Raw genomic sequence first — 436,176 nt, 5'->3', positions numbered from 1 at the left:
GATAATCACATTGGCTTCCCCCCACCCCCCCATGGCAGCAGACATTTCTTCCTAAATCACAAATGGGAGTTGGCCTCGCAAGTCATCAGCAAAATATTCATAGCTGAGGGGTTGCCACTGCAGCCAACACAAGGTGCAGAAAATTCTGTTCCAAAGAAGGACTCGATCCCTAATCTCTAGGAGACACCTTTCTCATTGCATGGACCAAGGATCTTTTTAAGTGTATCCATCAACTCCATTGCTTATAAAGGTTCTCAACAAGATCAAGCAGGACCAAGTCAAGATCATTTTGATTGCACCAACTTGGCCAAGGCAAGTTTGGTTTTCTTTACCTCCTCACATTCATCTCTCATCCTCTGTGGCAGCTCCCAATCAGTTATCAACTGTTGTCTCAGAATGCTTGTTGAACACTTCACCCCAATCTGAACATTCTACAACTCCAAGAATGGCTCCTCGGTGGTTCTCTGGACTAGAGGCATCTTGTTCATTGGGAGAACAACCTGTGCTGTTAAATAGCAGAAAGGAATCTACAATATTTGCTTACCTCCAGAAGTGGAGATATCATCTTTGGTGTAACCACCATCATCTTTCACCTATCCAGTCGTCTCTTTTTCACAATCTTGGATTAACTGTTGGAATTGAAAAAATCAGGTCTCTTGAGTTCCATCAAGGTTATTTAGTGTCAGTAACAGCTTTCCATTCACAACTAGAAGTTTTCTCAATTTTTGCACATCTGACCACAATGAGGTTCCTGAAAGGTCTTACGAATCTTTTTCCACAAATTAGAGATCCTACTCCACTTTGGGATCTGAACCTTGTTCTTCACCATCTCATGAAACAGCATATTGAGCCACTACATGCTCATTGTTACATTTATCTATAAGGATGGCCTTTTTGATGGCCCTCACTTCTGCTCAGAGGGTTGGCGGGATGGAGGCTCTAATAGCAGGCCTCCATTTAATGTGTTCTCCAAGGAGAAGGTATGACCCCCATCCAAATTTTTTACCTAAAATTTCTTCTGAATTTCATATTAACCGGACTTTTCACCTTCCAGTTTTCTTTCCTTAAGCTGCATCAGTCTACACAGGAAGCTACCTTCCATATACTAGGTGTTAAGAGTGTGTTGGCCTTTTACTTGGACTGCATCAGACCATTCAAGAAATCCCTTACATCTGTTGTTTCTATTGCGGATAGGTCTAGGGGAATCCACTGTGTCCACACAGTGTGGGCAAACATTTTGGCCTGAGGGCCACATCTGGGTATGGAAATTGTATGGCGGGCCATGAATGCTCACAAAATTGGGGGTTGGGGTGCAGTGGAGGTGAGGGCTCCAACTGGGGATGAGGGCCCTGGATGGGGGGTTGGGGGTGCAGGAGGGTGCTCCGGGCTGGGACCGAGGGGGTCAGGGCTCGGGCAGGGGGTTGTGGCATGGGAGGGGGTCAGGGGTGCAGGCTCTGGGCGGCACTTATCTCAAGCGGCTCCCAGAAGCAGTGGCATGTCCCACTCCAGCTCCTATGTGGAGGTGCAGCCTGGCAGCTCTGCACACTGCCCCGTCCACAGGTGCCACCCCTGCAGCTCCCAGTGGCTGCTGTTCCCAGCCAATGGGAGCTGCGGTGGTGGCGCTTGGAGTGGGGCAGCGTACAAAGCCCCTGGCTGTCCCTATGGGTGGGAGCCAGAGGGGAGACATGCCATTGCTTCCAGGAGCCACATGGAGTGGGGCAAGCCGGACGGAGCTCAAGGGCCGGATTAAACTGTCTGCTGGGCCATAGTTTGCCCAACCCTGCTGTGGATGTGTTACTTGTTATGATTTGGCTGATGCTCAGTCTCCCCTGTGAGCGACTGCACATTCAATATCACGGTCTACATCTATAGCCATACTCAAAGACATTTCAGTTGCTGAGATCTGCACAGCTGCAATGTGGACTTTCAGTACATACTTGTCTCAGCCATTGTGCTTTGGTTCATGCTGCTAGACTGGATGTTGTTGTAGGCAATGCAGGTCTCTCTTCCATGCTGGATTCTGTTCCAAACTTCCTGCCTCTTTAATGGGGTTGCTCTGTGCTATTTTCAGTACCTTCAAAGGCTCAGACTCCCCCATGACATCAGCAAACTTTTCTCTTTTAAATGATGTTCTACTCCCAAATCCATAGCAAAACATATCTGAACACGTTGCAACCAAGAACTTTTGCTAAAACGTGGCTCTGAATGTCCAAAGGGGAAACACAAAAGTATGCATTATGTTATGATTCCTTCAGAAAGCTGCCAAGAACAGTAAGGTCTCCACTGCCAAAGAGGGATAATTGAATGAAGTCATTCTTGGATAACAACTATCGTAAGTGCAACAGTGTGTATTAACCCTTAAGGAACCAAATTAAATGTTCCACACTTTGTCTTTGAAAATCATGCTAAAGCCTGAAACTGGCTAGCAGCTGCCACACTGGTTTGGTGGGAGTTTGTCGCTTACCTTGATGGTACCTGTTGGTGGCAGCCATACTACTCCAGGAACTATTGCTGCTCTGGAGCCCCCTGCTGGAATGGATGGGACTGAGCTATATCTTCCTGCTGCATCTGCATAGTTCCTTCAGCTGGAATAGCTATTCCAATAAACTCAGAGCTGTGGAGGGTGCAGAAAGTAGCCTGAGGGCTCTATTTTGTATTGCATTCATTTTGTCATAGCTGTGAGTGAAACAGCAGCCCAGCTGCACCAAGAACAGACTTACCCCTAAAACGGGTCCAGTCCCCTCCCAAAATGCTTAATTCTAGCAAATACACTGGCCTCCTGCAAATCAGAGATTATTAATGGACATGGAGGTGGGCATCTGATTAGCACCTTCAAACTGTAGAAATCTGTTGTGACATTTAAAAACAGTTATGCAGCACTTTGTGACAGCAGGATAAGTGGTGGTTACATTTTCAGAGCTGAATGATTGGAGGAGAAAGTCAATAGTGTACTTCAAAAGCTATTCCAGTGAGAAAGGAGCTCATCCCAGGAGGATCCAGATCACTAGGCCAGAAACATCTACCAAAATCATTTTCCAAAGACGAAAAAAGACAGTTACCTTTTCCGTGACTTATGTTCTTTGAGATGTGTTGCTCATGTCTATTCCACAATAGGTGTGCATGCTCGCCATGTGCACCGGTGCTGGAAGATTTTCCCCTAGCAGTGCCCATAGGGAATGCCCCAGCGACCCCTGGAGTGGTGCCTCCATGGCACAGTATAAGGCGCTGCGCACTCCCCCGACCGTCAGTTCCTTCTTGCCAGACAACTCGGACAACCGGGAAGGAGGGCAGGATGTGGAATGGACACGAGCCTGCTGCAGCTTGAACTTAGGTTGAGCTGGAGCCGGAACATAGAGACCCAGAGTCTGGAGGGTTGTGTGGGAGTCTTTCAAGCCATGCAGCTTTGTATCTGTTTATTCCGCAAACAAACAGAGCTTTGCCATCAAACAGGACGTCCTGCAGGGAGGTCTGCGCCTCGCTGGACAGCCCACAGAGCAGGAGCCACGAAGCCTTTCTCATGGACACCGACGAGGCCACGGGCCGCACGGCTGTCTGTTGCATCTGAAACTGCCTGCAGGGTTGCCCTGGCAGCCGCTGTACTTTCCTCCACCAGCACTTCGAATGCTCCTAGAGGGAGTCCTCGAACTTGAGCAGGAAGTCCCACAGATTGAACTCATACTGGCCCAAGAGAGCCTGATGGTTCGCCACCCATAATTGGAAGCTCGAGGAGGAATAAATTTTCCTTCCAAAAGAGTCCAGCCTCCTTGAATCTTTTTTTTTTTCAGGGTAAGGGCTGGCTGGCCCTGACATTCCCTGTGGTTAACCGACTCGACCACCGGGGAGTTAGGAGCAGGGTGGGTGCATAAGTATTCCTGCCCCTTGGTGGGTACAAAATACTTGCATTCTGCTCTCTTAGAGATAGGGGCCAATGAGGCCGGGGTTTGCCACAGGGCATTTGAAATTTTTGCCACCTTTCATGGAGAGGCAAGGCCACCCTGACCGGTACCGAGGAAGACAGCACGTTAAACAGGGAGTCTGAGGGCTCCTCCATCTCCTCTGCTTGGAGGTGCAGGCTTGATGCCACCCTTTTTAAGAGTTCTCGGTGCGCCCTAAAGTCCTCCTGTGTGACGGAGGGAGGAGGGGCCATAATCACCTCATCCGTGGTGAGTGAGGAGGCCAGTGTAGTACTTTGGTTGTCCACTAGCACCGGATGGTCCACCACCTATAGACTCTAGGACTGGAAGGGACCTCGAGAGGTCATCGAGTCCAGTCCCCTGCCCTCATGGCAGGACCAAATACTGTCTAGACCATCCCTGATAGACATTTATCTAACCTACTCTTAAATATCTCCAGAGATGGAGATTCCACAACCTCCCTAGGCAATTTATTCCAGTGTTTAACTACCCTGACAGTTAGGAACTTTTTCCTAATGTCCAACTTAAACCTCCCTTGCTGCAGTTTAAACCCATTGTTTCTTGTTCTATCATTGGAGGCTAAGGTGAACAAGTTTTCTCAAGACCTTTAATCATTCTTGCTGCTCTTCTCTGGACCCTCTCCAATTTCTCCACATCCTTCTTGAAATGCGGTGCCCAGAACTGGACACAATACTCCAGTTGAGGCCTAACCAGCGCAGAGTAGAGCGGAAGAATGACTTCTCGTTTCTTGTTTACAACACACCTGTTAATGCATCCCAGAATCACGTTTGCTTTTTTTGCAACAGTATCACACTGTTGACTCATATTTAGCTTGTGGTCCACTATGATCCCTAGATCTCTTTCTGCCATACTCCTTCCTAGACAGTCTCTTCCCATTCTGTATGTGTGAAACTGATTGTTCCTTCCTAAGTGGAGCACTTTGCATTTGTCTTTATTGAACTTCATCCGGTTTACCTCAGACCATTTCTCCAATTTGTCCAGATCATTTTGAATTGACCCTGTCCTCCAAAGCAGTTGCAATCCCTCCCAGTTTGGTTTCGTCTGCAAACTTAATAAGCGTACTTTCTATGCCAACATCTAAGTCGTTGATGAAGATATTGAACAGAGCCGATCCCAAAACAGACCCCTGCGGAACCCCACTTGTTATACCTTTCCAGCAGGATTGGGAGCCATTAAAAGACGGTTACTCACCTTTGTAACTGTTGTTCTTCGAGATGTGTTGCTCACATCCATTCCAGTTAGGTGTGCGCGCCGTGCGTGCACGTTCGTCGGAAACTTTTTACCCTAGCAACTCCAGTGGGCCGGCAGGTCGCCCCCTGGAGTGGCGCCGCCATGGCGCCCAATATATATCTCTGCCGGCCCACCCGCTCCTCGGTTCCTTCTTGCCGGCTACTCCGACAGTGGGGAAGGAGGGCGGGTGTGGAATGGATGTGAGCAACACATCTCGAAGAACAACAGTTACAAAGGTGAGTAACCGTCTTTTCTTCTTCGAGTGATTGCTCACATCCATTCCAGTTAGGTGAATCCCAAGCCATACCTAGGCGGTGGGGTCGGAGCGAGAAGTCGCGGCATGGAGCACTGCAGATCCGAAGGCCGCATCCTCTCTTGACTGCTGGACCAGGGCGTAGTGGGAAGCAAAGGTGTGGACCGATGACCAGGTCGCTGCCCGACAGATTTCCTGGATGGGCACACGGGCGAGGAAAGCCAGCGACGACGCCTGCGCCCTGGTAGAATGCGCAGTCACACGGCCCGTAGGGACGTGGGCCAAGTCATAGCAGGTCCTGATACAGGACGTTACCCAAGAGGACAACCTCTGGGAGGAGATAGGAAGCCCTTTCATGCGGTCCGCTACTGCCACGAAAAGCTGGGGGGATTTGCGGAAGGGCTTGGTCCTCTCCACGTAGAACGCGAGAGCCCTACGGACATCAAGCGAGTGGAGCTGCTGCTCCCTGCCTGAGGAGTGAGGTTTCGGAAAAAAAACCGGGAGGAATATCTCTTGGTTGACGTGGAAGGCTGAGACCACCTTGGGGAGAAAAGCAGGGTGTGGTCTCAGCTGCACCTTGTCCTTGTGGAAGACCGTATATGGGGGGTCTACCACAAGAGCCCGGAGTTCCAACACCCGTCTAGCTGAGGTGATAGCTACTAGAAAGGCCGTCTTCCAAGAGAGGTAAAGCAGGGAGCAAGTAGCTAACGGCTCAAAGGGGGGCCCCATGAGCCGGGACAACACCAGGTTAAGATCCCAGGTTGGAGCAGGGGGACGGACGTTAGGGTATAAACGTTCCAGCCCCTTAAGGAATCTAGACACCGTCGGGTGAGAAAAAACAGAGCGACCATCCGCACCCGGGTGAAAGGTGGAGATAGCTGCTAGGTGGACTCGCAACGACGATATGGCCAGACCTTGCCCTTTGAGGGACCAAATGTAGTCTAAGATGTCGGCTACCGAAACTCCAATAGGGCGGAGATTTCTCTCCACGCACCAACAGGAGAAGCGCTTCCATTTGGCCAAATATGTCGCTCTTGTGGACGGCTTCCTGCTGCCCAAGAGCACCTCCCTCACCGGCGTGGAACAGCGCAGCTCAGAGCCAGTCAGCCACGCAGGAGCCACGCCGCTAGGTGCAGCGACTGCAGGTCCGGGTGACAGAGGGTCCCGTGCTCCTGGGTAATCAGGTCCGGATGAAGGGGCAGGGGAACTGGGACGGCTATGGTCAGGTCCAGCAGCATGGAGTACCAGTGCTGTCTGGGCCATGCCGGGGCTACCATGATCACGTGAGCCCTGTCCCTGCGCACCTTCAGAAGGACCCTGTGGACCAAAGGGAATGGGGGAAACGCATAGTACAGGTGGGTCGACCACTGGATGAGGAAGGCATCCGCTATCGACCCGGGCTCCCTGCCCTGAAAGGAGCAGAACGCTTGGCACTTCCTGTTTCCCTTGGACGCGAAGAGGTCCACACGGGGATAACCCCACCTCCGGAAGATGGAGAGGGCGACGTCTGGGCGAAGGGACCACTCGTGGGACAGGAAGGATCTGCTCAATCGATCCACCAGCGTGTTCCGTACTCCGGGGAGGAAGGAAGCCATGAGGTGAATGGAGTGGGCTACACAAAAGTCCCAGAGTCGTATCGCCTCGTGGCACAGGGAGGAGGATCTGGTGCCGCCCTGCTTGTTGATATAATACATGGTCGTCGTGTTGTCGGTGAACACCGCGACACAGCGACCCTGAAGCTGATGACAGAACGTTTGACAAGCAAGACGGACCGCTCTCAACTCCCGCATGTTGATGTGTAGCCCCACCTCCTCCTGGGACCACAGGCCCTGCGTCCTCAGGGTCCCTAGGTGGGCCCCCCAGCCGAGATCTGAGGCATCCGTTGTTAGGGACACCGAGGGCTGAGGTGGGTGGAAGGGGAGACCCGCACATAACACCGACTGGTCTAGCCACCAGCCGAGGGAATCTAATACCCTCTGGGGGATTGTGATTAACATATCTAGCGGCTGTCTTGTCGGCCTGTAATGACTGATGAGCCACAACTGGAGAGGCCTCATGCGGAGCCGAGCGTAGTCGGTCACAAAAGTACAAGCCGCCATGTGGCCTAACAGGGTTAGACATGTCCTCACTGACGTTAAGGGGTCTGTCCGCAGCCGTTGCACGATCGCCCACAAGGCCTGGAACCGCTGCAATGGCAGCAAGGCCCTGCCTACAGTGGCGTCCAGGACGGCCCCGATGAATTCCACCCTTTGTGTGGGAACCAGGGTGGACTTGTCTGTGTTTACCAAGAGGCCCAGAGTGGCGAACATGTCGGTGATCACGCGGACATGGCTGCAGACTTGTTGTTCCGACGTGCCCCGAATCAACCAATCGTCCAGATACGGAAACACGTGGATACGACTGCGCCGAAGCTGCGCCACCACAACTGCCATGCATTTCGTAAACACCCTCGGGGCCATGGACAAGCCAAATGGGAGGACTGCAAATTGATAATGAAGAGACCCCACAACGAAGCGAAGGAAACTTCTGTGACGTGGCCAGATGGCAATGTGAAAATACGCGTCCTGCATGTCGAGGGCGGCGTACCAGTCTCCCGGATCCAGGGATGGGATAATGGTCCCCAAGGATACCATGCGGAACTTCAACTTCACCAGGTACTTGTTGAGCTCTCGCAGGTCGAGGATAGGCCTGAGGCCCCCCTTGGCCTTGGGGATCAGGAAGTAGCGGGAATAAAACCCCTTGCCTTTCTCGTTCTCCGGCACCGCCTCTATAGCTCCTTTGCCGAGGAGCGTCTGCACCTCCTGCCGAAGGAATTGCTCGTGAGAGGGGTCCCTGAAGAGGGACGAGGAAGGGGGGCGGGGAGGAGGAAATGAAACAAACTGCAGGCGGTATCCCGACTGCACCATGCGTAAGACCCAGCGGTCTGATGTTATTAGGGACCACGCTGGGAGGAAAAACGAAAGGCGGTTGGAAAACGGGGGGGAAGGATCCATTGGGGAAACTGTTACTGCGCCCTCGGGCGCACCTTCAAAATGAAGGCTTAGGTCCAGGCGGGGACTTAGAGGAGCCTTGGTTCTGCCCCCCTTGGTTCCCCGAGTGCCTGCGCCTTCCGTTCCTGCCGCGGCGCCTGTTAAGGTCCTGCCGCTGGCGGAACTGGGAATACGGCCTGCGCTGTTGTTGTTGTTGCTGCGGCCGGAAGGGTCTGCGTTGCGTCACTGGTGTGTGCATCCCGAGTGACCGCATGATAACTCGGTTGTCTTTCAGACTCTTGAGTCTGGGGTCTGTCTTGTCCGAGAATAAGCCTTGGCCTTCGAAAGGAAGGTCCTGTATAGTGTGCTGGAGCTCCGGCGGAAGGCCAGAAACCTGCAGCCAGGAGAGGCGACGCATTGTTACCCCCGACGCGAGGGTACGGGCAGCCGAGTCCGCAGCGTCCAAAGAGGCTTGCAAGGACGTGCGTGCGACCTTCTTGCCTTCCTCCAAGATGGCCGTAAACTCTTGGCGAGCATCTTGTGGCAGCAGCTCCTTGAATTTATCTGCTGCCACCCAGGAGTTGAAGGCGTATCTGCTCAGCAGGGCCTGCTGGTTGGAGACCCTGAGCTGCAGCGCCCCAGCCGAGTACACCTTACGGCCGAGGAGGTCCATCCGCCTGGCCTCCCTGGATTTGGGGGCTGGAGCCTCCTGGCCGTGACGCTCTTTATCGTTTACCGATTGGACCACCAGGGAACACGGAGTCGGGTGCACGTGGAGGTACTCGTAGCCCTTAGAAGGAGCCATGTACTTCCTCTCGACGCCCTTCGCAGTGGGAGGAATGGAGGCCGGAGACTGCCAGATGGTGTTGGCGTTGGCCTGGATGGTTCGTACGAACGGCAGGGCGACTCTGGTGGGAGCGTCTGCCGAGAGGATGGTCACAATTGGATCCTCTATCTCCGAGACCTCCTCGGCTTGCAGACTCAGATTTTGAGCTACTCGCCTGAGGAGGTCCTGGTGCGCCCTGAGGTCCAGCGGGGGGGGGGCTGTTGGAGGAGGTCCCAGCCACCGCTTCATCCGGGGAGGAGGATGAGGAGACCCCCGGCAAGAGAGTGTCTAACGGCGGGTCTCCTTCGGCCCTCGCCTCTACCTCAGGAGCCAAAGCGGAGTCTTGATGCTTGGACCCTTCCTCCCCATCCGGGGAGGGAGGGGGGCGAGACAACGAGGCTTCAGGTGCCCTGCGCTCCGCAGTCGCCGGCCTAGCAGGGAGCTGTTGGGGGCCCTGGGCCTGATGATATGCCCAGGGTGTCCAGAATCCCCATTGTTGCGGGCCTTGGTCCTGCTGTGGCGGATCGCTGAACAGCGCCGCCTGCCGGTCGGTGCCCAGCGCATACCCACTGTCCGTTAGCGAAGATACGGACGGCTGTCTAGAGGGCCATGGCGGGGCGGACCCTGGATGGTAAGGGTCTGCGCGGGCCGGCACGGACGATCGTCTCGGTGCCGGGGACCGGTGCCGGGAGTCATATCGGTGCCGGGACCGGGACCGGGTTCTGTCACGGTGCTGGGATCTGGACCGGTACCGGGCGCCGCTTCGGTGCCGGGATCGGGACCTGCCACCAGCTCGGTGCCGGGAGGTCGACCGGGACCGGGACCTGCCACCAGCTCGGTGCCGGGAGGTCGACCGGTGCGGCGAATGATGTCTGGATCGGCTCCTGGAATCGCGGTGCCGGTATCGGCGGCTGGAGACCGACCGCGATCGTCTTGATGTCGACCGGCGCCGCGAGTGTGACCGGTACCGCTGAGGGGAGCGGTGCCGGGACTGCGAGCGGCGGCGGGATCTGGAGCGACCGTGGCGTCGGGACCTGGATCGAGAACGTGAGTCCTGAGACGGTGCCGACATCATAGGCTTGCCTCTGGACACGACCCGCACCGGAGGTACCGGGGGTGGCAGCTGAGTGGGCTCAGTCATGGCTATGAGGTCCCGTGCCGAGGCGAAGGTCTCTGGTGTGGATGGCACCACTATCTCAACCCCAGATGTCATGGGGGAGCTTGGCGGCACCGGACTCGACGGACCCGCCGGGCCCGGAGTCGACGGTGCCGGCGGCGCCGCGGCCGATGTTGAGGCCGGGCGCTCCAGTCGGGTCTGCCTGGCCGGAGTAATAGACTTCGACGGCCTAGGCTCTGTCCCCGGTGCCGGAGAAGGTCGGTGCCGGGGAGTCTTCTCGGTGCCGGTGCGATCCGGTGCCGGCGCCGAGATCACGGCCTGCGAAGCCGCCGGGTCAAGTGCCGCCTCCATAAGGAGAGTCCGGAGCCTTTGATCCCTCTCCTTCTTTGTCCTTGGCTTAAAAGCCTTGCAGATGCGGCACTTGTCGGATCTGTGCGATTCCCCCAGGCACTTCAGGCACGCGTCGTGGGGATCGCTGGTAGGCATGGGCTTCTTGCAGGCCGCACACTGCTTGAAGCCCGGCGAACCAGGCATGAGCCCGGTGCCGGGTGCCGGGAAGGGCTAAGCCCCCGGCGAAGAACTATTTACAAACTACTTAACTACTACTATCTACACTTAACAATCTAATTAACAACTACAATAGTGCTAGAGATAACGAGAGATAACAAGGAGAGCTAGGGACGTGGAGGACAGCTATGCCGCGCTCCACAGTTCCAACGACCGACACGGCGGTAAGAAGGAACTGAGGAGCGGGTGGGCTGGCAGAGATATATATTGGGCGCCATGGCGGCGCCACTCCAGGGGGCGACCTGCCGGCCCACTGGAGTTGCTAGGGTAAAAAGTTTCCAACGAACGTGCACGCGCGGCGCGCACACCTAACTGGAATGGATATGAGCAATCACTCGAAGAAGAATAACTACTCTCTGAGTACGGTTATCCAGCCAGTTATGCACCCACCTTATAGTAGCCCCATCTAAATTGTATTTGCCTAGTTTATCAATAAGGATATCATGCAAGACCGTATCAAATGCCTTACTAAAGTCTAGGTATACCACATCCACCACTTCTCCCTTATCCACAAGATTCGTTATCATATCAAAGAAAGCTATCAGATTGGTTTGACACGATTTGTTCTTTATAAATCCATGCTGGCTATTCCCTATCACCTTACCACCTTCCAAGTGTTTGCAGATGATTTCTTTAATTACTTGCTCCATTATCTTCCTTGGCACAGAAGTTAAACTAACTGGTCTGTAGTTTCCTGGGTTATTTTTATTTCCCTTTTTATAGATGGGCACTATATTTGCCCTTTTCCAGTCTTCTGGAATCTCTCCCGTCTCCCATGACTTTCCAAAGATAATAGCTAGAGGCTCAGATACCTCCTCTATTAACTCCTTGAGTATTCTAGGATGAATTTCATCAGGCCCTGCTGACTTGCAGGCATCTAACTTTTCTAAGTGATTTTTAACTTGCTCTTTTTTATTTTATCTTCTAAACCTACCCCCTTCCCGTAAGCATTCACTATATTAGACATTCCTTCAGACTTCTCAGTGAAGACTGAAACAAAGAAGTCATTAAGCATCTCTGCCATTTCCAAGTTTCCTGTTACTGTTTCTCCCTCCTCACTGAGCAGTGGGCCTACCCTGTCCTTGGTCTTCCTCTTGCTTCTAATGTATTGATAAAAAGTCTTCTAGTTTCACTTTATTCCCATTTTGAGCTCATTTTGTGCCTTTGCCTTTCTAATCTTGCCCCTGCATTCCTGTGTTATTTGCCTATATTCATCCTTTGTAATCTGACCTAGTTTCCATTTTTTATATGACTCCTTTTTATTTTGTAGGTCATGCAAGATCTCGTGGTTAAGCCAAGGTGGTCTTTTGCCACATTTTCTATCTTTCCTACCCATCGGAATAGCTTGCTTTTGGGCCCTTAATAGTGTCCCTTTGAAAAACTGCCAACTCTCCTCAGTTGTTTTTCCCCTCAGTCTTGATTCCCATGGGACCTTACCTATCAGCTCTCTGAGCTTACCAAAGCTCCGAGCTCACCTGGTCGATCCCTAGCTACGGTGCTGAGGATATATGTGCCACTGACTCCTTCCTTGGAGGTCTGGAGAGGGAGGTTGAAGGTCCTTCGGAGGCTCTGGCCACTGAGCGAGCCCCCACCGGGGGCTGCGTCACGGGCCATGGTGCTCACTGGTTCCATTGGGCTGGCCACGGAGCCCTGTGCCATTGCACCTGCTGTGGCACTGGCGGAGCCGGCTTTTCGGCCTGGCTGGCCTGACCCATCAAAGGACAACTATGAAGGGAGGCCGGGCTGACATACGGCCTGCTGTTGTCCCTGGACCAGGAGGAGTGGCAGCGCCGGGAGCGATGCCAACCACAGGACTGCAATCCCGACATGGAGAACCGGTACTGTGGGTAACAGCTGCTCCGCAATCTGCTCCAGCAGGCAGACCTGCAACAGCAAGACGCCAATAATCGACACCCAGGGCTGTGGAGGCGGTGCCTTGGCTGGGTCCTGGAGCTGAAGAGGAATGATGGCGATGTTTGTGCCGTTACCGGCTGCAATAGCCTCTCCAAGATGAGGGATCTTTGGAGACATCTACCTCAGTCCCGTCGGTGTTCGCTTCTCAAGGCGGAGTGGTGTCGAGTGTCTCAGTCAGACGGAACCCAATCAGACAGCCTGGTGGGCGTCGAGGGTGATCCACGTGGATTTTCTCTGAATGGTCACTGGGCAGTGAACGGCATCAGGAACATTCCCTCAACTGATACCAGGGGCGACTGCAGAGATCCCAGCGGCGGCTTGCCTCTGGAGTATGGGGTCAACATCGGCAGTGCTCCTGGTACCAACCTGGACCTACCGGAGGCCCTGCAGGTGACCTGGGACATTGTGGAGGGCATCCAGACACTCCGCTCGACTTGAGTGGGAGGCCTCAAGGCCGGTGGGGATCGAGGACTACCCGACGTGGGTATGGCCTCTGTTCTGGGTTTACTCCGGTGCCGCGGCGAAGGAGGCCTCTTCCTAGCCTTCTTGGTGTGCCCCGTGGACGGGGAGCGGTGCCGACTAATCGATGGCACCAGAGGGTCGCCACGCACCAACACCACAGTGCCCAGTGCCGACTCAGCGGCGAGCCAGGGTCAGCGCTGACTCCATCAGGATAGCCCGGAGCCTAATGTCCCTTTCTCTCTTGGTCCGAGACTTAAACAACTTGCAAATCTTGCAACGATCACTGATTTGGGTTTCCCCCAAACAGCATAGACAGTCTGTGTGCAGATCACTCAGTGGCGTAGATCGCCTACAAGTGTCGCACAACTTAAAACTCGGAGCATGGGGCATGGCCCGGCCCAGGCACTCTAGCTAAACTAAACAGCTAACTACAGGTTCCATACACTGAACGAACAAGCAGTTTTGGAGACGAGCCACAGCAAAGCTGCAGCAGAGCAGTGGTGGTAAGGAGGAATTGAGGGTGGGGGGAGCACACAGCTCCCCTTATACCGTGCCATGAAGGTGCCACTCCAGGGACCACTGGGGCGCTCCCCTACGGGTACTGCTAGGGGGAAAACTTCCAACACCGGTGCATGTGGGGAGCACACACACCTATTACGGAATACACCTGAGCAATCACTCGAAGCAGCAGCTTTGTCCCCAGCAAGTGTGTGTGTATAAAACAAAAATTAAAGAGCAGAAAGAGACTAATATATCAATTGTATACTGTGTTTGCAAATCTGGTTCAAATTGCAGTGTTTAAGGACCTTTAATTGCTCCAAAGTGTATCTTGGTCACATAGATGAGGCATCAGCATGTTTTTTTTTTTCACTATAACCCCACTGTGTAAGACTGGACAGGCCAGAAGAGAAAATAAAGTGCCAGGACTCAGATATTGTGCTATTAGGCATGGGAGAAAAACAGTGGGTGGATTAGATAGCTATGGCTATTCCTTTAATGGGGACACAAAGACCATTGAACTCCAGCACTATCCCACTGGCTGCTGTATTCATTCAGCAAGCGATTTGTCATTGCTAATGGATGTGCAGCTCCAGTAGCTATTGTTGATGTTGCCCCTTCAGCCATCTCCAGTTAGGCAAGTAACATCCCAGACAGTAAGTGCTCAATTCTGCAACGGGCTGAGCACTTTGGCCCTGCTCCAGCAAAGCCAGCCTACTCAAGGTGCTTAAAGTTAAGCATGTGTTTGTTTGCTTTGCTGGAGTAGAGCCAGAACACTCAGCATATTGCAAGCTCGAGCCCTCACACTCTGTGCCAGCTCAGAACCACTTACTTGGCCTGTTTGTAAGCCAATATTCAGCTTTAGAGTGCCCCTAAACAAACTCACCCATATGCATGAGGTATTTTTACAATCTTTTTTAGTATTAGATATTTTTACTAATGCGTAGAGTTGTGAAGTGCAGTGAAGGTGAGTGAGAATAACATGCACTATGGAACAAAGTGAGCCTGTTACTTTAATGACTCAAATTAGTAGCTAGAAAAACAATATGCTAGGCATAGATTTTTAGTTTCCGATTTGAGAATTCACTACACAGAAGTGTCTTGCTTTCTAAATGGTTTTGTTTTGAATCGCTTATGCAAATTCAAGTATAGGAATAACGGAGAAAAAAATCTGATTCCCACTAAGTTTATTTTTACTGATGTGCCTCTCAAATTACTTTTTGATGGGCTGCATTTGAAAAGAAATTCTTGTACATACACTTGAGCATCTGAAAACACCCAAAAGATAGCTTATGCTTTACTAGGGATAAGGTATTCCATACGCAGGTGTAGCATGTTTCAGGTTGTTAACAAGCCAATCTATTTTTTATGACAGTATGGTGTCATTTTCAGTATAAAACTACAATATAAGTCTTCAGCTGTCTGGAAACAAACTAAAATGTTTCTGACTCTGTCACTTTTTAGTCTTTATTTTGATTAATAAATGGGATGAGAGCACTAACATTCTCCAGTAAGAGGCTATGATCAGCCTTCAATCAAAAATGTGCCCATTTTTACAGTTTCTCACTGTGATATGTAACAGTTGCAAAGGAGCTGGAATACAGTCTCAGTCTAAGTGAGAACTGTACAGCTGAAAGGATCAGCCTGTCGATTATATCTTTGAAACAAGCTAATATATTTGATACAATTTAAAAACAAAACAAAACAAAAACACTGTGTCCTTGGGACACTAGTTATGTGGGTCCCTGGACAAAGTAGAGGTGATACAGGAGCTAGGGAGCAGAGTCATGCCGCAGAATCAGACCTGGATTTGTATTTCAAATCCACCAGCATTCAGAGTCACTTGATTCAAAGCTTTAGTTTGGCCCATTTGATGCCTTATTCTGAAATAAGATTTGTGAGTCAAATGCACCTAAAGTGTGGGAGAGTGGCAGGAGGGGGTTTTGGTGGTTTAGCTTTATTCTAGAATGCTGCAAAATCAGGTTTGTTTAGCTGGAGTTGCATTGTGTAGCTGAACTTAGTTTTATACCCAGTAACCTTATGTAGTCATCCAGACTAAAACTGTGATAAATGCAATTCTGTGTCATGGTTCAGGCAATAAGGGGATTGTGGTCAGCAAGGAATCAGATATTTACACATATTCCAAGTTATAAACCTGGCCCAATTGGCCAGTTGCACTCTGGAATGTGTTTTGCCATCTGTAACATATGTATTTAGCATTGCCAGGAGAAGGTTGCCTGTCAAATCTTCAGTGACTTCACGTTACGTCTTTTTGAGAGGAAATGACTCACAAGCTCTCCAGGTGATTGTTTTATTTCTGAATTACTCTTTACATTGTACAATATATAAAAATACAGAGTACCCCCCCAAAAATTCACAGTGTCTAAAGGCAGTGATTACAATCTAGGTCACCTTTATATACGAATAGTAGCATCGTGTTCAATTGCATAGGAAGGGTGATGTGCCTTCACACTAAGAGTCCACTAATACCTGCCAGATTTTCCGTTTTTAGGGTAAATATACTGTTTTCTGCTAACAATTTCCTGTGTATCAAAGATCCAGTATTGCCTCTGTGTCTCCCTCCTCACCCGTGACAAAGGTTGTTTCTGATTAATCAGCTTATCTGTTCAAAATATGTGCATGTTGTTAGAGATGAGTTGTATGTAGATGAAACCCACAAGATCATGCAACTGGGTGGCCTTTTTCCCCCAATGTTTTGCCATATTTCTACTAAAAGCCCTTTTGCTTCAGTTATTAGACACACTGACCTCTCCCTCATGCTGTGGCCTGTATAGTGCACAGCATCCCCATCCCACTGAGGTTTCAGTGTAACAATGTGTTTGGTAAAAATAAATACCGGACAGGGCTGGGATGAGGAATCAAGTTCTAGAAGCAAACTCAACACTGATTACAGTGAGAAGGCTGGGAACCAGAACTGCACTTACAGCTTCAAGAAAGGCTCTACCTTACAGTGGTGTGGCGAGGAGAATGAAGATACCGGATTCTCCACAAAGGCTTGCTTTTGTTAGTTTCCTTGTGCCGTTTTCAAGGCTCCAGTGCTATGGACAGCATCCAACGTGGTCAGTGCTTATCTGACCTCAGAATTGTTTGATGTTTGCTCTTAACTGGCTTAAATGAGGGATTTACCTATACGAGGCTGTTCCCATTTGAAAATTCACTGAGCTATCAAAACAAGGCCTTCAGCTAGGACCAAATCCTGCAAAACCACTGCTCAGATGCGTATAGCCCTTACTCTACACCCCTGGAAATCTGTGTTCCCACCACTCCAGTGGGTGCTGGATCATGCCTGATATTCAGGGAGTCCCACTGATGTCCCTGGGCGAAGGCTAATCTAGAAGCCAAGGCTGGGGATTATAAAGGTGCCCAAAGGCATTAGCTACATCTTCTCCTATTGCTCTGTCAGGCCCCCTTGAAAATCACAACCTAGGAGGTGGCAGGGTCTAGCTCTTAAGTTGTATGACAACAGTCCTGTGTGGAAATTGTTATTAAACTATTATGCTGTCACTCAACTGCAAAGCTCTTCAACATACAAGTGAAAATTTCTTCCAGATCCAGTTTGACATCTTTTACTTTCCATTTGTTGTTCTAACCTGCTACTTTGTTTGCATAATTAGTATCTACTTGTAGTTAAATTCAAGAGTGATACACACAGCTGCTTCAGGCTGATTAGTCATCCACTGAGTGGCTACAAAAATTAGGGGGTAGGCATGTTAGTCTGTATCCACAAAACAACAAGGAGTCCGGTGGCACCACTGGGCTACAAAAATTGTTTACTTAGTTATTCTTAGCCAGAATGTTTTGTGGAGAATGGGCATTTGAACTACAACAAAGCAATTTTAATTTTCAATTTTTAAAAAATTATATTTAGTTATAAAATGTATTTTGCTATATCTAATGAAAAGAACAAAATGGGGTTTCTTAATCCTTATTTTCAGTCTTTCCCTATAGAATTTGAACACTAGCACTGCCTTTCTAAGTCGAAAATTTCTCTGTAGGCATTTGAATGGATGGAGAAAGAGTGTGTGTATATATTATAAATATATACCCTAGCTATCCACTGATAGCTATGCACACTATTACATTTGTTACATAAACTTTAAATTTACATTTTATATGTATAAACAAATCTGACATTTGGTACAAAGAATACACTGATCTGTGTGGACAGCAATTTCATCTTCACATGGGCTTATCTTCGATTAATCATTGGAGGTGTCCTAATCATCTTTACCACAGCTGGCATTTAATGGACTCCATTCCCACTCTACCTTGATTTCAATACAACTTCTATTTCATTTTCTCCAAATAAGGCATTAAGAACATCAGTCATTACACCATACACATTCTTTTCTGGTATTTGTACATTTCACATATTTAAGAAGAGTGAGTGACTCATATTTACAAATGTTCACAAGTGCATCTTTAGACAACAATGCCCCTTTCTCTAGGTATTTTACTTTTGGGAGTCTTGTCTATTGGAGGCAGCTGCAAGTTATAAAGGGGTGGCATGTTTATAATTTGCATCTCAATCCAGCGAAGTGCAACAGCAGTTTTACAGTGGGGCATAGCTCACTCCATACATGCAACCTTTAGAGCAAGGGAGGAGTGCATCTCTTCATGTGGAGGTGGAAAAAGAACGACCTCGTTAAATGCTACCCCCTACACATTTGGGTGCAAGACACTTACTGCATTCAACGTGCAGTACAGCTGAATCCTATTCCAAAATATCTGCAGTGAGCTAAGCCTGCAAGGTCAACCCAATTTCTTGCTAAATAACTGATCAGCATTTTGTTTTTTTCTAAAAGTTTAAAAAAAAAAAAAGCAAAAGCTGCTGTTAGAAACCTTTGGTGCTAGAGCAATGCTATTTCCAACACTGCGCATACTTTAAGAATGAGAAATTTAAGCAGTTTAACATCAGGCTCCTGCAGAAGCAATTCAATCTCGTATGGACGTGGCAGATCTGATGATCTGCTGCCAATTTACCTGCTAGAACCAAACAGAAACACAAGAATATCATTGTACATTGTGTCATTAACCTGGGCAGCCCTGAAGAGCGCAGAAGGAATTCAACCCTCACATCACATTAACATTGCCCTTACAGAACTGCTCTCTCACACAAACATTAATTGAGTAATAAGAGTTTCTCCTCCCCCTGCTTCCACTTTCTGCTCAAATGGAGGCCACAGATTCTCGCTGTGATTGCCAATTTCATGAAGCCATTCAGATGGCTAATAAGAATGACTCTGAAGTGTCTTGATGAAAATATAACCTACCCCATTGCCCATACATACTATAAAATATGCACATTTTGAGCACAATGGAAGCAGTGATCTTGCTCACTGAGTTGAAAAACTAAATAATTTCAGCTCTTACATGGCTTTTATTTATTTTTTTTTTTGGAAATGTTTGCGCTACCAAAAAAAATTAAAATAACTGCAAGGTTTAACTCACTTGCTCGCAACTCTAAGAACTGCAGCAGTAATCCTGCCAAATAAACAATAACCGTATAACTCTCCGACACAGGGAGCCACCTGAAATGGCAGCTTAGAAATGACCTTAGCTTGTAATGCCTACAGTGATCTTGAGTGCCACTCGTTTCTTTAGAACTGCTGCCATTAGACATGTCTAGTGCAACAGTTGTCAGCCAGGCAGGCTCTGCACCAGTCCTGTAACTTCAGCTTGGGATTTTCCATAGCACTAAGGGAATTAGGTACCTAACTCCCACTGAAAATCAATGGGGCTTTTGTGACCAGTGTCTGCCTCTTTTGATCTAGCTGAATAAGTGGAAGAAACTAGTACAGCCAAATTCTTAGAGCCACAATCTACTTTCGGTCATACTGCTGTATAAATCCAGAGTAATTTTATTTAAATGGGGTTTCTCCCAATTTACACTGGTGTCACTGGAAGCAGAACCGGCTCAGCCTGCTAAACTGGTACAGTTGCCAGAAAAGGTTGGGAGTCATTCAGCTACTGTAAGACCCTCACTGATGAAATTTTATAATCAATCTCCTTACACCTATAGATCACTAGCATAGGTTAGGGTTCAACTAGTTTAGAAACAGGTTACTTTGTTCTCCTGCTTTTGGTCCCACACTGTAAGACCAGGTTACTCCACCACTGCTCTGCCTCACCCTGAGGTGAGCTGTATATTTTGAATCATGAACAGCAAAGCCTCTTCTCAGCTCTGTGGATGGGTATGTGTGCAATGACCAGCCCCACCTCAGCCCTATCTTCCAAACAAGTGTCCGCAAATGACAGCAACGAGAAACTACTAAGGGCTGGCTTACAGTGAAATCTCTCCTATGTAACCAACATAACGCAAACTACTTCAAACACGTCTCAGTCAATGATTGAAAACAGACATGGTAATTGCTACAGTAAGATGCATACAGAGAATTCAAGTTCTGGAGCTACTTGGAGCTCATGGGTGTTTAGGTTTGTACTCTTGTCTCATGCTCAGTATTGTGGCATTGTAAAAGTCTTAGCCTCAGGAGTTCATTATAAATAGTCAGAAACATTCAACAGTAACAGTGTCAAACTTGCTCACGTTGCTAACACATTTGATGGAACTGTCCATTAAGCACCGGTGCTACTGTTTGGCCAGAAAAAAAAACCTTTGTCAGACATACATATCTGGTTGTACACACTATGGCTTCTGCAACAGTCTAATACAGTTCTGCTGGACACAGGCACACACACACACAAAAATACATTTCAAGGCTGGATATAATGTTTAATAACGCTACAGTCCCAATTTAATTTAATAACTGTAGCAAGGTTTTTGTTTGTTTGTTTCTAGCTGAGAAATCTAAAGAAATATTGACAAACAATGCACATTAGTCAGTTGTATAATTATTTGATGGAGTACTACTGGAAGACACTAAGAATGTGCAGCAGACTTTCTGCGTCATGGTATGCTATGAATACATTCCTTAGAAAAATACCGTGCCAAAAATTCAGAATTTCTTACTCTTCAAAAAATAAGTGAACTAAAAAAATAATAATAAAAAGAATTAGCCCCAAGCCTAGTGATTTCACAAGAGGAAGGCCTGGCCATCGGTCATCATTCCTTGCAGATACGAACAGAATCAAGCTTGGAGGGAGAAAAAGTAAATGTCATTTCAAAGAAAGCTCATGGCTCATGTACAGCACTCCTCACATTTTTTCCAGTGGTAAGCACATCTTTGTTATGCAAAGTCCACATCTCATTAGTCCTACATTTACTTCACTTAATATCTCATTGCCTGTATCATTTTCTTTTAATTAAGACTGGAAATATTCTGAAATGTTCTTTGGGTAGAGTAGAGTACTTTGTGTATTTTCTTTACCCAGCTGAACTGGATGTTACCGAAGAAGACTGTGGAGGCTATTTCCTACAATGTGAAAGGAATCTTCTGGTGAAGCTGGAGACACCACTATAAACCTAAAACTGTGTTCTCGTTCCAACCGTGATGGAGTCCCAGGCAGCTCGTCTTGTGAACGAAGTGTCATTCAATGTACCGCCATTGTCTAGTCACTGTACAATCATCCATTGCTCTAAGGAGCTATCTGTAATGTGTCTGAGAACACAATAGTGTAGCATGGTGGAAACCTAGCACAGCATGCAATCAGCTCCTCGGCAGTTCAAGCCTGAGACAGAAATACTGATCATCCAGCCGTGAATATTTGCAGCAGTTAAGTGTCATCTCCAGCCAAATATCCACAAAAGTCTATGCAGAATTGTCCATGGTCCATAAGCATTTTGTCAATTTAAGGAGATGTGCTGTTTAAAAGTAATACAGTTAACTAAAAAAAAAAAAAGGCCCTAGTTGTACAATATTTACATCTGGAGACCGGGCCAATATTTGGTCCATAAACTCATTTAAAAAACAATTCATATAGGAAGTGATCCAGTCCTTGGACAGTCTGTCCATCATCAGCTGTTGGTAAAGGTCCTTCCAGGGGAGGCCTCAGGCCTGTAGTCATATTTATTCAGTGTACTGGGATAATAGGTTGTCGTGTACACGTTGGTTTGCTGCAAGGGGTAGAAGTTGGTCCTCTCATCAGGTATTAAGTTGTTCTTGTTAAGCGTCTGTAAAAAGTAAAAAATTAGACATATAAATGCTTTGTAAATGTTCTTTCCTATTTTCAGATCTTTCTCTCTCAGATTCCGTCTCCATCCTAGGCCACTGGCACCTTCCCTCCATCTGGGAGGATAAGATGGGTGTGTACCATACATGGCTCTCTCTCTCTCTGTGGAGTCGGTTAGTGGGTGGACCCACAGCTCTTGCCATTTCTGCATTGGTGGATCTGTGCTCAGCCATTACTAGAGCCAGAATCCAGAGTCTTCTGCAGAGACCCAGATTCTCCTAGCAGATGGCATGATGTCTGATCATCATTGTCACACAACCATGCTGGGCCTAAACAGGACTGAGTGGTGAACTGTACACTCAACCTATTCCCTTCCAAAGTCTTCATTGTACAGCCACCAACTCCCTGGCACAGCAGTTACCAAAATGGCACTTCTTTTCTCTTTGGAAGAGCAGGTGCACATTTACCTGATCTCCATCTCCATTGGTAGATATCCAGGTTTGGACCCCCCGATATTAAGTGTGTCACTTCTGTCAGCTACAGTACAAGTAACAAGTCATGGTCACTTTTTGAAAAACTAAAATGACTCAAGAAATTCTACAACCAAGTAACAAGTGTTGGCAATAGCAGCAGAAAAATGAGAAATACAAAATGTATCTTTTACCATTAGAATTTAGAAAAGAGGCAGGGGCTTTTCCTCCCCCTTCTCTGCCTTATCATGGAATCACTTATATTCATGCCACCAGAAATTGTTTTCCCCCTCCCCTTTGTTGTAAAATCCACTGACATGCCAGATATTTCCAGCTCAAAAAGGAGCAAGTCCTGTTTTGGAGGATGACACACCTCTCAGAAAATTTATCGTTTTCCTTGTTGTCGATGTCATTTCAGTCACACAATCCATTTAGCTTTTGAAGCATGCTCATGGCAGGCTTTCATTTTTAAAAAGACCTGCATGCCTCAATCTCTCACATGGGCACCTTAATCTGCTGTTATGCTGCAACAAGGAATTCATCCCTTGTTCTGAGGCAACAAAAGGTGCATGTTTCACTTACCCCCTTAAAATAGGTGCACACTATTTCCAAAAAGGGTGCAGAGACCTGTAATGGGCTAGTTCAAGCTTCTTGCCATCTGGAGTGGAGAATGTCACCCATTTGAAAGGCAGCATGGACCGAGAACTGAATATAGGCTTTGGAGTCTGGAACTCCTGAGTTCTAATGCTGGCTCTGCTACTGACTAATTGTGTGACCTTGGGCAAATGACATCACCTGTTTCCATATGGGTTAATAATGCTTGCTAACCTACCTCCCAGAGGTGATGTGATGATTAACTCAGAGCTCAACAAGTGCTAAGGGCCCAATACTTCCACTCTCACTCAACCTGAGAAGTACCTTACTCATGCATAGAGTCCTAGGTCATTCAGGGGGGGCTTCAAGGGAGTAAAGCACTGCTCTCTGTGACTAAAGATAACAGCATCGCGTGCTATATCCATGCCAAACATCACTATTAGAATGGGCAGAACTCCTACTTTAGATGTGCAAATGCTAAATAATTTCCAACTGGCCAAAAAGGGGTGAGAATTCCTTCAGCCCTTAGAAATGAAAGGAAGATGTGACAGGAAGTGTTATGCATTGCTCCCAATCAACCAAAGAAATATCAAAATAATAAAGGGAGCAGTTTGTTGGTTAGCACTCAGGGCTGGTGGTCAGGGAATTTGAGTTTAATTCTCTGGCTCTGCCACATTCTGTGTGTCCTTGGGAAATCTCTGAGATTCGGACTCCCCATCTGTAATATGAAGATAAAAATACTCACCCAGCTTGGTCAAACAGCTGAGATCCCTGGGTAAAAGGCACATTATATGTGCAAAGTATTATTACTGGGGAGCTCTTCCAAAGCAAATGAACTTAGTTATTCATGCGTACCGTACATAAGGATTGTTATTTCCTAGCTAGTGTGATTTAGCTCCGTACACTTAACACGTACAGTTAAATACTACATGCCAGTGCCTTCCATGGAGCAGTACGGCACACCGTACTACTGGTGTCCTCATTCACCAAGTGCGCATAAAACACCGCCAGATTTACTCAACTGCACAGTGATAGCACAAGTGTACATTTTCAGAAGCGTAAATGAGGGCAAGAGGAACACATGAGTGAGGAAATCACCTCTTACATGGTCAAGTCCTGAGATGATGCTCAGGGAAATCTCATGGGTTGCACAATGTGGTAAGGAGGGGGCTGTCAGCATATGGATGTGTGAGAGCAGGTGGTTCAGTTGGGATGCTCTTGGAAGGTCACGGCAGCTGTGGATTAGCTGAGTCTCCACTTGGAATTTCACTAAGGATTAAGGGTAGAGATGAGTCCAGTTCAAAACCCCAGCTCTAAACACCCCTGAAGTTTGATGATGATCAAATCCTGGTCGGGCCCAGCTCTAGCTCAAAATGAAAAATAACAGCCCTCTATTCCTTCGGCTCTCAGCTGGAATGAGTAAATTTCAGGATTTCCTGCAATGCTTTACATCTAGTCACTGAAAGCAAGCGTTGCATTTAACTAACATTGGCATTTTCTCTCTTTTTTTTGCCCTTACTTTCCTATAACACTTAATTAGAAAACAACCCCACAACTGTTTCTGTGTTTTTTGATGGAGGGTTTCATATCTTTGGGAAATACCTTATTAAAATGCTTTAAGGGATTTATAATGCAATTAGCTGCACAGAATAAGTCTCTGGCGATATTAGGATGGCAGAACAAGCCCTAAATCAGTACGATCAATGTACAACGCCTTAATGTTTTTCAGCACAAACATATTGTTGGTCTTATTTTAATAAATATATGGTTAGGCTCCCACGCACTAGAAATCGGTTAATATTTTTGCAAGAGGAGAAATTAGGCAGCAGCGAATTTTAGAAATCCACAAACCCAGACGGGGATTGTATTTACATCTCTGGGTAGCCTCACTTGTATTAGTAAAAGATTTAACCCTGGCTCCTTTCCTTTCTCCCTATGCAGGGACGAGAGACAGGTGACAAACTTCCCTTCAGGTGCAAGATGGGTTGCGCCATCAAGGCAGGACATGGCTCAGACGCATCCCCAGTGTGCTGAACCCAGTGGAGTTACACCCAGGGCACATTTGGCCTACTCTGAACAGACAAGAGTCTCCAGGAGGGTTTGTTTATTCTATTGCCTCTCCTCTAAAACTGCAGTAAGATGCCTTCTCCTCAGGGCAGCACTCCCCCGGGCAATACACAGCTGTATCTGAAAATCCTCCTAAACACGGCTGGGAAACGAGTTCAGGCTCTCACAGCCCCATCCTGCCCTGCCTCTGTAGCAGCACTCGGAATCTATGGTGATAACAATGCCTGTAAGCTATATTGAGATAGAAAGATAGAAAATTGTTTCACTCAGGAGCAAACAGGAACTCAAACCACATTGATCAAATATCTGCTATTGCTTCCTCCATCCTCAAGATCAGCAGTATCAGCAAAGACAAGTTATATTTGCCAGTATATCCATCAGGAGCCTCCATCCAAGAACCTTTTAGCAGATGGCTTCCTAGCAATTTATGCTAATCTGACCAAAACCCATTACTCAAGAGCACACACCAGAATTTAAACTTCCTTTAAAAGAGTTTTTATTGTATTATATTGGCATATAAATAAAACACAAGAAAGACTCTTCTGTCCTAGGAATATTATTTTTTCACATAGGGACGTTTTCAGAAAAGTGAAGAGATCACTGTGAGATGGTTTGAAATAAATGCAGCATTTTGACATACTATCACTGTCGGCAATTTTTAAAAAAAATATGTCCTGACAATGCTACTGCTTAACCTGGGGCTAGCAGAACACTGAATAGCCAAATATTAACAGAAATGTATAAGCAATGTATAGTTGTCATTACAATAATTTTAAAAGCATAGTGCTACCAAAAATGCCTTCCATATATGGTCATAACCTCTGAAACTTAGATACAACATATGTATGGATATGTTCCATACGGATGGACTATTTTGTATGTGAATATGTGTGTCTGTATTATTTAACATAAACACACACAGACACAGACACACACACACACTCACAGTTCCATCCCATCCAACACAAAGTTCCAATAAAGCAAAGTGTAAGTATTTTTAAACATGACTGGCATCATGATATATTTGTTCACTAGATCTTTTTCATCATTTACAAGTGATACTTTAGGCAAAGTAAAACATTCAGACTTTCTAATTACTAATCTCCTGTGCCATAAGCCTTACCCCCAGGCCAAAAGATTGTGCCCTTAGTCTAGGTCAGTAAATGATAATCCACTAGTGTATTGGATTAAAATCTGACACAACTATCAGCACATAATCACATTTAATAATATGGATATTACAGTACTAATCCAGTTTGATCTTGGATATAACTGTATATGCCCTGTATGTACATTTGTTACTTATATATATATATATAAAAATGTGTGCTAAAACTTTTCCAAATTTCAATTTTTTCATCAAAATTTGTCTAAACATCAAATTTTCATTAAAAAATAGGACAAATTTTTTTACAAAAACATTTCAATTTTTTCCCCATGTTTTGACCAGCTCCAGTGAAAAGGGCAATTTTTTTAGTGTATTAGCTATAAATACACTTTCCTCCCAAACATATGCCTCCAAAATCTAGGTCAGCACAATAAAGTAACAGCGTTTCTAACACAGTGAAATAATACAGAAAGATTTCTGGTAAGCCTCATCTGGTGCCTCCTTTTGCAGTTACTTCCACATTTGCCGAGTCCTCTCAGCACTTCAGACTCCTCTCCTTTTTTTGGAGCTCTCCTAGGATCTTGGGGGCAGATCTTCTTCAACTGGTGTAAATTGTTGTAAGTGCATAAAAGCCAATGGCGCTATGACCATTGACACAAACAGCAAATCTGCCCCAACATCTTTCTGCCACTGGCAGATATTTCAGTCTTTCCCTTTTACATATGGCAGATATTTTAAGTTAGGTGACCTCTTCAAAGCATCTCACTCATTTGTGATTAACCCCTAATCACATTTTAATCTCGTCCTGGATTAAGAGGTTTTATATCATGAGGCATATCTTTCCAACTGTAGTTTCCCCCAAAAGATCCCTCTAAAATGTAATAACTGCACTTACATTATACACACAACTGCAGGAGTGGAAGATCTCTTTCTACCATTAAAAATACATCAGTCCTAAACCTCATGTTGGCTGGAAAGGAACAGAAGAAGCCAGCCAGCCAGTCAGTCCTGCAGCCTCTCCACACACTTTTAAGCTTTGACATGCATTGTGCAGTGGATTTAGGCAATAGCCCAGGACTGGTGTCTACATATCAAAGTGACTGGACTGCTTTATGGACAGACAGCATGAATTAGACTACTCCACTCAGTCACAGTAGGAACCCCCAATGCCCAAATTGGGACCATATGCAAGTAGAGCTTAATATCCTACTTCCAGTATAATCAAGGGCATGAATTCAATGGCACAACGTTAGACCTTTAAAGAATAAAATGAGTAGTTCCCCTTTTCCCTGCTAGCAGTATCCAATATCCTGCAGTAACAGTGATCTGAGAGCGCAAGCTGGACACTTCTTTCTTCTGTGAGGAAAGAGGGAGGGAGAAGGGAATTATATAATCAAATCAAAATGTAATTACATAATGGATAGAAATAAACAATAAAGCCTCCCAGATCCAACCTCTCATCTTTTTTGTGTTCCTCTTGGGGCGCATGTTTTCCTCATAGTAAAATCAGATTGGGTGAAATGCTTTTTCAATACAGATTGTTTATGTTTTATGGAGCTAGCCATGCCCTGCTCATGAGAGGAAATTACCCGGTGTCATGGCAACATAAGATAGATAAGGATTACTGAAATGGACTCAGATTATGAACAATTCCCTGCAGAATGCACATTTCTGGAGTGGAGCAAGATGGTCATCTCAGCACTGTGACTAGCCAGCAAATTGGGGAATAATTAGCACAACAATTACATTAAAAATAAATAAAGCACATGACTAAAATCAAACCTCTTGGCATTTACTAGCACTAACAAAACAAAGGATACAAGGCCTACTCCCGCCCATCAACTGCCTGCTGCAACGGTATCACGCCTCTCACGCTATACATTGTAACCACTACTGAAAATACAGACAAATACTGGAAAGGGCTTCGGAATCCCACAGATTTATTAGCCACAAACTATAAAAAGATTCAGAGCCTCTGGCATCTCTTCTTTCAAGTCTTCCTTAGAAGCTCACCTCCCCCCGGATGGTGCAAAGACATTTAGATCTGCAAAGCTGTATGCCCTGTGGGTGAAATCCTAGCCCCACTGCAGTCGATGGCACAACTTCCATTGTGAACTAGGCACACACTTACGGCTAGACTTGTGTTTAAGTATCTTTCTGAATTGGGCCCCAAGAGTCTGATCCAAAGGTGACTGAGTTCAATGGGAGTCTTTCCACCGACATCAGCAGGTGTTGGATCTGACCCTAAGTAATTTGTCCACTTCACACTCGTTGGGTTCTCAGACTCACCAGTATTTGTTACTCTTCTCTGGATGATTATCATCACTGGTTATTTGTTTCCTGTAGCACTCACAATGTGCTAGGCACTACACAGACACAAAGGAAGCCCCAAACAACCTACACCCAAAAAATTCCCTCCTGTTTGTCAGTGTGGAGCTGTTTGGAGTGGGACACAAAATTCCAGCTCTAGTCTCAACAGTGCTGTGGAGTCTGCTCCCTGCTCTGTGATGTCTCTGCAGAATTCTTCTGTCCACCTAGCTATCGCTTATTGGGAAGGTGGACAGATGCAAGCACCTCTCCTGTTGGCATACCTATATCTACCCTGAAGCGCTACCGTGGTGGAGTTGCAGTGTTTCAAGTGTAGATAAGCCCTACATCAACATAGCTACACTGGTGCAAACAACCCTAATGTGTATATGCTGCAACAGTGCAAGTTACCCTGGTAACTTACTGGGGTAAGTCACCTGGGATGGTGTGAGCCCCACATCACACCAGCACAGTGCATTTAGACTGGGAGTTACACAGATAGAGCTACCCCAGCGCGCGCACACACAAAAAATCACAGTATAGACGGGGTCTAATTTGCCAACCGATACTTCCGTTAGGTCTCTGACAGCCTTCCTGCTTTTCAGCGATCTCCTGTGATGCTGGCAGACCAAGTGCCATCTTTTGCCAAGGCTTTAGACCTCAGCTGAGCATTGACAAATTCATTGCTGGAAACCAGTCAGTTTTCCCCTTGTAGCCACATGGCTAAGATGGGTACTGGACTTACCACAAAGTGTTCAGTGTTTAGATTTTATGAAATGCTTAGAAGTTGCTGCAGGCATTAATCTCACGTATCTCTTTATCACATACAAGGTAGTATTTACATTTTTGTTTTGTAACTGTAAAAACTGCTTGCTCTGAAATTGTGAACTCGGTCAGGAGGGATGTCTCCTGCCCATCAAGTCGTCCTATCAAAATGAAATGAACCATTGTGGAACATTATAATACAAAGACTTTGTTAATTGCCCCCTCACACTCATCAAGAGGCTACATGCAAAAGGGCTCATCACATCAGCTTGAATTCTGGAAGTAGGAAATAAAAACAGCTGGCAAGAAAATGTTTCATCTCTTTTGCTGTTTGGACTCTGAAAGGGCTGGAGGCGGCTCCGAAACAGCAGCAGAGATCCCTGGGTGAACCTGAGTTAGCCCTAAAAGACATTCAGAGCTGACATATTACTACAACTCTGTCACCTTTTGAAACCACACACTAATTCATTTGCGTATATATGTTTACCTGCTTTAACGTTGTAACAATGCTCTCAGTTTTTGTGTGGTTAATAAACCTTTAGAAAATTTACAACAGGATTGGCTACAAGCATTGTCTTTGGTGTGAGATCTAAGCTTCTTGGGTGCCCCTGGGGTCAACAACACTGGCTGCTGCAGAAGTCGCAGAATCTGTGACTTCTGTGACCTCAGTGACAGCCACAGAGCACTAATCACTGCCTACCATTTATAATCCATCAGCCAATTTTCAGGCTCAGTGGCAGCCCTCAAATCCAAGCCAATCTGAATCCATTTGCCAAATCAGGTTTTGTACAACCCTGTACCAAATGCTTTACTAAGAGCGAGTGGAGTGGAGGGAGTGGAGCTACACCGATTTACAACAGACGGGGATCCAGCCCTGGATATCTGACAACAGCATTCCCTTCATCCCCTAGCCTCGGAAGCCAAAGAAGTGATCACATTTGATTTCTCTCGGTGCACCCAAGTACCCTTCACTTCAAAGTATGTGATACTGCAGCTCAAAAATTAACTCAGGTTGCCCTGCATGCAACGATGACAAAGACTGGCTTTAATGAATTTGCACGAGCATACCTGAAAGCACAATATGGCCCATTCCAGTCATTGCTCCTGGTTTCATTCTCCACTTTGGCCCCGATTCAGCCAAGCATTCAAGTCCTAATGGTTTGATGTGGATGGACTGAAGTTAAGGATGTGCTTAAATACTCTTTGGAATAGGAGCCCACGTGCCTCCAGATATCTCCTCTTCGCACCAAATCTAGCTGGCCTTACTCATGTGGAATTAATACGGCTACTCCTGTGATGGAAGTGACCCAGATTTGGTGGTTAAATAGCTATTCAATTAGTTAAGGAGGGACTGGAGCTCTCTCTTCTCCTGTATTTAATGCTTGGTACTATATATTTGCATTTCACAGCACTGGGGTATTGCCTCGGCTTTCATGAATTTTCATAAATCAGTGCTAGTAATTGGGGCTGTTCATTAGCTAATTCTCACAGACTCCAGGATACAGTCCATCCAGACCTGTTGATACAGATTCAGTTTTCCCCTTTATTCCCATACTTAGTGCTAGGTCCTGAGATCCAGTGAGGACGCTCAGGCAAAGCAACTTTAGAGATGGCTTAATGAGGATTCCCCTTGTATACAAGCACCTGAGGGAGGGGTAGGGCCAGCATTATTAACTCGATGCCAAACCCACCCTGTATAGGGGATGTGACTGCTGGAGCAACCACTGCATCTTAGAGCAGCACTGAGGCTGCTCTCAACTGCTCCTCTGCACTGACCTGGTGCCTGGCAGTCTGAGTGTCAGGAAGACACAAAGTTGGCATGCTGGCAGGGTCCCTTCCTCAAGCTGCTCCAAGGTGCCAAACAACTGTCCCCTAAGTCTTAGAATTGATAGCTCATTATTTCATAATTACCAGACTCACTCTTTTTATTATTCCAGTTAAAGAAGCCATTCAGTAGCTCAACTATTCTAGATTCCTAATTAATTTAGTCTCCCTCCAAATGTATCACTGAGCTTATACTTTCTCTGGTATTTATTGTTCCCCTCATATATTTCTAAAGCCCCTCTTAATTTCTTTGCTTAGCATTCTTCTGTTTTGGTTCCCTTACTTCTTACACAAAGCCTTAACCAATTCGGTCTATATTATTATTAGTCCATGGCCACTCAGGACTTCACAGGTTTCTGTATGCTGCATACCATTGCCGCTCCGGGCTTCATGGCAGCAGTGCAGGGAAGAATACACATCTTTCTTCTCCAGTATCACAGTCCCATGCCCCGCGAGCCAAGGGAAAACCACCATTAGCTGTTAGCAGTAAGAGCCTAGGACATATCTGAGTAGCCCTGTTCTGGCCAGTAGAGGGCAGCGGTATAAATATACAGTAGCCAGTTAACTGCCATATCGCTGAATTTCTTCAGGAATCCACATTTCTTCTTCTTTGAATTCTGTTTTTTTCAGTGTGGAGAACAGATAAATATCATTCCAACGAAGGCAAACCTGGCATCTGCAATGACTCGATGGGGTTCTCAGCTCACTGAGTAGGGGACAATAGCGAAGATCCTGCTCACATGCATATCACCATCGGGATGGGGGAGAGAGCTGAGTAATCATTAAACACTTGGCAGGACAAGAATGAAGCACCTACATCCACAGGGAGGTGGTTCTCAAGATGACTTAAAATCAAAGAGGAAGTGAAAACTGGATCGAGAGAACTGAACAGAAACTCTCTCAACAATTACCGATGTGCTAATTTGGATTCCTGCCACACAGCACGCAGCCACAGCCCTGCAAAGCTACGAAGCGCCCGCCTTCAAAACGGTTAGAGTGGAAACCAGATTGTACTAAAGCAGCACGGTGAGCAGCTTTTTAACATTCCAAGGGGGAGCCCTATCGGGGACAACCAGAGAGATAAGACATTCCAGCTCTAACTGGCAGTTTTCACTGATCTTAAACAATTCATCTATAGAACAGAGGCATATGTGAAAACTAGACGGCAGCTTTCCCCCTCCCAGCCCCCGTCCTCCAGGATGCTGCTGTCACGGGGTAATGACCCCTCTGCTAGATGCAGATCATTCCGTGGGCAGAATAATCACATAATAGTCACACATCCAGGCATGCCTGACTGCTCAATTTGACTTGACCCAATTAAATAAAGGGGTAGGGGGAGACAGACACTAATAGATTTCATCTGAGTTGCATGGCTTAATCCTTTTTCCCTCCCAACAGGAGCTGTGTTACTTTCCTTTCCGAGCAGGCCTTATGTAAATCTAGACTCCCCTGAAGTGATATTTGCAACTGCTGGATCATACAATGAAGAGCACAATGCTCCTTTGCCAATACAGCTGCCAGGCCTTACCATTTTTTTTCAAATAAGACTATACTCGTAAAATACGTAATGTGCCATTCAAACAGTTAAATGCCACTTTGCTCAGGGGAAATAGTCTCTATTAAGCATGAAATTCACCTAAAACAGATTTTATGTTTCAATCTGATTTACTGTTTTTATTTGCTGTTGTTTCATCTGATTGCATCAGCTAAATCTCTCTTTAAAAAGACACACAGCCAAGGCAGATGCTAAAGGGAAACTGCTGAGAACTTTCTTGACTGAGTTGTGTTTCATTAGCTGTTGACTAATGTCTGAACTGTATAGCCCAATTCCTGGGACTTGAATGATGCACAATGAAAGGGTCACTGAAACAAAAGGAATTCTTACATCACAACGATATCATGGTCTGTGCTGTGGCCACATAGGAGTAAGTGGGTTAGCTAAGTGTAGTTGAAGTAGCAACACATCAAATTAGGTGATAGGAGACAGAGTCCTAAATTTTCCAAGGGTAAGAGAAACAAATATCCTCACAAACTAAGAATGCCTTAGGCCAGGGGTAGGCAACGTATGGCACATGTGCCGAAGGCGGCACGCAAGCTGATTTTCAGCGGCACTCACACTGCCCAGGTCCTGGCCCACTGGTCGGGGGGGAGGGGGGCTCTGCATTTTAATTTAATTTTAAAATAAGCTTCTTAAACATTTTAAAAAACTTATTTACTTTATATACAGCAATAGCTCAGTTATATGTTATAGACTTATAGAAAGAGACCTTCTTAAAACATTAAAATGTATTACTGGCACGTGAAACCTTAAATTAGAGTGAATAAATGAAGACTCGGTACAGCACTTCTGAAAGGTTGCTGACCCCTGCCTTAGGCAAAACTTACCTCTGGGGGACCCAAAGTAGCTAAAAGTCATTTATACATTAACCCCAGCTGCTTCTCGGCTTTAAAAAAGATTCCATTTTCAGTAGCGGTAAAAACAATTATACCCAAAAGAAAAAGATTTTTAAAACCAAACAGATATTCACAGTCTGCTTCAAGCTTTATTTCTCACTACGCAGTTGGAAGCTGCACCAATCTTTAAGCCTGATGATTCATGCAGACATTTATTCTTCAGCAAGGCAGAAACTCTCGTGTACGATCTCCATATTGATATTTTGTTGCTTAAAATATTATGTGATTGTCTGGCATCCCTTGCAGAGGGTGCCTGCTCCACATGGGTCTTTGGCTCTCAGTGGGATTACTCTCACTTTGTTGAAAGGCATTTAATTTAGATTGTTTGATTTATATAGTTCCCATGGGAATTAATGAATAATATAATATATGGAGATATACACCTATCTCCTAGAACCGGAAGGGACCCTGAAAGGTCATTGAGTCCAGCCCCTTGCCTTCACCAGCAGGACCAAATACTGATTTTTGCCCCAGATCCCTAAGTGGCCCCCTCAAGGATTGAACTCACAACCCTGGGTTTAGCAGGCCAATGCTCAAACCACTGAGCTATCCCTCTCCACTGATTTTTCCATTTATGAATATTTTCTAATAGCTGTACTTTCATTCAGAGGCATAACTTTGTTTGGGCAAGTGTGATACAGGCGAGTCTCATCTTACACGGGGGTTCCGTTCTGCAGTTAGCATGTAAAGCGAAAACTGCGTATAGACAAAATTACATTGAGCTGAATGGCAGGTGGAATCGTCCACACTACAGGTACAGTATTAAAATTGTTATTTTTCTCTTTTTTTTTTTTGCCAATCGCCTAAAGCTGAAATCGTGCATGTTAAATGCGCATAAGATGCAACAGACCTGTATTCGCAGACTTACCCAAGTTAGTTTGTAGTGGCCTGATGTCTTCCTATAAACTCCCGGCACTAGGAGACACATCAAACATTTACAAGTTTCTTCACAGCCCAATCCTGAAATCCTCACTCAGTTTTCACTCTATCCTCTCTCATATAAAGCTCTCATTGCAGCAGATGGCAGTTTTGCTTTAGCAACAACTTCAGGGTTTTTCCCATGGTTTACAAGGGATGGCAGTAGGGGTCACAGAGACAGGATGTAGAGTAGAGGAACTGGAAGCTTTGATAATTTGTCTGAGGCATCTCTACAGAGAGAGAGGTTTAATTTTATAAAATATACGGATATGTCTTCAAAATAAAGCTACAAACTACATTAAAAAAAATACGTCAATACAAGCACAGCTGGGAAGAAACTCTATATAGCGGTCATCACACCCAACCTTGAAAACATGCCATTCTCCTTAATCAATATGACCCTGATCCAAAGTCCACTGAAGTTAATGGAAGCCTTTACACTGACTTCAGTGGGATTTGGTTTTGGCCCTATGTGCAGGTGCCTTTCCCAGACTATTCTAAAACTCAGTCCCTATGCTTTGTAGAGTCAACACTTAGCCCCCTTTATTAACAACGAATTTAACAATAAGAGAAAGTTCAGTTTGAGCCTCTTCTTCAGGCTTGGCTGCTCTAAGGCTCCTATCTCAGAACAGCTCAGCCCTGACCCTGGGTCCTCCTTGCTCCTCCCCCTTATATCCAGTGCAGATCTAACTAGCCACTTGGCAAGAGTGGGCTGCTGGGCAGTTCTCAGAAGGAACAAAGCCTGCTAAGAATGCCAGTCCATACCTGGTAAGATCGCCTTCATTAAATCTACCTTAATATAAAATTCACCTCGATTTACAACTCCGCATTCAGCATTGTGCATTTGAGTGCAACGCTCCTAAACTTTCGGTTGCGTTCTCCTGCTGACTGGGCAACAGAAATATTTCAAGATGAATATGAAATGAAGAAGGTTGCAGAAGTCTTAGTAGTATCAAAAAAACAGAGAAAATAATAGAGTTGTGCATTAGCCAAGACTTATGTTAGCATCCAGTCAATGTGTGTTATTGGTTTCTTTTACTGCAAAGTAGCCGACTGATCATATATTTCCTTAATCTCAGGTTTATTAACCCATACACACGCACATACATACACACCGCATCCGTGTGCATTATTCTGACCCAGAAAATCAACTGGAATTTAAACATTTAGAATACAGACAGGCCCAGGCCAGAAGTCCAGAACACTTCCCATTTTTAAGAAGGTAAATTTCAGCCCCCCTGAATTTAGAAAGACAATAAAGTCCATGTTACTGTATAGAGCTCTGTAGGATTACACGGAGACCACGGACCCTTCTTTAACTGATGATAATTCTATCTAATATATTTTTAAACTTAAAAAACCATTAACAACATTATTAATTTTCCCCTTTTTAAAAACCAGAGCAGGACACAATCTCTCCCATCAAAACAAACACCTACTACAGATTAGTTTAGGAAGGGACAAAACATAAGCAGTGACAAAATCCCTCAGAACACCTGCTGAAGTTTGTCAGCTACTCCCAAATACAAAACTAACTAATAATACTCCTGTGCCTTACGTTTCACACACACCTGCAAACTCCCTTCAACTGCACTAACACTACATTATTTAGAGAACAACGAGAAGTGACTCAACTGAAGTGTAGGTCTAAGGTTGTTGGACAGACTGGAAGTAGGGGTTTAAGATAAGAGGAACTATATGCAAGCAGATTTTAAGGGGACACGGTTTTACAGAGGGAGTGATGATTAGGGAGAAGGGATTTCTTTTAAATCAACTGCCTTCACCACACCTGGACGTCCATACCACTCATTCCCCACTGCCTCTGTAAAATAAGATCTCTTTAAATTCTTCTTAATATACAAGTCCCTTTTACCCTGACCTCTTAGGCTGCCCAATGATCTTCTATTTACCTACTTCAGTTGTGTCACTTCTTAATAGTCTCTATATAACCCCCACCTTGTCCATCACTTTTTATATGTGAGTCCCTCCTTTCTGTTAACCACCTTCACTGCCCTACCTTGCACTGTCTCCAATTAGCTAAACCTTCCTTCAAATAAAGTAATCTAAACTAGACACTCAGATTGTGATCTAATGAATGCTAAGAATTCCTACCTAATATATATATATATACACCACCACCCCCCCTTCAGAGAATCCAACATCCTATCAGCCTTTACTGTAGCTGCACACAAGAGCAAATATTCAGATATTTGGTCTGTCAAAAACCCCAGGTCCTTTTCTGATATTGTATTAACTAAACCATTGCCATTTTAAACTGTGCTTCACTTACATTATTCCTACCCAACTGCATCAACTTGATACAGACACATTCCGTTCCATAATCCATTTGCCCAGTCAATCAATATTAGTCTGTAATCAGCTGTATCCATCTGAATCTTAGCCACTCCCACTATTTTAGTACCATCTGCAAATGTAATGATCTTATACATCACAGCAACGTTTGCACCATTACCAAAATATTAATATAGTGCCCTGCAAGTGTCCATTCCTTGCCCACTTCCAAAAAGAACATCCTCCTTTCACTCCAGCCCTCTGTATGCTGCCCATGAAACAAGAGAACAGCACTGCAAAACTCTACTCACATGAGCAGGCCTTACCTCACCACCACAGGCCTACAGACTGTGCCAGGACTAGTCACATTACTGAAAGGTTTACTCCTGTGATTTTGGAGCTTTCAGGATCTGGCCTCAATCCTTTACCCATCTTCATAATTTATTATCTACCCTGTATTCTGAGAGTTTATAGGATAATCCATCCTGTGAAACTTTGTCAAGAGCTTTCTCAAAAATCCAGATATTGTCTGCTGCTTCTCTTCTACCTAGATCAATATTTATTTAATTTTAAAAAAGGAATCCAATTTGTGTGACATGATTTACCGTGCACAAATGCATGCTGATTCTCATTATTATGCTGCACCCTTATTCAATTGCATGCAACTGTATCGTAAACCACCAGGATGCGTATTTTTGAGATTGCATTTACAAACTTCACAATCCTGCAAGGTGCTAAACAGCGGAGGAGAGGCTCATAACAGCCATCAGGAAGTACTCAGCACCTCAATCAAGACCACAGTTACTAGATGAGTCTGTAATTTTCAGACTCTTATAATATTTCGTTGAAGTACCAGAACAATAGCCACTCTCTTCCAATTACCTGGTATAGCCCCATTATCATAATTGTTGTTGTTATTATTTGTGTCGTGCTAACACCCAAAGGCCTCAATCAGGAATGACGTCCTCTCGTGCTGGGCGCTGAGAAGACATTTAGGTAGAAACAGCCTCTGCCATGAAGAGCTTACCATCTATGGCCCCGATCCTGCAATGAGCACCGTTCAAAGTCTATGGGTACAAGGGTCTGCCTGCACGGAGCTTATTGCAGGATCATGGCCTAAACAGGAAAGACAGGCAAGCAGCAAAAGACAGACAGACAACATACGCAAAATGTCAGTGATACATAACTACTGGGGGAGGAGGGGTTCTCTGTTGCTATACCTTCCAGACCATCCTCCCCACTGTGTTCCTGTGCCCCAAGGGAGTCTGCTCCACTCAAATTCCCTTCCTGCCACCTCGGCAGTCACTATTCAGCTGTCTGATCCCTACTCTCATCTATTACTGGTAAACATCATCCATTACTACCCCCGTTTTACACAAATATGTGTTTACCATTGTTTCAGTCTTCTCAGTCTTCTCCAGCGTATTGTCTCCTGCAACTCCTCCATGCATGTATTGCTAATGTTCTTACGAAATACCAAGGGAGCATGTGAGTTCTACTATCAGTTCTTCCGACCTCCTTAAGATCAGATTCTTCCAACTTTTCACACTTTTCAATGGAGCTACTCGCAGAGTAAGGAGTTACCCAACATAAATAAGGCTGGCAGAACTCAGTCCTTATTCTGTTGCCCCAGGAACAGCCTCACCAAGTCTCTCCTATTTTTCATTCCCTCAATGTATTTAAAGAATCTCATCCTGTTTATCTAAATATCACCACTAGTTATTTGTACTTTAAGATTTCCATTATTCTCTCCATTCCTTCTGCTGCTTTTTATCAAGCCCTAACAATGCTGTCGGGTTATCTCCTCTTTCAGATTCTTTTATGTACATATATACATTTTATCTATGTATCACGCACACACATTTATAATTAAGACCATAGCATAAATACGTAGGCAGCTGTTATCAATTTGCCAGTGGTGTTTCTGGTAAAGTACCCTACCTTGAATTCCATGGGCGTGTACTTTTCATTCTTGGGGGTTGTGTTGCCTTTGTAATGGAGATGGTTGGGAGTGGTTGGGTGAATAATAGTCGATTCCTGGGACTGTCGCTGACAGCGTTGACAGTACACATAGATCACAAACGTTAAGAGACTGGAACCGAAGAAGCAGGAGATGCCGGTGGCAATCAGATGGATGAGACTGAACCCTGTAAGCAAAACAACAAGTGATGCTCCTTTCAGAGAGCAGCTTTCTCCCTCTCTGGACAAAAGCACAGATACAAATCAGAGTTACATCATCTCAGAATCAATGGGGATAAGTTGCTGAATTGAATGGGTCCATACATTGTTTTCTCAAAACTCTTTCCCTGTCTCCCCATTCTCTCTCCCTCTATTGATACTGAAACTAAACATTCTGTTAAGCTGACAGCAAAAGAAACGAGGCATACAGACAATACACGTTCATGGGCTCCAAAGCATGGGTATGTCATGGAAATAGGGGGCTACAAAAACCTCAGTGTTTTATCCAATGGAAAATAAAGCCCTCTTTGTTGGCGACCCAAAAATATTCAGTGGGGGAGGCGGATGGGGGAAAGCAGCATGACACATTCCTACTTTATGTAATCCCCACAGATACGTCAACAATGCAAAAACCAACCCACAGCAGCAAGTCTCAGAGCCTGGGCCAACTGACTCAGCCATGTGGGGCTCCCACTATAGGGCTAAAGAATAGTAGTATAGAAGTTCTTACTTGGGCTGGGGTCCAGGTTCTGAGACCCACCACCCACCCCACCGGGAACATCTACACTGCTATTTTTTAGCCCGGAAGCTTCAGCCCCACAGGCCTGAGTCAGCTGATCCAGGCTGAGACTCTCAGCTCCAGGACTTTTTTGCAGTGTCCACATATCCCAAGTGTGCACAGCCATCATTTGCTGATTTGGCAATTAGTTTCCCCCCACTATCTCTGAGGTGTATTAGCAACATTAAAGAGTGTGCTGGTAGGTACACAGGAGGGGCCAGGGAAAGGGGGAGAATGAGATGGAAACAAAATGGGCAGTGGGGGGAAAAGAAAATACTAAGGAAACTGCCTGAAATATTCTTTGATCAAACTTCTCCATGAGCTGCCCAGATGGAATTCCAGGCAGGCCCTGGCAAGGCAGCTATAGTACACAGATGTCAAAGAGCAGAGCTCTTCACCTGAGGTTTCAAACATTTCCAGCACAATAGCAGGGCATGGGGGCTATGTTATCTCCTGAAAGGAGATGCATGTCTACAGGCAGGAGAAACCAAACGGCCAACAGCTCTCCACTTTACACAAGAGGAACAGCCTTGACTGGAGTCCATGGCACAACCAACACTAGAAGATGTAGGAGCAGGGACTGGAAGAGTCTTGTGTAGCACCCAGATGTGACCCTGTTTAGTGTCCATCTTCAATCGGAGGGTGCTGCTTTCCGATCAGAAGAGTGGAGCAATTTGAGGAGAATCAGCAGCGTTAGCCCAAATGTACATTTCTACTGACTTTGGTCTGCTACACAATCTTTCCAGGAAGGACGACATGGGCCACAAAAGTTGAGAGGAACCACTACACTATTGAACATCAACATGCTCACTGCTGAGTGCAGCCACTTATGTTCAGAGACTAGCGACCAGAATCTATGGGAGTAACTATGACTCTCTTCAAGTCTTCTACTTGGGGAGGGGGGGGTCGGGATCTTGAGGCATGAAGCAGCAGCTTCATTGAGGAGGGGTTGGGTAACTCCTTACTCTGCAAGTAGCTCCACTGAAATCAATGTGTGAAAAGATATCCTGGATCGGTATTTGGGCTAGGAAAGCTGCCAAAGGGGCTTGTGCCCTGGTTGAATGGGCTGTTACAATCGCCAGAGGAGGCACCTGGGCCTGGCCATAGCAGCGGCGGATACAGGCAGTGTAAGCGAGTGGACTCATCCTGTGGCGCCTCCTGCTGGTTGTCCTTGGGAATTAGCTCACCAGCCCTCTGGAGTGCCCTCTGCCAGCCAGTGATCCACTACTGCTGGGCCGCCGTGTCCCTCCCAGGACCCCAGTGCCTCTTTAACTGGGTGCTGCCCCCAGCAGTACCCCCCCAGTTCTGGGTCTCCCCCTTCCAGGGGAACCCCCATCCATTATCCCTCTTGTTAACTGCGGACACAACCATAGACCCTGATGGTGGGGGGATGTGGAGATATTCAAATACTTCTCTTCTGCCCTTTTGGACATGGGTGGAATCGAAGATGGGGTCTGCCACTGTGTTTAGAACCCATGGATGGACAGGCAGCTTGATGTGGGCTGGGGTAGGAGACAACATGATGCTGAACAGGTCACCTGACTGCTCCGCCAACTCCTTGATTTTGAGGCTTAAGTTGTTAGCCACCCTTTTAAGGAGAGCCTGGTGCTCCTTAAAGTCATCAGGGGGACTGCCAGTCTGGGAGGGCCTCGCCACCCTTTCGTCTGGTGACGAAGATGACAAGGGCATCGCAGGGGAAGGGGTGGGTTCCCTTTCCCTTTCTGGGGATGGCTCCTTGGGTGGTGGCTCATTGTGCTGTCCCCACGATGGACTCCGCATCCTGTTCCAAATCCAGTGCTGGCTATGCCGGGGGGTTTCCGAGGCTGCCAGGGAGGAGTGGTAGAAGCATGGAACCAGCATCATCGGTACTTCCCAAGGGTTCTAACAGGGTCACTGGGCAGGCCACTGGCCCTGCTGCCATGCTGGTCTCACAGGCTGACAGGGATTCGCATCCCTTTGGTGATGGACTGAACCCTGGCTCCAACTCAGACCAGTCCCCTTCCGGTGATCACAGTGGGCCTGTGGAGGCCTGCATCTGCTGACTAACCCTTGTCAGAGACCGGTGTCTAGTGGGTGGGGATTTGCACCCGTCCCTCAATCGGTACCGGGGCAGCGAAGATTGGTGCCACGATGGCGAGAAGTTTCACACTGGCGGGCACCAACGCCTAGGAGACCACCTAAGCAATAGGCACCAGCGCCAAGGCGATTTTAGGTGAGAGACTGGCCGGTACTGGGGACATGGTGCCTCAATTCCAGCATTCATGCCTCGTGGAAGGAGAGCGCGGTGCTGGGATCTGGGCCTTCTAGCCAGTGACCGAGATTGTGGGACAGCGGTCCGGTCCTAAGCCGTGGGGACAGAGACGAATGCCTGAGATCCAGGGACCGATGGCGCTCCCCTGCCCTTTGGGGAGGTCCCATGGCCTTGCTTGCCGGGCCTTAGCCATGTCCGGCGCAACATCTGCAGTGCCGGCAGGCCCACCAGGTTTTTGGCTGCCTGGGCCACCTCGAACGACAAAGGTCCCTATAGGGGCCAGGATCTCCTACCTCTCCCGGGAGCCGGAGTCACATCCCTGGCTGGGCTAGGGGGGATCCAACCATAGCAGTACTCCCCTATAGCTCCGGGGCGGGCACGGGGCATGAACTAGACCCTTTACCCAGAGTCCCCTTTGCCTTCTTGGATGATGCCAGGCAGCCCTTTTCCCTGTGCCACTTCCTGGGCACCAGCGAGGGGGAATGGTGCTGGGTGGATCCTGGTGCTGGTGAGGTGCTTCGCACCTATGCCAAGGTGCTGGAGTGGAGTCCAGTCCTGAGGGCTCTGACACCGGGCAAAGCATGGTCTCCATCAGTAGGGCTCTCAGGCAGATGTCCATCTCCTTCTAGGTTCTGGGATGAAAGTTTTTGCAAATCCTGCACTTGTCCTTTATATGGGATTCACCCAAGCACTTCAAACAGCTGCTGCGGGGGTCACTGACAGACATCAGCCTGTTGCATGACGAACATGGCTTGAGGCCAGGGGAACGGGGCATGCCCCACTCCGGGAGGGAGGCCCAGCCGGGACTCTAACTACTAAACAACTAACACTTACTTAAATTGGCTAACTTAGTACCTAAGGACTATGAATAACAATAGGCTGTTAAGAACCGCTAATGCTCCTGCAATGCAAGATAAGGGGCTATGACCAACCGTCTTGGGCAGTAAGAAGGAACCGAGAGGGCGTAGGGCCAGTGGCACCTAATATACCAACGCATGAGCACAACACTCAAAAGAGGGTGCCACAGCTGACCCTATGGATAGCGGTAAGGCAAAAATCTCTGTCGACTGTGCACGCGGGCGCGCACACGCTGAAAATGGAATCGACACGAGCAAGCACTCAAAGAAGAATCTATGGTTTACTTTTTAAACATTGTATAAAATTCCATAGCAGGCATATAATTTTTTATTATATTTTATAGGATAGTCCAAAAAGTCTACAGAAAGACTATAATTTCCTATTACGTTTTATAGGACTTTTCCATCAGGGCAGTTCCCTCCTAAAAATCCTACTTTCTTGCATCTCATATCAACATTACAATCGCAAAAACGCAGAATGAATTAGTTGAGTTCAGTGATGTCACACGACTTTCTCTTGTCCAGTTTGCCCATATTGTAACATATCTGGTGATGATTTCATGAGGAGGCATGTGTCTTCTGGGTTTTTCATTCATTCATTCATTCATTCATTCATTCATTCAGTACAGTCGGAAATCCTTTCTGAAACCTGAAGCTCTTTTACAAACAGCTCCAGCTCTTGAAAGAGCCATCAGATTTTGTGCGTGTTTTCTTGGGTGCAAGAGATTTTGGGGTTTTTTCATAGGCAGCACATCAGTTCCCAAAGATGCCTTCCTGGTTCATCACTTTTTAAATGTTGGTTTTCTCTTCAAGATGCAGCACAAGGAGCTTCTATTGATTAGCTTCCTTGCCAGAGATTGTAAGATGCTAAGTAATAAATAATATTAGCCAGTGTCAAATATAAATTGTAACTGCAAATAAAATAACAATGGAAAAAAGACAGTTCAAATTGTCAATAGCAATGCATAATTCTGGAGTGCAAGGATAATCAGGAGCCCCAGAACAGGAGCAGATACCTTGCATTATTTGGGCAGGAATAAGTGATGCAGAAAGACACTCTTTATATAATTGGTACTGAAGACATAATTCCACTGACTGCCCTGTAGCCACAAACCAAGAAGCTACATATCAAAATACTGATGTTTTATTTGTAATTTTTTGTCATCCCTTGGAAGGGAGAGTTGCTCTGCATGGACCAGAAGCTGCGCTTCATCTTGGGGACTTGCAGGCACAGCTGGTGATTTGTATTTCACAAGAGCTTTGTGTTCATCACCAGTGGAAATCTACCAGATCTCTTGTGTGAAGCTTCTCTGGTACCGTTTTAAAACGTACAGGAAAATCAATAATCCATGTCCCCAGCAGCACTGCAGGGAGCAGTAAGGGCAAGTTACAGAAACCTTGAAAGTCTTCAGAAGTCCTCATCAATCTAGAACTCACAGGACAGGAGAGAGGTGAAGTTATTGATTAGATCGTCCAAGTTCTACACATAATGAAGACACAGCTGCTTGGTAGATAAACAAGAACATGAATGGAAGGGAATGCTTTGGAGGATGACTGTCCACTCTGATCTAACCCACCCTGTCTCTCAAACCTCATTATACTGTACAAGTACAGTCTGGGACGTTCTACTCAATGAAATTTTCATAGGTGTCTGAAGGATACCTCCTTCCAGACAGCTGGAGTATCAGAGGTATCTCTCTTCATTTCTCTTGGACCGTTTACAAAGTGGGCACAACAAGACAGGCATGTGCTCCCTGCTAATTAACGACTCTGAGGACCCACCCCAAATTCAGAAATAAGTAAGAGTCTTGGAACTGACAGCTGGACAGAGCAATACATTCTTTCAATCAGACTCAGACAATGAGACTCCACGGGAATTAAGGCTATCAGCAGGATATGAATTGGGTAGATTAATGGTATGGTTGATGCTGTCCAGAAAGGAAAAGCCACATTAAGATAAAAATAAGATATATAGTTAGTTGTACTCTACCTCCACAGTTCGTGGTCTCATCAATGCTTGAGGCCGGCAGAATCACTAAACAAAGAGAAAGCATTGGGAAAAGTTGTCATTTTGCCATCAGTTGCAAAATACTCCCTTTGCTCCTTGCAGAAGTTGTTTGTGCATTCCACAGCAAGCTGCGGGCCTAAGTGGAGAGACTGGCTGACAACATGGAGCAAAATTTAACCAAAACTCTGTATGAACCCCAACAGCACAAAGGTGCAGCACAAAAAAGAACACTTAGAAGGGGTTCTTCAGTCTAAAACTGCTAAATATTTGCACAGGGGACTCAAATTCAACTGACATAAAGCCTCAGGTTCCAGGTGTTCATGAACCTCAACCTCTCAGCAAAACTACACCCGAACAGCCATCAATGCCCTCTCCCCTCCCCACATCAGCCCTAAAAGCCCAGACGCCTTGCCTCTGTGGGATGTTTCCCCTGGAGTGTCTGAATGAACAAAACTCCAGTCGCCAACATTCACACAAACACTAGGGTTCATTTAATTAACGCCTCATGAATTGCACCCTGCAGGGTTTAATGGCCCCAATTCAAATTAAACAGCTTACTTAATTTACTGTAGCTGTAAACAGCATTGCCTTATGGGAGAGCTGAGCTGCCACATCCATTTCATGCACAAAGTGCTGTACGTTAGGAAGGGGTTTTTCAAAGAGGTCTGCAGGCGTGTGATACGCCTTTGCCATTATTTCTAACCTCTTAGGCAGCTCTGGACATTGCAGTCTATGTTGACTGACAGTCATTCCTCCTAAGAGAAACCTGCTTTCCTTGCCCTGTGGGGCTCTGCTGCACCTACCGGGAATCTCATTGTACAGGCAGTCTTGGTACTGTGTGCTGTTTCCGACGCACTGGGATGACTCTGGATTGTGCATCTCGCAGTAACGGCTACGATACTGGATCCCGTCTTCGTTGCACAGGCTCCACTCTGACCAGTCCGACCACCCACCTTAAACCCAACCAGTCTGAAATCAGGAATAACGCACACACGAGGCTGCCATGGCGGAGGGCAGGGGGAAGGACACCTGTACGATCCCAACTTCCCCAGTGTTTGGGGGTGTCTGAATCCTGATTCCAGTGCAGGCCCATCTCTAGTACGGCACAAAACAGGGAGCCTTCAGGGGGCTGGATTTAATTCCCTCAATATAATGAACATTACCACTGTGCAACCTAAGCTTCACACTGCACTAGTGAGTGCAAAGCAGCCTGAAGGCTGACGCAGCCAGCCCCAGAAGGAAAACCCAGACTAGAGGACCCTCAATGGGCCCAGAGTGGGCATAAAGGCTCCTAGATCAGCCCTCTTCCTATAGTAGCACAGAAGCTGGCTGGGGTTTTGTTCTAGCTGCCATAATGCCCTCATGGGGGCTGCTGGCAGTCAGCATAACTTAGTGCAGCCCCAGGGCTGCTCTAATCTCCCACTAGCCACCAGCCCAGCATGCACCCAACTCAGGATCAGAGGAGCTCAAAAGTGGCTTCAAACCACCTCTGCACCCTTTTCCCAATGACCCGTCAAGTTGTGATGTGAGCTCCTCACCCATTCTGTGTAGCACAACACAGGGAAGGAAAACCCCTTGTCAACTGCACAGGCTGCTACTTCAGAGACACCTTTGGCTTGTCTTGCAAATGTCTCTGCTCAAAACTGATCTGCTTTGTCAATTTTAAATGGATCAGCTATCAACAAGATTTTGGCTGGCTGGCTCTAGAATACCGGTCCATGCTCTAGTGAACAAGTTAACAGGAAGGTGATGCATTTAATTTTAAGAATAGAGTGTCTATTCCTGAATAATCTGTTACCTTTGCAAGAGTGTGTGTTGCAGAGCGCCTCCTCGGTGTGCAGGCCAATGCAGATATCCTCTCCGCTGGACGGTGCTGGGTTGGTACAGGTGCGGGTACGCTGGTAATGTCCTCCTCCACAGGTTGCTGAACATTGAGACCAAGGGGTCCAGCAAGACCACGAACCTTTTACTGAGGATCGTAAGAAATAAAACAAAGACACACACACTGGCTTTTATTTCTCTTTCTCTGCTGAAGCTTAGGGGACCAACTGAGTCTTGACCTCCTAGGCAGCCCAGCCCAACCTAATGAGCTCTTTCTGTGCCACTAGGAATAGAGATTTCCTGGTGCAACGTCTGTGCCCAACAAAGGACAACTTAAACCAACAACGAGGTTAAACATGTTGTACTCCATAGATGCTGAATCAAACATATCTGTTATTCTGCTAGAGGAAACCCTGTATCTTAGAGTGCTCTAAAGGAAACAATTATTTTTCACGTTTCTTTGTTCTTACACATGTGTAATATAGCCACGTTCATAATCTATTATTTACCTATTTCCTGACAAGGCCCACTTCATCTACGAGGAGGCTGAGCTACCTAGATTTCTTGGAAACAAATAGCTGCTACAACCCAAACATTTTTAATGCAATAATTAGTCTGAGTTTGCGTAGCACCTTTCTTTTGAAGATTTCAAAGTGCTTTACTAACAGTAAGTCTCAGCACAGCCTTGTGAGATGTGTAGATCAACCCCTTTTACAGACTAGAGAACTGAAGCACAGAGAAGTTACTTGACCTGAGGTCACGCAGCCAGTCAATGGCAAAGCTGAGAACGGAACCCATGAGTCCAGGCTCCCAGACCCACATTCTGGCTACTAGACACTCTCCCCATTTTTCTCAGTTTCATGTTCCGTTCCTTCAAATGTGATTCAGTGCAACATACACCGGTATATTTATACACAGAGAAAGAAGGAGGGAGGCAGAGATAAACCGATATAGGAACCATGCACTCAAAACAGTGTGCAATAAATCAGAGTAAAAAAGGAAAAAAGAAAAACTGCACAGGATGCACAAAAGGGCACAGCCATTAGTTAAAAGCCCACTGGGATGTTCCAAAATAGTAGTAAAAGCAGTCTTTGCAGAGTTCAGATTTTTAATTTTTATAGGCCACGTGGCTCAAATTTTGCCACTCTCCTTGTGCTCAGAACATTATGACCACATCTCTCCTGTCCACAAATGGCAGCTTTAGCTTTAGGGTTGTCAAGCCTCCAGGACTGTCCTGGAGTCTCCAGGAATCAAAGATGAATTTTTAATTAAAGATTATTGTTGTATGATGAAACCTCCAGGAATACATCCAACCAAAATTAGCAACACCATTTAGCTTTGCCTTTGAGATTTTAAAATTAAGAAATATAATAAATGATACTGCTCATAATGATACTTAGCAGTTGTAGCAATTTCACCCTAGGGCATAAAGTGTTTCACAGGAAATGGCTAAGTATTGTTACTGTTCAGTGGTGAAGTGACAGCCGAAATTGTTTCTACAGGATGAAAAGGAGTGGAGTGGGAGAGCCCATGGACTATGAGTAAGGCCCTACTTAATTCACAATACTGCACAAATTGTGGATCCCACAATATTAGGCTTCCTCTGCAATTCTGACAATGGGAGCCCCGTCTGAACCAGCAGCCGACAGTGGAAGCCCCTGCTCTCAGCCCTGGGGTGCCAACAGTGGAAAATGACAGAAAAAAAATAATGGACATTACCACAAATCGTAAGATCCATTACCACTTTGATACGATTCTCCATGGCTTGTCCGCAAGTCAGTAACAATTTTTTTAACAATCGTCCCGCAATTTAAGTCGGGCCTTCACTATGAGTAGTATTCTGGACCAGAAGTGCAAGAAAAACAGGAGCATAAACTCAAAAATCAAGTAACCTGGTACGAATACTCCCTGTTGGCCGTGTAAGAAACGCTAATTGATGTCGGGAGGAAATGCCCATGGTGAAGACATTACATAACCGGAAGAGGCAGGAAGTAAGAAGAAACGACTACTAACACAAAAAAATTGCCAAAACAAGCATCTCTACGCAGTAGTAATCCACATTTGTTGTCCTCTCACCAGGGGTATGGGCACCACACTGTCCTCTACTGGATGGAGCACTATGCCTGCACAAGTGTGCATTAGTCACCCTCTAGTGCAGTGTTTCCCAAACTTGGGACGCCACTTGTGTAGGCAAAGGCCCTGGTGGGCTGGGCCGGTTTGTTTCCCTGCCGCGTCCGCAGGTCCAGCCGATCGCGGCTCCCACTGGTCGTGGTTTGCTGCTGCAGGCCAATGGGGGCTGCTGGAAGCGGCGGCCAGTATGTCCCTTGGCCCGTGCTGCTTCCAGCATCTCCCATTGGCCTGGAGCAGTGAACCGTGGACAGTGGGAACCGCAATCGGCCGAATCTGCGGATGCGGCAGGTAAACAAACCGGCCTGGCCCGCCAGGGGCTTTCCCTACACATGTGGTGTCCCAAGTTTGGGAAACATTGGTCTAGTGGCTAGAAAAATGGAAACTAAGCTACAGTTCTGCTCTCTAGAGCATCTTGGTATGTCGCCCTCTAGGGACGACAGAGGGCATCAGGCATAACAGTGAAGTGTGCACGTATCACAGGCTGCCCAAAGCTTATTTAAATACCTTCAAAAAAGTGATACAAGTTAAAAACAGACATTTAGAACTGTTGAATCTTCATGACAAGAGCACATAATTTTGTGGTGGAAAGACATTATTTTTACCTGGGCAGGGATGTGGGTTACAATCTTGGTATTCCATTGCTGACCCCACACAGGGTAGGCCGCCATTTTTCGGCTCTGGGTTTGTGCATGTTCTCTTCCGGATCCGAAATCCCAATTCACAGTCCCTGGAACACGATGACCAGGCCCCCCAAAAGGACCAGCCCCCATTGATAATCCGTGCAGAGGTCTTACCAGTCTTTAGAAGATCGTCAACTAGAGCTTCAAGAAGCACAAAGACGACACAAAAGTGTTGATTTGGGGACAGGGCTTTGCTTGGAAACAAACTCATTCCATATTCAGGCTCTGGAGAGGAATTCTGTGGAAACTGCATCACCCAGTGGTGCTAGAAACCCAGTGCCAACAGTGCGGCTCGACTGCTCCAGAGTGAAACCAAAAGGGAAATTCAAGGGAGCAATCTATTTTCCCTGTGTAAACCCAATGAAGTAAAAACCAAGCCCACAATATTACAGGGGCAACAAATTGATGAGGGCCAGACTGGACCTGAAAAGCACTGACCTGTGCTACAGGCAGCACAGAGGTTCTCTGCCCCACAGGCAGCACCAGGAGGATTTGTGCTTTCCCCTGGGGCCTCCAGAGCACGCAGTGAGAGTGTACATGCCACAGCTCAGGACAGCCCTCTCACTAGAGAGAATGGGTGAGGCTACATCCCCACCTGCAGCATCTCAGCCCTCTGCAGGCGCTAGGAGGAAGCAGTCCCTACACTCCCATAAGCACAGGGATAAGACTGTGTCCCCTTGACTCCAAGGGAACAAATGCTCCTTGCAGCCTCCCTGCATGGTGCTCTCATGCCAGGGCCAGTGACAGTTGGGTCTAGAGACTCTTGCCATCCCTGCAGTATGTGGTGGTGTCACACACGTCAGTGTTTATTCATGACTGCGTCCCCCTTTCACCACCACAAAGGATGCAAAGCTGAACTTGGCCTAGGGCTCTGGGCAAGCCAGCGGGACGTACAGTCAGTATCACAAACCGCCGAGCCGTCATTGGGGCAGAACCGACTCTCCGTCTTCTTCCTCCCAAATTGCAGCTCATGAGGATCAGCCAGCTGGGCACGGCAGGTGTAGCGGAAGCGCTGCTCTTGGCGGGCTCCATTCTGGGTGAGGTTCACAGGCATCCAGGGGGTCCAGGGCGTGTTTCTGCGCACCTCTGGGCAGCCCTCTGGATTGCAGGTCTTGTATTCCTACCAACCAGGAAAATCATTTCCCGTTACTCCCAACTTGCTTATGGATGAGCTTAATGACTATAACACATCTGCAGCACAGCTAAGAGGAAGGAATTCTTTTACACTCAAGAAACCAGCACGAAAACAAGTGGATTTAAGAAGGCATACACCTGCATCACCCTGAGTGCTCCAGATACAATTCACCCCCATGCAGAAGGACAGCATGAGCCAGAGGGATTAACTGGGAATTAACTGGTGCAGAGGCCTCATACAGGTCCTCGGCATGGGATGAATTTCACTCACTGAATTGTGGCCTATGTCTCCTTTGCTTTTGTTTCTTTGCAGATTGCAAGCTCTTCGGAGCAGGGAACAGGTCTTTGCACACATTTGGACAGTGCCCAACACATTTCGGGCAGGGACACAATGCAAGTAATAAATGAAATAAATTATAACAATAGTCAATCTCTGGCTGTGAACAGCAGAGGTACAATCCTGAAAGTTAAATCTACGGAAGTGCATGGCCCATCATTGAAGTAAAAGCATTAGCCCATTCTCCAGCGCTTTATATTCCAGTCGTGGCACTATCTGTTTACTTCTGAAGACGCTTTTAGAAAACCTGTCTTCTGATTTGGGTTTCTGACCTACACGGTGAAGGCGATGGGCCACATAGGTCCTCAGTCTAGGTCTGAGTTCCTGCTAACACTTGTAGAAGTTCTGTATGGGTGGAAAGCAAGGGAGTCCTGGATTCTGACAACCCCATCACCACCATGTTACAGGATGAATTCCAACAAGTAACACTGAGTTCCTGTTTTTTAAGAAGGGTAAGGGAATTGCAGGGAGATAAGAATATTCCTGCTTCAGGACTTTATATGAGTAGATGCTAAATGGCTTGTGAACAAAATCAGAGGTCCCTGATCAAATCTGCTTACACTTAGAAAAATCCTTCAAAAAGAAAAACCTTTCTAAAGCAAACTAATTAAAAATAGCGTGCATCCATCAGCTGACAAGCTGTGGAGAAATACAATGGAAATGTTAACCAATGTATAAGCGGCGGGCTTATTAAATACACCTTCCATTGTCAAATGAGCGTGAGGCCCATTTCTGTGGTATGTGCAGGGCTCCCGGGCTCCCGCCAACTGCAAGAGGCTCCTCCACGGGAGTGAGATGTAAAGGAAAAAAACTGCTGGAACGCTCTTAGTTTCCCAGACAAGTGAGGGCAAAAGGCCTGATCAAAAGCCAACTGAAGTCAGTGTAAAGACACCCCTCGCTCCTTCCACCCCGGCATCAAGTTCCATGAGCTTTGGCTAGCTCCCAATACAGAATGAATCCACCAACCTACCATTCTCCCCACCATCTTACCTAGCAGAAGTTGCTCCTGGCATTTTTTACTAGCACAAAAAATGAAAAAATAAACACACGAGATCCCTTGTAGACTGAATACAAGGCCAGCAAATAATACATACCACAGCGCAGCCTGGGCAGGTGTTGCCATTCTCACAGGACCTCTGCCTGGAATGTATCCCTCCACCACAATTCGCACTACATTTATTCCAGGGGCCCCACGAAGACCAAAATATTGGTAATGGGCATGGACTGTTCTCGTTGCAGAATCTGAAAGAATGTGGGCAAAGCACACAGAGAATCCCTGTCACTTACTAGAGGCATCCAAAGGACAGAGGGATATGAGCTTTAAATGCCACTCTCAAAGCAGGATCACAGCTATTACATACGTTTGGGGTGAAATTCATGTGCCGCCAAAATCAAACCTGTGGGAAGTGTGGGCTTTGCTGGCACGCCACACAGGACTGAATTTCACACTTTGCACTTAACCCAAGGTGATTAACCATTTAGGGGGAGATTTGCTAACAAGCTCAGCACCGACAGTCAGGGGCATATTTTCAAAAGAATTCAGATCTCATTTGGATAGCAAAATCAATCTGATAAGATTTTCAAAAAAGCCATACCCCCAACCCACATGTGTCACAATGGTAGATGCTGGGTGCTGAGCATTTTGGAAATCTGGTCCTTATTTTAGGTGCCCGAATGGGAGGGGAGCTCTTCAATCTGTCCCCAGTTACAGGTGCTGAGCCCTTGACAAACTTTCTAATTGCACAAAACCGAATACTCTTGCCCCACCCCTTCTCTGAGGCCACACTCCCACTCACTCCATCCCCCCTCCCTCCGTTTCTCGTCTCCCCCACTCTCAATCACTTTCACCAGGCTGGGGCAGGGGGTTGGGGTGTAGGAAGGTGCGAGGGCTCTGACTGGGGCCAGAAATGAGGGGTTCAGGGTGTGGGAGCAGGCTCTGTGCTGGAGCAGGGGGCTGAGGTGTGGGTGGGAATGAGGGTGCCGGCTGGGGGTGTGGACTCTAGGGTGAGGCCAGGGTATGGGGTGCAGAAGGGGGCTCAGATCAGGAGCAGGGGGTTGGGTGCAGAAGGGGGGTTCAGTTTCCACCTTGGCAGCGCTTGCCTCAAGTAGCTCCCCATCAGCGGCACAGCAGGGCTAAGGCAGGCTCCCTACCTGCCCTGGTTCCACGCAGTTCCTGGAAGCGGCCGGCATATCCAACTCATAGGCAGAGGGGACAGGGGGCTCTGCACACTGCCCGCACCTGCAGGCGTTGGTTCCCGGCCAATGGGGAGCTGCAGAGCCGGTGCTCGGGATGGGGGCAGCACATGGAGCCCTCGTGGCTGCCCCTGGACCTAGGAACCGGACATGCTGTCTGCTTCCAAGAGCTGTGCAGAACCAGGGCAAGCAGGGAGCCTGCTTTAGTCCCACTGCGCTGCCAACTGGACTTTTAGTGGCCTGGTTAGCAGTGCTTTACGCTCGGCGTTCCGGTCGAAAACCGGACGCCTGGCAACCCTATGACAAACTGCTCTTTTGAAATCTCACCCTTATTGATGTTTGGAACACAGGTAACTAGTGTTTGAAGTCGGGCTGTACCTAAAAGCAGATTAATGTTGTTTCCTGTTTCCTTTTAAAAAGGGAACATCATTTTTGTTCAGCTTTTGAATCAAACGCCATCTGAATTTTAATCACTCCAGTCTTTAAACTTAGACCACAAGTGCCAGGCAGTCTTTAAAGTTCCTTTTGAATGGCCACAAATCAAGCCAACATGAAGATGTCCAGAGTCAAGACAGTGAAATAAATTACCCTCTGCACAGTGAAAAACACAGAGAAACCTATCTTAAGTTACTACTCAAGAGACCAGCAAAAATCTGCTGCCAAGTAGAAATGGCCTTTAATGAAATGTCAAAGCTAGAAACCACATGGGGATACTTAAAAGCATTTGCTTAAAGAGTGGCTGGACTCTGAGAAGTGATTCTGTGGAAAACGTACTGTGCATTCCAAATTTATTGTCTTTCAATTATTCTAGATTAAATTTCCTCAGTTTTCAAATAAAGACAGTGTTTTCTCATGCTCAACCCTGCAAACTCAACCTGAGATCTGAAAGTTAAACTGGGTCCTTTCTTTTTCATAATTACCATTAACACTGACCTAAGGGAGTGGAGTTGTAATTAAGGTGCAACTGATGTGTACGCTGACTAGAGTCAGTGTACACCACTGCCTTCTAGTGGGTGGAATCAGAACTGCTCAACTGAGTATCCTAGGCGTTATACAGCTAATAGAGATTCTCTTTTAGCACAAGAGATAGGATCATCTGTGTTTGAGGCAAGAAGATGTCAGTTCTATCCCTGCTACTACGGCGAAGTTCTGAGAAACCATGGCATGCAGCACGGTGGTAATTGAAGACTTAGGACTTGTCTTCACTACCAGGGAGATCAACGTTGCTTCAATCAATGCAGCAGGTGTCGATTTAGCGGGTCTTCACTAGACCTGCTAAATTGATGGCAGAGCGCTCTCCGAACGACTCTGGTACTCCAGCTCCCTGAGTAAGGTGAAGTCAGTGGGAGAGCATCTCCCGTCGACACAACGCAGTGAAGACACAGCGGTAAGCCAACCTAAGCTATGTTATTTATGTAGCTGGAGTAGCGTAACTTACGTCAACCCACCCCACTAGTGTAGACAAGGCCTTAGGTTTTCTCAGGTTTGTTCCTATATAGAGGGCGGTCAATGTGGGTGAGCTAATGCATCTTAACTCTGGAATTCCCTCACTTCTATGCACTTGACTGGTCAGCCCTAACGCTGCATTAACACTAGCGCTTAGCGTTACATCTACGTTAATTTCAGACCCATCCTTCCCGCTGCTATGTATTTATAGCCTGGAAAGTGAATGCACTGCCCTGGATGAAACACCCTCTAGTGTTTGGGCTGTGAATGCCTCTTACCGCTCTTCTCTGCTCTGTCCAACACAGACCCTGCCCCCATACCGTGGAGCAGGGTTGCTGCACGATCTCTGACGGACCTGAAAGCCAATCCCACAGGAGGTGCTGCACTGGGCCCAGGCGGACCAGGGTGTCCAAGCTCCATTTCTGACAGAGATAAAGGGAGGGGGCAGATGAGAAAACAAGCTATTTGGGTTAATTACAATTCTTCCCATTTCATGCTATACTCAAAGGCTTAGGCTGTAAAGTTAATAAGGGGCAGCCCCACTAAATCACTGGGATACACGAGTTCTAAAAAGTCCCAAGCGATAGGCCCCAAGTGAGGACTGGGATTTTCAGAAGCACTCAGCCTTGGCCTAACTCGGCTCCAACTGAAGTTGATGGCAAAGCTCCCACTGACTTCAAACAAAGCAGAGTTAGGCCAATGCTGAACAATTTGAAAGTCTCACCTGAGGATTCTCTGAGTTTTCTGTGATGTTACTGTTGATGATTTCCCTTTCCCTTCAATCCCATTCCTCTAAGTCTCCTTGACCAATCCCCTCCAATATCTCTTTACCTTCCTTCTCTAGTCAATATGCTCACACAACAGTAGACTCTAAAATTTGCATGTTAAAACCCAACCCCACTGCATGAACTGATCCTCCCACTAAATGGGATTCAGGTGTGGTAGGTCCACAAAACCAGTTCTGCCAATGCCCAGGAGTTGGGAAGACTACCCCACTCCATCGAGGGCATGCTGACAATACAGATTTGCTATAATTTGTGTTGCTAACCAGGATTTTATCATGAATCCTGTGATATTTGGTGTTTTTCTTAAAGCCGCAGCTCCTGGAATCCTGCTTTTACATGAGAATCTCAGCTTTCAGTTAAAAAAATTAATATCATCTAGCTTTCATGGAAAGTCTGAAAATTTGATTTAGTATGACCCTAGATGTGCAGAAGCCAGAAGGCAAATAAAAAACCCCAACGTTTATTAATTTAAAAAAAAATCTCATGATTTTTAACCCCAATCTCACAATTTTGGGGCCTGATGTACGATAGGGGTTGGTAACACTGCTACATCATAAATCTCAATAGGACCAGGGGACAGAAGAATTAGATTATGGTCTTTCATGTGCCACAGATTCTCATCTCAGACTGAGCCACCAGATAGGCAACTATCTCTCTCCCTGAAGACCTCATCTCAATGCATTACTGTTTCTAGCCCAGCAATCTCATTTTGTAAAAAATGCCACTTCCTGATGTCTACTAAAAAAACAACTCAAGTGCTCTCCTGTTACAGCCATGTTCAAAAGCTGAGCTGGAAAACAGATATTACTTTTCAAAACCTTTACTAAACTATTAACACTGCTGGCAACAAGTGCGTTTTAGCCTGGCACCAATCATGGTACAGGACGAAAGTTAAAACCCAAGTTGCCCTGAACATTTTTTTGTGTTCGTTATCAGCTCTTGCCTTCTCTGAGCAGCCTGACTTCAGAACAGTGCTGGATATCTCCTCCTCCCCACATAGATGAAGGAACGAGAGATCCTTTTATATGAAAATCTTACTCTTCCATGTTTTAACCCACCTCTCATCTGCCAGTCCTCAATCCAGGAGAGGTTTTATGCAAAATCTTAAAAGAGAAAAATACTACAAGAAGGATTTTTGTTGCTGTTGTAGCAGGAAAAGAAAAATATATACAAAAAATATTCCTGATAAAAATAACACTTCCCTGCCATCAGGTGATTTGTATTCCAAGTGGAGAGGCGTCTTAATAGCAACAAAAAGTTTCCATTTTCAGACTTCCAACTCCTGCTTTCTAATAAAACTCATCTTTAAACATCCTGCTTTCTCTCTGAGGAAATATCTCAATGGCATATGAAATCAATTAAAGGAAATTCTAGGGCTTACGTGGATGTAGGATGACCAGATGTCCCTATTTTTCAACCCTGCTGCCTTCCTATGTTTTATGATGGAATACATATTCCAGCCACTTCTTACAGGCTGTTCCCACCACTTTTCCTGCTGGACCAGAGCCTATAACGTAAGTGATCCTGAAATGCTTGTCCCTCTGGTGGGCCTGACATCAGTCACTGACAGAAAGGGTCACCTCAATATGAGGCAGCAGAGCAGTGGCAGGAATGACTGGCTCTGCTGGATAGGCAGCACAGCTGGAAGAATAGACTGCAATTAAAATAGGACCCTTAACAAATGTAGCTGATTCTTTTCCTGCCAAGAGCAGGGCTGAGCTCGGGGGAGGAGGTGAGGCCGACTCAGTATGAGGAGTGTTTAAAGAGGGGCTGAGGTAGATTAAGATCCACGATTAAGTCCCATTGATTGCAATGAGACATAAGCAAGTCCTGTCCTGAATAGGGATGCTTTCTTAGGTCTGCCCTTGTCTTATGCAGCCAGCCAGCACCAATCCCCTGCGTGGCGTGATGCTGATGGTTCATTAACTTAGGGACCCCGGCACACAAAGGAGGCACCTGAACTCTCCCGTGCAATATACTGTCTCTCAGCCCCCTCCATTTGGCCACACTTCCAAGGTTAGAAACACAACACTAGTGGGCTTTCACTATTCCCACTGTACAGCAGTGGGAAAGTGAGCCCCAGAGAAGCTAAGTCCAACATTTTCCAATACACCCACTCACTTGGGGGCCTCTCAGCTTTTGGGTGCCTCACTTGACAGACATTCAGCCTGTTTTTCAGAGGAGCCCAGTCCCTGCAGCTCCTATTGACTTCAACTGGCATTGCGCCCACTTACCCTTTGGGCCAAATGTGGCCCAGAGACAAGACGATACCAGTGGAAACATAGGTGAGGAGACCAGACATTTAGGAACCACCCTGTTCCTCTCCCAGCCATGCAGAGGTACCTTGAGCAATTTGCAATCTCAATCCTGGCCCCTTCACAGCTGTGACCCCCGCAGCGAGGGCGAGGGCTGTCACAGGACCGTGACCTGCACATACAAGAGCCTGTGCTGTCTCCATCCGAATGCTCACATGGTTGCCACGGAGACCAGGGCCCCAATCTCCCATTTGTCGTCAGGTTTTTCACCTAATTAAAAAAAAAAAAAAAGTGACTACAGAGAGTTTACATTACTGGAGACAGCACCACAATAGACATGGCAAACAATACTGCTGAGAGGATTAAGATGCAGCTTAGACAGGAGCTGTCTGTGCCTGTGAGCGGGATTCAAAAGCTGGGGCTATTTTCAGACAATGCTGAGCCAATATTTACCCTCAGAATTCCACCCTGCATGCCTAACATGCATACACAAGCAGCAAAGCTCCCTCAGGCTACTACCGCATCCTACAAGAGCATTGTCTGCCTACCTCACAAAACTGCCACACCTTCAGATATCATCTCACACCGCCTCAACCTGGGAGGCTGAGTCATGGCCCAGGAGCCCACTGTGCTAGATCCTGTGCAAGCACAGAACAAAGACACAGTCCCTGCCCCAAGGAGCTTACAATCTACGGATAAGACAAGAGACAACAGGTGGATATGGACAGAGGGGGAGTACAAGTGAGCAATGAGACAATATTGCTCAGCGTGATAGGCAGAAGGCACTGCCCACTAGCAGCCTAACCACTGTCTTCCTGTGTTAACAATCCAAAACGCCACCGTTTACTAAAGTACTGCTGCAGTGTTTGAGATTGTTCCCATCAAATTTATTATTTACTGTTTTTATTACTGTAGCATCCAGCTGAGCTCAGAGCCCCACTGTAGGAGACAGTCCATCCCAAGCAGCTTACAATCTAATTAGATAACACAGGCAAAGGAGGAGATGAAACAGACACACACAGGTAAGTGAAATGACTTGCTAAAGGTCACACAGCAGGTTAGTGGTAAAGCAAAGAATAGAGCACAGGTCTCCGGTGGCCAGTCCAGCAGTCTTATCTAGTAGGCCGTGCCACTCGTCTCCAGAAAACTCAAATATATTCAGCTTTGAGGCAAGTGCTGCCTTTTCATTCCGTGTTTGTACTGCACCTAGCACTACAGGCTCCTGCTCCGTGACTTGGGGATTCCAGGCATTACAACACAAATAAATAATAATAGTAATAAAAATCAGGGTAATCATGTAACTGCAAAAAACTGGAATAAGGGGAATGTAGCACCCGCTCCAGCCCTGAAGGGGTTGGAAAAGCCCTGCAGAGGGCTGGGGCTGGGGCAGGGAGCAAAACCCCGGCTGATTGGGGGAAGTGGCTGCAGCTGGGGCCATGCCCCAAACTGAGCAACTAGGCCTTATAAGATGGGCAGAGAAGCCAGAAGCAGCAGTCTCTCTTCGTTTGTAGAGGGAGATGGGCCTGGCTGCAGGGGGCTAGAGACAGGGTACCTGACTGGAGCAGGGCTGGGGAAAGGCAGAGGAGCTGGGGAGCTCCAGCCTTGGAAGCCCCAGACTGCAGCCTAGCAGAAGGCAAATAGGTACTGGGGGTTGCAGAGGGCAGCCCAGGGGTAGGCAAAGGCAGCAGGTCCAAAACCAATCTTGACAGTGATGAGTAGGCTGATACTGCAGTCTGCACCAGGGCACGGGGGCTAGACAATGACTGGCAGTAGCCGTATACTGAGGCAAGGTGGGGATACTGGGTGGGGGTTCCCCAGGAAGGGGACACCCTAAGACTGAGGGGTTACTGCCGGGGGCAGTGCCCCAGATAACAGGGCACCGGGCCTGGGAGGAACACAGGGGCCAAGTGCTAGCGGGACACCAGGCTGCAGAGGGCGCTCCAGTGGCTGGAAAGCTAATTCCCTGAGATGACCAGCAGGAGGTGCTGCAGGGGTGAGTCCTGCACGCTTACAGGGAAGTTTCCGGCTGGGATTGAGATGTGTGAGAGGTGGGGTGTCAGTATCTGCTCATGCAATGCCTGGCTTGCTGTTAGTCTCATGCTGTCAGGATCGCTAAATTATCCTACAAATGAAAAATAACCTTGCCTGTTGGTCATGAATTACACTTTAAAAAAACAAAAAAAAAAACAAAAAACCAGGCACAATTATTTAATCAAACAATCTTCCTATTTAAATTAAATTCTACAACCATTCCCATCCCCCAACCCTTCTCCCGCTCTTTCTTTTGCTACGGGAGGTTGCCCGTCTCACAGAGGCTCCTATGTGATGCAAAGTGAAGCCAAGGGCCTTGCGGAAGAGAAATGAGTTTGCTGAGCACGGTTGTCCTCCCCACCACAGTTTGGTTTGCTCTGCCAGCGCTACAGTAATAGACCTGTGCTCTTCACAAACTCCAGCCAGACCCAGCAGTCAGGATATTGCTGCTCTGGGCTGCACCAGCTCCTCTCTATCTAGGGGAACAGAACAGAAAAAGCAACGGAAACTAATTCTGTGCAGTATGTGCACTGTGACTTCCGACAGGGGGTCTACATGAAGTGAGGCAGCTATAAGGGAGCCGGCGTGGCATCCTAGCCAGCCATGGAGGAAGCATTAGGGGCCTTAGAGGTGCCAGTGTCTATAACTGTGCCTGAGATCCATTGGGTTCCCAGAGCCACTTCTTGAGGATGTGCAATTTGTGTGTTGTCTTGAGCCTACAACTCCCTTGCAGCTTCCACAGAGACAGCCAAAACTGAAGGGCTCTGACAGAGGCGTGATGGGACAAGACGGAAGGGAATCAGAGAAATGTCCCACTCAGGGCTGCACAAAACCCTGCCGCTAAACTGCCAATAAAGGCAACATGGAAATAGGTCTTTGTGTCTCATTCAAAGAATGATAAGAAAGGAACAGACTGGGGCCCTGGCTAACATCTTGGGCCAAAGTACTGAGCCAGATACAGCTGCAAACAAAACCAACATTGCCATGCTTAATGTTTATCCCTCTACAGCTTCAAAGAGTTCTACAATCATTCTGAACTAGCTGTCACTACCTCGGTGACGTATGCATCTTTTCCTCAGCTTTACAGACAAGGAAACTGAGGCACAAAAAGGTTAAGTGTCATGTCTGAGGCCACACAGTGAGTCAATTGTAGAATCGGGAGTAGAACTCTCTCACGCCTCCTCCCCCGTCTGCCTTATGTTAAGCTTTAACTAGGCACTTTTGAGAGCTGTCATCATCCCCCCTCAGTCCATCTAACAGCCTCAGCAACCCGCAGCAATGACATGGAAGTAATTTAGATCTGTTACTGTGCTCGTCATATTGTGGCTAAGGGGTTTTAAGCATCTGTTGCAAACCTTTGTTTTCAACAGATTGTCATTCAGCAGCAAAAATTCATTCTGAGTTGAAGGTTACCAGGCAAGATGTCCCAAAGGAGTACATTATTTTCGGTTGACTTTGTGATTTTTAAAAACAGACATAAAATTAATACAGCTTGGGTGTTACAAAATTAGAAAATTAAGAGAGCTACTTTCAAACATTTGATTATGGATTTTTTTTATTTTTTTTTTTGCTTTTCAAAAGTAAAAATCCAAATATTGGATCATGCTGTTCATTTTTAAGCCAGAAGCCTTTGCTGATTTCCATCATGAGTTCTGCTTAGAAATCAATGGTAGGATATGGCCCATTGCTTCAGTTTTTAAAAATAAAAAGCTGATAAATAATTATTGGCTTGTAATTGGTACTGGGAAAGAACCCAACATTTAAATAAATAAACAAAATGGCTGAAATGTTGAGATTTATAAACATGTCACGTTGCAAGTTTTTTTCTTAAGAAATTACATATGGATTATTATTCCATCCTTAAATTTGTAGTGACATTATGAAAAGAGCAAGCTCAGGAATTTGGATAAAAAAACATGAATTGATTTTTTCCAGAACAGGTCTCCGTGGTGGCTCCTTTGTAGCCATCATATAAACAAAATACATTTTAAAACCTCTGTAATCAAATACACCTTTGAAATTATTACACGATCAGGTAAGAGAGTCCTTGTTAATCATAAATAGACCCACATACGCAGAAGGGTCCAATCCTCCACTGCTTGCACAACTTAAATGTCTCACTGAATTCAAGGAATGCAGAAACAGGCCCAAAAGCAGCGGTGCTCAGAATCCAAGCTAAAAATCCAGACTGACCTGTTTTTATGCAAAGCAGATAATTTTGGTGTATAATCAAATATTATAGGTGGGGATGGTAGCACCACCATAGTTGGCAAGTATAATAGGCCAGGGGAGGCTGAACCTCCCCTGATGCAGCTGCCGCAGTGAGATACCTGGACTATAGTGGCCTCACTTGTACCCAGCCTCTTCCTGACCCTGCTCTACCCCTTCCCCAAGCCCTGCCCCCTGCTATCTGGGGAGTCCCTTTTCTTCTCTTCTCCACCCCTGTCCCCCAGGAAGTCCCCCATTGATTGCCACATCCATCCTCTCCTCCACCTTCCCTGCCCCACAAGGCCCCACCACCCTGCATCCTTCTTCCCCTCCTCCCCCTCCCACCCGCTGCTCACTGTGTCCCTGTGGGAGGTGGGGGAGGAGAGTGGAGGAGAGAACGGATGCTGAGAGTGTGAGCGGGGGGCCTCGCAGGGGAGGGGGCATGTGGAGGAGAGGAGGAAGTGGAGAACAGCAGGGGCCTCATGGGGGAGGGGGTGGAGGAAAGGAGGGATGCAGGGAGCCTCATGGGGGGCAGAGGAGAGGAGGAATGCAGTGAGTGGCGGCGGGGGGCGAAATGGGGATGGAGTGTGGGCGGAGCCGTGGATGGAAGAGATGGGACAGGAAGCCAGCCTCCTTCAGGGGAAACTTCACCCACTGCTCATGAGCACCACCTAATATTAATGCTGCCCAACACTTCTCAGTATAAGACCCCGTTTTCAGTTCCATATAGCTTTGCCAAACTCAGCCATTTAGGCTGGTTTTCCATGACAGGTATTCGCCTCAGGCTAGGGAGAAAAGCATTGTTTTCCCTATGTTAAAAATTTCTGGTGTCTTTTTCTTTCAACAGCTCTAGTGTCCCCAAGATTTGGAACAGGGGTTTGAAATTTGGCAGAGAGGTGAATCAGGGATGCGCCTTTTGCTGTCCCTAGGGAAACTGCCAAATTTGGCCAAGTTATAAGCCTTTGAAAAAAATCACAGTTTGCACAAGCTCAATAGAGACTTCTCTTAGATTTTAGAAGCGGAATTCCATGAAGATTGTATCTGCGCTGGGAGGACAAAGCAAGACTTTCTCTGCTTCCGTTGCCCATCTGTAAAATGGGGATATCACCCCTTTTCTCACAGAGACTTTGTGAAAGTAAAGTCATTAGTGAAGCACTCAGATCCTACAGGGTAAGTGCCACAGAAAAGCTCCTGAGGAAGTTAATCATTCTCTTTCTAGAGCAGAAGTTGAATAGGGTGCAGGGAACGCACTGAACAATGAGGAGGAAACAAAATACTGAATAGTTGCTCATTAAATGAGCACTGTCCATACTATACAGTGAATCAGGCAGCAGTCCTGTGGAAGAAATAGTGCATGATCATGTAATTAAAGACTACCATAATGCATACACACACAGAGTCTGAATCAATGCTGCACTGGCAACTTTAATTATGGTATTTTCTAACTTCTGAGTGCTTGACTTTGCAACTTGAATAACACTCTTTTAACGCAGCGTGTGTGTGTATGTATAATTTATGATTAATAAAAATGTTTGTTTATATAATTCCTTGGATAGTACTTAATATAATATTATGGATCAAGCACCTGAAACCCATTAAGATAAAAATCTGGATTCTCCAAGACGCAGGAAGTAAAATAAGAGAGATAACAGAGAGGCATTCTTCACAAGGGCAGGCCTCTTAAATTCAGTGTCCCAGCCAAATTCTGACTTGGGTCACTGCATTCTATTTACCTACATGTCACTGCATTTTAAATGGGTAAAACATTCTTCCGCTTACTGTAATGTTATGCTCCTGCTGAGCAAGGTATTTACCATGCACTTAAAGTTGAGTGTACGCTTCCGTTCACTGCTGAATCAGGGCCATAAATCAGCTGTTCCATGCCACATCAGAGACTGATATATTGGGGGGGAGGAGTGAGAGGAAGTGATTTCTGTAATGTATGTGGTTTTTAAAGTACTTGGCATGAAAAGTACTATATTGATGAAAATTTAATAATAAAAAACCTAAAACTATCTGCATATTAAATTCTAATGCAAAGGTGAAATGAATGTCCCTAGGAGCACACAATATTCAGAATGCTCCTGAATATTCCGTGCAGCTTTTATAACCTTGAAACAATGATTTGGAATTGCACGATTCCCAATGTTCGCCATGGCGGACGTGTTCGAACTAGAGGATTAACACCTCACACACCTATCAACGGACAAAGGCATCAAACAAGACGAGATAACAGCTTGTGCAATAAGGAAGCACCACACTAGAGGGTTATAAACACACAAGCTTCTGAATCCAGTGGTGAAAGACTTAAGCCTGCCAAGTGGAGGATGGATTGAAGTAATGACTAATATTTCCTGGGAAATCTTCTGAGAAGAAAGATAGATAAGGGAAATAAATATATCGGCACCTCCAGACATAAATAGCATATTGAAGGCATAACCCACCCAGCCTCTTCTCAGCCTGCTGTAGTTAGCACCATTAGCACGCTAACTGGCATTAGATAACAATGGAGGCTGAAGAGAAATCTTTTATTTTCCACGTTGCAAGGTAATCAGAGTAGTTCTCTTTCCTGCAATCTTATAGATATGGTTCAAGCAGCAGGAATTAACGTGGCCATGCAGCTTTCAAAGACTGCAGCCTTGAACTTGATATGGTAGGCAGAAAGTCAGCCAGTTTGCTGGTTTGTTGCAATGACATTCCAGAAACCACAACAAGACCAGAAAAGTATTCCCTTTGAGTGCCTTAACCTGTGTTTGAATCCTACTCAGATGAGTGGAGGGTTACAATTTCATCTCTCTCGTATACATACATACACACACGCCATCACTCTTCCATTCTACTTGCACTTACACATGCATATAAAATTCTCTCCACTTTAACGTACAATTCTATCACTCTCTCTCCTTCATGCTCCCCCGACTCTAGAATTCTCCCCCCCTTATATACATACATACATACACACACACACGGCTTCATTCTCTGTTTATGTTCAGCCTCTTTCTGTTACTCCAATAGAATACAGCCCAGCACAGGGAGTTTCTCTGGCCAGCACAGAGTTGTCACAAGAGCTCTATGCCAGCTCTTGCCTCCCAGTCCCTCATAAGGTGTGTGTCAGAGATGAGTTGGGACATGCTGGGCAGGGCCAGAGAACATGGACTTCAGCTATTCTCATTTCCCAAAGAGAGCCGAGAGAAGTAGTGCATAAATTAAAGCAGCCTTGAGGCTGCTCTGACTTAACTGGGGGTTTAGGAATCCCGCAGCAGGACTCAGAGACCCTAGAGCATAGAAATGTATGTACTGAGCAATGGGCTGACTATAATGCGAGCACGTGTGCTCTCTCTCTCTCTCTCACACACACACACACACACGCACACGCACACTTTTCTACTCGTCTGTTTTAATTTCCACTTACCGGGCACTCAGTAATATTCTGAGTCCATAAGCTCATGTTGGAGCTGTCCTCAATGGTGGTGCATCGTTTCTGTTTGTTATCCCAGCCACAGTATGGGTCCCTGGCTCCTAGACATTCCCTGTGTGAGAAAAGAGAACAGATTAGAGCTCTTTAAGATTGGCCAGCTCTAAGAACCTATATTAAAGTGTAGTGCTTCTATATGACAGCTGTCAACTGCAGTGAACCTCAGCAGAAGAAACATTTCTTTTAGGCAGTACTTCACCTGCTTGCAATGAGAGAACAGTTGAATAACAAGGGTGATAGGATACAAAACAAATATCACTCATACAGCTGTAGATTAAAAGCTCAGTCAGTCACTCTCTTTTGAGGCCTAGGGGGGAGAAATTGCAAATTTTAGTCAAAGAACACTTGTCATTGAGATATCCTTGTGCCCCCTAGTAATGCTTCACCAGGCCAGATCTCACACAAAGCATCCTCTGTGAGCATGTTTGCTGACACTATGTCCCTCCAAAGGGGTTAGACAAGCAGAATTAGCCAATGGGCCAATAATAAAGGCTTTCTATTAGTCTTGGCCTTTGTCAGGACAATGATTTCATTTATAATCCTAACATCAAGATGTCAGTTTGGAAGAGTCACAGCAGAACATTATTTCTGAGCCTTTGGCTGCTCTGAACACTGGTGCCTTCATTTTCCTGCCAAACTCATATTGACAGCTATGTGTGTGCTCCCATTCTATGAGCTGCTAAAGAAAACTAACTATGGCTGCCACCATCACTGGACAGCAAAGGTCAGTGATGAGATTGGTCCATCTCGGACTGTACTGGTTACTCCCCTCATGGATTCCTTTCAAGTCCTTAATTTTCATTATGAAAACGTAATAGCACAAGCCACAGAGAATATGGACAAGCCAGGGAGAGAGAGAGAAAGAAGAGGGAAGACCAAAACGAAAAGGGTTTGTAACACCATTTCTTTATTTCAGTGACCCATGCTTTGCTATCATGCAAACTGCTGCTTGGCTCTTTCTGAAATCCCCAAAAGATTTCAGAAATGCCAATTAAATGGTAGCATGAGAGCAACAGGAAAAATCCAGTTCAGGCAACTATAAAGGAAGATAACGAGATTCATTCCAAGGGTAGGTATCAGTATGATAAGTGAAACATCAGAAAAAAAATCAAATGAAATGAGATGTGAAGTATTCCCACCCAGAAATCTTTGAAATCCTATTAGACCACAATCAGCTACAAATGAAAAAGGATGTCCCTCAAGCACAGCTGAAAACACTTAGATGCAGCACTAGTCCTACTGTTTCCAAAGCAATTTGCCCAAAAGCAAACACTTGATTCTTTTGCTCTCTGGTACTGTTTTTTTATTACTTAACAACTCTCTAATTTGCTCATATGGTGCAGAAGGGCGTCTGTTTCACTAAAGATTTAAACCTGGTAAACAACAAGCAATGCTGTCTCTTGGTTGTTTTAAAGGAGCGATTTAGTGAATAAGTTACAATGATTCTCCATTATGTTTTCCTTAAACTGCTTAAAAATACCTGAGGAAAAGGTATAGATCATTCTCATTCAGCCCAAAGTAGTAAAGGGCTACTAGGCTTTAATGTAGAAAAAGACTTGAGATCCCTAGCCCAAGGACGCTGAAGGGTACATATGTGCTGCAGTGCTTACTATTCTGGCTAAAGAGCCCCATCCTACTGTTTTGGCTGCCCATCCTGTTTTAATCCACAGTATGGGGTAGCATTCATTTTCATAGGAAGTGCTTGTCTGCCTTTTGCACTTCAAAGGCAGCAGCTCCTCTCTGGGACGGTACATAGTCACTGAGCAAATGCAGAGACTAGGAAAATGCCTGCCATATGCTCAGACCTCTAGGTAATCTCACCACTTCAGGAAGGAACTGTGTGGTTTCTGGAGGAAGTGAGAAAAACACAGAGAAGAAGAACAAAAGATTCCTGCATATAGCTGTACAGATCTCAGCTCATCCTTCCAGACCTTGAGATGGAGCACATGTGGTTGCTTCCGACTCTGTAAAGCTGGTCCACTAGACACTCAGCAAACAGAGGAGGTCATTGTAATTCATAACAGGGATGGCTATTGTGAGCATCACCCTATTACAAATACACAATTTCTCTGAATTTAATTTATAGGAAAACATGTGCTGCATAAATTCAGAAAATAATCTCCATATGTTCTGTGCTGCAGCCCACAGCCACTCTGCAGGCTGTAATATATCCCAGTTAGGCACTGACCACTTTGCTGGCACTATTATACTGTATGTCATGTAGCTAATGTGCTGCTCTTGGCTCAGAGCAGCAAGCCACAGACCCTTAATGGTGCACACAGTGAATCACAGCCTGCCATTCTCTTGCCTCTCTCGCTAACCCCCACAGCTGATGGGCAATCAGTAACTGAATCACAGGACCGGTACCTACACTGCAATGCTGGGCCTTGGCAAAAGGCTGACACTGTGCGTGTTAACACGAGTTATATCTTGTGCTAGGTGCACACTCACTGGTCTCTGGAACATGAATAGAACAAAGTGTCATTTGCCTCTCTCTGCCACTTACATGAGAACTGGACTCTATTTGGTTAGTAGAACATACATGGTATAATTTAATAATAATCGAAGAACAAGACATTTCCCCATCTCAAGGCTGGCTCCCGTGACCAACTGAGATCTAAAAACAAAACAGCTGTGCTGTCTACTTCACTTCAAAATTCAGAACCCATCTGGTTCAATTCTCGTAAGAAACCTACCAACTGACAGTGATATAATTTAGGTTTAAGAGAAATGTATTTACTTACACACAAATTGTTTCATTTCTTTCTTTTTATAAATGGAAATGGAAAGAGCATTACAATGCACAGTACAGGAAGAGACGATGTCTGGCTAATGTGTTAAGCAAATACTTTCAAATGCACATTTCATTTAGGTTTGGAAAAATGTATTCCTATTTTATAAATAATATAAAAACACACACTCAATACACACACATGTACATATACACACACACACCCCTCATACTCAGTACATCCCCATTTATCTGAATGGGCTGGGGGACATCCAAATACTTCAGATAAACACGCTTTCAGACAAACAGAAGTGCTAGTAACTAACATCGGGCTACATGGGAGGGACACTGTGGCTTTGGATAACTAGGACTTTTGGATAAAGGGAATTTGATAACTGGAATTATACAGTACATATACACACCCCCCAAAATGCTACATAAATTGTATTGAGAAAACGACAATGTATGCAATAAAAAGACAAACTAGACACCTTCTAGACTGTAGACTCTGACACAGGGATTGTCATGTGTTATATGTGCAGTGCCTAGAAAAATAGGACCCTGATTTGGTTGAGGCCTCTGTATGTTACTATAATATAAATGTTAAGGATCAATAATATCTCTACAATAGTCACCATTAGTATTTGCCATGCCATGGTAGCTAAGACACCACAGTATTTCCCTGTATTTAGAACAGAAAATACATGTGGTAATTACATACAAATATTATCATCTGGCAGTTACATTTTGATGCTACTGAAGTCAATAGGACTTTTACCATTGACTTTAATGGGGCCAGGATTTAATCCCGTACGCTGACTCTAATTCCAAACAGTATGTAGATTCTTAAAGTGACTGATTAGAACCGCCTCAAGGAGAAAAATGATACAATATCATCTCCTCCCTGCCCTTTGCCATCGCAACTCCCACTGAAGCAACGCTGCCAGGGAATCAATCCACTAGTCCCCGACTCTGGAAACTCTCACTGTGGGCTTTCCGGAGCACAGCAGGGAATAGTGATTACATTAATCCTGATGGTATTGCCCACTGACTTACTTGATGAATTCCCAAAGAGTGGGATGTACATGAAGAGTAAGATGTTGCTGACAGCAAAGCCACCCCCCCCCCCGCATTAGGATCCCTCATGCAGATAAATAATTGCAACATGTTCACTGAGTCAGGAAAATACCTCTCTATGTACAGCTACTGGGCTCAGTTTACGATGACAGGGTATTTGCATCAATAGTGATTCACTTTAGTTCATTGGCTTGCAATAAATGTCTTACCTGGTGCCTAATGGCATATACTGAAAACCCCCAATTTAGAAACAATTCTGCTGGTATCTCCTGCACAGGGTATTTTGTCGCTCACTCCCTAACTTTCACTCACCAAGGACACTTGCATGAAAATAGGATCTCCTCCTTAAGTGTTCACCTGCTGCCTGCTGTTCTGGAGCCATGGGACTGTTAGTTGTCGAACACCACAATAATCTCCACAGCAATGAGTTGGGATTACACAGACAGAGGATTAAGGCTCCAGGTGGGGAATCAGGAAGTAGGATTTGATCCACAGCCCACTACAGTCAACAGAAAAATTTCCCCTGCCTCCTGGCCCCATTTCCCACCACCCAGGCCCAGCCTCCTAGCCTCACTCCTCAATTGCCCAGGCTCTGCCTCTCACTTTCTCTCATCACCCAGGCCCCATCTCCCTCCTCATTCCACATCACTCAGTATCTGTCTCCTCTCCTTATTCCATAATTACCTAGGGCCAGCCTCCCATCCCCACTCCCAGTCACATAAGGTCCATGCAGCAGCTGCTTATTGGGTAAGTATTTGTGAATTTTTACCTCCTTAAAATGCTGTTTAGCATATGAAAACGAGGAGAAGCAGCCAGCATTGTGTGAACAATCGTCTCTGTGCAGACCACGGCAGGAGAATTTTTCTCTTGCAGAGCAGTGAAAATGAGGTGGCCCTTCAAAGTCACTTTGTTGTTGCTCTTGTGGGCTTTGGTTTTAGGGGAATGAATTTTACCACAGACTGTCCCAAAATACGAGTTAAATGACCCAGAAAAATGTCCGACCTGTGAACACAGTTGTTTCTTAAAGGGAATGTTTATTCCAATGTGCACCTTTTGAAGCACTGGGGATGCTTGTGCCCACACACCTCTAAAGGCCCCTCCCCTTAACCCAAGGAGTGGAGGCACTGGACCAAGGCTTCAATTAAGTTTAGGGGACAACAAATGAAAAAACAGGGATGGGAATGAGGGTCACAGGTATAAAAGCAGGAATCCAGAGGGGCACACCATGCACAGAACCCGGACACCACCCACTGCTCTTGGGAAGCAACTAGGGAGCCAGTGGAGGTGGCCAGAGGAACTCTACCCAGAGAGGTGACTTGAGGGAGGATTAGAAGTAGGCCCCGCAGTCGCAGAACACTCTCCCTCGCCCCCACAATCTAGCTTCCTTCTCCAGGTATAGTGGATGGCCATTTTGGCCATGGTCAAGAGAAGGCTGACAAGGAGGTCTTGTGACTTTGTGGGGCCATGGATAGGGTGTGCGTAAATCAGGAGATGTGGGGAGAAGTGCAACCAGAATCAGAGGAGTAAGCTCTGGAGGAGCTGGAAGAGGGGCTGCAACCAGGCACACTTGATATAAACATGCGCCAGGGTCTCCCTCTCGCCACAGAAGGAACAGGTATTAGGGGAAGTCGTGAACCGTGCCAGGGACATGGTCGTGAAAGAGCCACCAATAAATCTCCCTGATGGGCCCTGGAGCCAGGGTGGAATACAGACTAGCCCACCGGGATTCCTCTGCCTCCTTAGGTATTCCAACGTGCAGTGCAAAGCAGCAGCAGCAGCCCACTTAGGAACTCTTGTTTACGAACTGAACAATTTCTCCCTTAAAATCTTCATTAAAAGTCCGCAGTTCAAAAGTTTCCAATCCGGCCTCTAATGTGCTGATGGCACAAGAAGACTCCATCTTTTGGTCAGTTTTCCCTGACAGATAAAAGCTTTAGACTGTGTAATAAACAGACCTTTTAAAATCAATAGAGCAGACCCAAGAGATTAGGCTTTGACAGGCCAAAGGAAAGCAAGAATTACTGTAACTTCTGTCCTCTCTTCTGATTCTCATGGGAGATACAACAAGCAAACATGCTCTTCTGTACCAAGAGTCTCAAAGCAACCACATGGCATTTATACTAATAGATATTCAGATAAGGCTCTCCAGCAATTCATCACAATGCTCTTGCTCTCCCCATGCCCTTCCTCTCTATTTCCATTTTCCTCTTTCTCACTCCCTCTTTACTCTGCAAGTAAATGCAACTAATTCTGGAAGGTGGGTGAGAGTGTAACAGTCTGGCATGATCTTTAAGGGCCACAGGCCTGGGGCCAGCTAGCCCTGTTCACTAATCAGATTCAGCTGAGCAACAGGTCCGTGCTGCTTATAAAGAGCTGCAGGGCAGGTGTGTCTGCACAGAAAACTGCCAGGAAGGGATAGTCTCTTACAATAGTCCCTGCAGTAGGGAAAAGCGTCCATGAAGGAAGGCCCAGGGGACCAGCCCTGTGGACGCTGTCCTGTATAAAGGGCAGGGAACAAGGAGAGAAACAAGACTGAAGAAAGCCAAGGGGCTATAGAGTGGCAGAGGTTACGTTTCATGCCATCTGAGACTACTAGGGTGAAGAAAGGCCCAGGGAAGCAGTCCTGCAGCTACTCTCCAGAACAAGGAGCAGATTGCTGAGAAAAAACACAGGAGGGACGCAAGACTTTTATTAAGCCTAGGGTGGGTGGATGTTGTTTATGTTATTCCTTTATTTTAAGGAAGACTAGGGACTGATAAAGAACCTGAAGTCATAGAAGGAGATGGGCGCCAGAACCTTCTGGGTTACAGTACTGAACTTTGCTTTGAGATGTTAGGAGTCCATATTAATAGGTTTCAAACAAAAAGCTGCTCAGGGGGGGCAAGATGGATAGCTCAGTGGTTTGAGCATTGGCCTGCTAAACCCAGGGTTGTGAGTTCAATCCAGGGGGAGATTTAGTTGGGGATTGGTCCTGCTTTGAGCAGGGGGTTGGACTAAATGATCTCCTGAGGTCCCTTCCAACCCTGGTAGTCTATGATTCTAAAGCAAAGAGGACAGCATTTTGTAAGCAATAAGGTGGTATTATTGCTGTTGATTAGCTGCGAGCCTAAAGACTGTTTGGCAGGCTAGCATTTCCTGACAAGTTTAGCTTATTGTCCCATTAACCTGCAGAGGGTACGAATGAAACAAATAATCATATTAGCTTCCAGCCAATCAAATCATAATTCCTAACAGTCTCAATAACCCATGCAAAGGAGAGCGGACTTTTGTCTTCCCTAAAACCAGATGGTGTGAAGAGAGCAGAGTCAGAATCAAAGGATGTTCACGGCTTATGAAAGTAAGATTAAAAAGAAAAACCAACTCAAACAATCCCTGTAATTTCAATACATTTAAAAATTTAAACCTATTGAGATGGGCTCGTGATCTGTGCAAATCCATTATCTTTCCCACTGAACAGACAAGTGGACTGGAACTGAGCTGTTGCAGTCAGATGCTGGTCAGTTGCAACTTCATTTTTCTGCCAAACAATGCAACACATTCAGAGCCAGATTTTTCACCCATTATTCATTTGGAGTAGGACTTTACCCCTTAAGTAATCAATGGAACTACTTACTGAGTAAGGTACTGCTCCTAGCCCACAGTGGGTAGGGTGATAGTAGCATTTAGAGTGGATAGATGAGGTTCAGTAGTTCGGTGCATGGTGTCAGAACACAAAGACAGAGAAGTGTGTATGTGAAGTTTATCACCTACACACCACCAGCTTCACTGACTTCCACTTTGTACATGTTGGGTTTTAATCATATAAATTAAAGCCTGACACTTGAAAATGACTATTGAAATTAAACTACCTTCCAGGCCATTTAAAAGCCAAAACACATCTGTCAGGGTTCCTTCTCCTCTCTGAACTCTAGGGTACAGATGTGGAGACTTGCATGAAAGCCCCCTAAGCTTATTTCTAAAAGCTTAGGTTAAACCTGGTATGCTGCCACCACCAAATGATTCAACAAGAAACAGGGAAAGGACCACTTGGAGTTCCCCTTCCCCAAAAATATCACTCCAAGCCCTTACACCCCCTTTCCTGGGAAGGCTTGAGAATAATATCCTAACCAATTGGTTACAAAGTGATCAAAGACCCAAACCCCTGGGTCTTTGGACAATGGAAAAATCAGTCAGATTCTCAAAAGAAGGATTTTATCAAAAAGAAAATGTAAACATCATCTCTGTAAAATCATGATGGAAAATAACTTTACAGGGCAATCAGATTCAAAGAGGCCAGAGGAACCCCCTCTAGCCTTAGTTTCAAAGTTACAACAAAACAGGGATAAACCTCCCTCTAGCAAAGGTAAAACTCACAAGTTGAGAAAACAAAGTTAAACTAATATGCCTTGTCTGGCTGTTACAAGTTTGAAATATGAGAGACTTGTTCAGAAAGATTTGGAGAACATGGATAGACGTCCGGTCCCTCTTAGTCCCAAGAGCGAAACCACCAAAACAAAGAGCACAAACAAAAGCCTCCCCTTCCCCTGCAAAAATCTGTAAGTATCTTGTCCCCTTATTGGTCCTTTGGGTCAGATGTCAGCCAGGTTACCTGAGCTTCTTAACTCTTTACTAGTAAAAGGATTTTGGTGCCTCTGGCTAGGAGGGATTTTATAGTATTGTACACAGGAGGGTTGTTACCCTTCCCTTTATAGTTATGACAACATCTAACTTATTTGAAAGTAATAGTGAATACATGAATGGCTTCTTTGGCAATTTTGGCTTATTTCCCTTTCCAGGCCATAGACTCTAAATTGGCTTTATCTTTGTTAGTTTCCACTTGGGCCCCAACATTTTCAATATCTCCATAACTGATTGTGGCTTTATAGATTATGGCCTCTCACAATCTACGCAACAAACCACTGCATTTTTCACTCCCTGACATCCCTTTCCATCATTTCTTAGGGACAATGAGTTCCTTATTGGGTATGGTTTGGTTTTTATTAAAGACATGAAATCAAACAACATTGCATTTATTCAGATTTGAAGATTAATGCTATCCTGAGAAAATTCTGATTAAATCTGGATTTACGTTTGCATCAGTAAAACAGGTTATTAAAATAAAAAAAGCAGCAGCAGCACTGCTCCATAAACACTATTAAAAACTCCTGTCACCATGCCAAGCAAAACTGACATTATTGTTTCTAATAAAAACAGAAAGTCAGTGTGCCTTTGACTACCAGATATGGAATCAGTCATACACAAAGAAATGCAGATAACTACACAAGTTCTAACCAGAGGGGTCGCAAGAAGGAATTCCTCAATAGGGCGTGTATTTGTCCGGAATTTGAAACACAATCCATTTCTGAAACTTAGACGACTCTAACCATAATAGAAAATTCCTAGAGCACATTTTGGGGGAGTTCTATACCCCTCCTGTATAACACAGGCCGACTAGATGATCCCAATGGTCACTTCTGGCCTTGGAATCTACAAAGAAAACATCTCTTATACACAATGCAGACTGCAGTGTGGAGCAAACACACTCAAAGCAAAAAGGCAGATGGGTTAGAAGTCCTTTTGAAAAACAGCATTGGCAAATTTGCCCATTCAAGTGTCATTCTCTACAGCTGCTCTGTGTCATGAAATGCCAGGATGTTGATGCCACATGTGGCTGGTACCTTGCTTCTGCATTTTGAGTTTGCAATGTCAGATTTCATACTCTTAAGAATGAAGTGAATTCCTGCAATTTACTGGCTTGGGAGCATAGCAGAAGGGGTAGCTGGAGGGAAAAAAAAATATCTGCTCTCAATAGCAAGGAAAAATGAATATTATAGGCAACCTCCAGAAGATGCTGCTGATTCACACCTAGGCTACAATGGGATTTATCAAGAAGAAGGCATGCAGGAGGAAATTACTTTGAAAGAGTCGCGAATGAGATACAGAGGTCTGAAAACAACCTACAATTTTCCCCAAGGCTGCACAAAACCATCCCTATTTGAGCAGCTCTTTCATATGAGCTTGTCTTGTCCAACTTTGGGTAATTACTTTCTGCTCAAAAAACTACCCTCAGCTGATTCAACTAGAGAGAATATTTGTAGAATAACAGAGTATTAGAGAGTTCAAAGAAATGTTAGGCCATCTAATCTATCCCTTGGGGATATAGTTCACCCCTTGCCCAGGGCAGGATAGTTCCTACGCTAGACAAGTGTAAGACGATCCCTTCAATATGTTCTCCATCACTTTGTTCTGTCTAGTTTTAAATGTCCCAGGCATTAATACTTCCTCTACTTAACTTGACAGATTATTCCACACTGTAACTGATCTCACTATCAGGATTTTTTTCTTGATATTCAACCAATACCTTTTTAGTGCCTGTCCAAAACAGCTGTGCAGTGTTGCTGGGAGCTGGGTGACTATATTTTTCACAGAAGGTTGTTGCTTTGGGATTCTTTGGCATGAAAGAGACTATATAAATATAAATAACTATCACTATTTTGTGTTTTATTCTGATGATGAATTGGATATACATATTTTACACACTATGCCAGGGATCGGCAACCTACGGCACGCATGCCAAAGATGGCACGCAAGCCAATTTTGTAAGGCATGCGGCTGCCAGACAGGGTCCAAGCCACCGGCCCGGCTCAGCTCGCGGACGGCTGAGTGAATGGAACCCCAGGCCAGCAGGACGCTGAGCAGGGCCGGCTGCCAGGACCCCAGACCGATGGCAGGCGCGCCCCCTTGCTCCCCCCTCACCGCGCTCAGGTTCTGCGGCTCCCGGAAGTGTGACCTGCCGCTGCCACCGCTGCCCCTCCCGCAGCTCCCCCCCTCCCGCTGCCTCAGCACTCCACGTGGAACCAGCGTCTGACCAGCATGGGCATGGTAAGGGATGTCCCGGGGGGCAGGGGGAGGGTTGGATGGGTCAGGAGTTCTGGGAGTCCTGTCAGGGGGCGGGAAGTGGTTGGATGAGGCGTGGGAGTCCCGGGGGTCTGTCTGGGGGCAGGGGTGTGGATAAGGATTGGGGCAGTTAGGGGACAGGTAGGGGGTAGACTCCTAGGGGGGCAGTTAGGGGTCGCAGGAGGGGGCAGTCAGGGGACAAGGAGCAGGGAGGCTTAGGTAGGGAGTGGGGTTCTGGGGGGCAGTCAGGGGACAAGGAGCAGGGGGGGTGGAGGTTCTGAAGGAGGCAGTCGGGGTGGGAAGTGGGAGGGTGTGGATGGGGCAGGGCTAGGGCAGGGCTATCCCCTCTTTTCTGATTGTTGAAATATGGTAACCCTAGGCGAGGTGGGAGCCAGGGGGTTCATGGGGGCTGGTGCCTGCATATACCCACTGCAGCCTGCAGGAGCAACTGGTAGGCGCCAGGCCGCAGCCTGGGCAAGAAGCCGCGGCTGCTCCCTGTTAGTGGCGCCACCACCTTTTCAGGGCTGCTGACCCCCTGCACCGGCTCCTCCATGGCTGCCACAAGCGGGACGCTCTGGCTCTCCAGTGCCTCCGGAAGGCGACTCCTCCCTGCCGAGCTGCTGCAGAGGATCAAGCCTGGCAAAGCCACGGGGCAGGGGCCACCGGGGTGTGGTGGGGAGGGATTACGGGGGGTGGGGGAGCTGTGCACCCTCCAGGGGAGTTCGGGGGTCAGGAGGGAGGAAACCTGGTCTGGGGAGCAGCCCCTGGGCACAGCTGGCCCCTGGGGTCTATAAAGGCTCCTTGGGATTTGCCCCTCAATGAACTGTCGTGCGGGAGGGAGATGGGGGGCACAAGGTGGAAGTATCGCCTAGGACACAAAATATTCTTGCACCAGCCCTGCCCCGGGGGGGTGTGCACCCCAGGTTAAGAACCACTGCACTAAACTGATAAGATCTGCATTTTAAATTTAATTTTAAATGAAGCTTCTTAAACATTTTTAAAAATGTGTTTACTTTACATATAACAATAGTTTATAGACTTACAGAGAGAGACCTTCTAAACAGGTTAAAATGTATTACTGGCACGTGAAACCTTAAATTAGAGTGAATAAGTGAAGACTCGGCCCAGCACTTCTGAAAGGTTGCCGATCCCTGCACTATGCTGATGCTGTAAAGAAAACCCCAACAACTAGCACATCTCCAAACGAAAAGGCCAAATTCCCCAGCAGCTATTCAGCTGGATATTAAACTATGACTCCTCCAATCAGGGGCGCACATTGCATATTGCAGTGACTGTGCCCTCTCACTACAGGTCCTGCTATAAGAAGAATGGAAATTTGAGATATGAAGTAGGCAGCCAGTCGAATTAGACTCCAAGCTCTTTGATGCAGAGACTGCGTCTTCCTATGTGACAGTGCCTAGAAAATTGAGGGTGCTACAAATAATATGAAAAAAAAATAGTTGCACAAGATGTAAGAACTGAAGGCTGAAATGGATGAAACACCTGCGGCCTGCTTATAGCATTTTGTTATTAATATTATTTAAATTACTGTTGTGTCAAAGCCATCCTAGCATTGTACATTCCAAGAAAACTGCATGCTCACTGTCAATCAGCACTGGACTGAGACTAATTTCATAGAGCCCACCAAGCAGTCATCAGATGGTAATGACTTCTAGACACCACTGATCTGGGCTGGACTCAAGCCAGTTAGCTAGAGGTGAAAAAATCCATCTTCTAAGCTATTCAGAATCTTCGGAGCCATCCAGGTCACAAGTGCAGTGTGGGGTGTTGTTTTTTTTTTATTATTATTAAAACAGTAACACCAAAGCATCCCAAAACAAATTGGCAACAAAGAGATGACTGTGAGAAAACAAAAGCCAGTGAGCCCTGAAATTAGCTCATTTTACTGGGCTCATTCTTAAGTGACCTTCACCTGCCTCAGTTATAACCTTTCTTTTTTCAGTAGCTGCGTAAACCTGGGCTTCAGCTATTGTACAATATGGTAAATGGTAGTCTAATAGTGAGAGAGAGATGGTATTAAAAAGACAGCATAAAAATACAGCTTTATAAATTGAGTTTATAGAATCATATAAGTCACAAATTGGACAGAACTATCAAATTGTCCAATCTGTTTTCCAGGCACTGTGGGATTGTTCCCTACAGATTATTTCTTAGGGTTCTGTCCTACAGTAGTTTTAAATGTGCCAAGTGAAGGGGCTTTTGCCATGTTCCTTGAGAGATTATTCAATAGCCAAACACATTTCTGTAACCATGGGGCATTCACACCCTGCTCTGAGCAGAGCATCCGGACACAGCACAAAATCCTGAATTCCAACTGTTGTTTGGTTTTTCATGTTTAACTCAATCACCACCACCACCACCACCAGATCACAAACCTCAGTCTCAGCTTTCTCCCCAAACACACCCCATCTTAGCTTTCCTTGCAAATACTTAATTCTCTCATCATTGTTCTTTATGATTCTTTCACACTTTAGTATCAGCCACAACGCATGCTATTTTCTTCCATGTCATAAAGATACTGTCAAATAAGATGGACCTAATGTCAATTTTTTGGGTACCTCACTAGAAACTTCCCCCAACTTGCTTAGTTTTCACTTACTCGTGCCCTTTGCTTATAGTCTTTTAATCGATTTTTACATCCATACGACAATGTTCCTTTCTTAAACAATTTGAATTAAGCTTTCATGAGATACAGTACCCAATGTTTTACTAAAATCTAACCATATTACATCTATCTCATTCCCTTCAAGCACAAAAGTCCAGATCCTGAAAACTATGATGAAGATGCTTACCTTTAGGTATGCAGCTAGATTTATTATAGTAATTAAGACTACTCATCTGCTTACAGCTCAGCATGTGCATTAGAGTTTGCAGTCTGGGGGGTCCAATATTGTAGTGCTATAAAAAAAAGCAATCAAATTCATCTGCCACATAAATCTACATAGCTTATTGATTGTAGTTCTGTTTGTTATGCTTTAGGGTTATGTCTACACTGCAATTAAAAACCTGTGGCTGGCCCGTGCCAACTCACTCAGGTTCGTGGGGCTTGGGCTAAGAGGCTGTTTAATTGCAGTTAGATGTACAGCATCAGCCTGGAGCCCAGGCTCTAGGACCCTGTGAGGAGGGACTTCCTAGAGCCTAGGCTGCAGTTTCAGCCCAAATGTCTACACTGCAATTAAGCAGCCTCTTAGCCTGAGTCAGCTGGCATGCGCCAGCCTCGGGTGTCTAACTACAGTGTAGACATACCCTAGAGGTGAAATGCTGGCCCCATCGAGTCAATGGGAGCTTTACTATTCACTTAAATTGAGTCAGGATTTCACTTGCATGATTTATCACATTATATTAGTAGGGTTTGTGGATTGATTTACTTTCCTTCTTTGAAGTTTTCCATGGCTTTTCAAATTAATTATCAGTGGTATAGCAAGTAGCTAGTTCCCTTAACCCTACAGTGACCAGGTCAACCAAACCAGATGGAAAGAGGTAGTACAGATGTTCTCTTTCCTGCTTTTCAACAATATTTATATTTTCCCAAGGCCCCCCTCACTACTTCTCGTTCAGCTCTCAAAGATGTGCATAAAAGGAGTTCAGTATCTCAGCAATTTTCATAGTCGTTAAAGAACCAGATTTTCAGAAACACTCAGCTCCCACTTAGGTATCAAAATATTCAGCAAAAATCTGACCGTCAGTCACAATGGGAGCTGCGGTACCTTAATTATGATGTTTCAGGGCTCCTCTGTCGTTCTCCCAGCATTTTTAATACTTACTTCCATTGCACATTACTCGTTTGATTTCTGAATTCCCCAGCATTTGCTTTCCTGAAATCTAGCAGGCTTGTAATGACTGCATCTTTACTATGCAAGATTCAGGTAGTTCACCTCTTTGTTTCAGGGATCTCGCTTTTTTGTTTTTGTTTTTTTTTTAAAACATCCAAACCCACACATCTTTCACTTAAAATGTCTAGTGGAAGTTGCTTAGGTCCAGGTCCCTATATACCTTTGAGGATCTATCTCCCATGGATTTCAGTGGCAGCTAGAAGCCTAAATACCTTTGAGTTTCTGGGCTTAGATGCCACCTTTAGAACTTTTATTTGACATGTGGTGAGGAAGACAGGAAGAGTGAGAGCGCGAGAAATGCACTACACTGCTTGGATGCTGCTATTGACCCTTCCTCCATGTCCAACATTCCCCTCCAGGGCAGGTCCAGGAGTTACTCACCCACATGTATTCAGTTGTCTGATCACTGGCCAAGGGCTGCTTTGCAGTGAATTGTGTTCCTCATACAGACCCCAAGTCAGCAAACGAGAGTAGCCGTCAGTCAAGCGTCAGGGTTTTTGCTGGCTTTGCATAAAGCAACATGGCCACGAGGTATGTTAAACAGAATTTTTGCAAAGCGAGCAATTTAAAACCCAGATTAATGGGGTCAAAAGACAAGAGAGAGTCACAACTGCATGCAAAGAGGGCCTGGTTCTTACCCCAGCCACACAAGTGTAAATCAGAAATAACTCCATTGATGTCATTACCCTGCTGCCAAACCGGTGTAGGGTCCAAGAGATTCACAGCTAAGAAGTGAACACAATTGCACAGAGAAAAATGCACCTTTAGCAGCAGAGGTGGATAACAAACTGGCCTGTTCCCAAGATCCCATAGTGCACCCAAAATACCACTGATTCGTATGAGCTGTAGACTCACTCCAGACAGTTGCGGGAGACGGCGTGGGGAGAGGAGGGGGCGGAAGATGATCCATAAAAAGTGCAGTAAAATAATGTCTCTACAAGGAGTTGGAGCAGCAGTGATGTTGGCGTGACCTTCCAGCCTGGTCACCAACCATGCTTTGTTGATGCTATTCTAAACCAAATTCATGACTACAGCTTCGCTCGCATTCCTTGCCCTGAACATGGCTGGCTGACCCATAGTCAATAACCTGCTGAACTCTATGCACACTCTGGATAGATGCTGAGCAATGGGTATGTCACGTACATCACAAAGCTCCTTGTGTTAGTGCTGGCCTCACTGTCCCACCTGCTTCACTATGATTCCCAACATGAAATAATGATCTTACTAGCCCTTTAAATAATTCCTGACCTAGACTGAAGATTGGCCCAAACTATCAACACTGGATCCTGATCACAAATCCCCACCTCTCCAAAGTTCAGATGCTAGGCTTTGTTTTTACCTGTTCTAGATATACTGTGATGCCAGCTGTGAAATTTAGAACAGGAATCCAAGACCAACCCAGGCCAAAGTTTAGGGGTATTCTGAAAGAAGAGTTAAACCCAACTTTACCTACTTCTTGTATTGTAAGGAGATTAAAAAGGTTTCTAAACAAGTAAAAGCTTGAGCAGCAAACCCAGCCAAACTACTATGCAGCAAAGAAGTCTAGAAACATGTCATGTTTAAAAGGGTTTGCAGGTTTTGCATGCATTGGACACCCTCCTAATACTCTCCAGTGGAAGTGAGGAATCGCAGCGTTAACACAATAGGAAAACACACAAATGCACAAGGCAAGGTCCCTGCAGCCAAGTCTAGCCATAAATTTGGGAAACTGACAGTACAGCCGTCTTCCTGTTGCTGGCTGCTGAGCCTGGCTGTATTGAAAAGGCCAGTTGTGACAGGTCAGTGCACATATACAAAGCACCATTTAGACACCCAGAAATACCTTGGGTTAGCGAAGCACATCAAGACACAGTGCAATGCTATCAGTGACCATTTAGCAGGTTCAATTGATGCTGTGGCAATAAACAAACAGTAAAAGAGAGGACAGACGTGCTTTTTTTACCGCCTTTCTTCCTCTTCCCCTCTTTCTGAGCCTTGGGTATGTGTCCCCCGCCTTGCAGCAGCAGAGCTGTATGGAATGCCAAAGCTAATCAATGCTAGATCAGTTCTGTCTCCACATCTGATCTCCCTTTCTTGAGGCCCAGACTGATACGATTCCAAAAACTACTTGGCAATCATAATTCCTAATCAGCCCCTGGGGTGCTAAACAGTCACAAGTTTCCTGATAAAGAGGGACAGAGCGAGAGAAACAAACAGCACAAGTATTCCTGCCTGGGAGGCATGAAGTTTTCATCACCTGAAAGCTTCCTAAGCCCCCATCAAAATGATTAGATTACGAAAACTGCTGAAACCAGAACTTTTCTGAAAAGCCAGTCAAAAAGTCATAGCGCTGGCAAGGAAGTAGGTGAGGGGTAGAAATTGAGACTTGCTCCTGAGGTTATTTCTTGGCATGTATTAAACATAGACACAACAATAAGCAATAAATCACAGACCATGAGAAGTGCCAGGTGGAAAGCACCAGATGAAATTAAAACATCCCTCTTGAAACAATTCAGCACTGAAATAAATACAAAGGGAGGTTGGTAAACGTGTGATCTACACATCCAGGATATTAAAGGGGAAAAGTTTCAGGAATCTGAAATTGAGAAATCCCCTACAAAATAGTTTCTATTAGGGGGAAAAAACCACCATCTAAATACATACAACCCGAGCTCCTCTTAGCTTTCTTAAGGGATGTGCACATTTGCAAGTTTCTATTTGGTTTTTTGCAATGTACCATCCCTCTATTGCTCCAGATCTCGTGATACCCTCCCTGAGCTTTTCCTCAACTTCTTTTGAACTCAGGACCTACCACTGCATTACCTGCAAAAATCACATTCATTGACCAACTCTCTCTGAACAAATTCTGGCTTACCACGTTGTACAAATGTGTTCGCGGTTTGGTACCCAGTGTATTTACGGTACATTTCAGTTTATCCTATCCCAGGTACTTCTATTTAGCCCAGTCTTACTAATTTTACAGTATCGAATCAAACTATGATAAAACTGATTGTAGGAGGCAGGATTTTGAGTCACCAGCCCCTCAAGAGCTGGGTTGATGCTTTATTTCATTGAAAGTAGTATGATCTACAGAAAATTTAAAACCCTCCCCTGATGTCACGCAGCTTCCAGTCATCTGAGCTAGACCGTAACATTGTACCATGAAGTCAAATGACGACTATGATGTGTGGGAGTCTGTGTGTTCTAAACTATTATATACCACTACGCTGGAGTAAAGATGGATGATGAGGGGAGGAGTTGTGCCTCCCGGATCCATGTGTGGAGGGGACTTTCATGAGGCAAAAAGAACTCAGCTGCGCTTGTGACACCGTCACCCTTTCCCCTCAGTCCATGAAGCGGGTTCTCTGGGTGTGTGGATTCTTGGCCAGGTGAGGTGTGGGCAGACTGGGACTTGGAACACATATCACCACTCCTGGGGCTTTGTCATCTTTTCTGTGGCCCCCTCTCCAATCCAGCGATCCCTTGAAGGGGGATACCCACGGCCAAGGAAGTACCTGGTAGCGTGGCTTCAGTGCAGCTCCACTGGAGCACTGAGCTGCTATGGAAGAATGGGGCCTCTGTGCTGAGAGCCTTAGCTTCCCATAGATCCCACAGGATCCTTGGGGTTTCTAGGTGGGTTCCACAGTGTGTTCCATGTGCAGGAGCAAACCCTGATCCTCCTAATGGAATCTCCATGAGGAGATTAGCATAGACTGAACACCGGTGGTCAGGCCTAGTGGTCAGAGCAGGAGTCAGGAGTCAGGCTCCAGGAACCAAAGGTTAGCGATGGAACCAGAGTTGGGAGTCAAGCTGAGGGTCAGTGCCAGAGACAGGAATCGGGCCAGGGCTCAGAGCTCGAGCTAGGAGCCAGTGGTGAGGCACAGAAGCAGGGATCTGGAACAAGGCAGGGCGTAGGAACCAGGAACAGGACAGGAAGGCAGGAATCAGGAACAAGGCAGGACTTAAGAGTCAGGGAAGATGGCAGATCTGATATAGCTGCTGGCCAGGAATTCACCGAGTTGTTTAGATGACTTCTGGTTCAAACAATGAGTCTGAGCAAATTGGAGAGACCAGATATCTCCTCCAACTGGGAGCTTTGTGAGCGGTGCCTATAGTGAGCGAGGGTCCACCAGCCCACACTCTTTGCTGGTGCCAGTCACGTGGTGGCTGCAGTCAGAGGACTGCCCAGGGTTGAGACCCATGATCTCCCACAGGAGACCCTAGCAGACACTTCTCCCAAACCCAATCTTATGGGTTTTTCACAGGAATAGATGATCCAGACTATTTAAACCACGTTCCAAATACAGTGGTGTTGCACCTGGAACGAAACTGGCCCCCGATGTGTATGTCACAAGGCTGTCTCACTAGTAAAACCTTTAGCACTAAATCAGCATCGTAACGAAGGCTGTGCATGTTTGTCATGGTCATGACATCCAGGAAGAAAATAATGATTTTTAGGGGAGTTATATGACGACGGTCTCAGTCACCCAGTTCAGCCTGTTACTGAGCAAGTCTTATCCATGAATGCTCACAGGATTGGCTCGTTCTCTCTGTTCAGTGGAGTGGTATATAAGTTCTTCTTTAATGATTAGCATCCAAATGGAGTGTCCAGATACCTTAGGGAGCCTTGAAATAATTGGCCATTTAACTTTACAAAAGAGTCACGCTGGACCCCACAGTGGAAAGTACTTTTATATCCTCAGACTGGGAACTTTAACATTTAATAAATTGCCAGCAAGTTTAATTTGTGTATATCTTTCATGAACAAACAGAAAGAGATGGAAGAAATAGGTTTCCCTTGATCCATATGATATGTATATTCATTTCAAGCTGTATTCTCCTATACAATCTTAAGAGACAGGCTCTTGTGTTCTGGCCCTTTAAATATCTGCCATTCAGAGGGAAGGATTGGATGATGTTTTCCAACTATGGTTCCTTTCTCATATTAAACCCTTGAAGTAATGACTGACGTGGACGGGTTTTTTCCTAAAAGGGATAAGTACACTTAACGAGGCTCAGCAAAAATAGAAAGAGCCGGTCTTTTTACATTTAGACAGACTCAACTTTAGAACAAGCTACTTAATAATTTTAACCTGGTTAGAAATGAAGCAATCACAAAATTCTGCATGTGGAATCAGGCTTAGTGCTAGGCCAAGAAAGAAGTAGCTAGTTTAGAGCATGCTAATGAACTGCCTCCTTTTGGCATGCACCGAGGATCCATTTCAGACAAGGATCAGCAACGCAAAGGCTGCAATGAAGGGGGAGGAGTGTCCTTAGGGGTGCAAATAAGCAATTACCCACAGCTGGACCCAGTTCAAACTCTAGGACTGAAGATGGAAAACACAGATTACATGAGTACCTGTCACAGTCAGCTAGTATCACACTGCTTTGCCTGCTGAAACTAGGGGCAGGCCATGTAGCTATCCCCCCCAGTGTTGAATACAGAAGGGTTTGATTACACCTCTGCAATCAGAGGCCAATATTGAAAATGTTTTTTTATTTTATTTTAAAATGTTCAAGCCAAACAGCACTTTTCCAGGTGCCAACTCTGTCACACGCTGTTCCAATGAGCTATTGGCTTCTAAAAGCAACGAAAAATAGCCACCCAAGGCACCCCTACATTGTTAAATGGTTGGGAAGCAATCATTTATAAGCCACAATGGGCGAGAGGACCAAGAATTCAGAATACTGCAGCTTTTCAGCCAGTGAGAACTACAAGAGAAACACGTGGAGATGATAAAACCAACACTGAAATGTCAAGTAAAAAAGTAAATATTGGAAGTTACTCCTCGGTAAACATGGGATTAATTTCTAATGAGGACAAATTAATATTTAACAAAAACAATATCCGTCGTTCCCATTGCTCCTGGCATAAGCACTATCAATCAAGATACACACACACACACACACACACACACACACACACACACACACACACACACACACACACACACACACACACACACACACACACACACACACACACACACACACAGAAATATCTTGTCTCTTTCTCCCAGCGATGAAAAAAGGTATTCTGAAATGAATCAGACTAGAATATGTTTCCCTGGTGCTTTCCTTTAAAGCTGGAGTGGAATATATCAGAGCAGTAAAATTTGCTTACCCTTCTGTTCTGTACACTGAACACCTCTCCAGAGGAATTTTTAGCACTCCATTATTTAAACCCACAAATAGTGACCTGTCACTATGCAGGATTTGGAGGCTCTTGATTGGTTCCTGTTGACCGTCGGGAAGAATCTGCATTTCCTCTAAATAACAACTCCTCAGGCTCCTATTAGTGGTAGAAAGTGCCTTCAAAATGGTGCCATACTCTAATGGAACAAGAAGCAAGACGCAAGTAAATCTTAGAGCTATTGATTCAATTTTGTACCTAGCACGAAGACTAAAGATTAATGACATCCTATTTACATAAACACTTTAAGGCTTGTTTTCTCTTCTACTACTTTTTAAACATTTTTGTTATCCAGGGTAGAAACTGCCTCAGCTATGTGGGTGCAATTCCCTTTTGTGTATTCAGACTGGTTTATAGCTGTGGAACAGATGGGCCCACAATAATTCCATCTTAACTGCAACAAATAGTGCACCAGTGTTGGAAATCTCTGATGCCACAGTAAATGTTGAATGGGTTTGAAGTCTAAATTATCCTTTCCCTGCTAAAAGTGGCCCTTACAGTAGGAATATTGGCTACAACGACAATGAGCATTGTTTGTATGGAAGCTTACGCTACACTGTTGATCTATCAATTGGTGGATTGATGGACCTATGGGAGAAGTTCATCTCTGAGGCTGTCAAACTAGCATTTTTTTCCATGAACAATACATGCATTTAGAACAAAAATTAGATTAGTCAATGCCTGTTATCTTTGAAGATTGATCTATTCAAGGAATAAGCTTTCCTGGTCAAACACCAATTTTTTTTTGTGTCCGTACCATAGTTACATTACTCCTAGCAACTAAGTTCTGCTACATGTAGGAATTTTCTAAATCAATTTATAGGGCCCCAAAATACAGATTTGGATCTATACCATCATGAAGTTTGGGGTCAATTCCGATTTGGATTCAATTTCACTCCTAATCTCCATGATCCAATATGCCCTAGGCTCCCTCTAATTGCAATTCTCATCCTTTGAAAGGTTTCAGTTTCAACAGATTCCAGTCTCCAGTGAACACTACCAGTGTCCAGAGAAACAGACGTGTATAAGGTAATAGATGATAAAACACTATGACTTCTTCACAGATAACAGAAGGCAAAATGCAAATGGAATTAAAATCTCAGTCTTCCACTTCTGTTTCTTCTGGTATAGTAACTGGGACACCTCACTTAAGGAATAAAGATGTAAATGTGGCAAAACCATGCCATATTTCATTTTAAGTGTGGTTTGCTCATCACGATCACTTCCATGCAGGCCTAAATCAGGGAGAATGTTACTAGAATATATCAAAGCTAATCACTTTCAAAGTAAGTGGTGGTAAAAGTTACATAAATTATGACACAATCCTGGAAGATGGTAACTTCAGAGTGAGAGAATGACTCCAAATTGCAATGTTAGTTTAATCTAACACTTACAGAGGCAATATATCTTATTATAAAAGTCAACACTCTCGCAATAAAGGATGAAAACATTACACCCATGAGGCTGGCCATATGCTCTGATTAACCAAAATATTTAATTTTACTTTTATCTCAAGTGTGTATATTGGTTAAGGCAACCACTTGTAATACTTTGCCTTTCTTCACCGCCTTTCATCCACGGTCCTTGTGCTTTCCAGCGTGCCCAAATTGTCAGAGCATGGCAGTGGTAGTCAAGAGATTTGCATTATAATCTCAGTGCTGCTACTGACTATTCGTGTGACCTTTGGAAATTGTCTGCCTCTGTTTCCCTATCTGTAATGTGATGATGATAATAATGCTTACCCATCTCTTGACCTCATAGGAGTGTAAAAGTGCACAAGCATTGCAGATAGGTAAACTGTAGCACAGAGTTAAGTTAGCTTGCACAAGATCACACACAGCAATTTGGTTACCTAGGGCAAGCCCTTTACCCTTCTCCATCATTGTGCCTTAGTCTGATTAGTTGATACATGTTAAAAGGAAAGAAATCTTTTGCTTCTTTACGCATTGCGGATTTAAGGCCTACTCTCTCAAGGTCATGCCTCAAGGTCTCTATTCTGTTTTTATCTCTCCCCTATTCAGAAAAACTAGCTTCCATGGAGTTTTGCCTAAAGAACTCAGTACAAACAGTAACAGCCTCAGGATCAGGCTCCCATGCTGCTACGTCTCTGAACGAGGGGACTGATCCTCCTTAAACTTGAATGCTCTCACCTGTCCCAATATACATCACGTGGTAAAGAGTATCCTTTCCTTGAACAATGTCAACCACCAGTTTGGAAAATCGAATGCTGTCTTGAGTCACGTAGGGATCCACGGAGACTGGCTGAACCACGTCATTCATCAGGAACAAGCGCTGGGCATCCTGCAGGATCCTTTCGGTCAGGTTCTCATTAGGGCTGTTGTCATTCAGCGTCCCACACTAAACAGGGACGACAGAACTTCAGCAGCTGTATTTGCACTTCACCCAAAACAACCCTCAAGTCCTTCCTCAGGGAAAACACTCGTTGACTTCACTGAGAATTGTGCCTGACGAAAGCCTTCAGGATTTGGCCCCTTGTGCTAGTGGCCAGTGTTACAGGGAGCTCTGGTCACTCTTCCACCCCATGAAGTCATGTCTCCATATTTGTCCATTGGCCAGTGAGATGGTATTTTATTCCTTTGTGACACCACAGAGTGGGCACATCTACAGATAAACTACAGAAGTTCAGAACTAACTGGGGAGAAAAAAAGTTAAGGATGGATAAAGAAATTCAGAGGAGATAAGAAAACCCTGAACTTCTACTCAAACTCTTTCTGAGGTTTTCCCAGGTCTGCCTGAAATCTCACCTTAAAGTCCTGTAAATCTGAGATGAACTCCCCCCCAAATTACTCTTTTTGTATGACAACACCAAGTTCATCACCTGGTCTTTTCCACATGCATACCCCCATTGGCTCCCCTGACTTTGAATAATCCTTGCAAGGGAATTGGCCTGCAACTTCCCTCCAACTTCTACAGCTTCACATAGATGGCTGGTTAGCCTGTGTCCGACTATCTTCAGACTTTACCTCACCTCCCACAGCCATCCAAAATAGACCTTTCGGTTAAGGCATTGGCCTCCTTGCTTCAGTTCAACAGCAGCAGCAGATCTGCTACTCTGGTTACCTCATTCTGAGGCCTGAGTTGCCCTGGAATTCACTTTATATCATACTTTAATACTTGGCACTAAATATTGTCAAAACACCATGCAAAATCATACTCCCACAGAAGTCAACGAGATGTTAGTTACTGACATCACTGGGAACAGGATTGGCACTGTGAGGTGGGCAAGGAGGCTTTCATTAATTCATATGAAATGTGAGGAGTCTGTTGAATGGCCTGTGCCCCAGGGCACAGAAGTCAACGACAGAATTGGGATGAGTTCTCAGTCCTAAACTCGGTCCATTGGACTATGTTGCCCCACTGACATACTGATCTTGACAGATCAAGGAACAGAAAAATTATGTTTTCCCAATTAGGGTCCCATTTTTGACTGTTTACTGCAACAACGAACAAGTTCTTCACAATGGCTAGGCACAACTTTCCTTTTGTGAATCCCTGCCGAAAATCTGCAGCTGTGGGTATGTCTACACTACCCGCTGGATACGCTGACTTCAGCTATGCTATTCGCAAAACTGAAGTTGCGTATCTTAGGTTGACCACCCCCAGCGTAGACCTAGCCTAACTAAAATCTGCAAACAGAGCTGGAGGAACTGGAGGAAATCTAGGGCAGTCAACAGGGCTGGTGCTGACCTACTCCAGCTGAAGATCTAGCCCTTTGGTTAGTATCTTCAGCCTCTTTCTAAATACTCATGCCAAGGTTAGTAATTTTCTGACTCAATCCTTACAGAATGCATTTTCTAATAGAGAAGTTCTTTCCAGTTCATCAGTGCCTAATCCCTGGTTCCTACAGAAGTTTGGAAATCTCTCTTTTGCCACCTTTTTCTCATTCTCTCTCTAATCCTGCAAGTTCATGTTTCAGATAGTCTCACTTTTACCCACTATGCCCTTTTCCTTCACAGGTCATCAATGAAGGAGAAATCCTGATGGTTGGAATGTCAGTTAGTTTTATTTCCTACGCTCATGAAGCAGAAGGTAACCCTTTTGCTCTCTTGGTAGCCCGCATGCTGACACAGCATCCTCCAGTTATTATTTTGTTTTGTTCTAATTTCCTGATTATCTATGCTGTCTTGATCCTCTATATCCTTCAGTATTTCTCCTTCCTCTCTGGCATCCTTCCCTCATCTTCCTTTGTGAACAGCGAGTCAAGGAATTAATTTAATTTTTTTGCAATATCTGCCTCTTCTGTCACTAAATTACCTTTGTCATCTCATAAAGGCCCTTCACTGACCTCTTGTTCCTTACGTACTTGAAATATATCCAAATCTCTTTTTGCAATCTTCCTTTCATCTTCCACTGTGCCACAGAGAGATTCACCCTGAGGGTGTGAGGGAAAATTCCTGACACACTGACACTCCTCCTGGGATTTCCACCAGTGGGGGAGGACTAAGTTCTATATTTCAATGCAGGCTTCATGGCAGCCCAGCTAGCAGAGGCTGCTCACGGACACTCTGAAGCAGTCATCTTCACTTGCTAAGGTTTTGTGCAGAGCTGACTGTAACGCTGGATGGTTGCAATTTGTTCCTTTTTTGCCAATTAGCTGTAACTCAGGATCCTGGCAAGTTCACAATTCGCAGATGCTTAGATTTTTAAGCCCCAAAGGAACAACTATGATCGTCTAGTCTGATCTCCTGAATGACTCACACCATAGAATGTTATCCAGTAATTCCTGCAAAAGCCCATACATTCCTGGAGAGCTAGCGCTATCTATTAGAAAGACACCTCCCCTTCCCCAGTCCTGATTGAAAGACTTAGGAGATGACTTAAGATTTCAAATGACAGACACGGGCGGCTCCAGGCCCCAGCACGCCAAGCGCGTGGTTGCGGCGGCATGCTGCGGGGGGTTTCTGTCGGTCGCCGGAAGGGCGGCAGGCGGCTCCGGAGGACCTCCCGCAGGCGTGCCTGCGGAGGGTCCGCTGGTCCTACAGCTCCAGTGGTGGTCCTGCGGGAGGTCCACCGGAGCCGCCTGCCACCCTCGCAGCGACCAGCAGAGCGCCCCTCAGGCATGCTACCATGCTTGAGGCGGCGAAAAGTCTAGAGCCGCCCCTGGACAGACAATCCTCCACATCCCTGGGTAAGTTGTTCCAATGGTCACGTTCCTTAGTTCTAGTCTGAATTTGTCTAGCTTCAACTTCCAGCCACTGAATCTGCAAATCGTGGCTGGGGAGTCTGCATGGCTCATTTTAAGAGTCTCATTCTAGACACTCACATACCGCAGTGATGAGCATAGCAGAAATACAAACCTAGCACAGGAATTCCCATTCTGCAGTCTCTCTAGCCCAATATGGTCTCCAACAGAGGCCAATGCTAGCTGCTTCAAGGGACGGTGCAAGAAGCCCCGCAGTGGGAAATTTCGGGATAATCTGTCTCCCAAGAAATTTTCATTCTCACTCTTTTAATTAGAGGCTATTTTCTGCCTTTCAGCATGAGGGTTTATATCTCTTACACAACTCCTGTTCATTTTATAAGTCTTTACTACAACAACTCTGGCTATTCTTAAGTCTCCACAGAAATGTTCAGTCTTCTTTTGAATCCTGCTAAACTCATCATCTCAGTAATATCATAGAGTCACAGTCATAACGTTTGAGGCCAGAAGGGGCCACCAGATCATCCAGTCTGACCTCCTGTATATCACAGGCCACCAAAGACCACCCAGACACCCCCATATCATGGCCAGCAACAAGGATTAGACCAAAGTATTACAGCTCACAAGAGACAACCCGGGCAGAGAATAGGAGGGATGAAGGAGCACCAATCCCCAAGACCCCTACAATGTCAGGTAATTGATTCGGTGAGATATACCCAGATCATGTGGCAGGGAGTTCCACAGATTAAGAATATGCTGTATGACAAAGATTTATTTTTACCCGATGAGAAGCTTGACCTATATATTTTTTCTCCTCGTTCTACTTCATTTGAATACAGATAATGATTCCCGCATTCTTCAAAAAAAACTGACCACGCTTTTCCCCTCTACCCACTTCAGTCTTTATCTTGAAGTATTTTGGTAAATCTAGAGCACTAAGAAGAACCCACCCCAAACCCTAATTTTCCATTACACCTCCCAGTGTGGAGCAATATAGTTCAGTGATTTGTATAGCACCAGGATTCTGCCTGGAGTCCTGAATTCCATAAACATCTACTCAGTACAAAAGTTCCATCAAAGAGAAATTAAAAGGGTCTGGAGTGAATTGAAGTGCTGCAGCAATACCTGAAAATTAGGGATGGGGTTTATTGTTGGCAGCCATGCTGATCTTGGATTCTCCTGGTATCGGAAAGGGCCATTAAACGCCTGAGTAATGGCACTGAGGTTGAAGGCACATACTGCTGAAGCAGCTATACTGTTTCTGAAAAGGGGGAAAAAATCAGTTTAATCATTAGAACATTGACAATTTCATCATAACAGACATCAAACGCCACTTGAATAAAATACATGTAAATTACTAGGTAAAAGTGCAGTGTTACAGATCTCAGAAGGAGGAAAAAATCCAGCCAGATTAGATGACAATCTTGAGAATGAATTTTAATCTCGATTGTAAAATGTACATGATTTAAGAGCCACAGAAGCAATCCTGACACAAAGGGCACATATTGTTCAATTTCCATGGATTATTTGTGTCCGGTTTTCTATTTAGTTTTTTACATCCCATCAATCCTGACTGATAATGAACAGACTAATTTTTAATTTCATGGTATTTGTCAGATGAAGTTGAAATTCAGTTTCTGTAGATGCCTGAAATCTATAGCTGCAAAAATATACTAAATACATCTAGAGAAAGAATTAGCACCAAGCCAGCAACTGCAACAGTTCAACATGCAAGGTCATGCCACAGAAGCTGTTTTCAATGACCACAGTTCACTTCTTTATGTCCCCAGCTGGGAATAGCATCTGTATCTGAATAGTATCAAGAATGCATGTGCCACGCAGAGGAATCAGTCTATAAAACAAATGCTTCTGGAGGAAGGACTATCTGCAAGGGAACTTGTTTCAGCAACTTTACCCTACTCAGTCATCATATCCTGCAGCTCAGCGGGCCATTGCTGTTCCATTTCTGTCAGCAAGGGCATGTTTTGGCAAGGTGCAAAGCACACTCCACTTCTGACTTTAATAGGCAGTGAGGTCACCCAGAACCACCCAGGACTGGCTCCATATCTAAGTAGGGTCAAGCCCTAAGCATAGGTATTTACTTAAGTGACAGGACTTGTATAAGCCCAACCTGGGATTCAACCCATTCTTTTTAAAGGAAGAAGAAAAGAGAGAGAAAATTAGAGAGAGAGACATCAAATTAAAAATAAAAACAGATCACTAAGGGATAGCATGATTGACTTGTCATAGTGGCTTCTAGCTAACCCAGGGTTTGCTTGACATACTGCGCTAATTAAGGCAATCTGAATTCTCTGAAAAGAACAATTTTTTACTAAACCAATAATTACACACAGAAAAAGCCTAGCTGCACGATTCCAGGCAGGGAACGAGAGGGACAGATTCTTTCACAGCGGATTCCTTTGGAGCAACCCAATGTAAAGAGGAACTTTTTTCTCCTATTCCCTTTTCCTCCCCCCACTAACTCCCCTCCCTGCACCTTCAATTCCACTGTGCAGTGGAGCAGTTCACTCTGAACATGTCAAAGCATTGCAAGTTGAACCTTTCTCCACTTTTGTCTGAATGCCGCTGACGCAGTGCATGTTCACAGAAAGCAGCTCTTTAGACAAAGCTAATTATGGGTGACAAGTAAATGCCTCGAGGCACACAAAAAAAGGCTAGTCTAAATAAAGCTGCATAGCTTTTCAAAATAGAATGAATTCTTATAGAGCCCTGCTAAACATTACAGAGTCAAGTTCCTTCCCTCTGCTGAAGATGAGTAAGAAGAGGTGAATATCAGATAATTATCCTGCCTCCAGGGCAGTGCTGTTCCACCCTATCAAAAGTTTGATCCCAATCTTAAACCACTGACATTTATTTCTCTGTACAGTTCTTTATTTCTGGGTGATGCATGGGCCAAGTATAGCTATCTCCTTCATTCATATCCAGTACTAGTGGTGATGGATCAACCAGGCAGTTTGGAAAATGCTTTCGTTCAAAGGGTTTTAAACGTGATCTCAATGACCTTATAGAAAAACTTTAATAACAACTGTTTAAATATTTCAGAAGCTAGTTCCCTAAATAAACCATATTTTCTGCTGACTTAGCTCAATATTACACAACAATGAGCAATAAATCTGTTTGCCATGGATTTTTCACAATGAAGCATGATATAAGCCAATCGTCCTTTGTTGGGAAATGGCCCTGATCCCATTAAGTGCGAGTTTTCAAAAGGTAATGATACTTTTAAACAAAAATCATGTTATCTTCAGTCTACCAGCAGAACAGTGGATAGAGACACAGACTGGTGCATAAATCAGCCTTATTTGGCATGCAGAACACATGTAGCAAGATATAAATCCTGATGGAAGTTAAAAGAATAATTATCATTATTTCTCTAGTCAGATGACAAATTGGAACATTTTCCTCTTTGAATTCTTGAAAGAACATTCTGTCGTAGCCACAAAAAACACTACTTGATCTAACTTCAGCTATGGTCTATAATAACGCATCTAGCCAATTACACCAGAGTTATATAACACATTGTTCTCAGCAGGTGGAGGCGAGAAGGATGAACCAAGTGTGGGGGTGGGCCCTTTAAGGCCATGGAGTAACAAGAGTGTCTAACTGTATCCTATACAGGGATTGGGTGACACCCATTACATTCCGTGTTGCTTACAAATAATGGGCGAAGTGATGCTACAGACCCAGCAGGAGAGTATCCTATCCCACCCATGCCACCCAATACCTTCTCCCAGTAGATTCTAAGTATACCAGTTGTTAATTATTATAATGTTTTAATTTTTTTTAAATGATCATTTCAAACTTTTTCATGACAAATGGATGTATGGATAAAAACTTTCAACATCTTCAATTGCAAACTGGTCAGCCACTTTTGGTAACATAAGCACTGTCTCATTACCTTCACCCGAAGCTCTAGCCAAGTTTCTTTATAGGGTCAGAATGTTTGGCTAATTTCCTTTAAGTATTAATTCTAGAGAGAGTTTCATGTAGAGTTTAGAACTGGGTTAGATTTTCTCCAAAGTCCACAGGGTGTTTGGATCTGGGTTTGTGGTTCAGGCCAACTGCCCAATGATATTTTCTTTTTTAATCTCTGCACTGGCTAGTTCCTGGCTGATTTTGGCAGTGAACATGTAGAAATAGCATAAGATAGATGGATAAGTACAGCGTACCACCTCCCTCTTGGTGTTTATAGAGTATGGGTGAAAGCCGGGACCCATCGACTTCAACGGCAAAAGTCCCACTGATTTCAATGGAGCCAGGATTTCACCTCTAGGGCTGCAATATCTAAGCACTGTACACGGATAACGAAAAGCACAACAACATGAGTTGCTTTGAGAGAAGTTGGTTCTCTGTCCCAATTTCAGTGTCAGTGGAGCCCATGCCAAAACAGCGTGACTCTTTCCAGTCTGCCCCTAGTTCCTGTAGAGAGGTTGAGTTTGCTGCAGCCTTTCAGCTAAGGAATCAGGTTCTTTAGCTCAAAAAGCAGACGTTTAGATCCAGGGTTCCCAAGCTCAATTTCTGCCACTGCCAACCCCTGCAGAAGCATCACTGTACACAGACTCCTATTTGAGTGTGATGCCAAGTCTCTGCCCTGCATGGGCTATTATTTGGGGCCAGATCTTTATTTACATGGAGTAGAATCCTAGTCCATGAGTAGCCCCGCAGGAGTCAGCTACACGAATTAGGCTCTCTGAGTGTCGCATCTTGTACAACAATTAATTCCATTTTCATCTTCTCCTTTATAATTCAGGCTAACAAACTCTAGAGAGTATTATTGTGACCTCATAATGGACATGCTGGTAGCAGTGAGAAATGGTTCTCACCTGAGCGTGGGGGGTTGGAGAAACCTGGTTTACACTCATCTAACTTTAAAAAAGTAAACAAAAACCTAAAAAAATTCACAATATATTTTTTAAACTTCACTCTTCTCCTCTGACTCTGTCCTCAGGATCCTCACACATGCACACCCAAAAACATTCCAATGCAACTTCCTTGAAAACGATCCCAACAAACATGAGAAAGGTGATATGACAATCTCCAGTTATGTCTTTACGCCCCTCTATTTTATAGTTCATGCTTCTCCCCGAAAGTACTAAAGGATATTTTACCGCTAAACGATCGTTCAGAATGATTGACTGGAAATGATAGTAAGAGAGTTTCATCGTGCTGGGGGCTGAGGTGGGAAAGTGGGACCAAAATGTAACTGAAAGTGTCACAACTCACACATTGGTAGTGAAGACTCCATAGATCAGGTCCTGCTCAGGAAGATAGAAGGTGCTTTGCAGTTCATTGTAATAGAAGGGGATTTCTCCAGAGCGGGAGCAGTTCAGCCTGGCCTTCATAAAAGTCGTCCACGTGTCCTCCAGCAAAAATCTCCCCCCAATGTCATTTTTGCAAACTCTGGCCACGCGAGAATAGACAGTTTTCCCACAATCATGTTCCACCGCGTTCTCACGGAAAAAGAAGTACGTGAACAAACCAATGTCATAGGCAGCAATAAAGTTGGGCTCTGGAAAACAGACGCGCAATGAGATTTACAGAGCTCAGAAGCTGAATGGTGCTCATTCAACAGCCCTGTGTGTTGCACCGTTAGGTTGTAGGGGACACCAGGTTGGAAGAGGGCATCCGAGCAGTGGGTCTGAGAATAATGACATATGAATGTGTAGCTCCCATTCAGTTCCTCAGCTCCAACCCTGGTGATGCAAATTCTGGGCCCAATCCTTTCACCATTGCTATCGGTGGCATACCTTCCACTGTAGTTAGACATTGTGTGTGTGTGTGTGTTCACTCTACAATACAAGCCACCCACTCCCTTTTCATTGCTGAGTCACACCTTCTGGTGTGTTAAACATGCTGTTTGCATCACCTCCTAATTCTTTAAATGCTGTATTGAAACAGTCAACCTATTCTCCTAATGCAGTGACAACTGGCTTCTATCACGAGCCTTTTTCCAGTTCATAGGCACTAAAAGATTTTCTCATGTTTGTAAAACAAACCACACCAAAACTGATAGTATCAGAACAAGCATTTTACTTCTTCCCCTACAAGAATTTAAAAGACCCTGGAAGAGGTTTGAAGCGTGCATTTTCATCAGACACTACGCAAAGTTCTAAAGTGTATATTCTTTCATGCCAACAGACTCTGTAGAAAAGCAAAAAGTTTGGCCAATGGACAATATTTGACTGGAGGGGGCTAAAACTGCTGATTTCACAGGCTGCTTTTATGATGCTTATGTCAGACTCATGCTCAAAGCAGGAAGAAAAATGTACAGGAATTCCTTTAATGCTACAGCCCAGGAGCGAGGAGAACAGAGCACGCACGGGGAGCTCTGATGAAGCTGCAAGGCAGGTTTAAGCTGGGAAGTAGTAGATAAGGAGAGGGCTCCACAGAATAGCTCCAATCAGATAATCACAGACAGAGCTATATAGATTGTAAGGCCCAAGGGACCATTATGATCACCTAATCTGATCTTCTACATAACACAGGCCACAGAATTTTCCCCCTGTGGTTCCTGCATCAAGCCCAGTAATTTCTGGTTGAAGTAGAGCATATCTTTTAGAAAGACATCTAATCCTCACAGACCGATTTCTTGAGATTTCAAATCCTCCACCTTCCTTGGTAACTTGTTTCAATGGTTAATTACCCCCACTGTTAAAAACAGGCACTTTATTTTCAGTTTGAAATTGTCAAGCTTTGGCTTCCAGCCTTTGATCTTATTGTAGTTTTGTGTGCTAGGCCAAAAAAACCTTTTTTAATCAGGTATTTTCTCCCCATGCAAGTACTTATGCTGCACAATCAAGTCACCTTTTAACCTTCTTTTGAGTAAGTTAAATAGATTATGCTCATTAAGTCTCTCACGGCAAGGCAGGTTTTCCAGACCTCAATCATTCCTGAGGCTCTTCATCGAACCCTTTCCAATTTTTCAACATCCTTCTTGAAATGTGGACACCAGAACAGGACACAGTATTCTGATAATAGTCTCACCAGTGCTGCATACAGAGGTACTACTGCCTTCATACTCCTACTCAATATCCCCATTGATACATCCACAGTTTGCATTAGCTTCTTTAGCTACAGCATTGCGACTGGCAGCTCAGCTTGGCTGTGCTCTTCTTTAAACTCTCTTTTCAGATTTTCTTTCCTTCTCCTGGATTTTTCTCTATTTGCGTTTCTGTTTCTTTGTGCAGGAAAACAGACCTAAAGGAGAAATGCTGGGACTTGCCTCCAAACGGAAAGACAATGCCATAGTCCAGCACCTTCCTCCTCTGGGCATTGCTTCACACAATATCCCGCAGCTCTATAGCAGCCTTCAAAAGCCTCACCAGAATCTGAAGAGTGGACACAAGCACTGTCCATAAGGTTTGATCCAAAGCCCACAGAAGTCAATAGAAAGACTCCCACTGACCTGAATGGATTGTGGATCAGGCCCCACTAACCAAGGGAAATAGCAGATTCTCCATCACTTACGTCTTTCAGTCAAGATTGGGTCTCTCTCTAATAGATCTGTCCTTGCTCATCCAGGGCTCGATGCAGGAATGACTGGATGAATTTTTATGACCTGGTTTACACAGGAGGTCAGACTAGATCATTATAATGATCCCTTCTGACCTTAACATCTATGAATGTATAATAGGCTGGGGGTTTATGTTGACTTAGTTTCTCCCGCTTTGGCATCTCAAAACTACATACCCAGCAGCCTGTCTCTGTAAAAAGTATTCTATAAACCACATTCTCTGAATTGTATAAAGTTCTCTGAAATCTCCTGTCAAGTCTGGATTCTGGTGTCAAATGAGGGAGAGGGAGCTGATTTACACGCCTATCCTGTTGCTTTCAATACCCCTATTGCTTCGGTTTGGCCAGCGGGACTTTACCATTAAGCCATTTGGAGTTGTATTGTGCAGTCCGAAGTGGGGGAACTTTTCCAAGGCTGCGGTAAATGGCAGGATCCCGTCCAGAGAAATCAATTACAGTCGCAGCATAGAGTTCTCCCCGTGATGTAATCACAGCTGTCGAGTTGTGCCGAGGGTCATACGGGCATCTAGCCACTCCATTTATTTTGTCAATGGTTTTACTAACATTTCCTACCTGTATTTAAAAGGAGAGAGAAAGTGGGAATAAAGGGTTTTATAGCACAGCTGGCTTCTCTAAGCATGCACGCAGAATTCAACCTTTCCTTGAGCACCTAGTAACAACCCCCATGTTAAAAAAAAAACAAAAACAATAGGCAATGGTAAGAAAATGACATTGTGAATGATTGTAAATCAAGGGTCAAATCTGCCACTTGCAGAGGGCCAGCACAAAGCCAGTTTGGTGCATCAGCTTCAGACCTGTTGGTCCTCTGCAAAAAGGTGATGTGCACCAGCCTGGGATGCCAGCGGGCACAGCTCGCCAATCTCAATGGAGTTGTACCCAAATACATCAGCTGCCTATTGACAGTCTTTGGATGTGTAGCTTCCTTCTGTTTCCAATTTTACCTGCTGACATTTTTAAATCACTGGGGTCCTGGTCCTGCTTCTTTTAATATCAAGGAGAGCTTTGTCATTTGCTTTGGTGGAACCCTATATGAGTTGGAATTCCAACAAACAGGGCCCACTCTCACTGAAAACAGCCTTTGTAGTACTAATGACACAGCTGCAGGGACCAATCCTGATTCTGAGGGGGAATCTCTCCTCTTTGGGAGCTGAAGAATGTGCTCCCCCCCACCCCCATTAGTTAGTCTGTGTTCCATGTCTTCTGAATCCACACAGCTCAATTGCCACTCAGGATAATCTGCTCCTTGAGAAGATCTTATCGAGACAACAGATGCGTGTTGCCAGTCCTAGCTGTCAGCAGTAGGCATGAGCAAAGGAAGACCAAGAAAGAGCCATGAAAGGCGTAAAGTTTCAACAGCCCTGCAATCCTTCTCACCACAAGGATTCCTTCACAGCTCTCCAGTGCTTCTGCCCTGCTCCCTACACGGGGCTGGGGTGAGGACAAGTGAAAAAAACCTCGCCTCCCAAAACAAAAGGGTAATCTGAGTCCAAGCCCCTTCCACCTCACAAAGCACTACCCTATAGGGAGTGTGTGACTCACAAGGCCACAAATATTGTTTTGTAGCTGAACCCAATTCATATATAGCATCAGCCTCATTTCCAAGCAAGGGGGGTGGGTGGGATCACAGCAAAGAGACATAATTTCAGATCAGCTGAATTTTGAATATTTATTCTATAATAGGGAATACTTCCATCTTCGCCTCAAAATGACTCTTTCCCTGGAACACACCCTCATCTCTCTCCACCATCCCTCCCCCTCCCAAAAGAGAAAGACAATAACAGACCTGTCTACTGGAACACACGGGGGAGAAGGCATTGGTACCACAGGTAAAAACCTTCTTGCCATAAACAATCAGCACTCGCACATAGTTCTGGCATTCCTCCTGCAAGAAGGGAAAATACAAACAGTCTATGTGAAAGGGGGACTGTCAAGGTAGCAGTTTTGTCAAAAAATCCTCGTATTTTCCTTACCTGTGTTACAGCAGAAATATACCGGAGAGCATTAATTATCTTTGAATAGCATCCAAGAGCCCCATCCTGGATCAGGCCCCATTGTGCACAGTGCTGTACAACTACACAGCTCTGTACAGTCCACTGCCTGAATGGGTAAGTCAGACAGGCAACAAATGACCAACGTGCAAAGCAAGATGTCCACGGAGATGTTAGAAACCCAGTTTGTTTGTTACTCCTCTAACCACCCCCATCCCCACTCCACTGAAAGGGCTGCAATAATCTAATCTAATTTATTCTTCACCGGTTACACCAATGGCTCACTTTAGGCACTTCACCTAGCTTGCAGGATGAGGGAGCGTTCACAACAGGACATTTTGTATCCATTTTCCTAGCAGTGCTGCAGCTGTGCCAGCATGACCAATGGCACAAGCTGTAGCGGAGACCAAGTGCCCTGCTTACACTGGGGGTCACACTGTTGCCAGTAGCAGTGTAGTTGCATTGCTGCTGGAAAAACAAGAAAGAAATTCTCTGCTGTAGACAAGGCCTGAGAGTCGATCAACGAGGCTCACTTGTGTCTAGGCAGCTTCACTGCCTGTTTTTCATGCACTGGGACTGTGCTCTCAGGAGTTTCACAGGATGCAGCATAAAACAAATTCCCCACACCAACCCAGGCCACTGAGTGCCAGCAAAGCCCCTATTTACATCTGTAACTGGGGACTCCAGCACGTAGCAAATGACTGATGGATCTGCATAGCCATAAATCCATGTCACTGCCCCAGTTCCCCAGAGCTGCCCTTAACAGCCCTGCAGAGTATGGGAGATGTCCTGTAAGTCTGCCATCAAAATCATGGCTTAGGGGTCTCTGTCCATCCTGCACTTCACAGAGAAAAGGATACAAGCAATTGTTCATCAACTACCATTCATAGGGCACATGGTAAAGAAATCAAATTAAATTCTACTGTAAACAGAAAAGGAAACTTGTTAAAAATAATAACCTCATCTTGGTTACGCTGGCTGCTTTGCTTTCCTCCCCCACCCCTCCTCCACCCTCTGTAGATAATCTGCCATTAAGCTGAGCCCACCATTGCAGACACGGCTCCTTCTTTTGAGAGTTGCAATCATGCTGCAAGCTCCCCTATCTCCAAGTCCTACAAGCGGCTGATCATTTCCCTGAAGATTTCATTTGCAAGATTCAGCCATGTAAAAACACTCCGTATCATTTGGGAGGGAAGAGACTTGCTCAGTTGCATTAAGTCCTATCTCCTTTCATTTGCTACATGGACATCAATTCCTGGAAGGACTGTATTTAAGGAAAGGCTACCAGCGTTAGCTAAGAACAAGGTACTGATGTTTAGAATATTTGGGGATTATTATTTTTTTTTAATATGCTACCAGGCAGTGGGATGTGCACTTTCAGAGCTAGTCAGGGAACACTCAAGGATTCCATGTGAAGGCTGCATTTTTCCATTGAGTCGGTGCCTGCCAATCTTAATTTCAGGTTTATCATTTCTTGATCAGATATAGCAGGGATCAAATTTGAAACCCCATGTGCCCTGGAACCAGAGCTTCAAATCCTAGCTGCGTCGATTCACCACTTCATCTGTCAGAAGCAGATGAACTGTTGTTTTGTCTATCAAACAGGACTTTAAATAACAAGATCTCTATCTGTTTCGTGTTGAAATTAAAGTTCCTGTGCTTTTTAAAATAAGACTAAGGGCTTGTCTGACCATGTCTCCTCTCACTCTGTCATGTTCTGCTGTGCTGTGTGATCTGATTGCCCTCCTCTACCCTAGAGGTGGCTGCATTTCACTGGTGGGTAAAGGAATTCTTGTCTATGTAAGTCATAGTTCTGCAATTCTGACTCAGCCAATAACTGAGTGAGGGTTTCCCCTGATTTAGGACTGCAGATTTGGGGTTGATAGCTGTACAGGACCAAGAATATGTTGCTCAGTGGCTGCTATATAAATAACTAGACATGGGCCCAATCCCTTTCTCCCACAACATTTTCTATTTCAGATGTGGGGAAGGTTCAGCATCTAAACCAGTATGCAGATCTGCATCCAAATTCCACTCTCAGAGAAGCTAACCCAACCCCACTCCTACTCCCAATTCCCCCAGCCTTGAGGGGATTGTAATCAGCATCTGATCTGAATTAGCCACAGATGTTTAATTTGATCTTTTAGGGGGTAACTTGTGTTAGGGGTGCGTACAGTGTTGCCTAGATTCCTTTATTATTATTTTAGGAACAACAAACAACATTTACAGAATTTGCCGCTTTGCCACAGAACTATATTCCGGTCCTTCACTTCCGTTTTAAAAAAAAAAAAAAAAAAGCCCACATGGCCAGCAAGATAACACTGAAAAAATGAACGATCTGTAAGCTGATGCTGCAGCGTCTTCCTGAGTCTGCAGGCAGCCAGCAACAATGAACAGCAAAGTATGACATGAATTCTACTCCAGGGTGATTAGGACGCTCAAAGCAACCCAACCTGGCTGATAAATTACCTGTATTTTTGAGAGGTTATGCACGGTTTTTAATTGTACTTGCTCGAGCAAAAACGTAGGCATTTAGCAAAAACAGAAGGTGAATGGCTAAGGAATCTATATTGAGGAGATCTTACCGCTGTGGTCTGAGCTCGCCTCCCTGCTCCTGATCGTGGCAGCAAAGAACATGGTTAGTATGGGGGTAATAGGTTAAAACAGAAGCATTTGACAGCTGATATTTTTCACAAAAATTGAATGATCTGAATTCGCTACAGTTTTCATTGGTTATAATGGAAGCTAGGGCAAATAGTGGCATTTTCTACAGCGCTTGGGAGGAGGAGGAGGAGGAAGAGAATGCTGCCAGGCAGAGTGATACCATGGGGCAAATGTAATTGTCTTATTCCTACAAAATAATTGCCTGGAATCTGCATAGCTTCTTTAACCAAAGTAAGTCTCTAGTGAGAATAACAATGCTGCACATTTCTGGAAGAAGGGCAATGATAACATAGCTCTTTTTATCCACTGAGCTTAAAGAATTTTCCTCAGCTTTATTTAAAGCCTCATAACATCCCTCTGAAGCAGGTAGATATTATTCTCCCCTGTTTACAGAAAGGTGAACTGTGGCAAAGAGATGTTAAGGGACTTGCCCAAGATCATGCACTTAGACTCAGTGGCAGCTCTGAGAACAGGACCCATGAGTCTTGACTTCCAGTCCCCTCCTCTAGCCACCAAATAGCACAAACTCCTACACATCCCTAAAAATAGTACTGTATTAAATCTTACATTTTTCACTGCTGCCTCCACACTCTCAGTTGCCTCAGTCTGTGTTGTGTGAAAGCCTCAAGCAAAAGCAAGAATGATGCAGAAATGTTTAGATTCACTCTCAAAACTTCCCCATGTGCTTAACATGAAATACCTCCTTATTTCCCCCCCCCCCTCAAAATACCGTTGTAAAAGACCAGCCTTCTATACACATTCTTTAAATTTACCACCTTGTCCACAAGACCTGGGGTCTCTCTGAAAAGTTATCTGTGGCTGTACTTGATATACTTCTCCCTATAACTTAAATTTGTAACTTGTTAGTGAAATTAAATCAAATGCTGCAAAACAACCAACTCCAAGTCACAGCCTCTGACTCGCCAGCTTCTTAGACATAAACGTTTTAAACAAATAGAAGCTATTCAGTGATAGATTTTACTAGCTAGATGTGGAGCAATTACTGTTCTAAATAGAGGTGGCTGAATCCAAAGAGGTTTTCCTCCCAGTCACAAAGTTTGCCATGTCAGACTTCACAACACAACAATATTTACATCACAATCTGATGTCATGGCACCAGCCCAGATGAACCTGTGACCAATCAGCCTGTGGAATTCATTACCACAAAATATTATTGAGTCCAAGAGTTTAATCAGATTCCAAAAAAAAGGACTGGACATTTACATGACAACAAAAACAGCCCCCATTATAATAGATAGGATTATTTTCAAAAATGAGGGTGGAACTGATATAAACCCTTATGTTTACTGCTCAAAAAATAAGTCAACTTCTAAATAATAGGGTCAGAAAGAACTTCCACTAAGGACAGGCTATTCCATAATTATCCACTTCTGAGTTCTTGCTCCGTCCTCTGAAACATATAGCATTGGCCACTTTCAGAGACAAGATGCTAAACGAAATGGACAATTGGTCTGATCCAGCTGAGCTATTCCTGTTTTCCTAGAAAGCATGAGTATCTAACTGCTGGCCTAGTACTCAGTCCACTAGGTCACCCCGCTTCAATATCAGTGATAGAACTTCCTCAAAAGCCCTCACTTGCGTTTCCATAGATTCATAGATTTCATGACCAGAAAGGACCATTGTAACCACCAAATCTGACTGCCTGTAGAACACAGGCCATAGGACTGCCCCAGAAAAATTCCTACAGCAGCTCTTTCAGAGAAACATCCAATCTTGATTTTAAAATGGTCAGTGATAGAGAACCCATCACGACCCTTGGTAAATTGTTCCAATTGCTAATTAATGGTTAGTTTTGTTTCCATTACTTTGATCGTTGCCACCTAATTTAAGTCTTTGCTACTTTGTTTCATTCATTCCAACATCTGGCTTTAAAAGCTCCATGAACAACGTAATATCGACCAGCAAGGTATTAAGAGCAGGCCTCATTCTGGCATTTCCACACTTGCAGGCCACTCTGAATTGTCACCAAGAGCATTTCAAACCCAATCATAGAAAATGGCGCCTTTCTCACCTTCTCCCCATTACTACCCTTCTTCATCTGGGGAGACCAGCAAGGCAAATAAAGGGGGCTGAAGTCCCTGCTGGGTTGAAGTTCAAATAAAAATCAAAAGGCAGTTTTCAGCATATTAAGAACAAACCTGTTGCAGATGCTTCCCAAGGCATGTAATCTGTCATCCTTGAACACTGGGGGTTTGAAACGCGCCAACCCTTAATCTCATTGCAAAGATGTATTTTTCCTTCTGATGACTAACTATATGGCAGCACTCCCTTTAATTGGGACCTTACTTTGAATAAATCAGTGGGGCTGGGTTTTCTGTGTGCTTTGTATTTTGTTTTTAGCCATTTGGCTCAAAATAGTGCACAACAGGTGAGCTGAACGTTTTGGTGGATCATGAAACTAACATCATGTAAAAATACAAATGTGATATAATGGGGAAGGATTGATTCTGGATGATCTGTTGCCTTTGGCAAAGAAACACATAAGCCATTTAGACAGCAAGGAGGGAGAAGATCCACTTGGTGTGGGGTCCACAGTGGTTTTACTAGGAGAAATGGAGTAATGCTGAACAAAGGTATAGGTAAGAGGAGGACTACAATCAAACCTCTAATGGTAAGATCTTGGTTGTGGATAAATGGAAGTATATTTTCACACTATGCACAATTAACCTGTGGAACTCGTTGCCTCAAGATACCATCCAGGCAAAGAGCTTAGAAGTATTTAAAAAAAAAAAGGAATAAGAATTTATATGGAGAAAAAAACATCTAGAGTTTAAACAGCAAGGATTTATTCCATGTGTTTTGGAAGGCATAAAAACTTCCATGCTTCAGGGTTTCAACTAGCCTCTAATCAAAGGGGCTGAAGGAGCTAAGAAAAAACCTTCCCTGTGGGCAGGTTATTCCATAGCTACTACTGAAAGGTTTCTTGGATCTTTCCTTTGAAGCAGCTGTTACTGGTGCTGTAACAGTCAAGATACGAGACTGGATGGATCATTGGCCTGAGGCTTGGTCTACACTAGAAAATTAGGTCCATTTAACTACATTGGTCAGGGATGCAAAAAATACATATCCTTGAGTGGCTTTGTTAAGCCAACCTAAATGCTTGTCCTGCCGGCACAGCGTGTCTTCACCAGACGCACGACAGCAGTGCAGCGCAGTAGTGTAGACTTGCCCCAAGTCTCTGCATAGACAACGCTAAATCAATGGAAGAATTCTTCCATTGAACTAGCGACTGCCTCTTTGGGAGGTGGGTTATCTACACCGACGGGAGATTCCATCCTGTCGGCGTAAGTAGTGTTTACATTGAAGCGCCGCAGCTGCAGTGTTTTAAGTGACGACAAGCCTTCAGTTAATATGGTAATTCCTACATTCCTACCCTCCCAAGTGAGGCAATGGAAGCCACATTGCCTGAGTCATTTAAAAGTAGATCAGAGCAAATACTGAAGAATACACAGTGGGGAGAGACTCTGCATGGCAGGTACGAGGGGATGGACTCTAGACTGGCCTTGGCTGGTATTTCTTCTTTAATTCTATGATTCAGTATTTTCCACTGTAACTTACACATTACTGTCAAAGACTCATGGCTCTATCTATGGCATTGATTGAATGCAGGGGAAACATTTCTTGATAGGGATGGGAATTTGGGAATTTCCACTGCACCAGGGTTTGCTTCAGTTCCCACTTACAGCTCTATACATTTAAAGACATTGTTCACAGCCCTCTCAGCTGCAGGGACAGTGAACACGAGTGCATTCAGCTGCAGAGGGCTCGACTGTGCCTCCCGTGGGTCTGGGTTTGCCTGGAGCAGAAAACACACTGCGCTCCAGGGGAGAAGCCCTGACGGGATGAAATTCTGGCTGGTAACAGTGTGGCAGAGGCCTTGGAGGCACGTCCATTTCTACTCACGTGTAACAGATATAGCCAGCAGGGTGCAGCCATCCCAGTGCGAACGGCCAGCCCTCCCCAGGCATGCCCCTTAGAAGTTCTATGGCACTGCCAGCAAGACCCAACCAGGTCATCCCTGCTCGCGTGGGTGAGTGGTGAAGTGGGAAGGGAAAGGGCTTCCGTGACACCTTGGTGATTTGCCACCCTGTGTCAGCAACTATGATCAGCCCTGACAAATTCACTACACCGACCACATTGCTGTCATAGCATTTATCCATCAAGATGACATCAAATGAAAGCTTAGATCCTAGTGGCGTGACCTATGTACGAGTAATACGTTAGTAGTTGCCTGTACTACTCCTGAGGGTATTCTGTGCCGAAAAATTAAAAATTCTGCACCAAGAAAAAGACGGTTACTCACCTTTGTAACTGTTGTTCTTCGAGATGTGTTGCTCATATCCATTCCAATTAAGTGTGTGCGCACCGCGTGCACATTCGTCGGAGACTTTTTACCCTAGCAACACGTGGTGGGCCGGCAGGTCGCCCCCTGGAGTGGTGCCGGTATGGCGCCTGATATATACCCTTGCCAACCCATCCGCTCCTCAGTTCCTTCTTGCTGGCTACTCCGACAGAGGGGAAGGAGGGCGGGTTTGGAATGGATATGAGCAACACATCTCAAAGAACAACAGTTACAAAGGTGAATAACCGTCTTTTCTTCTTCGAGTGCTTGCTCATATCCATTCCAGTTAGGTGATTTCCAAGCCTTACCTAGGTGGTGGGGTCGGAGCAAGACGTTGCGGAACGTAAGACCACTGAGCCGAAGGCGGCATCGTCTCTAGACTGTTGGACGAATGCGTAGTGCGATGCAAACGTATGGATGGAAGACCAGGTGGCCGCGCGGCAGATGTCCTGTATGGGAACATGGGCCAAGAACGCGGCAGATGAGGCTTGAGCCCGGGTAGAGTGGGCAGTGAGATGGCCCGCCTGAGCATGAGCCAAGTCATAGCAAGCCCGAATACAGGATGTCACCCAAGATGCAATACGCTGTGAGGAGATTGTCATGCCCTTCATACGTTCCGACACCGCCACAAATAGCTGAGGTGAGCGCCAGAAGGGCTTGGTCCTCTCGATGTAGAAGGCGAGAGCCCTTTGGACATCCAAAGTATGGAGCTGTTGCTCTCGTCACGATGAATGCGGCTTTGGACAAAAGACTGGCAGGAAGATGTCCTGGTTAACGTGAAAGGCGGAGATGACATTAGGGAGGAATGCCGGGTGCGGTCGCAGCTGTACCTTGTCCTTATGGAACACAGTATAGGGAGGATCCACAGTCAGTGCACGAAGCTCTGAGACTCGTCTAGCCGAGGTGATAGCGACTAGGAAAGCTGTTTTCCAGGACAAGTACAGCAGCGAGCATGTGGCCAAAGGCTCAAAAGGGGGCCCCATGAGTCTGGCTAAGACGAGGTTCAGGTCCCAGGTAGGGGTAGGCTGTTTGACCTGTGGGTATAGTCGCTCCAAGCCCTTGAGGAATCTGGAAACCATAGGGTGGGAAAAAAAGGAACTGCCAGCTTCCCCCGGATGGAAGGTGGATATAGCCACAAGATGTACTCGCAGAGAGGAGATCGCCAACCCCTGCTGTTTGAGAGACCACACGTAGTCCAGGATAGCGGGGACTAATGCAGAATGCGGAGAATGGCCGTGCTGGTTACACCAGTGGCAGAAGGGCTTCCATTTTGCGAGGTATGTCGAGCGCGTGGAGGGCTTCCTGCTCCCCAACAACACCTGCTGTACTGTGGCGGAAGAGCGCAACTCCGACTGGTTTAACCAGACAGGAGCCATGCAGTCAGATGAAGGGACTGCAGGTCCAGATGGTGCATCCTGCCGAAGTCTTGTGTGATCAGGTCCGGCCAGAGCGGCAGGGGAATTGGGTCTGCCAAGGACAGGTCGAGCAGCATGGTGTACCAGGGCTGCCTCGGCCAAGCCGGAGCGATCAGGATGAGGCGAGCTCTGTCCCTTCGGAGCTTGAGCAGGACTCGGTGGACGAGAGGGAATGGTGGGAAGGTGTAACAGAGGCAGCCCGTCCACGGAATCAGGAATGCGTCCGACAAAGCGCCCGGGAAGCGACCCTGTAGGGAGCAGAACACCTGGCATTTCCTGTTCATTCTGGATGCAAACAGGTCTATGTGGGGAAAGCCCCACCTCCGGAAAATCGAATGGAGAACGTCCGGACGGATGGACCTGCTCAGGTGATCTGCGAGGATGTTCCATACCCCCGGGAGAAAGGAGGCCACTAGATGTATGGAGTGGGCTATGCAGAAGTCCCACAGCCGTATCGCTTCCTGACACAAAGGGGAGGACCGTGTCCCAGCCTGCTTGTTGATGTAATACATGGCCGTTGTGTTGTCCGTGAACACTGCAACACAACGGCCATGTAGATGGCGCTGAAACGCTTGGCATGCCAGCCGGACCGCTCTCAGCTCTCGCACATTGATGTGGAACGTCAGCTCCCGGGGTGACCAAAGGCCTTGGGTACGCAGGAGCCCTAGGTAGGCACCCCAGCCCAGCGAGGATGCGTCCGTTGTCAGGGACACGGAGGGCTGGGGGTGGTGAAACGGCAGGCCCGCACACACTTGGGATGATGTCTTCCACCAGTCGAGGGAGCCTAGAACATCCAGTGGAATTGTCAGGATAATGTCTATGGCATCCCTGCCCAGCCGATAGACCGAAGCGAGCCAGGTTTGCAGAGGGCGCATTCGCAGTCTGGCATGCCTTGTGACGAAAGTGCATGCAGCCATGTGCCCCAGGAGAGCAAGGCAAGTACGAGCAGAGGTGGTTGGAAAGCTCTGAAGACTTTCGACAAGGGAGACTATGGCTTGAAACTGGTGCAGGGGCAAACTGGCCGTTGCAAGGTTGGAGTCCAGCATTGCCCCGATAAATTCTATCCTCTGCGTAGGCACCAGGGTGGACTTGTCCAAATTGATGATCAAGCCTAGACGCATAAACAGCTCCCTGATGATGGCGACATGGCTGATCACTTGTGCCTCTGAAGTCCCTCGGATAAGCCAGTCGTCAAGGTAAGGGAAGACGTGTATTCGACGACTGCGCAGGGAAGCAGCGATGACCGCCATACACTTCGTGAAGACCCGAGGGGCCGAGGAAAGACCAAAGGGAAGGACAGTAAACTGGTAGTGACCCTGATTTACCACAAAGCACAGATACCTCCTGTGCGGGGGATAAATTGCAATGGGGAAATATGCGTCCTTCATGTCAAGAGCGGTGTACCAATCTCCGGGATCCAGGGAAGGAATGATGGTTCCTAGGGATACCATGCGGAACTTGAACTTTTTGATGAGTTTGTTCAGTCTTCGCAGGTCCAGGATGGACCAGAGGCCCCCTTTTGTCTTGGGGATTAAGAAATATCGGGAATACAACCCCTTGCCCTTTAACTCCTCCGGTATCTCCTCTATAGCTCCAGTCGAGAGGAGCTTGCGAACCTCCTGAAGTTGCTCGTGAGCGGGGTCCCTGAAGAGGGACGAGGAGGGGGGGTGGGAGGGAGGGGGAGAAATAAACTGAAGACAGTATCCAAGCTCCACCGTACGTAGGACCCAACGATCTGAGGTCAGCTGGTACCACGCCGGAAGGAACGGGGAAAGGCGGTTGTAAAAGTGAAGAGGATCCAGGGAGGGAATTGGTACACTCCTCTCGGGCGCACCCTCAAAAGTTTGCTTTGGGTCCCGGTGGTGGTTTGGTGGGACTGGAATTGTTGCACCCTTGAGGTCCAGACTGACGTCTGCGGGCAGTACAGCCTCGTCTTCGGGCAAGATCCTGTCTTGGCCGAGGCAGGGGGTAAGGGCGCTGAGGTTGGGAGCGGAAGGACCATCTCTGAGTCTGGGGTGTATGCATTCCCAGCGAACGCATATAACCCGGTTGTCGTTCAGACTCTGTATCTGGGGTCTGTCTTTTGCAAGAATAGACCTTGTCCATCGAATGGCAAGTCTTGAATGGTGTATTGTAGCTCAGGCAGTAGGCCGGACACTTGCAACCAAGATATGCGACGCACAGCTATGCCAGAGGAGACCGTTCTGGCTGCAGAGTCAGCGGCATCTAACGAGGCTTGTAATGAGGTTCTCACGACCCTCTTCCCTTCCTCTAGGAGATCTGTAAACTCCTGATGGGAGTCCTGGTGAACCAACTCGGTAAAATTGCCGACAGCTTCCCAGGTGTTATAGCTGTAGCGGCTTAAGAGGGCCTGTTGGTTAGCCCCATGGAGCTGAAGGCCTCCAGCAGAGTATATTTTCCGGCCCAGCAAATCCATGCGCCTGGCCTCCCTAGATTTTGGGCCGGGGGCTTGTTGGCCGTGGTGCTCCCGTTCATTGACTGATTGTACCACCAACGAGCAGTGGGCGGGGTGCACGTAGAGGTACTCATACCCCTTAGAAGGCATCATGTATTTTCGTTCTACTCCCCTGGCTGTGGGTAGGATGGAAGCCAGGGACTGCCAGATGGTGTCTGCTCTGGCTTGGATCGATCTGATGAAGGGGAGGGCCACCCTGGTCGGTGCTTCCACCCATAATATACTAACCACCGGGTCCTCCACCTCAGGAAATTCCTCTACAGGAAGATTTATATTCTGGGCAACACGCCGCAGAAGATCCTGGTGCGCTCGAAGGTCAATTGGCGGGGGCCCCAATGATGATGTGCCCACTACCACCTCATTCGGGGAAGAGGAGGATGACAACCCAGGGATGAATGGGTCTTGGACTGACGCCTCGTCCTGGGGGACCTCCGTCTCCGGAACATCATGCTGCTCAGTTGCATGTGCAGAGTCTTCCTCCGTACCAGCATGGGGAGGTCTGCTAACTGTGGCCTCTGGTGCACGGTGCTCCGAGTGGCCGGAGCGTGCTGGGCCCATTGGCTCGCCCTGGGCTTGGTGATAGGCCCAAGGTGTCCAAAAAGACCATTGAGGTAGTCCATGGTCCGGGTGGGCCTGTGCATCTGAACCCCCGTAGGAGGCGCTGTCCGCGTGAGAGGAGGCGGACAGGTGACGCGACGGCCAAGGAGGAGCTGAAGTTGATTGGGCCAGGTCTCTGCACCCATAGAGCTCATCTCTGAGCGGTACCGGCGAATGGTACCGGGAACTGTGGCGGTATCGGGAGCGGGACCGGGACTGGGACTTGCTACCAGTGCGGTGCCGGGAGGTCGACCAGTGCCTTATATCGTCGTACCGGGATCGGTTGCGATAAGTACGTCGGTGCTGCGATCAGGACCGGTGCCGAGAGTATCACGACGGCGACTGGGATCTCGAGTGGTGCCGTGAGTACGACCGGTTCCATGGAGAATGGTACCGGGACTGCAAGCGGTGCCGGGATTGGGAGCGATGTCGAGGCCAAGAGCGATTAGGTCCCACGCCGCGGAGAAGGTCTCCGGCGTGGAGGGCGCGACGAGCTCAACCACAGCGCGTGCTGGGAAGCTGGTAGGCACTGGACTCAACGGCTCCTGTGAAGCCGGAACCGATGGTGTGGAGACAAGCGGTGCCGCGGCAGTTGACGGTGCCAGGTGGTCCGTCTTGGATATACGCTCCAACTGCGGTGTAGCTGTAGGTGCCGCAGGAGCCTTGTGCTTCTTGCTCCTCGGGGAGAGGGAGCGGTGCCGGCTGGAGGGTTGGGCCGGTGAAGGGTGGGGACGAGGAGCCTTTATCGGTGCCGGGCAGTCTGGTGCGGAAGAGGCACTTGGTCCCGGTGCCGGAGTCGGTGCCAAGGATGGAGGAGTTAAAGCTGCCTCCATCAAAAGTTGTTTCAGGCGAATGTCCCGCTCTCTCTTTGTCCGGGGCTTGAATGCCTTGCAGATTCGGCACTTGTCCGCAAGGTGGGATTCGCCTAGGCACTTTAAACAGGAGTCGTGAGGATCTCCTGTGGGCATCGGCCGATGACAGGCCATGCAAGGCTTGAAGCCCGGTGAACCGGGCATGGGCCCCGGTACCGGGGGAGGAGGAAGGGAGAGCCCCTGATCCTCTTTAACTATAAACACAACTATAAGAACAATTAATTTAAATACTAACTAGAACTACAGTAAAAGAACTATATACACGATACCATACAAACGAGCGAATCGCTAGGGAGATGGAGAACAGCTAAGCCGCGCTCCACTGTTCCAATGACAGACACGGGCGGTAAGAAGGAACTGAGGAGCGGATGGGCCGGCAGGGGTATATATCAGGCGCCATACCGGAGCCACTCCAGGGGGCAACCTGCCGGCCCACCGAGTGTTGCTAGGGTAAAAAGTCTCCGACGAACGTGCACACGGCGCACACACACCTAATTGGAATGGATATGAGCAAGCACTCGAAGAACTAAAAATTCTGTGCACAATATTTTATAGTTCTGCCAATTTTATTTGTCAAATAAATGTGGAGACTCCAGCCTGGCACTGGGGAGCACAGACCACTGGCTACATAGAGGTGGGAAATCACTGTGCAGCTACCCCCTCCGTGATACGGACTCAGCGGTGAGGCTGCACCCAACCCTGACACAGCGCAAGGACCAGGTCTGCCCCAGAAACACCCCAGGATCCTGCCCCTCTGCGCCAGGTGCACCAGGTGTCGGCAGGCAGGCTCAGCAAGGCAGGATCCAAGTGTGGAGGGGCTTAGTGTGGGGGGATCCGGGTGTGGGTTGAGAGGGTTCTCTGTGGGGCAATCTGCGTGCAGGCGGCTCAGTGGGGGATCCGGGTGTGTGAAGGGGGATCTGGATGCACAGCGGCTTGTTGGGATGTTCTGGGTGCAACGGTAATGGGACTCTGCAGAGAGGTCCAGGGGAAGATGGTTGGGGCTCAGCAGAGGGGTGTGGGTTTGTGGGAGATAGAGCTCAGCAGGGTGGTCTGGGTGTTGGGGACTTAATGAGGGCATTCAGATGCTGGGGAAATGGAGCTCAATTGGGTGGGGATCCAGGTGCAGCTGGTTGGGGCTCAGTGGGGGGGGATCCAGATGCGGGTGGCTCATTGGGTGGTCCAGGTGCACGGGAAGTGGGGCTCATCAGAGACCGTTGTGGGTGTGGGTGGGGGGGGGGATGAGGCTCGGCGGGAGGGTTTGAGTATGAGGCGGATCTGGATGCACAGGTGTTAGGCAGATGGGGAAGCAGCTCCTTGTACAGTGATCCCTCCTCTTGCAGCTGAGGAGTGATGGGTGCAGGAAGCACCGAGGGGGGGAAGGAAGGAGATTTGCAGAGCTTCCTATAGCTAGGGGAGAAATCTGGGGGTGGGTTTGACATGGCCTTGGATGCTGTTCAGGAGAAGAGGAAGTCCAATCCTCCCTAGCTCAGCTGGGACTAGCAGCTGAGCCCGGCCCAGAGTAGGAGCCACCAGCCGGGTCTTCCCCAATCCCACCCCCAGCCCCACAGTGATTTACCACTCTGCCAGCTGCCCTGGGAATCTGAAACAAACTGCTTGGGGAGGGTTGCATGACCGCTCTTGTGGCTTCCCTTTGCTTCCCCATCAGAAAGTCATTTTTTCTGTGGGGAAGCAAAAAAAATCTGTGGGGGACATAAATTCTGCACATGTGTGGTGGTGAAGAATTTCCCTAGGAGTAATGAACGTTCCAAAAGTATGTTTAAACTATGTAAGCAGGCCAGGATTGATAAACACGTTTTTCCCAGACAAAGGAATGTTGATTTACCTCTGTGCCTAGGTCTCAGATGCAAATTAAGCACGGTAAGCCAAACCGAATGGGAATATATTTGCATCTAAGGTATACAAGAAGATCAAGTTAACCAGAGGATGGGAAAGATGCATGGTGTCAGCATACCGCAGCACAAGCAGCAGGGGAGAAGAAGCTTATCTGGAGGCACTCTTCAAAAGGATCCATTTCAAAGAATTACCGGACTATAAAAAGGAAAAAGAACCATTTTGCTATCCATCACTGAGGGAGCAGAAAGAACAGTGATGTTTGCATTAATTAAAGTTGGATTCTGGCCCAGGGACAAGGCTAGTGACACTGAAGCTGCTTTAGGTGAGTAACTTTAGTTAGACAAGAATTGTAGCCTGCTAAAGGTGTATTTAGTCTCTTAAAAGGCTGCTACACTTTTGTTTTAACTGTACCCAATTCTGTTTCCACTATCCCTATTCAGTATCAATTAAATCTCTGTTGTTTCGTAATAAACTTATTCTTGGTTTTATTATAAATTCATCTCAGTGTTGCATATTAAGAGAAGTGTAAATGCTCCGCTAAACCAAACAGGCTGGTGTGTACACTTTCTCTTTGGAGGCAGCAAACTTGGTTATTTCTGTAAGTGTCCAGTGACGGGCTGGATGCTACAGGAGAACGCTCTTCAAGAGGGCTCAGAGTGCACTGAGATGAACTGCAAGACGAAAAAACGGCTGGAAGAGCTTCTGAGGAGATTGAGTGGCTAACAGACTGGAGTGACAGGGAGCTGTCTCTCTCTAACTGAGGCAGGGGGGTAACAAGGTGATTTATAATCCTGAGTACCTTGAGAAAGTGTCACAGCTTCTTTTGGCCTCTTCTCCTTCTGGGGCATCAGCACTGAAGTTCACAATCTCTCCCCCTTCCATTTACATCATCCCCCCCAAGAAGAATCTAAGCACAATCCCAGACCTACTGGCTGAGCTGGATTGACTTGGGTCACCTTCACTAGCCAGAGGAGATCCCAGTTGAGTGACCCAAGACTCTCCTCTTTTACACATGCTCCTTCACTCTACAGCACTCCCAGCCTAAAGGAGCACCAATAGCAATGAACTGAGCCCGTCTCTTCCCTATGGCACTGAGGTACAGAGCATTAACCAGCAAACTATACACTGCTCTTTCCAAAGCCATTTCATTTTAGGCTGCTGCAAACAGATTTAATTTATTTGCTGCAGTCCACCCCTTTTTTTAAAAATCATCCTCTTGCAGGCTTCCGAGCACTGTTATTAATATGCTTTCAGATATTTATATTTATTTCCTTAGACAACCAATTCCATTAATCAGCTTAGCCTGCATCCCAGCCAAGCTGTCTTTCTTTGGCATGCAGCAGATACCAAGCAGGATTTCCTAATGATTTTCCAGCCAGTTTTATTCCAGTTGACCTCATATCAAAAACTTGGGGATCAATCCTGCACTGCCAACTTAACAAGGGTAGAAGGAACGCAGGATCGAGTCACTGGAAAAATTATAACAAGGGGCAAATCCGGACTCATCTCCATTTATCTATATCCATCTATCTAGTATTTATATGGCCCCTATCATATCTGGTTCGTGGCCTTCCCAGTGGGTGGAGAGGACCCAGGGTGAAATGGAACTAACAGGACACACCCTCTGCACAGCATAGGAATCAGCTTGCAGAGCACATTCTCTTGTAGCAGCAGAGCCACTCCACAGCCAAGGATAGCAGATTCCAGCCCCTCGCATACAGGGCTACCTGCACCAAGCCCCTGTATCTGGGCTCAGCAGACTGGCCCCTAAATGCACGAGAGGAATAAAAGCATATTGCTGATCAAGCATACAAAGAATGCCACGGTAGGATTCCTTCTAGTTGGACTTTTAATCAGGTGCTTCCCTCAGTAAGATTTATTGCTCCCCAATCACTATTAGCTTCTTGTCTCTCTTTTTCTTTCTGACCCCTGTATTACTGACAGCCATACAGCCTGGGACTCTCACAGCTGTACACTTCAGGCAGCCTCCACCGAAGTTTTCCCGCCCAATCCACTCAGACCCTACCGGGAAGGCATGCCAATTTGGAGAGCTAAAAATAATTCAGCATTCACCCCAGAGCAACGTGTTCGGAGCGCTGCCAGTCTCTGTGTCCTATGCAAAATGACCAGTGGTGGGGTCTGATTGTTATGCAACCAGACAGGAAACTCAGTTAATCACAGACCAAAAAACATTGAATGCTGAGCTCCACACTAGTGATAATGAACACATCTTTGACCCAATGGGGTCGCTTCTCCCCATGCCCCACCCTGTTACTCATGCTAGCCACACTCTCAAATGTGACTGTGACGGTACCTCCCACAACGCTTTATGGAAATATGCTTAGAATGTGTTTTATGCTACATATGCCATGTAACATATCTCAAAGGTTATGATCTGCTGAATCTATTAATCCTATTTGTATGCATGTATCATTTTTGTATTCAAAGCTGAATACAAGTAATTCAGACCCTGGGTCTTTGTTGGAACAGACGGGCGTGTCTAGCTCAGCAAGATAGGGTGCTGGGGCCCTGAACTGGCAGGGAAAGCAGGGGCAGAAGTAGTCTTGGCACACTGGGTGGCAGTTCCCAAGAGGGTTTCTGCGATCCAAACCGTCACAGTGACATCACTTGAAAGACAGGGAAAGAGGCAGCACAGTGTTACATGATGCACTGCCACCCAATAAGGTGACATTTTAAGATGCTGGTTTTAACCTGCAATCCTGAAGGGGCTTGGACCTGAGTAAGCACCCAGCCTCATGCAGTAGGTGGTCAGGTGTAGGGTTACTACTACAGTTAATGTTATTAGGCAATATACAAGCAGCTCACCATCTAGCTTGTTAACATTTGATCCGTGACTGGTATTCTTAGGCTGAAGCTCCAGGCACAATGGCAAGATTTTCTAACCTACCCGAGTGATCTGATTTAGAGTCTCAATTGCCATGAAAATGAATGGCATTTGGGCACTGTAATCCCTTAGGTGGCTTTTAAAACCCCTCCCTGAAAAGTACAAAAAAATAAATATATGTTTGGACGGGGGAAATAAAGCAGACAGGTCAAGTAACTTAGCCCTGGCTATGGGATAATTGATGTCCAGAACTCTTGGCTCTGTCTCTTTGATGCCCATTATTGCAGTATCTGAGCATTTCATAATCTTCAGTGTATGTATCTTCACAACAGCCCTGTGAGGTAGGGCAGGGCTAATATCCCCATCATACAGACAGGGACAAAGACGCTAAGTTATTTGTCACATAGAAAGACTGATGGAGCAAGGAATTGAACCCAGCGCTCCTGAGTCCCAAATTAGCACCATAAACCACTGGACCATCTTTCCTTCCTCCTGCCTAGCTGCAGGTGTTGTTGTGAGACCACTAGGCAACACCTATCTGCTTTCAGTGCTTCTAATAGTTCAGTGTCACTCTAACTATTGTCTCTGAGAACGGTAAGATGGATTCAAGACATATCTGCAAACAAAGGCCAAGCGCATGCACTAAGGTCCTCTAAGTTATGGCTCAAAATGAGTTTGAACTCAACTTTTCAGAACATTATCCTCTTGTGAAATGTTTGTCAAACTCTTTGCCGTATGATCTGCAGGGACAGAGCAGGCAGCAAAAAACCAGACTCACAAACCACTGATTTCCACTGACATGATGTTAAAAAGAGAAAAGTGAAATTATCATGAAATGTGTTCAGTTGAGTGCATGGGAATCTCACACTGGGTTGCTCTGTGGCTTGACAAAATAATGCTTGGTTATAAATTCAAGTACTTAATGAACAATAGAATGTCATTTTACTCTTGCACATTCCACAGTGGGTGGTGATAGTGAAATGTTCACGTCAGTGCATATATTATAAAATGTAAGTACAGAAGATTTCAGATTCAACTTACAACAGTTCCCAGTGTCTTGATTTTTTAAATTCTCTCCCATCTTGTTTTTTTGTTTGTACAGCACCTAGCACAATGAGGCCTATAGGTGCTATTGTAATACAGTAATAACAATTTCAAACACCCTGAAGTTCCCAGCTTTCAGATCTGGGGGTTTGTTTGGGCTTCTTAAGACGACAGTGGCCATTTGCAAATTGTGGGTGCGGATCTGAGCTTGAATCAAAAACACCCACAAATTCAGTTGTGCTGGAATCCAAGCTCTTTACAGGGACTGTTTTTGGTTTGAATTGCATTCTAGGAAGGTGGACCTATCTTATAAAGAATGCTGCCACGTCCCTGATGTAGAGAATTGTTTTGTGTCATCAGATTAAACAATGCTGTTTGAGTGAATTATACCAGGACATGTGCTTGTCTGCAAATTAAAGCTGAATGCAAACCGACATGGCTGAGATCCAGAATCTGTCTCACAAAAGCGTAAGTTGACCTGATCAGTCTCAGCTATACAATAAATGTTACTCCTGGTCTGCCACCATTCTGCTCTCTGATTTGTCACAAATTATTCCCCTTCCAGCAGTGAATTACCTTCAAATCTCATGCAGAGCAGGTCTAATAACTAGAACAGAGGGCCTTTCAAATGGCTGGTTCTATGTAGCTTACGCATTTGTTGTGGGGGCTCGAAAACCCTGCAGATTTACAAACTCGAGCGGGTGTCAGATGTTCCCTGCATGTATTTCCAAGGGTGTGAAGCAAATAATTTAACTGCAGCCTCTTTGTGCCAAAGCAAAACTTACCTCAGTTTTTCCTTTACTCTGACAGGACCTCCTAGTGTCTTCATCTGAGCCCCATTCTGTTGCCTGGGAAACCAAAATGTACAAGTCACATGATAATAGTGTGAACTATTGCTTCTTGGCTAACCCACATCTGGAAACTCAAAGAAACAAGAGCAAGCATCTCAAGTCAATTTATGCAGTGCAATTTGCAGCAGGCACTGGGACAGTAAACATAATGTCATATATATCATTCTTCTTGTGCTCACAGCGCAAACAAATGATAAATAGATGAACCGTCCAGAGGTTGAGGCAACTAACCCTTTAACAGAGAACAGATTTTAATTTGCATGTAAATACATCATCTGATTATAATTCAAATGGAAGGGTCCAATACACAAGCCCCATACACCAAGACTTTGCCTTTTCTAAAGATACAGTGCAGTGTAAAAGTACCAGCTTTAAGCACTAAATGGAACAACAACAACAATCCTTACAGCAAAGTTATAGGTATTCAACAATAATTTTGCACAAATTTGTAGTTTTCTTAAAAGCTCCTCTGAGACAATCACCCTATTACTGAAACCTAGTGTTAATCACACTGCAAAATCAGTTGGATAAGATGAGAAATGGAGGGATATCTTGGCAAGGGAATATGGGGGAAAGAGACCTTCAGGTGATTGTACAGCTAAAGAAGTGTGGAGTGCTTGGACCAGATCCTTAGCTTATCCTTAGTGTAAAATGGCTATGCTCAGTGCTTAAATTCAGCTGGAGCTGTCCAGAGCAGAGCTCCGGTAAATATTTTTAAACCTGAGGCTGAAGCCCCGAGCATCTGGGGGGCTCAGCACCCTGAATGCAGGGGGAATGGGGGCTCCAGGAAATACTATATGATAATTTAAGCCCTGGCTATATTGCATTGCCAACGGTGGAGTTATGCCGATCTATACCAGCTGAGGATCTGACCCATAGGGACTGCTTTGAAAGAGGAGTCAGCAATACTGTATCAAACAGAGCAACTTCCAGCTTTAAAAAGTACCAACATCAGAGCCAGCTGTTTACCACTGTCTCAATTTTTCCCCCTTTAAGCATTTTTTAAAAATAAATAAATTCAAACAAATATTCTTAGTTTTAATAACAGGCAGTGAAAACACACAGACATGCATACTGCACATTGCTCTGAGTGCTAGCAAAATAGCCCTTCTAACAAGATTGGATTGTAAGGTTCAGATATAGATCCAAACTCCCCTAAAGGAGACAGAGATTTGGTGTGGTTTTTTTCCCAGCTCATAACAAAGATTGGTAATAGCAGCAAAGTTTGGTCTAGAACTGAACTTTCCCCCAACTTTCTGACTGCTGCCAATCTTTTAATACTGGGAGTTTCCAGAAATTGTCCCCTTGACACAAGATGAACCCAGGTTGCCATGGGAGGCAGAGGAGTGCCTGCAGAAAAGAGGGGAGCTATTATTAGTTTTCCCAATTCAACAAAATACACTTGCACATAATCACAACCAACAACGATGGTAGCACCACCCAGTAAGCACATTTATATTAAGCAGCACCTTGTAGGGAAGTGTTTGGGACTGTTTATATATTGATCCTGAAAACTGTGCTTTATATATTATCATCAGAGCACTCCATTCAACCTGGAGAGCTAAAAGTGTGTGTGTACGTGTGTGAGCACGAGAGAGACACAACAAGGCACTGGAATATGGAGGGAATGGGGGGTGAACTTTTCCTGGGAATTGTTTGGGGAAATACCTGTTATTAAATTCAAGTCAGCCCATTCCAAAAACCAACCATTTGCTCTACACAAGTATTTTATGAGCTTGGGGATAAGTCTGCACTAGCAGGGACAGTTTAGTAGTATCCAGATAGGGGAAAGACACCATTAGAGGTAGGGAGAAGACTCCAACAGTCCCTTCAGTCCAGATGTGAAATTTTAACTGGCAGCTCCCATCAGAGAGGTGTAACATAACAGTTAGGGCGGTTGGATTCTAGATTCTGGTTCAGTTCCATCACCACAGCCAGCTAGCTAGCTGCAATATTCTCTACTCTAAGATTAATTTTTGACAAGCTAAACAAAAACCACCACCACAACAAAAGACCACCGCCATGACACAAACTGTACAGCAAATAGTTTATTTGATAGTTTTCTTCCCATTTCAGAAACACTCAGAAGCAGCACTCTCCTTTGCAGCACCCGTTTAGCATGACAGTGCTTGGCAGGACAAAATAAAAACAAAAAGAGAAGGTGACTTACCTGTAACTGGAGGTTCTTTGAGATGGGTGGTCCCAATCTGTATTTCATTTAAGGTTATGTGCATACACCTGGAGCCAGAGCTTTTCAAGGCAGTATTGCTTGGCGATCCATGCATGCATACCCGTATTGCCTTGGGATTTCATCCTAGGTGATAAAGGGCGAGGAGGACTGGCCACACCTTCTCCACTGCAGAACTACAGACGTACAGAACCATGGCAGAGGGGTGGGCTGAAACACAGATCAGGACCACACATTTGAAGAACATCCAACTACAGGTAAGTAACCCCCTCATCTTCAAGTGATGCCCCTATTGTATTCCACAGAAAGCGATTGACAAGCAGTACCTTGAGAGGCAGAGGGTGCGAGGAAGATGGCGGAACTGTAGAACGGAGGACCGCTGCACCAAATGAGATATCCGTCGCAGAATCATGTACCAGAGCATAGTGAGAAGAAAAGGTGTGTTCTGAACTCCACATGGCCGCCTTCCATATGTCCGCAAGGGGCAGGTCGTGTAATGCCGCTGTGGCGGATGCTTGTCTTGTGGAATGGGCTCATATCCCATCTGGTGGGGAGAGCCCTGACAAGAGAGAGCAGCGCATAATGCACCCTGAGACCCTCTTACAGATTGTCTGGGTGGAAACGCCTGTCCTTTATTTCTCTCCGCAATGATGACAAATAGCTTGGGAGTCTTCTGGATCGGCTTTGTCCTTTGTAGGTAAAAGGCCAGGGCCCTACGCATCTCAAGGGAATGAAGCCGCCATTCCTCATTTGAGTTATGTGGTTTTGGAAAGAACATAGGCAGATGTATGGGTTGATTGAAGTGGAATTGGGAAACCACCTTTGGCAGAAACCTGGGATGCAGTCACAGCGAGACCTTGTCCTGATGCAATGTGGTGAAAGGGTTTTTTTTTGCCATCATGGTGGCTTCCAGCTCACCAACCATCCTCGCAAAGGTAATGGAAACAAGGAAAGTGACCTTCCTGGAGACAACAGAGAGAGTGCAGGAGGCCAGCAGTTCGAAGGGAGAGTTCATTAAAGAGGTAAGGACTTGGTTGAGATCCCATTGGCGAGTGATGGGCTGAATGTGTGGATATTTACGTAATAGGCCCTTCCAGAATTAGACAGTCAAGGGGTGGGTAAAAATTAGGGCTGTCAAGCGATTAAAAAAGTTAATTGTGATTAATTGTGCTGGTAAACAATAAGAGAATACCATTTATTTAAATGTTTTTGAATGTTTTCTATATTTTCAACGGAGTTCCGCGGTTTTCAGATGGAAGAAATACTGTAAGAGCAAGGGGATGCCCACAACTTCAGGAGCAAGACCTTGCTGTTGGGCCCAGCAGGTGAAGCATATCCATTTGGTCTGATAGAATCGCCTTGTGGAGTCCTGTCAGCTACTGGAGAGGATGTCTTGCACTGCCAATGAGCATTCTCTTGCTAATGGAGGTGTCCATCCAAAAGCCATGCTGTCGGGTGTAGTGTCAATGGATTTGGATGTCTGAGTCTGCCATTGTGTTGTGTCATCAGTTCCAGAAATGTCTGTAGTAGGAGTGGAAGTGGTTTTGACATGTGGAGAAGGCGGCGGCACCAGAACTGGTAAGGTTCAGTGATCAGAATGGTCATTGTTCTCTGCCATCGGAGTTTGGGGAGGATGTGGGGTTGGAATGGCAGTTGGGGGGGGGGGGGAAGAGAGCGTAGTTTGTCCAGTCTGACCCATCAACTACCAAACTGCTGCCCAGTAAGTGGGCACCGAGTCCTCCCCTGTTTAGTATTCGTGTGAGATGCAAAGAGATTTCTAATTGGTGTACCCCAAAGATCAAAGATGTCCGCAATCATCATGTCATGCAACTTCAATTCATGGTCAGTTGCTAAGTTCCTGCTGAGAGACTCTGCAATCACGTTCTGGGAGCCAGTCAGGTAGGCTGCTGACAAAGGATATGACATTTGTTGCACCATTCCCAGAGGCGAATCAGCTCCATACACAGCGCTGGGGACCTCATGCCCCCTTGTTTGTTTATGTAGTATACTGTGGTGGTGTTGACATGACAAAGATATGGCAATAGTGGACAGCTGGTAGGAACACACGCCATGCCTTGCGTACAGCCTGAAGTTCAAGAATATTTACGTGCACCCTGGCCTCTCGCATGGTCCAGGTGCCTTGTGTCATGTGATCTCCAGTGTGAGCACCCAGACAGAGAGTGAGGCATTGATTATGGTTGTCACAGTCAAAAAGGATAGGAAGAAGGGCATCCCAGAGCAAACTTGTATATCATCTGTCCACCACCGAAGACAACAGATGACCTCTGATAGAATGCTGAGTATAATGTCCATTGACTGGTGCACAGAGGAATAGACTCTTTGCAGCCATAAGCTGTATACAACATAGGTGCAGGTGGGCAAAGGGCATGATGTATGTGCACACTGCTATGTGCCCTAAGATGGAAAGGCAGGTCCTGACCAAGATCGAAGGGTTGGAGGTTATCAGGGACTGAATAGGGTAAAGAGTTGATTTTTCAACACTGATGCTCACTCCTAGGGAGGAGAGGAGTAGAAGTGGCTAGGATGTTAATGCTCTAGCTTCCTCTTTGGACCATGCTGCCAACAGCCAGTTGTCCAGATAGGAGAAGACAAGAATTCCCTGACATTGTAGGTGCGTCGCTACCAAGAGAAAACTTTTGTAAAAACTCATGGGGCAGTGGTAAGTCCAAACAGGAGAACCCTGAATTGCAAGTGTCGATGCCTCACTTTGAGCCTCAGGAACCTTCTGTGGGTCAGATGCATGTCAACATGGAAGTAGGTGTCTTGCATGTTGATAGCTGTAAACTATCTGCCTTTTTCTAGTGAGGGAATAATGGCTGCAAGCATGACCATACGGAACTTTGGTTTGCAAACTGAGCAAGTGAGGTGATGGAGATCCAAGTTCAGTCTTCATCCCTCTTTCTTCTTGGGTGCCAGGAAACAGCTCAAATAGTCCTCCTTTAGGGTAAAAATACTGTTGTGAGAGAATCTCTATGTGGGGGTTAGGATGGGAGATGTGGAGGAGGCGTCACCATAAACTCTATGGTGTAGCCGTGTCAAACGACGTCTAAGACCTACTTGTCTGTTGCTGCAGTTCTCCAAGCTGGTAGAAAGAGTTTGAGACAACTCCTGAAAGGTGTGGTGGATAGGAGCACTGATGTACAGAGTGGCTGACGGCACTCTAGGCACACTCAGAAATACCATTTTTGCAATGACTGAGTGCGTAGTGGGGACGTCTGAGTTGCCGGAACAGGTGGATGGGTTCTATGTATCTTAGAGTACTTCTGAGGAGGTTCATAGGCCCAATGGTGGTAGAAGTGAGGAGTTCTATAGCGTTGGACTAGTGGTGGATGACAGCATTTTATCTTTGGTGCCAGTGTGTATATGCTCAAGGATCAAAAGATGGCTCTAGAGTCCTTTAGAGAGTGTAAGAAATCATGAGTTTTCTTGTTGAAGAGGTAGGATTCATGGAAAGAAAGGTCCTTGACTGTGTTCTGCACCGCTCCAGGGAGACCTTAGGAGTGTAACCAGGATTCCCTCCTCATGGCAATTCCAATCACCAATACATGCAAGGACATGTCCGCTGAATCAACTGCAGCCTGAAGTATGGACCTGGCAACCAACTTCCCTTCCTGTATAATCTCTTGGAATCAAGTACGATCCTGCTGAGGTAGTTTATCTGCAAATTCCTCTGTCCGGCCATAGTTTATAAGTCATACTTGGCCATCAGTGCCAAGTAGTTAGAGATCTGGAACTGTAGTCCAGCCAAGGAGGCCTTTCAACAGATGAGGTCCAGTCTCTTACCCTCCCTGTCTGCTGAGATGGAGCATAGGTGTTATTGTTTGATCCGCTCTGACGCAGCCTGTATTAACAAGGAGTTAGGTGGAGGGTGTGAAAATAAAAATGCTGACCTTCTGGGGGGGAAGTAGTTCCTTTTCTCTGTCCCCTTTGGGGTCAGAACACATGTGGCCGGGGTATGCCACACAGTGCGTGCTGGTTGAAGATTGGAATCACTGATCAGTAAGGCCATACTTGTCAGTACCGATGCCTGCAGAATGTCTACTAACTGGTGCTGACTATCCTGCATCTCTTGTAGGGGGATCTCAAGAGCACTGACAGTTCTCCATAAGAGTTCTTGAAACTGAAGATAGTCATTTGCCGGGGAAGAAGGTGTCGAGACACAGCTGTGTTTGGAGACAATGAAGGGAATCTCTCCAAAACCACCAGTACCATCGGAGCCAGGCTGATTGGTGCATCATCTAACTCCGAACATCTAACACATAAAGAGTAAGACAGTGAAACAGGAGTTCTCTCGAGCCAAATGAGACTGTTCCGAAGGCAAATATTGGGGTCATGAGCTCCAAATGGCCAACTTGTTTGATCCTGCCATTGTTGTCCTCCTTGGATTTAGAGGAAAACTTATTGTCATGCATATGTGCATGCTTCTGTGGCTCACGGCTAGGCCCCAATGCAGAGTCCATACCACTAGTACCAGCAGATCCAGATGGAGTCTCTGCAGTAGAGGGAGTGCTCTTGGAGTGTTCAGGCCAATGTACAGGGGTGGAGGGTTCCCCAACCAGGATCCAACTTTGGACCCATGGCTACCTCCATGAGGTGCTTCTTGAGGCAGAGAGCTCTGCCTTCCCATACATGGGCAGGGAAGGAGAGGCAGACACTGCACCTGGAGGTGATGTGGGCTTTCCCCAAAAACAGTGAAAACAGCATTGGTGTTCATCACTGATGGAAAACAAGCGAGGGCAGGAAGCACAGACTTTGAATCCCAGCATCTTTGGCATAATCCAGTACCCAGACCTAGGGGGTAGGTGAGGAGGGAGACTGGCAGGAAAAACTGTAAAATACAATGAAAAAAACACAAAATCCTAACTACGAACAAAAATAAAAACAGTTGTGTACATTTTTTTGGAAATGTGTCACTAAAACAAGAGGTCAAGCAGAAGCTCCTACTCGGACCATGCGGTGGTGAAAAGGAACTGGGGATGTGGATGGTCTGCCCCACTTTTTTTTGCCTCGGGCGAAACCACGAGGTAATACGAGTGCACATGCCCAGACCGCCAAGCAATACTACTTTGAAAAGCTCCAGCTCCGGGGTCATGCAGCATGTGCATAACCCCACAATAGGGACCATCCCTCGAAGAAGAATATTTTTTCTTTTTTAGCAATTGATGCTGCCCCTTGGTAAATAATCTGGGCCCTTTGGGACAGCGGAAATGTAACTGAGAGCAGAATCTGGCTCTCTGTAGAAGAGCCTCCACTTTCCCCACACAAGCTCAGAGTTACTCTGCAAACACAATTCAAGTCAGGGATGTATCTGTGCTCTAAGCCATGTTTTTGGTGCTGGTTGTTTTCTTTTGTGGACAGCACTGTCCTTAGGTTCTCCCAAGTCCCCGATGAGACTGATGATAACAGAAGCCCTTGCTGATAGAACATATTATAGCAACATGTTGCCGGTGACTGCACCATTCGTCAGTTCAAGGTTCATTAGCTTCAAGAGGATAATTAAGCACTAAGGCATGTTTTATTAGGCAAGTATACACACCTCAGGTAAGCTCTGAGGCACAGGGTTGAGGACTGACTGACTCCAATGACCTCCAGTGACTCAAAGAGCATATTAAAGACCCTGCAAAGGGGAACCTGGAGCTTCTTGTCACTAATCAAAATATAGCTGCAAAACCAAAATGCTAATGTATGTTTAAGGAAAAGAATTGTACATCAGTGAATGAACATGCGCCAAGGGTCTGTCTCAAAGCCAACTGAAGTCTGGCTATTCATTCCAATGGGCTGTAAAGTGTCCCACGGAGGGCCAGGATTTTGAGCTCTCAGCCTTTTTATCACCTCTCCTTTTGGACTCAATCTGTTCTATCTGTTTATATCCCTCTGCTGGCCAGACCCCCCCCTTTTTAGCTCTGCTACCACTTCCAAGTTTCTTCTTTCATTTCTGCTGTCTTAAGCATCTTGGATTTACCCTTATTGCAAGCCTCCCTGAAAACTGCTCAGGCTTCAGTGTAAGCCTGTCCTTTCTACTTCCCTTGCAAGTCTCTCCTTTCCAGAAGCTCCTTATGAAACCTTGCTCCTCCCCTAGACACATTCAACATTTCTGCTTCAGCCAACTTTATCTTCCAGTACCTTTCAGAATCTCTTCAGTCAGTCTTTCCAAGGAGACATACGTATTCTGCGACACATTGAGTGTATAAAGCACATGTGTGTCTGGCTGACACCTGCATAAGCAATGTAATACCAAACTTTGGGAGTAAGGCACCCTTGCACTACCTGACCACAATGCATATGGCCAGCCCAGCCATGACACATTTTCTTAGCTCCGAGTAAACAAAAAAAATGTTATTTCTGTTTATTTCTCAAAGCTCTCTATGCACATTTAGCTACACTGCAAACTAACTAAGCAACAGGCTGCTACCCACTGGGCTGGAGATCATCCTGAATTCTTCACTCATTTTCTCAGCTGTCTGAGCCATTTAAGTTTCACTGCCACAGCAAACATAGACTGGACTATTTCCATACCTCCTGATATGTGTGTCAATCAGGAGAAGAACAGCAGATGCCTATGGAATGACATGGCAAGACACCAGCTCTCATGGAAAATAGAGCCCGGGTGTTAGATGACTGAAGCTGGTAGGAGGATGCAGAACAGGAGAATATGAATGTTCCTCTAGCTGCTTCCCCATCTGCCACGTGCTTATACCCGCAAGCAATATTGAGTAGTTTGAGGACAGACTGACTGGGGGCACCAGTACTTCACTCCCTGTTCCTCCTAACCCTGAGAGTTCTACCTCTTCTCACCTTCTACCTGGAGGGCTTCCAGCCTCCTCGCCCTTCCCTCTTCCTATTTCCAAACAAACTTTGTGGGGTTTCTTATTGTCAATAGTTCTGGAAACTTTGAGGACCTCATATGAAACCATGTGAGCCATATGCAGAATGAAGAAAGCCCACACCACTATAAAAGTTTGACTAATTAGTCCAAGAGTACCATCACTGCACAAAATGATGAGCATAAAAAGCATGGACAGAGTGGCCCACCCATCTGTGCAGGCTGGCACTAAAAATTCTGGCAACAGTATCTGAGGATTGATGGTGCCATTTAATGTGCTTTTCATTCATAACATTGACAGGTGCATCTGCTTCCCCTCTCGTCCACCTCTGTGACTTGTGTTCCTTTCAACACATAGTTCTTCTCCCAAAAGGTTTTTCCTTCATCCTTCTGAAGCCATGCAAGGGAGAAGGATTAATTTTCTGAGCTAGTAGGGTCATGTTTACATCATCTCAAATACATGGTGCAACAGCAGCTAAATGGAGAACACTACAAGTACCACAGAGATGAGCCACAGACACAAATCTGAACTTCCTTAAAGTTCATATTTATTCTGATTGAAAGTTTGGGTTTTGGCTGTTTAATAAGTGATAGAGGCCAGTTGTAAAGTTTGCATCCAGTTCAGAATTTATTTAACGCTGATGGATTATCTGATCTGAAAACTTTATTCTATCTTGTGCTTTCAAACTCTTTATCACTCAGCACACACTTCTCAGGGACCTTTGTAGATCCAGCTACTCAGTAACCTAGAGGTGCCACAGCAGGTATCCTCAGTATCTCCCTCTGTCATACAAATCCTGGTGACCTACGTCATGTGTGTCCTCAGACTCTGATGCAGGAGTCCCCAGCGCGGTGCCCGTGGGCGCCATGGTGCCCGCTGGGGCATCTAAGGGCGCCTGCGTACTGGCCAGCGGATGAGCATTCGCCGAAATGCTGGCAACAAGCTGCGTCATCCAGAGGTGTCGGCGCTGAAATTCTGCCAATTTTCAGTGGTATTTCAGCAGCGACGCCTTTGGATGACACTACTTGTCAGTGGCATTTTGGTGGTGATGCCTATTGACGTTGCTGGTTGTCGGCGGAATTTCAGCAAATGCTCATCCGCCGCCACGATCCTCCGTGGCTCATCGTCTGGCGCCCACCAGACAAAGAAGGCTGGGGACCACTGCTCTGATGCAACACTTTCACTGACTTCCTGGGCCAGATTTGTCTTTGGCCCAGTAACATTGATTCGCAATCTATAATTAATTTGAGATTGCATTTTAATGAAGTAGATTAAGCTGACAATAATCCCTGTGTTATACTTGGACTACAAAGATATAGTTTTTGCCCAGAACGAACTAAGGTATTTCAAAAATGGAAAGCAAAGACTATAAAAAAATATAAGTTACACTGCATATGTATTTGGTAAATGAAACCCATTTTTAATTTCTAAAGTATCTCATTACAAACCCATCCATCTGTTACCATCCTCACTTTCATTAAATATCTGTTCCATAAGAGCTGCTGACAGCCTTTCGTGCCTGCAGCTAGGCCCAGAATCATGCTGTTCTCCTCTCTTTTCATTAAGATCTTTTCTTCTTACATCTTATGTTATTTATATCTGGAGGTGACTGGAATGCACATATTGCAAACAGAAGGCCTGATTCTGCAAGATCCCGAGCATCTCCTGTAAGATCGTGAGCCCCCTCAACTCCCACAAATGTTTACAGGAATGGAAGGAGCTCAGCATGTTGCTAGATCAGGTCTACAGAGACTGCTAAAGGCAATCAATTCACAGGAATACACAGAAGGGGATTCTTCCATCTGCCCAGGAGGGAAGAGGTGATTTTGGTTCCATGCTTGTTTGATGAATGGCACCCTGAGCCCAGATTGCTAGCTCCATCAATCTGCACTTAGACTTGAACTGGCAAAGTTATTTCTCTCCCTTACGTGTCCCTTTCCAATAACCCTAAAGGGGGCTGGTACCTGCAGTTAAAATACTCCTCAGAAGAGAGAGAGACACCACCACCAAGGTAGCTTCCAATATTCCTTATTCAGCATAAACTTCTGCATTTCTTATCATTTACATTAGTAAATCTTTTTGTACTGACTTATTTTGGACCTGACCCTGCGAGGTGCAGACAGCTGTCAAATCCCCCTGACAGCAGGGAGCACAGAGGGTGCTCAATAATCCACAACAGGCACAATTAAGCAAAGCATTTAAGCATTCACTTAAACTTTAAGCATGTGTTTAAATCCATCTCCATTCAGCAAAGCATTTAAACATATGCTGAAGTCTGTTGATTTCAACAGAACTAAAGCACCTTGCTGGACAACGATGGACTTTAGCACGTGCTTAACGTTAATCACATGCTTAAGTACTTTGACGAACTGGGATCAGGGTAAAGCCCTTTAGGCAAAATGCTGCTACAGAAGCCAGCACATTTCCGCTACAAATTGCCATCATAAACCTCTTCATCCATTTAACGCCAGTCAGGAAAAGGTCAGTTCCATAAAGTGCAACATACAGATTATTGTTGTTGTGGACAAACTACTTTATAAGACCATTTCTATGCTCATAAATATTTGGTAATCTCCACAGAAGACAAATCCCACACCATCAATGACAATGCTGACCTACCGTTTATGGGGAAATCCGGTAGAGTTTAAAAGGAAATGATAAACTTTTTATTGATGTTAAATTGCAGAATTTAAAAGAAACCACCTCTACTAGATGATTCTATAGGTTGGATCAAGAAAACCCTTAAGAACGGATTTCATTTCACTCTATATAAAAGTATTCTACAAACCTGTTCCTTTTCTACATAGCCTCACTGGTTTCCTCCTCATTAAAAATTCTATTCGACTTATCCATAAAGGCCTCAGTTTTTGTCTGCTAAGGACCAGGCACATTCGCCTTGCTCTATAAACAATTATTTATCAAAATCTAACTTCTTAATAATACACAACAGAAGCTCAGTGCCCTAAAAGCCACCTCTCAAGCTCCATAGCAGTTAAATTTATTAAAACTGTGACACAAAAGGCTGATAATCAGATAGAGTTGAAGGTGAATATAACGCTGTGTCTCACTACATAGATGAGCTAAGTATTGCATGGGGTAAATTACAGAACATTGCTGCAGACTGTGATGCCTATGAGGAATGGTCATGGAATTCAGCAAATTAGTTTTTGATAGGAGCAGAAGTGGGGAGAGGAGAACTGCACTGCAGCTAATCAAATTGCTAATTGATTTCCCTTCAATGATCTCCAAATCCTTAGGATGTGATAAAATGCAAGTTGTATATTTCATTTTCAACCCAAACTAAACACACTGTATATGAGCAAAAGCCAGCATGACAACCGGGCTCTACCCCGAGTGACTGGGCTAACCATATGTGCTACAAGTCACCTGCAGACGCTGAACATTAAAATGAAACATTTAGGAGGCAGGAGGGATATGTGCTGGGAAAAAAAATCAACAGATCCAGATCACCATTAACCTGTATTAATGGGTGTATATACATTTTTCACCAGTGCAAATCAGTGTACAAGGATCAGGGCGATAGTGAATCAAGCCCTCTGATTATAACTAAAAATAAGCTATTAAAACAATGCATCTGATTCTGCTCTGACACTGGTATTAGACTTATGTAACTCTCAATTTACATCAGTAAGATCAGAATCAGACCCTATGTGTAAGTGACACTAATGGGAGGCATACACCAGTCAAGGGAAGAAAGTTCTTATTTAAGGTTTGCTCTGGATCTATGGGTGTCCTGAGGCTGAATTAAACAACCTAGCCCACAACGAGTTTTATCAAAGTCCTTGTACACTGAGAAATGGTATAGCCCCAGGTTAGCTGCTGTACAAGAGCTGTACAAATCAGCTACAACCATTCTTCCTAAATAAGTCAATAGGGACAAAGCAGGACTGACCAGACACTCAGATTAATTCTTTCTTCTTCTCCAACCGTTATTTATTTTAACCATTTTGCACCATTTATTCCTGGCAGGGCCTGTTTCCCTTCTGTGGCGGGGCAAGGCCAGATGGTTATAGAAAAATAGTGGGAGATAGATATATTAGCCCCAGGTTAAACAAATCCCTGGTACCAGGATAAGTAAATGGCAGCTGCGCCAGGTCAATGAAGACACCTAGGGCCAATTCAGATCTTTCCAGAAGGCAGTGGAGATTGCTAGGTTGATTGGGACACCTGAAGCCAATCAAGGGGTGGCTGAAACTAGTTAAAAAGCCTCCCAAGCCAGCCAGGTGGGTGTACATGTCAGGACCTGTGAGAAGTTGTGCTGAGAGACTGAGTTGTACACACCATGCTAAGTACAAGGAAGGAGGCCCTGAGGTAAAGGTGAAGTGGAGCTTGAGGAAGTGGGGGCTGCTGTGGGGAAGCAGCCCAGGGAATTGTATGTGTCTTGTTTCTAAAAGGTCAGCTACCATAGCTGATACTATTAGGGGCCCTGGGCTGCAGCCTGGAGTAGAGGGTAAGCCTGGGCTTCCCCCTTTTGCCCCCTGATTAATCACTGAGACTGGGAGACAACAGAAACTGTGCAAGAGAGGATAGCTTCTCCTCACCTCCCTTGCTGGCTTATGATGAAAATGGCTCAGTAGACTGTGACCCTTGTCTCTAGAGAGAAGGGTTAAGGGGAGGGTCACAGTGTGGGGCTGCCCAGAGGAGGGGCAAGTAGAGCAATTTGCCCTGGACCCTGCAGGGGCCCCCACAAGAATTTTTCAGGGCCCCTGGAGTGGGGCCCTTCACTCACTCTGGGGGCCCTGGAAAACTCTTGTGGGGCCCAGGCCCCCAGAGCTTCTTCCGCTCCAGGTTTTCGGCTACAATTTGGCAGCAGGGGGTCCTTCTGCCCTGGGACCCACCGCCAAAGTGCTGGGTCTTTGGTAGCAATGTGATGGTGGGGGGCCCCTGCTATTGAAGATCCCAGGCCCCTGAATCCTCTGGGTGGCCCTATCACAGTGAGCCTCTGAGGCTAGTGAAATCCGTCAGGAAACGCAGGACCCATGGAGACGAGGACAGAGCTTTGTCATACTTCCTATCATTTGTCTGTCTTGTCTATTTATATGGTAAGTTCTTCCAGACAGGAACTGTCTCCTGCTAGATGTCTGTACAGTGCATAGCAGAACAGGGCCCTGATCTCAGCCAAAACAAATGGGACTTACTGCAAAGTAAGGTAGACAAATCTGGCCCTTAGATTTTAAATGAAATTCAAAGTAATCTGTTTTTGGTAAAATACTTTGCTTTCTGTGTGTTCTTGCTAATGCTGAACATTAGCTATTTTTCTCTCCTGAGCAGCTGCAATTATCATGTATTATTATTTATTTGTACTACAGAAGCTCTACACAGGGAGGAAAAAACCCACAGCTGACCCAGGTCAGAGGACTCTAGCTCATAGGGCTTGGGCCCTGGGGCTTTCCTTACTATGTAGATGTACCCCTAGAGGTCTGGACTAAGATTGAGTCCCCCTTGTATTGGTATTATGCAAACACACAGTGAGAGACAACCCCTGACACAAAGTAGTTACAATCTAAACAGACAAAACAGGTAAACGGTGGGAGGTCACACAGCAGGTCAGTGGCACAGCAAAGAACAAAGCCAGTTCTCTTGAATCCCAGCGTGCTGCCAGGTCCACAATACCAGACCGCCTCCCAGGTTTATTTTTGTATAGCATTCTTCATAGAAATATTTCTATCACAATGATTCTCAATCACCAGGTCAGTGCTAGCTGGTACGGAGCAGCACTGGGAGGTTTTAAGAACAGGTTAGACAAACACCTCTCAGGGATGATCTTTGTTTAGTAGCTAGAGCAAAAAGGACTGGATACTGGATGCACATTCTTAATTCCAACATGGATTTGCTGTGTGATTTTAGGCAAGTCAATCACCTCTGACTTTGTTTGCCACTGTCAAACTGGCATTGCTGTTCTGGAGCTGTAAACTTTCATTTGCCCTGCAGGGGATTCCATTGAGTAACACCAGGTTCCTGTAAATCAGACACTCCTCCTTCCTGTAGTGTTGGGCAGGAATTTATAGCTCCAAACTCTGTACTTTCTTATCTCAAAGGGTTATTGTGTGAGGCTTAATAGACCACAGTTTCTAAAGCACTCTAGGATGAAAAGCACTGTACAAGTGCAAAGTATTATTAAAGATTATTGTCTAAAGCTTTACTAAAGAGTGATACCAAGTACACATTTTTTCCAGCCCTCTAGAACTAAAATGGTATAAAACTAGATTAAAACATTTCTCTAAAGTAAGTGATAAAGATCACAGCCAGGGTACAGCTTGCATTGCCCGTTTCAGCTCTTTGTTTTAAGGACATACATACAAAGGAATAAAAAATATTAAATAAAAACCAGTTTATAATAGCATGGCCAATTCATCCTTAAAGAGACACTGTCAACTTTAAATTCATAATTTAAACAAACAAATTTCCTTGCTAGTTGGTCTAATCTTACCCTCGGTCACTCTGGTGTATATCCAGTCTAACCAAATTTCCACTGAGAGCAGAACTTGAGGCCCTTAACAATAATGTAAACTTAGATGGTTGAAACAGGAAGTATTTTTTAATTTCCGATTTACTTTTCACTAATTACTTTTTGCATTTCTTGCACTGCACAAAGTACAGTCAGTCAATGACATTCATGTCATTTTGTTTACAAATCATTGCTCAACACTGCAATATTTGGTTGCAAATATTGCAGAAGAACATTTTTTGTTTAAAAACAACTATAACTAGTGGCAGTTAGAAAAAAAAAACAAATTTATATTGGTTGTAAGTTTGTAAAAGCACATTTTTACAAAGTCTAAAGTTTGGTCCAAATGCAAGTTGATGGCATTCCTTAACTGAGATTAAAGTTGGGTGGGAAACGATTTTTCTGGCCTGTGAAAATCTTCAAGATTTCAAAAATTTTCCTGTTCTGTATCAGAACAAAACCAAATATCCCAGGTGAGTGTCTTAACCACCAGGCAACTGGCTATCCTGGGGTGGGTTAAATATTCCTTGGAACAGGGACTCAAACTTGGATCTCTCACATCCCAAGTCAACGCTGTGACTGCTGGACTAGCAAGTCAGTCTTGCTTGGTCTCTCTGACACAACAAATATATAAAAGCAGCAAAGAGTCCTGTGGCACCTTATAGACTAACAGGCATTTTGGAGCATGAGCTTTCGTGGGTGAATACCCACTTTGTCGGATGCATGTAGTGGAAATTTCCAGAGGCAGGTATATATATGCAGGCAAGCTAGAGATAATGAGGTAGTTCAATCAGGGAGGATGACGCCTTCTTCTAGCAGTTGAGGTGTGAACACCAAGGGAGGAGAAACTGCTTTTGTAGTTGGCAAGCCATTCACAGTGTTTGTTTAATCCTGAGCTGATGGTGTCAAATTTGAAGATGAACTGAAGCTCAGCAGTTTCTCTTTGAAGTCTGGTCCCGAAGTTTTTTTGCTGCAGGAAGGCTATCTTTAAATCTGCTATTGTGTGTCCAGGGAGATTGACCTGTTCTCCTACAGGTTTTTGTATATTGCCACGAAAGCTCATGCTCCAAAACGTCTGTTAGTCTATAAGGTGCCATAGGATTCTTTGCTTCTTTTACAGATCCAGACTAACATAGCTACCCGTCTGATAATGAATATATAGTTATTTATACAAAACAGAATAGCTCAAATACGAGAGACTGAGCGAGCCCTATCCCAGAACCAGTATTAGCCTGGTGGTTATGCTAACCACTGAGCTACTCTGTAAAGGCAAGTTACAGTATTTCCTATGATTGAGAACCAAAAGCATACAGGAGCCATGACAAGGTATTTAGCAAAGTAGGCAGTTAACCTCCATGGTAGAATCTGGTCTCCTGCCATATCAAATATCTTGTAAATTATGGCAACAAACATTGGCAAAAGGGACAGGTGATTATGAAGACACAAGATTATATGATAAATCAATAAAATAATTATATAAAGGAGGTTAAAATGTACACAGCCAAAAAAAAGATGCCACTTTAATATGTCAGACACAAGTCAAGTATATGAATATAGCTGAACGCTAGTTTATTTTAGGTTGGTCGTAATCTTTAGACACACTTGACATTTTTGTAGCTCATAATACACTTTCTTTGCACCTCCAGCTCTGTTTATTTTGCGAAGATCAATTTTTACATTTCTTCCCTCACAGATATAACAAAGGCCATGTCTACATCTAAAATTTTGCAGCGCTGGTTGTTACAGCTGTATAGGGCGAGCGCTGCAGAGTGGCCACACTTACAGCAACCAGCGCTGCAAGTGGTGTTAGATGTGGCCACACTGCAGCGCTGTTGGGCGGCTTCAAGGGGGGTTCGGGGAACGCGAGAGCAAACCGGGAAAGGAGACCAGCTTCGCCGCGGTTTGCTCTCGCGTTCCCCGAACCACCCTGCAAACCGCAGGGAAGAAGACCTGCTTGCTCGGGGGTTCGGGGAACGCGAGAGCAAACCGGGAAAGGAGACCAGCTTGATTACCAGAGGCTTCCTCAGGTATGCTGGGATACCTGCTTATTCCACGGAGGTCAAGAAAAGCGCTGGTAAGTGTCTATACTTGATTACCAGCGCTGGATCACCAGCGCTGGATCCTCTACACCCGAGACAAAACGGGAGTACGGCCAGCGCTGCAAACAGGGAGTTGCAGCGCTGGTGGTGCCCTGCAGATGTGTACACCTCCTAAGTTGCAGCGCTGTAACTCCCTCACCAGCGCTGCAACTTTCTGATGTAGACAAGCCCAAAGTGTTCCTTAGGCTGAATCAACCACAGCAATGCCTCCATTTTAGCAGCATAGATCAATTCTCCCTTCCAGGCTAATGTATCACCAAACGATGTCCATCTCCACCCCTTTTTGTTCTTTAGTAGAGTCACCATTCAGAAATAAATGCCTCCCTCCCATTCATGGGGGCCACTGATGGATGTGCCAGGACTCCTAAACAGCCTTCCTTTATTGTTCTGCACAATGATCTCGGCAGTAGAAGGTTCAAAAATCCTTCCAATGGACTAGCCCATATTCAGTACAAAATCGATTTACCATGGCTGTAGTCCCCTTTGTGTTTCTGCATCAAGCAAGGAGACTTTATTCTCCTTCATTTTTCTGCTCTGGGTTTCCTCTCCATTGTGCTTGCCTTTGAAGCTTACTGCTCTGTAGAGATGTTCAGACTTCTCCACTACACATGCTTTTCTTTTTCCACTACACAGATAGCCCGGATGGATACCGCACAGTCAATTGAGAGACTTTGTGCACCCGCATTAAAAGGCTTTAAATGTCCAGCTATGAAAGGGGATCTTCGTCAACGCTTCCAATCAACACAGTCTATGTGAAGCTTCCACACATCAGCTTCCTAGATAATAAAGTGGGGAGCCATGCATTCCTTATTCCACTTCAGGAACTGCAACAGGTAGTCCCTTTAAGCCTTTGTTTGTTGTTTAGAGAAATAACTGAATTAAGCTCAAGGAAACTGCCCAACGTGGACACAATTCTCTCAACAATTAGGATGAGATTCATGAATCAAAATCAGCACATCCTGCCATTTTAAAGAGACTAATGAAGAACTCAAGATGACATTTTCACTGTTCTGCGTTCCTTGTTTTTCTTCAGGGAAATCACATCTATTGCATCAAGGGGGCCTAATACTCTTTCAGATGACAAACACAGCAATATATTCTCATTAAAATCGTATAAGTTGTTCAACATGGGCTTAGCCCTGTCTCAGCTCTCAAAAAGGGGCAATTAAACAAATAAAATGTTCATGTGATTCAACTTATCCTATCCACATTCTTTTCTGGTTGTGCATTTAAGTTTGGTGTAGTGCAACCAAAGGGGATAAAAGTGGAAATCTTTAATGAAGCGCAAAAAAAAAAAAAAAAAAACCTTCCTAGGACCAAATGAAAGGCTTGAAATTACCTTAATTAGCCTTGGGGAATTTCATGCAAGCCAGAGAAACTGAGAGAGTCTTTTGCAAATAGACAGATTGAAAACATCAACGGGATCCTGAATAAACATGACTGCACTATGCAACTCTCTGAGTCTGCAGCCCAAAAGGCAAAACCAGAGTCTATCTTATGATGTTTCTTAAGACATAACTTCAGGAGTAAAGGCAAGAATGGCACAACACCCACCTGGTACAAGACACCCTAGTTGATCCCCTTTGCTGAGATCAAAGTTTTGCCCTCTTTTTAAAATATATATTTAGTGCTGGGGAAAGAATCCAGACAGATGACCGTTATGTGTAACTGTGTTAGTGCCTGGAGCCAACAGCTCCATCACACTAGTGCTGTATAAATGTAGAACAAAAAGGAAGTCCCCGCCCCATAGAGCTTACAATCCAAGGATAAAGTGAGAGACGACAGGCAGACACAGCAAAGAGACAGCAGAGCACAAGGTAACAATGAGATGACTGATCAGTGTAATAAGTGGCAGTCACAGACTAAATCCGTTTTGCCACAGAACACATGGAACCCAGGCAGAAGCGATGACAGCTTCCCTAATGGGACACTGGCAACATGCCTCAAGCCTGACTTGGAAGGACCCCCCTGACACCTGAAAGCACAGTTCAGTCTCCAGGGCCCACTCAATCCAGGGCCATCAAATGTTAGCTGGGTTGGTGGATTTTGGGATGCTGAACACACATCTAACAGAAAGCAGACTGAAATCACCACTTGTTTCCCTTAAGTAATGAACACTACAGCAATCAGTGGGTAGTGACTTCAGTTGCTACCAATAAGGAATGGTGTAGTGGGGCAGCCGCCCCACCCCTGCAAAAAAGGGGTCAAAAGCAGCCCTGGAGAGGGCTGCAGCAGGGAAAGGGATTAAGAACAGCTAGGGGAAGCTGACTGGGCAGCTGACTACAGCTGTGGCCAGCTTAATCGGGGCCAGCTGGCCCTTATAAAGAGGGCTGTGGGCTAGAAGCTAGCAGACTCTCTCTCTAGCTTCTGAGAGAGAAGGGCCTGGCTGCCTGGGAGCTGAGTGGGGTACCTAGAGTGGAGCAGGGCTGGGGGAAGGCCAGAGGAGCTGGGCAGCTCCAGCCTGAAAGAAACCCAGGTTGCAGGCCTTGCTAAAGGCCAGGAAAGGTACTGGGGCTACAGAAGTGTAGCCTGGGAATAGGCAGAGGTAGCTGGTCCAACCCCTCTTGCCGATGATGAGTGGTTTATAGACTGCGGTCTGCCCCAGTGAGCCAGGGCTAGATGCTGACTGGCAGTATCCACTGAGGCAATGTGGGGATAGAGGGTTGGGGGTTCCCTCGGTGGGGAGACCCAGACTGTGGAACCCTGACGTAAAGAGCACCGGGGTCTGGGAGGGACATAGGGGGCCAGCGACAGGCGAGCTACCGGCCTGCAGAGGGTGCTTTGGAGCTGGTGAAGGATGACCAGCAGGAGGTGCCGCGCCGGTGAGTTGTCACACCTCACCACAGATGGATTAAAAATCAGCTAACTAGCGATGAAAGGTTTATAATGTGTTACCAACCCCTAGAGCAATCCAGTCCCCTGCAGTATCTTTTTAATTTCAGTGTAGATGCAGTTGTGTTACAAATCTACACTCCTCCAGCACCTTATTCAGGGCACCCAGCATCTAATTACACCTTCCTGCCTGCTCTACCTCAAGCTTGCTCTGAAACTAACTTCCAGTGCCAGTGTGTTTTCATTAACACTAGACCATCCAGGGTCTATCAGCAATGGAGCATTTTACTTAAAGGAGATAGCAGAACAAACTGTGCTGACTTCCCTAGGCCATGCTCCGGACTCCCACTGCCCTCGACTCAATCTTATGAACAAACCAAAATAGATCCAGTCCTAGATGCACCTTCCAGAAAGCCCAATGTGCCCATTTTCTCCTAGAGCCCAGCACCGTAAGATGCATCACCATGTGCAATTACTTCCTCACTGGCCACTAAAACATTATTAGGTCTAGGTCAGGATGACCTTGCCTGAACTTTTCAGATGTAGATAGAAAACTAAGGCTTGGTGCTTCATCATACCGACCAGCTGGCTGCTAGTTTGCTCAGACTGCAAAAAAAACAGCACTGGATCTGAGTGAGGGAATCTGACACTTCTCCAAGAGAAGCACAGAGTGCCAGCCTTGAGAGAAAGTGATGGGGTTTATAAAAAGAGACCTTTAGGGTGGCTATATAAAGCCCAGCATTTAGTACTACAAGACAGAGACAAACAAGAGTTTAATCTAAACAAGATTATTACCTCAAAGAAAAAGGCTCCCCCCCATTCCACGTTGCCAAGAATTCTAGTACCTCCATCAGAATCCCATTCCACAACTCTTGCAGCAATAACATTTTATCTGCCTCTCCACTGCAAGCAAGCCTCCTCCCCAGCTTTCACTCAGCAGTTGCTCTATCTCCTTAGAGTCTGTTGAAACAGATGCCTTCAGACTCCCTGCTTGGTCTGTCACAGTTTGCCTTGCTTCTGTCTCTTCCTCTCCAACACCAGACGTCAGCACCTGATGCTCCAGTCATCTCTGCCAAGCTCTGTCCCAACAAGGAATTTATTTGCTCTTTCTACTGTAAAGAAGAAACTCATCCTGTATTTTTTATTCCTTCCTATCTCTTGACATCCCACTATTTATCTTCCAATTTTTTTCACCCTGAACTCAGCCCCTAGTTTCTTTCTGGCACCTGTCCCTCTTCCCTACCTACTCCTCAAAAACAATTAATTTAACTTCTATCCAAGGTCAAAGACTCTAGTAACACATATTAAGAGTATGCCCCTTCTTTAGGATGTGGAAACACAATCTGATTCTCTGTTGGTTTTAACAAAGGATATTTTTCCTCTGTCCCATTTCTCTCTGGATCCTTTTCTGGCTGTGCAAACTTTACATGGAATGAAAATTTCAATAGATGCTACAAGCAAAGTACATTAAAAATTAGTGTTTAACATTTATATTGCAGTAGCATTTAGAGGGTAACTAGATGAGGGTCCCATTGTGCTAGATCTAAGAAACAACAATCCCTGCCACGAAGAGCTGACAGTCTGAAAGATAAGACATACACACGGATGAGAAGCTGGGGTAGGGGAGTGAGAGAAAACCACAGTACTGGTATGTGCACTGTTCTTAGCCAGTCAGGAGTGGCAATCACAAGTTATTCCATAGGAAGACCTATACCCTACACAGAACTGTGTGCACTGGGAGCCTTTTTCCTTGAGCAGAATCTGTTCTTTCAAGACTGCTTTTTGAAATGCTAGACTGGAAAACCTGCATGAGTTCAGCTGGCGGCACGAACTCTTAAAGTTGTGGAGAAACCAAACCTAAACCTTCTTCAGACTCCTGAAGTGAGGCTTGAAATAATCCTTGAAACTAGAGTCTCCCCTGCTCTTGATCCTTTAATGATGGCATCTTCTCCCAGTCGAGGCAACTGAGAGGTATTTAGAGCTAATCAAGTTGGGGCTTGATCACCTTTTTCTCCTCTTCATACCTGGCTTATAGGATGTGGTGTGGGTTTTTTTTTTTGTTTTTTTTTTTTTGAGGGGGTGGGGCTTACTAAGCAGGGGGAACCCTTCCAATCAAAAGCCTTGTCATGTTACCAAAGATTTCACCCTGGCATGCTGCGGTGAAATCAATGTGCCACACAAGTGATGAACTGTTCCCCTCCCTTCCCAAACTCTGGACATGCCATAAGAGCCACAGAGCTATTCAGCCTGTGTTAGTGACTATGCTGTATGACTTCAGGCTACGATAATCCCATGGGAATTACTCATTCAAAACTGTTACATATCAACTAAACTGTTACCAACCAAAACAAATCAGGATCATTTTATCCCAGGAAACTGCTTGTGCTACCATGAAATGCATTTACTGTAAAATAAGTTTTACAAGAGCTCAATAGTTTGTTTTATAGGAAACACACAGGGTTGGTTTTTAGGCCAATTTTAGAGAGGCACAAATCAATAACTAGTCGTCTTACACTCCCACTATAAACTACCCTATGCTACTAAGGGCAAATTTGCTCCTGTGCAGACAGACAGCACAAGGTATATGAACCACTTAAGTCTTATTCAATTCCTGTTTTGAATTTAAAATGCAGATATTAACCTATATTATATCTACACTATTCTACAGTAACTTGCCCAAATACTGCAATTTCACGCTTGAAAGATGCAATACTTTGATATGGAAGAATATAAATGTTGTCTCCTTTACTAAAGGTCACGTAAGAACATACAGGAGGTACTAGCAGAAGGAGAGCAAACATGAAATACTTTTTCAGCACAGTGTCAAGGGATTTTCAGCTCATTTCTGGCCAGATCTTAGGAACAAACATTTCATCTGCTTTCACAGAACTTCTCATTACTGAGTCCAAGAAAAAAAATTTGCCCTAAGCAAACAAACAAAATTCTGCCAGTAGGTCAATTTTGGTGGAATGTTGATTCTTCACTCAGTAATACCAACATAAATAAGGAGTAAGTCCCTAAAGACAACTAACTGATCACGTACACCGACTTCTTCTGGGCACCCTGGAATCAGAGTAGTGGGAAGCAAGAGACAGAAAAATAAGCTAGCTAAGGCCAAAATGTGCTCCACATCCTTTTGCTGCACAAAGAATCAGAGGCAATGCTGATTGTAACAAATGCGAGGTGCATTTTTTCTGGTCTGTGTAAAGCATGTTTAATGGCCCTGGCTGTAACTTGCAAGTAATAAGAACATTAGTCTTCATTCTCCACACATAAAATGCCTGACAGGGTTTTATCAAATAAAAAGCCAATATGCCACAGTTATCAGTAAGTGACTTCAGCAGCTACTTAAATTCTCAGTTTTTGACTCCTACTCTAAATGTTTGCTGACAAAGCCCAAAGCCCTGGCAATTGTTTCACCGTTTACATTCCAAGGTGAAGGGTAGGGAATGGCCGCCTGAAAAGTTATCTGGGAAGAGGGCTGACAATCAGCGGCTGAGAAACATCACAGAAGCTGCACTTTTCACACATGAAGGTAAAGGGCTAGGTCCTTAGCTGATGTAAATCAACGCAGCTCTGTTGACTGCAGTGGAGCTTCACTGATTTACACCAGGTGGAGTTGTGGTCCAAACACACACAGTGTCAGAGAGTGAACCTCCAAACTCTTCTTACTGCACCCTAATAGTGCACCACAGAGAGCACTGACTTCACTTCGGCTTCACACAGCGGTAAGCAATATGACCCCAATTTAGCAAAATATTAAAGCATATCCTGAAGTCCATCCATATTCAGCAAAGCACGTCAGCATATTCTTAACTTTAAGCAAGTCCAAGAGGAACTTGAGCACCTGTTTAAAGTTAAGCATTTGTTTAAGTGCTTTACAGAACACAGATGGACTCCTGAATAGAGACCTTGCCCCAGTAGTGAGCGTTTGGAGGAAGGAGTCCTTAGAAAGGAACTGCAGACTCCAGACACACACTTTGACACTTCTCTTATTTTCCCCGACATCCTAGATTTCAAGAATCGAGAAGCTCCAGCAACCTCTTGGATAAAATCTGAGAAGAACCTGAAATTCAATTTTCAGGTCCAGATCTGAATTTTTGCAAGATGAGTGTATTCAGATGGAGGGTTTGATTTGGGCACAGATATCAGATAAAACAAACAATGACAAGAATCAGGGTTCCCTCAGTATTCAACCTTCCATAACTGAAACACAAGGAACCACAATTTCGTATGATCTTGATGAAAACCAGATTTGCTCAAAAGCAGGTCCAAGATACTAACAAGATTCGTCAGATCTTCACTGCACAGTACATCCATCACATAAGCCATTTATTATGAAATGTCATTAGAACTCTGGGCTGAGAGTAAGGGATTTTTGGTGTAGCTTTGGAAGGTAATTTAGGAATAGATTTATATGTTAATCTGCTAATAAAAATGTATCATCCTGATAAAATACGTGATATTCATAACTAAAGTATAATCCACATATTGAGGTTTGCTTCTGCAGTACTGTATAAGATGTTGATTATGTTTAAAAAAAAATAACTGGATGTGCCTGAAAAATAAGAAATAAATGTTTTATCTAGGTATTTATACCACATCACTGACAGCAGTAAGTGAACATCTGAAACAGACACGACACATTCAAAACACTTGCCGTTAACTACAACTTTAAAACTATTTTCTTCTGTAAAAGTTACATTCTTGAAAATTTCAAAATGCAACTGATTTTAATGCAGCCTCACTAGTAAATAAAGCTATGAAAAGAACCCTGATTTGGAAATATTTTTGCAAATAAATACCAATTAAAATAATAATGCTGCTCTTATATAGCCCTTTCTTCTGTAGCTCTAAAAGCACTTTCCTAAGGATCATTATCCCCATTGTACAGATAGGGAAACTGACAAGGAGCTGAAATGACTTGCCCAAGGTCACTTAGCAGGCCAGTGACAGAGCTGGGAACAGACCGCATGTCCTAGTGCAGTAGTTTGTCCACTAGGCAACACTACCTCCCAAGTTGAATATACTGTGATTGGTGGAATGATATTATTAATCATTTGCAAGTATCCTGCTGAGTACTGGTCCTTCATGAAAACATTTCTGAATCCTTAAAGTTCCATGAATTTTAACACGAATGAAAATTTGGATGAAAATTTGTACTGAAAACTGCATTATTCACTATTCATCATTTGTGATGCTTATAAATTTTTATGCAACTGTCCAGGAAATACTGGAAGTCAGATTCTGCCACCTCTCCTTACACTGAGTAGTGCCGCAATATGTGGACTGCTTGCAGAGTAAGGTACCAATCAACGTACGTAAGGGAGGTAGTGTCAGGCCTTGAATAGTAAGAAATAAAGCAAACAGGATGTGTTTAATTCTTGTTTTTAATTCAAGACTTGAAATACAAATCTTGTTCATTCTGTTGCAGGGAGAGATGTTCAGGACCGATGGAGACATATTATTACCATTAACTGCAACCCGTTGATAGGTACTATTGATTTACCAGTGGTTTTGCCCTAGAGTTAGTGATCCCTCCACAGAGAAGTGTCTGCAGCAAGAGCAGTTTGATTTAAGAGTTGGATCTGGGAAGTGCAGCTGATAGTCAGATTAAGAGAGAAAAAGTGAAGCAGGGTAAAGTACCTTCTCTCAATGGAAAAACTGATGGCTAAGAAGGGCAGTTTAACTACTAAAGAAATATACATCAGCTTTTCCTCTGTACTTGAGCTTTGCACATATCTGCTCCTTTACAGCCTGGTCCAAATGCCACTGAAGTCAGTGGAAACAGTTCAGCTGATTTCACTGAGTCTTGCATCAGGCCATATGGGCTTGGGCCCTGATTCAGAAAAGTGCTTAAGCACATGGTCAATGGGATTCAGGCACTGAAGATAATGGCACAACTCACGTACTGAAAGTTAAGTACTTTCTCACAAGTAAACTTTTCAAAAGCCCCCAAGTGATTTAGGAGCAAACGCCTCATTGACTTACACTTAGGTGCTTTTGAAAATTTTACCCTAATTGCTTTGCTGAACAGGTACCATATTTATCTGCTTGAGGAATGGACTGAATTAAGGTCTAGATTCTGATCCCCTTACTCACACTGAAAAGTACCTTACTCCACAGATAAGCCACTAACGACAATGTTGTTACTAAGATGCTTTTTTCCCCCTCAGTATGAGTAAGGGCCTCCATCCTGCAAGTCTGGTCCAGGTATTTATTTTGCCACTTAATATGTAAATACTTTATGGCTCAACTCCCTATTTTTTTTAATGGCACCCTTTTATAAAAGGAGCAAGTATTCTTGAAATAGTTTTAAAGTTGCCTTCATGAAATAATGTCCTCAATATACATGATGAGCTCCTACCCTGCAGTGCTGTGAGACGAGCTGGGCAAAATGGTTTGGATGAACAGGTTATACTTGAATAGTCATCTGAGGAGGACTTAAATTTGGGTCTAACACATGAGAGTCCTAACTACCATGGTATAGAGTCATATTTCCTTCTCTTCCTCCTTCCACCCCCCAATGACTATTCAAGTATTTTATACACAGTGAAATAGCTTCAAGAGGAGAGACTGAGCCCTGCCTCCGGAATCCCCCAAAATCCAGTGATTAGGGAGCTCTCTTGGGAGGCAGGAGACCCAAATTTAAACCCCTGCTCTCCATCAGGCAGAGAGGGGGATTGAAAATGGGTCTCCCACATCCTGGGTGAGTGGCCTAACCACCAGGCTAAAGTTATAGGGGACAGTGGTTGCAGCCTCACCTCCCTCCCCACTTTGTTAATCTAGCCCCTTTAAAAATACCCAGGAACAAAACGTGTCAGGTCAAGCCAAGTTTCATTCAATGCACAATCAACTTTCTAGATATACTGAAAATTTCAGAAGTTTGCCATTTCAGTTCAAAACAATTGCCACTCCCCACCTCCCCGAACTGCCAGTGAACCGAAAAATCAGTTATTCCCCCAGCTATTTAGTTGTGAGTACCCTCAATGAAGTCAGTAGGAGCTGGGGGTATTCAGTACTCAGAGTCTAGTGGGAAATGCGTGCCAGGAAGAGTGATTTTATATATGCTGGCAAATGTCCTTGTTTAGTCCTTTTAAGAGGCCCAAATTAGCCTAGTGTATTTTTTTAAACGCGCCATGAAGATTTTGTTTTTAAACTGACAGTTTCCACCTAATCTATTAATTGTGAAGTCTAGTATAAACAGCCCCCTTACTGGCCTCTCCGTGAAAGCTGGGGATTAGAGGGTAAACCTGTTACTGGCTCTTGCATAAATTGAACAGTGTGTGTTATACATGCATATCATTGCCTAGGTTTAAAAAATGCCCTATATTTATGAACCATAATGCATACGCGAGAGCTGCTTTCAAGGTGGAAAAGGAAGATGTATGGATTTCATTTTAAAGGGACATTAGCAGATTTAAAAAAAACCTATGTTTTAAAGGTGAATTTCCGGAGTTTTGTCAGAATTTAAAAAAAAAAAATCAACAAGATTTTCAATAGTGACTAATATTTTTAGGTATCCAACTTGAGGTACCTTAAAGGGACTGATTTTCAGAAAGTCTTGAACTTATCCCCTGGAAGTTCAGCCTCATTAAGATAGGCACCAAAACACTGAGACACCAAAAATCATTAGTGATTCCTGCAGTATCTTGGCCCCAGCTCACTGCTGGCCATTAGCACAGACTGTTCACATTTTTCATTTCTCTCAGCTTAGATAGGACAAGAATAGTTTCCCCTTTCTAATCCATTTTGCTCCCTGGTTCTCAAGCACAGGCCTAGTGCTGCAGCTGTTGGAGGGCCAAACAGGGGAAGGGAATATTTAACTTCAAATGAAAATCTAAAGCCTCCCCTGAACCAGAAGTGAACCTTGGATCCTGGCAGGACAGAGGGGACCAAAGCAACCTACTCTGGAGAAGGGACAGGAGGATAAAGAGCTGAGAGTGAATACAGAGGAAAAGAAAGGGAAGGATAGTCTTTACTGTCTCCTTAACAGCTCCCAAAGACTCTCATGTCCTCCTCCCCACTAAAACCTGCCATATTTTACCCTCACCTCCCCAAAGTGCCCCCCCCCGCAGCATCCTCCTGCACTCACTGCCTTGAAACACACCCCACAAAAACCTTCCGATTCCCATACCCGACCTGCCACCAAAATCCTATCCTATTTATCAGGAAACATTAATTGCTGAGACATCTTTCATTGCTCAAACAATACCAGTAATATGCTCCCAGAAAACAAGGATGTGAAACAAGTTTTCATCATATGGGCAAGACATTTGTTATAGTTTGTCTTTGTAATTGTAATTTCGAGATCCTAGTTCCATATTTTATGTATTGGGGCGTAATGTTCTATTTCAGTTTAAAATGGGTTGAATCTCATGTCAGAATAGCACATTTTTTGTTGTTGTGCTGGGAGCTTACAAGCATGTATTGCAATGCTGCATGGGATAGAGCTGGGCAACTTTTTCCTCCAGCAAATAGTTTAGTCACTGAAAAATACCTTATGGGAGAACCAAGTTCAAATCCTTGCTCCACTATTTATGTAGATGTGTGTCCAGAATGGAACAGCTTCAATAGGAGAGACAGAGAAACCCACAGCAAACTATAGCCCAACTGCTAGGGTGCTTCCCCCACAATGTGGAAAACCCAAGTTTTAAATCCCTGTTGCACAAGCAGCAGAGTGGGGAATTGAACCCAGATCTCTCAGATCCCAGCTGAGTGCCCCAATCACTGGACTACAGGTCAGAAGGAAGACAGTGGCAGCAATGCCACTACCTCCTCTGGCTGTTTTATTTCATTTCCTTTGCTTTTACAGTAAAACGTACCCAGAAAATACACCAAGAAGTTTGTTTTGACACAAAACAAAATTTCAAGTTTTTCTATTAATTGAAATTCTTCGGATTTTGTGTGTTCTGTTTAGGTTGAAACAATTTTAATGTTTGGGTTTTGCTATTTTTCAGAGCTGCCAGCAAAATGAAAATCCAGCTACATGGAAAGAGAGAAACCAAAGTCCCAGAAGGCCTTCAAGTTTCCAAACCAAACAGCACCAAGAAGGTTTACTCTAGCCTTGTGAAATAGTAGCTAGAATCCTGCATGGATACAATTTTATATTCACAGATATCCACATCCGCAGATATAAATTTGTATCCGCGAAAGGCTCTAATGGTAACTACAGAATTTTCAAGGGCATGAGAATTTCCTCTGAATGGAAACAGTGAATAATGTAATATACATTATGAGTGACTTTGTCACCTGTTCAACAGTAGGAAATGTTCATTTTCTGATTCAAGAAAAGATGGTGCAAGGGGGATACATCAGTCAGAGTTAGCCACTAAATCTACAACATTACAGAAGGAGAGAGATTTTCAAGCACCCAAGTCAGTGGGCCAGGTAACAGTGTCACTAGGATATTGTTCCAGTGTTGCCAAGCACATTGAAAAAAAAAAAAAAAACTACTAAGATTAGCCTCCTTCATGGCAAAAGCACTGAGAGGTTTAACTCTTGTCTGTGGGTGCAGAGTGACTGACATTTACACTCACCCTTTACCCACAGTCAGCTGTGGCCATGGGGGGTGGCAGGGAAGGCAGCTGTAAGCTCAGACTAGTACTCAGTTGGATCCATTAAAGGCTAACCTAGAAGATGCATTGAATTAGGGTCTCTTCTGCATGTCCTGGCTCTGCCCCTGACTCATCACACAGTTCCTGCTCGCTGGGCAGTGCTGCCCAATTCAACTTCAGCAATGCAGGGGTGGGGTGGGGTGGGGTGGGGACATGCACCATGTTATCCCCACTTTCAGGCAGATTTGGTGCCACTGGCAGCCTGCAACATGGGTTCCAATGAGAAATGAATCAGATCCACTGGTAGGAGAAAAGACTCTCCCAATATATGTCGAACTGTAGGATCTGGATTATATTTTAAAAGAGCTGCTAACACTTCAATACAAAACAGTCTCCATTTTGTTATTTTCTAAACTTTGCCTGCCTCCCTGGCCCTTCTATTGAACTGAACTTAGAATCCCCTTAATTTCTCAACTTGATTTTCTATTCTTTTCTTCAAGATGGTTTATATGGAGTGGTGGGGTGTTCTCTGAGCAGCATTATGTGCTTCACGGATACAAGCCAAATAGCTACTTAGGCAACCACTAGGTCTGGAAACAATCGTTTCCATCATTCCCAACACGTGTGTCCGCATAATTCCATGCTCTCATTGTCATGCAAAGAAGTCTGTAGAAATGGCCGGATACACCCAGAAAGCAGGAACAAACTAAGCTCATTATGTTAATCGGAGATCCCACCACATCCTCCACTTACATACAGGAGGGCTTTCAATTTTAGACAGTGTAGCATGCAGGCCATTGTGGAAGACATTTACCCCAGTGCAGAAACCCTGCAGAAAGTTCTAGCCATTGTTGAAGCCCCACTGCAGCACTGCCCCCAGGAGACTCTCAACCAGGTCAGGATATAGGAGACCCCAGGGGTAACCAGAACAACAGGCTGTGATAGCCCCTCTGAGAATCAGCATGTACAGAGAAACACTATTTCACCACCACCACTAGGCTCCCATCTCTTCTATATCCCACTGGAATTCTTCTAGCACACATAACCTACCATCCTTGAAAAGGAAAGTTCTGTTAGATGAGGTCAACTTTTAGAGCTCGTTCCACTGTCACTTGTACTTCATAGAATAAAAAAGGAAGATGCACGGGAATTAAGTGTCTGACTGCTAAATAGCTATGCTGCCCTGCATCCACACTTAATGTCAAGAGACTCGCATGCAAGGAAACAGGGCGTGGCAGGTGCTTTGCTTAGCCATGCTGAATACTGCCCATTGGTCAGAGCATTTTAGCCAGACTCTACGTGGGCAAGGGCGTCTTGGAAGTCAACAGGACATCACTCAGGCACCTGCACGGAGTGAGACGCCATAATGAGGCATTGGACTCTAAAGTCTTTGCCCCCATTTTGATCTGTCTAACAAGAGCAAGGCACATCTTTTGGTCCTTACACAAAACAACAATCTATACTCCAGCATATTTGTTATTGACACTCTGTTACTTTTAATTAATTAATAATTAATTTTTGCTGCACCTTTCAGTTCCAGATTCAAGCTGGAGGGGAAAAAAGATCTTGCTCATCCCATTGGCTGTTTGTAAGCCTTTTCAGTCCAGTGTAGACAAGCCTCCTCCTCTACCATTGGGTGGTGGGTGACACACATTTACAACCAGCTGTGCCTCTGAACACCCGCAAGTCCCATCTTGTTTTTAGTAACATATTCAGCTCCTCAGCATTCCATGCTCCCACCGGCACAACAAAAGCAGAGAGCGGTGATGGACAAGAACTATTAAAGCCATCCCTGCAAGCTGCTGACCTCTGCACTAAGGAGAGCCAACGATTTCTTTGTATAGTTTTATTTAAGCTGCACCAGTTATCAGTCATGCTACCTGCTTTGTTTCTTTAAGATGTCAGATTTTCAGCACCCACTCATCCCATCACCACCACAAACACTCAAGAATGGGGAGCAAGCAAGTGTTATCCAAATGGCCAAGCACTGGAATGCCCTCCCCTTTAGCATTATCTTCTCAGTGAGAACAAACAGTCTAATTCTTCCCTCTGCCACTCTGAACGCATACTGACAGCATACATCAAGCGATTCCAGCAGCACGTTCATTAACGAGTCAAGCAAAATGATTGGGTAAAAAATGAACAAACGTACCTGGATAAGAGAAACGTTGCGTAGACTAAGTCTGAAGAGGTAGTTCCTGCACAAGAAAGAAGAAATAAAAAAAGCTGTTAGATTCAAGAGAACTTCTTAAAAAAGGAAGGGCGAGAGAGAAGAAAGTGAGGGAAAATCATATACGTTCAGCTAAAGTGTATGGTTATGCATTTATACAGGCAGCCAGGCTTTCCAAGAAAAGCGTCCACATGATCCACCGAAAGAACAAAAAAAAAATAAAATGCTAAAATGGTGCCTCTTGTTTCACAGAAATGTAGGGCTTGACTGGACCTCTAAAGGTCACCTAGTCCAGGCCCTGGCACTAAGGCAGGACCAACTAAACCTAAACCATCCCTGACACGGGTTTGTTCAACCTGTTCTTCAAAACCTCTGATGAGGGGGATTCCACAACTTCTCTTGGAAGGCTAGTCCAGTGCTTCACTGTCCTTATAGTCAGAAAGATTTTCTTAATCTTTAACCTCAATCTCCCTTGCTGCAGAGTAAGATGATTATTTCTTGTCCTACCATCAGCGGAGACGAACAATTGATGCCCATCCTCTTTATAACAGCCCTTAACGTATCTGAAGATACGTCCCCCTCACTCTTTTCTCATGACAAAATATATCCAAGGTTTTTGTTGTAAGATTTCCTCACAGGTCTGGTTTTCTAAACCTTATTTCTCCTCTGGATTCCCTCCAATCTGTCCACATCTTTCTGAAAGTGTGGCACCCAAAACTGGACATGATACTCCTGCTGAGACCATAGCACTGGCAAACACATCAGGATAATTACCTCCCTTTGCCTATCTTGTCATGAACTTTGTAACAAAACTAGGAGCCAATTTGAAGCCAAACTTAACAAAGCCTGTAATGGAGATGTACAAAGAAACCTGAACGACAAGGGGCTTGATTCAAAATCTTCAGTTGGCCCACTCCTGTTTGCTTCTGGGAGTGGGGATGAGATGGAATCAGCAGACCTGCATCCAGGTATCTGGGATGCATTAACAGGTGTGTTGTAAACAAGACACGAGAAGTCATTCTTCTGCTTTACTCTGCACTGATTAGGCCTCAACTGGAGTATTGTGTCCAGTTCCGGGCACTGCATTTCAAGAAAGATGTGGAGAAATTGGAGAGGGTCCAGAGAAGAGCAACGAGAATGATTAAAGGTCTTGAGAACATGACCTATGAAGGAAGCCTGAAACAATTGGGTTTGTTTAGTTTGGAAAAGAGAAGACTAAGAAGGGACATGATAGCAGTTTTCTGGTATCTAAAAGGGTGTCATCAGGAGGAGGGAGAAAACTTGTTCACCTTAGCCTCCAATGATAGAACAAGAAGCAATGGGCTTAAACTGCAGCAAGGGAGATTTAGGTTGGACATTAGGAAAAAGTTCCTAACTGTCAGGGTAGTTAAACACTGGAATAGATTGCCTAGGGAAGTTGTGGAATCTCCATCTCTGGAGATATTTAAGAGTAGGTTAGATAAATGTCTTTTAGGGATGGTCTAGACAGTATTTGGTCCTGCCATGAGGGCAGGGGACTGGACTCGATGACCTCTCGAGGTCCCTTCCAGTCCTAGAGTCTATGCGTCTATGAGACCCGGGCTCAGAAGAGCAGGGAAAAGGTAGCTGCATTCTGCTAGATGTTCTCCACACACACAAAACTTGCAGTGAAATCAGTGCAAGGGACTGTGGCCTGAACCTGTGGTCCGTGTGGAAACTCTCCATGCCCCCACACCCAGGCCATGATGTAGAATCTTCCCAAGCAAAGAGGATTCTGGAGCAGAGGCAGTGGAGGCACGTCCTGACATGATAGTTCTTGCTGCCAAGAGCTAAAGGGGACAAGGGGATGGGCAGATGGCTACCGGAGGTAAAGGGCCTAGACATCCCACGACACTTTCATGATCTATGAAGAGCTAAAAGAAAGATTCACAGATTACAGAAAAAAGGAAACAATCATTTGTATTATGCAGGTGTTTATGCTTAATAACCTTGACTTAATGCAGTCACATTTCCACCTATATCTAATGAATACATTCAATATAGTTAATTTATAAATATAATTAATAGAGAAAGATATAGTGTTATCCACTGGCTGGATGCTGAAGCTAGACAAATTCAGACTGGAAATGAAGCACAACTTTTTGATATGGTAATTAACCACTGGAACAATTTATCAAGGGTTGTGACAGATTCTCCATCACTGATAATTTTTAAATCAAGACTGTATGTTTTTCTAAAATATATGTCATTTATTTTGGGGAAGCTGTATGGCCTGTGTTATACAGGAGGTCAGATTAGATTATCAAAATGGTCCCTTCCTCTCACCTGCACAGGAATAGTCGACACAGAGGAGCATGAGATTCTTAAATGATCCCTCATCAAAGCATGTCACAGACAATACTAAATGAATGATTTCCTGATAAGTATTTAGGCAGGGTGGCCTAACAGAGCGCTAGACTGGGATTCAGGAGACTTGGGTTCTAGTCCCAGCTCTGCCACTGGCCTGTGGAGTGACCTTGGGGAAGCCACTTCCCTCCCTCTGCCTCAGTTTCTCCATCTGTAGCATGGGGATAACGAAACTGACCTCCTTTGCACAGAGCTTTGAAATCTACTCAACTCTATTCACCTACTGATGAAAAGAGCTAGGTATTATTAGCAAAATGTGTCCAATGTATCTTTCCAAGTTCTCACTTAGGAGCATCTCCCCAAATCCAGCAGTTCTTTTGTACACTGAAAACATTCTTCCCTTCTCTTAAAGCTGTATAACCTCCCAGATACTCTGTTATTAAACTGTTTCTCATCAACTATAGATTTAAGGCTTGTCTACACTGTGGAGCAATGCACACTACAGAGGTGTGATTCCAAAAGCACACTAACACGTTGTGCACTGTCCACACCAGGAGGCTGCATGAACACTAGAAGTTCCCCAGTGCGCTGTACTGCAGTGCTGTTTCAAACAGCATTATGTTAAAGCACGCTAGGGAAATTTTAGTGAAAACCAGCAGAGTCTACACAGACCAGTTAGTGCGCAACAAGTTAGTGTGCTTAGAAATCACATTGTTGTAGTGCATGCTACCATGCTCTGTAGAGAAGCCCTTTAACGAATAGTATGCCCTGCCATGAGCTCTGTTTCACAGACCCATGGCACAAGGGTTACACACAGGGGTGAAAGTAAGGAGGTGCGGGCTGGTACGGTGGCCAGTACCGGACCATACCCAGCTAACTTTGAAGCTCTGCCGTGACAGCGCTTTAAGGATCCTGCTTAAAGTGCTGCTGTGGCAGCGCTTTAACATCGTTTCCCCCCTCACCATCACCTCCCCGGCCACTGACAGGAGGGGCAAAAGGAGCAGCCGCCCCAGGCTGGTGATTTAAAAGGCCCAGGGCTCTGGAAGCGGTGGCTGGAGCCCGGGAGGTGAGGGCCAGGCAGTGCAGATGGGCTGGCTGGGGGACGCTGACCCCCAGCCCTGCCCCTTCCGCCCAAGGGGCCAGCCTCTGTACCGGTAAGTCCTGTGTTTTACTTTCGTCCTTGGTTACACACAGCTATGGAAGTCACTCAAACTGGACATTTTGATCCAACAGCTGATTTTTCTTGGATCCCTTAGGGAAGCACACACTAATTTAACAAAAATAATAATGCAGCTCTAGTGTGTAAGGTATCATGAGATAATCCTGCTCCTGAAGGTGTTAAAGCATGTCACAAGGCCTCAAGTCTTATAACACCCCAAGGAAGGAGTTCTCATGATAACCGGCTTGGACCTGGTATCCTGTTGTTAAGCATGCTATTTAAATGCATTGATTTTGGAAGTCTTATAACACCGATTCCAGCTCCTTGTTTTAGTCCTGTGAAACAGGGGGTGGTTTGACTGAGTGATCAACTTTTAATATTAGATTTTTTTCCCCCCACAGTGGAACAGATTCAACCACAAACTTTTAAAGGAAGAGGCATATTCAAAGGAGATGGTTTTCCTTGCACCCAAAAGAGCTGCAGAAAGAACAGAGTCTGTTTAAAGAAAGGCAGAGTCTATCTTTGCAGAGATCACTATGTGGCGCATGCACATATGCATCAGCTGTGAGCTGTGGTCAGGTGGCACACAATCCTCCATCAGTCAAGGATACTAAAGTTCACGCAATTATCACAATGATCTTCTCAACTCTTCATACTAATGTTACTCCTGGTGGAATTCTGCACCAAAAAATGAAAAATTTTGCAAACAATATTTTAAAATTCTGCATTTTTTATTTGTCAAAATAACACAATATCATCACACCAGTTTCAATTGTTTTCGTAATTTATTTCAAAATACCTGTCAGCAAGTACCTCTGCAACAATATAGACCAAAAAAAAAAAAAAAAGATTCAGGACATGTTTTTTGACAAATAGAATCCTTAGTAGGCATATTAATACAGAACTCTGAGTAAGAATTCATTTAAACTACAATACAGAACTGTATTTCCCATGCCCCTCAGAAGCAGTGCAAAGGCTTGAGGGAGTCTGGGTTAATGGATGAGCTGAGGGAGAGGGAAGTAATTGCTGGGAAGGACCCTGGGTATAAACTTGAAGGGTTGTTGGGTATTGGTGGGGAAGTATGGAACACGTTTTTTGGAGGGTGGGGATTGTTAAGGAGCGTCCCCATGCAGATCCTGGCTGACCCCGAGCCTCTTCCACTCAAATTAGGCACATCTGCCCTTGTCGCCATGTCTCTGTGTTCCTACTTAGCCATCTCTCTTCCTCCCTGTAGTTCTGCACCCTTCCCCCTCTTTCCATGTGGCCCTGCGCCTCCACTCCCATTCAGACCCTGCCCTAGTCTGTCCTCCCTCACTAGCGCTTATGAGCCCCTCTCGTGACCCCCTCCAGCAGCCTCACGCTGTCCATCTCCCGACCTGGTCACAGGCACTGTGAAGAAGGCAGGCTCTTTCTCTTCCCTATCCTAGCTGGGGCTTGCCAGGAGCAGCTGCTGTGTTCTAGTGCCACAGCTGCCTTCTGGTGGGAAAAAGGCAGAACTGCAGAAGTTATTTTCTGCTGGGAGCTGCTGCTTTGTTCTAGCGCCACAGTACCCTCCAGTGGGCAAAGGTGGAAGTGAAGCAAATTTTCAGCAGAGGCTATTTTCTGCAGTAAAAAATATGCATGGCACATGAAATATGCATATGCGCAGTGCCGCAGAATTCCCCCAGGAGTAATTTAATGTATACCTCTGTCCTGCAAACACAACTCTGTAAGAATGGTGTCCTATATGTTTGTCATCTTTCCATGGAGAAAAATCGCCCCCATTTACAGATACAAATATATTTTTTCTTATTTCTCACCTGGCAAACTCAAAATGGCATCTGAGATGAAACAGTTCTTTTTTTCTCGCATATCATCACCAGTAATAGAAATTCTGCTGGCCAGATTATGCCCTCAGTGATGCCTATTCAATTCTTTGTCATTTATGGGCTTTACACAATTGTAACCGATTGAATATAACAATTCTGTTAGTGATGCACAAGAAGGGATAGAATCCAGCTCAATTGCTCTTAGCTATGTTGGCCCTGTAGCGCTAACAGGAGGAAAAAGCAGCAAAAATTTATTTTACTCACTATATTCAGCAAATGTGACTCTGAATATGCCCACGGAGAAGATCTACTGAGTAAGAAGGCACCATTTCTACACAGTCACTTTTAAGAGTAGAACTTCAATTTAAGGCCCCTATTTAAAAAGGTACTTTAAAAAGGTAACTCAAAATGCCCCCACATTGACTTCACTGGGACACGTGCTTAAAGTCATATGGCTGTTTAAGTAACTTGCTGAACTGCAATTCAGCAAGTTACTGGAGGTGTAGATTTAAGGAATACCCAAGTGCACCAGGCCTTTACATAACAGCAGAGGTGCCTAACCTTATTACACAGGAGGCCACATAAACCTAAGCACAACCTTATGTTGGCCACACAGACTCTCCATATTTTATTAAGATTTAAAGTCATGTGTATTGATTTATATTTTAAGTTCAGCCTCTTCGGTATGTATTTAGATAGAAACAATCTATGTACGGTATTGTCTGTTTAAAAACAAATAAAGAAATCAGTGCATAAAACATGCAACAGAATTACAGAAAACGGGTGTAGTGAGGTGGATGGGCCTCCCTCCTCCAGGGTTAGTGAGGGAGCGTTACCCACCCCGAGAGGGCAAAGCCTAAGCCTACCCGCCCCCCTCGTCGGAAGGAGAAGGGCGGGGCAGAAAGTATAAAAGACCAGACCCGCAGCCCATTCGGGGGGAAACCTGCAGAGGGGAAGGACGTCCCGCTGGTTCTGGAGCAGTTCGAGGCAGATCCCTTGCCTAGCCCAGTCCATGCCCCAGACGCGGATGACAACTGGTCTGGAGTGCCTGCTGCTGTTTACTCGGAGGAGCCGGACAATGCCTGGACGCAGGAGGTACCCACCCCAGGGGAGGCAGGAAGTGGCCCAGGGCAGCTGCCATAGGGCTTGCTGCAAAAGCCCAGACCCCCAGCATCGGCATGTTGCAGCTGGATCCCCACCAACCCCGAGGCAGCTGACTCTGCCCCTGCCAGGGCCCTGGGCTGGGACGCGGAGGAGTAGGGAGGGCCCGCGTCCCCCTGCCCCTCCCCTGGGGTGGCTGACGCTCGTTCCGCTGCAAGGGGCTCTCACTCTGAAGAGAAGTGGCCCCAGCCCTCTTAAGACTGTGTTGTTTGCTGGCTGCCTGAGCCCCGGCAAGCCCAATACTAAGGTAAACAGAGACAGGCCTGGAGACAGGCTATTGCGGCCCTCCAGGGACCTCCCTCCCCTGGGGTGAGTGAGGGAGCGTTACACAGGGAGAAAAAAACAGTAAAGAACACACAACCTTCTCCCAAATCACAAATAAAGAGGTGCCCAGGGCTGTCAGCCCGAGCCCTGCCCAAGGCCTTATGAAATGCTCTGGCAGGCCATGTATGGCCTGAGGACTGTAGGTCAGGCACCCCTCTGCATAACAGGGTGAGGAGCTGAGCCTCACTTTAGTACATTGCCCCTCACCCCCCGAACCTGGCCCGTTTTCTTTTTTTTTGGCAAATTTCAGTTATTTCCTTTTTACAATAACTTTTAAAAAAAATAAGCAAACCTTGAGCAGACCAAACAGGCAAAAGAATAACTGCCTGGTGCAACGAAGTTATCCCATGACCACCTTTCTCCTGTAGTTCTATAACAAACAACAGTATGAATACATTTAGAGGACAGGATGGTATTCGCTTCCCATCCAAACTGTCCCCTTCATTTCCTGTCCTAAACTGCCAGGCAAGGTTGGTTCATACTGGGAAACAGTTGCCTGTTTCACTCCAGAGTTGCCTGCATTTCACTGGTGGGTGGTTCAAGGGATTATCATTTGTAAAGTGCTTTGGCACCCTTTGGGATGTATAGTACTATATATATTGTAACATACCATGAATGCTAATTATTATTATTACTACCCTTATTTCTCACAACTTCCAATGCGTTTCTAAAAATTCCCCTATTCTTATTTCTTGTATTACGGTAGCACCCTGAAGCCTCAACCAAGACTGGGGTCCCATTGTGCAAGACAATGTACGTATTCGTAGTAAGATCATGCTTCTCTAAGTCCCCAGTTCATGAAAGCACTTAAGCACATGCTTAACTATAAACCCATGCTTAAATCCTATTCACATCAATGGAATTTAGGCATGTGCTTAAGTACTTTTCTGAACAAGAATGTTTTCCACAATCTGAACCTAAATCCTGTTTATTTGCAGGTTTCTTAGAGCTTCACTGTAGTACAAATCCTATAGATAAAAGTATTTATTAATTGGCTGGCCTGAAAATGACTACATGCTCCTCATGCCTACCACCACATAGCATGAGCTGTTACAGAAAGGGAACAGTCCTGATTCATCTTAAAGAGTGGAAAAAACATATCCACTTCATTCTCCTTCCAATAACATTCCACAGTCAAATCTGCTTACTGAGTAGCCACCTCACTTGGCCAAGCACACCCTGGCTGAACTTTATAACACGTTACTATATTCTCCCTCCAAAACTGCCTTGCCTTGAAAGAGTTGTATGGAGGGCAAAGTGGCGTTGTCTCCAAAGTGTCTGCGCAATGCAGCTGGAAGAGAAACTGGACTTTTCTAATGAGATACCATTTAACATGATCTAGAACAAAAGCCGAGATCTCCTCTAGAGGGTTTATAAGTATTTTACAGTATACTTTCAGGCACACCAGTCTACAAACAGAGGTGTACTCTGGTCTCTACAAAGCCCTCTCTTTTTTCAGTCACCACGCCTGTCAGCACGATGCCTACTGATTAAAATAAATCTTCCTTCTAATGAAAAGAAATCCTGATCCAGAGCTCACTTATGCTGCTATAAATCAGGAGCAACTAGAGCAGAGTCAGTAGTGTTATACCATTTTAAAATGGTGCCAGAGAACGGAGAGTCAGGCTTCCATTACTTTTAAATGTGGTAGTTCATTTTCACATCTTGTTTCCATCTGTATTTACCGTCTTTCCTAAAACCAGAGCAATTCAGCTGTGCTTCAGAATGACCTCCGTGCTCGTGGCTAGTTTGGACACACAGAGGCAGATAATGTTAATTCACAATTAAAAGCATGGCTTGTGGGGAGAGGAACGTGGAGGTGGAAAGAGAGAGAGGTGTCATTCTCTCCTTTTGGGGCCATCCAACTCACTGATACAGACTGATCCTCCTAGATGAGGGAAGTTTAAAGCCAGCCCTGGCTTATAAGCATTCTGACATGCTCTGAGAAACTAGAGACTGCAGGTATATCAGTGTAATTTTGGGAAGGAATTTTCTGTATTTGTACAACACCTGGCATAGTGAAGTCCTGGACCATGAAAGGGACTCCAAGGTGCTACAATAATATACTACAGTAGTTACCAGACCTGGGTACAGCAGACAAGATAAAAAACAAGATACAGACTGAGGTGTGAGACAAATCCTAACACCTCGCTTTGGCATTTTGCTAGAAGCCATATAGTTTAGGAACGCAAGGCTGGAAGCTGGACCTTCTGACTTCTCTGCCCACCTCTGTAAGGATCTGGGGACTAGAACCTGGGTCTGCAGAGCCCAGGACTGCTGATATTCCCACGGTGTCAACAGGATGCTGTGCAGAGACACAGCCAGGGATCACTGTGGAGAGTAGATGCCGTAGGAAGTATCACCCAAGAGACTCAGCGTGATGGTACTTTATGGCCCTCTGACTGGCCAAGCGTCCTATTTAACCCCAGGAAGTTGTTTAGGCAGCCACACAGATTTTGGCCTGCTGCAACACCAGACTTTATCTCCTGATCTTCGGTCTCCAACTCCAGAATGACTCTGACCCTGACTCTTGCTTCCTGATTCCAGCCAGGTACTGCCTCTGATCTCTGGTCTCCAACTCCGGCCTGACTCTGATCCTGACACTTGCTTACAGGACCTGGGTCTTGCGATTCCTCCAAATCCTGCTTGATGACTGTCCCTGGTGGGACCTGAGCCCAGCTGTGACTGCTAAGCCAAACGGCCTATGCCCTAGTCCCTTACATTGTGGAGCTATAGGCCTAAAGAATATTTTGTACTTCTACAGCACACGGCAAACATAACTTAGTCATGTGTCACAGCCCCTTTTGCAGATGGAAGAAAAGAAGCCACAGAAAAGTTAATGACCTGCCCAAGAGCACGCAGCAAGGCAACAATAGAATCAGAATTAATACACAGGTGTCCTGACAGCCAAATCTCATGCTAGACTGGCCCAGTGTCCCCAGTGAAGCCCAGATGTGGTCTGCACTTCTAAGAGGGCTATGTACACCTCTGAAGTTGTCATCTGAAGAAGCCCAGAACACTGACAGATGATTCCAGGCTTCTTACTCAGAAGGGGTTGATTACATGCCTGCTTCATCAAGTGATGCAAACACTACTCTACTGATTCATTTACAGGGCCTAGCGTACGGATGCTGGAGAAGAGTTGATCTGCCAACATCTCCCTTGCAGCTTGTAATCTCATCGGCCAGTAATTTTGTTTCTATTGAAGAAAAACTTGCGTGGAACATCACTCTTTCTTAAAAATCAATAGTTGCTCAGCAGAGAACTGTACTAAATGGCACATAGTAATATGATGCAGTTACTCTATGAGCAACTGCTTTTCCCTTAGCAACGTTTCTCTGTGATGAATCTAGGCAGAGCTACTGTTGAGTTCTCTTCGCTGGGATTGTCTTGTAGGCAGCATATCATTCCGATTAATCAGCTGTCTCAATTAAGAAAGGAGCCCACTAGGACTTCATGTTTGTCACTGTGCCACTCATCATGGCCATTTGGTCTCTCTCACTGGCAGTGAAAGTGAAATCTCAGATTCTTCTGACTCCAAAAACACAGGCCCCTGACCAGCCAAATATCATATTTGGGGGGGGGGGGGGGGGAGAAGAATCACAAAAACTTCCATGACGCTTTTCCCCGACCAGCTCTGGTTATTAGGTTATCTAGTCCATCCCTCTGACAGATCACAATATTCTCCCACGCATTGCCCAAGCAAGCTGTAATAAATTCAAACTATGGGGCTTTGACTACTTTTCTAGGGAGCCTATTCCACATCCTAATGCATCTCACTGTTAGCAAGTCTTTCTTACTATCACCCTATTACTTTTAGTTACACGCTGTTGTGCCATCTTAAATAATTCCTCTTCGGTGTTTACATCATTCACATCTTTATTGATAGAACCTCCCACCTCCTTAAACATCATCACTTAGCCCAAATAGGTTTCTGTTTTCCCCTAAAACTCCAGATGATCTCTATGTTCTTTATATGCAAATGAAGGCATGTGGGGCTGGTGATGCCGGTTCACTGCTGACCAACCCACTTTCTCTACTCCTGCTGAGTTCCTTATGCCCTTTGAACTGCACAGAGACTTTATGTTTTAACTTTTAAGCAGATGGAGAAAGAATCACTTTAGGTCAAACTCTCCATATAAAAACTGCTCTCTCACAAACCTTGCACCACAGCCAAAGGTAACAACTCCATTAACACAAGGTTAAAAACTGCTCTGCAGCGCCACGCAGTGGTCCTGAGAGGAGTGCATTAGAAAGAAGCCTGGGTTAGCCAATTGCTAGGGTATGTTTTTCTCAATGGGAAGCCATTCCGTCAGCCTTACGTGTGTTGGACTGAAGTTTCTGCTAGGAATATCAGTGTAATTAATGTCAGACACTGCCTTAAACAAGCACAATGGCTACTGTTGTGCTGCTCCTTCCTCCCAGGGATCATTCAGTTGGCCACCCTCTAGAGCAGTGGTTTTCAATCTTTTTTCATGCATGGACACCAAACAAATTTTGAATGGAGATGCGGACCCCTTTGAAAATTTAACCTGGGGTCCACAGACCCCTATCATAGAAGTCTTAGACTGAAAACTGTGGGCTTCTGGGTTTTGACCTATAGGTGGGGGTATTCACATACTTTGATCAAAAAAACAGAATGCCTTTTCTAGGATCTGAAACTTTATTTTCATAGTCACCTTTCGCAGACCCCTTAGACATAGTCTGTGGACCCTCAGGTTGAAAACCACTGCTCTACAGCTTTCAGAAAAACATCATGACCTGGTGTTTGCTTATACCCAAGTCTCTGGAACATAATTTTTTAACTTAATTATCCTGTATGGGCTATTAGAAGGACGTGTCTCTCATGGGTGATTTATTTTGTGATGGGGTATCACTGACATTCATCTAACGTGTAAGGCACATTTGCAATCTAGCCCTCATTTCTGAGGTTAGGATGATTTTCACAGAACCCACATTATGCTGACATGGTCTTTCACACAGTGCTGTCTGTGAGACTATGTCTTGAGCTAACTGAGACCCTCATGTGTGGATCCCATGGTGATGGGAGGTTATAAGATTAGGTACCCGATTAAACAGGCTATTTGGCAGAAATGCAGATGGTGCCACCCTGAAGTTATAATCGAAGAACATTTGTTTCCATTGCTAACAAAAGGAAAAAATGGGCTAAAATGCCCATTGTCACAACTTCAACTCCTAGAATACCACCTCTTATTTGCTCAATTACAGCAGCAACTGCTTGTGTGCACTGGCTAGCACCAGCAACCTAAATCTGTTCGCTTGATTCTATGTCCTATTTATTCTGAGGTAATCAAAATGTCCATGCTGAATGCTAGGTAAATGTACAAACTTTACACACACAAAAATTATACACTGAGCAAACTGGCCAGACTTCAAAGATCCCAGAAGCCACAAATTAAAATTAAAAAAAGTTTTCTGTCTCCTTCTCCTCAACAGATAGCCGGAGAGACTGCTAAGACTTGGAGCATGATGTGAAGTCAGCAAATTCAGACTCTTGGGACCTCTCTCCTGGAAGGTCTCTAGCCCCTTCACATGTAACCTAGGAGCTACTATCTGAAGTGCCTGAGCAAATTCCAGCTAGCAAAATACCATATAAGAGGTAAGCTCATGTATCTCAAAAGCTTGTGTCTTTTACCAGTAGAAGTTGATACAAGAAAAGATACTACCTCAGCTACCTTGTCTCTTTAATATGAGAGGTAAGTCTACCTCTGAACTACCTGAGGATCAACTCACGTAAAGCTCTATCGATTAAAGCCTGCCACTTTAAATCACGTTTGTTCCCTGTGTAAAGAAACTCCATGCACCCCTAATTAAGGTTTTAACCGGCAGTGATGTCTACTCATACATTTCTCACACTTTGCCATGTTCTCTCTCATACAGAAGATTAGGCAGTTTCTTTAAAAAATGTCAATGGCCTTTTGATTTTCTCTGTACATTTTGAAGGAGGGTCCTTCTTTCACACATTACCAGACTTGTTTATTTTCTAACACTGGGATGCGGCTTTTAAATCAGATCATTTCTTTTGTTCCTCAATAAACTTAACGTGTTAAGAGTGGAGGTTATTTGCTTTTCTGAGTTTCCTTCCAGCTTCTGCAACAGATTTCACATACCCTCCTACAGGCAATATAATCAGACACACTCTCATGCTCTTTGCTTGATCACATTCCCATGAATACTTCAACTGGCAAAGTAATTTCTCAGCCACAGATGACTTGGTAGGGGGCAAAGCCAGCAGGAGGCTGAGTGATATGAATGTAAGCCATCATAACAAATGGCAGAAACTCATCTCAGTCACTCTCTCAGAGAAATACTGGATCAGATTCAGAGGTGAACTAAGGACTGCACATCTTGTCCCTATTGCTAACTTGAAAGTCAACGTGCTATTCAACCTCTCAACTTATTCATCAGATTGTGGGCGATAACGAAGTGTTTGTGTTTTAATTTCTATGTGGGCACACACTACCTGATTTTCAGAGCTGCCGAGCACCCACAACTCCAGTTGAAGTCAGTGAGATCTGTGGCTGCTCAGCATCTCTTGACAAGGATGGTCCAGTGGTTAAAATACGAGATTAGAACTCTGAAGATTTGGTTCAAGACTCTGCTCTGTCACAGACTTCCTCTGTGCACTTGGACAAGTCACTCAGTCTCTCTGTGCCTCAATTCTTCATCTAAAAAATGGGATAATAGCATCCCCCTACCTCAAAACGGGACTGCGAGGATAAGAGATCGTGAGGTACCCAGGTACTATGGCAATAGGGTGTAGCTTAGACAGACTTCCATACTTATGATCTGACATTCTGTATCTCCCTAGGTATGACAAACATGAATATAAACTCCCAAACCAGGACTTTGCCACAGTCCCAGCTTCCTGGTTTGCAATGAATTTCTGCCCATGCAACATAATCTGGTATAGAATCATAGAATATCAGGGTTGGAAGGGACCTCAGAAGGTCATCTAGTCCAACACTCTGCTCAAAGCAGGACCAATCCCCAACTAAATCATCCCAGCCAGGGCTTCATCAAGCCTGACCTTAAAAACCTCTAAGGAAGGAGATTCCACCACCTCCCTATGTAACCCATTCCAGTGCTTCATCATCCTCCTAGTGAAAAAGTTTTTCCTAATATCCAAACTAAACCTCCCCCACTGCAACTTGAGATCATTACTCCTTGTTCTGTCATCTGCTACCACTGAGAACAGTCTAGATTCATCCTATTTGGAACCCCCTTTCAGGTAGTTGAAAGCAGCTATCAAATCCCTCCTCATTCTCCTCTTCTGCAGACTAAACAACCCCAGTTCTCTCAGCCTCTTCTCCTAAGTCATGTGCTCCAGCCTCCTAATCATTTTTGCTGCCCTCTGCTGGACTCTTTCCAATTTTTCCACATCCTTTTTGTAGTGTGGGGCCCAAAAATGGACACAATACTCCAGATGAGGCCTCCCCAATGCCGAATAGAGGGGAATGATCACGTCTCTCGATCTGCTGGCAATGCCCCTACTTATACAGCCCAAAATGCCGTTAGCCTTCTTGACAACAAGGGCACACTGTTGATTCATATCCAGCTTCTCGTCCACCGTAACCTCTAGGTCCGTTTCTGCAGAATTGCTGCCAAGCCACTCCATCCCTAGTCTGTAGCAGTGCATGGGATTCTTCCTTCCTCAGTGCAGGACTCTGCACTTGTCCTCGCTGAACCTCATCAGGTTTCTTTTGGCCCAATCCTCTAATTTGTCTAGGTCGCCCTGTATCCTATCCTACCCTCCAGCCTATCTACCACTTCTCCCAGTTTAGTGCCATCTGCAAACTTGCTGAGGGTGCAGTCCACGCCATCTTCCAGATCATTAATGAAGATATTGAACAAAACCGGCCCCAGGCCCGACCCTTGGAGCACTCCGCTTGATACCGGCTGCCAACTAGACATGGAGCCATTGATCACTACCCGTTGAGCCCGACGATCTAGCCAGCTTTCTATCCACCTTACAGTTCATTCATCCAGCCCAGTGGTCCCCAACCTTTTCGTCTGGCAGGCACCAGACGAAAGACTGTGGAGCACCTGCCAAAATGCCGCCGAATTTCTGCGGCATTTCGGCATTGACGCCTCTCGATGACGTCGCTTGTCAGTGGTAAGTGGCATCATTGAGAGGCTTCGCCACCGAATTTCTGCAGTGTTTTGGTGGCAACGCCTCTCGATGACGCCACATGTTGGCGGCAAGTGGCATCATCGAGAGGCATCGCCACCGAATTTCTGTGGTGTTTCGGCGGCGACGCCTCTCAATGACGTCACTTGCTGCCGACAAGCGACGTCATCGAGAGACATCACCGCCAAAACGCTGCAGAAATTCAGCGGCATTTCAGCAGATGCTCCACTGCCGGTCAGGACATGGGTGCCCCCGCAGGGTCCATGGCACCCGTGGGCACCATGTTGGGGACCCCTGATCCAGCCCATACTTCTTTAACTTGCCGGCAAGAATACTGTGGGAGACAGTATCAAAAGCTTTGCTAAAGTCAAGGAATAACATGTCCACTGCTTTCCCCTCATCCAGAGAGCCAGTTATCTCGTCATAGAAGGCAATTAGGTTAGTCAGGCATGACTTGCCCTTGGTGAATCCATGCTGACTGTTCCTGATCACTTTCCTCTCCCCTAAGTGCTTCAGAATTGATTCTTTGAGGACCTGCTCCATGATTTTTCCAGGGACTGAGGTGAGGCTAACTGGCCTGTAGTTCCCCAGATCCTCCTCCTTCCCTTTTTTAAAGATGGGCACTACATTAGCCTTTTTCCAGTCACCCGAGACCTCCCCCTATCGCTATGAGTTTTCAAAGATAATGGCCAATGGCTCTGCAATCACAGCCGCTAACTCCTTTAGCACCCTCAGATGTGTGACAGACCCAGGCCAGTGGGGTACAGGAGTCTGGTAGAGGGCAAATATACTGGTCACTGGATGAGTAGTTTTCTGTTCCCTGAGTGACCAGAGCAGGGGCTACACTAGAGTAATCAGGAACCTGCTAAAACCAATTAAGGCAGACGGGGTGATTAGAACACCTGCAGCCAATCAAGGGGACCTGGGCTTTAAAAGGAGCTCACACAGTCAGGGGAGGGGGAGCCAGAGGAGAGGAAGTGCGTGTGAGGAGCTGGGAGCAAGAGGTACAAGGAGCTGAGAGTGAAAGGGTGTGCTGCTGGAGGATTAAGGAGTACAAGTGTTATCAGATACCAGGAGAAAGGTCCTGTGGTGAGGATAAAGAAGGTGTTTGGAGGCGGCCATGGGGAAGTAGCCCAGGGAGTTGTAACTGTCATGCAGCTGTTACAGGAGGCACTATAGACAGCTGCAATCCACAGGGCCCTAGGCTGGAACCCGGAGTAGAGGGCGGGCCCGGGTTTCCCCCAAACCTCCCAACTCCTGATCAGGCACAGGAGAAGTTGACCCAGACTGTGGGGAGGATCACTGAGGTGAGCAAATCTGCCAAATAAGCGCAGGACCCACCAAGGTAGAGAAGGAACTTTGTCACAGATGGTAGCACTTGTTCATTTTATAGTTCAATGCAGCCACACTCTGGATACAACTGAAGATGCCCCGGGGCTGGAAGTGATGTTTCCCAAGTGGCACAGGTTTTACAAGTTTGACATATTTGGAACTTTCTGCCAGCTATGAAGATAAAAGCCTATTTGCAGCCAAAAGTCTGCTCAGAGGCTGCTATCTGAGGTACTAAGCTACCAGGCTCTAGGGCTCTCCAGAGAGTTTCAAATCAACTCAGGGTGCCAGATCTGCAGGCTAAGGATCTCAGAGCTTATTTGCAATCCCAACCTTACAGAAATATGTGGAACTTAGGTAACTCTTCTGGGGCCTCCATCCAGACTCCAGGCCTTCAGCTTAGCTAGTACACAATCATTTTTTGTTCATACTTAACCAAGGCCTTGTGAACAGTGTTTGCTGGCATTGGGGGTACCCAGGTGCCATGCCACCTGTTTACAGTTATCGGACCCCTCCAAAGCCATAGGAGGCTTTTTTAATATATATCCTCTCCCTTTTGATACTCGGAAGCAGTTCCTTTGACCTGATCCAGAATAAGCATTTCTAATTCATACCTTCCCTTAAAATCCTGAGTTGCCTCTTTGCCAAACACTAATAGGCATGTTCGGTACAGCTCTTAATCACTCTCCTACAAAGCACACAGGCCTTCATCACTAGCAGCTGCACAGTCCTAGATCAAACTAAGAGCATCAGACCATATCACAGGGGCCAACAGTCTCAGAAAACCCAGGCCCTCTCTGCTTGCCAGTATACAGCTCTGTAATGGGGCTCAGTAACTTCCTTACCACCAATGGCCTCCGCTGCAATGTCTGTTTATAGAAACAACTTCTGCGCTTCAGAGATGTGAATTCCATGAGGGACAGACATTTTATAGCTCCTGCTGGAGCTGGCCGTCCCCTGGGCAGGCTGAACAATGGAGACTTATTGTCATGATGCTTTCTGGCTTCTTTTCCATAGGAGCACCTCAACTTGCTGCAAAAGGACAATCTCCTTATAGATGCTTCTCACTATCCACAGTTCCAGCAGGCTATCTCCCCAGAGCGACATCCCCTGCAGCTTCCCTCTCAGGGAAGTTATAGGTTTCCCTTTGGGTTTCCCAGTCATTCTTGTGTCTCCATTTGTCTGGGCACCATCCTTCTTTCGGTCAAGCTGCTTCACTTCAATTTGTAGCCATGCAGATTGTCTCACAGGGTCTCAACTATCCCCCTTTTAAAGCTTTTATTCTCTTCTAGTCAGCAAGTTCTTGTACAGTGCAAATGTTGGTTGTAGTCTGAGTTGGGTCTTTACAATCAACTCTCCCCAGCTGCACCTGCCACTGCCCAACAGGTAATGAGATAACTCGGAGCTAGCATGTCTCAAATGGCTCTGTCACATAGTTGGTAGGGCAGTGTAGCAGGGTGCTGCTGCAAGGGCACCTAATTAGCCCCTGCTCAGCCAGCCCCAATCAGGGGAAATAGATTGGGGCTGGGGAGAAGTCTGGTGCCTGGCCTCTGGAACTGGCTGCACCTGTGGGCCTGCAGGTTGAAGGCCATAAAGGCTGGCTGACAGCCAGAGAAGAGGGGAATTGGCCAGAGAAAGGGCAGTCTCCAGGCTGGGGTAGACTCCCTGTAAAAGAGGAGACAGGAAGACCTGTAAAGTTCTGTAAATAGTATCACTGGTGGTGGGAACTTTGTGTGAATAAAAGCCACGGGTGCTGCATTAAGAAGAGGCTTGTAGTGCTTTATTGGAACAGCAAAGAGCTTCAGCTAGGGGGGCCGAGGAAAGGACCCAGTTACAGGCAATACACATCCTCCACAAAGCCCTTTATACCTTTCCCCAGGTTATGCCTTCTGGATCAGAAGGCAGCAGGACCATCGCATGCAGACACTGAAGGTTCAAACAGTTACTTTTAATTTACCACTCTCACTTTTCACCTCAGCCATCTAAAACACTGCCTGCATCTCTTGCCCATTCATTGAATTAGGAAATTTAGGTTGCCTCCTTCATAAAACCCATTTATTTTTGAGCAGCTAACTCAAGCTGTTCTGCCCAATCCATTCACCATCTGTATAACTCTGGCAGAAGAACGGAGTGTTCCAATCTGCTTATTCTTTGCTCCAGTATTTGGAATAACCTCTTCCCTGGCAGTTTCACCACTGCAATGCTTTTGTCTGTAATTACTTTTAACACAGACACGCATATCTCATTACGTGACACCAATCTGCAAGATGCTGCCACTGATTTGTTACCTATTACTCTTAGGTTTCAGATTTTCTGGCTGTGCAAATATATTCCTACTTAATAAAAGCAAAACATCTGCAAGGAACGCTGCACAGCGATGTTAACTTTGAACTCTAATAACAGGGAAAAAGAGTTGAAAGTAAAAGACAATTGTTCCAGTTATGGCATTGCAGAGAGATGGGAGCCTTTTCAATAATGAACATGGTGTAACTGGAAAACTTGACTAGATAACCCACCGATAAATAAACCATAGGGCTCAATCCTGCAGTGGCACAGCAATGGACTACACTGGACTACTATTCTCTGGGAGACAGCAGCTTCCTGTTTCATTTTAATTGCATTTCAGATGGTTTAAAAAAAGTCATGATTTCAATTCTTTACAATTATATTGAGATTCTAAAACCCCTACATAATTACAGCCGTCTCTTTGTCTGTCGGTCAATCTCCCCTGAAGCCATTAACCTGCAGGGAAAGACCTTTAACAGTAATACTGGTCTAGTTACAAGATTATCTTTACCTTGCTCCCACAATGAGCTGATTCCTGTTGGCATCCAGTGCGAGCTGAGAAAAGTCGTGTACACCTGGATAGGTGAAATTCGACACCCAGGGTTTCAGATCTGCAAAGAAAATGAAAAAGCAGAAAACAATGACACTGCTCCACAAACCGAGAGTTCACCCGAACATCCACTAATGGTTTTCCTACCGAGTATCTGTCAGTGGAAGGATAATAAATAATCTATTTAAAGTGCTTCTGTTTATTCTAAGCAGAATCTGCAAAAGCTGCATAATAATGGGAGGTTGTCTCAGCATTTATTTTCACATCCATGATGCCCAAAGATTGAGTGTCAGCATTATCTCTGAACAGACATCATGGTGGCTTGGTTTATTAGTTTATTTTAAAGTCCACGTGCCAAATTCAGAACCAATGTTAGTGGTGCAATTTCACTGAAGCACCATCCAGGGTAGAAAGGCTGGTCTAGTGGATAGGACGCTAGACTGGTACTCAAAAGACCTGGGACCAATTCCTAGCTCCATCACATACTTCCTGTGTGACCTCAGGCAAGTAATTTATTCTACCCTGTAACAGAGTTTCCCCGTCAGTGAAATGAAGATACAACTTCCCTACATCCACAGGGGTGTTGTCATAGGGTGCTGTGGTGATGAGGGCCATATAGTGCCCAGACAGAATTCTTCCCCAGGCTTGAATATGGCCCTATAAGATACATGTATCTTATTTATCTAGCTTGGATTTGCCATGCTAGGCACTTCCTCAAATTGCAAACACACAAAAATTAGATTCTAAGCAACAGAACTGGCCATCCTCAGATGGTCAAAACTCCCACTGAAGTCAACAGGAGGCCCATGAGAATCACATCAGTTAACACACTAACATCTACTGAAAGATCCAGGGGAAAATGTTTGTGATATAATTTTTAAAAAGTATTTAAAAAAAAAAAAGAGCCCAGTTCCATGGCAGTTCTTAGGATGTAATGATAAGGTATTTACAGATTTAAGGCCACAAGGAACCATCAGATCATTTACTTTGACGTCCTGTATAACGCAGGCCATAGAATTTCACTGTACTGAGCCCAATACCTTGTGCTTGGCTAAAGCATATCTTCCAGAAAGGTATCCAGTCTTGATCTGAAGATACCAAGATATGGCATAACCAGCAATTCCCTGGTTAGTTTGTTGCAGTGGTTAATCACCCTCAATGTTAAAAATTTGTGCCTTATTTCTAATCTGATTAAATTCAAACATCCAAGGTAGCAGAGGCAAAAATAAGAACTATACCACTACCTCTCTAGTCCTTCTATGACCAGAAGACCAAAAATCGTGCTCCCATTAGGTGCTGACCATACGCGCCGACTCTGTGAATTGCTGGGGGGCACTTGATCTCCGGGCTCCAACCCAAGCCCCACCTCCATTTCATCCCTTCCCCAAGGCCCCACCCCGCCCTGCCTCTTCCCGCCCTTGCTCCAACCCCTGTGCTCACTCCACCCCCTCCCCCCAGCATCTCCTACATGGCTGAACAGCTGATCACAGCAGGTGGGAGGTGCTGGGAGGGTGGGGGAGGCAGTGATTGGAGGGGTTGCCGGTGTGTGCTGAGCACCCACAATTTTTTTCCCTCTGGGTGCTCCGGCCCCAGAGCACCCATGGAGTTGGCACCTATGGTGCTGACAGTAGGGCTAGTTAGAAATTTTCTGATGTATTCATTGAAGCAAGATGTTCTGCTGAATCTATTACAAATTTGACACAACTTTAGTCAAAACACAAGCAGGTTACATTGGAAACCTGCCAGCGTTCCAAGGTCCACAGTTCTACAGCAGACAGCCCTGGCTGGAATAGCAACCATGATTCAATGAATAGCATATGTGACACTGTCCAGAATGTCAATTTCACTTATACCCTTTCAGGAACATGTTTCAGTGTTCTCAAACCAAATTTTCCAGGGTCTTCGGTTTGCATAATAGTCTGCCAAAATTTGCACTTTGAAAGCAAATTCCAAAATACTGAAATATCTTGTTAACCGAACCCCCCCAGGTTTTGGCCAGATGAAGCTGGAAGCTTAGAAAGATAAGTAGGATCCAGTATAGTAAGAGATTTCAAAGTGAAAGTTAATGTCTTCTATGTAAATGCCAATCCATGGAGCAGTGATCCTTTCTACCTACCCACCTGGGATCATACTGTTATGTTCTGCATGACATAACACATTCAAAATCAGCCCACTAGAGCTTTTAAAATCCGCACATTTCATTTCTATGCTAAGTAGGTGCTTCACTTTAGGAACCCATGTTTGAAAATTTCAGTCTTCATGTCCCTGTGCCTCAGTTCCTGCACCTCTACACAGGGACAGTCTCTACGGGAAAGGATAAATGGACACAAATCAGATATTAGGAATGGCAATATACAAAAACCTGTAGGAGAACACTTCAACCTCCCTGGACACACAAAAGCAGATCTTAAGGTGGCCATCCTGCAGCAAAAAACTTCACCACCAGACTTCAAAGAGAAACTGCTGAGCTTCAGTTCATCTGCAAATTTGACACCATCAGCTCAGGATTAAACAAACACTGTGAATGGCTTGCCAACTACAAAACCAGTTTCTCCTTCCTTGGTTTTCATACCTCAGCTGCTAGAACAGGGCCTCATCCTCCCTGATTGAACTGACCTTGTTATCTCTAGCCTGCTTCTTGCTTGCATATATATATATATATATATACCTGCCCCTGGAAATTTCCACTACATGCATCTGACTAAGTGGGTATTCACTCATGAAAGCTCATGCTCCAAAACGTCTGTTAGTCTATAAGGTGCCATGGGACTCTCTGCTGCTTTTACACAGGGAGTAATAATACTTCCCTGAGTCACAGGGGTATGCACTGTTTGCAGAGCACTTTCAGGTCTTGGCATGCTTTGAAGGGGCTACAGAAGTGCAAGGTATTATAACAAACGAATGGCTGGGTATCTGCTGGTTAACCCCAAGCCCCTTCTCATTCCAGCAACAATCAGGAGGGATAGATGAAGGCTAAATGAGACCTGGAGCCACCAAAACCTTGAGAAGCACCCTGGACACTCTTCACCTTAGCCTGGCCTGCCCTTTCCCAGACAGACTCTTTCTTCCAAGCTTCCACATTCCCCAGGATATTCTCATGTCTCCCACCCATGCCTGAGTTGCTCCTGACTGAGCCATCCCCACCCACTGTGATCAACTGTGCACTGAACTGTGGCCTGGTGCTCTGACTCAGTGCTGAGTCAGGCCTCTTATGGCAATGGATTTAAAGATCCTGCCTCAGGGTTTTTCAGTAGGAGTCATGGGTTTCCTGCACTGCTCAGGATCGGGCCCTTAATCTTAGCAAATAAGCATTCATATCAACATGGAATGCCTGTACCCTACTCTGCTATTCAATACAAAGGTGTGAGGTATGGAATAATTCAGCCAGACTAATCTTCAAGCACTTCCACCCATTGAGCAGTCCTCTGAGACCTTTAGAGGTATGCTAGCACCAGGGAGGTGTGATGCTTTTTCACCTCTGGCGACAGTCCTCGCTAATGCAGCTCTGACTTCTTTTCCTGTAGCTCTTTAGCTGCACAAATGCTTCTGAGCCAAGCAGCAGAAGCTGTAAGAATAACACCTTTCCAGGCAGGTGAACCAGGGCATTCATGTTGTCTAATGCAGGAGGTCAAACACTATCTAAGGTGGAAGAAGGGAAGGTCAGTACATAACCATAGAACCTTTTAAGGATCCTACTTTTATGCCATAATTTCTATTTGTTTTTCTTCTCTTCTACCAACTCTTTCCCTCTCCCCGCAAACCAACCCACAATTATAATTCACTGGCAAGAAGAGGATTTCCTCATCTGCTGTTCTAAATGAAATCTCCTCATTTCAGAGAGGCCCAGTCCTCAGCTCTTCCTTTCGATAGCAAGTTCTGACAAATCACAGGTAAAAAAATAACAATCCTAATGAAAAAGCTGTCAGTGGCTCAGTTCTTGCCACAGACAGTTTAAACATCAAGCAAACCTATGAAATAACAGGCACTGTCCTGCTTTCTATTTACTACTGCAGGTGGCACAACTTATAAAGAAACCTTTCCTGATTATTAAATTAAAGGCTGAAAGGCATGCGTCTTCGTAGCTTCATAAACTTTTATAGACATGTCGCTGGAGATTATTAAGCTCAGCATGGTTCCCAGCTAAGACTATCTAACTGCGAGTGATGGGAATTAATGACAAACGGCACATTATTCTCCCCAACCTTCTTTTCTATTAGAGTGAATGGATAAAATGGAATGGAAATCCAAGCGGCGAGAGAGGATATAGGTCTTTTTCATTCGACATGTTAAATCCTATCACTCAGACCACAGGCATCCCTAAGGGCAGCTCAGTGCTTTTATTTTAAAATGAGCCTGACTTCTGTGAGTGTAAGTGTTTGGCTGGGCCTGTCCCACCTTAGCAGAAGTTTACACATATGGACCCAATGAACTCTAGAGTGTGCTTGCATTTGACCTTTCTCCAAGAGCTGATTTTTCAGAGCCGACTTTTTCCATTTGGCTGGAAGCCCTTAGTGCTGAGGTATGTTTACCTTTGCAAATTTATCGGTTTAAAAACACTATGAAAAATTAAAACCCAACGTTCTGGCTTAGCATGTGGGCAGCAGGGGCAGGAAATCTAGGAAACAAATGACTTAAGGGGCATTCTGCTCATCAAGGCCTCCTTTGTGCTTCATGTTTCTATTTCCAGGGCGTTAAAGAGCCACATTTTCGCTTTCTCCACATTAGTACTCCGAAGTGTAATTGTTTCAAATACAGCCCAGGGTCAGCAATGTGATCCAGAGCCTCTGCAATTGTGCTGGCCTATCTGCGGCCCAATCTGGTTCACAAACATGGCTGCAAAGACCCAGGGCCTTCATAAAAAACACCAGTCCTTCACGCATGCACAAAGCTGGGGAGAAAAAAACAAGAAATTTGTTGCTCAGGCACAATGACATTTGGGAGGGTAGCCACTGATCTACTATCACTTCATTGTGCATTAATCATCTGAACGTAAACAGGATGTGGTGAAAGGGCTGGATCTAAAGGCTGCTGAAGCTAGCAGGATTTTTTCCATTAAGTTTGAATCAAGCTCTAAATGTGGAAATTGTCTAGTAAGACTCATTATGATCACATTTAATCCCATGTCTCCTCCAAAACCCCCTTTCTCCATCCCATTCACACCTTGCATGTTTATGAGTAAGGAAGCAGGAGAACAGAGGGCTTGAGACATCTCTGCATAAAGGATTCCACCTACAGTTTAATTTCACTTGTGCCCACATAGAGCCTCCACCTGCACTGCAGTGCAACAGTCTCGTGCAACCTGCTCACACCATGTAAGGGTCAAGATGTTAAATACCTGCATCTGAAAAATGCAAAACCCTCTCTAGGCGCTAAGTAATATTCCTATTAGAGGTATGCCACTGTAATCCACCATCACTGTCAGTTTGAACCCTGGACCCATTTATTCCCTGTTAGAAATGAGAGGGTAGCACAGAAACGCATAAAAGATATAACAAAAACATACTGAAATAGGCAAGATTGGAAATTAATGGGAAGGAGTCCCCCAGGATCCCACTCCAGAAACAAACCCAAAGCAGAAACTCTGTTAATTAGCCTTCAGACTACAGATTTATATTATATAAAGTTCCTATAAAATAAAGCTGATTCAACAGCAAAGGCGAGCGTAATGGAGCAAAACATACTATACTCCTGGGCGCCTGCCAAACCCAGTGGCATAAATAAATACGTGCTCTGCCAACACTCAAACCCACTTTTGTACAGGGCTAACCTGACCACACATGGAGTGCTTTCCTAAGTGCCTCAAGACGCCCTCCTAAAAAGACTTGAACTGGCTTCACTGGCTGCATGTCACAAAACAAAGAATGGGTATTTTTCCTGGTGTCTGAGTTGTGTTTATGTGAATTTAGCCCCCATGGAAGGTGCACCCATTGACATTTGTTTATCCATAGAACAGGTACAGTTAAGGCAGTGACCATGAAAGTATCTCACACGCACCCTTGTAACGTGTCTCAGCTCTGACAGTGAACCTTTAGTTCACTCTTCACGTCTAGTCAGCCACTGGCCTCTCTGCTGGGAAAGGTCAGTTCAGAATGGTCTTGGATTGCAATGGATTCCACGGCTGATCAACAGATTTCCTTGTAACAAAGGTTCAGGTCTCAGACAGCTTAGTCTGAATCCAGTGACAGTGCCTCCTCCCAAGCAACACACCCACCTTCGAGGCCTCTAATTTGCTTAGCTGGGTGTGCAACCTCATGTAATTCAGCCCACTTCAAGCCATGCTCCTTTGGAACTAGCGTCAACAGTGGCAGTGGCTTTTGTGATCTGGACTTTTTTCCTGCTACAAACTGAAGTGAGACCATGATCCTCGTTTTATATAAACTGCTGAACAGACAGCATCAAATGGTGATAACTTCCCATCAGCACCAGCAGAGACTGGATCAGCACCAACAAACTAGAAGGGAAAAGGCTTTAGATGTTACCACCAGTCCCCTGAGGTCAGTGTGCACTGGTCATTGCAGAGAGATTCTCAACAGCATCCACATATAATCCTAGCACAATCACTGAGACACCACTTTATAATTCCATCAGCTAAATCTTCTTTACAGCTTTCTTCTATCAGCATCGACATTTTCACAGCTGAATAAAAAGCTACAATTGTCTTACAATCCTCTTAATATGGGATTCATTGTCAGTTTAATAACCTCCTCCTTTGAAATTCTGAATCTCTCCGTAGGTCACATTGTGGGGTTAGTGCAATAGTCTTTGGAGAACTGAGTTCTAATCCTGTACAAATGAGCTGCGCAGCCTCCTCTTAGTCCCTATTGTTCACTGCGCAAAACCAAACCAGGACGTGGGGAACTGGAAAAGTCCATAGATGCGTTGGCAGGGCTGCCTAGACAAATATGCCAACATTCAGACTTTAACTTTATTCCTGAAACAAGAGATCTTGGTGTTACCCTGGGTTCTCTCTCTCCAGGGGTGAAAGTAACTTAAAGGACTTACCATACTCTGGAGTCCTTAGGAGGGGGCGGGGACTCAACCAGAAGAGGTGTGGTCTCTACTGGAAGAGGTGGGGCATTTAAATTCCCAAGCACATTAAATCAGGATTTAAAGGGCCCGAGGATGGGGCTGTGGTAGCAGCAGCTGGAGCCCCGGGCCCTTTAAATCATCCCCGGAGCTCCCAGCTGCATTGGCAGCTGGGAGCCTCTGGGGTGATTTAAAGGGCCCGGGGCTCCAGCTACTGCTACCGCAGCGGAGCCCCAGGCACTTTAAATCAGCATCGGAGGGGCCCCAGGCGGAGCTTTAAAGGGCCCGGGGCTCTGCTGCAGTAGGGGCAGTGGGAGCCCCGAGCCCTTTAAATCGCTACCCAATCCGCGCTGCCGGAGCCCCGGGGTAGCAGCAGCAGCTGGGGGCTCAGGCAGTGATTTAAAGGGCCTGGGGCTCCGGCTGCCACTACCACCCCAGGCCCTTTAAATCATCCCCGGAGCCCCGCTGCTGGAGCCCTGGGATAACAGCGGCGGTGCTCTGGTGGCAAGTTAAAGGGCCTGGGGCAGTAGCTGCAGCAGGCGCCCCAGGCCCTTTAAATTGCTGCCAGGGGAAGCCAATTCACCCCGGCACGGTGCACTGGCTCTTGCCAGTATGCCGTACTGGGGTGTAGCGGCTTACTTTCACCTGCGTCTCTCTCTCAAGCACACACACACACCCCCTTGCTGTACTGTCTTCATTGTGCATTAATCACATCCTTGACTCAGTGACTGCAGTTCCTACTTCCCCATCTTCCTGAATTCCTGCTCTCCAACCAAAGTTCCAGGGATTCAGAATGCTGCAGCCAGGCTGCACTCTTGGTCTAGGAAATGGAGCTGCATTATCCCAGGTCCTCTGTTATGATTGCTGGCGTCCTTTCCACAACTCTCCATCTCCAAATTCAATTCAAAATTGCCTCTCAGATTGTCGTATCTTCCTGGATTCCCCCAGCCTGCTTCTCTGATCTCATATCTACCCTCCTGTAACTTTAGCGCCCTACTGGCCAAGATGGGGTCTGTTCTGCAGGCAGTTCTGGCCAAGAGAAGGAGCGCTTAGGAACGCAGCAGTGAAAGTCCCTTCTGCCCCAGGGGCACCTGTTCCAAACACCCTCCCCCACAGGAGTGAACACACACCCACACATCAGAATAGTACAGTGAATATAGTAAAGGGAAATATTTATTCACAAAGGGATGAATGGAGAAAAACAACAGGGGGAAAGACAGGGAGAGCAGTAAAACAGAGTTGCATTCAACACAAGGCCCCACAGGCCCAGTGGTAGCACAGTCTGAAAGGGCAGACACTGAGCAGTGTGTCTGCACTCAGACTTTGGGAGTCCAGGGCAAAGTTCCAGTCCAGTGGTGAGTCTTGGGTGCTTCTGGTCATCTTCGGTGCCAGAGAACTTTCCCCAACAAACCCATCCGGGGCCCTCTTCTGCCACTCTCTGCAAAGCCACACAGAGCGACCACTTAACTATCTAACAGCCTCCCTCCTTATCCCCACTGCAAGCTCCAGTATTCACAGCCCCATGCAGCTCTGGGCAGCCGTGATACTGGGTCCAGCTCTGGCCTCTCCTTCTCAGGCGATTCCTCCCTGGCACAGTGCTCCTCCTGGCTCCGTCCTGGAGTGTCCCGGATCCGGGCAATCAGCACTCCCCTCTCAGGGCAAAGATTTAAAGGGGCCATGCTCTCTCAACCCCATTTAAAGGGGCCATGCTCTCTCAACCCAAAAGAGGATAGAGTCCTCTCCCACCCACTCACTCACTCAGTTTCCTTTCCATCTCATTTCCTGCCCACTGACCTGACTCTTCCAATCCTGGCTAGCTCCACCAGGAGTGGAACAATGCGCAATCTCACAATGGTGTGAGAGCCACAGGGAATCTTGCCTCCCCGCGCCCCCTTCCCTTAAAAGGCAGTGACAAAGGAAGTACAGGAGCTACCGGTGCTCCCACAGCCCATGCTGTCCAACAGCAGGCAGGAAGGGGGAGCCTGGATGGAAAAAAGGAATGAAATTCCTGTTCTCTCCCAGCACTAGAGGGAGAAAAACCCCCTCCTCATCCCTCAGCAACCAAGAGAAGGAAGGAAACAGAGCAGTCAGCTCTCCTCCTTCCCAGCAGTAACAGAACAGAGGAGCTGAAGACCCACTTCACCACTGACTGGAGTCTCCGAGACACAGTGTCATTGCCCAATCCAAGATGGCTTTGTGGCACTCACGCTTGCAGCAGTCCACAGTAGCTCCCTAAACTGAACTTCCCATGGTCCTCCCATCCGAAGTTACAAGGGAGAAATGAGACCTCGTGACTTGAGCAGAGACCAAGGAATCCTGGAATTCCAATAATGGCTCTGACACGGATCCCTTTGTGGCCTTGAGCAAGTTGCTTAAACTTTTCAGTGCCTCAGTTCCCCTGACTGCAAACTGGGGCTAATGACTCCTCCCTAACTCAAGCGTGCTGCAAGGCCTAATGACTTGTAAAGCACTTACAGGATGTGATGTACGGCAAGACTATGTGTTAGTACAACATAACATGGATCATCTCAAAGCTTAGGTTCCTAAATAATGATCACTTTCTCAAACCGGGAGTTGGCTTGCCAAATTGCTGTAAGGTGGACAGAGAGGAACATATTCCAAAACCTCTACACTGTACAAGGACAATTACTAGTATTGATTTGCTTTTTTTATTACTACTGAGCAGGCAGCAAAGTGTTGTGGTCTGTTTGGAAGACTCCCCAGTGATTCAAAGCCCAAGTAAAGAAATGCCAGATAATCCCTATGGGCTAGATCATGACTATACAGTCTGCTCTCATTCTGTCCCTGGAGCACCCTGAGAAGGAGATTGTGAGGCAGAGTCTCACAACTATCCTCCTGGATCCCTTGCTGCTCCAAGGAAGAAGTAAACTCTACCAGATCTATACCAGAACAGTGCACGCTGCCTGATGCACTATAGGGTGGAGCCAGGGCTCTGCCATCCCCTACCCTTTCGGGCCTTCCCAAACACTTGCACAAACTGGTGCTCATGTAAGCTAATTTAGAGCCTGCTTGTTTCTTTAAGCACATTCCAGGGCATTTAAACATTGTGATCCATTGTTTACTGAGATAAACACTGAGGCTGTCACATAATCACATTCATTGAGAAAGATAAGACTACTTGCTCATGCATCACTCATTGCGTCTTATGACAATCTGATCCGTATAATCCCTCTTTTCAGACAGGAAGGCAAGTTGCATCTTGGCTCTCAGAGCCACTGGCATCTGATGGAAAAAACTCCACTCTTTTGTCATCACTCAACCTTTCCAGCCAGCTTCTCCCACATCTGGGGGTGGATTTTACATTACCTCTACGCTATGCTCGCGTCTATGCCAGCAATTTTGTGCCAACAGATGTGTTGTACCAAATTCAGAACAACTATCTCCCCTGATCAGATCCTGCAAAGTCAGTAGAGACTCAAATCCTGTTAATGCATAAGCTTTAGTCAAATACAACTTACTAGGCTCCACACAGGTATAACTGGATGAAAGTCTATGGCCTCTTTTATACAGGTAGTCAGGCTAGAGCATTTAATAGTCTATCCCAGCATTTGAATATATACATCTATGAATGAACATCAGCCTGAAAAATCTTTTATGATTGGGTTTAAAATCTGCAGATTGCCAAGGCCTTGATGATCTCCTTTTTATTAGCACTGGACAATTCTCAGAAGGTTTTAAGTAGAGAGGCTCAAGCTGCAAAATTCAGACCTAGATTCCAAACACAGGGACCATTTGGTTCTAGGGCACATTAATGGAGAGAGAGAGCGGGCCATTTGTGAAATTTAGTTCATGATCATCCTCCAGTATCAACTTTCACTTCCTGTTTGAAAAAACCTTCAGAAAAGTTTGACCGTGTATTCAAAGCATTTCCACATGTATCCAGTCTGCATGCCAAATGGCAAATCTCCTGGGAACTGGCTTCCTTTGAAACACTTCCAGTATTTCCCAGCCTCACCTCTGTTTGGTGCATTAGTGTGACCCACTGGTAAATGTGAGTTATAGGCCCCTCTTGGCACTGAGGATACATGCTTGTTACTATCTATTAGTGCAAAGTATCGGCTTATGATTTCAGTTCTGGAAGTCCCCAGTTCTGTCTCCTGTGTGTCAGTCAAGATGGTGGCCATCACATCAGCACATCTGCTGCATATACACATGGAAATCCAAAAGGGGAAAGCTAATCAAGCTCTCTCTAATCTCAGAAAAGTTATCCCAACCAGAAGGCTTAACCATGGTTGAAGAGATTGTTTGTCAGTTGTATCTATTGTTGCAACCCTCTGAGCAGACAAAAAAAAACGTGTTAGGGTTTCCAAGTAAGGGCTTGATCTTGTAAAGTGATGAGCACTCTGGCTCTGCTTCAGCAAAACACTTAAGCATGTGCTTGGCTTCAAACACATGAGTCATCCCATTGGCTTCAAGATAAGCATGTGCTTAAGTGTTTTGGTGGATCAGGGCCACAGTGCTCATCACCACCTTCCAGGATCAATCCCCTGATAGTTAAAGGATAGTATCAAACAAACAATTCTCATACAGGGATACATTTAATTCAGACACGATGAGATCTTTGAATGGAAGGTGTTAGAGAAGTACATCACGTTATCGTTATTTACAACAGAAGCTGTGTACAGAGGCTAACTAAATCAGTTTTGCAATACTATTGGCTCATAAACTGAATCTGTTAAGGAGCAACGTTACGCAAACCTTAAAATCCAGAATGAGCTCTCTGGAAAGCATGTGCTTGTTTGTATTGAACCACCACAGAAAAGTTGTTTTTTCCCCGCTTCTCTTTCTTTTGCTGGGGTTGCTGCCTGGGATTTGTAAAATAGCACTGCTTATTAACAGCACAATATTGTGTCCGGCATCCAACTATCCTGAATGATATATTCAAGACTCAAAGCAACGTTGCATGCAGTTGTTATCAGAAATTAAGCTAGTGGCACCTAAAAAACACCCGGCTGCTCTTCAAAACTCTACAGGGACTCATTCTATCTATGCTACCTTTTTGACCTACTCCCAGGCAATTCCCTCTGCTCCACAACACTCCCTCACATTCTTCTCCTCTGCATCCCACCTCCCATGCCTCTTCGAAGTTGGGGAGGGGGGGTCGCTCTTTCACTTGTGTTATCCCATCTCTTTAGAACTCCCTTCTTCTCCCCTCTGTGAGAAGCTCTAAATCACCCCACTTCCTTTAAATCTTACCGTAAAATCTTCCTTTTCTCTGCAGCTTGTGAGTGACTCTCTCTGTTTAAAATATTTTATGAATGAAGGGCACTTTTCCCAGACCCTTTTTATCCCAGAGGCCTTTCGGCACAGCACACTGAATCCTTTTTATCAGTTCTCATCGTGTTTATTTGCAAGGCTCATAGGACACCATTGATGAATCAGCACCAAAGAAAAATATTATTGTATTAAAAAAATACAGTGTACTGTATAAGTTGAAAGCTATTGTGTGAGATTTTCAGATGGCTGCCTGACAGCAAAATTACTTTCCTAACCGTTGTTCAATTATTTATGACTTTATTGCTAGTAATTTCAAAACAAATTCTAAACCAACCCTGAGGAAGAAAATATCAGACTCATTTGCTATAGTTCCATTTTCAAGATAAAAAAAATACTATGAGATTTTTTAATAGAAAAGAAATCCACAGCCAAATGCCTTTAAGGTCAAATATTCTGCACCACTGCAGTCTTAGGCACATGCTGCTGTTGCTCATCTGTCAATGTTACATTAGCAGCTAAAGTTTCAACTCCCTTAATGGAGATACCAGGGTGGCATAGTACCTTTGGTTTCCCCTGGATATTTAGCCAGCAATACCTCCCAGACTTCGTCCCAAAACCCTCCACCTTTTTTACCAAAATATTTGGTTAGGAATGGCAAAAATCAAGCACACTCAGCATGAATGTAAATCTTAAGCAAAATTTCCGATGGGCTTTTCATACCTGGGTGGTGGAGTTCATGGATGATAGTCTGTTTTTTTCCATCAATACACACTAAAAGGAATATTGTATTAGGGACCAATTCAGCTGTAGTGGGGGTGTTTGACAGAATATCGTGCAAATCCAAGAGAAATAAATCATACCCCATTATCTTTTAGCCAGACAAAGTTAAAACAGCCTTTTGTTTCAGTACAACAAGCACACACTTAATAGCTCCCCATAGACCTCAATGTTTGCAAGTTGGCTGGTTTTCAAAATTATGTTGTTTAAAATAAAAATGAAAACAATGTATTTACATGCAGCAAGCTACATTAATGCTACCCAAGTCATATTCATCTGGTAACAGGTTACAATTACACATCAGCCCAAAGTAAAACCCCAAATTAGAACACTCCCAACTCAATTAAAAAACACCAGGCAACAGAAAATGCACCTGAACATAATTCAGGAGAGATCAAGTACCTGCCAATAGGCCAAATTTTGCATGCACGGAATGGAAACTTTCACCAACAGTTATGATAGGATAGTCATAGATAACGCCCTATGCGGTTAGGGATTTAACAGTCTTAATTACCTAGCTCAGTCCACATCTTCCCTAGGCATCAGCATGATGGCTCAGATCAGCTGAGGCAGTTTTGCTGACAGTCCCCCCATTCCATAGGAACAAGGTTAGAGCGAGTGCCCTATTATGTACTATAAGCTTAAAGATTTGCTAATTTACTTTAATCCACTTAAACCTTTAAAGCATGGATAATGGAAAACAGACAAGAAAACTGTTTCCAAATGTAAAGACAATAGCTTCCTTCCCTCCAACGAAGCATAAAGCCTTAGACAAGAGCCCTAAAAGGTCATCAAGGAACCTTTCAACATCTCCTTTCTCCCTAGACACCCCATCTCAAAGGTCACAGAAGACTCATTCAGATGCCCTCAGCAAAGAACCTAACCACCAATGTACTGCAATCCTCCAAAGGGGAACCAAAATCAATACTTCAACATTTAGGAGGAAGCCAGAGCTCACAAGGAGGCTCAAGGCACTATGGTAATAACACATGGAACTTCTCACGCTGGACTGTATAGGTGCTCAGATCTGAGGGTGATGAGGGCCTGGAACTAGATGGAAGAGTAGATAGAAGAGCTGACAGAATCCCAGGGGTACCACAACTACACATAACGGCATGGACCATTTATCTGGGATAAGGACACAGTTCTTCAGGCGAATTCTTATGCTGCAAAGCACCAGTAAGAGGCCTATGATGTTTTTATGTATGGCACTGTAGGTCTCTAGGGTTAGAAAGGCGGCTGCTCTTTTACCCCTAAGATCTTATCAAGGCCGGAGTCTGAAAAATCACTGGCAAATGACTACAAACATATGCAGAAAAAACCAACAATGGACACAACTATTGACAGTTTTATTATTGTATACAATAATCTTGCTCTAAATGTCCAAAATAATAAATGTGCCTTTCATTAAAAGATCTAAAAATGCTTTACAAGTATGAAATAAGCCTCATATTAGCCCTGTGAGGTTTCTAGGCATCACTGAACCCACTTATGGATGAGGAAACTGAGGCAAAATTCAGTGAGTCGCCCAAGATCACAGAGTCAGTGGTAGAATGGTGCTGAGAAACCTTGAGGTCTTATCTCTCAGCTCTCTGCTCTGACCTCGTTGCTTTCCAGGACGTAGCACTATAGGAAGGACTCCAGAGCGGACTATCCTATTGTACCTTGCAATCAAGCTAAGGCATCCAAGGGAAGAGAATCTCTTACCTTCAAAAGCAATGGTGGGGTGTTCCCTTCTGACGCACTGCTGTTGCTCAGTTTCAGGATATTCGGGTGCATTCTGTGATGCTGAGAGATGAAAAGTGAGAAGGAAAAGGCTTGCCACTGACAGAGAAATGTCCTTTAATCTTGATACAACCATGATTGGAGGTCTGCTGAAGATCTAGCTTCCAAGGTAGGCCCTGAGAGGATACCTGCAATGCAAAGAATTTTATTTTAGGAAACATACATCCCTATCTAAAGTCTGCAACAAATCTCTTGGGGTAGTTTTCCTCTTTCATTACAAACCCACGTGTGTTAACTAGATGTGATAATATTCAGTAAACAATACATTGAAAAATCAAGTGCCTTTATACAACTCTTAGCATGCAATACCAACGGACTTTGTAACCATACTGAAAAGTGCAAATACTCCAAGTACATGTAAATGGCTCAGTATTAAGTAATTCGAGTAATGCAAATACAAAAATAAACTGCTTAAAAAGGCAGTAGGAAAGAGGCACCAGGTAGCAACATTACAAATTAGAGCCATATGCTATGTTTTATTCTTGTTCCTATGGGTTCTGAATATTGCCATAAAGATGATCAGTAACTCTTCACACCCTCTTATATCTGCATCTGCAGCAACTACTATATATTATATCAAAAATTATGTTAAAAGAACATTAAGATTGCAAAATCAAGCACTCAGAAGTTAGGAAATGCCAAAATGAAGATTGCCCCAGCCCCTCAGCTGCCTGCACTAATTAATTCCCTTATCCCACCACACACCTTCCTATCTCTCATCTCCTCTGCATTCCAGAGTGGCTACTTCCTCCTTCTCTCCCTCATTGACTTGCGTCCAGCAGGGTGTTTTACTGAGAACACAGGAGACAGTCTCCCTGCTGCAGACTGGAGCATGCTCAGTGCAGACAGAATCTTTAGAGAATTTAGCTGCCAAATTAACAAATTTCTAGTGAGCATGTGCAAAAAGATTTTTTTTTCAAAGGCTTGTAACTTGGCCCAATGTGGGCACTTTTTCATGGGAAGAGCAGAAGGTATGTCCCTGAGACCAGGGTAACCACCTTCCCCTGCCACATTTCAGTGAAATGATTGCAATAATTTTTTAAAATACATGCACAACAATGTATTTTCCCCTAATTTTGTTCTCAGAAACAACCACCACCATTTTAGCTGACACTTTCTGAAAAAATTTAAGCCGAGGCAGACATCCACCATAGAAATTTTCAGCCCTAACAGTTACTTATATGGTAAGCAAGTTGGGGCAGGGGCGGTCTTTTTGTTCTGTGTTTGTACAGCACCTAGCACAACAGGATCTTGATCCATGATGGGGGCTCCTATGGAAGTACAAACAACAGATAAGAAGAACAATAAAGTTTGACAAAGTTATAAGCAATTGTAATGGTCCTCACTTGGGGGTCTAGTTGGGAAGTGTTGCCTAGTGGTTACGGCCACAACCCCTGACTGCCATGAGGGTTGTGAGGAGGAGAGCCCGGGCCCTTCCACTCCACCAGGCTCCAACCCAGGGCCCTTTGGGCTACCAGTAGTCTAGTAACCAAGAAAGTTGCCAACTTTCTAATTGCACAAAACCAAACACCTCTGCCCCGAGGCACCACCCCTTCACTGAGGCCCTATCCCCACTCGCTCCATCCCCCTCCTTGTCACTCACTCTCCCCCACCCTCACTCACTTTCACCGGGCTGGGGCAGGGAGTTGGGGTGCGAGGGAGTGTGAGGGCTCTGGCCAGCGGTACGGGTTCTGGGGTGGGGCTGGGGATGAGGGGTTTGAGGTGCAGGAGAGGGCTGGGGCAGGAGGTGTTGGGGATGTCTGTGGGCTCTGGGGGGGGAGGAGTTTGGCTGTAGGAGGGGACTCCATCTTAGGGCAGGGGGTTGGGGTTCGGGGTCCTGGCGGCACTTACTGCAGCTGCCAAGAAGCAGCAGCCAGGTCCCTGCAGCCCCTAGGTGCATGGGCAGCCAGTGAGGCTCCACACTGTCCTTGCGTCTGCCGGCACCGCCCCTGTAGCTCCCACTGCTCACAGTTCCCAGCCAATGGGAGCTGCTTAGCCGGCATTTAGGGCACAGGCAGTGCGCGGAGCCTCCCTGACTGCCCATGAGCCTTGGGGCCGCGGGGACCCGGTGGCTACTTCCAGGAGACACACGGAGCTAGGGCAGGCAGTGAGCCCGCCTTAGCCCCAGGCTCCCACTGCACCACTGACCAGACTTTTAACAGCCCAGTCAGCAGTGCTGACTGGAACCACCAGGGTCACATTTCGACCAGGCATTCTGGTCGAAAACCAGACATCTGGCAACCCTACAACCAAGGCTGCTTAAGGCTGTCTTACCTGGGCCTATCTCACAGGACTGGAAGGGACCCTGAAAAGTCATCGAGTCCAGCCCCCTGCCTTCACTAGCAGGGCCAAGTACTGATTTTTGCCCCAGATCCCTAGGTGGCCCCCTCGAGGATTGAACTCACAACCAATGCTCAAACCACTGAGCTATCCCTCCTGGTACCCCCCTCCCACCAAGGACAGCTCAGTCCAAGGCCTTCTCCTGGTGGGGAAATCCAAACCAAAAAGTAGTAAAAGGGAGTTACCAGTGTCCATGGTCACAGGATACTTCCCTCTCTGGTTGTATCTGGGGTGAGTTTTCCCTTCTCTAAAGGAGGCCCCTTTTGGGCAGCCGTATCAGAGCCTTTAAGCTTCCTTCTGCTCTACTGGAGCTATGGTCAACAGGTCTGCTCACCTCCAACTCTGACCCCCAAATAAACTAATTGTTCCCTGCCTTTTAATTCCTCCAGCAGATGGAGCATTTGCTGCAGTTGTGGTGGGGAGGTGCTGCCTGAACCCAAAATAATCCCTTAACCCTTTGTTGCCCAGTATGGGGTTTGTACACCCCAACACAGCAATTGAAAATGGGATCCTAGAACAGGAAGCGTCAGGTAACTTTAACTAAAGGGGACACTAGCAGTTCCATGTACCGTAAGAGGCTATGTCCAATTTAAATCCTTACTTGGGCTAACTCAACCCCGTGAAGCCAGTGGGAATTTTGCCTGAATAATACGTGATGAAAGACCTCAGAATTTGGCCCTTGGTTTTCACTCCTATTGCATTCAGCGAGTTGTATCTGAAAAAAAGACTCGGGATTTGGCTTGGTGGCAGTTTTGTCTGACACAGTGAAGTCAATGGAAAGCCTCAAATTGGCTGCAATGGGTTTCGATCAAAGCCCTCAATGCTGCAAAGTTACTACAGGAATGTATTCAGGGTTTGGCTCGAGGATTTTTCAAATCTTTTGCCTCCTTTTGAGTGGTTATGAGCACCATCAGTCCCAAATTATGTCACTGATTGTTCTGACAGACATAGCAATTTCCTGTAAGATCCTTGAAAGACATTAGTGTATTAAGTTTATGTATTATTGAGGGCTGGGATTGTAGGCAACCTCTCAGAGGGGAGATGTGACATACAGTGCAATCCCATGCAGCATCTTTGTGGCCCTTGTTTTAAATGAATGGTTTATGTATGACTGTGTTCCATTCCACGGGGGACGGCTACTTCAGCTCCTCCAGGAACTAAAACCAGTGGATGGTGATTAAGGCAAATCAGTCAGGTTGTAACCCCCTGCCAGAGAGGTACCACCTCCTGTGGAGGCTCACATGTACTAGTTCAAACTACATTTTCCAGAGACCAACAGACAAAGAAAGGCCTTTTGGATAAATAGCCTGAGTTTAAAGCAAACTGCAAAGGGATCTCACAAAAGTGGGTGAGTAGGCAACAAAATGGCAAATGAAATTTAATACTGATAAATGCAAAGTAATAATCAAACTTAATCCCAAATATACATACAAAATGATGGGGTCTAAATTAGCTGATATCACTTAAGAAAGATCTCGGGGTCATAGTGGATAGTTCTCTGAAAACATCCACTCAATGTGCAGCAGTAGTCAAAAAAGCTAACAGAATATTAGGAACCATTAGAAAATGAGATAGCTAATAAAACAGAAAATATCATAATGCCACTATATAAATCATTGTTACACCCACACCTTGAATACTGCGTGCAGTTCTGGTCACCCCATCTCAAAAAAAGATAAATTAGAAATGGAAAAATTACAGAGAAGGGCAAAAAAAATGATTATGGGTATGGAACTGCTTCCATGAGGAGAGGTTAAAAAGACTGGGCTATTTAGTTTAAAAAACTGGCAACTAAGGGGGGATAGGATAGAGGTCTATAAAATCATGAATGGTGCAGAGAAAGTGAATAAGGAAGTGTTATTTACCCTTTCACATAACAAAAGAACCAGGGATCACCCAATCAAATTAACAGGCAGCAGGTTTAAAACAAACAAAGAAGTATTTCTTCCCACAATGCATGGTCAACTTGTTGCCAGGGGATGATGGGAAGGCCAAAAGTTTTACTGGATTCAAAAAGAATTAGATAAGTTCATAGAGGTTAGGTCCATCAATGGTTATTAGCCAAGATGGTCAGGGATGCAACCCCATGCTCTGGGTGTCCCTAAACCTTTGACTGCTAGATGCTGGCTCTGGACTTCAGGGGATGGATCACTCAAGAATTGCACTGTTCTGTTCATTCCCTCTGGAGCATCTGGCATTGGCCACTGTCCTTCCAGATACTGGGCTAGATGGATCATTGATTTGACCCAGTATGGCTATTCCTATGTTCTTCTGTTGATTCAGGGCCTTCTTTCTGATCCAGCAAATGGGTGCGGAGCTCTAATACTTCTGGAAGGATTGGAAGGACTTGTCCTATTAGGGCCCATATGACTGACAGGTGACCTTTGGTAAGCTTTTTAGCATGTGTATAGGTTCTTTTATTGTTTTCAATAGGTTTTCGCTATAATGCTTTCCCTTTAAGAACAAATGCACTTGCTTAGAAAGAGTTGTGCAGTCACTGACACCTATGGGTAACTACTCTGTTCTTAGCCTCTGGAGAGGAAGCGAAGTGCAGACTCTAGCTTGTTTAGGTAGTCTGGCTAGCTGGGAATATCACAGTGTAAGGGAACTCTGCAGCCTGGAAAATCTCTTTTCAAGAGGGAGCGAGGAGCAGGTCTCCACGCAAGAGAGGTGATGGCTGGGAGCCAGAAACCTTTAAGTGGATGTCCTCGATGGAGCACAGCAGAGGGAATATAGGTGCAGTTGCCCTGAACTGTGACAAGTGTTATCGTGCATTTAGCTATTCTCAGGCCCTAGATTAGCACAGATTTCAGAGAGGGCTTTTATAAAATCCTACTGTGATTCTCTCCAGGAAGCGCTAGTCTCAGCTCACAAATACTGCAGATGGACATATTTTTTCTTTTAAAAACACAAGCAAGTTAAAACAACAAGTGGCACTGGCAAATATGAGAGATGGAAAATAATTCAAAGTTAAGGTTAGCACAGTCTTTAGCACATGCCATTAAAGACAAGGCAATTGGAGGGATCACACACAAACACACACACACACACACACACACACAAAGGGTATTAGGTTACATGCAAGCTATGCTATGAGGGGAGGCATCAAGAGAGGATACTGTGGGGGCGGAGTGAGGGTAGCGGCTTCAGCAGTGTTACTGAGCATGCTCAGTCCGTGTGAGCATGCTCAGTACAAGCCAAGCCAAGCAGGAAATCGGGGGGCGGGGCACCCCCTCCCCCATGTCCCCTCTTGTAACACAAACTTTATCATTACAGAAGTGAGCAAGGGACTGAATACAGCAAATATTCTCCACATCTAGGAAGATGTGCTTTGAATCACTCTCACCACACTGGGTTCCAGAGAAGGTAGCATGCAGCCTTCCTTCACTGCAAGGTGCTTGTTATGGTGGAGAGTGTCAAAGACAGGAAAGACCTGAGAAGGGGTGGGCAAACTATGGCCCAGGGGCCGCATCCAGCCCTTCAGACATTTTAATTCAGCCCTCAAGCTCACGCTGGGGAGAGAGGTCAGGGGCTTGCCCCACTCCGCATGGCTCCCAGAAACAGTGGCATGTCTCCCCCTCTGGCTCCTATGCATAGGGGCAGCCAGGGGGCTCCACATACTGCCCTCACCCCAAGCACTGCCCCCGCAGCTCCCATTGGCCGGGAACCATGGCCAATGGGAGCTACAGAGGTGGTGCCTGTGGACACGGCACGAACAGAGCCTCCTGGCTACGCCTCCACGGTGGAGGCGGAGGAGGAACATGCCGCTGCTTCTGGGAGCTGCTTGAGGTAAGCACCACTTGGAGCCTGCACCCCTGAAACCCTCCCATGCCCCAACCCTCTGCCTCAGCCCTGATCCCCCTCCCACCCTCCAAACCCCTCGGTCCCAGCCCGGAGTACCCTCCCGCACCCTGAACGCCACATTTCTGGCCCCACCCCAGAGCCTGCACCCCCAGCCGGAGCCCTCACACCTCCCACGCTCCTTCCGCACCCTAACCCCCAATTTTGTGAGCATTCATGGCCCGCCATACAATTTCCATACCCAGATGTGGCCCTTGGACCAAAAAGTTTGCCCACCCCTGATCTGGGAGGACCTCACCCAAAAAAGGTGACCTTGATTGACACTGTTGAGTTGCAATAATAACCAGAGATAAAGTGCTCACCCTTGACACAAAGACATATATGCTAGGCCTCCTGCACGTTCCTCAGATATACTCCTAAATTCACTGTGAAGTCTAAAATCAAGGGATGGAGAAGCCTAAGTTGCATTCTCGCTAGGATCATGGAACCATAAAAGTTGCAGAGAGAAAAGACTCACAACGTCATGCAGTCCATTCTCCTGCCAAAACAGGGTTCCCTACTATACAGTTACTAGCATTTTGTCCAGGCTAGTTGTAAAATGTGTCAAGTGATTGGATTTCTGCCACTTTCCCTGGGAGACTATGCCACAGCCCAGTAGATATCCCTGTTCCCTAGAAAGTTTTCCCTGATAGTGTAAATTTCCACTCTCTCTTTAAAGGTTTACCAGTGTAGTTAAATCTAAAGTTGTATTCAAGATCATTAGTTTCAAAATGACACCAAGTAGAACCAAGGTGAAAAAGAAACCATAAAAAAAATCGAAAACTTAAATATCTGTAAATATCTTCCCCATACTCTGAAAAACTGAACAAAAATCAATGCCATGAACCCCTTGAATCAAGACCCACTGTAGTCAAAAATAACCTCAAACCCCTTTTTATGGTTGGGTGGATACGTTTATGGTTTTATTGAAACAGGACACTGGAAGCTGGGAGCAACAGCAGACGGAGGTGCACTGGCACCAAAATATTCAAAATGAGCATTGGACCAATACACAAAATAAATATAAATGTTATACAACATGACAGCTGAGCAATACAGTCATGACAGCCTAGCACAGCGAACTATGCACTGTAAAAAAAAAACCAAAAAACCCAATACCAACAAAAATGCAGTTCTTGCTATATTTATGTGTCATTGCCTGCCCTGACCACAGACCCCAGCCAGCTGGAATTCACTCTTTCAGACTGTTTCAAAAGGCTGCTTCTCACTATCAAGAAAAAAACAGTGCTTTTCTCTCTGCCACCAGCAGTTGGTACATTTACCTATTAGTGCTGTTTATGTTGTGAACAGTGGATCTGTCTTACAAAAGAAAACGATACAGTGCAATTATATAACACAATGTGTCAAATCTTTCAATCATATTTACAGAATTAGACTCCCTTCTAGCATACTGAACTTTTTATTTTTTAATGGCAGATACATTTGACTACATAAACCATTGTTCAGATGCATGTCTGGGAAGAGGATTTCTCTCCTTTTTTGTTTTAATCAATGCATTGTATTTTTCTTTTCTTTTTTAAGCCATTGACTTATTTCTACTTTTACTTCCAGTTATACTCTGAAGTTCTTGATTCTGCTGGAACTTGTTACTTGTAGCTTCATCAATCTCTATAAGCTATTTATATGGCCCTAATTAGCATACCATCCTGAGAACCTAAGAGCCTCCAAGATATTTATCCTCACAACCCAGGGAAGTATTACCATCTCCTTTATACAGAATGGCTAAGTGACTTGCCCAGGATCACACAGGAAGTCTGTAGCAGAGCAGAAACTTGAATCTGGGTCTCCAGCTTGCACTCTAACCACTGGGCCATTGTTACTCTTTGTGAGTGTATAACTCACTGGGAGTTTATCTCATTTGAAGCACTCACCAGCTTTTGACAACAGTGTTTCTCATACAGGAGTAAAACACCACAAATCAGGAAATACAACAAGACACATTACTCTAATCTCTCTGTTATCTTGACATATGAGAATATTTCAGACATCTCCACATAAATAAAAAATTACTTAACCTATTAATTCACATTGCAGGCACATGGCATGGAAGCCTGAAAGGGAGTTGGGAAGAAAATGGTCTAAGGTATGAGCATCTGTAGGACTAGATAGCTCAAGGGACTGGTAATGGGCTTAGATCACCATCTGATTCCAGCTCATCTTGGTAGTGACCAAGGACGTGATCCAAAGACCACTGAAGTCAATTGAAAGACTCCCACTGACCTCAATGGGCCTTGGATTAGATACTACAAGATGATACTCTCTAATGGCAGCTTGGAGGCTTAGTCTGAAATGAGTCAGTGGGTCTCAGTCCACTTCTGCATGGGCCAGGTGTCCAAATCAGAGGAGCCACCAACTGGCATTAGTTGGCCCCCTTGTTGGCAGAGAAGCTAATGACTGAATGGTCATGGAAACTGAACTGCTGTCACCCTTAGAGGAGGTCCCTCCAGAACACAATTCTATTACATAAAGTTCCCATAAAATGTTTCTGATTCAACAGTACAGGCATGTGCAGCAGAGCACGACCTACTATATTGCTGGGCACCTGCCAAACCCAGTAGACACAAATAAATACCTGATTTGCAGACACTTAAACCTACTTTTGTACAGAGCTAGCCTAACCACACATGGACTGATTTCCTACATACTTCAAGATGCCCTCAAAAGAAAAAAAGATTTTTGAACTTGCTTTATTGGCTACATTTTGTAATATAAAAACGTGAGCTATTTTGTTAGGGGGGTTGGTATGAATTCAGCATTTGTGAAAGGTGCCCTGGAGTCTGAAGTCTTCTGTTGATCCAAGGAACTAGTTTGGCAGTCAAAACTTGCACACATTTCCCTGTCCATATGCCTCAATCCTTCTCTCGGGGACCCCTAGAATCATAGAATATCAGGGTTGGAAGGGACCTCTGGAGGTCATCTAGTCCAACCGCCTGCTCAAAGCAGGACCAATCCCAACTAAATGAGAAAGATAGGAAGGATGGGAAAGAGCAGCAGCTTGGAGAAGGCAGGCAATGATCCCGCTACCTCTCACATCGTAAGCGAGCGCTCTACCATTTGAGCTAACTCCCCATGCCCTCTGTGACACCTGCTAGGCTTGAGAAGGTATTTCCATCCCTGTCCCCAGTCAGTACTTGGCATCTCTGCTGAGATGGTCAAGAAGGTTGCCAGAAGTGATGGTGGTTTTTGTGCTGAGGGAGGCTTGTCTGCGTGGAACAGCACTGGGTATGAAATGAGTTTTCAAGGTCCCCACTTCACAGATGGAGAAATCAAAGCAGAGATTAAGGATCTCATTTTCAGAAATGTCCATCACCCAGAACTCCTAGTGAAGTCAGTGGGTGCTACAGTACTCAGCACCTTGCTAATCAGGCCATAAATTTCTTGCACAAGGCTTCAGGCATAGGCTCTGAGTTTCTAATCTGGCAGGATGTGCTCTTCCCCCGCCCCGCAGCTTCGCCCCAACTCCACCCCTTCCCCCAATGACCCACCCGTGCCCACCCCTGCTCTGCCCCCGCCTCTGTGTGCACTGCGCCCTCACTTCCCCCCACCTCATGCCTCCTTATGCAGAGAAATGGGCAGGAGATGCTGTGGGAGGGAGAAGCATTGATGGGGGGCTGCCAGTGGGTGCTAAGCACCCACCATTTCCTCCCCGTGGGTGCTCCAGCCCCAGAGCACCCATGGAGTTGGCGCCTACGGCTTCAGGAGGAGTGATTGACACAACCTGCATCAGGAATCAGGAGCCCCGAGTTCCAACTCAAATCTCTAGGTGTTCCATCAAAAGGATTGAACCAGGGGAACTGCAGAGGGCCAAAGAGGGGAGGAGTCCTCATAGGTCACAGGGCAGTAGCAGAGCAGCTGTGCATCCACTATTGCATCCTTAAGCCTACAGCAGCTTCTTTTCTGGTTACTCCCGCACAAGCTGTGGCAATGGCTTCAGGCATGGACGGCGCGTATCGCAGGCCAGGAAAGGCTAATCCTCCCCAAACAGTTAGACATGTCCCCCGTCCATGCTCAGCCCCGAGGCCCCTCCTGCTATTCCCCCATAGCCCCAGCCCAGGCTCCTCCTCTTCCACAAAGCAGGTGGGAGCTGGGGCAGGGACTGGCGCTAAGGCAGGCCAGCCTGTGGATGGGACTCGGGGCAGCCGGGGCTGGGGCTGCCCACTGCTCAAAGGGCTGGGGGGCCGGCGAGGGAGGGGAAGATTTGAGGGCGCGGCCTCAGCCAGAAGGGGCAGGGCCAGGGGCTAGCCTCTCCGAACAGACGGTTCTTGCATGTCTTCTGGATCTGCAGAGCAGTGCATCCAGAAGCGCTAGCTTCACTCTCAGCCCCCAAGTGCCCCCTCTAGACCAGAGGATTTGCCCCTTATTGCAGTAAATCAATAAATATTTAAATAAATGCAGGTGTATTTTCTGAGTAAGTAATTGTTTAAAAGGGAATTATTAGGAAAGGGATAGATAATAAGACACAGAAGCAATATATTTTCTATCAATCCATGGTACGCCCACATCTTGAATACTGCATGCAGATGTGGTTGTCCCATCTCAAAAGAGATGTATTGGAATTGGAAAAGGTACAGAAAAGGGCAACAAAATTATTAGGGGTATGGAACAGCTGCCATATGAGGAGAACTTAATAAGATTGGGGCTTTTCAGTTTGGAAAAGAGACAACTAAGGGGGAATATGACAGAAGTCTATAAAATCAGGACTGGTGTAGAGAAAGTAAATAAGGCAGTGTTATTTACTCCTTCTCCTAATACAAGAACTAGAGGTCACCAAATGAAATTAATACACAGCAGGGTTAAAAACAAACAAAAGGAAGTGTTTCTTCCCACAGCACACAGTAAACCTGAGTAACTCTTTGTCAGAGGATGTTGTGAAGGCCAAGACTATAACAGGATTCAAAAAAGAACTAGATAAATTCATGGAGGATAGGTCCATCAATGGCTATTAGCCAGGATGGGCAGGGACGGTGTCCCTAGCCGCTGTTTGCCTGAAGCTATTGCATCCTTAAGCCTACAGCAGGGGAAGCTTGGAATGGGAACAGAGGATGGATCACTTGCTGATTACCTGTTCTGTTCATTCCCTCTGAAGCACCTGGCATTGGCCACTATCAGAAGATGGGATACTGGGCTAGATGGACCTTTGGTCTGACCCAGTATGGCCGTTCTTATACTTTTATGCTGGGGAAATGGGAGTTATTTTCAATTATTTTTCTCATCATTTTTTTTAAACTCAAAAAGGTTCAATAGAAATGTCTATATTCATGCAAAGTTACTGCTCACTTTTATAATACTGTGCACTTCCATAGGCCCTTCTATCAGAGGATCTTGGAACATGTCACAAACACTAATGAATTTACCTTCTCAACACTCCCGTGAGTTAATTTTACTAGCCTCATTTTACAAATGGGGAAACTGAGGCACAGAGCAATTAAGTGGCTTGCCCAGAGGCAAATAAATAGTCTTTGGCAGAGCCAGAAAAGTAACTCGGGTCTCTTGATTCCAAACACTTTAGACACAAGGCCCTCCTTGTTCTCCCAGTTTAATTTGGAAACCATAACTCTGCTTGACTTTTGCGCAATTACAGTACTAACCATAAAGTTTTACTGACATTGTTTGACATTGCCATGTAGAGGCACACTGGGGGGGGGTGTTCTTTAATTAAGGCTTTTGGAATAAATTCTGTGCCTGTGGCAATGAAGAGAAACTAGTAATAGCCCTGGAAGTAAGTCAGGCACAGTTCAGGCAGATACAATACTGTGGAAGTTCCCCCTTTGCCTCAACGCTGTAAAGCCCCTGGCTAGTCCATTCCTGGGACTCTTTTCAGGAGAGATTTATGATCATGCTGCACTTTATCAGCCCCTGTGGTGGTCTTGTGACTGCAATATGCGGAAGGAACTAAAAGGAGATCAACAAACTCAGGGTATGTCTACACTGCAAACATGACAGTGGCAGCAGTGCAGCTATTCCACTGTAGCACAGACACTCACTACAGCACCAGAAGTGGTTTTTCTATCATTGAAGTCAATCCACCCCCTTGAAAGATGGTAGCTTGGTCGACAGAAGAATTCTTCTGTCAACCTATCGGTGTCTACATTGGGACTCAGGTCATCTTAATTAGATCTCTAATTTTGCCCAGCCCTGAGTGATGTAGCTTGGTTGACCTGAGTTTTAGGTGTAGACCAGGCCTTATTTTCACTTGTGACATAAGCCAGGAGTTGAACTTGAGTCTCCAGCAGTCAAAAGCCAACATATCAACTAGCCATGCCACCCAACTTCCTATCTGATACTGAGGTTTAACATATAGGCTTGAGGTACTCAGCAAGACTTTATTTTCTGACTTAAAGATGCCAGTTACAGCTTCCTTCCTCCTCCATTTGCCCTGCCCAACTACCCCTGGATCAACAATTGCCATTCCTCTGTTCCAGATACAACAAGGCATTATGGATACTCAAAATCCCGCACTCCCCCATCGGAAATAATCAGGTTGGAATAACAAATTTGTAGCATACCCTGCAGTATTTCTCTCAAAAACACTGGAGTCCGTGCAATAACTGGATCAGAAAAACCTCTATCTAACATGCACGTGTGAGAGAGAAATGTGGTTTTTGGCTGAGACCTGTGATTATCAGCTGCCTCAGAACAAATATATGACAATTAGAACTATAGAGGGATAAGCACTTAATGTTACAACGGAACTCAAGTTTAGCATGCTTGGAACCACGAGTACTTTTCACTGCAGTGTTTTTTTGGCACTTCACAGCATCGTTTATCACAAGCAGGCTCTCAGCTACAAAGCATCCAAAAGGTCTATAAATGTCCAGAATGTGAAAGGGGTGAGGTGGGAAATCAAACAGATTCTCCCTTTTCCTGCTACACCCAGCACACCAGTTTTATTCTGCACGTTATTCAGCAGCAAGCACCTGCTGCACTATATTAACTTTTCTCATCCATGGACCAACGGCGTTACTTTTATCAGCCCCATCTATTGTACTCTGGATAGGTGTTCTTTAGGAAAAAGTGTGTTATGCTAAAACATATACAGCTGCATAACATCACTTAAAGGGAGAGAAACAAGTAGGAAAATACCCGAATCACAAGTCACTTCAACTCTTCATTACCATGAAGAGTGTAGAACTGTTACACTCAACACAGGTATTAAGGGCTTTAAACCAAACAATGTAGAACTAAATTCTCATCAAAGCAGCTCCACTGAAACCACCCCAATTTACACTTCATAAGTGTCTGACATCAGTCCCCCTAACACTCACGCATACCTCTGTTCTACCTATGAAACAACCAGGCTTTGATCTTATCTTACACAGGCTGGACCAAATTTCTTTCTTAGATACCCTAGTGCAACTGTCAATAGGCTTGCATCCTAGTGAACTGGTCAGCTCCTGCTCCCACTGAGGTTAGTGGAAGTTTGCCATCAGCTTCAAGAAGAGCGGGGCAGGTCCCCTGAGAAAATGTGGCTCACTGTTTTCATTGCCTCAAAATTCACTTTGCAGCGGACTTTAGTTTATGGTCCCCATCTTGGGAAGTGCTGAGCTCCCTCTGCTCCCAGCAACATTAGCAGGACTGAGGGTTCTCAGCTCCTCACAGGGTCAGACTATGGGTGATCTAACATTAGGTCAGCCAGAACCATGCTGGTGTAGTAGGAGGGAATATCTAAGACTATGCAGCCCTTCCGCACTTCTGCCGTTGCTAAAAGCTGGGTCAAACCTCCAATTCAGAACTTGCTTTAGGACATGTCATCCTTTGGGGGGAAAGTCTGCAAACAGAGCACCTCCCAGCCCCATGGTGCTGACTTCACACTGTGGAACAACTTTTTGAAATAACTCTTCAGATCCAGAACTTGTCATTTGACGGGTGGAGAAGGGCTATGCGTGACTGCTAGGAAGGCTGGCGTCAGTTTCACACACTGTGAAGCTTTCTGGAGAAGATGAATGTGTGTAATGAATTCCAAGCACATGAGTTCTAACCCCCTCACCACCGTGCTGCATATATAACCAAATTAGTTTAGAAGATGTAAGTAATTCAGGGACTTAGCTGTTCAGTCTGGCCTCTGAGGATTTGCTCTCATTATGGCTTTTATGCAAATTCTGTCCTCCAAATCTCTTCTGAATCAATTATTACTAGATTAATTTAAACATGTCCACCTGGGGTGCCTGTATATCATTTGCCTCATGTTAAAAAGTAAAAAGGATGATAATGAATTCAGGAGGTGACTGAAACAGATTCCTGCTTTGTGGAAATGTGACCTTTTTGTATAATGTCATAAAAGAAAAGTTCCCTCAAGAAACATGGCAGATAGGGTCATTCCTCAGATCATCTGGGCTCTGAATCACTCTTTGGAAATTAGTTTGACACAATAAAAAATTTATAAGAAATTTTTTTTAAAATATCATTTTAAAGCTCCAGACTATTAAAGTTTTTGATGCAGTGCTAATTGAAATATAATGCTTAATTTTAAGAAATGCCATTTTATTCATGGTAAAAACTTGAATTAATGTCATTAACCAATGTTAATATTACATATACCCGAAGGGATAACTAAGCAATTAAGTTATTCATGAAATTGGAGACAAAAAAAGTACATAGCCTGCACATGGCTCTTATGAGGAGGCAGAAGAGATCAATATGATCTGCATTTCCCCTACTGAGAAGGGATTTTTTAGACGGGGGTGGGGGGAAGAGTGGAGAAGAGGGAAGGGAGAGGAAAAGGAGAATTTTTGCTAACTTAATCACTGAGTTTATTCAGACTCTTAATATGGTTTTAAGGCTATTCTGCTACCTGGACACTACACTGAGGAGATTCTAAAAGAATAACTTTGGGAAGCAAAACCAGTGGTGGTGAAGACACCCCACTTGGCTCCACCTTTGGCTTTAAGATCCAGGTTGTAGCTAGAACACATGCCAGAAGCATACCCATCCCCACACAACTGGACAGATCCTCAGCTTGTGTTAGTGGTTCAATAGAGACATGCCCGTTTGTACTAGCTGAGACACTGGCCCAATCCAGACATAAGAACTCAACCCTGTGTGGTGCCGAAAGCCCTCAGTTCTCTGAGTTGAGAGAATTCAGTAGCTTGCAAGATCAACCCTAATACAACAGGATAGGAAGAGACTTAGTGTTAATAAAAGTCTAGATGAAGAATCAAAAATGAAACCCTCACCAATTGTCAAAAGCCATATTGTTCACAGGGAATTAAAAATTCTGTATGGCAATGATGTAACACTGTATTTACTGAACCACAACCACATTCAGGATAAATCCTTGATTAGCATAGTCTCTGTCATACAATCTTTGTTTGGCTGAGTATTCAGCAGCAATGGAAAGCCTTCAGCCTCCCAAGCAAAGCGGCGAGTCTTACTGAAGAGCTGAAAACCTTGCTATCTTTCTTTGGGTCCCAAAAGGTTTATTTTATCAACACACACACACACACACACCGTTCCTTTAAACTCCATATCAGAAAAGCAGATAAACCCCATCCGGCATCCCACTGACAAAAACAAGTCAGTCAAAAGTACACCAAATTCCCAAACAGCATCAAATAAATAAATCAATAAAATTAAAAGATATTTCTATTAGTCCCTGCTATTGTACAGAATACACTAATGATCTGCTTTAATAGTTCACACAGAAAATGGCTCAGATGGTTCTGGTGGTATCTAATGAATCATTTTTTGTAATATTTTTCTGGTTCCCTTCATTCTTGAGGAGAAACCCATTTACAAATAGGCTTACTAAAAGCATTAGTAACCAACTTCTTACTCACTTTAGATGCATATATCATAGAGAGCTCAATTCTTCCTCCACACAAATCAACAGAAAACTAACTACTGACTTCAGTGGGTACAGGAACTACCTATAAATTGGGTCTAGTATCAGAGTCACATATTTGCTATGTGAAACCATAGAGTCTTTGTTCCTTTGTGGTCCAAACCACAACACTTCCACAAAGCCTCTCTCAGCACTTCAATCTGAGGTAGAAATATGACTTTGGACATGGTGAGAGTTTGGGATTTCAATATACTGATACATCACATTGGGTCTTATTTCAAAGAGAAGAGAGCAACCAGGAATACTAAAATGTTAGAGCAATATAAGCCCCCAAGAACTACCACAAGAAATATCTAGTGATTGCTGATGAAGTCTAGCACATGAAGGTGCCAGTCTAGCAATCTGGATGTGCTGGAGACAGACACCATTTCCTGTGCAAAATTTGCAATCCAGGTCTTTTATTTTCCAGCAATGCGCTCTCCCGCTCCCTCCTTTCATTTCTTCGGAGATTGCAACAGGATGCATGAAAACCCAAGAAAAAAAGACGGTTACTCACCTTTGTAACTGTTGTTCTTTGAGATGTGTTGCTCATATCCATTCCAGTTAGGTGTGCGCACCGCGCGTGCACGCTCGTCGGAAGATTTTTACCCTAGCAACTCCGGTGGGTTGGCAGGTCGCCCCCTGGAGTGGCGCCGCCATGGCGCTGGATATATACCCCTGCCGACCCGTCCGCTCCTCAGTTCCTTCTTGCCAGCTACTCCGACAGCGGGGAAGGTGGGAGGGTTTGGAATGGATATGAGCAACATATCTCGAAGAACAACAGTTACAAAGGTGAGTAACCGTCTTTTCTTCTTTGAGTGACTGCTCATATCCATTCCAGTTCGGTGATTCCCAAGCCCTACCTAGGCGGTGGGGTCGGAGTGAGATGTCGCAGAGTGCAATACGGTGGAGCCAAAGGCTGCGTCATCCCTAAACTGCTGAACCAGGGCATAGTGGGAGGCGAAAGTGTGGACCGATGACCAGGTCGCTGCACAGCAGATTTCGTGAATGGGCACGTGAGCGAGGAAAGCAGCTGATGATGCTTGAGCCCTGGTGGAGTGCGCAGTCACGTGGCCTGATGGGACATGAGCCAAGTCGTAACAGGTGCGGATGCACAACGTTACCCAGGAGGAAATCTGCTGCGAGGAGACAGGAAGCCCTTTGATCCGCTCAGCCACCGCGACAAAGAGTTGGGGGGTTCTGCGGAATGGCTTAGTTCGCTCTACATAAAAAGCAAGCGCTCTACAAATGTCTAGGGAGTGTAGCTGCTGCTCCCTGCGAGACGAATGCGGTTGTGGGAAGAAGACAGGGAGGAAGATCTCCTGGTTAACGTGTAAGGCCGATACCACTTTGGGGAGAAAGGCGGATGCGGTCGCAACTGCACCTTGTCTCTGTGGAAAACAGTACACGGGGGGTCCACCGTGAGGGCCCGAAGTTCCGAAACCCGTCTCGCGGACATGACAGCCACCAGGAAAGCGGTTTTCCAGGAGAGGTAGAGAAGCGAGCAAGTTGGTAAAGGTTCAAAAGGAGGGGACATGAGTCTGGCAAGAACCAGGTTAACCATGTTGGGGCAGGGCGGCGTACCTGAGGGTAGAGGCGCTCTAGACCCTTAAGGAACCTAGACACCATCGGATGAGAAAACACAGAGCGGCCATCCTCTTCTGGGTGGACTGTAGAAATGGCTGCCAAGTGGACCCTCAGTGATGATACCGCCAAGCCCTGTTGTTTTTTGGGACCAGAGGTAATCCAAGATGTTGGATATGGGGACCTTGGCGGGAATGAAGTTCCGCTCCACGCACCAGCACGCGAAGCGCTTCCACTTCGCCAAATATGTTGCTCTAGTGGAAGGCTTCCTGCTACCCAGGAGTACCTGCTGCACCGGGGTGGAGCAACGCAGCTCAGAGTGAGTCAGCCACGCAGGAGCCACGCCGTGAGATGGAGCGCCTGAAGCTCCGGGTGATGGAGCTTGCCATGATCCTGCGTGATCAGGTCCAGGTAAAGAGGCAGGGGGACAGGGTCGGCTATGGATAGGTCTAGCAGCATGGTGTACCAGTGCTGTCGAGGCCACGCTGGAGCTATCATGATCAAGTGAGCTTTGTCCCTGCGTGCTTTCAGTAGGACCCTGTGGACGAGTGGAAACGGTGGAAAGGTGTAGAGCAGGTGCGTCGTCCACAGCACAAGGAAGGCGTCCGCCATTCACCCCGGTGAGAGGCCTTGAAAGGAGCAGAACATCTGGCATTTCCTGTTCCCGCAGGATGCAAAGAGGTCTATCCAGGGAAACCCCCACTTCTGGAAGAGTGAAAGAGCAACATCCGGGCGAAGCGACCATTCTGCTGAGGCGATCCGCCAGCATGTTCCGAACTCCTGGGAGAAAGGACACGATGAGGTGTATAGAATGGGCTATGCAGAAGTCCCATAGTTGTAAGGTTTCCTGGCACAGGGGTGAAGATCTCGTGCAGTCCTGTTTGTTTATATAGTGCATGGCTGTTGTGTTGTCGGTGAATACCGATACACAACGGCCCTGTAAGTGTTGTCGGAATGTCTGACAAGCTAGGCGGACCGCTCTCAGCTCCCGGACGTTGATGTGGCGGTCCAGTTCATGAGGTGACCAACGGCCTTGGGTACGTAGGTGCCCGAGGTGAGCCCCCCAACCGAGGGATGATGTGTCCGTTGTGAGGGATACCGAGGGCTGAGGCGGGTGGAACAGGAGCCCCGCACACACCATGGAGGGATCCAGCCACCACTGGAAGGAGTCTAGCACCGTCGAGGGAATGGTGACGACCATGTCCATAGGATCCCTGGCTGGACGGTATTGCGAGTTGAGCTAGGATTGGAGGGGCCGTAGGCGCAGTCTTGTGTAGTTCGTTACGAATGTGCAGGCCACCATGTGGCCCAAGAGAGCAAAGCAAGTGCATACTGAAGTTAGCGGCGCCGCTTGCAGCCTCCGGATGGTGGCCGTCAGAGCCTGGAACCGTGGCAGTGGTAGGCAGGCTTTGGCAAGGGTCGAGTCCAAGGTGGCACCGATAAACTCTATCCTCTGAGTGGGGATTAGAGTCGATTTTTCCACATTGATCATTAGACCTAGATGTAGGAAAAGGTTCTTGACAATGCGGACGTGACTGAGGACTCGCGTCTCAGAGGTCCCGCGGATAAGCCAGTCGTCTAGATACGGAAAGATGTGTATCCAACTGCGGCGAAGGTGGGCGGCGACTACAGCCATACATTTGGTGAATACTCCTGGGGCTGTAGAGAGGCCGAACGGAAGGACCGCGAACTGAAAGTGCTGCCGGTTGACCACAAACCAGAGGAACCTCCTGTGAGGTGGGAAGATGGCTATGTGGAAGTAGGTATCTTGCATGTTGAGGGCGGCATATCAGTCTCCAGGATCCAGGGATGGGATAATGGTCCCCAGGGATACCATATGGAACTTCAACTTTACCATGTATCTGTTGAGTTCCCGCAGACCAAGGATTGGTCTGAGACCTCCCTTCGCCTTGGGGATCAGGAAGTAGCAGGAATAAAACCCCTCGCCCCGCTCGTGCTCCAGTACCTCCTCTATGGCTCCTTTGGCGAGGAGTGCTTGCACCTCCTGTAGGAGGAATTGCTCGTGAGAGGGATCCCTGAAGAGGGACGAGGGCAGAGGGTGGAAGGGGGGGGCTGAAATAAATTGCAGATGGTATCCAAGTTCCAACGTGCGTAGGACCCAACGATCTGATGTTAGCTCGGACCACGCAGGGAGGAAAAAGGAAAGCCAGTTGGAAAAGGGCGGGGACGGATCCTTTAAAGAAACTGGTACAACGCCCTCGGGCGCACCTTCAAAAGGAAGGTTTTGGCCCGGAGGAAGGCTTGGAGGAGCTTTGGTTCTGGCCCCCTTGGTTGCCTGGTTGCCTCCGGTGGCCGTTTCTGCCTTGCCGTCTGGCGAAGTCTTGTCTCTGCCGGGGTTGAGGGTAAGGGCAGTGCTGTTGGGGTCAGAAGGGCCTGCACTGACTTACAGGCGTGTGCATCCCTAACGAGCGCATAATGATCCTGTTGTCTTTTAGGCTCTGCAGCCTAGGGTCAGTTTTGTCCGAGAACAGCCCTTGACCCTCGAATGGAAGGTCCTGAATAGTATGCTGGAGCTCCGGGGGGAGGCCGGAGACCTGCAGCCACGAGATACGGTGCATAGTCACGCCAGAGGCCAGAGTTCTGGCGGCTCAGTCCATGGTGTCCAGGGAAGCTTGGAGGAAAGTTCTCGCAACCTTTTTCCCCTCGTCGAGGATCGCCAAGAACTCCTGCCGTGCATCCTGCGGAAGCAGCTCCTTAAATTTGTCCGCCGCCGCCCAGGTGTTGTAGCTATAGCGGCTAAGGAGGGCTTGTTGGTTGGACACCCGGAGCTGGAGAGCTCTCGCAGAGTAAACTTTACGCCCAAGCAAGTCCATGCGCCTTGCGTCCTTCAATTTAGGGGCTGGGGCCTGTTGGCCATGGCGCTCCCTCTCGTTAACCAACTGGATGACGAGGGAGCAAGGAGGAGGATGCACATATAGATATTCATAGCCCCTTAAGGGCACCATGTATTTGCGCTCTACTCCTCGCGCAGTGGGCGGAACAGAGGCCGGAGACTGCCATATTGTAGTGGCATTGGCCTGTATGGTCTTGATAAATGGGAGAGCCACTCTGGTGGGACCATCGGATGACAAATATGTCCACCACTGGGTCTTGGACCTCTGAGACCTCCTCGGCTTGTAAGTTCATGTTCTGTGCAACATGCCTGAGGAGGTCCTGGTGGGCCCTGAGGTCAATTGGAGGAGGGCTGGCCGATGAGGTTCCAGCTACAGCCTCGTCAGGGGAGGATGAAGATGAGAGACCTGGAACGAGCGGGTCTGATGAGGGCTCCGCCTGAAGCATCGCATCCGTCTCCCTGAGGAGCTCGGAGTCCTGAGGCTTGGTCAACCCTTCCTCCATAGTAGGAGGGGGAGGGCGGGTAATCGTGGCCGCCGGTGCCCTGTGTTCCAAGGCCGTCGAACGCAGTGGACCCGGGGGAGAGCCTTGGGCCTGATGGTACGCCCAGGGCGTCCAGAATCCCCACTGCTGCAGACCATGATCTTGAGGCTGGGGCTCGCTGAACAAGGCAGCAGGCACGTCGGTGTCTGGGGCGTATACACTGTCCGCCTGAGATGACAGGGATGGCTGTCGGGACAGCCATGGAGGAGCCGAGCGACGTTGGAGACCTCCTCGGTGCCGGGGATCGGTACCGGGAATTGTATCGGTGCCGAGACCGAGACCGGGACCTGCAACCAGCGCGGTGCCGGGAGGTCGACCTGGATCTTGATCATCTACGACGGGACCGGCTGTGAGAGTCTCGGTGCCAGGAGCGGTGCCTGGAGCCAGAGCGGTATCGAGAGTACTGACGGGGATGAGAGGTGGATCTGCGCCGGGAGTACGACCAGTGCCGCCTGGGTGAGCGGTGCCGGGACTGCGAGCGGTGCCGAGATCGGGACCGACCACGAGACCTGGAGTGATGCTGAGACCTGGATCAGGACCGGTGCCAGCTCATCGACTCCAGTGAAGGAGACCTCATAGCAGCAGGCTTGCCTCTGGAATGGAGAACCCGCACCAGCAGTGCCAGGGGTTGAGGCAGGGCCAATTCAGTCATGGCAATAAGGTCCCTGGCCGAGGAGAATGTCTCCGGCGTGGAGGGGACCGTCAGCTCGATCACAGGTCTCACCAGGGAGCTCTCCTGTACCGGACTCGACGGCCCTCTCAGGACCAGAGTCGATGGTACCACAGTCGTCGGTGCCGCAGCAGGGATAGGTGCCAGGAGACCTGGACGGTGCCGAGGTGTCTTGGCGGGGCCGGAGCGGTCCGGTGCCAGAGAAGCGCTGTCAGCACTCGGTGCCGAGGACGGAGGGTTAAGTGCTGCCTCCATAAGGAGAGTCTTTAACCAAAAGTCCCTCTCCTTTTCAGTCCGCAGCTTAAAGGCCTTGCAAATGCGGCACTTGTCAGAAATATGCGATTCCCCGAGGCACTTTAAGCAAGAGTCGTGGGGATCTCTTGTGGGCATCGGCTTTTTACAGGCCGAGCACGGTTTAAACCCTGGTGAACCGGGCATGGGCCCGGGCACCGGGTGCGGGGAAGGGCTAGAGCACAAACCCCGCTAAACTATGTACAACAACTATAAACTATAAAACTAATTATACTATGAACTAAGTTAACTATCACAACAAGAGATCAGACAAACGAAGAGAAGCTAGGGAAGTGGAGGACAGCTAAGCCGTGCTCCACTGTTCCAACGACCGACACGGGCGGTAAGAAGGAACTGAGGAGCGGACGGGTCAGCAGAGGTATATATCCAGCGCCATGGCGGCGCCACTCCAGGGGGCGACCTGCAGACCCACTGGAGTTGCTAGGGTAAAAATCTTCCGACGAGCGTGCACACCTAACTGGAATGGATATGAGCAATCACTCGAAGAAGAATATACCCAAAGTCCTTTCCTCTAGTGCCGTCTCTTCTTTATCCCCCTCTTCTTCAACAGGATGGAGAACAATCACTGAAGACACCAAGGTCAATGCAGAGTGAGCCAAAGTCAAATTCATAAGATCATTTAAAACCTCAAACCATCAGACTATTATAGAGATGCGAGACCTTATGGATTGCAGTTTAAAAGAACACAAAGGCGGACGATAAAGGGGGGGTGGGAATTCCCTATACACTGAAACTTACTGATTAAGGAGCAAGAGTGGTCAGAGTCCGTGACAGCATTCACATTCATAAAGCTGAGACTCACTCACTTCTTGATATTAATGGATACACCATTGTCGCCAGACACAGTGTTTTGTTATTCCATGACTAATTGAAAGTTGCAGGCAATGACATATTATAGGCAGGATAAAGTTGTCACTAGAAAGTCATTTTTCACAGTAATTCCTGCCATTGTCTACTATCTAAAATTATATACACTGTTACAGATGAGCCCTCAAGTACAAACACATTACATATCTTTATATAAATAACAGTGCTGAGCAGCAGCAGTCTAGGGTAATCTCTATGGGATATGAAACAGGGAGAAAGTAAGGCAGAGAAATTGTCTTCATATATTAGTGAGGTTGTGCGTGTTAATCTCAGTCAAATGAGACATTTCTCTTTTCCTCTCAAGGAAAACCATGCTTGTCTGAGACAAATGTGATATAACAACAGAGGCTCTGTGGCATAAACTACAATGGAAAACCTTCCTCTTAGGCTGCTAATTCTAAATCTTAAAAACAAATCTGGATCAATCCTAATTAAGCTTCTACAGGGTTGCCTCATCAGTGACTGGTCAAGTTTAATTTCTGAAGACCTCTTGATCAAAGATCCTTTTATATTGCTTTCTTCAATGGCCTCAAGAAGATACCAAATCATCACTTTTTTCCAGCATATTTTATTTTAGTCACTAGTAACTGTGACCAAATCATATACGGGCTGACACCTGAAACAATGTCTACAATACTCGAGAAAAAGACACTGCCATATAGATAAAAGGTACCGAGGACACAGTTCATGTCACTTACATGTCTTGTGGAACAAATTCACAGCTGAGTTGCCATATTGGGATATAGTTGTCTAAACTTTCGGAGTTAAACTCCATTCTGCACTCTGTTGAATGAGTCTGTCACATTAGATCTGTCACAATACTCTATTTGCCATTTGAAGAAAAAAATGATATTCCACTATTCCAAGTAGATGTGCATTTCACAGACCTAGCCCTGCAAAGATCACAGTATCTAAAACCAAAAACTTTAGACTTACTGAACCAAAGCTTTTCACCAATTTTCAATCTGCATTTCAGACATCCTTTGAGAAGTCCAAGAGACTTTAAAGCAGTTAAATGCACCCACTTTTATATTTTGCACTGAACTAAACAAAGCAATAGAAAAAGAGGTATTTACCTGGTTGTAAAATGGTCTTGCTCAGACTCTTGTAAATCTGCCAGTGACAGAAAGGACCCAACATAAATGGTGATATAAAAGCACAAAGCCTGGGTTGTCCTATGGCCTACAGGCAAATAGCAATCTCTGTCTTTACCTAATCCAACCAGAACCCTGGAAGGGAGTGAATCTGTGTCCACCGGCCCTTTTAACAGTCACTTAATGACCGTTAACTTTTTTCAGCCAGCCATTGATTCTAATGGCATGTGCATTCACAGACAATAATACCTCAGACGGCCTTCATTAATTTACCATGCATAATTTCTCTGAAAGCTTTTGCCAATAGAATACCACTAAACTGACTCGCTAACTGGTGAAGATAAAGCACTTTCTGTGTGAGACTATTATGCAGATTCATGGAGTTCTCCTAAAATAAGTTAAAAAGTAGGTATTGTTTGGTGTCTACATATTTTTGGACACAGGAAAGTTACATGCTCGCAAATTTAAAACTCCGGTATTTAAAAATCTGGTATTACGATGACTACGTAAGATACTCTAGAGGGATAGGAGAAAAAAACAAACCCTTTCTGCTGTGAAGTTCCTGAAACCCCTTATAAATTTCAACGAGAAGCCCTAAAAGTGAAAGGCCTTTAAAATACCAAGAGAAAATGCAGCAATAGAGATATTCATAAGCCCAGTTTCATTCATCTGGAAAGATTTTTTTTTTGGTAAGTAGACTTTGTTCTTGGGAAACAAACCATCTCAGAAAACAAAACTTTGGAACTTTCAAGAGAATTACAGTGCTGCCCATAAGCACCACAATAATATAAGACTCTGTCAGCATTTTCCCATTACAAATCTTCTGAGTCTCCTCTCATGTACACTGGTGTAAAACTCAGGAATAACTCCAGTGGAGTCAATGGAATCACAGAGTGAAGAATGATGGACCCTGTTTACAAAAATTAGCTACAAATATTGCCTATGGCCTTTCAGATTTACATAGTACTGGTTTTACACACAAAGGATTTTTTTTAATTAAAATTAAAAAAATGGTTACCCACCTTTTAGTAACTATTGTTCTTCGAGATGTGTTGTTCATGTCCATTCAAAGTAGGTGTGTGCGCGCCGCGTGCACGCCAGCCAGAAGATATTCCCCTAGCAGCATCCGTAGGGTCAGCCCTGGCGTCCCCTGGAGTGGCACCACTACAGCACCCTATAAAGGGGCCCGCAGATCCTCTACCCCCTCAGTTCCTTCTTGCTGGCACTCCGACAGAGGGGCAGGAGGGTGGGTATTGGAATGGACAAGAACAACACATCTCGAAGAACAACAGTTACTAAAAGGTGAGTAACCGTTTTTTCTTCTTTGAGCGGTTGTACATGTCCATTCAAAGTAGGTGACTCACAAGCCTAACCTTAGGTGGTGGGGTCAGAGATCACTGCTGACTGGAGTACTGCACGACCGAAGGCTGCATCATCCCTAGCCTGGTGCGTGATGGTGTAGTGGGACGAGAACGTGTGGATGGAGGACCACGTGGCTGCTCTACAAATCTCCTGAGTTGGGATCTGAGCCAGGAATGCTGCAGAGGAGGCCTGCGCCCTAGGGGAGTGGGCCGTGACTGGAGGAACAGGGGTCTTAGCTATGCGGTAGCATTCCTGGATGCAGGTCGCGATCCGCGAAGAGATTCGCTGAGAGGAGACCAGGAGTCCCTTCATCTTATCCGCCACTGCGATGAAGAGCTGAGTTGAGCGCCTGAACGGCTTGGTACACTCGATGTAAAAAGCCAAGGCCCTGCAGACATCCAGGGAATGTAACCTCTGCTCCTCACTGGAAGAGTGTGGTTTCGGATAAAATACCAGGAGAAAAATATCTTGACCCATGTGGAATTGTGAGACCACCTTGGGTAGGAAAGCCGGGTGACGTCTAAGTTGGACCTTGTCCTTACAGAAGACAGTGTACGGGGGTTCGGATGTTAATGCCCTGAGCTCCAACACCCTCCTGGCCGAGGTGATCACCACCAGGAAGGCGGTCTTATACGACAAGCACAACAGGGAGCACGAAGCCAGAGGCTCAAAGGGAGGTCCCGAGAGGGCGGAGAGGACCAGATTTCAGGTCCCAAGCAGGGGCCGGCTGACGAACATGCAGAAATAGCCAGTCCATAGCTTTGAGGAAACGCCTGACCAGCGGGTTCGCAAACACCGAGGTACCCCCCATCTCCCGGATGGAAAGCCAAGTGAACACGAATCGAGGAGAGGGAGAGGCCCAGTTGTCTGAGGTGGAGTAAATAGTCTAGGACAATGGGGATTGGGACCCCAAGCGGATTGTCACCTCGCTGACCCGACCATATGGAGAAGCGCTTCTATTTGGCCAGGTAGCTGGCCCTAGTTGACGGTTTCCTACTACCGAGCAGCACTTGTCTGACCTGCTGGGAGCACTGCATCTCCACCGGGTTCAGCCATGGAGCATCCATGCTGTGAGGTGAAGGGACTCCAGGTTCGGGTGGCGGAGGAAGACCCGGTCCTGTGAGATCTGGTCCGGGAGCAGGGGCAGCATCAGGGGCGCCTGAACGGACATGTGCAGGAGTGACGTGTACCAATGTTGGCGTGGCCACGCTGGAGCTATCAGGATTACCTGTGCATGGTCCCTGCGAATCTTCAAAATCACTCTGTGTATCAGGAGGATCAGAGGAAAGGCGTAGAGCAGACCGACCCCCCAAGACTGTAGGAAGGCGTCCGACAAAGACCCCTGACTGTGGCCCACGAGAGAGCAGAACCGTCGGCACTTTCTGTTTTCCCTCGAGAGGAACAGGTCTAACCGGGGAAAGCCCCAGAGCTGGAAAATTGAACGTACCATGTCCCATCGGAGGGACCACTCGTGACCCTGGAACGAGCAGCTGAGGGTGACCGCCAAACAGTTCTGCTCCCCCGGAAGGTAGAACGCCGTCAGGTGGGTAGCATTGTGGACGCAGAAATCCCACAGTGCGAGGGCTTCCGTGCACAGGGGAGAGGAGCGTGCACCCCACTGTTTGTTGATATAAAAGACTGCCGAGGTGTTGTCCAAGAGGACTGAAACACATCTGCCAGCCAGGTGGGACCGGAAGGTGAAACAAGCCAGGCGAACCGCTCTCAGCTCCCTGACATTGATATTATCAGAGGGGTAGCCGTGTTAGTCTGGATCTGTAAAAGCAGCAAAGAACCCTGTGGCACCTTATAGACTAACAGACGTTTTGGAGCATGAGCTTTCGTGGGTGAATACCCACTTCGTCAGATGCATGACATTGATATGCAACTCGAGGTCCTCCGGCGACCACAAGCCCTGCGTCCTGAGATGTCGCAGGTGCGCTCCCCAACCCCGATCCGAGGCATCCATTACCAGGGAGAGGGAAGGTTGAGGGGCAGCAAAGGGGACACCCATGCACATTTTCTGTGGGTCGAGCCACCACCGCAGTGAGCTTAGCACCAAGTGGGGAATGGACACCATTGAGTCCAAGGGGTCCCTGGCCAGGTGATATACTGTCACTAACCAGGACTGGAGTGGGCGAAGCTGGAGTCTGGCATGGTTTACCACATAGGTGCAGGCCGACAGTGACCCAACAGCCGGAGGAAGACTCACGCCGTGGTAATCGGGGCGCAGTGCAGTCCAAGGATGAGCTTGGAAATCGCACAGAACCTGGATTCCGGCAGGTACGCTCTGGCGTGGGTGGAGTCCAGAACTGCTCCTATGAACTCTATTCATTGCGTCAGAGACAGGGTGGACTTGGCTTCATTCAAGAGGAGGCCGAGATTGAGAAAGGTCTGCCTGATGAACGACACCTGGGTCTCTACCTGATACTTGGAGCGGCCCTTTATGAGCCAGTTGTCCAGGTAGGGGAATACCTGGATGCCCCATCTGCGCAGGAAGGCCGCCATGCACTTCGTGAAGACCCTTGGAGCAGCTGACAGGCCAAACGGGAGGACCGTGAACTGCAGATGGGCGTCGGCCATGACAAACCTGAGGTATCGACAGAGTCGGGGAATTATGGCAATGTGGAAATAAGCGTCTTTTAAGTCGAGGGCGGCGCACCAATCTCCTGGATCCAGGGAGGAGATAATAGAGGACGAGGAGACCATGTGGAACGTGAGCTTTCGCACAAACTTGTTCAGTTGCCACAAGTCTAGGATGGGTCTCAAGCCCCCTTTCGCCTTCAGTATTAGGAAATATCGAGAGTAGAAGCCTTTGCCCCTGAGCTCCCGAGGGACTTCCTCCACCGCCCCTGCCTCCTCTCGACTTAGAAGTTGCTCATGAGATGGGACCCTGAAGAGGGACGGAGAGGTGGGCTGGTAGGGTGGGAGGGAGGAGAACTGGATAGAATATCCCTTCTCTACTGTGCGGAGCACCCAGCTGTCTGATGTGATTCAGGACCAGGCATGGTAGAAGGGGGACAGACGTGACCCAAAGGTAGGGGTAGAAGGATCCAGAGTCTCGATAGGTAGGTCGCCCTCGACCGTACCATCAAATAGGGGGTCTAGGCCCCGATGGTGGTCTCGACTGACCGGACGCCTGGCCGGAGGGGTGGCATTGGTGACGTCTCCTGCCATTTCTGCCCCACCTGCGCCCCAGCTCCTGGCGAGTCTGAGGCTGGTAGGGGCGTGGGGCCGTCTGTGGCCTAAACTGCCTGCATTGGGTCACAGGGGTATGCAAGCCCAGCGAGCGAAGCGTGGCCCACGAGTCATTTAGGCTATGCAGACGCTTGTCTGTCTTTTCTGAAAACAACAACATCTGCCCCTCTAAGGGGAGGCCTTGAATGGTCTGCTGGACCTCATAGGGCAGGCCCGAGACCTGGAGCCAGACTCCCCACTGCATGACCAGGCCTGTGGCCATGGTGCGCGAGGCTGAGTCTGCCGCATCTAGGGCAGCCTGGAGAGAGGCTCGGGAGATCAGCTTCCCCTTCTCCACCAGGGCCGAAAACTTTGACATCGAGTCCTGGGGAAGGAGCTCCGTAAACTTTGACATGGCTGAACACGTGTTCTGGCCATATCGGCTTACAATTGCCTGTTGGTTGGCAATGCAAAGTTGTAGGCCTGCCGTGGAGTACACTTTTCTGCCAAAGAGGTCAAGTCTTTTAGCGTCCCTGCTCTTTAGTGTTGACCCCTGAAACCCTAGAAGCTCCCGTTGGTCGGCCATATCCACCACCAGGGAGTCCGGGGGTGATGGTGGGTGTACAAGTGTTTGTGCCCTTTAGAGGGGACGAAATAGCACCGCTCCGTTCTCTTGGCAGTAGGGGCCAGTGAGGCTGGCGTTTGCCATAAGATGCGGAACGTATCCGCTATATTCTTTATCAGCGGGAGAGCCACCCTGGATGGCCCTGAGGGAGCCAGGATATTTACCACAGGGTCTGCGTTCACCTCGATTTCCTCAGCTTGGACTGTGAGGCTCTGAGCTGCTCGCCGGAGCAGTTGTTGGAGGATTCGAGTGTCCTCCAGGGCCGGTGCTGCAGCCGTGCCCGAGACTACTTCGTCCGGGGAGGAGGACGAGGAAATTACATGGATCGGCCCTTCCTCTGGTGCGTGCAGTCCTTTGGGGTCCTGCGGCACACGGTACCGTGGTTGTGGGGCTGGTTCTGATTCTAAATACGGCACCACAACCGGTACCAGGGTCGCCAGTGAGCGGCTTGGCATTTCGGGCGGTGCCTGCTGAGCCCAAACTGTAGCCACCGCTGGTGCCGCTGCCCGGCTAGGGGGTGCTGAACTTGGATATGGCATTCTCCTGCCTGGCCATGGTGCCAGTGGAGGAGGCCGCTGTGCCGAGGAGACCGAGGCCGACCTTGATGGACAACCAAATACCTGGCCTACCAATTAGTGGTAGGCCCAGGGGGTCCAAAACGGCCACTGTGAGGCCATTGCTGCTGCCACTGTGGGTAACACTGGTGACTTGCCCCCGAAACCGATCTGCTCTGCGACTGGCTGGAGCGATAGGAGTCTGCCTCTGAGTCTGAGGTCTCTGAGTACAAGGACCTGGGGGGAGCAGCACCCGGTGCCGTTGAAAAGTGGTGCCGAGGCAGCAGGGAGCCTCTTATCTGGTCCGGTGCTGCCTTAGCAGTGCGGTGTGGGGAGGGAGGCGACAGAATGGCCGGCTTGCCCCTTGATTGTACTGGGGGATGGGCCGCGGTAGGCAACTCCCGACAGTGGGGGGAGGCCGGCGCCGGGAGTCCCATCAAGTCTGAGGCCACCTCGAATGCCTCCAGTGTCGAAGAGAGGCGCAAGTCGCCACCGAGGTCCGGGGATCTACGCCAGTCCGGACTCGACCACCCTCTCGGCGGTGCGGGAGTCGACGGAGCAGCCGAGGGCTGTAGCCCAGCCTGTCTGCTTGCACCTGCGGATGATGTCGGCCTCGGGTCCTGGTGGGGTGACCGTTCCCTCACCGGCTTTCTCTTCTTAACAGGCACCAGCGACGATGAGCAGTGCCGCACTGAGGCCAACTTCCTATGACCCGACTCCATCCAGTGCCAGGTTTTAGAGGACTTGGGCTGGGCCCTAAGTCCTGATGCCGGTGCCGGGGCGCTCCGCACCAAGGAAGACGTGCTGGGCGCTGTCTCGGCCGGTTCCGGGTCCGAGGGTGGCCGCAGGGCAGCCTCCATCAGGAGGACTCTAAGTCTTTGAGCTCTGTCTTTGAGAGTTCTCGGGCGGAAGCCTCTGCAGATAGAGCACTGTCCTTTTGGTGGCTCTCTCTGATGCACCTCAAACAAGCAGAGTGCGGGTTACTCTTGGGCATGAATCTCCCGCAGTCCTTGCAGAGTTTAAACTCGGGGGACCCGGGCATGCCCCAGCGGGCGACGAAAACTTGGGGGGGGGACCTCCCAACTACCAAGAACTACATACAATGACCTAAGTAAACTAACTGTAACATAACTATATAGACGGACTATACACAAGGATAGGACACTGCTAACTTGCTATGCACAAGAGAAGTTCCAGCTAGCCCTCACCGGCAGTAAGAAGGAACTGAGGGGGTGGAGGGTCGGCGGGCCCCTTTATAAGGTGCCATCGTGGAGCCACTCCAGGGAGCGCCAGGGCCGACCCTACGGACGCTGCTAGAGGAAAATCTTCCGGCTGGCGTGCTCGCAGCGCGCACACATCTACTTTGAATGGACATGAACAACCACTCGAAGAAGAATTGGCCTTTTTGATGTTATAGGAAAGACAGATGCAAGACAAACCACAAAAGTTACTTGGAATCAACTCTGCTACCTTTATGCTACATAATACATTACTCTGCAAGTAATCACGTTAATTTCAGTAGGGTTGCTTGTGGAGTATGGTATTATTCAAAGGTAAAGGTGATTGTCTAGCTCTGAGTGAATACTGTTTGTTTGGTTAATATGCAGGCTTTTTTTTTCTTGCCCTCCTCTAGCACAATATCCAGAGATGGGGTGAAGCCTAAGAAGTTTTGGCCTATAACCTAACTTAGACTTTCTCTAAATTCATGGGTGTTTGGATCCAGAGTTCTGGTTCTATCCATTACACCAAGAAGAAACGGCACAAAGTTCTAACAGAGAAGCAAACGTTACCAACGTTTATGGGTGTTGGGATCCAGAGTTCTTGCTCAGACTCTATTAAAAACAACTTTAAATAAAATTAAGGAAGTGGCATTTTATTATTATTTCAGAATGTACACTGCACAGGAGGCCCCTTTGGGTATTCTACAATGAAGACTGAGTGACTGGTGGGAGGGGACAGCAGGAGGGGACCTGTTCATATGCAATAACTTCCTTTCAGCCTACAAACATCCATAAGCCTTTTGACAACATGGACTTAGTGCAAAAGAAGCGAGCTGCTATCACTACACATCTAATTAATACTCTGGAGGAGACATCAGGGACTTGAACTAATAGTGCCAAAGAATGGTTAATATTACTGGTAATTTAAAGTGCCTAAGCACAGTTTTATATGAGGCTGTAATAGTGACAAAGAAGCCAGTACACCAACTGTCTAGTGAATAATGTGCATTTCCAAAACCCCTAAGTATATACCTGCATGATGAAATGGAAAAAAGCCAATCTACACTTCAGTGGAAAATTATTCTTTAATTTTTCTTTTCTTCTATATGTCTGATTTACACTAACCAACCCTTCGTTGTTGTCTTGGTCAGTGAATCAGACACCAAAGGCTTTTGCTAAAGTAACAGTCTGATTTTGACCAATGGAAACTTGGGGGGGGGGGAAATCAGATTCATAGATTCCAGGACTGGAAGGGACCTCGAGAGGTCATCGAGTCCAGTCCCCTGCCCTCATGGCAGGACCAAACACTGTCTAGACCATCCCTGATAGACATTTATCTAACCTACTCTTAAATATCTCCAGAGATGGTGATTCCACAACCTCCCTAGGCAATTTATTCCAGTGTTTAACCACCCTGACAGTTAGGAAGTTTTTCCTAATGTCCAACCTAAACCTCCCTTGCTGCAGTTTAAGCCCATTGCTTCTTGTTCTATCCTTAGAGGCTAAGGTGAACAAGTTTTCTCCCTCCTCCTGATGACACCCTTTTAGATACCTGAAAACTGCTATCATGTCCCCTCTCAGTCTTCTCTTTTCCAAACTAAACAAACCCAATTCTTTCAGCCTTCCTTCATAGGTCATGTTCTCAGGTATCAGTATTAAGACCAGGATTCTCTATTCACTTAAACTGGTGGCAATATTCTAAGCTATATTAAACAAAGCAGTGGAGCTGGAGAGTTCTAGTTTCGTAGCATTTTACTCACTTTAAACAGGCACAAATGAGGACTCAAGCAAGGCAGTGGATAAGCAGGCCTTCTCTAGGTGTTATGATACAGCGATACCTTGGTATGTTTTCCTGACCCTTTGAAAATGTGTTTCTGCATAGTGCTTTCATGTGTCTTGGTGATGGGGTGGGGGAGAGTGGGAAAGAGATCGATTGATAATTTCCCCTTCTCTAGCTCTTGATTTCTGCATTAATTTGTCTTTATTGAAATACTGAATGTAATGCTTCTAGTGGAAAATTGCAGCACTCTGCTTTCAGCATTTATAATAACAGGCCAAAATATAATCCGAATGTCTGAAGTACCAGAGGTTTCGAGGCAGGACTAATAACCGGTGTGATTAATGCCAACTGCATTTCAGCAAAGACAAATCTACAAATAATGTACCACTTCTCTCCTTGTGAATAACTACTTGAGAAAACTCCCCTTCTGTATCTTAGAAACCCAAATCAATTTTGGAAAACAATAAATCAAATTTGGGACAGCGCTTGACTGATGAAATTTCAAGCATCATCTCTTTACTCTTTGGGTGCCTCTTTTATGATGTCAAGTTAGCAGGGAGAAAACCACAGTGGATATGCAGACTCCAGAGACGTTCAAAAGTTTCCATCTCGGCCTTAATTGCTATCATGGTTGCCTCACTAAATGGGATACGTTCCTCCCCCTCCTCAGGGTTTCGTCTTTGTATCTGTTTTGTCTTCGTTTTGCCTTGATGAATGGAATCTGGTATAATCGTTTTGTATAATGCCCCTGAGAAACATCTTCCTGTGTATGAACATGCAGGCCCATAAGTCAGGTTTTTACAGTTCTGTCTTCAGACGTCGCTCTGAACTTTACTCAGATTGATTCTTTTCCCTTTCAGGATATTATTTCGGAAAAGCTTAGGAGCAGATTTCCTCCAAAGATCAGACGGAGATTAGATTCCACCCTCCAGTTTTTAACCACTGGAGGAAAAACTACATCAAAACTTCTAAGCAACTTCTCCCAACCCCAGAAAGCACAGACAAAGACAACTCTTTCTCCCCTAGAACACAATATCACCTGTTCCTGCCCTTGTCTGACCAGTTCATTATTGCTGTCAGATGTTAATTAAAGATCCCAGACAGTCTGCTCTGGCATTATTTCTGATCTGTCATTGCCTGGCTTCTCATAGTTAATATCAGTGTATTTCTATAGGCATTCTCAGAGGGTAGTAAAATGTACACCATCTGTCTTCACTCTCCTAATTTGGACTGTTAAATAAAAATATGCAACATCATCTACAAAAACACCTTGATTAGGGCTCTGCCCTGAGCTCTGTATCATTTATAATTAACTGCAGGCCTGCTTGTTGGTTTCCAGTAAGGTCACTCATTCACTAATCAGATGTGGCCCCAGGAGACAGTGCATACATATCCCATATTGAAGCCCAAATTAGGCTAATTTCGAACTTTCTTTTCTCCTTTAAAGCAAACATTTATGAGCTCTTGCAATAGCAGAGATTCCTTTCTACAGCCAGAATTACAGCAGATCTCCTTGCTGATTGAACAAAACAAAACAAAACACCCAAAAAAACAAACAAATCAGCCTAAGCAAATGTACTGCAGTTTGGGTTCCTCTGTGCATTCACTATGTTGGAAATTTCTTATTCTACTCCTAACATTTCACTCTTTAAAAATAATAATAATAAAAAGAAAAGGAGCACAAAGGATAATTAAACAGGGAGGTAAGACAGAGAAAAATCTTGGAAGGAAACATGGTTTTGCGGCTAAAGCACAAACTGGCCAAGGATTTGGGAGATCTGGGTTCAATTCCAAGCTCTGCCAGACTCTCTGGGACCTTGGGCAAGTCCCTTAATCTTTTGGTGCCTCAGGAACCCATCTGCTTAAAAAAAGGCAAAGCAATGGGGGAAATGTTATTTCCTCCCTCCTACATTTTGTCTTGTCTGATCCTACAAAGACTTACTTACATACCTAACTTTATGCGCCGTGAGCAGCCCCATTCCCCAGCCACCATGTGTACAATTCCACAAGCATGTAAGTCTCAGCAAGAGTGGGTGGGGCCTTACACTCGAGAACCTCCAGGGCAGAGATTTTCTCTTAATATGAGTTAAGTCCTCTGCTGGATGGGGGTTTTTTTTTTGGAAATGACTGAGGGTTTGCATGCCCCTAGCGATAAAGGAGTGGAAGGGAGTTTTTGTTAGTGTCTGGCTGTTTAAGTTTGGGTTGAAACCATTACTTTAAATGCTCCTGGGATTTTATTGTTTTACGCATGATGTGTTAGGACCTTGGATAGGTGTCTTTTTAAATTATTTTTTATTTAAATCTAAATAATTAATATGCATTTTCAGTGCCCAGCATAATTAGGCCCCAATCTTTAGCAGAGCTGCTATGTGCTGTTTTAATACATATAATAAATAATATTAATCTTATCTCAAGTCAGCAGTAGAAAATAATAGGTCACTGGAGAAGTGGAAAACATTAGAGATTGATTTTAGTAACCAACAGGGCATCAGATTATCAGCTGGAGGTGTAAGGATTTTAACCTATTGATTTCTTTTCCTTTAACAGCTAGCTCCAAGTTCAATTTCCCCCCTCCTACATACTACTGCCTACCTCAGGCTGAGACAGGATGGAAAACCCTTTGGGGTCTCTCAGGAGGACAGGTTCCCTAGCACTGCTAGGTCTTGCAAGGCAAGAATATCATCACTGGCTAGCCAGCCTGTCTGATAGCAATTTGTTGTTTCTGGTATCACCCATCAATATGTCAGATACTTTCCAAATACAAAAGAAGGCATGGGTCCCGCCTCATAGAGCTTACCATGAAGCCAACACACACGTGTTCAAGGTGTAGTACATTTGTTCACAGGCTAGCAGAATGGGTCTGGGGCCTTCAGCTGCTACTATCACACAATATTAAAGATATATGAGTGAAGACAAAGTTCACTACTGACCCCATTAAGTGTTTTAATTATGTGTTGGGAAAAGAGGGTGGTTTTGGAGTTTAATGTCTTTAGATATGGAACAGTGAAGCTAAGGGCGACCTCGACAATGCTCATCAGAGCTGCAGATAATGTGTTCTCAGCTGAAGGCCCTTGACTTTGGAACGAGTTCTAGACTGAGCCAAAGTGCGACTGTCTTCATACCAGGTCGGAACGTTCACCTGTTTAGCAAGCTGGCATTGCAATAAGCAAGCTACTGACAACCTGGGAGCGTTGGAAGAGCAGAACCCACTATGAACAGCATGACTCTAATCTTGAGTACTGTATTGGGTGCTTAGATATTATGATGATGATGGGTGCTCTAGAAATGATACAGACTAGAGAAGTTGGTAGATGTAGTTATAATAGATACATATAATAAAAGATTGGGGCATCTGTGACCGAATGCACCCCAGTAATCATACCTTACACACTACTGTAATGATCTTTGTACAAAATAAGCCTCATGAGATATCATTTGAAAACTAATAACTCACTGGTCAATAATATCATGGTAAAATGTATATAGCAATATTGTCTATAAAGTTGTGAAATCCTCTCTCTATATATTAAAAGCACATGTTCAAACTCCCGTAACCCTAATTGGGTAAAACAGGTCAGGCAAGCCTGTCTTAAACAAACAGATGTGTGTTTACCTCAATTTGCATATAACCTGTAAAAAGAGTCCTCAGATAGTGAAAGGGGAAGGAAAGAAAGAAAGAACATACAAAAAATCTGCAGTCAGCATACACATGTGAAAAGAAATGGCAAAACATCTCCTCCCCACAAGACTCCATGTCTCCTTGCTCTCAACAGGACAGAGCTTTATCTAGGGAGTCACTCTCAGGAAAACACATTTCAAAGGGTGACTGAACTATAAGTGAGGGGCAAAAAGGCCCAAGTTATATCTCCCAGTCCATCCCTCTCTTTTCATCTAAGATGACAAAGAAACAGACGTTGGACCTTGGGATCAGATCCTGGCCTGAGAGTTTGGTGAGCAGTGTACTGAAAATATACAGTAACATTTTCACCTCAAACCACGTCTACTTTGTTAAGTTTAGCACTAAGAAGCATTTTATCTTTATTTTTCTTCTATCCATTTCTGACTTTAATGCCTCATTACATGTAACTCACTTAAAATTCTATTTTCTTTTGTTTAATTAACTTGTTTTATTCTTTAATCAAAACTAATCCAGTATTGTGGTTAAACTGGGCTCTGTGGTAACTCCATTTAAAAGGAGCAAGTTGTTGTATATTGTTCCCTTACAGGAACAAAGGACCTTTGTTATCTTAACTATCCAGGAGAGGGCTGAACAATGCAGTACATAACACACGTTTTTGGGGAGGGGGAAAATCCGGGACTGGGAGTGTATTGGGGACATCTGGCAGGTGGTAACCAAGGCTGGTGGGAGCCAGAGTGTGACTGGAGCATACTGGCAGGCTGCTGCTATACACAGACTCTCAGGGTGTGACCTGAATGTTATTTGTGAGTGGCCCAGGTGGGAACTACTGCAGCAAGCCATTGTGAGGTACCCACAGCTGCAAGGCAGGGGTAACAAACCCTCACTGGTCTGGATTGCACCCTGAAATGTCATAGCTTCTTTCTTACTTTACTAAACCCGTGCCTTGAAACCATGGAAGAGCGAAGGACAGAAGTGAACTTTTTTAACTGTCAAGTATCATACGGGTAGCTGTGTTGGTCTGCATCTGTAAAAAGCGACAAAGAGTCCTGTGGCACCTTATAGACTAACAGACGTATTGGAGCATGAGCTTTCATGGGTGAATACCCACTTCGTCACATAGCATGTGGGTATTCACCCATGAAAGCTCATGCTCCAAAACATCTGTTAGTCTATAAGGCGCCACAGGACTCTCTGTCTATTTTAACTGTGTTGTTCTTCACCTCAACCTAAAGGTTCTCTTAGCTATAAGAGACGGACTTGTGAAAGTCCTTGTTCTATTTCATTATTAATTCATCTGCTTAAATTTGGTATTTGGAATTGAAAATTGAACCAAATGAAGGCTAAGTGAGTAATAGCCCAGTGTTTATTGCCCCATTGCCTCTGGAAAACTGGCTCCAAATGCCATTATAAATGACAAAACATTTTTTTAAAATAATTTTTTAAGATCTGATGTGAGAGTGGCAGGGCAAGCCTTGGCAATTCTAGATATGATACGTTTCCCTCCCCGGGTCCCTGATGAATATTGTGTATCTGTGTACACAGCACACAACAAACACCACAGCTGTCTATATTCTCTCTGCAATTTTTCCCTTTTATACATCATTCACAACTTGCTGCAGCCATTCGGCAAAGTTACATCTCCTTTAAACACAATATACAGATTCTTTCCCTTGCTGTTTTTGAATACTGAGCACATTGGATACTGATTTTCTTTTCTTTTTGTTTAAATTTCTCTTTTCAGCGTGGAAATGGCTTAGGCCAGATACAATGCAGACAGGTAGCATGCAAGGATTCCCTACACAGGTATGCTACTCCTTCTTGATGGAAGTCTGTGGAAACTGCCAGTGATGTGGTGGTTTGATGATATGAACAAATGCTTATTAGGGTGTAAGGAGGAGATTTTTAAAGGAATACATGGAAATTAGGCACCCAACTTCCACTGACTTCCAATGGGGATTGGGAACCTAAAGCTTTCAGGGGAAGGGACTCTCTCTTTTTTCTCTGTTTGTACAGTACCCAACACATTAGTGTGACAGCTGTGCAAACAACAGATGTTTTTGTTTGCTGGCAATCCCCAAAATTAAAAAAAAAATGTTTTGGTTCTAAGTATTTTGTTCAACCTGAAGCGAAGTGTTTTCATTAGATTGTGAGCACTTTTAGTGCTGTTCTGGACAGCTCCCCTCTAGTTCTGCATGCTTGCTTGTCTATCTACCTAAGGGTCCGTCTACACTACAGCCAGAGGTGTACGAGTAGACACACACACATGAGCTTTGATTCATATAGCATCTGAAAAATAACAGCATCGCCAAAGCAGCACAAGTGGCTGCACGTACCTAGAGCCCTGAATGGGATTCAGCTAGCCCATGCCGCTGCCCATGCCGCCGCGGCTGCACAATCAGTCAAAGCTAGCACGTGTAGGTCCACCGAGCTGGACATTTCATCGCCTGCTGCAATGCAGACATATCCTCAGAAAGCAATGCAGAATTACTGGCTTTGACCAGGCATGCTTGATACGGGTTGCACTTTATTACAACCTCACGCTGACTTCACATTCTGAACACAAACCAGAGTGACAGGTTACCCATGGTGTATTCTGTGGGCCTGATCCTTAGCTGGTGTAAGTGAATCTAACTCTACAGTAGGTCAAGTAGAGCTACACCAAATTACACCAGTTGAACATCTAGCCTCTGTGTCTAAGAATTAAGGCACAGAACTGCAAGGCAAGAGTTCTAGCTTTTAATTTTAGCGCTACCCTGTGCAAGTCACTTAACCACTCAGTGCCTTAATTCATCCTTCTGTAAAATGGAGCCAATCTACCTCACAGAAATGGTTTAGTTACAGTTTGTAAAGTGCTTTGGGATTCTAGCATGAAAGGTGCTATGGAAATTCAGAATATTATCATAAACCATTAAAAACACACTACAGAGAAAGTGAATGGGTACAGTTGCTAGAAAAACATCACCCTCCAGCCCATGTTAGCATCATGCCGTACCATGAGCCAATGAATTAGGAATCGCAGCAGTGCTGTATTTGAAGAATAGATGCCAAAAAGAGGAATGTATGATAAACTAAATTCTGATAAGTCCAAAGGCCATCTGCACAGGTTGGTGTGAAAGTGTTGTGTGTGGCTTTTCTACCCTAGCACCATGGAAATCTGGGGCAACTAGATACATTTTCAGGGGTGGAACCCACCACCCAGACAGTACTATTTACACTTGGGTGCCCTCTCCAAGCAGAGCCTTCACTGGAATAGGATATTGCAAGTTAGAAAGCACATGTGTTGTCCTCTTTCCTCCTCTCCCTCCACTGAACAAACTGTAATAGAACAAAACCCACAACAATCTCACAGATCTAACAAGAATATAAGAGAAACCAGGAGGAGCTGCTGCCCACCTATAACTATCTAATTCCAGCCCAAACAATCTGCCTCCCAGCTGCGGAGAGCAATCACCGATGGAATCCGACAGTAAAACAGAGCCAGCAGAGACGCAACTCTGCGCCGCTGGCTCCAGCACTCAGCTAATTACAAAGGACCATTATTATAATTAGTGCCAGTGGATGTGGCCAAGTCTCCCTGAAACTACTGCAGGAAATTTTCAATCCTCACTCTCAACCAAAAACCATCTGTCTAACTGGAGAGCGCAAAATGAAACACCTTCATGCCAAATCCTTCCATTAAGTCTGTTAGTGTCACTAATCTAGTTGCAGTGTGTGACGTGCAGGCCTCAGACAGGAACCAGTTAATTCATGTTTGTACAAAGAGATTGCCATTTCCAATCCATTTCCTTCCCAGCATGTTCCCTGTCATCTGTCCCAGGTCAGTGTGTTTCAGTAAGCTGGGCTGGAGAAGAGGGATCAATTACAGAAAGAAAGTAGGATTTGGAAGGGCTATCAGGCAGCAATGGCAACCTCGCATGTTTTCAAAGGACGGTTGCTCCTGGCTGTTCACACACAGCATGCTTAAACTTTCTTGTACATACACTTTGGTGACTTCCTGCATGCTAACTAGAATACTGGAAAATATAATAAAGGCAGCATCATGCTTCCAACTGATCTAGACACAGACCATGGAGAGAATAACCTCATGCATAAAAAGCTATGGACCATATCAGACGTCTTTTTCTCCCAGCTCAATTAAGAAACAAACAAACAAGAACACAGTATCATCCATCGAAGTGCCCTGTCTGATCTCTTCTCATGTTCCAGTGGATTTTTTTCCTTTCCTCTTCATGCTACAGTGTTGGAGATGAATTCTCATGAGAAAACCACCGAGTCAACCCAAATTGGCCATTTTTTGTGTATTTCTTCAGTTACCAGACCCCAATCCACATGTTCACAGATTGCCATCTGGTTGGTACTGACACCCAATTACCCGCAGTTATTGGGGGGAGGGGTACTTACAGATATGTAAGCAGGCTAAGACTGCCAGTCTCAGTTACAATAGTTTCCCCCAACAATCTAATGGTTAATGCAAATAGGCATCACAACTAAATGAGCATTTTCAAATATTTTGGGTGAACATTTTTTTTCCCTTCCAAATTTTTTCTACTTTTAGGACTATAAAGCCAATAGCATAGAAAAATCTGAGGTCTCTACATGCAGATGACCCAACTATGCTTATCATATCAGCTCAGGGTGCGAACTCCTTAAATCTCAGAAGCAGTGGTAGACCAGGCCTGCTTTGTGACTGAAAGACAAACAGGACGCTGCTGAAGAAAGCAATGCAAGTAATTCAGAGGTGGGTGATACTACTGGAAGTAGTATCTTTTGGATGCAACTAGAACTCAGATCCTAACCACTAGGTGTTATAAAGATAACATAGGAGCAAAGGAAAGATGGTATTGAACTGGAAAGCAGCTTCAATCTCAGAGCTGTCAGAGACATCCCATATGGTCTTAGGTAAATCATTTAATCTCTCTGCTTCATTTCTCCATCTGTAAAATGGGATAAATGGTGGGAAAAAGAAAAATCTGTCTTGTCTAAGAGAAAGCTCCTTGGGCCACAGTCTCTTATGATGATGAGTATATATAGTGCATAACACGATGAGGTCCCAAGCTTGGTTTCTACTATAGTAATAATTATAAATAATAAAGATCTGAAGGTTTTAAGCTGACACTGCTTCAGGGACAGAGTTAAGGTTGTTTTTGTAGTATGTTTGCATATGAGTGTGATGAATGATGCACATGTTCAGGACTGGGCTGAATTTTTGTTGGTTGATTGCTGTCTTGGACATAAACATATTAGGCTATTCATAATTATCTTAACACTTGGGTTGATGGTGGGTGTACTTGTGTAAACTTAACTGTTACACAAGACAGTGCTCTGTATTGGAATATGCACATGAAAGTTTCTAATGTGCTAGATAAATGTACATTATTTTTTAATATGGAGACTTTTCAATTCATGAAAATGTTACATTTTGCTGCACATTTTAAAAGTTTTCATATTTCCCATAATATTTTATTGTAAATCTTTAATTCCAAAAGAGAATAACATAATCCAGAGGAATACAGATCACATTTAATAAATTTCAAGAATAATCTCCAGTGGATTCCAGCTAAATAAACCAATCTCTAATGTGTTTTAAAATGGACAAGGCAACCCACCACTGAACCATGTTTTAGTCTTGAAATTAAAACATACTAGTGTCCCAAGACAGAGATTTAACTTTTCCTTTTATATCCTAAATCATTCTTAAGACTGTTCAGAGAAAATAACCTTTACCGCCTCGGAAACAATGAACATCTAAAGTAATGGGTTTCCTGCCCTGCAGATTACTCATATGGCTTTGTTAATGTCAGTAATGATTTAATTGCAAATCTAGATTTCTGGGAGAACAAAAATAAAATAACCTTCATATAAATGGTAAGAATCCCCTGGGTTATCTGAGACCACCAAGATGAAACTCCTAAAAGAAAAATTGAGGAGTCCAAGTCAGGTAAAATAAACTCTATGTTTTATGCAATTAGTAAGCATGTTTTACTCTAAGTCTTATTAATCCCAATTTCCTGTCAAATAACCTAGTCATAAATTCATCAGCACCAAGTCACCAGTTTGTCCCTCTAGGGTGCAAATGTAACTGAAATCCCAAAACCACTTACAGCTGTTGTTTTTCCCCCTATTAAAAAGACTACGAAGGTTAGAGTCAAATGCACTAAAATATCAGATCAATCTGACATTCATCACAGCTTTATCTCATGAAAGAGCCCCTGGTAAGTCTGTGGATAAACGTTTGGCTTTCAATTTGCATTGACTTGCACTATACATACATTCAGATTGCTTGGCCTGGGAACATCGGGGGAGACGCACCTTCACTAGAAAATTATCTGACAATCACTTAACAGTGGTTAACATCTGGTGCTTAGCTACATTAAGTCTCATCAATAAGTTTTCAATCTATTTCCCCTTGGTGTTTTTCTTTATTGCTCTATGTTCTCTCTATTATTGCTGTTCAATGAAGTAAGTACAGCAGATAAAATGTGAAAACAATTGAAGAGTATAAACACTACAAAAAGTATGTGTAAATAACATGAAGGGTCTGACTTAAGCATAGGAAAGGAAGGTGCAGATGACATCTTAGAGCAATTCAACAGTTTGAAATCACAAAAAAAAAATAAAAAGAAAAAATCATCCACAACCATTTAAGACAGGAAGTGAAGAATAACCTATGTAACTGATCGGTGGATGTTATTTGTATTTCACCCTTTCGGTTGCACTAATGGGGATGGGTTGAAGCTTTTAAAACAAAAAACCAGAAAAAAAATCAGGCCCTTATTGTCTCCCAGAACATAAGCAACTCCAGCAAGGGAATGACTAGGCTTGTGATCCTACCTGTGCAATAATGTACTCCTTGTACCACAGGCAGCAATGTGAAATTGGCAGCTGTGTGAAACTGACCACTACACCACAGGCCAACATGCACTACAATTTGCAATCCTAATCAGTTCCGTTTGCTGAAAGTGCTGAATGGAAATGGATTTGTCCATATAACCTAGCCAAAGCCCTTGATATTCTGCACCCTTCACAGGCCTTTCTACATTAAGTACTCACTTGAAAAAAAAGTGTGAAATTTGCCAAATAAAAGTTGTTCACACTCAGCTCTAAATCAATTGTTTTCAACAGGAAACATTACTTTAAAATAAACTAAGCAGAGCCAAATAAAAAGATACAGATCTGGCAATACAAATAGATAAAACGTTCTGAGCAAAACAGAAACCACTCTTTATTTATGATTTAGATGCAACCTGCAAATCTAGTGTCTATTCTAAAGCGGCTCAGGGGTTCAGTTTTCTTCAACGTGAAACTTGGAAAAATATCTCAGCTATGGGAAAAGCACTGGGATTCCAACACATAAAATGAAGCGCATGGAGGTTCATCATGCTACCCAATCACCATGATCCTACACTTACTAACGCTGTGCATTGAGTTTACAAATGGCATTTTCACAAGCATGCTGGCCTAACTCTGCTCCCTTTAAGTCAAATGGTGTTTTACCACTGATTTCACTGGGAACAAAGTGAGGCCAATGCAGAGCACTGTCATACAGGGTTTTCCCCTAAAGCAGTGGTTCCCAAACTGGGGTTCACCAAATGTATCAGGGGGTTCTCAGAAAAAAAAATCTAATGGCGGACAGAGCTGGCCCTAGGGACCCCAACCCCCATGGTGATCGAGGCATATCCTGGCACTGAGGAGCAGACAAGCCTCCTCAAGTAAGTGTAGAGGCATCCAAAACACGCTAGCTACTACTATCACTATCAAACTAACTAAACTACAAGAACTATATACACAAAAAAAGGAGAAGGAAACCACTGGAAGAGATTGTCTGAACAATGAGTGAAATTCCAGCAATGGGCAATAAGAAGGAACTGAACAGGTGTGGGGCCAGGAGGGCCCCTTATACCGGCGCTATGAGTGTGTGGCACTAGGGGGTGCTGGAGCTGACTCAATGGATACCACTAAGGGAAAGAATTTCGGCAACTGTGCTTGTGGTACACATCTAGAATGGAATGGACATGTGCAAGCACTCGAAGCTCCTTTAGGACCCAGGTTGGGATTTCTTACATCTTCCTCAGAGGTATCTGGCACTGGCCAACGTCAGAGTCCAGGGATTGCAGGTCTGATCCAGTATGACAATTCTTATGCTTCTAACAAGTAACAATAGCTATAACTGTCGCCAAAGAACTGCTTAAAAAATTCACTCCTAATTATTTTGTCAGTAGCATTATGAAATCCTATAGGGACAAGCCACCCACAAGGAGAATATAGTATGGTCGGATAACCAGTTTCCTGCTTAGGAATAGAGCTATCTTCTGAAAAGTAAGTGTTGGTACTAGGCATAACAATGCTCTCCTTGCCATCCAAATCGTCTTGCATCATTTATGAACAAATGTTTAGTACTGCGAACACTGGAAAGCCAATACAACCCCGGAAGCGTAGATTCTGCCCTATTTTCCCTCATGCATTACAAGCAAAGTTTCCAGCTAAGTTCTGGATCCAGCATGTTTATTGTAATTGATGATGCATGAAGCAAGAACAACAATGCTTGTTTTTTCCAAAGACCAGGTGGACGTTGCTGTGCTTGTTTTGACTTGAAAATTTACCAGATTAAGTGTATAAACCACGTCTGAAGAAGGAATATCAAGGCATCTTTTCTATTGAGTCTCATGACTCTTTAATGTTTATTATAGTCAAAACATGGTCTGGTCTAAGGATCTCACAGTGCCAAAAGATGAGTCAACACAACAAGGATTGTATAAGAAGGTAGAGGCCATCAGCTAAAATGGAAGAAAATAAGTATAAAAAAAACAAGGCTACAGAGACAAACAACATAAAAATAAAATTCACTAAAGGAAATCTACATACAACCCAAATTTTTTGTTAGCTTTAAAAATAGACAGTGATGCTGTAATTCTAGCCTATGGCAGCATAACATGTACCAGCCCACAGTTCATATAACAAGTGAAAGTCATTTAGAGGCAGGATGGGGAGAGCATCCCGTTAAATAAAAAACCAAAAGATCAGCCAAATAGAAAGGTGCTAGGATCTTAAAATCAACTTGCCACTTCACTGGGAATCAGTTTAGTTCCCTTAGGATACAAAGAGCATAATGGAAAGACTTAGAGTTGGAAAAGTGTATTCCTACTGAATTCTAGATGAGAGGCAAATATTAAAGGACAGCTACTGGCAGCTATGCAGAACAAAAATGCCACAACACACACATAGTTGGATCAAGTTTCTGTGCTAGACCTGGGTCTACAAACCCTTACTCAGATCAGGAAGCCTTTATCGCATGCTTAGTTTGTTAGCCTCTCTGACTTGGTATCTATCTTCAACCCCATCCTCTTCTTCAAAGTAGAATCTTTGGCTTCCCCCTTTGAAACCATGCTCGTCTTTTCCTTTCCCCACCCTCTGCCTCTGTGCTGTTCCTCATACTGTACTCCCTCATCTGGTACCCTGTGCAACCTCTCCCCTACTTCAAACCTGCCTTTCCAGTAGTCCCTCAACCACTCTCTACATAGTTCCCTTTCAGTGGTAACAAAACAATTACAAAAAGCAACACATTGACCTCACATACTGTGATCTGGGCCATTCAAGTAATTTCTTTGTAATCCCTCCTTCCTCCATCTCCCTGGCCTGTTTATACTCCCTCGCCTCATTCTCCCCCCAATATCTTATCTTGTCATTTCGTTTGTAAATGCTGAGATTTACACAGCTATGGCCAACATTTTCAGAAATGTCATTGACTTGGGAAGTCTCCGTTTTTGAGTATCCAACTGGAGACTCCTTGGCTTGGGTCTACACTAGGAATTTATGTCGGTATAACTATGTAACTCAGGAGTGTGGAAAATCCACACCCCTCAGCAACATAGTTATGCCAACCTAACCTCTGCTGTAGACAGTGCTAAGTCAATGGGAGGGCTTCTCCCGTCAACATAGCTACCATCTCTCGGGGAGGTGGAATAACTACACTGATATGAGAAGCTCTCCCATCGTCATAGGTAGTGAATTCACTGCAGCGTTACAGCAGCACAGCTGTACCACTACAGCATTGTATGTGTAGACAAGCTCTTAAAGAGGCCTGATTTTCAAGAAGTGCTGAGCACCCACCCTCAAAAAATCAGGTCCATTTACAATGCCTTAAGTTGGGAATGCAAGAAGAAAAAAAAACAACCAATGAACCAACATCCAAAAATCACTTGTCACTTTTGTAAATCTTGGCCTATGTGAAGCACAAGAGACACCTATGGCACTATATACTAATCTTAAAGAATAGCCTTGTTGGCTTCAATGAAAGAAGTCACATAAGGATTGTAGACCTCTGCAAACCTTCATTTGACAGTTGGACATCTTAATGGTGTGAAAGATTCTGAGCGTTCTTTGAGTCTCAATCAACCATGACACTGGCTTATAAGTAAAGGCCTTACAAAATCATAGTGTAAAAAGAAGCCACCCTAAAAGCCATCCACAGACAAAAGCATAAGTCCCAGACCAGACAGCAATGGTACTGTGGGCAGGAAGAGATCGGATACCAAATGCTCTGCAATCACACTGGTGCTCATGGGACTAACACATTTTAGGCTTACGGCACATTTTACAATTCTGATGTATACGAAATAAGCCTGCATTGCAAACAAAGCCCACATGTGGATCACAAAATAAATCCAGTCACAATAAATAGAGAATATTTGAACCATTCTTTTAATGTAACAACCCAAAAGCAAAGCTTCTAACCATCCTGCAGCCAATGGCAGCACTTGAAGCACTGTCTCACCCAGAAAGGAGATAATACATCAAAGCTTAGCAGCAGTTCTGCAGAAAAGGATCTGGGGATTACAGTGGACAAGAAGCTGGATATGAGTCAGTGTACCCTTGTTGCCAAGAAGGCTAACATATTGGGCTGCATTAGTAGGAGCATTGCCAGCAGATTGAGGGAAGTGATTATTCCCCTCTTTTCAGCACTGGTGAGGCCACATCTGGAGTACTGCATCCAGTTCTGGGCCCCTCACTACAGAAAGGATGTGGACAAATTGGAGACAGCCCAGTGGAGGGCAACGAAAATGATTAGGGGGCTAGGGCACATGACTTATGAGGAGAGGCTAAGGGAACTGGGCTTATTTACTCTGCAGAAGAGAAGAGTGAGGGGGGATTTGATAGCAGCCTTCAACTACCTGAAGTGGGGTTCCAAAGAGGATGGAGCTCAGCTGTTCTCAGTGGTGGCAGATGACAGAACAAGGAGCAACAGTCTCACAATGCAGTGGGGGAGATCTAGATTGGATATTAGGAAAAATTATCTCACTAGGAGGGTGGTGAAGCACTGGAATGGGTTACCTAGGGAGATAGTGGAATCTCCATCCTCAGAGGTTTTTAAGGCCCAGCTTGACAAAGCCCTGGCTGGGATGATTTAGTTGGGGACGGTCCTGCTTTGAGCAGGGGTTTGGACTAGATGACCTCCTGAGGTCTCTTCCAACCCTAATCTTCTATGAAAAGTAAAATAAATGTGTCTTAATCCCAATTCCACCTGCAACTGACAGCTGCTAATCTGACAGCACAGCACTAGCCAATTGGATAGGGCACCCGAGTGGGACTCAGGGAAGCTGGGGTTTATTCCTGGCCCTGGCATTGGTCTGTTGAGTGACCTCGGCAAGTCACTCTGCCTCAGTTTCCCTAACTTTAAAATGGAGTTAAATGATACTGCTAAAAAGCCCTATAAAGAGCTCGGCAGATATACCACTGCCATTTACACTCTGGGGCTTGCTCATCCTAGTAGGAGGCTTCACAATAGCAGCAGGAGAACTACAGAGAAGGTGCCCATGCTTCATTAGGTAGTTTGGCAGTAGAAGACTAAGGGGAATGTTCCAAAGTGCCACTAACTAGAGAGTGTGTGCACAGTTAGGTGGAGCTACTGTGGTCCAACCTAACGGGCTGACCATGAGCTGCCACTGCCTCCGGGCCAAGAATAAAAACTGTCACTGTTACTCAGATACCAAGGTTACATCCCTCTAATTCCTCTCCAGCCTGAAAACAAAAGCGATCTTACCTCTCCAGGCCACCCTAGTTACAGAGTTGTGCCTGATCCTCCAACTGGCACCAAGTCTCTGCTTCCCATCTGCAGCTTGACAAGTCCAACTGCAGCAGAGGGATCACCAATGGCAAGGTTCCTTCTCGGCTCTCACCTTTCCCCTGCAGTGTCAGATCACCCCTCTCCTCCCCACCGTGGCAATGAGGAGTTAGTCTGCAAGGACGAAAGGCAGGAATTTCCAAAGGGGGGTGGGGGGCAAGTGGGAAGATTCACTCCATTCCAGAAGGACACACAAGTGATGACAAAACCTCACCTTCTTTTTCTAGAGTTAGTGTGAACGTTTTCTTCTTCCAGTTCAGCAGCAGCTCAACACATGCTGAACAATGGGCTCTAACTGCCGATCATGCTGACCAGCACCATCTCATAGTTTACTTGTCATTCCCAGCCTGTCTGCATCCATTTGTTGTCTCATACTCTGATTGCAAGCTCCTTCGGGCAGGGACCATCTTTTTGTTCCGTGTTCATACAGCATCTAGCACAGCGGGGCCCTGGCCCATGACCAGGGCTCCTGGGTGCTACAGTAATACAAGAACCATCACCACCTCAGCTCACCAGTCTCCTCAAGTTAGAGCTTGTGTGGAGGTAGCCAAAACTTCATTTCATTTGACTAGTTTAAAACACTAATTCAACTTAGATCTGGAACCGGGGCTCATTCCACCTTCAGCAGGAAATAAGCATGTCAGTAGCTAGACAGTCACAAGCAAAGACAATTCAGGTTCCTAACTCAAGATCTATGAAGTATTATTATGACTCTTTCCCTAACAGCTAATACAGAGGCCTGGACTTCTTAAAGTGTGACAGGATTCACTTAATGCTCATGCTGGAATGCTCCTTAGCACTCCTCCTTGCCCCCTTTGGCAGGAAAAGGCTCTTCAGATAGTCTGACTATTTAATAAAGGAAAATTCCCCTGAGAGCCTTTGCAAAGAACATATTAAACAGAGTTTGTAACTCACTGACAGAGCTGCTATGACACCAGCTACTCTTCAGGTCACTTCATGGTATTTATACAGGATGTAGTTGAGGGAAAGGTACAATTTATTAGCCATGGGCCTGGTCCCACACATGGACATCCCCCCTCACTTTGGATCTGAACTTTTGCAGCTCAGGCCTCTGCAACCTAGACAGACACATAGGGTATGTCTCCACTATGGGATTATTCCAATTTTACAGAAACCGTTTTTTTTAAAACAGATTGTATAAAGTCGAGTGCACGCAGCCACACTAAGCACAATAATTCGGCGGTGTGCGTCCATGTACCAGGGCTAGCGTCGATTTCTGGAGTGTTGCACTCTGGGTAGCTATCCCGTAGCTATCCCATAGTTCCCGCAGTCTCCCCTGCCCATTGGAATTCTGGGTTGAGATCCCAATGCATGATGGGACAAAAACAGTGTCGCAGGTGATTCTGGGTAAATGTCGTCACTCAATTCTTCCTCTGTGAAAGCAACAGCAGACAATCATTTCTTGCCCTTTTTCCCTGGATTGCCCTGGCAGACGCCATAGCATGGCAACCATGGAACCTGTTTTGCCTTTTGTCACTGTCACCGTATGTGTACTGGATGCTGCTGACAGACACGGTACTGCAGTGCTACACAGCAGCATTCATTTGCCTCTGCAAGGTAGCAGAGACGGTTACCATCCCTATTGCACAGTCTGCCATTGTAAATTGGCAATGAGATGATGGTTATCAGTCATTTTGCACCGTTTGCAATTGGAAATTGGCGATGACGGTTATCAATCCTTTTGTACCGTCTGCTGCTGTCATGGGTGCTCCCGGCTGGCCTTGCTGAGGTCTGCTGGGGGCACATGGACAAAAATGGGAATGACTCCCCAGGTCATTCCCGTCTTTATGTTTTGTCTAAAAATAGAGAGTCAATCCTGCCTAGAATATGGGGCAAGTGTACTAGAGAGCACAGCTGCTCCGGGTCAGAGCCCCAGAGATCCCGCAGAAATGATGAGCTGCATGCCATTCTAGGGGGTGCCCCTGCAACAACCCCACCCGCTGCTTCCCTCCTCCCCCAACCTTCCTGGGCTACCGTGGCAATGTCCCCCCATTGGTGTGATGAAATAATAAAGAATGCAGGAATAAGTAAGTTTTTAGTGAGATAAAATGAAGGGGAGGCAGCCTCCAGCTGCTATGATAGTCCAGGCAAGACATTAAAGGGTGCGGGGGAGAGGAGCGCAGCCTCCCACTGCTATGATAGTCCAGGGAGTACAGAATCTTCTTTAGACATGAAAGGGGGGGAGGGGCTGATGGAGCTCAGCCTCCAGCTGCTATGATGAGGACGGTTACCAAAGCCTTTTGTACCGTCTGCTGGGAATGACGGAGTCATTTCCATTTTTACCCAGGCGCCTCCAGCCGACCTCATCGAGGCCAGCCAGGAGCACTCACGGGCTGATGATGACGATGGCTACCAGTCATTTTGCACCATCTGCCACCGGGAAGGGGATGCTGGTGTTCAACGCTGCAGCACCCCGACTACCAGCAACATGCAGCAGACATAGGGTGACACTGAAAAAAGGCGAGAAACGACTTTTTTCCCTGGGGGGGGGAAGAAGGGTGTAAACTGACAACATACATCCTGAAAGTCCTGGGGAAATGTTTTTGACCCTTCAGGCATTGGGAGCTCAGCCAAGAATGCAAATGCTTTTCGGAGACTGCGGGGACTGTGGGATAGCTGGAGTCCTCAGTACCCCCTCCCTCCCTCCATGAGCGTCCATTTGATTCTTTGGCTTTCCGTTAAGCTTGTCACGCAGCACTGTGCTGAGTCCCTGCTGTGGCCTCTGTCTATCATAGCCTGGAGATTTTTTCAAATGCTTTGTCATTTCGTCTTCTGTAACGGAGCTCTGATAGAGCAGATTTGTCTCCCCATACAGCAATCAGATCCAGTATCTCCCGTACGGTCCATGCTGGAGCTCTTTTTGGATTTGGGACTGCATCGCCACCTGTGCTGAGCAGAGCTCACGCTGGGCAATCAGGAAATGAAATTCAAAAGTTTGCGGGGCTTTTCCTGTCTACCTGGCCAGTGCATCCGAGTTCAGACTGCTTTCCAGAGTGGTCACAATGGTGCACTGTGGGATACCGCCTGGAGGCCAATACCATCGAATTGCAGCCACACTAACCCTAATCCAACATGGCAATACCGATTTCAGCGCTACTCCTCTTGTCGGGGAAGAGCATAGAAATCGATTTAAAGAGCCCTTTATATCGATATAAAGGGCATCTTTGTGTGGACGGGTGCAGGGTTGATTCAGTTTAACGCTGCTAAATTCGGTTTTAACGCGTAGTGTAGACCAGGCCATAGAGCCACATTCTCGGCAGCTGCAAAACTGAAGTCAACAGAGTTGCATCCACTTACATCAGGAAAGAATTTGACCGACAGAGCTCCACATTACACAAGTCAGAGTTCGGTCTGTCTTAGGTATTTATATCTTAGGTACCCGTTCCCATTGTATCTGAGACTCTCGCAATCATTGCAATGTATTTATTCTCACAACACTCCTGTGAGACATGTATCAGCTCCAATTTACAGATGGAAGAATTGAGGCACAGAGATACCACATGACTTCTCTATGGTCAGACAGGACGTCCACTGCAGGGCAGGAAATTGAACCCAGGTCGCCCAGGTCCTACACTAGCATCCTAACTCCAGGATCATCTTTCCCTTCAAAAGTCACTGCTCCATCATTGGATCCCTGTCCATGGCCCTGTCACACACTTAACGTAGCAGAAACTAATTCCTCAAACTGTTCTCGCCCACTCCTCACTGCCTGGAACTATGCATTGGCTCTACTGCGTCTTTCTAATCCTTGCAGCATATGCTCCCAGGAGGCTATAGAGCCTGACAAAGAGGCTTTTCAAGTGAGGAAACTCTGCTAATGAAGACACATCAGAAAATCTTTCCCACTCCGCCGTGTCTCATTCAGAGGAGAGAGATTAAGTCAAGGTCCTGATTGTCTGGTCATTAAAGAACCCGTGGAGCTTTTTCCTCACAGAAAGCGTTGTCAACTTCAGAGTTCCGTCCCCACTGCAAATGTGGTAGTTGAGGGTCTGCCTACCTACACGTCCCCCTGCCGCATCACCTAAACACAGCATTCTTCAATTCCTATCTTAAACTACTGAGGTCTTTTTAATGGTCTCCCTCTTCTCCATTTCAGTTATTAAATGATTCCTAAATAATTATACATTATAGTCTCTAAACTGCTGTGGGGCCCTTGTGCAGTAAGAAAGCCAGAGAATCAAAGAATCATAGGACTGGAAGGCAGCAAAGAATCCTGTGGCACCTTATAGACTAACAGACGTTTTGGGGCATGAGCTTTCGTGGTTGAATACATGCATCTGACGAAGTGGGTATTCAACCACGAAAGCTCATGCTCCAAAATGTCTGTTAGTCTATAAGGTGCCACAGCATTCTTTGCTGCTTTTACAGTTCCAGACTAACACGGCTAACCCTCTGATACAGGACTGGAAGGGACCTTGAGAAGTCTTCTACTTCACTCCCCGGCACTCAAGGCTATCCCTTGACTACATATAATAATAATATGTTAACAAGCATGTGGACAAGGGGGACTCAGTGGATATAGTGTACTTAGATTTTCAGAAAGCCTTTGACAAGATCCCTCACCAAAAGGCTCTTAAACAAAGTAAGCTGTCATGGGATAAGAGGGAAGGTCCTCTGATGGATCGGTAACTGGTTAAAAGATAGGAAACAAAGTGCAGGAATAAACGGTCAGTTTTTGGAATAGAGAGCAGTAAATAATGGTGTCCCCTAGGGTCTGTACTTAGACCAACATATTCATAAATCATTTGGAAAAAGATGTAAACAGTGAGGTGGCAAAATGTGCAGATGATACAAAACTACTCAAGGTAGTTAAATCCAAAGCATACTGCGAAGAGCTATAAAAGGATCTCACAAAACTGAGTAACTGCTGGGCAACAAAATGGCAGATGAAATTCAGCGTTGCTAAATGCCAAGTAATGCACATTGGAAAACATAATCCCAACTATACACGTAAAATGATGGGGTCTAAATTAGCTGTTACCACTCAAGAAAGAGATCTTGGAGTCACTGTGGATAGTTCTCTGAAAACATCCACTCAATGTGCAGCAGCAGTCAAAAAAGCTAACAGAATATTAGAAATCATTAAGAAAGGTATAGATAATAAGACAGAAAATATATTGCCTCTATATAAATCCATGGTGTGCCAATACCTTGAATAATGCGTGCAGATGTGGTTGCCCCGTCTCAAAAAAGAATATATTGGAATTGGAAAAGCTTCAGAAAAGGAGAACAAAAATTATTAGGGGGCTGGAACAGCTTCCGTATGAGGAGAGATTAATAAGACTGGGACTTTTCAGCTTGGAAAGGAGGCGACAAAGGGGGGACATGATAGAGGTCTACAAAATCATGACCGCTGTGGAGAAAGTAAATAAGGAAGTATATATTCTCCTTCTCATAACACAAGAACTAGGGGTCACCAAATGAAATGAATAGGCTTAAAACAAGCAAAGAGAAGTATTTCTTCCCACAACACACAGTCAACCTGCAGAACTCTTTGCCAGAGGATGTTGTGAAGGCCAAGACTATAACAGGGATCAAAAAAGAACTAGATACATTCCTGGAGAATGGTCCATCAATAACTATTAGCCAGGATGGTAAGGGCTGGTGTCCCTAGCCTCCGTTTGCTAGAAGCTGGGAATGGACGACCAGGGGTGGATCATTTGACGATTACCTGTTAATTCCCTCTGAAGCACCAGGCATTGGTCACTGTCGGAAGACAGGATACCGGGCTAGATGGACCTTTGGTCTGACCCAGTATGGCCATTCTTATGTCAGTTCCCTTTAGTCATGGATCCAAACACTGCAGGCTACCCCAAGCTAATACTGCCAAATCCAAATATTTGTCACCTAAACAAGGAACTGCACCTCAAGTATTAGTCCTAGGTCTCGCAAAGCGATAGAGAGATTAAACCTTTGGAACTGGGTTCGTAAAAGAAATGCCAGTGCAACCTTGACGGCAACAGCAGAGTGCCGAGGTTGTGAGATAATGCTGTCAACCTTCAGACTTTCAAACCAGCTGAGCAGTAATTTCCACTTGCTTAACAAAAATAGAGAAACTTTTCTCCCCCATGTCAGGAGACCAGCCCGAGTGTTTTCACGTACGCCCACATTTGTCTCTCTCTGCAGTACAATACAGAAACGTTTCTTTTTTGCTCTCTTTAGACACTGCGTTACAAAGCTTTTCTGACAACAGTGAATTAAATCCCCTGTACTGAGTTAATACATGTAGTTGACTCATAGGTAATCATCAATCCCACATAAAGTCATGAACCTTTTATAGAAGTCTTAAGAAGTGTCATAATGAAAAGGATCAGTGTAAGTCCATTATACTAAAGGTGACATTCCCTTCCCCTCCACCCCCACATTGCCCAGGCTCTTCTGCTCCATTGAAGGCCCACAAAAACTTTTAATGTGCATTATAAACCATGCCACAATGAAGATGACGACATCTCACGTCCCACACTGCACCCAGTGCGCCCCAGAACTTACCCAGTCCATCTCCGGAAGGCCTTGTTGCTATGTGCATTGTGACACTCTCTTTAGTGTGAAGAAGTCTTGTCTGCACCTTCCGTGGATCAGCTCCCAGAAACCACCAGCCTCTGACACCACAAGCACGGACTTCCAGACTTCCACAGGCAAGCCCCTGGTGCATTCCCTGAAAAGTCCAGCCTCTTATTCACTGAACACTCTACAGAGTTACCAGGGCTGCTGTTCCCAAAGGAACAGTACACACGACCTTGTAAGATTCAACTCAGGAACAGCATTTTGCTCACCACCCCAGGGCTTAGATATATTTACCATGAAAACCAGGGATAGAGAGTCACAATACTGGAAGCAAATGGCTACATATAAAACAAAATCATAACTTCCTTTCTAGACACTAAACTTAGCTTACAACAGCGGTGCCCAAACTTTTCCAGTCACACACCCCCACCCAGCAGTAATGGAATCTATCCACACCCCAAACCTCCATTACTGCACAGCCAAAGCTGAAGGCAGAGCTGGGGCAGAAGCTGGGGCTAGAGGCTAGAGTTGGTCTGGGGGCGGAGAGGGAATGAAGGCAGAGCTAGATGTCATCTTTGTCCCCCAAATACACTACAGCAAACCTTTAATGTGCACCTAAAGTTAGGGTTCTCCTCTCCCTCACCACTGTATATTTCTTCCTGTTACTTTTCTCTCTTTGAAGTTCTTACAATAGTTCATCAGCATTTGGTTCAGACTGGTGAGAGGAGACCCATTGTGAAACAGACCATACTTAAATTTACATGTAAATAGCTAGCTAGATAAGCATTTCTGCTCTGACAGAAAACCTGTTTTTCACCTTTGCTGGGGACCAGTCCTGAGACACACGGACTTTAAGGACATAGTTTTCAGTGTCTAGACATAACTCCTTACTCAACATCCAGTACACAATCATACTGATGACCAGTCTGACACTGGCTTTTATTTGAGACCTCACATGACACTCTTGGGTGAACAAGAATGTACATGCCCAACCCAAGAGTAAACCCTCTGGATTGCCTCTGCGCCTCTTGCCAGTTGGCACTCAGAAGTTCCTGGGTGGCATATATTAACACCATATACAGCAATAATAAATATGAACATATGGGCAGACTGGCTGAGTAATGATCAGAGTGGGAGCCAGCACTTTGAAGCTCATAATTTTCGTGCATTTAAAAACTGAATCACAGTGTCGCAGTAACACTGGGTTTGACGCTTTCTTGGAGCATCCAGAACTGTACGTCACTTTGTTACCCATCTGCCTCAGTGAGAAGAGATTTGTTGGTTCTATGCTGTGTGACAGCTCCCTGCCACACTAGTTTGTTAGCCAGCCAAACAAACTCCACAGGACTCTGGGGGTGCAAACTTTGCCTTGCAGGTTGATCCCTGACACACTTCAGCTCCCAAGTTCCTTGAAAAAGCGTTCTTCTGCAGCATCCAGCCCCCGAAGTCAGGATGCCAACAGAAACATCAAGTCCCCTGTTTCCAAAGAGACAGAACACACACCAGCCTTTTGGCTCAACTGAGGGTGCACGCCTCACTTGAGTATAAACAGCACAGAGATGAATTTATAATAAAACTCGAACATGTTTATTAATAAAGAACAGAGTGTTAAGTGATACTAGGCAGAGATAACAGAAGCAGAAATGGGTTACAAATCAAACAAAAGAATAACACACTGCTAAGGTTACATGTGGAATCTTAGAAGGCTCCAAGCTTTGTCTAAATCACCAACCCACATAAGTAGGGATCCACCATTCATAGATGAAAACACTGGCCTCTCTGTTCCCTCCATGATGGGCAACAAAGGGTCTCCCTTATTCTCATAGTCTAGTAATCCTTGGAAAGGTATTCCTGTGAAGTGCATCTTCAGATGAAGTTCTTCTCCCCTTCTGTTTGTGTTCCCGTGAGCTGACACCATGCTTTTTTCTCATCCTCCTCAGATGATGTTTACCTCAGATGCAAACAAACAGCCCACTGTCTTTGGCATGACCCTGCTCAATTTAGTTTGGCAAAACAGTGAACAGGCAAGCAACATTTCTTTGTCTAGGAAAAATTTCTTCCTCAAGTCCGCCCCCAAAACATATTTTAGGAATGTATTTCCAGCACACATACATAACTTTTTACCCCCCATCCATACATACATCATGCAATGATATTAGTGAGTGGTGTCTCCACAGCTTTCCTTGGATATACATACAATATTCTACATAGACATATACTATGATGGCAAGTATTAAAGTGTACTGAGGGTGTCAGACCTGATGGGAGTTTACAGAACAGTGGGCCATTTGCCACTGAGGGGCTCTTAGAGTTACATGGGAGATTATGGTTGGCGGTTGCATTTAAAGGATAACATTTTATATTTTCTCCACAATGAGAAAACTCAGCAATATCTGAATGGATTCACATCAAAATAATCAAAAAGAAAATTCTCTTCTACCATAAGAGAAATTTCATCCAAAATAGTAGTTTTTATAGAAGAATCTGAAGATGCAGGTCTGGAATGAAAGTCCCATTTCAGCCTTAATCATAGATTCACACTGAAATAGTAGTGGATTACATATAAGATTAAAAAAACAGTGATATTAACATATGAGCCCCATTAATTACTGTTGATCAGGAAAATTAGCCCATATATCATTGAAAAAATCTGATTTGGGGGATGACTCAGGTGACTGGTAGTGGACTCTTCTAAGTCTGACATTCAATCTCATCAACAAAAGTCACGGCCATCCAACGGATGTTCAAGAGCAATACTTCCCTAAGATAACTAAAATGAGATATGCAGTTAGTTACTTATGCTGTTAGCGGCATTTAAAGGATTCCCAATATAAGCGCAGGGAAGAAGAAGGGAATCCTGCAGCTACTGAAGTAGCTGAAGAGTTAGATCTAAAGTGCACTATTTTTCCCCTCTCCATCCTGCAAGGAATTTTATCCTACATAATAACTGACAGACAGAGTAACTGCCTTACCACATCTTAGCTTTCAATCAGAAAGATGACAGGTCAATTGCTACCGCCACCAGGTCCTCTCCTTCAGAGACTTCATTCTCTGATACCTGTGACATTGCACTGTCCCAGCAGTGTCCTTGTTGTGAGCAGCATGATAACGAAGTACAGATAACGACTCCAATTAAGAGGTGTGAATGTCATTCCACTCCCCCTCCTTTCTTCCAGGTTAGTAAGAATGCAGCTGAAAACGACTGGCACAGCAAGTTAACGATAATTTAAATTTAATTTGCTCCCTGTCATCTCTGTTTTTTCTAGAGGCTTTAACAGTTTAATTTAACAGTCGTAAGCGCTGTCTATATTACCAAGACATAATGTATTTCAGGTCTGGGCGGTTGCTTGGCACAAAATAACAACATCTCACATTTTTTTGGTGCCTTTCATCCTGAAGGCTCTCAAAAGTACCTTAACAACCACATCCCTACAGGAATCACTTCATCCACTCCTGAAGGTCATCCACCTCATAAATGATCAGAGATTCAGTTTTATGTCTACTCAAAAGACAGAACCGGTGGGGCACAGTTCCTCCAAAAAACCATGGCCATCTGCTGTGCCCAAGATTTTCCTCAGCTGTCTCCATCCAGTTACTGACCAGGCGACAGTGCCACTGCTCAGCTTTATAATCTGGTGATAGCCTGAAGTGGTGTAAGCCGCGAAAGAGAAAAAAGATGTAGTGAAATAACTGGCTAGGTTTCTCACTTCATAATTGCTCCTGCTGAATATATGCACAAGATCCTTAATACAGAGTAGGGTCCTGATCCAAGACTGAAAGTTGATGGAAAGACACCCATGTATAAATGTCATCAGGTGCCACCTTTCCAACTAAAAGACTTTTGATCAGCCCCACAACTGTGGGGTGAGAGTAACCATTTATGTCTGGATGAGCATCCTGCTTAAACTTTGAGTGGTACACCAATCACAAGAGCAATTCCTAACATACACATTTAAGACATAACGATAGGGGTTGGGTTTGGAAACTGAATTGGATCTGTTTATATTATCCAGATATTTCTGCTTTGTTAAGGTGGAGTTCACTGTATAAGAGCTTCTGTCAGATCCTCCATATCCTTAAGGCCCCGGCAGCAATCAAAGTTGCTGCATTCTTGCGGGTTTCCCAAATAAATCTTCATTGCAAGGGCACATTTTTGTGATAGTGATCCAAAGACCAAAAGAAGTAGCAGAAAGTGGGTGGGTGGAGAATGAATGTGTTAAATTTAATAAAGATTCTATTTTCTGTGTAGCACATTATCATCTATGTTCATCGTTTATTAAAAGCCTTTCGTTTATTAAAAGTCTTTAAAGCCTAGTTTAATAACCTGTAATCATTATTTGAGTCACAAATTCTGGTGTGTGTGTGTGTGTGTGTGTGTGTGTGTGTGTGTGTGTGTGTGTGTGTGTGTGTGTGTGTGTGTGTGTGTGTGTGTGTGTGTGTGTGTGTGTCACACACGCTATAGGGCTCAGTTTAAATTAAAGATATGCTCAAATGCTCCTCTCCAAGCTTGGCTGTTCCTCGGGTTCCTCCAACAGGACTGCTCAGCCCACAGCCTAGAACCTCTTTCCCTTGAGAGAGGCTTCCTATTCCCTTATATCCCGATGATATAAAAAGGGGTGATTTCACTATTAATACTCTCTCTTCCTGAGGGTTTTGTGGGTATTTTAGAGTTTAAACCCTAAGATTTCCAAGGTGGAATTTGTGTATGTGACAGGTAAGAATATAACAACTTTGATGGAATTGTCTGGCTTATGGGAGACGGTATGGTAGCAAATCAGAAATCCCACACACAGTTGGAAGAGAGGTCTAGAACCCTACCCAGACAGCTCCAAAGGCACAGACCTCTACAACTGAAGCTAAATGAAAATTCCCATAAGGATTAATAGCAGTAGGTCTCATATCCCCCGTGAGGCCAACCATTAAGAGGGCATCGTCACTCATACACACAAGAGGAAGGACATTACAAGACCTGGATCCAAACCAGAATAAAAAATAAAACAAGTGCCAAATTAAAATTGGAAACGGGTCCAAGTTGCAAACCTGAGAGCTGAATCTAAAGTTTGAAGCTATTCAAATCGGGGTTTTGATTCTGGCCCATCTGTAATTAAAAAGATGTACAATCTTCTTGAGACAGTCAACAATCTCCACTGTTTTCGAGATCTGGCTTTCATTAACATCTTAAATGCATTCTTGTACCTTGTTCTCATGCTAAAGAGCAAGCAAAATAACAATATACCACGAACTAGTTTATCTTTGTCTTCATAAGGAAGCAGATATAGTATCAGACTCATGGGCATACAGACCTTTTGCACGGAAGATGCTAGGGAAGAGAGTTGTGCTACTGTGAAAATCTCCAACTTGAAAAAAAAAAAAGATTGAAACTCAGAATTTCAGTGCTTTTTGGGAGCTGCATAAAATTCTTAGTATTAATGAGCATAAGAATTTATTATTACAGGCAGCCATTGGCTCAGGGAAACCCCGAACAGTCAGGATTCTCATCTGATCGTTCCAGCAATCTGTATTCTGAAAAACTCAACTGGAAATCTTGTAAGAAATAGCCTAGTTCTCATGAGATTTCCAGCACCTCTTGCTACTGGTCAAGGAAGAAGTATTGAGAGCCAAATTCACTACTGGCATTAAGTGGGTGTATTATGTGGTATTTGTGTATCCTGTGGTATTTTGCATTTAAAGTCATAGCTCCAATCTGAAAAGGCAGCAGCAGAGTGAAAATGAAAAACAGTTTGGATGGGGAGGGAAGTCACTCAATTTTTTTTCAACCTAACTAGCATCTCAGGGTACTGAAATTTGGCACAAACATTTAATAAAACTTCTTATTGTATCAAAACTCTTTTGCCCAGCCATAACTCATAACCCAGCCATGCTCCAAAACGTCTGTTAGTCTATAAGATGCCACAGGACTCTTTGCTGCTTTTACAGATCCAGACTAACATGGCTACCCCTCTGATACTTGCCCAGCCATAGCTGTTGACCAGTACTGAGGTAAGACAAATTACCCATGGAGTTAGCTAGATGGCATTAAAGCATACTTATGCTTGGAATGTGACTGTCTGGAGTACAATATTTGTTGCTGGTTAGAAGTTCCTGGAACAAGTTAACTATTCAGCTTTGTGATGCTGTTGATTTTTTCCCCAAATTGGAGCAAATGGTACTGCCTCCACTTAAAGATTTTTAGTGGCAAGAGGAGAGAGTGCTTTTTAAGTGCTGTCATCTTACTTTAAATCCACTTTGAGGTTTAAAAGTAAAAGAAGAGTGAAGAAAAAAGTTTTTCTTAGAAAGAAAATGATAAACCCTCTCTTCTCACATGAGAATTAGTTTTAATTAAACCACCACACACAAATTATAATTTGCACATAAAACTTCACAATATCTCCTAAAATTCTCAACAAATGCAAATTTTCTCCAGTGATTTATTTGTGCAATTGTGAGTAGGGAGAAAGCACACAAAGCTTTTAAGTTGAAGATCGAGATAAATGAGGGAAGGGGAGAAAAAAGAAGGAAGGAACAAACACATTCCCTGGCTGGGAAGTTATTGAATGCTCAGAGCCAAAGAGGATCTAGCAGCCTGGAGAGGAAATTCCTACAAATAACCCCCTGATTCAACCCCATTTCCACTTCAAATGTCTCTTCCACTTAGCTAACAGATGAAAAACTTTCAGGGGTAGATGGAGGATTAGATTGGTGGTTTAAAAGGTCATTGCAGAAAATCAGCTCTAAGGTAAGTGAAGTTTTGCAACTGGTTAGTTCCTGAGTGTTTCACACTTGTGTAGAACACTGGGAATGAGGTAATCGGTTAGGAATGTGTGTGGTTGGATGGCCCTGAAAAGAGAGCCGCTCAGTTACCAAAGCTCTGTGCTGAATATTCACGCCACAAACACAATCATTTTTCTTGTTAAGTGCCTAGAAGAATGGGAACATTACAAATGCAGTAACTTTTTTGGCTACAAGTTTAGCTACTATAAAAAGATATTAAAAGACACTCCCCTCCCCCTCCGCCCCCAAAGCAGATCTGGATATACAGGATTTGAGAAGGAAATAACAGAAGAAAAAAGAAAATATATTTCAAATCTAAAAGAGGATTTGCCAAACAATAAGAGGTTTAGAAAATGATGATGTAACAAAATTATAACAAGTATTTTAAGATTTGGCTACATGAAAACAGATCAGCTCCCCACCAGCATTGGGTCATATCCGCTGACCTTATATTAACTAAAACAAGCATCTGCTTCTGTTAAGACTACAGTCAGTACAGCCATGGGAAAGAAAACTATTAACAGAACTGTCAAGTCAATTTCTGGTTGTGGAATCTTTCCTACTGGCAACACAATTAAGACAGGCAAAAAAACAGCTTGATTTTCCAATGCCAGGTAGTGTTTGTGGTGCTGGCGGTTAGAAGAGTAATCTTTTGCCTAAGATACTCTGCAAATTTGTTATGAAAAAAGCAGGATCCAAAGCTCAATGAAGTCAATGGAAAGACCCCAATTCACTTCAATGAACTTTGGATTAAGCTCTAAGAGAACCAAACGCTGAAGCCACAATATAATTAAACTAGCTTTTCTGACTATTAATTGCCCTTTAGCAACAAGATTAGATAGATAATCTTCTGTTTGGGCTAGATTCAACTCCTGCTGAAATCAATGGGAATTTTTCCATTTACTTCAATGAGTATTGGAAAGAGGCCACTTGTTTAGCTCTGTAGGTTCAGTTTTATCCAATTCTCCCCAATGGCAGAAAGAAGATGACTCTGCATAAGAATAATTTCTAAATGGCTGATATGTATGAAAGAAAAAAAAAATCACTCAATTGTATGTCTCCTTTTAAAACCTTAACTCCACACATTTAAACTCACAAGACTATGCAAGATTCTAGAGTCAGAGGATTTCTGGATGATCAATCAATAAGATATGTTTAAATACTAACCCATGTTCTATTAAGGAAAACAACCACTCCAACATATATCTCTTGGCCGGCTTTAGTTCCTCTATAATATACAGTTTAATAAAAGGGCAGGAGGAGAGCCTATCCTCTTAAAATCTTCCATTACAGCTCTGAAGACTTGCACACAAATGCTTCTTTGGAGTCTATGTGCTCAGAGAGATGAAAAATCATTAAGCACATGAACTTTCTACAGCTCAGCAATAGAAAGTGTGTTCCAAGAAAGCCACCTGTTCCATGCCAAATGGCCAAGATGCTAATTTGCTATCTTCAATTTCCAAGGACACATTTAGAAATTTCCTGGATCTCTCTGACTAACATTACAGAACGGGTATCATTTTCCGTGACACAGGAGTATATGAACGATCCTCTCCTGTCCCTCACACATGCCAATGAGTTATTCCCATAACCACAGACAACCTGCAAGGCAAATGATGAGTTTCAGATGCAGACACCATATTTGTAAGAGGAATACTATTTCAGTAATACAGACATGGCACCTAAAGCCTTATACAATAAAGAGTCAGTAGCAACTGCTTAAATTTAATGACCAAGTCACCTTTTTCACCTGAAAGTTGCAGTTTCTTCCGGCACCATTCTTCACAAAGCCCCAACTGCTTCACAATGAGGAGACTGAAACAAGACATAGAACTGAAAATGCACACATTGAGCCAGATGATTCTCCTTTGCAGCTACGTCAATTGACACTAGCTGAGAATCTGGCCCTTAGCACTTCTGTTTGTGCCTCCCATCAGAGGGTACTGAAACACTTCAAATGCAAATTACGAAGCCTCAGAATATCACTGTGAGGGTATGTCTACATCTACAATTTTGCAGCGCTGGTTGTTACAGCTGTATTAGTACAGCTGTATAGGGCCAGCGCTGCAGAGTGGCCACACTTACAGCAACCAGCGCTGCAAGTGGTGTTAGATGTGGCCACACTGCAGCGCTGTTGGGCGGCTTCAAGGGGGGTTCGGGGAACGCGAGAGCAAACCGGGGAAGGAGACCAGCTTCCCCGCGGTTTGCTCTCGCGTTCCCCGAACCCCCCTGCAAACCGCAGGGAAGGAGACCTGCTTGCACAGGGGTTCGGGGAACGCGAGAGCAAACCGGGGAAGGAGACCAGCTTCCCCGCGGTTTGCTCTCGCGTTCCCCGAACCCCCCTGCAAACCGCAGGGAAGGAGACCTGCTTTCTCGGGGGTTCGGGGAACGCGAGAGCAAACCGCAGGGAAGGAGACCTGCTTGCACGGGGGTTCGGGGAACGCGAGAGCAAACCGGGGAAGGAGACCAGCTTCCCCGCGGTTTGCTCTCGCGTTCCCCGAACTCCCCTGCAAACCGCAGGGAAGGAGACCTGCTTGCTCGGGGGTTCGGGGAACGCGAGAGCAAACCGGGGAAGGAGACCTGCTTGATTACCGGAGAGGCTTCCTCAGGTATGCTGGGATACCTGCTTATTCCATGGAGGTCAAGAAAAGCGCTGGTAAGTGTCTACACTTGATTACCAGCGCTGGATCACCAGCGCTGGATCCTCTACACCCGAGACAAAACGGGAGTACGGCCAGCGCTGCAAACAGGGAGTTGCAGCGCTGGTGATGCCCTGCAGATGTGTACACCTCCTAAGTTGCAGCGCTGTAACCTCCTCACCAGCGCTGCAACTTTGTGATGTAGACAGGCCCTGAGTTAAGTAACCCCCCTCCATTTCACTGGGGAGGTGAAAAAAAGAGTGAGACTAAGTAACTTGCCCAAGGTCACACAGTGAGAGTCAGCTCACCTATAGGTTAGAACCTCTCTTCAGCTCTTTGTTCTGGGTTCTAACCTCAGCCCACATTCAAAATGTCCTTGTCTCTGATGACTATCTCCAAGCACTTAGAAACAAGGCATGAAACGTTAACCAAGAGGAACCACCTTCACCTTACACCAGTTAAGTTCATTACCTTATTTTAATGAGAGGCACTGCCCTGAATACCACCCCAACCCCACACAGCTACACCTGAGTTTGATCATGCCTAGAATCACTAAGTTCAGTAGAGTGAATGCCCTCAATGGAGCATAATGGAGGTCATCTTCAATGTAAGGCAACTAAGGGATTAAAAACTTCCAGGAGAAATGACATTTATAGCTTCAAATCTGTGCTAATTACACACACTTGAAAGGAGACAATTAGGGACTACACGTAACAACAATTATACTCAAAAGTTGTTTTCTTTTAAAATGTCTCATCAAATTTGTTAATATCTTGTGATCTTGGGGAAATGATCCCTTGTTAACATTTCAATTTATTACTGCTGTTCCGTTAACGAGATCACACACAAAAAATCCACTTCCAGTGGAGGCCCATAAATATGCTAAGAGTTAAACTCAGGTAGCCTAATATTGTGCACATTTTATGAGCACTGCCATGTTACAGCTAGCATTCAAAAAGCGCTGAGGGATGGCTTTGCAGCATAAGTACCAGGTTTGAAATAGCCACATTCAAATCCCAGCAGGGTCAACTCCGCTATATGTCATGCCATAGTAGATGGATGAGTTGAGTTCCATGTAGTTCATTGTGCAAGTGTCTTTATGGTGAAACCTTCAAATTAGAGGTTGCATGTGGCCATTTAACATCCCAGGGCACTTTCTGCAAGAGTAGGGATTTGACTCAGTGTCACTGACTGAAATTCCCCTCCCCACACAATTACAGAGAATTGCTGCTGTCACCCGAGTGGTGGAGAAAGCAATTTTTATCTGTCAGTTGTTTGGAAGGTATTTTCAGATCCTCCTGAGAATCAAAGTAAAATCCTTTTTGTTACTAAGCATCCTTTTATTCATATCAGCTCATTGTGGCTCCCTCGCTGAGCTTCCAAAAGTACCGGTGAACATGCTCCTCAGGTCAAGCAAGACTTCTGCTAAGGCAAATGCCATTGCTGTACTTGGATTTTCAATTATTAATGTTTCACTTCTTGTCTTCCAAACTTTTTCAAAAGAGAAAAGCAGCAGCTATTCTCTCCCTGTGAGCAAATAGCAAATCACATCACAACATGTTGCTTCCCTGATTCATGAAAGGAAAGGTCCATTCATCACAGGGATGTCTCATCACACAACATTTTTGTCTTCTAATATTTTTCTCTCTAGTGACTAGTTACAATAAATCCTACCTAGCTTTCTGTGCAGGGCTGAAGGCATCAGGCTCATGCTAAGGGACAGATCTGTGGTATCGTCTTGCAAGGAACAAACTTGTTTTAAGATGATTTGCAATTTATTTCCCAGGAAAACCCAAGCTTAGAAGCAGTATTTGGTTTGCGCTGAGGTCTTGCTCCATTGGTGATGAGAGAACTGTACGCTTCATGCTCCTTTTATGCATTAACAGAAGAAATAATCTAAATTAGCAATTTTCCTGGTGCATTACAAGTGGATTTTAAAAAACGGATACCTTCAGGAAGATGAAATAAAATGAAACATAAAAAGAAGCCTATTTAATGACAGCAAAGACTATCCTAATAAACCTATTTCTTTGATAAGCAGACTCCAGCTGTCAGTCTTTTATCGTCTGCAAAACTGCATAATGGATCTTCTCTGTTTGCTTACAGTTCCAAACCTTCCTCCCTTTGATCAACTAGCATTTTTGCTCCAGTACCTACAACAACAATTTCTAGCAACAAACTCAGATTCCCCCTCAAGCAGCGCCAATCCAGCCATGGGCTCATTGGTATCTACAAATGCTGCACACAGAGACTGGTGAAAGGTTGTGAAATGCTTTTCTTGTCCCAAGTTGTCTTCCTTTCAGGCACACTGTCCCCACACATGCTACTGAAGCAAAAAATATTTGTTTAATTGTAGCCACTGTGAAAGGGCATTAGAGAGTCTAGGCTGTGCATTTTGCATTGCCATTCCCTACTGAAGCTGCTCAAGTGAGGCAACTTTGCAGGGTTATTAATTCCCATGTTAATGGCTGGCCTTTTCCTCGTTAATGAATCATGGGATCTCGAGTGCGTTTCACTTCTGCTTTCCCACATCTTTCTCAATTCTTCTATTGTAAGGAGATAAAGTCATTATTCGGCGGAAAAGGGCTCCCATACAGCACATACTTGCAGCACTTTATCTAGCTTCATGATTCAATTGCTCATTTTTTTTCAGCTGCGTAAACAAATCTTGTTCCAAAAAAAACAAAAAATGTACGTACGGCAAGTTCCAGGAAAACTGCTGAACTGGCTACTGCCTGTGTGCATTGTTTGCTCTAAACCCGTTAGCCTGCCACACGAAGGAATGATTCAACTGCAAATTTAAACTAAATTAGTAAAAGTATCTCAGTTCTGATCCTAGCTAATTTGAGATGATTATTTCTCAGCTATGGATTTAAGAAAGCAACGCTGCCAGACATCATTAACATATGGGTACTTTATGCAAAATGCAGAGTACCATACCAAGCCATGTGAAACACCACCGGCTTTCCAGTTCAGAATCTTTCAGGCACTTTGCTGAAGTTCAGGTTTTATTTCTTGGATATTAGTGGGACAAATTCTCAACTGATGCTTATCAGCGTAGTACCACTGAGTCCTGATACCACTTGCATTAATGCAAATCAGTAGCAACCCCACAGAAGTCAATTGGCCAGATCCTCAAAACAGAAGTCTTTGGAGCTATCCTAGTCTACACCAGCTGGGGATCTACTATCTTCAGACTGAAAGATGCTCAAAAGCTTGCTGTTTTTATTTGCATTAACAAACTTAAAACAAAATTAAAAATGTAATCTGTGATAAAATCATCTGGCAGCCATTATAAGACGTGCTGACCCAGATTCTCATCACCTGTTTGTCCACAAGAGTAAATCCATTGACTTCAGCGGAGTTCCTTTATCCTATCATCCACACATTCATGAGATCTACTCCAAAGTAATACTTTACGTGGACTGAATGGTGGTGAAAGGCACTGGACTGATAACCCTAGATTCCTCAAATAACTCATAGAAAAGGTACAGCAAAGGCATCAGGGACCAAATTCACCCCAGTGAAGGCCTTTCATTTCAATGAGGTTGCATTAGGAATGAATTTGGCCCCAAGGATGTCTGCTTTCCCCAGAACTGCCCCTCAGCCTAGCCCAGGAGGGTTCACCTCTAGGACTTGAGTGAGGGGCCTATTTGTTTCGAATATTGCACTGGGTACATTCTTCTCTTTACCAGCAGGTATGTGCCTGTACAATTAAATCATTGAGTACGTGCCACCACCACCATAAAGAGTTACAAAGGGCTGGGTTCGGTGCAGAATCTTTGCTGGCATCTCACAGTGCAGACCCTGCTGGATGCCCCCCAACAGTGAGGAACAAGCCAAAGAAGAGAGTGAGGCCTACCTCAGCCTATAGACTCCCCTCCCCATCTTACATCATATACAATTCCACTATGGGCTACCTCTCAGTAACTACCACCTACCCACACATACACACACACCACTTCACCCAGGACCAATCCCAGCCCATCCTCCAGTTCACACTCTCATTAATAGCAAGAGACACCATGATCTTGTTACCTACTAGGTGTGTTCAAAGGGCCAGTGTCCAAAAGGCAGAAGACACTGGCTGCTTGGAGATACACTGATTCAATGCATCCCATGAGCAGTCTCCTGTGGATCTTGCCCCATCCATAAGCTCTAAGTTGTTTCCACCCACAAACCCTACCAGAAAACCCTGAGGTGGAAAGTAGCAGTAACATCACCTATCATCCCTCAGGGCAGATTCCCCTTCGGAGGGGGCAAAGCCTGGGCTGGCACAGGGAGGTATCATTTACACTTCACTGAACTGTCTTTAATGGATCTTGCTGAAGCTTTTGAGAGTTCATAAACAAACGGCTTCTCTTTCCAACATCAGCACTGTCAGAATGTTACACCGAGGTGTTTGGAGGCAGTATCTGATCTAAAGCTAAAACAATAGAGCTTATTTCCTCTTCTCTGAGGGGGAATCCAGTCAGCCTCTTGGGCACATATCTGAAACTATAGGAAGGCAATCAAAGTCCTGGCTGAAATCCCAAGATCCAGAAGAAAGCAAAGCTGTAAGATAGACCGTCTGGAAAAGAGCTGCAATGAAAGGCGAGGTCTGGTGTAGGTCCACAGCAAACGTCAGAGAGCTCACTAACATGGGAAGCAGCATGGCTTAATGCAGAGAGCACTGGACTGCAAGTCAGCAGACCAGGCTTCTTATTCCGGGCTCTGCTACGACCTGATGAGTCACCTTGGGCACCTCTCTGTTATCTCATCTGTAAAATGGGGACATAGAGAGGAGCTAAGTATTCTTATTAATAGCTCACGGCATGCCGGCTCCTGCATGTCCTTATCCAGGCAACAACCCCACTGAAATCAGCACTAGATTTGCCTGCCTAAGTGTAATGTGACAATATAAAAACAAAAAACAAAACTGGGGGTCGTTCTGAGGCTCTCTAGACTGCTGCCAAATGCAGTCCCCATGTTTGCTGTCGCAAAGGAAAGCTCAGGCCTGTTACTCTTTCACAGATGCAAATATTGCTCCATCACAAGGCCCTAGGACTTGATTTTGCTTCTCCCCCCTTCCCACATAACCAAAATCCTCCCCATTCACAATTTCAGAAGGTGCTGATTGATATGGGGGGGAGGGGGGAAATGGGCACCATTTCTGCTGCAGCTATTGTTTGGCTCCAACCTGGAAAGCCTCTTTGCTTCTCCCTCACACTCCCACCTGGGGAATTCAGCTGCTTGCAGGGAGACTTGAAAAGCTAAAAAGGAATAATAGTAATAATAATTAAAAAAAAAAAAAAAAAAAAAAAAAGGTTGGCTGGTGCAGCCCAAAAATCAGAATCAAAGGCAAGCTGCACACTTCGCCCCGGTGGCTGTAGGATTTGGAGCCAACTCAGGGCTGTGGAAACAGAACACTGCTCTTTGTTAACAAAAAATAAATAACTCCTCACTCTTTCCCCTTCAGGGCATGTTTCTACGGAGGAATAAACCTCCATGGGGAGTTTATTATGTGTACATGAGAAGTGTGCCTCCTACTGAAAAACAGTAGGGGTGGTTTTCCCCCTGCTAGTCTCACTCGCGCCCTTCCACCACCTCTTTATTTATCCCCCAGGTTCTCCCCACCACCCCCATTTCTATAACAAGTGAAGCAACACAAAGGGACATTCAGGTAATTTCAATCTTAGCTGCACAAAATGACACGGCATTCCCCCTTCCAATATAAACGATCAGTGTGTGGCCCGGGTTTTATTTGCAACTGTAAATGAAACAGGCCTACAACTGTGTTTATAATCCTCCTTAATTGAATTTCTGTGACAAAACCCAGACAAAATTATTACCTTCAAGTTAGCAGCTTGCTCCAACTAGCCAAGGGTTCCTGGAAAGCTTTTAGAAACACATGGCAGATTCTGATGCCATGGAGCAGTACTTTGCTGTCGCTCATTTTTTTATCTATTATTTATTTGGTCGAGAGTGGGGAGATACAGAGGCAAAGATGAGGTGACATGAGCAGGGCTGCTTCACTATCAGGGCCAGTCTTAGGGTCCGACGGACCCAAAGCAAGAAAGAATGGAGGTACCTGGGAGGGAAGCACCTACGGTAGAATCAAACCTTAGGCAGTGATTTCATGCTATGTTCAAGCCATACGCACAGAGACGTTAGATAAAAACATAAAACACTCTTGCTGGAACGTTGCAATCCTATCCTATTTCTTAGGATTCAGAACAATAACACATAAGAACCCAACCACAGAGAGACCATGCGGGCTGCTCCCTAAAACAGAGAGGCACATCTGCTCTAGGCTGGCTCTCGCAGATGAGCTCCAATTGCACACTTTCCTACTGAGCACTGTAGCCTGCAAGTAGGACCAGAAAACCTCTTAGAAATTTCACAGATTCCAAGTTCAGAAGGGACCACTGTGATCATCAACCCTTCCCTCTTGTATTACACAAGTGTAGCAGGGTGTACTGGACCTCTCAACTAAGCAGGGAAGGGAGGGGGGAGAAACCCCATCTCAGGGATGTTGGTGTGACCACAGCCCCAGGAACCGATTGAACTGGGAAGAGAAGAGGTGGTTCCAGCCAAGGACTTACCAGCGGAAAGGGGAAAATTTCAGGACTCTGTTACTTTAAGGGACCAGGATCAGTAGTCTCTTAGCACAGGAGGGGCCAGGGCTCCCCTCTCTCCTGGCCAATCGTAAGGAGTTCTTAGAAGGAGGAGAATATATATACCTCCCCCATACTCAGAACAGGGTGCACCCCAAAAGAGGAAGGCAGGCAGAGCCAGAGAGTCATGCTTTTGCTGGGCAGAATAAAGGCTCCACAGTCGACAGGAGCATTGGAGATGGGTATGAACGATGGGGTTGCTAGGATGGCCATTATGTTTGGGACACTGAGTCCTATTTTGAATTACTTTCGGCTACTGACCCAGTTTCAGGGGAAACCTGATGAACTAGACCAGGGGTAGGCAACCTATGGCACACGTGCCAAAGGCGGCACACGAGCTGATTTTCAGTGGCACTCACACTGCCCGGGCGCTGGCCACCGGTCTGGGGGGCTTTGTATTTTAATTTAATTTTAAATGAAGCTACTTAAACATTTTAAAAATCTTATTTACTCTACATACAACAATAGTTTAGTTATATATTATAGACTTGTAGAAAGAGAACTAAAAACTTTAAAATGTATTACTGGCATGCAAAACCTTAAATCAGAGTGAATAAATGAAGACTCAGCACACCAATTCTGAAAGGCTGCCGACCCCTGGACTATACTGTACTCCGTATGGGGCCCCAAAGAGAAGGGACAGATGGAGGAAGCTGCAGAAATACCTCTGGCCACAAGAGGGAGTCCCAGCTACAACAGGCAATAACAGTTCCCCAAAATAATTCCTACAGCAGATCTTTTAGAAAAACATCCAATTTTGATTTAACAATTGTCAGCGATGGAGAATCTATCACAACTCCCATTGACCTCAGCAGGAATTTTGCCTGTGGACTGATAGCAAACAGAGCCCTTGATGGTTACGTTTGACAGGGAGGAGATGGAAACAAGTCAGCCCAAGTCAATGCAGTTTCCTAGGTTGCCCCCAAGTCATCATAGCGACAGTTGTTCTTTGTCTCTCCTCCAGCTTAAGTTCAAAAGAATGGGTGGAACTGGGTCAAGAGAAATGGAAAAGGAAGAGCAGTGGTTTCAGAGTATCCCCCACTGCAGGCCACAGCAGCTCCTTCACAGACAGAGCAGACAGCTAAGGTTCACGGGTATGTGGAGGAGTTGGATGTGGGAATCAAATCCCTCTCTATTAAATTACTTCTGTCCTCTTCAGTGGTGGGGTAAGAAGCAGGCACAGGTGGTGGAGAAGACTAAAAAGCAGCATAGCTCATGGAGGACAGGGGAATGTTCAGAAGCCAGGTCCACAGGACCTGGCGACACCACCTGATTCTGTCGCCAGATCACTCCTCCTCCCCACCTGCTTTATCCCGAAGAGTTTGTAGGAGATGTTTCCCCTCCTGTGGAAGAAGCAGGAGGAGACAGTCAGGTCCTATTGCCTCTCCTCAACATCTTCTCTGCTCAGAATTTGCCATTGCTTGTATGAACACCAGTTTTTGAGACTGCTGATTAGCCCTGAGGTCTTCTCTTGTAAATTTCACAAACAAGCCACTCATGGCTCTCTAGTTTACCTTTTAAGAAGCATCTTTTTATAGGGTATGGTCCCTGTTTTTCCCCAGGCAATGAGCAAGCTGCACTGAACACCTGGAGCAAAGTGAGACAGAAAGGCTATATAAAAAATCAGGGCAGGAGACAAATGCCCTCCGGAGCAGGTGTAAGGGACAGATCTGGGGATAAATCCATTACTGTGCTATACCACTGCAGCAGCAAAGGGGAAAAAGGGGAAAAAATTTAAAGGGTGATGAAATGCTTTGAGAAAAAGCAATATATTTTTATGTACTTGTAAAAACCAGAAAATTCACTGCCAATGGATAATTGGTTTCATCTTATTAAACTAAAAACCTATTTGTAGAAGCCAGGCCTTTTTGAGCACAAATTTGATTCCTACACCAAAAGCCAATACAGCATTTTGCAGACAGAAAGCTAAGCACTGCAAGCCAAGTTCCATTAGTCTGAAAGCACAGCACTTGCCACACAGAAGAGAAATGGAACGGAAAGCTTGATTTTTGTAAAACACACTGTGAAAATAAGCTTGTTAATCCATTTCCCCCAAAATTGCAGGCCCTTCTCTCACACAAAGTCTGCTCAGGAAAACTTTATAAATATTTCAGTGCAATAATTTGATGATTTATAGATCAATCTTTTGGTATCTTTCCCTGCATATGTCACGTTCAATATCTTCCCCTCATTAGGCTACTCTCTCTTTCATTAAATAGTTCCTCTGTCTAACTTGCCAAGGAACTGCCAATGGGCCCCACATCTTATAGAAAAATAGGCCCAGTTTTACCAGTGGGAAAAGGCCTCTAATGTACCATGGACAGAGTACAATGAAGCATGGAAATCTGCCTGTGTTAATGATGCTATTCCGCATTGATCAGTGAAAACAAAATCTTTAATAGCTAAATGACATCCAGTGTTTCTGTAGCCTGTTGAATCTGAAAACGGGGGAAGCAAAAATCGGTGTCCCTTGAGAGGTGGAATCAAAGAAGCTGCAATGTCCTTTTTTTCCAGGTCTGGCTGGAAACACTAGCCAAAACAGAAAGAACCCACACTTTAAGCATGTTAGCAGTTTAAATCAATGGACATTAAGGTTTTGGATTAGTAAACAGATGAGTGTGTTGTCACAATTCAGGGCAACGGCACCTGAATTTCTCCTCTGTGGTCCACCAATGTCACCCACTTGCAGACTTCCAGCTTCCCAACTGGTGCCTCTCTTGGGTGGAGACCTACATCTCACTCCCTTCTGACCAGGATCTGGCCAGGCTGCACGGCTCCCTGATTCCACTGTGTATTTCCCAACAAAGGCAGTCTGCCCTAAACGGACCTGCTTGCTTTCTCTTCAGAGACTGATAGAGTGATTGCCACACATATAAAAGGCACCACAAAGTTCTAAGCAAGCCTACTTTATTCTTAAGGTAAAAAGCGTTACAGAGAAAACAATAAAAGAACCTACATGCATCCTAATAAGCTTGTCAGAGTTCACTCTATCATGGATTCTGGCAGACCCAGTTCTTCCAAGCCTATCCTAAGGAGTATTTGTGGCACCTTAGAGACTAACCAATTTATTTGAGCATAAGCTTTCGTGGGCTAAAACCCACTTCATCAGATGCATGCAGTGGAAAATACCGATGAAGTGGGTTTTAGCCCACGAAAGCTTATGCTCAAATAAATTGGTTAGTCTCTAAGGTGCCACAAGTACTCCTCGTTCTTTTTGCGGATAGAGACTAACACGGCTACCACTCTGAAACCTATCCTAAGGATTGGGGCCCTATGCAAACTGGGGTCCTGTCCGTGTGCTGGATCAGAAGGAAGGCCCTAAGTCCACCAAACCCAGGTTATTTATCCAAAAGTCTTTTCTTTGCCTCTTGTTCTCTGGAGAATTCAGTTTGAACAGCTATGTTCATTTGTCCCCAGGGGGGATGGCTACAATGGCCGATAACCAGGAAATTCACTAGCATATTCCCCCGCCCTACCAGAGAAGGTATATACAATGCCACAACACACACAACTGCATTTTTCATACCCTAAAGATATTAACCCTAATTCAGAAAATGTATCTTAATTCAATAAAGTGTATCTTCATTCCATAAGGTTTCTTTAGGATACTGTCAGTTTGTCACATATGTACTTACGTTTGCATACGCTATACACATATACATACGATTAATTACACGGCACAGATGAAAGCATTAGTGCAAAATATCTTTCATCAGTAGAAATAACAATCTGTGATGCTTATTTTTAAAGACAATGGAGCAAATCATTGTAAAAAAATTCACCAACATGCTTTGACACTTTTATTTACTAATCCCATTAGGAACCCATTCGTGAAGACTTCCCAGTTCAGCAGAGCACTAGCACATATTTAAGTGTTTGACTGAATCCCAGCCTGAATGCACCTAGGAAGTGCTGAGGACCCTCAACACATATTGGATGCTCTGCATCTCTCATGAGCAGGCTCTCTGGGTTGCTCGGTTAATAAAAGGCTGCTCAATACAGGCGATCTTTGAATTAAATTAATGGAGAATTGTAGTCAATGGGCCAAATTCAGCTCTCAGGTGTGCCTGGGTAAATCGGATATAACACCACTGACTTTGACGGAGTTAATCTGGTGTAAACCTGAAGAAGCTATCAGCAGAAGTGGATGCAATATGTTTGGGACTACTCAGGACAATCACTGAAGATGGGAGGTCACAAATGAAGTTTCTTGTACAGCTTTCACAATTTAGGATAACAGAGCTTTGGTTTGCATAAGGGGTAATCAATTATTTTTTCAAGGTCCAAATTTTTTGGTCAAGGTATAATCAAGGTCCAGACTCCAGAGAAAATAATACAAACATAATAATAATGATAATAATAAGTAAATAAAAATATGTTGTAGTCCACTGAAAAGCACCAGGTGGTCTAGATTTGGCCAGCGGTTTGCCTGTTGACTACCCCTGGTTTACACTGTAGTTTATGCTAATCAAGGTATTTGATTGATATTTCTGTTATAGAAACCCTTATTTTCATGGTATTACAATTTGTCAAAAATTCATTGGCTGTGTTCATAGCAGTCCAGATTTCCATAATACAATAGCCTCGTCTAAACTACTGCTAAAATCGATGTAACTTACGCCACTCAAGGGTGAGAAAAAAACACCTCCCCACCCACCAGATGTAAGTTGCTTTGACTTAAAGCCATGTCTACACTGCACTATGTCAGCAAGAGACACTCTTCTGCTGCCATAGCTTCTGCCTCTTGTTGAGATGGAGTGCGCTCTCCCTTCTACACAGCGCTTCTTCACCAGATGCGCTACATCGCTGCAGCAGTGCTGATGTAGCCACGGTAGTAAAAACAAGTCCAACAATAAAGGGTCATCAACAGAGGTCAAGAATAAGCATTTTAGGACTCTTTAAATACTAGTTTACTCAATAAACCTAGACTAGTACTAAGGGGAAGTGTTAGAGTCCAGGAAACAAGTATCTCACACAGCATTTTAATAATTCCCTAATGATGTATTCTTAGCCTCTCTTTGCTGATCTGAAATATCTGACTCAATATAAAAAACTCCCTAGATATGTGTTTACATAGTTGGCTCAGTAATCTATTTGTAGAAAGTGGGGTTTTGTCAGGGACGGACATTTTCTTTGAACACTGCCTGAGTCAGACAAAATAAATGCAACGAGGAGTCTGGTGGCTCGTTGTTTTTGTGCATACAGACTAAGGGCTGGTCTACACTACGGGGGAAAATCGATCTTAGATACGCAACTTCAGCTACGTGAATAACGTAGCTGAAGTCGAAGTATCTAAGATCGAATTACTCACCGTCCTCACAGCGCGGGATTGATGTCAGCGGCTCCCCCTGTCGATTCCGCAACTCCGTTCGAGTTGGTGGAGTTACGGAATCGATATAAGCGCGTTTGGGGATCGATATATCGCGTCTAGATGAGACACGATATATCGATCCCCGAGCAATCGATTGCTACCCGCTGATACGGCGGGTAGTGAAGACGTACCCTAACACAGCCACCCCTCTGATATTAAATAAATTAATCCTTAAAATTTCTTGGATAAATTTTTTTTTGTCCTCCTCATTTTGGGTCCCACATATGGCCTGTGGCAATTTAAGAGTATAACTGTCACGAGGAATCTCTCTGTAAGTAACCAAATAACTATGGACAACTCTGCAACAGGTCCCATACTTCATTATTCATTCAAGCAAACTCTGATTGTAGTCAAATACCCAAAGCAAGGACTACAGGATCTGATCAAGCAGTTATTAGTCCATTCCAAATCTGGGCTCCAATCTCTCTCCTAATGAAAGCAGTTGAAGCTCTATGCAAGGAAAGGCTGAAGGATTTGGCCTGTAATTTTGCAAAACCCAATTATCTACTTTTTGGTGTAAGTGGCTGATCATTTTTTCATTGTAACCACTAGAGAGTGGGTGGCAGCATGTATAATACAGAGGCACCTATAAAGTTAATCACACCTATGCAACATCATTTTTCTCTTAGTATTTTCTTATTGTCATGTCTTTTCCTCAAGCTCTTTCATATTTGATCTCCTTGAGAAAAACAGCCTTGCCTACTGATATAAAAAAAATAATCACAATTTTCAATGGCCAGGGATTGAGTTATCTGGTAACACCTGCCCAAAGCCATCAACAACTGAAATAAAGGCTGGAAATGGTCTTGTCTTCCTTATAAGTGGTTTGGGTGCTGAGTTTTCCATTGAATTAAATGGAGATTAAATAGACCAGCAAACAAGCTGAGTGGAAGGCATAACATAACGCTTTGGAAAGATCTACTGAAATTCACAGTTAACTATTTAATTCACTCATAAAAATTAGAAATGGAACCAACCAATAAATAACAGCATGACACTTCCTTTTTTAAACTCTCTCCAGCCCAGCAAATCTAACCAGGTTTATGCCACAAGTAGTTTTTCTGCCATACAAGAGGAAGAAAGTTTGTGGAAGGAGAAGGCAACTTCCCATTATGGAAGCTATTGTTGGATGTAATGAAAATTTTAGGCTAATTGCCAGAAACTTTATTCTCCAAAGTATAAATGGTGAAAGGCTGAAAATGTTTTACTTTTAGGTGCAAAAAGCCTTTAGAGAGCTCCAATTCTGACACAAAGTGACAAAAGGCCATTTTTGGAATTCTTGAACAAGAGAACAATAAGCTGTGAAAGCAAGGTGTCTCAACCTGCACCCTCCATTTTGGAACCATATGATCTTACAGTCATTTCCTTCCAAGCTTTCTGTATAACGGAATTCAGAAACAGAAGGCAGGCTCTAGCAAAGAATAGGGGAGGGAGTTACCATGGCTGTAAATAGAGCCTTAAATACTTACTGCCTCTGCATCACTGGCGTGTCACATTCAAAGTCACGACTCAGGGAAATATCCTGTAATAACCTGAGGAAACACCAAAGAAAACGGTAAGTGGGGAGAGGACACACAGGATCAGGTCTTTGCAGAACAGAGCAGAGACTAAAAAAAAAACAAAACCCAAAAAAAAGCATTACTATTATTTTAAAATAATTGTTTTTAAATCACCTTGATATTTTGAATTAAAAGTTAAATACAGAGTAGGGGAAAGACTACAAAAACCTTTTTTACAATGTTCATTTCAATGCGGCTTCGGAATTTGCTTTGCTTGTGAACACTCCAGTTTGGTATTTGTTTTCTGCATTTATCCTAGCTACAGTTTTAGAAATTTTGCAGAAACAGCAACACAGCATTTGTTTGAAAATTGGATATGTGTATGGCCCCCGTTACCAGAGTATCTGAGCACCTCCCAATCTTTAATGCACTCATTCTCCCAGACTCCCTATGAGGAAGGGCAGGGTTATTACCACCATTTTACAGATGGGGAACAGAGACACTGAGAGGCTAAGTGACTTCTCCATGGCCACAAGGGAGATCCATGGTTGAAATCAGGTCTGTGAGACCACTAACCACTGGACCATCCTCTCTCTTGTTGTGGGAAGCTAATTTGTAAACAAGCACATTCGCTCCAGACATCTAATTCTTAAGAATTATCTTCACCCATTCAAGAAGCAGAAACATACGTGTCCAGTCCAAACTAACTTACACGGCTCGCATTTAGAATTCCATGAAAGTCTCACAACGAGTTTGCAGAACTGGAGAAACTCTTTCGCTGCTTGATGACAGTGAAGAGGCAAGAGTAAGCTATTAATAGTATGAAACTGGACTGCAGTAGTGTCAGAAAGCTTCAACCTGTTTGGATCCCCTTGTGCGAGGTGCTATACAAACATAATAAATGACAGTCTTGGCCCCAAAGAGTTTACAGTCTAAATGACAGGCTTGGAAGCTGGAGACATAAGCAAGTAGACAGGTAGGACCACAACAATAAGGAAAAGCTCTGGCCTGGCTCTTTGGCAACATGGGCATTACTGAAGTCGCACTAGCAAGGATGCTCCTGAGGATTCTCCTTGAAAAGGGAAGGGTGTGTAAATAACATTCAGCTCAGATTATACTACTACCGCATACAGCCAGTGGGGGAGGACCATGTGCATTCCCATCCCTGCATAGCCCACCCAGTCTCTTTCCAGCCTCACCCCCACTCCATCCTTGGACACCTCTGCTTTAGGGCAATGTTACACAGCCACCCTTGACAGTTCAATAGACCGTAATATATACAAGTCAACTCAAGCCTTTTAACTCAAGATTCGGGGTGGGGGGGAGGAGAGGGAAGGAGAGAGAGAGAGAGGGAGAAGAGGAAGGGGCTGTCTAAAAGGCATGCTGTAGCTCAACCACCAGCTACTGGATTGCCAAGGGGATTTTCATGGCCGCTGTGATGCACGAGGTCAGACCAGACAAACTGAACGGTCCCTCTGCCCTAAGACGTATGAGTGTTTGTACGTACGTTTGGAAGCAGTGACGTGTTTACCTAACACTACTTAAGAAGTCAGATTTTGAATTCCCTCCCAAGTTAAAGCATGAAGCTGTTCTCCTTTCTGTTAAAAAATAAACATGATTTATGAGTGGGATTTTCTAAGTCTGTCAGGTTATTTGGATGCTCTATTCCCACTAATTTGAAAGGAAACTGGAGTTCAAGTCCTATGTGCAGCTATGAAAAATCTCAGCCTCCATGTTTTGCACAGCCAAAGAAGAAATTCTAAGCGAAGTATGACAGTGAGCGTCAAGAAGGGACTGTCAGAAACGTTAATAAGTAGAACTCCATGGAAAATAAGGACCAAACCTCACCGGGAACACGATTTCATGCCAGTTGCCATCTTATCCAACACACCAGAGCTTGAACTGAAGACCTCCAGAGTTAAAAGCACAAACTGCTATAGCTTGAGCTAAAGAGCCAAGCCACTCCTCCTGGGGCTAGAACAGAGTCATGTTTTTGGCAGATCAGGCACAGAGAAGGACTTGTAATGCACAACTCCCCTGTGGGTTACACAGGCAGCTCCCACTGGCTTTAATGACAGTCAGATGCTACCAAGGGCAGAATATTACACTGAAGAGCACCACCTTCAAGAAGCAACAGCTGTGGTGTAGAGAACTGGGAGTCCGCGGACATGGGCTACACTCCCAATTCTGCCACAAACGTGCTGTATCATCCTACTCAAAACTCTTTGTTCCTCTGCACCTCTGTTTCCTATGTGTATAGAAAGGATAATGATGCTTGCACACCTTTGTAAAGTATTCTGAGGGCTTCAGAAGTAAAGATCTACGAAAAACTAAATAAAGATGGAGTTTTGGTGTCACAGAGTATAATATACCTAGCTATTTGTGTGGCTCTCTTCAGGACAGCATCTGAGCAATCTCATGATGGGTTTTAATCCTCACATCACCCCTGTGAGGTAGGAAAGTACTATCCCAAGTTTACAAAGTAGATTAAGTGCCTTGCCCAAGGTCACATAGGAAGTCTGTAGCTGAATTAGGACTTGAAGCCAGGTCTCCCGATTCCAAATCCAGTGCCCTATCTACTAACCCATCGTTCCCTAATTCTGAACATCCTTTGAAGCTCCCAATGGGTGTGCAAGGAACAGAGACAAATACAAGAGGTCAATGCAGTGGCTCTGATCACTTTGTATTAGTGTCAGTGACATTTAAGCAGGAAGCTGTAGGATTAACCTGAAATGAAAGAGTTCGCTGAATATCATGTTTGGGTTACTACAGAAAACCACAAGAAAAATACTGTAATAATGTCAATGTTTTCCCCTCCAAACTAACCTGACCCCTAACTGTTCAGTGCTAGGCTCCCAGCCCCACCACAGATTCCCCATGCCTGTCACTTAATTGCATAGCAAGGAACATTAACACGGCAGAAAAACCAGCCACAGATCATCAGTAGCTGAAGTCTCATGCATTGTATCAGTGTGATTGAAGGGGCAGCATGTGGCTGCACAATGAACCAAAAGGGAAACAGAAAAGCTAAAAAGGTTCAGAGACAGACAGCTAACTTTTCAAACTGTGCAAGGTTTTAAAACCAGCTTTATTATTACAGCTGTGATTGCTCGCCCTGGTTTTTCTGAACAAAGTGGTGTTTTCTCTTGTAATATTTCAGAGTCTTTTCATGAATCAGAAAACAACCCCAGCCAAGTACATAAGGAGCAAATAGATAACAATGTAATGTAAATGAACCAATAATTTAAAGTCAGCAGAAGGTTCCTTGGGTTAACACTGAGACAAACCTGGGTCAAGACTTCAGGATCTGATCCTTTGATAAGATCCTCAGTGCAGAAAACCTGCACCCCTTTGGCTTGTACAGTGCTGTGCACCCATCTCACACAGAAGAAACAGTTACTAACTTTCCATAAATGTTGTTCTTCGAGATTGGCATGGCAATGAGCAACATTTCAAAGACAATATAGGCGTGTGCTCGCCCCAAGCACTGCTGCCGGAAAGCTTTCCCTCAGTGGCATCCATTGGGTTGGCTCTGGTGCCCCATGGAGTAATGGCCTCAAAGCACCAGTATAAAGGGTCCTGATCCCTCAGTTCTTTCTTGCCAGCTAACTCTGAGAGGGGCAGGCAGTGGGGGTGGGGAATTTGGAATGGACATGAGCAACACATCTCGAAGAACAACAGTTACAGAAGGTTAGTAATAGTTTTTTTTTTCTTTTTCGAGTGCTTGCTCATGTTCAGTCCCATGTAGGTGACTCCCCAGCAGCTGTGCAGGTGAAGGATTCAGCATTCACTGGCATGCTGACTGTAACACCATTCGGCCAAAACCCGCATCGTCTCTAACTTGCTAGGTGATGGTGTACTGGGACAAAAAAGTGTAGATTGATGGCAACATTGCCACTCTACAGATATCCTGGATAGGAAGTTGAGCCACGAACACCACCAGTGATGTAGAATGAGCTGTCAGCATAGGGGCCGGGACTTTTGCTAGGTCATAGCATATGTGGATACAGGAAGTGATCCATGATGAAATTCTTTGGGCCAAGACTGGACAGCCTTTCATTCAGTCTGCAATGGCTACAAAAAGCTGAGAGGAAATCAGAACTGGGCTCAGTGCTGGGACTGTGTCTCTGTTCCAAGGGAGGTGGTGAGGGAACTCTCAACTCCGATACGATGGAATAGGACCTCCGAGACTATGGACCCTGGACTGGTGGAAAAGCCCAGGGGTTCTAGAACAGCCACTATGGTGGCATCTGGCATTGCACCAGTGGCCAGGCCATCGGCAGAATGCCCTGGCTCATGTCGATTATCAGGTAATGCCAACTGGAGCAGTGTCTGCTCCTGTGGGAGGCACACAACTCCACCTCTGAGTCCAACTCTGAGGAGTCGCTTCTTGGTGACAAGAGTGGAACGAAGCCAACCGATGTTGGAGAGCAGTGCCGGGAGGGAGAAGACTATGCTGTGGCATCATGGCTAGCTTGCCTTTTGAGGGAACCTGGGGTCTCGGTGCCATGGTGGCCACTGCTCTCAAATGGTGGGGGATGGCAGTACTGGGAGTGAGAACAACTCCCTTGGCATGTCAAACACCTCCAGCGTGGACGGCAGCACCAGGGTAGTTGAACTCCTATGGCTCTCTCTTGGTGGAGAGTCCAAAGGTGTCAGACTCAACAGTGCCCTTCCTGGGACCAGACTCAGTGGCACCATCTGCACTGCTGGTGTCTCTGAGTGGCTTGGCATGGGTCACACTCTGCCAACATCTCTATGTCTGACCGACATTGGGGTTGGGGATTGCCTGCAGTCAGTTTTCCTCTGCTTCTTTCTCAGCACCGGCAATGGAGAGCTGTGCCAAGAGTCCCGTGCAAGAGTTGTCTTCTTTGGCAGCAGGGATGACTGTTGGTGCGGGAAGTCCCAGGAAGCAGAAGCAGAGTCCTTCCTTGGCTCAGGAGAAGCAGAAGGGCCTGCACCTCCCTTCGAGATGCTGGGGCGCTGCTTACTGAAGCTGAAGTACTCTGTACCAGGTCGGCGCGACTCAGCTCCGAGGGCAGGCAAAGTGCTGCCTCAACAAGGAGGAACTTGAGTCTGGTGTCCCTGTCTTTCTTAGTTCTGGGCCTGAAGCCCTTGCAAATTCTGTAACACTCCTGCATGTGAGCATCCCCCAGATACTTGAGGCAGCTGGAATGTGGGTCATTATCTGTCAAGAGGACTGAGGCATGCCATGGTACTGGGGAAGGGCTAACCTGGGTCTGCTAATCAGTGTTCACTCTAATTTTTTCCACCCACATGTGGAATTAATTTTGTTATGTGCACCAATATGGAGATGGTGTGATACATCACCTTCATATTGGAGCACACAACAAAATTCATGTGGTGGGGGTGGGGCCGAGAGGTTCAGAGTGTTGGAGGGGACTCAGGGCTGGGGCACCAAGTCGCCACTGCCGGCTTTGGCCCATGCCATCCCGGCCAGTTTGGGCTGGAGTACGGGTGCCAGTCCAGGCTGCGGTATAGTTGGGGCTGGGGGGCCGCCATGGAGTGGCAGGTTGGGGGCCATGCTAAGGTCCCTGGATGGGTTCCCTGAGCGCCTGCTCAGCGATAAATAGGCTGTTGCATGGCCATGTGGCTTACAGGGCACTCAGCTGCCAATCTAACTTACTAACTAACTGAAACTTAAGCACTACAACAGAACCACTGTACAGTAAGTAAGCAAAGTTCACTGAGAGAGGTACTTGCAGGAAAACGCAAGGATGAGCTGCAGTTCCAGCCACCATCATGGGCGGTAAAAAGGAACTGAGGCGGTGGCAGGGCCCCTTATACTGGTGCTATGAGGATGACACTCCAGGGGCATCAGTGCCAACCCAACGGATACCACTGAGGGAAAACTTTTTGGCTCTCTCTTACCCAGCTGCACAATGGAGTAGGAGCGAGTACCTGTTCCACCATGCGTTGCAGAGCTACTTAGGGCCTGTCACAGTTACAGCACCAGTGCTTGAGGAAGCTTAGGGCCTAGGTCCCTCCAGAGCAATGGGACAAGAAGTGGGCAGCAAGTAACCAGAGCTACAGCTATTAGAGCTGCAGGTCACACATGGGGAAATGGGGGGGATGGTGCTGAAGGCTAGCCATGGGTGCCACAAATGACTCTTCCCAACCAATGCAACTGAGTAGCCCAGGAAAGAACGTACCTCTCCAAGGCACTACTCTTCCTGATGCTCCCTCACAACAATTGCTATTAAGCACAATCCCTTCCTGTGGGCTGGATGCAAAGAGCACAATCCAGCCAATCATTTCTACTAGTGAATATTTTTTTTCTTAAACAACAAATTGGTCAAAGTGCATCTGATTTATAAAAGCACCAACATCCAAACATACACAGGAAGCAAAGTCATTTTCTTTGTGAACTTTTCTACAAGTCGCATAAATTTGGTGGACATCCTTGCATAAAACATGAGATAAGAGAGGGCTTGTTTTTTAGACTGCATTTCTGAGATGGTTCCTTAGATACCAGAGAAAGACTGAAGGCACGTCTTGGCTCTCAATCCTTTTTTTTTTCTTTAAAAAAAAAAAAACAATTTTCAGAAAGCGAAAGATGCCTTTGACATAGAACTGATGAGAAACAGGGATGTTATCTGTATCACTCTGGGTAACATGCCAAACCATCTGGAGAGACCATCATATTTAAAAACCCTCCTGTTTGCTACTGATTATGCAGCCGAATTAAAAGTGATTAAATGATTGACTGAGATCCAAGACTGTTTATCTGCACATAAATCACACTCACACTATACTCGGCCAGTGTGGATTTGGCAGCCTTGGGAAGAACACCTCTTTGGCAAACTGATTATTGCAGCAATTAAAATATCAATGGAGAGAGATGTCAGGGGTACCTGAAACAGTGAATCCATGAAATATGAATTCAAGCAGGCTCCCAATCAAAGTTTTGAAAACAGCTCCTGATAAAGTATTAATTTGTTCCTTCTGGTGGGTGTGTGACGTTAGAAGAATCAAAACCTAGGGAAGGATAGGCACAAATTAAGTAGTTAGACATGCCAACGGGATGGTAGATACATAGCTTATGAGTGCAAAGGAAATAAAAAATAAACAGAAAGTGTCATGTCAATTCAGACATGGTGTTAATAGCTAATGAATATGACAGTACGAACTGCAGTTTTCATAGCTATTAATCTAAACTGAAAATTGGTAGCAGACTGCAGCAAACAAAAATAAATCACACTTTGTTCAATTTGAAGATATATGTGTCAAATAATTCCCATCCCCACCCTTCTCCCTCGGCAGAACTCTCTACCCTGTCAAACAGCTCCACAATGAATGTGACATTTCAAAAGCACAGAACTCCCAGATGAACTGAAAAGTGACATGATTTCATACTACTAAACACAGCTAATCTACTTGGGGGGAGGGGAAACCCACAACTTTTGTATTTATTTGAAGCATGAGCCATGAGATACATTTCCAGTCCTGAGAAACTATTTAACATGGGAAGTGGCCAAGAGGGAAAGAGGGGGGTGGGGAGGGGAAAGTTACATATCTCAGCTGGAATCCAGGATGATGCCTCACAGTTCTGATCTCTTTCGGCCAAGTTACATGCAGGAAGTATGAGAGCATCAGGGGTGCAATGAAATATGTTCTAGACAATAAAAAACCCAAAGATGTATACAGACAGCAATGTTATGGGCCCCGTTGTGAAGCTATTAGCATTTACTCATGCAGGAAGCCAATGGGACTACTCGCATGAGTAAATGCTCATTGTTGAGAGTAAGAATCCCACAACTGGGCTCTATATAAATAAAGTCTTCTATGAAATGTGAACATAGGATATGTCCATAGGGGGACATGTTTGGATGTCATATGAGCTGACGAGGTCCCAAAAGGCAGTGTTGCATATGGGGATTGGAAGTAAGAGGCAGTACCCTCGTGTGCTGATCCATGGCAGCTCTCATGGTAGAAAAGCATCTGGAAGAGAGTGCCACCCAGCCTCATTCCCAACTCTGCTCCAGCCTTGGCCCCGAACCACAGCTCCATTCCCAGCCCCAGACCTGCCTCAACTGTGGCCCCAGACTCAACCCCCTTACCCGTCTGCATCCCTCTCCCCAACCCACGGTCCCACTCCCAGCCCTGGGGGAGGGGCGCAGATGGGGGGCTGAGGGAAGGGGAGACAACCCCAAACAGTTTGGGGACCACTGCTATAGACACTGCTACAGCCCAGACACTCTGCCCTAGCTCTGGGCTGGGAGTGGGAAAGAAGAAAAGAGGAATTCTGTACCCCTCTTCTGCCCACTAATCAGTCCATGTGTACTTTGCCCACACAAACCCCAGTCGCTCATGTGGTGCTGAAAGAGGACAATTTGCCCCCAAGTGGATCTTTAAAAAGAGGGGCTTCCAAGGTCCTTTGTTATGATTCTGTTACTTCTCTTAGCTCCTAACTGCCTTCTAGAAGCTACAAACCAAAATATGTAGATTCCCTCCTGTTCTGTCTGATCTCCTTTCCTCTGGTAGCTCCAACAGAGCAAGCAGGGGCGGCTCCAGGCCCCAGCAAGCCAAGCACGTGCTTGGGGAGGAAAGCCACGGGGGGCGCTCTGCCGGTTGCCGCGAGGGCGGCAGGCAGGTTGCCTTTGGCGGCATGCCTGCGGAGGGTACACTGGTCCTGCGGATTTGGCGGATTTCCCACAAGCGTGCCACTGAATCCGTGGGACCGGGGACCTCCCGCAGGCAAGCCGCCAAAGGCAACCTGCCCGCCGTGCTTGGGGCGGCAAAATACCTAGAGCTGCCACTGAGAGCAGAAGCCTCACCCACCGCCTTATGTTTAGTTAATTCTTATGACAGATTCAGCAAAAGAATTCACAACACTGTTTTTGTTATCCACAGATCTAAATATGGAGGCTTTAATAACTACTGTTAATATGGCCAATTTCACTCATCACAGCAATGCAGCCATTTCTGGGGTGGAACAAGAGGCAGTTGTTGAACAAAACAGCTGACAAATTATATGAATATGAATAAAATTTGCCACCTATTTTGGGACCCATCAAGATGAAAGACTTTACATAAACATATATTACAATTTTACTGGACAGCTGATGATAACCTGAGATCCAAAGGAAACTCTCTCTCTATTAAAAAGAGATGAGCTGCTACATGAATCGATTCAATCTCTGTTTTTCAAACAATATCAAGCAGTTATAACTTTCAAGGAGCCACACCTCATCTGATTTTTTTTTCCTAGGCTACTTACCAGGGACTGAATAATAAGTAAACATTTGAAAAGTGTTCCTCTGAGAGCAAAGGTTTAGATTTGAGTCACAGGATCCATTGAAAAGAAAAATTGCTTCTGTGTATTGGGACAGTGCTTTCCTTTCTGAAAATTTTACAAAAAGAATAAATGGAGATAATCTCTTTACAAGGTATAGCCCATATGGAAATTCATTATTATTATTTTTTCTAACTTCAACAGAGTTCTGAAAGAGTCACAAGAAAAAAAAATATTATGTGAAGAAAGATTTCCTCACACCTACATACAGCATGGGTACATTTTAAGGGCTGTATCACGGTCTTGAGCGATAATGGAACTGTTAATGGCGATGGGCAACAGAGAGAAAGGTACAAAGCCCCAGGAGATCAAGTGTATACAGCCCAAAATTGAAGAGTAAATATTCAGGGACCGACGCCCGCAAGGCCAGAAGGGATCATTGTGAGCATCTAGTCTGTCCACCTGTATAAGACAGGCCAGAGAACTTCCCCCAAATAATTCCTATAGCAGATCTTTTAGAAAAACTCCCAATCTTGATTTTAAAATGGTTAGTGATGCAGAATCTACCATTACTCTTGGCAAATTGGATCCATTCTTGCTCAGTGCACAATACCCACCTGTTGCACGTTTTACCTGAGGCTCTCAAACATTTTATTACCAATTAGTCCAGCCCTATAACTCCGCTTTGAGGTACAGTAGGAAGGAATTATTGTCCCCATTTTGCAAATGGAAAACTAAGCCACAGAGAAATTGGAATACTAGCCCACTCTAAATATTAGATCCCGCTGCCTCCCTTCCCAGACCTACTGAGAACAGAACTCAGAGCTTAACTACAGTTTTCAGTATTGTATATTTCACATTCAGCTGTAACTACAGAACTTTAGATTCTCAGATCTCAAAGCACAGACATCCACAACAGAATGAGAGAGGAAGCAACTCGGACTGACTGACCAAAGACAACATTAACGGCTAGATTCTGCTTTCAGCCGCACCACTGTGAATCCAATGTAATTCTGTTGACTTTGTTGGATTTACACTTGAGATCAAAATTTGATCCTGAGGCCACGTCCAGACTACCCGCCGTATCGGCGGGTTAAAATCGATTGCTCGGGGATCGATATGTCGCGTCTAATCTAGACGTGATATATCGATCCCCGAGCGCGCTTATATCAATTCCGGAACTCCATCACCCCCAACGGAGTTCCGGAATCGACACGGAGAGCCGCGAACATCGATCCCGCGCGGTGTGGACGGGTGAGTAATCCGATCTTAGATATTCGACTTCAGCTACGTTATTCACGTAGCTGAAGTTGCGTATCTAAGATCAATTTCCCCCCCCTAGTATGGACCAGCCCTAACAGTCTAAATTAAGCCACCAGGTGCCTGAAAATCATTTTCTGTTATAGCTGTCACTCATTCTTGTAGTCAACTTGACTGTAAGTATGCTAAGCACCTGAGAATGCTAAGTAATCTTCCACACAGGACATGATGTAGCACCTAGATAAAACAATGTGAGTTCCAGACAATAGGCTGGAATGTGAGTTCCAGACAGCAGGCTCATGAATGATCACCTGAGGCATCAAATTCTTGTCCTAAATGAAGGATAGGTGACTGGCTGGGTTAAGGACACAGCAATGGTTTCTGTGTTTTGCTATTCCAAGCAGAGTCTTTAGGAGCAGGTACCGTATCTTCTATTCTTAGCATATATTCACAACTCCCATTAGAGTTAAAAAACTGAGTTTTCGATCAAAGTGTAGGGGGAGAGAGGAAATGTCTTCAGCCACAGAAAATGCACTCCACTCCACAGTGAAGTCCACCATATGATTCAACCCTTTTACTGAAGAGAGGACTGCCAAACAACTGGAACAAAGGTTGCAATTTGCAAATTTTTAACCAAGCCTATCATGTAGCAAGTGACTTATGAATATCTTGTTGCAACACGATGATGGCAGAGGAGAAGAGCAATTAACTCTTCCAGTGGCACTTATTTACCTTGGGCCAGATTCTGACCTGTTAACTTCACCAGGCTTGATTCACTCTTGCCCTGCCCCTCGGGTAGTCATTTCTACCATGCAAAATAAGTGGTACATATCAGGTGTAGGGCTACAGTGAACTGGGCCCATAGATTCTAATCAAGTTACTCCACATTTGCATTGGTGTAACCTGGGTCAGAATTTGTCCCTTGCTTTACGGTTTTAACAGGGGTAGGTGACCTGTGGCACGCAAGCTGATTTTCAGTGGCACTCACACTGCCTGGGCCCTGTCCACCCGTTCGAGGGGCTCTGCATTTTAATTTAATTTTAAATGAAGCTTCTTAAACATTTTAAAAACCTTATTTACTTTACATACAACAACAGTTTAGTTATATATTGTAGACTTATAGAAAGAGACCTTCTGAAAACTTTATAATGTATTACTGGCAAGTGAAACTTTAAATTAGAGTGAATAAATGAAGACTCAGCACACCACTTCTGAAAGGTCGCCGACCTTTGGGTTATAACATGCTATGCACCAGACAGTATATATGAAGATCACATCATTTAACATCTTTGAGGTAGGAACACAGCCATTTTTATGTCCAACCTATCACACAGGCCTACCCACTTTGTGCGGCTAGGCAGCTTGCAACATAAAGGATCCCATTCCCATTGAAGATCATGGTAAAACTCCCACTGACTTGAATGAGAGCAGAGTTAGGACAGCACTGAGCATTTTTAAAAATTCCACACCTCAAGTCCATGATCCTTTGCTTTGCTTTACTTTACAGTCTGTGGCAGCCTTAGAAACAGAACAGGTCTCCCGACTCCCACACTTGTGCTATAATTGTGTGTCTGCATTTCATCTCAAAACTAGAGCCACTATCACTTTATTAAGAAAAAATCCTGCTCTGAGGAGAGCGGCACCCAGCGGCTCTTCATAACTCACGCTTCAGCACAACATAAAGTGTACAACTCCATCACTAACTCACCAGAGCAGAATCCAAGTCCAAGACAAATGGACCTGCCACAGTCCAAGTTCCAAGTACCACAAGATAAACTAATCAAGAATAAGGAAATATAGAACCAGTGCTGCAAGCCCCTATTCACACGAGCAGTCCCACTGAAATCTTCTTTGAATTCCTCATACTCTGAGAGCTTCCTTCGCTGGCATATCTGCTGGGCCTCCTTCCTTCTATGTCTCAAACTTTGTGGATGATTTATTGCTTTTTAAAAAATGTAGTTTCGCTCATCACAAAGCCCTCCGAGTTTGGCCAGATACAATAATGATGTTATAATGTCTTCTTTGAGGAAGGCTCTCCTTCTTTCTGTCAGTTCCTCTCTCTTTTCCTGAGTTATGGGTCCGAGATCTCAGGAAAAATAGCTTAGAGCCTTCATAGTCAATATCCTTTTTTTTAAGCAGCATACATGATTTTATGTCTCTCTTGAGAGTCTAGTCTGATATAACCATCATCACTGAAGGGCTTGCTTTTCATCCAGTAGGGGCACTTGTAGGGATTCTATATCCCTGTTCAATGTAAATTTCACTGAAAGCTCACGCATCAGATTATTACTACTACTTGTATTAAGGTTGTGCCTAGCGGTCAGCGCCAGCATGTTAGGCACCATGCCCACACACTGAACTCCTTGTGCAAGGCTCTTTTACAATCTGAACAGACACAGAGATTAAGTGATGTGCCTAAGGCCACACAGGGAGTCTGTGGTAGAGTCAGAAACTGAATGAACCCAGCTCCCCCGGGTACCATTCCAGTGCCTAAACCACAAGACCATCCTTTTCCTCCCACCTCTGTCTGCTTAGAACTCCCCGCTCTGAGTTTTCAGCTGCATCTCTTGCTTGCTATTATCTCAAGTATCATCTCAGTAACAACATTACTAATTGCAGTTGGTTTTTCTGAGCATACATCTCCAGTGGCAACCATGCTGCTAAAAAATCATCATTTGTGAGTCCATACTGGTAGCATGGAATCTATTAGAAGAGACTAAACCAATCTGCATCCTGCTATTAATATAGGTTTGACACAGCATTTAAAAATTAAAGTGCCAAATTCTTCTCTCAGCTACTCATCTGCACCACACAGGCACTTCCAGGGCAAAATTTGATCCAAAAAAATTGTTTGAAATATTAAAGTACTATAGTGTTTCTTCAGCTAGAGGAAATTTGAGCTGAATTTTGAAGCTTTCACTCCCTCCCTTGCTTCTGTATTACAAAACCAGCAATTATGAATCTCTTAAAATTGTTTAGCTCTACTCTTTGCAGAAATAAATATTACAAAATGAGACAAGTGCCAGTCTTGAAAATGCTTGTCCTGACAGAAATGTACAGATTTTTCAAGCTCATCTACAAAATCTCTTTAGGTCAATCCAGTCCAGTAGGAATTACCAACGCTAAGGATTTATAAAGTGAGGGCCAGATTCAGATGAGAATCTGCACAAAGTACAGAGGAAAAAATCAAGACAGACAGGAAGAGTCTTGAAACACCCACAGTAAGTTCCCAGATAACAGGTCATGAGCTGTGTAAGTGAGCTGAAGTGGAATGGTGTAAAGGATGGAGAACCTGCCAGAGGTTGACAAGCCAAGATGAACTGAAAAGAGGAACAGTTATAGAGAAAGACTTCTTTTCTCTGCAGTGATGAACTGCTCCATCCAATTACAGCACCATTGAGCAGAGGGGGATTAGCCTATGGTATCTGAGCAGAAAGACTTCTGGCACCCTCTTAAAGGAATTAAGATATTGGAAAAGATATTCCCAGTAGGAAATGTCAGCCTGCTTCAGCTACACAGGCTGTTGCAACAGGCTGTGCGATCTCCATGCTTATGTCTTTTAAACACTATGGACATTATTCAGCTATCAAAGATGCACTTTAAATAAGCATCCTTTGTTTTTTGCAGCTGAGCAGGTAGACATACGCAAACACTACACAGCAGTGTGGACATTAATAATGGTGGTCTCACAGTAATATTATTCATAGATGTTAAGGCCAGAAGGGACCATCTGATCATCTAATCTGACCTCCTTCATAACACAGGCCATAGACCTTCATCCCGTTACAGGGTTTAGCTGAGAACATGGTTTGTATTTGTAGAACACAGTGTGCTATGCACTTTTGCCTACACATTTCTACAAACAAGGGTGCTGGAACAATGTGTATAGTGGGGGTTCTCAGAGCCACTGAACCAAACTGTATATAATGGAAACCACTTCCACCCAGCACCCATAGATTCCTGCACCTACAAATATTCATGGAAAAATATCTACCTTTCTTGGGTCATGCCACAACTCTACTGGCATAATCTCAAAGGGTCATTATTGGGCAACTCAAATATTTACAGGATGCCTGGGGTAAAATTGAGGACGTCTCTCTTTATGCCCTCAGAGAATTCGGCTGCTTTGGAAAAGCACCATTCTTTAACCCCTACTGTATTTGCTGCTGCTAATTTGGATTTGCCTTTTTCAGCCTTCATGACGTCTCTCACCGTTTTGGTAACTATTGCTTACACTGCCTCTGCTATTGCTGGCACTACACAACCACAGTACACGAATGATACTTTTCGGCTCATCTACCACAGGTAGAGAAGATTACAAAGCAGTACAATCTCCTGCATGGATTACAGAACACAGAGCAGGTCTCCACAGGATTGTCATCTCACAAGTGAAACAACATTCTGATGGCCCCCAAATTCCATGTGTGCAGTAGATGTGGCAGACCCCAAACAAAAGTGGAGAGCTCTCTAAAGGCTGGCTAATAAAGATATGGAAGAAACACCATGGTGCACATCTAGGGAAATGGCAATATCCAATTTCTCTGCATTTTTTATTTTGTTTTGTTTTCATTGCCCAAAAACTACACTTTCTTTGGCTGGAAACTAGGTTTTCATCTGAAATTTTGGGGTTTTCAGTTGCTGAAAACCTGAAAAGTTTGAAGTCGAATTTTTATGAAAATTAAAAGAAAAAAGTTTTCATGGGAACAAAACACCTTCCAACCAGCTCTACAACAGGCACAGTTACAGCACACTGTACCAAATACGAATAGTTAATAAATTCAGTGGACTCCTTCTGCAAACAGCAAGCTGGTTTTGTATCTCTCTGAACAAGCAGAAAGATACAACCCTTTTCACTTCAGGTAATTTTTTTCCTCAGTTTTGCATTACAAGATCTACCGCACTGTCCATTTCCATTGTTTCTGGCGAAGATCCATGCCCTCTTGGACACTGAAATAAAACACCAGGCCCTGGCTCTTCCCTCAGACTGGTTTTATATTGGGGAAACTCCATTGACTTCTTTGGAGTAGCTACTTACTCACACTAGTGAAAGTGAGATCAGAACAAGTCCCCATGTCCCTAAAGTGTCCTAGGCCCACCATCAGGCAATGGAAAACACTCTGCATCTGATAACATATACTACAATCCAATGATTGATGTGATACAGTGAAGACTGAGAGACAATAGCATTTGACAGTGAAATCTGGGACCACATATAGATAACACAATCACCACCTATGCTACCCATATGGGGAATTGATCTAAGGATCCAATGGTCCAACCACAGCCTTAACCACTGACACTAAAGGAGCACCTTCAGCGTCTATTTTTCCAGGAGTACAATAAATTACAGCCTCTTCTTAGACCAACTATTAAATGAGGTCACAACCACAAACACTTAGGCCCTGACATTCCAGCCGGTAGAGGACCACAATAGGTCATAAAAAGGACCACAACAGCAAATCTGTGTGACTCAATTTACCCACTCGTATTAAGCATATACTAATATTTATCTCACAGGTGTGTTATGAAGCTTAAATTAATAATGGTAACACTTGGATATACCAGTATAAAGCACTATTACAGAGTCCTCTTCTCTCTGTTGCTGTGTATTGTTGGCTCTCTAACAAATTCTGCCAATCAAATCACAGAGTGCTTTCCAAATCATATGAAAATAAACAATTTTACAATCACTTCCAAATAACTATCTGACGATCATTGTGAGTTATATTAATTTTTGAGCAGATTAAATCATTGTATGAATTCTGTTACAAGAATGTCATAATCATCAAGTGCTTTGTGCAATATTTGCCATTCTCATACACTAAAACACATCAGCCCACTTCATCTTCAGAAACAGTAAAAATTACCATTTGGTGACCATTATCCATTAATTGGGATCCCTCTGGAACTTCATTAATTAGGCATTTTGCATTTGTCAAAGTATTTTAAAAATGAGGCGAGTAACAAACTATAATTGTGGCACAAAGAAATAAATATATTTTACTTTGCTAATCATTTCCCTCAGTATGTAATTCCCTGGACTAAATCACTCGCAGGTGCAATGCCACCAATTTCTTTATTCACCCCCTTCTGTGGACTTAAACCTAGGATTAGTTTGTCCTATTTTCACAAAGAGGTGAAGTTCTGGCAGTATGTAATTTGCATCTCATTTCATAAAGCTGTCATAGTTTTCCTCCAGCTTTTTAATTTTTTTCCACAGGAAAAAGATGTTCGGGTTTGTTATTTGTAAGCTAGAGGAAATGACAACTCTGCACACCAGTGGTTTTCAAAGTATGGGTCGTGACCCAGTACTGGGTCGCAGAATATTAGCCACTGGGTCACTTGCAAATTTAAAGTCTCATGAGCTCATAGACTCAGACTCTAGGACTGGAAGGGACCTCAAGAGATCATCGAGTCCAGTCCCCTGCCCTCATGGCAGGACCAAATACTGTCTAGACCATCCCTAATAGACATTTATCTAACCTACTCTTAAATATTTCCAGAGATGGAGATTCCACAACTTCCCTAGGCAATCTATTCTTAAAACATCTTTTATTACAGTTTTAAAATAAACATTACAATCATTTAACTGTCGGATGTTTTACTTATTCGCGGTAAGACTTCATTTGTTTGCACAGAGTTTCTTACGCACTATGCTCTACACACGTACACAATGTGGCGATTTTGAATATAATCACCTAGCGAGACTGCTTTCCACACATTGTCAGTTTTGTTAATGCTGTGGAGACTCAAGTTGCAAGGTTTAATCAACAAACCTTAATCCTGAAAAATGGATTGTTTTGTAATAAGAAAAAGAAATTCAGAAACCCAGTCATGAGATCCACCTACATCTGAAAATGAAAGTAAGTGTAAGTACATCGTCTGCAACAGAAAGTTCTAGTAATAACGGACAGACTTCTGCCATGTCGTCCTCTTCCAAACCACCTACTAAAAAGAAAACCAGATTGTGGACTAGGCAATATAGTGATACTTGTTTGAAATATGGTGTCATCAGTTGAGCTAACACAAACCAAGATCCAAAACCACAGTGTGTTATTTACAGCGAGGTGCTTGCAAACGAGAGTTTAAAGCCATCAAAGTTAAAAAGACATTTAGAAACAAAACATGGGGGACTCATTGATAAGCCTCTTGAATATTTTCAAAGGAAGCAACAGGAATTAAAGTTATCAACACAACTTCTTAGTCGGTCAACTACTTTGAGTGATAAGGCACAACTGGTATCATATTTGGTAGCATCCCATCAAGAGAGAATGGCCCATACAGTTGCCGAATATGGCATCGTGCATACAATTTTTGAAAACGAGTCTGCGAAAAATTGAGAAGTATTCCTCTCAGGGATCACACAACATCTCAGCGAATATGTAATACTGCAGAGTATTTGGAAGCCCAGCTTATTACTCAGTTACAGTCAGTCAGGGATTTTATTATCCAACTTGATGAGAGTATTGATATTTTGAATTGTGCAACACTGTTAGTTTAGGTGAGGTAGGTATGGCAGGATGACTTTATGGAAGATTTGCTGTGTTGTCTGACTTTACCAACAAATACAACAGAATCACAGATATTCGAAGCACTGCATGACTGTGTAACTGGAAAATACAAATTGAACTGGGCTAATTGCGAAGGAATTACAAGTGAATGGTGCAGCAAATATGACAGGTAGAAATAGCAAAGTTGTGAAAACAGTATCTGAGGCAGCTGGTAATGATGTCGTTTGGAATCACTGTTTCATTCAGCATGAAGCTTTGGCATCCAAGAGGATTTCCCTTGATCTTATGGCAATACTGAAGGAAGTAGTGAAAATTGTTAATTTCATTAGAGGAAGCTCACTAAACAGCAGGCTTTTTGAAGTGTTATGCTCAGAAATGGGAGTGGGGCATTCTCATTAACTGTTTCACACTGAAGTACGGTAGCTGTCACAGGGCAGAGTGCTTACAAGGGTGTATGAACACAGGTATAAGATTCACATTTTTCTGGTAGAGAAACAGTCTAACTTGGCAAATTTGTTTAACAACAGGTGGTTAATAAAGTTGTCACCTCTAACTGCCATTTTCTCAATTTTCAACTAACTCAGTTTGAAGTTACAAGAAACAAGTATTTGTTTTGACACTGTGAACAGATACAAGCATTCCAAAAGTCATTAGCACGGTGGCAAGCACGACTGAAAAGTAATCGTCCCAGCTACTACATGTTCCCAACACTGTTGCAACACACTGGGAACAGTATCAGTGAAGACAAAGTGAATGAAATGAAGTGTCAGACAGTTCCATTTCAATGCTCTGACAATTTTAGTTGCTATTTCCCTGAAGAGGCGGTTGAAAATTTAAGGAAAAGTGCTGTGTGAAAAAGATCCTTTGGCTTTCGGAAATCCTGAAATCAAGAATGGAGCTAAACTTGATGTCTGAGCAAGAAAAAGGCCTGCTGTAATTTACCTGTGATAGCACACTCAAAATACACCACAAGTCATTAAAAGTGTCATCGTCTTAGATAAGTGTCTTCAAAGAATATCCACTGATAAGTAAGATTAGTGTTCTGCTGTTGCTATGGTTCCTACATGTGTGACCCGGGATTTTCAATTTTGACAAGATTAAAAACAAAAGAAAGAAGAAACCGACTCAATAGCACATCTGATATGCAGGTGGCACTTTCATCTGGTGGAGATCACGAACACCAGGCAGTCCCACTCGTCACATTAAGTAAGTGAAACTCAACCTGAGAGTCTTTTTTACTGCATTATATTGTATTTTAAAATGTTTTACAAGTAACGTCGATGTCTAATTATAGTTATTACTTGAGGTGAAATGGTTAAAGCTAGCATGTATTGTCCTTCATTGTGATTTTATGAAAGCTCTAGTCAGAAGATTATTGTTTTGGGTCACAGGGATGTGTGATTTTCTTCCACTGCGTTTCAAGAAAAAAAGTTTGAAAACCACTGCTATACACAGTCCCTTTTTCCATGTATATTCTTAAAATGAATAGTACAATATCTGCAAGGATAAAATAGAGCATCTACAGTTCAACATCTCGTGAGGATTGTAAATGGTGGTTAATGAATTCCAACCATTTAACCATTAATAGCCACTGTCAGCTGTGGTCAAAAAAAAAAAAAAAAAAAAAAAAAAAAAAAAAAAAACCCACCCAAAAACAAACATGAATCCCAGTTTGACTTTCAAAAGAATCAAAGGAAATTAGTGCTTGTCTATATAAGGACACTCATGAAAATTAATCCAGATTAGTTAAACTGCGTTAAAACCCTGTGTGGACACACATTTAAAATTTAAGTGGCCTTAATTCGGTTTATCTTAATTCACTCCAGAAGTAATTTAGTCATATGATAAGACTGCCTAGACACAGCATACTAAGATTTAAAGCCTTTGGTTTCACAACTAAAAAAACAATTAAGCATTTCACTCTTCAGCTTTTAGTTTGAAACTAGAGCACAGCTATAACTCAAGGATCCTGTCTCTGACTCTTCTTCTCACGCTCTCTACTGTTAAAAGGTTAAGAATCTTGTTTCTCTGTAACAGCATTTCTACTAAAATATAGATTATTGCCCAACTAACTGTCATAGAGGATAGGACTGAAAGAGGACTGCTGGGTCACCTAGTCCAAACCTTTGTGTCAAGTAGGAAAAATTCAACACTACACTTATTGAACCTCAACAGCTCTTCCTTATTAGGCAAACTATTCCATTGTCTGACTGCCCTCAACCGTCTGACAGTTTATCCTCATTTCCAATTTGAATGTGCCCTTTATTAGATTGGAACCTATTGTTCTTTGTGCATCTAATATTTCATCTCCCTGGCATTTTATTACCCTTAAGTTGATCATCTCCCATTAAACGTTGCTTTGGACTAGAATCAGCTGCTGAATTCCCTTTAACCCTCATACGTCTATCATAGTGGCTGTCCATCTACGTGCATGGGATCCCAGGTGTGGTCCCAGCAAAATGTGGTAAGTGACTCTTCAAAACTCTTACCATGTAATAAATCCTTCAAGAAAAAGGTCTTAAGAGTGGATTTGTTCTTTACAAAGGCATCACACTCTGAACTGATAGTCAGTTTGTTATCCTCCATTAGCAAACGCCTCCCTTCCTGACTGCTTTCAAAGGGCCAGATTTGTGTCACCTTTATTCAAGACAATACTCCTACTAGGAATAAGTCACTACACAACATGAGTAAGGTTGGCACAATTTAGTTGTTAATAACACTTCCTTAATTTTCATCTTCTGGTATCTGCTACACATATTGCCTTGCCATTCTTTACATATAACTTGGGTCCAATCAGCTCCTGAAACTATGCAGATCTTTCTGTATGTTTTACAAGGTCCTTTCTCTCTCTCTCTCTTTCACATCCCCTCTCTTCCCAACCTCAAGATCCAAACGGCAAGATGCTTTTTGTTAAAGAAATATGTTGGTGTACAATCCACTCACTCCCTACATTTCCCAGGCCTTTAAGTAAGCAGACGTGACAAATGCTGCAGTGAGCAACTTCTGAAGTGAATCAAGTAAACAAAACAACAGGGCCTGATTAGCAGACATCTGTGTACGTGAAAAATCAGGCCCACAATGCCATTTTTTAAAATGTCATTTCTGTGCAGACTTAATAGAATCAGGCTGCTGTATTTCAAAAGCAGCCTCAATGGATGGAAGCAATAAATCTTGTGTGATCAGTTTAATTAAAGGTAGTAAGCAGCAAAGCCTGCTACACAGCCTCTGTGCAAACACGCACACACACGCTAACTCATAATATAAAACCTTTTGCCTCTCTTCCATGATTTATCTGCAAATAGCTTATTATGTGGCCAAAGATCCATCTAGCAGACCCCACATTACAGGAAATATATTGTGTAGTTTGATGCTGTTTATTTCTCATGGTTCTCTTTTTTTCCTATTTATTTATTTTTAATTTTGATCTCCTCTCCCCCCAGAGAGCAGAATGGCATGGAAATTATTCTTTAAGTGGAACTGTAGCTGTGTGGGGAAAATCTCGCTGGTCTTAATTAGGCAAAGGCTCTTAAACTCATGGAGATATAAATTGCCAGAAGTAGAAATCTATTGAATGTAATAAATGCGCTTTAGATAAACAGCAGGGAAGAAAGTACAAATAGCCCCATGTTATGTGGCCTGATAAAGTTTTACTTTACTTGGTTTTAGTATTGAATTTTTTATTATTACTGGAACTTGCAACAGACTATTTAATATCATGAACTGGGATTCATAAAAATAATGAACTGTCTACATATTTTTTCTAATTATAATTTACAGAGACAGTTTTGCACTGCTTATTTACAAGTCTTCAACCAGGAAGCACAAAAAAACAAAACATAAAAGGAAAAGGAAGATTTAATCTCTTTTCTAAAATACCAAGCTACTTCATTGCTGTATTTTAAAAAGCTGCATGACACCAGCAGTGGCTTTTATAATGCTATATGCACCGCTGAACAGTGTTTCACACCACTTGTGCAGTCTTACTGGAAGGTTAATAGAGGCGTGATCCTTTGCTAATAAAAACTGAGAGCCCATTACAAAGGGGATAAATTTTAAATTGCAGGAGGTAAAAAGTGAAAACAATGATAACAGCCAAGGGAAAACTCTATCCCTACTAAGGACTGTGCTGGAACAGTAGTGTTGGATGGAGTAATTTGCAGAGAAGATAATGGCCTCCTATGGCGTATCATCACTATAGAACCTGGGGAAGGTAGCCATGGGCCTGAGTCAGAGAGCTTGGATCTTGATCTAAAGTTTGGAGGTGATTGGAGCCGTAATTTTTGGGGTAGCCCATTAGAGACAGACGGACAGTTACGGAGCTTGGATCCCAAGCTCAAGGATAATGGGAGGCAGCATTTCAGTTCAGGCCCATCTGTAGGTTCAGGGCCGTCCTTAGACATAGGCAACATGGGCAGCTGCGTAGGGCACCTGAAAATTTGGGGCACCACTGGGTCTTAGTGTCCACCGCTTGTTTTCCTATCCCTGTTCTGACCCTTCCTGCAGGCTCCCACAGATGGCTGCTCTAGCCTGGTGAGTCTTCCTTGGGAGGGAATCTAGTAGTTAAAAGTGAAAAAACCTCCAGCTTGCCAGACCTATTAGCACAACATTGAAACTGTTAAAGAGACATTCAAGGGGTAATAAAGCCATTTAACAGGCATTTGCCAACCCCAAGGTATATACTGACAGGTTTCAGAGTGGTAGTCCTGTTAGTCTGTATCAGCAAAAACAAGGACGAGTCCTTGTGTCACCTCAAAGACTAACAAATTATTTGGGCATAAGCTTTTGTGAACTAGAACCCATTTCATCAGATGTCCACAAAAGCTTATGCCCAAATAAATGTTTATACTGTCAGTTTCTGACTTTACTGACAAAAACAGTTGTGCATTAATGTAATATTTACACAGAACATGTCAGTCTACAGGACCTTAGTTTAAAATTTGCTTTAAAAATATTTCATTAGTGAGCTGGTGCAGATTATAAAATCACGTTTCTAAAAAAATGCTTGCATAGAGTTTTAGATGCACAATCATCTTTAGCCTTAAATGTGTTGATCTTCAGACATCGTTTTTTAAATAAATCCTTCAAAAGACCTCCCTTATCTAAAATACACATTTTAATTACTATAGTTAAAAAAAAAAAAGTGCTTCCAAGTCTTCCTGTCCTTTCTGTCCATCCCTTCACCACCTCTCCCCCCACTCCCCACTAAAGAGAGCCCTTAAAGGGACAACAGTCCTTCCCTTCCAGATAGCTGGACAAAGAGTTCCCTTTCTTTACTTCTGACTATCCGACAAACTAGTTTTAAAAGAACCCTCCAGCAAAATCAGTACCTTAGTAAGACAAAATCCTTGTTATACCTAAAATCTTTGGAAACATATTTTTTTGAAGTTGGTGAAATTTCATAACCATGTCTCTTGTTATGGAGATCACACAAAATAAATTACTGTTCCCTTTTCTAAAAGCAATGAACATTGTTATGAACACACTAAACCTCTCTGATTAATTTAAAAGAATGTCTTTGTTTCAGTGAGTTAAATATGTAGTAATCTGGAATGCTGATTTAAGATTTGAGTACATTTAAAATATAAATTCAACTTAGAAATACTGATGAAGAAAATGTAAAACAGAGAAGAGCTGCATCATGTATTCCATTATATGTAATGTTGTATTCAGCAGGACAGCTGACTCACCCTTACTATGAAGTTTTTGCAAATAAATCTCTGACAAACTTCAGGGCATATCAAAAAACCTGTGACTGACATTTTTTATTCCCAAATTTTAGTGCTTTTAATTAGGTACTTTCTTCATGTCCATTCTGCATGAGGGAGAGTGCATGGAAGTCTCTGCGGGGAACTGTGACTCTCCGCCACCATGAGGCAGGCTGGCCATCTCATTATCCTTTGTTGTCAAGCCCCTCCTCCCCCTCCCCCACCAGGCTGTGAGCTTGGGCTGCCATCCGGCATAGGGGCACCAGTTTAATAATACTGCGTAGGGCCCCATAAATCCTAAAGATGGCCCTGTGTAGGTTTGATGCTCCATATCACTTTGGTGGAATCTGCTGCACTCCAAAGGCAAAGCATTTTCTCTTTCCGTAGGTGTTTTCATAGGCCAGACAAACAGAGTAATCTCTAGTGGGGGACAGCTTAGCAACCTCTAGAGGGGACCAGAACTACAGCACCCCAGAGCAGAATCCCTGCTCCACCATGCAGTGTGAACACTGCCAGCAAGCATCAAAAAGCATCTTTTGAAAAGGCAAACCTCTCGCCTGCTCTCTCTGTTACTGCTAAGGAAACAGCAGGCAAAGTCCGCTCTTACCAAAGTGATTCACTGCATGCTTTTTAAAGATCTACCATTTCCATAGACCTAAATCCCACGGGCCTGCGTCAGTCTCTCAGACACCCCCACACACCCCCAACAGGCCAGGTCCTGAAGTCTTTACTCTATTTAAAAGTCCCATTGAGGTAAACGGGAAACAGGATGCCAGGATTTGATCCAGTCTTCAAAAGGAATTTTGCTCTAATATAGAACTAAGTGCTGCAGGATTTTGCTCTTAAAAAGTTTCCAAAATGACTCATGGAAATTACCTCCTGCTTGGTTCACTTGCACTGTCACTTTGGTAGGCTATTCTTGAGGGCATCAATGTTGGCATTCAGACAAGTCATCAGCTAAGAGATTTAAGAATTATTGATTCTCTGAAGCAGACTACAGCAAACTCTTGACATACTGCATCCTTCATTATATCGCTTTGGAGAAAGACATACTTGTAACACTGAGGCAGGGGCGGGGAGAGATCTCCATCTCTCACACTGTGATGAGAGGATGGTGTGATGTGGCCAGTGTATTGTACTCTAAAACAAGAATTGATTGAAGGAAAATATATGTCTGCACAGAGAACTGCTTCCAAATCCCTCCCCCTTGAAGTGTTAAGTTGACAATTAGGTAAGAAATAAAAGCTATATTGTAGTGAATCCAATGTGGCACAGGAAGAAGTCAACTCAAGAGGCAACCCCAAAGCCATCCTTTGATAACCTCAGATTACAACCTCTCTCCAAAATTCAAGGGCCAATCCATTTAGTTCCATGCATAATCAATGACCAGTAGCACTAGCCTGCGGATGCAAGAAGATCTTGACATCATCTTTTTGCATCCTGCAAGCTAGTAATGGGGTGGGGAGGACTTTTCAGTGGTGTCAGGCAGTCTATGTGCATTATGCCATAGTAACACTACATCACCACTGGATCATGTCATTACCATTATTTTTCTTGCCAAGGAGTAGAAACCATATCTGCATCTCTGGACCACTCTTGTTTTTCTTCTGCTTAGCCACCACCATTCATAGGAGATGGGACTCCCTTCAGGAATGATGTTTAATAGGCCAGAGGGGTCTCTCCTCAAGGGATGAGCTTTCTGTCTCCACCACACTCAGACTTCCTGCTGTCCCCAAAGACTGAACACCCCAGAATGGAGCTATGGAGAGCACTGACTACTATACCTTTACCTCTGTTAACTTACAGCAGGGGTCCCCAACGTGTCCTGGCCGGCAGTCGAGCATCCGCCGAAATGCCATCGGATTTTGGCGGCATTTCGGTGGCGATGCCTCTGGATGATGACGCCGCAGCCAACAAGCGACGTCATTGAGAGGCGTCGCTGCTGAAATGCTGCTGAAATTCGGTGGCATTTCAGCGGATGCTCCACCACCACCACGGTCCTTGGTCTGGCGCCCGCCAGACAAAAAGGTTGGGGACCACTGATTTATAGCAACCGAAGAACATGGAAGCAGTTCCCCGTTAGGTCTCCTGAAGTTGGGAAATCTACATTGGGACTTTCTACAAAGCCCATCACTGACTAATGCTTTGCACTCGTATAGCACTTTTTAATCCAAAGATTGAAACCAAGGCTCAGAAAGTTTAAGTTTACTAGCCAGAGTTTACGCAGTAAGTCAGCAGCAGAACCAGAAACAGAACCCAGGAGTCTTAGCTCCAGTCTTTTGCTCCATCAACTAGGCAACACTTTCCACACTATCATACTGGGCCACATCAGGAGTACTAGAGAATCACATAAAACCCCTGGGTGGAACTCTGGCATCTCCTGATTTAGAGTACAGACTAATTCAAGTGGTCCACATCTTTCACTTTGAAATGCTTCCTCTGCACCTGACATAGAAATACTTTTCATGCAAATTTTTACTACACATGCTGCAGAGATTCTAAATATTCATTCAACCGACACATCTTAATGGCTCTGAAGATGATATTATGGCTTATCAGGTCAATGATCTGCATTTTAATATCTCCCTAAACACATATTTACAAGCTGCACCACACAGGCTGTTAAAATCTATTGTGTCAAACTGTTACATTATTAGCTTGAGTGGCTTTTTTTGTTATGTTGTACAAACACTACTTTTCTCAATATTTAAATAATAACACAAGTGATTGCTTTAGCCACTACTTTTAGGCCTGATTAAGATAGATACACAATGGAGATCTCTCATTAGCATGAAATATTTTGTACCATATACACTGTAATACACAAGGATAATAAATTCAGGGTTGCCACATGTTCCAATTTTCAAGGGACAGCTCTGATTTGGGTAGTGTTGCTAAGACATTTAAAAAAAATGCAATAGCACCACATGTCAGTGATGTACTGTTTGCACCACAGGATCATGATTATGTGTCACAACGATGCTGGGACATCCTGATGTAAATGACAACCGAGAGATGTGAGGACTTTATCGCAGGGGACGAAGTATAAAAAATGGCAACTCCTCAGGGATAGGTGAAGAATGCAGAATCAGGCGTAACTTGGTGCTTTCTATTGATTTGTCGCAACAGCTCTGATTTTGTAAAGTACATGCTTAATTTTAACCTCAATAGGATTACTCACACGCCCCATTAGGTCAGGGAAGGGCAAACTACGGCCCAAATCAGGATTCCCAGGCCCATGGCATAACAGGGCCAAGGCAGGCTCCCTGCCAGCTCTGGCCTCGCGGTGCTCCCAGAAGGTTGGGGCTCCACTTACCTTGTGGCCCCTGGGGAATGGGGGGGGGGGCAGAGGACTCCATGCGCTGCCCTCACCTACAGGCACCGGCCCCTGCAGCTCCCATTGGCCAGGAACGGGGAACCGCAGCCAATGTGAGCTTCGGGGGTGGTACCCACAGGCGAGGGCAGCACACGGCAGAGATGCCTGCCTCGCCCCATCCCACCCCAAGGAACTACTGCCGGACACGCTGGCCACTTCTGGGAGTGGTGCGGAGTCAGCACTGGCAGGGAGTCTGCCTTAGCCCCACTGTGCACCGCTGCCACCCCAGAGCCGCTCAAGGTAAGTGGAGCCATGCCAGAGCACGCACCCTGAAACCCTCCTGCACCCCAACTCTCTGCCCTGAGCCCCCTAACTCCCTGCCTTGAGCCCCCTGCTACATCCCTCCTGCACCCCAACCCACTGCCCTCAGCCCCTTCCTGCACACCGCACACACATACACCCCGCACCTCAGCCCCCTGCCCTACATTCATGGCCCTGCATATAATTTCCCCACCCAGATGTGGCCCTCGGGTCAAAAAGTTTGCCCACCCCTGCATTATGTGAACTGACCACATGTGTGAATATGGGCTCAGAGGTCAATCTTGGTATTTCTCATATATACTTGGAACAGAAACAATAAGACATGGGCTCATATATACACAGGATGTTGAAATAAAGGGAAGGGGGCAGGAAAACACTGTTCACAATATTTAAATCAAACTGAGTTAACACCAGAGGATAGCAAGGTATTTACACAAACATACATAATACTAAGCAGAGGACAGCACTGAGTCAGACATCTACCCTGGATAGATGGTTTTGCATCCTTGAGAAACACTAGGCACAAATCAAACATGAACAAGCATTAGGTACCGCAACATTTCAGATGTACTGATAGCAAGACAAGGTAGATCATGTGTATCTTTTATTGGACTAGTACATAAGCTATTACACACAAGGACTTCAAGCCAAGAAGATTCTTCAGCGGCTGGCTGCAGAAAGAACCTTTCTGGCTTGAAAGCATTTCAGTATTTTGGGCCAATGAAAGGCATCCACCTCTGCCCGTTTCATCTCAAGCAGCTGCAAATGTTTTCTGCATCCTTTCAGTGACACAGCAAGACAACTACAGTGACAATCTGCACTAAATTGTCACACCCACGAAAAACGTCATCATCTGAGTATTCCATTTTCCTTCTGCACTTTGTCGAGCATTCACTGTGGTGATTAGGAGTCAAGCCTACACTATAAGCAAGTCCAAGCTTTTAAGAAGTTTTAAGAGGCAAGCGAGCATGTGAAAGTACACGTGACTAATTTTGACTGACATTAAAATGCAGCTACCTCTAGGACGGAAGACTGCACCTGGCTTAACAGCACTAGACAATTTAGGAAAGGAAAAATACCATATCCAAATGAAAATGCAAGTGGTTCCAGAGAGACAGAATGAAGTTACCCAAATCTAGATTTGGCCAGGACATGGACTATAACTTCCAATCTTACACAAAATGTCCTTGGATCTCTTATTAGTAATTATTTGTATTGCAGTAGTGTGATGGCCACCATCCTGGCCAACACATTAGGAACTGAGCCAGAGAACTCCAGAGCTAAAAGCATGACCTGCCAGCATCTGAACTGGTGGTTGTGACAACTTGTATATTCTGTGGATCAGCACAGAGGAGGACTTGTAAACACACACACACACCAGTAGATTAAAGTAATCCCTCGCAGTCCTACCTGACACTGGGCCATCACTGTGTGGCATGCTGTACACCGAGATTTTATATATATATATATATATATATATATATATATATATATATATATATAAAAAAAGACAGACCCTACCATGAATATCTTACCTTCCAATGACACAAAAGAAGTATTATCATCCCCATTTTACAGAGATCGTGCGACTTGCCCAAGGTCTCACAGGAACGCTGTGGCAGAGCCAGAGACTGAACACTACTCTTCGAAGTCCCAATTCCACACCTTCGGCACAGGACCAGGGGCCAGATTTTTAAAGCAATTCAGGCCCCTAAAGATGCAGATCAGTACCTTGAGGGAATTTCAGAAGCTCCTTGGTAGAGATGGTCAGGAAAGCATCAACTTAAGCTATTTTCCATTGGAGAATGCAGTTTCATCTAAGTCAAAACCCCATGTGAAGTGGTATCAGCTTTGCCAAAATTTCAATTTGGAGGGGATAAAAATGGGAACAAGAGTTCTAACTAAATGTCTAATAATCACATTTTGATGTTTTCAGAATAAATGTTTTGATTTTTCATTCTGAAACAACTTTTCATGTACATTTTTGTTATTTGGTATTACGTATAACACACTTTTTTAAAAGGCAAAAATTGAAAAGTTTTCTTCAGAATTTTCATTCACAAAGAATTTTGAAATTTTAGGAATTTGATGCTAATCAGAACGAAGACAAATGTCAAAATCTCAAAAGCTTTTGTGAAACTGTTTCTATCCAGCTCTACACACAGGCATCTCACTCCCAATGATTTCTAGGTGCTTTTGACAATTCCATTAGGGGCTAACTGCATTTTTGGGCACCTAAATTCCTTTAACAAATCTGGCCCAATGTGGCTGTTTTACATCTCATCTGGAAACTGGATTTTGTATTCCCACAACATAAGCCAAATTGCATCTCCATGGAAATCACTTAACATCAGATTATTTACTGTCTCATGAATACCATTTCCTTTAAAAAAATAAAAATCAAAACACACACCAGCTCCTTGATAATGATAGTGTCAGAATTTAGCTGTAATGTACTAAGGTTGTAGCAGCCGATATCATTCTTTCCCCAAAGGAACCTTCAGGTTTATGACAAATAAGAGATGAGGCTCAACAGCTATTTGATGAGCTCCACAACAGCTGCCAAGGTGTGCATGCTACTGCAGCACAGCTGGAAACATACACTGCTGCATCATTAACTGGATAATAATTCAGGGCTTGCCATACACCACAGAGTATTACTAACTTCTTTTGATGAGTTATTTGTGTCGATAATCAGCTGTGAAACCCTCAGGAAAAAGGATGCACTCTGCAAAGGAGGATTTATCGGAAAAGAAACCGCACGGTTATTAATAAAATGGCCTGCTCTCTAGAGCTGGACACAACTCAGAATCAAAAGCCTGTGTTGTATTCTTAAGGCATTTAAATGTTTTCCAATTTAAATTTTAAAAAAGGATTAAAAGTAGGAAGCTGTAAGTAAATGAATTGAGAGACCATAGTACTTAAAAGGATTCTGTTAGGGGATTCTAATATACCCATCAGTGGGGTGTGTAGGGTACATCATCTCGCATTACAGCTAGGATAGTATTCAGCTTGAAAAAAAATCTTCAGAATGAAAGTTGACTAGGGGCTTGATTGTAATTTTACTATCGCTCTGAGTAGGCATGGAGTATAACTGTACTGGTATAGGAGTAGCCAGGGAAGGAACAGTAGATCAGACAGCCACGATTCCTTCCAAGCTCTGTAGGAGGAGTAAGCTACCCGACCCTGTTGCACAGAACACTCCACGTCCAATGCGCATGGCCATACTAGCCAGCTACTCTAGACAGGGAGTGCAGTGGACAGGACCAGGTCCCTTCCAATCTTGCAGTTGACGCCACAATCTGAGCAGAGGGGAAGTATGCATGAGTGGAGTATTGTGTGGCCAAGCATGGGATGTGACAAGCCAGCTGGTACTGATGGTCTACGTGTGTAGTATAATAAAACCCTTTCCATAGCTCTCTGTCAGTGGCAGCCTGAAGGGTAGACTGTACACTATACCATACACTATACTATGCCAGCCTATACCAGCTTCTCCTGTTGGTGGTGGGGCATGGACCAATAGGTAGCATGGCCAATAAAAGTCCAAAGATTCACCTAGGAGAATCTTCCAAAGACAGCATCCTACATGGAAAGACCGTGTCTCTTCTGGACATCACCCCAGCTCTTCAGCATTGCTGTGTGTTGCATTCCGCGCCGCCACCCACCATGCATGAAGAACCTCTCCTTCATGCAGTGAAAACTACCATGCCAGGAGCAGCTGTCATTCTTGAAGGACATGTAGGGAACCATGCTGTGTAGAGCACATTTCTCTTACTCCCCACTAGCCTCACACCTAAACATTAGATCCATCTCCCTACGTAGCTCAGGACTGTGAAAAATTTTGCATCCTTTGTAACGCAGTTAGGTCAACCTAACCTACACAGTAGACACAGCTAAGTCAATAGAAGAATTCTTCCATCAATCTAGTTACTGCTTCTCCGAAAGGTGGATTACCTACAGCAATAGAAAATCTCCTTCTGTCGATAAAAGGATTGTCTATACTTCAGCACTACAACTGCAGCACAGTAGCTATACCACTGTAGCGTAGACATAGCCTAAGCAGGTGGCCATTTAGAGCATCATCATGTCTAGGGATATGCCTACACTTCAAGTTGGGAGTGTAATTCCCAAATCGAGGAGACATACTCACTAGCTCTAGTCACAGTGGTGCACGCAGGAGGAGGGACTAGCCACCCCAAGTATGTGCTTAGCATCTCAGATGGGACCATAGTCAGCATGGTAGCCCTTCCCACAGCTTGCACTCCACTCTATTTTTAGCACATAAGCTCAATCAGAGCTAGCACAGCTCTGATTCCCTCAAGATGGGAATCACCCCCCCAACTCCAAGTGCAGATACTATCTGAGAGGACATCAGAAGAGCACAGAGGCTACTCATGAACTGAGCAGTTCCTCAGCTCTGACATTTCTGATCACCCACAAACCGCTGAGCAGACAGGTTACAGATGAAGGAAGGGCTGTTGAAAGCAAGGGGAGCCACCTGAGGTGAATTGGGAAGATAGAAGGTACAAAATTCTGTTTTTTGCCCAGGGTGCTAGCTCACGTAGCACCAGTCTTGCTTTCAGCCAGAGCCATTTATACACTGACCAGTCTTTTCTGTCTTACATATTCCAAAGGAGTCTGCCTTAAAGAATTACAATAAATAAGAGTCATTGTATTTCCTTATATTATTTATACCTGGGGCATGAGAAACTGGAATCCTGGTCTTACGTATTCACACCAGATTCCCACTGGGCAACGGTGTTGTGGAGAAAGAACACATAGGCTGAGCCCATGGGGAGCTGTGTCTACAATGGAAGGGGGAAGCCATTCCCACCCTGTAATCCTACTTCTCCAGGGGGACAGAAATCAGACAACAGCAGCCACACTCCAAAGGTTTCCACTATCCCTGAGTCAAGTGGCATGTGACACCCCATATGGATTTTGTAGGTCTTACTAGATCAACACTCTTCACTCAGGACTTGACTCAGGCAAAGCCATTGCTGGAGAATAAAGACATGGATTTCCCTTAATGGCACTTCACATTTTCCAGGTTCCAAGTACTAAGCACAGGGCTATATGATGAGCAATTCACCAGGAGTGGGATCAGAGGAGATGGAAGAGGTTTATTGCAACACCGATCCTCTCCTCCTGCAAGTGCAGGGGTTAGTCTCCAAGTATTGCATTAAAATGGCTACTATATTTGATCTCTACAAAAAGGTCAAGATTCGTTGAAAGACTTTACCCAGCAGCATGTCAGCAAGAAGATACAGGAACACTCACACAAGATACGGCAATACCAACTGGCCTCATTCCCTTTAGCAAAGCATTCCTAGATCCCATCTGGAGGCACTGAGTGAAACAACAATAAATACCAAGCAATGAAAGTTAATCCACATTCACAGCATTTTAATAAATAAAAATGAATAAACAAATAAATCCAAACCGATTCCAATGGCCCTTGCCAACTTTGTTAATTTTTTGTAAATGACTTCACGCAGGGACACGGAATTTTACAAGTATTTGGAGCCAATAAGTGTCACTCCACTGGCTTCAATTGGAGTTGAATCAGGTCCTTGGTGTTTTATAATTCACCACTCAAATCTGTAAGTCAAGCTGATGTTGTCTAAGCTTTGCCTCCAGAGATAAAGCATTGGTTGCAAACATTCCACATTTTTTTTTAATGCAGAAGACATGTAAAGTGATTGGCACACTTTATTTGAACCTAATTTCTAATCTGCTTTGATTGACTGCTCATGAGTTGGTTTGTCTGAGCGATTGGCTGAAGTAGGACTGAGTGGAATTGTAGACTCTAAAGTTTTACATTGTTTTATTTTTGAATGCAGGTTTTTTTGTACGTAATTCTACATTGGAAAGTTCAACTTTCATGATAAAAGAGACTGCACTACAGTACTTGTATTAGGTAAATTGAAAAATACTATTTCTTATTTACAGTGCAAATATTTGTAAAAAACATAAAGTGAGAACTGTACACTTTGTATTGTGCTGTGATTGAAAACAATATATTAGAAAATATAGAAAACATTCAAAAATATTTAAATAAATAGTATTCTATTACAGTTTAGCAGCACCATTAATTGTGCAATTAATTTTTTTAATCAATCACTTGACACCCTAGTGAAAAGTCAATCAGATTTAAAATCATTTCATTTTTAATCATTATATTGATACTCATTAAAATGAAATAATTTTAAAACATATATTTTACTTTTTATCATTAATTCAGTCTGTTTAAATGGCTTAAAGAATGCCCTCTTCCATCCAGCAGTGAACTAGCCAGGACCACCACTGGAGATTGCAGTGTAGACAAGACTGGTTTTTATACCAATGTGTTGTTCAGCACTGCTTTGACAAAGTAGTAAAAATGCATTGAGCCCTGTCCATCCTACAGCTTCCACTTGTGCTGTCATTGGTGAGGTGCACCCTCTGGGAACTGTGGCTCTGAAAAATCCTAGCTTAGACAAGGCCTTAGAGCCCTCATCCTGACAGTGATTTACATCACTACAGCAACGAAAATTCCTGTCTGGAACCAAGTGCATTACTGCAAACTTACTATAGCTTCGGGGCTAACCAAGAGTCAAGAGGTCGCAATGTTTATTTGTTGCTCTTCCAGGCTCATTTTCCCATGAACTTGATGGATCCTCAAATGCCTTGTATTCCACAGCTTCCCCCTCCCTTGAAGGCTAACTGTGATTAATGTAAAGTCTTGTTTTAGTTGGAAAAGCTTCAGAGGGTTTTATGTTTTGTTTTGAAGAGAATCTCTTCTTTAAATATACTCAGATTCTTAACAGCTTTAAACGTGAGTTAGTAGTTGTAGAAGACCAATAAAAAGGTGGAGTTTTGTTTTGTTTTTTGAAAAGTAAGCGTAATAGCACTGATCCTGCAAGAATAAATTACTCATACACATAGCCTTTACTTAAGGAGTCCCTCTGAATTCAGCATACAACTCAAATATAAAAGGGTTGCGTGCCCAGGCCCTTAGAAAGGAGCAGGGTGACATAGTGCAATGAATGAGGCCAGGGCCGTCTTTAGGATTTATGGAGCCTTACGCAGTATGATTAAACTGGCGCCCCTATGCCCGACGGCAGCCTGGGATGGGAGGAATGAGGCAGCAAAGGATACCAAGCTGCCCGGGCTGCCTCACAGCGGCGGAGAGTCACCGTTCCTTGCAGAGCGCCCCGTACCCTCTCCCTCATGTAGAATGCACAGCACCAACGCATTTGGCTCTGTGAATATGGTCCCTGCCTATGGAGCCTGCAATGCGCACGCTGGGTGTATGGGAGCCGACCCGCTCTTACCTGCAGTCACAGGTGGTGGGTGAAGCTGCTGCTTTGGGAGGCTAACTCCCCAGCCCCCTCCTCGGCCACGCCCATACCCCACCCCTACTCTGCCCAGACCTCACCCTCTCCCCATTGTCTCCCTTCCCTCCACCTCCTTGATCACCCCCTTCCAGCCAAATCCCTGAACCCAAATGAAGCAAATTATATTTGGGAAAAAAAACAAAAAAAAACAAAAAAAACAGATATTGAAGAAGAGTGTGCTGGTTTTTTTTTCCCCCTCTAAAAAAAAAAAACAAAAAACAAAACAGAGCATGTTTTCCACTACATGCCAGAAGGCGAAGACTGGACATGCAGAAGGTACCTAATTTAAAGCACTAAATTTGAGAATAAAAAATGTCAGTCACAGGTTTTTTGATATACCCTGAAGTTTGTCAGAGATTTATTTGCAAAAACTTTGTAGTAAGGGCAAGTCAGCACTAAATATTATGGAATAAATGATGCAGCTCTTCTCTGTTTTACATTTTCTTAATCAGTATTTCTAAGCTCTTTTACAGTTTAAATGTACTCTTATGCCTTCATAAAGTAATCATTTCAGATAACTACATATTTAACTCACTGAAACAAAGACATTATTTTAAATTAATCAGTCACAGAGGTTCAGTGTGTTTATAACAATGTTCATTGCTTTTGGAAAAAGGGAACACGAATTTACTTTGTGTGATCTCCATAACAATAGACATGTTTATGAAATTTCACCAACTTTAAAAAATGTTTCCAAAGATTTTAGGCATAACAAAGGATTTTATATCTTACTACAATACTGATTTTGCTGGAGGGTTCTCTTTAAACTAGTTCACCAAATAGTCAGAAGTAAAGAAATGGAAACTCGTTTGTCCAGCTATCTGGCAGGAAAGGGGTGTTGTCCCTTTAAGGGCTCTCTTCAGGGATTTTTTAGAGATGTGATTTTATCATCTTCAGCAACACACTAATGAAATATTTTTAAAGCAAATTTGAAACTAAGTTCTGTAGAGTAACATGTTCTGAGTAAACTTAGATAATGTTTTGACCCCTCAAAGCCACATATTACAGCCATGCACAACTGTTTTTGTCAGCAAATTCAGAAACTGACAGTATATACCTGGTGGTTGGCAAATGCCTGTTAAATGACTTCATTACCACTTGAATGGCTCTTTAACAGTTTCATTGTTGTGCTAATAGATCTGGCACACCGGAAGGCCTTTTCACTTTCAAGTTACCAGATCCCCTCCAAAGTAAGAGTCACCAGACTGCAGCAGCCGGCTGTGGGAGCCTGCAGGAAGGATCAGAACAGGAATAGGAATGGGTGGGAGGGTGCACACTAAGACCAAGGGGTGCCCCAAATTTTAGGGTGCCCTACGCAGCCGTGTATGCTGCGTGTACCTAAGGATGGCCCTGGATAAGAATATTCAGTCCCACCCTTCCATCACTACTTTGTTGTATACCAGGGTACATTTGTGGAACAGTGTCCCAAATCCAAATGGATCAGAGAGCCCATCCTCGACAGTGGTTTCAGGAGAGATCTTCAAAAGGCCCAAATGGTCTTTCCAAAAGAACTTGGCCACCTGACTGCCCTTTGTACCTTTGGGAATCTCCCCATTAGTTAAGATTCTAACAAAGAACAATTCATTTAAATTGCCATTCAAGTTTATAGGATGATGTCATCATTCATAGTGTGTGTCTTGTCAGTTTAAATCACTGGGCATCATCAAGAAAGGGACAGATAAGACGACAGAAAATATCATATTGCCTCTATATAAATCCATGATATGCTCACACCTTGAACACTGAAGATGTGGTTGCCCCATCTCAAAAAAGATATATTGGAATTGGAAAAGGTTCAGAAAAGGGAAACAAAAATGATTAGGGGTATGGAACAGCTTTTGTCTCAGGAGAGATGAATAAGAGTGGGACTTTTCACCTTGGAAAAGAGGAGACTAAGGCCATGTCTACATCTAAAATTTTGCAGCGCTGGTTGTTACAGCTGTATTAGTACAGCTGTATAGGGCCAGCGCTGCAGAGTGGCCACACTTACAGCAACCAGCGCTGCAAGTGGTGTTAGATGTGGCCACACTGCAGCGCTGTTGGGCGGCTTCAAGGTGGGTTCGGGGAACGCGAGAGCAAACCGGGAAAGGAGACCAGCTTCACCGCGGTTTGCTCTCGAGTTCCCCGAACCACCCTGCAAACCGCAGGGAAGGAGACCTGCTTGTTCGGGGAACGCGAGAGCAAACCGGGAAAGGAGACCAGCTTCGCCGCGGTTTGCTCTCGCGTTCCCCGAACCACCCTGCAAACCGCAGGGAAGGAGACCTGCTTGTTCGGGGAACGCGATAGCAAACCGGGGAAGGAGACCAGCTTCGCCGCGGTTTGCTCTCGCGTTCCCGGAACCACCCAGCAAACCTCAGGGAAGGAGACCTGCTTGCTCGGGGTTCGGGGAACGCGAGAGCAAGACGGGGAAGGAGACCAGCTTGATTACCAGAGGCTTCCTCAGGTATGCTGGGATACCTGCTTATTCCACGGAGGTCAAGAAAAGCGCTGGTAAGTGTCTATACTTGATTACCAGCGCTGGATCACCAGCGCTGGATCCTCTACACCCGAGACAAAACGGGAGTACGGCCAGCGCTGCAAACAGGGAGTTGCAGCGCTGGTGGTGCCCTGCAGATGTGTACACCTCCTAAGTTGCAGCGCTGTAACTCCCTCACCAGCGCTGCAACTTTCTGATGTAGACAAGCCCTAAGGGAGGATATGATAGCGGTCTATACAATCATGAGTGGGATAGAGAAAGTAAATAAGGAAGTGTTATTTGCTCCTTCTCATAATACAAGAACGAGGGGCCACCAAATGAAATTAATAGGTAGCAGGTTTAAAACAAACACAAGAAAGTATTTTTTTCCACACAACGCACTGTCGACCTCTGGAACTCCTTGCCAACACTATAACGGGGTTCAAAGGGAGCTAGATATATTAATGGAGATAACCATTCATGGATCTATTAGCCAGGGATGGTGTCCCTAGCCTCTGTTTGCCAGAAGCTGGGATTGCGTGACAGGGCATGGATCACTTGATGATAACCTCTCTGTTCATTCTCTTTGGGGCACCTGCCACTGGCCACTGTCAGAGGACAGGATACTGGGCTTGCTGAACCTTTGGTCTGACCCAGTATGGCCATTCTTATGTAAATCTAGTCAAAGGGACTCAAGGCTTGTTGGACTAAAATTAGACATAACGCCTTTGCCTTCATTCATAGGCATGTATATGAAACTCGCATCCCCAATTGCAAACAAACCAGCTGATCGGAGTTTTGCTGACTGGGTGGGGTCAACTCTCAGAGAAGCTGGGATTGTGGCACTATTTCAGCAGCCCACATAAAGGAGGCAGAGATCTATTTTGGGGGAACAGCAGAAACTGTAATACTGAGAGTCTTTTTATTTAAAGGTTCAGTTAGGGCCTGTCAGCGTTGATGGTGTCTATTAAAATAAAATGCTGAACAGTGCCTGTAAAGTGACAGTCTCAGTGCTCACAAGGTGACTTCCAAGAGCCTTATAATTAACTTGTTATATTACAGTAATGCCTGGAAGTCTTAACCATGATCAGGACTCTCTGATGTGAGGCCCTCAACTGGTGACTGGCCACCAGTAGTGACTGGACATGCCCCAAAGAACTTACAATCCAAAAAGAGAAGATAGTGTGTGGGAGAAAGAGAGTCTATCTCCATTTTACCTCTGGACTTGCCCAGTGTCACAAAGGAAGTCTGTGGCAGACCTATGAATTGAATCCAGAGCACAGACATCAGATGCCACAACCCTAAAGCCATCTTACACTCAAATATCAGGGGGTAGCCGTGTTGGTTTGAATCCACAAAAACAACGAGGAGTTCGGTGGCACCTTAAAGACTAACATTTATTTAGGTATAAGTACCATAGCACCAATGTGGACACAAGAACAAATGGATATAAACTGGACACTAGGAAGTTTAGACTTGAAATTAGATGAAGGTTTCTAACCATTAGAGGAGTAAAGTTCTGGAACAGCTTTCCAAGGGGAGCAGTGGAGGCAAAAGACATATCTGGCTTCAAGACTAAGCTTGATAAATTTATGAAGCGGATGGTATGATGCGATAGCCTCATTTTGGCAATTAATTGATCTTTGATTATTAGCAGGTAAATATGCCCAATGGTCTGAGATGTGGTGTTAGATGGGATGGGATCTGTGTTACTACAGAGAATTCTTTCCTGGGTGCTGGCTGGCAAGTCTTGCTCACATGCTCAGTGTTTAACTGACAGCCATATTTGGGATCAGGAAGGAATTTTCCTCCAGGGCGGATTGGCAGAGGCCCCGGAGGTTTTTCACATTCCTCTGCAGAGTGGGGCACGGGTCACTTGCTGGAGAATTCTCTGCACCTTGAGGTCTTTAAATCACAATTTGAGGACTTCAATAACTCAGACACGGGTTTGTTATAGAAGTGGATGGGTGAGATTCTGTGGCCTGCATTGTGCAGGAAGTCAGACTAGATGATCATAATGGTCCTTCATGACCTTAAAGTCTATGAGACTCCTCATCGTTTTTACACTAAAATGTAGATTAGAGGATCAGAGAACTGATTTGCCAGAGGACTGGCACTAGGATCCTTTCAACTTCAGGTCCCTCTACAGTGGAGAAGAGCATGGACAGCTCCAATGATGGCTTTTCCACGCTGCCCATGTTTCAGTCCCTGTTTTGGAGGGACCAACTCTAGGGACAAGAGGATATAAAAGTTTCAAAGTCCATCCAGTACATGGCTTCTCCATTGAGATGACAATTAGCACCAACCGGGGGAGGGGGGGGGGGTTCTGTGAACATCTATCAGGAATTAACTAGAGCAGTGACTATCAATCTTTCCAGACTACTGTACCCCTTGCAGGTGTCTACTTTGTTTTACGTACCCCCCAAGTTTCACCTCACTTAAACTACTTGTTTACAAAATCAGACATAAAAATACAAGAGTGTTATGGCACACTTACCGAAAAATTGCTTATTTTATAATTATATGGTAAAAATGAGAAAATAAGTAAAATTGGAATATAACTATTGTACTTACATTTCAGTGTGTATAGTATATTGAGCAGTATAAACAAGCCATTGTTTGCATGAAATTTTAGTTTGTACTGACTTCGCTAATGCTTTTTATGTAGCTTGTTGTAAAACCAGGCAAATATCTAGATGAGTTGATGTACTCCCTGGAAGACTTCTGCGTACTCCCAAAGCATCAATATAGCTCATTTCACACTGGCTGCACAACGGAAGTGAGATGATTAAGACTTTTGGTGCCTGCTGCCCAGTTTCAATTTAAACCGGTGGTCTAATATTTATTATTTTTAAATATGTTGTTTGCAGTGTTGTTGTAGCTGGGTTGGTCCCAGGATATGAGAAAGACAGGTGGGAGAGCGCAGTGGGGCTTGAAAGCTTGTCTCTTTCACCTACAGAAGTTGGTCTGGTAAAAGATACTCTGAAACCTGTTATCCACCTTGTCGCTCCCATATTTTTAAATATGACAGTTATGGAGCAGTTTTGGGATTGGGCCTATGGGCAGAGCTCCTGGTGAAGCGAATGGGAGCTGAAGTCTTGAGCACATTTCCAGTGGGAAAACAAGTTGTTCCAGGATTTTTAAAGCTGGCAGGAAATCCAGCTTTCCAATAGACTGGAGTTACATGGGACAAATCCAGTGCTGCTACTCAGCAACTCTGTTTCCCAGAGAAATATATTGAGGAGCACAATAAGCCCAACAGAAAACTAAAAGTATCCTAGGGCTTAACCCGCATTGTACATACATCTCTACCCAGCTATAACGCTGTCCTCAGGAGCCAAAAAAAAAATCTTACTGCAGTACAGGCGAAACAGCATTATATCAAACTTGCTTTGATCCGCCTGAGTGCGCAGCCCCACCCCCAGAGCACTGCTTTACCTCATTATATCCAAATTCATGTTATATCGGGTAGAGGTGTATTGTCATTTAACATGTTGAAGTCATGAGTTTATCATACATACCAAGCAATATATTATGCAGCACAGTTGCTCAATTAGCAATGGTAATGCCAGGTATGGCAACGTAATAGGCAGTGGTACATTACAGCTACCTGCTGAGCCCAGCTGAGATGTCACATATGAAAGAAATAAGTCTCAGGGACAGAGTACATCAAGGGGAGCAACTCTAATAGGGGCAGAATCTGCCCCAGACATTAAAGGAGGGTAGGAAGAAAAGTATGTTCGGGTGGGAGCCCAACAATTTGGTGAATCGGGGTACCATTTATTTAGTCTTTATGCTTCCCTGGATTATTCCTGAAAATTCTACTCATGCAAGACTGCAAAACATCTCTGAGATAGGCTCTAATTCAAGTCATCTTTCCCTTTCAGAGGATAATAGCATCAGATTCCAAATAATTAAATCAGACAAAATCTAGAGCTAAGATGCTGCAAGATTTGATATTGTTCATGTAGCAGCAGGCCAATCTGACACTCGTTAGTGGATGCGAGTGTGCAGTTACTGCATGAAGCTCTGAACCCACTGACAATAGTTAATGGATGGCAGTTATCTTCCAGGAGCCAAAAAGTGCCTTTTGACTAATTGTTATTGAAACGTCTCATTTTGGTCCTTGAATTCCCCCTTGGTAGGCAACATTCCCTTCATGTAGCCTCTCCTTGTTGATTAATTAAACTTGGCAAAGTGGAGCAACTCCATGCCAAAAGCAGCACAAAATCCTAAATTTCCTCAAATCCTTGAGGTGGAAATGCAGACAACCATCACCACTTCCTGTCTTCACTTAGCTGTGAGCTAGCTGAAAGTACTCAAATAGGCTGTGCCTTCCTTCTTAGCACTCCTACCAATGGCTTCACCTTAAAAGCAATTGCAGCCATCTCTTGTGTACAATTACTGCCCTTTTACAGCCTCACCTTGTCTAATTCCCCACTACAGATCACCGCTCCAGTCAGACGCCACGTGCATTTTCAGTAACTTCTCATATCAGTTGCCTGCAACTCCAGCAACTTAGAAAGCCCTGCTGCCTGCAAAGTTAACTGGCTTTAAAACCTTGGGTACAATTCTCACATAACACTAAAACTCAGCTCTGTGGATCATTAAAGTCCATGGCACCTTATTGTGCTGGTGTCAGAACAACTAACCTCTGTGGTCAGTAGATCCAGCAATGTAATGAATGTAACATTCACATATGAAGTTCTTGGGTGTTCAGGTTCTAGCTCAATATTTTTTATGCAATAATTGTTATTAGGGAGGCAGTAGCGCCTAATGGATAGGGCATGGGACATGGTTCAATTCCTGGCTCTGCCAAGGGCCTGCTGGCTGTCTTTGGGCAAGTTGCTTCCCTGCCCTGTGCCTCAGTTTCACACATTTTTTAAATGGGGAAAATGATACTGACCTCTTTTGTAAAGTGCTTTGAGATCTACTGATGGTAAGCACTAGAGAACTACTAGCAGTAAATATTTATATGGTAGCGGTGCCTACAATTCCCAGTTGGGATTGGAGCTCCATTGCAACAGGCATTATACAAACAGTGTTAGAAGGCTTTCCCTCCACCCTCCTACTTCCCTGGTTCTTGTCATGCAGACAGCAAGCAGCAAAAGACCAGAAGGCCGAAGCACAGACAATGAGACATTTATTGGGGTTAGTTTCCAAGCAAGCATATTCCGAAGCCCTTCACACCAGTCGGACCTATCTCTCTACACCGACAGAGTCTGTTTCACAGTGTTCCGTTCCCAGCTCTGACACCGCAGAGCATTGCCTGTGTCCCTGTTCCCTATTCCTGTTCCCCCTTTAGCAAACATGGTTCCAATTTCCCTTCCTCCCCACTTCCTGTTTGACCCGTTTATATAGTGATATTCTCAGCCATACCTTAACTAATTATTTTACTGAAATTTAACTAACCAATCCTAACATATTGTAACATAATTCTCTAGGGTAGTGGAATATAATTGGTTAATTAACTTACTCCTAGCAAAATTAATTATATAGCAGACAGAAACAATTAGAGAACAAGACAGATTAACAATAGAAAAGTGAGGGCCATAAAGATAAAAGATTCGTTATCTGGTGGTGATGGGCACTATCAGGACAGGATCACCTTTCTATCAGCCCAATACGGTCTTATTTCAATGTGACTGGTTTTCAATGTGAGGATGTGACTGTAGGCTTCCCAGCTTACTGCTGCCTCTGCTGCTTAGTCAAAGGCCTCAGCCTAAGAACAAGGCTTCAGACTATCCTAGTGAGAGAAGGCTGGGGGACTGGTGATTTTGATTCATTGTTTTATACCTCTATAACTAGCTAAGTGATAAAAATACACCTAAATTCTATATTCTAAAACACACAGAAGAGAGACAATCCCTGCCCTGGAGGATTTACAATCTAAGAGACACAAACAGAGGAAAAGTAAGGGGTAGCACATACAAGCAAAGGAGTATGATGAAGAATTGGCCTAGCTTTGTTAATTATAGGTTTTGCTGTTTTAAATTGGGGTGCAGGCAAGGAGTAGAAAAAGGAAAGAAGGAGAAGAGGAACAGTCCCATGCCTAAGTATGAGCCGCAAGCTGGATTTTGTAGGCAGAGGGAAGTCTTAAAACTCATGCACATACATTACTACCACAAAACACTGATTTTGAGGGGAGTGGGATGAGAAAAAGTTCTCCACTTCATGTTAGAGCAATTTATTATTATTTAGATGTTAATTTATTTATTAAGTTGTGTTGTCCATTTTCAAACTGGCACAATGGAACCGAAGAAAGTAGTCAGACTGATTGTTTTTAATTATACTGAAGAGAGGTATTTTACTAAATATATTAAGGACATAAAAATGGCCATACTGGGTCAGACCAAAGGTCTATTTAGCACAGTATCCTGTCTTCTGACCATGGCCAATGCCAGGTGCTCCAGAGGGAATGAACAGAACCGATAATCATCAAGCAATCCATCCCCAGCTTCTGGCAAACAGCAGCCCTGCCCATCCTGACTTATAGCCATTGATAGACCTATCCTCCATGAACTTTAGTTCTTTTCTGAACCCTGTTATAGTCTTGGCCTTCACAACATCCTCTGGCAAGAAGTTCCACAGGTTGAGCGTGAGTTGTAAGAAAAAAAACTTCCTTTTGTTGGTTTTAAACCTTCTGCCTATTAATTTCATTTGGTGAAATTAGTTCTTGTGTTATGAGAAGGAGTAAAACGGTCATGATTTTATAGACCTCTATCATATCCCCTCTCAGTCATCTCTTTTCCAAACTGAAAAGTCTCATTCTTATTAATCTCTCCTGAGACGGAAGCTGTTCCATACCCCTAATCATTTATGTTGCCCTTTTCTGAATCTTTTCCAATTCCAATATATCATTTTTGAGATGAGGCGACCACATCTGCATGCAGTATTCAAAATGTGGGCGTACCATGGATTTATATAGAGGCAATATGATATTTTTGTCTTATTATCTCTTTCGTAATGATTCCCAATATTCTGTTTGCATTTTTGACTGCTGCTGTACATTGAGTGGATGTTTTCAGAGAACTACCCACAACAACTCCAGGAGCTCTTTCTTGAGTGGTAACAGCTAATTCAGACCCCATCATTTTATATGTATAGTTGGGATTATGTTTTCCAATGTGCATTACTCGGCATTTATCAACACTGAATTACTTCTGCTATTTTGTTGTCCAGTCACCCAGTTGTATCATCTGCACCTCACTGTTTAGCCCTTTTCCCAGATCTTTTATGATTATGTTGAATAGGACTGGGTCCAGTACAGACCCCTGGGGACACCACTATTTACCTCTCTCCATTCTGAAAACTGACCATTTATTCCTACCCTTTGATTCCTACCTTTTAACCAGTTACCAATCCATGAGAGGACCATGACAGCTTACTTTGCATAAGAGCTTTTGATGAGGGACCTGATCAAAGGCTTTCTGAAAATCTAAGTACACTAAATCCACTCAATCCCCCTTGTCCACTTGCTTGTTGACGCCCCCCCCCAAAGAATTTTAGTAGATTCATGAGGCATGATTTCCCTTTACAAAAACATGTTGACTCTTTCCCAAAAAATTATGTTCATCTATGGGTCTGACAATTTTATTCTTTACTATAGTTTCAATCAGTTTGCCAGTACTGAAGTCAGGTTTACCAGCCTATAATTGCCGGGATCACCTCTGGAACCCTTTTCAAAAATTGGCATCACATTAGTTATCCTTCCGTCATTTGATACAGAAGCTGATTTAAATGATAGGTTACAAACTACAGTTAGTAGTTCTGCAATGTCACATTTGAGTTCCATCAGAACTCTTGGGTGAATACCATCTGGTCCTGGTGACTTATCACTATTTAGTTTATCAGTATGTTCCAAAACCTCCTCTAAACACACCTCATAACATATTGTAACCAACCCATGGCTATTCAGAACTACAAAGAAACAGGAATGGAATTCAGAACCCTGCTCCCTAAGCCTAAGTCTGTATGGCTGTATCTAAAGAGAAGGCTGTTAGCCATATAGGACTTATGAGATAATGCTGACAAGTTGTGATTCTACCCAGTAGAAGGCAGAGGTGCACATGCACAGTAGCAAGTTTTACGTGTCCAGAGGAGAACATAAGAGACTAGATACTTAGACAAACCTCTCTCTATAGATGCAAGCAAAGGACAGACACAAAACTCCAAGCATGGCTCTACCACAGATTTCCTTTTATGACTTTGGGTAAAGCATTCTGCGTGTCAGTTTCCCCATCTGTGAAAGTGATGATCTTACTCACTCATTCCCCAGGGCTATTGTGAACATTAATATTTGTAAAGCCCTTTGAAGATGAAAAGTAAAAGTCAATATTTCCCTTCTATCTGCAGAGCTATTCTTACAGAAAAGTCCTATGGTGTTTAATAGAGATGAAACCAATAGGAGTCTGTAGAATCGCAATAGTGCTATACAGATGGGATCCTAAAATCTACAGAAGGTAATAAAGTACAAGATCCTGTATGGGGAAAAATGTAAGCATCCTATAAATTTTATAGCATGAATTTAAAAGGACAGGCCCAATCTCTATCTCAGTATAGGAAGAGACAGAACAGTACTGGGAAAGGAAGGGACAGAAAAGAGACAAAACTCTGGTGTTGGAGGAAAAATGACTTAAGAGGCAGAGAATTTAAATGAAACGTGCCGTGTAAGTGTCTAGGGAAAACAGCGTGAAGAGAGGAAATGATGTCCCTGCTATGAAAACTAAGGGAAGCCAGGAAAGATATAAATTCTTCATACATCAGTGAATTAGCAGTGACTACTCAGGGAAGAGGTTTGAAAAAAATTATGTCAACAGGGGAGGTGGGGAAAACATTGCAGAGAAAGAGCTGGTGTGGAATTTGCAGGCTGCAAAGCAGAGTCATGGCAAAGGTGCCAGTGAAATGTGTGTTATGAATTACTGATACGAATACAGGAGATGGACACTCTCCACAGAAAGGGTTAAAAGCAGAACCACACAGTATGTTAAGGGGGTGGTGTGGGTTAAGCACTTTGCATGCCGACTACCCTGGACAAAGCCATGCAATGTGAACAGAAAATGCCAAGGAGCTGATGGGGCAGGCAGGATGCAAGAACAAAAGGCCTGGTTAGGGGGGTGTGGGGAGAAGCCAAGAGAGAAGCTGCTGGATAAAAGTACTGATAACTCTGACTGTCTCTGGGCTGTCTGCAAGTGAATTGCTTGTTTTTGGTTGCTCATCTCTGTTGTAAATCAACATATTTTCTGTACATGCTAAAAATACAACAAACTAAGAGGTAACAGCAGAAATCTGGACATCATTCATTTCTCTCCCAGTGTAAGAGACACAAGCCCTAAAGCTCCCAAAATTCAGCACATGAGACTACCATAGCAGCCCGCTGAACACAGAGCACCAAGTAGCAGAGTCCCTAGGAAATGCTATATGATCATTCAGACTATCCACTAACAATAACACCTTTCAGTCATGAATAGCAAAGCATGGCATTAACATTAATACAGCCTCACTGCACTCCTGTGAGGCCAGGGAATATTGCTACCCTCAGTTTGCAGAAGGCAATCTGAGGCATGGAAAGGTAAATGACTTGCCCAAGGTCATACAGCAAGTCAGCAACAGAGCGAGGAAGATGATGCAGATGATCTAACTCCCAGTATACTATTCTGCCTCCCCCCACACCTGCCAATACTTTTAAATTAGACTTTGGAACTCATTGCTACATGATGTGGTATAAGCCAAGAACTTAGCAAGATGCAAAGAATCTTTAACAGGAGCATCCACAGTTGTACTAGTTAATGCTAGCCAAAACTTAAGGAGAGGAGTTTTGGAAGGGATATAAAAACCGCATGCTTTGTGGCTTGAGCCTAGCTCTAAATATTAGGGGTTAGGAAGAGACCTTCATGGTGGGAAAGTTATCCCACATCTGCCCACTGTGGGTTTTTTTGCATCCTCTTCCGAAGCATTTGGTGCCAGTCAGTGACTGTCAGAGACAGGATACATTCTTTTCTTTCTATTTGCTTCTTCAGAAACTGCCTCTGGCCAAAGCTTCCCCACCAGGAACTGAACATGATCTCAGCTGTCTGCTGACAGATATCCACTTACAGCATGTAAGGAAGTGATTTCTCTCACAGTCCATGCTGACATTGCAGAAGGGCCCAGAAAGTCATTCACCGAGAAAGTGCTGAGGATGTAGGTACAAGCCTACTTTCTACAAATTCACAAGCCGAAGGACTGGACTGACCTTCAGCCCATTCCTTCACTCCTGGGCCTCTCTCTGCCGATTAGGACCGATTCTCCACTGTCCTCAACTTTGTGTAGTCATTCAAGCCAGTGTGAAGTGAGTGTAAAATGGTACTATTTTTAACTGGTAGCATTTAATAGCAATTTTGCTCCAGTGTAAGTGACTACCCAGATGAAGGGCAAAGGAGAATCAGGCCCTGAGAGAACGGAAATAGCTTTATTAGACGCATTAGGAATCGTAACCTGTGTATGCACACATGTGCACACGCGCACACACACACATTAACATACATATGCACAAGCAGCGGGCTACATTAAAAAAAGTCAGCATTGCAAACAGCTACAGATATACTACGTTTCCTGTTTCCTCCGCCACATGTATACATCCCTCCTCCACACACAGTGATTGAAAAAGAAATAAGTGTGCAGCATCTATTGGGAAAAGTTGACCATGTAGAAAACAGGTCCGATGTCTGACAAATAGCAGTTTGTAATCACTTGTACAAGTCAGGCAGAGAATCACTATGCTAGGCAGGAAGGAAAGATTCCAAGGCATGTCAGATGATTTAGCCCCTTTTGCCTAGAGCAGTGGTCCCCAACCTTTTTCATCTGGCGGACGCCAGACGACGAGCCACAGAGGACCGTGGCAGCGGACGAGCATCCGCTGAAATGCCGCTGACAAGCGGAAACGTCAATAGGCGTCGCCGCCAAAATGCCGTCAACAAGCTGCGACATCCAGAGGCGCAGCCGCCAAAATACTCCTGTGGCGGCATTTCGGCGGCGATGCCTCTGGATGACGCAGCTTTTCAGCGGCATTTCAGCGGATGCTCGTCTGCTCACCAGTACACGGGCACACTTAGACACCCTGGCGAGTACCATGGTGCCCGCGGGCACCGTGTTGGGAACCCCTGGCCCAGAGTAAGCTCAGAACAATTCCAGTAAAGGGGAAGGTGTGTGAAATCTTCCCTGGTCACTGGCCCGGTGTTTCTGACACCGCCCCCCTGCTCTGCTACAAGCTGGACACAAGCAAAAGGGAGATCAGCCAGGAGAACATTTACAGGGAAGTAGAGAGAAACAACACCAGACTGGTCAGAGATGGTAAGCTGCTGTGTGGAGACCGGAGGGGAGAGGAGGCAACTGGCCATTCAGGGCAGGGAGACTGCGATGCAGTGCTTTGAGTGCATGAGGGCAGAGGGGAGCTGTGGGAGGATTAGGGAGAGTCGAGGGAACAGCAGCTGCGGTCCTGTTGGGGACAAAGGAAAGTCCTCCAAGGGTTAATACTTTCCCAGTGAGGGCGAGATGCACCTCCTTCCAAGGGGTAGAGGTGAAATCTGGCTCTATGCAGCTCCAGCAGCCCCCAGGGCTTGTCTGAAAGCACTGCCTCAGCAGGAGCTCTTTGACCTCTCCTGGCAGAGAAAGTGAAAACTATTGAGCCTTATGATTTTTCTGCACCAGTAATCTCCACCCATCCCTTTTTGGCGACTCAGAGCGGGAGAACTCTGCACACTGAATCCTCCACAGACCAATCGTTTCCTTATTACACCTGGCAGCCTCCCACAGACCCAACCTGCCAGAGGGCTCCTTGGAATCTCATTAGGTGCCTTTCTCTCTCCCTGCTTCATTCCACTTGCCTACTCCACCCTAAAGATTACTGGCTCACATTAACGTCTGGGCAGGCCCAGACGTGCTTCCCTCCAGGGTCCATCAGTATTTAGATAGTCAAAAAGAGGCCCTGGGAAAGAACAGTGCGGAGTCTCATTTATAGCATTATGGAAGTCACTCTAGTCTGCTAATTCCCATCCAGTTCTCAGTGGCCTGGTGGCCACATGCCCAAAAGTACTAATTACAACTCATAATTGATACCTCCTATTGGGAAGAGGGATAGTGCAGTGGTTTGAGCATGGGCCTGCTAAACTCAGGGTTGTCAGTTCAATCCTTGAGGGGGCCATTTAGGGAACTGAGATGGTTTAAAAAAAGAAAAAAAAGGCCACAATCTGGGGATTTGTCTTGCTTTGAGCAGGGGGTTAGACGAGATGATCTCCTGAGGTCCCTTTCAACCCTGATATTATATATACTGGGGGGGAGGTCTCCACCAAGAGTTGAATTAGTCTCACACACCTAGAGGTGATTGCTCTAGGTGAGGGTCGAGGCACATTGAGAGTAGCTTGCATTGCTTCCCCACTGCATGGAGTTGCAGAGGGCTTCATTCTCCAGGGAATGCCTATGTGGCATCTGTTATACACACAGTCCCTTTTTCAAGGGAATGAAATGAATGAACAAGACTATAAATGTACATGAACTAAGGCTGCAATCTATCTATGGATGCTGGGGAGATCAACGTTGTAGTTTGGCACTCACAGTTTCTGATGTCACCACCAGCATGCCTTGATGGAATTATAGCAACACGGTTATGCACAGCTGGAGATAAATTCTTTGTTACTTTTTTATTTAACACAGTAACTTCCCTCATAAGTACTACTGTTCAGGTCCCATTAGCCAGAAGGAGGCTGCTGATCAGAGCTATGATAGGACTATACCAAGCCTGAATCAAAGCAGACAAACCTCTGCAAAATTCCTTAAAATGCTCTACACAAACACTCAATAGAAAGGATTTCAAAAGTCTGTAGCGGGGGCGGGGGGGCTGTTTCTCTCTCTTTTTTTTACTACACACAAATGTAACAATTCCATAGCAAATGCCTTTGTCACATAGTTCTACAGCACACACAGACACGACGTATAGCTAACAGATAGCTGTTGTGAAGTGGCCTCTCCCCATTAGAATTCCTATAAGTCACTAGAACAGCCTGGGAGTAAGGTAATGAGACACTTTCTACAGACATACAATTTTCTCAACTATTCTGCCATTAAATTTGTATTATCAAGTTCTGGCCAACCTTCATCTTCTCACTTTATTTGTGTGATGTTCCCATTCCCCCCCATCTTCCACCTCTGTTTTGTCTTGCTAGAGGATTAGAACGATCCTTTGCCCTACAGTGATTTCTTTTCTGTTTGGAAAGCATTTAGCCCATTGCAGGCTTTACTGGAAACAAATCAATATCACCATCACAATGTCATGATAGTTACAGCAATAGGGAATGGTGATACATCATCATCTCCTAACTACAGCCAAGAGAAATTCAGCAGCATCAGAACATAGGGATTTAAATTTTTTCCAGTTCTGGGTCCAGGTGACTTTGTGCCCCTGCAGTTCTTCTTTGAAGGAACCCATAATCTAAAAGCATAATTCACATGACATCTCAGAACCCTCAGTTTTGCCTAGCATCAGCCTATATCTGTGAAGATTACTGTGGCTTCCACCCAAAACTGTACCTGGAACACATCCCAGAATTATTTCAGGGGTTGAGAACCTCAGCAAGTCTTTAAGGGAATCTAGCCCCAGATCCAGGGATGCAACCAAATCTGAATCAGATGAGTTTCACCTGTTTGGAGACTGTTCGTGAAGGTTTCATAACATACTCCAATCATGCGAGCAACATCACCACATGCTGACAATGCAACATCACAACGCTGAGTCCTGGAACTACAAAGGAGATTTGGGGCATTAATTGTCCCAAAAGTTAGACCCACTGTCTGCAGAAGAGACCCAAGAAAATCAAGAGCATCCCACAAGTTTCAGGATAGTCCTCTCTATGAAAATAGCACAGTAGTGTTATTTGTATTACATGGGCTTCCCACTGTGCTAGGCAACTGTCCTGAAGGTTTTATACCTAAATAGATAAGACAGGAAAGGGTGGGAGGGCATTATGTTACAGATGTGGAATAGTATCAGAGGGGTAGCCGTGATAGTCTGGATCCGCTTCTTTTACAGATGTGGAATGGAGACGGAGATTAAGTCACATGCTCAAGGTCACAGAGGAAGTCTGTGGCAGAACTGAGAATAAAACCAAGATCTCCTGAGTCCCAGGCCTTGTCTACATTACTGCATTATGTCAACCTAAATTACACAATTCCTGTTACGTGAATAATGTCATTGAAGTCGACATAGCTTAGGTCGATTTACCGCAGGGTCTACACTGCACTGTGTCGATGGGAGACACTCTTCTGCCAATTTACCTTACTCTTCTCGGGGAGCCGTTGTACCGGAATTGACAGGAAAGCGCTCTGCCATCGATTCAGCGAGTCTTCACCAGACCCACTAAAACCGACACCCACTGCATCAATCACAGCAGTACCAATCTACCACTAAGTGTAGACATGGCCCCAATCAAGAGCCCAACCACAAGACCATCTTTCATGTCTATGAAGATAATCTTTGACTTTCAATGGCAACGAAGAGAAAATTCAAGTATTTTTTTCCACTGTGGAACAAAGCAGAAAGTCAAAGTTACAACATGGGCCCAGGTGGAACTGAAGACTGAGTGCCTTTGATGGCAGTATTGAGCATCTAATCTTTTATAGCAATTAATGAAGCTTCACTGCAGTCAAAGGCCTCCTTTATCACAGCAGCACATTGCCTCAGCCTTGCAAGCTGTTTACTTTTGGACAATTTCCCCTCTCTCTCAAGCCCATGTATCAGTCACAGTTACAGGGAAGTGGATACTCAGATTGCAGGGGCTGATTTACCTCCAGCCTCAGTTTCTCATCCATACCTATTTCAGCACTGAACATCTGCCCCTAATTGGGAGGGGTGTTGAATATTTAAACAGCTCTTTCTTTGGGTACTGTAGCTAATTCCAAAGCTGTGTTTTATTCCTGCAGTGGTCGCCTCTGATTCTCAGGGCTCATCTTAACGCACAACCAATGCAGGTGACTCCTGGCAATTGAACTCAATCTCCCCCTTGAGCAGTGAGACAAATAGAAGGGGATGCAAGTGTTTCACATCCTCCCCCAGCAATGGAGTTGTAGGAGACTGTTGACCCAAATCTCCTCCTCTCATATTATACATAAAGTCAGCCTGTCTGCCCATAGAAGTTGAGGCTCTTCCACAAAACCTTGGAACCAAGCAAAACCAGAAACAAACAATTAGAGCAGAGTTTGACCAGAACATCTCCGAATTGTGGGCTCAGGGGCCTCTCTCTCTCTGCAGGGTTAAATCAAACCCTCGGATCTAAACATTCCCAAACCTTGAATCTACATAAAACCTAAAATGAGGCAAAACTTGCCTGGTTTCTCTTTTTGTTTGCAACACAAAACTTAGGCCAGGTTTTTCAAAACCTCTTCCAGGGTTCATGAAGCTTTCATCCAGCTCTAACCATGGGATGATCATCCACCCCACAAATCCAGAGATATCCGTTTTCAGGGCCCGACTCTCAATCTTACAACTCTTTTGACAACAGCCCCCTAAAATGAATGATCAAGCCAGACCTCACTCTTACATAGATTAGCAGGGAAAGATGTTACTTGGTTGTGAAAGGAGAGGGAAAGGACCTGTTAGCCTCCACCTATCCTCAAGCTGTCACCCCATGAACAATTGCTCAATTCCCAACAAAACCCTGTCTTAACCATCCTGATTTATACTTTTAAAATCTTGTCATCACCTCCAAGCCAATCAGAACCACATGTGCGCTTAGGTGGACACCTTATAAAACTCAAAGCATCATATAGATTCAGCCTAAAATCAGGCAAAATTTGTTTAAACTTCACTTTGAGTTTTTGGATTCGCTCAAACCTATGTCTCAAAGCAAAATGCAAGGAGGGTGAACCCCATGAGGAAAAGACAAAATCACTCCAAGCATGACCCTCCTCAAAGCACAACAGCTAAGTTCTGCAGCCCTAGGAAGACACAGATGCTGTCTATTTTCTGATGCACTGAAGATTTAAGTTGCTGTAAATGCCATAGAGATTTAAACATTGTTTAGCATAATCTATTGCACTAAATATAAGACTAGGAGTTGGGAACTGAGGTCCAATCCAAGCCCTGCCACTCCCTCTCTAGGCTAAAATTTAACCCTGATATAAAGGGCTGCAGTTTCATTGATTTCAATCAAATCACACACATCCACGCCAAGGCTGAAGTCGGCCTTTCTGTATGATGCCAGGAATGTCTCTACATCTCTCTCTGTCTAAACTGAGCCATTTGTTAAACAGAGATGATCATGCTTACTGCACAGGTGTGTTCTGAGCCTCAGCACCACCCTGAACCATAGTCAGCTTCAAATGAGAATTTCAAATAGTTTCTGACTCTACACCTACCTTGAGCCACTCTGACAGTTTCTGTGCCCCTGAACTCACATCTTCCCATGTTTTTCTCTCCTTTCTTTCTGCATGAAAGACGCACACAAACCAAAGGGGAAATGGACTGGTCGACTGTACAGGGGGAAATGATGCAAACAGACTATACACAAAGTACTGTCAAAGTTACAATATAAGCAAACTGAGGGAGGGATTTATTTGTCTTCCTTTTTATTCTCTTTTATAGTTAGAGCTGTTCCAAAAATTTCCATCATATCCAAATTTTGATAAAAAGAAAGGGAGGAAAGTGGGGGAGGAATGCCATGAAATTCTCCCCTCGTTTTCTCAGTAGCTCTATTTGTTGTAGCAGTCTCAAGTGTTATTTGTGAAATCATAAGAGAAAAATCAGATTTCAACCAGAAGTGTGATTTCTATGTTGAGCGTGTCTCTAATTAGTTGGTGTTTGTACACACTTTGGAGATGTAAAGAGTTATTATAAGTGTTAAGCATTATTTAATGACTACGTATATGCAAAATTCAAGCAGGTGTGAACAATGGGAAAGTAGGGAGTTGCCAAACACCACACCATGTGTCTCTAAAAAGTCACAAATCCTAAGAAAGATCTGTAATGATCCTTTCCTCTTTAAATGGAGGGACCAGGTGGTGAAAACTAATGCCAGATCAGGTGGATCTTTGACCCATGCACAGCTCCACTGACTTAAAGCTTGTCATTGTATACACTTAAGACCTAGATCTTATATAGTGCTTTTCTTCTGTATGTCTCAAAGGAGGTCATCATCATATTGATTTTAGATCGGGAAACAGACACAAAGAGGAAATGACTTGCCCAAGGTCACCTAGCAAATGGGGAACTGAACCCACATCTTCCGAGTCACAGTCCATCACTCTAGCTATTAGATCCCACTGACTCCCTCCAAATAGCTGGACAGAGTTTCAATAGTATTCACAAGCAGAAGTATTTCCAGGCTCCCTGAAGTCAATGGCAGCTCTCCCGCTGCCTTCAATGGGAGCAGGCCCAGGCATTACAGAGGAAGCACTGAGCCACCTTCAAGGAAGTGAGGCTAAGAACAGGCACAAAGTGTCATATCTTGCGAGCCCCCCTGACACAAATGGCAGGATCTGGCCCAAGAAAATAGCTCTTACTTGGGGATCTGTTAAGGCTTGCCTGCCTTTAAATAAAATACCCTGAGACTGCATCTTCAGCCTCAATTAAGCCAAATCTAATGAAACAGAAGCTCAGCTGAGCAGAGCTGGTCACAATCTCTTTCTGCTCCACCTAGAAGCCAGCTCCTCTTTCAGATTCTGAGGTATGGAGAAGCTCAATATTCTCACTGAGAAATTTTAAAAAGCTGACCCAACCCTAAGACACTGAAACACACTGCCAGGCTCTGGCCTTTTCTTCTTCCTCCTCTCTGAGGCAACACACGCTGCATTCATACAGTGCCGCTCCCACACACAAGACAACTCCCACCTTTTCATACTCTCTGTATGTGAAGAAGTGGGCTGTAGCCCATGAAAGTTTATGCCCAAATAAATGTATTAGTCTCTAAGGTGCCACAAGTATTCCTGTCCTTTTTGCGGATACAGACCAACACGGCTGCTACTCTGAAACAAAGCAATTAGAATACCAAGGACCTGAGAAATGTTCACGTTTGCTCTCTCCACAATGAAATTGCTGCTCCTGCTACGAAAGCTCAGTGATATGGGCAGATGTCTGATCAGGCCACACAAATGCTTATATCCAACACTTAGGAGTTTGCTAGCTTTGCAACTTCCACCCTCCTTTTGCTCCTTCCCGTCTCTCCTTGACAAAATTCGATCCCTGCCCTAGACCTCTCACCAAGCTGAAGGCTCTCCTTCCCAAGCCAGGAGAAAAACCACTCCCTGATTAGAGCCATCAGCCTTCCATCTCTGCCAGCTACTTCTTGAATACACTAAGGCCTATCTACCACACATAAGTCTAGAGCCGACAGCAGCAGCAGGACACAGGTCCTATCAAAGACGAAGGAAGGAGTGGGCTTTCTGCAGGATGGAGGCAGAACACATTGAGATTTGCTCCTCTGAAGGACTCAAATTTGTCCCACTGCCCAGTAGCCACAAAACCTGCTTCCTTCATAGAAAATGCCACTTAGATGTCCAAATCCCATTGTACATGTAGCCCTAATTGCCACTTCAGGTGCCTAAACTGAACATGTATACCCTCAAAACCATTACTGTGGTGCTTAAATTCCCTAGGCACCTCAGTTTCCACTGGTAAAGTCCCCAAGGCATCTTCATTACTGCCAGTGGATATGTGCAAAGCTCCCTCAGTTCTGACACCCAAAGTCTAGCTCACAACTCAGCTCTGGCAGGATTCACAAACTAGGTGTTCTCCTGTCTAGCTTGCCTGTAGGGCCCAATCCAGTGGGGTACCATTCTTTTACCCAATATCCCAGTGGCTAGCGCTCCCACCCAGGATTTGAAGTTCAAATCCTTCCTCTGCCTGACATGCAGCAGGCACTTGAACTAGGTTTCCCATATACCAGGAGAATGCCCTAAACCCTGGGCAGATCTCTTTCCATTTCTCCTGTTGAAGCTCTTACACCTTTTATAAAATAATTCATTGGGCCAGAGAAAAAGTAAAGTGACTCTACAGCATGGTCCTTAAGGCACTCACCTGGAAAGAGGAAGACCTGTGTTTCAATCCCTCCTGCAATGAATATTTAATATCTCTCCTTCGCACTTCCCATTAGCTAGCTTACCCAGCAGCCCATTCATCTTGTTGGCTTTTGTGAATCCCATTTTTAAGTGCCGATATTCCTCCATACACTGTATAGGGAAGAGCAAGGTGCCTAATTCAGGGCTGAGGATTCTATTAGATGGCAGAACCCCTAAAAGTTAGGTGTTGCAACGCTGAATCTAAGCCCCCTCTGGGGAACTAGTCCTTAGCAGCCACCTCAGACTCCTGGAAGTGAGCCAGTTCTCAAGTGCTACTGTTTAATTCCTTCACTCACTGCCTATCCCAGGCTTTACATGCATTACAGAATATATACAACCACAGCGGTAAATTATTAACACAGGACACTCAACCACACCCTCCTGGGGAAAAAAATCAAACATGAGACATATACTTCTCACAATACCTTCCCAGTCACAAGCAACCCAGCCCTAGCCTTCAATCAACACCCCAATCAATTATCCCCCCACCACTCCCCCAGGAAACACCTGAGCAAACAGGTGGCTTGTACAGGGTGCCCTGAAGTTCACCAAATCCACCTGGAAGTTAGCTAGCATCTCAGACATTAAATAGAGCATAACATTCCCAAGAATTTCATGCCAAATATAACACTTTGCCCCTTTTGGCCCCAAGGGAACTCAGATTTCATGCTGGAAATGGCAGGCAGAGTAGTCCAATAACTATGGCACTGGACTGGGAATCAGGAGACCTGGGCTCTATATGTAGCTCTGCCATCAACTTTGCCTCTGTTTCCCAGACTGTCTTGTCCGTTTAGATTCCTCCGAGCAGGGAGCAGTCCCTCACAACTTGTTTTTAGAGTGTCTAGCATGATGGGGCCTTGAGCTCAGCTGGGGCCTCTAGGTGCTGCCATAATTCAAATAATGGTCAAAAAACTGATAGCTATCCACCAGGCCAAACTAATTTCCATTTGTAACTTGACTTAGCATTTGAACCCACAGCTATTGAGTTTAATGGTTGATAGCACTAATCTCTACTCACTGCCCCATTCCTCCCTCACTGTGCTTTGACCTCAGACTGAGATCATTAGCATTTTACTCCTTCCACAATGGAATGAATTAATGATTGATTGTGGGCCTTTGCTATGAATCTTCAGGCTTCTGTCAGCCTGTGTCACAAATGTAACATTATTTAATTGTAAGTTTTCCCATTTAATTGCAATATACACCTGCTCAATGTCCCTCAGTGTATGGAACAGCACCATACTTCATTTAAAAAGCCCTCATTTAAATTCAACAGCTAGCTGCACAGATTTAACCATTAAACTGATTTATGTTGCATAAAAGATCAAACCAGATCGCACCTTGTGGCCAAATAACCATAAAGGTTTCTGTAAAGATCATTAATTCACCTCCCTGGGCAGTTAGTTTAACAGTAAATATGACTTAGATGACTTTATCTAGTTAACCTTAAATCAATTTGTTATTATGATTGGTTGCTCTAAATAATACAAATGTGAGACAAGAAAGGGCTACAGTTTAGGGCACCCTGAACGGATCATCCCATGATGCATTGACCCTGAGCTCCCATGTTTTTGGGACAGAGGCACCTATCACTGCCTGTGACTTGACGGGCTGGGATTTAGATCAACCCCTTAGTGATATGCAGTTTACCAGTTTACAGCACAATGACCTCTCTTTAAACTGAGAAAATAAGATGACAGTAGACTGGGATGAGATGCAACAACAGGATATAAAACTGATGAGAGAGTTGGGATGGTCCAGTGGTTAGGCCACTAGCCTGAGATTTGGGAGAATGTGGTTCGATTCCCTGCCTGCTCTGTTACATGCTTTTTTTAGGTGACCCTTATCTCTGTGCCTCAGTTCCCCATCTATAAATTGTGGAGGACAGTACATCCCTACCCCACAGGGGTATTGTGAGGACATTAAAGATTGTGAAGCACTCAGATACCATAGTGATGCAAGCCATATAAGTGCCTTAGTCAGACAGACAGGTCAGATATCACATTCAGGGTCCAATTATTCTCTCACATCAGTATGACTCTGTTAACTGCAGCAGCGTAAGCACAGTCAGAGTCAGGCCCTCAGCCTGGTAAAGGACTGTCTCTTCATCTGTGTTGATACAGAACCCAGCACCATGAGATACTGGCTGGGACCTCTGAGCACTAGAGTAATACAAGGAATTATCCATAATAGATATCATAGGCTTGAGTCTCTGCAGCCTGGCTTAGATATTTACACCTGTGCAAAGTGCGTGTCTAACGCTGCCAGCTCAGGATTCTCCACTCAACAAGAGGGCAGGCAGGCATTTTGTACAAGCCTTGTATTGAAAAATGCAGGGGTTGGGGCATACAGAAGAGATGAGTCCTAATCATTCTTTTACCAGGGCAGCACCACTCCCCTCCCAGTGTAAGGCGCTGAGGTGAATTAGTCTCACCCCCTACTCCTCATAAATTCTGGCCCGACCTCCTCCTCTCTCCCAATTCCTCATCCCCCGGATGGGGCTGCAGCTGCTCCTCAGCTTCCCTCCACCCTTTGACTGCTCGCAGCTGGGACAGGCCCAAGAACCCAGGTTGGAGCAGGTCAGTCCAGGCAACTGTGGGGAGCCCTGGACATCCACCTGCCCTGGGCAGCACACCCCGAAGGGTGGGGCCACAGGCCGCTCTTGGGCAACGTTCCTGGACTTACTCCTGCGCTGCTGCTGGTGGCGGCTGCGCTGCCACCTTCAGAGCTGAGCACCTGTCCAGGAGCCACCAGTCTCTCCGCTCTTTCCTCAGAGCTGAGTACTCAGAGAGTGGCAGATGCTACGGAGGACCTGTGGGGTTCTAAGGCAAATTTTGGGGTGGATACAGCCCCTGCAAGCCACCCTCTAGCACTGCCCCTGCCTCTCACACATATTGGTGCAGATCAGGGTAACTCCATTGTAGTCAATGGTATTACACTGGTGTGAGTAAGAGGAGAATAGGGCCCAAGGTGTCTAGATTGCTGCTCTGCAAATCAATCTTCCCATCCTGCCAGTGCGAAGAAAGCCTCACTGCCACTGTGCTACTGCACTTGGTATTCAGTCAGTGCACCGTAAATCATGGCTCCTAGCATAAAAGAGCTCATTCTGTCTGTGTGCATATCTGTGTCTGTGTTTAGTCTCGCAAGACTGAGGAAAGCATTTTATCCTTCATTTCTATGCTCAACCACATGCTTCCTCAGCCTTCCTACCTTGTGCATGCAGCCACAACAGTGGGGAATATTTCTCCTTCCGAAATGCACCCCCCCACGCCTCCCATTAGGGGAAAAAAAACCAAAACCTATGCAAAGAGTTTTCTACCACAAATAAAAATCTTACGAAATAATGGATTTGATATGAACAGGGCAACAAGGACCTGATCCTAAATCCACTGAAGTCAATTGGAGCCTTTTCACTGACTTCAATGGACTTTTGATCAGTCTCCAAGGGTTACTTATGTATCAGAGGGTAGCCGTGTTAGTCTGGATCTGTAAAAGCAGCAAAGAATCCCACTTGTCTTCTCTGCCTAAACACAGAATCTGGTCATACCTTTCAACCTGCCAATGATCTGACCGTGGGACACATTACAAGGATCCAAAATTATTCATTCAGAAAGCTTAAAATGCTGTGGGGGAGAGCATGAATGAACCTTTCCACAACCTGAGCTGCACAATGTTTTATTTCTGATGTAAATACTTTGTCAGCAAGAGAGGTGAAGGGGTTAAAAATTTGCATGGCCTGGAGGTAAAGTCAGGTCTAAAATGAGCAATGTCCTTTGAAATGAGGGACACTGGAGAGGTACGTGTCTGATAGTTTAATAGTCTCACAGATCAGACTGCTGGAACATGGTCAATGTGATTATAAAGAAACTAAATAGCCTATTTTCATTCTCCAAGCTACATTCTCAGATACCACAGAAAAAAGTGTGATATAAGAGTCTCAATGGAAAGCTGACTGAATTGTAAGCAAAACTGAGGCTCCTATTAAGGCTAGCACTTAAAAAAACAACAACATGAAGTTAAGCAAAGTAGGTCTCATTTTGACTTAAATGGGACGCAAGCATGTGTTTAAGTGCTGTCCTGAATTGGGGCCTAGAAAGCAGAAATATTAGAAAGCAAATCTACAAAAATCTTTTAATTTTAATAATCACAGGCACTATCTGTCACATAAATGAAGAGCCTATCTATAAAACGTGATATGAAATCCAAGTTCCTTTAAAATGCTGAGGGTTTTTTTGTCACATTTGAAATCCAGGTGCCGCGTGTGACTTCCTGACAGATTCACCAACGAACTGCCAGTTAGCAAACAAGAAACAAATCAGAAACTGAGCATTGCAAAGTCACAACATCATCAGAAAAGGGAACACATTTCCTTTCTCAGATTTAAATGGCATTGGGGGGAAGGGAAAAAAAAACACCACCCTTTGATAAAAATGTCCTTTAATGATAGGTAAAGGGTTAGCCCTTTACCACCAACCACATACGCATAAAAAAGGTCTCAGTAACAGTGTAAACATAGAAACTACATATTGCATCTGCATTTTATTTAACAGGGCTCTTCTTGCCATTATTTCCAATAACAATTTAGAGAGAATTAAAATTGAATAAAAAGCCTAACGTATTTTTCACCGTCTTGTTTGCTTTTTGGCCCATTTGCATGATCAAACTAGATGGTCAATCTTACATTTGTTTATAATCTATGGAGGCCCAGCAGCAGGGCCAAAACAGGAATGCTATCTGGTGCTCACAGGTTGTTTCGCTTATTTTCAGGCTGAGGGGAAGGAAGGGGACCAGGCTGCAAGGTAGTTAATAAGAATAATCTCACATTTCTATGGTGCCCTTCATCCTAGAGAATCCTATATTATTTTACCAGCCATGGCCTGATCCTGAATTGAAACCAACTGGACTTTAGGGGAGAATAATTATCTGCAATCACTTTGCAGCATTGGGGCCTAGGAGCTCTTAAACTCACCCCAGAAATGCAGCCACTTTTGGGAACACAGCAGCTGTTTAGACAATATAGAGGAAAAGAAAAGAACAGAAAAAAGAAAAGAGAAAGACTATCATATTAAAACTGCAAGGTGGGGAGGGGAAAATCAGCCAGACAGAACGCAAGTACCCAGACTGGAATGTGACCAGGGTTTACATGACTATGCTTCTGAAAATTGCCAGGTGATCATCATTAATGATTTCAAGTGGTCAGTAACTCTCTATAATAGCTTACCTGAAACAGCACCTCCAATATTGACACTGTTCTGGGCACTGATTCAGGACTGACTCAGACAGAAGTACACCTTCTACTGAATCATCACCTGGGTTTCCTGCAGCCCACTGGGGTTTTCCATGGAAGTCTGAGCAGGTCTGATCCGGTTTGACAAGTATGATCGGGAAAGATCAAAGCCAGCCTGAGGTGGTAGGTTTGAATACTGCAGATTCCCAGAGCTCTGTCTCATTACTGTATTAACCCCGAACCCCCAATATCTGAGTCTTGTCTCTGTGCACCGTTACCAGTTCCCTGACTCATGTCCTGTCCATAGTAAGCAATCTGTTACAAGAAACAATTCTGAGTCTCTCTCAGATTGTTTCCTAAACCAGTGGTTCTCAACCAGGAGTATGGGCTTGGCTACACTGGAGAGTTGCAGCGCTGGTGGTGGGTTTGCAGCGCTGCATCTTACTCACTGTCCACACTTTCAAGGCACATACAGCGCTGCATCTCCCTGGCTGCAGCGCTGGCTGTCCTCCTGCTCTGCCTGGGGTATAACGATTGCAGCGCTGGTGATGCAGCGCTGCTCTGCCAGTGTGGCCACCAAAAGCACTGTAATTGGCCTCCAGAGGTATTCGGAACTACCAGAATGCCTGTTCAGCCACTCCCAACAGCACTGCAAATGCTGCAAATGTGGCCACATTGCACCATTGGTAGCTGTCAGTGTGGCCACACTGCAGCGCTTTCCCTACAAAGCTGTACGAAGACAGCTGTAACTCCCAGCGCTGTACAGCTGCAAGTGTAGCCATACCCTATGTGTACCCATGGGGGTATGGAGAGGCCTTCCAGGGGGTACATCAACTCATCTAGCCTAGTTTTACAACAGGCTACATAAAAAGCACTAGTGAAGTCAGTACAAACTAAAATTTCATACAGATGACTTATTTATACTGCTCTATATACACTGTATACTGAAATACAAGTACAATATTTATATTCAATTGATTTATTTTATGATATGGTAAAATTGAGAAAGTAAGCAATTTTTCAGTAATAGTGTGCTGTGAACACTTTTGTATATTTACATCTGATTTTGTAAGCAGGTAGCTTTTTAATTAGGTGAAACTTGAGGGTACACGAGACAAATCAGGCTCCTCCAAAAGCGTTATAGTAGACTGGAAAGGTTGAGAGCCTCTGTCCTACACAATGGGTGCATTCAGAGGACTTATGCAACAGAAGACTCCTGTAAAGGTATTGATATATAAATGAATACTATTTAATCATTAAGGTAGACAGCTTTGCTACTGATGCATCTGCTGCCCATATTTGTATATTTGGTCTATGTCATAATTTAAAGATAATAAAGAGGGTGTTTTCTGCAGTAAAATGATCAACCTGTTTTTCAAATTTTTTTTATAGTCCATTGTATGGCATATTTCTGACATAAATACAATAAACTGACTTGGAAAGCTTCCCATTTCTGAGAGAGAAATCATACTCCAACTCGCTGGGCAATGACATTAGTTTACATGCAATTTTCTAGCTTGTTTTGCCAACTTCAGACAAGGGTAACAGGTTAATTGCTATTTTTATTGGTATAATAGATCATCAGGAATAAGATGTTATTTTAAGTTAAACCCTACAGCACAGTTAAGTGGAAGAAGAAACTGACTGTGTGTAGGTCTTGCGTGCTTCAGACAAAACCTCTGTTGCAGGGACTTGCTGTTTTCTAGATGCATTCAGAGCTATGAGGGTGTCTTTAATGGAGCTTGTATGATGACAATCAAGGCCCCAATCCTGCAAGTTACTCTGTGTGGGCAGAGCCTCACTTATTTCAACATGGGTTTATAAAGGTGGAAGGATTCACCCACACAGATCAACTTGCAGGATCAGCTCACAAGATGGCCCAGGGAAATCAAAAAGAATCCTTGTCAGGCCTAATGGATTCAAAGTGGATGGAAGCCAAAAAATAAATGAATAAATAAATAAATTTTCAAAATCAGCATCGAGTTTTAAAGTAAGGGCCCATTGATGATAGCCCATAAAAGGGTTAAAACATTTATTAATAAATGATCAATTGTTATAGATTGTTAGAATGTTCAACAGGTTCCTTATGATCATTGATAACACTTTCTATAACATCTTAAGCCCCTGCATAACATTCACATCCAAATTCCCCAGCCAGTTCCTCTTCAGAACCATTTTGCCTTCACCCTTGATTTTTCCATTACAATGGCGTTAAAGAAAGGTGCTTGGGCACGCTGGACTTGGAATGACCCTCGAAGGCAGTGCTTACTCTCACAGCAGGACACTTCAACTGCCTGGTCAAATAAGTTTCCAGCAGACAGGTTTACTGACTGGGAGAAGCCAAGTCTCAGAGAGAGGATAAAGCATATTTCACAAACAGTGGGGAAAGTACAATAAAGTTCCTATGTTCTCTCACAAACCAAAAATGTTACCTCTAGGCTGCATACACTGGCTATCCTTTGAATTTATCCTGCACCTTCTCATCAGACTCTTACAAAGAGTGTATTCTGTTAAATTGCAATGTTATTTTAGCAAAATACTCAAAGTGGAAGAAGTGCAAATCTAGAGTTATACGTGAAATCTTTCAAATTGAAACTACAGATATTCCGATGATTAACCCAAGACTAAGAAAAGTAGGTGCCCTGTAACTATATAAACCAAAACATACATATCTGCGGTCATCGTCCACACCAGTTGCTACAATTGCTCCAGGGATTTGGACCAGGCAAAGTAGCAGAAGAGGACTACGCAAGAGAGTCGTCCAGCACCAAGATGAAGTGAGAGCGAATTTAGGTTCTAATCCATACACAAGTTTTAGGAAAAGATCAAAAAACTTGGGCTCATGATGTCAGAAGCAACACCCTTCCACCTCACTCCATCTACACAATCTGGCCCACACATGGGTACCTACCCAGCCACCTTCTCCCAAACAAGCCTTGACTACTCCTCACCTTACTTTAGATGCCTTCAGGCAGGGCTCTAGTATGAGCAACCCCTAGGGTTTTCAGGGAGCACCAGATGCTGTCCCACACAGGAGCATGTGCTGGTTGGCTAGAAATGGTTCCAGGATCGCCCGAGGGGGGGGGGGCGCAAGTGGGGCAATTTGCCCCAGGCCCCAGACTCTGCAGGGGCCCCCAAGACAACAGCTGAGGCTTCTGCCCCTCACCCGGAGCCTCAGCGCATCCAAGAGTGTCCCTGAACAGCACAGCAGTGTGGCTCCGGCGGGGCCCCTGAGCTTCGCCGTGCTCAGAGCCATGCCCTGCTCACAGCCTCGCCCCCTTACCATGCGGCTTTGAGCGGGGAGGAGCTCAGGAGCCCGGCCGGAGCCACATTGCAGCTGTTCAGGGAAGCTGCTGGATGTGCTGAGGCTCTGGATGAGGGGGGAGCCAGGGGTAATGGGCCAGGGGGGTTGGCTAAGGGGCAGGAAGTCCCAGGGACAGCCAAGCCACAGGGAGGGGGCAGAGGTTGGGGTGGGGGTCAGGGGACAGGGAACGGGGGGGTTGGATCGTGGGCATTCTGGGGGGTTGTCAGGACTCAGTGGGGGGGATGGGGTCGGGGCAGTCAGGGGACAGGGAGCAGGGGTGGGGTCCCAGGGTGGTGGTGTCTCTGGGGGATGGTGAAGGGGACAAGGAGCAGGATGAGTTGGGGATTCTGAGGGAGGTGGGCAGTCAGGGGGTAGGAAGTTGGTGTGGGTCGGATAGGGGGCAGGGCCAGGCTGTTTGGAGGCACAGCCTTCCCTACCCTAAAGCTCATTCAGCAGTTTGAGGCTTGCAGAAGAGCCAAGCTGTTAGCTTTTCCATTAGGGCTACCATCTCTTTCACTTCTCAAATGCCAAATTATAGTCTATATTTAATTTCAGTGCCATAGGGAGATTCACGTCAGGGGAGGGTAGCTTCATTTAAAATTAGCCACTGGGGGAGGGATCACATGAGAAGAGCAATATCCTTCCTAACCCTACCAAGGGAGACCCACCCAGCCCCTGCATTCCCTGAGGCTTCAGAGGGGTTAATTCAATGGTTCTCAAACTTTTGTCCTGGTGACCCCTTTCACATAGCAAACCTCTGAGTGCGACCCCTCCGCCCTTATAAATTGAAAACACTTTTTTTTATATATATAACACTATTATAAATGCTGGAGGCAAAGCGGGGTTTGAGGTGGAGGCTGACAGCTCGTGACCCCCAGTAATAACCTCGTGACCCCGAGGGGTCCCAACCCCCAGTTTGAGAACCCCTGGGTTAATTTAATTTTAGCACCCTGTGTCCATTCACATGCATGTGCTATTTTGAGCATTTCAGTTTTCACAACATAGGTTCATCCCAGATTCTGGAAGAAGCTCAGATGCTCAGTTCATGGAGTATGTACATTAGCTATACTAAAGACAAACCCACAGTAACTGTCTCCAGTTTGTGAGGGTCCCCATGGAGCCAGTCTCTAGGAAACAAATAAATGCATGGAAGTTAAGTCCATTAATGGTTATTAGCCGAGATGGGTAAGGAATGGTGTCCCTAGCCTCTGTCTGTCAGAGGGTGGAGATGGATGGCAGGAGAGAGATCACTTCAGGGGCGGCTCCAGGCCCCAGAACGCCAAGCGCACACTTGGGGCTGCAAGCTGCGGGGGGCGCTCTCCCGGTGCCGCAACGGCAGCAGACAGGCTGCCTTCGGCAGCTTGCCTGCGGAGGATCCGCTGGCCCCGCGGCTTCGGTGAAGCTCCCGCAGGCGTGCCTGTGGGAGGTCTGCCAAAGCCGCGGGACCAGCGGACCCTCCGCAGGCAAACCACCAGAGGCAGCCTGCCTGCCGTGCTTGGGGCGGCAAAAACCCTAGAGCCACCCCTGGATCACTTGATCATTACCTGTTAGGTTCACTCCCTCTGGGGCACTTGGCATTGGCCATTGTCGGTAGACAGGATACTAGGCAGGATGGACCTTTGGTTTGACCCAGTATGGATGTTCTTACGTTCTAACCTAAATGAACCCAAAGTTATGGAGACAGATACAAGTCAAGGAAGCCAGCAGACATGGGTGGCAAGTTTGTAGAAATTTTGGTGGTGCCCAGAACCCACCCCCCCAACTGCACCCCCCCAAACTCTGCCCCCACCTGCCTAAGGCTCTGGGAAGAGGTTGGGGGGGTTGATCTGGGGTGCAGATCCTGGGCTGGGGTTTAGGGTGCAGAAGGGGTGCAGGGTGCAGGCTTTGGGATGGAGTTTGGGTGTTGGGTGCAGGCCCCAGGCTGGGGCGGGGGGTGGATGTGCAGGAGAGGGTGAGGGGTGCAGGCTTTGGGACGGAGTTTGGGTGGAGGCTCTGGGCTGGGGGTGTAGGAGGGGGTGAGGGGTCCAGGCTCTGTGAGGGAGTTTGGGGGTGGGAAGGGGTGTGGGAAGGGGGGTGCACGCTCTGGAAGGGGGTGGGATAGGAGGGAGTGCATGGGGTGAGGGCTGAGGATGAAGGATTAATGATGCAGGAGGGGGCTCAGGGCTGGGGCAGAGGATTAGGGTGCAGGGGGATGAGGGTTGGGGCTGAGGATGAGGGGTTCATGATGCAGGAGGGGGCTCAAGGCTGGAGCAGAGGATTAGGGTGCGGGGGATGAGGTTGGGGCTGAGGATGAGGGGTCATGATGCGGGGGGGGGGACTCAGGGCTGGGGCAGAGGATTAGGGTGCAGAGGGATGAGAACTCTGGCTGGGGATGAGGGGTTTGGGGCATTGGAGAAGCTCAAGGCTAGGACGGAAGGGCAGGTAATGGCAGCCTGCCCTGCCCTGCCCTGGGGGGCGCTAGGACCCTGGGGCAGCAGACAGCAGTTCTGCTGGGAGCTACACCGGCAGCACAAGCAGACACAGGAGAGGCACCCGCCACTTTCTTTCAGGCAGGGATGCGTCGGGGCATGGGGGAGACTCGTGGGGGCCGGGCCCTGATCCAGGCAGGATGGGGGAAGAGAGACCCAGCTCCAAATATTGCTGGAGCACAGCCTCCAGCCCTGAATATTCCTGGTGCTCAGACACCTCGAGCCCATATAACCTGCCACCTATGCCAGCAGAGTATCAGAAACCTGGAAAAATCTGACTGGATGGGCTAAGGCGCTTGGTCACAAGCTGAGGTGGTTCAAAAGTTTTGGATTTTTTTTAAGCAGAATTTTTTTTATTGTCTCTTTAAACAATCAAACACAGCAAGCAGCAAATATTTGGCCACACACTTCTGAAACCTCAAACCATATTCAGGTTCTGGCAGACTAAATTTCAGCTTTTCAATTAAAAAAAAACAACAAATTTTGAAGGAAAGCAGACATTATCTGTGATTTTTTTCTGCTTTTTAAAAACCCCTAGTTTTCGATCCAAAAAAAGTTGACAGAAAATATTTGTCCAACCCTTTTAATGAATTTTTGTGCCTTTTAGACCTAGCTGATGCTGAGAACCAGTGATACCTTGTAAAGAAGTTTTCTCAAAACTGGGTTTGTGCCGAGATGCAGAAGGTTTATTTTTCCCAGGGCCACCTGTGGGGAGGGGAGCAAGTGGTACAATTTGCGCTGGGCCCCGCAGGGGACCCCACGAGAATATAGTATTGCAATTTTATTTATGGAAGGGGCTCCCAAAATTGCTTTGCCCCAGGCCCCCTGAATCCTCTGGGCGGCCCTGAATGGTTCTAATATTGCAGCAAGCCAAGGGGCCGTGATCTATACCAGGCAGCTGTTTGGGAACTGTGCTGACCTATGGATGGGTGAGGAAGAAAGATGCTGTGAAGGGATCAGCACATAGCTGGCACCTCCTCAAGGCCAGGTGTGGCACATTAGCTCTCTCTCCACTGTGGTCTGATGCCATCGACTACTGTGCCTCTGCGGTGACCTGTGGCCCTCCAGCCAGGTCACTTCCAAGTCTCTTCCCTTCTGAGGTAGTCCATGAACAAAAGCAAGGGGAATTAACACAAACCAACTGAGCTGGTGAGAGACAGAGAGGAATGCTTCCCTCTCAGGGTATGTCAGGATCAGGCCCTTCTTTCCCTCAGGGAGGGACCATCAGGCAATGGCTGTTGGGGAAGCTCCTGTCTTGAGTCAGCCCTTTCCTCAGGAGCTGCAGGTTGAAGATCTCTTCTCTTCCCTGGCCTGCCCACAAGTGAGCTGTTCTGCTTTCGTTTTCATACCTCCTCCAGCCTGTGCAGGTGTGGCGGGGTGGGGATAGCTGAGCCCAGAGCAGCTCCTGAACCCCTGATGTCCACTGGGGGGCTTGTATACCCCATCGCAGATGCATATCCCACTACACCACAAAAACCTACAACTATCAGGAGACAGTGCACTGTATGAGGCAGCCCCCCTAAAGGATCGCCTGGTTGGAAGGAATGGAGACTCGGTCCTCCTGAAGAACCAGGGGGAGCAGAGGGGGCACCTATTATCTCATAACTACTTCATGGGATGGGAGCCGTTTACTGTTGGCTCCCCCGGAAAGCTGGTAGCCCCAGCCTCTGGGGATGAAAAGAACAGAGGGCTTTTCACTGATGGAGGGGCAGATTTACAGTCAGCCCAGACCTTTAAACATACTCTCAGGAGCGAGACCCTTGTTACCTTGGGGAATTGATCCTAGCAGATTTTGGCAGTCCTAAAAAGGTAGGAGCCTTAGGAAGGCAGGACCTTTTGGGCAAACTGACAGGTAAGAAAACAGCAGCCGCTATAATCCAGATGTTGCTGGGGAAGAGCTGCTCGGACAAGTCCATGACGAAGACCGTATCTGATCTCAGGAGGAGAGCCGTAATCTATCTATGATGGCAGCAAAAAAACAAAAACTCATTTGTAACCTTAAAACAGGCTCAGTGAGCCAAACATCATCTCCTAGATAATGATCTAATGAACAGCAGTCTCTCTCTCTCTGTGCATTCCTTTGATGTACAGGTGTAAGAGCTAGTGCGGTGTGAATTGTTTCATAAACTGACAGAATACATAGGGCTGGGCAGAATAGTCCCTCCAAAGCTCAAACCAAACTCAGGCTCAACGTTTCTTGTAAGGTTCAGCTCCTGATTATGAAAGTTTGGCAAATGTGGGCTGAGGATGTTTCACAGCTAAGGAGGTAGCAAACTTCCTTTCTCCCCGATAAGCCCCCGGGGAGTGTTCTTGAGAGAAAGGACTGAATCCAGTGGGTTTCCTGGCAGGTAGGAGTTAATTTAATGAGAACTTGGAGGGGAGTGGTTCACTTGCAATCTCTCTGAACCAAAATTACAGGGCTCCACTTTTGTGAACTGATCACTGCAGAAAGGAAGGATGCAGAGGTGGGTCATGAATAGGCGGGAAAGTATTAAAGACAGGTCCTGAGCCACAAAATTTGGATCCAATCTGGGCAGGTTCAGGTCTTAAGTTTTGTTCTTTATGGAGATGGGACCGTCCTGCTGTTAGGAGCTGGGTTTGGATTGCTTCCTTCCCCTCACCAAAAAATGAAGAGGGCGTTCAGATCGGTGTCTATCACTAAAGCGTATACCTGTTACAGCCCTCTGCTGAATGGAATGAGATCAGCTGAGTATTACTCATTATCTCTATTACCTCAGTCCCTTTTACCTCAGATCCCTTGCTCCAACTACTGTACACACACACAGCAAAAAGACGGTTCCTGGTCAGAGAGCAGAGACAACAGGTGGACACAAAATAGGGGAGGAAGCAGTGGTCACAACGCACCCCACTGCTCCTGCGCTGGTGATCACTCTGATCCCTAGCTACTGAATGTAAGCCTTATACCAGTGTCAGACCTACTCCGAATCCACTGAGACGGCTGTTTCATTTTGACTGCAATTTCCTCTTCCCAACACTGGACCCCTTGTGGCAGTGCTAGTAGTTAAGGAAGTGTCTGCATTTGGCTGCCCAACCCCAATACCAAATTCTAACCCCACACGCTCTTTACGTGAAACCATAATGAAGCCTGTTTCCCTGCTCCTTGGTTATTGATTCCACCTACAATCTTTCATCTCTCCTGGCACATGCCATGTGAAATTTCCAATATACATGCTCATTATGTTCCAGTGGAACATACCATAAAGTAAAGGTAAGCGACACGTAGCAGACTGGCTGCATGTAGTAGTCAGTGATAGGGAAGCTATTCTCAGCTTACAAAATCCACTCAGACACTTCCAGAAAATTCACATCAGATACCCGTGCCCTCTGAATGGATAATAAATACATCTGACCCAGCGATCCCAGTGTTATCTGCGTTTCAGTTACCAAATCATACAATACAGCTGTACACCTGATGTGATTTTAATAACATAAGACCACAAAGAGCAATGGAGCACAATGGTTAAAAGCGGACAAGAGAACATTGATTTTCTGATTGCATTCCAGCTTATCTGAAATATAAGCAGCCCCAAGTGAAGCAAAGCAGCCCATGGTACATTTCCATGTGCTATCTCCACTGATTCCTGAAAGCAATCCCTCATCCATCAGAAAAGAATCTTTATTCAAATAAATACCAGCTTTTTGAGAATCAATATGTCCTTAGCTACAGATTTACTAATTAGTTTAGCCAGAATGAAGGGGGTTTGACAACGTTTACTTGGGTGTTACAGGAGATGGAGCCTGCATGGAAGGAGGGAGCTTATGTCTAACTACTTGTAGCATATTGAGAAACCTGGCCTGCTTTAAAGCCTTGACCAAAACCCTTGTGCTCATGTAACAGAAAAGCTGTTGCCCTTTCCCCTCACTGAGGCGTTTGACCTCGGAACTCTAATCCACTTTAATGGCCAGGCGCTTCCTCACTTGCAGTGGGGTCACAGAACGTCGGGGCATTGCCTTGAGATGGCAATCTCGTCTTCAGCTCCAGCTGACATCTCGAAGTTCATGAGAATCACGTGAGCGCCCAGATCAGGCCCACATAATGAGACCCCTAAGGCCAGTTTCTGCTCTCATTTCTGTGGGTGTAAATCCAGAATAACTTCACTGATGTAAATGGAGTTACTTCAGATTCACAGCCAGGAAATTGAGAGCATATTCTGGCTCCTGGTGCTTAGGCCACCATAGCTTTATATGATTTATGCAATAAATCTGGGCTTCCTGTAAGAAACTCTACGATCTTAGCAGATATGGGAGCAGACATACCAAGCACATTTATTTGGCTACATTGGAAGCAGTTAGCCCCTGCCCAGAATATAGAGGTTTGAGACAGACCAGAACACCAAACTGAAAAGCCCTGAATTTAGAGGTCACACAATTCCCATGCATTTCAAGAAGTCAGTGAGAGCTGAAGATGTTCAGCATCTCCAGACCACACCCTAGGACTGTGACCCCCTTTCTCCCCCACACCACAAATCTGAACCCAAACCCAAGTTACATGATAGGAAGAGCTAGCATCCTGTATCTAAAAGGGGAATCTGTGGGGACAGAGGAGGGGACGTTAGAATGACATATCAGCAAGCTTGTGGCCACACACGGGACTCTGCTCCACATACTGGGTGGCCTTCATGGTTGCCAGCTTGCCTTGTATGATACTGAAGCTGAGATTCAAGCCTTCCTGTCTACTGACAGGACTGGAGGAGCCCACACAAGCCCCTTCTGGCTAACCCAGCAGGAGCTGTGCTAAGCTAAAAGTCACCCCTCACATCTCTTCTTTGGAGCATTCCTCCTGCCCACATTTCTGAGTTGATGGAGGGCCCACAAGTAGAAGATAACTGGATGCAACAGGTCCAGACTCCAACGATCTTACAGTATTTGGGTCAATTTTGCTCCCTTTAAAGTTAATAGGGAAACTCCTATTAACTTGAACAGGGGCAGGCTCATAAGGTAGACAACACAGTGCAGATAGCCAGACGATGGTCAATGTAACAATGGTGCTGATACCACATCTGTCCCATCCTAAAGCACTGATGATCATTTTAGAAGCTGTTCCAATGCTATTCTGAGGTTGGCACATGAAATGGCCTGCCTATTTCGCTCCCTTTTCCCTCAGCCTTAGAATCTAAGGAAAGTTAGGGGGTGTCCATTTGCAAATATTTACAGGTAAAGTCTAAAAAGAAAATAATCAGGCAGTGCTGGATTGGTGTATCTTTCCCCTTGCCTGAAATGTACAAATGGTTCAGACCTTGGAATACATTTCCAGCACCAAACTTTTGCAAGGATCAGGGCCTCTACAACAGAGCAAAATAAGTGATGGAGTTTGATTACCACTTGATGACTCCAGTTTTACACCAGCGTAACTCAAAATTAGTGAATGGAAAAGAATGATTCAGGGTCTGTAAAATATGCCTTACAGTGAGACTTAAGGAGTTCAATCTATTTAGCTTACTGAAGAGATGGTTAAGAGGTGGCTTGATCACAGTCTATATGTACCTACATGGAGAGGAGACATCTGATACCAAAAGGCTCTTGGATTTTGTCAGACCTCTGTCTGCCAAATTAAATGGCTAGAAACTGAAATTAAACAAACTCAAACTGGAAATAAGATGCAAAATTGTTGAAAGAGGATAATTAGCCATTTGAAATAGCCTGTAATAGTTTAACAGGGGAGTGGTGGATTATCAGCCATTTGAAACCTTAAAATTCGAGATTAGATGTCTTTCTAAAGGGTTTGCTGAGTCTAGTTCAACCACACATTGCCCTGGTCTACACTACGCATTTATTTAGCAGCGTTAAACCGAATTAACCCTGCACCCGTCCACACAACGAAGCCCTTTATGTTGATATAAAGGGCTATTTAAACCGATTTCTGTACTCCTCCCTAACGAGGGAAGTAGCGCTGAAATTGGTATTGCCATGTTGGATTAGGGTTAGAGTGGCCGCAATTCAATGGTATTGGCCTCCGGGAGGTATCCCACAGTACACCATTGTGATCGCTCTGGAAAGCGATCTGAACTCGGATGCACTGGCCAGGTAGACTGGAAAAGCCTCGCCAACTTTTGAATTTCATTTCCTGTTTGTCCAGCGTGGGGCTCTGATCAGCACGGGTGGCGATGCAGTCCCAAATCCAAAAAGAGCTCCAGCATGGACCATATGGGAGATACTGGATCTGTTCGCTGTATGGGGAGACAAATCTGTTCTTTCAGAGCTCCGCTCCAGAAGACGAAATGCCAAAGCATTTGAAAAAAATCGCAAGGCTATGATAGACAGAGTCCACAGCAGTGACTCAACACAGTGCTGTGTGACAACAGTAACGGAAAGCCAAAGAATCAAATGGACGCCGATGGATGGAGGGAGGGAGGGGGTACGGAGGACTCCAGCTATCCCACAGTTCCTGCTGTCTCCGAAAAGCATTTGCATTCTTGGCTGAGCTCCCAGTGCCTGAAGGGTCAAAAACATTGTCGCCAGTGGTTCAGGGAATATGTCGTCAATTTATCCCCCCTCCCCCGCCCTCAAAGAAAAGGGAAAAAAAATCATTTCTCGCCTCTTTTCAATGTCACTTATGTCTACTGGATGCTGCTGGTAGACGGGGTGCTGCAGCGCTAAACAGAAGCATCCTCTCCCCTCCCCGGTGGCAGACGGTACCGTACAAAATGACCGATAGCCATCCTTGTCATCATCCCGTGAGTGCTCCTGGCTGGCCTCGGTGAGGTCGGCTGGGGGCGCCTGGGTAAAAATGGGAATTACTCCCGGTCATTCCCTTCTTTAAGCTTTGTGTCCTGGAGGTTCAGTCCTGGCAGATGGTGCAATAGGGCTGGTAACCGTCCTCATCATAGCAGCTGGAGGTTGAGCTCCTCTCCCCCTTCCCGCCTTTCATGTCTAATGGAGATTCTGGACTATCATAGCAGCGGGAGACTGTGCTCCTCTCCCCACCCACCCTTTAATGAGTAATGGAGATGTCCTGCCTGGAATATAATAGCAGCTGGAAGCTGCCTGCCCCTCATTTTATCTCACTAAAAAGTCAGTGTTTCTTATTCCTGCATTCTTTATTACTTCATCACACAAATGGAAGGATAACTGCCACAGTAGCCCAGGAGGGGTGTGGGAGGAGGGAAGCAACGGGTGGGGTTGTTGCAGCGGCACCCCCTAGAATGGCATGCAGCTCATCATTTCTGCGGGATATCTGGGGCTCTGACCCGGAGCGGCTGTGCTCTCTGGTTCTCTAGTAGACTTTCCGCATATTCTAGACAAGACTGACTCTTTTTAGACAAAATAAAGAAGGGAATGACTCGGGGAGTCATTCCCATTTTTGTCCATGCACCCCCGGTCGACCTCAGCGAGGCCAGCCAGGAGCACCTATGACAGCAGCAGATGGTACAATATGACTGGTAAAAGTCATTGACAATTTCCAAAGCAGCAGACGGTGCAATCGGGCTGGTAACTGTCTCTGCTACCTTGCAAAGGCAAATGAATGCTGCTGTGTAGCACTGCAGTACCGTATCTGTCAGCAGCATCCAGTACACATACGGTGACAGTGACAAAAGGCTAAATGGGCTCTATGGTTACCATGCTATGGCGTCTGCCAGGGCAATCCAGAGAAAAAGGGTGCGAAATGATTGTCTGCCGTTGCTTTCACAGAGGAAGGACTGAGTGACAACATTTACCCAGAATCACCCGTGACACTGTTTTTGCTCCATTATGCACTGTGATCTCAACCTAGAATTCCAATGGGCGGGGGAGACTGCGGGAGCTATGGGATAGCTATGGATAGCTACCCACAATGCAATGCTCTGGAAATCGATGCCAGCCTCGGTACATGGACACACAACGCCGAATTAATGTGCTTAGTGTGGCCGCGTGCACTCGACTTTATACAATCTGTTTTAAAAAACCAGTTTATGTAAAATTGGAATAATCCCGTAGTGCAGACATACCAATTATTGAATTTGATGGAGGAATTACTGGGCGAAACTATACGATCTGTGTTATGCAGAAGGTCAAACTAGAGGATCATAGTGGTCCCCTCTGGCCTTAAAAGTCTATGAATTAAATAAATGGAGTTACACTTGCATAAAACTGGAACACTGCATTAGTGAATCAGCCCCATCACTTTTGCAGTGACAGTACAGAGAATAGAATAGAAAATACATATTTTGAGACAAAAAAATCAGTCCCTGTTTTACAAGCAGGGTCCAATAAGACTTTATTCTGTTGATATATTTAAGATGTTCTTTAGTTTTCCTTTACAATATTATTCCCTTTAAACCTATACAATTTCTTCTAAGAAAATGTTACATGTGAAGATGTGGGTTTTCTTTGCCTTCAATTTTATTTACATCCAGGAGTTTTCAAAGACCCACACATGGAACACAAAAGTTGAAATAATGCAGATCTGCATGCTTTAACTTTGGGAGTGAAACTGACATTTTTTCCCTCTCTTTGCAAGGTCTCATCTTCCAGGGAGGGAAATTCTCTCTTTTTGGAAGATTTGGGAATTCCAATCAAATTAGTATGCGTGCCATGGATTATCATACTCCTAAAAATGCTTGTCTTCTCTTTGCAGGCTTGAGACAAAACACCTATTAAAGTCAAGTCAATGGAAAGAGTCCCATTAACTTCAGTGGGCACTGGATCAGTCCCTAAATTATTATTACTGAATATGGACAGACAGAAGGTATTTCAGGGAACAGCCACTATAATCATTTCTTGGCCTGATGTTAGCTATACTGAAAGCTCTACCAAAAAGCCGAACTGAAGATGTCTAAGACCCCATGCAGTATTTTAATGTGAAACAGCCAAATGTTCCCAGACAATTAATAATGGTTTGTACATCTTCCATTCCACAGCTATTCTATAGATTATATCCCCTTTCTCAAACCTATGCCTTTTGTCAGATTATTTCTTCTAGACCATCTATGGCAGTGGTTTTCAAACTTTTTTTTGGTGACTCAGTTGAAGAAAAGTGTTGATGCCCACGACCCAACAGAACTAGGAATGAAGGGTTTGGAGTATGGGAGGGGCTCAGGACTAGGGCAGAGAGTTGAGGTGCAGGAGGGGGCAAGGGATGAGGGGATTGGGGTGCAGGAAGGGGCTCTGGGGGAGCTCAGGGCTGGAGCAGGGGATTGGCGCACGGGTTTACCTCTGGCGGTTCCCGGTCAGTGGTACAGCCGGGGTGCAGAGGCGAGCTTCCTGTCTGTCTGCAGATCATGCTGTGCCCCGGAAGCGCACAAGGTGGAGGCACACAAGCAGTTCTGTGTGGCTCTAGCCTGCAGGCACCATTCCCCCAGCTCCCACTGGCCACGAACCAGCCAATGGGAATGCAGAGCTGGTGCTTGGGGGAGAGGGGTCCACGTGGAGCCCCATGGCCCGCCTGCCTAGAAGCCAGACCTGGTGCTGGCTGCTTCTGTGGCACAGCACCATGTCGAAACAGGTAGGGACTAGCCTGCCTTAGCCAGGCAGCAACGCCAACGCAACTTTTAATGGCCTGGTTGGTGGTGCTGACCAGAGACGCTGTGAACCAGTGCCTTACATTCCACGACTCAGTACTGGGTCACGACCTGCAGTTTGAAAACCACTGATCTATGGGAATAGTGTTTAATATCACAAAAGGCAAATCATTTGTGAAGCACTGCTTTTGATATTGTTACATTCCCTTAAATACAAAAAACGCATCTTACAAGGAACAAGGGGAGGGGAAAATTTAATAGCAATGGTTCAAACAATTGTGTGCAACTTACAAAGTTAATTCCACATACTCCCTAACATTAGCTTGGCAAGAACTATCATGGGGCTCTCCAGCTTGTTACAAAATACTACTTATGTCCAATCAATTGGCATGTGATTGCTGAACAGCAATGAGCTACAGCAGATTCGTGGAGAGCACCAGAAAAACCTCTCCACGACCAGTTTTAGAATAGAGGTCTGTTTCTTGTCATATCTCACACAGACAGATAATTATTGGCCTGAAAGAACAGAAACCATTTTTTTCCAAAGGAAATCCATGGTAAGTACTGTAAGATCAAACTATTACTTAAAAAAAAAAAATGAAAACAGGCAGAAGCAAGTGTTTAAAAGATAGAAACAGAGGTTTAAACAAAAAGTTTGTCTTAGATGTGGGCAGAAGCTGATATACTCCTGGCTCTCCAACTCTGTGTATATTAAAAATTAGCTCTAAGGCAAGGCTAAAATCAAGTTGTGTATTACCCTGTTCTGTTGCTCCATCTTACCACAATTACCACTCTATTTTCCTCCTATCGTTTGTTACACGCTTCAAATTATCCTGGAAGCTATTCCACGCAGTCAGAGCCCCATAAACTCCAGTGGTGCACTAGATGGATTCGTTTGCAGGATCTGGGCTGGAACTGTCTCCTACTATGGCCTGGTCTACACTGAAAAGTTAGGTTGACGCAAGGCAGCTTACTTACATCGACCTAACTCCGTAAGTGTCTACACTAAAATGTTGCCCCCGTCAATGTAACTTGCCTGCTACGCCGACTTAATTCCACCTCCACAAGAGCTGTAGCGCTTAGGACAACACAGCTAGGTTGATGCAGTGTCAGTGCACGTACTGCATTACTTATGTCCACTTTAGTGGTCTCCAGGAGGTGTCCGACAATGCCCCTTCGTGACTGTTTTTGTCACCATTTGAACTCCCCTGCCCAGCAGCTAGGTACACAGGTACACACCCCTCCCTTTTTAAAGCCCCACAAATTTTTGAAATGCCATTTCCTGTTTGCTCAGCGTGGAGAGCTCACCTAGCAACTGCCCAGCTGACCACATCAACTCCATGGTGCCGACGCACTCCTGCCTGGAGTACACAGGAGGTGGTGGATCTCCTGGGTCTGTGAGGAGACTAGGCTATGCATATACAGCTCTGACCCAGCCGTTGAAACGTCGATATCTACGAGCAGGTCGCTCAGGGCCTGGGGGGAAAAAAGCAACAAGAGGGACATGCAGCAGTGCCACGTGAAAATGAAGGAGCTGCGGCAGGCATACCAGAAGGCAAGGGAAGCTAACAGCTGCTCGCGTGCGGAGTGGCAGACATGCCACTGTTACAAAGAGCTGCATGCCATCCTCCACAGAGACTCCCACCACCAACCCCAGGAGCCCTGTAGATACTTTGGAGAAGCTGGAGTCACAGTCCCTGAAGTGAACAATGAGGAGGAGTTGTAAGAGGAGGAGGAGGAGTATGGGGGACAAGTGATGGGGGATTCAGTGACACAGGACTCGTTTGTGACTCCAAAGCAGTCAAGCCATTCCCTACATCCAGCACAGGTGAGCCTGATGCAGGGGAAGGAACTTCTGGGAAATATATGCAGGGACACATCTATTCATTTACTCTTTTTTAAATCATGCTAGAAGAAGTAGTGAAATAACGAATAGAGGTAGAGTCGCTATCTGCTTCTCTGTACAGATAGGCAAAAGGGGCCCTGCAGAACAGTTTGTTTATGTGCATTGGGATGTCATGTGAATCCTCCATAGTGATCTCGAGGAAACTTTCCTGCAGGTAGTCTGCAATCCTCTGCTGAAGGCTTCTGGGAAGTGCTGCCTTATTTCTTCCTCCACGGTAGGACACATTCCCACGCCACTCAACACTTACTTCAGCAGGCACTTGCAGTACACAAGCTAGCAGTATACAGACCTGGTCTGCAGATGGATGAGTGCAGGAGCTGTTCCCTTTCAGCCTCCGTTATCTCACTCCTGAGGGTATCAGCTAAAATCACCACTGCCTGTGGAAAACAGTCCCACTATTCAGTGCAATTGCCCTATCTGCACATACTAATGCCCATAAGCTACTCTTCTGCCCCCCTGTTGTCCCTACTTCCTCCCTCACTCCACCATACTCACAAGGCTGGGACTGCTGCGGTGCTCTGTGAATCCCAAGAAGTGAGAATGTAGTGCTTGTAATTTGTGTGTATCAAGGGGAGTGAATTCAGTTTCCATTTATCTTTTGAATACAATTACAATAGTACCTCTGTGCAGTGTATCTATTACAGCTGAAAATGTTGCTTTGAGGATGTCTCCAACCGCACCAGCAAAGTGGCTCAGCCAGAAGGAGGAGGAGGACGAAGAAGGGGACGCAGGATTACAGGTTCCAAGAGATCCTGCAAGCCTCTTGGGCATCAGATACCGAGCACAAGGCTTGAAGGATCACTCTCACAGACAGAATGGACAGGGACAGAGCAGAGAGGAGAAAAGCACAGGAAAAGGAGAGAGACATACCACAGGAGATGCTAGCACTTCGCAAATGGCAAAGAGACATGCTGGAGACTCCACCATCACTTGCAATACCATAGAAGAGTAGCCCTTTCTCTTAATGTACTCTGTGGCAAGGTGTTCTGCTGCCAAAATGGGGAGATGCGTACCATCTATCACCCCGCCACACCTTGGGAACTCTACTGCTGCAAAACCATCCACTATATCCTGCACACTGACTCGAGTCACCGTCCTTGGTAGGAGGCAATTAATGGCTCTGTACACTTGCATCACAGCAACCCTCACAGCAGAGTTCCCACTCCAAACTGATTCCCAACTGACTGGTAGCAATCTGGCATTGCAAGTTTCCACACAGTGAATCGCCGCTTACTTCTCCACTGTCAGTGCAGCTCTCATTTTGGTATCGCTGCGCTGGAGGGCTGAGGTGAGCTCCACACACACTTCCAGAAACATGGCCTTGCACATCCAAAAGTTCTGCAGCCACTGCTCGTCATCCCATCATCTCATCAAGCAGCGCTAGTTTCTCAGGCTCAGAACAAGTGCTCCACTGTCTGCAGCTGCTCCGTGAATGCAAACAACAACCGTGAATTGTTTCTATGTCCCACAGCAAGCTAGCCTCCAAGGAATCATCTTATTCCTCACAGCTCCCCTGGCGGCTCTGCAAATACTGCAGGACCAAGCACGTTGTGCTCACTACTCTCATCAAAATAGTGCAGACCTGTGCAGGATTCATACTTCTCACAGAAATGGCAGACATGTGGGTTTGAGGGGCTCTTGGAAAGAGGCGCAAAACATTATGGGATGCAGATTAAATTACGGGATGGAGACAACTGCATCATGGGACTTTGAAACCATGTTCCCAGTCACCCCTGCGTGACTCATTTGCCCCTAATGGGTAGGGGTTGAGATGCCTCAAACACCCTGTGCTAGATGGTGGCAAGTTGCAGAGTGGGATAGCTACCATGGTGCACTGCTCTCTGCCTTCAAGTGAGCGTTGCTAGTGGGGACGCACACCGCCAACCCAAGGAAAGTAGGGTGGACATGCAAAAGCGAGTTAGTTACTGCAGTGGCTGTACATCAACGTAACTTAGGTCGCCTTAATTTTGTAGCCGACACTTTCTCTATGGCTTTGTACAGCACTTCTCACAACGAGGCCCTACGCCTAACTGGGGCCTGTAGGTGCTACTGCAATACAAATAGTAATAAGCATATTTAGTCAGTACAAAGATTAAAACTACAGACTCTTTTGTGGGTCTGAAGAGGTTCCTCCTTCCCAGTAACAATACCTAGCTCTCATAGAGCACTGGTCATCTGTACATCCATTTCAAAGCACTTTCTGAAGGAGATAAGAATCATTATCCCCACTTCACAGAAGAGGAAACTGAGGCACAGAGAGGCAAAGTGACTTGCCCAAAATGACCCTGAAAGCCAACAGCAAAGTAGAGAATAGAACGAAAATCTCCTGAGCCCTAGTCCTGTGTTTTATCCACTAGGCCACAGCTGCCTCCCAGGATACTGTTTCCACTCAGCCCCTTGTTAGACAACAGAATCATCCTAGTATTACTTCATTTAAATGTACTGGGTTTATTTTAAATGCACAATGCAGATAGGAATGTCTCTTTCAAGTAGACGGAGAATAAATCTGTGCAAAATACAATATACTGCATTCTGCTCTGGTGTCTATAATATCCTGCACATTTTATGTGATAAAAAAAGAAAAAGCTTTGGGAGTCTACCTACCTCTGCTACACTGCTGAAATGGCAAAGGATAAAGAAATTCATTGGAGGGCAAGGAATTGATTCTCAAAGGTCTCATCTGTTCCAGTTCTGGTCATACTTACAAGTGTGACTCCAGTAAATTATCTTTGCCAGGTCTGTCCCTTGCCAGTTCTGGGAAAGATAAATCGTTGTTCACAGATTCTCCAAGGAGCTGCTACATTGTTCTGATGTTACTGATCATGCTAGAGATAGGTCTGAGCTACAGAACCAGATCCAAACTGCTGAAGGTGATGAGTTTTGGATCAGCCCATTATGGAGGTAGATCTGACTTACCATCTGGACCCTATGGTTTTGGTTAAGGCCCAGCTCTGGAAGTCACCATTGCAGTTTAACTTCTATCATCCTGAGGCCAATTTCCCCATTAAACCCGAAAAGTTATTAACAGTTGGAGCCCAATTCTGACCTCATTTATCCTGGTGTGAACGGAGCATAACTCTGCTGAAGCCAATAAAATTATCGCAGTAAAACTGGTGCAAGCAACATCAGCATTAGGTCCTCACTTTAAGACAGTTCCACAAAAAGTCTCACCGAGCGACATGAGGAGAGAACATGCACTCATACCTTAGAGTTCTAGATAGACCAGAGAGGACACCAAGACACAGGGCCAGATTCTTAGCTGATGTAAATCGTCATATCTTCACTGATGTCAATGGAGCTATACCAATTTACCCCAGCTGAACTGCTGGTCCACATTCTTTTTTCTCACTTAACGGAGTTGGAACAAGGGACACAAAAGGAATCCAGAGAAGTCACATGAAGTACATGGAGAATTGTCTTCAAATGGGAGTGTAACACTTAAGGTTCTGCAGAGATCAGTACTAGGGCTAGCCCCATTCAATATTTTTAATCAATGATCTGATGTAAATATAAAATTACTGCTGATAAAATGTGTGGGTGACACAAAGATTGGCAGAGTGGTAAGCAATGACAAGACGGGGCAGTCATACAGAGCCATCTGGATTGCCTGGTAAGCTGGACCCATCCAGACACCAATGTGTTTTAATACAGCCAAATGTAAGATCATACCTCTAGAAATAAAGAATGCAGGCCATAGCTACAAAATAGAGGACAGTATACTGGAAAGAGGTGCTTCTGATTTAGGGTTCATAGTGGACAAGCAACTTAACATGGCCTCTTAGAGTGCCATACAAAGTGCCAATGCGCTCCTCAGAGGTATACATAGAGGAATAGCGAACATGAGCATGGAGGTGATTTCACCTCTGTATATTGCTTTGGTGAGCCTAATACAGGAATACTGTGCCCAGTTCTGGTATCCACATTTTAAAAATTATGTTGAAAAACTGGAGGGTGCAAAGAGCCAAATAAATAAAAGTGTTTTGAGGACTGGAAAAATGCCTTACAGAGCGGTACTTAAAATGCTCAAGCTGTTTAGTTTATGAAAATGAAAATTGAGATGTGACTTGATTACAATGTACAAGTACCTTCATGGGGAGAAAATACTGGGTACTAAAGGGCTCTTTATTCTAGAGAACAATGGCTGGAAGCGGAAGCCAGACAAATTCAAATTAGAAGTGTTGGTAAGTACAAAGTAATGCACATTGGAAAACATAATCCCAATTATACATACAAAATAATGGGGTCTAAATTAGCTGTTACCGCTCAAGAAAGATCTTGGAGTCATTGTGAACAGCTCTCTAAAAACATCTGTTCAACGTGCAGCGGCAGTCAAAAAAGCAAACAATGTTAGGAACAGCTAGGAAAGGAATAGGTAAGAAGACAGAAAATATCATAATGTAACTTTATAAATCCATGGTACGCCTACTCCTTGAGTGTTGCATGCAGTTCTGGTCACCCCATCTCAAAAGAGATATTAGAATTGGAAAAAGTACACAAAAGGGCAACAACAAATGATTAGGAGTACGGAACAGCTTCCATCTGAGGAGAGATTAAAAAGACTGGGACTGTTCAGCTTCGAAAAGAGAGGATATAATATGATAAAATTATGAACGGCGTGGAGAAAGTAAGTGTTACTTACCCCTTTACAAAAGACATGAACAAGGGGTCACCCAGTGAAATGAATAGGGAGCAGGTTTCAAACAAACAATAGGAAGCGCTTCTTCACACAACACACAGTCACCGTGAGGCACTGGTTGCCAGGGGATGTTGTGAAGGCCAAAAGTATAACTGCGTTCAAAAAAGAATAAGTAATGAAGGATAGATCCATCACTGGCTATTAGCCAAGATGGTTGGGATGCAACCTCATGTTCTAGGTTTCCTTAAACCTCTGACTGCCCTAAGCTGAGATTGGATAACGGGATGGATCACTCAATAAATTGTCACATTCTATTCATACCCTCTCAGGCATCTGGAACCAGCCACTGTCAGAAGACAGGAGACTAGGATAGAGGGACCATTGGTCCGACTCAGTATGGCCATTCTGATGTTCTTAGGAAAAAAGGTGCATATTTTCAACTGTCAGGGTGATTAACCACTGGAACAAACTACCAAGGGAAGTGGTGCATTCTCCATCTGTTGATGTCTTCAGATGGATACTGGAGGCCTTTCATGAACATATACTTTAGTCAGACAAGTTACTGACTCAACACAGGACTAACTGGGTAAAATTTAAAGGTCTGTGATACATGAGAGGTCATATTAGACGATCTATAGATGCTTTCTGGCCTTAAACTTTATGAACATGATGGTCTCTCTTCAAATTCTATTTTCTTCTGTATGCTAAATGCTTCTATCAGTATGGATGTCTTCTACGGCTGAAAAATGCAGTCTTGGGGTTATGTACTATGACCCAGTGACCTCTTGGTGCCTGCATAATAATTTGCCAAAGGGTGTCAGGTAAGATCTCTACAGAAAGCCTGTGTCACATCAATCATCATAATCATTCTGAAATGTATATACAGATAATGTGTAAGGAGTTGGGTATTTATACTGAAAATTACACTCTTAAGGTCTGTGAGTTGGGACTGGTCATCAGAAAGTGGTAAATCAGTTTCTTTACAGCAGGAGGACACTTATCTACCTGTCTGGCTATATGCAGCTTGAGTATTGTAAACTTCACAATGGATGTGTATTTACTGTCTGAGCAAAATGCTAATCAAGTGATTGCAAAGTGTCCAGGGAGATTGAATACAGGAAATAAGAAGCAGCGGCAGTTACACTGTTTACAAGAGAAGACAATGGATGGTTGGAACTATACCTGGGAATGCTGAGGCATACCCAGGTATCCTTTACCTAGGGGAAAAGCTGCCAGCTGGCTTGTCTTATGAACAGAGGATCACAGCTGGTCTGGCTGTATAACACTGGGAGAGAGATTTTATGAGACAGGAGAATATCTTGTCAGTTAAGTTGAGGCTCTAGCAAGGCTGTTATAATTTTACTTTATACGTAACTATTAGTTTCCATTAATTCTACTTTGTGCTTCTCTAATCTGTGTTCTTCATAAAATATATACTGGTCTTCACTATAAACCAGTACACATTTACCAGTACACAAGATAACTTCTTGTTTTTAAGTGCAACCCAGGATCTATCCTGCTCCTTCCTCGAAGCCCCGTCCCGCTCACTCCATCCCCCCCCCCCTCTATCGATCACTCTCCCCCACCCTCAGTCACTTTGACTGGGCTGGGGTAGGAAGTTGCGGAGGTTGGAGGGGTGCAGACTCTGAATCTGGGGCAGGAGCTTGGAGTGTGGGAGGGGGCGAGAGGTGTGGGCTCTGGTATGGGGTGCAGGCTGAGAGGTAGTTTGGGTACAGGAGGGGGCTCCAGGCTGGGGCAGAGTGTTGGGGTACAGGAAGGGGTTCAGGAGGGTTTATGGGGTGCGGGCTCTTGGAGGGGGCTCAGGTCTGGGGCAGGGGATTTGGGGTACTGGCTCCAGGAGGGGGCTCAGGGTTGGTGTGTGTAAAGCGGCACTTACCTTGGGCAGCTCCCAGTCAGCTGCGCCCCATGCCACTCCAAAACCAGCCATCATGCCCCAGCAGCCCCTGGGGTGGGGGTACATGGCTCAGCGCATTGCCCCTCTGTCAAGGTTTTCCCCCCCACGTTGAACTTTAGAGTACAAAAAGTGGGGACCTGCATGAACACTTCTAAGCTAATTACTAGCTTAGGTCTGGTACACTGCCACCAGCCAGAACTTAGTGTCTGGCACACTTTCCGTTCCCCTAAAACCTCCCCTGGGGAACCCAGACCCAAACCCCTTGGATATTAAAACAAAGAGGAATTAACCATCCCCCGCTCCTTTTCCCCCACCAATTCCTGGTGAGTTCAGACCCAATCCCTTGGATCTTCAAGGAAAAATCAAATCAGGTTCTTAAAAAGGAAGCTTTTAATTAAAGAAAGAAAAGATAAAAATTATCTCTGTAAAATCAGGATGGAAAATGCTTTACAGGGTACTCAGATTCATATAGACTAGAGGGATCCCCCCTAGCCTTAGATTCAAAGTTACAGCAAACAGATGTAAAAATCCTTCCAGCAAAAAGAAACCTTTACAAGAGGAGAAAACAAACATAAGACTAATCCGCCTTGCCTGGCTATCACTTACAATTTTGAAACATGAAAGACTGATTCAGAAAGATTGGGAGAGCCTGGAATGATGTCCCGACCTCTCAGTCCCGAGAGCGAACAACGAACAAAACAAAAAGCACAAACAAAGACTTCCCTCCACCAAGATTTGAAAGTATCTTGTCCCTCTATTGGTCCTCTGTCAGGTGTCAGCCAGGTTTACTAAGCTTCTTAACCCTTTACAGGTAAAAGAGACATTAACCCTTAACCATCTCTTTATGACACGACCCCCCAAATCTCAGACAGTGTGGAACCACACTGGCGGTGATTTTTTCTAGAACTTTAGAATAAACAGATTAATAAAACACATGCACCTTTCCATATACTACTAATTATGTAAACTACAAGACTTTTCACATTTTAAGGACAATTTTTAACCAGTTGATTCTGGGAAACTTTCACGGGAGAGTGCATCAGCTACTTTATTAGAAGCCCCTGAAATGTGTTGAATTTCAAAATCAAAATCCTGGAGAGCTAAACTCCATCAAAGCAGTTTCTTGTTGTTTCCCTTGGCAGTATGAAGCCACTTTAGCGCAGCATGGTCGGTTTGTATCTGGAAACGCCGTCCCCAAACGTATGGGCGTAGCTTTTCCAGGGCACACGCAATGGCGTAGCATTCCTTTTCACTGATTGATCAGTGGCTTTCCCTCTCAGACAGCTTCTTGCTGAGAAACCCGACAGGATGGAAGTTTTGATCCGGTCCTTCCTGCATTCCTACACCACGCTCAGATGCATCTGTGGTTACTAGGAATGGCTTGTCAAAGTCTGGGGCCCTTAGCACAGGGTCAGACATGAGTGTTGCCTTAAGCTGGGTAAAGGCCTTCTGACACTCATCAGTCCACTTAACTGCATTTGGCTGGGTCTTTTTGGTCAGGTCTGTTAGCAAGGCAGTAATTTGCCTGTAGTGTGGTATAAATCGCCTAGCCTTAGGCCAAGCCTAAGGAGGACTGGACCTGTTTCTTTGACTTTGGGACAGGCCACTTTTGGATAGCATCTACCTTGGCCTGTAGGGGGTTTACTGTTCCTTGACCCACCTGGTGTCCAAGGTAAGTCACTCTGTTTTGGCCTGTTGACACTTTTTAGCCTTAACAGTTAGTCCTGCCTGCCTGATGTGCTCAAAAACTTTTTCCAGGTGTTCTGCCCATGAATCAGAAAAAATGGCCACATCATTGAGGTAGGCAACTGCATATTCTCCCAATCCTGCTAGGAGACCATCTACAAGTCTTTGGAAGGTGGCGGGTGCATTTCGCAGCCCGAAAGGAAGCACATTAAGTTCATACACCCCTGCATGGGTGATGAAGGTGGACTTTTCTTTGGCAGGTTCATCTAGCGGTACTTGCCAGTACCCCTTGGTTAAGTCTATTGTAGAGATGAACTGGGCACGTCCCAATTTCTCCAATAGCTCTTCGGTGCGTGGCGTTGGATAGTTGTCGGGACGAGTTACAGCATTTAGCTTACGGTAGTCCACGCAAAAGCGTATTTCCCCATCTGGTTTGGGTACTAGAACCACTGGAGATGCCCATGCACTGGTAGAGGGGCGGATTATACCCATCTGTAGCATGTTTCGGATCTCCCGTTCTATAGCAGCTTGGGCATGAGGAGACACCCGGTAGGGTGGGGTTCTAATTGGGTGAGCATTACCTGTGTCAATGGAGTGGTATGCCCGTTCAGTCCATCCTGGGGTGGCTGAGAACAATGGGGCAAAGCTAGTGCACAGCTTCTTGATCTGTTGCCGCTCCAGATGTTCCAAGGTTGTGGAGAGGATCATCTCTTCCACACCGTCACTTTTTCCTTTGTAGTAGACACCTTCAGGCCACTCTGCGTCATCTTCTCCCTGGGCTGTAAACTGACAAACCTTTAAGTCTCTGGAATAAAAGGGCTTGAGAGAATTAACATGGTACACTTTAGGTTTTAGGGTTGAGGTGGGAAAGGCTATGAGATAGTTAACAGCTCCAAGGCGCTCTTGGACCGTGAATGGCCCTTCCCATGATGCTTCCATCTTATGGGCCTGCTGTGCCTTCAAGACCATAACCTGGTCCCCTACTTTGAAGGAAAGCTCTCTGGCATGTTTATCATACCAGGCCTTTTGCTCTTCCTGAGCATCCTTTAGGTTTTCTTTAGCAAGGGCTAAAGAGTGTCGGAGGGTCTTTTGTAGGTTGCTTACAAAGTCTAGAATGTTAGTTCCTGGAGAAGGTATAAACCCCTCCCATTGCTGCTTCACCAACTGTAAAGGCCCCTTAACCTTGTGGCCATACACAAGTTCGAAGGGTGAAAACCCTAAACTGGGATGTGGTACAGCCCGGTAGGCAAAAAGCAACTGCTGCAACACTAGGTCCCAATCATTGGAGTGTTCATTTATGAATTTACATATCATGGCCCCCAAGGTTCCATTAAACCTCTCCACCAGGCCATTGGTTTGATGGTGGTAAGGGGTGGCAACCAAGTGATTCACTCCATGAGCTTCCCACAGATTTTTCATGGTCCCTGCCAGGAAATTAGTTCTCACATCTGTAAGGATGTCAGAGGGCCAACCTACCCTGGCAAAAATGTCTGCTAAGGCCTGGCACACAGTTTTAGCCCTGGTGTTGCTTAGAGCTACTGCTTCTGGCCATCGGGTAGCAAAGTCCACGAAAGTCAGTATGTACTGCTTTCCTCTGGGTGTTTTTTTTGGGAAAGGACCCAGAATATCCACAGCTACTCGCTGAAATGGGACCTCAATTATGGGGAGTGGCTGGAGAGGGGCCTTGACCTAGCCTTGGGGCTTTCCCACTCTTTGGCACACCTCACAAGACCGGACATAATTAGCAAAGTCCTTGCCCATCCCCTCCCAGTGGAAGGACTTCCCCGACCGCTCTTTGGTTCTGTTCACCCCAGAATGGCCACTGGGATGATCACAGGCTAAGCTTAAGAGCTTTCCCCGGTATTTAGTTGGAACTACCAACTGTTTTGAGGATGCCAGTCTTCCTGGTGTCCACCACCTTGTATAAAAGTCCTTCTTCTGCAACAAACTGGGATCGGTTAGAAGAGCTGAGAGGTGGTGGGGTGCCCCGTGCCGCTGCCCAAGCTTTCTGAAGGCTGTCATCTGCTTCCTGCTCAGTCTGGAACTGTTCCCTTGAGGCTGGAGACACCAGTTCCTCCTTAGACTGTGGACTTGGACTTGGTCCCTCTGGAAGCGATGCAGGTGATGGGGTTGTTTTCGTTGATGGTGAACCGCTTTCTGCTGGTGCACTATGCAATATTTCAGGCTCTGGCTGAGCCTCTTGGGTAGGGTTGTCTGCTACTTCTGCCAGTTCAGGCCCACTGGTGCCCTCTGGCGTTGGGGTTGGAGATGGGTTTGCAAGCGCTGGCATCAGTGCTGGCAACGGTTCTGGTGCTGGTTGCTTTTCCAGTTCCAGTTCTGGGACTGGATGCACTGTGGCTGTTGCAGTCGTTGGCAGGGGATCCGGGTCCACCACCTCTGTCTGGGTCTCTGGTAACACAGACGGGGCCCTTGTGGACGGCTCAGGAACAGGGATGGGTCTGGAAGCTTGCCTGGCTTGGCTGCGTGTAACCATTCCCACCCTCTTGGTCTGCTTCACCTGGTTGGCCAAGTCTTCCCTCAGTAGCATGGGGATGGGATAATTGTCATAGACTGCGAAAGTCCACATTTCTGACCAGCCCTTGTACTGGACAGGCAGTTCAGCTATAGGCAAGTTTACAGATTTTGACATGAATGGGTAAATTGTCACTTGGGCCTCTGGGTTGATGAATTTGGGGTCCACTAAGGATTGGTGGATAGCTGACACTTGGGCCCCCGTGTATCTCCACACGATAACCTTCTTTCCGCCCACTCTCAAGGTTTCCCTTTGCTCCGAGGATATTTGAGAGGCATCTGGGCCTGGGGATCTTTGGTGTGATGGTGGTGTAATGAACTGCACTCAGTTGGGATTCTTGGGACAGTTGGCCTTTATATGTCCCAGTTCATTACATTTAAAACATAGCCTAGCTGACTGGTCACTGGGTCAAGGTGGGTTGCTGGAGACTGGTAAGGTGGGACAATAGGGTGTCTGGGGCTTTCCTTGGGTTGTAGGTGGGGTCTTGGGTTGCCCTCAGTGATAGGGTTTATTTTTGGTTTGCCCCCTGTGATATTCGCTCCCCTTGCTAGTAGCTTTTTTCTTTTCTGCCACTTCCACCCATCTGGCTCCAATCTCCCCCGCCTCGGTTACAGTTTTGGGCTTCCCATCTAGGATGTACCTTTCTATTTCCTCAGAAACACCCTCTAACAACTGTTCCATTTGCATTAGGAGGGACAGCTCTTTCAGAGAGTTAACACTTGCTCCCGATATCCAGGCATTCCAATTCTTTCCAATATGGTAGGCGTGTCGGGTAAACGACACATCTGGTTTCCACCTTAGGGCTCTGAACTGCCAACGGGCATGCTCAGGTGTTAGCCCCATTCTGATTCTGGCCTTGGTTTGAAAAAGTTCATAATCGTTCATGTGTTCCTTAGGCATTTCAGCCGCCACCTCTGCTAAGGGTCCACTGAGCTGTGGCCTCAGCTCTATCATGTACTGGTCTATAGAGATGTTGTATCCATGGCAGGTCCTTTCAAAATTTTCTAAGAAGGCCTCAGTATCATCACCTGCCTTGTAGGTGGGGAATTTTCTGGGATGGGAAACAGTACCTGGAGAAGGGTTGGCTGGTACATCCGGCTTAACCTTTGCTAATTCCAGGGCTTGCTGGTGGGCCTCCCTCTGGAGCTCCAAAGCCCACCAGTGGTCAGCCTCTTTGGTTCTTCTTTCTCTTTTATCTCCATAGCTCTCTTGTGAGCTGCTTCTTCCGTGGTTACTTCTGCCTTAATTAGTTCCATCCGTCTCTTATGTTCGTTGTCTTTCTTTGTTGCTTTCAGCCTAGCCATTTTTAGTTTGTTAGTTGCTCCACTGGTACTCATTTTTCTGCTTTCTTGTGCTGGCCACACCCTCTCTCTGCAGCTCACTGACTGGGATGCTTCAGCTCAGGGCTGCTTGGATAACAGAGATTTTCTAACTAGCTATATCCAAGAGGTAGAAAGAAAGAAAACAATTCAATTTGTAAATGCCTTTTGCTGGCTGTCTGCTGACTCACAGCTTGAAGCCTCCTCTTAACAAAGACCCTTGTTAAAAAACTTAACACCTCTGCCCTCAGGCTGCTTTCCAAGCAGCTAGAAAGGAGAGAAAAAAAATCCTACTGGCTTTTGGTTCCTAAAAAATCCCACACTGGCTTTTGGTTCCTAAAAATCCCAACTGCTGCTCACCATGTCAAGGTTTTTCCCCCCCACTTTGAACTTTAGAGTATAAAAAGTGGGGACCTGCATGAACACTTTTAAGCTTAATTACTAGCTTAGGTCTGATACGCTGCCACCAGCCAGAATTTAGTGTCCGACACACTTTCTGTTCCTCCAAAACCTTCCCTGGGGAAGCCAGATCCAAACCCCTTGGGTCTTAAAACAAGGAGAAATTAACCATCCCCCTCCTTTTCCCCCAGACTTTCCCCTCCCTGGGTTGCCTTGAGAGGCTTCACATAGAGCCAAACTCCTTGGATCTTAAAACAAGGAGGAAATAACCATCCCCCCTGCTTTCCCCCCACCAATCCCTCGTGAGTTCAGACCCAATCCCTTGGATCTTCAAGGAAAAATCAATCAGGTTCTTAAAAAGGAAGCTTTTAATTAAAGAAAGAAAAGATAAAAATTATCTCTGTAAAATCAGGATGGAAAATGCTTTACAGGGTACTCAGATTCATATAGACTAGAGGGATCCCCCCTAGCCTTAGATTCAAAGTTACAGCAAACAGATGTAAAAATCCTTCCAGCAAAAAGAAACCTTTACAAGTGGAGAAAACAAACATAAGACTAATCCACCTTGCCTGGCTATCACTTACAATTTTGAAACATGAAAGACTGATTCAGAAAGATTGGGAGAGCCTGGAATGATGTCCCGACCTCTCAGTCCCGAGAGCGAACAACGAACAAAACAAAAAGCACAAACAAAGACTTCCCTCCACCAAGATTTGAAAGTATCTTGTCCCCTTATTGGTCCTCCGTCAGGTGTCAGCCAGGTTTACTGAGCTTCTTAACCCTTTACAGGTAAAAGAGACATTAACCCTTAACCATCTGTTTATGAAACCCTCTCTGCAGGCACTGCCCCTGCAGCTCCCATTGGCCGTAGTTCTACGTTCCCAGCCAATGGGAGCTACGGCGTGGTGCTTGCAGGCAGGAGCAGCACACGGAGACCTTTGCGCCACCCCCCCCCCCACACACACACCCTCCCTGGGGCCTCAGGGGCATTCTGGCTGCTTCCAGGAGCAGCACATGGCCAGGGCAGGCAGGGAGCCTGCCTTAGCCCCATTGGACTTTTAGCAGCTGGAGATCGCAGTCAGCTGGCAGAGGCTCCAGGACTGACCTATCCATCGCGATCTACGGGTTGGTGACCACTGCTATAAACCAATCTCAGAGTTGTGAGCTGAGCGGTGTGGTACCGCTGCTAAACTGATGTGCAATATACCCTTGAGAGTAGCAAATCTGTGAATTCTGCATGTCTAGTGGAACTGGGAATAAACACTTCAAGGGATGCTTGTAGGGATCAGGGGTTAGTAAGTGCCTATTGCTAACCTGCAGAGGGACAGCAGAGCCCGCATGGATTCAGAGGGGAGCACTAGTGCTGCCTGCGGCTGGTGGAGGCAGGGAGCTGACCCAGCAGAAATTATTCCACTTTCTTATTTTAGCAAAAACACAGTTTTAAACAAAGAAACGTTCCCCTGGTTTGGATTGAAAACCAGAGGTTGAAGCACTAAGAAATGGAAAGTGAAAGTGATTTTTTAAAACAAAAGCAAAAACATTGATTTCCGTTGTGCAGGCTGAGATGAATGTGAAAAAGTGACAGTGACAATCTTTAAAAGCAGCAAAGAATCCTGTGGCACCTTATAGACTAACAGACGTTTTGGAGCATGAGCTTTCGTGGGTGAATACCCACTTCTTCAGATGCATGTCTGAAGTGACAATCTTGGAGTGTTAATTCCCCACACACATATACTATGAACAATCTAGTGTCATTAGTAATTTATGTAAAGAGATGTGTTTATAACCTATAGGGCCAGAACTTCAGCTGGTGCAAATCAAGATAGCACCACTGAAGTTTATTATTCCATATGAGTTTCTGGCCCATGATTTTTAAGTTGGCAATGTTCCTTTAAGAAATTAAGCTTTACAGCATGATGGGTCAGATCTCTTAAGTCCCAGTCTCCCAGTCTTGTGCCTCTCATCATTTAGGGCTAGTTGCTATAACTAAGGCTTTGTGTTTGTCACAACTTCCATGACCTCTGTGACTTCTGAAGCAGCCTATGTGGCTGGTCTGGGAGCCCGCTGAGCAGCTCAGAGAGCCCCTGGGCCAGTCGCACTGGCTGCTGCTGGGGCAGTCTCGGGTCCTCCGATCTCTCAGCAGCAGGAGTGGGGGGGCCCTCCCCAGAAGGGAGGCAGGAACTCCCCTCCCCACAGCTCCCCTTGGCCGCGTTTCCCAGCCAATGGGAGCAGCAGAAACAGGGCTTGGGGAGGAAACAGAGGCAGCATGTGGAGTTAGGAGCTGGAGGCCATGGCTTCCCAGGAGCTGGGTAGGGAACCTGCCAAGTCCCCCACTAGCCCCCCCAGTTCTATCCAGTAGGGAGCAGTGGTACATGGACACACAGGCCAGATCATGACATTCTATTCTTTTCCTAGATGGTCACCTTCTCTGAATTCTGAAGTAGGATATATGGAAACAACAAGGAACCCGGTTGCACCTTAAAGACTAACAGATTTATTTGGGCATAAGCTTTTGTGGGTAAAAAAAACCTCACGGTCATGCATCAGAAGAAGTGAAGGTTTTACCCACGAAAGCGTATGCCAAAATAAATCTGTCAGTCTTTAAGGTGCCACCGTACTCATTGTTTTTGTGGATACAGGCTAACACGGCTACCTCCTGATACATGAGGATATATGGAGTGACACAAGAACCAACTCTGAGGGCAGTTCAGTCTTTTCATGGATCTAACTTACACCACGGACCTAAAAGCACATTGTGGATTCACACTTTTATGTTAAAGGCCAAGCCACTGTCAGATATTAGTTATTCACCTGGAAACTTCTATTTCTGTTTAATCCAGGAAAACATAGTAAAAAAAAAAACGCTCAATGGATTTTTTTTTTCCCAATCTGTTTAAAAAAAAAACACCACCAACAAAAACCCTTACTCCCAGGATGAGGTGCTGTATGCCAACTGTCAGCATGGAGCACATTTTTACAGCCAGTTTCTAAACCCTTGAATAAAGAGAAGGGCTTTGTGGAAATAATGACAGAAGTTTAACTACCATGGGCCAAAGTTAGCCTTGTGTAAGGGCACGCAACTCCACTGACAATAATGGACTTACATCAGGGCTAGATTTGGCCCCGTGCCTCTAGCTGGCATGGCTAAAATATGCAGCCATAATACTGAGGAAATGAAAGAGGAAGGTCTCTGGGGACATGATTCTCGCATCTGTTGGGATTCCTGCTTCAGCAGGATGGATTGCATCGCACACCTCATGAATTAGCACCGGCAGATTCACCCATGACCAGCTCTAAAGGAAAACGGTGCCACTTTTCCATGGAACAGTGATTATGTATTACACCTCTGCTAATAACTTGTAAAGCCCAAGAGACAATAATGGGGCCTTCGTTGGCAGAAACCTCACAGGCAGGCCTCATTTTGCACACAGTAATGTGCTTTGTTTTTTAAAGAGAGAGACCACACAGGGATTCTGACATCCTGTAAATGGGAAATTGTGGCTGGTTACTAACCATGAGGAGCACAATCCTTGGCTTCAACAGGTGTTTTGTTTGAGTAAGGAACAAATAGGGGGAAAATCAAGGAAAACAATATGCCGTATTATCAAATTCATTTCAGAGAGGATTGGGTGAGGTTTCCTGCAGTCCCTCCAACCCCGAAACACAGTCTGGCTGTATACTGCAGTGGCACAATTGCTATCATGGATGTAGGAAGACCAAGTACTCGGGACCAAAACCATCCATGGTGTCACCCCATTGACTTCAGACAGCATGAATCTGACACACATACACTAGAGTGAGAGTAGTCAACAGGTGGTCCGCGGGCCATATCCAGACCATCAGATGCTTTTGAACAGATCTCAAAAATCTTATTTACTTATCATCATTATGGGCGGGGGGGTTTACATTGTTATAATTTCCTCTGGAGTCTGGACCTTGACTAAGAAATGTGGACCTTGACAAAAATAACTGACTACTTCTACACTAGAGTACATTTTAATAGCACTAGGATGCTGTATAATACAGAGTTTAAACAGCTTTTGATTTCAGTAACAAAGCTAGATTACAGTCTGTGTCTAGATCAGTACATTTAAGAACATTCAAGTGTAACTCCAGTCCTGCAAGGAGCTTCTGCATGGGCATAACTCTGTGCCCACACGGAGCCCCACTGGCTTCAAGCGAAGTTACACCAGCTAAGGATCTTGGCCATATACATTACATGCCCATATACACAGACCAACACGTACACACTGCATTTAACTCCCAGCCAGACTGAAAATGATCTTGGATATCATTCTTAAAGGAGCTCTGCATGGGCAGACCCCAGCATAAGTACCTGGCCTTAACAGAACTGGGTCCCGCTCAACATACATGCTCAAGTTCTATCCTGAATAGGGCGGGATGTTTTCCTGACCCGGAGCTAAAAGGCTTTATCCTGCCAAGTGCTGATCACCCCTCAGTTGCCCCTGAAGTCAGTAGAACCAAAGGAGCTCAGCACTACAAGAGCTTTTAATGTGATTGATGTCATCTTGACCGACACAGTGGTGATGGAACCAAGGACCTCCAGAGCTGCTACAGCTTGAGCTAAAGAGCCATGGCCTTCCTACTGGGGCTATAACAGACTTGCCTCCTCTGCAAATCAGGCACAGAGGAGGGACCTATAACCCATTCACCAATGAGTTACAAAAGCAACTTTGTGAACAGAGTCCGAAATCCCATAAAGCATACCGTAAGTTTCTAGGGAAAGTCCTTTTTGAGCTAGGGGGTGGTTTGTTGTTTTTTTTAAATAAAGGTCAGAAGAATTTTCAAAAGAAAAACTATTACACCTAACTTTTCAAAGTCTCTTATCGCTGGGGTGACCAGATAGCAAAAAGATAAAAAATCAGGACAAGGGGGTAGAGGGTAATAGGCACCTATATAAGAAAAAGCCCCAAATATTGGGAACGTCCCTATCAAATCAGGACATCTGGTCACCCTACTTATTGCAGTTGACAGATTCAATAGATACGCTGGTCAAAAATCAAATAGGCAACATTTTAAAACACATTGGACTTTTTTTGGAGCGATGAGGGACATCAAGAACAGAAGCATCACTATTGGACAGTTATTATATTAGAAAGCTACCATAATTGCAACCTAAACTATGAAACGACTGCTGCTGCAGGCCAGCAATAATGCTTATCAATACTATACAGTGCATGTGTAATTTCGGGTGTGCTACAGAATCTGCTTGACATATTTAGAAAGCTCTAATTAGTTTAATGATCTATGCTTTGAAACTACCAATTGAAGTTAGTAAAAAAAAGTTAAATTACATTTGTGAATTAAAACAAGCATGGCTGAGTAATCACCACTTCATGTTGATGTATATTTCATTCAGTTCAATTAAGTTGTATCACAGAATGAAGAGGGAAAGATAGCCAGGCAAAATGCTCTTGCAGGAATTTAGGTGGAAATGAATACCGCTTACAAATTAGGGAGAGAGACTGCTGGCAAATCATCATTTAAAGAAATTAAGTTACAGATCTATTAAAAAGGCAAAATTATCACTTGTATTTGTAAGTGCCTTTCATTCAGAATACCATCAAAACATTTTACAAGCTACATACCCATATTAGAAATAATTCACCCATCACTGAAATGCAGCCACCACTGGAAATGGAAAACAGAAACTCTTGAACAAAACACAGCACCACACCACAAAGCATTAGCAAAAAAGGGGAAGAATACTCTAGGCAGCTGAAACTGCAAGAGAGACTTAAGTGCAAAGACTCACAAGCCATATGAAATAACACTGGGAGGAGAACAATCCAGTGTAAAACAGCTATAGCTTCACTGGAGAGGAGACCATCAAATATTCTACCTACCTATCTTAGGGTTTTATCCTGACACCCATCACCATGCTATCAATAGCAATGGCGTGTAAACAAACAGCCTCACCCCTGCGGCGCCTCCTGCTGGTCGCTTTAGGAATTAGCTCGGGTTCCAGCCTGGAGGGCCCTCTACAAGCCGGTGATCTGCCTTGTTTCCTGCTACAGGCCCCGTGTCTCACCCTGGATCCCAGTGCCCCTTTTATGTGGGGTTCTGCCCCATGGCAGCGACCCCTTTTCCTTAGGGGTTTCCCCTCCCTGGGAACCCCCCACACTCTCTCCCCACTTTGCCTCAGTGTAGGCTACTGCCAGTCATTGTCTAGCCCCACGCCCTGGGGCAGACTGCAGTATCAGCCACTCATTATCACCAAATGGGTTCGGACCTGCTGCCTTGGCCTACCCCTGGGCTGCACCCAACAGCCCCAGTACCTCCTGGCCTAATTCTAGACCGCAGACTGGGGCTTTCCAGGCAGGAGCTCCCCAGCTCCTCTGCCTTTCTCCAGCACTGCTTTACCCTAGGTACCTGCTCTGGTTCTCAGCAGCCAGGCCCTTCTCCCTCTACAGGCTGAGGAAGACTGTCTGCTCTTGGCTTCCCTGGCCTTTTATAAGGGTCTGTTGTTCAGTTTGGGGCATGGCCCCAGCTGCTGCCACTTCCCCAATCAGTCCAGCCTAAAAGGCTGCTTTCTCCAGCCCCATCCCCTTATCTGGGGCTGTTTTAACCCCTTCAGGGCAGGAGCAGAGATCCACTCTGCTACAGACCCTATTGAATTTCATGAAATCTCCTTATTTTGGTGTGGGAGGTTATTTGGCTAGTTGGCTACTTTATTTGTTACAGGGTTTAGCAGGGGTGGATTAATGCTTTCCAGAGGAGGTTGTGCAGATGGGGATGTCAAGGCCACCGATCCTTAGGGATCCAGGTCCTCCAACCCCCCAGATCACACCTAGCCGCCTGGAAGTGCAACAGAATCAACAGCCACATTGGCATTGGCTGTCAACCCCTAGCTGTGATCTGTGATGCTGCAAAGGGGGGCCCCAGCGCATACAAAAGCAGTTAAAGCTGCCAGCTGATCCTGTGGCTCATCCTTCATCTGCAGGCATGGAAGGAAAAAGTTTTTAGGCCACCATCACTGGCCCTGCCCAATTCTTCTGTGAAGCTCACTGAGGTGGGGAAGGAGTCTACCTACAGGTTGGGGAACCATGCTGCTTAGTCACTCCCAGGGCATGGCTCCACCACAACTTCCTCAGTAGACTTGCTCTCCTCTGAGCCTCACAGTATATGACCCACAGAGTGCGATTTCCCTAGTTTGCTATCCGGTCATGACACCAGGCTCACAACCCTATCAGGACAAAGTTCTGCCTCAAGGGTCTCCCATTCAAGAACTGATCAGACCTGACCCTCCTCAGCTTGTGAGGAGCAAAGAGATCACAGCCAGGGGCAACAGAGCTACAGGCTGCTAGTTACACGTTGTTTTTTAAGCTATGAGATAAGGAGCAATACTTTCTTACCCAAATCAGAGGAGACGTCATTACTAGAAAATCTTATCACTGATAGAATGTACTACAGCGAGACAGACAGAGGCAGCTATTGCTGATCTATCAGTGAGCTCTTCTACTTACAAAAATCCATGCTAGGAAGACAAAACCTTTCACGCATCCATCTTTCCCGACTTGTGAGGCATGCCAAAAAGGAAGAGAGCGTGAAGCAATGCTAACTGACTCAGGAGCAGATGAACACTGTAACATTTCATTACCTGGGTAGCACAGTCAATTTCTGCGGCGGGAACTCATTTGATCAGAAGTGATTCTGTTGGCAATTTCACTTCATTGCTCTCATTGAAATATAATCTACGCTCCCTGTTTTAGCCAGGGCTTCTACTCACTGTCCTCAAGAAAATGAAAGCCAGATAAATGATTTCCCAAAGACACGGTGGATGCTTCTTTTTAGATTCAGTAAAACGATTTTGTCTCTATGCATGCTACGGGTTTCATTAATTTAATTCAACACCATGAAGAATCTCTGCTTTCCTTATGAAAGTAAAAAGCTTGAGTTTTCAACATATCTGTCTCAGGTTGCGGGGCTGTTAGCATAAAAGCCCATCTTTTTGCTTGCACCCGAGTGTATGAAATAAGGAGCCACTGGGAACCAAATCAACATGCAGCTCTGCATTGCCATTACAGCAGAACTATACTTTAAAAGCAGTTTTCATCTGAAATAACCAGAGGTTACGCACACTAAAAACACTTTTTTTTGAGGTGATTCATCTCCAAAGACCTGGGATGAAAGAAACACCAGTGGTGGTCTAACTGGACTAAAAGACACGTGAGTTAATCACAGAATGCTACCATCTCCTCTTGAACTTGCTGGTCTAATATCAGCCAATCTCAGGAGATGACCTGGTCTCTCATTTTTCATCCTTTTCTTTGCACCTGACCCCCACCATTCACCGCTCCCCAAATCCTCACCCTTCTTAAACTCAAACACTTGTACTTTTGGCCATATATCCCCATTTGCTTCTAAAAGGAAAAAAAATCACTCAACAACTTAACCATTTACTTTCGCAGCAAGGCAAATAATCCAGCACTACATCAAAGCAACAAGTAACAGCAATTGGAAAACTGCACAGGTTTCAGAAACAGAACAGAGCAAAGAACAAGTAAGGTCTTATTGCCAAACAGTGAGGAAAATCAATGAGGTTTTCAAGCACCCAACTGGCAGTGTTACAGTGTTAATAAGAATGTAAAACAGGGTAAAGGACCATCTGCCTGCCAACTAAGAGTGCTCTCAGGCTGGTGCTAAAAACTCCACTGATTGCTGGGCTTAAAATTCAGGTATTAAAATGTAAGCGATGTATTCAGGACTTTTATGAAATGAATGCGAGTTACACCCAAAAAAAGACACAGTCAGTGATGCTTTTTATCCTCTTATTTTTAGTACAAGTTAAGTGCTAAATGTATTTTCTGGCCACCTGTAAAAATGTTACCTTTGCAAAAAAGGAACGTTTTCTTTATTTACAACAATTCATACAAAACACAACACTGGGGTCACGGCACAGTGTTAGGTTGATGCCTCTTTGCTAGACTCATATCAAAAACAGCCAGTTGATTGCTGACACCGTTCTGCTTGACATTGTCTAAAACAAGGGACAGTCCTCATGTGATCAAGAAATGGGCTCAAAATTTGGATCCAGATCTCTCTTGCTCCAAAATACAGAGTCTTTAGGACCTGGTGTTTTGGTTTGACCCATTAGAAAGATAAAGGGCCAGTTGCAGTAACGATACTTAGCACTAACCATCCATAAATCTCAAAAATGTTACTAAGCTGGAAAAGTATCATTAACCTCAGTTTACAGATGGAGAAACTGAGTCAGAGAGGCTAAGTAATTTTCCCAAGGTCATTTCCCAATTCATCCCAAACTGGCTATAAAAAACCCTGGATCATTTGCATCCCATTCTGGGATGGTTAGATTCACTACAACATGTCCTCCAATACTCAGAACTAGTTCTGGGCTTAGATTTTGAATACTTCTAAAGATCACAGGTACCCAGATGCAGGGGTTTGGCTCAGGGTCCCGATTTCCATTCTTATTCTGTATGCTATGGAAAATGCACATTGCTGGCCCGATCCTGGAAGGTGCTGGGAGCTTGAGAGCCCTCACAGAATCAGGATTTGGTCAGAAAGATGTAGACCTACAGGACGGAATTCAGAGCAGTACAAACTATTAGTGAGCTGGAGGGACCAATTTATAAAAATAAAACTCCTGACAGGGTAATGAGAGAACCATCTACAAATATTTGAAGGGTATAAAAAAACAAGAAGGGGAAAGAGTTATAAAGGGTGGCCAAAGAGCTGTAACAAGAAGTGATGGGAACAAATTAAGAAAAGGAAAGTTTAGGCTGAATGTCCAACGAAGCTCACTAACGGCGAGATCTGCTAGACTGCTGAATAATCTCCCAAGTGACCTGATAGAAGCTCAATCATTTAAAACTAACACTAGAAAATGCACTGTAGGGAACAATCCTGCCTTAGCAGGGGGATGAATTGCATGGCTGAACAGCTCAGAGTCTTACCAATTATTTTATGATTCTCTGATAATCCTTTTTGGGACTGAAAGGTCAACCATACTCCACACAGCTCAGTCTGCACACGGAGAGAGGAAAGCAGAAATTCACCCTGTGCAGTATGTTACATTGACGTTCCTCGGGGTTTCCGAGTGAAACCCTTTCCCAGCGAAGTAGTTACATCACAGAAAGCCCACTCTCCAAGAGAGGGTATCGTTTTAGCCAGAATTGCAATTTACATGGAGCAATTTGGGCGCTTTCTTTCGACTTCACTATAAACACTTTCCCCCACATCTGAGTTTGCTGCAAAACTGTCTAGACAAGGAAATCACGTTGTGATGAAAAACACGTTAGTTAACATGTTTTTAAAATCAGTAGTGTAGACATGGTTTAACGTTTGTGAAAATGTGTTCACTGGTTGTGGTCGAGCCCACGGGTTAAACCCTGTTTACACTGATGTTTTAAAATATGGTAGTTAACACATTTTTTTAAGACCTATTTTCATAGTCTGAACATGGCCTAAGTGGCACTGCAACTTGGCACAGGGGTCACAATGCCACTCAAATTTGGCCTGGTCAGGGGCCAAGGAGGTAAGGGGGTGGGGGAGACAGGGCTACCTTTCCTCCCCTTCTTGTACTGCTGGCCTCCATTAGCAGTAAGATGAAAACAGGTCATTGAAGCTTGAGGAGTTCAGCACACTAGGATAGCAGCCAACAGTTCACAATGCCTGGATGGTTAGGCAGACCGGGAGACTTCTGGTTAGGCACAGAACCAATGTGACACGAGCAGTGGCAGAGTGGGCTTCCTGCCTTGGCAATGGGACCCAAGCCAGGACCACCAGTAAGGTTCAGTGGCTAGTTCAGTCCGCAAGCCCACACAGTTCTCAGCCTCTCTTCAGCCAGCCAACAGGGGTGCCAGAGCTCAAAAACACACTGCTGCAGTGAATGAAGTGAGGAAATAGGCCAGCACAGCGCTGCCTAGGTGCCTGACATCCTGTTTGCTGCTCTCCCTAAAGCACATCCTGCCAGTGAGGTTGGCGGTAGCCAGGGTGGATATTAAAAAATAATAATAATAATAATCTGATTTTTTTATATAAAATGCTTTTTGAGGAAAAAAACCTATCTAAAGATCGTTTTAATTAAGATACATTATAGATCAAATATCTCAGCATGAAATAGGGATTATAAATTCTAATTCTATAGTATAAGACAATATATTCATGTAATGTTTAAGAAAAGTTTTGTAAATGAGTTCCAATAGTTCATGGATTCGGGATCCAATCTTATGGAGTTTCACAGGCTTCTGTACAGATTATTTAGGTTAATCTTTCTATCTACCCAATGGCACTCAGTGCTCAGTCTAGAAGATACCATCAGAGATGGGAGCATGAACTTCCGTGGGTGAACATCCACTTCATCGGATGCATTGGATGAAGTGGGTATTCACCCACGAAAGCTCATGCTCCAATACGTCTGTTAGTCTATAAGGTCCCACGGGACTATTTGCTGCTTTTACAGATCCAGACTAACACGGCTACCCCTCTGATACTTGACATCAAAGATGCTTAGTTTTGCAGTTCTTAAACTGTAGATTTGTGTCTCCAGAGGTAACATGATTGTTAACAGTAAAAACGTTTTTAAACAAAGAAAGAATACATAGAGGTGAGAAATAACAGACCTCAACTCTATTATCCCTCTGCAAATGTGTGTACACAAAGTCAATCCCTTGTCCTCTCTAAAAGTGAAAAGTTTCAAAAAGTTCAACGAATAAAAGATTGTTGGGGGTGGAATAGATCTGGACAAGGAGAAGAAGTCTGGAGATAAATGTGAGAAGCGAGGAACATATGCTCGTTTTGTTAAAATATTATGTTTGCTGTTGAAGGAAAAGAATCCAGAATACTTAACGTTGTCGTTTTACTTAAATAAAACAATTTAAATTATCTGTCTGGTGATGTTCTCCTCCTAATACATCATGGCAAGAAAATTCTCCAAATATTAATGATTAACCTGTTGAACTGGAGATATTTCTGAAATCATTGGGAGGTGAACTATCTGCTTAAATTACCTTTGGTAAATGAAATAACCAAACAATCATTCATTTTCTGATATAGCTGTAAAACTAATCTGAAAAGTTTTCAAAATAATGGTGTATACCTCTTTAAAAATGAAACCTACATCTATCTCTAAGTTGTGAAGAATATGTATTAAGGTTATAAACCCAACAAAAAATCATTTTCTACATAAAAATGCAGATTAAATCAAGTCTTCCTGACTAGTGATTTAAATCAAAGCCACCCTGGAGGTAGCACCTTAGGCCCTGAACCAGACACATGCATCAGGCAGAGCAGGAAGGAGAATGCCCCAGTGCTGGAGAACATCAGTTCCCGGATGGGACAGACAGGGGCAAGCAGCAGCCAGCATCACTGCAGGAAAGGAGAGAGAATCCTGCTGGGCCCTGCCCAGCAGATGCTTCCCCTATCAGCAGCCAGGACAGGAGACCGGAGCTTGCCTGCTTCCAGCAGTGCGGATGGAAGGGAAAGAGCGTGAGGCAGTGAGGAACGCCGCCCATTTCCAGCCCGCAGGAGAAAGCACGTCCAAATAATTTAGCAGCCCATAGAAGAAATAGCTTGATAGCGTTTGTTTGGTTTTTGCTGTGTGTCTCTGTGAGAGAAAGAGAAACACGGGAGCTCCTCTCTTCCCCACCCAGCAGAATCCAAACCCATCACCCAAAACCCATCACCCACACAGGAAACCCAGCATGCCACCACCTCCACAGTTTCTAGATACTGCGAACAATGAGCTACCTGTTGACTTTCCTGCCCCTTCTCCCCTCTGGAAAAGCGAGGCCCAGCCATTTTGCCAAAGGAAAGCTTCCCATCAGAGGCAGTAGCATTGCGATTATCCCCCAAGGCTACTACCAATAGAGGGCAAAACACCATAGATTTGTCCTTCTTGAGCATGTGTAACATTCCATTCCGCAGCCGACGAGCACACAGCTGATACTACAATCAGAGGCCACACAATGGGTGAGGCATAAAAATCCTAGTACATTATAGATTTTTTTCACACCACCGAGACCCCATAAATCTGTCCACGGCATTAAATGAACAAATTTGCATATTTTCAACTTTAACCAAAGTTTAGCACAGCCAAGTGAAATGCTCAAATGCAGGTGGACAGCACATAAAGCAATACATCCATCCCCAGGAGCAAGGCACCCGGCCCTTACCGATGTGTCCTCCAGCTGTATTGCACCAGATGTGCAGCTCTCACTTGGCTACATAAATAAATACACACATACATACATAATGGTTTGGGTGGAATCACTCGCTTAAAGCTACAACATGCTGCTGGCCCCAGATTTAGTTGCACAACATCTGTATAGCCACCTTCTGACAAAAAACCACCCCTTGATTACTACATCAGATGTGGTCATCTATGAAAACCAATGTAAATTCACTATCAGACCATATTAAATGAAAATAAAACTGTAAACTGGTTGTCCCAGAAAAAGTACCTGCCATTCTGAAATATAAGGCTGTGTTCTCCAGTATTGCACCTATGCGTCGGTGGAAGGTGGAAAAAGGATGTTACAACGGGGTTTGATTAAGAACCTGATCCAGAGCCCTTTGGACTCCTGGAAAGATGCCTCCTCCCATTGACCGCAAAGGGCTCAGGATCAGGCCCATAGCAAGGAGCCCTTAGGTAATTCAGAGACGTTACGGTCATTATGACCATCTAGTCTGGTATAACACAAGCACAGTTCTGTTCCTGGGGAAGAGGACTATTTGCCTCTGGTATTTTAAAGTCCACATCAAAGGTAGGGCCGACTAACAAAGTTCACGGAAACTTTAAAGCCAGTTGGACCTTTGCAGAGAGCACTTGCAGAGCCGTGAATGGGAAACATCCTCATGGCAGCCCACTTCAAAGTCAAGTGAGATGGGGTATCATAGGAACATGGAGCCACTGAAAAGAGAGGCTTGGCAACACTTTTATAATCTTTTCGGCCTGAAAAGAGGCTCAACAAGCAAGAAGGCAAGCATATGAGACTTAATACACTAGAGAGCTCTCACTTTCATTCTGATCACCAAAGGATTGAGGATCATGGCCAACAGAGTCAGCAGCTTGTTTCCAGTTCACAAACTACGTATGCAAGCTGGATTTCTACTCTCAGAAAGGAAGAGCTGAAGGGAAATAATTCAAGTTATCACACCCTCAGGGGCTTTATTTGTTTTGTTTTTTTAAGTTGGCACAGGTCACTAGATCCAAAGCCAATATTAGAAGCACTGAATGCGTCCAATGACTCACTCCTTGTTACCAGCACCACAGGTGTGGAGTAGTCTAAGAACAGGGAACATAATCTTCTCCCACCAAAGAAAATAAGGATGGCTAATGTCAGTTATTCTTCAAGTAATCTGGGGCAACGACGTGAATGGAGTTACAAGCAGCAAGATTTGGTGCGAGTCTGGGGGCCCTGGAAGTAGATCTTTGGTGATATGGATTTCAGAGATGGCACAGCCAGAATTAACTGAATCATCTTTTTATCTTTTTTTATGGCACACATCTGTCCTTTCTGTTGTTTTGATTTTAAAAAAGGGTCATTCCAAGAGGAAATCACCTAACAGGAGGTGCACATTACACTCTGGTTTTGTTTTGTTTTTTTAAATTTTAACTACATACAACTCGTACAGAGAGGCAGGAAGCATTTTTAAATACATGGCACTTTTCTGGTTCAAAGCACTTCACAAACAATCTTTGATTAATCCTCACAACATTATTATTCCAATTTGGCAGATGGGGGAGCTGAGACAGAGCTTAAGTTGTTTGTCCAAGGCAACTGACAGAGTAGCTGGTAGACATGGGTTTAAAAGTCAGACTTCCTGGGCTCTGTACCACCAGAGAGCACCATTCTCCCTCTTTCCTGACTGTTGTTAACATGCTCCAAATTTTGCAATAACTAGAAAGGATACTTGACTGACGCTTCCAGACTACAAGCAGAATGCATAATAAAACAATACTTTTACTCTACATTTCTTTAGTATATCTGAGGCCAAGTTCTCACAGTGCTTCACAAATCCTAGTGATGTAAGCTTCACAACACTGCTGTCGGGCAGGTATTGTTTATTGTACTGTGGGGGAAACTGAGGCACTGAAGGGTTAAGTCACTTGCTCATGATCACACAGCAAGCCTGAAGAAGAACCAGGGCCAGATGCAGAACAGGTCTAAGTCTCCTGATTCCTAATCCCGTGCTTGACAGATGCGCCTATCCTTCCTCCTTGTCCAGAATGCTAAAAGACCTGTATGAAGTTACCTTGTAGTGTAATTGCCAGATGTTGTGTTCTCCAGGCAGATATATTTTCCACATGTGGGATGACGATATAATATTACAGTAAGAGATGATCTTAAATCAACCTCTTCAAAGCTCCTTGCACAACCAAATCTGGAGGAATTAAATGACTATTCACATGGGGATAAATTATTTTGTTTTTCTAAACCATCTCTTGGCCATGTCCAGTTTAACACGTACGCAGCATTTAGCCTTTTTAACATTGTTAGTAAAAGTTGCCAACAAGTTCAATAAAGCAACACTTGAATCAGTCTCCCCTAACTCTAAAATCAATTCCACCCATCACAGAGCAGTAAAAGCTAGAGCTGCAAACATACTGTATGGCTCCAGGAGCAGTGCCAGGGTTTCAGGGGGCGGCATTTTGTGCGCTCCCCACAGGGCGTGCGGGAGCTTCTGGTTCCGCTCCCATCGCGCCGCCGAAGAAGGACCCTCCACCGAAATGCTGTAAGCAACAGCAGCAGTCATTGAGCTGCTCAATTGCCTGCCACTGTTTTCCACGGCACGTTGGCAGAAGGTCCTTCTTTGGCGGCGCGACGGGAGCAGAACCAGAAGCTCCCGTGGAGTGTGCACAAAATGCCTCCCCCCGAATCCTGGCGCCCTTGGCGACCACCTAAGGTGGCCTAATGGAAGCGCCGGCCCTGTATGGTTCCTAGTGCTCTTGTACATAAACACACATTAGGCCCTCAATGGTACTGTAGTCCTGCTAAAACAATTTCCATTAAATGCCTCAAACAGCTAAGATTTGTATCTGAAGGCAAACAGAAAGCATTTAAAAAACACGACGCACTTGGATTTTTGAACTTATTACAATAGCATCTAGAGAGGCCCCGACTGAGAACGGGCCCATTTTGTGCTGTAGATACATATAGTTTCTTTCCCTAAAATACTTTGTGATTTCAAGACAAGAAGTATTCATATCCTTATTTTACTGAGGGAGGGAGGGCACTGAGGCAGAGAGAGAGAGAAAGAAAAGGCTCGATTCTCCATCACATCTGTCCTCCCCTTGGCGCTGGTTACAACACCCTGATCCTGCGCCACCCTCAATCCGGGGTAAGTTAGAGCCATCGAGGAGCAGCTCTAATTGATGCCACTGGAGCAAGCATGTCAGAGAAGTAACCCAGCTCCATAAACAGCAGCCACAACTGATAGATAATGAAGATATTTTTGTTTAAACAAAACTCTTTGCTCCTTTACAGCCCATCATCTAGCTGGGCTCAGCCTGAGCAAACAGCTCCAGAGGAAAAGAAACAAGACTGTAAGAGCAGGGCAAGTCCTGCTGTCTGCATGTGGATGGTCTCTTGGATCTTGAGCACGAATGGGTGTTTGGGAATCAAACCTGACTTCTTACAAAGAGGATTCAAGGAGCTGTTGTATCTAAATCACGGTATCTGACAGACTCTTGCGTGTGGCATCTTTTAGCGCAAGTGCTGTACAGTGACTCCTCATTTAACGTTGTAGTTATGTTCCTGAAAAATGTGACTTTAAGTGAAACGAGGTTAAGCGAATCCAATTTCCCCATAAGATTTAATGTAAATGTGGGGGTTAGGTTCCAGGGACTTTTTTTTTTGCCATACACAGTACTATAGTTGGGCGGTGCCCCCGTCTTACCCTACACAGGCATATCCCACTGGCACTGGAGACAAGAGGCAGGCAAGGAGGCTGAAGGTGCTGTAGGCTAGGAGAAGCACGTTGCGCAGTGGCAGCTTCCCCTACTCTGCAAGCACCAAGGGCGGGGGGGCAGCGGCTCAACTCTCAATCCTCCAATGAAAGGTACAGTATTGTAAGTACTAACCGGATTTATTATTAAACTGCAAAAATGCTATTGTCCTCTGTAAGTGCATATCATACACTTCTCAGTTGCACAGACCTGAAGCAGACACAGGGGAAAAGGGATGCTGCAATAATCAACTCCAGCCCTTCTGATCTGTTTGTTCTACAAATGAAAGGAATATTTGCTCAGGAAGCAGGTTTACAAAAGATGAAGAATGTCTAAGAACAAATGTGATTTAATTACGGGTAGATGCAAGGAACATTCTACACATTAAGTAGATTAATTTATGTTCACTGAAAACAGGCAAATTTACTGCACAAGACTGGTACTTGGCTAATAGTTTTCTGTGAGGGAAAGAGAAGGCAATGAAAAACAGAGTAGCTATATTGGTTTGTAGAAAATGTATTTAAATGTAATTTGCAATTCTTTTTTTAAATAACTAAATATATTTTTGTATAGTACAACTTTATTTTTACAGCATCTTTCATATAAACTGTAGCCCAAGACGCCTTACAGAGTTAAAGAATAAAGTTACAGAATTAAACAAGAGAGAAATCAAGAGATTTAAGTAAGGATAAGGTCTGTTTTTATCACAGATTTGGCATGTGACAGAGAGCAGATGAACTGAGGACGTAGAGAAAATTTCCATATAGCACAATCTCGAAAGGGCTCTTGCACCAAGAGTGGAAGGGACACAGAGCTGGCCATTCCTAGATGAGTGCTTTGATTATATGTTTACTTGTAGCATATTATTCAGTCACTACATGACTCTGTGCTGTAGAGAGTTCAAGACAGGGTGAGATTGACGAGGAACAAGACGACAAAGCTGAAACTCAAGCTTTGTGGAAGTCTGTTTCATTGGGTCAGTAGTTGTATCTGTTTTCCTCAATAAAAACCTTCCATTCAAGACAGACTGTATGATTTGATAGAACAGGACAAATGTTAAAACGAGTAGGAAAGTAGAGACGACAACCAAGCAGGGCTTTAAAAACCAACGGCAATTTTGAATGGGATCCTTGGAGTGTGGCACTCAAGTACACGTGTTCTAAAACACGTCCTATCACCACTTAACCCAGGGCAGTTTACATCTCATTTTTCAGATTTGTGGGGCATCATCAGCCATGGTTTCCTAACTTCTCCAACAGGAGAGCGGTGGGAAGGTAATTTTTCAGAGATGGCAATATGATGGCACTGCATAGTGAAACAAAACCTAAAGATCAAGTGTGAAATTTATTTTGTTATTGTGAGCATCCCTAAGGCATCTATCAGCATAATATTAGAGCTCACTTTACACAGCAAAAATATTTCCCTATCATCAGGAGCAAATATCTCAAGGCCTCAGCACACCAACAAGCAGAATTAGCCAGATTTCTGAGGTGCGTGTCAGAAAGTCTCTCTAAAGACGAGTACTGGAATAAGAAACGCTTGTGCTCTAATCCTGACCTTGACACTGCCTCCTTCTACGACCTTGGGCAAGTCACTTAATTTCTCTACGTGCCTCTGTTTCCCCATCTGTAAAATGAGGTTTCCTTTGCTGGCGTTTGTAAAGCGCTACATAATGGCTATGATGTTTTAGTGTGGTAAGGGTACTATGCAGAAATCATATTACAGGTATTGATCTATTCTTTCTGCATCTTCTTCTCACTCTTTTAAATCTATTGCTAAACATAGCAAGGTGAGGGTTTTTTCCTTAAAGTTGCTTTCGCTCTCTCGTCTCTGCACTTCCTCCCCCTCTCCACCACACAGAAGCTGTATCTGATTCCAATGTCCTTTAGCAACAAACTATTTACTGGAGTGCTAGCACATTTCCATATCCTGCTACTGCTTGGTTTCATACCAGTCAGGGAGTTTGGAAAAGTCCTTCCCAACGACAAATATGGTGATCAGTTAGACCCTGAGCATGTAGTCAAGACTCACCAGCCAGGACAAAAATTCTCTGTAGTAACTCAGAGCCCTCCCCATCTAGCATCCCAGTTTGCTTTCCAACCAGCTGTGATGTTTGTGGGTTATATAGAAGATTCCATTTTTCCAGAGATGCCCAGGCTTTAGCCTGCAGGTGACAGATTCTAGAAAAACATTTTTAAAAGCCTTGATAAAGGGCAAAATGCAGCTAAATCTGTAGGGAAGAAAACAATGCAGAAACAGGGATGGCTACAGGTGCTCTCTTTTAGGTCCATTTGGTGCAGTCCTCTGCCTTTTTGCAAGTTGCTAAAGCAGCATTCAGTTGGGCAAGATTTGGCCACCAACATTTTAGATGGTTGCCTGACTGTTTACACCATGTAGTCCATCATTACGTTGCTATACTGAAATCCCATTCTGAAAAGAAAAAAAATGGAGGAGGACCCCAGTTTTCTGGAATCCTCCATGAAAGAAAAAAAATATATGAGTTAGCTAATATAAAATGCTTTGTTGCATATCGGAAATTAACAGCAGCTCCTTTTTATCAAATACATGCTGTTGTAGTTGAGCCAACATAGATTGTGGCCAGATTTGCAACTTTTGGTCTCATAAAAGAAACCAACGTTTTCAGAAAAGAAAGCCCTACACCAGTCTGCTTTGAAGTGCTTCCTACAATCATGATAATCTGTTCCAGAAACTGGTCAGAATAGAAAGCAACATTTTAAAGCAGCACATGAAATACATTTCCAAAAATGCTTTCAGTTACACCTCAACAGCCAATGCGCTTACTTTGTCATCTGGGAAGGCTGGCTGTGATAAGCATGCATTTCCCCCTACTCCCTCCGATCTATTGCCTTTTAATCATACCTATCAACTCAATTGTTACTGAGAAACACGTTAGCTTTGCTATTTATAACAAATTGGAGATTCTAAATTATGCCATTGCATTTTGAGAGAGATTCTTTCAGGTTAAAAATTCAGGATCAAATCCTGTCATCCTGACTCAGACAATACTGCAATTTCAAAACAAGGAGTGCCTAAGTAAGAACTGCAAGATCTGCACACGTTTAAAAGAGCCCAATCCTGTTCTCATTTAAATCACTGGACACTTTATTGAGTTCCACAGATGCAGGATTAGGCTCCTCATTTATGTTACAAATAACACAGTTGTATCTGTAATAATTTAAGAGTTGAAACCTTATTTTCAACTCTGCGCTGCTCATTTAGGTTTGGTTTCTGCTATCCTAACTCAGGCTGAGAAGAGCTTTACTACGCTAATAGTCCCACTGGAATCACTGGGTCGGATCCTCAGCTGATATAAATTGGGGTAGCTCCATTAAGCTCATTTAATAGTTAATTTGGTCTACTTTGTGTATGAAAGTACAACTCAGCCCAAGAAAGAATGGCAGAATGTGGCTCTTAATTCCCTCCCATCCCTTCCAGTTCATCAGTCTGGCCTGCGAAACAAACAAGACCCATCCATTTCATTTCTGCTTCTAATCCATTTCAGAACTGGATCTCATGCTTAAATGTTTGTGGTGCTTGTACCTCTTTTTTGAAAAGCCTGTTTCCATTGGCTTGTTCTTACACAACCTTATTCTGGAGGGCAAATTTGACCTGACGACATCCCTATATAACCCTGTAACAGATAAGCCAGACTTTTTAAGGACATATTTGTGTGACACTATAGGCCAAACTGTACTCTGTTACTCTGGTCCAACCTCAAGATGCCAGGGGGGTTATGCCAGAGTAAATGAGAAAAGAATTTGGTCTGTAAAGTGTTCATGGATCTCCAAGTCCTTTGAGAGCTCTGTAAAAGGTCAGAGTACCATGCTGCCAGAAAACAAGAAGTTTTCATTAAGTGAGACTACACCTCTACCCCGATCTAACACTGTCCTCGGGAGCCAAAAAAATCTTACTGCATTATAGGTGAAACAGCATTATATCGAACTTGCTTTGATCCACCTGAGCACACAGCCCTGTCCCCCCAGAGCACTGCTCTACCGCATTATATCCAAACTCGTGTTATATCGGGTCGCGCTATATCGGGGTAGAGGTGTATCTTCCTGAACTTAATACACAGACTGTTACTTAAAACGTCCTAATCCTTAGGCATACCAGTTATCACAGTTTATGCCAACCCAACCCAACCAACTTAACCTGGTATTAGATTAATAACTTTGCTTGATCCTGTAAAATCTCTTTCACTGGTGGTCTCATTGAAATGAATAAGACTTCATGCATAAAGACAGACCTCTCAGTTTTTGCATGAACATGCCTTATGTTTCCAACAGCAGCATGACTCATGCTAGCTAGACATTGAGACTCAATCCTCATCTTACACTTTTGTTTAAAATGTCTTCTTCTGAGTGTGTATTTGAGCACTCTTTGGTAAGAGGGTGTGTTTCCATGGCTGGGAACAGATGCTCTCAAACTTCCCCACGTCAAGCTCTTCTGATACAATCCAGTCCTGATTTACAACACTTTCCGCTAGCCCAGAATATCCCACCCTATAACAACAGAAGATGGTTTCCCAGAGATACTCCAGCTCTTCCCCAGGCAAATACCTCTGAATCTTAGTCCAGACCTGCTGTTCCATTCTTAGATCTCCCGTGCCAATAAGCCTCAATCTTGACTTACAACTTCGTTGTTGTACTAATATTTACCTTGCCCCCCAGCTATGCTAAAGCACCTCAGACTTGACCTGCAGCTCTTTGATATTCCAGTCCTCCCCACCTCCTACAGATCTGCCACTACACCTCAGTCCTGACTGCCAGCACCCTCACTGCAATTTACTGTAGGCCAGGGGTTTTCAAACTTCATTGCACTGTGACCCCCTGCTGACCACAAAAAAAAAAAAAAACAAATTACCACATATCCCCAGAAGCAGGGACCGTAGCCTGACCCGGCCCAAGCCCTAAGGCTCAGGCATCTGCTTCAGCCCTGGCCCAGAGAAAATCTAACACCAGCACTGGTCACTCCATTAAAATGGATTCATGACCCACTTTGAGGTCCCAACCAACAGTCTGAGAATCGCTGCGGTAGGTTATTTATCAGGGAGGGGAGGGGCACATTTTTTCAGGAATCAGACGTGTGGTGTAACTGTGGATACGTCTCCACTGCAACAACAACAAAAAGACACAGCACCGACTCTCAGAGCCCAGGTCAACTGACTCAGGTTCGCACTATGGAGCTAAAAATAGCAGTGCAAACATTCCCACTTGGGCTGGAGCTCGGTCTCAGAGACCCACTCCCCTCTTCCTGGGTTTCAGAGCCCAAGCGGGAATGTCTATACTGCTATTATTAGCCCATAGCACAAGCCAGTGGGCTTGGGGTTCTGAGACTCGCTGCCGCGGGGGGTATATTTGCAGTGTAGCGATATCCAGCGAGATCTACTGATGAAAACAGCTATTTAGATTTATTATTAATGGTAAAAACCTGCAAATCTCAATTCACATGTGGATTCCTTACTCACACAAGTAGCCCCAATAAAGTCAACACGATTGCTCATGGGTATTAGTCATGTGTGCCATTTGCAGGTTCATGCACTGGGTTTGCAATGAACCATTTTAGATTTGTCACCCCTATACACACTGAACTAGAATAGAACAATCACTTTGTCCAGCTGTCTTTTTAAGTGATTTAGCACGTTGGATGCCTTACCATCTGAACTTTACACAGTGATACTTGGCGGGGAAGGAAGGCATCGTAGCTTCGGCCTTCTTAAAATTAACTCACACTAGCTATTATCTGAGGCACCATCATCGTCTGTGAAACTGTGTACAAATGAAGAATCAATAAATAAATATGAAGAAGAAATTTACGGAAAACGAAGTGCCATTAACATTGCAAGAGTATAATGAACTCATAATTCTCAAAGGCAACGCAGTGAAACCCGGCTGTAGGAGGTAACCAAAGACAAGTGAAGTGTACAGAGCTCATTCCAAATCTAAGTTATTTTAATATTTCAAAGACACATTAGAGGGAACACATCACATTAGCAACACCATGATGTACAGTCCTAGACAAATACAGCAGATAGCTGGTAAATTACTCTCCTGGAAACTCTCTCTGTTGGTTAAGAGAGGACATGCTAAGTTTAATAAGATGTTATTTACTTGTTTTTATTTTAATAAAATCTTTATATATCAAGAATGATCCAGTCCCACTTCAAAATACTGGGCCCAGTTCTGCACACCTTTACCTAGGTAAGCAGTTCTCTCTCAAGTAGAAATCCTATTGATTTAAATTGAATTATGTGGGTGGGTAAGTATTTGCAAGATCATGTTCATTGTTTAAAGGCATAGGACTAGGGCTTGGATTCAGGAAAGCACTGAACTGAAGCACTAACTCAATGGAACTTAAGTATATGCTTATATATGTACCTGTTTAAGTACTTTCCTGAACTGGTGCCTAGGAATAATGCGTTCTGGAGTCTAAACTCATCTCTGCCAGTCACTCACTGTGTCCTTTGGCAAGTTACTTAGATTTCTGAACCATCAATGGGAGGTCAGACATCATTATTAATTATTGGTATTACGGTAGCATCTAGGATCCTCCACCATGAGTCAGGACGCGATTGTGCTAGGTGCTGTACATATATATACTCCTTGACCACTTCAGGCTACCAATGTATTGCTTCCTCCTTCACCATCACTGGTATTTCCTGGCTACATGTAGAATACTAAATTCATTATTTTTTATTTTAGATATTTAGTTACTAAGTAATTAAATAATAGTTGAGCTGCCTTACTATGGATAAGCATATCAGACTTCAGGCAAATGCCAAGTCTCGTACTTTAAAAAACAACAACAACAAAAATGCATGTGCCCTTGAGATAAACAGTGGACCCTGGAAAGGTCACATTGTGGAACACTGTATGGACTGACAGGACAGCCATTGATTGTCCTGTATAATCCAGCTGATTAAAAACTCTCTCTCATTATCATTTACAACAGAAAGGGAGGTGGGGTAGGAGGAGAACCTGTGATCACTTTAACAAACTTTTGAGATCTGGACAATTCTCTTCTCCCCTCATACATACAGGATCAATTAGGTCTCTGCATGTGTCTGTGTCTATTGCATTGTTCCTTCTAGCTGATCAGTCCAGAATGAGCCTCTAGTCATGACCAATGTTTCATTTTATGAGATAAATCGGCACTCTTTAGCTGAAACTGCAGTCTAAACAATTTATGCCTGACCTGGAAACAAGCACAGCAATTACAAGAGGCAAGAGGCCATTCTTATTCAGCAACCTCCTGTCTTTCATATAGGTAGGAAAAAAATCCAGTTTCAGGTTGACCAGAAAAGAATTTGAGGGTGGCGAGGGAATTTTTTTTGGGGGGGAGGGTCAGCCCCCAAACTGAGGTATCAAATTATTCACTCAGCTCTAACTCTGTCCAATTTAGAATATATGATATCTGAGGAACCACCTAATCAGGCTCTATTCCCACCTACCAGATCAGGGCACTGCTGGTGCACGGTCTCGGTTTCAAGTTCATATTGTCTCTGCCTCGCTCGGTCTTCAAGCATCCCAAAGTATTCCCAGACTTAGATCCCAATCCTATGCAATGATCCCAGTATGGGCAGCCCCCTGTGCTCACTCAGAACTCCTTGAAGTGATCTACACAAGCACCGAGATCCAGTGTACAAATCCAGCTGCAGAAATGAGGACTTTGTAAAGTTCTGATCCTCCTTTATTAGGAAACCTGTTATTCAATCAGTTTGTTTTCTGTCCTCTGAGCGGTTCCCTAAGACAGGTATCTACCCCCGTGCCGTTAATAACTATTATGTTCATTTCACAGAACCCACTATTTGACCAATATGTTAGAACACTTTTGGTACCATATAAGCAACTTCCAGTCTGTTATGTTCTGAAAACATTAAGTAAAATTAAAGCTACTTTTAAATTTCTGAGTACCTTGCATTATCTTTGCATTCATTATTAAAATGAAAATATTACTATTAAAATGAAGCATATGGAACATACTACATCTATCACAGCTTAAAAAAACCTAACCACCTTAAGTATATGAATGGATATAGTTCATTCATTGATACGTGCACCACAACTCCTCCAGGGAGTTGCACAAATTCACACGATCTGTCACAGAGCCAGATTTTGCATCTGAATCTGTATTAGATATAAAAGACATGTAAAATCCCATGTAGCCAGACATAGTTCCCTCTTGGCTACACAATACACATCTCAGGAAGCATACATTATTACAGAAAGTGGTCTGGAATAAATTACACTGAATAAACTGACTTCAGATCCACCTGTTTCAGCACATAGCAAATGCATTTTGCTAAAGCCACATGCTTTTATTCAAACCGAGGGTTTTTAAAGAATGTTTTTGAGAACAGAAAACTACTTGTGGATCACCCACTTAGGGCCAAGTCCTGGAGTCTTTACTCTAGGGTGACCAGACAGCAAATGTGAAAAATCGGGAGAGGGGATGCAGGGTAATAGGAGCCTATATAAGAAAAAGACCGAAAAATTGGGACTGTCCCTATAAAATCAGGACATCTGGTCACCCTACTTTACTCACAGGAGCTATAAGCTTCAGTGGACTGCTCAAATGAGCAAGGCCGTAAGCAGCATCTATGCCAAGAGCCTGATCGTACCAGGTGCTAAGCACCTCCTCCAAAATGCAGAGACACCTACACCAGCAGTAAAGGAGGGCCCATCGGCACCTTGAAAGATCCAATCATAAACACACTATTCCAAATTTTAGAAACTGTCTCAGGGATTTAAAAGCAAGATCAAGCCTTGAAACTCAACAAAATATCTGGCAGAGACCAAATACATTACAACAGTTCTGAACTGTAAGCTGTTGCATTCCAGCTAGTCACATGAATGGGAATGTTGCTGCAGAATGGATAAAGCTGAACCTTTGTAACTGGCACATTGCATTGGGAATCAATTTCTTTTGCCCCCTTCCAATAACCTTACAGTCAAAGTACATTACATTTTGAAACTAGCAAGCATATAGACATTTAGTCAGCTGTATGACACAGGGAGGGGAGAGGAATCCCTGCTCAGTCTGCAAACCGCTACTTAATGAAAAACCAATCAGAAATTACACAGTCTTATTATAAACGCTCAGTGTGGTCACCATCAATTTGGGAATTAAGCCTAATAGTCGGCATGATCGCTTGAGATCTCATTTAAAGTTCACTAAAATAAATAAAATATACATAGGCCCTTATCCAACAAAACACTTAAGCACCTGATTAACTTTAACCGCGTGAGCAGTCCCATTGCTGGATCAGGGCCACATTCTATAACTTGGTGATATATTTCACGCACAATTACCCCACAGATTTATACAGCTATGAAAAAAAAATCATATAGATCATAGACACGTTCCAGAACAATGTAACAGCTCCAATCCATCAGTGTTTATATACTGGTCAGGGGAAGTTTGTTAAAAGCACAGAATAATTTATATGGTCACTGAAATTTGCAAATTTATTTCTCCCAGTGTCTAACATAGACCCTGTCCAGCAAAGCACTGAAGCACATAAGTAGCTCTGAGCCTGTGGGCAATCCCACTGAAGTCAATGGGATTTCTTACATGCTTAAAGTTACCTGGGTGCGTAAGAACTTGGCTGGACTTGGTTATAGGTCTTGAACCTGGGATAGAGGGAAACAATGAGGACAGAGTACTCTACATGACAGTGAAATTATAATACGGCAAACCCCTCACTCTTTCACCAGTATCCAGAATGTGCAAGGCACTGTCCACAGAAATAGGAAGACATTGTCCCAGTCCCAGAAAGCTGTAGAAATCTTTAATTACTCAGGTAATGCTCCCATGAAGGCTAATGAGAATTTTGATTAAAAAAAGAGAGATCAAATGCCTCTATCACACCAATATGTAGCTGCCAAGAAAGAAAGAAAGAAAGGGGAGCCCGGAACAACAATATATCCACATGCCATTATGTTATCACACCTTGCTGTATAAGCATGTTTGTTTTTTCTTAGAAGGGAAACAGATTAAAAACAAACAAACAAAAAAACCTGGTATTTTGTTCCCACTACTGGCTAGATATTCTAGAATGCAATCTTCACAATCATGTTAAATGTTACAGTCGGGCCAGCTGAACTGTGCTGTAACACTTTGAGATAGTCTCTTGCAGTAAATCAGAATAATGCGAGTTGGAATACTGCAAATTCACCACCGCACAGAGGGTCAGCAAAAGGTCTATGTATCTCTTAAGTAATATTTTGAGATCTTCGTAGAACTTAGGTGCTGAATGGGGCACAGGGGCAAACTTTAACCTGAGAGAAGCTTTCCAATCATCTCCAACCTTATCCGTACCTGATTTTAAATAACAACCTCCACCTTTTATTAAAACATATCAAACTGCTGTATTTTGTGCTTCTGCATTTGTAAAGCAAGTCTTAGGAAACATAAGATAAATATTAAAGGCAGATTGTCAATTTAAACTTGGCCCAATTTTTTTTTGTGAAAACAACTCTTTCTCGAACCGAAGATTGATACAAATCATGGAATCATTTCTAAGATTTTTTTTAAAGAAATAAACATTCCTCTTCATTATTGGAAACCCAAACAGTGCAGCCTCAGGAACCCTGGAACCAGTTATGTGAAACTACCTTGATTGATTTTTTTCTTTGTCCAAATTGAGGTAAATGCAAAAATTAAACAAAAAGAAAAACACTGATATACATTTGGATGTGTTTGTCACTTTCAATAATCAGAAAGTCCTAGTAACAGATAAATGTGTATTTGCCAACTTATGCCTTTATACTGTAGCATTCCTTTAACACTGAAATATGTCACATTCCGTTTTATAGCAAAAGATATGTAAAATCATATAAAGATTCCAACTATGTGAGTAAAGAAAAGGTTAAAAGTTTTTAACGCACTTCTTAAAAAATTTCTGTATGCCTGATCAATATATTTCCCTAGGCTGAAAATAAATTAGTTCTCCTAAGAAGCAAAGGACAGAACAAAATGTCCATTTCTCTTTCTAGTACGAAAAGTAGTGATATAAATGCCCTCCAAGTAATTTTCATCAACTGCAGTCCAAACCTAGGGCTTCATCCTGCTCATTGAGATCAATGGGAGTTTTGCCTTGCCATGGACTTCAATAGGAGCAGGATATGGCCCCTGTAGCTGGTATTTTTCACAGTTGTCAGCCTTCTTAATAGGAAGAAAGGTGACTTTGCAACCATATGGTATTATTTTTAAAACATTTCACTGGAGAAATTTAGGCATGTTACAAACCAAGGTAGTCATAAGCTTGCTTCTTCATGCTTCAAATATCCTTCTTTTGAGGAAATCTAACAGTGAGGCCTTTGATCATGTAACTTTTACTCGGGTAACTAGTCCTGATGACCATCAGTGGAACTAATCACCTGAATAAGGGCTGCAGGATCAAATCCTACATTACCAGGTCCTGGAAGGAACGGCCAATGAAATGTTAATGCCCAAGGCAGAAACTCAAAGGCACAGTTCCAATGAGTGGATTTCTTTGTAGTACTGTTTGACACTGCCCCCTTTTGCCCAACATCAAATCAACACCCTAGACTCCAGACAAAACTTTGCATGACACGCCGTTATTTTCAGTACTGTAAAACATGATCATGCAAATATTCTCATTTAACCCTGACATTGCTGCTCGGCGCTCTAAAGAGAGACTATTAATCCGGGCTATCTAGCACCGCTGTGCAAACCTCATTTAAAAACTGGCCGCAATTTGCCAGGTAAGATCCCTTTAAAACAGAAAACCCTTCAGCGATATTCCTCAGTAACACTTCCTCCCTGGTACTAAGGGCCTGTGGTCCGATCCTGCTTCAATTTAAAGTGACTTAAATGGGAGCAATACCTGAGTAAAGACTGCGGAGCGGAGCCCCAGCTCACCAGGTCAGGCAAGACCCTCAGAGACCTTTTGAAATTAAGCCCTTGTTTCATTTCTCCCAAGACACCTGCATTGTCTATCAATCTTTGGGCATTTCCAATACACCCTCCCCGTGCTATCTTTCTGAGGCTGAGGCGGTGTATATAAACGGATGGGGCCACCTTGCTACAAGTCATTCCCCCTGCTCATTCCCCTTTGCCCAGGGCCCCGCTTCAAGCTTTTGTCTTCTGACCTAAACTCTCTCCAGCTAGACCCCTTTCTCCTCTCTGGTCGCCTGAGCACTTCCTAGGGGTCATACGAGGGCAAACACGTTGTCAATTGCCCCAGCCTAACAACAGGAGGGTGGGACAACAAAGAAAGCCAAGACCCACATTCTGTATGGCAGGAGCCTCTGGACTACTTCGGGATTAACACGTCCCTGACAGGCTGAGGACAAACAACATTAATCTTTTTAAGGATAGGAAAAGAGAAAGGGGGAAATCGTCCCCCTCTAAAACAGCATAAGGCCTAACATGCACCGCAAAGGTTCCCTACTGGAATCTGCTTTATTCATCACTCAATGTAATTTGGAAAAGTTTTAGTCGGAGGGTTTAGAAGAAGAAAAACAGGCATGATTCAAGCAGCTGTTAAGAAAAAAAAAAAAGAAGCTATTTTAAAACCCTGAGTAATCTGGTTAAATATCAGCAGGATTTTCCTTCTTCCCACCCCCTTTCTCTCTGCAGTTTTTAACTAGCGTTTTCTCCCTTGGGTACCTTATAAATCAGGCATATAGCCAAGTTAGCGCTTCTCTGTAGGAACAGTCGTTTGTTCCATCTATGCGGTCTCCCTCCTTCTTGCCTTCATTCGCCCAACTTTTCTAATGAAAACAGCAATAACAACATTTGCCATCCGTTCAGTAAACAAATACTGAGAAGGGGGTGGGGATGGGGGAAGAATCACAGCCCAGTTGTCACTTTTTGCTTTTAGCTGGTTTCTCTCCTGTCTGCAGAGCCATCGGCCCAGGGTATCAGCTTGGATCTGAACCCACCCAAAGGCGCTGAGATCAAATCTACTGCAGCCTAAACAAGAGTTTAGGCAAACAAAGATAACAAACAAAGGCGTGGGCATTCTTTAAGTGCAAGCTTAAATTTCACCAGGAGCCCCCCACACACTCACACAAAACAGTTAGAGATCAGGAGCTGGGGATCTCACGTGCTTGCAGGGTTGTTTTTTCAAGCGCAGGAACTAATTTAAAAACCCAAACAGAGCGAACAGCGTACAAGGAACCACACAAGTGTACTTCTCCCCAGTTACTTCCCAGCAGCGATCTAAGCCCATAAATAGGAGCAGAGTTAATAACGGAGTAATGCGGACTTGACAACCCCTTTAAAACAGCCTCACGCTCCCCACTCCCTTGGTTTGTTTTCTTTAAGGACGCTAACACTGTCTGGTACTCAGGCTCCCCGGCAGCACCCTGCTGCAGGTGGGAACTGCCGGAAAATACAGATCTGCAACTTTTGGTGGGTGGGGGTCTATGCGCTGGCTCGGCAAAAATGTGTTTTAGGTCCCGTCCCCCGCCCCCACCACCTAAATTTCCAACAATACATGAAACCAAGGAGCCGTACAAGGCTCTCTGGTTCCCTCTTCCCCTCCGCTTTTGATCTTCATCAGGACGTGAGCTGAACGTTAATGGGCCACCCCTACCACAAAGACAAATTACCATGGGGGGGGGGATCATTCATTCCCTTCTCCTCCAAGGTACTGCACCCCCCTCCGCACACACACCCCTCCCGGTCTGTGCAGCCCCCGGAGTGGATTTAGGGGGAGAAAAAAGAAATCGCTTCCACAGCCGCCTCTCCTAGTTCATTTCCTCTCCAGCGCTCCGGGGCCCCGACTGCAACCGCCCCCCGCTTCGCTCTACAGCCCCCGGGGGGGAAGGAGGTGTGAAAAGGGACCGCACAACCCGGACACACACACACACGCACACCAGGTACAATGCACCTCGCCTCCCCTTCCCCGTCGCGCCGCGAATCGCCTCGCTCCGAGCCCTGTTGCTGCGGCAGCCGGAGCTACACAATAGCTTGTCTCCAAAGCCCCCCCGGCTTTGCCATCCTTTCTGCCCACCCCCAGCTCCCATTTACCCCACCCCCGCAAGCCCTGAAGTTGCTAAAGTTTGCAACTATACCCCCCCACACACATACACCCCTCTCCTGTTTCACTTAACATAGCGCCGGGGCAGGAAAGGGGAGATAACCCCCCCAACACACACACAACACACACACACACACACGAGTATGGCTCTTACCTACTCTTCGGGGGAGGGGGCAGTAACTCACTTGCACACCTTGCTCTGGATCAGCTCACACGAGTGCACCGCTTCTCAGCCACCCCGCTCTCCCACGCGCGAGGCTCCCGGCACGATCCCGGTGGGCGGCGGCGAGTTGTCGGGACTGAAGTCGTCCCCGTCCCTCCTCTCGCTGCTTTCCACCCCGGAGCAGCCCGGCAGCTCCTACCAGGAGCGCTTCCACTCTTCCCATCAGGGAGAGGGGGGCGGCGGAGGGAGGGGGGGAGCCAGGGGCCGGCAGCCCCACTCACATTGATGTCAACTAATATATTCAAAGTTCACCAGGGCATTTATGGACACGCAGCTCCCTCTCTTCCTAGCGGCGCGCACACCGCCTGGCTGGATGCTCTGCTCCCGCTCCTCCTTAGCGGCTCACGATGCAGCCAGCGCCTTCCTCCGGCCTCCCGTGCATCTTAAAAAAGCTTGCACGCGAGACCCACGTTAGCCGTTTGCACTGGGGCTCGCCTCTCTAATAAAGCCGTTGCAATAGTGGTCCTTGCCTCCTCTGTCAGGCACAATGCCTGCCTTGTGTGCGTTTGCTGAGGAACTGTTTCTCACGGGCTTACCAACTGCAGAGCTGGGTATTTTCGCGTGCAAGACGTTTGCAAGCCTGCTCGGCGCAAGAGTGAATAGCCGGGGGCATAATGCAAGCCCCCGGCTAGGAATGCTTGCATTTAACCCATTAGGCGCGCAGCATCATTTGCTGTCTGGGCAGGAGGTGGAGCAGGCGGTTTGGTTGCAGAGGGTTTTTTTGGAAGCAAGCAAAGAAGTTTTAAACTTCGGCCCTGGGAAATCTTCAAAGCAAAGCGCGTTAAGAAGCAAAGGAAATGCACACAAGCAACTCACTCCCTCTCTCTTCTGAGTGGAGTTTCTACAACTCCAGCTAGCAAACGAGTTCAGTTTGGAGGGAAACCTGAACACACAGCCCGGGCAGTAAGGGACTCATCTGTCAGATCAGGTTTGGACCAACATTTTGGGTTCTAGAGACAGCCTTTAAAGTTCCTACAAAACCTAAGACCAATGGAACTGTCTCTCTGGAACGTCCCACTGAAATTGCATAACAAACAAATATTTCCCTGCACTGATTGCATCCCCCACACTGCAGCTTGGTGAAGCATTAGGAAGATTATTTGCTTTTGGGGAATGCCCAGCCCACAGTGGATGTATGTGATCTGTAAAGCAACACGAAGGTAGGGTTCCTGCCCCAGACAGTTTGCAGACTGGCAGACAGAGGGGAAGGGAAAGTGGCCATGGTGGTGTTGCCAGGATGCAATCCCATGCTCCAAATGTCCCTAAACCTCCAACTGTCAGAAGTTGGGACTGGGCACGGGATGGATCACTTGATAATTGTCCTGTTCATTCTGAAGCGTCTGGCCCTAACTACTGTAGACTAGACAGACCATTCGTTTGGGCCAGTATGGCCACTTATGTTAATTGCCCTGGCTAGGTGATAATGTTTTCACATCACAATGAGGTAAGTGTGAACCAGAGGGATTTATCTCCAAGTGCCTCCAATCTAGCCATAATCAGCCAGTTGATTTCCTTGTAAGGTGTCATGGTCCAAGAGAATCTTTAGCAGAGTTTTGAATGCAGAGAGGATAGTGTTAGGAAAGTGAAATGAAACTGAGTGGTGTGTTTTCTAGAGAGAAGGTAGGTGAGTATCTTTTAGTGGACCAACCTCTGTTGGTGAGAGAGTCAAGCTTTCATACATTTTCTTTTTCAGGTTTGCTTTGTTTTAGTTATTCTAAACAGATAGAAATACAAAGTTAAAAAAAACACTGGTGAAAAGCAAATTAGATTTTTACAATTATTTCACTTTTAATACTCTGAGGTGGTGGTAGTAAAACAAATGACATTTTTTGACGTATTACTTTTAATCTGATGGTATTCATTTAATAGCTACTGCATCTTACATAGATTTAACAGTGATCTCTCAAGTACTGTTTTAGAGCTACATTGGGCCATCTAGAAGCAGCTGGTAGTGGCAGGGTGTGCACAACATTGTGCCAAACAACCCAAACACAATGCCACCAGAATTCTGTGAGCAGCAGGCATGGTAGGCACCCTGCAAGGCTAGCCAGTGCAAGGGAGTGGTTAGGGCTGTGTTCCCCTCCATCCCCCTCACTGAGGCCAATCACCGGGATTGTGTCAGAGCCCTGCACACAGCTGCAAGGAGGTGAGGGTTGGGACAGGCTTCTTGAACCTCACTCCTCCTCCCTGCAGGGGATAGGTAATCTAGCCCTTAATAAGCATAGACTCCAGCTTCCATTGAAGGCAGAGGAAAACTACACAGGTTGCAGTGCAGGCCAACCCATACTGAATAGAAGTTGATTTGAACGTGCTATTGCTTGTGATCACACACTAAACAGTGCCAGGAGAGTTTACTTCAAGACAATATCGTGGTGGTTTTCTCCTGAGTCCTTATCTGCAGAGTTTGCAATAAGCTTACGCTGCAATTGCATTTATTGGGGAAGGAAGGGGAAGGGGACTTGCCATCCCTCATTTCAGTGAAATGTAGGTGTTAGTACAGACAGGTATTAGTAATATAGCATGGCACGTTTTGTTAGAGCAGAGGTTTGCCCCAGTGGCCTTGCCTAAAATTCCATGCCCTTATGGTTACCCATCTGGTTAACACCCACCATCCTGCAAGTGGTTGCATCTCCTTAATGCTATATGTATATTGTCACTCTAGGATCCTTTGCCCTGAAAATTGGTACCTATGGCCCTAAATAAAAATGTAAAATTACTAACGGATCAATATTTACATTAGTGATATGTGTTTCTTAAGGTGTTTAGATGAAGCTGTATAGAAACAGTACAATAAATAACTCTATAGTAAAAAGAAATACATCAAGAGGTTAGAGTGACATTACAGATTACAAGATGAGAGCCTCAGTTACTTATTTCCAGAATCCCAAAATATAATTTTCCTTAGCAGCAGTGTTTCAAGATATATATGAAACTGTTTCTATTCAATAGACTAATCCAGTCATATTGATATTGTCAGTATGTTATAGTTATAAAACAGTGTGATTGTAGGATGTCTCATCAATGCTACTATGACTATACATCATGGTGGTGGTGGGTGTTTTCAGAAATCATAACAGGAAAACAGCGGTATAGATCCACTGATGTAGTCATCACACAATAAATAATAATCTGCCTATTCTTTGCCTGCTCTAATTTCTCTGTCCTTCTGTAATCTTGTTATAATTTAACTCAGTCATTGCATTCTTTAACTCTGCAAAGCATTTTGCAGTACAGTTTGTATAGGAAAAATTTCTATGTAAAGCTATAGGTATAGTATTTTCAATCTGACTTCCTTACAAAAAATGAGATTGAAAAGCAGAGGACTGGTACTTTTTAAAAACATTTGAATTGTTTTCTGATTGCAAATCTCTTGCAATGCCACAATGGGCTCCACTCAAAGTTATACAAAGGAACTAGTCTTGATCTAGTCCTGGTGTAGAAATATATTGTTCCAACTGCCCCATAAACCTCTCCTTTCTCCCCTGTTCATCCAGCCTGGTCCACTTGTAGGATATGATCTGAAGCACATGGAAGATAATGGAAGAATTCCAACTGACTTCAGTGGGCCTTGGATCAGGCCTTGGAACAGCAATGCTACGTATGTGAAACTGCTGCAATGGAATCATTAGTTCTCTCTCCTGGTCAGTGTAGACATGTGATCAAGCAGAGTCAGGTTTTTGGAAGTGAGCAGTCCTCTCCATTTTTCCTGTCCTGCATTTGTTTTTCCCACAACTTCTCTTTACAACTGTAGTTTTATTTGGCATCACTGCATAGTTTTTAGGGGGTTGCCTTAGTTGTCAAGTGTCTTGTAAATGTCTTGTGTTTCTCCATGTCCTTAACATGATGAATGATTGCAATCTTACTGGATGTATTTTTGTTCTGTTTAATTATATTACATTTTAAATAACTGATGTGCACCAACTTGGGCACAGAGAGGAGATTATATCTCCAGCTCTGTAGGCATCTGGTAGTTCACTAGCAGTTTTCCTTTTAAAATTTAATTTGGAAGGGATGGGTTAGCTGTTAGCTGACACTCCCTGCAACTGAAAATCTAAATCCCAGAAGAGTCAACTCAAACTTTCTTTCTTGTGAGGTATGAAATGTAAGTACTGAGCAGTGTACTGTGTGTGGATGTTTACCACAAGCCCTTGTAAACCAAGGTGCTCTCTGGCCTCTTTGAACATTAAAGATCCCACAGCACATTTTTAACAGTGGAGTTCTCCCGTTATGTCCTTGAGCAAAATGTATCCTCTGATACTGTTGTGCTACCTTTCACCCAAAAGGTAATGGCAATTCAGTGGAACTGTGCATATGTAAATTGTAGAGAGCTTTGGGACTCAAAGTGTTATATAAAATAAAGCCATTGTAACATTTCCATGGCTACCTAGAATTTCATGGTTGTCACTTTGCTGCAGATTTTGGACTCTTGGAAGTTCATGGTGATGGCAGCAGGGATGAAACTTAAATCTTCCATCCCTAATGCAGAGGACTCTATCTCTTGAGTTAAAGGAGAATCTCCATTAGCTGTTAGCATTATAGGGCCAATGACACCTGGTTGTTCAACTCAGAGCAACGTACGTGAATAGTCAGGCTATTACAATATTACTTTCCACTTGACATGACATACAATCAGTTTTCTGACCTCAGAATCCTAGCCCCTATTCCAGGCCATTATACAGACTGTATCAGGGCTTTACCAGACTTTACAAGAAAGAGCTTTCGCTGGCCAGACTTTGAACTGTGACTATTTATACTGACTACGGGCCTCTTCTCCCAAAGAATCTCCCTGGAGGACTCATTTGTTATGGGGACTGGTGTCTGGGATGAAGATCTTTCTTTTATGCAACTGTTCCTTTTCTCCTTAGTCCTCCCTTCTCTTGATTTCTTCTTCTGGACTTCACCTTACACTGCATGCTATCTGAAATGCCCTGTACTGCATGCAGATGTTTGACAGCTAAACTAAGGACAGATATTGCAAAAAGGATTCAATCTGACAGTTGCATACTCCTGCCCTGCATCTCCCACCAGAAAAGTGTTCAATGTGATTTTCACCACTAGGTGGTGCTGATGCATCCTAATGCTCTCTTGAGTCTGGTACAGAGGAGGGACAGATTGCCCTGGAGAATTCACACCCATGCTCGTGTGATGGACACATCCCCAAGAGTGAGGCTAGAGGAGCATATGTTTAGTCACAGGCAGTGGTCAGCTGGAGCCGGTTCCCAAGAACCGGTTGCTAAACTTAGACCTCCGTGGAGAACCGGTTGTTAAAGGGCCAGGGAATGGGCAAAGAACTCCTGTCCGTGGGCCAGACCATCCTGTTGCTCCCAGGATTCCCGGCTGGGGAGGCTGAGGCTCCCCCGGTCCTTCCCCTGCTTCCCCCCAGCTGCAGCATGGCCAGCCGCCGGCATCAGCTGGGCAGCTCAGCTGAGCTCTGGAGTCGTCCTGCAGCCGCTTTTTGAGAGGCCCGGCAAGGTAGGGGCGGTCCTGCTGCAAGCTCCAGGGCTGGCCAGAAGGGAGGGGAGGGGGCAAGTGGGGCAATTGGCTCAGGCCCTGTAGGGGCCCCTGGCCCCATAAGGATGTCTCCTCCGGGCCCTCTCCCGCTTCCCCCACCCCGCAGAGCTGCAGCATGGCCAGCAGCTGGGCAGCTCAGCTGAGCTCCTGAGTCATCCTGCTGCATTGAGCTGCAAGCAGAGTAAGCGGGAGGGGGCTGCAAGCTCTGGGGGGGCAAGTGGGGCAATTTGCCCCAGGCCCTGCAGGGGCCCCTGGCCCCACGGGTATGTCTCCCCTTGCCCAGGCCCCTCCCCCACTTCCCCTGCTTAAATCAGAACTTTTTATAGGGAACCGGCTGTTAAGATTTTGGCAGCTCATCACTGGTCGCAGGGTGTAGTATATAAAATCTGTGCCCCGTATACAGTAGTTGAGTTGCAGATTCAGTCTGAGGGCCCACACTGCAAGACAGCGGCCTGGCCTTAGGAATCCCTGCACATTTATGTCACTCTGAGGGTGGCCAAGGGTTGGGATAGAGGTGCAAGCCAGGGAGACTAGGGGAAAAAATCTTATCGCTTAGGACAAGGCAAAGTGCTGCCTGTGCAGTTGAAGTGTTGTTGCCTGACAGAAAGGACTGGGGAGGCAGGTTCATTACCACCAGCCATAGCGCTGCTGAACTGTCCGTCAGCAGGGACAGTGACACAAAGGGCTAAGTGCACTAAAGAGAACTGAGCTGCCTTAGGCAAAAGAAGGAGGAACTAAGGGCTTGGCTACACTGGAGAGGTGCAGCGCTGGTGGTGGGTTTACAGCGCTGCAACTTACTCACCGTCCACACTTGCAAGGCACATACAGCGCTGCATCTCCCTGGCTGCAGCGCTGGCTGTCCTCCTGCTCTGCCTGGGGTATAACGATTGCAGCGCTGGTGATGCAGCGCTGCTCTGCCAGTGTGGCCACCAAAAGCACTGTAATTGGCCTCCAGGGTATTCGGAGGTATCCCAGAATGCCTGTTCATCTACTCTGCTGTTTTGTTGTGAACTCCAGGCTCCCGGAGCTGCTTATCTAAAAAACACAGCTTGTTTGCTCGAGCAGAAGCAGGCAGGGGGATTCCTTTGGAATGTTCACAGTTTGCTTGAGGAGAGAAGCAACATGGCGGGGGGGGGAGGGGGGAATCCGTTTTGGAGCAGTTGCTTATCTGGTCTGAAGGCTATTTGCATTCAGTGAATAAGAGAGGGGTGGGGGAAGGGGTTGAAACTTTTAAAATGATTGAAGGTTGGTGCTGTGTATCTTCCAGTCCTTAGAACTTGCAAGGCAGGGAGCTGAGAACAGTGTCAGCTCCAAAAATCCACTCTCTCTGTCTCCCCCACACTCCCTATCACACTCCACCCCACCCCCCTCTTTTGAAAAGCACGTTGCAGCCACTTGACTGCTGGGATAGCTGCCCATAATGCACCACTCCCAACAGCGCTGCAAATGCTTCAAATGTGGCCACACTGCAGCGCTTTCCCTACACAGCTGTACGAACACAGCTGTAACTCCCAGCGCTGTACAGCTGTAAGTGTAGCCATACCCTAAACTGCCAATCCAAGGAGGGTGAGCTAGCAGATATCGGGCACACAATCAGAGTCTTGAGGGGAAAGGGGTGGAGTCAGAAATGCAGTGCGGAGCCAGCCTGAGCCTTCTTAGAATATGTGGCCTGCTAGTGCTTTGATCAGAGATCTGCGCTGAGTGGTGAGGGGAGATGTTGCATTAAGGTTTTTCAGTGACTGTCAGATAGTTCAAAGGGAGTAACCATTGCAAGAAATGCAGCTACAGTGTCACTTTCCAGCCAAGCCAGACTAGGCTTGCTAACGTCTGTTTGAACATAGATAATTGGTCTGTTTGTAGCTGAACTGGCTGGCCAGAGCTGCTCCAACACTTCAGTGCATTCAGATTAGTCATGCTAACTGAGACTTCAGAGACAAAGGCAAATCCACAGAAAAGTCTTGCCATTGGCCTTAGCATCTGGATACCAGATTCGCATGCGGGTGACTGCTCTTGGTGGTTTCAATGCTTTGACTACAATGTATTGACCTAAAAAAACCAGGAGTACTTGTGGCACCTTAGAGACTAACATTTGTTTCAGCATGAGCTTTCGTGAGCTACAGCTCACCTCTTCGGATGCATAGAATGGAACACACAAACAGGAGATATTTACATGTACAGAGAACATGAAAAGGTGGACATATGCATACCAACAGGAAGAGTCTAATCAATTGAGATGAGCTATCATCAGCAGGAGAAAAAAAACTTTTGAAGTGATAATTAAGATGACCCATAGAAAGTGCGAGGAGAACCTTTTCATGTTCTCTGTATGTATAAATATCTCCTGTCTGTGTGTTCCATTCTATGCATCCGAAGAAGTGAGCTGTAGCTCACGAAAGCTCATGCTGAAATACATTTATTAGTCTCTAAGGTGCCACAAGTAGTCCTGTTCCTTTTGCAGATACAGACTAACACGGCTGCTACTCTGAAACCTGTATTGACCTAGTGATTTAAAAAAAAATTGTCATTCTGCCATAATGGGCTGGACCACTTCATATATATTGAGGGAAGACGAAAAGGAGTGTGGTTGCATTTAAAATTACTCTTAATACCATCAAATCCACATCAGTGCATGCACATCTTTCACCAGCAGACCACCTGCCTTTCAAGATCAACTTCTCTTAACCATCTCATTGTCCTCTAATGCTGGTAATGGAAGAATGTGGGTTTGCCACAGCCCCAGTGAACGTAATCAAAACAAACCCACACCTGTGTAGCAAAGCAGTAAGACTGAATGGCCTAACTGGCCTGCTAGCTACAACTCTGCTGTTGTAAAAGGTGAACTGGGACCAAAATATTTCTGAATGCATTCACAGGGAGCACTCGACAGCACGCTATGCTAGTGGAGGATGAGTGCTCACCTGAACGATCAGGTCTAGATTTCATGCCACATAGCCATTATCCATAATATTTAGGTATAGGGATTTTTGCTTAAATTTGAAATGTTGTTATATACTCTCTGTTGCAGCTTACAGTCTCAGACTGGTGGCAATGTAACTTATACTAAACAGAGGACAAAGCTAAAGATATGATCCCACGTGAGAGTCAGGCAGGCACATTGAAAGCAAGAGAATAAAAATGAAAAGCCCTGGGGACAGTAGCACAAACAGAACCAGCAGAATGCAGAGAGGCCTTTAGACAATTACAGCAGCCACTGTATTTCATTTGCTGGGAAGATGAAGTGAAAGCTTGAAAACTGGAAAATCTGTTTTCTTGTCATACAATCAAATTTTAGGTTTAGATGCCCATGAAAAAGTAATCTGCAATTTTCCCATCCTGAAGCCAGGTACGGTTAATTATCAATCTTCATATGTCCATTGGTGTGATAAGGCAAGCAGGTATCAACATTGCTAATACAGGCAAGACCTCTGGACTTCTGAGTGTCTCTGACCGACAGTTGGGGGGAAAGGGATCGTGAGTCTGTCTCCATAAACAGAGAAGCCTAAAGGCTTTGTGGACTAGAAATTCATTTGACCATGTGTCTCATGTGTGACCTGAGACACATTCCATTGTGTGGTGAGTATCTGCATTACTGCAGCTCTAACAACACACAGTAGCCAACCATTTGCTGCCAGGTAAAAAGGAACAGTGAAAAATTAAGTTTTAGCAGCCCCACAGTAAACTAAATGTTTGAATCCCACATTTGGAACCTGTTTTTCAGCTCTAGCTTTGAGCCCAAGAGATCATATAAATTGTAAACAGTTTCTGCTTTGAGACTGGAAAAATAAAACCAGACTCTGGATTCATTTATTGTACCAAGGATAACTTTATCACAGGGACTGAAAAATTCATTGTGGAACCCTCTCCAGGGTAAGTCTGGGGGCCCTATGTCTCATTTGCTACAGAATTTAAGCTTTCAATGAAAGGCACTGTAGTTGGGTGGATAAAAGATCATAGAGATAAACTTGATATAAAAGAATAAAATAGAGCAGTGGTTCTCAACCAGGACTCTGGGACATCCCTGGGGGGCCGTGAGCAGGTTTCAGGGGGTCCGCCAAGCATGGCTGGCATTAGACTTACTAGGGCCCAGGGCAGAAAGCCGAAACCCTGCTGCGTGAGACGGCAGTCCTGGGACCTGACCCCCACCACTGGGGCTGAAGCCTACGCCTGAACAACTTAGCTTTGTGGTGCCCACTATGGCATAGGGCTGCAGGCAATTGCTCTCCTTGCTAATCCCTAACCCGGCCCTGGCTTTTATATGCAGAAAAGCAATTGTTGTGGCACAGCTGAGCCATGGAGATTTTATAGCATGGTGGAGGGGGACTCAGAAGGTAAAAGGTTGAGAACCCCTGGAACAGAGCCACACCAGAGCTCAAGGATCTGCTCTCTGCTCAGCCACTCATTTAATTGACTTTGGATACATCAGCTAGGACTAGGATCAGAGGGGTAGTCTGGATCTGTAAAAGCGACAAAAAGTCCTGTGGCACCTTATAGACTAACAGACGTATTGGAGCATGAGCTTTCATGGGTGAATACCCACTTTGTCAGACGCAAGTGGGTATTCACCCACGAAAGCTTATGCTCCAATACGTCTGTTAGTCTATACGGTGCCCTAGGACACTCTGTCGCCTTTAGCTAGGACTAGATTTTCAAAGAGCTCAGCATGCAGCAGCTCCCATTGTGACACTTTTAGCTGAAGGAATAGGGTAGCAGCTTTTTGGGTACGTCTACACTACGGGATTATTCCAATTTTACATAAACCGGTTTTGTAAAACAGATTGTATAAAGTCGAGTGCACGTGGCCACACTAAGCACATTAATTCGGTGGTGTGTGTCCATGGTCCGAGGCTAGCGTCGATTTCTGGAGCGTTGCACGGTGGGTAGCTATTCCGTAGCTATCCCATAGTTCCCGCAGTCTCCCCCGCCCATTGGAATTCTGGGTTGAGATCCCAGTGCCTGATGGGGCAAAAATCATTGTCGCGGGTGGTTCTGGGTAAATGTCGTCAGTCATTCCTTCCTCCGGGAAAGCAACGGCAGACAATCATTTCGCGCCCTTTTTCCCTGGATTGCCCTGGCAGATGCCATAGCATGGCAACCATGGAGCCCATTCAGCTTGTTTTTATTATCACCGTATGTGTACTGAATGCCGCTGACAGAGGCGATACTGCAGCGCTACACAGCAACATTCATTTGCCTTTGCATGACAGCAGAGACGGTTATCAGTCGTTCTGTACTGTCTGCTGTGCCATTGTAAATTGGCAATGAGATGACGGTTATCTGTCGTTCTGTACCGTCTGCTGCTGTCATGGGTGCCCCTGGCTGAGGTCGGCCGGGGGCGCAAAGACACAAATGGGAATGACCCCCCGGATCATTCCCTCCTTTATGGTATCTAAAAATAGAGTCAGTCCTGCCTAGAATATGGGGCAAGTGTACTAGAGAACCAGTGTATCAGAGAACCAGAGAGCACAGCCGCTTCATGTCAGATTGCTCAGAAATGATGAGCTGCATGCCATTCTAGGGGGTGTCCCTGCAGCAACCCCACCCGTTGCTTCCCTCCTCCCCAAACCTTCCTGGGCTACCGTGGCAGTGTCCCCCCCCATTTGTGTGATGAAGTAATAAAGAATGCAGAAATAAGAAATACTGACTTGTTACTGAGATTAAAATGGGGGGGAGGCAGCCTCCAGCTGCTATGATAGTCCAGGCAGGACATTAAGCGGTGCGGGGGAGAGGAGCCCAGCATCCTGCAGCTATGATAGTCCAGGCAGTACAGAATCTTTTCTTTACACATGAAAGAGAGGGGGCTGATGGAGCTCAGCCCCCAGTTGCTATGATGAGGACAGTTACCAGCCGTTCTGTACCATCTACTGGGAATGACCGGGAATCATTCCTATTTTTACCCAGGCGCCCCCGGCCAGCCTCACCTGAGGCCAGCCAGGAGCATTCATGGGCTGATTATGACGACGGATAGCTGTCATATTATACCGTCTGCCACCAGGGAGGGGAGCGGATACTGCTCTTCACTGCCGCAGCATCGCGTCTACCAGCAGCATTCAGTAGACATAGGCTGACATTGAAAAAAGTCAAGAAACGATTTTTTTCCCTTTTCTTTCACGGAGGAGGGGAGGGGGTACATTGACGACATATACCTTGAAACACCCCGGACAGTCTGTTTGACCCTACAGGCATTGGGAGCTCAGCCAAGAATGCAAATACTTTTTGGAGACTGCTGGGGACTGTGGGATAGCTGGAGTCCTCAGTCCCCGTCTCCCCCCTTCCTCCATGAGCGTCCATTTGATTCTTTGGCTTTCCGTTACGCTTGTCACGCAGCACTATCATGGTGTGGAGATTTTTTTCAAATGCTTTGGCATTTCATCTTCTGTAACGGAGCTCTGATAGAACAGATTTGTCTCCCCATACAGTGATCAGATCCAGTATCTCCCATACGGTCCATGCTGGAGCTCTTTTTGGATTTGGGACTTCATAGCCACCCGTGCTGATCAGAGCTCCACGCTGAGCAAACAGGAAATGCAATTCAAAAGTTCACGGGACTTTTCCTGTTTACCTGGCCAGTGCATCCGAGTTCGGATTGCTGTCCAGAGCTGTCACAGTGGTGCACTGTGGGATACCGCCTGGAGGCCAATACCGTCGATATGCAGCCACACTCACCCTAATCCGATATGGTAATACCAATTTTAGCACTACTCCTCTCGTTGGGGAGGAGTACAGAAACTGATTTAAAGAGCCCTTTATATCGATATAAAGGGCCTCGTTGTGTGGACGGGTACACCGTTAAATCGGTTTAACACTGCTAAAATCGATTTAAATGCATAGTGTAGACCAGGCCTGTAAAACAGTTGGCTCACAAACTATTTTAAGGGATACTATCCTATTCCTACACACTGCAACACTTACAGCACCCAGTGAGCTGTTCTCTTTGGAAAATCTGCCCCCAAATGTGGATGTTATGCTCTTCGAAAGGCTGACCCTTAGCCTTTCACCTCTGCCTCCTTTACACTACGTGTAATATACTGACAGAGTAGCCTGGTTAATGAAATGCAAAGAACTACCAAAGTCCTTCCAGGGAAGAGGTGGAAATAGAATGTTGGACTTCCTGGCTCCCAGCTCTGTGCACATTCCCTTGGGATATTCTAGTAGAGAATGCAGTGGAAGGAAGAGAATCTTCTTACCAGATTCTAGTTCTTTCATAATATTTGAAAATCATGGCCTGTTTGCAGCTATTTTGAGGACTAAAGAGTCAAGAGCACTTGGCTAACACAGCCATATAGAACATGTCCTTCCATAGCTGCACATTTTTCATGAGCTTGAGTAAAATACCTTCTGGGCATGCTCAGTATGTGATAGTCAAATACTTATAAGTCAGTCAAATCAAAGCCAATTAACTTTCAAACTTCACCCAGTTTGGTTGCAGTATTGTTCAAATTAAAAGGTGATGAGAATTGTTTTTAAAGGGGAAAAAAAATTCTGCCCCACTCTCTTCTTTCTTAAAAAAAAATTCATAACTATTTATTCAAAGTTGAGAAAAGTCACATTTGGGCTGAGATCACACAGAAAATTTAATCCACCAAATTTATACATTTCAGAAAGTCATGAGTGATTGAAAACGGGTTTAAAATAAATCTATACTACAGCAGCTGTGATGAAATGCCCACTATCCCAAGAAATGGAGCTGAGGCAGGGATTGAAATCCAAATTTATCTCTGACCTTTGAGAAAGTTCAGACCCAAACTCCTGTCCAAATCAGAACTTCACCGCTCAGATCTGTCACAATGGTAGGCTTGAAATGGAATCCTGAACCTCATAACCCTCCCCCTCCCCCAACTGTGGGAAGGTTAGAATCCGGACCCAAACTTTGTGGCTCAGTTCCCTCTCAGAAGGTAAGATACTCCATTCTGCAACATTTTGATGTACCTGAAGGACCCCAGCCATGTTGGGCTAGAACCCCTGTTGCAATGGGTTGGCAGGGAGATACCTATGGGGCTCTGCACTGGCACCTTTCTGCACTCTCCTTTTTGTCTCTTTTTTCGGGGGGAGGGCACCCTTTTTAGCAGTTTGTGCACTGCCCCCCACACTCCCCAGAAAGCTATGTTGTCCTGGGGGCAGGACCTAAAGGGAACAATTCCAACAAGAGAGTTTTCAGAGAACGAAGAAAAATTAAAAGAAAGACCAGGAGTGTAGGGATCCTGCTCTCATCAAAGCCCATGGGAGTCTTGCCATTGACTTTAATCCTGGGAGCTGGATCAAGCCCTTTGGTCTCCATCTGAGGAAAAGGGGAAAGCTCCTCTTGGACTTACAGTCCTGTGGCAACTGGACTGCAATTGGCCATCTCAGGATTGTGTCACACTTTGGCCATCTATTAAGCGATGGGCTAATAAGAAGTCCACTTAGAGGAGTTTACAGGGGGGCACAGTACAATTGTTCCCATTTGAGATTGTTCCCATTCTTCCATTTGTACGATGTTGTGTGGTAAGTTGGCTTGGCAGCAATATCACTCATTCACAATTCTGGCCTTTGCCTCCGTAACTAGGTAAGAGGGAATCAGTGCTACCGTGGAGAAGAATGGCAAGCAATAAGCCCTATGTGATGCAGCTTTGTTTTAATCCAGGTCTCACAGGCCACTCTGAAACCAGTGCCCTGAACACATGGATGGGAGCATGGAGAGAGACCTGTAACAAGCAGTGTTCACCTGAAACACTGTTAGAAGATGTTGATCCTGCTGAGAGCGGGTTTCCTGGGTTCTGCTGACTCATGGAGATAAGTGGCTCATACAGCCATGGAGGGTTAAAGAGAGGTGGGAGTAGCTTAACACAAGAACCAGAGATCACCCAATGACACTACTAGGGAGAGGTTTTAAACAAAACAAAAGAAAATACTTCACCTAACACAATCAGGGTGTGGAACTTGCCCAGAGGGAAATGTTGAAAACCAAAAATATAACTGGATTCAAAAAACAGTTAGGTAAGTTCAAGGAGGATAGGTCCATCAATGGCTCTTAGCCAAGATGTTCAAGGATACAATCCCATGCTCCAGGTGTCCCTAAACCTTCAGCTGCCAGAAACTGGAACTCGACAATGGGATGGATTACTCAAAATTGCCTTGTTCTGTTCATTTCCTCTGAAGCATTTGGCACTGGCCTCTCTCAGAAGACAGGATAATGAGCTAGATGGATCATTGGTCTGATCCAATATGGCCAGTCTATGTTCTCTGAGAAGAGAGGATCTAGAGTGTGGGCTGAGTTGTCCTAAGAGGAGCTAAGACTGAGCTGAACTTTGTTCATGTTTCTTTTTTGTTCATAAAACTGTACCCCAGAAAGACAATAAGTTTGGACTCGCTACACTGTGCACACTGTGTTTGTAGAGCAAGTTGGAAGAGGTGGCTGCTCACAATACCTCAGCAAAAGTTTTATTGACACAACAGCCCATTATATTACCTTAAAGCTGAGAGCACACATATATAGCAATGCACTGTTCAGCATCCTAATGGAGTGTGTCTGCTTCCCTTCACAGGCACAGCCAGAGATGCCAAGAAAGAAAGATGATTGCAGCAAAGAGTGTGTTGGTGCAGAAGGAAAGAGGTTTCCTACTCTATATTTCAGCGATAACAAACTTGCAAACCTCTTCAGCCTAGCATCATGTCCTTCATTCAGCCTGTGCATCACAACACGTAGCAATGGACAAATAGCACTAAAGTTCCACCCATGAAGCACAGCACCAAAGAGAATCAACAGCTTTCTCGTGGTTTTTGAAGGTATTGTATAGCACAGTGCTGCTGCATAAGATGAAATACTGTTCTGTTCATACACTGCCTTTGAATGTCAAAAATCAAATCCTGTACTTGTATTTCAGGAATCAGGAATTAGGAACATTTTGAACAAACTATAATCAAGACTGTGGTGGCATTAAACACATACACAGATTGAGCATTGTTTCATCCCAGGTTAGATATTATTAAACAGTAGTATTAGACTCTTGTAAGCTGCCTACTCAGATTTTACTCAGTGGAGTCTAAATATACTGTATATTTCATTTAAATCTCATAGCCCAAAGCATTCAGCATCATTTCAGGCAACAATCCAATACACCCAGTTTATCTCTTGGGAATGTAAACTCCAGCTGAGTAAGCAGAGTATCTCGTCCCAGTACTCTGACATTAACCATACAGTCCACTTAGGGCCCAGTCTTGTAAGGTACCGAACACTTCCAGCCTTCCATAGAAGTGGGTCAAAGGTGCTTAACACCTCCCAGGAGCTCTTGCTGCATTACAGAAGACTGTTCATTAGAGCAGTGATCTAAATTTCAGCTCTGTTTGTGTGTTGCAAGTGACCAGATATCCAACCTGATCAATTATTTGATTTCTCATGAGTGCCTCCACGCTTGAATCCTTCTTCCTATTTCTTTCATACAAAAGTTGTCCATCAAAAAATACTTTTAGTAGGCTAGTTTTCCATTTATATTCATGTTGTGATGGGAGAGTGAAATTTACAATGTTTGATTCTTCTGTCAGGCCTGTTCTCATTTTCCACCAAATGTCTGATTCAAACAGGAACAGAACAGAAGAATGTTTAAGGCAAATAGTGTTTTACAACAAATAGTGAATTTTCCTACTGAATGTTATGCAAATATTATCACTGATTTATGTTACAATCATTTCTTTGTACTGCAGTCAGTAGGACAAATCTTATTCCCCTATCAGAATGAACAGAGCAACTGATAAGCAGGAGCTACTCACGTGAGTAAGGTTTTTCAAGAATGCCGACTAATTTGTATCAAAATGCTTATTCTTCTAAAGGAAATATTAAATAGGTTTTATTGTTCAATGAAAGTCATGTCTTGAGGGTAAGAGGGGAAGCCAAACACAAGGGCCTTGAGGTATTAACCAGGTAGATTATATAGTGGCAAAAGGGTAGGATTATTTTTGTATGAGTGCTCAATTTTTGAATGTACAAGGACAGGGAAAAAAAAACCAAACCCAATGTGTAGGAACTTAGGCCCTGATTCAGGACAGCTCTCAAGCACATGAGCAATCCCAGTTCTGTTCTTCAAAGCATATAAGTGCATGCTCAAACTTTGAGCACAGGCTTCAAAGTTCCACTGAAGTTCAAGTGAAGACAATGGAACTTAAACAAATATGCTTAAAGTTAAGTGCTGGGCCTTATTTACAGTAAGAGAGCCCCATTCTACAATCCAGGAGCTGTCATCAGGTTTATTAATATTTTATGCATTGCTCAAGTTTTACATCTTCTCCATCCCTCTCACTCCATCTCCATCAGGAATCATGAGGCAAAACAATTTTGGGTTTCATCCACTGAAGGGAGTGAGAAATCCTTTAAGAGACTCTCAGGTTGGGCCTATTTAAGACCTCCTGAGTTTAGCCACTGTCTTCAGGGAAAGCAGGATTGGTCCCGAAGCACATTCTATCTATCTCAGGTAAGCAAACCTCAGAAACTGAGCTGTAACAGCAACACACACTTCAGAGCGACATTTGCTCCGACACAGGCTGTTCCCCTTTTTTCTCGTTAAATACGGATGGTTTTTCACTGTGGGGTTCAATCAGACACACAGGTCTGCCTTGGTTTCAGGAGCTGGTGTCACATTGCTACAAACTGACAGCAGGATGTGGCTGTGATCAACACGGTAGCACACTTTTCAGCATTGCCATGCGCACACCTAGGGACATGCCTTCGAAAAAAAAATTCATTATTACAAAAGACCCAAGCCACAATGTTCAGATTTGGCATCCACTTCCCCAAAGTTTGAGGGTGTTTGGATCATCTGGTTATAAGATAGATGCAGACCTGAACTCAATAGCTCGCCTTCAGCTTCAGGCATGCTTAGATCCAGGTGTTTGTTTTGGGTCCACCTCTAATCCTTAGTGTTACAGCCGTATACAGACAGGCAAGATCTACATCGTGCATAGGCATGCAGGTGGTTAGCTCAAATATCCCAGGAGGACTATTTTGCTGAATCAGCGACCAAAGTGGGTCTCAAGCTGTAATTGGCTGAGCTGCTCCTGTCACAAGGATGAAGCATCTGTCAGTCTTCAAGCTGTGACTTTTGCAGCTAGTTGGAGCTCAGTTAAAGATTCTCTTCAGGTTTCCAGATGCTGTTTTGGGTTGTTTGACCAGCTGAACTCAAGCCATCCCTGCTTCATCGCCTGTGCAGCTGTTTTTCTGTGTGCGGTGTCTTTGGTGTAAATTCAACTGTTGATCAAACTTTCAGACAGTGGCAGGATAGCAAACACACAGGAAGGCAGAACCAAAATGCGGAGTGACCTAGAGAGATTAGTGGGAACTGGAAGACAACAAAATGAGATTCAATCCTAATGAAAACATGAAGCCCTGTTTCTTCTATTTTAACAGTATTGATGCAAAAGAGTGGGATGTAATCAACCAAGTGCACACATCCCATTAAAGTGAGTTTAATTTCACATCACTACTCAGAGTAGCCTAATTTTCTCTCTCCCCCCCCCCAACTTATCAGGGTTGGGAGGAAAAATAGGGGTACAGGAAAGGAGAGCTTAAGATGAACTGACAGTAGGAAAATTTTTGAAAACCACTGAGTCAATCTGTAGTTAGTTATGCTTGCTGTGGAAGCAATGCTGTTCTGTTTATGTAAATTTCCCCTGTAGTTTCAGCTGGAGGTATTATTCTTCACATCCTGGCCTTGTCACATCCTGGCCCCAACTATTCTGTAGTGCGCATGATTAAGAAGCGGCTGCATTTCAGTGGTAGGCTAAGAGATCCCGATATGTAAAATATTTAGGAGTTAAATAAGTGTCAGTCATTTTATTTCATTAAAATATATGCAATTGCCTTCTTTATGGAAAAGGCACATTACATGTAGTGCAGGAGCTTGTCTCCCCTGAGTCATCTGGAAAGCCTCCCATAGTTCAGTAGTGGGTCATCAGCTGATGTTTGGATACCTTTGATACACCAGGTTTTGCACTTGCAAAGTGTATCAATGGTGTAAGGCCAGCTTGAGTTGTTTACCTTCCACGTTCATGCTGTGCCATTCTTGTGTGGAGTCTGCTTTAATCATCAGAGTTGACCTGGGGCTTCTGCTCGCTTTGCTGATATATTGGTACACTCCAGAGGTGATATTTCACGTGTACAAATACAAAATTGGGAATAACTGGCTCACCAGCAATACTGTAGAAAAGAATCTGGGGGTTGTAGTGGATCACAAATTGATTACAAGTCAGCGTGATGCTGTTGTGAAAAAGGCAAATACCATTTTGGGATCCGTTTTGGGTGCCACATTTTATGAAAGATGTGAACAAACTAGAGAGAAGCCATGGGAGAGCAACAAAAACAATATATTAAGTAAACATGGCCCCTGCAGAAAGGTTGAAAGAACTGGGCATGTTTAGTTTAGAAAAGGGAAGGCTGAGGTGGGACTTAAGTCTTCAAATATATGAAAGGTTGTCATAAAGAGGATGGTGATCAGTTGTTCTCCATGTCCACCAATAGTAGGACAAATAGTAATCAGGTTAGTTTACAGCAAGGGAAATAGAGGTTAGAAAGTTTTTTCCTAGTACCTAACTAGAAGAAAAGTTATCAGGGAGGTTGTGGAAGCTCCATCATTAGAGGTTTTAAGAACAGTTTAGACAGACACCTTCCAGGTATGGTCTACATGTCCTTGGTTCTGCCTCAGCACAAGGGAGTGGACTAGGTGATCTTGTGAGGGTCTTCCCAGCCCCACGATTCTGTGCCTTCAGAAATGTTGTCAGTCTGCCCTAGGACTGGCCCGTAAGTGCAGGTTACAGCCTAAACAATGGGATTTCCATCCATCATGCTGTGCAGTGCATGCACAAGAAGTCCAAAAGGGTAAGAACCAGACAAGAGACAGGAAACCTGAATTAAAGCATGGAAGCAATAACATTTTTGCCAGTCATCCCTATTTCCATGTAGCCTCAGTAACTGGAAGTCATTAAGGTTAGATTTGCTTTCATTTGTCACCAGTTAAGCTTGCTGATCTCTTTAAAAGGGCGTAAGTCACCTGACACTGGTATGCAGCCTTCCTTTGCATGGCAGGGTTCTGCTTACTACACAGGAAAGATTGGATCCAGTCAGCAGTCCATCTGCTCCAGTATTCTGTCTCCAGCAGTGCTAAACACTGAATGCTTTAGAGGAAGGTGTAAGAACTTGCAGAGCAGAGGTGGACTAATCTGCCCCCCCACATCCTTAGATTGATTTAAACCCTGAAGCACAAGGATAACATCTCTTCAATTTTTACCATCATTAATTATGTAGAGCACTTTACCAATGTTAAACTAACCCTCACATCCCCCTGGTTAGGTAGGTCATTATCATCTTTAATTTACAAGTAGGGAAACTGAGGCAACTTCCCATAGGCCGCACAGTAAGTCAGTGGCAGAGCTAAGTTTAAAACTGAGGTCCTTCTCGTCCCCAGATGTGTGCTTATGCCTGCTTTGAGCCCTTTGTTCATCCAGCAATGGCCGTCGCTCTTTCCTGTCTCACTCACGCACCACTTTTGGTTTAGCCTTTCTGCCAGGTGTCATCTGCCAGCAGCAGCAACGGCTAGGTACAGATGTCTAGGGGTTCCTATTAAACTTCTAACAAATACCACAGGCTCCAGCCTCCACCCAGACCCACTTGACACCTGCCTACGAAGGGCACCCAGGAAATCTTTCCCCGCTCGCAAGAACTGTCTGTGTATGGTAAAAGGGGACACAGAACTGACTTGGGAAAACACAATCATAAACCTATATATGAACTTACCCTCCTGTCGTCTTTGTCAGAAGTCCTTTAGCTCAGTTTCCCACCCAATGGTGTGAACATCCTATAAGGCAGAAGTGGACAAACTACGGCCTGCGGGACCATGCTGCACAGCCCCTGAGCTCCTGGACTGGGAGGCTCGCCCCCGGCCCCTCCCCTGCAGTTCCCCCTTCCTCGCAGCTTCAGCTCACTCGCTCTGCCGCCGGTGAAATGCTCTGGGTGGTGGGGCTGTGAGCTCCTGGGGCAGCACAGCTGCAGAGCCCAGCCTGACCCAGTCTCTGTGCTGCGTGGTGGTGACAGCGACAGTGTGGCCCAGCTCCAGCCGGGTGGTATGTCTGTAGCACCACCAGCCACCAGTGCTCCAGGTAGCATGGTAAGGGGGCAGGGGAGTTCAGGGTGGTGGGCAGGGGTGTGAATAGGGGTTGGGGTGGTCAGGGGGTTGAAAGAGGGCAGTCAGGAAGGGGGGGAGGTTGGATGGGGCAGCAAGGGGCAGTCGTGGGCAGAGGTTACAGGGGCAGTCAGGGGACAGGGAGAAGGGGTGTTTGGATGGGGCAGGGATCCCAGGGGGGCCGTCAGAAATGAGAGAAGGGGTTGGATGAGGTGGTGGCAGGGGCCCAGGGGCAGTCAGGGGAATGAGAGCGGGGGTGTGTTGATGGGGCAGGGGTCCCAGAGAGACCATCAGGGAACATGGGGGGTTGGATGCAGCAGGAGTCCCGGGGAGGGCAGATAGGAGGTGGGGGCCGGGCCACGACCCCCTCCTCTAACTGGCCTGCCATACAATTTATGAAACTCAATGTGGCCCTCAGGCCAAAAAGTTTGCCTGCCCCTGCCATAAGGCGATGTCTCTAACAGTCACTTTCTTCTCTGCTATATGCTACTTACAGTTGGTTGTCGGTGGTTAGCTAAATCCCAGAGTTCAGGTTGTTCTGTCTTGAGTCCAGCCACTAAGGGAAGTGCTTCTTGATCCAGAGCTGAAGTGCCACCTACCTAACCCAGCTGTGGTGATTTCAGCTTTACTGGTGCAGGATAGGGGGCCCGCATTCAGTTCTGTTGCTGGCTCTGCAGCAAAAGCCATCTGGAACTGCATTTATTTCCTCTCGTCCATTAAACCTCACCAGACCTCATTTCCCCTCCCATGCCTCAATTTCTTTTTCCGTCGGGTATCGTTAATTCCATAACTGGCTTATTGATATTGTCTGCTGATTTGTACAAAAGACACTAACATAAGAACCCCATCTTCACCCTATCACTCATGCTTGCTGTCCTTCATTAAGGCTACTTATGTAAGTGAGAATGTGCAGAAGCAGGTCCCAAATCTGTATTGTTTTGAAGAAAAAAAAAAAACTGTGCTAATAGAGGGACCAAGTATTTGTTACTGCAGAATTCACCAGGTGGTGCTGTCACATACAGGCCTACAAGTTATTTTTCTTAGCACATATTGTATCGTTGTTAGGTTTGTGATGTAGCTTCTCTTTGGGAGAGCTGTTACAAAAAGCAACTGAATTTGCATTCAGCCATAATATCTGTAGTTAGAGATCATTCTTCAGGCAAAGTTACTTCCTGGGAACCAGGCATCTGTGCTGGGCTGAGAGTTCTGAAAGAGAGGGGTTGCCGATATGCCATTTGTCCACCTTTGTTCAAGGACTGGTGTATATAGAGTAAGTAAAACAAATTACACTGAGAAAATACCCAGACTCCATGTCACTGATTTCTCCCCAAATGGCAAGCTGAGCCACATGGTCCAAACATCTACCACCACTCAGCAGCAGGGTGACACTATCACTGTTTGTATTACAGTATGGCCTGCAGGCCCCAACTGAAGCTCTGTTGTTCTGGATACTGGGTGTGTAACCCAGATTTACCCATTCTAGGTCTGTCTCCCCTCTTGTGGCTGATCATATATGAGCTTACTACATTCTCTAAAGCAGTAAATGTGTCTTCACCCAAGTGGGGAAAGCTTAGGCTTTTAGATCCAGACAGCCCAGGTTCAGTCGTAACTGATGATTCAATAACTATCCTAAAGAGGAGCAAAGAATCCTGTGGCACCTTATAGACTAACAGACGTTTTGGAGCATGAGCTTTCGTGGGTGAATACCCACTTCATCAGTTGCATCGGACGAAGTGGGTATTCACCCACGAAAGCTCATGCTCCAAAACATCTGTTAATCTATAAGGTGCCACAGGATTCTTTGCTGCTTTTACAGATCCAGACTAACACGGCTACCCCTCTGATACTTGATACCCTAAAGAGTTAATCTAAACAGACAAATGGGGGAGAAATAAAGTGTTATTTTACTCGGGGGGACAGAGACAGAGAGGGAGTGATTTGCACAAGGAAGTCTTCAGCAGAACCAAGAATTGAGCCCAGTTTTTCTGCATCCCCCTGCAGCATTTTAACTACAAGATTACCCTCTCCCTGTGGTATCTAGAGTCCAGTAAGATGCGGCTTCTCCTATCTTATCTTTTGTATCTTCCTCATTTTATTGTTGCTATTTTTGAATCCGATAGTAGTGTTAAGATATTAAAAAAGTGGGCCAAATGCAGCCAAGTGTAATGGGTTTGCATAGGCATGAATTTGAGCCAATATGTTTGGCTATATTCATTCAGTTTATGGTTGTCCTAGGTGTATGTTTAAAAAATATTTGTTTCTTGCTCTTTTCCACTGGCTCATGGAAAATTTGTTTTGGTTGTGGTTTTTTCTCCTCATGAAAATTAATGAAGAATTAGTTAACAAATAAGATGCTTGGAAATATACTAAGCTTTGGCTCTCGCCAGTTCTTTGTGCCTCAGAGAAAGAAATAAAACAAAGAAATACTAATGGGGAAAGAATATAATAAACTCCCTTGGAATGAAAAGCATTTCAAAATTATGCAGCCTCTCTCCCTTTCATTATGCCCTTGGTTTGCTTTAATTCATACAGTATTGTTACCAGGTTTGTTGGGGTTATTTTGAGAAGAATGACAAAACAAGGTAATGAAATGTGGCTGTATTCATCAGCCAGAATTAAACTCAGAAAATTTAGCAGTAAAAGCTGAAGTCCCTACCAAGCGAACTGAAGGAGTGACTAATGCCTGGCAATGAGTAACAGATTGTTACAGTCTCAGGAGCCAGCTACTAGAGGGAAATATACTCAAGCAGTCAGTATACTACAATTATGCTGTATGTCAGAGTCTTTCTGGTAATGTGTAGAATAGGTATACGTAGATCATCAACAGTTTTTAAGAAACAGCTCAAGAATCTCTTATGATGGAAAATAAACCCAGTGGAAGCTGGTGCCATCTCAAAGCCGAAAGGCCAAGTCCCTTTTCTCAGGTTGCTTTCCTTTGTGTCACTGTGGATTGTGCTGACAGCCAAAATTCAGAATATTTCTGAAATGCTGCTGCAGTGGTGTCTAAATGCAATTATAGTTCAGGTGTCCCATGCTCCTATTTTCCTTGATATGCCAGGATCTGTGGTTGGAGACTACATTAGCTACAAACAATGCACCATGGTTTCCCCCTCAGTCAGCAGAGAGGGTGCATCATGGGAAATATCTGGCTAGACCCACCCAGCCAGAAGAAAGGGGGATATAAGGCCCCTGAATTACACTTCCTTTGAGGCATTACAGCAGCATTCAAAATTGGAACATTTAAGTTTTTAGGCAAAAAAAGTCAAAAACTTTCCAGACGTTCAGTTTTTAAATTAAAACATTAAAGTTTTCTGCAGAAAGAGAGACTTTCATGGAAGAGTTTCTTTTGTTGAAAACCCAATTTTTGATTGCAAAACAACTTTTATAAGTGATAAATAGAGCAGGCACTATCTGGCATACCTGCTCCCTATAATTCTAACACCTGGATTGCAACCTTGAGATGTACCTCTGAATGTGATCAGATTGAGGCTGGTACATTCTGGCAGGCAAAGCTCCTTTAGTGATGCATTGGAAAAGGTGCCTTCATAGAAGGAGAAAGTGAAACATACTTTCTTCAGACAAGTCCCGAAAAGAAGAAATAATCCATTTTAGATTCTGGAAGCCCAGACAAGTATCGTGTAGCATAGGCATGGAAAATAGCCTTATACATCCGACTGTTCTGGCCATACAAGTCTATGTTCAAGCAGGCACTCTGTCAAAACCTGAATAAAGGTGGGCTTTTTGAGAGGCTATTGATTTTGCTGAATGCTAAGGAACAACAGTATCCTGTCTGCCAAACAGAAAAATCAAACAGAGAGAATAAAGTAATTATGGTGAATCAAGTGTGACACATTGCATTCCATATTCCTTATGAAAATAGGCTTATGATATGAATGACATAACAGATATAATTGGAAAGTTATGATTTACTGAATGCGAATATCCATTTCTGTATCTGAAATTAGGAATATTGACTATGTATCTGTATTTCAACTATGCTACTTTGGGTGACGCCCACAGCTAACACTTCAGGTACAACAATGGAAAAGCCAGACAGGGCTGATGGCCTATCAGCAAGGACAATAGACTGTGAAAACCTTGGCCTTCCTGTGGATCCTCCATACTGCCACTGACTTATGGACGCTGTGATCCTACAGAGTCAGGTGATCTTGTCACCTGATACTAAAATATTACCAGGGACTTGTAACTTTCCACCATAAGGGAAGGGTGTCAAGTTTGGGAAACAAAGGATTCCCGCCGTATGTAAATACTATTTAAGAGTGGGGCAGAAGGCAAACAGGACTCCTCCTCTCCATGGCCTGGTTACTCGAGAAGACAAACTGCAAAAGGGAAGGCAAGGGGGGAAGTCCAGACTGAGACAGGGGTCCAGTTGGAAAAGGAACAGAACTGGAACTCTGAACCACAGAAACTTTGCAAACTGCTTGCAACAATATCTAGGGTGAGAAATACTATTTGTAACCAATTTCTTTAGTGAACTAGGGGAGTTTGCATGTTTGATCTCATTTGCTTAGTAATCTGCTTTGTTCTGTTTGTTACCCCTTTTACCACTTAAAATCTGCCTTTTATAGTTAATAATTTTTTTTGTTTATTATTAAACCCAGTTTCTGTCATTTCTAACTAGGGGAGGGGGTAAGAAATGTGCACATCTCTCTCTACACTGAGGGAGGGGGCGAATTTCGTAATATATCTTTGAGTCTGCACTCCAAGGGAGGTGGACACCTGAGTGCTGGAGGAAGTCCCTTAAACTGAGTCTTCCCAGAGCTGATCTGGAGCTGGGTGTGACTCTGCCGGTGCATGTTAGAGGAGGTTTTAAGAGCAAAACAGATTAAGGGGGCATATGCTGGCAGGAGAGGTCAGTGGTCCCAAGGGGTTCAACCTGTCACAAAGTGTTTGGAAATAGAAATGTGGGACTGGCAAGAGTGGGGGTGGGCCAGCTATTAGGGCGTTAGCCTTGGATTTGGGAGACCTAGATTCAAGTCACTGCTCTGCCACAGACTTCCTATGTGATTTTATCTGTGGGCACATCTCTCTCTGTAATATGGGGATAATAGCACTGCCCTACGTCATGAGGGGGTGTATGTAAGGATCACTCTATAACAGATTGCAAGGTACTCAGTTTAGTAATGGAGGCTATATATGTATAATAAATCATGCAATACCATTGGATTGGCCATTGATTTCAATGGCATTAGAGTTAGTCCTTTCAAAAATTCCACTCCAAATGTGGATCTAATGATGCACACTGGAAACAGGGATGGCTAGTTAAATAATGGGAAAAATTCCAAAATGTGAAATTTGGCACTTAAATCAGATGACAAATATTATTGGCTGCATCTTATTTATGCAGCTCTAGAGCGGGTCAAATACTTCTCTTGCTGACATTTTCATTTTTGGTCAAATGCTTAAAACCATCTGTTGCACAAACTTCCAGTTTTGCTCAGCATAATCATATTTATTTCTTCTTTAGCACACTTCCTTCAAAAACAAAAAAACTACACAAATATGAAGGGGACACTAACATTCTTCCCTCTTGGGGTCAGGGAGCCCATTTCCGGCAGCATTGGGAAGCTGGCACACCTGCCAGAAATTCGTTGAGTGGTCTGACCTGCGACTGTGCAAGTCAGCCAAATAGCAATTCGGGTCTCCAATATGAAGGCTCAGCCTCCTAGCCGGGGTGGACAGCAATAGCCTATGGTCCCGGCCCTCTGAGCATGGGCTAGACACTTCAATGGTCTACAACCCTCAGCTTTCTTGCTTGAGTGAAAAATGCTGTTCTAGGGCTCTGGCCCAAAGGTTAGTGCACACCCAGCCCTGGCAGTATTGGGTAATCCCACCACAGGGTCAGTAGGGAAATGTGAGGTTGCTGCCATGCATCCCAATGAGACAACTGGACCAAAGTCTTGTTTCCCCAGGCTACTTCCTACCAATTCCTGCCAGCACTGCTCCATCACCGCTAGGACCTGGCTCTCAATCTCACAGTCCTTCCTCCAGTCTCTCTCCATAACCTTCCATCTCAGGGGACCATGGTTTACTTTTCGGCTCCGGCTCCGACTCCCTGGGAGGGACACCTGTCTCCTTCCCTGGTCTGCCTGCAATGGAGCTACAGGGCCCTCCTCTTATACTTCTTGCCCCACCCCTGCACTTCCAGTGAAAGGGGTGGGCCAGGCTTAGCTGCACCCACCAGAGGGCATGAGCTCCCTCCATACTGAAGTGAGGCCACTCTGCCTCACTACAGGCACCATCAAACCATACTGGACTCCAAATTCAGAATATGTATGGGAGTGTGTGTAGAAGTATGCCAGTCGAGTTTCCCCATGAGTTAAGACACAGCATGGCAGGTGTCTTCCACTCTATCACCCCCTGGTACTCAGCTCTTTGGTGACTCAGTCACCTGTTCTTGTCCACAGTTTAGCCCCCCAGCTAAGTGACATATAATCCAGATCCCTTCCAGGGTAAAGAAAGTCCAATCAGTCCCTCTCAGGCTACTCCTCAACCCTGGGCTGTCTTCAGCCCCACCCTAGGCTCAATCACGCTTACATTTAGGCTTTTACATCTCTTTCTCAGGGCTGATAGGGGAACATAGCACACCCTCTACAACGATTTCCAGCCCAGGGATACTGCATTAAGTCTGCTTCTGTGGACATGCTGCTTCTTTCTTGGGCCACTTTCTACCTCCAAGTCCCTTAATGCAGTTTCCTAGTAACTTAAAGCTAATTTAGGGTCTCAGGGTTTCTTCCTAGGCCCTCCCAGCCCCTCATTCTTCTCCTGATACAGCAACACACAAGCCTGTCTCCCTGAATATCACCCCTTTTTCCAGGACCCTCACAGAGATATCCACTCCTTCAGCTGACTGTGTTCTCATCCCTTTCTATGTAGTTCTGCCTGACCCTTCCACAGCTGAAGTCACTAATTGAAATTGTGTTCAGATCAGGATCATCTAGCTGGAGGTTAACTGCTAGCTCACAGACAAAGCAGAGCCTGACTCCCCCAGCTAGTGATAGTGTAAAAATAAGCTTTTTATAAAATCTAAAACCAATAGAAATGTTTCTAGACTGTAAGCAATTTGAGGCAGAGACCATCTCTTTGTTCCGTGTTTGTACACCACCTAGCACAGTGGGAGCCTGGGCCGGCTGTGACTTCTAAGTGCTGCTGCAGTACAAATAATTAATAGAATTCATCTCTATTAAGCTGCATCCCACAGCCATTCAAAAATTCAGTGCCAGTGGAGACAGCGCTCTCATCCTTTGCTTCCAAAAGGACAGGTCGCAATGATTTGAGCTAAAGGAGAATCTGTGTGAGCTATTAGCTTTACAGAGTATATGACACACAGTTGCACATTTTTTATTCTGCCCAGGAGAGGGCAGTGGTGCATATATACAAGAATCAGTTCAATACACAATTAAGTGGAAATACCAAACATTATTTAATTGTATTATGTTAGCACTTTGGAGTCTTAGTCACAGATCAGGACCCCATTGTGCTAGGTGCTGTGCAAGCAGAGAATAAAAATATGGTCCCTGCCCCAAAGAGCTTACAGTATAAGTAAGAGCTTACCATCTGTCTATTACTAAGTAGAAATGGTTTCTCTCTGGACATTTACTAGTGTAACCGAAATGAATATTTGGTAATTCTATATTTGAACTAATTACATTAATCCAGGGTTGTGAACGTTCCCCATCACAGGATCTCATATTTTTTGCATTAGGTTGTTTTCCCTTCCAGGGGCCTGGACGTAGTACCATGGTATAGCTTATGAGCAGTGTTGTGCTTCACATCCACAGCATTTTTCACTGTCAGCTTCTATTTCGTAGGTCACATTTGCTGCACGTGCTTGCATTTTTAGCACAACCATTCGCTGCCTTTCATACCTAAGTGCCTTCAACAGATGCTCAGTTTTTCTGATTTTCTACCTGACAGAATGAAGAGAAAAAACAACAACAAAAAAACCTACAGTTGTTCAGTTCAGCTGTATTCCTTCTCTGGTGCATGTGGGGAAATGAGCTCATTGAAATGACCCTGTCAGCAACAGCTAAAACTCGTTCTATTGCTCTTTACTAGTTCAGCTGGCCTATACCTTGTTAGTGTTTCAGGGTTTTTCCCATCTTATATTTCATAGACTGCACGGTCTGCACATAGCTAGTTTCAGTGGATGTTTATCAGACTATCCTTTTTCCTATATATATATATAGCCTTGGTTCTGTGTTGCTGCTAAGAAGCAACTTCTTTAAAACATTAAGCAAACCTAGATCCTGATTTATATCACCAGGATAACTTCTACTCTATGATTGTCTCCTTAATAACGTCAACTTATGAGGTGAAATTATCTAATAAAATTAAACTGGGTTTGTGGGAAATTATGTCTCATGAGTAGGGCCCAACCACATTCATGGTCCATTTTGGTCAATGTCATGGACATAGGATTTTAAAAATCATAAATTTCATGATTTCAGCTATTTAAATCTGCCCTGCGGAGCGAGTGAAGGTCCCGCCGCTGAAGACCTGGAGCACTGCCCCGTCAGCAGGGGCGGCTCCAGGCATCAGCATGCCAAGCGCGTGCTTGGGGTGGCAAGCCACTGGGGGCGCTCTGCCGGCATTGCAAGGGTGGCAACCAGGCTGCCTTTGGCGGCTTGCCTGCGGAGGGTCCACTGGTCCCGCGGCTTCGGCGGACCCTCTGCAGGCAAGCCGCCGAAGGCAGCCTGGCTGCCATGCTTGGGGCGGCTAAATGCCTAGAGCCGCCCCTGCCCGTCAGTAAAAGTGCTGCAGCAGATGGCACCTTTTTTTTTCCTGCTCCCCCTCTTCCCTCCACCTGGCTATGCCACTGTTTCAGTGACTTGCCCCACATCACATAAGAACTCTGTGGCAGAGGCAGGGATAGAATCCTATTCTCCAGAGTAGCATACAACATTAGCCATGAGATCATCCTTTCTCTTCCCACAAGCCCCCACCTCATTCTGACTTGTGGGTGGTCTTGTCAGTATATGTAGGGAGACCTTGCCAAGCCATCTATTTGATGGCTTCCTCTGCCAGGGTCATCTGGGTCAAGAACTCTGGGCTGATGATCAGGGGCAGGTGACAGCTGAGGTCTTTCTGACCCTTGCTTTGTGCCATCTGGGATGTGTGTGTGGGTGTAGTGCCGCCGCTCTATCTGGGTGTGTACCTTTCTGCCACCAATCCCTCCTGGCTGGAGAACTGGATCAATCTAGAGAGCAGGGTGTTTGACTGGGTGCAGAGGTGGATGGGGCTGCGTTACTGCCTTACCCTTTGGGAGAGGGTGCTGGCATTCAGCCAGCCAGTCCTGTCCCTGCTCTGGCAGCAGTTTAACACACTGAGCCCACCCCTGGAACCCAGGCCAGTTTCCAGAAGCAGATCCTGGAGTTTTTCTGGCCGGGCCTGCACTGGATCTCTGCGGGTGTCCTGAGCCTCCTCCTGGTATCTGCAGCCAGGTCCCCCCCACACCTCCAGGCCCTGCACAGACATACTTTAGTTGGGGTTGGTCCTGCTTTGAGCAGGGGATTAGACTAGATGACCTCCTGAGGTCCAAGCCTGATATTCTTTGATTCTATGATTCTACTGTGCAGGTAGTCTGGCATGGAGCTTGCTGGTGCACACCTTTCTCCACCACTGCCGATATGACCAGCCATCAGGGCCGGCTCTGTTTTTTTTGCCACCCCAAGCAAAAAAAAAATAAAAGGGGGGAGGGGGTGGCCAAAGCGGTAAAGTGGGGGGGAGGCGGGGGGGAAACCACGGCACGACCAGGGTGGCAAAGCAGCGGAAAAAAAAACAAAACAAAAAAATCCTACAGGGCAGCCGGAGCCAGGGTGCAGGGGGACTCCCTGTGCTGCAGAGTACGCATTCAGTCTAACGGGGGGAGGGCGAGGGAGTGGGGGGGGGAGAGAGGGGGGGCGGCCAGGGTTCAGCGGGACACTCGCCATGCGGCCCCGACCACCATGCCGCTTGCTGGGAGGGCTCTGCGCCACTCCGGTCGGCTGGGAGGGAAGGACGCGGACTACCCTGCTGAGTTTGCTGCAGGGTGCTCCCCTCCTCTGACCCCTGCAGGGCGGCCGGATCGGGGAACCAAAAAAAAAAACCTGCCATGCCACCCTAGGATTGGGTGGAAGCTGCCCCGTAGAATCTGCCACCCCAAGCACGAGCTTGCTCGGCTGGTGCCTGGAGCCAGCCCTGCCAGCCATTCTTTTATCTCCACCTGAGCTGCTAATCTTCTACCAGCACCGCCTCAGGACTGGAAGTTAGTCTTAGCAACCGGGTTCTAAGTGAGTGCTGGGAGACACGCTCCTAGCAGAACCACTGCTATATAATCTACAGCTTAGTGTGCAAGTGGTGGAGTCCATGTTAGTGCACTGGAGGTTGGTCCTGGCTGCACCACCAGGCTCAGAGACCTCCTGGACTATGATCAGAGGGGCTGGGTGGCCCCTGTGGTGCTCAGCCAGCATATCAGGTTGTCCACTCTGTGTGTTCCCTCTTGTATGCTTCAGGAGCTGAGGGCAGCCTTGTCTCCTGCTTCTCTTGCTTTCCTTGAGCAGGTCCTGCAGGAGCCTCTGCCCCACCCATCCCTCAACCCTGGCTCCCCAGAACTAGTCATCAGGCCCCTGCCCTGCAAGCCTCTCTATCTGCCCCCAAAAAGCCATCCGAGCTGTCTGCACAACATCCGCCTCCAAACCGCGCACTCCCAGAGAACAGAGAATATGTGCTCGTGCTTCATATCATCCACTTCCTCATTCTCATGTCCTGCCTTGACATCAAGTGGCAGGACCTATTTTCTCCTTTGTTGTTCCCCATAATTAATTGGAGTCTGGACTTGGTGGTTCCTTCCTTTACTTTAGGAGGGAGGGCCTTCAGTTTGGGTAGGCCTACACCCACCTGTCCAGTATTTCAAATAGTACACACCCTCCAGCTTCTACAATAAAATTGGCAGAGATTCTACAGGGAACAATCTTCTTCACAACGCAATCTTGATGCGTTCCCAAGAGCAGGTTGTCATAAACAGATAGCTAAGGGTTAATGTCTCTTTCACCTGAAGCACCTGACCAGAGGACCAATCAGGAAACCGGATTTTTTCAACTCTGGGTGGAGGGAAGTTTGTGTCTGAGTCTTTGTTTTCTGTCTGCCTGCTTTCTCTGAGCTTCGGAGAAGTAGTTTCTGTTTTCTAATCTTCTGTTTCTAAGTGTAAGGACAAAGAGATCAGATAGTAAGTTATATGGTTTCTTTTCTTTGGTATTTGCATGAATATAAGTGCTGGAGTGCTTTGATTTGTATTCTTTTTGAATAAGGCTGTTTATTCAATATTCTTTTAAGCAATTGACCCTGTATTTCGTCACCTTAATACCGAGAGACCATTTGTATGTATTTTTTCTTTCTTTTTTATATAAAGCTTTCTTTTAAGACCTGTTGGAGTTTTTCTTTACTTCAGGGAAATTGAGTCTGTACTCACCAGGGAATTGGTGGGAGGAAGAAATCAGGGGGAGATCTGTGTGTGTGTTGAATTTGCTAGCCTGATTTTGCATTTCCTCTGGGTGAAGAGGAAAGTGCTTTTTGTTTCCAGGACTGGGAACGGAGAGGGGGAGTCACTCTGTTTGGATTCACAGAACTTGTGTCTGTGTATCTCTCCAGGAGCACCTGGAGGGGGGAAGGGAAAAAGGATTATTTCCCTTTGTTGTGAGACTCAAGGGATTTGGGTCTTGGGGTCCCCAGGGAAGGCTTTTCAAGGGGACCAGAGTGCCCCAAAACACTCTAATTTTTTGGGTGGTGGCAGCAAGTACCAGGTCCAAGCTGGTAGCTAAGCTTGGAGGTTTTCATGCTAACCCCCATATTTTGGACGCTAAGGTCCAAATCTGGGACTAAGGTTATGATACAGGTCCATCCTGTGTGCTGAATGAGGCAGGGGTCCCATGAAAAAAATGGCATGTGATCATGTAATTAAAAACTGTATCGTAATGCATACACAAAAAGTGGCCAAATTAAGGTTGCAAATGCAAAGATCTTCCCTTCTCTAGCAATTTCCATCTACATGTATCTGATGAGCTCATCCCTGTAGTATGTAGGAGACATACACAAAGGAGATGAGAAACTTCATTGCTGAGTGAATAAAGAATCATGTCCTTTAACCCGTCTAAGTTATACTGTGATTCTAAGAGATCAGTCTTGTGGTTGATTTCCAGAGGGAAAGACCCATGTTGCAACCTCTGCAAACATCTGTTAGGGCTTTTGGAAAGGGCCGCGGGTAGAATTCCCACAGTGATGAAGGGGGTGGAAAGGAGTTCCTGCTGAAATGATTGTCTTAACCCCTGGGTGGGATTTCATTGTGTTATTAATGATGTGTTAGGGCGCCTAAAGCCTGGAACTGGCATTTTTTCAATTATTTAAATTCAAATAAATACATAAATGCAGTAAGTATTAAAGGAAGTTCTGCAGAACTAGCCCGTCTTGCACCGACCTCCAACAGTGGCAAGATTCAAACTCTCCAATGGCAGCAGGGTCCACAACAGGAGGTTCTCGAGATTGCAGAGGGCTTTGTAAAGACTAGCTAATGAAGCCTCAATAAGCTGAGGAATTTCTTTCTTATTACAGAAGAGGAAACCGAGGCAAGATCAGCTAAGTGACTTGTCAAAGGTCATGGTGAATCTGTGGCAGAGCTTTGGAACTTTGGTCTCCTGACTCCTCATCCCATTCTTGAACGCTCAAGACCATCCCATGTTTATAAAACCCCCAAATCCACAGTGACTCACATATCTATCATCGTTTAGCTAAGGCTCAAATCTGCAAGATGCCAAGCACTCCTGTGAGTGCTGAGTTCCCTCAGCTCCCACTGATTTAGCAGGAGCTCAGGGTTTTCAGTAACATGCAGAAGTGAGCTCTTAGGGTATGTCTTTTAATTTTAGTGCAGTGTAAACAGCACTGAGTCTCAGAGCCAGGTTAGCTGACTCAGGCTCACGGGGTTCTAAAATTGCAGTGTAGATGTTTGGGTTTGGGCTGGAACCGGGGCGGTGAGACCCTCCCTGCTCATGGGGTCTCAGAGCCCGGACTTGAGCCCAAGCCTGAATGTCTGCATTGCAGTTTTGGAGCCCTGCAACCCATGTCATCTGGCCAGGTCCAGCCACTGCCGTGCCACAGTTATTTTATCGAAGAGTAGATGTACCCATCGAGGCCAGTTTGAGCCAGAGGAACCACCAGCTTTGAAACAGTCAGAAATCAGCTTCTCCTGAGGCAGTTTGTGCCATCAATCCCTGCACAGGCTCCTAGCTGGATTGCTCACCACCTCTCATTCTTTCTCTTCATAAATGCCCCAAAGGCTTCTATATCCGCTCCGTCCTGCCTCCCTTCCACTTATTGCTGTGTCCCATCCCACTCTGATTTCTTCCTTCTGTCTCCTGCATGGATTCCCTGTTGGCTTCCCATTCCTCTCCCTTCTTCCTCTACTGACTTCTCCCACACATTTAAGGCCTGATCCAAAACTCTGTGAAATCAATGGGAATCTTTCTATGCACTTCAGTGGGCTTTGGAGCTTGCCCTTATTCCCTTGTTCTTTTTGCAATCTCCCTTCCCTGTACGTGCTCCTCCACAGCAGTCCTAGCGGTGTTTCCTTGGTAAAAGAGGGTTTTTGCAATGTGTGTGTGAATTCTCAGGACCTTGTAAATTCCTTACTGAGTTACTAAATTGCTACGCTGGCAGTGGAACTGCAGAAAGCCAGCAGACCTGATCATAATTTTTTTAAGGTAGCTCTGCCATGCTTTTTATATGGCTGTGAGTAATGATCCCTGCAAGAAAAGGTCCTTTAAAAGGAAAATCCCTCTTCCATTAAAGTATTCTTATTGCATTCTGTGACCAATGATTGCAGTCATGTGTTTAATTCTGGCTGCTGGTAGTAAGTCTGGGCAGTCTGTTTTTGAATCATACAAATGAATGTAAAACCCCCCTGAAAAACAGGGAAAAATTAAACATACAAGAATAATTGTGACTGAGTCATAGGGAAAAACAAATGATCTAATATATATTGTATATTTATATAGAGATACATTCTATCTATGCACACATGCAGAGAAAGAGAGGGAGAAGCACTGTGTATGCATCTGTAATATGTATTGCTTAGAGTAGATATACATGAACAAATTATCTGAGTGGAGCTATATAGAGCTCAATATGCTGAAAGATTAAATTAGTTTGCATTTTTAGAGGCTCAAATAACATTTCCATTTGTGATCATTTTGTACTCAGAGGGACAGATCCTCAGCCAGTTTAAAACCTCACAGCTCCACTGAGGACTGAAGTCAGTAGAGATATCTCAATTTACACCAGCTGAGGTCTGGTTGTGTTTTATATACTACATGTGTTATATATAAGACCAATCAAGCAAACACATACAGGTGTGAATAACTTTACTCACATGAATAGCCCCATTGACTCTAATGCCACCACTCATGTGCATAAAGCTAACTTATGTGGGTGTAATGGGGTACAGTCACTACTGGGGGCACCTCCTTGTGGTTGGGCCTGGAGAGCTTTCATGGGGTCTGGTGCCCCTTTCCGTCAGTTGCTTGCAATGTAGCCTCCCACCCCCAGGACTGCGGGTGCTCCCTCTTCATGACGCAGCCCTCTGGTCAGGTCACTATTCAGTCCTCCCCGTCCAGGGTGCCAAAGTCCCATTGGAGACTTTATCCATACACAAGACCAGGCAGTCTTCCAGGTCAACTCTAGATCTAGTACCACTTTCCCAGTGGCTGGTGGGGGAACCTGGGCCTGTCCACTACTCTGGGTTCCAGCTCAGGAATCCTGTGCCTAGGAACCGTGATCTATTGAATCCCAAACCCGGTTGTTGTTTCCTTCCTACTTCACTTCTCTATCTCCTGGCCCACGTCTGGGTTTACTAGCCCAAGCTTCCTCCGCTTTCAGTGGCTACTGCCCCCCTCTCAGCTTCTTGCCAGACTCAGTAGTCTGGGACAGGATCTCAGGGTTTACTTTCCCCCCTAGAACTCCTCCTTGTCTCTTGCCAACTCCCTTCCTCTCGGGGGAGTGACTGCAGAGCTCCTGACTGCACCCACCTCCTGCCTCAACTTCTTGCTTCATGCAAGCCCTGCCTAGCTGGGCTTTATCTTCAGTTTGGCTTTATCTGGCCCTGGTTCTCCTCCCAGTGCAGCCTGAAAACACAGGCTCTGACTTATTTTTCTCAGTGGGTGCTCCACCCCAAAGCCCCATCCCAAATCTGCCCCTTTCCCCGAGGCCCCATCCTTGCTCTGCCTCTTCCCACCCCTGCACCTCCTGCAAGGCCCCCCTGCCTGCCCACCACTCTTCCCCCTCCCTGAGTGCCTCCTGGCAGCTGCCAAACAGCTGATTGGTGGCCAAGCTAAACAGCTGTTCCTAGTGGGTGCTGAGCACCCCTTTTTTTTTTCCTGTGGAATCTATGAATGAGCCTCCCGGCCCAGGTCCATAGACTCCTGCTAGCACTCTAAAAATAGCTGTGTGTAAACAGTGCTTCAATATTCAATATTCTCAAGCTCACCACCCCACTGGCTTCAGAGCCCGAGCTGCAATGTCCAGCTGCAGTATAGACACATCCTATATGGCCCCTATCACCATTATATCTGAGTTCTTTCACAATCATTAATGGATTTTATCCTCACTCCCACACTGTGAAGAAGCAAACTGCTGTCCCCATTTTACAGATGGGGAACTGAGGCACAGCATAGATTAAGTCTTGCCTAAGGTCATGGTTGCAGGAGCTCTGTGGCTGAGACGGAAATGAATGCAGGGCTCCCGAGTCTCATTCCACTGCCTACCCATTAGATCAACAGACAAAGGGGAGATGATATAATCTCTTTTCTTGGACCAATTTCTGTTGGTGAAAGAGACAAGCTTTTGGGCTTACACAGAGCTCTTAGATCAGCTTTCCACCCAGCCTTGATGAGGCATTAAAAGTAAAACGACCTTAAAACATTTTTAATGCTTCTGCAATTCACTAGAAAACAGACTTGTCTGTTAATAAATGCTTATGAAACATCCAATAGGAAGTGCCTCAGTCTCTGTACTTCAGTGGGTGTTTTAATCTTGTTTAAGCAATTTTCTCAACAGGTGACTGAAAGACATAAATTATCTACAACATGATAGCAAGGCCCCATACTCGCTCAAACTATAGATGGTGTTTATATTACATATGAACATATTATACCTGCCTTTAGAGACTTGAGAAAAGAGACTATAATATTACTAACAGTAAGGCCACTTTAATGTTAAGGGGAGCTCAGACCTGAGACTTAAAGAAAACAATAAAAACTAACGGAAAATTTTTGAGAATAAATATTTGAAAAATATCTGTACTAAACTTTTAAACTGACCCCTGAGATTCCTACTGATATACCCCCCCACACACACAAATACAAAGACTGCTCGACGTATAGTCAAAAATTACTTTGATTTTAGACTGAGGGAAACAGTAACAACAAAGTACTGAAGTAAAGTTTCTGTGGAAAAAAACACAGTGTATGGTTCCCTTGAGCTGCCTGAAAGGGCTGTCCTTAAAAGTCCTTGGAAATGTAAAGGTGTAGTATGCAGAAAAAGAAAGCATCAGATGTGCATAGGTGCACATAGCTAGGGTGACCAAATGTCCTGATTTTATAGGGACAGTCCCGATGTTTGGATCTTTTTCTTATATAAGCTCCTATTACCCCCCACCCCCATCCCAATTTTTCACATTTGCTGTCTGGTCACCCTACACATAGCACACCTACTGATGGATCAAACTCTCCCCTGCTTTGCCTTCGTTCCACTCCCATTGACTTCAGTGAATATATCAGGGGTATCAGGGCTGTGACCTGATCTATTTTCCAGGTTTAAAAATATGGGGAAACTGATAAAATAGGAATGTTTGCTCTCAATCCTTTAGATCCAGCCTGCACCCTTAAACAATTTCTATTGGTGTGATTATAATCTCTTACGGCATTTGTTAGCAGGATGCTCGTAATAACAGATCTGTCTGCAGCTCTCAATATCTGGTGTCAGGGACCTAGCAGGAGCAAAAAAATGACTTTGGTCACTCCCTTCAAACAGATCTCGGAGAGTGGCTCTGTATAGCTGCTCCTCATCCTCCAATGGGACTTGCACATAGAGTCCTGAAGGGGTCAATCCTGTCTCCTTTTCCATCATTCACAGGCGACCTCTTGGAAAGGTCACGAGGAGAGAAGGGCTACACAATACTGTCAATATGTGGACAACAACCAGCTCTTGTATGTACCTCCTTCCATCAGATGCAATCAGTTTTGTCACACAAATGTCACAGCCCCTGTGAAACTGAAGCCCATGGACAAAAAGCAACTGGTCAAGCTGAATCTAAGAGAAAGAGGTGATGCTGGTGGTAAGACAGTGACCAAACCTTTCAGTAAGGACATCTGCCCTCATTTTATCCAGGCAATGCAAAGCCTTGGGGTACAAGCACAGTCATCACTGCTCCTGGATTCACGGATAACATAGCAAAAAACTTCCTTGCACCCTTGGCTTGCTAACAGGTGGCATCTATTCCTAGCCACACTGATATCCTCTCTAGCCTACTAGAGCAGAAACTCCTTTTACCTGGGCTGAAAGTGAAGGCCACAAGAAACATGTGCAGGTTAAAAAGACCATAACTAAAGTGCTCAAGTAAAGTGGTTAAACCTAGGAATGGCGGCATGCACAGTCCTTTACACTCATATGCAATGTTACGCTATTTGTGTATGTAGCACTTGCACAACACCTATACAAATACAAGCACGCAATTCTATAGGTCCATTACAAATGTTTGCAATAGATAGATCAGTGGTGGCAAGTGGTCTGAGCAGAGACTTTGGTGACAATATCTAATTCCCACTCTGATCCTCTCACTTTATGGCCTAGGGCAAATCATTTAACCTTTTTGCCTCCTGATTCTGACATGTGATCTGGAAACAATCATACTTTTTTCCTCAGAGAGGTGAATTAGCTAATGTCTATAAAGTGTTTTGAAAAGCCTTTTACAAGTGCTATGTATTGATATTCTGGACAGGCAAACAACATGATGCTACATAACAACTTGCCACCAAATCAGATATGGACAATAATGCCAAACGGACACAGCATGGAGCCTGTAATACTAGATAGCAGTGCCCCAAGACCCCACAGTGTCAAGTTCATTAGAAACGCACAGCTAGACTGATTAGATAGATACTGCTATGAAGTTCTGTCCTGTTGAGAGATAATGTGTGATTTTGACTTCAAACAGATACCCAGTGCTATTGTCCTGTAAGTAACGACGATGTCAGGAGTCAAGGCCTGCAGCTAACCAGTCTGGGAGCAGGTCCTGCAGCAGACCCAGTCTGAAGGCAACCTAACAAGCACAGGTGGCCTGTATTAGTCTGCCCAATTGGCTACATTGTCTGATTGGTTGGAAGAGTCAGCAGACCAGCTTGTAAGCCCAGCAGCAGCAGCAGTTCAGTGGCTGCTCACAGTTTTTGCCCATGGCTACAGTAGCTCCTGTGCATGCTTATTCCCAGCCTTTCTCCTGCTTTATTTCAAGGTTTGACCCTGCCCTCCACTGACCTTGCCTGACTCCAGGTAACCCAGTTCTGAGCCTGGGCTCAGAGTCTCCTGACTCCGGCTGTAACCCTTGGCTCTGGCCTCTGACTCTGGTTCTGACCCTGGACTCTGACTCCAGGCTAGTTATGCATGTTCTACCCTGCAGCAACCACTAGGTACAACCATCCATGCCCTGGTCACCAACAGCTTGAGCAGCCCAGAACACAAACAATAAGGGCATTAGAGCTGACGCAGCACACAGGAATCCTACAAAACCCAGTCTCTCTCTGATGGAGATAGTGGGCGCCCCATAGACCTTGCAGGCCGAGGTTGCCCCGTGCAGGCACAGAATGCAGTCCTGCAAGCTCCAACTGCGCCATCTTCATCTCCAGCCCCCAGACCCACAAGCCCAAACTCCCGCTGCCTGACAAATTCAATGGGTTCCTAAATCAGTTTTGGCTCCTATTTCTGCTATGCCTACAGTTGTACCCCACTGACCAAACTTGAGCAGGATTGATTATCAGCCTGCTTACCGGGGAGGACCTGGCTTGGGCATCTCTGCTCCAGGAAAAAATCAAACCTGCTTCTGGAACAATTTGAAGACTTTGAGCTATGGCAGTGATCTTCAATGACCCAAGTTGTGAGCAAATGACCAAAGACACACTTCAGGTATTGTGGCAGGGACACTAGCCAGTTGCTGAATATGCAGTGAAGTTCTGATCCTTGGTAGTAGACACTGAATGGAACAAGGCCACCCAGTATTAACAGTTCCAGTTTGGCCTAAACCATGATATTAAAGATGAACTGGCAAGGGTGAAATCCCCATCCGGCCTGGATACCTTAGCTGGCCTATGCCTCAAGATTGATAATTGCCTGACTGAACACCTCCTGGAAAATGCCTTCTACTGACAGGCATTTTATTGGACTGGGATCCCTAGTTCATCTCCTGATTCTGGTGGGAATTTCTCAGACTCCTTGGCATCGAGTCCCTCACCTGATCTGCCTGTCACTCATAGACCAATGAGCACACAGAGTGGGTCCATCAAATCTGGGAGCAGTATCTTCATGGTTTTTTGAGTCAGCAACAGGATGACTGGCTTCCCTTGCTGTGCTATGCCGAATTTGCATTTAGTAATGCAATCCATATCTTGACCCAACAGAGCCCATTCTTTGCAAACTATGGCTTTCACCCCCACTTCCACCCAGACTTGCCCATGAGCTCCTCAGGACCAGCCAGCATGGATTTAGCCTCCCACCTGCCCTCTTGTAGTCCACCAAAAAAAAATTATAAAGCACAGCATGGACCAAGATCATCAGGCTGCCCCACATCTGGCTGTAGGGGACAAGGTGTGTCTTTCTGCCCAGAACCTTAGATCAAGCCACTCGTCCACCAAACTCGTCCACCAAGCCCGTCCACCAGGGGATCAGAAGCAGGAGAGAAACTTGAGATCAGAACCATGAGTTGGTAACCAGAGTCATGCTGGGTCAGGATGCCAGGTAGATAGCTGCCTTCCTTCCTGTCTGGGAGAAAATCTATTTCTTTCCCTTTGGTGGATCACAGACTTTAAGGTATAATATTAGTGAGTAACCATAATTCCTCATGTTAATACATACATTTCCCAAAGTTATTAATTCCCAGTGTGTCACCAATTTGCATAGGATACCCATTTAGATGCAGATTATAGCATTAAATTGGGGCATACTGGGGTGGTAAAGTCAGCTGAAACTCACTGCTATATACCAGGGAATCCCTTGCCATCTGTCACCAGGGTGCTTTTAGGGTTACACCTTCACTCTGGCATCTAATCCTGGTTCTGACCCTAGCTCTGACTTCTGCTCCAACCACAAAATCTGACTGCCCATGTCCCAGCTGCTGACAGACCATTCTTCTCATGCAGAAGAGAAAGGAAAACACAGTACAGATTATTCAGTTGAGAAAGAAAAACTGCAGGAACCACATGAATGTTCTCTGTGATACTTCAGAGAGAGAGAGAGAGAGAGAGGGTGTGTGTGTGTGTGTGTGTGTGTGTGCGTGTGAGAAATATAGTCATCAAGAAATTGCCAAACTGGAGTTTTTGTATAATCTTTCTGAATTGCTGTTTGGAATAACACATCTTGTACAAAGCTTTTCATTCTTTTTTCCCCACTATTCCTGAGAGTATTTCTTCTTTTCTTTTCACTGTGATTTTTTTTAAAAAGCACCACTATCACAAAAGCAACGACACACCAGGATTCTAGCCCTTTCTGCAGCAATGGCAGCATATCCGGCCCGGTGCTGAGCTACCTCAGCAAACTGTCATATTAAGCAGTAACACGGCTACCCCTCTGATACTTGTCATATTAAGGTTACTTTTGCATTGCCTGAAATATTGCTGGTGACAATGATATAAAGCATTAGGAGATGTAACAATTTTTGACATAAAAGAGTCAAAGGAGAAAGTCGTGCTGTCATAAAGAGCTTGGGAACCCAAGTGAGAATGGAGGACTGGATGGGTCAGGTCAATTGTGTACCTACCTTTTTCAGTGCTCGGTTATCAGTCTGAAAGTGAACTAGTTTGGCAGTGAGTGGAAGTTGCTACTAGGTAATGGCTGTTGGATGACTTACTTGGTTGAGGATGGGGGTGGACTGACTCCATTTCCTAAAGGGCAGTTGGCAGTTCACCACATACACCACCACTGGAACCATTGCCTTTCTCCTTGTTGGCAGTCTCAGAAGAGTGGCCAAGAATCGAATGGACAAGGATGCAAGTGGACATGGAAATTAACAGCATCTGCCTTGAGTGTCCTTGGGGTAAAGAAATGTTTGTACTAGCCCATTTCACTCTTAAGTTAAAACTTGTTTTCCTTCTTTTTGACTTTTGGAGGTCTCTGCCCAGCCATGTTTTCATCTCCAACCCAACCCTTCCTGCCTGCCTGAAAACATTGTCTACTAGCCAACTAGCTTCCTTCTGTAGCTCTTGTTCTAGGGATGGGTTCCCAGAATGCAGGGGATTCCCAGCCAGGTTGCATGTTCGTGCAATGGAAATCCTCTTGGCAATCCCATCACATACGGTTCTTTCAAAGGTTGCCTATCTAACTTGTGCCCAAAGTCACTTCTGGTGATCCCTGGATCTGCCTCAAATAAGGAGTGGTGGGGACATTAGTGGAACAGTATGGGGTGGTTCAGACTGCTGTTACATTGTCCTGTGTGTTATGTGTGTAAGTAGGGTCTGAATGAATTCTCTTCTGACATCTAGTTGGGGAGGGGGAGAGACTTCAGAAGCAAACTGTATTTACATTAACACACCTATTCTGCTTAGGTATCTAGCAGACGGGAGCTGTGTAGCTGCAGGTGATCAGCTTTGGTTGGTGTTGGGTTTCAGATCACTTTTGAATGCAGAGGTAGTGAAATGTTATCAGTGTTGTTATCTTCATTGTATGAATAAAGGGGAGCAGAATTGTACTTAATCTGTCCCAAATGAGGGGGGTCACCCTCAGCTGAAAGAAACTCATTAAACCAGGGGCTTGAATCCCAGACCCCTGTGAAAGTAAGAGGGGTGGGGACAGGAGTCTCAACCAAGCAGTGAGTCTGGTTTAACCTATTCCTTCCCACTGTTCAAAGATAGAGCTAAATAGGCTTTATAAGGAGACTTTTTAATATTTTAAATGTTCAGTCAGAGCTGAAATCACTTGTGGTGGGATCATGTTTCTGCCCAGCCTGCTAAGAGCTAACAATCATTAAGGGGTGACAATCACTGAAAGACTGAGCTAGAGAGATCACAGCAGAGAGGCAGGTGGCAGCAGAAGGGTGACCAGTGGGAATGACGAGTGCTGGCAAGGCAGCCAGCACAAGTGCTCAGATGGTGGATCAAGCTAGCTGCCTTCCTCCCTGGGTGGGAGGTGGATTCACACAGATGCACCTCTGAACCCAGGGTCCTCACTGACCAAGGTCAACCACTGTGAGTGGTGTATGGGGAGGAAGCAGAGAGGGGCACAGAAAAAGAACTTTTGTTTGTAGAACTCAAGAACATGAGGCAGAAGGCACAGCCCCAGGCATTCTAGGGTGTGTGTTCTGCTCACGGTTTTATCATTATGAATCCTGCTTGTGCCTTTTTCCCTAATGAATGTTGAGTGGCTTCCCTCCTATCATTAAAAGTTTCTTTTCTACACTCAGACTCTGTGCTTGCAGTAGGGAAGTATTGCCTCTCAGAGGCGCCTAGGGGTGGTGTGTAATTTTCCCAGGTTATTGTGTGGGGGCTTGAGCTGCTTCTGTGTTGTGTTATTGAAAAGGAACCCTTAGATATCGAACCTGGCCGTGGTTGCTGCTGGCTCCATCTGGCAGAAGGGTCACATTTGGATAAATACAGGGCTTCAGTCTCCATTTGCAACCACATACCACAGCAATGGGAGCTATGGACCTACCAATCTAAATACCTAGATAATCAGGAAGGTGATGGGCAGAAAGACAGATGTGGGCTGCACTAATCACCAGTCAAAAGGAATCCAAGAGGAACCTGTGGTTAGGGAAAGTGATGCCGGTTCATTTGACTCACATACAAAGAACTCATTAGAATTTCTTCTACCCTTTGATTTAGGTTTAATGGATCTGTTAAACGGATGTACTGTGCAATAGGCTGCCTGAATCAAACAACCTTTTGGTGATGTGCAAAACAGGTCCCGAGCATTTATAACATTGAATATTCCAAGGCACTTCTCATAAGAGTTGGTGCCAAATTTCCTTTGCTATTTCAACCAGATAATACATTTCTGCTGCTTCTCCTGATACCAGTGTTCCATTTCTAATAATAGTATTACACTTCTGCCAAGCAACAGGGGAATACTGGAGACCTGAATGTCAGTGACGCAGCTGCTTTATTTACACACATACACCAGTCTTGGAACAGAGACCGTCACTGACAGAATGCATGCAATCTCCTACTCCACACGGTTCAACCCATACACCAATGTCCAGTTTGCTAGGAAGCTACTCTGTCCCACGAACTTCTCAACTTTATTCTTTATATATGGAGAGCAAACTGCCATCTGCCACACTTCCCACATAGGACCACTACAGCTTTTCTTCAAAGACTAAAAGTTTGTTAGCATGCTAAGAGAGAGAATTTGTAAGACTATGTATAACAGTGCTGCCTGTTGGCTCCTCCCATAACAATATTCCTCTTCACTTTCTGCTTTACACAGTTGGAAATATTGTTGTGCGCCGCTAAATGTCTTCCACATTCTGTTATGGAAAGTGGCAGCATTTCAGTGGTGGGTAAATGAACAGCAGATAAACGTGTGTGAAAGACATTATTAGCTAAAAAAACCCCATGGATAACGGCTGAAAGCATGGATGAAAGAAGAAAAATAAAAGCACAAAGATCAACATCAGAAAAAGAGGAACATCGAAGACTAAATAAAACTATAAAGAATAAAGGCAGATTTACAAAGTCTGAATGAGAAATGCAAACAAGTTAAACAGTTAGATAAAGAGAACAAAGTGAGATGTGTCACAAGATCTGAGACTTTAATTACAGAAGAAAGGTGATCAATATGACCCTTAAGAACAAAAACGGACAATATTTGACAGACCCTAAAAACAAGAATGAGAGATGGTGAGAATATCCCCAGGAACTATATGGTGATGATAAGCCTGAAAAATCTAAACTATAGATCAATCAAGTAACTCCACTGTCACAAACTCATGTGCTGTGCCTTAGTTTCTCCTTCTAGCTATATAAATATCTCATATCAGATTTTGACTCCAAGATTCCCTTATCCAGACAGACTTTATTTATCAGTAACCAATGAGTTAACATGGAGAGATAGTCCAAAGCTTCAGTTTCAGACATCAAGTCGTCATCTTCTTCCCTCTTGTCTCTCAGACTCACCTGCTGGGCCCTTCCCCACACTGGGGTTCAGTCTCTTGTTCTGTTACTCCTCCTTAGAGCGCTAGTCTCTTTTCAGGGTCTCTCCTTCTCTTCACCAGCACCCTTTTCTTCTTCCTCGTCCCTTCCCAGTAACCAGGCTCAAACTGTAGGCCTCTCCCCTCTAGGGGCAGACACTAGCCTTCTTCCTGGACTTACTGACAGGAGTCTCCCACTGTCTTCCTCAGCCAGGGACTCTGAGCCGTCTCTTGGGGATCTTACTGTTGACCCTTCCCCTCCTTCAGGGCTTGTCCCCCTCCTGCAGCATCTGACAGCCTTACCTGAAGAGAGCTCTCTTTCCCTACGGCAATTTCCTCTCTAACTATTCTAGCAGCCTCCTAACTCAGCGGTTCCAATTCTAATTAGCTAAAGGAGCACCACCTGGATCATTTGATTGCTTCCAGACATAGCGCCTCAGGCCATCAAGGGCCAGGCAGGTCCTATTTCTCCTGCAGAACCATTAGCCCTATCGCACCTACCAATAATGGATGAGGAAATCATGGCCGTAATAAGAAGACTTTTGAATGGAAAAGCACTAGGTTGTGATGGAATACCGGCTGAATTGTTCAAAAGCATAGAGGATGAAGACTTGAAAGCCCTATCAGAGATAATGAAGAATGTGTTTGAGACAGAATTACCAGAAGATTTTACAACCTCACTGTGTATTCAAATTCCTCAAAAGAACAATGTGATGGACTGTAAATACCACAGAACAACCAGCCTAGAATCGCATGCCTTTAAAATACTTTTGTGAGTTGTTCAAGACTGATAAGGAAATAAGCGAACAACTTTACAGCATCAGATATGGAAAGGGCATGATAAATGCCATTATGAACTTGAAGCTCATATTAGAAAGATCCACTGAAATGGGGAAAACAGTCTATTTGCGTTTCATTGGTTTTTAAAAAGCATTTGACAGAATCTACTACTACACTTTGCTCAATATAGAAAGATCTGTAGGGACTGATGGATATGAACTCTGAGTAATAAACCAATTATACTGGAATCAGAGTGTGACTATAATGGGAGATGAAAATGACAATTTAATAGAAATCAAGAGAAGAGTGATACAAGGTGGCATAATGTCGCCAACTTTATTCAACATTCATAGTGAGTGTTTGATCAGTTGAAGAAACAGAAAGAAGATATTAAGAAGTATGAAAAATGGGTGAATAATGTTCACTATGCAGGCGACACAGTGCTGTTGACTGATTCAGAAGAAGGTCTGATGAAGTTAGTGGAGATTCTAGATGAACAGGTAAAGAATATGGTCTAGAGTTGAATGTGGATGAGACAAAAACTATGGTGGTTGGCAGGGAGCCTGGGTAAATGTGCAAGATTTCAGTGAATGACTCAGCCATAAAGCGCGTAACAAATTATTGCTCCTTTGGAAGCATGATTACAGAAGATGGAAGTTCAGATCTTGAAGTCAGCCCTAGAATAGCAAAAGTGAAAGAGACGTTCTGGAGCAGGGGTCGGCAACCTACGCCAAGCGTGCCAAAGGTGGCATGCGAGCTGATTTTTCATGGCACGCGGGGCAGGCTGAGCTGCTCAGCCCACCGCCGCTCGGGGGTTCCCGCTGCTGGCCCCTTGCCAGCCAGGGTCCCACTCAGCACCCGCTGCTGGCCTGGGGGAAGGAACCCCAGGCTGGCAGCGGGCTGAGACCGCAGCTGGCAAGGAGCCAGCAGCCGAAATCCCAGAGTGGCGGTGGGCTGAGCTGCTCAGCCTGCCTCGCGCACTATGAAAAATCGGCTCGCATGCTCCTGCCAGCCGGGGTCCTGCCGCCGGTCCCACTCAGCCCAGGATGGAACCCCAGGCTGGCAGCGGGCTGAGACCCCCGCTGGCAAGGAGTTGGTGGTGGAAATCCCAGAGCAGCAGTGGGCTGAGCTGCTCAGCCCGCCGCCACTCTGGGGTTCCCGCTGCTGGCCCCTTGCCAGCCAGGGTCCCCCCCCGCCAGCCCCACTCAGTACCCGCTGCTGGCCTGGGGGAAGGAACCCTAGGCTGGCAGCGGGCTGAGATCCCAGCTGGCGGAAACCCCAGAGCTCTGGCGGTCAACCCTCCACTGCTCTGGGGTTCTGGCTGCTGGCCCTTTGCTGGCCCTTTGCCCTTTCTAACACTTGTTAGAAATCTTAGGAAAAAAGGGAATTGATTTGCAGAGCATATTAGGTTCAATGAGCAATGCATATTTATGGGCACTAGAAGGGAACACTGATGGAAAAAGAACACAAGACAGAAAAAGATCTTGGATAGACTGTGTGATATCCTGGATGGATCAAAAGGACTATTCAACCACAAAGAGATTATCAGAGGACCGTAAAGAAAAGGCTACCATGGTTGCAAACCTCGAGTAATAGAGGTGCCACATAAAAGAAGTACAGTAACTCCTCACTTAACGTTGTAGTTATGTTCCTGAAAAATGCAACTTTAAGTGAAATGATGTTAAACAAATCCAATTTCCCCATAAGATTTAACGTAAATGTGGGGGGTTAGGTTCCAAGGACATTTTTTGGGGGCAGACCAAAGGCATTAGATACGGAGGAGTAGGAGAAGAGGAACTTGTGCAATGCTCCCTTGTAAAGTTGCTGCCCTTTCACAGAATCTTACAAGCAGTTTACAGAGCAGGCAGCCAAATGACATTATAAGGGAGCATTGCACAACTTTAAACGAGCCTGTTCCCCAATTGAGCAATGACATAACTTTGAAATAACGTTAAGCGGGAGGACTTTACATGAGGAGTTACTGTAAATTAACTCTTTATATACTTTGGATGTATCAACTTATTACATCTTTGCAAGCTTTTATGATAAAACCATAACATAAATGTAAATCCCAACTATCCTAATATTTTAACCTCTTTTGCAAGAAGTGGAATTTGCTAGTTTTGCAAAAGGAGAACACTAGATTGTAAATCCATTATTATTAAAATAATAATAGTAGTAATAATTAATAATTAATAATATAATAATAAATACCTAGCTCTTAAAGCACTGTACAAAGGAAAGAAGTGTCATTATCCTCCCCTTTTACAGATGGAGAAACTGAGCACGGAAAAGTGAAGTGACTTGCCTAAAGTCACCCAGCAGGGACTGGATGATTAGGGCAAGGACTGTCTTTGTGCTATGTCTGTGTACATATGACTGTATCAGAATGCTACAGCAATATAAATAATTATAATAATAACTTTCTCTACATATGTTTCTAGTTTACATTATTAGCTCCCTAGCGGTGGGAGGAGTTGATTTCAGTAGCTTTGATCACCACTTGAAGTGATCAGTCAGCTGTATGGATCTACAAATTACTTCCCAGAATTTGTCTCCGATTAGTGCTGATGGGTTTTCCTCTCACGTCAGTTGTAAGCATCAGACTGTGAGTGATGTCTTTGATTTCCTTTGATATTTCCAAGGGAAGTAAAAATGTCACGCTTTCCCGCTTGGCTGTAGGTAAAGAACTGTGCTGTTTGTGGAGGGCTAATGAGAGTCAATTGTAACCTGTGTGACCTCTCTTGACATTAAGATTCCTAGCAGGGCTCACTGTCCTTGTTTGCTAGATAGAGAGCTGCTTCTCCGTTTATGCCTGAGCTGGAAAACGCTCAGGAGATTTTCTAATCTGGATGAAGTGATTGTTCAGCTATAAAGATCAAAATGAAGGTTTCACAAATGGATACTAGCATTTATTTATTTGCAGTTTTAGGTTGTCATCAACACATGAGGACATTCAGAGATGACTTTAGGATTTTGGGAGCACTAGTGAGATTATTCTTTGGGGTTGAGCGTTCCATTGCCTAACCCACTTCTCCCTCAATCCTCAACCCACCGTTTCTTACTCCTCTTTACGTATCCTCCTCTGCTCTTGTTGTAAAACTAGGCAGAGCTAGCAAAGACTTCCCAGAGTGGAGAATAGAGTAGGGGTGAGAGCTGATGACAAGGGTAGAGCCATCAAGAATATGGTGGTGGTGGGAATGGGGCGGATTGCATAGATAAAGATAAACATTTTGGGGAGGGGATTGAGGTACAGGAGAAAATGTTCCTGATAACATCCAAGAGCTGTACATAGGCACATTTGAAAAGATAAGAAAAACAAAGATACACCATTGAAATACACTGGACAAGAGTAGCCCTTTATTATTGTTATAGATGAGACAGACTGGGAGAAAGTACTATTATTCCCATTTTACAGATGGGGAACTGAGGCACAGAGAAGTTAAATACTTTGCTTAAACTCACTCATGACTGTGGGTAGAGTCAGGAACTGAACCCAGATCTGTTAAATCACAGGCTTTTAAGTCACAGGTGTAGTGACTTAACAACAAACCAGCCTTCTTTTTGTATAGAGACCAACTGGAAAAAGGATCAACATAGTTACTGAAAACTGGGGCCTATCCCTCCTAAAAGAGGGCCAGTCAGCATGGGAAGGGGTTACATAAGAGTTCTGGATATGCATTGCTGAGTGGCTCCGCCTCACGCTGCACTGCCTAGGGGAAGGAATTGAGATGTGGCACAGCTCTAAATGTCTGCAGCTCCCCAGTACTCTCCTACCTGAGAGAAGGCTGCGGAGGTGCAGACATTTGGAGATGTGCATGTCTCAACTCCTTTCCCTGGGCAGTGCTGTCTGAGGGGGCTCCACACAGCCTGGTGGTAAGTTCTGTCCTCAGCCATCCCTCCCATTAGTTTAGCAGATGTAGGGGCTGAGGGGCAGAATTAGGGTGTTTTTCTTATATAGACTCCTATTACCCCCTACCCCTATCCCGATTTTTCACACTTGCTGTTTGGTCACCTTAGCCAGAATTGATTTGTGGCAGAATCACTTGCTGGGCAGGAGTGGAGCTTGTGGGGGTGGGGGGAAGGGGCATGATGTGGAATTAATTAATCAGCATGTTGTGGAGAAGCTGGAAGGCTGGTGCCATCAGGCCGCCAGCCCCCGAGAACTCCAGCAATGGAGGGCAAAATCACCGTACTCGCTCCATTTGGGGGCCTTGGCAGCACTGATTCTCTGTCTCACACACACGTGGGCAGGGTGAGTTAAAAAATCAAACCAGACCAGCCACCGCAATATGATCAATTGTCTGGACTAAGCTCTTGCACCAGGTGGGGCAGGAGTGTCTGACTCATGATTTTTGATTATTTGGGGTTGGCGTACTGCATGGTCCCCCCTCTGAGGAAAACCTCAGCTGAGATGGGCTCAGACCCCCGGGATAGCCCAGGACTGGCAACACGCCTGGTCTCCAGCGTGAGCTGCCTGGGTGGGGACAGTGTGTGGGGGACCTGAGCAGTCCTGGGGGTCACCCCTGCTGCAGTGGGTCTGGGGGGCAGCACGGTGCCCCTCTGACTGGGCACGTGCTTTCTGCAGACCGAGCACCCAGGCACTCGGTGTCAAGTATTTGC

General features: G+C 45.1%; 1 protein-coding gene across 5 annotated transcripts; it reads right to left on the bottom strand.

Moving 5' to 3' along the window:
• Nucleotides 1–19,170: 19,170 nt before the first annotated feature.
• On the bottom strand, nucleotides 19,171–386,217 carry SEMA5B (semaphorin 5B). Of its 5 annotated transcripts, XM_050917004.1 has the most exons (24): nucleotides 385,625–386,217; nucleotides 263,332–263,394; nucleotides 185,406–185,611; nucleotides 170,619–170,718; nucleotides 151,546–151,591; nucleotides 119,338–119,400; nucleotides 100,218–100,316; nucleotides 98,773–98,986; nucleotides 96,125–96,410; nucleotides 92,006–92,141; nucleotides 87,870–88,077; nucleotides 85,651–85,858; nucleotides 64,947–65,064; nucleotides 57,384–57,565; nucleotides 54,534–54,677; nucleotides 51,711–51,858; nucleotides 50,040–50,265; nucleotides 49,068–49,286; nucleotides 46,313–46,483; nucleotides 45,318–45,467; nucleotides 44,497–44,541; nucleotides 38,603–38,808; nucleotides 22,330–22,399; nucleotides 21,795–21,863 (listed from the first exon to the last, which is right to left on the bottom strand). In XM_050917004.1, the coding sequence occupies exons 3-24, from the start codon at nucleotides 185,557–185,559 to the stop codon at nucleotides 21,856–21,858; spliced, it is 3,201 nt and encodes a 1,066-aa protein (XP_050772961.1). In that variant the 5' UTR covers nucleotides 185,560–185,611; nucleotides 263,332–263,394; nucleotides 385,625–386,217; the 3' UTR covers nucleotides 21,795–21,855. The 5 variants fall into 5 exon arrangements, with proteins under 5 accessions (XP_050772958.1, XP_050772959.1, XP_050772960.1 ...); XM_050917001.1 differs by lacking the exon at nucleotides 22,330–22,399 and having other exon boundaries at nucleotides 19,171–21,863; nucleotides 385,625–386,216; XM_050917002.1 differs by lacking the exon at nucleotides 22,330–22,399 and having other exon boundaries at nucleotides 19,171–21,863; nucleotides 385,652–386,216.
• Nucleotides 386,218–436,176: the final 49,959 nt, after the last annotated feature.

The sequence above is a fragment of the Gopherus flavomarginatus genome, chromosome 10 (genome assembly GCF_025201925.1).
Source record: "Gopherus flavomarginatus isolate rGopFla2 chromosome 10, rGopFla2.mat.asm, whole genome shotgun sequence".
NCBI classification, from domain to species: Eukaryota; Metazoa; Chordata; order Testudines; family Testudinidae; genus Gopherus; species Gopherus flavomarginatus.
The sequence above is the reverse complement of the archived record's forward strand: the minus strand, read 5'-3'. Positions and strand labels throughout refer to the sequence as shown.

Coding starts and splice junctions, on each gene's coding strand:
- SEMA5B (XM_050917001.1), bottom strand. CDS start 185,559: ATGGTTGTATCAAGATTAAAGGACATTTCTCTGTCAGTGGCAAGCCTT. Junction 65,065..85,650: donor TCAGTGTACAGAACAGAAGG/GTAAGCAAATTT, acceptor TTTCTCACACAG/GGAATGTCTAGGAGCCAGGG. Junction 50,266..51,710: donor CCTGCCCAGGCTGCGCTGTG/GTATGTATTATT, acceptor CCTGGTTGGTAG/GAATACAAGACCTGCAATCC.